General features: G+C 41.5%; 1 protein-coding gene and 4 non-coding genes across 5 annotated transcripts; 3 read left to right on the top strand and 2 right to left on the bottom strand.

Annotated features, from left to right (window-relative positions):
* Positions 1–98,234: 98,234 nt before the first annotated feature.
* On the bottom strand, positions 98,235–489,548 carry LOC126416333 (uncharacterized). The gene is made up of 16 exons (XM_050084000.1): positions 489,408–489,548; positions 393,020–393,121; positions 323,375–323,469; positions 299,473–299,515; positions 267,138–267,352; positions 266,898–267,055; positions 236,879–237,008; positions 210,199–210,267; positions 204,680–204,751; positions 184,408–184,483; positions 170,686–170,847; positions 150,181–150,311; positions 143,684–143,946; positions 136,623–136,724; positions 110,557–110,723; positions 98,235–100,689 (listed from the first exon to the last, which is right to left on the bottom strand). Exons 3-15 carry the CDS (start codon positions 323,462–323,464, stop codon positions 110,579–110,581), a joined length of 1,656 nt encoding a protein of 551 aa, XP_049939957.1. The 5' UTR covers positions 323,465–323,469; positions 393,020–393,121; positions 489,408–489,548; the 3' UTR covers positions 98,235–100,689; positions 110,557–110,578.
* Trnat-ugu (transfer RNA threonine (anticodon UGU)) lies at positions 148,829–148,903 on the bottom strand. The gene has a single exon. It is a non-coding gene; the product is annotated as a tRNA-Thr (tRNA).
* Trnat-ugu (transfer RNA threonine (anticodon UGU)) lies at positions 149,924–149,998 on the top strand. The gene has a single exon. It is a non-coding gene; the product is annotated as a tRNA-Thr (tRNA).
* Trnas-cga (transfer RNA serine (anticodon CGA)) lies at positions 320,177–320,251 on the top strand. Its single transcript has one exon. It is a non-coding gene; the product is annotated as a tRNA-Ser (tRNA).
* Trnat-ugu (transfer RNA threonine (anticodon UGU)) lies at positions 427,180–427,254 on the top strand. The gene has a single exon. It is a non-coding gene; the product is annotated as a tRNA-Thr (tRNA).
* Positions 489,549–576,716: the final 87,168 nt, after the last annotated feature.

Genomic DNA, 576,716 nt, shown 5'->3' with positions numbered 1-576,716 from the left:
GGCGGGAAGAAGCGACCTTCACGCGTCTTCAGATTGGCCACTGTCCTCTCACACATAGCTTTCTATTACGACGGGAGGATCCCCCGTTTTATGATGCTTGTAGTGTGCACATCTCTGTCTTCCACATTTTGTATTTTATACCGTGATACAAGGGCAGAAGCACAAGTTGATGGGAATGTGCCCTGTGTTTTAGCTAATGATGAGACGTGTGTGTCTAGGGTTTTAAAGTTTTGTGATGTGTCTGGACTCTGTCCTAAACTTCTAGGCTGGAGGTTTTAGTATATTGCACAGTGGCTGGCTCCTCCCTTTTTCCTTGCGGTCAGCCAGCCACTTCCATCTGCTATATTGTTTTAGCTCCCTCTACCACTTTCTTCCCGTGTTGTCCAAGTTTTACTGCTGGCGGCATGCTTCGTCCCACGCTTCGGTGTGGGGAGGCCCATATTTTTCCAAGCTTCTTACCTGTAATTTACGTTCTGGTTTATCTTACTGTTCTGAGTCTTTCCTTGACACCGTCTCAATCTGTTACTGAGCGGGCGCTGAAGACCTTGCCGTCGTGCGCCCATACAACCCTCTCCATCCATCCATCCATCCATCCATCCACCCATGGGTCCTCTGGTCCAAATGAACCGATCATTGACTGGAAATGATTATGTCCGATAACTTGGAGACCATTTTCAACCATTCATGAAGTTAATGTTCCCAAAGAATGATGGAATTTTTATGGATGACAACGCGCTATATCAGCGGGCCACAGCTGGTCGTGATTGGTCTGAAGAACATTATGGACCGTTCGAGCTAATGGTTTGGCCACCCAGATCGCCCGACGTGAATCCCAACGAACATTTATGGGACATAATCGAGATGTCACTTTGTGCACAAAATTCTGCTCCGGTAACACTTTCGCAATTATGGACACCTATATTGGCAGCATAGCTCAATATTCCTGCTGGGGACTTCCAATGACTTGCTGAGTACATGCCACGTCGAGGTGCTGCACTACACTAGGCAAAAGGGGGTCCGACACCACATTAGGAGGTCTTACAGCCAGCCGGGGTGGCCGAGCGGTTCTAGGCGCTACAGTCTGGAATCGCGCGACCGCTAGGCTCGCAGGTTCGAATCCTACCTCGGGCATGGGTGTGTGTGATGTCCTTAGGTTAGTTAGGTTTAAGTAGTTCTAAGTTCTAGGGGACTGATGACCTCAGAAGTTAAGTTCAAAATGGTTCAAATGGCTCTGAGCACTATGGGACTCAACTGCTGAGGTCATTAGTCCCCTAGAACTTAGAACTAGTTAAACCTAACTAACCTAAGGACATCACAAACATCCATGCCCGAGGCAGGATTCGAACCTGCGACCGTAGCGGTCTCGCGGTTCCAGGCTGCAGCGCCTTTAACCGCACGGCCACTTCGGCCGGCCAGAAGTTAAGTCCCATAGTGCTCAGAGCCATTTCAACCATTTGAGGTCATCCATGACTTTTATCTCCTCAGTGTACTTTTGCGTTTGCAGTATCAGACTACAGATCCGCAATCCGCAACAACCAATGGGTAACGATCCAGAAGACGCGTCCTCCCCCTTAGTGAAGCAGTTTCCTCATGCTGAAGTCAATATAGAGTCGAGCATGCAAGATCTCTCCCCCAGTTCGATACCTCAGCTGCAACAGTCAACACCAAAGCGTACGACAGTGCTGGTTAAAGCTCCTGATGAAATGTACTTCCGTAAATCTTGCATTTTGTACTGCAACTGAACAATTTGTTGAACTGTGCATCAGGTGATGCTTTCATTGACAATAACAGTTGTAAATTATCAAGCAATCCTATGGCGAAGAACTGCATCGAAGTTAAGTAAATCGTTTTATTCATTTCTGTAATAAAGTGAAATAATATTCAGTGTGCTCAAGTTCTATGAGCCTTCTCCCAGAGCAATGAAAGAACCCGCAGTTATGGGCAGACGAAAGTAGTTTCGTCTGTCAGTACACTATCTGCGGTGGCAGCGTGAATTATCAGCGACAAACAACAAACGTGCATTCGACCAGTCTTTTGTGAGCAGACAATGTTACGTAGTTTGTCGTTCGTCAGCATTCTTGTGTCGCAAATCGCAATGGAGCAATTTCTCTTCATAAAGTGTTCAAGACAGAATGTTCCGAAGAAGAGAGAAGTGCGTGCAAAGATCGTCTATCATACTCACCACAAATGACAAAGTTCAGAGTTCACATAAAGGATCAACACTTCGACGACGTAATCAACATTCAAGCCAATATGACGGTCCAGTTAAAATTCACAAAGTCGGATTTTTCTGACACTTTCACATGGTTGTGTGAACGTTCTACTCGTACTCATACGGGAAAAACCATCTTAACGTTCTCTGTTTTTTGTTGATCGTATCGCTAATTTTTGTTGACCAATGCGTTATGCTACTGTAATTAAATGAAATAGTTTGATATACGTACCAACAACACAGTTTCAGTTTTTATTTTGTCATTTTTGCAATGTATTTAGTTTTTGAATGTTTCCAGTCCTTCTACCCAGCTGTCAGCTCGGTTCAGTGTAGGGCAAACACAAGCAGCGTTAATTCAAAACACAATGGGAGAACCACTTTGTAGAACAAAATATTCGTTGGCGAAGTCGCTAGGATGCACCCTTTCTCCTGGCACTATTTTATTATGGTGTCATCAGTTGACGGATCTTGGCCGTTTATGTATGGCCAAGCGGGTAGCGGTCGTGTTTTTCGTACCAAAGCAGAGCGAGTCGTACGTCTCATTCCAAGTTACTTTCCTGTACTGTAATAATGATAACTACTGGAAACGCTTTACAGGATTGTAACTGCCCAAAAATGTTGTTGTTGTGGTCCTCAGTCCAAACACTGGTTTGATGCAAATGGCTCTGAGCACTATGGGACTTAACATCTATGGTCATCAGTCCCCTAAAACTTAGAACTACTTAAACCTAACTAACCTAAGGACAGCACACAACACCCAGCCATCACGAGGCAGAGAAAATCCCTGACCCCGCCGGGAATCGAACCCGGGCGTGGGAAGCGAGAACGCTACCGCACGACCACGAGATGCGGGCAGTTTGATGCAGCTCTCCATGCTACCTTATCCTGTGCAAGCCTCTTCATTTCCGAGTAACTACTGCAACTTACATCCTTCTGAATCTGCTTAGTGTATTCGTCCCCTGGTCTCCCTCTACGATTTTTACCCTCCACGCTGCCCTCCAATACTAAACTAGTGATCCCTTGATGCCTCAGAATGTGTCCTACCAACCGATCCCTTCTTCTAGTCAAGTTGTGCCACAAATTCCTCTTCTCCGCAAATCTATTCAGTACCTCCTCGTTAGTTACGTGATCTTCCCATCTGATCTTCAGCATTTTGCGGTGCACCACACTTCAAAAGCATCTACTCTCTTCTTGTCTATACTGTTTGTCGTCCATGTTTCACTTCCATACACGGCTTCCCTCCACACAAATACACTCCTGGAAATTGAAATAAGAACACCGTGAATTCATTGTCCCAGGAAGGGGAAACTTTATTGACACATTCCTGGGGTCAGATACATCACATGATCACACTGACAGAACCACAGGCACATAGACACAGGCAACAGAGCATGCACAATGTCGGCACTAGTACAGTGTATATCCACCTCTCGCAGCAATGCAGGCTGCTATTCTCCCATGGAGACGATCGTAGAGATGCTGGATGTAGTCCTGTGGAACGGCTTGCCATGCCATTTCCACCTGGCGCCTCAGTTGGACCAGCGTTCGTGCTGGACGTGCAGACCGCGTGAGATGACGCTTCATCCAGTCCCAAACATGCTCAATGGGGGACAGATCCGGAGATCTTGCTGGACAGGGTAGTTGACTTACACCTTCTAGAGCACGTTGGGTGGCACGGGATACATGCGGACGTGCATAGTCCTGTTGGAACAGCAAGTTCCCTTGCCGGTCTAGGAATGGTAGAACGATGGGTTCGATGACGGTTTGGATGTACCGTGCACTATTCAGTGTCCCCTCGACGATCACCAGTGGTGTACGGCCAGTGTAGGAGATCGCTCCCCACACCATGATGCCGGGTGTTGGCCCTGTGTGCCTCGGTCGTATGCAGTCCTGATTGTGGCGCTCACCTGCACGGCGCCAAACACGCATACGACCATCATTGGCACCAAGGCAGAAGCGACTCTCATCGCTGAAAACGACACGTCTCCATTCGTCTCTCCATTCACGCCTGTCGCGACACCACTGGAGGCGGGCTGCACGATGTTGGGGCGTGAGCGGAAGACGGCCTAACGGTGTGCGGGACCGTAGCCCAGCTTCATGGAGACGGTTGCGAATGGTCCTCGCCGATACCCCAGGAGCAACAGTGTCCCTAATTTGCTGGGAAGTGGCGGTGCGGTCCCCTACGGCACTGCGTAGGATCCTACGGTCTTGGCGTGCATCCGTGCGTCGCTGCGGTCCGGTCCCAGGTCGACGGGCACGTGCACCTTCCGCCGACCACTGGCGACAACATCGATGTACTGTGGAGACCTCACGCCCCACGTGTTGAGCAATTCGGCGGTACGTCCACCCGGCCTCCCGCATGCCCACTATACGCCCTCGCTCAAAGTCCGTCAACAGCACATACAGTTTACGTCCACGCTGTCGCGGCATGCTACCAGTGTTAAAGACTGCGATGGAGCTCCGTATGCCACGGCAAACTGGCTGACACTGACGGCGGCGGTGCACAAATGCTGCGCAGCTAGCGCCATTCGACGGCCAACACCGCGGTTCCTGGTGTGTCCGCTGTGCCGTGCGTGTGATCATTGCTTGTACAGCCCTCTCGCAGTGTCCGGAGCAAGTATGGTGGGTCTGACACACCGGTGTCAATGTGTTCTTTTTTCCATTTCCAGGAGTGTATACACCGAAGAAGGGCAGCACGAATAGTCACAAGTTTGTTTGACCCGCTATAATTGTCACTGAAAAGTTCAAGAAATGAACTGGCAAACGCTTGAAAATAGACGGAAAATATCTCGAGAAGGTTTCAAGAAGCGCTTTTAAATGATGTATCTAGAAATACACTACAACACTTACATATCGCTCCCATAGGGATCGAGGGTATAAGATTAGATTTCTTACAGTACACGCAGAGTGCACTCCGCTCGTGAATGGAATGGGTGGGAATCCTAACGACCGGTAAATTGCAATGTACACTCTGCCATGCACTTCACAGTGGTTCACAGAGCATAGATGCAGATGTAGATGCAGATATCGTATCTTAAAACAGTACACGGCGAGGGGGTGTATCCTAACGAATACAGCATTTTATGGTGCCATACGGTTCTTACCTTGTGTTTTATTAAATTACCGTGGCTTGTGTTTTTCTTCTATTGTACCTGAGTACAAGGTGTCGCCTGTGGCAGCAACCATGGCTCTAGCCTGGCTGAGCATCGTGTATGATTGAGCTGGACAACAATTACTACCATTCTGTGCCAGAGTTCGTCAATCTTATAGGCTGGTGAATGGTTTCGTACGAATGTCGCGGCACCCTACGACCAGGTGTTTTCACTGGGTGAAAGATCTGCAGAACGTTCTGTCCAGGACAACAGTCGAACACCCTCTGCATTAGGTCAGGACAGTACGAGCAGCATACAGTTTTGCTTCATGTTATTGAATGATAGCGTCACGGAGACCTATAAGGTGGGGCAGTGTCACCAGCCTTAACAAGTCAGAAATATAACAGCTACAGTCAAAATTACCGTTTTTTGCTAACGAGAGGTGATAATGTGGTGTACCAAATGGTAACTCATACCGTCATGCGATCTAGTAGTGCTAATTGCGACATCCACACAACCAATACGGCCTTTATGAAACTTTACACAGAAGAGACACGCGTCTGAGAAGTTAACATGGTATTCCTCCTTCACATTAAATATATAAGGAACACCAAGACGGCAGTAATTGTAGAGCTCAGCAGATCTGCCGCAGAATTATAGAAAAAACAAAGGACATTGAGACAACTGCGTGTGCAGGACCTAGAAAACGGAAACTGCTGGTGACCGTCTACTGCGTTTCGGACGCTATCCCAGATAGACAATTCCTATAGTGCCTCTGCGAACATAACCTTGGTGGGACATCACCAAAGTGGAATTCGAACGCGAGGTCAAGACCCGCTTTGGAAAAGGTCGTAAGGAAAGGGCCTGACCATCAAGTCCTCGAAGTAACACGCCAATCGTACTGGTCGTCGACAAAAAAAGGGGAAGTTTACATAGACTACTAGTCCCTGACAGTGAGGAAATTCATGGCAGTGAGCCAGTGCTACAACTGTTGTGACATTGGCCACTCGACGAGCTCTGTACTGACAGCTATCTGAACTGTTCAAGGTGTGGACAGAAAGGTCACAAGCGTGTGAACTGCAAGTCGAGAGAGAGACCATTGACAGCATCCCTTGCAGAAATCGCAACAGGAGGTACAATAAGAATAAGCATGGTGCCTATCAAGCTTACAAGCAGCTTCTTGACCGAATCATAGATGGTACTGAAACTTAATTGTTTTTACTTCAACTGCTGAATGCTCACACCCAACTTCCATCACTGCTGTCTGTTCACCTCCTACAGCAAGTCCGACCAGCCACAGAGTCTCTTACAGACTGCCACAGCGCAGTCAGAGATTTAATACAGAGCACTACATAGCGCTATCAACATACAAACACATAAACAGCCTACTCACATAGCCTCCCTGCTCCTTTCAAAAAAAAAATTGCAAATTGTTTTGGCAGTGGCCAAGACTAATTCGTTAAAAAATTTTCTAATTAACAATATAAAATAGGTGAAATGCACACAGTTAGTCATATACTGTTGGCCAAAAGCAAAAATTGTCCTCATAGTCCCTAAAGACAGTCCCAATCATTCATCAGAAGAGCAGTCAATGACAGTTTTATGCACAAAGTCTGAGCAGTAAAAGAAAATGCACACACAAGTAGTGGACCTCCACGTAGTCTTTAAGAAGTAGAGTTGTCCTCCCAACGGAAACACAGTGCTGACTCTTGACATGAAGACTGGTAATGGGCCACAACAGAGCAAACCCACAGCAGACTCAGTCGAATTCTTGAAGAATAGTGGTAGAATTGGTAGGTCACTACAGAGCAGACCCCAGTATGCCTTGTAGAGATTATGGCAGTAATGGTCAACCAAAGATGCAGACCCACTGTAGTCCTTGTAAAGATTATGGTAGTAGTGGGCCACCAAAGGTGCAGACCCATTGTAGTCCTTGAAGAAATGGCCGTTGCTACTGTGCAGGTGAACAATCACAATTGAAGAGTCTTGTGGATAATATAGCAAGTCCATAAAACACCACTTGTACACTCACAAACTTTTTGCAATATCCTTAGAACCAGCAATGCTCTCAACCAGTTCCTTGCTGAATTATCAACAAATGTGCAAACACTAACACAGTCATATGACCTCTGACATTTTATACATATATTATGACAAACATAAGTGTGTACAGTAAAATGAATCCCCACTATTTACTTAACCTGAAGAACTGGTGTCTATACAACTGCGATTTTACAGCATAATAATACAATTACAAAGATACAGAAAATATCATTACAATGAAGAATATAGTAATACAGATAACATTTGTAGTAATACATGCTTTATAAAAAGAATAAAAATAAACATATACATGAGTATTACAGGAATTATTAATAAGTAAATAAATGAAAAATGAGAATATCCTTAGAAATATTAACTTGACACATGAACATTAAAAGAAAATAGAACAGAATAAATAATGTGTAAACATCTTTCCAAAGTAAAAACCGGTTAGATTTGAGGATAACAGTATTCATCATCATAGTGAATACAGCTTAGTATTAGAAGAAAAAAATCCTACCAAATTTATCTTATCAGGTAAACATACAGAGACAGGAAGAACACAAACACACAAGGCTACACATAAACACATAGTGGAATAACACAAAAGGAAAGGACAGGGTCTGTTTTCAGTGCGACATTTAGTACTGCAGTACTTGAGGTACTTCATTTCCAACCAAAACTTCATTTTATTCTCGAAGATCTCCTTTAGCTCAACATTTGTTCCCAAAAAAAGTCCTATCTATCTGTATTTATACTTTAATATCTTTCTTACCTCATTATTTGTTTCCCCATCATTTGTTTCCAAGAAAATCCTATCTAAACCTGTTTTCATAATTCCCTACTTACATCTGTTCATTTCCTCTTTCAAAAAAATTATTCCTCATTGTACAATACTCTTTGGCCAAACCTTTTTCATATAGCTTCTCAATGCATTTCTTCCCTACTCATCATAACTCATTTTCTTATATAGCATACCACATCTTAAACTAACTTAAATCTACTAAGCTCAGATACAAAAACTAGAGAACAAGACAATGCAGCAGCACAAAACAGTTAACACAATGACAAAAAAAATGGAAATTGGCAAATCAGGCAGCATTATATCTAGTTTGGTAAAGCAAATGCAACATTACAACTAATATAAGGCAATATGCAGCAAACAAGAAAAATAAATTAGTGGTAAAACTGGCTTATCAGAGTAATACCAAGTAAAATTCAGTAGGAAAATGCATGACAAATAGCAGCAGCAAATGCAATAACTTAAACCTAAACATGAGAAAGCACAAGCAGAAGAAGTATTACAGTAAAGACAGCAATGCAGATAAGATAAATGTCTATTCACATCTTCTGACTAAAGTGGTGCACAACAACAACTTTTTCTACTAGAAAATTATCAAGTCTTTGAAAAGAAAATTATGTAAGCAATTCAAGTTACTAGTCACTTCTCCTTCTTCTTATTTTTTTTTTCAAAGTGCTCCCCTTTTCTTAGGAATTTGGATCATAAAATTATTATTTAATGGATCTGTAGACAGAAAGTATTTATATTAGCATATGTATTAAATTTTATTTTATAAAACCAATGCCACAGCGCAGCTAGAAACCAGATATCAAATAAAACAAATAAATATGTACAAAGCAAAACATAAAAACATCATTCACCAGCCACATGGCATTTCGTAAGTCAGTAAAAATTCTCTCAACTCTCATAGAAAGATACTTGTCATAATTAGGTGTGTAGACATAAGAATATTTCTCACCACTTCATAAGAATTTCAGTAAAAAGCACAAAGAACGAGCTCCAAAGTATGATCATATGTCTCCAAGTAATCATATGTCGTGTTTGTGATGCGTTCTGCAAAGAAATGTCAATAGCAAGGTCAGCGGCCTCTCTTTTCTGCAGCTATGCAACCGCTTATGGGCGTGCGGCAAGCTTCATACTTGCTGACGCGGCACCAGTTAAGTTTAAAGTCCACACAACAATAGGTATATTTCAAATCTGCTAGCACGCAGCTGGGTGCAGTGTTACATCAAGGTCACATGCACATTTTACCAAAATATTTGCAACAGCAGTTTTCGCTACAAGAACAGTTTCATACCAATAAAAAAATTTCACAGGTTGAAAATTTATGTTAGAAGTGTATAGAAATGAAATCTCATGAATAACAGTGTCCCAAAATTTTCGTCGGCATTGTGGTACATTCACATGTATACTCACCTTTCGTAACTCTTAAAGTACGATTTTTGGTTTCCAACATTCTTTTTCACAAACCAGAGTCTCTAACCTCTACTCATTATTCATATAGATGCACGTCAATACTGCTTCAGTACTCCATCATAATAAACATGCAGCATAAACATATTCCTCATATAGCATCACCTTATCAACCATAACCATATCTCAAAGTCATAATACACATCGTCGTCGTATATCATCATAGTACATCAGTCAAATCTCAAAATCGTCGTAGCTCCTTTCAATAGACTCAAAATCTTAAAAAAATTCTCTCTGCTCATTTCAATAGTGTCATCTACCCCAAGTGTACTTAAAAAATCATGATCCCATACAAAATACATCACTCAAATCTCTCACATCACAATGGTTCCAAAAAAATATGAACAGTCCACAAAGTACAGACAAAGTAGAATTTCCTGAATGTGAAGTAATCGAATTGTGTAATTATGTAGGCATGTGTCACTGATGTAGTAAATGTTCGTGTCTCTCATTAAAATGACCAGATCGCCGTGTAATTCTGTGTTAGAGAAATATGGTACTGATGTGTAAAACTGTATAAGCAAATACCGTATTAGCTAGGGCTCCCCCCATGAAGGTTAATGTAATTAGGAAAGCGTTTCTGAAGAAGAGAAATTTGTTAACATCGAGTATTGATTTAAGTGTCAGGAAGTCGTTTCTGAAAGTATTTGTATGGGGTGTAACCATGTATGGAAGTGAAACATGGACGATAAATAGTTTAGACAAGAAGAGAATAGAAGCTTTCGAAATGTGGTGCTACAGAAGAATGCTGAAATTTAGATGGGTAGATCATATAACTAATGAGGAGGTATTGAATAGAACTGGGGAGAAGAGGAGTCTGTGGCACAACTTGACTAGAAGAAGGGATCGGTTGGTAGGACATGTTCTGAGGCATCAAGGGATCACCAATTTGGTACTGGAGGGCAGCGTGGAGGGTAAAAATCGTAGAGGGAGACCAAGAGATGAATACACTAAGCAGATTCAGTAGGATGTAGGCTGCAGTAGGTACTGGGAGATGAAGAAGCTTGCACAGGATAGGGTAGCATGGAGAGCTGCATCAAACCAGTCTCAGGACTGAAGACCACAACAACAACAACATCCTCAAATGTTACAGATGAAACTGCAGAATGAAACCTATTACTGAAAATCTTTTCTGAATCATTGTAATTCAAAAAATATTTCTAAAAATGTTCCAAATACAAAAGGTAATCACTCAAATGCGTGTCCTGCGTCCATAAGTAAATTTCTCTAAAAGTCACTGTACCCTCCTTGCCACATAAAAAGTAAAGTGCTGTGTGTATAGCTGTCGCAGTTATTACGTTCAGTGCTGTGACCTTGAAAGTACTGTACTGTAACGTATTGTTGTGTTATGAAAATGACTGTCTCACTGTTGCCATGCCACAAAAGTCACCACTAAAACATGTTTTACTTTCCAGAAGAACGTATAAAAATTGTGCAGACATAAACAGACGCAGCACAAAAGCAATAATTAAGATTGTGTCACTCATTAGTAGCATCGTAATATAATCGTGTAGCTGTCAAACCAAACTCTGTATCATTTGTGACCTCTCAGGAAGTACTTTAACTAAAAAATGTCTTTTCAAGTACACCAAAATGTTGCAGTAAAACCTCATTACCGATATATGATCCAAGTATGTAAGACTTATAGTCGTTACGTAACTGTGCAACTAACAAGCAAAAATGTACACGCACTGAGACTGGGTCGTCTGTTCCCTATAAAAGTGAACTCGTAAAAATTGCTGTCTTAATTAATATTAATGCTGGCTACTTTGTCAGTTTCATAGGTACGTTTTATGGCTGCCTGCGTTGCGAGTTATTGTCTGTTACCTCTATGTTCTCGCACATCGCTACTGGGATTTGTATATCTAACTTCTAGAATTTCAACTTGTTGAGAGAGCCCTGCCCTGTTTGAATCACGCCAGTTCTGATTAAATTCAGGTCTGTCGTCATAACTATAGCATCTGTCGTCATGTCGGTAATTTCTGTAATTTCTTTCTTGTTGATCACGTGGTGCAGAATTTCTCCATAAATCGTAATTACGAGGTGGACCGTTGCGTCTGAAATTATTTGGCCTCCCTTGATAATAATTGGTCTGATTCCTATATTGTGTGTTCAAAAATGTTTCAAATGACTCTGAGCTCTATGGGACTTAACATCTAAGGTCATCAGTCCCCTAGAACTGAGGACTACTTAAACATAACTAACCTAAGGACATCACACACATCCATGCCCGAAGCAGGATTCGAACCTGCGACTGCAGCGGTCGCGCGGTTCCAGACTGACGCGCCTAGAACCGCTCGGTCACACTGGCCGGCTATTGCCTGTTTCTACAGTTGTCTCTGTCATATTCATTACCACAGAGAGGTGATCTTGCCCTGTAACTGTTGTTACTCTCCCCTCTGTTTTGGTCGCAATTTGCATTAAAATAATGGCCTTGTCGTGTCCAGCTATTATTTCTGTCGTTATGGAATTGTGACAGATGTGACCTGTAATTGTTGTTTTCCTGTTTACACATCATGTGGTTGTCAGTGTCAATTTCTAATTCTTGCAAAAGTTCCTGAAAAACTTCGATACCATCTTTGCAACTTCCTGCGAAAATAACATGTCTTTAGTGTTCAGGTAATTTAATTAAGCAAGTCCGGATGAGTTCCGATGGACTGTACGGGTTTGACAAATACTAATTTTTGTGCAACATATCTTCAAAATATTTTACTGGGCTGGAAAATTCAGATTGTTCGTAATGTTTCATCATTATGACGCGTGTTTTACTCGATCTTTGTAGCCTGAGACTAATATGGAGAAAGGAAGGCATGACAGAAATCTCTTTTATTGTGACAGTCGTGGATAACCGATCGCATTCTTACTGCTGGTTCATTCTATAGATAACCAAACCCAAATTCTAATCTATATTGTAATGACCAGTTAGGAGGAAAACAATGAGCAAACTGATGAAGACAAGCTTGTGGATGAATGTCATTACTGACATTCTTGAACGTTTTAAATTTGCGCTTTGTCATGAAGAGCTTATAGTCAAAATAATCATGTCGGCGAGTCGCAAATCGGTTGTTGCTACGTCGTGTCGGCGGTTCCATCCCAAGAATCGGTGCACCTTGCCAGTTCCTTTCAAAGTCTCCGAAATTCCCTGTGTTATTACTTTGTGACTCTTCAGTAATTTTAAATCGCACTTCCCGTGTCGCAGCGCGAGTATCCTCTGAAATATATAACTCTTGCATCACGTGTGCCAATTGATCTTGGACTTCCCTCATTTCTCTTTTGTGTTGCGTATTGATTTGTTTCTGATTTTGTTTAAATTTCATAATTTCTTCGTACCCCTCTGTATCAGTACAGGCTACCGGTCTTGTATCGTTCAGATCATCTACCTTGTAGATAAATTACTTAGCTAATCCGAAAGTTCGACTACTTTTTCCGATAGTGTGTTGATTTCCTCCGTCTGTTTTTCTGAACCAAGTTTTAGAGTGTCCATTCGTGCCGAAATCGTATCTACTGTGTCCTTTAAGTTTTCCTGATTTTGTACAAGTTGCGCGACAGTATCGGTAGATGCAACAGCGTCAGTTTTAGCTTGCAAGGTGTCGTGATTTTCGTGCACAATGATCTGCAGTTCTTTTATGCCTGCTTCAGGTTTTGGGTCCTCACCGTTTTCTCAAATAAGTCAAGATACATTTTCTGCTTGTCAAAATGTGAATGTTGCCGGTGCAAATGCACTGCCGAAAAGCATAGAGGAACAGATTCCAGACACTAATACATTATTATTGCAATTAATGCAACAAATGAAACAAAATCAGAGACAAACACAGCAACAGTTAGACACAGTGGAACAAAATCTCAAAAAGTTAGACACAGTGGAACAAAATCTTAAAAAGTTAGACTCATTGGAACAAACTCTTGAACAAACACGTGAAGATTTAACTACTGAGTTACATAACATTGAATCGAAATGTCAAAAAGTCTGTAATGACGTAAAAACTCAAATTTGTGAGCATTTTCAACCTATTTTTTCGCGGCACGAAAATGCATTACAGAATCACGAAGCAGCCATAAAAGAACTGCAAATTATTGTTTATGAAAATCATGAGACCTTGCAAGCTAAAATTGACTCAGTTGCATCTAACGATTCGGTTACGCAACTTGCAAAAACACAGGAAAACTTAAAGGACACAGTAGAAAGACACATGGAGAAAATTAGTACATTATCAGAGAAAGTAGTTGAACTTTCGGATCAGCTAAATAATTTATCTACGAAGGTAGATGATAATCTGAATGACACAAAACCGTTAGTCTGTAATGAGACAGAAGAGTGCGAACAAATTAGGAAACTGAAACAAAATCTGAATCAAATTAATACGCAACACCAAAGAGAAATCCGGGAAGTACAAGATCAGCTGACACAGGTAATACAAGAATTACGTATTTCAGAGGACACTCGCGCTCCAACACGGGAAGAGGGACTTAGAAATACGGAAAAGCCGCAAGATAATAACACAGGGCATTTCGGAAGTTATGAAAGAAATTGGCAATGTGCACCGAATTTTGAGATGGAACGGCCGACACGACCTAACAATGACCGATATGCGACTCGCCGACATGATGATTTTGACTATAAGCTGTTCATTACTACACGTAAATTCAAAACATTTAGGAATTCTGGCAACGACATTCATCCACAAGCATGGCTCCATCAATTCTCTCATTGTTTTCCTCCCAACTGGTCGTTAGAACACAGATTAGAATTTATGTGTGGCTATTTAGAGAATGAACCAGCTGTAAGAATGCGATCGGTCATTCACGAATGTCACAGCTGAAGGAGAATTTTATCATGCCTTCCTCTCAGCTTATTGGTCTCAAGCTACACAAGACCGAATAAAACATAGCATCATAATGATGAAACATTTCGAACAATCTGAATTTTCCAGTCTTGTGAAATATTTTGAAGACATGTTACACAAGAATCAGTATCTTTCAAACCCATACAGCCCCTCAGAACTCATCCGCATTTGCTTAATCAAACTGCCTGAACATTTACGACATATTATTTTAGCAGGACGTTGCAAAGACGACATTGAAGCTTTTCAAGGACTCTTACAAGAATTAGAAATTGACACTGACAATCGCGGGATGCGAAAACAGGAAAACAACAATTACAGGTCACATCCGTCGCAATTCCGCGAAGACAGAAATAATAACTGGACACGACAAGGCTATTCTCACAACACACATCGTGACCAAAACAGACGCCACCCGTATGACAACCGTTGGCAGAGTAGTAATAATTACAGGGAAAGATCACCTCTCCGCGGTAGTGACTATCACAGAGACAATCATAGAAACAGACAATTTTGGAACCAAAATAATTGTTATCAAGGGAGACAGAATAACTTTAGACGCAACGGTCCAGCACGCAGTTACGATTCAGGGAGAAATTCTCCACCACGTGACCGACAAGAAAGCAACTATGGCATCTACCGACATGACGACAGACGATATGATCGTAACGACAGACCTGAATTCCATCAGAACTGGCGGGATTTAAACAGGGCAGGGCCTTCTCGGGAAGGTGAATTTGTAGAAGTTAGGTCTCCTAATCCCAATAACGACGCGCACCAACAAAGGAACAGACAATGACTCGCACCGTAGGCAGCCGCGTGCGCCGGCTGGCTCAGAGAAAAATAACATAGACGCTAACCTTGAGAAAAATTCCATTATTCTTTTTCGACGTATACCGCATGATAATTGCGTTCAGGTTGAAACTCTGCGTACTAGGAAGAGTAAAGGTTTACACCACATTTCACATGTAAAACCGTTTATTGAAAGATAATCTGCTTTTTAACCTTGTCTTTGCCATATAACTTTTCACTTTACATTACTAGTATGCTTTGTCAGGCTTAGAATCTGTTAACATGCAACAATGTTTGAAGTTAAATATCCAGTCAAGAACCAAGAGAACTTATTTAAACAGAAATTACGAATGCATTGTTATTGTGAAGAGACGACACAGTGTTATTGTGTGTGTGCATTCTTGCTTGTTAGTTGCACGATTACGTAACGACTATAAGGCTCACATACTTAGAACATTTACCAGTACTGCTAATGAGATTTTAATGCAACATCTTGGTTTACTTGAAATTTGGTGTATCATGAGGTAAGTACATTGGCTTCTGCAGAACTTAGCTTTCGGAGGACGATAACTACGACACTTCCACAGAGATTATCTTACAGCAAGACGCACATTTAGCGCTACAGGACACGCATTTGAGTGATCAATTTTGTTCTTAAACCATTTATTTTTCAAGATTTTTGAATTGCAAAGAAAGTTTTCCGTGATACATTTCATTCCATTGCTGTAATCTGTAACACTTGAGGATATAATTACATTAATCCTCAGGGGGGTACACGCTTACTTTGTGTACCATGTGTTTGGCAAGCACAAGGAGCCCTAGCTAATATGGTATTTGCTTATACAACTTTACACATCGGTACCATATTTCTCCAACACAGAATTACACAGCTATCTGATTATTTAACAGAGAAACAAAATTTTTTTATGTCAGTGACACATGTTTACGCAATTACACAGTTGGATAATTTCACACTTATGAAATTGTATTTTGTCTGTACTTTGTTAACTGTTCATATTTTTTCGGAACCATTGTGATACTATGAGAGCTTTGAATGATGTATTTGGTATGGGATCATGATTTTTAAAGTACGTTTGAGGCAGATGACACTTTTGACATGAGCAGTGAATTTTTTTTAGGTTTTGAAATTATTGGAGGAAGCTACGACGATTCTGAGAGTTGACTGAGGTGTTATGATGTTATTTTTACGATAACTATGTGTATTATGCTGTTGCGGTATTGTTATGATCAATAAGCTGATGCTTTATGAGTTATTTGATTATGCTACGTATCTGTTATGATGAAATATTGAAGAAGTGTCGACGAATAAGGTAAGGAATAATGAGTAGTGGTTAGGGACTCTGGTTTGTGAAAAAGGTTGTTGGAAACCAAGAATCGTACTTTAAGAGTTATGAAATGTTTGTATATGTGTGAATGTATCACAATGCTGGCGAAAATTTTTTGGACGTTGTTATATTTATAGGATTTTGTTTCTACAGATTTGTAACGCAAATTCTTGACCTGTGAAATATTTTTATATGAGACTGCCACTGTAGCGGAAACTGCTGTCGTAAATATTTCAGCAAGAAAGGTAAGTGACCTTGGCGTAATGCGTTTTGGGCGCCCAGCTGAGAGGTAGACATCTGACAAAAGAAAGCCATTAGGTGCAAAAAAAAAAAGAGGCCATTATCCTCGCTATTGATATTCCTTTGTAGAAAGCATCGCAAATACAACACTCTCAAACTTGAAAAACATATGATTATACTGTGGAGCTCTTAATTTATGATATTTACTAAAACGCTAATGAAACGATGAGAAACATTTCACGGCTGTTGTCTTGCTTGTTGAGAGAAATGCCTTATGGCTTGCTTTATGTATTTATTTACTAATTTTGTTTAATATCTAGTTTCTAGCTGCACTGCAGCATTGGTTAAAATAAAATTTTATAGATGTACTAATATAAATATTTTCTGTCTACAGATCGAGTAAATAATAATTTTTTAAAAAAAAATGAGGGAGCACAAAATGACATTTACCTTCACAGGAACTGCATTCATAATTTTCTTTTCAAGTACTTGGTAACTTTTTGGTAGAATAACTTCTTGTGGTGCACCACTTTAATTACATAGACATTAAGATGTGAATATACATTTCCCTCGTCTGCATTGTTATCTTTAATGTACTATTTTTTCTGCTTGAGCTATATCATGTTTAGGTATAAGTTATTTCATTTTCTGCTATTGTTTGCCAAGCATAGTGCTACTAAATTTCACTATACATTACTCTGTTAAGCCAGTTTTACTACTGATTTATTTTTCTTGTTTGCTGCTCATTGCCTTATATTAGTGCTAATATTGCTGCTTGCTTTGACAATTTCCATTTTTTTTTCATTGCTGTTTGTATTAATTGTTTTGTGCTGCTGCATTGCCTCGCCCTTAGTTTAGCATCTGAGCTCAGTATATTTAAGTTAGCTTAAGAGGGGGTAGACTATATAAGAGAATGAGTTGCAATGAATTGGAAGAAATGCATTGAGAAGTTATATAAAATAAGTACAGAAATCAGGTATAGATAGGACTTTTGGAAGTAATGATGAATGAAGGGAGATCTTCAAGAAGTAAAGAAAATTTTGTTTGCAAAATACTGCAGTAAAACAAACCCTGTCCTTTCCTTTTGTATTATTATGCTATATGTTTGTGTACCCTTGTGTATTTGTGTTTTTCCCGTCTTTATGTGTTTAGCTAATAAGATTTATGTTGTAGAATTTTTCAAATACTATGTTATTTTCTTCATAAAGGTGTTTAGACATTATTTATTCTGTTTTGTTTTAATGCTCATGTGTGAAGTTGATGTTTCGAAAGTTATTCTGATCTTTTATGTATGTACTCATGTCATAATTCCTGTAACACTGACGTATATGTTATTTCGATTCTTTTGTAAAGCCTGTACTACAAATGTTCTCAGTATTGTTATGTTCTTTAATGATGTATTTTGTACCTTTGTTATTGTATTTTTATGTTATCAAATTGTAATTGTTACCAGTTCTTCAAATTAAGTATCATTTCACTGCACACGTTTCTGTTGGTCATAGTATATGGACAATATGTGAGAAGTAGGGACTGATAGTGTTTGCACGTGTGTTAATAATTCAGCAAGGGACTGGAAAACAGCATTGCTAGTTCTAAGGACATTTCAAACAAATTTTTTTGTGAGTGGACAAGTGGTGGTTTATGGACTTGCTATATTCTCTGCAAGACTCTTCGATGGTGATTGTGCACCTGCGCAGTCGCAACAGATGGCTGCTGGGCATTTCTACAAGGACTACAGTGGGTCTACACCTTTGCTGACTCACCAGTACCATTATTTCTACAAGGACTGCAGTGGATCTGCACCTCTGGTGGCCCACCAATACCGTAATCTCTACCAGGACTACAGTGGGTCTGCTCTGTGATGACCTACTTACCAATATTCTTCAAAACGTCGAATGACTCTGCTGTGGGTTTGCTATGTTGTGGCCCATTACCTGTCAGCATGTCAAGGGTCAGCGCTGTCTTTCCGATGGAAGGACACTATTTCTTCAAGACTGCATGGAAATCCACTACTTCTGTGTGCATTCTCTTTTACTGTTCAGACTTTGAAAAAAAAGAAAAATACTGTAATTTTACTGTGATGAATCAGGACTGTCTTTATAGACTGAGAAAATTTTAGCTTTTGACCAACATTGTATCAATAAGTGTGTGCATTTGATATCTTTGTTATTGTAATTATGAAAAATTTTATCAAATCATTTTTGGCCACTGCCCAAAACAATTTGTAAAATTTTTTTGTGGGGAGCATGGGGGCTATGTAAGTAGGCTGTTTAGGTTATTTTATTGGTAACGCCACCTCTGTATGAAAATCACTGGCTGTGCTGTGTGCAGTCTGTGGCTGCTTTGCATTGTTGTAATACTTGCCATTGTAGTGTTGGGCAGCTGGGCTGTTAACTATGCGTAGCGTTGCGCAGTTGGGGGTGAGCCGCCAGCAGTGGTGGATGTGGGGAGAGAGATGGCGGAGTTTTGTAATTTGTCAAGAACTGCTATATATATTATGACTTTTGATGATATTAAGGTAAATACATTGTTTGTTCTTTATTAATATCTTTCATTTGCTAACTATCCCTATCAGTAGTTAGTGCCTTCCACAGTTTGAATCTTTTATTTAGCTGGCAGTAGTGGCGCTCACTGTATTGCAGTAGTTCGAGTAACCAAGATTTTTGTGAGGTAAACGATTTGTGAAATGCATAGGTTAATGTTAGTCAGGGCCATTCTTTTGTAGGGATTTCTGAAAGTCAGATTGCGTTGCGCTAAAAATATTGTGTGTCAGGTTAAGCACAGTCATGTATAAATTGTTCAAAGGGGACATTTCATAGCATATGTGCCCCAGCCCCCTTCTTGCCCTCCCCCCTCTCCAACCCACCCTGCCCCAGGCTCTCCAACCTTTAATGCTACTCTATGCTGTCGCTCGCCGCACCCAGCTTTCCACCATGTGGCCGCCGCCTTCTGGCGACGCTCCCATGCCAACACAGTAGCGTGTGTAGTCAACTAAACAATAGGACATAAAAGGACGGCCACCTCAAGTACAACTTGTTCGTATAAAATATAGCGACAGAGCCCCGACACGCCACCCCCCCCCCCCCCCCCCCGGACAGTGTGTGGCTCTGTCGGGCGACCAGTGGGCCAACGTTCGGCGATGGAGAACAATTGTATTTGACGTAAACACATCATCTATAATCAAATCTCTAGTAAAAAAAGCAAAGCACATTTGCGATCCTAATAAATGTCCTCTTTCCTCCATAACAGGTGACTCCATTTTCTTTTAGTTTTATGAGCAAAATCGGTATAGTTTCTCCGTTTCTACGTTCGACTGCAGTTGCATCTCATTATTTTGTGACGTCCAGCGAAGTGTACCGCCACCGATCACAAATTATCAGCAGAGACATGCCCACCCTGCATAAAATCAGGAAAAAAAACTTCCACTAATTTGATGCGAGAGCTACCGACCACCGCAGAATGTCCTCCTTATTTCGAAACCGTTCTCAGAGTAAACAAAAAGCGAGAATTTAAACTCAAGCAATTTCTTCCTGCTAGGTGAACAAATTACACTGCCTGAGAGCGTCTCTTGTGTTAAGTGTCTGCAAATAAACACTCATGCACGTGTGTATTACAAACATATCACACAATCTTTCACGCCATTGACACACATGTCGGAAAAAAACACATTCATTTAACGTTTGACAACAAGAAGCTATAATTCAAGAGAACGTAGGTGTTTTGTACACTATGACAGATACCCTTTTACCAATGCGATGCTTTATCATACTACCGTATACGAAACAAATCGTGAGAGCCTATCTCGCCCTATGTAGGTGGGAAATCGAAATTTCGTTAAAAAATATCGCCACTATGAAAAAAACGCTTATCAAGAATCATTCCGTGATGCCATAGCCATCTCTTCCACCCACCAGCTGGCACGTCATTGATATCAGTTTGATAGACTAATTAATTAAACTGATCTTGAGAGTCACTTTGTATGGTGAGTAACGTTTTTTGTTTTTTCAGCAGTCGGAGAACGATGGCCTTTGTAGTCTGGTCCCTTCAACCCCTCAGCAGTCGGATAACACTCACCAAGTAGGACAACTGGGAATCCATGGAGGGAATACGATGTTCTTTTCGAGAACACTATCGAGAAATGACACTGAAGCTGACCACAGAGGGATTCTACAACCCACAATATACATTTCGCGTAAGTACCGCGCCATTAAAAAAACACTGTCATGACGCATATGTCACCATCACCCTGCATAAAGAGCTGTCTTGAGTCCACAGATACACACGCTTGCTGATAGTGTTACGCTTTCAGGCAGAAGTGCTGTCCGAAATGCTGGCTGCAATTTGGAAGCCAGTCTATCCATTCCACCACACATTTTCGTTGGGTCCTGTAGAGACATATTTTAATGATTGCAGCCACTGTTGAATCATATTCGTGCCCACTCTCGTATCTTGAAATGAGTCACCTTTTTGGAAACTATCTGGTAAGGATTCCATACACCAAGAACTACAGCACTGTTTTAGACAGCCCCTCTGCATCTTGTAACTGCTCCTAAGTCTCTGCCCTGTCCTCAGTGCAGCTTACTCCATGTGATCGTCCCAATTTAAGTCTGACCTGTACGGACGTCGGAGAGCGCTATTTCTAAGACCTTCCGCATTCTGTGGGGAAACAGGACGAGCTGAGTTAATGCGACAGGAGCGCGTTTTGACCACTCGGTGGATATGGGAACATGGTGCCACAGCTACGCCAACCGTGTACATTGTGTAAGGCCAGCGCCAAACGAAGCTTTTCCCTGCAACACGAGGTAGGAGAAGAAATAGTACGAGCAGTTACGGTGGTGTTTCGTGTTGAGAAAATTGGGAACACTACACATCATACATGTCATGGAAGAAGGATGAAGATTTTGGAACACATCTCCAAACTACATACAGGTAGTCTGAAGGAGATTTGTGTCTCTCAGGGTGCATTTATGTCTGTCACCCAAACATATGTGACGATCCTATTAAATATACAGATATTGGTTTATTGGAGCAGGCGGTTTGTGATCGAAGTCGCTTCCACAGACCGGTGTAAAGTTTCACCTGTACTATAGGATGACCAATTCCAACAGACTGTCACTCACATGAGAAGTTTCCTGTATTGCTCCTTCATAAACAGTTCAATACATTGTTTTTTTTTCTCGATAGTAACGCGCACAATCAGTGTACACCGCCATACAATTTGTTTTTTTCTTTCTACCATAACATAGAGATCCGTGTCAGCTGCTGCTAAACCAACATTAGCACATTTCGATCCTCTGGCTCTCACAGAAAGCTGAAAATCGCATGGCATAAATAAGTTTTGACACTACTAGAAAAGAAAACCAAATTCTGTGCGTAGCACACAGTGGATCTCGTAGAAAATCAAATTTAACAGGCGCTACGAATGAGTACTGTACTGATGTTCTTTACTTGACATGCTGTTTTGCTGCCGTCGGGAAACTATTCCGGAATAGGCTTTTTCCCAGATTTTTTTGTTCGTGTTTTGCTGTCTCAGAATTTTGGGAAGTATTTCCTTATTACTGTACTTTGTTCGACGCTATGCGCTCAGTTGCATACAGCATAACACAAATAAACATTTGTGTAACAATACTATTGTTGCTTTGTACATAAGTATATAATAAATATGATAAATATATACATATTTACGTCGTGTGAACGGTTGCCAGTGTAAAATTTTCTTCTGTGTGACTTGAATTTCCTGATAAGGTTAGAAAAGTTGTTGATTGCTTAGTGAGAAAAATAATTTAATAATTTTGAAAATCAGATACGTCCGCAATTTGAGGATGTTTCTCGATGGAATCGTTAGTTGCAGCTCACAAAAGGGATTCACATTAGAGAAAGGGGTTGTGATGTTACAAAATAGAAGCGATGTTGCTATTCAATGGAAAGTTGGAAATTGAGATTTAGCTAACTGTTTTATCAATCACAATTGGCGTAAGAATCATGGATTGACCATTGTCATAAAATATTGCATTATGAGATGTGAATAGTTTTTACTTGCGGTTTCGCGTGGCTTGAGGCAGTCACAACTAGCGTGCTATTGATTAAGAAGTTGCGTTATCGTCTTTCTAATTACTTCATGATCGTAGATACGATCATACCCGGTTGTGAAGTTATTGTTATGACAAAAAAATTTCCTAAGGGACCAGAAAGTTCTTAAGGGCGCAAAAACAACTGTAACATCACACAAAAGAGAAATTCAATATTAAAGCTGATGCAAGAAGACGATAAAACAGTTTTCTTTTTATCAATGTAACACGCACATTGGACTGCTGATCTTGGAGTCTGTAATATTAGCAAAATGCATAATTAAAATGAAAATAATACTGAGGAGATAATAGAAATGAGCACTGCTAAATGATTCAGTATTCCCAGAACAAATATTTATTATAACTAAAACATATATCGTACCTTAAGCTTAATACTACAATGACGGTAGATTTTTATGTCCATATCATGTCCATTGAGCGCTCTTTTATATAGCCATTGTTCTCTTGAGTCGCTCGTGCTTCGTCACGGTAAGTTACAACAGTTCTTCTTCCTACACTTCACTCAAAACTTAGACGGAACACGTTTTTATTTATTTAGTAAAAATAATTAGATCAGACCGCCACAAATCTGCGTCCGTCTTACTCGAGAAAAACAGTAAAAGTCTTCTTAGCGCTCAAGGCTTCATTTGTTCTCCAGCGAACAAAATAGTGAAGGATCGCATATCCATCCGTACTTTTCTGTTTATATTGCCGCCCAAAGACGACGAATTACATTATCTAGAAAATTCCACCGTCGCCATGCGACGCCTTATTATACATTAATCATTCTTTATAAACAAGTATTTGCCTTCTGGCTGAATTTGCTGTTTTAATTAAGCCAAAAATAGCGAATATCACATTGCCTCCCATGAGGAGAGAGGGAATGCTGAAGGATTACCTCGATCCTCATGTCCTTATGAGATATTCGTGATTTTTGGTGTAACATTTACATAACGTTACTGGCGTACAAAGTACATAAATTGAAATCACATTTATAAACATATATCAGATATTTATCATTTTTCAAAATAAAGTTTTTCATTCTTAGTTCATCAGTCACTTCATTCCATAATACCAAGATTAACATTTATGTGCATATTTAAGTTTGGTCCATATTTGCTTATAACAATAAGTGAACGTTCATTTCGCACTTCAGGGGATAGAATTCAGGAATTACTTTCTCTTGAGCTTAACAACTAATACATGAGTACAGTGAGTGCTTATTTTCACTAAACTAGAGTGGACAATGTTCGAGCATCTGTTGACTCCTTGTGGTTCAATTACAGTTTAATAACGTAGCACTACACTTCGTGATGCTTTCACTTTCTGTGTTAGCTGTCTACGGCGTTCATCATGCAGTACATCTGTCCTTTCCACTGTGGTGCCAGGAATTCAAGTGGCTTCCCGGGTTTTTATTTACAATATGAAACAGAAGAAGTGGAAAATTATTAGTATGACTTACAAGCTACTGGATACATTTGTTAAGGATCGGGACTGGTCTGGAGTTTAGGGTCTTCCTATAGTGCACATTCATTTTCTTTGTCCATCAAGAGACAGGATTATAATTCATTTTAGCAGTGTTCAGGAGTGCCGGTATTAATGGCTTTAAGGTCTGAGTAATCTAACAATCTACTTCTCACTCATCTTAACTTCAACTCAAGAAAATCGCTTAATTTACATATGAAGATGTAGTCACACAAGTGTACAAATGTCTTTCCTCCAGTATGTACGATTGAAGTCATGGCGGTTAGCAGTTTAAAGTTTGGATTGTTTCGTCACCCACACGTCAGCCACTCACAGCGGCTGCACAGTGTTGCGTGAGCTCCAATACTTAGTATCCGTTCGCGCTCAGGCTGTAACAGAGCTGCTGGTCGTCGAGTGCTCCTTTTTTTTTGTGAACTTAGTAACACGCGAGTGCATCGATACACACACCTCGCGCGCGTTTTCCATCGGAGGAGCCGGACACTGAAGCTGCCTCCATACTTCTCTGTCAACTGCCTCCCATGAGGCTCACAGGTAAGTGACGACGAATGTTTTAGCTGTCGCTGCACTTAGAACAACACTGAACTTTGCGTTGCACCTGTTGTCGTAGCCTTGACTTCTTTTTACACTTGCAGTACAACACTACCACTAATATACAGTGAACAGTTATTTTTATTATGCACGTCGCACTTTAGTGTGCATCTTCACACAGCATTCGTGCTTAGTTCCTTCGCCGATGGAGTTCATTTACAAAACAATCAATTTTGCACGTTTCCTCCACTGGTATAGAAAGACTTATATTCTACTATTTACAAAATATCACTTACGAGCTAATATTTACAATTAATGGTCACTCCTTTTGTTAAGTCCAGTGAACAACTGCTTTATGAATGGACTCTTTATATCTCAAGATTTGCTTTCACTAGTGAACCTAAAAATATTCTTTCAAACTTTCTTTTAAGGGCTCATCTCCTCATTATGAGAACTACAGGTTTCGCAACACTCGTTGCATTTATTCTTTAGTGCACCCAAGATCATTTTCTACTGCCACGCAGAATATCTACTACTTAACGAGTATGCATTTAACGCTGAATCTTTTTTTTTTTTTTTTTTGTGCTTGCCAAATTTGTTTTTATATTTGAGGGCAGACTGGATAACAATAGGTCTCCCTCTTCGCTTCATGTACTCAGCAATCGTTCTCTGTTAAAAAAAAATAGGGTAACGCGTGTCTACTATTTTTTTGCATGAATGGAATTACCGACAGTTCACTGGGTTTACGCAACCGGTCCATAACAAACATTACCAAAGCTAGCGAAGTTCATCACGCTACGTGTCTCATTTCTCATAAGCACTGCTTTGCTTCGAAGCACACGTGCCTTTTACAAGTCGACCCTTGGTCTGGGTTAATGAACCAGGATCAAAAGGAACGGGCACAAGGAAAATGGATTTCATAAGAGGAGTGTCTTAGGAGACATTTTTGCAATAAAATCTGCATGTAAATAAAATTATCTTAATAAACATAGGCACATATATAAACTTCAACCTCCTTCCTTACAGCATGCTTTGCTACTTCTACGTCTTACTCAGGTTATAGTCAATATTAAGTTTAAATATCACTGCATTGCTTGTTCTTTAGATTAGCCTTCAATTAGGGTATTGAATGGTCGCTAGATTACACTACAGATCTTCTGAAGATCTTTACTTGGACTTATTTATGATACAGGTGGCTTGCTGTGTGGTTATTTAGTACCTCGATTCTACTGAAATCAATTCGTCAGCTAACATTCCTCATATACTCTTTACATTGGGCTCAGATCACAGGGAAATAGTTTACTTTCATAGCAATTAGTGGCCTCGTGGAGTACTTACGCTACATTATTGATGCTTCATGGTTTGCCTCTATTTGTACTGTATTTCACCTAACTTAGTTTACTACAGCTTATTGTCTCCTTGCGTGAACACATGTGGGTTACCACTTGTTTTTCCATTTAACAGCACGCTTTAACTGAACTTTAAGCTATTTCTTCTACTCCTGTCCACTGTCTGGACTGTTTGAACATGTACCCTTTTTTTTAAGCAGGTAATTTGGGCTTTTACTACAGAACTTCAAGTACTTACATTACTAAAAATAAATCTATAAATATTCTTGTACCTTGAGAGAAGTGCTTATTTACGCATCCTCCTCCATTTCTCACCTTTACATATTTTATTTAGCTCCGGGCAATCACCTTGCAAGCACTTTTTTTCTTATTACTAACTTAAAATTAAATTGAAATTCTTGGTGCAACCTCAATTTCCTGCTTCAGCTTGTTGAAGAAATATCAGTTCATGTCCATCACTATAAACAATTTTTCCATACATAGCATTTAATACTTAAAGTTTACATGTAGTAGCCGTTACCATGTAGTCAGTGCGCTGTTCAACACAATACTTAATCATTAACAGTTCACACAAGGAAATTTCCAGTACGCAAGAGGTAGGAAACCGAAATAGATTCTATCTGCAGTTGAGGCTGTGTCTGTAAACTAACTCTCTCTTTCAATGGACCAATCGCTCCCGATATGGAGCAGCCCTGAATCGGCAATGATAAAACTTTTGAAACAGAAGACACCTGTCTGAAAAGACATGATGACATCACATTGATGTTTGCTCCTGTATCAACAATGGCTGTGACAGGAATGTTGGCAATAGAAATCTTAATCGAAGCCTGGACCTGTTCATCATAAATGTTGTTAATGTCTTGAGCTTCTTGTCAGGTGCAAGGTCATCTCGTAAGTCGGTCTCATGGTCGTACCGTATCGCATTAACATACTCAGAATCAGAGTATTCGTTAGTGCCCCCACTCAAAATCCGCAGCGACCTCTTGGAGGCTGAAAGGCGCTGCCTCTAATTTTCCGCAGGAAGTTTAACCTGTTTGTCATTCATGGCCTTAAGTGTTTGTTCCGTTTCATATTGATGCTGGTTATGTGGTACAAATGCCGGTGTAGAGGGGTAAAATCCACTGGGTGCATTCACTTGTGAATAAAATACTTGAGACGGCGGCTGTCGCCCGATCTTTTGGTTGCCGGCAGAACCATTTCCTTGTGAAGGAAAGTTCGCATTTGGTACCGTTTGAAAATTGTTCCGCGGTCCTCTATCCTGTGAATAGTTGTTCTTATGTTGTGCTGGGTGGCCTCCGCCTTGCCCATGCCACTTGCTATATTTCGACCTATAACTTTGATTGTACACTGGCCCATTTGAAAAATTACCACTAGTTTGTGAAGAATTTCCATACTGCTCAGGCGCAGAATTAAAGGGTGGGTTTCCGTACTGATGTTGTACCTGGTGGTTGTAAATTGGGTGGTATCTCTGCTGATTACTGTAATTGGTTTTCTGCTTCCGTTTAAAGTTATTGCCGTTTGCGTTTTCATAACGGCTGGCAGGTTGGTACCCGCGATCACAGTAGCGCACTCTCTCCTTGGGCGCATTGTTGTCCGCGTGCGATGCATTCTGCTGGCTGCCAGGGAAGAATTTGCCGCTGCCAACCTTGGAGCGCACATCCTCGCTAATTAAATCTAAGGAATCCAGCACAGAAAGGAATACATCCGTGTCTTCTTCGGACACATTTACTAATTTCTCTCTAATAGACACAGGGAGTTTGCTTTTGAGAATCATAATTACGTCCTTGGAAGAAATCGGAGAATCCCAGAATTTAATTTTTGCTAGATACTTCTCGAAGTATCGCCGGAGACTTCCATGCTTCTCATTGAAAATTTCCGCACCATACACCTCCTTCCTTAATCTTTGCTGTACCCCATTACTCCAAAATTTTGCCAAGAACATTTTCTCAAACTCTTCATAATTCCTACACGTGTCTACCATTTCCGTTCCCCATAATGCTGCATCACCAGAAATAAAGCCAGTGACGAACTGAATACGCTGTCTGTCTGTCCAGCTCCTGGGAAATATGCCGGAAAAATTCTTTAGGAACACGATGGGGTGTATTTCTCGCTTCTGCGGATGAAAAACAGGAAAAGTGCGGTGCTTAATCACACTTTCCTCTTGCATTAAACTCACAATTGTGGGCGGATCATTTAGTTTCCCTACTCGGGACTCAACAGGACTGTTGTTTTGCATGTAATCAGGCGGTGAACGATAAGGAGTTGACTGACATTCGTCACCGTCTAAAGAGTTGTTCCCTATAGTTTGCGTATGTGTGTGCGGATTTTCTGCCCAGTTTCTCAGCATTCTGACTTCGTCCACTACTTGCTGCTTCCACTCGGGAAGATCCCGTGTAAGTGTCCTCCGAATCTGTCCCAATTCAGAAACTACTGTGTCTCCCGACTTACCAGGAGCAGCTAAGATTTCATAAGTTACATCCTTGACAGTCTCCCTAAGCTCCTCCCTGACCTTCTTTTCGATAAAAATATCTTTACCCTTTATCCATTCACTGTAGTGTTCCGACAATGCCTCCGCGTGTGCTTTCACGGTGCTCTTAACCTGTTCTTCGATATTGATTGAGTCTATCTGCCTCGACAGATCCTCTACTACACCTTCAATGTCAGATACTGCATTTCTAACTGAGTTTATTTCTTTGGTAGCTGCCTGAATTTTTGTGTTTAATGTTCCAGATACTTCAGCTATTTCACTTTTCACCTGTTTCTGCATTTTCTGAATTTGATCACTGATCTTAGTTTGCACCTCACCCAAATGGGTATTTAATTCAGCCGTAATTTCTTTATGCAGATCTGTTTTGATTGTGCCTAGCTCTGTTTTTAATGATTCGCTTACAGCATCTAGTCGGGCGTTAACAGTCTCATTTTGTGTTTTTATATTCTCATTTACTGCGTCAAACTGTTGTTTCAGCATTTCCATTAACGCACCGAGATCATTTGTAGCTGCAGCGGGACGAGTTTGGACTTCAGGGTCACTTTCCCCTATTACAGACATGGTTAGTTCAGTTTCCACACGGGAACCTACCGTTCGCGATCGTAAAGGGTATGGAATACTATTAACGTCTTCACTCCCGTCTCCTGTTGTCACCTGTCTCTGTTTACTATCTGCCATTTTCGTCAGTAAATCAGGTGCTATGCAAGGCTTTCGTCGTTTGTCAGTGACGTGGTGAGTCCGCTAAGAGCACCGCCCTCGCGTGAGCAACAAATGAAATTCTATCTGGCAAGAAGACAAGATGGAATCTAAACGTTTCAGACAAATGAATGAAGATGCTCTTCACTGCAAATTGCACACACTATCCTCCATGTTGAAAATGTAATACAGCTATACTAACAATGGGGAGAAATAATTTCTATTATCAGACTACGAATAATTTTACTTTGAAAGATAAAATAAAGCAGATTTTCTATAGCGGGAAGGAGATAGAAAGGATGTGGATCGACTTGGAAAAGCAACGTTGCTACTGAAGCACTACACTGCGTATGCAAAATTCTGACTTACTTTTTGATGGCTTGAATACCGCTATGTTGTCTCAGCAAATTCACGTCTCTTTTCTTTTCTTTTCTCTCGGTAATTAAACTGCATTATTGACCGTTATTCTCACAGAGAGACGATGTGTACATGAAAGGACAGAACATTTATTAACACAAACACATAGAAAATTTTTTAAGAATTTGAACTAATTTTTGGTCAAGTCCCTGTTCGGGCGCCAAGTGTGATGTTACAAAATAGAAGCGATGTTGCTATTCAATGGAAAGTTGGAAATTGAGATTTAACTAACTGTTTTATCAATCACAATTGGCGTAAGAATCATGGATTGACCATTGTCATAAAATATTGCATTATGAGATGTGAATAGTTTTTACTTGCGGTTTCGCGTGGCTTGAGGCAGTCACAACTAGCGTGCTATTGATTAAGAAGTTGCGTTATCGTCTTTCTAATTACTTCATGATCGTAGATACGATCATACCCGGTTGTGAAGTTATTGTTATGACAAAAAAATTTCCTAAGGGACCAGAAAGTTCTTAAGGGCGCAAAAACAACTGTAACATCACACAAAAGAGAAATTCAATATTAAAGCTGATGCAAGAAGACGATAAAACAGTTTTCTTTTTATCAATGTAACACGCACATTGGACTGCTGATCTTGGAGTCTGTAATATTAGCAAAATGCATAATTAAAATGAAAATAATACTGAGGAGATAATAGAAATGAGCACTGCTAAATGATTCAGTATTCCCAGAACAAATATTTATTATAACTAAAACATATATCGTACCTTAAGCTTAATACTACAATGACGGTAGATTTTTATGTCCGTATCATGTCCATTGAGCGCTCTTTTATATAGCCATTGTCCTCTTGAGTCGCTCGTGCTTCGTCACGGTAAGTTACAACAGTTCTTCTTCCTACACTTCACTCAAAACTTAGACGGAACACGTTTTTATTTATTTAGTAAAAATAATTAGATCAGACCGCCACAAATCTGCGTCCGTCTTACTCGAGAAAAACAGTAAAAGTCTTCTTAGCGCTCAGGGCTTCATTTGTTCTCCAGCGAACAAAACAGTGAAGGATCGCATATCCATCCGTACTTTTCTGTTTATATTGCCGCCCAAAGACGACGAATTACATTATCTAGAAAATTCCACCGTCGCCATGCGACGCCTTATTATATATTAATCATTCTTTATAAACAAGTATTTGCTTTCTGGCTGAATTTGCTGTTTTAATTAAGCCAAAAATAGCGAGTATCACAGGGTGCAATTGGGTTATTTCATAGTGTCATATTTCATGATTATGCTTAGTTTTAAAATCTAGGGGGAAAAAGTGTCACGCTTTAGATCGGTATGCAGGAGACAGAGGGCTTTTCTGATGAGCTGACCTGGAGGAAACTATTATTACTTTCATGGTTTGACCCTGAAGTCGGACAGTTAAGGAATACAAGCTCTTAAAATGGCTGAGAACTACACCCGCTTAATATTTACATAATGCGAAAATGGCCATTTTGGCACAGTCCAAGCCAGCCAGGAATTAATCCTTTTCACTTACCTGCATTTACAGCTTCGGAGAACAGCTAAACTCCTTCGCCTTCTCTACAGTGGAAGGTACCACAGGACAATAATAATTGTGTACACCGATCTCTTTGCTTGAATGATTATTATTAAATAATCAACATACTTCCGTTTGCCTAAATTATTCAACGCTAATGCAATGCTAAAAAAAAAAAAATAAAAATACCAGAATGTGAGAAAACAAGATCAGCCTTACATTTCTACTGTTTTTCTAGACAGATCGTAACATTCCATCTGGCAAGGAATTATTTATTGCACCTCTTATGTTACAGAGAAAGCTATATGACTTCCAATGAAATCTACAGATGTGAAAGGCAAGGCAGTCTATAAACGATTTTTTATAGATAGTAATGAAGACATAGCTTTGGATTTTTTTAGCGTGGCCAAGATGGGGCTACATTCTGATTAGCTGTTTCATTTCAGTATTAGGAATCTGATTGGTTGGAGATAAGGAATGTAATTTCCTTCTACACAATTGGACTAGTTCCGTCATCTTGGACCTTGATTGGTTGGAAATAGAGGGTGTGGGGTGTGGAAGAGTGGAGGGGTATGACTTGATGAAGTCACTGATAAGGATGATATCACTGATAAGAGAGATGATTTAACTAATAAGGAGAGTGGGGCTTGCAGCTTCTTTAGTGGGATGATTATGTGATGACCTTGAAGGCCAATGACTTCGTTCAAGTTGATTTTTCATCTAGAATGCCCCCTGCCATCCTACTTTCCTCCATCTCCTTCTTCATTTCAGCCATATAACCATAGAACTCACTGCCCTGTAACCTGAACCTTATTCTAAACCACTCTGCATTTAAGAGGATATTAAAGCTTTATCGTTGGAGTTGGTTCCCTCTCTACGCTTTTTCATGTATTTCTGTTTCTGTTTCCTTCTTCCCATCTTATCTGTTAATCCTACCCTGCCATTTTTTCGGTCTCCCTCTCACCAGTCAACTTCTTCTCGACAGTAATTCATTCTGTACTGTTATTATTGCTTTGTGTTAATAAGACTAAAAGTTTTTGAATTCCACATATTCATTACTGTAATCATCAGAAGTAGTTGTATTCATTGCTGAGTGTCATGGTCCCATGAAGAAGGCACCCCATCTCAAATGGTTATCAGGTTCATTAGGTGCCTGCTGAAGAGCTGGATATCCCCTTTGACTTGACCTGTCCACCTGTTTGCTGCTTTCTCCCTCAGTATTGTGCCTTGATCTTGCCTTTCATAATAATTTTTTCTACATTTCCTCCATCTCGTTTTATAATGTGGCCAATGAACAGGAAAAATTTTTGTTTGACATCAGAAGAAAGATGTCCTGAGGAATAACGTTGCTCAATAATGTACACATTTCCTCTTTCGGTCCATTTTTTGCAAATGCAATAAAATTTTGCTTGCCTCTGGCCTTGAAGACCCATATTTGGCAGCAGTAAAGAAGACTGAAAACACGAGTGTTTCAACAAGCTGGATCTTTTTACTGTTTGTTAATGCCCTGTTCTGCCAGATCTTGGTGAGCTTCTTCATAGCCACTCGCTCTAACATGATCTTTGTGTGTATCTCACTTTCACAACAGTATTGGGTTCAAGCAGGGTGCTGGCACATTTTGCTTGCGCAGTTGCCCACATTCTAGGGCAAGCATACATTCAGGGGCAAAATATTCCTCTCCGCTTAATCTATTGTTTTGCTAATTGGTTTATGATCCCTTGGGGATAATCCAGCCTTCCGAGAAACCCCCATACCTCCCCCTCCCCTTCCTCTCCTCATCCCTTTGGGAAAAGGGATGCTGATCCTGAGATACTTTTTTGCCACTCTCCCCAGTTCAGTTCCGAGCCACTTTTTCCCCTCTGGGAAATCCCTCAGCCTTCATCCCTTCCTCACTCTCTTCTTCCAGAAACCCTGTGCCACATTTGACATCAGCAATATTGGTGAGAAATAGTTCATTTGTGATACCTCCACTTTTAGCTGTTGGTGGATACTGGTGCAGTTAGGTTAAAATCCTTTACTGCCTTTTGGAAATATTAACACACTCTTGATTGATAGACTCAACTGGACTGATCACTACAGCTCATTTGCATATGTGACAGGAAATATATTATCGAATGTATTGACTCTTTTGCAAGGAAAAAAGTTTACTTAAAACACTCATCACCACTAAACATATCTGCCAGAAAAAACACAATGGGGTTATCATGTGCATCATCCACCAACTGTAGGAATGGTGGAAACAGCAGCCACTCGAGGCCTGCAGTTGTGCACCCATCTCCCTCAGGCCCACCACCAGCCAAGAGAGGTTCGAATCTGGTGGGAAAGTAGCATTCCTCCTCATTCACTTGGCGGGAAATGCTCACAGAGCATCAATCAAAAACAAAAAGGTCACATACCAATCAAAGCCAAACTGACAGTCCTGGTGCTGCAAACACTCATAGATCATGGTTCAATACACACAACGACAAGTGATAGAAAGTGCTTCACTACTCTAATTCTACATGAAAATCATCATGAGAAAATCAACCACTTGTAAACAATGGATTGTAATGTAAGACACCACACACACATGAGAATCACACATACATTGTGCAAATCAAGTAATTAAATTTCAAAACAAAAAAAAAAAGTTCACCATAGCGCTAAATATGTCTGAGGTCTTGTATACATTGACATTTGAGAACACAAGCACCCTACATGCACTGCCCATATTCCACTCAACACATGACGGCATGAAAGCAATCCAATGTATACTGAGTAGTAGTTAATGGTACAGCTGCCTAAAGGGTGCTGCAATAGTGACTGCCCACCTGACCAGCCTATGACTTAATCCCCACTGAGGAATGCATGATTCTGGATCTCAGCTTCCTTGATCCCATGGTCCTGAACAATACATCAGATGGCGGCATCGCTTTGAAATTTGGTACCTCCAAAATTCATGCTTGTGTTTGGTATAGGAACACGAGCATTCACACTCCATCTGCTGACTGCAAGAGTGTCTGAAGCCGTGGCTGCACTGGTCAGGAGAGAACTAGAGACTTGCACATGGGTCAACAACTCCAGCAGTTGCATACCCATCTCCCAGTACCTGCATGCCTGGGGTACCAGATGATCAGACGCTGGAGAGACTGTCATCATGACTGCCCAGCCATCAACTATCAGTTTACGTGTAGAGAAATATCGTTCAGCGCAGACACTCATCATATTGAATTTTCTCAAATTTCTATGTAAAAATCGGAGAATACACGCTACACATGTGCTATGCCTCCGCCTCCCGTCCCCACTACACCGGCTCGCATGCAAACAACCACCACCAGGTTGTGAACGTCTGCCCTCACGTTGGTGTTATACCGCTTCTGGCCGACAACTCACTGCTAGCCATGCTGGACACATGTTAATGATTCCAGACTTGCAAAAGTTGTCCTATCCTTCTCAGGAGGACTGGGTGCTTAAATGTCATTGAGGTAAATACCAAGATGTTGAACAGTATACTTCCCCTCCTGCCACATGCCAACTGAAAAGTTCTGAGATGTTTTTTTCGAAATAAGTCGCCGCTCAGTTGGCATACTGATTAGTAATGGTTAGTTCGCTATTCAGCCACCCAGAGGGCGCTACAAGTACTGCCTCCAGGATATCTCTGTTTCTGTGGGCAAGAGCTGACAGGTAGAGCCTTTCTTCTAGTAGTCACAACAGGCTAGCCCACAGCTTCCAGTTAGCCAAAGCCTCGTGACCACTCTACTGCTGGTCGTGGACAGGCGTCATTAACCTCTGCAAGATAAGCAGCCACGGCTTGGGCGTGTAGTTCTACCTGCAATTCTACCCCCAACATAGACTCCCCAGTTTAAGAAATCCACTTTACACAATCCAAAACGAGGCTGTTGTTGTCCACACACCTCGAATTTCTCATGCGAAACGTAGATTCCTCCCTTCTATACGAGTCACAGAGAAGGAATCGGTACATATATACTATTTCACATCGCTAAAGTATCGTTACTTGTAAAATCTCGTGCAACAGCATGGTATAAGCCATATACCCTCTAAGTATTGTCTCGTTAGGTGAAAAAAATCTGTTCTCATGAGGTTAACATCTGTTATGTCCTGCGATCACAGGACTAGAATTTTAAACTCATTTGTGCTCTATCTCTGTCATAGGATGACTCCTCACTTTCGAAATCTCTTAAGGTAGCCAAATACCTCTCCCCTATAAAATCTCTTAAGATAGCCATATAGCTGCACAGAGGGGTTGTAAACATCAGGTTAACAATACGTATAACTTTATAAATTCGATAGTATAGCTGGTTTTCTTACGATGGCCACATCTTACTATGTAGGTGGAAGGTTGAAATTTTGTTAAAAGACCTCACTGCAACGAAAAAACGCCAGTTTGCGCTCCAACTCGCAAATCATATTCAAGGTACTCTCGTCCTCGCTTCCACCTGCCCGGCGGCTAGTCATTGATATCAAATTGCTTGACTAATTAAATTGATCATGAGAGTCCCTTTGCATGATGACTAATTTTTTTTTGCCGTCGGATTACACTCGCCAGATAACAGTTATAGACGCTCCTGTGTTGTCTCTAGGGGCTCCTCACCACCTAGGTAGTCACTTCCTTCGATACCAAAATGGGTGGTAACCGTTGTCAAGTAGCTGAAGATAACCAACACTAATCATGTTATGTCTGTCGGTTGCCTTGTCATAGTGGTGGAAGTAAGTCACTTAGAATTCTGGTATACTGCTGCCGAATTTATCCTGATGAAGCCTGTCAGTCTATGGGGCAATAAGATGTTTCACTCTCTTCTCTAGCACTGTGATGTCTCCGACCCCCATCCCCGCTGCTGTCACTGGGTCGCATGTGAACAGCTACCACCACCACCACCACCACCACCACCACCCTGCTGTGAAACTCCTCTTGCACGTTGGTGTTATACCGCTTCTGGCCAACAAGTCACTGCTAGCCATGCCAGACAGCTGTTAATGATTCCAGACTTGCAAAAGTTGTCCTATCATTCTCAGCGTAAATGTCACTGGGGTAAATACCAAGATGTTGAACAATATACTTCCCCTCCTCCCACATGTAAACTGAAATGTTGTTAGATGTTTCTTCGAAATATGCTAGAAAGGCTGAATCAGTGAACAATAGCAAAATACCTATTCGTTGAGGTTTTGGGATTGCAGCCAGATCATCTTGACTTCTTGCCACGATATTTCGGCTGGCAGTTGTCCAGCCATCTTCAGGCAAGTATCCATCATTGGAGATTGCAAGTTTATTTATTTTTTGTTTCCTTTTTTGCATTTCGATCTCCCCCCCTCCAAGAGGAGGGGCAGGCTGGCAGCATCATAAAAGGCCGCTCTGCAGCCTACAGAAGAGTTACAAAGAAACAGAATGAGAATATAACAAACAATAAAAACAGGCGATAAAATGGTGACTTTTAAAAGAACTGTAAAATGGCGGAAAGTTGTGGAAGTTAAAATATAAAAACATGGGGTTGACGACTCGAATGAAGACACACAGTAAGTAGACAGGCGCAATTAAAAATACATGATGACATATTGGTTTCTGTTTACAAGAGTTAAAAACACACATAGCGACAGCATGGTGTCTGTTTGCAACACTGAAAGGGGACGCACAACACGATAGCAGATGGGGTGGGAGAGGAGAGGGGAGGATCTGGACCGATGAGCGGGAAAAAAGGGGGGAGAGGAAAAGAAAAAAGGTGGAGCCGATGGCTGGAGAGGACACACAAAAGGAGGGGGGCAGGGCAGATGCGGGAAGGATTGGGGAAGGCAGAGGAGTAGAAAGCAAAAGGACTCGGGGCAGAGAAAGGAGTCAAAGAAAGGGTAGGCGGCGAGTAAAACAGGTGGAAGGGGGGAGATGGAGCCCAGGAAAAGGACAGAGGGAGGGAAGGGGAGGTGAGGATCAGAGTGGATAGGAGGGATAGATGGAGGGAGAGGGGGCATCATCTGGGAGGGGGAGTTGACGGAATCCACCTTGGGAAATGAGTGGAGGGTGTGGAGGTGGAGGGTAGAGGGACACAATGCCGAAGGCAAGGCAGCGGGTGGGGATTTGAGAGGAGAGGAGCAACCAGGGGATGGGGGGGGGGGGCATCAAGTCAGCAGGAGGTGCAGAGGATGCGGATATGTATGAATAAAAGGAGCCAATGGGGGAAAACGATTTTAGATTGCAAGTTTGCGGCATCGGCATTATAGCAAAATTTGGCGTGGAAACGCATAGGCATTGGCGCTACTCACAGGAGCGTCCGCTATCGAAATCCGCGCTATAAAACTGACGCCGGAAACTTGCAATCTCCAGTGATGGACATGCACCTGAAGATGACTGGACGCTTGCCAGACGAAATATCGTGGCAAGAAGTCAAGATGATCCAGCTGCAATCCCGAGACCTCATTGAACATCCAGTACTCTGGGAAAGCTTCAAGTATCACAGCAGAATACCTGTCTGCTGACTACTCCATCCCAAACATCTATGAGCCTCCAGACCTGGCTTCCCCTTAGAATACCCCCCTGTAGAAGCATTCCTATTGGTCCCAGCAAAAGTAGATGGTGGATGCCTCGAGAACTCAAATGGGAATCCCTGGAGGGAAGGCGATGTTCTTTTTGAGGAAAGCTGTTGAGAAAATCTAGAGAACCGACGTTTGATGCTGACTGCAGAAGGATTGCATGGCTGCAACATAAATTTCGTGTAAGGACCACTAGATAAGTTACGAGAAATTAGCGCTCACATGGAGGCGTATAGATAATCTTTTTTCCTCACTGTATTTGGGAAAGGAGTACGAAAGGATACCTATTAAGATGTCAGTCCATTCTTTTATAGGCACACACAACTCATGGAAAAATATTGTCCTTTATCTATTGGGAAACCAAAAGATGGACCTCCTCCTGCCGATTGTCTCTCGGTAAAAATCTTTGTATTAGCCCCTAATTTTCCCATTACCATAATTTTCTCGTTACCGTTAAATTCATGACACATATGTGAGATACTGTAGTATCTTTCTCCACAACTCTTAGAAGAAGAGCTACAGAGCTCACCTCTCAACTCCCCTTTCGTCAGAGTATCGCTTACGTGCCATACTCACACGAATCATCCGGTCTTCGGTATATAGCATTTGAATTCACCAGATTTCGACGAGTAAGATGTGTTCCACGCCCATTCACAGATCCTTGCAGATTCTCTCAAAATATCGTCACGTTCTGACAGTACTGTACCATTATTTGTATGGTTATCCAGTGCTCCACAAGTCACTGACTACGTAGAAGGCTATCTCAACGAGAAAAATAGCACACTAACGTATCGGAGGAATTCACAACCATGCAGAGTACACGTGGACTGCACAAAGAAATTCAGAAGCGTAACATTTACAGTTCATCGACATCGAATGGGTGTCTATAAATATAGCCCTGTATGTATCATAATTTCCTTTCTCGTATTCCTATAACTACGACGCTAGAAATACGACAGTACAATGGTGTCAGAGCGTTGATAGCATAGCGTTTCGTGAGGAATGGATCACCTTTTTTCAAATGGAGCATACCTGCAAAATACGAATCTAATAGTATCACAGAGCTTCCAATATGTTACCCATTGAATCATTTACATCTGCGCTGCAGTGTCACAAGTCCACGCATAATTTAGTGCTTTTGCAGGATTAGGGGGAAATTCGGGACTTAATCAGAGCATTGTTCATTTTTTACCCCTACGTGCCGTTCAATAGGGGGCCCACCATAATACTTTAATCCATGTAGAGCTGAGTATATCCACTTGGCTAGTACAAATATGTGTAGTGCTAGTTATTTATTTTGAAGCAAACGCAGTACTTCAACACTTGCCCAGCTATCGTACAGCGAGAGCCAATTAACCAAGACGTAGAAGCCAGACCAAATCAGTGTAAATGCTTCCTCCAGCAACAGCAGTCATCTTAGTACCTCTTAGACCTCGATTTGAATTGTAATGCTACAGCCTCTAGATGACATACCGACGGGATTTGTACTTACCAGGCACCTACAGCATCACATCTTGTGGGTGAATAACATTCGCCTTAAAAATTCATGCAGATGAATTTAAGCCAGACTTATTCTTCTGCTTTAGCTCACTGACTTCTCAGTTCTTAGTGTTTGGATTGCTGCCCTTAAGATTCCAAATGAATTCGAACCCGATGTACCTATTCTACTTCAGATCGCTCCAGATCCATACTGCTAGGCATTTTGCGACAGTTAGCGCTTTCGGTGGCAGTGTACAGTCTTTCTAATCGTATTAATGTGCAATAGGTTTAGTTACGTTCAGGTCAACTACCAACTCCACCACAGATCTTCCAGCCTGCTTGCAGACAACTGCTACACCTAAGAATATCCCACATCTAAAACAAATACACCGCAAGCGGCTTGCCGGCCGGAGTGGCCGTGCGGTTCTAGGCGCTACAGTCTGGAGTCGCGAGACCGCTACGGTCGCAGGTTCGAATCCTGCCTCGGGCATGGATGTGTGTGATGTCCCTAGGTTAGTTAGGTTTAAGTAGTTCAAAGTTCTAGGGGACTGATGACCTCAGAAATTAAGTTCCATAGTGCTCAGTGCCATTTGAACCATTTTGCAAGCGGCTTTACAGTGCACACTACGTCGCATCAGTATTATCGATTTCCAACTATTCCAATCTCACACGCAGATCCAGTAAAAGTTATCTATATGCTTCCGTACATGACGTAATCCACCACCGAGATAAATACATCGTCTTTCCCAGAGACTTTTTTCTGTCACATATTGGAATACAGTACGTCAGCCAATACGATCCTAGCAGCATCCATGTGATGCTTTAGCTTCGCAGATCCCTCACGCAACACGAACAGATGTGGGCTTACAAGATCGGTAGACAGTGACTATGTAGTGACCGGCTGTTGAATCAATGTTACTGTCCGCCAGTGCGTATAATTTAACCACAAACGGATCTATGCGTGCTAATGTTGGGATAGGAGCTGACAGAGAGTTATAGTGGAAATTGAGGATGTATTGACAAGTATGAAGGTGGGGCTCGTTCGAACACAGTAGGGGAAGCTGTGCAGCAAACTCACATCTATATCGTGGTGCAGTTGACTGTTAAGTACGACGCCCTCTGTCTCGGCATTCCCGTCTTCGACAACAGCAGTGTTAGAGCATCAATACTCATTACACGAGGGTCACTCCAAAAGAAATGCACGCTATTTTTGTAAAAATACAGTTTTCATTCAGCATGTTTGAAAGTTGTACAGTGTGTAGATATATACTTCCCGCTTGTTTTCAAACTAAGTACAACTGGTTCCCGTGAGTGGCGCTGTCACAGCATACCTTCAAGATGGCTGCTACACTTGACGTTCGTCAGAAGCAACGTGCTGTCATAGAATTCCTGTGCTGTGAAAACGAGACAGTGGGAAACATCCACAAGAGGTTGAAAAAGGTGTATGGAGATGCTGCTGTCGATCGCAGTACAGTTAGTCGGTGGGCAAGTAGATTACGTGATAAAAGTGGGAACGGCAATATTGAGGATTGTCCTTGCAGCGGCAGGCCTCGTACTGCACACACTCCCGACAATGTGCAGAGAGTTAACGAATTGGAAACTGCTGACAGACGCTACGTTGGGATAGGGGAAGTGTTTGCAGAATACTGAAAGTGTTGGAGTTAAAAAAGGTTTGTGCCAGGTGTGTTCCCAAGATGTTGACAGTGGCTCATAAGGAAACAAGAAAAACGGTATGCAGCGAACTTTTGGAACAGTAGAGAACGGTGGAGATAAATTTCTTGGAAGAATTGTGGCAGGTGATGAAACATTGCTCCATCATTTTTCACCAGAGACGAAGAGGCAATCAATGGAGTGGTATCATGCAAATTCACCCAACGAAAAAAAAATTCAAAACCACACCTTCTGCTGGAAAAGTAATGGCTATGGTGTTTTTCGATTCCGAAGGACTCTTGCTTGTGGACGTCATGCCAAGTGGATCCACCATAAATTCTGATGCATATGTGACGACACTGAGGAAACTTCAAGCTCGACTGAGTCGTGTTCGACCACATCGGCAGAAGCAGGATGTTTTTCTGTTGCACGACAATGCACGGCCACATGTCAGTCAAAAAACCATAGAAGCGATCACAAAACTCGAATGGACAACACTGAATCAACCGCCTTACAGTCCTGACCTGGCTCCAGGGGACTATCTTCTCTTTGGGAAACTGAAAGACTCTCTTCGTGGAACAAGATTTGTAGATGTTTACTCCCTTGTGCACACTGCCAAACAGTGGCTCCAATAGGTTGGTCCAGAATTTTACTGTACGGGTATACAGGCGCTGGTTCCAAGATGGCGTAAGGCAGTTGAGAGGGATGGAAATTATGTGGAGAAATGAAAATACTGTTCCTAAAGGATGTATCTACACACTGTAAAACTTTCAAACATGTAGAATAAAAGATGGATTTAAAAAAAAATAGTGTGCATTTCTTTTGGAGTGACCCTTGTATATGCGTGGCCAAGCAGTTCTAGCCGCTTTAAGTTACGTTGTGCAAGACGTGACAGTTGGCTGCGACTGCGGCGCTGCCCCCTCCTCTTTCCCCACCCTGGCAGACGGCGACGCGGCCGCAACACGACAGGAGTCGTCGCTGTTTCCCAAGCTCCGGTCGGCGGCGGCGGATTCAAATACATGAGAAAAATAAGAATTCCGATTTTCTTGCTGTAAAAAATACTGTATGTTAATGTAAAAAAGTTACATCGGCTCCCAGAGTTAGTTGCCCGCATCTCGTGGTCGTGCGGTAGCGTTCTCGCTTCCCACGCCCGGGTTCCCGGGTTCGATTCCCGGCGGGGTCAGGGATTTTCTCTGCCTCGTGATGGCTGGGTGTTGTGTGCTGTCCTTAGGTTAGTTAGGTTTAAGTAGTTCTAAGTTCTAGGGGACTTATGACCACAGCAGTTGAGTCCCATAGTGCTCAGAGCCATTTGAACCAACCCAGAGTTAGTTTTTCGATACAGATTCTCCTTTTACTTTAAAAAATTGAAAAGTATTTCTTCCGGTTTTGCGTGTTTTTTTCGCTGTATATTACTTCTCTATCAATTGTGAGGAAAGTAAAAGGACAAAAAATTGATGTTTGCGTATCTTACAGTTTCACATCACAGCTCGATAATGAGGTGTCTATTTTTCCGATATTCGTCACAGTTATTCCGATACTTAATTTACAAGTAACCTACTGCATAAAATTTGAATTGTGTACAGTGAAAAATGTGGTCGCTGGCTACTTTACGTATGGTTCACGTTAGGTCATACATCGTTGGCGATGAAAAGAAGCTAACATATCGAAATTATTTTTAAAGTTGAGATCAGAATGATATCGATCTCCGTTTCCGAGATTTGGGCTCATATATCTCCGGGAGCGTCGCGACTAGCCGCCAGTTCTGTCGACGCGCAACGACAATCGTGTGGTCATCACACGATAGAGAATGCATTTGTTTTGTTTCGCTGACACATTTGGACCTAATGAAACCATTTTATGTCATATTTCTCCAGTATGAGCTACTAATATTTCTCCATATGGTCTTGACAATTTCATTTAAAATGCCACGAAATGTAGGTTTCTTAAAGCCAAGTGATCAAGCAGAACCCATTTTCTTGGTTTTGCTGAGGCATCTGAACCTGTTCCAAGCTTTCTTTCTCGTTTATTTCTCTGATACGAGCCCCGAATATTCCTCCATCTGTTTTTGCACATCTCACCTAAAATTCCAATGAAAGATAAGTTTATTAACAATAAGCGCACGCTAGCGTCATTGCATTGTTTCAAGTTCTTGACAACAAGATAGGGTTACACCTTAAACATCTCTAGAATTTTGATTCTGAACGTCTATAGTATACACTGGCAGAAATGTGGAAGAAATAATGTCCGTGCTTGTTCACAAAATTTCCCCAAATTATACTTGTCAGTTTCTCCCATGCAGAAACTTTTGGAACAAGCTAAGGCAACTTTCATAGCCGACTGAATCTTTATTCCCATCCAAATGAACTTCCATATTCTTATATTCTCACAGCATACATCGTTATGGATGACATGAACATTTAATCTTGCCAAGCTGCACTCAAAAGATGACTCCAGGATTTACAAAAGACGAATTTCAATTGTGAACTGTGTCAGACCAGAAGGGCCTTGTAAAACAGTAATGCACTTTTGGCACAAGTTTTTTGAGCAGCATCTTCTACCAATGAATTGAAGTGAATGTGACAAATTACTTATTGCAGCATACTGTTTGCGCAATCTGTTGAGAAACGCCTTCCTCAAAAACGAACATCTATTGATTACAGAAAGCTGTACAACAATCTGGTGGTGGTTTTTCACAACTAGAAGGTATCATCAAGACACCAATCTACCGTTTACTTTCAAAGTGAAGGTATTGTAAAATGTAACTTTCTCGTTGTACTTTAGATTGTTCATTTTATAATGTACTTGCCATTTTCAATTTTTATCGTCACAAAAAAGAGTAATGCGAAAATTGACCTTCAAGTTCATTTTCATCATTCTAATTCTACATCTGCATGGATTATACTGATTTTCATAACAGGCCTGAAAAATTTGCATTAATGGGAAAATATATATTTCACTCAGCTGCCAGTTTCAACTGTGCACCAATTTCTTCCCAAATTCTGTCTCTGAACGTAGTGTCTCTATATTTAGGGTTCTTCAAATCGTAAAGGCAAGGATGTTGCGAGACCAGCTCACAGAGCATCACATCCTGTGAGTGGCTCATTTCAGTTTTCCTTGACTGGCTCGACATCTTTCCGGCAGCCGTACGTCTTTGTGTCGTCCGACTTCCGTCGCAACACTGCTCACTGGTGCAGTGCTGCGACAGCTGCCGCAACAGTCGCGCGTCGCATCCCAAACTCGAACTGCGCATGCGCCAGCAGGCAACTTCTGACGTCACGTAGCGACCCGTCGCAGTCGCTAGTGTGCGTCGCGTCTTGGACAACGTACCTTTAGTCTGGAACAGCGCTGCTGCTACAGTCGCAGATTCCAATCCTGCCTCGTGCATGGATGTGTGAGATGTCCTTAGGTTAGTTGGAGTTAAGTAGTTCTACGTCTAGGGGACTGCTGAGCTCAGATGTTAAGTCCCATAGTGCTTAGAGCCATTTGAACCATCATTATATATGCTGTTGCTATGCTAAAATTAACAGCTCAAGAGTCACCAGAGGACGTAGTCTAAGTTTGAACAAAGTGCTGTGAACGTACATGGTCTGCAGGAAATGGTATGTACTGCAGTGAAGAGAGTGTAGATCAGTGATATTGTTTTGCTTAAGACAGTGGGAGCATTGAGATGGAGATGTGTTGTTCATCGTTTCGGTCACTCAGTCATTCTAAGATCAATGAAAGATCATTGCAAGGCGGTATACCTACTCCAAGAGTTTTTGCATAAAATAAAGGTGGAACTCAGAGCTTACAGAAAACAATTATTTGCGAAATACTATCCAAAAGTCAGTCAGTTCTGTTTAAGTACGGCGATGATATATGTTGTAACCCCATCCATTACTAATAAGTGTACCATTAAACCAAGAGTTTTTCACGTCATACGCATGCATATAGTGTTCATCCTGATTTCGAAATGTAATCTGCGAACGATGAAAATACAGTCCATCCAACGAAGCAATGGAACCAGATGTCTGCAGCATAGTTACCAAAAAGTTTGTCAGAACTATTTAAGTAAAGTGATGCTGTGTGTGGTGCTCACACCCACCATTAACAAATGTGCTGTTAAGACTACAGTCTTCCATGCCATACACGTGCATATAGATACCCTTCTGATTTCAAAATGTAATTTACTTAGGAAGGAAAAAACCAGTAATCCAGCAGTGCAGTGGAATGAGATGCATGTAACCCAAATCCCATGCGTCTGCTCTCCCGCCATTAACAAATGTTTCATTAACACTAGGGTCTTCCATATCACATACATGCATATAGACTCCATTCTAATCCCGTAATGTAATTTGCCCATGAAGAAAAATACCTAGTAACCCTATGGCGCATTGGAAGCAGGGCTATTTAAGTACAGTTAAGTTGTGTGGGGTACTCTATTCCATAATTAACAAATGTTCCATTAAAACTAAGCATTCTGCACCATATAGGGGAACTCAGTGTACAACAGGGTACCGGGGCAGAATGAAGAAGTTCGTATTTTCGTGTCAAGGAGGTGCTGCCAACGATCGGCAGTAAGTGGAACTAGTTCAGTTACTGCTCAATCTTGGGAGCCATGTTTGTTTGGTTTATGTAAGTTTTGGATTGTGAAGTTTTCGTTGAGTAAATTTTGCTCCTGCCTAGTAACTTCTGGCGAATTGGAAGAAAGAAAAGGTTATTTACACTACGACTATTGTTAGAAGATGCTTAAAATATGTTTAATAATATTTAGTATCATGCGTTTAAATATTTCTTTTTGTATCTTTGTTTAATGGCCTTACCTCTGTAACCTAAAAGATGTACCTGGGGTGGAATGGGGAAGTACCCCATTCTGCGCCGCTACATTTTTAGCAGAGAGATCGCTTTTATTAGGCTCCTAATCTATCTTGCTTTCGATTGCAGATGGTTCGAGTATAGAAGAGAAAAACAAATAGGCAGTCATGGTCCACTGAGGCCACGAAAAATTCTGTGGAGGCAGTTATTTCTGGTCATTGTAGGCATTTGAAGGCTTCAAACCAATTTTACGTTCCCCAGACTACTCTGGAAAGATACATTCAAAAAAGAAGGGAAAACACTGACTACAAAATTGATAAAATGGCTGGAAAGTTTAAAAACATATTTACAGAAGAACAAGAACTTGCGCTTGTTGTTGTTGTTGTCCTTGTGGTTTTCAGTCCTGAGACTGATTTGATGCACTTCTCCATGCTACTCTATCCTGCGCAAGCTTCTTCTTGTCGTTGTGGTCTTCAGTCCTGAGACTGGTTTGATGCACTTCTCCATGCTACTCTATCCTGCGCAAGCTTCTTCATCTCCCAGTACCTACTGCAGCCTACATCCTTCTGAATCTACTTAGTGCATTCATTTCTTGGTCTCCCTCTACGATTTTTGCACTCCACGTTGCCCTCCATTACTAAATTGGTGATCTCTTGATGCCTCAGAACATGTCCTACCAACCGGTCCCTTCTTCTTGTCAAGTTGTGCCACAAACTCCTCTTCTCCCCAATTCTGTTCAGTACCTCCTCATTAGTTATGTGATCTACACATCTAATCTTCAGCATTCTTCTGCAGCACCACATTTCGAAAGCTTCTATTCTCTTCTTGTCCAAACTATTTATCGTCCATGTTTCACTCCCATACGTGGCTACACTCCATACAAATACTTTCAGAAACGACTTCCTGACAATTAAATCAATACTCGATGTTAACAAATTTCTCTTCTTCAGAAACGCTTTCCTTGCCATTGTCAGTCTACATTTTATATCCTCTCTACTTCGACCTTCATCAGTTATTTTGCTCCCCAAATAGCAAAACTCCTTTACTACTTTAAGTGTCTCATTTCCTAATCTAATTCTCTCAGCATCACCCGACTTAATTCGACTACATTCGATTATCCTCGTTTTGCTTTTGTTGGTGTTCATCTTATACCCTCCTTTCAAGACACTGTCCATTCCGTTCAACTGCTCTTCCAAGTCCTTTGCTGTCTCTGAGAGAATTACAATGTCATCGACGAACCTCAAAGTTTTTATTTCTTCTCCATGACTTTTGATACCTACTGCGAACTTTTCCTTTGTTTCCTTCACTGCTTGCTCAATATGCAAATTGAATAACATCGGGGAGAGGCTACAACCCTGTCTCACGCCCTTCCCAACCACGGCATCCCTTTCATCTCCCTCGACTCTTATAACTGCCATCTGCTTTCTGTACAAATTGTAAATAGCCTTTCGGTCCCTGTATTTTACCCCTGCCACCTTCAGAATTTGAAAGAGAGTATTCCAGTCAGCATTGTCAAAAGCTTTCTCTAAGCCTACAAATGCTAGAAACGTGGGTTTGCCTTTCCTTAATCTTTCTTCTAAGATAAGTCGTAAGGTCTGTATTGCCTCACGTGTTCCAACATTTCTTCGGAATCCAAACTGATCTTCCCCGAGGTCTGCTTCTACCAGTTTTTCCATTCGTCTGTAAAGAATTCGCGTTAGTATTTTGCAGCTGTGACTTATTATCTGATAGTTCGGTAATTTTTTACATCTGTCGACTCCTGCTTTCTTTGGGATTGGAATTATTATATCTTCTTGAAGTCTGAGGGTATTTAGCCCGTCTCATACATCTTGCTCACCAGATGGTAGAGTTTTGTCAGGACTGGCTCTCCCAAGGCTGTCAGTAGTTCTAATGGAATGTTGTCTACTCCTGGGGCCTTGTTTCGACTTAGGTCTTCCAGTGCTCTGTCAAACTCTTCACACAGTATCATATCTCCCATTTCATCTTCATCTACATCCTCTTCCATTTCCATAATATTGTCCTCAAGAACATCGCCCCTGTATAGACCCTCTATATACTCATTCCACCTTTCTGCTTTTCCTTATTTGCTTAGAACTGGGTTTCCATCTGAGTTCTTGATATTCATACAAGTGGTTCTCTTTTCTCCAAAGGTCTCTTTAATTTTCCTGTATGCAGTATCTATTTTACCCCTCGTGAGATAAGCCTCTAAATACTTACATTTGTCCTCTAGCCATCCTTGCTTAGCCATGTTGCACTTCCTGTCAATTTGATTTTTGGGACGTTTGTATTCCTTTTTGCCTGTTTCACTTACTGCATTTTTGTATTTTCTCCTTTCATCAATTAAATTCAGTATCTCTTCTGTTACCCAATGATTTCTACTAGCCCTCGTCTTTTTACCTACTTGAACCTCTGCTGCCTTCACTATTTCATTCCTCAAAGCTACCCATTCTTCTTCTACTGTATTTCTTTCCCCCATTCCTGTCAGTTGTTCCCTTATGCTCTCACTGAAACTCTGTACAACCTCTGGTTCTTTCAGTTTATCCAGGTACCATCTCCTTAAATTCCCACCTTTTTGCAGTTTCTTCAGTTTTAATCTACAGTTCATAACCAGTATATTATGGTCAGAGTTCACATCCACAGGAACATGGTGGATATTAGGAGAAATTGGTACGGACGCATGGGTATATAAAAAAATCTACATAAATCAGAACTGGTTGACGTTGAAATCTACCATCACCCTGTAATGGATTTCTATGGATGACTTCTAGCTTATGGATTCTGATAATCAGAATGAATATGTACTACAATGTAACATTTGGGAGAAATGCTTAAATCTTCCTCCGCTGAAAGAAACTGATTTTCAAACTCAGATTACTAACCATGGAAATAGTGTATTGAAGTTTGATCCTGTCTAAATGGTAGCAATTCGGAAGTATATTTACAAAATCGGTATGGGATATATATGGTGTGAAATACTGTAGTTTTAATGGGACATTTGTTAATTATGGAACAGAGTACCCTACACAGCATCACTATACTTAAATAGTCCTGACAGTCATTTCAGACCTATGTTACACACTTCTGCATCCAACACACCATGGGATTACTAGGTATTCTTTTCTTCATAGCCAAATTGTATTACGGAAGTAGAATGGTCTATATGCATGTACTCGTATATGATATGGAAGACCCTAGTGTTTATGGAACCTTTGTTAATGGTGGGAGATTGTTTCACTCATAGCATCACTGTACTTAAACAGCCCTGACAGGCATATGGAAATTAAGTTACACACAGCTCATTCCACTTGCACTGAAGGATTACTGGCTTTTATTTTTCTTCCAAAGTAAATTACATTTTGAAATCAGCAGGGTATCTACATGCATGTATGTGACATGGAGACTGTGGTCTTAACAGCACATTTGTTGATGGTGGATGCGAGCACCACACATAGCATCACTTTACTTAAATGATTCTGACAAATGTTTGGTAACTATGATGCAGACGTCTGATTCCATTGCTTCACTGGATGGGTTGTATTTTCAACGTAAGCAGATTACATTTCGAAATCAGGATGGAGCTTGTATGCATATGCATGCATGCTATGTCCTTAAACAATCTGTTGAGGAATTGGAGTGATGTGTGTGCTCTCAGTACCCCTATTGGAAACAACGAATTGACGAGTTTGGGATTTGACCCCTCGATTGGAAATGGACAGCTGAAATTTCAAATTTCAGCATGGATTTATACCATCACACTGGTCGAATTCCCGACCACTACATGTCTGCTAAGGATATTTTATCACTATAAAATTCCTAAGTTTGCTCTCTCAACTACAACAGGACAAAGGAGGAGGAGGAAAGGGTCTACCACGTGATAGACAGCAACAACAATAAATACCACTACAACACAGAGTGCACTGTATTGAGAACCACTAAGAACCACTGAAAACACTAAACACTCATAATATTACAACTCACTCAACCCCCCCCCCCCCCCCCCCCCCCCCCCGCCCCTCAGATATTCAAAACACAGCACACCTGTCACCTTGTCCATCGCCAGCACCAATGCTCATAGGTTGGAGAAAGCTGCTGCTGTAACTGCAACTGCAGTTGTAGACACGTGTGTGTGCCCGAAGCCACCACCCCAGCCGTGCAGGGCATCCAGGGATGTCTGAGGTGGTAGGAATACGGATGTTACAATATGTCCAGTCCCAATACTTGGCAGAGGTCGATACTGTATTATTCAATTTCCCACAGAGAATACGTGCAATACATGTGATTCTGGAGACAGCCCAATGCATACTGAGTATTAATTCACTGTTCAGCTTTCCAGAGAAAGGAGAACAGAAGAAATATCTCTTGTGACTGACAATCTGTGGGATATGGTCTACCTATAGTATGGGCGACGAAACATTACACTAGTCTGTGCAAGCGACTTCGATCCCTAACCTCCGGCTCCAGTGGACTTATACCTGTATATTTAATAGGATTGCCTCATATCCTCAAAATCAGCATGCATACGGTATTAGTTTTTGGGATGTGGGAAGAGGGACTTCATATCTTATTGAGTTCTCTACCATGTCACGTTAGCGAAGTTTTAATAGTTCATGGTTTTGTTCTGTTGAATGGTTCAGAATAGCGAGGAGGGAGAGGATGTTTGGGTGACAGACATGAATGCACCCTGAGAGATGCAGATCTCCTTTTGGCTGCAGCACCTTTCACAATTTGGAAATGCACTGCAATGCAGTAGCAAAATCTACATCTACATCTACATTTATACTCCGCAAGCCACCCAACGGTGTGTGGCTGAGGGCACTTTACGTGCCACTGTCATTACCTCCCTTTCCTGTTCCAGTCGCGTATGGTTCGGGGGAAGAACGACTGTCTGAAAGCCTCCGTGCGCGCTCTAATCTCTCTAATTTTACATTCGTGATCTCCTCGGGAGGTATAAGTAGGGGGAAGCAATATATTCGATACCTCATCCAGAAACGCACCCTCTCGAAACCTGGACAGCAAGCTACACCGCGATGCAGAGCGCCTCTCTTGCAGAGTCTGCCACTTGAGTTTATTAAACATCTCCGTAACGCTATCACGGTTACCAAATAACCCTGTGACGAAACGCGCCGCTCTTCTTTGGATCTTCTCTATCTCCTCCGTCAGACCGATCTGGTACGGATCCCACACTGATGAGCAATACTCAAGTATAGGTCGAACGAGTGTTTTGTAAGCCACCTCCTTTGTTGATGGACTACATTTTCTAAGCACTCTCCCAATGAATCTCAACCTGGTACCCGCCTTACCAACAATTAATTTTATATGATCATTCCACTTCAAATCGTTCCGCACGCATACTCCCAGATATTTTACAGAAGTAACTGCTACCAGTGTTTGTTCCGATATCATATAATCATACAATAAAGGATCCTTCTTTCCATGTATTCGCAATACATTACATTTGTCTATGTTAAGTGTCAGTTGCCACTCCCTGCACCAAGTGCCTATCCGCTGCAGATCTTCCTGCATTTCGCTACAATTTTCTAATGCTGCAACTTCTCTGTATACTACAGCATCATCCGCGAAAAGCCGAATGGAACTTCCGACACTATCTATTAGGTCATTTATATATATTGTGAAAAGCAATGGTCCCATAACACTCCCCTGTGGCACGCCAGAGGTTACTTTAACGTCTGTAGACGTCTCTCCATTGATAACAACATGCTGTGTTTGCTAAAAACTCTTCAATCCAGCCATACAGCTGGTCTGATATTCCGTAGGCTCTTACTTTGTTTATCAGGCGACAGTGCGGAACTGTATCCTCGTTCTTCTTCCAGCTCCCATATAATATGAAGCCTTCCTAATTTTCCCGATAATAAACACTCCCGTAACTGCCTATACTGTCTTTCTGTTACCTCGTGTTGCAGGAGAGAGCGTCCTTTGCCGCTGGTCTTACACATTTACACATTGCGCATGGTTGGTGGGAGCTATGACAACATGTTTTCCCATTTCCACCGAGTAGTCAAAAGACGGTCCTGTCACATTAACTCCGCTTACCCAATTTCTCCACAGGATGCAGAAGGTGGTAGGAATTACGCTCCCTGACGTCCGCTCAGTTCCGACTTAAACTGGAACGATCACACGGATAAAGCTGCAGGCAGAGCGGGGTACAGACAAAGGAACACTTACAAGAAGCAGAGGGACTGTCTAAGACCACCCTGGGGTTTCCCTGTATAGGATCCTTAGCAGATAGGTTCGAAGAAGGTGACGCGTTTCGAGATATGAGAGTGCCACAAACATGAATCACCAGTGGCCGTAGTCGTTAAAAGACATCTCCGTAGGATCCAACACAAACATGTGGTTGAATGGAAAGACATGATTCCAAATCGTAGACAGAATTTCTATCAGAAAGCTTAACGATATAGATCTGAAAAGCCAGTGTATTGGTCATAGGATTTTATACATTTCTTATGAATTCAATCTAGGATTGCATTTTTTAAGTGATTCCTGATGTAGCACACCATCAGGATCATTCTCAATCAACCATCATCCTTCCTCGCCTATAATCCCGTAGATATATCGCAGAACCTCTGTTACACTTTCTACATGGTATCGAGATAGAATGCGTTACAAGTACTGTTTGTTAGCGTGGGAAATATCTAGTAGCGGCATGGGGGAGTTGCAAATATCAGCTTAACAACACGTTCCTTAGCCGAATCACTTTATAACTTCGGTGACAAGGGTGTTCTATTCCAAGCTTACACCTCTGGCAAAGTGCACCCGCATTTTCGGTCTGTTAATACACACCCCAGCGATCACCGTCTATTTACAATGTCACGGTATTTGTGTGGAACAACACTTCGTTCAGAAACAAAACCATACACCGATTTATAAAGCATGTGTAGTTTCTAACATGGATATCGTTAGCAATAGTTGTGTTTGCCTGAAGATCCAAGACCACTTTTTATGCAGCGTGATAGTAACACAGTCATTGCGATAGTGTTTTTAATAGCTGGTCGCTTATAAGACGATTACGTCTCCCTTCCTAAGACACACTTGTACCACTCGTAAGAAAAACAAATGAGGCATGTTCACCCGTCGCAAATTTTCGTTAGGTATTGTCTAGTACCATTAGTATTCAGTTTCTGGTGAAGTACGAGGGTCACTCCAAAAGAAATGCACACTATTTTTTTTAAATCCATCTTTTATTCTACATGTTTGAAAGCTTTACAGTGGGTAGATACATCCTTTGGGAACAATATTTTCATTTCTCCACATAATTTCCATCCCTCTCAACTGCCTTCCGCCATCTTGGAACCAGCACCTGTATACCCGCACCGTAAAATTCTGGACCAACCTGTTGGAGCCACTGTTTGGCAGCGTGCACAAGGGAGTAAACATCTACAAACCTTGTTCCACGAAGAGAGTCTTTCAGTTTCCCAAAGAGATGATAGTCCCCTGGAGCCAGGTCAGGACTGTAAGGCGGTTGATTCAGTGTTGTCCATCCGAGTTTTGTGATCGCTTCCATGGGTTTTTGACTGACATGTGGCCGTGCATTGTCGTGCAACAGAAAAACATCCTGAGTTTGCCGATGTGGTCGAACACGACTCACTCGAGCTCGAAGTTTCTTCAGTGTCGTCACATATGCATCAGAATTTATGGTGGTTCCACTTGGCATTATGTCCACAAGCAAGAGTCGTTCGGAATCGAAAAACACCGTAGCTATAACTTTTCCAGCAGAAGGTGTGGTTTTGAATGTTTTTTGTTGGGTGAATTTGCATGATGACACTCCACTGATTGGCTCTTAGTCTCTGGCGAAAAATGATGGAGCCATGTTTCATCACCTGTCACAATTCTTCCAAGAAATTCATCTCCATCATTCTCGTACTGTTCCAAAAGTTCGCTGCATACCGTTTTTCTTGTTTCTTTGTGAGCCACTGTCAACATCCTGGGAACCCACCTGACAAACCGTTTTTAACACCAACACTTTCAGTATTCTGCAAACACTTCCCTCCGCTATCCCAACGTAGCGTGACAATTCGTTCACTGTGATGCGTCTGTCAGCAGTCACCAATTCGTTAAGTCTCTGTATATTGTCTGGAGTGTGTGCAGTACGAGGCCTACCACTGCAAGGACAATCCTCAACATTGCCGTGCCCGCTTTCATCACGTAACCTGCTTGCCCACCGACTAACTGTACTGCGATCGACACCAGCATCTCCATACACCTTTTTCAACCTCTTGTGGATGTTTCCCAGTGTCTCGTTTTCACAGCACAGGAATTCTATGACAACACGTTGCTTCTGACGAACGTCATGTGTAGCAGCCATCTTGAAGACATGCTGTGACGGCGCCACTCACGGGAACAGGCTGAACTAAGTTTGAAAACAAGTGTGACGGATGTATCTACACACTGTAAAACTTTCACACATGCAGAATGAAAACTGCATTTTTACAAAAATAGTGTGCATTTCTTTTGGAGTGGCCCTCGTATTATACTTAGCAGGGAATGTGTGATATATTTGCTGCAATAAGCAGGCTTATAAATTGTGTGTCGAGATGTAAAGTTACTGAGGGCAGTGTTCCGACATGTGCGAAGAAAATGATTAGATCCAGTCCTAAGGGAGGTATGTATCTGACATGGAGAACTGCAATTTCAGCACATCGATAGCCGTAAGGGGGGTGAAATATTTTATGTGGCAAATTACGTGCGATCATAAGGGTAATATAGATATTGAAAATTCAGTGTGAGATTACTCCCAGAGCGACAGGCGTCAGGAGCAGGTATTTCTGATAGGTACATCGGATATTTCGCTCATTCTCGGATGCCACCAGATTGAGGCTTCAATCATAACATTTAATTGTAATTACAGTGACAAATATGTGGCTGGTTTCTTAGGGCGACTCTGCCAGCAGTTCTGGTGCATGGTGGGGGTACCCAGTGACCAGAACGAATTGACTCCACCATCTTAAGCCTGCGGCGAGCGGCGCGTGCAAAGAAAAAAATCCAGCCGGGCCTGTAGTCGGTTTTTGCCCGTAGCCACAGGGGCAAGTCCCAACGGCTGCCGTCGCGGCGCTCTCTCGGTAGCTGAACACTGAACTGATATTCATCTGCCTTGGGCTGTCTCCACAATCGCATGTGTTGCACATATTCTCTGTGGAAAACTGAATAATTCACAATCGATCTCTGCCAAGTGTTGTCACTGGACGTATTGTAACATCCGTATTCCTACCACCTCAGTCATCCTCGGATGCCCTCCGTGGCCGGGTTGGTGCCTTCTGGTATACACGCGCGCCCACAACTGCAGCTACAGTCACAGCGACAGTTTTCTCCGAGCTCTGAGCTTTCGTGCTGACGGTGTTCAAGGAGACAGGTGCGCTGTGGTTTGGACATCTGGGATGGTGAGTGTGCTGTATGAATGATTGTTTTCAGTGATCTCAGGCATCTAGCCACGACAATTACTATGAACTTTTTTAATGGTTCTCAATACATTGCAGCACACTCTGTCTTATAGTGGTATTTGTTGTTGTTACTATCCTATCCCACAATAGACCCTTTCCTCCTCCATCTACGTCCTGGTGTAGCTGAGAGGAAAAAAACTTAGGAATTCTATAGTGATAAAATACCCTTAGCAGACCTGTAGTGGTCGGGAATTCCACAAGTGTGACGGTATAAATTTACGCTGAAATTTGAAATACCAACTATCATTTTATACAGCATCATTTCCAATCGACAGGTCAAATCCCCAACTGGTCAACTTCTTGTTTCCAATAGTGGTACTGAGAGCACACACATCACTCCTGCTCCTCTGCAGATTGCTGAAGGACATAGCATGCAACTGATATAATATTTGAAATTCACAGCTACCTCCAATGTAATGGAATCCTCCATCTGGCGGCAAGGGGTAAAAAATCCTCAAACGGGGCAGATGCTAGATTGAATCCGATCACGTATATCAGACATAGTAGAATGCAAGGAAAAACTGCCCTCACACAAAGGGTAACAATTTCATTAAATTATTAGCCACTCAATTTGACAGAGTGAGGGAATATTTCGAAGACATGCACAGCTGGAAATTTATCAGGTAACCACCACAGACAGGACAAACGAGTGATGTGGCACAAGACAGATACTCACTGAGCAGAAAGTAGACACCTGAGAGAGAGAGAGAGAGAGAGAGAGAGAGAGAGAGAGAGAGAGAGAGAGAGAGTTGTTGTCGTTGTGGTCTTCAGTCCTGAGACTGGTTTGATGCAGCTCTCCATGCTACTCTATCCTGTCCAAGCTTCTTCATCTCCCAGTACTTACTACAACCTACATCCTTCTGAATCTGCTCAGTGTATTCATCTCTTGGTCTCCCTCTACGATTTTTACCCTCCACGCTGCCGTCCAATGCTAAATTTGTGATCCCTTGATGCCTCAGAACATGTCCTACCAACCGGTCCCTTCTTCTTGTCAAGTTGTGCCACAAACTTCTCTTCTCCGCAGTTCTATTCAATACGTCCTCATTAGTTATGTGATCTACCCATCTAATCTTCAGCATTCTTCTGTAGCACCACATTTCGAAAGCATTTATTCTCTTCTTGTCCAAACTATTTATCCTCCATAATCTGGTACTACTGTAGTAGGCATGGGTTCCGTGTCTTTCTTGGCCACAATAATGCGTTCACTATGCTGTATGTAGTAGCTTACCCGCACTCCTATTTTTTATTCATTATTAAACCTACTCCTGAATTACCCCTATTTGATTTTGTATTTATAACCCTGTATTCACCTGACCAAAAGTCTTGTTCCTCCTGCCACCGAACTTCTCTAATTCCCACTATAACTTTAACCTATCCATTTCCCTTTTTAAATTTTCTAACCTACCTGCCCGATGAAGGGATCTGACATTCCACGCTCCGATCCGTAGAACGCGTTTTCTTTCTCCTGATAAGAGAGAGAGTAATTTTGTAGATATCAATGTCAAATAGTTGGCACCACCTGTATGAAAAAGTTTCTGCCCCTGGTGCTAGGAGGAGTGGGTGGCTTGATTCTTCCAGTGTCCTCTACTGGTGTTATTGTGAACTAACTGCTTCAGTATTTGCACAGCAGAGTGACCACATAGAGCAGCTGCTGGTATGGAAGGTGTGTGTTTGGGACCAGATTGTGCAGGTGATGCTACCAGAAAAGCAGCCACTTGAGGTGGTAAAGGACACTGCCGTCACAAAAAATGAGCTCAGTATTCTGAGACACTGTTGTATGCTAGTTTGGACGGGTGGGTTATAATTCTCATATACAGTGGCACACGACAACAAGTAGCCACATGGGGTGCGCTAATACCTTGAGACAGATGCGGGTGTGGTGGCAGACAGTGGTCGTGGGGCCCAAGCGGGAGTAGTGCAGCCTCTCGGAAGTCCGATGAAGCAGTCGGTGTGTGGGTGTGCAATGTACCAGCTGTTAAGTCTGTCGGCCGGTGTGGCCGAGCTGTTCTAGGCGCTTCAGTCTGGAACCGTGCGACCGCTACGGTCGCAGGTTCGAATCCTGCCTCGGGCATGGATGTGTGTGATGTCCGTAGGTTAGTTAGGTTTAAGTAGTTCTAAGTTCTAGGGGACTGATGACCTCAGAAGTTAAGTCCCATAGTGCTCAGAGTCATTTGAGCCATTTGTTAAGTCTGCCCTGCAGCCTGTGCGAATACGCGATTGAATTACTTTTTAACAGTGTAATTATGTGCAGTGAGTTATGTTGACGTCGATTTCGTGACGGTAGTCCTTGCACCATTGGAAAAAAGCGATATATTTAATTACTTCTTTTCGACGTACAAGTCCTGTGTCTTCCAAAACCAGTAGAGAATGATGGGCTTTTGCCACCAAATAAAAGAGGGATCCAACCCCTGAGAATGAAATTTTATAAATAAACGGCGTATCCTTTGCTATGCAATTTGATTTGAATTTCCTTTCGTGAAATCCTCCCTCCCCAGTATACAGGGTGTAAATTTTAAGTTGATAAACCAGAATAACATGAAAAATAAGCTTCACACGAAAAAATGTGTAGAACCCAAAATTGATTATTTTCGAGGGGGACATCTGCTGGTGCTAAAATTAGCCCGCCAGCACAGCCCCCTGGGAATATGGCGGGAGGCAACTTTAAAATTTCAAATGGGAATCCCAATTTTTTATTGCAGAATCAGATTCTACATAAAAAACTACGTACATTTTGTCTTAAATATTTGTTCTGATTCTTGGTAGTTGTCGCTGTAATTCAAGAAAATCCATGTTCACATTTTTGCGTGAGAAGTGGTTACGGATAAATAAAAAATACTTATTTACTTCGTAAATTTTGATTCGCTAAAACTAAAACTCTCCCTCTCTCCCCAAAGGGGAGGGGGGGGGGTTAAGAGAGAGAGGTATTAGAGTTTTACTAATGTTGATCCAAATATTAATTTTTTCCGCCGATTCAGATAAGTTTTGTTTGTTTCGTGGTCATGAGACCACACCACTTTTCATTATCAAACAAATAATCTGATTAGGTAACTAACTAACCAAACATCCCACGAAGTAAATAAGTATTTTTTATTTATTCGTAACCAGTTTCCACGCAAAAATGAGAACATAGATTTTCTTGAATTACAGCGCCAACTACCAGGAATCAGAACAAATGTTTAAGACAAAATGTACGTAGTTTTTTAATGTAAAATCTGATTCTGCAATAAAAAATGGGGCTTCCCATTTGAAATTTTAAAGTTGTCTCACGCCCCACCCCCAGGGGGCTCTGGTGGCAGGCTAATTTTAGCACCAGCAGATGTCCCCCTCGAAAATAATCAACTTTACATTCTATATATTTTTTCGTGTGGAGCTTATTTTTCAAGTTATTCTGGTTTGTCAACTTAAAATTTACACCCTGTAGACTGAGACCTTTCCTCACTACAGGGTGTGGGAGGGAGTGTGGGGTGGGAGGGGAGGGATGGGGGCATTTGACAGATGGGTATATATTAATTAATTGATCTATTAATTTAATTATTCAATTAATTTGATATCAAAAGTGTGCTTGTATTGGCAGGGGGTTTACCAGAGGGGAGGGTGACAGGTGGGGCTCTCAGAGGTATTGATTATCCCGAGGGGGTCATAAATCGACCTCCAGGGGGCTATAAATCAATTAACAGAACAATAGTTTAAGGTTCGGCAGAGGGGATCATATATTAGTCGACTTTGGCACTAAATGTATGCAATCTGAACTAACACAGTGGCGCAGAACATAGGTTAACCTATTGCTTAGGACACATAGAGGGGGATATTTATAGACAGTCACTTGAGATCGATTATACATATTATGCTTCTGACTTTCTTTGTGAAGTCCATGTGTACTCTGCATGGTAAGGATTTTCCTCCTGTATGTTAGTGTGCTGTTCTATTCGTTGCCATAGCTCTCTACCTGGTCAGTGATGGACGGACGACTAGATAGCCTTCTGACTAATGGAACAGTGCTGTCAGAACGTAACTAGGTTTCAAGAGAATTAGCCGGGGTCTGTGACTTGGTGAGGGACATTTCTTACTTGTCGACATCAGGTGGATTCAAACGCTATACATCGAAGACTGGAAGATTCGTGAGAATGAGGCAAGTAAGCAATACTCTGACGAAAGGGGAGTTGAGACGTGAGCTCTACACCACTTCTTCTAAGTGTTATGGGCAAACACATTACTACCTGTCACTTACGTTTCGTGAAGTGAATGGGAAAATTAGGGGCTAATACAAATATTTTTACTGAGAGACAATCAACAGCAGAAGCTCCGTCTCGTTTTCACGATAAATGAGAGACAACATTATTCGGGAGCTTTTCGTGCCTATAAATGGATGGACTGACATCTTAATAGGTTGAGTAAATTCACACCTACATCTATACGCATAATTCGCATGCCATCTTACAGCACATGGCGGAGGGTGCCCTATACCTGTACTAGTCATTTCCTTTCCTATTCCACTCGCAAATAGAGCGAAGGATAAAAAGACAGTCCATACGCCCCGTGGTCTAGGGATAGCACATGAACTCATCGACCGTGCATGTCAGCAGGGTACTGTATTGTATCGATCAGAATGGACGTGTACGGGAATGGAGACAACCTCATGAATTCATGGACCATGCTTGTCAGCAGGGGATTGTTCTAATGGAGGCTCTGTAATGGTGTGGGATGTGTGCAGTTGGTGTGATATGGGACCCTGATACGTCTAGATGCGACTCTGACAAGTGACACGTGCGTAATCATCCTGTCTGGTCACCGGCAGCCATTCATCTCCACTGTGCATTGTGGCGGACTTGGGCAGTTCCAGCAGGACAACGTGACACCCAACACGCCCAGAATTGCTACAGAGTGGATCTAGGAACACTCTTCTGAGTTTAAACACTTCCGCTGGCCACCCTACTCTTCAGACATGAACATTATTGAGCATATCTGGGATTCGTTGCAGTGTGCTGTTCAGAAGAGATCTCTAACCCCTCGCACTCTGATTGATTTGTGGACAGGCCTGCAGGATTCATGAAGTTAATTTTTTCCACCACTATCTCAGACATTAGTCGAGTCCATCCCACGTCGTGTTGCAGCACTTCTGCGTGCTCACGGGGGCCCTACACGATATTAGGCAAGTGTACCAGTTTCTTTGGCTCTTCACGGTAGAAGGGATAGGGAATCCAGTGTTAGAATCAGAATTTAAAAGAGCTTTTGAAGACATAAGATCAAATAAGGCAGAAGGATAGATGATCTTCCATCAGAAGTTCTAATATCATTGGGGGAAGTGGCAACAAGACCACTATTCGCGTTTATGTGTAGAAAGTATGAGCCTGGCGATAAACCATATGGCTTTCAGGAAAATACCATTCACACAATTCCGAGAACTGCAAGAGCTGACAATTGCGACTATTATCACACAATCAATTTAACATTTCATGCATCCAAGTTGCTGACAAGAATAGGATGTGTTAAATGATAACCAATTTGGCTTTAGGAAAGGTAAAGGCACCAGAGAGGCAATTCTGACACAGCGGTTAATGATGGAAGCAAGAGTAAAAGAAAACAGGACTCGTTCACAGAATATGTCGAAGTGAAAAAAGCGTTTGACAGTGCCAAATGGTGCAAGATGTTCGAAATTCTGAGAAAAAAAGAAGTGAGCTACAGGGAGAGACGCGTAATTTGCAACATGTACAAGAGCCAAGACGGAATAATAAGAGTGGAAGAGGAGGAATGAAGTACTCGGATTAAAAAGGATGTCAGACAGGGATGTAGTCTCTTGCCCCTACTGTTCAATCTTTCAATCTACACATCCAAGGAACAATGATGAAATAAAAAAAAGAGGTTCAGAAGTGGAATTAAAATTGAAGGTGAAATGATATCAGTGACACGGTTTGCTGATGACGTTGCTATCCTCAGTGAAAGTGAAGAAGAATTACATGATCTGCTGAATGAAATGAACTGTCTGAGTACAAAATATGGACTGAGAGTAAATCGAAGAAAGACGAAAATAACTAGAACTAACAGAAATGAGAACAACGAGAAATTTAACACCGGGATTGATGGTCACGGAGTAGATGAGTTGAAGGAATTCTACTAACTAGCCAGCAAAATAACAAATGGCGAACAGAGCAAGGAGGACACAAAAAGAAGACCAGCACTGGATAAAACGGCATCCCTGGCAAAGAGAAGTCTTCTGCTATCAAACATAGGCCTTCATTTGAGGAAGAAATTTCTGAGAATGTATATTTGGAGCGCCGCACTGAAAATGGTTCAAATGGCCATGAGCACTATGGGACTTAACATCTGAGGTCATCAGTCCCCTAGAACTTAGAACTACTTAAATCTAACTAACCTAAGGACATCACACATCCATGCCCGAGGGAGGATTCGAACCTGCGACCGTAGCAGTCGCGCGGTTCCGGACTGAAGTGCCTAGAACCGCTCGGTCACCTCGGCCGGCGAGCGCAGCACTGTTTGGTAGTGAAACATAGACTGTGGGAAATCAGAATAGAAGAGAAACGAAGCATTTGAGATATGGTGCAAATTTTGAAAATTAGGTGAACTGATGACGTAAGGAATGAGAACGTTCCGTGCAGAATCAGTGAGGGCAGGAATGTATAGAAAACACTTACGTGAAGAAGGTACAGGATAATAGAACATTTGTTAAGAAATCAGGGAATAATATCCGTGATACTAGAGGGAGCTGTAGAGGATAAAAACAAAAGAGGTAGACAGGGACTGGAATAGATCCAGCAAGCAATTGAAGACGTAGGTTGCAAGTGCTACTCTGAGATGAAGAGGTTAGCATAGGAGAGGAATTCATGGCAGGGCACATCAAACCAGTCATAAGAATGATGATTAAAAAAAAAAGGAGCTCTAATTTATCGTATCTTACCTTACTGTTTTTTTACACAAAACGTATGTTGGTAGCTGTAGAGTCCTAGTGCAGTCAGCTTCAGATGTTGGTTCTCTGAATTTTCTGAACAGTGTTCTCTGAAAAGAACATCGCCTTCCCTCCAGGGATTCCCATTTGAGTTCTAGAAGTATCTGCCCACTAATTTGGCTGGAACCAATAGGAATGCTTCTACAGAGCTGTATTATGAGAGAAACCCATGTCTGCAGGCTCATACACGTTTGGGACGGATAAATCAGCAGACAGGTATTTTGCTCTTGTTCACTGAGTCAGCCTTTCTGGCATATTTCGAAAACATATTCCAGAATGTTTTGGTTTGAAAATGGGAAGCGTATTCTTCAATGTCTTGGTACTTACCCGAGTGGCATTTAAGCGCCAAGTCAGTACGGTAAAGATAGAACAACATTTGTTAGTCTGGAATCATTAACAGCTGTCCGGCATGGCGAGCGGTGGCTTGTCAGCCGAGAGTGGTATAGTCCCGATGTGCGGGCAGAGGTTTGCAAGCTATTGGCAGCGGTGGCGGCGGCTGTTTGCATGAGACCCAGTGGCGGCGGCACGAATGGTGGGTGGAGGCCTTGCAGGAGTAGAGAAGAGAGTGAAGCATCCTATTCACCCAATAGACCGACAGGTCTGAGCAGTGTGACAAGGCAGCTGACAGGCAGAATGTAATTGGCGTTAGATATCTTCAGCTATTTGACAAGGGTGACCATCAGTGACTTACTTCCAACATCATGTCAAGCCAACCAACAGACAAAAACTGATTAGCACTGGATACCTTTAGCTATTTGCCAACTGTTACCATCCATTTTGCTATCGGACAAAGTGATTAGCTAGCTTGTGGGAAGCCTCCAGAGATGTCACAGAACCGCCTGTGACGGGTACCAGGCGAGTGTAACCCGACTGCAGGAAAAATATTGCTCAACATGCAGAGCGGCTCTCATGATCAATGTAATTACTTAGTCAATCAAATTGATATCAATGACGTAGAAGCTAGGGCGAGAACACCACCGACACGATTTGTGAGTTGGAGCGGTAATCAGGCACTTTTTTTCGTTGTGGCGAGGTGTTTTAACGAAATTTCAGTCTCCTACCAACAGGTGGAGAGATGGACATCGTAATAAAATCAGTTATATTACCGAATTTATAAACTGATACATATTATCAACCTGATATTTACAAATCCTTTATGCCGTTATTTGGCTATCTTAAGAGAGAAGGCACCCTGTGACAGAGTCAGTGCATGCTCTTAGCACTGTGTCATGAGCCAAAAACGAGTTTAATATTCTAGTCCTGTGATGCAGGATGTAAAGGATATTAAGCCAATAAGTACAGACTTTTTTACCTCATGAGAGAATACTTAGAGGAAATATAACCTATTTCATTCTGTTGTAAAAGATTTTCATGACAAGTAACGATACTTTAGTGACATCACAGCGCATATGTGCTCTGATTTCCTCTGTCTTCGAAAATAACTAGAATAAAAATGAGGAACCTAATCTTGCATGAGAAATTCAAGGTGTATGAAGAACAACATCCCTGTTTTGGGTTGGGTAAAGTGAATTTTTTAAACTGGAGAGTCTTTGTCGGGAGCGGGATTGCAGTTAGAACTATACGTCCATGACGCACGTGCTGGTCTCACAGTGTGCTAGTGGCTGGCGATGCCCATCCATGACCAGCAGCAGAAGTGGTCATGAGGCTCATGCTGACAAAAAGCAGTGGCTTAGCCTCTCGTGAATGGCAAGTACAAAGAAAGGCTCTGATATGACAGCAGATGTCTACAATCATGGGGACAAGATGTGGCAGTGGTGTTTGTGGTGTTCTTTTAGTGGCTGAATAGCAAACGAACCAGCATGCTGTTTGGATAGCGACAGAAGTGGACATGTGTGTTGCATGTATTCTCCAGTTTTTATGTGGAAATTTTAGAAAATTCGATATGGTAGGGGTCTGTGCTAGACGATTATCCCCTATATGTAAATTGATCAATTGATGGGTTGGCAGTCATGGTGACAGTCTCTCTGGCCCATGAGTGTGTGGTACAGCCAGCATGTCGATGCTGGGAGATGGATGTGTAACTGTTGGCACTGCCAATGCACATTGTCCTCTAGCTCTCTCCTGGCTGACATGACCATGGCTCCCAGCATTCCTGCAGTCAGTGGACAGCATGTGAGTGCTCGTGTTCAAGGCCACACACAAACAGAATTTCCCAGGTATCAAATTTCAGGGGGATGCCACCATCTAATGCATTGTTTGGGGCTACAAGATCGAAGGAATACAACAGCTGGTATAATGCATTCCTCAGGTGGTGTCACAGGTTGGTCAGGTGGGCAGTCACGAAAAATTTAGCTTTTGCCTGCTTCTGTGGTGTCTTTTTGGCAGCTGTTTTGTGAACTACTACTCAGTATGCATTAGGCTGCCTTTGTTATTGCGTGTGTTTTGGGCATCACATGGAGGAGTGTACTTGTGTCTTCAAATGTCAGTGTGTACAAGGCCACAGATATATCTAGTGATATGGCAAGTATTGTTTTTTGTTTCGAAATTTAATTACTTGATTTGCAAAATGGTTCAAATGGCTCCTAGCACAATGGGACTTAACAACTGTAGTCATCAGTCCCCTAGAACTTAGAACTACTTAAACCTAAATAACCTAAGGACATCACACACATCCATGCCTGAGGCAGGATTCGAACCTGTGACCATAGCGGTCGTGCAGTTCCAGACTGAAGCGCCTAGAACTGCACGGCCACACTGACTGGCACTTGATTTGCAAAATGTATGTGTGATTCAAATGTATGTGTCGTGTATGTTCCATTGTTTATGTGTGGTCGTTTTCCAACAATTTCAATATGTAGTTAGAGCAATAAAGCATTGTCCATCACTTGTGGCAGCATGTACTGAACCACGATTTGTGAGTGTGTAGAGCACCAGGGCTGTAGGATAACTGACAGTTCAGTTTTGAGAGGGCTGTGATATTTTTAAACTGATGATCTGCGAGCATTTCCTACCAAGTGGATGAGGGAAGAATGCTGCGTTCCTAAGAATGCTGTCTTCACGCCAATTTGGAACCTTTCCCGGCCAGCAGTAGTTGTGCACATAGCCTAGTGGAGATGGGCATTCAACTGCAGACCTCTCAGCACCAGGATTGGTATCCCTTTTCCTAGATGGGTGGGGAAAGGAAGGGGAGGAAGAGCAGAGGAAGTTTTTTCAGAAGGACAGATTATCTCCAAGGGGTCATAAATCAGTTAACATAGCAACAGGTTAAGGGGAGGGGAACAATTTGCCTCTGAATGTTTGCTAGCCCCAAGAATGTATGCAACCCGCACATACAAAATGTGCCAGAATTTTCCTTTCTTCACTACTCTCAACTTCCCCTGTTGCACATAGTTAACTCAAGACAGATGAAAGAATGCACAACTCCCAGTTTCATTAATCGACCTAAGAGCTGGACCTCTTTCCTCAGATAGTTATCATGAGTTTGTAGCTGCTGAGACTGATCTCTAATCCACATGAAAAAGTAAGTCCTTTATTTTTGTCATTATTATTAAACACTGCTCATGTATCATACCAATTGTAATGTTTCCTCATTGAGGAAATATGGTTAGATGTAAAAGACAGCTTGAAGGCCCTAATATTGCCAGGTGAAATAAATGCGGCTCCTATAAGAAGGGCTCCAACATTTTTTACCAGCTAGCAGACGCTCACTGTGATTATCTCTTATTTGAACGTCATTATGAAGTATGGCTTCTCTTCCATTTTACGTTAAGCAGTTCTCATAAGTACTGCACACTCACAATACCTTCTACATACTGCCTTGGAGTTCAGCCCAAAGTTAGTTGTTGCTGAAAAATACCACTATTTCTAAACTCAGAGACAAAACCTTATAGAAAAGGGGCTTGTAGGTTTCTAAAACTGGCAATGCAACCATCGTGTAAGTGAAGTTTTCACAGCTTGGGGTGTTTTGTACGTTTTATTCTCTACACCGAAGGGTAGAGCTTGTCATTCAAGATCTGGCTCATTATAGAGTCCATTTCTTAACAGGCAAATACCAGGTGAGCTTGTAGTGTGGCATATGAAGGGAGCCAATTGGGAAAAAAAGGGAGCGGATTGAAAAGTTTCTTAATTTGTTGTACACCTCTGAAAAACATTTTTTGGTGCTACACAGTCTGAAAAAAAACTGAAGCACACAGAAGCGAAGAGGAAGAAACGAAATGAAAACTCATGAGCTGAGAAGATATTCGATGTTTTTTCTGTGATTACAAAATCAAGAATTTACAATGAACAGGACAATATGAGTCCACTTATAAGTATGATATTGTGTCCCCTTGGACCTGGATGCATCATGTATGTATTTGATTGAGAAGGGTATGATGAATCCGTTGTATTCTCTCCTGAAGCAAGCTGGCCCACAGCCATTGTAACTGATCATTGATATACTGGATGCAGACACTGGGATGGAGTTGACATCGTAATTGTTGTATGGAGGAGAGATCTGGAGATCTTGGTGGCCACACCAGAGTATCTTTATGTCAGGCAGACAGTTCATAGAAACACGTGCCACATGTGGCTGAGTATTATCCTGTTGAAAAATGGAGACGTAACACAGGAAACGAAGAATATCCGTGACATTCTATTGTGGCATCAGAATTTCCTCAATCACTATTATCAATGGTCTGAAGTCAAATCTGATGGCTTCCCTCACCATGACACCACGAGTAAAATTGGTGTACATCTCAAAAAAGTCATCGCTGACGAAGTTTAGCGATGACAGTGCAGAACTGTGATTCATCGCTGAACACACTATGACGCCACTCATCAGAATTCCACGCTTCCTGGTCGGACACCACTCCAAATGCAGCCATTTGTGTTGTGGTGTTAATGGCAAACTACACACAAGATGGTAATCCCCTGGTTCGGCAGCTGCCAGTCTCCAGTCAATGATGTAGGATGATACATAATGCTGCAGTAATCCATTACTTGTTCTCGGATGGGAGGCACAGACATGAAGCGGCTATGATGTACTTGGTGATTAGTACAGCAGTCCTCCCTTCTGGTGGTCACATGTGATCGATCAGAATTTAGACGCCGAGTATGTCTGCCCCCAACATCAGACCACTGTCATCTCCAAATGCCCGAGTAAGCTGAATATTCCACAATTCGAAAAGCTGGCCAAATGGAAATGTACACAGCCCTCTTATCCCTCACTGTCCATCTTCTGTGTTCTCCATTCTCCACGCTCACTCTCTGTGCATCGGTCCCCCCACCCCCCACCCCCCGCTCACTGTCCATCTCCTCCTATTCCTTTCCTTTATTTCCCCCTTCTCCCTCCCTGTCCATCTCCTCCTGCCCTTTCTCTCTGCAAGTTATCAGCCCCACCAATTTTACTGGTTCTTACCCCCACACTATTTATTTTCAGAAAATAAATGTGTACCAAGTTTGGTTAAAATCGATTCACCACTTCAAGAGTAGTTTTTTATCCCTGGCTTTGCCCGCATACACACCTGTCACATATATTTGTCTGAACAGAAGGTAACCTCACAATATATTCATCACATTTCACGCATATTTGTACAGATATTTCACCTGTATATCTAGCGGTTCACCCTGCATTTATGTTTTCACGAAGCTGAAAGTTTATGACTAAATAACTGTGAACTATGTGTCGAACAATGATATAATTTATTAGGTACATTCAGCGGCATGTGTGGATAGTGTCTGCGAATTGTGTTGCCAATAGAGGTAGTGGCAAATAAGTAATAGATTTAAACGTCATGCAGGATACTGCAGTTCTTCACGCATCTCATTGTTTATGGATTCACACCTCCAGAACTATGTGTCATACAATGATATAATTTTGCGGGTGCCTTCAGTTGCGCCTGTCTGGAGAATGTGTCACAAACGCAGTTAGTACTGAATAAATAATAAAGTACACTATTGGCCATTAAAATTGCTGCACCAAGAAGAAATGCAGATGATAAGCGGGTATTCATTGGACATTTATATTATACTAGAACTGACATGTGATTACATTTTCACGCAATTTGGGTGCATAGATCCTGAGAAATCAGTACCCAGAACAACCACCTCTGGCCGTAATAACGGCCTTTATACGCCTGGACATTGAGTCAAACAGAGCTTTGATGGCGTGTACAGGTACAGCTGCCCATGCAGCTTCAACACGATACCATAGCTCATCAAGAGTAGTTACTGGCGTATTGTGACGAGCCAGTTGCTCGGCCACCATTGACCAGACGTTTCCAGTTGGTGAGAAATCTGGAGAATGTGCTGGCCAGGGCAGCAGTCGAACATTTTCTGTATCCAGAAATGCCCGAACAGGACCTGCAACATGCGGTCGTGCAATATTCTGCTGAAATGTAGGGTTCGTATGAAGGGTGGAGCCACGGGTCGTAACACATCTGAAATGTAACGTCCACTGTTCAAAGTGCCGTCAATGCGAACAAGAGATGACCGAGACGTGTAACCAATGGCATCCCATATCATTATGCCGGGTGATACGCCAGTATGGCGATGACGAATACACGCTTCCAATGTGCGTTCACCGCGATGTCGCCAAACACGGATGCGACCATCATGATGCTGTGAACAAAATCTGGATTCATCCGAAAAAATGACGTTTTGCCACTCGTGCACCCAGGTTCGTCGTTGAGTACACCATCACTGGCGCTCCTGTCTGAGATGCAGCGTCAAGGGGAACCGCAGCCATGGTCTCCGAGCTGATAGTCCATGCTGCTGCAAACGTCGTCGAACTGTTCGAGCAGATGGTTGTTGCCTTGCAAATGTCCCCATCTGTTGACTCAGGGATCGAAACGTGGCTGCACGACCCAGTACAGCCATGCGGATAAGATGCCTGTCATCTCGACCGCTAGTGATACGAGGCTGTTGAGATCCAGCACGGCGTTCCGTATTACCCTCCTGAACCCACCGAATCCATTTTCTGCTAGCAGTCATTGGATCTCGACCAACGCGAGCAGCAATGTCGCGATACGATAAACCGCAATCGCGATAGGCTACAATCCGACCTTTATCAAAGTAGAAAACGTGATGGTACGCATTTCTCCTCCTTACACGAGGCATCACAATAACGATTCACCAGGCAACGCCGGTCAACTGCTATTTATGTAAGAGAAATCGTTTGGCAACTTTCCTCGTGTCAGCACTTTGTAGGTGTCGCCACCGGCGCCAACCTTGTGTGAATGCTCTGAAAAGCTAATCATTTGCAAATCACAGGATCTTATTCCTGTCGGTTAAATTTCGCATCATCTTCGTGGTGTAGCAATTTTAAGGGCCAGTAGTGTATCATGTCTGATACGGCAGTTACACAGCGTGAACAGGGAATAATGTAGTAAGCGATAAATATTTTTCCTTTCATAATTTTGTTGGGGGTTGTCAGACAGAAAAAGTTTCGTAAAGGTTTGAAATTATGCGTAAAGTTTGTTGCAAGTCACTAAGTGCTCTCATTCTCCAGTACTGGATGAATGAATTCTGGGTACTTGCGCATTGAAGGCGACATTGTTTTTTTGTTACTCCCCACCCCTTTGCCACGTAGGTGATTCTTACTTCCACAGCGATCTTTCCATATAGTAAGTGATACACGCACCAAGTTCAGTTGAACTGGGTCCAGTGATTTAAGAGGAGATGCGGGACATAGAAACTTACATTCATTTTTAGAATATGTATGCATTTGTTTATAAGAGATTAAGGTCGATGGCTTGCTCGACATGTGCTGTATATCTTGTCTATGACTCATATATTCGTTTGCAGTATGCAACGGAAATTGACTCTTGAGAGCCAGTCAGACCGCGAGAGGCACACAGCCTGGTGTCAGCGGCGAGGTCATCCGCCCATCGCAACCTTGGCCTTCACTACTCGTAGCCGACGGCACAGCTCACGCATAGCTCACTCGCTCGAGAGAAGCTACCGAGCCTTTCACTTACTATGAATCTGCCTCCTATTAACGTGTCTGAGGCGTGGCATGAACAGAAGTAACTGCTGACAACTTCATTACATCCTGATCACATTAATAGTATCGCATCCATTATCCAAAGGCAAAGCTGCTCGGCTCACGAGATGGATAGTATATCTTGAGTTATCGTGTTCATAAAAACATTATGATTGACTCTATCAAACGTGGACCACACTGATGAGCCAAAACATTGTGACCATCTGTTTAATATCTTGTTTCTCCGCTTTGGAACGAAATATATCACTGTTAGATTTAACAAAGGCCTTCGACTCAGTCACACATGAAATAATGATAAAAAAACTAAAACTTTCTGGTATTGTAGACAAACCATTACAATTTTTTCAATCATACTTAAGCAGTACGGTTCAATTAGTAAAAACAAACTATCAAAAGTCAACACCCATGAAAATAAAGAGAGGAATTCCACAAGGCTCAGTGCTTTGCCCTTTGCTGTTCATTGTTTACATCAATGACTTCTCAATTTATATCCCATGCAACAATGTACTGTATGCTGATGATATGACACTAATAACAGATGGAGAAAATATGCAACAAAGTAGTAACTGAAATGAGCAGTGACTGGCGCAGAGCCAACCTTTTATCAATAAACAAATTCAAAACTGAAGAAATTTACTTCACCCTGAAACTAATTGAACAGAATACAAAAAATGTGAAGTTACTAGGTTTACATATAGATCGAAAACTTACATGGGACAGACACACAAATTATCTATGTGGCAAACTTGCTCGAATTCTCCTTCTATAACACAAGCTGAGACACGTTATCAGTAAAAATCTGCTAATCTCCACATACTTTGCTTTTTTTCCATTCACAACTGCAATATGGGGTACTTCTTTGGGGTAACTCAGTGAGTTCAAGTACCATCTTCAAGTGGCAGAAGAAAGCAGTCAGGTGCATTTTAAGACTAGCACCAAGACAAAGTTGCAAAAATCATTTTAAAGAACTAAAGATAATGACACTACCTAGTATATACGTTTATAATTCTTTAATATATGCTAAAGAGAACGTAGAGAACTTTAATTTAAGATCTGAAGTGCATGTTCATAATACTCGAAATAATAGTAACATAGACCTACCATACACAAGGCTGACATTAACACAAAAGAGCCATAAACACCTTAGCTTGAAATTTTATAACAAACTCCCAAAGGCTGTGAGCGAACTACCGATGAATAACTTTAAGCAAACAATAAAAGTGTGGCTCAAATGTACGCAATATTACTCACTTGATGAGTTTCTAAACAGTGATACAAAAGAGATATGCCACATGAAACAAAAAACTCCCATATGAGTTATACCTATATGTTTGTGACAGTATTGTACCAACAAAGACTTTTTACATGGATACGTAAGATGTACCATAAATATATCTTGACACTGTTGTATATTTAACTGTTATGATTTATTATTATTATAATTATTATTATTACTGTTGAGAATGAATAATTGTTGTATTATCAATATTACTTTAGCATGCATATCTGCTTGCCCTGCACAGACACAATTATGTACAATAATAATTATTATAATTAAAAAATGTATTGAACACACTGACGATGCCAGTTGTATGCAAAACATACTAAAAGGCAAATAAAGATTCTATTCTATTCTATTCTGATTCTGCGTGTCGCGGATCCGACAGTTTGTTGGTAGATTTCTGGAGGTATGTGGCGTTAGATCTCAACGCACAGGTCGTGTAATTCGCATAAATAACGGTCGCTGATAGCGATCCAGAAAGTTGCATAGGATTTACATCAGGCGAATTTGGTCGCCCAGGCAACAACGGGAGTTCACTATAATGCTCCTCAAAGCACTGTAACAAGGTTATGCCTCCGAGACAGGGACAATTATACTGTTGAAAGATGACATATCGGGGAACACATCAAGCATAATGGATGCAGGTGGTTCGCAGCTGTCAGCTGTCTTCGATTACCACAGATCCCGTTGGAGTGGAGGAGAATGTCTCCCATAGCGTAATACTGCTACCAAAAGCCTGCGTCCGTGGCCCGCTGAACATTTCGAGCTGCCATTAACCTCGATGACGGCGTTTGTGGAGCTCCTTACTTAGCTTGCATTTATCGCGTATCTCTTGCTCAACGTAAAGTCACGAGCGACTGGAAAAAAGCGCAGGTGACGCCTGTATATAAGAAGGGTAGATGGACGGATCCTCAAAATTACAGACCAATATCCTTAACATAGGTTTGTTGCAGGATTCTCGAACATATTCTCAGTTCGAATACAATGAATTTCCTTCAGACAGAGAAGTTGCTGTCCTTGCATCAGCACGGCTTTAGAAAGTATCGCTCCTGCGAAACGCAACTCGCCCTTTTTTCACATGATATCTTGCGAACCATGGATGAAGGGTATCAGACGGATGCCATATTCCTTGACTTCCGGAAAGCGTTTGACTCGTGCCCCACTGCAGACTCCTAACTAAGGTACGTGGTGGTGGTGGTGGTTAGTATTTAACGTCCCGTCGACAACGAGGTCATTAGAGACGGAGCGCAAGCTCGGGTTAGGGAAGGAGTGGGAAGGAAATCGGCCGTGCCCTTTCAAAGGAACCATCCCGTCATTTGCTTGAAACGATTTAGGGAAATCACGGAAAACCTAAATCAGGATGACTGGAGACGGGATTGAACCGTCGTACTCCCGAATGTGAGTCCAGTGTGCCAACCAATGCGCCACCTCGCTCGGTAACTAAGGTACGAGCATATGGGATTGGTTCCCAAATGTGTGAGTGGCTCGAAGTCTTCTTAAGTAATAGAACCCAGTACGTTGCCCTCGATGGTGAGTGTTCATCAGAGTGCCCCAGAGAAGTGTGGTAGGTCCGCTGTTGTTTTCTATCTACATAAATGATCTTTTGGATAGGGTGGATAGAAACATGCGGCTGTTTGCTGATGATGCTGTGGTGTACGGGAAGGTGTCGTCGTTGACTGACTGTAGGAAGATACAAGATGACTTGGACAGGATTTGTGATTGGTGTAAAGAATGGCAGCTAACTCTAAATATAGATAAATGTAAATTAATGCAGATGAATAGGAAAAAGAATCCTGTAGTGTTTCAATACTCCATTAGTAGTGTAGCGCTTGACACAGTCACGTAGATTAAACATTTGGGTGTAACATTGCAGAGCGATATGAAGTGGGACAAGCATGTAATGGCAGTTGTGAGGGAGGCAGATAGTCGTCTTCGGTTCATTGGTAGAATTTTGGGAAGATGTGGTTCATCTGTAAAGGAGACCGCTTATAAAACACTAATACGACCCATTCTTGAGTACTGCTCGAGCGTTTGGGATCCCTATCAGGTCGGATTGAGGGAGGACATAGAAGCAATTCAGAGACAGGTTGCTAGATTTGTTACTGGTAGGTTTGATCATCGCGCGAGTGTTACGGAAATGCTTCAGGAATATAAAGGCACATTTGCATGCCGTGCGTGAGTTTCCTCGGAAACGCGAAATCTTAATTAAATAATTAATCTCTGACAAATAAATTAAACCTATGGCACAGAACTGCAACGCTATGTCGCTGATAAAACAAAAAACACAATTACGATACTCTTATGTTTCATTAAGAAGGAGAGGTCTTGGATAAGTGGTGCGGGAAGCACGTATATTTCATTGACTGGCACACCGCCATATTTGATGTTATATAAAAACACTGCGAGTTGCAATCTTACTAGGCACTCGATTCTGTAAAGAATTTATATTTATGAAAGTAAGTAGAATTATTTAACTGTAGGCTTATTGGTTGAATATATCTGATTTAACTAACTGTGTAAACTTTTTATGTTTAGTAGACAGTCACCTCTGTACGACGTATTGACATGGCTGGCAAAATTACTCTAATATTGAGAATTTAGATTTGAGTCCGCACCTACCGCAGCAGTCTTTGGAAACGATTTAAATACGAAGTCCGATTATTTGAGTCTTATTTCACGGTCAACTACGATTAACATTGCATTTAAGAAAAAGCCATTGTCAAGCGTCTGATACCAAATGATTAAGCGTCCACGTTCCAGATAAGCAAATATTAATTACAACCAATCAATATCATACAGATAGAAAAATTAATATTTTATTTTATTTTTATTTTATTTATTTTATATTGGCGACTGCGTGTCGGACTTGTTATTTTGTCATTTGTTACATTGTTCTCTTTGTTTCATGTGAAAAATCAACTTTCTGGACCTGGACTTGACTATATGAGAAATAACAAAAATCTGAAGATATTTGCCAATTATCAAATTTTGCGGGAAGACGCAATGAAGCTTCCAGCAAAATAAGGTAAGACGCAGCATCTTTGCATTGGCAGGCTTGACCAGACGCATAATTCAGTGTATTAGCTCTTCAGTAGATTCTGTAGTATTTCTTTCGCGCATAGCAGTTTTCAGTGATAAATTGCATTCACAGTACTTTTCCTTAAACAATAACTTCTGCAACAATACCGATACACGAGTGTACAATATGGCCGACTTCTGTACGATACGTTGTAACACGGACAGCAGCCATTAACAATAATCCCATATTCAGTTTACATTTCTAAATTAACAAACAGCCATTGTTGCTACGAGCGATTCATGCTCAACAGCATTTTATTTTAAAACCAGTGTCAAACATTATTTTCTTGAAACATATATCACGTGTGGCATGGTCATAACTCGAAAACAATACGCAAAGATGGAACAGCAAAGACATACTATTCAGACGCAATCCGACTCGGACGAGAGACAAGTGTTAGAAAATGACTTTACGACAGCAACCGGTAGTGACGATTCATCAAATATTGACGCAAGTGTTAACGGAAATTTTGACAATAGGCCGTCCACCACAAAAATTTCAGTCTCAGTCAGAGCCCATGTTAATACATGACGTCACGTCTAATGACGCGGCGGGGGCAGAGACCTTGCAAACAGTAAACATTGCCAACGTGTTACAAATGCTAATGAAACAGAACGCGGAAAACATGGCAACCTTAAAGACACAGTTAAAGACACAAAATGACGAAATTAAATCTGATCTCATAGCAATCAAGACAGGTAATGACACTTTATGTAAACGTGTAGAACCTATAGACGCCACACTGACCAAACAGATGACTGAGCTCAGTACGAAATTTTCCAAGCTTAATACGATACAAGAAAAGACTACAAATGACGTGGCACTTTTACAGACACAATTAAAAAACCTTAATGTCACGTGTGAAGCTCTTACTGAACAAATTCAAACATATCCTTCAGTACACGACAACCTTGAAAAACGAATTACTGACGTGCAGAATAAATTTGACGATGTTGAACAACACCTGACTGACATCTTACAATCTGATGCCACAGCTCATTTTCAAAATATTAATAAAGAATTTCATGATTGGGTAGAGAACAAAGACAAACATTTTGATAGATGCATACGTGAAAATTTACCAACAATTGTGCACGACTCCGTAGCGGAATACATCACTAATAACAAACAGCTGATTAGTGACGCAGTACAATCCGTCACTGCACCTATGAGACAATTCACCGATCAACCACAGTCTGAATGTAACGAAGATATCAGTCAAAATGTACAGTTCAGAAACCAATATGAATTCGAGTATGACGCACACATACCGCACACGACAAACACACAAGAACAAAACACACCACGACTACAACACATACCACGACGTGCAACCACAAACACAAGCTATTATCATGGTAAACCACAGCAACATTATCGTAATTACTCGCCAGCTGAACATTGCAGTAATTACAGTGGAAGAAATCCATATCATAATGCAAAGGAAGAAGAAAGCTTAATAAAACACAGGCAATTTCAGGCTTTTATCCCAGAAAAACGAACCATTCATCCGGTGATTTTTCTTAAATCTTTTAGTAACGCATTTCCACGCACTTGGAGTGACCGGAAAAAGATTTCATATATTATCGGTTACATCCAAGGCGATGCAGCTGTCTGGGCATACAGTCAAGCTGACGTATGTACCACGTACAGTGAGTTTGAGCGTGCCTTTCTGAACAAATTCTGGTCGCAATCCGTCCAGGAGCGACTCAGGAGACAAATTTTATAACCTGAAACTTTTAACAGTAAAAATGGTAACTTACGCAGATATTTTGAAAAATACTTGAACATGGGACATTTTTTAGACGAACCAGTCGCAACACGTGATATACTCCGTGCGTTGAAGGCCAAATTGCCTTTCAACATTAAAGAAAAACTCTTACATATTCCGGATGATGATCCAGATTATTTTTTAACAGCTTTAGATTCGGTCGACATGTTACTAGAAGATCAGCGCTTCGCGCGGCAAAACAGCAGCCACAATGTTTATACTAGTGGTATGCAAAACATGCAGGCTTGCCAACTCAATTCTGGCGCGCCCACAGTTGGATACGCGGTACAACAAAAACAGCAAACTCACATGCCGTCTCAATACGGAAATCAAAATCAACACGCGTATTCCAATACGAACTACAGTTACAACAGTAATAACACTCCATGCGGCAATCCATACAAAAGGCACCGCGGTAATAACAACAACGGTAACAACGGATACAAATGTAACAACAAAAACACAAACAGAAATAGAAATAATAATAACTACGAGCCAAGACAGCATCAAGGCTGGACTCGTAGCGATCAATACTTTCATTCAAACACTGCTTTACCACAGCAGCCACCAAGACAAAATTGGAGCATACCTTACGACCGACAGGTAAGTTATAATGCGCAACAGCAACAACAACCGCAAAAGTTTGGAGATCATAACAGGCAATATCCGAATGTGAATATAATAGAAATGACACCTGACACACAACCTCAATCTGTGTCAGTACCTAATACAAATGCTAATCCAACAAACTAGAAACAGTCACTTCTATGCCCCGGGTCGTGGCTGAAGAATTCTTGGGGGGCGACTTCAATGTTAATCAGTTATTTGACACCACAATTGAACAACAAAATATTGATATGCCTAATAATTCTAAACAAAAACTACCTGTTTTATTTATAAGATACAACCACAATGACAAAATATCAGATGAACTTTTGCAAGACAGTACACAATGTCGTTCAAACACAAATGAAATTGTTTTAGCATCTACTACTGGTGTAGTAGGTGGGATTCCAACTACTATTATCTTAGATACAGGTGCAGCTGTGAGCGTTTTGTCTTTTAATTTCTGTAAAAAGATGTGTGAATTGGAGCCTGTGCCTGAGTTTCCTGCCCAAAACTGTAAAATAACTACTGCTCTAGGTAATAAGTCATGTAGGGTTACGAAGCAAGTTTTTGTAAACATTAAAATAGGGAATGGAACCGTACAATGGCCATTCCTGGTTGTACAAAACCTTGTGACAAATTGCATATTAGGAATAGATATTATGAGCGAGAAGGACTGCATTTTAAATGATAAAGGCAGTGTAATTATTATTGATTTGGACAGGAGAACTCTAAAGCATGACAAACACTGTACAGGGTACAAGGTTCAGTTAGTACTTGACAAAGACATTCAAGACACGCACACACACTCATCTGACACAGAGCTAATGGACTTGAAAACATTGCTTCATCATAAGATAAATGAAGCTACAGCTCTCAGTGTACATGAACGTATAAAACTACAGGAAGTGTTATCCAAATATTTACAAGTTTTTACCAAACGATTAGGTGTTATCAACACGTATGTGTACAAGATTGAAGTTAAGCCTCACAAGATCTTCTACCACAAGACATATAACGTACCGTTAGCTCAACGACCTGCTGTGTGTCAAGAATTAAAACAAATGTTAGACTGGAAGGTCATTGAACCATCCACCTCATCTTACTGTAGTCCTCTACTTGTTGTCAAAAAATCAAATGGTAGCATTAGGCTAGTGTTAGACGCACGAGCAATTAATGAAATAATTTTACTGGTTCACACAAAACCCGAAAATTTAGAAGAGCAATTACAGAAATTTCTAGATGCAAAATATTTTTTCCACAATAGATCTCGCTAATTCATTTTGGCAAGTAGGTATCACTCCTGATTCTCGGAAATATACTGCATTTATGTTCGGGGGGCGAACCTATCAGTTTTGTGTTCTACCCTTCGAATTGAATGTCAGTTCTGGGGTATTCATTACAGCCCTGGATACCGTGCTTGGCGATGATTTAGTTGAGACAGTCACACACTATGTAGATGATATACTGATAGCTACACAGTCTTGTAATGAACACGTTGACACACTTCAAAGAATTTTAGAAAAATTTGCACAAGCTGGAGTCACAGCCAATCTTAGAAAATCAAAATTTGGTTGCAGTGAGATAAAATATTTAGGACATATCATTAATTCGCAGGGCATACGTCCTGATCCCAGTAAATTAGATGCTATCAGAAACTTTCCTAGCCCTCGAACTAAAAAGCAGTTAAAATCATTCCTTGGGCTATGTTCATTTTTCAGACGTTTTTTACCACAACCACTTTTGAACAGTAAACATCTGCTAAATCTACTCAGAAAGAATCAAGTTTGGATCTGGTCGGAACAGTGCCAGAATGACTTTAATACAATTAAACATGCTTTAGTGAATGCAAACATATTGAGCCATCCAGATTTCAGTTTAGATTTTTGTATGACTTGTGACGCTTCACGTACTGGCTTGGGCTGTTGCTTATTTCAAGTTGTAAAGAATAAAGAAAAGGAACAGATAAGAATTATTGGGTTTGCAAGTCGTACTCTAACTGAATGTGAGCGTACATACTCCACTACTGAGTTAGAAACACTTTCCATAGTCTGGGCATTCAAGAAATTCAATTATTATTTATTTGGAAAACATACAGTTATTTATACCGATCACCAGGCCCTGACATTTTTGTTAACTTGTAAACTTGTACATCCTAGACTATCACGATGGGCAGTTGCACTTCAGAACTACTCTTTTGAAATTAAGTACATAAAAGGTAAGGACAACACCATTGCCGACGCTTTGTCTAGACTTCCACAAGGTATGAATGAAACCAACAGTGACTTAGAAAATATAAATGACTACAGGATTCTCTTAATGCAAGACAAGCAGTATCACCAATATTATATTGATATGTGCAGAAACATGGCTAAATTACAAAAATCTGATCCTCACTGGTATAAGATAATAACATTACTGGTAGAAAAACACAATCATCCTTTGACTAGGTATTACAAGTTACACAATGATGTGTTATTTTATCGCCGACATCCAAATGCTACTAACTGGTGTGTATGCATTCCCAAAGAGTCTGAACGTAATCTGATTTGGCACACACACTTAGTTTGGGGTCATTATGGGACGAAAAAGTGTTTGGCAAAGCTCAGCACATACTGTTATTTTAGCAATATGAGAAGAAAAATTTACAGGGAACTGAAAACATGTGTCATATGTCAAAAAATCAAAACCTCAGAATTTATCCACAAAAACAGATTTACATTCTATTTTACCGAGTAAACCCCTGGAAATTCTATGTACTGACATCAGTGGACCGCATCCAGCAAGCTCTGGAGGTGTCAAATATATCTTAGCTTTTTACAATATATTTTCTAAACATGTAAAACTTTATGCTTTAAAATCCGCCACTGCAAATGCTATAATACGAAGATTCTCAAGTGATTACCTGACGCACGTGGGAAAACCTAAAGCAGTTCTGTCAGATAATGCAGCATACTACTCTGGGTACAAATGGAGAAATTTCTTGAAGGACAATAACATTAAAAGTATATTTATTTCAAAGTTTAGTCCACAATGTAACGCGACTGAAGACTTTTCCGAGAACTAAACCGATTCATGAGGACCTATATTTCATCAAAACATACTAATTGGGTGTCCTACCTAAGTCTTTTCGAAGACGTACACAATAACTTAAATATTTACAATACAAATTACACACCTAACGAGATCATGTTCAGTTGCAAACAGAACGATCAATGGATAGAACCATTACCTAAGTTGTCAGACAAGGAAATCACTCCTGAACAGAAAATAAAAGAAGTATTGACTACACTGGCACATCACGCACAGATACGAAACAAACATCACACAAACATAATAAAAAAAAAAAAAAATTCAAGGTAGGAATGCTTGTACTACTTCGTACTCATCATAAATCTGTAGCACTCAAACGACGCAATGCTAAGTGGCGTCTGCTATATGAAGGACCTTATATAATTGTTAACATCCCGCATCCTGGTGCGTATCTGTTACAACATTCTAGAACTAACAAAATTATTGGGCTGTACGCACACCGAGATCTTAGAGCATTTCATGCTAAATAATGTCAAAGTCATGCCCATGAAAACTTTGCTAAGCAACTCGCAAAACTCTGTTTGCTACAACACAGATAATAAGTAGTATAGAAAATTTTCATTTCAGCGGTTCCAGTGACGCAGTTGAAGACAGAAGAACTTTTCTTTCAACGCCGCGGCACCACCGAGAAGACTGAATATTAAAGTAAAATTTATGATTACGTAGCAGTGAATGATATATTAATTTTTCACGGAACATTTGTGACTGTAGGTACCACTGACTTGGTATGACACCTGACGAACCGACAGACGTCATCTGTGAAGCGATCTTTTACTTCGAGAAATAGATTAGACGCACATCTCTCAGCAAGAAAAGCATCTACCAGTAGCCAAGGCCACACAGACACTATACACACACGCACAAAACGCGAGGAATCTAACAGCTTTCCGTCTCTTATTATTTTGAATATTTATTGAGTAGTGAAAACGCCTGGTCTTGCCTACTGATGTAATGAATGTTGTGTCTAACCTATCTTAATTTCAGATGAAATCACAAAAAACATCGATAAAATCCCAGCAAAACCGTTAAAGAGGACGTAAATATCTGCAATTCATGTAATCAAATGTGACACAATGTAATAATTTATAGCTATGTAATGATGATGTAAACATGTTTATGTGTAACTGTATTATGTTTATGCTAAGAAAATATGTGACGTGTATATGTATGATTACTTATGTTTTTTTTTTAACTGATGTATAATGTAACTGTTACTATGTGAAAATTTGAACAATAACGAGTGTCAAAATGTAAAAAAAAAAACTTAAAAAAAAAAATGCGTAGTGAACCACTGTTCACGGACATTAACGTACATTACTAAGTCTGCAACTACGCAGAAACCTATGTGAAAGAAACTGTTAATGACATTCATGTTGCATCGTACCTTTGCAAAGGCGATGAACGATTTCTTCGATAAGTAACTACGAACATTTAGGTGAGTTATATTTAAAAAAAAAAAAAAAAAAAAAAAAAACTGAAAATGTGAAGTGCGTAATTGGTGCATCGTCTAGTGACATTACTACAGTATCTAACTTCAAGATGTTAACTGGATTAAATGGTCACAACGTGCCTGTCCAGAAAACAACACGACGAGTGGAAGAATTTTGGTTGGAACTTCAGGGAATGGAATGTTCTCGAAATGTGACGGACACACTTACCTGGACTATCCAAGGATCGACGCCAGCTATGTGCCGTCCGAGGTTCTGCAACCAAGCTTCCACGGAATATCGAAAACGAACTGCATATGGACCAATTACTCGACGGGTCACGTCTGACCTGTAATAAACAATGCCTTTTGTCACAACGAACTGCATCACAACGACTATAATGGAAATAGGAAATGGACATGCTTATGTATCAATCACATTGTTATACAGCGATGTTACTGTGATCAAAAAACTTTACCACGACGACACTAACCTGTGAAAAATTATTGTGCAGCAGATGAATATAAACTGTAATAACGACACGATGTGTATAGGTCAACGCACCTGAAACATAAAGACATTTTTCTTTGAAGCATTTTAATGCAATACTATGTAACTAAGAACATTCAACAATCTAAAGTTGTACTGTATTATAACAAACATTGTAATTTTAAAACTAAGTTACCTGTCATAGAATGTAGTCTTCATATGTAATCTTGGTGGAATATTTTCTTTGTGCATCGACTAAGAAATGCGCGCGCACACGAACAATATGAACTGCAATACTGTGCCGCGTGATCTAAATTTACGATATAACGGCAGTGCCGGAGGCATACTGACGCTTTTGCGCATGCGCGCCCTCTATTTTGCCAACATAAGAACTTTTACGGCGCACGCGCGTCATTCAAATTTTGTATATAATATACTGTATAATGTATGTCATGTAAATAGTCGTAGATAACTTAGATTTTCTTGTGCCTTTAGGTGAATTGCTCGCCTGCAGGTGTGTCCTTTCGCCTCGCAATTCAGGGGGCAGTACAAAGGCACATTTGCATGCCGTGCGTGAGTTTCCTCGGAAAAGCGAAATCTTAATTAAATAATTAATCTCTGACAAATAAATAAAACCTATGGCACAGAACTGCAACGCTATGTCGCTGATAAAACAAAAAACACAATTACGATACTCTTATGTTTCATTAAGAAGGAGAGGTCTTGGATAAGTGGTGCGGGAAGCACGTATATTTCATTGACTGGCACACCGCCATATTTGATGTTATATAAAAACACTGCGAGTTGCAATCTTACTAGGCACTCGATTCTGTAAAGAATTTATATTTATGAAAGTAAGTAGAATTATTTGACTGTAGGCTTATTGGTTGAATATATCTGATTTAACTAACTGTGTAAACTTTTTATGTTTAGTAGACAGTCACCTCTGTACGACGTATTGACATGGCTGGCAAAATTACTCTAATATTGAGAATTTAGATTTGAGTCCGCACCTACCGCAGCAGTCTTTGGAAACGATTTAAATACGAAGTCCGATTATTTGAGTCTTATTTCACGGTCAACTACGATTAACATTGCATTTAAGAAAAAGCCATTGTCAAGCGTCTGATACCAAATGATTAAGCGTCCACGTTCCAGATAAGCAAATATTAATTACAACCAATCAATATCATACAGATAGAAAAATTAATATTTTATTTTATTTTATTTATTTTATAACAGGTTGCTAGATTTGTTACTGGTAGGTTTGATCATCGCGCGAGTGTTACGGAAATGCTTCAGGAATTCGGGTGGGAGCCTCTGGAGGAAAGGAGGAGTTCTTTTCGTGAATCACTACTGAGGAAATTTAGAAAACCAGCATTTGAGGCTGACTGCAGTACAATTTTACTGCGGCCAACTTATATTTCGCGGAAAGACCATAAATATGAGATAAGAGAGATTAGGGCTCGTACAGAGGCATATAGGCAGTCATTTTTTCCTCGTTCTGTTTGGGAGTGGAACAGGGAGAGAAGATGCTAGTTGTGGTACGAGGTACCCTCCGCCACGCACCGTATGGTGGATTGCGGAGTATGTATGTAGATGTAGATCTAGTGTAGTAAAAATGTGATTCACATGGAGAGCCGACACGTTTCCATTGATGGACGATCGAATCCCGATGGTTCCGTGCCCAGTGCAATCGTAAAAGTGACGACGTCGTTAGGTCAACAGGTTAGCAAGTACGGGCGGTCTGCTGTGGAGCTCCGTGTTCAACAAGTACAATGAATGGTGTGCTCAAGAACCCTTGTGCTTTCACAAGTACTGTGCTCTTTCGGCAGAGATGCCACAGATCACCGTCTGTCCTACTTTTCAGAGCAAACAAGCCTCCGAATCACATGTTCTGTGAAGAGTCGTGGACATCCAACCATTTAGCGCCTGGTGGTATTTTCATTTTCTTTCCATAAATGGTCACGTCAGTCGTACGTGAAAATTCGACCAGATTCGATGTTTTCGAGATACTCGTTCATAGGCTCTGTGTAATATCAATCTGCCCTTTGTCATAATGTGCCGGCCGTTGTGGCCGAGCGGTTCTAGGCGCTTCAGTCTGGAACCGCGCGACCGCTACGGTCGCAGGTTCGAATCCTGCCTCGGGCATGGATGTGTGTGATGTCCTTAGGTTAGGTAGGTTTAAGTAGTTCTAAGTTCTAGGGGACTGATGACCACAGATGTTAAGTCCCATAGAGCTCAGAGCCATTTGAACCATTGTCATAATGCGGCATCTCACCTGGTGGTGGGCAGTGGTCATAATGTTTTGGCTTATGAGTGTATAGACAATGGGCAACCTTTTTAAGGAGTCCAAATAGGAATGGAGGTTAATAACAGATTTTTCGTATATCCTATAATGTAATAGACGTCCTAGGATCCATCATTTTTTGCAAGTACTCCGATACCACTTTCCATTGTATATGCAGTTAATGCTGGTAATTATTATTCCCAAATTGTATACAGATTTTTCAGCATACTGTGTTTAAAGTAATTTTGTAAGCTTTGTTTGCACATTTGCAGTGGCTTATTATTTTTTCAGTAACAGTATACAGGGTGTAAATTTGTAGTTGACAAACCAGAATAACTCGAAAAGTAAGCTTCACACGAAAATATATGTAGAATCCGAAGTTGATTATTTTCGAGGGGGACATCTGCTGGTGCTAAAATTAGCCCGCCATCCCAGCCCCCTGGGGGTGGAGTGGGAGGCAACTTTAAAATTTCAAATGGAAACCCCCATTTTTTATTGCAGAATCAGATTCTACGTAAAAAATTACGTACATTTTACCTTAAACATTTGTTTTGATTCTTGGTAGTTGTCGCTGTAATTCAAGAAAATCCATGTTCTCATTTTTGCGTGGAAAATGGTTACGGATAAATAAAAAATACTTATTTACTTCGTAAATTTTGATTCGCTAAAACTAAAACTCTCCCTCTCTCCCCATAGGGTGGGGTTTCAGAGAGAGGAATTAGAGTTTTACAAATGTTGACCCAAATACTGGATTAAATTTTTCCGCAGATTCGGATAAGTTTTGTTTGTTTCGTGGTCATGAGGCCACACAACTTTTAATTATCAAACAAATCATTTGACTAGCTAACTAACCTAACATCCTACTCTTTATTTTTCAGTAACCATTTTCCACGCAAAAATGAGAACATGGATTTTCTTGAATTACAGTGACAACTACCAAGAATGAAAAGAAATGTTTAAGACAAAATATACGTAGTTTTTTATTGTAGAATCTGATTCTATAATACAAAATTGGGCTTCTCATTTGAAATTTTAAAGTTGCCTCCCGCCCCACCCCCAGGGGGCTGGAGTGTCTAACAACCCTACCACAACAAAGGCCAAAATTTAATAATGTTTGTGGTGTTGCTCATGCTGCTAAATACTGCATTTTCGGGCATCAACTAAGTTATTATGTGGCAGGTGTCATTAGATCACAGTTAATAAAGTCATTTCACGTAATAATAAATAAACTAGGCACTCATCTTTTCGTATTTCCCACGCTGGTCTCGTTGTAAAATCATGGCTCAATTTTCGAAAATCTAGGTGGTAATGATTCCAAGCTCGGATGCAAAGAGGCATAGGTTTTTATTCTGCTATATTCAAAAGTTTTGTAGATGTGCTTCACAAACCATTCTTGAAGATTAAACCTTTGAAAGTTAGCACAATGGTGATGTAAAAAATTATCAGCACTCCGAATTTTTAAGTTACACTTCCTTTTTATTGCTTTTGTTGCAATATCACGTAACACACATAACATCACTTCATAATACAAAAAATACTTGAAAACACCTTCCTCACTGTTAAAGTTCACATTTTATAAGCTGATTACAATATTCGTCTTTCCAACATGACGTCCAAGACTTTACTTTTTCAAGGTCCGACTCGACTCTAATAACCGCTTACGCGCCCAAAAATCAGAGTTAACAAGTACGGCAAAGATCAGAGTGACAAAAGAAAGAAAACACATAAGAATAATATCATTGCAACATAAACATATCGATGTATCAAAGTACCTCTACATTAATGAAATCAAATCTGAATGTTGTCTCAGAAACATGTTAACTACTTTACAGAAACACAGTAGAATATTGCTGGTATCGAGAGGTTGAGTTGAGCTGCCGTAATGGTTACGTAATTCAAGTACCATTACAGGTGGCGGGCTAATTTTAGCACCAGCATATGGCCCCCAAAAAATAATCAACTTTGGATTCTACACATTTTTTCGTGTGAAGTTTATTTTTCGAGTTATTCTGGTTTGTCAACTTCAAATTTACACCTTGTATATTCTTTCATAGTGACAGATGTTACCTTCAGACACTGCAGTTTTGGTTTTTTGACTTCGACCTATTCCATTTCCAGTTTTCTTTTGTATGCTCATGACACACTGACTGCACTTAAAGAAATAATTTCTGTAATAGGAGATGGGTTAAGTCTGCTCAGTGCACTGCTTGTTTTTCTTAAGATCTGAAGTATAACACCATTCGTGGCAACCAATCGCAATTCAAAAATATCTATATATGATGGTTTTGTGGAGAACAATGTCTCATGTTGAGAAAAATACGTCTTTCCAGCTTTAATGTAACACGTTTTCCTTGTTCCAGTTTGTCTAAACAACTTCCGCGTAGTTTATGGGAAAATAATTAAAACTGTAGGCAAACAGAACATATTGTATAACCTTTCTTTGGTCCTGACTGTCTGAAAGATTTACTCGTACACCTGCGAAGTTTTATGTATTCTTGTTGGCCCAGTAGACACGTTGCAAATCACTGTTAAATACAACACAACAACTGTTCTGCAAGCTGGTCAGCAGTTTACACCACGTAGAAGCAGTAGGTACAGAGTACAGCAGAGCAAATCTTAAATACTGTTTGCTGGTGTTTAATACACTTAGACTGCCTTCCATTGGGTCAGACACACCATCCATTCTGTAGTTATAAATCACTGCTTCCAATCTGATAGTACCACGTTCTTTAGCCAACGAAGACGAAATATTTTCTCGTAGACACGTATCAGAGGACTTTATAAAATCGATAAAGTGGTTACCAGTATGTTTAATGAGCCCTGTGCTTGTGATTTGACATGAAAATTCGTTATATGTCTTTATTCTACAACTGGAGCTCAGATGAGAAAAGTTGAGAGTGTATGAGGGCTACTGCATGTGTATTACATCAAGGGGACTGTGCTAAGATGTTTTCATATACTTAGTCAGAAAAAGTGTCAGACATGTCGAAACTTGTTGACGTGTTCAAACCTGCATATCTCTCACTACTCATATCAGAAAGATACAGGTTGTACACGTATCAGATTACTGCCAGAGGGGTGCAACGGTCTACTAGTGAACTGCCAAGAACAATTAAAGAAAGAACGATGTGTAATGTTAAGGAAGGAAGTGTGTGGTGCATTTAACAGTCATCTATGTGGTCAGTTCTCGAAAGTCATCTCTGCGAGATGAGGCATCAACCGAAACTACTGTTTCTCCTGCTTGGGAAGGATATATGACAGCAAGAGGAATATCGAGAAAAATTGGCAAGGAAGCACTGAAAACCATATCGAGGAAATATAAAAATAAAGTGGATTTGGCTGATGTTAGAAGGGCTGTACTAATGGATGAGTTACATGGCAAACTGCAACTGCTCCATGTAGGCGACAGTTACCTTACGGAGTTGGATACAACACAAGATTTTTCTGGGATTTTTAACAAACTGCAGATATGTTACTACCTAACATCAAACTATGGCTTCTGTGTGCAAGAAGACTACCAAGTAAACAACGATAAGGCAGTATGACCATACAGTCTAACATGGATGAGTTCCAATTGCAGAATGATGATATACACGTCAAATCACAAACTCAGGAGTGAACAAAGATATCAACAACCGTCTCATCGAAAAATGAGGCCTCCGCTCTGATGCTTTCCCTGATCGTATCCTCTCAAGGACCGACTGCTTTGCAACTTTACTGTCTTCGATGTGGAATTACATGCGATCTTGCGGGCAATGAAGCACATGAGACGTGATTCGAGTGGCCTTCACTCTCTGCCACGCTTCGGTCCAGTAAATAAGTGGTCCAGAATATCCAGGACGCCCTCCTCCAACTACAGCGGCTGGGGAAGAAGGTGTCTTTCTGCTGGGTGCCAGGGCAGATGGGTACTGCGGGGAATGAAAGGGCAGATGTAGCATCCAAGGAGGCGTGTCGCATGGTCGGTTAGTTCGACGTGCCATCCCCCGCATGTTGTCCCCTCGCTGATGAGGTACAGTCATGCGTCCATGGGAGAACGAGTTGCTGGAAGTGACGGAAAATACCCGGTCGTGGCGTACCTCCTTCCAGCCACGTCGACGGGACGAAGTTTTCCTAACTCGTCTTCGCATAAGGTACAGTCCCATCACGCGTAACTTCTTGCTCCAGCGAGAGGACCCTCCAATGCGTGGCGTACGTAACACTGAACACCACATCTTATTAGACTGTGTTTTAATTTACGACCAGCGGTCAGCGGCAGATTTGCCGAAGGATCTGTCCTCTGCTTTAGGTTTCAGGCGAATGTGGAGAGAGTTTTAAAGGCTTTGATATTTGTCCAACATGTTTCCGAACATTTCATGGAATTTTTTTTTAACGTGTTAAAGGTGACTTGCTCACCCACGTTTTTTGTAAGCGGCCAGCCAGTCACATTTTCCTGTGCCTTTCTTTTAGCTCCACTGTCGTGTTAATTCTGTTCTAGTTCCATTTCTCCGTTGTATTAGGGCATGTGAGATAGAGTAATTGTGTGGTCAAAATGGAAGTGCAAGAGTGTCATTTTATACGTTTCCTTCAGTGAGAAGGAAACTGTATGATAACATTTTCGTAATTTCGTCGACATTCATTTCTTTTAATTTGCGTAAGGACGCTGATAATCTCGCCGTTGACTGCCCTTAAACTCCACACACACACACACACACACACACACACACACACACAGACACACACAAATGGTTCAAATGGCTCAGAGCACTATGGGACTTAACATCTATGGTCATCAGTCCCCTAGAACTTAGAGCTACTTAATCCTAACTAACCTAAGAACATCACACAACACCCAGTCATCACGAGGCAGAGAAAATCCCTGACCCCGCCGGGAATCGAACCCGGGTCACACACACACACGCACACACAAACACACACACAAACACATACACACACACACACACAGAGAGAGAGGAGTAAAGCAGGGCATTGGTAGGAGAAAGAATACGCTATAAAAGACGAGAGGTAGACACATTCTCCAGCAACTTGCTTTCACTTCATTTGAATATCAGCGGATTCCTGGGAGTGGGTGGACAGTGTTACGTGGTGGCTTTCAGACTGGATGCAAGCCGTGGTGCGCCAGGCTTCCAAGTTCCATAGCCTTATGCGTCAGTCTTCGCAAAAACACGAACTATATAGACGCAATGTGTTTAATTTCACAGACAAATGAGTGACGGTGATATGTCGGTGTTGGAAAATGGACTAAATTTTGCGCCCACTCGTAAGACATTTGCCATCAAGTACCATATCTCCTGTTGGTATCTTCTGTGACCTTATGGTATAAGTGGCTCAGTTGGCTCATGGATTGAATCCTACCTAGCTGGAAGAAAGCAGAAGGTCATGTTGAACGACTCTGAGGGGTACTCTGTGTCATCTAGCGGGGGCTCTATTGACTGTGGTGTTCCTCAGGGCTCTGTACTTCGCCCCCTTTTCTTCCTCATCTTTATCAATGACCTTCCCTTGCATACTAGCTTTAAAACTCACTTTACTCTTTTTGCTGATGACACCTCTATCCTCATCAACATAACTCCCAACCTCAATCTTGAGGAATCGGCCAATATTGTCTTTAGTGAAGTATGTAATTGGTTTGTAAATAATGGGTTATCACTAAATGTTAATAAGACCCAGTTTGTGCATTTCCAAGTATAAAAAATTTGAGGATCAATTAAGTATTACATTGAATGGTAGTGAGTTAGTACAAGTTGAGGCAAACAAGTTTCTGGGTGTACACATTGACAACAGTCTAAAATGGTCTGAACATATTTTGCACCTCCACAAAAAACTCAGCTCACCACTGTATGTGAGCGAGACACCACAAAAACTGCTTATTTTAGTTATTTCCATGCATTATTGTTATATGGCATAGTTTTCTGGGGTAATCAGCCACTATCAAAAAAAAAAAAATATTCATTGTCCAAAAGAGAGTTATTAGGATAATGAGCGGAGTCCAGCCTAGACATTCTTGTAGGAACCTTTTCAGAAAATTAGGGATACTGACAACTGCATGCCAATATATCTACTCCCTGTAATGTTTCATTGGTAAAAATGGACAATCGTACAAAACCAGTGATTCATACCATACCTACAATACCAGGAGGAAGATGGACCTCCATTATGAATAAAAAAACCTTGCTATTGTACAAAAAGGAGTCCATTACATGAGCTGCAAGGTGTTCAGTGCTCTCCCACCATCACTGAAATTACTTATACACAGAGCTTCCCAAATTTAAACAACAGCTCAAACAGTATTTATTAGATAATTCGTTCTATTTGGTAGAAGAATATTTCAGTAGAGTTAACTGTAATTGATTTTTTCATTTACTAATTTGATGCGCTATTGTGCATTACGATACTCACAATCACTGTTAACATTACTGTGTCTTTCATTTAGCCATTAAGATCTACCATATTTTAATGTAATTTTTTCTATATCTATTTATGTGTATTTTGTCTCATACCAGATATCCTCTTGCAAGAGGTACTCTTATGTATTCCTTTTGTATTATTTGTAATAATTCTGACACGTCCTACATCCATGTGAATGCTTCGCAGTATTGGATTTATGGGATCCACATAAATAAATAAATGTCAGTATCAATGAATAAGGTGTCTTGAAACTTCTCAGTAGGACTGCTGAAGAAACAAGGACCGAAACTTGCTGAACTGTAACTAGGATGCTGACTCCCAAGCTGAAAATATACAACGAAAAAAAAAAGAAAAGCGCTCTGTTCCATAAGAGAAGACACAGAATTAGTACTTTTACCTACTGACAAGAGTAACACTACTTTCTTCTGCCTGCAACAACTGACTTTGGCAAGATGACGAATTTACTGCAGGGCTCAGTGTATCACTGTCTTCAGAAGTATCCAACAGATGTAGTAAAATGGAAGACGTCCACCCCCATCACATCCGGTTAGTTTCCTGAACATCTGCAAAAGACCTTAAGAGTACAAGCTCCACTTCCTCTACAACTTTATGGGGTGCCGCTTTGCCCCATAGGAGCCCCAACGTATTACCTAGTAAAACATCTGAATTCTCTTCTGAGCCCTTTGGCACGAAAATGCGAACACTCCATTCGAAACTCGAAGATTTTATACAGCGACTGAAGAATCTGCGTCTCGAACCAGCTGAAGTATGTAACGTTCCTTGTGAGTACAGCAACAGTTGCACTGCCTGATAAAAAAGGGGAAGTATTTATAAGGGAAGGAAGAAATGAAACAAAATTTCTCATTTTGAGGGGGTGGGCGATGTTAGTTCAGTGATTAGAAAATCAAGTCTGATTTACAAAAAAACGTGGTATATGCCCACTTATCATTATGTTGCTGCACCCCTCTGGCCTGGATGCTTGCATTAATTCAGTTCTGAAGGGTGTCATAATGCCACTGTATCCCCTCCTGAGACAAGCTGGCTCACAATTGTTGTAACTGGTTCTGGATGTCCTTGACAATGGCACAGGAATGAAGCTGATTTGTGATCTGGTCTCACATATGTTCTGTCAGGAACAGATCTGGGGATCTATAACTACCTTACTGGTTGTGGGAGAGTACCTCAACACACAACAGACCATTCCTAAAGAAAGGCATATGCCAGTTATGGACGAGCTATGTTGTGCTGAAAAATGACACCATGATATTTTTGCATGAGAGGTAACCTATGAGAATGCAGAACATCAGTGACTTCTCTTGTGCCATCAGAATTCACTCAATTACTACCAACTGTCACCTGACATCATACCCAATGGCTTCCTACACCATGATGCCAGAAATAAAACTGGCGTGCTCTCCAGAACATTATACAATAAGATGTCTTCTCAGGCTGTCAGTGATGGTCATCTGGGGTACTACAGATTTATCATTGAACATAATGTGATGCCATTCATAAGTAATTCATGTTTGCTGGTCATGGCAACACTCCAAATGCATTTGTTTGTTTCGTGGTGTTAATGGCAGCCTACATGTGGGATGGTAATTCTTTTGTCCAGCTGCTACTAGTCTATGACCAATGGTGCAGGATAAAACAGAATAGTGCGTGGACTCCCTTACTTGTTCTCAGATGACAGGCACAAATTTGAAGGGATTCAATACGGTCAGAGCACAATACTGTGATTGTCCCTTGTGCTAGACAGACACGACGATGGAACCTCCCCTGCCCCCACATTCCCATGTAGTCCAACATATTTCAGTATTCCACCAACCAGCCAAATGGGTACCCACAATGACATGCTTTCAAACTCTATGAGTGCTGATAATGCTGTCTCACATGAGTACACAGTATCTCTGTGTCCTCCATGGTGATCACTCAACATCTGAACTCTTCAAGCCCCTCATATACCCTAAGAGGCCTGGTAACAGACTAAACATGAACAGCACTAATGCTCTCTGCTGTGTCACAGAAAATTGCAGCCAGTCATTTACATATTCACCAAGGGAGTGTGGAAGTATGAAGTTACACTGACATTCTACCGTGTCTTCGGCGTGAGTCACTTTTTTGTCTGGCAATGCATATTGGTCAAGCCAAACAAACAGTATTGTAATGCTGTGCACAGCACTGAAATCACACAAAATACTGGGGTTTGAACAAATCATTAGCTGCTGAACATGGTCTTATGAACAAGCTTAGAATTACGTTAAGTGAGAAATAAAATCACTGTGATAACATGTACAAGTGATTAAGTAAATTACATTTGTCTAAGTTTTAGTTTCTATTGGGTAACATTGATTATCTTACCTGATGTGTACTAGTGGATTGATCATCACTCAACAATTCTTAAATGGATTTACAAGCTGTGATATAGCTGTGGAATAAAATGGTGATCCAGGAAGTGTAGAATAAAGTTATTTTTCTTTTTACTAATGATCACAAAACCTTTTGGTCCTTAGACTTCCAGTTCCAGTCAGCAATGACCCTCTTCAGATTTGCAGCAAAAAGTGGAAAAACAAATACAACTAGTCGACAGTTTACACCTTAGAATAACAAAATATGCCATAACAAAATGTAGTGCTTTGATAGCTGTGGAAACGTGCACTTAAAAAGGATGAGGGATGTGTGTTTTACAGCACATCCTAATGTAATGAAGCCATAGTAGTATCATCAAGAAACATACATAAAATTAGCTTCATCACATGTATTTAAAATATGCTGAAAACTAGGTGACAGTGCCAAGCACGTCATCCTGTCAACAGCACTGCTATTCAAAATAAACTGAGGCACAACAGCCTATGCTGCATTCTAGTAGCTAAGCCAACAGAGGGTGCTGATTATTTACTTCAGTCTTACTTTTTTACATTTGGCTTTTTACTGCAATTATTTTATGAATCATATTGTTTTGTTAGCTCTGTAAGCTCATTCTTGTCTATATTATTTTTTAAATTAAAATCACCACAAAAGTGTCTCAGAATCACATATTGTCACTTTCCCTTTTTAACAATTTTAAAATTTAACTTTATTTTTATTTGTTATATTTTATCACTGTAATAATTTATGCACTTTATGAATTCACCATATATTTTACCTGCTGAATTTTTCATTTATTGCATTTTTGACAATTATAAAATTATTGGGCACAAATAAGATTACAGTAGTAAAATCTAACATGTGTATGAAGCAAATATACTATGTCGCTGTTTTGCCTCAGTTTATTTTGAACAGCACTGCTGTTAATAGGATGACTTTGTCTGCATTGTGGCCTTGTTTACACCATATTTTGAATATGTGTGATCAAGCTAAGCTGATTTCGTGTGCATTTCTTGATGATGCTTCTATAGCTTCACTACATTAGGACATATTGTAAAGCAGGTATGTCTTGTTGTATTTTAAGTGCATATTTCCACATCTATGGAAGTAATGCTTTTCATTATGGCATATTTTCTTATTTTGAGGTGTAAATGGTCCACTAGATGTATTTCTTTTCACATGTTTTGCTGCAAATTGGAGGATGGTCATTGCTGACTGAAATTGGTTGTCTAAGACCAAAAATTTCTTTGATCATTGATGGTTGGTTGGTTGGTTGATTTGGGGGAGGGGACCAAACAGCAAGGTCATTGGTCCCATTGTATTAGGGTAGGATGGGGAAAGAAGTCAGCTGTGCCCTTCCGAAGGAATCATCCCAGAATTTTCATGATACAATTTAGGAAAATCACGGAAGACCTAAATGAGGATAGGTGTGTGTGTGTTTGAATTATCATCCTCCTGAATTGGAGTCCAGTGTGCTAACCACTGTGCCACCTCACTCGGTGATTGTTGATGAAAATAAAAAAGAAATTTATTCTACATAAAAAGATGTATTGATAAAGGTCACACTCTCCCTGCAACACTATCTTGGCACAGTATTCCAACAGATACTCCCTGATTCTGTGTTGCTTTGATTGTCTCAAAAGTCATCTGTAAATTGGGGCTACCACTCTTAACATCATGTTCACCCAGTCCATTGCTGATTGAACATATGTGGAACTTCTCTGCTAAAAATAGTACTATCTTCCTATTTCCCAACCTATCATCTTTCCTCCCAGAGGAAGGAAATAAGTTTCAAAGGTTAGAATAGCTTTTTCTACTTTTAAATGTTTCTATTGGCGGTACTTGGATTCTCACCTCCATAAGGTAAGTAGTACCCAGCCTCACAGTTCATGTCCTTAGAATTTCGCAAATAGGTTTTAGCTCAAAATGATAGTTCCATATTTATGTCATTTTTAACCACTGCTTCTTTTTTAATGTCTGTCATAACTTATTCTACATCCCTGATTATTTTCCTATTTGGTAAGATGTGACGTAAATGAGAAAGAAATAAATAAAGAATGAATGACTTGCAATCAGGTGCATGACTCTGATCAAGCTTCCAGATGTTTCTTTAGACTTTTTTTTATTGAATATCAGTCATATGAAGTGAGGTTACAATGACACAAAATAAATAAATAATAGACACATTTATTAAGAGAATACCTTCTTTGGTTTTAGAAACAGAAAATACACATAGTACATGATAAAACATCACAAGCACAATTATAAATAAATAAATAACTTATTGACAATATTCCATCAAAACTAACGTAACAATAATACAAAATACATAAAGAAATCAGTCACTGGCAACATTTAACAACACTACAAAAAATACATGCTGTGAATAGTTACCCCTCTCTCTTTCTCTCTGTAGCACAGTAAAACACAGAAAACTGTAGTTATTAATGTGAAAGTAATTGACTCTGAAGAAAATATAGTTTCTTTGAAACACATGTAGCACATTTCTTTACAACAGTTGCTCTGTACTGTTTGATCAATATGACTAGTGCACATTTGGATAATAACCAAGCACAGCTGGACTGAAGCTCTTATGGTTAAGCTGTCCCAATGACATTTGTATTAGTGCATGCATTAATGATAGGTAATTCTCTTTGTTTCATTTTCTAAAACCAAACATTCCATTTGCTACAGTATAGAGTCACTATAGATTAATGAAATGTCTCATACTACACTTTTTATTTGATCCACCCTTTGCCAAACTGTTTGACTTTGGACTAATTGCTCTTTACACAAAACAACTAAATAACTAACTTTTCTACATTATGCTGTACATTGCTTGTCTTTATGATCACATCACGGCTATGTGCAAAACAAAATCTCTTCTCTCTTCAAATTAAATGTGAGCAAGGTACCAGCTCATTTTACCTAGTTTAAGATCAAATTAAGGTCCAGATTTGCTTATGATACAGGAACAAAAGGTAGCTGTCATTACAGTTATGTCAGGGAAAAGAAACTTAATTTAGTTAGGTGCAAAGTGATTTTCACAAACCATGGTAATGATGTTGAGCTCTACACATGTGAATGAATTTGCTTAAAGAAGCCCTTTATTCAAGGGTTCAAAATCTGTTAATGACATGCAGTGAATGTCTTGGGCTGTTGAATAAACTTTTGAAGTAAAAATAGTCTGTTATGCTCCTCTCCCTTTCAGAAACTGCTGACGGAAACAGTTTATATCCTTTCACGTTACCATGGACATATGCACTGGATACAACAATAATTCTATCTGTTGCTGGAGAGACTGACAATAAGAAGAAACAGTATGTCCTCAATCCAGATTCACAATGGATCCTCACCTAAGATGCGTCTATCTCATCCTGGAGATTTGAGTAGACAGCTCTTTCTTTTTAACCTTCTCCACTATAAATTTCTGTCTCAGGTTTAGTAGTTCTCCAGTTGGTTTTTCTCATAGTATTTACACCGCCTGACAAAAAAAGTGAATCACCCAGAAGATATGGTCAGATGTCAATGTAACTTTGCACATGTACACAGTGTCAACAGGTGTGTAAATGTTTTGAGTTGCAGTTCTCAGTGACAGGTAGAACAGTCACCAGAGAGTATGAATGTTGTTAGTGTTTAATGTTGTTACAAGGCATGGCAGAGTATACAAAGGGTGCGAACAGTGTCGGATGTTGGGTGAGCACTGTGAAGGACCCACAGGTACAGCATACTTGCATGAGACAGTATTATCAGCATCTGATACGGCTTTATAGGAGCCTCGTTGTGTGTCTCCATTTGGCCAGCTGGCCAAATCATAGAATATCCAGATTTTGTGGAATTCAGATGTGACAGTGCCTTGATGCTGGACTACTTGGGAACGTAAGCCAGGCCTACTCATTGTCAGGGTTCTAGTTGACCCGGTCTGATTCCCACAAGGTAGGATTGCCATATTGTGCACCAATCACATTGCAATCTCTTCACATCTGAGTCTGCCATCCAAAAACAAGAACGGGCACACCATGGCATTCTGTGTCATTGCATACCAGTGGTTGCAGAATTGCAGCAGGCAGACCATGGAATACTGCCCCCCTCGCTCCCCCTCCTCGTGTGGACTGCTTTTGACACCACAATGCAAATGGCTGTGTTTAGATTGGTGATGTGACCAGGAAGAATGGACTGAACAATGAATGGCATCACATTGTTTCCAGTGATGAATGGTAATTCTACGTCATCCTGGTGACCATCGTAGGTGATTGTGGTGGTGACCTGGGGAGGGAACCCATTCTTCTAAGGTGACCCTCTGTCCCATTTTATTTTTTGGGACTGTAATGATTTTTGTAACTCTGACTCAAACTATTTCAAAGGTAATTCATGACACCTATTTGTCCTGGATTTAACTTTTATGAAATAATTTATCCACAATTAGTTATTTATTTTACCTGTATCAGTATGTTTCTTCATATGCTGTTGAAGAATGCAGATACGCTGAAGAAAATTCACACTACACTGTTACATACAGTACGTCTGCTCATGTTCCTTCATCATAGAAGGTACTAGTAAACTATACATTAATGCACTTTTTATAACAAATTAAAGTAATTTTTTTGCATTTATTACATTTGATTAATATATTTATTTATGCAACATATTTTTTTAATGTGTCCCAAATTTGGGTCTAGAAAATATGGTCACCTTGCATTCTTCCAATGTTGTGGAGAGGCAAAGTGGTGTTACTCTTGATGCCATGATGTAGAGTGCCATTGGGTGCAACTTTAGGTCATGTCTGGTAGTGGTTGAGGGCACTCTGATGGCGCATCAGTACATCATGGACATTCTATGTACTCCTGTGTTACATTTCAAGTGACAGTATCATGGTTTCATATTTCAGAATGACAATGCTCATCCATGTATGGGATGTGTCTCTGCGAACAGTCGCATGATATTAAGGCACTCCCCAGATCTATCTCCAGTAGAACATGTGTGGGCCTAGCTTGGACATCAACCTTGTCGTAGTGCCATTTTCCAGGGTATCAATGATCAGTTGCAGCACCTGTGGGGGGCGATGTTTGTCTCGGGAGAGGATACATTGGCTTCCAAACCAAATCAGTGCACGCATTCAGGCCAGAGGGTGTATAATGTCATACTGATAATTGGGATCATAATACCATGTTATTTATAAATTTGACTCAATTTTGCAATCACTGCAGTAACATCACAAATCCTCCAAACCACAAATTTTCATTCCATCCCCCTCCCCCCCCCCCCCCCCCTCCATCCTTCTGGGTGCTTCATGTTTTTTTGTCAGGCAGTGTATATCTGTAACTAAAATAGTCATGGGACTTAATTGCCAATTAGTCATTAAGATTTATGGATGAGAAGGTTCTTTGATGATGCTCCAACCACAGTAATCTCCAAACTAAATAAAGAAGTTCTTTAAGACATTTGTGAAAGAACAGTTACTGTGCATTCAGAGAAAGAAGTTTAGTTGAAAAATCTTATAAATCTAGAAAGTGTGTTCACAGTAGGTTAAAAATCAAGAAAAAGATTCATATTGTTGTTTAACTGATAGAATGTCAAAGGAAAAATAATAAAAACAGACTGGGGTTTCCTTTGCCATCACCTGAGGACAAATGAGTAAAGACCTTGGAGAGATAAGAATTTCACATAGACTGGGTGTAATTGAGTAAATAAAGGAAAATGAGATGAAAGCAGCATTGTTAATAGACTTAATAAATGTGAGGTAATGTTCAAAGAATAATTTAAGTTAGTAAAATCATTAAAATATCTCAATGCAGATATAGTTCTGTGAGTTGTGGTGTGGAATCCATGGTGCAGTCAACTTCAACTTGTAGCTTTTGGGTGCCCCAAGTCAATGGGCTAGCAATGATTCCTTTTTGGTGATAAAGACAGCAATGTATTTTTCCAGTTTGTTCATAATTTTCTTGACCTCAATTTTGGTTGGGTAATGACCACATAGGCATAACTGAATCTCTGTTAGTTAAAACAGTTTAAGAGAACATTGAAAGAATATTCCAGTGGTGTAATATTTTGTAAAAATACTTTTCTTAACTTCAGTTTTTCAGGTGAGTGTCACAATAGCAGATTAAGCACTTCGGCATCTTAGTATGTGCTCAATTATCATCTATGGGTAATATTAGAAAGTGGAATGAAGAAAAAGCAAAACCAACATAAATGTCACCTGCATGTAGGTAGGCGGTCAATTTGTTTCTCCCATGATCATTTTCCATAGGAGGAAAAAATGATATTAACTTAATGAAAGGAGATCCTCCTGGAACACTGCAAGGTTCCATCAGTCAGAATTGATCTAGTATGATCTTTTCAGTCACTGGATGGATAACATTTGCTTCCTTTTTGAAACTGTCAGTTGAAGATCCTCTTACCTGTACTTTAGATACTCACTATTTACATACCAAACAGCTGGAGCTGATATACTTCATCACAGGTCACTTGCCACTACATATCATTTACAAAATGCTGCCTTCCAGTGTGGTATTTATGAAGCATTAAAAACTTTTCACAACCATGGGACATGAAGGTAGTTTTATGCAACTAATGTCTGGATAGTGCCACAGTTATGAAATTGATTATCTGATGGAAAATGTTTTCATGAAGGCATCAACAACATCTAATGTCATCAGAGGATTTTACACTGGAAATATCTTCCTCTTCAGTCATGCTATTCTCAATGAAACTGACTTTATTACTGAAGCCCTTAACAACAGGCAACTAGAAAAAAAAATAAATGTGTACAGTGAACTCCCAAATGCCTGAACAAGAATCCAAACCCAACATCTATCAAATGCTACACAAAATGAAAATTTCTGGCTGGAAGTGGGTGATAATGTTGCACTCCTTTCTGAGTCTCCTTTCCTATGAAATACTGTTTCCATCTCCACCCTTTGAAGGACATTAGACCAATACCAAAAGTGCAAAAACCACCTCGCTAGGAGAAAGGGAAAGGGAGCACAGTACTGACCAGCTACACATATAACAAGAAGCTGGAAGATTGTTTTGATTGTAAGAAACAAGAAAACCTTAGCAAGTAATTCTGTGCAAAACAAGAAATCTGTCACCCTAAATGGGGAGCAAGCTACAGGAAGAAAGAACAAGGTTTCAAATTATTCAAACAATGACAGTTCCAAAGAAGAGCCTGCTCTAGTCTCAAAATGTTGTCAACATGGCCACAAAATGTGTCAGCTGTATACCAGTGTTCATCACTGGCAGGAAGTGTGAAACAATAAGAGGCAAGATGAAGAAACTGGGAAAAAAGTCACAGAGGGCAAGTCAGTGCTGCAAATGGGTTAATGCGTGTGTTGATACATTTGCTGCTGGGTAAACCACACTCAACACATCTTCACATAATATAATTCTATGCTGAAAACGGTAGATCCAAAGAACTAGCTTCTGGAAATACACATTTTCATTTCTCCAATAGTTAATGTAGCACTGCCTGCAGGCGCCATTCTGTTATTTACATGAATGTAATAACGAGTCTTTTGCATGTACTGGAAACCATTTGAAGTGTACTGACAATGATACACAGATATTTCAGTCTCATGCTGCTTTTGTAATCACTGCTCTTTCTTGTCTCCTAAACAGTTCATAACATATCAATTTCTTCATTTTTCACTCCGACTTCTGGTAGATCATTCACCTGCTTGGCAGTAATAGATCCATTTCACACTTCCCCTGAAACATTTCAAAGCAAAATATATTTTATATGATTTGTAGAAAAACATTGTTTCTTGATATTCACCAATAATCTCTTATACTGAGGGTATTTAAATGGAGTCTTATACACAAGGCAGTATTGGTAGAAACTAGAAAAAAGTTGTATTAATATATTTCTGGAAATAAGTATTTGTTGAGATGTAGACTACTATACATGTGGTTTGAGTGATCAATACCCAGCAGTACAGGCTGTCTTTCTGTTAATATTAACTGGTGGTTACATCTGCGTTTGTATTTAGTCTTTTCACTTTGATGCTATTGTTACATACATCTCTTACAACTGTCTCCTGCATCAGCCAGTTCATATGTACTGTTTTGAGGTCATGCTGGTGCCAGAACAACATCAATCAGTGATTCCATTGCATGTACACAACATAAACAATGAAAATGAATCCTATTATTTCACATGGGATATGACAGATGTGATTTTCTGCCATTATTTAACCAACTATGTTAATAGGCAGGCCCATGTCATGTATGCAAAATGAAAGCTTCACCATGACATTCTGTTTGGAAAAAAAAATTAGAAAAAAAATATTCAGCAGGCTGTTCCAACAACTTGAAGACAGCAGAAGAATTGCAAAATGACAAGGGACCACAGCTGATCTCACAACAAATATGGAGGCATGAGTGTTGCAACATGTAGATGATGATTCTTAGAACAAGTATTTGAAGAACTGATGCTGCTGAAGGCATTAACTGTTCTCATGCATGGTCAGTTCTACAAGAGCAGAAACCTTATCCATATCACTTAGGTTAACGGGCGTCCTGAATGTCGTTCATCTTCTGCTGACTCATTTCTGCTTTTAAATTGCTCATATCACTTGTAAATAGTCTTCAGAGTTACAGCATTGTATACACAAATTTCACATTTCTTGAGTTTCTTTGGCACTTTTTTGCAACTTGAAACAGAACTTAGTGCCATGTATGAAATCCATGATGCGCACCAGACATGTTACACACAGCCTCACTCTAGTATCTCTGGAAGTATCTCTGGAAACTAACTGACAATTTAGAACATGTTCCAACTTCAAGCTGGCTGTCTCAAATAATCAGGCAATTGGACAAATTGTATCAAATTGTTGTAGTGTCAGCAGCTGCTGCTAAAAAATTCATTCATTGTATTTGTTGATCTCGCCTTGTATAAGTGATCAAACCTGAATGTAACCAGATGTGGTTACACTAGGATGTATGAGAATGAGTGCTAATAACATTTAGCATTTCCTGTAGAGTCAACAGTTCATTGCAACTGAAATCTTTCCCGCCAGCTTAAAGACAGTGAAACTCAAGCCACTGATCACATAGGGGTACGAAAGAAGGCATGACCAATTGTAGAACTATTGCTTTGCTATCTGACTTTTCAAAAACACTTGACGAAGATGATGCTAGATTTTCTACAAATGTACAACATATTATCTACAGCCAAATATGGTTTGTGGAAAGGCCAGTCAACAGAAAAAGCAGTATTTGAATTTCTGAGTAAAGTGCTCTCAAATCTTGAGCGTAGAGAAAAGTAAGTGGCATATGACCAAGAACTTTGACATCATAGACTACATCCTATTGCTGCAGGAACTTGATAGTATGGGTATCGGGGATACACCTAACAACTGGCTTGGATCATATCTTACTGGCCACAGACAGGTAGTAGAAATATAATTTCAAGAAGATATAAAGCAACCAGACACTATTCTGGTTACAAATAAGTAAATATGTAAAGTATGGAAACTGGTTCAACAAAACAGACCAATAATAAATAAAAGTAAAACAGTAGCATCAAAGTTTCATAATGTCAAGAGAAACAGTGAAGAATATATAAAAATTCACATATCAGACAAAGCTATTGCAAGTGAAGCTAATACAAAACTTCTGGTGATCTGGCTCCAGGAAACCTTAGATGGGATAGTCACACTGATAGCTTATTTAAGAGCCCAAGAACCATGTGCTCTGTTATGAGAGTGCTTGAAAACTGTTACCGTAAGGACTGTCTAATGATTGTTTATTAATTCTGAAAGTATGTGATTTTTTTATGGAGTAACTTACCATCCTGCCTAAGACTCTTCAGGATGTGAAAAAGAATAATGAGAACCATGACAGCAATACAAAGGAACAAACCCTGTAGACCTTGATATAAAAATATGGTGATCCTTCATCTTCCATGTATTTACAGCTTTGGAAGTGCAATTTTTATTAAGAAATATGCAATAACAAATCCTAGTGTCCTCCTCAAAAAATTAAAATCTACATCATCACAACACAAGACAGAAAACTGACTTTCTCATGCTCCAAATAAAAGCCAGTTATGCAAAAAAAAAAAAAAAAAAAACATCACACCATGGTAAAATTATTTACGAGCAGTTGCCAGAAGAAACTGATTCGATAAAATTAGAAACACATCATGTTTACATTTTTTGCAAAATGAGATAATGGCGAATTATATATCGTTTAGCAGAACTGACTGTGATAGAAATACCTCACATCCGTCTAATGGTTTGCATGTAATGAGATAGTACAGGGTGTTTCAAAAATGACCGGTATATTTGAAACGACAATAAAAACTAAACGAGCAGCGATAGAAATACACCATTTGTTGCAATATGCTTGGGACAACAGTACATTTTCAGGCAGACAAACTTTCGAAATTACAGTAGTTACAATTTTCAACAACAGATGGCGCTGCGGTCTGGGAAACTCTATAGTACGATATTTTCCACATATCCACCATGCGTAGCAATAATATGGCGTAGTCTCTGAATGAAATTACGCGAAACCTTTGACAACGTGTCTGGCGGAATGGCTTCACATGCAGATGAGATGTACTGCTTCAGCTGTTCAATTGTTTCTGGATTCTGGCGGTACACCTGGTCTTTCAAGTGTCCCCACAGAAAGAAGTCACAGGGGTTCATGTCTGGCGAATAGGGAGGCCAATCCACGCCGCCTCCTGTATGTTTCGGATAGCCCAAAGCAATCACACGATCATCGAAATATTCATTCAGGAAATTAAAGACGTCGGCCGTGCGATGTGGCCGGGCACCATCTTGCATAAACCACGAGGTGTTCGCAGTGTCGTCTAAGGCAGTTTGTACCGCCACAAATTCACGAAGAATGTCCAGATAGCGTGATGCAGTAATCGTTTCGGATCTGAAAAATGGGCCAATGATTCCTTTGGAAGAAATGGCGGCCCAGACCAGTACTTGTTGAGGATGCAGGGACGATGGGACTGCAACATGGGGCTTTTCGGTTTCCCATATGCGCCAGTTCTGTTTATTGACGAAGCCATCCAGGTAAAAATAAGCTTCATCAGTAAACCAAATGCTGCCCACATGCATATCGCTGTCATCAATCCTGTGCACTATATCGTTAGCGAATGTCTCTCGTGCAGCAATGGTAGCGGCGCTCAGGGGTTGCCGCGTTTGAATTTTGTATGGATAGAGGTGTAAACTCTGGTGCATGAGACGATACGTGGATGTTGGCGTCATTTGGACCGCAGCTGCAACACGGCGAACGGAAACCCAAGGCCGCTGTTGGATCGCCTGCTGCACTAGCTGCGCGTTGCCCTCTGTGGTTGCCGTACGCGGTCGCCCTACCTTTCCAGCACGTTCATCCGTCACGTTCCCAGTCCATTGAAATTTTTCAAACAGATCCTTTATTGTATCGCTTTTTGGTCCTTTGGTTACATTAAACCTCCGTTGAAAACTTCGTCTTGTTGCAACAACACTGTGTTCTAGGCGGTGGAATTCCAACACCAGAAAAATCCTCTGTTCTAAGGAATAAACCATGTTGTCTACAGCACACTTGCACGTTGTGAACAGCACACGCTTACAGCAGAAAGACGACGTACAGAATGGCGCACCCACAGACTGTGTTGTCTTCTATATCTTTCACATCACTTGCAGCGCCATCTGTTGTTGAAAATTGTAACTACTGTAATTTCGAAAGTTTGTCTGCCTGAAAATGTACTGTTGTCCCAAGCATATTGCAACAAACGGTGTATTTCTATCGCTGCTCGTTTAGTTTTTATTGCCGTTTCAAATATACTGGTCATTTTTGAAACACCCTGTAACTTTTACTATTTCATCCAAAAACAGTTCATGTCCAGTGTCATGAGGCATTTGTACGCTTAATGAATGAAAATATCATTTTCTTCAGTTTCTCATTGGTTTGCTTGGTAGTTTACTTTGTTTTCTAAGATTGTTGTACCTGATTACTAAACAGCTGACAGCCAATGATATATATAAATTCTATATGACTATAGTGCAACTAATATTCTACTCAGTTTTCATTGCATTATTACATTGTTTAGTTGTTACTGCTGCACTGTTAAAGCATTAATAATACAAGTGATGTAGAACCACCAAGAAACAGATGGAAAGGTATCTGCAGCAAATGTAAATGTGGCATTATAAAGGAGGCTAGACTGATAAACAGAAATTACACAAAACTACAAGTGGAAGGACATTTTGCACAAAGCTCATAGTTTACAATGCAGCATATATTAAACACTGTAATATTGTCAATGCATTAATAAATTGCTCTAAAATGCCATTTGTTGCAATTGATTTGATGTATAAACCCTCATGCCCACACAGAAACCTCTATGAAATAGTTATACATATTATTCTTTTGGCTCCTACCATAGGTATGTGCAGTATTATGTTTCTAGAATAACACACTATGTGGTAGAAAATGTGGGATTTTTCTCAACAACTTTCAATCATTGTTCCTTCTGATAATCACATTTTTGCTTCTCCTCAAACATTTGTGGTAGTGGATATAAGGAGTTTCTGATTTTATCAATTCAGTTAAAGTAATCACTGACCTAAAAAAGTCAAAGCAGTATTAAAAGAATATTTATTAATGCACTGGTACTATAGCCAGGAAGGGTTCCTCCAAAATCTTTGAGTGCCTAAGAAAGTTAACTTTAAGTGTATAAGCCATACTCTTCATTGCTTACAAAAATATTTTGTAAATGTAACTAACTACTTGTAGCATGGAAACACTAATCAATAATATTAGTTTATTCATGTTTTCAGTCATAATTTTCTAGTTAAACTGGTTTAATTATAAGTCAGAATGAAAAAAAAATGTATTCATTAATATAGGAAACATCATGTTGACATGAAGATATATTTGCACGGGTATGTCCAACAACTGATAAGCTGCTCTGTACATATAAGATTTACTGGACCAAATAAATACACATACAAATACAAACAAACAGATGATTATTGTAGGATATAATGGCTTGTATCTCAAAAAGTATTTATTTCCAAATATACATCTACAAGACTCTTTTTCTAATTAGAACCAATAAAATCTCCTGTAAGAATACAGGATACTTTTCCAAGCACCGTACATACCTTAAGATGGTGAAATATCAGACACAGGAGTACACTGGGACAGGAACAGCAAATTTGTTTCTTACACTGAAATTACTGGATGCAGGCTTTTACTTTGCACAAGCATTTTGCTGGTTATACCTTCCATATTGTCAAGTAGATTCAAACACACGGCCTTTTGCAATTGGAAGTGGGGAAGGTGGTGTATAGCAGTTTTCAGTGCAGTGTACAATTATTGTTAGTTGTCATTAGGCAAATACTTTCATCACTGCACTAGAAGAAAAAAATTGACAAGCACAATTTCCTTATAATTTACTTATTTAAATGTTAAGAAGAAAACATGAATTTACAAATAAATTATGGGTCTCACAATGTCGTTCGAGGTGCAATTGTGTTCAGAATTTTGATAAGGTGGTCTTTCCTATAAGATCAAGAAAACTGTCATACAAAAGGCATCAGGCAAATTTAATATAGCAATTGAGCATTGTAGAATAAACACAATTGAAAGGAAAGAGCTAAACAAGTAGGTTGTTGGAATTATAACAGAAGTGGGTGCAAAAGAAGTGGAAGTCAGAATTTTGCATCCACCTTAAGGTGGAAAATCTGATATTTTTCCTGAAACTCCAGATGATGATATTGCAAACAAACATCAAATTTTCAGAATGATGCCAACTCCAAAAGAACAAAAGATGAATTTTTTATTCACTAAGAACATATTGTAGATTTATGATTTATTCTATAAGTAGACTGTCATTTGTTGTTGTTGTGGTCTTCAGTCCTGAGACTGCTTTGATGCAGCTCTCCATGCTACTCTATCCTGTGCAAGCTTCTTCATCTCCCAGTACCTACTGCAGCCTACATCCTTCTCAATCTGCTTAGTGTATTCATCTCTTGGTCTCCCTCTACGATTTTTACCCTCCACACTGCCCTCCAGGACTAAATAGGTGATCCCATGATGCCTCAGAACATGTCCTACCAACCGATCCCTTCTTCTAGTCAAGTTGTGCCACAAACTCCTCTTCTCCCCAATTCTGTTCAATACCTCCTCATTAGTTTTGTGATCTACCCATCTAATCTTCAGCATTCTTCTGTAACACCACATTTCGAAAGCTTCTATTCTCTTCTTGTCTAAACTATTTATCATCAATGTTTCACTTCCATACATGGCTACACTCCATACAAATACTTTCAGAAACGACTTCCTGACACTCAAATCAATACTCAATGTTAACAAATTTCTCTTCCTCAGAAACACTTTCCTTGCCATTGCCAGTCTACATTTTATATCCTCTCTACTTCGACCATCATCAGTTATTTTGCAGCCCAAATAGCAAAACTCCTTTACTACTTTAAGTATCTCATTTCCTAATCTAATTCCTTCAGCATCACCCAACTTAATTCGACTACATTCCATTATCTTCGTTTTGCTATTGTTGATGATCATCTTATACCCTCCTTTCAAGACACTGTCCATTCTGTTCAACTGCTCTCCCAAGTCCTTAGCTGTCTCTGACAGAATTACAATGTCATCAGTGAACCTCAAAGTTTTTATTTCTTCTCCATGGATTTTAATACCTACTCTGAATTTTTCTTTTGTTTCCTCTATTGCTTGCTCAATAGTACCGGGGATAGGCTACAACCCTGTCTCACTCCCTTCCCAACCACTGCTTCCCTTTCATGTCCCTCGACTCTTATAACTGCCATCTGCTTTCTGTACAAATTGTAAATAGCCTTTCGCTCTCTGTAATTTACCCCTGCCACCTTCAGAATTTGAAAGAGAGTATTCCAGTCAACATTGTCAAAAGCTTTCTCTAAGTCTACGAATGCTAGAAACGTAGGTTTGCCTTTCTTTTTTCTAAGATAAGTCGTAGGGTCAGCATTGCCTCACGTGTTCCAACATTTCTACGGAATCCAAACTGATCTTCCACGAGGTCGGCTTCTACCAGTTTTTCCATTCGTCTGTAAAGAATTCGCGTTAGTATTTTGCAGCTGTGACTTATTAAACTGATAGTTTGGTAATTATCACAGCTTTCAACACCTGCTTTCTTTGGGATTGGAATTAATATATTCTTCTTGAAGTCTGAGGGAATTTCGCCTGTCTCATACATCTTGCTCACCAGATAGTAGAGTTTTGACAGAGCTAGCTCTCCTAAGGCTGTCAGTAGTTCTAATGGAATGTTGTCTACTCCCGGGGCCTTGTTTTGACTTAGGTCTTTCAGTGCACTGTCAAACTCTTCACGCAGTATCATATCTCCCATTTCATATTCATCTACATCCTCTTCCATTTCCATATTGTCCTCAAGAACATCGCCCCTGTGTAGACCCTCTATATACTCCTTCCACTTTTCTGCTTTCCCTTCTTTGCTTAGAACTGGGTTACCATCTGAGCTCTTGATATTGACACAAGTGGTTCTCTTTTCTCCAAAGGTCTCCTTAATTTTCCCGTAGGCAGTGTCTATCTTACCCCTCGTCAGATAAGCCTCTACATCCTTACATTTGTCCTCTAGCCATCGTTGCTTAGCCATTTTGCACTTCCTGTCGATCTCATTTTTGAAACGTTTGTATTCCTTTTTGCCTGCTTCATTTACTGCGTTTTTGTATTTTCTCCTTTCATCAATTAAATTTGGTATCTCTTCTGTTACCCAAGGATTTCTACTAGCCCTCGTCTTTTTACCTACTTGATTCTCTGCTGCCTTCACTATTTCATTCCTCAAAGCTACCCATTCTTTTTCTACTGTATTTCTTTCCCCCATTCCTGTCAATTGTTCCCTTATGCTCTCCCTGAAACTCTGTACAACCTCTGGTTCTTTCAGTTTATCCAGGTCCCATCTCCTTAAATTCCCACCTTTTTGCAGTTTCTTCAGTTTTAATCTACAGTTCATAACCAATAGATTGTGGTCAGAGTCCACATCTGCCCCTGGAAATGTCTTACAATTTAAAACAATTTAAAATCTGGTTCCTAAATCTCTGTCTTACCATTATATAATCTATCTGAAACCTTCTAGTATCTCCAGGGTTCTTCCGAGTATACAACCTTCTTTCATGATTCTTGAACCAAGTGTTAGCTATGATTAAGTTACACTGTGCAAAATTCTTCCAGGCGGGTTCCTCTTTCATTTCTTAGCCCCAATCCATATTCACCTACTACGTTTTCTTCTCTTCCTTTTCCTACTGTCGAATTCCAGTCACACATGGCTATTAAATTTTCATCTCCCTTCACTACCTGAATAATTTCTTTTATCTTATCATACATTTCATCAATTTCTTCATCTGCAGAGTTAGTTGGCATATAAACTTTTACTACTGTAGTAGGTGTGGGCTTCATATCTACCTTGGCCACAATAATGTGTTCACTACGCTGTTTGTAGTAGCTTACGGGCACTCCCATTTTTTAATTCATTATTAAACCTACTCCTACATTATTTGATTTTGTATTTATAACCCTGTATTCACCTGACCAAAAGTCTTGTTCCTTCTGCCACTGAACTTCGCTAATTCCCACTATATCTAACTTTAACCTATCCATTTCTCTTTTTAAATTTTCTAACCTACCTCCCCGATTAAGGAATCTGACAATCCACACTCCGATCTGTAGAACGCCAGTTTTCTTTCTCCTGATAACGATGCCCTCTTGAGTAGTCCCCGCCCGGAGATCCGAATGGGGGACTATTTTACCTCCGGAATATTTTACCCAAGAGGATGCCATCATCATTTAATCATACAGTAAAGCTGCATGCCCTCGGGAAAGATTACGGCTGTAGTTTCCCCTTGCTTTCAGCTGTTTGCAGTACCACAACAGCAAGGCCGTTTTGGTTAGTGTTACAGGGCCAGATCAGTCAATCATCCAGACTGTTGCCCCTGCAACTACTGAAAAGGCTGCTGCCCCTCTTCAGGAACCACACATTTGTCTGGCCTCTCAACAGATACCCCTCCGTTGTGGTTGCACCTACGGTACGGCCATCTGTATCGTTGATGCACGCAAGCCTCCCCACCAATGGCAAGGTCCATGGTTCATGGTGGGGAGACTGTCATTATTAATCAACTATTATTAATCAAATATTTTCTAAATATATGTGTGAAAATTTATCTAAACATGTTTCAAATGTTTTCTTAACATCTATAAATTATATGGAACTTAAATGGAAATACAATGAGCATCCAAACTTACCCCATTATATTGGGTAATATGAGGCAATTTTATTTGTTACGATCTGGATACTTAAAAAATATTTCCAGTTCATGTTCTTTGATTATATTATTCTTCAATGTCATCCCAAATATCATGTACTTTTGTTGCATGAATTGAATATTCTTTGTAAAGCTACATTAAGGCATATTAAAATTCCATCCAATATTATCCCATCTTAAGGTATCATCTAAAATCATTGAGTACTTCCAAAGAATGCTGCAGTCTTTTACTTTCAATAAAAAATTTTGCTACTAAATAAGGTTTCTTCTACTTTACAAGGCAGAAAAATGTTGTACAAACCTCTTGATTTCATGGAAGTAATTTAAATGAGTTTTGTTAGGTTGTCACATATTTTTGTATGATAAGTAGGATTCTGTTGTTGGAATTGTCTGAATTTATCTATGGAATGCTTTAGCCTTCTCATTTCAATTGATTCCTCTATTTCTTTGAAAGGAATTAGATTACAGCTGAAACAGGAAGAAAACAATATTACATTAGTATTTAATTAAATTACCATATACATTAAAGGTTACCTTAATTTTTTAGAATTATAGTATGGAAAACTTGATCACACAGTATTAATGTTCCACAAAAATATTTATTTAATAGTACATTATGAACCAGGTTTCAACTTTCTAGGCCATCATCTGATAAGATTGTTGTACAAAGATATGTGAAATTTTGTGACTATATTGACACAAATGTAGTACCAAAAAGACTAAACAAATAAATCTTATATTACAGTATATTCAAAGATTAAAAGTAGGGAATGTATAAGCCAAATATTTTTTACAACTCAGTAATGGCACAGACCACAATGTTATATGGACAAACTGTGAATGTGATGAAAAAGTTTAAAAGGGAGGGGAAGGGGTGGGGCAGAAGAGAGAAAGGAGTTTATGGGATGTGGATGTGAAACAGTTATAACAAGCATATTAGCAAATGGTGACAGCAATAATAACTGGATGCTACTTTAGTAAGGGTCAGTAATGGAATTGTGTTTGGTCATTAAGAAGCAGGTAAGGATTCTTTGACTGGTGCTTATTAAAACCCTAGATTTCAAGTAATGTTAGTTTTCTGCCTTTACTTCCTCTATGGAGAATGTCGCATTTAATATCATATGAATGACATGCATTTAGAGCATGCTCAACAGCATCTTTTTTTTTCAGTCTTCCACTCCTTTCATGACCAGTCAGTCTAATAGCTATAAGCCTACCTGCCTGACCTATATATAATTTTACACGTGGATTGCAGTAAATCCTTTAAATTCCACTCTGGTCTAAAGGTGGAGACTTATCTTTACTGTTGAACAGAATGTGGACAGCAACATTCCTAGTGTAAACAGCAGGAGTAGTAAGCTGAAAAGCTGTTCATAATGAAGTATTACTGTGGAACATTAATAATGTTTATTCAAGTTTTTAGTATGCATGTGTTCTAACAAGAACTGATGGAGTATTCCATAAATATCATGAGAATTCTAGTATTTTAATTTCACTTCATTTAGATTTTTATCAGACAGCTATCCAGGAAATATATAGACTATGATTGATTGTGGAAAGTTGGAAGACAAACAAAATGATCTGCAAAACCTGTAAATTGTTCAGGGCTTTTAAAAATTATGCATAAAGTTAAGGTTACAAACGACACATTTTGTATTTCAAACTTACTAAGAGAATGGGTGGATAGACAAACATAATTGAAAGCACACTTTCAGTTATAGATCACCCAGCTGCTTTCCTATAAGTTATCTGAACATTACGTATGCCAGAAGAAACTCAGGTTTCCATAAGAGAATGTTTATCAATGGAAATTTTGTGAGGGTGGCTACTAAAATCTCACTTATTATATACTTTAATACCTACAATAATATGAAAGGTTAGATGCTACTCATCACATGAAGGTATTGTGTGGCAGACAGGGACAAGGAAACAGACTGCTAGTCTTTATTCAGCTGTCAGACTAACAGACTAAGTCCTTCATCAGACATAGATAATATCCCCCCCCCCCCCCCCCACACACACACAGCTACTGTCATCTCCAGTAGTTGAGGCCTGACTGCAGGTGTGTCTGAGGTGACCAATGCCTCCGAATGCTGGGCCTAGGAGCCCACTATTTTGTCCTCACCACGTTCTTGCACACTCGGATGGACGTACCTGTGGTGCGCCTGCCTAAGCGCACAATTTCCGTCACTGTGTTTCACCTGCACCCTTTTAGACAGATACCCTTTATGTGGTTTCCTGAGACCCTCTAACCTAAAAAATCACCTGTTCCCTTCCAGACAGCCCCCGCTACTTGTGTAGCCGCTGCCTGTGTATAGTGGACTCCTGAGCTATTAAGCAGAACCCAGAAACTCACCACCCCATGGTGCAAGTCAAGGAGTCTGCAGCCGACACAGTCACAGAACCACCTGAGCCTCTGGTTCAGTTTCTATAGTGATGTTCGACAACTGAGTGCTCATTCTTTTGACAGATACCGAGGTCCCGCCATCAGATGGTCCCTTACACGTCAACTTTGCACACAACTTCACACTCCCACGTGAGTGTGACAGAGCAGTTCTATGGACCGCTCGATGCACTTAAGGGCCACACACGCCTCCACCACGCTGTCGACCTCCCTACCCGCTTACTCCCAGGCCGGCCGCCGTCTCATCCGGCTATGGTGGCTGACTGACTACGAAGTGGACCTGCCTCTCGCCACTCCGCCTGCACAACCCATGTCGTTCAAGATGGAGGCTCGACAGAGCACTTAGAGTTCAGAGATATTAAGTTTTGTGGTCAATACGAACTATCGACTCCACAAAAGTTATGTGTGTGCCACTGATTGGGATCTTGATATCATTAAGATATGTAAGAAATAAGAGAGGTCCTAGAATGCTGTCTTTAGATACTCTGACTGGTGCAGTCTGTATGTCCAATCTGTACACAATCTTTGGTTTTTATTGTTTGCTGAGGTGATTTCTACTACCTGTTTTCTATTGTGGAGATATGACTGAAACCATTTTAATGCAACTACTTGTATACCTATAGCTTCTAGTTTGTCTAGCAAGATATCATAATCAACAGTATTGAATGCATTAGATAAGTCCAAGTTTATTCCTACTGTACTGTTATTATTGTCAAGTCCTATTACAATGTTTTCAATGAATTGGGTAATTGCTGTTTCTGTACTCATGCCTGTGTGAAAACCATGTTGGTTTACAGACAAGAGACTGAATTTTTTGAGGTAATTTGTAATTATATTTTTCATGACAGTCTCTATTATTTTTGAAAATACAGATAACAAAGCTATTGATCTATAGTTTTCCACTTCATATATATTACCCTTTTTATACAATGGTTTTGTTTTGAAATTTTTAATCTTTGTGGGAACGCCCCTTCTGTTAATGATATGTTTATGATATGTGACAGTTGTTCTGCTATGACACTAGCACATTTAATTATGACTGAATCTGGTAACTCATCAATTCTAGAGGATAGTTTATTCTTCATTGTTTTTAATATCTTAAGAACTTCTAATTTATTTGTGGGACATAGCAATATTGAATTACCACTTCGCTCGCTTTGAACTGTGGTACTACTATTACTAGCAAAATTTTTACTCAGATTGACTGGAGTGTTCAAGAGATAGTCATTTATGTAATTTGCTAGAGTACCATTTCTGAGTAACACACCATGATCATCTTTTAATAGAATGTCATCTTGCTTTTTAAGACTTTTGTTTGCTTCCTTTTTTACTATATTCCATATTGCTTTCAACTTGTTTGCTGTCCCTATGATTACTTTGTCATTGTGCATTGTTTTGGCTGTTTTAATTATTTTCTTATAAATTTTTTTATATGTCTTAACATATTCTGCAAAGTGTTCATCTTGGTTGTCTTTTCTCAGTTGATTGAGAAGTTTTAGCTTTTGACTGGACACTCTGATAACATGTGTTATCCACTGGTTGCAGTTTCTTGGCATGACATTAATTCTTGTCAGTTTTTTTGGAAAACACATATCAAATATGGACATGAAAGTATCATAAAATGCATTGAATGATTCATCAGTTGATGATTTTGAGTACACATCTTCTCAAGTTTCTTTTCTAATGATTGGATAAAAATATTAACATTTTCTGGGCAGAAATGCCTTTTATGTTCCCACTTGTATTTAACAACCTCAGGCACAGAAGAATTTGTGCATGTTACTAGTGTGTTGTAGTCTGAAAGAGCTAAGTTTACATTTTGTGCCCCCATAACATCATTTTCTATGTTTGTAAAGATATTATCTAATAGGGACGAAGATGACTCCATTATTCTAGTGGGGTCTATGAAGAGTGGTTTCGTGTGAAAGCTGTTTAGGATACTCAAAAGCTGTCTTTTTTCTTCATTTTCAATTAACAAGATGATGTTAAAATCCCCACATAGTAATAAGTTCACTTCATTGTTATACAAAATGTTTAGCACTGCTTCCAAATTTTAAAAAAATATGTTTTTGTCACCTAGTGGTGACCTGTATATTGATATGACAATTAGATTTTTATGCTTCTCCTCAGATTTTAGCTCTATGCCATATGATTCAAAATGTTTCTTGATATTTAGATGGTTTGTTTCAGATCTAACTTTATATTGCAGCCCAGTCCTAGTGTATATGCATACTCCACCATTTTTACAAACACTGCAGCAATAATGAGATGCTAATTCAAAATTGCTTATATTTATAAGAATTAATTCACTGACCCTGCACCAATGTTCTGATAGACAAATACAAGAGATATGTACAAATTTGTTTATGATGACTTCTAATTATAACACTTTATTCTTGAGGCACTGAATGTTTTGACTCATTTTCTTGAAAGTTTGGCAAGTATTTGTTATTTTGTCAATACCTGGTGAAGTGCTGCTTTGTTGCTGATTTTTGACACTTATCTGCAATTTTTTCAGGCTGATCTTGCACAATCTCTTCCTTTTCTTCATTTGGTGCCATAAAAAATCATCACTAAGCAGCTGTACGTAGCCTTTGACTCCTCCTCAGGCAGTGTTGATCAGCTGCTACTGTTTGGGATTGCTGGAGCCACTTAAGGGGAATAGGTTTCAAGTGAGGAGATATTTTGTTGATTTCTTTCATGATTGCTGCATTTAAAAGAGTACCTAAGGTTTGTTTACCTGACCTGTTAAGGTGCATGCCATGTCTGGTAAACGACTCTCTTTGAAAATTGCTCGTATCCACAACACAAGTATTGCTAAATTGTTTGCAAGTCTTTGCTAATTTAGAGTTTGTTTGAGAGACAGTTTCATTTTACACAGGACTGTGGGATTAAGTCGTCTCTTTTGAATGTTCACAATAAATACCATAGAAAGCTGAAGCACCATTAATTTCTCCTTGAGTTATCATGTAACATCAAAACCTTCATTGCAGGCTACATTGTTCGAACTACCTATTATAATCACATAATCATTTTTTACTCTGTCAGGATCACAGCCTGCTACGACTTCCTGAATTTTCGCACCAGGTTTCATGAATCCACAAGCATCAGCACTGTAAAAACTGTTTTTTAGCATTTTGACCATATCTCTTCCATGACTGTCTGCAAAAATATGAACACACTTTGTTGTTTTATTCACAGCAGAAATTTCTCTTCCCGAAGCTGGAAGTTCAGGCTTTGGCAGATCGAATGTCACTTTAACATTCGAATTCAGCTTTAGTTCTGAGCCACTCACTGGAAAACTGTTACTAGAACAGAGCATATTAAATTTGTTTACAGTCTCAAACCTTGTATCATTTACTGTCAGTGGCATTTTTGCACCTAATGCATTCCATTTGTTGGATACTTTCTTCCATTCAGCCAAATTGTTGGCATTCTTTTTCAGTAGATCACCCATGTTTTGCTCAATACACCACAAACTCCATACACTGGATTTGGTCATGACCAGGTGCAGTATCACATGTACCAGACAATGCCAATTCCAGACCTCACATGAGTAAGCAGGACCTAATCCCATCTTCATGGCTGAAAGGAGGTACACCATTGCTGTGTAATGGGTTTCACTAGATGCAGAATATTATCAGCCACCTCCAGCCACTCATTTTCCCATCAACACATAATTCTGTACCTCAATAGTTAGGCGATAGCATGCAGGGGGATAGCACACTGAAATAACTACATGCCTCCTTGAGTGCTCTGCCCTTTTGATCCCTGCAATACACTTTTGTCCCGGTACCCAACAGAGAAACACCTCCTTCCCCTGCCACTGTTGTTGAAGAAGTGCATCTTGGATATTTTGGACTACTTTATCTGCTGGATACGTGCACTGTAGAGACTTAGGGGCACTCAGAGAATCAGTACAAACAGGCACGGCTCATCTGCTCCAATGCCTGCGAGATCATATACATTTCTGTGTCACAGGCAGTAATGTCTTGAGGCAGTCAGACCTTGAAGACACAATCAGGGAAAACAGAGCAACAAACAGAATCCCCCTGTTTTGAATCATCCATAAAGGCAGCTGTATAATTGTGGTGCTCAGTTAAAATGACAGTAAATAAAGTATTAAAAACATATGCAGGAGTCCAATCTCTCCAGTACTGCACTAAATCTAAAATTAATCTGGGCCTCTGCAGTAACCAGGGTGGCGGATGGTTAAAACTCTGGATGTAGGGTTGTACTTGCTCCACACCAAGTGACTCCAGTGCATGCCACACATGGATCACAAGTGACCTTGTTGTTCACAGATGATCAGAGAAAAGGCATTCCAGAATGGACAAACAATAGCATGGTATACTCATGAGCTGTGAGGAATTTACATACCTGATGCATCATGAAGAGCTGCCACCGGATAATGAGTGGTGGTTATCCAGCCTAGGCAAATAGGCTTATGGACTGAGAATGGAGCTAGTGCTGTAAGCACCTATGGCTAGCCTAATCCCCTCATGGTCGATAGCATCAATAATCTTTAGGTAAGAAGTTCTTGCTGACCAGTACACTATACATTCACAGTCTAGATATGAACACACAAAAGCTCTATGAAAATGCAACAGACACACTCTGCTCCCCAAGACCTGCGGCTAAGGCACTTCATGATATTCATGCCCTTCTGGGTTGTAGCTTTCAGACTCTCAGGTGTGAAACCACGGAAGTTTGGAGCCAAAAATGCGGTCTATAAATCTCACTCAGTCTCTAAAATGTATAATGGTATCCCTCATCTGCAAATCAGCTACATTAAAAATATGATGAGAATGATTAAAATGAACACACAGAGATTTATTTCAGAAAACTGAAAACCTGTCTTTGCAGACCACTCCTCTAACCTCTGCACTGTAAGTTGCAACTGAGAGGTCAGTGTTGCAATACCAGAGGAGAAACAGAAAACAGCAAAATCAACCACAAATAAAGAGCACTCTACAGGACTCCATACAGTAGACATTATACTCTTTATGGCTATGGCAAAGAGGGTAGCATTTAAATCACTGCCCTGGGGAACACTGTTCTCATGCTCAAAATGATCCAACAGCATGTCACCAACTCAGGACCTAAAAAGTGCTTAAGACAGAAGGGACCATATGAAGATGGGGGCTGGCCATGAAAGCCACATTGATGGAGTTGCATGAGAATACTGTATCTCCAAGTAGTGTCATACACCTTACTGATGTCAAATAATATACCCAGACATTGATGTTTACATAGGAAAACCTGCTGAATAGCTGCCTCTAGTAGTCAGGTCATGTTGAAATCTCCAGAATCCACACTTCAGAGTGGCTAAGGAGTTGCCTGTTCTCTAACAACCAGACCAGCCAATGGTTAACCATTCACTCCAGAGTTTTTCCAACACATCTCATTAAGGCTAAGCTCCAGTAACTACTGGGACATGTGCAGTCCTTTCCTGGCTTGAGGAGAGGTATCAAAATAGCCTCTGTGCATGAGCTGGGAAACTGGCCTGTCTGCCATATCAAATTAAAACATTTGAGGAGGATTTCCTTTGATGAGGCTGACAAATGTTGAAGCATGCAGTACTGGATTTGGTAGTGACCAGGTGCAGTGTTACGTGTGTCAGACAATGCCAATTCCAGACCCCACATGGAGAAATGGCAGTTGTGAGACTTAGAGTGATGGAATCTGAAATCTGGCTTGCTCCTCTCTGCAGTCATATGTAGCAACAAAATGCCAGATCCTGCCTGGCACCAGCAGTAGTCAGTGCAAAATGCTCTGTCATCATAAGCCAATGTCTTTTGGTATTATTTGGAGACACCCCTGCTTCAGCACTGCTTCTATGGGTAAACAACTGTGTTTACTGGAAATCTCCCTGATGGCTCCCTATACTTTTGCAGGCCAAGTGGAATTGTTGATGGACTCCAGGAACACTTGCCATGACCTTTTCTTGCTCACCTTAATTATGTGTAGAGCCTTGGCCCTCACGACCTGAAATGCTGTGACATTGTCTGTGGTCAATCAGTACTTAAACAGAGAGCTGCATGCCTGTCCTGGATTGCTGAGCAGCACTCACCAGTCCACTAAGGAGTAGGTTGCCTGCTAAGATGACCTGAGGACTTTTTCTTTAATAACTCAGCAGCATTATCGATCACTTGTGTGATGTGGTCGACCCACTCCTGGACAGTGTCATGATGACACAGCCAGCTGGCTGAACAGTGTCCATTTAGCCCTGGTCACCATCAATTTCAGTTGCTTTTCTTGAAATAAACCACCGCTGAGTAGGTGGATCCACAGTGGGAAGTGGTCACCAGAATGAATGTCGTTAGTTGCTTCCCACTGAGCTGAATCTGCAAGGTTGGGAGAGCAGACTAAGAGGTCAGTGGCTGAGGACAATCAAGTAGCAGCCAAGAAATGAAAGGGGCTGCCTGTATTGAGGATGCACAGCTCTTGAGAGAATGAGTTTCTCCAAGCCTTGATCCCTACAGCAAGTACAGCATGAGCCACATAATACATTATGGACATTGAAATCACCCTGTAGAATAAATGGGTGGCAGATTTGTTCAATAAGACCCGTGAGAGCCTCAGAGCTTATTGCATCCTTCAGAGGTAAGTACAGTGAGAGGATAGTGATCTTCTGACCCACATGAACAGTAAAGGCTACTGCTTGTAAATCAGTAACCAAGGAGAGAGTACAGGAGTGGTGCATGTTATTGACAAACACAGTAACCCCTCCCTTGGCTCTGTCCTCAGTCAGGTCATCCTTTAAGTGAAGAGCATAGCCCCTTACCACAGGAGCATCAGTGGCTTTAAAATGTGTTTCCTGTAAACACAAGCACAGGGGCATGCCTGTGCTAGGAGTTTAGTTCCTCCACAAGTGTCCTGAACCAATCGGTGTCCCACTGTAGGAAGGGAGCCATCTGTCATGGGGTTTAGAACTTTCATCTTGACTTTCTGTCGGGGAAGGCAGCTCACAGTGGGTGGAGGCTCAGTCTTTCGGAGAGATGAGCACCCCAGTCTGACATTAAGGTCCGTAGCCTCTGAAGAAGAATCGAGAGAGGCTTATGAGAGGATGACATTGACATTGTCAGACTGTGTACTTCCTGCCTCTAGCAGTGGGTGATTCCTTATCTTCAGCTTTGATTTTTTGGTTGAATAGGCTTTTCAGTCACAACTGCAGAAGTGATAGTGGCAGCACTGGACTTTGGACCAGATGGAGTCTTTCGAGGAGCAGCGCGTTCCACAACATTTGCAACAGTTGCCTTTTCTGAAGTTATGGGAAAGGGACAAGTTTTGAAATGACTGCAGCAGCACAAGTGCATTGACAAGCACAGGTACTAGTGCTGACACTAGTAACCTCTGTTTGTGTGGCAGCATCAGCTTCCAGCAGTGGCTGCTTAAGAACCGAAGCAAATGAAATGGCATACGTTGGGGGCAACATGGCTTTATACCCTTTCTGGCCTCATTATATGGGATACGCTTTATAGTCTTAAACTCTTGTATCTTTCAATCTTCTACACAGGGTGAGCCCCACAGCAATTCACACACTTCAAAGGAGGTGAACAACTGACTGCTTTGTGGTTGGCCTTACCACATTTGCCACAAGTGGCTTCTCCCTTACACCCAATAATAGTATGCTCAAAGTGCTGGCATTTGAAACAGTGCATTGGGCTGGGGTCATATGGCCTAATATGTAGAAGAAGGAAACCTACCTTAATGTGCTCAAGAAGTTTTGTACTATCGAATGTTGGAAAAAGGCATTGAATTTGACAAGCTCCCCATACACCCTCTTCATGATGTTTTGCACATTGACTATAACTTCTGGAAACCACTCACCTTGCTGTTCCACCTTGGGAATGTCGACTAGATCCCTGAAAGTCACAACACCATTTCTGTAAGTCAAGGTGCTGCACAGTTCAGTGTCTATGGCATAATCCACAAGGCATTTAGCTTTTTGGACGTTAGTAGTTTGCTGGAAATTTGAAGTTTCTGCTAGCAGTGTCCCACTGTGCAAGCACTTTATTGATTTTAAGGAGCCACAGATTCCTTCTAATTCTTTTGTATAAAGAAGGGGAAAACCTTCTCAAATCTACCCTCTTTTCTTTTCACTACTAAAAACACATTCTGATGACCAACATGCATTCTGTTACTTGAGACAATACTCCTGAGTCAGAAGGACTGGCTACATGATCCCTCTTTTTAGATTAGGTGTTGGTACCTATTAGCGACTGAACCTTTCTACTGAGAGAAGGAAACGAAAATATTGAAGGGTCCATTTCAGTCCCACAAGCAGCTAGCTAAATAAAAGTCCACCTAGGCAGAGCCCAGAGAGCTTAGGTAAGCCTTGTGAAACTGAGGAGTGGCAGGTTTCCCAGAGTTTGCCCACTAATGACTGTTATACCTCAACAATCATGCATCTCATCAGCATGTTCCCCCCCATGAACCATGGACCTTGCCGTTGGTGGGGAGGCTTGCGTGCCTCAGCGATACAGATAGCCATACCGTAGGTGCAACCACAACGGAGGGGTATCTGTTGAGAGGCCAGACAAACGTGTGGTTCCTGAAGAGGGGCAGCAGCCTTTTCAGTAGTTGCAAGGGCAACAGTCTGGATGATTGACTGATCTGGCCTTGTAACAATAACCAAAACGGCCTTGCTGTGCTGGTACTGCGAACGGCTGAAAGCAAGGGGAAACTACAGCCGTAATTTTTCCCGAGGGCATGCAGCTTTACTGTATGATTACATGATGATGGTGTCCTCTTGGGTAAAATATTCCGGAGGTAAAATAGTCCCCCATTCGGATCTCCGGGCGGGGACTACTCAAGAGGATGTCGTTATCAGGAGAAAGAAAACTGGTGTTCTATGGATCGGAGCGTGGAATGTCAGATCCCTTAATCGGGCAGGTAGGTTAGAAAATTTAAAAAGGGAAATGGATAGGTTGAAGTTAGATATAGTGGGAATTAGTGAAGTTCGATGGCAGGAGGAACAAGACTTCTGGTCAGGTGACTACAGGGTTATAAACACAAAATCAAATAGGGGTAATGCAGGAGTAGGTTTAATAATGAATAGGAAAATAGGAATGCGGGTAAGCTACTACAAACAGCATAGTGAACGCATTATTTTGGCCAAGATAGATACGAAGCCCACGCCTACTACAGTAGTACAAGTTTATATGCCAACTAGCTCTGCAGATGACGAAGAAATTGAAGAAATGTATGATGAAATAAAAGAAATTATTCAGATTGTGAAGGGAGACAAAAATTTAATAGTCATGGGTGACTGGAATTCGAGTGTAGGAAAAGGGAGAGAAGGAAACATAGTAGGTGAATATGGATTGGGGGACAGAAATGAAAGAGGAAGCCGCCTGGTCGAATTTTGCACAGAGCACAACATAATCATAACTAACACTTGGTTTAAGAATCATGAAAGAAGGTTGTATACATGGAAGAACCCTGTAGATACTAAAAGGTATCAGATAGATTATATAATGGTAAGACAGAGATTTAGGAACCAGGTTTTAAATTGTAAGACATTTCCAGGGGCAGATGTGGACTCTGACCACAATCTATTGGTTATGACCTGTAGATTAAAACTGAAGAAACTGCAAAAAGGTGGGAATTTAAGGAGATGGGACCTGGATAAACTAAAAGAACCAGAGGTTGTACAGAGATTCAGGGAGAGCATAAGGGAGCAATTGACAGGAATGGGGGAAATAAATACAGTAGAAGAAGAATGGGTGGCTTTGAGGGATGAAGTAGTGAAGGCAGCAGAGGATCAAGTAGGTAAAAAGACGAGGGCTAGTAGAAATCCTTGGGTAACAGAAGAAATATTGAATTTAATTGATGAAAGGAGAAAATATAAAAATGCAGTAAGTGAAACAGGCAAAAAGGAACACAAACGTCTCAAAAATGAGATCGACAGGAAGTGCAAAATGGCTAAGCAGGAATGGCTAGAGGACAAATGTAAGGATGTAGAGGCCTATCTCACTAGGGGTAAGATAGATACCGCCTACAGGAAAATTAAAGAGACCTTTGGAGATAAGAGAACGACTTGTATGAATATCAAGAGCTCAGATGGAAACCCAGTGCTAAGCAAAGAAGGGAAAGCAGAAAGGTGGAAGGAGTATATAGAGGGTCTATACAAGGGCAATGTACTTGAAGACAATATTATGGAAATGGAAGAGGATGTAGATGAAGATGAAATGGGAGATACGATACTGCGTGAAGAGTTTGACAGAGCACTGAAAGACCTGAGTCGAAACAAGGCCCCCGGAGTAGACAATATTCCATTGGAACTACTGACGGCCGTGGGAGAGCCAGTCCTGACAAAACTCTACCATCTGGTGAGCAAGATGTATGAAACAGGCGAAATACCCTCAGACTTCAAGAAGAATATAATAATTCCAATCCCAAAGAAAGCAGGTGTTGACAGATGTGAAAATTACCGAACTATCAGCTTAATAAGTCACAGCTGCAAAATACTAACACGAATTCTTTACATACGAATGGAAAAACTAGTAGAAGCCAACCTCGGGGAAGATCAGTTTGGATTCCGTAGAAACACTGGAACACGTGAGGCAATACTGACCTTACGACTTATCTTAGAAGAAAGATTAAGGAAAGGCAAACCTACGTTTCTAGCATTTGTAGACTTAGAGAAAGCTTTTGACAATGTTGACTGGACTACTCTCTTTCAAATTCTAAAGGTGGCAGGGGTAAAATACAGGGAGCGAAAGGCTATTTACAATTTGTACAGAAACCAGATGGCAGTTATAAGAGTCGAGGGACATGAAAGGGAAGCAGTGGTTGGGAAGGGAGTAAGACAGGGTTGTAGCCTCTCCCCGATGTTGTTCAATCTGTATATTGAGTAAGCAGTAAAGGAAACAAAAGAAAAATTCGGAGTAGGTATTAAAATTCATGGAGAAGAAATAAAAACTTTGAGGTTCGCCGATGACATTGTAATTCTGTCAGAGACAGCAAAGGACTTGGAAGAGCAGTTGAATGGAATGGACAGTGTCTTGAAAGGAGGATATAAGATGAACATCAACAAAAGCAAAACAAGGATAATGGAATGTAGTCTAATTAAGTCGGGTGATGCTGAGGGTATTAGATTAGGAAATGAGGCACTTAAAGTAGTAAAGGAGTTTTGCTATTTGGGGAGCAAAATAACTGATGATGGTCGAAGTAGAGAGGATATAAAATGTAGACTGGCAATGGCAAGGAAAGCGTTTCTGAAGAAGCGAAATTTGTTAACATCCAGTATTGATTTAAGTGTCAGGAAGTCATTTCTGAAAGTATTCGTATGGAGTGTAGCCATGTATGGAAGTGAAACATGGACGATAAATAGTTTAGACAAGAAGAGAATAGAAGCTTTCGAAATGTGGTGCTACAGAAGAATGCTGAAGATTAGATGGGTAGATCACATAACTAATGAGGAAGTATTGAATAGGATTGGGGAGAAGAGAAGTTTGTGGCACAACTTGACCAGAAGAAGGGATCGGTTGGTAGGGCATGTTCTGAGGCATCAAGGGATCACCAATTTAGTATTGGAGGGCAGCGTGGAGGGTGAAAATCATAGAGGGAGACCACGAGATGAATACACTAAGCAGATTCAGAAGGATGTAGGTTGCAGTAGGTACTGGGAGATGAAAAAGCTTGCACAGGATAGAGTAGCATGGAGAGCTGCATCAAACCAGTCTCAGGACTGAAGACCAGAACAACAACAACATCAGCATGTTGGAGATCTTCAGACTGAGGGTTTTTTATAGAGGTCTTTTATAGACTGATATATGACCGTATTTTCTTTGCTACATGTTGTTCTAGGTAAATCTTTGTTCTTGTTCAGTATGAGTTGGGAGTACGAGTAGTAGCACAATTTATGTGTTTGTTGTGTTAACATGGTGGCTGATGTTAATTTGTACTGTGAAGTGAAATGACTAAAAATATATCTATTCAATAATAGAAACTACACCAGTGTCCATATTATTTCACAAAATGAATCTGAGCGTCCTCTAGATCAGTATATAAAGTTACATCTCAGAATGGACTATGAGCCTACAACTTTCAACAACAAAGAACAATAAAAGATGAGTGTTATGAAAACTGTTTATTCAAATTCTACCTTGCTACCTCTCTCGACAATGTCTCACTATCTCACCATGCCAAGTGCTGTGAAATTGTGACAAGCCACCCACATTTAAATTTACTTCAAAATTAATTAATCGACTTTCAGTTACAAGAGGGTGATGACGGGCAGAGTCTCACTCACCTGTGGGCTAAGAGCAGCGTCTTTGACTTCTGATCAAAAGAACCTGGATTCCAGGTTCAAAACTCACCATTGCTTAAATTTGGAATAAAAATCATCAGCAACGGTGTCTGAAGACTTCTGCCATAAGAAGTCACTCCGTTCTGCCAATGGCCTTGTTAAGGAGTGCAGAGAAGTGGACAGAAGTTTATGGCATTCTCTTGCTTTTGGGGTGGGAAAATGCTCCTAAAATGCAGAAGATCTGGCAATGATCAACAGCATGAGGATGCAGAAGGCAATGGAAACCACTGCATTAAAGACACATAACGTGTATGCACACAACATGCTGCCTGTAATTGGCAATGTATCATGGTGATCTCTTCTTCGGCAAAAGATTACAGACTAGCCCCCATTCAGATCTCCAGGAGAGGACTGCCAAGGGGGAGGTGACCATGAAAAATGACAGAATAATCAATGAAAGGGTAAAGAAGTCCTATGAACTGGGGCACAGAATGCCAGAAGTTTGAACATGGCAGGTGAGCTAAGAAATCTGAAAAGGGAAAAACAAAGGCTCAATCTAAATGTCGTGAGAGTCACTGAAATGAAATGGATGAAATGGAAAGAAGACAAGGCTTTCTTGTTAGGCAAGTGTAGGATAATATCAACAGCAGCAGAAAATGGTTTAACAGGTGTAGGGTTCATTACAAATAGGAAGGTAGGGCAGAAAGTGAGTTACTGTGAATAGTTCAGTGAGATGCTTGATCTCATCAGAATGATAGCTAACCAAAAATGACTATACATGCTGATGCAAGCAGACGATGAAGAGATGATGAAGTGTCCCGTTATACAAGCACTTTGCTGATTTTAAGGAGCCACAGACAGAGAAAGTATATGAGGATATTGAATGAATAATTAAATATGTAAAGGGAGATGCAAATCCAACATTCATGGTGGATTGGAATGCAGTTACAGGGTAAGTAGTAGAAGAAAGATTATGGGAGGATATGGGATTGGAAGTAGAAATGAGAGAGGACAAAGACCAATTGAGTTCTGCAATAAATTTAAGCTAGTATTTGTGAACAGCCTGTTCAAGTATCACAAGAGGAGAAGGTATACTTGGAAAAGGTCGAAAGCTATGGGAAGGTTCCGGCTATATTACATCATGGTCAGGCAGAGATTCCAAAAACAGATATTGGACTGTAAGCAGTGGCGGATACATATGGGAGGTGCATGGGGCTCACGCACACTTCTTGGGGGGCTGCCCACATTTCCACCCACGCTGCCCCCGCCAGTCAGCTCGCACGGTATTCGTTCATTTCTTTCATCGGTCGACTGGACTGAATCGGGTTATCAAGTAATTGTACTTTCCTATGTATCACGTGCATCCACATCATTGTATTTTATACATTTCTGTCTGGCACACAGATAGCTAACACGTACCTACGAGAAAAGTCGTGGCCATTCTAGTGATCTCGATATGTTATTCTGTCTGACATTTGTACAAGAAAAGTCATGAATATTCTACTGTTTTCATGTACAGAGAACCTTTGATATGTAGCATTATAAATATGGACTATTTGCTGAATAGTAAAAATGGAACCATTATAGAATCACTTAGTGGTCCATCTGCTTTTCTGCCTGTCTGTCTGACTGTTAAAAACCCTTCTTTTCAGGAACGGGTAAAGGTATGATATTGAAATTTATGTCACTTACTAAGGCCAATGGACCCTTGGCAGGGTAAAAGATTGAAGCTTCTAATTCAATGCAATCAAGTGATACGGCCACTTATGTAACATTTTGAGACTCACAAACTCACTCATAAAAACTCAATATTAATGGATCCTTTTTACTACGTATGCGCCTGGAATACTGCACTAATGCACATGCAAGACTGGCATTCTGTGTAATTAGCACAACTATCAACCATGATGATATCTTTAGTGCCCTCTCCTTGAGGTTTTTCCGTCTCCACCACTGACTGTAAGGCATACCCAGGAGCAGATACAGACTCAGGTCACAATTTAGCAATGATGAAGAATATCCTGGAGTTTAGAAGTCAATTCATGAAGAATCACTGCACAAAGAAGTGGGATACAGTAGTACTACTGAATGGAGAAGTATGCTTGAAGTCCTCAGAGGCTACAGCTTCTGCGATAATTAATACCTCAGTAGGAAGTTCAGTTGAATAGGAATGGACACCTCTAAATGTGGCAATCACAGAAGTTGAAAAAAGAAACATAGGTACAAGGAAAGTAACTGTGAGAAAAGCATAGATGACAGAAGATATACTTCAGCTGATCAATGAAAGAAGGAAGTACAAAGATGCTCAGGAATACAAAGTACAACTGACTTAGGAATGAAATAAACAGGAAGTGCAGGAATGCTAAAGTGAAATGACTGCATGAAAAATATGAAGAAATTAAAAAAGAAACTTTTATTCAAAAGACTGACTCAACGTACAGAAAAGTCAAAGCAACATTCAGTGAAATTAAAAGCAAGGATGGTAACACTAAGCATAAAATGGGACTTCGACTCTTAAATGCAGAGGAGGAGCAGATAGGTGGAAAGAGCACACTGAAGGCTTGTATGATGATGCGATAGAAGAGAAAACAGGAGCTGACAGGGAAGAGATAGGAGATTGAATATGATAATCATAATTTAAAAGAGCTTTGGATGATGTAAGATCAAATAAGGTAGAAGGTGTGGTTAGCATTCCATCAGAATTTCTAAAATCACTGGGGAACTGGAAAAAAAACTATTCACAATAGTGTGTAGGATGTATGAGACTGGTGATATACTGTCAGACTTTTGGAAATGCATTCTCCACACACTTCCAAAAATAGCAAGAACTGACAAATGTGGAGTTATCGCACAATCAGTTTAACAGCTTATGCATCCATGTTTCTGATAAGAAATGGAAAAGAAAATTGAGGAGCTTTTAGAAGATGTTCAGTTTGATTTTAGGAATGGTAAAGGGAACAGTGAGATAATTCTGACTTTAGTTGGTAATGGAAGCAAGACTGAAGAAGAATCAAGATGCATTCATAGGATTCTTCAATCTATCGAAAATGTTCAACAATGTAAAATGGTGCAAGATGTTCACAATTCTTAATAAAATAGGGCTAAGCTATAGGGATAGGTGGGTAATATATGATATGTACAAGACCCAAGAGGGAACAGAGGATCAGAAGACCAGGAACAAAGTGCTTGGATTAAAATGGGTGTAAGTCAGTGATGTAGTCTTTTGCCCCTACTGTTCAATCTACACATCAAAGAAGCAATGATGGAAACAAAAGAAAGGTTTAGAAGTAGGATTAAAATTCAAGGTGACTGAATATTAATGAAAAGATTCACTGATGACATTGCTATCCTCAGTAACAGTCTAATGAGTACAGAATATGGATTGAGAGTAAATCAAAAAATAAGAAGTAGCAGAAACAAGAACAGCAATAAACTTAACATCAGAATTGGGGATCATGAAGTATAAAAGCAGAACAGCACTGGCAAAAAGGACATTCCTGGCCAAGAGAAGTCTACTGGTGTCAAATGTTTGAGGAATTTCTGATAATGTATGTTTGGAGCACAGCATTATATGGTAGTGAAACAAGGATCATGAGAAAACTGGAACAGAAGAGAATCAAATAATATGAAACATGGTGCTACAGATGAATGCTGAAAATTAGGTGAACTGCTAAGGCAAGAAATGAGAAAGTTCTGTGCAGAATCAGTGAGGAAAGGGATATATGGAAAACACTGACAACAAGACGGGACAGGATGACAGACATCTGTTAAGTCATCAGGAAATAGCTTCCACAGTAGTAGAGAGAGCTGTAGATAGTAAAAACTTTAGAAGAATACAGAAACTGGAATACATCCAGCAAATAATTGCTACTCTGAGATGAAAAGGTTGGCATAAGAGAGGAATTTGTTGTGGGCCACACCAAACCAGTCAGAAGACTGATAACTTCCTCATTGGTTACTGAGCAGTGCCCAGTTTTTTAATTGTTTTCATATTAAAAGCCCACATGTTACTGCTATAAAGCAGAATTGGTAATTCACTGTAAAACTGTGTATGTTGAAAAATTTAGATTTCAGACATGCTGGAAAGTTTTTAAAAATATCATATTTAATAAGTTTTATTATCTTTGTTGCTCTTAAATTTATTTCTTTTACTGACCATCCAGTTGATGTTTTCATATAAAAATTCATCAAATGATTCTATGACTTCATTGTTAATTTGTTCTGTAAGAACTATTGATTTACGTCATTTTGGTCTTATTGTAATTGATTTTCAGGCCTGCTTTCAAACCTAATGTATTGAGTTCCATCTTACCAGTAAAATGAAGATGGTTCACATACTTTTCTTTGAAATACATTCCTTCTTCTTTTTCCAAGTTTAGTGATGCAAAGTTTCTATAGGGTTGCACCTAGTGTGACTCCTTTTTCAATTCTGAATGTACCATTATCCTTATTATGCCTGATGGAAGTAGTAGTATTGATGTATGCATTTTTAAGTATATTGAACTTCTCAAGGGCTTAGTATAGACTTTGTTGAAACAGAATTAGAAACTGTCTTGAAATCTGAAACAATATGTTGATATATTTAGAGCTAATTGGTTGCTTTCCTTCATTAAACATCAATGTTTTCTGTGTGTAGTTGGTGAACAGATAGTAAATTCTGAAGGAGGCAGGTAAGTCGCATGTTGTCAGCTTCCATTCTTGTTAAGCAGAACTAAAGCAGATTCAGTATTGTGTAATTCTAATCCTCTGCAGATTGTTTAGCAAGTTTCTTTTGTGTTACTTTGTATCCAGCTTTAATCATACCTGTGGAAAAAAAATGGAGCCAGTCTGGCAATGGTTGTGGTGTGGTTGTGTGTGTTTGTGAGATGCATTTGCATGAGTGTATGCATGTGTGTATATTGTCTGATTTTGACAAAGGTCTTGTTGGCCAAGAGCTAATTGGGGACCCATATCAAATAGGACTAAAATGGAAAACTGAACATATACAGAGAAGGGCAGTACAAATGGTCACAGGTTTGTTTGACCTGCAGGAGAGTGCCATAGATATGATGAAAGAACTGAACTGGCAGACTCATGAAGAAAAACAGAAACTATCCTGAGAAAGTCTGCTAATCTCAAGAACTGGGTTTAAATTGTGACTCTAAGGATATACTATAACCAACTGCATACTGCCCCCATTGGGGTCATGGTGACAAGGTTAGATTACTCACAGAACACACAGACCATTCTTCCCAGGTTCTATCTGTGAGTTGACTGGGAAAAATCACTAATAATTGGTACAATAGGAAAATGGCCTCTGCCACACGCTTCACAGTGGTTCACTGAGTATAGATGTAGATGTTCATCTCACTAAATTTTCATTGTATCTTCTGACATCATTTTACTGATACATCTGAATAATTTGATATATCCAAATAATTTTCATTAATTCACAGAACACACAGACCATTCTTCCCAGGTTCTATCTGTGAGTTGACTGGGAAAAATCACTAATAATTGGTACAATAGGAAAATGGCCTCTGCCACACACTTCACAGTGGTTCACTGAGTATAGATGTAGATGTTCATCTCACTAAATTTTCATTGTATCTTCTGACATCATTTTACTGATACATCTGAATAATTTGATATATCCGAATAATTTTCATTAATTCAGCATGATCTATCATTGTCTTTATTGTTTGCTTTAAACTCTTACCTTTTCCTTAATAACTGCATTATTATATTTGATAGTTCATTTTCTTTTGTTTCAGTTATAGTTAAAGGACCTTTTGCTATTTTTCTAGTGAGTTATTTGCATGATGGGATGAGGTGTACAAGGAAAACAGTGCTAATTTAAAATATAACTTGTTTCATGGTACACTTGTAAGAGAATTTGAAAACTGTTTCCCCAAAAAAGTAGTTAAATCTTATTATAAGAAACCATGCAAAAAATCTTGGCTTACTAAAGGAATAAAAATATCTTGTAACCACAAAAGGGAACTGTATCTAACAACAAGAAAGAGTAATGACCCAGAAACAGCCAAATATTATAAAAACTACTGTGCCACATTAAGAAAGGTTACTAAAAAGTCCAGAAGCATGTGCATTATGTCTGAGATTAATACCTCTGATAGCAAAATCAAAACAATTTGGAACATTATTACAAGGGGGACAGGGCAACCATGAGTACAGGATGACAGCATCATCATCAAAGCGAATGGAAACTTGATAAACAACAAGCTGGAAGTCGAAAACATTTTTAATAATCATTTTTTTAATGTTGTAGAGAAAATAGGATCTAAATGTTCATTAGAAGAAGCAAGGCAGTTGATGGAAGAGGCCTTACCCACACCATTTGATACAATTGAAATTCCACCCACCTCTCCTTCTGAAATTAGGAAGATAATAAACTCTCTCAAGAATAAAAGCTCACATGGAATTGATGGCATTTCCAGCAGGATAATAAAAGCTTGTTCCCAAGAAATTCTTAGCCACATATGTAATAGCTCTCTGAAGCAGGGTATTTTCTCAGATAGACTGAAGTGTGCCATTGTTAAACCACTGCATAAAAAAGGGGATACGTCTGATGTCAACAACTACCGCCCAATCTCTCTTCTGACTGCCTTATGCAAAATTCTTGAAAAAGTAATGTATTGTAGAGTAGCTTCACACCTTTGTAAAAATAAAGTTTTAACAAAATGTCAGTTTGGTTTTCAGAAGGGTTTTTCAACAGAAAATGCTATATATACTTTCACTAATGAAATATTAAATGCTCTGAGTAACCGGAGGTCACCCGTTGGGATTTTTTGTGATCTGTCAAAGGCTTTTGATTGTGTAAATCATGGAATACTTCTAGATAAGCTCAAGTACTGTGGTATGAATGGGACAGTGCTCAAATGGTTTAAATCATACCTAACTGGAAGTGTGCAGAAAGTTGAAATAAACAGTTCACATAATAAGCAAAAAACTGGTGATTTCTCAAACTTGGGAACAATTAAGAATGGGATGCCACAGGGTTCGGTCTTGGGTCCTCTGCTGTTCTTAATATATATTAATGGCTTGCCATTCTATATTCATGAAGATGCAAAGCTGGTACTTTTTGCCGATGATACAAGTACAGCTATCACACCCAACAGACAAGAATTAACTGGTGAAATTATAAATGATGTTTTTCAGAAAATCGTTAAGTGGTTCTCTGCAAATGGGCTCTCATTAAACTTTGAAAAAACACAGTACAAACAGCTCCACACAGTAAACGGAATGACACCATTAATAAATACAGACTTCAATCGGTAGCTAAGGTAGAATATTCAAAATTTCTAGGTGTATGTGTTGATGATTGGTTGAACTGGAAAAAGCACACTGAGGATCTGCTGAAATGTTTGAGTTCAGCTACTTATGCTATTAGGGTCATTGCAAATTTTGGAGATATACATCTGAGTAAATTAGCTTACCAAGCCTATTTCCATTCTCTGCTTTCGTATGGCATCATATTCTGGGGTAACTCATCATTGAGTAAAAGAGTATTCATTGCACAAAAGCGTGTAATCAGAATAATTGCTGGAGCTCATCCAAGATCATCCTGCAGACACTTATTTAAAGAGCTAGAGATCTTCACTGTAGCCTCACAATATATATATTCACTTATGAAATTTGTTATTGACAATCCGAACGAATTCAAAAGTAATAGCAGTGTACATGGCTACAACACTAGGAGAAAGGATGATCTTCACTACTCGAGGTTAAATCTAACTTTGGCTCAGAAGGGGGTAAACTATGATGCCACAAAAGTCTTTGGTCATTTACCTAATAGCATCAAAAGTCTGACAGATAGCCATACAGCATTTAACCCCCCCCCCCCCCCCACCCCCCCTCCCCCCAAAAAAAAGAAGAGAGAGAGAGAGAGAGTGAGAGAGAGAAATAAGTGTCATGTAATATTTTTTGTAATGTAATACCTTGTATAGACACCTTTTATTTATCATCACTACGAAATGTCGTATTCATCACCTATGGAACAAGTACTAATCTAATCTGCTCTATATGGGTAATAAAAATAACATACACTAATCAGCCACAACATTGTGACCACTGGTCTATTATCGATATAAACCCATCCAGGTGATAGCAGTGTCACCTGGTGAGGAATGACTGCTAGACACACACACACACACACACACACACACACAGTGCATGGGGTGTCAGTGAGCATGCTGTCGGTGCACAGAATGGGGAAGGAGTTTGACTGAGTGCAGATTGGGATGGTCCAGAGGCTCAGCATGAACATTTTGGAAACTGCATGACTTGTTGAGTGTTCAAGGAGCACTGTGGTGAGTGTCTTCAATGCGTGGCAAAACCAAGGTGAAACTACATCCAGATGTTGTGGGGTTGGGTGGCCATTGCTTGTTACAGATGTCAGACATCCTAGGCTGGGCAGACTGGTAAAACAGGACAGGCAGCAAACTGTGGTGAAACTAACAACAGACTTTAATGCTGGGCAGAGTACAGTATGTCTGAACACACAGTGCACTAAACACCTGACAACTCATGCATGTGCCAATGTTAACACAAAGACATTGGCAACTACAGCTGAAATCGGCACATGACCATCAGCACTGGATGTTGGCACAGTGTCAGAGCATTGCATGGTCTCGGGAATCCTATTGCATTCTTCATCGTGCTAATGGGAGGGTGCAAATCTGTCCTCTTCATGGGTGAACAGCTCCTTGACACCTGTACTGTGGAACAGAAAAAAGATAGTGGCAGCTCTATTACTCTCTGGGGAACATTCACATGGGTATCCATGGGTCCAATGGAGCTTGTGCAAGCCACCATGACAGCCAAGGAGTATTGTACACTGGTTGCGGACCATGTACACTCCTTCATGATGACCATGTTTCCGGATGGCAGTGGCATTTTTCTATGTGATAATTCACCTCGTCACAAGGCCAAGAGTGTGTGGGACTGGTTCAAGGAATACAGTGGTGAGTTCCAGTTGATGTTTTGGGCGCCAACTTGTCAGATCTGAACCAACTGAACACATGGGATGTTATTGAAGCCTCAGAGCTTATTGCCCCCTCCCTGGAATTTACAGGAATTAGGTGACTTATATGTGCAGATGTGGTGCCACATCCCTCCAGTGACTACCTAGGCCTCATTGCTTCCATGCCATGACTTTTATTTTTATTGCAGTATGTATTCCATAGAACCATTTTTGCATGGAAATGCATGGATGTGGAATGACTCAAAACATTTAATTCATAATTACATTTGTTTCCAGCAAGACAAAAAACAAAGATTAAGAAAAGAGATTGAAACTAATAATAAAGTAATGCAATCAGTAAGTTCTAATTCCACTAACAGAGGTTAAGGTGCTATTTTCATATCTTATCCAAACAATTTTTACAGAGTAAAAGATTTATAGATCACCAATTAATCTAATTACAGCAGCAAGATATACTGAATCTGGAACGCACAACAATATGTAGTAAATAATATTAGCTATCTCTGCTACATGATACTTCTAGAGAATAGAAACTTTTTTTCAAGCAAGAACTCCTTTAGCATACTTTTAAATAGTATATTATTACCCTGTAGACATTTGATACTGCTTGGAGATACATTAAGGATTTTTGTGCTTGTGTATTTTACACCTTTTTGCACCAGACTCAAATTTTTCAGGTCACAGTGTATGTCACAGTTCCTTCTTGTGTTATGATGATGGTATGTTTCATTTGTTTCATATTGAGAAGGACTGTGAAGCATGAATGTCATGATTGAAATGAGATATTGTAAAGTAGTGGTTAGCAGTCCTATTTGCTTAAAAAGGTTGCGATGTGAGGTTCTTGGAGGCACTCTACACAAAATTTGGACGACCTTTTTCTGACTTGTCAAGACTTTTTCCAAGAGTTTTGAAGTGCCCCAGGAGATTATTCCATAACACATAAGTGTATGGAAGCAGCCAAAGTAAGCAGATTTTGAGACATTGATGTCTCAAAGTTTGGTGATTGTCTGGATGGCAAATGTAGCTGAACTACTGTTGTTTGTGCCAATGGTGGACATACAGGCTATTAGGAAGTGGTCACACTGTTCTAGCTAGTGTCCTTTTCCCCCTTCAAGAGATGGTAATATGCTGTTCACTTATAACTGTTTTACTTGATTCTTAACGCACAATAAAATTTAATAAATATTGTGGCAAACCTACATTGTCAGTCATGCTATACTGCCACCTCAGTTGGCAATACCAGCATGATTCTACTTGTCCACAACAGCGCACAGCGGTGCATGCCCAGCTGCAGGTGGAGGCATGATCAAATATTTGAGGCAGCACTGAATTTGGATTGGCATGCACATTTGATGGATTGTATTTGGACAATGTATGGAAATTCTAAACTGTTTTCTGATTGAAGTGATTTCCATTTTACTCACATACTTATTATTGTGTGTGTAATCACTGAAATGTAACCCAACCACATAAAAATATTATCTATTCAGATATTCACCAATGAGTGTCAAGCAGAAATTATGTCAATTTATTTTTAAAACTCCCAGTAACTGCCAACGCTTCAGATTCATGAAGAGGTGGTCCAATATTTTGATGGCTACATTTGTGCAAGAGTTAGATTGAGTTCTGGATAGTGGAGTTTAGCCTCGTTTGTAGTGTAACATGTGTAAATACTATTATTTTCATATTCTGACCAGCTTTCCACAACAATCTTTAGGAGAGATGAATTTATTGAGGGGCTGTTGCCAGTGTACATAATTTAAAAAAAATAGTTGCCTGTATTAGGTCTGGGCATAGGTAGATCTCTGTTCAATGAATGTTTAGTGTCTACGTGTAGAAATGATGCAGAAAACTACTCCATATTATGTTCATGTATGGAAGTAGGCAAAGTAAGCCAATTTTCTAAAGCTTTCATTGCTAAACAAGAGTTACATGTAGAAAAAATGTTGCGGACCTCAGGTGTTTGAGGAGATATTTAACATGTGGTATCCATCTCAGTATCAGAGCAGTTATGCTCTCACAGGAATTTTGAGCATTGTTTTAGATATTTCCTTTCCCATAGGCTCAACTGTTGTTGATGATAATATATACTACCTTGCACAGACAAAAGTGAGCTGGGTTAGGTGACAGGCTGTTTTCCAGGAACCAATCAATAATTTTTCTTGATATTTCATTCTTGTCTCTTCTGTTTTTGCCCCTCTTTTGGGCTAGATTATGGTGCTTGTTTCACCAGTACAGACTACTATTTATACTCTGTCAGGGACATACTACATAAATTTTGTTACTAACAATCCCTTTCTCAAGGAAGAGAGGGGGATAAGTTGTGGAAGGTTGAAAAAGGAAGTGCACATCATTGCAGGGTCTACAGGAACTATTAGTTCCTAAAGGTAGGTAGTATGTCACTTTTAATTTTAAATGTGTCTGGCAGTACTACACTGAAAGCCATAAACCTTACATTTCTATAAAGGAACACTGTGATTTACACAGTTGAATGCCTTAGGCAGGCCACAAAAGAATCTTAGTTGGTGGGAAGTAAAGAGTGCTCTGTGGAATCCAAACTGTGACTGACTCAAAATCTCGTATTTGTGAATATGGCTACCGGTCTTTGTTAAATAATTATAACTTCTGTCTCTATCTACATGATATTCTTTTGATTAATTATGTATTATATTTGTTATATTATATTATATTAATTAAGGTGTATCTTCAAGGTGTACTTACTTGCTCATATGGGAAATAAGATTTCTGACATGTTCTGGAAGTTTATACCTCTGATATCTAGAAAGCTTAAGGATTTCCTTGTCTTGAGTAATATCTTCAAATCTGAAATTAAAAAATATTTCTCACACAGAGGTATGTACACTGTACTCTATAGGTAGTTAAATCTTAGACCTGGAAAACACATAATGGAAGTGACTATCATTACTACTTTTATTACTATGGTATATTTTTCCCATAAAACAAAGAGGTGATAGTGATGGCAGATAATGAGGATCTTTATTGCATGATTGGATATACCCATATTTCACAAAATTGAGCAAAGAGGCATAGGCGGTATAAAACTGGACTTACATTCAGGAGGATCGTGGTTCCGATCCCCATCTGGCCAGTGAGGTTTATGTTTGCTTTGCTTACTGTAAATCACTTAAGACCAAAGCCAGGAAGGCTGTTTTGGAATGTAGGTGCATGTTTTCATTCTGCATCCTTTCCCAATCCAAGCTTCTACACTATCTCTTACAGAGTCCATCATCAACATGATATTAAACCCAGTGGCAGCTTTAAAAATTTTGTGCTCCTAGGCACACCATATTATATGCCCCTCCCCCCCCCCCCCCCCCACAAAAAAAATTAAATAATAACTATTACACGATCACTTCACAACTGCCATTTTGGGAGGGAGTGCTGTGATTTGTTTCCATACTCTGCTATTCGTTGTTCTGAAGGACATGTCAGTGGTCTAGTTGTACTCAATCAAAATGTAAAATGGTTCCTGAACTGTACTTGGTGTATGGCAGTGAATAAGGCAAACCTAAAAATGCATTGTGTTAACACATTCTTCTGTCTAAAGATAACAGAAATGAATGCAAGGAAAATAACTTTTCTTTTATGGCCTAAAAATTCAGCAGAGTGTGTAGGAGACAACAGATTTTTGTTATACATTCACCTTTAATATGTTCTTTTGCACAAAACTGTTGAAAATGAAAATAAAGAAGTTGTGTTATGATCTAAACATTGAAGTGAACATGTCATACATTAGAAATTAATATGTACAATCTATTAACCTGAATATGTAGCAGATTCTTCATCCAGTATTAACACGTGAATCTATAGGAAAGTGTAGGAAATGAAAATGAAATAGAGATTCCGGTGCACGAGCAAATAGCTAAATACAGATGAACAAACACAGAACTAGATTTGCTATTACATAATTTCACAGACTGGTGTGGAAAAATCAAATTTCTTTTATAATCTAATAGTGAACATGTGTGGATGGATATGTGTGTGTGTACGAGTGTATACCTGTCCGTACACAGACACAAGCAGACGTCTGCTTGTGTCTGTGTATGTGCGGATGGATATGTGTGTGTGTGCGAGTGTATACCTGTCCATTTTTCCCCCTAAGGTAAGTCTTTCCGCTCCCGGGATTGGAATGACTCCTTACCCTCTACCTTAAAACCCACATCCTTTCGTCTTTCCCTCTCCTTCCCTCTTTCCTGATGAAGCAAGCGTTGGTTGCGAAAGCTTGAATTTTGTGTGTATGTTTGTGTTTGTTTGTGTGTCTATCAACATGCCAGCACTTTCGTTTGGTAATTTACATCATATTTGTTTTTACATATAACTAAGTAAATAAATAAATAACATTTTTAGACTGTTGTGAAGTGTATTTAACACATTATTAGATATTCTGCTTATGTTCTTTTCATATAAACAGGTGTTTAAAATTGTAAAACGTGCCCAGTATCAACATGTTTTGTTAAACAGGTGTCATTAAATCAAAGCTCAGATATTGAAGACTACAGAGCTTCCACATTAATTACAGTAATGAATGATTGACTTGATACTTCCCCATAATTTCTACAAGAAATTTAAGTAGAGTTGGGTTGTACATACTGAGGCGCACACATGTTATGGTATTTAAGAAACTGCTGATTAGTTTATCACAGCTTTTCATGGGTCTTGGTATTTTCACGGGGAAAATGTGGTAGGGTTAAGTAGAAGCCAAGAAGCCAACAACATTCTCGGAATAATAATGTTTCAAACATTGTTTTGCAGATTGCTGTCCTGACACCTTACTTCAAAATATTTTGAACAATCATGACGGTGATACCAGACAGAAACCCAATGTTAAATTTCCATTCAGTCACCAAGTAAACTATGTATATTTCCAAGCTTGTATTGTCGAATTTCATTCTTAAGGCTTATTTAAACTAGCAAGTTGTTTAACAATATTCAAAATTTTTGTTGTTTGTAAGTGCAGTTATTTTAAAATGCAAAAGTTTAAAATGAGTACAGAGCACATAATGCCTTCCGTCCTTAAGGTGCTGCCCTAGGCCCATGCCTAGTGGGCCTATATGTAAATTCGCCACTGATTAAACCTTAATTTTCCTTCATTTCAATATTTTAAACAATGATACATTACATTTAAACAATGGAAAATCCTAGATGGACTGTAACAATATAATGAAAAGGATAGTTGCTACTCACTACATAGCAGAGATGCTGAGTCGCAAAAAGGCAGTCTGACTCCAGCTTCCACAGACTGTGGTCATGTGTGTGTGAGTTGCATTTGTGTGTGTGTGTGTGTGTATGTTGTCTAATTTTGAGAAAGGCACTGTTGGCCAAAAGCTAATTGTGTGACAGTCATTTTGTTGTGCCTGTCTGTGACTTAGCATCTCCACTGTATGGTGAGCAGCGACTATTCTTTTCAGTATACATTATGTTTGTCTGTAAACATAATTGTTCATGACTGCTGAATGATAGAATATTAATGTGACGCGTTTCTCTGGGAAAAAAATAGAGTATAGTTTAGACACATTCTAAGGATCATTAGTGTCATCTATAGCTATTAAAATGTTTTCTCCTCAAAGGAGAACAACAATGTAATAGTGTAGTAGGTATTTTTCTGACATTTATGTCAGATGACCCTCCCACTGTGCATTTTAGTGAGGCGTATGCGTTTATTTCACTGTAGAACAAATCTTTCGAAATCAGCATAAAAGAAACCAGAGTTCTGATCTAGAAGCTGCTTAACTAACAGCCTCTTGAATGTTGGTTTGTAGTAGCTACCAACCTGTCTGAAGAGATGAAAATTGCTTCATATATCTGGGCTATATAGAGGGTAATCCATTAAAGCCGATCAGAAATGCTGGTCCAAATCATTCACAACTGAGACTTGCATATAGGAGAGGTTGACAGTGTTAAGTTTCTGGGTACGTCTCAATAATAAATTCCATTGGGAAGGACTTACCACAGAATTGCTAAAAGTTCCTAAACAAGTCTGTATTTGCAATGTGGATGATGTCAGACGTAAGAGATGTAAATATAAAAGAACTTGCATACTTTGCTTACTTTTGTTCATAAGCATCATATTCTTGGATAACTTGTCAAACCGAGCAAAAGATTTTAGAGTGCAAAAGCATGTAATAGACTCCTTTGTCGTGTAAATGCAAGAACATAATGTAGACACCTGTTCAAGGAATTGTGTATTCTAACTGCATCTCCTCAGTTTATTTATTGCTTAATGAAATTTGTTGCAAATAATATGTCTCTATTTCCAACCAATAACTGAATACATAATATCAATACTAGGAGTAAAAACAATCTACATAAAGGCCTAAAATCACTTACTTTGGTTCAAAAAGGGATCCAATATTCAGAAACACACATTTCCAATAAATTGCTAGCAACCACTAAAAACTTGGTATCTGATATAGCACAAGTTAAACAGAGTTTGAAAGAATTTTTGGAGGCAAATCCTTCTACTCCATAGATGAATATCTTCACAGGGACTGCTAAACTAGTTTGAGTAAAAATTACTGTTAGGTTTCAGCTTTGATGACACTTGGTCACAAGAGTCAAGATCAGGTATTTTTTGCATGATAAATTTATTGAAAGAGCATAACTATGTTTCATTCTGATGGTGTATTATTTCTGAAAATATTAGCAGTTCCTGTTTCCTGTAACTATTCACGTATCCCGACAATCTCCTGACAGATGATCTGGGAATTGAGTATTATATTCAAATGTTCTATTTTTTTACCTGAGATATATGCTCTTAAATGTTGTTCTGTAACAACATGACACTTTTCAGGAGAAATCCTAGTCCTTTTCTCTGAAGCACCATCCACAACCATTCCGGCATGGTACAGTAAATGACAGTATTGTGACTGTAATTTTCTATCTGTTTTACATTGTTTCAGACTTCCTTTGTGGGGAGTCGAGGTGTGTCTCCATGACAATGGTGCAATCATCTCAGGTATCACATGAGCCACCTACATATTGTACCATGTGATGATACAGCACAGGAATGTAACACACTGTCTGATACTGCATTAAGTGACTGTGGTTGTATCCTGGTCAGAGTGTTGGTGCAGTGCCTGGTGAGAATATATCTTCTGGTAGTCCAACCAGTTGTGCAGTATATCCACTACACTGCCAATGGAGATGTGGAGTTCTTGTGTCATCTGCCTCATGTGAATGCAACAACTGGCTTTAAGTGATTTATCGCCAAATGATGTTCCTTATTGAATTCCTCATGATAATGTAAGAGCTAAAGGACTGCCTAATGGATTGTCAGCTTAAAGATGCAGGAAAATCTTGGATGCAGGAAGCTGAAGATCACAAAATATGAAGAAGTATGAAATTACCCCATATCCAGCAGTGGATTATGTTGGTGTGGTTGAAAGTACATGGGAATGCATTAAGATGTACATTGATCACAGAATGTGTATATGGGGAAAGGGAAGACCATCGCTATAAAGTAAGTATTTAAATCTGGAGACAAAACTGAGGATTAATAATCATAAGTTGGTTGAGGAGTAAAGGACTGAAATAATTTACTAGAGAATATCCTCAGGTCTTCCCCAGAAAGCATCATCAATTTAAATACTTGGTTCATGAGTGACAAAATGCCCAGAATATGGACATTATAATAATTGTGAATGTAGTAAAAGTAGTAAAACTTAGTCATAAAATATATCTGTGAGGTGTTATCTGCTGTAATGTGATTCAGATGATACCACTGTCATGTGCTTTGACATATGTAAATGTTACGTTCATCATCTTAGTGACATACGTACTATACGCTAATAAAATTGAACAAATGAAACTGTCAACAGCTGGTCACCAGCATGAGCAGTATATTTCTGTAATGATAGTTGACAGTATACAAAATAGGATTCCATGTTACAAAACACGTCTCAAAAATAGAAACAACTATGTATATATATACAAGTTAAGAAAGGCACATGCCAGCTGTTGATATATGTGCCAACTTAGGATTTTTTTCATTATAATGGAAATACATTAACACGGTGCACATAATGACACTTGCGTAGCTTACAAAGTTATCAACCCCTCACTTACATGGTGAGGCAAATGGAATCTTCCAGATTTTTTATCACTTGCACTGAGCAATTGGTGGTGTTCTACATGAAATTAACTGTTGTAATTATTAAATGAACACCACAGTTTTTTGTTTGTACTTTTTTCAATTGTTTGTTACTAATGATGAAATTCTGTTATATATTTGCAACAGATTGCATATTTTATAACTTGCCACACAAGGGGTTTTTTCCCCTAACACAAGTGAGAATATGACTTTTCAAATACATTTAGTAAATAATTTTTTTGTGTTTGTAATACACGAGATGCATAACAAAGTCACTATTTTGAGTGAGTATGTCACATTTGGAAGAAAAAGAGTAACAGGACCTGCCTAGTTTTGTAATCTTTTCTGAGCAAATGGGTTTGCTCTAGAAGTTATTGAAAGATAAGAATATAAAATTGCATATATTTATGAGGGCTGATCAACAAAGAGTGAGATTGATTTTTTCCTACAACTTCAGAGAAACATTCCTATTTGTACCATGAATATCTGAAAAGAGTTGGCTTTTATGTGTGATATCCATACATGAGAGTATTCTCAATTGGTCAGTGATTCTCAATTTTGTTTATGCTCTTTGCATTTCACATAGCAAACAGTGGAGGTGACGCTGGAGGAAGAGTTCAGCACAATAGAATTCTGTGTTCATATAAATCATACAGCCAGTGAAACTTATAAAAACTTGCAGCAAGTGTACTGCAAAGATGCACTACCTTGTGCAACAGTGTTTAGGTGGTTCAGAGCTTCAAAAAAGGCCAAATTGTCTGTGCTAAGCAACATAAGCCTGGAGTTTCAACTTCTGCTGACTGAAGTCAGCATCAACACAGTTGCTCTGATTGTCTATGAGGATTGGTGGATAACATTATGTAACCTCAGTGAAGTGTAAAGAATTTCTTATGACCATGACTCTTTGCTGATGGAGGGGATGCATTTCTGGAATCAGTTATTATGGCTGATTCACAGTTACACTATTATGGTCCTGAAGGAAAAATAGTGAGCACAGTGTGAAGATCTCCAGGTTCTCCAAAACCAAAAAAGGTGAAAGTGATGGAGAGCATATTTTTTGAGTGACATGGGATGATTTACCAGCATACAGTTCCTCCTCACATTACTGTTACAGCAGCATACTACATGCCAGTATTGGCTAAACTGGAGAAGCACATTTCAATAAACAACCAGAACTTTCTTGGGCTGGGTGGTGACTCATCATGACAATGCAGGCCCTCAGGTGACAAATCAACTCATGCAGTTTCTGGCTTAATTCAACATTACCTGTCTGCCACATCCACCGTTTAGCCCTGATTTTCCCCTCTGTGATGTTTTTATTCCCATCACTAAAGGCAAAGCTTCAGGACATTTGATTCCAGAACCCTGAAGCAGGGCTCAAGAAAAAAGAGGTGATTTTCAAGGAGCTGACATAGAATGGCCTGCACTATGCATTCAAGGACTGTCAGGTATACTGTAAAAAGTGCATTGAAGTAGGAGGGAAATACATCAAAGTAGATCACGTAAACATTGAAATGGAATAATACACATCTGTGAAAAAAATCAGAGTCAGTCTTTGTTGATAAACCCTTGTATCATAATCTACAACAAATTGATGTAAAAAAAATTACACTTAAAACTGAATCACACATGCACCAAAAAGGAAAAAAAGTGTCAACTGGTACTTACTTACCTTATCAAAAAAATACGACTATATTCCTGTGGTCTGAGACTCTGCAGAAGATTTTGTAAACCATATGCAAAAAGATTGCTATATGGCAAAGGTGAAACATAGTTAACAACACATATCTTTGCAATAGCTAGTTGATGGAGCAAAGCAGTATCAGTTTCTGCTAGAATTATCCTCACATCTTTATGTGAAAGTAGGCTGCTGATCCAACCCTGTGGATCACATGCTATTTCTCCAAACCTCTTGGGATCAAAGTAATCATATACCTGGAAAAAATTATTTAATTTCATAATATTTATAATGCAAAGAAGGATATCATAACCTTAATAAGTCTAGGATCTGTAATATTCTTCCTAAAAGGAAGCAATAATGAAAACGGAGCATAGTGTAGATTCTGGAAAATGTGTCTGGCTACTTTTGCTAGTATAATGATAGTAAATCAGTTGCATTTATTTCAGAAAAAAAGAGATATGGAATGAATCTGAAAAATAGTTTGTAGCAATCAGTCACTGTTTCTTTCTCCATATTTGTCCAATGTTAGGGAGTTAATGATTTTGTACACTTGTTATGAAATATTAGTCTTCATTTGCTTATGATCCTCCAGTCACATTGTGCATATGAATGCACATACTGGTACATTTACATCTTGTTATTAAAAAGAGAAAATGAGTATAGAATGACCTTTGTCAATTATCTATCACCTTTTAGACTGTAGAAAATTACTTTCGTAACAACATTATACCAGCACATTAACTACATGCACCAAGACACAATGTAAATATTGAGTTCAGATTCTCTCTCTCTAATGCATACATACACTGACAACATCACCTTTTATACATTCAAAGTATGAAAACAATGGAAATATATCTCACAAAATAATCTGAACACTTGAGAATAAAGGAGAAAGAGTGAGTATGCCACATTTGGAAGAAAAAGAGTAACAGGACCTGCCTATTTTTGTTATCTTTTCTGAGCAAATGGGTTTACTCTAGAAATTATTGAAAGATAAGAATATAAAATTACATATATTTATGAGGGCTGATCAACAAAGAGAGATTGATTTTTTCCTACAACTTCAGAGAAACATTCCTATTTGTACCATGAAGATTTGTAGGCCTGAAGATTTATGTGGCATTTCTGACATTTTGAAGTTTTTGGATGTATGAATATTTATTGAAAACAGACTGCAAGAGATTTAGGAAGCTTGATTCCTCAGATATACACTCACAATAATATACCAGCAAACACTTTCAGTTTTACCTGTCCAAAGATTACATTGCATTAGCACAACAAAAGTATGAAAACTCACATGATACAGACATAACAATATGGTTCATTTTTAATTGTCAATGTTAACAGGATGTTCACAGGCTAAATATTTAACAATGAAAGAGATATTTGGTCAGATGAGTGGATTACAGATAAGCCAAGAAATTGCAAGGTATAGAAAAAAACTGAGAAAATGACTTAATGGGAGGTTATTATTTTATTTATCATATGGTTTTACAAGTATGCAAAAGTACAATCAGATGGAAGTATTAAAATGTGACAATCAATGGACAGCACTTGAATTCACTTGGAGCAGAGTACTCTGATCACCATCAAATGCTTGAAGTGGACACTTCTTAACAATATGGGGGGCGAGAAGGAAATTAGTGTTTAACATTCTGTTGATAATGAGGTCATTAGAGACAGAGCACAAGCACAGATTAGGGAAGGATGGGGAAGGAAATTGTCCATGCTCTTTCAAAGGAAACATCCCAGAATTTGCCTGGATCAATTCAGGGAAATCATGGAAAACCTAAAGCAGACGGCTGGACATGAGTTTGAACTGTCATCCTCCCAAATGCGACAAGTCTGCTAACCACTGTGACAACTTGCTCAGCACTCAGTCCTTAACAATATATTCTACTGTTGGTCCTCCATTTTGCAGTTTCAGGCAGCAGATGAATGAAAACTTCAGTTCCTCAAGGTGAAACCACACCTCCCTTGACCTGCCCCAATGTTGTTCAGCCTTGATCATGTTTGGCATAGTGACAGGAATCCATGTACCTCCTTTCTTGGATCTTGAACCAGATGAGCATTGTTGGATGGATGTTCATTCCAGCATTGTTATCACCTGGAGCTCATGTGAAAAGAACTGATACTTTCTGAATAAACCCAGGATGGTTTATATCTTTTCAGATGAGTTATTGGTTATGTTGTAGGGTATCATACAAGAAGAGTTTATATGAGATACAATCTTGTTGAGAAAATTTGATTTCCTCCTTAGATCTCATGGAGCAATATTAGCTAGGACAGGTAACCACTGGAAGGGAATAGGTGTAACTCATTAATGGTCACTCTCATGGTTTTATAAAATTATGCATCAATATTTGTTGTGTGTGCATGCTGTTTTTACACACTGGACCAAAATGTCCACCAGCTGAATACAAAAGAGCAAATGCAATGCAACTGCTTCTGGCAATCTTGGAAGTGGATTCACTCTTGAACCAAGTTTATTAGATAACTTGTGCACTGTTGTTGCAATGTGTGACGCTAAAAACCCACGTTACTAGATGAATAGGTCTAGTATGCAAGGATATCTTTGTGGAGAGCAAGCACGCGGCATGGTGCGCCATTCATGGAAGTGCGTGGTGCACCCGCTTGAGATTTGCAATGGTTGGTGGGATGCATCCGACGCCGGGTGGCCACTTGGCCCGCAGCTTGGGGCATTGTTTGGTTTTTCGCACATTACGTGAAAACTATGTAACTTACTGAGAAGAGTGGTGCGGCAGTGGATTGTGGTCAGCGATATGCACCTTCTGAAAGATCGATCTTTATTCTAAGTCACGAGACGCAAAAGTTATAGTGACCTCAAAATTGGTTAATATCATGAATACTGAAAGATTAATAAAAATAGGAAATAACAGCTTACAGGGATGAGTGAGCACTCATTAAAAACGTCTCATCATAGCAGACCGAGTACCATAGTCATATGTTAAGATTCATAAATAATTAAGCTTGTAAAGAGCAATAAACAAAGTTAGATGGGAAACTGTTTATAAAATTCAATAGAAAATTCATGATGTAAAGAACGGCACTATATAATATTTTGGGTGGCATCACATGTGTTTTAAAATGGGAAATTGTTTATAAAATTCAATAGAAAATTCATGACATACAGAACGGCACTATATAATATTTTGGGTGGCATCACACATATTTTAAACTAGTTAAGTTATACTATACACTAACTTGCAATAGTTTTCATTGTTTGCAAATTATTATTAACATTTATCACGCATAATTAATTAATTATTACAGATATGGAAGATTTTGAGTAGCGCAATGTGTAGCTTGCTATTGATTACGTCTACAAACAGTGCTATATGCAGTTCTGTGTTAAAACTTTGCAGCACAGATGTAAGCAAACAAATTTGTGCTAAGTGGCGAAATTGTGCAAAAAATTAAAACTTGAATTACGGGCGATAGAATAATCCTAGAAATTAACGTAACATAGTAAATAAGATGTACTTTTTAGTGCAGTTCCGATGGTGTACTTATTTCTGTTGAGGGATGTATGTGTAAAATTTGTAACCTTAAATGGGGAGATTGATACTTGCATAACCAGGGGGAAGGGGTAGGGGGTAGACATCTGAGCCTATATAAGCGAGCAGCCATCTTGGTCAGGGGTCAGTCGTTAGTCAGTAATGTGGCCAGTGGGTGGCATGCGCGAGCCCCACTTGTGGGTGGCCCATGTGGTCATTTGAGTAAGAATTTTTCGCACTGATTTATTTTGACAAAGAGTATTGTTTAATAGTGCAAGTGTGCAAGAATATATTTGGTGAACTGGAAGTGCTGTCATTATTTGTGTGAGTACGAATTATGAGGTATACATCAGCATAAGTGAACATTTGGTGAGCTGTAGTTTTCGTGCCAAAACTGTTAGAACAAAGAGGACAGTGGGACTTGTGGTTCTGTTCAAATTGATTGATTAATTTTCGTTAATAGCAGCCTACATTACTGCTATTGGGGGCTTGGAGTCAAATTATTATTAAAGTAAAACTGTAAACTATCTCACCAGTACTAATTTCATTGCGTGAAAGGAAAGGACGACGCCAATAAATAGTGCTTGAACTGTGTCATGAAAAAATGATTTTGCTATAATAATCATCTAATTTTTGTTCCCTAGCATAAACTGTACTCATGAATATTAATTCAAAAACTATAACTAATGTGCAGGTGTGGAACAGTGTACTAATGCACCAAGTGTGAAAATCATCCCCTGAGACTTACGTGAGAGCCAAAATTTGCAATAACATTTTTTAATGAACGTTTGTATACGCACATTCATGTGAAATCTTCAACCGCACTTATTTTCTACCCCATCGCAAATGTCAAGGCCCAGTTCAGAAGGATTACTAGGTATTATGGCTTGTAGTCATGTGGCCCTTCAGTTCCAGCAAAAGTCACATGTAGCTTCCTCTGGGCTTCTTTATTATTTAGATGGTGTACAGTAATTTCGGTTTTATGGAAAGTTCACTGCTAACATAAGAAAATGTGCAGAAGCAACATGGATGCTTACAACTGATTATTACAATGCGAGTGGAAGAGGTTGTTATCCAACAATGGATGTCAAATAGCTGATGAAGGTGATGAAAGATGGAAATTTAACTGATACATCTGAATGTATTATGGATGCTATCCAGGGAACTGAGTTATTAACTACCCTAGGAGAACTGAAAACATAGCCACTTTAATTCATGAGGACTATTCATAGTGGAAATTCAAAACATTCCACAATTTATTGCAAAATTGGATCCAAACTATAAAAGACTAATTCTGATCTCATATTTCAAAACTGCTTTGTCAGTGTTAACTATCAGAACATGTTAAGTGGTAATGGATGATGCATACTATCATTACATGTACCACAGGAAAATGAACCCCCCCCCCCCCCCCCCCCGATGAAAACTAAAAAGAAATTCCATTTTCCTATCATTATTTGTCTCTGAACATATATATGACGGTAGTATCTGTTCCAGAAAGAACAGTTACCGTGGATGACCTTGCAGCTTTGCTAGGAATGAAATGATAATTGAATGGACACCCTAGCTGCAAACAGGCGTTGATGTACTTCATTGGGGACATGTTGAAAATGTGTGCCCCGACCGGGATTCGAACCCGGGATGTCCTGCTTACATGGCAGACGCTCTATCCATCTGAGCCACCGCGGGCACAGAGGATAGTGCGTCTGCAGGGACTTATCCCTTGCACGCTCCCCGTGAGATCCACATTCCCAACATGTCCACACCACTACATTCATACTGCGCCTAATAGATGTTTGCCCATCATACTCATTACTCGTGGCAGATTAATCTACCAAGTCCCGTATGAGTTTGGGCATAGCGTGTACATTCACACACAAGAAGGTCAATGGCCAGGAAGCCATATTTTAACTATATATATGACACTTCCTGGCAGATTAAAACTGTGTGCCCAACCGAGAGTCGAACTCAGGACCTTTGCCTTTCGTGGGCAAGTGCTCTACCAACTGAGCTACCGAAGCACGACTCACGCCCGGTACTCACAGCTTTACTTCTGCCAGTACCTCGTCTCCTACCTTCCAAACTTTACAGAAGCTCTCCTGCGAACCTTGCAGAACTAGCACTCCTGAAAGAGCACTTGCCCGCGAAAGGCAAAGGTCCCGAGTTCGAGTCTCGGTCGGGCACACAGTTTTAATCTGCCAGGAAGTTTCATATCAGCGCACACTCCGCTGCAGAGTGAAAATCTCATTCTGTATATATATGACGGTAGTATCTGTTCCAGAAAGAACGGTTACCGTGGATGACCATGCAGCTTTGCTAGGAATGAAATGATAATTAAATGGACACCCTAGCTGCAAACAGGCGTTGATGTACTTCATTGGGGACATGTCGAAAATGTGTGCCCCGACCGGGACTCGAACCCGGGATCTCCTGCTTACATGGCAGACGCCATGTTCTTTCTGGAACAGATACTACCGTCATATATATAGTTAAAATATGGTTTCCTGGCCATTGACCTTCTTGTGTGCGAACGTACACGCTATGCCCGAACTCGTACGGGACTTGGTAGATTAATCTGCCACGAGTAATGAGTATGATGGGCAAACATCTATTAGGCGCACTATGAATGTAGTGGTGTGGACATGTTGGGAATGTGGACCTCACGGGGAGCGTGCAAGGGATAAGTCCCTGCAGACGCACTATCCCCTGTGCCCGCGGTGGCTCAGATGGATAGAGCATCTGCCATGTAAGCAGGAGATCCCGGGTTCAAGTCCCGGTCGGGGCACACATTTTCAACATGTCCCCAATGAAGTACATCAATGCCTGTTTGCAGCTAGGGTGTCCATTTAATTATCATTCCATTGTCTCTGAACAACTAAATCACTTCACCAACACAAAGTGAGTTAGAACAAGCAATATTAAACTCTAGTTTTATAAAAATTTTTGAGTTCTGGAAAAATCACTCACCTCAAAGCAGTTAAAACTCTGCAAAAAAATTTTCAGACTTTTCATTGTAGCCATGAAAGAATCACAATCCTGAGGATATAAAAGTAACACCTTAAATTTTAGATATGGAATAGGTTCTGGCCTGTCTGGATCTGCAATTAAATTAACTAAGTTAATTTTCTGTATCTGACATGACTGTAAATACAAACAATTAATATGTTAAACTGCAATCAAAACATCTAACAGAATGAAGTATATACATAAATTTTTAACACTGATCTAAGCTCTAGGAGTGATCAGAGAAATTAATGCTTCTGCCTTTTTGACTCAGTATTTTATTTTTAGGATTGGGGATGCAGAGTTAGAAGTGGACTGTAACAGGTTTTTGGGAATAGAGGCAGGCAAATTTCTGTCATGGGAAAATTACACTAATGAGCTCTATTTTAACAAAGAAAATGTTATGTACAGTACATAAAGAAAGTATTGTGTGAACCAGCAAGGAATCTGAAACCAACTGTCATGTCACACCCAAATCACACTTTTCTCATACAACATCCTGAAAGCTATAGGACAAGGCAGCGAGATACATACAACATTCTTCAACTTCCAAAATGCATTTGACTTGGTGGCACATCTACATTTATTGTTGAAATTATGATCAAATGGGGTATCAAGTGAAATTTGTGACTGAATTGAGGATTTCTAGGTAGGAAAAACACAGCTTATTATCTTGAAGGGAGACTCCTAAAAGAATGTAGAAGTTGCATCAGGTGCGCTACATGGAAGAATGTTCACCCCCTTGCAGTTCATGTTGTATATCAATGACCTTGTAGACAATACTAATGGTAACCTCAGACTATCTATAATGAATTAATGTCTAAAAATAGGCTGCATGAATATTCAGTTGAAACTTGATAAGATTTCAAAGAGGTGCAAACATTGGCAACTTGCTTCAAATTCTCATAACTCTAAAACTGAGCAAGTCACCAAAAAACATAGTATCCTATATCTTCAATATCAGGGAATCACAAGTGGGATCCATTCAGCTTGTACAAACACTAGTGTGTAACAGTTTTATGAAGAGGATAGTTGCTGCTCACCAGGGCATAGTGAAGCTGCTGAGTCGCAGATAGGCACAACAAAAAGACTGCCACAAAATAAGCTTTTGGCCAACAAGGCCATTGTCATAAATAGATGACAGACACACACATACTCATGCAAACACAACTCACATACAAATGACTACAGCCTCTGGCAGCTGAAGCCAGACTATGAGCAGCAGCAATAGCAGTGCAGGTGGCAACTGGATGGGTAAGGAGGAGGGCGGGACAGGGAGGAGGACAGATAGCATCGTACGGGTGGTGGATGGTGAGGTGTTGCTTGGAAGCATACAAGGACAAGATAGAGGCAGCTAGGTGCAGTTGGAAGATTAGATGGATGGTGGCGGAGAGTGGGGGGGGGGGGGGGGGTAGCAAAAAAGGAGAGAAGTAAAATGTCAGGGTGCATTGGTGGAACAGAGGGCTGTGTATTGCTGGAATGGGAATAGAGAAAGGGCCAGATGGACGAGGACATTGACTAACAAAGGTTGAGGCCAGGAGAGTTATGGGAATGCAGGATGTATTGCAGGGAGATTTTCCACCAGCACAATTCAGAAAAGCTGGTGTAGGTGGGAAGGATCCATATGGCACAGGCTGTGGAGCAGTCACTGAAATGAAAAATGTAGTGTTGCATGGCATGCTCAGCAACAGGGTGTCCAGTTGTTTCTTGGACACTGTTTGTCAGTGGCCATTCATATGGACAGACAGCTTTTTGGTTGCCGTGCTCACATAAAATGCAGCACAGTGGTTGCAGCTTAACTTGTACATCACATGACCAGTTTCACAGATAGCCCCGTCATTGATGGGATAAGTGATGTCTGTGACCAGACTGGACTAGGAGGTGGTGGGAAGATGTATGGCTAGGTCTTGCATCTAGGTCTGTTACAGGGATATAACCATGAGGTAAGAGGTAGGGAACATGGTTTATATAGGGATGAATGAGGATATTGTGTAGATTTGGTGGACGGTGGAATACCACAGTGGGAGAGGTGGGAATGATAGTGGGCAGGACGTTTCTCACTTCAGGGCACGATGAGAGGTAGTCAAAACCCTGGCAGAGAATGTAAATCAGTTGCTCCAGTCCTGGGTGGTACTGAGTTATGAGAGGAATGCTCCTCTGTGGTCAGATGGTGAGACTTTGGGAGGTAGTGGATGACTGGAAAGAAAAGGCACGGGAGATTTGTTTTTGTACAAGTTTGGATAATTACACACAAAGAGATAGAGGGGCTGCCCAGTACTTACCTCAGCTCAGTACAGCCGATAGATACACATAAAACAGAACTGAAAATTTACATTCCTAGCTTTCGGAACAAATGTTCCTTCATCGGGGAGGAGAGAGGGGAAAGAAAGGGAAGAAGGGAAAGGAGATTCAGTTACTCACAACCCAGGTTATGAAGCAACAGGGAAAGGAAAATGGGAGGGTAGCAAGGATGGAGGCATGGCTGTCAGAGGGAAACCAAAGATATTCTACTGTAAGTACTGTGCCAGCTTCAAACCAAAGAGGATGCATAGAGAAGTAAAGAGGTATGTAGTATAAAGATAAACACAACTATGTAGGATGAAAAGATGTGTGAATGGCTAAAGAGGAAAGGGAAAGAGGAGAAGACTGAAGAGTGAATGGGAGTGAGGTTGTTTAACATAGGTTCAGTCCAGGAGGATGGCGGGATGAAAGGATGTGTTGGAGTGCAAGTTCCCATCTCCGCAGTTCAGAGGGACTGGTGTTGGGTGGGAGAAGCCAAATGGCACATACGGTGTAGCAGGTTCCTAGGTCCCTAGAATTATGCTGGATGGCATGCTCCGCTACTGGGTATTGGGCATCTCCTAGGCGGACAGTTCGTCTGTGTCCGTTCATGCGCTCAGCCAGTTTAGTTGTTGTCATGCTGATGTAAAAGGCTGTGCAGTGCAGGCGTGTCAGTTGATAAATGACATGTGTAGTTTCACACGTAGCCCTGCTTTGAGCTGTGTAAGTTTGACCAGTAGCGGGGCTGGAGTAGGTGATTGTGGGGGGATGCATGGGGCAGGTTTTGCAACAGGGTCGGTTACAGGGGTAGGAACGCTGGGTAGAGAAGTTAGTCTGGGAATATTGTAGGGTTTAACAAGGATGTTACGGAGGTTAGGGGGGCAACGAAAGGCAACTCTGGGTGGTGTGGGGAGAATTTTGTCAAGGGATGATCTCATTTCAGGGGTTGACTTGAGAAAGTCATATCCCTGGCAGAGTAATTTGTTGATGTTTTCGAGGCCAGGATAATATTGAGTGACAAGGGGGATGCTTCTGTGTGGTCTGGGGGTAGGAACATTGTTGTTGGATGGGGAGGAATGTATTGCTCGGGAAATCTGTTTGTGGACAAGGCTTGCAGGATAGTTGCGGGAGAGGAAAGCACTGGTCAGGTTATTGGTGTAATTGTTGAGGGATTCGTCACTGGAGCAGATACGTTTGCCACAAATACCTAGGCTGTAGGGAAGGGAGCGTTTGATGTGGAAAGGATGGCAGCTATCAAAGTGAAGGTACTGTTGTTTGTTTGTGGGTTTGATATGGACAGAGGTGTGGATGTGAGCTTCAACGAGATGAAGGTCAACATCGAGGAAGGTGGCTTGGGTTTTGGAGAAGGACCAGGTGAAATTCAGATTCAAAAAGGAGTTGAGGTTATGGAGGAAATTAAGCAGTGTTTCTTCACCATGAGTCCAGACCACAAAGATGTCATCTATAAACCTATACCAAGCCAGGGGAAGCGGCTGTTGGGTCTTCAGGAAAGCCTCCTCCATGCGGCCCATGAAGAGGTTGGCATAGGACGGAGCCATCCTGGTTCCCATGGCCGTTTCCCTTATTTGTTTGTAGTCTGGCCTTCAAAAGTGAAGTAATTATGGGTGAGGATGAAGTTGGTAAGTGTGATAAGGAACGAGGTTTTTGGAAGATCGTCGGGTGGGCGTTGGGAGAGGTAGTGCTCAAGGGCAGAGAGACCATGGGTATGTGAGATGTTTGTGTAAAGCGATGTAGCATCTATGGTGACAAGAAAGGTTTCAGGTGGGAGAGGAGTGGGAATGGATTTGAGGCGTTCTAGGAAGTGGTTTGTGTCTTTGATGTAGGATGGGAGTCTGCGGGTGATAGGTTGTAGGTGCTGGTCTACCAGAGCTGAGATACGTTAGGTTGGGGCTTTGAAGCCTGCTACAATGGGACGGCCAGGATGGTTCTCTTTGTGGATTTTGAGTAATAGGTAGAAGGTGGGGTACGTGGCTCAGGTGGAGTGAGTAAGTCTATGGAAGCCGTTGTGAGGTCTTGTGAGGGACCTTGGATTTTTAGGATTTTTTGCAGCTCAGTCTGGATGGAGAGAATGGCGTCCTGGGTAACAGCTTTGTAGGTTGAGGTGTCAGAGAGTTGACGCAGTCCTTCTGCCACATACTCCACACGGTCAAGTACGACAGTAGTGGAGCCTTTATCCGCCGGGAGGATGACAATAGAGTGGTCTATTTTCAGCTCCTTAATGGCACGGGATTCAGCTGGGGTGATGTTGGGGGTTGTCGGGATGTTCTTCAAGAAGGACTGGGAGGCAACACTGGATGTGAGGAATTCCTGAAATGTCTGCAAGGGATGGTTTTGGGGGGGAGGAGGATACCTTTGAGAAGGCAGTCGGGACTGTTCTAGACAGGGTTCAACACTGGGTCTAGTATTTGGGGGCTGTGTTTGGGTAGTGAAGGGATATTTCCAGTTGAGGTTCCGGGTGAATGAGAGGAGATCTTTAACGAGGGCAGTGTGGTTGAATTTAGGTGTGGGGCTAAACGTTAAGCCTTTTGATAGAACAGATGTCTCTGGAGGAGAGAGGGATCTGGATGAGAGGTTTAGGACTGAATTGGGACTGGTGATATGTGGCATTTGACTGTGGTTATAGTTGAGATTTGGTCTGTGTGGGGTATGTACTGGGATGGGGAGATTGAGTAGGGTGGTTAGGATAGGTTTATTGGCTATGAGGGGCGTTTGTTGAAGGTTCTGTTGTGGTTGGTGTTTGTGAGGGATAGGGAGAGGGATCTCACTTCTTAGGTGTTGTACTAGCACTGTGGATAGTTTTTTCAGGTGGTGTGTGGCATGGAACTCAAGTTTGCAGCTGGCTTCTAGGATGATGTTCCTGAGTGTGTTCTCCAAGCAAGGGTTTGAGAGGTAGAGGACTTTGAAGAGAGATAGGAGCTGTTGGGAGTGGTGGTTACATGAAGTAGTGTAGAGATTCAGGACAAGTTGGGTAAGGGCTAAGGATTGAAGGTTCTGGAAGTCCAGGAGAGACTGGCGGAAGGAGGAATTGCACCCGGAGATGGGAACTTTTAAGGTAAGCCCTTTAGGAGTACTTCCAAAGGTTAAGCAGGACTGGAGGAAAAGTATGTGGGATTGCAGTTTGGCTATGGTGAATGCATGTTTCCGGAATGAGTGTAAATAATGTGGTGTAGGGTTAGGGTACATAGTGGGTAACTGGTGGGTAGGGAAATTAAATAACTAAAGTTGAAATAGTAATCATAAGAAGGAATAAAACACGGAGGGAAGGACGAGAAGGAAAGAAATTGTGTTGGTAATGTCCAATACCAAAGGAAGACCACTAAATAAGAAAAATACGGAAAAAGTTGACCAGACCAAGCAAGTATGTCCAGATCAAGGGAAAAGAACACACGTTGCCCAAAAACAGAGATAGCGAGTGGCGAAAAAAGATCGCGCGTGCCGCAAAAGCGATCGCGCGTGCCGCAAAAGCGATCGCGCGTGCCGCAAAAAAGATCACGTGTGCCGCAAAAAAGATCGCGCGTGGCGCAGAAATGTCCCAAAAAAATTTTCTTGTGGCAGAAAAATATAGCCAACGGCACAAAAATATCGCCAGCAACAAGAAATCGACGGAAATGGATGATACTGGTAGGTGTGGAAGAGATTGTTGGCAGTGATTGTTGGCTGGGAAACAGCGAATAACGAATGTTAAAACTATGGAATGTTGAATAAATAAATCAATAAATAAAAAAGAGAAGAAGACTATAAACGGAACAAGATAATAGGAGGAAGATGAAACTAGCAGAGTTGGTGACGAAAATATTTATTTATGTATATATAAAACACTGAAGAAGAGAAAGTGTTAAGATGACAGATGTAAGTGATAGCTGACAAAAGGGACAAAACAATGAAGGATGTGGACCATATAGGTGATCTAAATGATTAATGGAAAATCTCATATAAAGATGTAAAACAAATACTAACAAAGAGATAGAGGGGCTGCCCAGTACTTACCTCAGCTCAGTACAGCCGATAGATACACATAAAACAGAACTGAAAATTTACATTCCTAGCTTTCGGAACAAATGTTCCTTCATCGGGGAGGAGAGAGGGGAAAGAAAGGGAAGAAGGGAAAGGAGATTCAGTTACTCACAACCCAGGTTATGAAGCAACAGGGAAAGGAAAATGGGAGGGTAGCAAGGATGGAGGCATGGCTGTCAGAGGGAAACCAAAGATATACTACTGTAAGTACTGTGCCAGCTTCAAACCAAAGAGGATGCATAGAGAAGTAAAGAGGTATATAGTATAAAGATAAACACAACTATGTAGGATGAAAAGATGTGTGAATGGCTAAAGAGGAAAGGGAAAGAGGAGAAGACTGAAGAGTGAATGGGAGTGAGGTTGTTTAACATAGGTTCAGTCCAGGGGGATGGCGGGATGAAAGGATGTGTTGGAGTGCAAGTTCCCATCTCCGCAGTTCAGAGGGACTGGTGTTGGGTGGGAGAAGCCAAATGGCACATACGGTGTAGCAGGTTCCTAGGTCCCTAGAATTATGCTGGATGGCATGCTCCACTACTGGGTATTGGGCATCTCCTAGGCGGACAGTCCGTCTGTTTCCATTCATGCGCTCAGCCAGTTTAGTTGTTGTCATGCTGATGTAAAAGGCTGTGCAGTGCAGGCATGTCAGTTGATAAATGACATGTGTAGTTTCACACGTAGCCCTGCCTTGAATTGTGTATGTTTGACCAGTAGCGGGGCTGGAGTAGGTGGTTGTGGGGAGATGCATGGGGCAGGTTTTGCAGCGGGGTCGGTTACAGGGGGTAGAGAAGGTAGTCTGGGAATATTGTACGGTTTAACAAGGATGTTACGGAGGTTAGGGGGGCGACGAAAGGCAACTCTGGGTGGTGTGGGGAGAATTTTGTCAAGGGATGATCTCATTTCAGGAGTTGACTTGAGAAAGTCATATCCCTGGTGGAGTAATTTGTTGATGTTTTCGAGGCCAGGATAATATTGAGTGACAAGGGGGATGCTTCTGTGTGGTCTGGGGGTAGGAACATTGTTGTTGGACGGGGAGGAATGTATTGCTCGGGAAATCTGTTTGTGGACAAGGCCTGCAGGATAGTTGCGGGAGAGGAAAGCACTGGTCAGGTTATTGGTGTAATTGTTGAGGGATTCGTCACTGGAGCAGATACGTTTGCCACGAATACCTAGGCTGTAGGGAAGGGAGCGTTTGATGTGGAAAGGATGGCAGCTATCAAAGTGAAGGTACTGTTGTTTGTTTGTGGGTTTGATATGGACAGAGGTGTGGATGTGAGCTTCAACAAGATGAAGGTCAACATCCAGGAAGGTGGCTTGGGTTTTGGAGAAGGAGCAGGTGAAATTCAGATTCGAAAAGGAGTTGAGGTTATGGAGGAAATTAAGGAGTTTTTCTTCACCATGAGTCCAGACCACAAAGATGTCATCTATAAACCTATACCAAGCCAGGGGAAGCATCTATGGTGACAAGAAAGGTTTCAGGTGGGAGAAGAGTGGGAATGGATTTGAGGCGTTCTAGGAAGTGGTTTGTGTCTTTGATGTAGGATGGGTGTCTGCGGGTGATAGGTTGTAGGTGCTGGTCTACCAGAGCTGAGATACGTTCGGTTGGGGATTTGAAGCCTGCTACAATGGGACAGTCAGGATGGTTCTCTTTGTCGATTTTGGGTAATAGGTAGAAGGAAGGGGTACGTGGCTCAGGTGGAGTGAGTAAGTCTATGGAAGCCGTTGTGAGGCCTTGTGAGGGACCTTGGATTTTTAGGTTTTTTTGCAGCTCTGTCTGGATGGAGGGAATGGGGTCCTGGGTAACAGCTTTGTAGGTTGAGGTGTCAGAGAGTTGACGCAGTCCTTCTGCCACATACTCCACACAGTCAAGTACGACAGTAGTGGAGCCTTTATCCGCCGGGAGGATGACAATAGAGTGGTCTATTTTCAGCTCCTTAATGGCACGGGATTCAGCTGGGGTGATGTTGGGGGTTGTCGGGATGTTCATCAAGAAGGACTGGGAGGCAACATTGGATGTGAGGAATTCCTGAAATGTCTGCAAGGGATGGTTCTTCCACACCTAACAGTCTCATCCATTTCCGTCGATTTCTTGTTGCTGGCGATATTTTTGTGCCGTTGGCTATCTTTCTCTGCCACAAGAAAATTTTTTTGGGACATTTCTGCGCCACGCACGAGCTTTTTTGCGGCAGGCGTGATCTTTTTTGCGGCACGGGCGATCTTTTTTGCGGCACGCGCAATCTTTTTTGCGGCACGCACGATTGCTTTTGCGGCACGCGCGATCTTTTTTCGCCACTCGCTATCTCTGTTTTTGAGCAACGTGTGTTCTTCTCCCCTGATCTGGACATACTTGCTTGGTCTGGTCATCTTTTTTCATATTTTTCTTATTTAGTGGTCTTCCTTTGGTATAGAACATTACCAACACAATTTCTTTCCTTCTCGTCCTTCCCTCCGTGTTTCATTCCTTCTTATGATTACTATTTCAACTTTAGTTATTTAATTTCCCTACCCACCAGTTACCCACTATGTACCCTAATCCTATAACACATTATTTACATTCATTCCGGAAACATGCATTCACCGTAGCCAGACTGCAATCCCACATACTTTTCCTCCGGTCCTGCTTAACCTTTGGAATTACTCCTAAAGGGCTTACCTTAAAAGTTCCCATCTCCGGGTGCAATTCCTCCTTCCACCAGTCTCTCCTGGACTTCCAGAACCTTCAATCCTTAGCCCTTACCCAACTTGGCCTGAATCTCTACACTACTTCCTAAACATCTCATCCGGATCCCTCTCTCCTCCAGAGACATCTGTTCTATCAAAAGGCTTAACGTTTAGCCCCATACCTAAATTCAACCACACTGCCCTGGTTAAAGATCTCCTCTCATTCACCCGGAACCTCAACTGGAAATATCCCTTCACTACCCAAACACAGCCCCCAAATACTAGACCCAGAGTTGAACCCTGTTTAGAACAGTTCCGACTGCCTTCTCAAAGGGATCCTCCTCCCCTCCCCCAAAACCATCTCTTGCAGCTCCTATCTCTCTTCAAAGTCCTCCACCTCTCAAACCCTTGCTTGGAGAACACACTCAGGAACATCATCCTAGAAGCCAGCTGCAAACTTGAGTTCCATGCCACACACCACCTGAAAAAGCTATCCACAGTGCTAGTGCAACACCTAAGAAGTGGGGTCCCTCTCCCTATCCCTCACAAACACCAACCACAACAGAACCTTCAACAAACCCCCAACATAGCCAATAAACCTAGCCTAGCCACCCTACTCAATCTCCCCATCCCAGCACATACCCCACACAGACCAAATCTCAACTATATCCACAGTAAAATGCCACATATCACCAGTCCCAATTCAGTCCTAAACCTCCCATCCAGATCCCTCTCTCCTCCAGAGACATCTGTTCTATCAAAAGGCTTAACGTTTAGCCCCACACCTAAATTCAACCACACTGCCCTCGTTAAAGATCTCCTCTCATTCACCCAGAACCTCAACTGGAAATATCCCTTCACTACCCAAACACAGCCCCCAAATACTAGACCCAGAGTTGAACCCTGTCTAGAACAGTTCCGACTGCCTTCTCAAATGGATCCTCCTCCCCTCCCCCAAAACCATCCCTTGCAGACATTTCAGGAATTCCTCACATCCAGTGTTGCCTCCCAGTCCTTCTTGAAGAACATCCCGACAACCCCCAACATCACCCCAGCTGAATCCCGTGCCATTAAGGAGCTGAAAATAGACCGCTCTATTGTCATCCTCCCAGCGGGTAAAGGCTCCACTACTGTCATACTTGACCGTGTGGAGTATGTGGCAGAAGGACTGCGTCAACTCTCTGACACCTCAACCTACAAAGCTGTTACCCAGGACCCCATTCCCTCCATCCAGACTGAGCTGCAAAAAATCCTAAAAATCCAAGGTCCCTCACAAGACCTCACAACGGCTTCCATAGAATTACTCACTCCACCTGAGCCACGTACCCCTACCTTCTACCTATTACCCAAAATCCACAAAGAGAACCATCCTGGCCATCCCATTGTAGCAGGCTTCAAAGCCCCAACCGAACGTATCTCAGCTCTGGTAGACCAGCACCTACAACCTATCACCCGCAGACTCCCATCCTACATCAAAGACACAAACCACTTCCTAGAACGCCTCAAATCCATTCCCACTCCTCTCCCACCTGAAACCTTTCTTGTCACCATAGATGCTACATCCCTTTACACAAACATCCCACATACCCATGGTCTCTCTGCCCTTGAGCACTACCTCCCCCAACGCCCACCCGAAGATCTTCCAGAAACCTCATTCCTTATCACACTTACCAACTTCATCCTCACCCATAATTACTTCACTTTTGATGGCCAGACCTACAAACAAGTCAGGGGAACGGCCATGGGAAACAGGATGGCTCCGTCCTATGCCAACCTCTTCATGGGCCGCATGGAGGAGGCTTTCCTGAAGACACAACAGCTGCTTCCCCTTGCTTGGTATAGGTTTATAGATGACATCTTTGTGGTCTGGACTCATGGTGAAGAAACACTCCTTAATTTCCACCATAACCTCAACTCCTTTTCGAATCTGAATTTCACCTGCTCCTTCTCCAAAACCCAAGCCACCTTCCTGGATGTTGACCTTCATCTTGTTGAAGCTCACATCCACACCTCTGTCCATATCAAACCCACAAACAAACAACAGTACCTTCACTTTGATAGCTGCCATCCTTTCCACATCAAACGCTCCCTTCCCTACAGCCTAGGTATTTGTGGCAAACGTATCTGCTCCAGTGACGAATCCCTCAACAATTACACCAATAACCTGACCAGTGCTTTCCTTTCCCGCAACTATCCTGCAGACCTTGTCCACAAACAGATTTCCCGAGCAATACATTCCTCCCCGTCCAACAACAATGTTCCTACCCCCAGACCACACAGAAGCATCCCCCTTGTCACTCAATATTATCCTGGCCTCGAAAACATCAACAAATTACTCTGCCAGGGATATGACTTTCTCAAGTCAACCCCTGAAATGAGATCATCCCTTGACAAAATTCTCCCCACACCACCCAGAGTTGCCTTTCGTCGCCTCCCTAACCTCCGTAACATCCTTGTTAAACCCTACAATATTCCCAGACTAACTTCTCTACCCAGCGGTTCCTACCCCTGTAACCGACCCCGCTGCAAAACCTGCTCCATGCATCCCCCCACAACCACCTACTCCAGCCCCGCTACTGGTCAAACACACACAATTCAAGGCAGGACTACGTGTGAAAATACACATGTCATTTATCAACTGACATGCCTGCATTGCACAGCCTTTTACATCGGCATGACAACAACTAAACTGGCTGAGCGCATGAACGGACACAGACGAACTGTCCGCCTAGGAGATGCCCAATACCCAGTAGCGGAGCATGCCATCCAGCATAATTCTAGGGACCTAGGAACCTGCTACACTGTATGTGCCATTTGGCTTCTCCCACCCAACACCAGTCCCTCTGAACTGCGGAGATGGGAACTTGCACTCCAACACATCCTTTCATCCTGCCATCCCCCTGGACTGAACCTATGTTAAACAACCTCACTCCCATTCACTCTTCAGTCTTCTCCTCTTTCCCTTTCCTCTTTAGCCATTCACGCATCTTTTCATCCTACATAGTTGTGTTTATCTTTATACTATATACCTCTTTACTTCTCTATGCATCCTCTTTGGTTTGAAGCTGGCACAGTACTTACAGTAGAATATCTTTGGCTTCCCTCTGACAACCATGCCTCCATCCTTGCTACCCTCCCATTTTCCTTTCCCTGTTGCTTCATAACCTGGGTTGTGAGTAACTGAATCTCCTTTCCCTTCTTCCCTTTCTTTCCCCTCTCTCCTCCCCGATGAAGGAACATTTGTTCCGAAAGCTAGGAATGTAAATTTTCAGTTCTGTTTTATGTGTATCTATCGGCTGTACTGAGCTGAGGTAAGTACTGGCCAGCCCCTCTATCTCTTTGTTAGTATTTGTTTCACATCTTTATATGAGATTTTCCATTAATCATTTGGATAATTACAGTCTGTCAAGGCCTCAGAGAGACCATTGGTATATTTTGAGAGGGACTACTTGTCACTACAGATGCGGTGGCCATGTGTGGATAGGCTATATGGAAGGGACTTCTTGGTAAGGAATGGGTGGTTGGTCTACAAGAGCAGAGATTCTCTCAGAAGGGGCACCATAACCAGCCACAATGGGGCATCCAACTGTTGGGTTTATAGACTTTAGAAAGCATGTATAAGGTAGGAGGGTGGGGAGTGGTAGGGGCAAGGAGAGAGATGGAATCTGGGGAGGGGCTCTGGGATGGGCCTAAGGATTTGACACTGGAGATCCTGTTGGATTTCGGGAATGGGGTCACTGTGGCAAGGTTTGTAGGTTGATGTATCTGGCAACTGGCAGAGTCCTTTTGTCAGGTAATCCTTGTGATTCAAAACAACAGTGGTGTAGCCTCTGATTGCAGGTTTGATTAAAGCTCAGAATTAGTTTTTAGGTGTTGGACTGCAGTTCTTCCTGTGGATGTAAGAATATGAGGTACTATCCAAAATCTGCCAAGGGGGAGGTTACCATGAGAAAAAGATTGAATAATCAATGAAAGGATAATGTTCTACGAGTCAGGGTGTGGAATGTCAGAAGCTTGAACGTGGTAGGGAAACTAGAAAATCTGAAAAGGGAAATGCAAAGGCTCAATCTAGATATAGTAGGGGTCAGTGAAGTGAAGTGGAAGGAAGACAAGGATTTCTGGTCAGATGAGTATCGGGTAATATCAACAGCAGCAGAAAATGGTATAACAGGTGTAGGATTCGTTATGAATAGGAAGGTAGGGCAGAGGGTGTGTTACTGTGGACAGTTCAGTGACCGGGTTGTTCTAATCAGAATCGACAGCAGACCAACACTGACAACGATAGTTCAGGTATACATGCCGACGTCGCAAGCTGAAGATGAACAGATAGAGAAAGTGTATGAGGATATTGAAAGGGTAATGCAGTATGTAAAGGGGCATGAAAATCTAATAGTCATGGGCGACTGGAATGCAGTTGTAGGGGAAGGAGTAGAAGAAAAGGTTACAGGAGAATATGGGCTAAGGGACAAGGAATGAAAGAGGAGAAAGACTAATTGAGTTCTGTAACAAGTTTCAGCTAGTAATAGCGAATACCCTGTTCAAGAATCACAAGAGGAGGAGGTATACTTGGAAAAGGCCGGGAGATATGGGAAGATTTCAATTAGATTACATCATGGTCAGACAGAGATTCCAAAATCAGATACTGGATTGTAAGGCGTACCCAGGAGCAGATATAGACTCAGATCACAATATAGTAGTGATGAAGAGTAGGCTGAAGTTCAAGACATTAGTCGGGAAGAATCAATACGCAACGAAGTGGGATACGGAAGTACTAAGATATGACGAGATACGTTTGAAGTTCTCTAATGCTATAGATACAGCAATGAGGAATAGCGCAGTAGGCAGTACAATTGAAGAGGAATGGACATCTCTAAAAAGGGCCATCACAGAAGTTGGGAAGGAAAACATAGGTACAAAGAAGGTAGCTGCGAAGAAACCATGGGTAACAGAAGAAATACTTCAGTTGATTGATGAAAGGAGGAAGTACAAACGTGTTCCGGGAAAATCAGGAATACAGAAATACAAGTCGCTGTGGAATGAAATAAATAGGAAGTGCAGGGAAGCTAAGACGAAATGGCTGCAGGAAAAATGTGAAGACATCGAAAAAGATATGATTGTTGGAAGGACAGACTCAGCATACAGGAAAGTCAAAACAACCTTTGGTGACATTAAAATCAACGGTGGTAGCATTAAGAGTGCAACGGGAATTCCACTGTTAAATGCAGATGAGAGAGCAGATAGGTGGAAAGAATACATTGAAAGCCTCTATGAGGGTGAAGATTTTTCTAATGTGATAGAAGAAGAAACAGGAGTCGATTTAGAAGAGATAGGGGATCCAGTATTAGAATCAGAATTTAAAAGAGCTTTGGAGGACTTACGGTCAAATAAGGCAGAAGGGATGGATAACATTCCATCAGAATTTCTAAAATCATTGGGGGAAGTGGCAACAAAACAACTATTCACGTTAGTGTGTAGAATATATGAGTCTGGTGATATACCATCTGACTTTCGGAAAAGCATCAACCACACAATTCCGAAGACGGCAAGAGCTGACAAGTGCGAGAATTATCGCACAATCAGCTTAACAGCTCATGCATCTAAGCTGCTTACAAGAATAATATACAGAAGAATGGAAGAGAAAATTGAGAATGCGCTAGGTGACGATCAGTTTGGCTTTAGGAAAAGTAAAGGGACGAGAGAGGCAATTCTGACGTTACGGCTAATAATGGAAGCAAGGCTAAAGAAAAATCACGACACTTTCATAGGATTTGTCTACCTGGAAAAAGCGTTCGACAATGTAAAATGATGCAAGCTGTTCGAGATTCTGGAAAAAGTAGGGGTAAGCTATAGGGAGAGATGGGTCATATACAATACGTACAACAACCAAGAGGGAATAATAAGAGTGGACGATCAAGAATGAAGTGCTCGTATTAGGAAGGGTGTAAGACAAGGCTGTGGCCTTTCGCCCCTACTCTTCAATCTGTACATCGAGGAAGCAATGATGGAAATAAAAGAAAGGTTCAGGAGTGGAATTAAAATACAAGGTGAAAGGATATCAATGATATGATTCGCTGATGACATTGCTATCCTGAGTGAAAGTGAAGAAGAATTAAATGATCTGCTGAACGGAATGAAAAGTCTAATGAGTACACAGTATGGTTTGAGAGTAAATCGGAGAAAGACTAAGGTAATGAGAAGTAGTAGAAATGAGAACAGCGAGAAACTTAACATCAGGATTGATGGTCACGAAGTCAATGAAGTCAAGGAATTCTGCTACCTAGGCAGTAAAATAACCAATGATGGATGGAGCAAGGAGGACATCAAAAGCAGACTCGCTATGGCAAAAAAGGCATTTCTGGCCAAGAGAAGTCTACTAATATCAAATACTGGCCTTAATTTGAGGAAGAAATTTCTGAGGATGTACGTCTGGAGTACAGCATTGTATGGTAGTGAAACATGGACTGTGGGAAAACTGGAACAGAAGGGAATCAAAGCATTTGAGATGTGGTGCTATAGATGAATGTTGAAAATTAGGTGGACTGATAAGGTAAGGAATGAGGAGGTTCTATGCAGAATCAGAGAGGAAAGGAATATGTGGAAAACACTGATAAGGAGAAGGGACAGGATGATAGGACATCTGCTAAGACATGAGGGAATGACTTCCATGATACTAGAGGGAGCTGTAGAGGGCAAAAACTGTAGAGGAAGACAGAGATTGGAATACGTCAAGCAAATAATTGAGGACGTAGGTTGCAAGTGCTACTCTGAGATGAAGAGGTTAGCACAGGAAAGGATTTCGTGGCGGGCCACATCAAACCAGTCAGTACACTGACGACCAAAAAAAAAAAAATCCAAAATCTTCAGGACTGTTGAAAACCTTACTTTGGACTAATGATCACCATCACCCTCAAAGTAGTTCCCATCCACATGTAAACACTGGTCCGAGCACTTCTGTCACTGGTCAAATATTTTATGGAAGTCCTATTCCTTGAGGGTGTTTATCAGTGCCAGCAATGCTTCTTGAATCCTCTCTAGAGTGTCAAACTGATGGCCTTTCAACTTGAGTTTTAGTCACAAGGTACCAAATCTGGTGAGTACGGTGGGTGGGGTACAACCGCCATGTTGTTTTTTGTCAAAAAGGTCCTGGTGAGCAAGGACGTGTGACAGGGCATGTTGACATGATGCAGCAGCCAGTTCCCTTGAAGCCAAAGTTTGGGCCATTGTTGAAGCATGTTTTCACAGAGCCATCACAAAATGTCACAATAGTATGTGGAATTCACTGTTTGGTTGGTTGGGTTGAATTCTTTCTGCATAAATCCCATGGTATCTAGTATCGTGTGGCTAACGGGCCTGCCAGTGTGAGCATCATGTTCAACGATGCCACTCCGCACACTGACTCATCAGATATGCAGCTCTTGCCACCTAGTGGTGAAAAGATCTACTACTCCTCCATTCCAGATGGCAGCACCAGTCCCGAAAATTTTGGATTCCACCTTGTAGTTTGCATGTTGAGGTATTTGGGGAATGATGGTGAGGCAAGGCAAGGCAAGACTCCAGTCTCACATACTGTTCCTGCATTGTTGCTTGGCTCGTTGAATCACCCCAAATGGTCTCATCATTGAATTACCCATCTTTGGCTGCCACTCTTCCTTCCACAATGACCTCCATCTGTTCAGATTCTGCGACTCCTTGGTGCTCACCAACATAGTCCTGCAAAACCATATTAATCAAGTCCCAACTTCCTTGTAATACCTTCTCTCCATCCATAAAATTCTACTGCTATGCAATCCCAAATTCTGGAACCCATAACACATTGAAACTCTTGTCCTCCAGGAGATAGAGCAACATGCACAATGCCACCTAAAAAAACTCTCCACCCTGCTCACTTCCTACTCCCACCTTTGTGAGCCACTGTCCACCACATGTACAACAACCTCAAAACCTCCCCAACGCTTTCTCATAGCTGGTGAACCCTGTCTCACTGACCTACTACATTTACTCCACCCTCCAAAACTCCCTACCACCACCACACAGAATCCAGAACCTAAACAGACATGAAGCACAGTCATGAACATTTCCTCCAAAAGCCTAAGCCCCAAAGAAATATCAGTCCTTTTCCAAAGGCCTCACTTTTTGTCCTACTCCCAAATTTAATCATGCAGAACTTGTTTAATACCTTCTCTCCATCTTCCAGTCCCTACAGTGGAAATACTTTTTCGCCACCAACCCTACCAATCAGACTCAACCAAAGACCAATAGTGAACCCTGCCTGACACAGTTCACTCCTCCATCCAACCATGAGCCAATCCCACTGCCCCAAAACCACCCCTGTTAATTTTCCAGAATTTCTTAATCTTGAATCTTGCCTCACCATCATTTGCCAAATCCCTCAACATGCAAACTAACCTGATGTCCACAGTCCACCACCAAAAAACTGATCTCAACCTTAGAACCCTACCTGCAAAAAAAGACTCCACCACTGTTGTTTGGAACCACAAGGATTACCTGGCATAAGGACTCCACCACCTGTCAGATAAATCCACTTACAAACATAGCCACATTGACCCCATTCCAAAAATCCAGCAGCGTCTCCCATCTCTCCTCAAATCCTTAGGCATATCTCAGAACCTCTCCCTGGAGTTCATCTCTCTCCTCCCCTCTACCACTTCCCACACTCCTAGCTTCTTAATGCTGCCTGAAGTCTATAAACTCAACCATCCAAGATGCCCCACTGTGACCAGTTACTGTGCCTCCAATGAGAGAATCTTTGCTCTCATAGACCAACACCTACAGCCTATTACCTGGAACCTACCTTCCTATATAAGAGATACCAACAATTTCTTCCACTGACTCTCCACAGTTCCTGTTCCTTTATCACACAGTGCCCTGCTCATCACCATTGATGACACCTCCCTCTATGCTATCACCCCTAATGCCAATGGCCCTACTGCTACTGAACACTATCTTTCCCAATGCCCAATGAATTCCAACCAGCAACCTCCTTCCTAATTCCCATGATCAACTGTATCCTCACCCACAATTACTTCTCCTTTGATGGCATTACCTATAAACAAATCCAGGCTAAGGCTATGGGCACCCACATGGCACCACCCTCTGCCAACCTATTCATGGGCCATCTAAAGGAATTCTTCCTAAACACTCAGAATCCTAAATCACTCACCTGGTTCAGATTCATTGACGATATCTTTGCAATCTGAATTGAAGGTAAGGACACCCTATCCACATTCCTCCAGAACATCAACAGCTTCTCCCCCATTCATTTCAGCTAGTGCTACTGAACCCAACAAGCCACCTTCCTAGATGTCGACCTCCACCTCAGAGATGGTTATATCAGTACTTCTGTCCATATTAAAACTACTAACCACCAGCAATACCTTCACTTCAACAGCTGCCACCCATTCCATTCCAAGAAGTCCTTTCCATATAGCCTAACCAGCCATGGCTGTTGCATTTGCAGTGATAAGCAGTCCCTCTCAAAATATGCTGAGGGTCTTACAGAGGCCATCACAGACCATAATTATTCCCCCAACCTCATACAAACACAAATCTCTTGTGCCTTTTCTTTCCAGTCACCCACCACCTCCCAAAGTCTTACCTTCCAGCCACAGAAGGGCATTCCTCTCATAACTCAGTACCACTCAGGACTGGGGCAACTGAATTACATTCTCTGCCAGGGTTTTGGCAACCTCTCATCATGCCCTGAAATGAGAAATGTCCTGCCCACTATCCTTCCAACCCCTCCCACAGTGGTGTTCTGTGGTCGACCAAACCTACACAATGTATTCGTCCATCCCAACAAACCCCTGCTCCCAACCCCTTACCTCATGTCTCATATCCCTGTAATGGATCTAGATGAACGACCTGTCCCATACATCTCTCACTATCACCTACTCCAGTCTGGTCACAAATATCACCTATCCCATCAAAGGCAGGTCTACCTGTGAAACCAGTCATGTGATCTTCAAGCTAAGCTGCAACCACTGTGCTGCATTCTATGTGAGCATGACAACTAACAAACAGTCTGTCTGCATGAATGGCCACCGACAAACTGTGGCTAAGAAACAACTGGACCACCCTGTTGCTGAGCACGTCACACAACATGACATTCTTCATTTCAATGACTGCTTCATAGCCTGTGCCAACAACACCAGCTTTTCTGAATTGTGCAGGTGGGAACTCTTCCTGCAATGTATCCTATGTTCCCACAATCCTCCTGGCATTAGTCATTGTCAGTCATTGTCCTCACCCATCTATCCCCTTCTCTGTTCCCATTCCAGCGCAACACAGCCCTCTATTCCACCTATGCACCCAGTCTTTCTACTTCTCTCCTTTTCCAGTCACCCGCCCCTCCCCTTGTTCCCCGCCGTCCGTGTAAACTCTTGACGGTGCATAGCTGCCCTACCCTCTCTCCATCTCATCCCTGCATGCTCTACACTTGTCCCCTACCCCTACCCTGCTAACTCTCCCTATGCCCGCCCTTGGGCATGTGTGTGTGTGTGTGTGTGTGTGTGTGGCTGAAAGCTTATTTTGTGACAGTATTTTTCTTGTGCCTAGCTGCGACTCGGCATCTCCGCTATATGGTGAGTAGCAACTATTCTTTTCATAATATTGTTACATTCCATCCTCTATTTTTCATTTTTTAAATACTAGGGTGCAACAATTTGTGACAACAGGACATGGAATAATCACATAGGCTCAATTTTAGGAAAAGAAGATGGCAAATTCCTGTTTATTGGTAGGATACTGAGAAGATGCAGCCAATCTGCAAATGAGATTGCTTACAAAACACTTGTGCATATCATCATAGAATATTGCTGAAGTGTGTAGTACCCAAACCGAATAGGACTGACAGGGTATAGCAGATGTGTTCAAAGAAAGGCAGCATAAACAGTTATAGGTTTATTTGACCAACTGGAGAGTGTGACAGAGGAGCTGAAAAAACAGAACTGGGTAATGCTTGAAGATAGATGTAAGCTATCCTGTGAAAGACTACTTACAAAGTTTCAACAACAAACTTTAAGTATGAAATCTTGGAATATACTACAACTCCCTACACAGGTATTATGCATACAAGATCTGACTAATTAATGCACAGAAGTGTTTGAGCAATTATTCTTACCACAATCAATATGTTTATGGAATGGAAATAGGTACTATTAACTTGCACACTGAGAAATACCCCCTCTTCTATGCACTTCATAATGTTTAGCAGAGTATGAATGTCGATGGAGATGTAGTTTGTCAAATTGTAGGGACATAAAAATCTGATAGTATTTGCAGTGGTCTAAAGTCTGATGCAATGATATCAGTTTTGGTCTGTGAGTGTAATACCTACTAAAATTAAAATAATATACTTTAAGTGATAATATCTTATAAAATATAAAGGTAATATTCTAGTTGATATTACATAAATTACAAAATTTTTAATATAATAAAGTGCAAAGAAATTTTCAGTTACCAGCTCATTGCTTTTACCTTTCTCTTTCTCTTTGTCCTCCTTATCTGAGAAATACAGTCCGAGGTAAACCCAAACAACTCCTATTAAGGGGATAATCATCAGGAACAATGTACATATAGTTCTTGATACATCAGCTGCTGGAAATGTACGTTCTACATTGTCATAGGGTCGCAAAGGGTCTGTGAAAAATAAATAAGATGCATAAAATAAATTATTTGCAATATAAAAAAGAAACACAAGAAAGTCATTTAAAAATTGCGGTTATTTCATTTTTTATTTACCAGGTTCAGTGGGACCATACAAGCCGAAGTTATTTTGTCACAGAGTGAGTGTACATAGCTTATAGATTGAAACAATGGAAAATCCAGAGTGGAAGAATAATAATATTATGAAAAGATAGTTGCTACTCACTACGTAGTGGAGATACTGAGTCGTGGATAGGCACAACAAAAAGGCTGTCACCAAAGCTTTTGGCCAAATAAGCCTTCATCAGAATTAGATAACACGCGCGCGTGCGCCCTCTCTCTCTCTCTCTCTCTCTCTCTCTCTCTCTCTCTCTCACACACACACACACACACACACACACACACACATACACACTCATACAAACACAACTCACATACACATGACTGCAGTCTCTGGCCTTGGTAGCCGTCTGTGTCACGTAAGCTGTGCAGCGAGTTACGTTAATTTAAGTATTAACTGTATTTTTCTTACTTGTCACTTCTTCTTCTGTGTGTTTTTGCTTTTAAGAAGCTTTAATAGTCAAGTGCTAGTAATAGTGTTCCATAGATTTCGTGTTTGTTTTGAATACAGTCAGAGAGAGTCCCTTTGGTCAGCCATAGTGCCAGTAGCATCAGTGTCGTCGTAACTGCCGTCTGTGTCACATCTGCTGTGCAGCGAGCTACGTCTGAACTGCATTTTTCTTACTTGTCACTTCTTCTTCCGTGTGTTTTTGCTTTTAGGAAGCTTTAATTGTCGAGTGGTAGTAATAGTGTTACATAGATTTCATGTTTCTTTTGAATACAATCAGAGAGGGTTCCTTTAGTCAGCCACAGTGCCAGTAGTGCTAGTGTTTGTTTTGAATACAGTCCAGAGACAGGTAGTGCTATTTTCATTGTCTTCTACAAGAAGTGTCTAGTAACCACAGTTTATTCAACTTTACGCCGCCTTTACTGAATTAGCAGTCTAGTTAAAGCTTGATTAACTCTCTACACTAAATTGATTTCTTAGGATGGATAGGATGTGTGACTGCTGTGCACGGACGCAGGAGGAGCTGGCCACTGTTCGCGAACAGCTGAACGTGTTGATGACCGCCGTCAGCTGTCTTCAGGCTGCTGCCTTGGAGTGCAACGGCAGTGGTTGAGTCTGGTGCGTTGCATGGTACACCCCATGTGTTACATGCTTTACCCACTGTCCCTGCTGTCGAGACATCTACGTGGGTAACGGGCAGGGTTGGCCCACCCTCTCCTCAAGGGGAGTAGCGGCGTTCATGGTGCACAAGGCAGAGGGTCAATGTGGAGGCTGGCCAGGTGGCGTCGCCCGCTCTGCCTGTGAGTGGACATGTGGCCGCTCCTTCAGCAAGGTCCGAGCAAGCACACCGGGGGAGGGGTTTATTAGTGATTGGGAGCTCCAACATTAGGCGGGTGATGGAGCCCCTTAGGGAAATAGCGGAAAGGTCGGGGAAGAAGGCCAGTGTTCACTCTGTCTGCTTGCTGGGGGGTCTCATCTGAGATGTGGAGGAGGCCCTGCTGGCAGCGATAGAGAGCACTGGGTGCTCCCAACTGCAAATTGTTGCTCATGTTGGCACCAATGACTCCTGCTGTCTGGGTTCAGAGGTCATCCTCAGTTCATACAGGTGGTTGGCGGAGTTGGTAAAGGCAGAAAACCTAGCTCACAGGGTGGTATCTGAGCTAACTATTTGTAGTATCGTTCCCAGAACCGTTTGTGGTCCTCTGGTTTGGAGCCGAGTGGAAGGCTTAAACCACAGGCTCAGACGATTCTGGGGAGATCTGGGGTGCAAATTTCTCAACCTCCGCTATCGCATGGAGAAATGTAGGGTCCCCCTGAATAGATCAGGCGTGCACTACACGCAGGAAGTGGCTACAAGGGTAGCGGAGTACATGTGGAGTGCACATGTGGGTTTTTTAGGTTAGAGAATTCCCTCCCTAGGCCCGACAAGACGCCTCCTGAAACGTGGCAAGGTAGGAGTAGGCAGAATGCAACAGGGAATAACAATATTAATCTGCTAATAGTAAACTGCAGGAGCGTCTATAGAAAGGTCCCAGAACTGCTCTCATTAATAAATGGTCACAATGCCCACATGGTACTAGGGACAGAAAGTTGGCTGAAACCAGATATAAACAGTAATGATATTCTAAATTCAGATTGGAATGTATACCACAGAGACAGGCTGAACAGTGAAGGGGTAGGCATGTTTATAGCGATAAGAAGTGCAATAGTATCGAAGGAAATTGACGGAGATCCGAAATGTGAAATAATTTGGGTGAAGGTCACAGTTAAAGCAGGCTCAGACATGGTAATTGGATGTCTCTATAGGCCCTCTGGCTCAGCAGCTGTTGTGGCTGAGCACCTGAAGGATAATTTGGAAAATATTTCAAGTAGATGTCCCCACCATGTTATAGTCCTGGGTGGAGATTTTAATTTGCCGGATATAGACTGGGAGACTCAAATGTTCATAATGGATGGCAGGGACAAAGAATCCAGTGAAATTTTTTTAAAGTGCTTTGTCTGAAAACTACCTTGAGCCGTTAAACAGAGAACCAACTTGTGGTGATAACATATTGGACCTTCTGGTGACAAACAGACCCGAACTATTTGAAACAGCGCAGAACAGGGAATCAGCAATCATAAAGCGGTTACTGCATCGATGATTTCAGCCGTAAATTGAAATATTAAAAAAGATAGGGAGATTTTTATGTTTAGCAAAAGTGACAAAAAGCTAATTTCAGAGTACCTGATGGCTCAACACAAAAGTTTTGTCTCAAGTACAGATAGTGTTGAGGATCAGTGGACAAAGTTCAAAACCATCGTACAATATGTGATAGATATCGTAAGAGATGGAAAAGAGCCACTGTGGTACAACAAACGAGTTAGAAAACTGCTGCAGAAGCAAAGGGAACTTCACAGCAAACATAAACATAGCCAAAGCCTTGCAGACAAACAAAAATTATGCGAAGCGAAATGTAGTGGGAGGAGGGCTATGCAAGAGGCGTTCAATGAATTCGAAAGTAAAGTTCTATGTACTGACTTGGCAGAAAATCCTAAGAAATTTTGGGCTTATGTCAAAGTGGTAGGTGGATCAAAGCAAAATGTCCAGACACTCTGTGACCAAAATGGTACTGAAACAGAGGATGACAGACTAAAGGCCGAAATACTAAATGTCTTTTTCCAAAGCTGTTTCACAGAAGAAGGCTGCACTGTAGTTCCTTCTCTAGATTGTTGCACAGATGACAAAATGGTAGATACCGAAACAGATGACAGAGGGATAGAGAAACAATTAAAATTGCTCAAAAGAGGAAAGGCCGCTGGACCTGATGGGATACTAGTTCGATTTTACACAGAGTATGCAAACGACCTTGCCCCCCTTGTTGCAGCGGCGTACTGTAGGTCTCTAGAAGAGCGTAGCATTCCAAAGGATTGGAAAAGGGCACAGGTCATCCGCGTTTTCAAGAAGGGACGTCAAACAGATGCGCAGAACTATAGATCTATATCTCTAACATTGATCAGTTGTAGAATTTTGGAACACGTACTATGTCCGAGTATAATGACTTTTCTGGAGACTAGAAATCTACTCTGTACGAATCAGCATGGGTTTTGAAAAAGACGATCGTGTGAAATCCAGCTTGCGCTATTCATCCACGAGACTCAGAGGGCCATAGACACGGGTTCCCAGGTAGATGCTGTGTTTCTTGACTTCCACAAGGCGTTCGATACAGTTCCCCACAGTCGTTTAATGAACAAAGTAAGAGCATATGGACTATCAGACCAATTGTGTGATTGGATTGAAGAGTTCCTAGATAACAGAATGCAGCAAGTCATTCTCAATGGAGAGAAGTCTTCCGAGGTAAGAGCGATTTCAGGTGTGCCACAGGGGAGTGTCGTAGGACTGTTGCTATTCACAATATAAGGTACATAAATGACCTTGTGGATGACATCGGAAGTTCACTGAGCAGCAATAACATGCTTACATTTACAGTGTTAGGTAGAAAGTAACTCACTATTCTGATTGAAAGAAAGACTTTAGGATTCTTGTAAGGGGGTAAGCTGACACAGCCATGACAAAAAAGGGTCTTGCATGTTTTACATCTGTTGCCCAAAATGCCTGGAAGTGTTGCCACAGGCATTTTCTGTAAGCATTCCAGTCTTTTGCTGCATTGTCATACACAGAGAACAGAGGTGGATATGTTGCTGGCCTTGTCGCAGGTTGTGTCAGTGCAGTTGTTAAACTGGAAACAGCAACTGTCAGCACCTGCTGTTGCTTGAGAAGAGATATAAGCACTACCTCCATGGAAATTATACTCAAAGGACTAATGATTGAAGTGGGCATGTGGAGTTGAATCCCATCCTTCTTGCCAGTAAGCACTGTAATCAAAGAACACTGCACTGTTATTCATTGCTCACACAGTTCACACAAGTAAAAGACAAGATACAATAAAAGCAATGCACAAGTGGTCAGTGGAGACTGGCACTCTGGCCTACATATTCATTAGTCCAACAGGAGGTGCAGCCGGCAGGCTGTGCACACAGCTGCTGTCTTATTAGCAGGCCAGATGGCCTCTACTGGCCAAATAAAACACAAACTTCACTTGTGAACTATGATATGGCACACACATAAATTTGGTAGTTACAACACTAACGAAATGCTAATGTCAATTTAGGAAACAAAAATTCTTAGAATGGAGATTGGTGCTCTGCTGAACAGTGGCATAAATGTCAGTGTAGTAGCAATGAATTTGTACGAAGAACTATGTGCATTTTCAGTACGTGTGTTTGGAAAATCCAAAGTAGTTCGTAACAAAAGTAAATCAGTACATGACCGGGTGCTGATGAGGTTTATAATATAACAGGAAGAATATTTTACATCAGTTACATGTTTGGACACAATAAATAAGTTTCTTTGAGAATTATATGATTATGTGGAAGGACGTTAATGAGAGAAAAATTATTTTTATAGGGTATGTGATATGAATAAATGATAGTGATGAACAGTTAAGTCTTACTATGATGCAGGGGTTGCAATTAATCCCCATGGATTTCTATGTGCTGATGCAGAAAATATCAGAGAAAGACGTAAATTGCAATGTATGACAGAAATTAGGGAGGATTTATGATTTGAATGAGTGTATAAAAATATTTAGTCCAATGTACTGCAAAAATGTACAGCAATATTTTTATTGGATGCAGGAATATGAACCATTCTATACAAAACCTCACCCTCTACAATTTGCAAAAAGGAATGTCATGGATACAGCCATCCACAAAACATTTTTCCCTGAGGGGGTAAGATTCAAGACTTGCCAGTTTCTGTGTAACTGATACAATGGGTGTGAAGCATGTTTCACCCAAGAATTAAGTTTGACAAGAAGTACACAAAACTTATTCTATTTCAAAACTTTGAAAGTTATCTTCTTAGTGTTTTTAAAGTGCACTAGTTTTCTCTAATACCTAAATGCTGTGCATTTCAATAGTATATTCAAAGTACATCTTTTTATGTTGGTCACATGAATATGGATACCACCTGTTTGATTCAACAGCCTGAAATTACATCCTCGTATGATTATATTCAGAATATCTGAGTTATGAAATACAACCAGAAAATATCCACAAAAATATTTTTTCCGTACTTCTATAATGTTTGGTTGAAACTGAAAACTAAAAGTCTGAAAAGGGAAAACAAGTAGGAATTACTGAGAAAATCCTGTGGGGTATCAACAAAAATGTCACATTAACACACCTTGTAATGGAGAAACAGGAAACACAAGAAAGACTCATTTACCTCTAATGCAATTTACAACACTTTGTTTTCTTATAAAACTTCATGTCTGTTCACATTAATGGATGTTTTACATTAACTTGAAGATCTGTATTTTTAGTGTTCACAGGCATAGCTGAAGGTGGACAAAAGTGTTCTGGGAGCAGCACTTGTTAGACTGGTTATCTAAAGCATAGCCTGAGGTGAGTATTCTACTAAATGAATGTGGAAAACCTCCAAAAACGATCCTCTGATTGGCTGGTAAAATGAACTTCTTGCAGTCTGGGGCTGCACCGAGGTAATCCTTGTCTCTCCTGTTTGTCACATAATTGATCAGCATGCCAACTGGAATGCAGAATTTGTAGCACTGTGACTGCATATGGTGCAGCGTTGCACCCGCAAACTTTGACTAGGTCCAAGCCCGGGAGAACGCTTTTTTTTTTAACCTTTAAATTTCACACAGTTGTCCCTCACTTCTAGCACAGAAAGTGGTATTTTCTTTTTTTGACTGATGTGTTGACATTAAGTATAGATCTACACACCTACAATACATCATGGTTCTATTCTTCTGAGTGTACTATAATTGCTCTGTCATATAGAATTGAATGTGGAAGCAACAAACCATTAGGGATTTTCTTTTTCCACAGAGAAATGGTAAACTACTGTCGTAATTTCAACGTGTATCAGTAGGAGAGGATGCATGATTGTCATGTATACTGCTGCAGTATTATCATGTTGGGTATTAATAACAGATCCATGCTCCAGGGTGTTAGGCTGGCTCCTATCTGCAGCTCCCTAAGGGCTGAATGAAGAAGTGACAGAGGAAAGGTTGAAGACATTACACAATGAATTTTTATTCTGAAGTGGAGTGTGCACTATATGAAACATCCTAGCAGATTTAAATTGTGTTTTGGATAGAGACTTGAACTTGGAATCTTTGTCTTTCAGGAGCAAGTGTTCTAGCTGCTGAGCTACTCAAGCAGTATGCATGCCCAGCCCTCACAGCTTCACTTCCGCTGCTATTTCATGGGAGGAGTTGTACCCAGATTGCAAGAGGGGCAAGTGTGTCCTCTTGCCTGCCGCCTCCCCCACCCTTCCCCCTTTCCCTTGTGGGCACCTATGATCACAGAACAAGATATAAAAAGAATGTTAAGAGATGGAATTATGAAGCATTATGAATGTTATGCTAACTAGCAACATGTGAATAGCACAAATAATCGATGTGTTTGCATATTAACTGATGCTAGAGCAATTGGTTCAAAATGGCTCTGAGCACTATGGGACTCAACTGCTGTGGTTATCAGTCCCCTAGAACTTAGAACTACTTAAACCTAACTAACCTAAGGACATCACACACATCGAACCTGTGACCGTAGCAGTCGCACGGTTCCGGACTGCGCGCCTAGAACTGCGAGACCACCGCGGCCGGCGCTAGAGCAATTGACAGAATGTTACTGCAACATCTAAAATTGAGACAAATTCTTTTTTCCTTCTTTTATTGTATATGATGAGCCTTTGTGGGAGCAGCACAAAAATGCAGATTTATAAAACATCAGATTGTGAAAAGGCAATGAATAGCACAGAGATGGCACCATATGAAATACTGTCTTGGTGGAAGTTGGACTGTTGGAAAGTATGTTAATCAATTGTATTAAATTTCCATTTAGCAGCAAAATGGATACATAGGGGAAAATGAAGTGACCACTGGGCACATGAGAGAATGTAACAAAAATGTTGAGAAATTAGCAAGGAGACAAGAGGAGGAGGAAGAAGAAGAAGAAAAAGAAGAAGAAGAAGAAGAAAAAGAAGAAGAAGAAGCTGCAGATCTGATAACAATGATGTACTCAGAAACTTTAAGGAATGATGTTCATAGCAGAAACTATTAAATTCTTGAGTGTGAACTGAGGTGCACAATGTAATGTGCCTAAGGTATGCAAGATTGTGTCTATGGGTATTGGTGTATTCAGTTTATGATGTGGAATTCTCACTTTCATACACAAATCCTGACAAATAATTACAGACTTACTTTTGAAGTAGGGACTGCATAAATAATTAATTATGTCTGTGATCTTGGCACATCCACTAAAATCAACTACCAGTATTTTTTATTTTATTATTTGTCTTTTCCAGTTGAGATACTGACTAATTATTTGAGTTTAAAAATTTAGTTTTATAAGTTCAAGTTAATTTAACAAATGTAAAAAGGTCTTAAAAGGAACAAATATTATTTTGCATTGACTCAAATAAATCTTTGTGGTGTATTTCCTTTGGACTGTATTATCTTTGAATTGGTGTCAAAATCTTTCTGGCAGGCAATATTATTGGAAGTTAGTTCTGAGTACGATCTTATCAAGGAAGACAGTAAGCTGTTGTTGATTGACCGAGGCGGTGAAGTTCTCTAGCATGTGAACATCCTGTACAAATGTAAGGTGTGAGGTGACATGAACAGACAATAGAGTGAATAAGCACAACAAAGTTATTCCAGCAGTTTAACTTGATAAAACATGTTCCAAATAAGTCCTGCAAAATTAAAAAATGAACTCATGGACTTTCTACAGATAATAGGTTGATCATGTACAAGTCAACATGAGGGCCTAGACATAAGTTGCATAAAAAATGTACATTTTCTGCTTTCAGAAAACTTTAAATTATATTGCAAAAATACTTGTGAATTATCTCAAGTAAGTTGCAATTACAGTTAACTCCCACATAACATTTAACTTCATGAAGAATGATAGTAGGCAATAACATTACAACAAGCAGTGATCTTCCCTATGCCCCATCAGTGATGAGAGGAAGGAAACATTGATGTGTGGTGCAATAAAAAGTGTTAGACACACTGTTTTGACAGAGGGTGAATGATCACGTGTAGGTTTAATAAGGGAAGTTAACATTCTCACATGATATACTGCGAACTATGGATGAAGGGCAACATGCAGATTCCATATTTATAGTTTCCAGAAAGCATTTGACACAGTGCACCATTGCAGGCTTTTAACAAAAGTACAAGCATATGGAATAACTTCACAGATATGTGAGTGGTTCAAAGACATCTTCCATAATAGAACCCAATATGTTGTCCTCGATGATGAATGCTCATCAGAGACAAGGGTACCATCAGGAGTGCCCCAGGGAAGTGTGATAGGACCGCTGTTGTTATCTATATACATAAATGATTTGGCAGACATGGTGGGCTGCAATCTGTGGTCCTTTGCTGATCATGCTTTAGATTACGGTAACATGTCAAAGTTGAGTGACTGTAGGAAGATACTAAATGACGTAGACAAAATTTCCAGTTGGTGTGATGAATGGCAGCTAATCCTAAATGTGGAAAAATGTAAGTTAATTCAGATGAGTAGGAAGATGAAACCTGTAATGTTCAGATCCAGTGTTACTAGTGTCCTGCTTGACACAGTCAAGTCATTTAAATATCTGGGTGTAATATTGCAAAGCGATACGAGATGGAATGAGCTTGTAACAGCTGTGGTAGGGAAGGTGAATGGTTGACTTCAGTTTCTTGGGAGAATTTTAGGAAAGAGTGGGTCACCTGTAAATGGGAATTTCTGGAGGGAAAGCAACATTCTTTTCAAGAAACACTTTAGAAAAAATTTATGGAACTGGCATTTGAAGCTGACTACCGAACAATTCCACTGCTGCCAATATACATTGCCCGTAAGTACCATGAAGATAAGATATGAGAAATTAGGACTTATATGGAGACAAATAGACAGTCATTTTCCCCCCACTCTATCTGCGAGTGAAACAGGAGAGGAAATGATAAGTAGTGGTACAGGGAATCCTCCACCACACACTGTAAGGTGGCTTGTGGTCTACCTACACTATGTGATTAATAGTATCCAAACACCCCCAAAAACATACATTTTTCATATTAGGTGCATTGTGCTGCCACCTACTGCCAGGTACTCCACATCAGCGGCCTCAGTAGTCATTAGACATCATCAGAGAGCAGAATGGGACACTCTACAGAACTCACGGACTTCGAACGTGGTCAGGTGATTGGATGTCACTTGCGTCATATGTCTGTATGCAAGATTTCCACACTCCCAAACATCCCTAGGTTTCTGATGTGATAGTGAAGTGGAAACACACAAAAGAGTACAGGCCGACCTCATCTGTTGACTGACAGAGACCGCTGACAGTTGAAGAAGGTCGTAATGTGCAATAGGCAGACATCTATCTGCACCGTCACACAGGAATTCCAACTGCTTCAGGACCACTGCAAGTACTATGAGAGTTAGGTGAGAGGTGAGAAAACTTTGATTTCATGGTCATGCAGCTGCTCATAAGCTGCACATCACCTTTATTAATGCCAAATGCCACCTCGCTTGGGGTAAAGAGCATAAACATTGGACAATTGAACAGTGGAAAAACGTTGTGTGGATTGCCAAATCACAGTATACAATGTGGTGATCCGATGGCGGGGTGTGGGTATGGCGAATGCCTGGTGAACATCATCTGCCAGCGTGTGTAGTGCCAACAGTAAAATTCGGACTCAGTGGTGTTATAGTGCGGTCATATTTTTCAGGAGGGGATTGCACCCCTTGTTGTTTTGCATGGCAATATCACAGCACCGGCCTACATTGGTGTTTTAAGCACCTTCTTGCTTCCAACTGTTGAAGAGCAATTCAGGGATGGCAATTGCATCTTTCAACACCTGTTCGTAATGCATGGCCTGTAGCGGGGTGGTTACATGACAGTAACATCCCTGTAATGGACTGGTCTGCATAGAGTCCTCATCTGAATCCTACAGAATTTGTAGAATGCTGACTTCACGCCAGGCCTCGCTGACTGACATTGATACCTCTCCTCAGTGCAGCATTTGTGAAGAATGGGCTGCTATTCCCCAAGACCCAAGAAACCTTCCAGCACCTGATTGAATGTATGTCTGCTAGTGGAAGCTATCATCAAGGCTAAGGGTGGGCCAAAACCATATTGAAATCCAGCATTACCGATGGAGGGCACCACGAACTTGTAAGTCATTTTCAGCAAGGTGTCCGGATACTTTTGATCACATAGTGTATGTAGCTGTACAGGTACATGCCTCACATGTTGTCCAACAAACATTGTATGGCATGGGTCTGAAGTAGTATCTTACAATACAATCAGTAGCATACAATGTGACAATCAGGCACAGCAGTGGCAGAGGTTAGTATCTGTTGATATTTCAGGATTCTTTCAGATGGTTAAGCTAAGTTGGTGGGTAAAAACTGCTCTTACCGGAACCTGACTTGTTCTCATAGTTGCAACATAAATACAATGTGTGTGTTTTTTAAAGTAAATACTGTATTGAAATAACAATAAAAAAGTAGACCTTTCTTAGCAATTTTATTTCCGCATGAGATCCTGAACTTTCATCTATTTTTCTTCATAGCTCCCATTGTAACTTACAGCCATCTACTGAATACCTTCCTCATACAGAAATATGTTGCCTGATTTTGACATCATCATCATCATCATCATCATCATCGTGGTGCTGACCACTCAGATGGTTCTTCAAATGCAGGAACACATGGTAGTCACTGGGTGCTACATTGGAGCTGTGTGGAGAGTGATAAAGTTGTTCACAGCCATATGTTCCAGTCAGCTCTTGAGTTTAATTGGCCATATGTGGACAGGCATTGTCATGAAGCAAAATGATCCCCTTACTCAATCTCATGCCTTTTGTTTCGGGTTGAATGATACAATTTTTTTAAGGACTCACAATAAGTCATAAAATTTATGTTGTCACCAAGGGACAAAAATCCACAAGCAACACCACCCTTCTGTCCCAAAAACTGTACACATGATATTCTGGGATGGAATTTTTTGCCTGAATATAACTTTCTTGAATAATATTGAATGCCACCATTCCGTGGATTGGTGCTTTGATTAAAGCGTATTGTAAGCCAACCGCATTTAATCACCTCTGACAATTTGGCTTCAAAACTTGTCATCTACCTCACAGTACCAATCTAGGAACATCAAAGAGTGACTGAGCGCAATGTAGGGAGGCAGGTGTGTGTGTGTGTGTTTTTCCTACAAGCTTGAAAAAGGAAGTTTATTCCAAAAGCTAGCAAAGCTCTGTGTCTTTTGTTTGTGTACCTATTGATGATGCAGTGCTTCTGCCTTTTGGTGAGTCATCTTCTTTATTTCTAAATAATTTGTAATGGCTAAACATTTGCTTTTGTGCATCTCAGTCAGCATTTTGGTACCCTGCATAAGCATAACTTTCAATAATTTAAAATTTCTGTAACAACTGCATAAAGTAAACTTCTTGACACTAGAGGAAACTCATTACATAATTTCAAAATCACAAAGCGTGTGTTCTTTCCCACTTTTTCATAAACTTTCTGCAAAAAATTGTCAGTAATGACTGAGGGTCACCTGCTTTATTCCTCATCATGCACATTCATATGGCCATCTTTAAAAGCTCTCGCCCATTTCTGTACCATCCCAACACTCACAATGTTTTCTCCATGCATTTCACTGATCTGATGATGAATTTCAACAACTTTCACACCTTTAGCACAAAGAAAATGAATAACAGCACATATTTCACAAATGGCAGGATTATCAGCCTGAGGAGGCATTTCAAACACTCACAAACAATAATGTGAACCTGCCATTTCACTCTCTAATGTTATCTGTGGCTTGCCAACAGAGTGTGGTACACAGTGTGCATACATCAAATGCCGACCACAACACTACAGTGCTGGAATTTCAATATGGTATTTACATTAAAGACATACTTAGCACATGTTAATGTAGATGTGTGTTTACCAACTGCACTTATTAAACAGTAAGCTGTAAAGGCAACTTGCTGACCTGTATCTCCTCAGGGTAGAAATGGAACCAGATTCTTAAAATGATTAGAGACACAGATTATATTTGAACCATGTATTGAATTGAAATGATAGTTACAGTTTCTGTAACCATATTGGAGGGAAATGTAATAGTGGGGGCTGGAAAGGTATTTTAGAATAGGATAAAACATTACTGAGAATATCTGGAATGGCATTTTTGACAAGGTTATTAAAATGTTCATTGCGTCTTTTGTGTAGCATGCTTGGGACTGGCACAGTGGCGGCAACAAACCACATGGGAGGGGCAACGGAGAATGCATTGAGTAACTGAGAAGACACTCAGATGAGATCAAGTCAACTGATATTACCTGGTAACAGTTATCATATTGTGCTCCTGATTTAGAATCAAACAACGGAAAATCCAGGATGGAATTGTGACAGTGTTATGAAAGTGATAGATTGCTACTCATCACATAGGGAGATGTGGAGTTGGAGACAGGCACAATAAAAAGACTATCTAACTAGTAAGCTCTTGGCCAGAAGTCCTTCTTCTGAATCAGACAACATACACATCCATGTGGCCACCTTTAACGCACACACACATTCACATGGTCTCAGCTCACACACAATGACCACTATCTCTGACTGTTGAGGCCAGACTGTTTAGTAGTCTTTTTTGTGCCTGTCTGTGACTCCGCATCTCCACTATATGATAAGTAGCAATCAATTCAGAACAACTGATTAGTTCGCATGTACCTTTGCAACTGGGACTCCAGCCCAGTGTATGGTACAGCCTCTCTCTACCTCTAATTAGTGGAATTCTTATTCTTGTTTGCAGTTTTTGTGGTAGAGCCTCATATCATCAAAAATTTGATAAAAATTCATATACTGGTATTAATTTATTTCACAAAAAATGGATACAGGAAATATGGTTAACTTACCTATTTCTGTGTAGGTAACATTTTGTTGGTTACAGTACTCATCATTAATGGGATTGTTACTCTTCAGTCTCATGACCTAAAATAAATATAGAAACATGAAGTAGTTTTCATTAAATGGTTTATTGCAGATGAGAAACTGATGTAACAGTAAACACACACATCGAGAAACCTAAATGCACTCACCTGAGACAGTACCTACACAGATGAGACAGCTGACTTTCATGATTTTTGTTTATGATCAATTTTTTAGAATTTCCATTATTGTTACATAAAATAAAAAAAAGTTGTTTATGACTAGCAAGGTAAATATTAACATTAACTGTGGGAACTGGTACAGATGAGGCCATATAAAAAGTAGCAGTTACCTAACAATACATCTCTGAGATTCTGTCTCTGTGCCTGATTAAGGAAGAATAAACTGATTGAATATTGTCAATGGACAGTAAATCACCAATACCTGAAAGAGTCCTTATGACTTTTCTTCAGATTAATGCGTACAGAGCACAAAAACTTGACAACCGATTTTGAAATTGGTGATAGTATCTACATCTACACCCATACCCAGCAAACAACTATGCCTCAGGCATCTCCTTAACATAAATTCAAATTTCCATGGCTTTGTCACTTAATTCAGAAGTTCTGGCTGAATGAAATTGCTTACAACAATTCCAAAATATGGAAAAAGAAATTAAGTGGTGCACATAATATAAAGATAGTATTCCTGTAGCTCTCAGCTTCATAGTCCTGAACTGGCAGAAATCATAAAACTACAGGTAAATATGAGTGCAAGGTTAAAGTTTCTAGGCCTGACAAAGAGAAGGCACATAAATTAAACTTTGATTTTGTTATGTTAGAAAAAACTAGTACACAAAGTACCCTCTGCCACATAGCTGAAGATGGTTTGCAGAGAATAGATGTTGATGTAGATGTAGAGTATGAGAAGAACTGCTGGCTAGTACTCACCTTGAGGTGGTAAAATTTTCTAGTACTACCAACAGAAATATCTAATGGTAAAAGAGACATATTACCTAGCATTTGGAGTTCATAGTTCCTTCATTGGGGAGGATAGAGGGATATTTTGTGAAGGTTATTTTTAATCTGCAGAGCACATGGACCCCAGGATGAGAAGACAACATGACAATGGGACAAGTTTTGGGACATGATTGACTATTGTCTGTATTTTTGTTGTCCATTTGGTGGAAAGCGCATCAGACATTTGTGGAAATTAAAGGATTATTTTGATCCTGAAACAAGTGCCCCAATGTTGCTTATGCATACATTGGACCTTATCCTTACCACAGGTGAGTCTCTCATCCTAGTGTCTGAGTAACTTGCCCTTTCTTTTATACTGTCCCCAACATATCCCTCTCTCCTCCTCAATGAAGGAACTATGAGTTTTGAAAGCAAGGTAGCATGTCCATTTTACTTCTATTTGTTGTCTATTGGCAGTATGTTGTTGACAGTACTACACAGTTTGCCTTCTGAAGGAAAAGCACTGGCCAGCAGTTCTGTCTCACAATGTATTAAGCTATAGTTGCAGGATAGTTTTGAGTGAGAATTTCATCTAGTTGGCTACACAGCAATACCATGCTGTCATACAATTGGCTTGGACAGTTTATCCATTCTGCATCCATATTCCACAAACCACTGTGATGTGCATAGCAGAGAATACTTCCCATTGTACCATCTATTGGGTTTTTTTGCCATCCCATTTATGTATAGAGCACAGGAAGAGTAAGTGATTACATGCCTCTGTGTGCTGTACACAGCCTAATCTTGCCTTCACAATCTCTGCATGAGTTGTACATAATACGTATAGTATATTCATAGCTTTCTAATTTGGTACCAGTTATTGAGACCCTGTAAATAGGGTTTTGTGGGGTAGTGATATCCATCTTAAAGTACCTGCAACTTTAGGTTTCCAGAATTTCTGTGATGCTCTCCTGTGCATCTCTCTGTCACCATTCATGCTGCCCTTTACATACTTTAAAAAATGTCCTCTGAGTCCTATCTGGTACAGAATGGTAATAGTAGAGTGGGTGTCAGATGTGTTTAGTGGGTAATCTCCCTTGTCTAGTTACTCCATTTTCCCAGTGTTCTACCAATGAATGAAAGTATGGCACCTGTTTTACCTACAGTTGAGTCTATATGATCATGCCACTTCGTATCCTCACAGACTGTTATCTACATCTACATCTATACTTTGCAAAGCACTGTGAAGTGCATGGCAGAGGGTATGCCCCATCGTACCAGTCATTAGAGTTTCTTCCTGTTCCATTCATATATGGAGCATGGGAAGAATGACTGTTTGAATGCCTCTGTGCATGCAGTAATTATTCTAATCTTATCGTCATGATCCCTGTGTGAGTGATACATAGGGGGTTGCAGTATATCCCTAGAGAAATAATTTAAAGCATGTTTTTGAAACTTTGTTAAGAGACTTTCTCAGGATAGTTTATGTCTGTCTTCAAGAGTCTGCTGTTTCAGTTCCTTCAGTATCCCTGTGACACTCTCCAATGGATTGAACAAACCTGTGACCATCTGTGCTGCCCTTCTCTGCATATGTTCAATATCCCACTGGTATGGGCCCCACATTCTTGAGCATGAATGGATCGTATGTATAATTTGTAAGCAATCTCCTCTGTAGACTGACTGCACTTACCCAGCATTCTACCAATAAGCCAAAGTCCACCATCTGCTTTATCCACGGCTGAACCTATGTGATCATTCCATTTCATATCCCTACAGTGTGTTACATCCAAGTATTTGCATGAGTTGGCCAATTTCAATGGTGACTCATTGATATCATACTCATGGGAAGTTTGCATTTTGTGAAGTGCAAAATTTTACATTTCTGAAAATTTAGAGCAAGTTGCCAATCTCTGCACCAAGTACATCATTATAGGCAACTGCATCATCAGCAAAAACCTGGTTTTACTATTAATATTGTCTGCAAGGTCATTAATATACAACATGAACAGCAAGGGTCCCAGCACACTTCCCTGGGGCACAACCAAAGTTACTACCACATCTGATGATGACTCTCCATCTAAGATAACATGCTCTGTCCTTCCTACCAAAAAGTCCTCAATCCAGTGACAAATTTCACTTGATACTCCATATTGTCATGTTTTTGCATTAAGTGTAGTTGTGGCACTGAGTCAAATGATTTTTGGAAATCAAGAAATACTGCATCTAGCTGGTTGCCTTGATGCTAAGCTTTCAGTATGTCTTATGAGAAAAGTATGAGTTGGGTTTCAAGTGATCAATGTTTTCAAAAACCTCGCTGGTTGGCATTGAGGGGGTCATTCTGTTCTAGAAACCTCATTATGTTTCAGTTTAGGATATGTTCAATGATTCTACATCAAATCAGTGTCAAGGATACTCGATGGTAGTTCTGTGGATCACTTCTATTACCCTTTCTGTAGATGGGTGTGACCTGTGCATTTTTTGAAGAACTGGGCACGGATTTTTGTTCAAGGGACCTATGATAGATTATATTGGGAAGAGGGGCTAACTCAGCAGCAGATTCAGTATAGAATCTGATGGATTTCATCAGAGCTTGTAGCTTTGTTCAATTTTAACAATTTCAACTGTTTCTCAACACCACTGATACTAATACTTATTTCATTCATCTTTTCAGTGGTACGAGAATTAAATTGAGGCAATTCTCTTGGGTTTCCCCTCGTAAAGGAGCATTTGAAATCAGAATTAAGCATTTCAGCTTTGCTTTGCCACCCTCAATTTTAGTTCCTGTCTCATTCGCTATGGACTGGACTCTAACTTTGGAGCCACTAACAGCCTTTATACACAACCAGAATTTCTTTGGATTTTGTGAAGTGTCATTTGACAATATTCTGCTATGGTAGTCACTGAAGGCATCTTGCATTGCTCTCTTGACAGCCTAATGTGTTTTGTACAGAATCTCTCTTTTTATAGCCCTTTGCTTTGTTTTACACCTATTATGCAGTAATCTCTGTTTGTTTAGAAGTTTCTTTACAGTGATTGTATACCATGGAGGTTCCCTCCAATTATGAACTGTTCTAGTGGGTGCATATCTATCCAGTATGAGGTCAACTATTCTTTTAAACTTGAGCCAGAGTTTTTCTACAAGCTTCCAATCTCTGCTGAAGGTTTCAGGATCCTCATTGAGATATGACATTACTGATTTTTATCTGGTTTACTGAACATATATATCTTTCTGTTTGTTTTTGTTGTCCTTTGTACCATGGTAATAATTGTTGCCACAACTGCATCTTGGCACTGATACCAGTTTTGATGTGGACACCCCAAAGAGGTCAGGTCTGTCTGTTGCCATTAGATCCAATATATTCCCATCATGAGCAGGGTTCCTATCTATCTGTTCTAGGCAGTTTCCAGAGAAGGCCTTTAGTAAAATTTCACAGGATGTCTTATCATGCGCACCACTAACAAAACTGTAATTTTCCCAATCAGTTGGTGGATAATTAACGTCTCTACCAATGATTACAGTATGGTTGGGGAACTTACATGCAAGTGAAAGAGATTTTCTCTGAAGTTTACAGTTATGTCAGGAGATGAATCTGGTGGGCAACATAAGGTTCCAGTTTTCATTTTATGCCCACCCCTGATACTGAGTCTTGCCCAAACAATCTCACATGCATCTTCAATTTCTGTCTTGGTGGATTTGAGTTTTTTTGTCTACTGTGACAAATACGCCACCTCCATTTCCAATTTGCCTGTCCTTTCGACATACACTTATATTTTCCCCAAAAATCTCACTGCTATCAATTTCAAGTTCCAACCAGCCTTCTGTACTTAGTATTATGTAAGCTTCACTGCTTTTCATGAGTGCTTCAAACTCTGGCACTTTGTTGCAAATCCTTTGGCAGTTTACCATTAGGATTTTAATATTCATACCTGTGTGAGGCATTTCTTTCGATATTACACTGATGCTTCTGGGTTTCTTACAGCTATCATTATATGGATTGGATAGAGAGTACCTAATCTAAAAAACCGTTGTCTGTACCCCACACACAGTCAGCTACTTGAGTGGCAGCCCCTGATATAAAGTGCACACCTGACCTATTTAGTGACACCCTACAGTTCGCAATCCTATGGCACAAGTCCAGGAAGGCATAGCCTAGCTTGTCACAGAATTTGGAAGTTTCTGGTTCACTCATACCAATTGACTTAGAACCAAAGTGCAACAATCAGTTCAGGGGACAATGCCACAAATTTTGAGCTTCATTGAAACCCCACATGCAAGGCTATTCTTCTCAATCTTCTCCGCAAGTTGCTGGAATGACCCAAGAATGGCTTTGGAGTTCAGGCAACAGGCATCATCTGTTCCAAAATGCACCACAATCTGCAATTGGTTACACCCTGTTCCATCAATGGCTGCTGGAACAACCTCTTCAACATGTTGAATGAGGCTCCCAGGCACAAACACTGAGTGCACCTGGTGTTCTTTCCAGTCCCTTGCTTCCATGTCTCCAAGGGTACCATTATTCACCATACATTTGAACTGCTGATGGTTAACAGATGCCTACCCTTTTGTGTTTGCGTCCTCCTGACACTGGACAAAACAAGTTTCCCACATCAGGTGAAGTGAGTCCCACTGGGTCAGTTCCAATGAAAGACAGCACCTCCAACTCATTTGTTATGGGGATTTGTACAACACCCTGAGTCCTTCCTGGTACCTGTCCACCCTGTACAGGATGCCTAGATCTAACATTGACATGCCACTCACAGTCAGGTGGACGGGTAATGACAGATTCTGTACTTTCTGCAGGGGAGACAGGATAATACTTGGGGTACCTCTGGTACAGGTATCACAGGTATATGACTCTTGGAAGCTCTTTCAGCACACTGATTCACAGCAGCTGTCAATCATTTGACAGTAGTTAGGGCAATTTCCTGCTGCTTACGAACAACATCCAACTCATCCCATGTTTGAGAACAGCATTCACAGTGGGATTGCATTTTGGCTGGTGCAATGTATTACAAGGCATTGAGCTAAGGACTTTAAATTAAGCCTGCTGATTATCTTTTAACCTGTAGCGCTCATAAGTTGCTAATTCCTTATAAGAATTGAAACAGATACACAAAACAAGGTTTCTATTAAAGCAACACAAAAAAATGTAAAAATTACTAGTTTCCTAAAATGTTTTGATGTTAATTATAGTTGTTAGCAAACTCAAAAACTGAGTTAATTTATGATAAATGCAGATAATACTAGGGCTCAGCCCTGGATCTACAATATATCGGAACTGGGGCAAAAGATTGATAATGTTTGAGATAGGACATAAAAATTTAAAGAAAATCGATTTTTCGAAATATGTTCATTTTGTAATGTACATCTTTCTGAAGGGTTTGATACATAAAACACATATGTTCGAGGAAGTATAATATATGTTATTTGGTCATAAATGTGCCAAAGTGAAGTGCCATGCCCACACAGAATTCTTGTATCGCATGTCACTGTATTTCACTCTGTGGAATTCAAATGTATATATTTTGCAATGGAAGCCATCATCTGGTAGTCTGAATCTATGGATTTTGCAAATAATTATAACAATGCTTATCACTGGTACACCCAATCAACCACATAAAGAAACAGCGATTGGCATCCACCCATTTGGGTTTATTTGGCTCAGCCTGTTTAGCCCCATCCCCTTTTGTTTGCAGGAAAGCTTTTTATTTCTGGATGCGATGGGGATTCCCCTGGCAGAGACATCATGCACACTATTCATGCACTCAAAAACCAACTTATGAATCATTCAGAAATCAACTTAGAATGTGTTCAAAAATGTTCAAAAACCAGCAGGGACACATTTCAAAATCATATGAACAATCAATAGACCGATGTGCACTGGATGCTAGGTGCTTTGTGAAACAAGGTTATTTTCTTCAAGAATATGAATTTGGTGCCACCTGGGATAAGCAGCAACTCAAGAAAGAAAAATGACAGAGCACAACTGCTGTAAATGGCTGGCACGGAGGGGAAAACATCGCAATCCAATCTAATCTGCTGTTGAAATTTCATGCATATGAACTATGTCATACAGAATATGTTAGTTTAGGCAGTAGCAGCAATGCCCAGGGAAAGACAGTTCAAAATCAAAATGCTTTTGTGACTGGACGAGTTGTAGGAAGTGTTTGGACTGAGCCGTATTGAGCCACTGTAGGTTAGGAAAATAGGACACACTGATTGGGCAGTGCAGAAGTGCCAGTGAACACAGGTTTTTTGAGACATTGAAAGTAGGGCAGTTCAGTGCCACACATACAGCTGCTAAAGTCATGTGATAGTGTTGGTAGCATTTAGAATATTTCATGCAGATGCATATGATTGATAGAGGCAACTGTCTACAGCACACCTGCAGCCATGATATTTGAGCTCTGGCAGCAGGACTTGGCACTGCATCATGTGGTCACGGACCAGCACCATGATCGGTTTTGCAGAGCCAAGTGGAGGGGTGCCATGACACCAGATGTGTGAGAAGTGCTCAGGGGACATACCATCAGACGAGTGTGAGTCAACAACTGACAGTGCTTGGCATACTACAGCAAACTTGTTACTACAGGATGGTTGTGCCCTCTCCAATATCAGATGACAACAAAGGTCTTCTCAGTGGCATCTCGAAATGTGGCAAGTTGGAATATGATATATATGTCATATTTTCTGCTCTCAAGACTAGCTAAAATTTTTTACTCTTTTTACCTAATACAGTTAGTTGCACATGTAGTCAGTAATATGCCCAGGAATATGCAAAACTGTCATTTATGTAATAGCTCAGTTGTTTCTATGTATCTTCCTGATTACAATGGTGCAAGTGGTTTCAATGGAAGCTTGAGCAATTAAAAGTTCCAGCTAATTGAAACTATAACAACATCATACACTGAAGCATCAAAGAAACTGGTATACGCATGCTTATTCAAATACAGAGATATGTAAACAGCCAAAATACGGAACTGTGCCTATATAAGACATCAAGTGTCAGGTGCAGTTGTTAGATTGGTCACTGTTGCTACAACAGCAGGTTATCAAGATTTAAGTGAGTTTAATGCGATGTTATAGTCATCACACAAGTGATGGGACACTGCATCTCCCAAGATAGCGATGAAGTGGGGTTTTTCCCATACAACCATTTCATGAGTGTACCATGGCTATCAGGAACCCAGTAAAACATCAAATCTCTGACCATCACTGTGGCTGGGAAAATATCTGGCAAGAAAAGGACCAATGACAAGTGAAGAGAATCATTCAATGTGACAAAAGTGCAACTCTTCCACAAATTGCTGCAGATCTCAATGTGGGCCATCAACAAGTATCAGTGTGTGAACCATTCAATGAAACATCATCGATATAGGCTTTTGGAGCTGAAGGCCCACTTGTGTACTCTTGATGGCTGCATGACACAAAGCTTTATACCTCCCCTGGGCCCATCAACACTGACATTGGACTGTGGTAACTGGAATAATTGATAATTGAAAAAATCAATTCATCACTGTACAAAAGCAATAAAGTGGCAGGTATATTTTGCAGCCAAGTATTTGCAGCCAAGTATGTTGCAGCCAAAATAGACAAGTATGGCAATGGACAAAGTGCTCTTCAGTGGCTCTGGTCTTATCTGACAAACGGAAGGTGAAGAGCAATCATAACATGTAATACAACAAATTGTGCTTCTCAGTGGAATACAGTTTCACAAGAAGCCCCTCAAAGCTCAGTCTTAGGGCCAATCTTGTCTTATATATCAATGTTTTGCTTCTCAATATTGGTACCTAACCAATCATGTTTGCCAAGGATACTTCAGTACTTACTGAAAAAGAAAATGCAAGAGAAATTAAAGATGACATTCTAAATGCACTAACAAATGTAGATGCTTTGTTTCAACAAAACGTTTTTTAAAAAAGAAAAATGTAATCAGTCTTCTGAATGGTTTGGTGTGGCTTGCCATGAATTCCTCTTCTGTGCCAACTTTTTTGTTTCTGAGTAGTACTTGCAAGTTATGTACTCAGTTATTTTCTGATTCTATCCCAATCTTGTGTCTGCCTCTAGAGCTTTTACCCTCTACAGTTGCCTTCAGTACCATGGAAGTTATTTCCTAATGTCTTAACAGATGTCCTATAATGTTGCCCTTTCTTCTTGTCAGTGTTTCCCATATGTTTCTTTACTCACCAATTCTGCAGAGAACCTCATTCCTTATCTGAACAGACCACCTAATTTTCAGCATTCTTCTGTTGCACTACATCTCAGATGCACCTATTCTTTTAAGTTCTGGTTTCCTGCAGCCTATGTCTCACTGTCATACATTTCTGTGATTCAAACTTATATTCTGAGAAATTTCTTCCTCAAATTAAGACTTGATACTAGTAGACTTTTCTTGACCAGGAATGCCCTTTTTTTCCAGTGGTAGACTGCTTTTTATGTCCTCTTTGCTACATCTATCGTAAGTTGTTTTGCTGCCTAGGTAACAGAATTATTTAACTTTGTCTACTTTAGGATCACCAAATATGATGTTAAATCTCCTGCTGTTCTCATTTCTGCTACTTCTCATTTCCTCAATCTTCCTTCAGTTTACTCTTGTTCCATATTCTATACACATTAGACAACTCATGCCATTTGAAGATCCTATAATTCTTCTTCACTGAGGATAACAATGTCACCAGTGAATCTTGTCATTGATATTCTTCCACCTTGAACTTTAATCCCACTCTCGAACCTTTCTTTTACTTCCATCAAACAATGGAAACTCCAGGTCAGAATATCAACAATTTAGGAAAAGACAGATGGCATTTTTCATAAAGATGACATGTTAAGTTTCTGACTGGTAAAATTATAAGACATCTTTCAGCCATAGATTTGTCAGAAAAAGAAGGACAAAAACACAACATTCATTCACACAGGCAAGCACACCTCACACACAAATGTCCACTGACTCAGGCAGCTTGGACAAGAGTGCAACTGCCATGTTGAATGGAAGCAGCAATCTAGAGGGGGTGGGGAATGAGAAGGGATAGCAGAGTATGGGTGAGGAGAGATAGGAGCACTGTCTGGCTAGTTGTGCAGGGACTAGACTGCCAACTGGCACAGAGTCGGGAGGTTGTGGGACAAGGAGGTGGGGAAAATGGAGTGAGAAAAGAGAGGATTGGGGGAAGATTGGTGGGCACAGCAGTAGAGGGCAGCACACAAAGAGGGTGGGATATGAGAGTGGGGAGGAGCTAATACGACAGAGGAGGTGGAAACTGTTGGACGGAGAGTGTGGGGATAGTGTATTACCGTAGGTAGAGGCCACGATAATTCTGGGAGCAGAGAATGTGTTGCAAGGATTACTCCCATCTGTGCAGTTCAGAAAAGCTGGTGGTGGAGGAGAGGATCCAAGCAGCCCAGGTAGTGGAACAGCCACTGAAATCAAGCATGTTATATTCAGCTGCATGCTGTGCCACAGAGTGGTCTACTTTTCTCATGGCCACAGTTTGGTGGTGGCCATTCATCCTGGTGGACAGCTAGCTGGCAGCAGTACCAATATAAAAAACTGTGCAATGATTGCAGCACAGCTGGTATATGATATAGCTGTTTTCACAGGCAGCCCAGCCTCTGATAATGTAGGATAAGCCTGTACAGTACTGGAATAAGTGCTGGGTGGATGACTTTGGCAGGTCTTGCATCTAGGTCTTCCACAAGGATGTGATATTTGTGGCAAGGTGCTGGGACTGGAAGTGGACAGGGATGAACCAGGATGTTGTAGAGGTTGCATGGGCAATGGAACATCACTTTAGGAGGGATGGAAAGGATATTGGGTGGGACGTCCCTCATTTCAGAGTCTGATAATAGGTAATCAAAGCCCTAGCGACAGATGAGGTTCAGTTGTTGCAGTCTGCGTACTGGGTAATAAAGGGGGGGGGGGGGGGCTTTGTGGCTGGTACTTGAGTATGGCAGGAGGATTGGGGGGTGTGAGGGGAAATGATACAGGAGATCTGTTTGTGGACTAGGTCTCGGGATAGTGCCTGTCTGTGAAGGCCTCGATGGGCTCTCAGCATACTGGGCAAGGGAGCCATTCTCACTGCAGATACACAGTCCCCAGGTGCCAGATCATAAGGGAGACATTTTTTGGTGTGAAAGGGATGAAAGCAGTCAAAATGCAAGTCTGTGCATGGATGATGAGTTTAATGTGGACAGAAGTGTGGATGGAGCCATCAGAGAGGAGGAGATCAATGTCTAGGAAGGTGGCATGCTGGGTTGAGGACGACCAGATGAAGCAGATGTGAGAGAAGGTGTTGAGGTTGTGAAGGAATGAAGGTAGGGTATCATTGCCCGGAGTCAATCATGAAGATATCATCAATGGTCGTGAACCAAACAAAGGGTTTGATGTTTTGGGAGGCTACAAAGGTCTCCTCTACATGGCCCATAAACACATTAGCACAGGAGGGTGCTATGCAGGTGCCCATGGCTGTGCTGTGGGTTTGTTTGTATACCTTCCTGTCAAAGGATAAATAGTTGTGAGTTAGGATAAAGTTAGTAAGGTGTATGAGGAATGTGGTTGCGGGTTTGGAGTCTGAAAGATGTTGGGGAAGGTAGTGTTTAATAGCGGTAAGACCATGGGCATGAGGGATGTTGATGTGCAGGATTCCCATCATTGCTTCTTTGACACATTTACTGAACAGCAAGGGGGAAAGACTACATCCCTGTATTATACACGTTTTAATCTGTGGACTTCATTCTTAGTGTTTCACTCCTATTCTTCCATCATGGTTCTCATACATATTGTAAATTACCCGTCTTTCCCTATAGCTTACCCCTATTTTTCTCATGATTTCAAACATTTTGCAACATTTTAGATTGTTGAGCACTTGACAGATACTATGAACATGTCTTGATTTTTCTTCAGTCTTGCTGCCTCAACCACAATGTTAGAACTGCCTCCCTGGTGTTTCTATCTTTCCTAAAGCCAAACTGATTGTCATCTAACACATCCTCAGTTTTCTTTTCCAATCTTCTGTGTATTATTCTTGACAGCAACTTGGGTGCATGAGCTGTAAAACTGATTGTGTGATAATTTTCACACTTGTTGGCTCTTGCTATTTTTGGAATTGTGTGAATAATGTTTTTCCAAAAGTCTGATAGTATATTGCCAGTCACATATATTCCATTCTGCAATGTGAATAATTGTTTTGTTGCCACTTCCCCCAATGACTTTACAAATTCCAATGGAATATTACCTATCTCTTCTGCCTTATTTGATTTTAAGTCTTCCAAAGCTCTTCTAAATTCTGACTCTAATACTTGATCCCCTATCTCCTCCCTGTTGACTCCTGTTTCTTCTTCTATCACATGATCAGACAAACCCTTCCCCTCATAGGGGCCTTTAATGTACTCTTTCCACCTAACCACTATCTCCTCAGCATTTCACAGTGGAATTCCTGTTGCACTCTTAATGTTACTGTCCTTGGTTTTAATTTCACCAAAAGATGTTTTGATTCTTCTATATGCCAACTCAGTTGTTTCAACAATAATTTCTTTTTCAATTTCTTTACTGTTTCATGAAGGCATTTCACCTTAGCTTCCCTCCACTTCTTATTTACTTCATTCCTAAGTGACTTCTATTTCTGTATGGCCAAATTTCCAGAACATTTTGTGCCTCTTCCTTTTATCAATCACCTAAGGTATTTCTTCTGTCATTTAGGGTTTTTTTGCAGTTTCTTTTCTTGTACCTACATTTTTCTCTCCAACTTAGGTGATTGCCATTTTCAGAGATGTCCTTTCCTCTCACCTGAACTGCCTATAGAGCAATTCATTATCACAATATCTATAGCCTCAGAGAACTTCAAGCATATCTCTTCAGTCCTTAAGCCTTCCAGACCCCCCTTTGTGTATTGGTTCTTCCTGATTAGTGACTTAAACTTCAGCATAATCTTCATAATTATCAAACTGTGACTTAAGTCTATATCTGCCCCTGGGTATGCATTATTATTCAGTGTCTGGTTTCAGAATCTCTGCCTGACCATGATATAATCTAACTGAAATCTATCTATATCTCCTGATCTTTTCTTTTTCAAGTATACTTCCTCCTCTTATGATTCTTGAACAGAGTATTGGCTATTACCATCTAAAATGTATTGCAGAACTCAATTAGCCTTTCTTCTCTCTCATTCCTACTATCAAACCCATATTCTACCACAGCCCATTCTTCTACTCCTTTCCCTACAACTGCATTCCAGTTCCCCATGAATATTAGATTTTCATCTCCCTTTACATGCTCTATTACCCATTCAAAATCCTAATATACATCCCCTATCTCTTCATCTTCAGCTTGTGATACTGGCATATATGCCAGTAGTGTTGTCGTTGGTGGTGGTTGGTGTCAATTCTGAGAACAACACTGTCATGGAACTGTTCAAAGCAACTCAATCTCTGTCCTACATTCCCTTTCATAACAAATCCTACTTCTGTTATACTACTTCCTGCTGCTGTTAGTATTACTCTATACTCATCTGACCAGAAATCCTTGTCTTGTTTTCATTTAGTTTCACTGACACCCACTGTATCTAGATTGAGTCTTAATGTTTCCCTTTCCAGATTTTTTAGCATCCCTATCACATTCAAGCTTCTGACATCAAAAGCCCCAACTTGCAGAATATTATCCTTTCATTTGTTATTCATTCTTTTTCTCATGACAACCTCCCGCTGGGCAGTCCCCTTCCAGAGATCATTGTCGCAGATTAATGTCAAGTCTTTTGCCAATGGAGATATCATCATGACACTTTTTCAATTGCAGACCACATGTCCTATGGATACAGGTTATGTGTCTTCAATAGAGTGATTTCCATTGCCTTCTGCATCCTCATGTCATTGATCATTGCTGATTCTTCCAGCTTATAGTGACAGTTTCCCATTCCAAGGGCAAGAGAGTACCCTGAATCTCTGTTGCTCCTTTGTCCTCTCTGACAAGGCTACTGGCAGATTTGAGGTTGAATTCATACGCTGGAAGTCTTTGGCTTATGATTCTCTGTTTACACAGGTTAAAACCAAACAACCAAAAATCATACATGAAATCAAGTGATGTAAGTGTTCAGTCCATCAAATTCTGAGGATTAAATGTGGATGAAAATCTAAGCTGGGAGGCACACATTGATTATTATGTTACTAAATTAAACAGCCTTGCTTTTGCAATGGACATACTCTCTGGGGTAATAGACAAACAGCAGGAAGTTGGTGTACTACAGATACTTTGAATCCATAATTACATATGGTTCAGTTTTTGGGGAGAGTTCAAGCCATGCCAAGAACCATACTACTTCAAAAAAGAATCATTAGAAAAATGTGTACTGCCCATCCAAGAACCTAAAAACAGTACCTTTTTCTACACTGTACATATTTGAGATTGCCATCATTTTACACACTAATCCAGATCTAACTGATGAAAACCATTTCAAACCATGTGCAACACAGATGCAAAGATAATTACATGTTTCCAAAGAACTGTTTAATACTCCACCAACAGACAACCCACTGCATGGGAATAAAAACCTACAATAAACTCAAGGGTAAAGATGTACTGCACATGGTGAAAGCTTCACTCCTAGTGGAAAACTGCTACTATGTCTGGGAAATTCAGGCACTAAGTACTCATAAATCATAAGGAAAACAATTTAATAATATTACTATGCTCAACAAACAAGTGTGCTTGTAAAAATAGTTGTACAGAATTAAATAACTATGTACATCATAAGACAAAAACTGACAAGACTCCTGTATGATAGATCTCAAATGATCTCTGTCTCCCATTTTCAGATACATTCATCTCCTCAATAAAATTCTACCTTATGGAATGTAAACTTATCTCCTGTGTAAAATTAATACCATTCTGGTCTCACAATAGGTTTACACAACATAAGGAAGTAGGAATAAGCTTTAGGCTTAAGCAGAGTCAGTCAAAATGAGAATAATAATAATAACATAGTAATATCAGTATAGATGGATGAAACATTTAATAAGTACAAATACAGTGAAACCCCACTTTTACGCTTTTCAAGGAACTTACAAAAATGGTTTTAAGCTGTAAAAGTAATGTATAGTATAACCCCTTGCATTTTATGTATGTGCACATAATAGGCATCAAAATATTCATGTCAGGGACTTGTTTATTATCTAATAATGGTTTATTATCTAATAAAAACCGTGGATATAATGGGAACTGATAACTGGGAAGCAGAAACATTTAAATTGATTTCCTACATCATTATCATTGTTTTAGTAACGCCTGCAGCTGTCATTAATTATTTAAATAATGAAACACTGCAACAGTTACATATTTTTTCATGCTTAGCACAGTGTGTTCCAAGAATTTTTTCTCGAGATCAAGTGCAAATATTTATGTAAGTATTTTGTGTGGTGTTTGCATATGTGCTGTTCTGCATCTCTTGAACTGTAGTCATCTCTTTGAGGTAACCTGGTACTGTGCTCCTTCAGTTATGTAGATAACCACACACACGCAAACTATCACTCACATTGTTTTTTTGTGTAACATCACAAAAATACGTACATAAATATTGCACTTAATGATGAGAATAAACCCTTGAAACACATTTTGCTCAGCATGAGAATATACATAATTCACGCTGTGTTTAAACCAAAAACATCTGAGCAACGCAAACTGAATGAAGGTGTCAACTGCCACTACAAGCAGCCAAAAGATGAAACACCCCACATATGGTTCGACAGATGTGTGATGATGATTACCACAATCACAAAACTGCACATGCACTGTAGGGACAGTTTGGAAATGGATGTGATTGGTCATGATACATTTATTCATACAAACCTAGTTACTCCTATAAGCCACCATGCAGAGTAAAGTTTGACAGTGGCAAGAGATACAGCACAAATTGGTCCAACTTTTACATGTTTACTGGTTTAAATCCACTATGTAGAGCATCCTGGTGTCAAGGAACTTAGCCACATAATGTTTGTGACCACTACTTGTCAGCCAACGTCATGCCAGCATCATTTTATGTCAGTTTTTTTTACACAAATGGCTATGGTGTACAAGCTTGGTGTTTGTTAGGGAAATGATGATTTATTTTTTAAGGTAAAATACTTCAGTGTTTGGTTTGATTGAAATAAGGTATTTATGTTTCCTATTGTGTGCACAACAATCTGTACACAATTATTTTTAAGATTATCGTACAAAAGCTTACTTAAAGAGCAGATTACTTGTCTTGTTGATAGTAACAAACTTTAATGTAATGAGGAATACTGGTAGGTGGTAATGGTCTTATCATCTGCAAACACTAAGGTACTGAAAGGGAGATGTGGTGTAATGGAAATTAGAGGCCGTTACACCATGATTCTTACTGGCCCAGTGTGTTCAGATGAGAAGATAAGATAATAGTGCAATAACTATTTAGTTATTGGATTCTGAATTTATTTTCTTATGTAAATATGTTGTTTTCATCATTCTGTACAAAAATGTTTGTTTCTGTTTGTTTCATATAATAAGTCAGGGTGCCCTGATGTGCTGACAGCAACACCTTTGCTGGTGCTGCCAGGGATATTAAGCCAAACACTACCACATGCTAACTGATGGCCATCACAGAGAAGAACGTTCTACTAGCAACTGTTGCCAGTTTCTGTCATCAATTGAATTACTTCCCAAAGATATTGTAATTGCGTAATTAACATGTAATGAGATTATGGATCAGTTTTCTTGTTGACATCTTACTGTCAAAAACTGTTATGCATTTTCAAGTAATGGAGTCCACAAGAAGTGAGACATAAAGGAACTGCAGACATTGGCTGTGAGTGGCCAATGTCTGTAATGCCTTTTTGTCTTAAATCATAGTGGCTCCTGGATCAAACTGATGTCTGTTCTTTTGGATATGTCAGAAAGAACAGATGTCATGTATATATGAAAATTAGTTGTTCCACTTGTCATTCAACAAGCATATATTTATTGGTTATTTACAATATCAAACAGAAAGTTATTCTACACACACTGATTGAAAATTACTATGAATATTTGAAGATAATTGAATGTTTATGACTTACACAAATCTGACTGTTCAACCAGGGATTATTTGTGGTGCTTTATCATTGTCAATTTTTGAGTAAGTCTTTTGGCATTCAGATGAGCTGCAGCTTTTCAGAAAACTTCTGAAATTTAGTTGTGCTGTACACTCTGGCTAATAAATCTGAACATGGTCAAGAGAGATAAACCAGATATTTAGTTGAGTGCAAGGCTGATTGACTGAAAATTGAACTTCTTCTGTACTTACACACTGGGACTGGGGCCTGTATTCCCACACTGGGAAAAAACTGAAAATTCTAAGAAACAGCATTAAATTCTTACTTGATGGTTTTCCTTACCATATCTGATACACAATGGTTGTCCTTTACATGTAAGTGTAGTATGACCATATCATTAGCACTTAAAACATGTGGGGATTTGTAAATATGATTTCACTTAAATTTATGAAAAGGAAAGTTGCTACTCACCATATAGCAGAGATGCTCACTCGCAGACAGGAACAACAAAAGGGCTGTCACAAACAAAGCTTTCGGTCAGTAAGGCCTTCATCAAAAATAGACAACAGACACACTCACATGACTACAATCTCAGGCAACTGTAGCCACTGTGACAATTTTCTTGTTGTGCCTATCTGCGACTCAGCATCTCTGTATATGGTGAGTAGCAAAATTCCTTCTCATAATATTGTAACATTCCATCCTGGATTTTCCATTCTTTGATTTTGGTCTCATTTAAAGATGGATGTACCCTGCCTTAATGAAAACAGGTGAATTGAACATTGTCATAAGGACATCAGTTTTCTTTAGTTCACCATTTACTTGGTTCATGATGTTTTCCACATCTATCACCACTTCAAAAAACTATTCCATGGATAATTGTTTTGTGGCAATGTTCATTATAGAAGAGTGTGAGAGACTCCTGTACCAATGTTAAATGTATTACATCTAGACATTGGATTTTTCAGTGCTGCATCCTAGATTCTTCGGTGTAAATGACCAGTCACACTTTTTCAGATTATCAGCATCATGTTACATGTCTTTATTCAGCATCCACAGAATTTGTAGCTATTTTTTCTCATGAATCTTTTACTCTTTCATGACTAATTTCATTTACTATTTTTGAGACTCACTGCTGAATGTTTGTATTTTGGTCCAAAAGAGTTTCTCATCACAGATTTGTTTCAAAAGTTAGCTAAGCAGTTTGGTTGTTGTAAAAGACATTGTGAGACAGATAGTACGATATGTCCTATTGCATGTCAGTGGGCTGTTATGCAGGTGTGTTATTTTGTGATTTTGCATTATCTAACAGAGTCAGATAACTATCAGACAGTTGGGAGTGGGGGTGGGGGGTGGACACCGTGTATGGTTCAATCCACAGCAGCAGGTCTTAAGAAAGGAAGGCATACAATTATGACAAAATGAGCTTTTCCAAGCAACAGCCTGTTAACTCTCAGCTCTTTGCTAGCATACCTCTCAAAATCCTGGCCTGCCCACTTGGACACAGGAAACATTCTTCTCTTTCAAATGGCAGTTGCAGTGCAGAAAAATACTATTTTTTGTCCTACAAACTTCCATTGTGGGCTAAATCATACACAGCACCTACGTTAGTGACTGAAATCATAAACAAATATAATCACCTGCATCTTAGATCACTTTACTACTTTTCTTACAACCATACACCTACCCATATTTCTTCTCCAGGAGTGCAGAATTGCAGCACACTTCATAGATATTACAACTCTTCCAGAAAAGAAGTACTACATGTGCCATCAACAAATTTGATGAGAAAATTTGTTTATCTCTGGACAAATCCCAAATAGTCACAGGAATTTTGTGTTATCTTCAAAAATTTTTGGCAATGCAAACCACTCTCTACTGATACATCAATTAGAAAGTTATGGAACAAACAGAACTGCTCTGAAATTGTTCAGATAATATTTAACGGATAGAAAGCAAATAAAGCTGTAACATCAGATACAGAAAATTGTTTCTCAGAATGGAAAATTATTTCACTAGGGGTCCCATAAGGTTTCATTTTAGGTCCAATACTGTTTTTTAACCTAAGTTATTTATCTCTAAATATATAGCGTCCCATTCAGTTTTATTAACAGATGATCATGTGTACTCATTGAAAATGAGACCTCAGAACTAATTCCCCGAACAGTTTAGAGCATTGGTTTGATGTATGTGGATTAAAATTAAACATGAAAAAAAAAACAACTAACAGAGTTTAAAAGTAAACAATCAAAATCATGCAACTTTAAAATAACAAGTAAAAATCAGTAATTTAGGGAAGCAGATTCTCTCAAATTCCTGGGGATATTTTTGAAAAAAATTATCCTGGTCTTATCATATAAGTTACTTGACAAACAAACTAAACTGTCCAGCATTCTTAATGACAAATAATTCTGTTCATGTGACATGGACTCTTGTAAAGTTGGTTACCACAGCTATTTTGATCTCTGTTGTAAGATATGGGATAAACTTTTTAGGGAATGCAAGTAGTGTAAACAGGATATTATTACTTCAAAAACTATTATTAGAAATATGTGTAATATTAAAACCAGAGATTTATGACATTTCCAAATTTTACCTATTCCATGTATTTACATTTATCTTTATCCATACTAATCCAGAATGATTTATAGAAAACCATTTTGAACATATCTATGACATATGAAAAAAATAGAATTTCATGTTACCATCTCATAGAGTAAAACTCTACTCCTAGATTGCTCAGTACATGGCTATGAAAACTTATAATAAAGTAAAAGTGAAAACTTTAACAGTGTGGAACTATGTTTACAAAGATAAAACTACACACCACCCAAATGCTAAAATATCATTATTGGCTCACAGGATTTTTAAATGATGATGAAGATTTAGAATAGTGAAATAAATTTGTAATGATTTTTGTAACTTTTTGACACATTTTATGTATCTCAGTCACATTTTTTTATATTGATAAGGCTCCTGTACATTAAACTAACAATTTATGTAGCCCTACGTACACAGTGGAACAATAAATTTCTGATTCTGAAGAATTACTCCATATTAAAACAATTTCTTAACAAACATGCATATGCAATAAAATTTGTAAAGAGTTTTGTACTTCTGTAAGTTAAATAAAAGTTACTAAATCAATGAAAGGTATTAGTAGTTTTTGTGATCTGATAATGAGGTTTTTGAGGTTTTATGTTATAAAGTGGAACAAATTTGTGACTATAATTTCAATTAGTCACAAATGATATGAACATCTCTTACCATTATGCATGATATGTCTGTCCGGTTAACTTCACAACGTAACTGACGTATGCCAACTTCTTCATTCAGAGCCTGTAAAATAATACTGTCATTAGATTAAAGATAATATTTAACTTTTAGATTTACAGTCACCAAATTCATTAAAATGTGGAGTGCCTCCCTGCAAGTACTACCAAACAACAAAACAACGATTCTATCAGAAGAATAAAATAAGGCTATAAAAATGTATTTGTAACTAAATAATACATGAAGCAGTGTAAATATGTAGCTGCCAACCTTGAGAAGAGGCTGTCAGTAGTTGTATGGTAAATATGGGGTGGATCCTCCCCCAGAAAATTTTGAAATTAGAAGCCCAATTTAGGTTAACATATTGGTGTTTCATAAAATTACTTTCTAAATTTGCAGCAGTACTTAGGCCTACTTTTGAAGTATTCACTTTTATTGTAATCATTTCTCATCTTCAGCTTTTCACTTTCGTTCTTACTGCAATTGACATGATAAGTAAATCCGTGACTACTGGTAATTGGAAGCTTCCACCTTATTTTTTTCCCACTTTCACTCTGGATATCACTTGCAATTTTTGATTTCACATTATGTCTTGTGTCAAGCTCTTCTTTACAGAAATTATTAGCAGTTGCTGAAGGGAGGAAAGAAAATAATTCCTAATATTTTCGACAAAAAACTAAAAAAAAAAAAAAAATCCTTAGCAGCTAACACTGTACCCACAGTTTTTTGTGTTCTAAGGGTAGGAATAAAGCCACCAAACACAGATAACATCACAAAATTACTGAAAATTTCATCAGTCTATAATAATTTTCTCCTGGCACAATTTTAAAAAAATGAAAGGAGATGGCCATTAAATAATAGCATTAGCTAAGTGTGCATTATTATCATCTTGTGACATCTCCTGGTTAAAAGCCACAACACCCTTGAACCCTGTGACTTCACTTGGTTTATTAATATTCCTACCCTTTAAGCTGACACATGCAGAAAGAACAGTTTTTGTCATCACTCAGCATAAGCTATCTCAATAAATTGTGGTGACAAAATAATTCATAGACAGGTTTACTACATTCTCAGGAAACAAAACACTACAATCTACAAAATATTTTAATAGCATATGACTATCAAAATACAAACAGTAGTACCTTACCAATTTTTTTGGAACATCAGTTCGTAAAATGTCACTTTCTCTAATTTCTTAGTAGCTTCCTTTAACTCTGTAATTAAGGTGCTAAGTCATCACAATTACACACAATCCATAATAGCTGTCAGCCGTGTAAACACACACAAACACACAAACACACACACACACACACACACACACACACACACACATACACACACACGCACACACACACACTCACACACACACACACACACACTGCTGAACCTCTATCTTGGTTTTTTACATAAACTGAATTTTTGTAGAATGGTTTTTGTATCAGAAGTATAGTGTAACCTATTCATCTACAGAGTATGTGTATGTATGAAACAGTTTTTGCAAAATTCACATGGGCTCTCATTAAGATGCTGCATGTTAATTCTCCATCTTCGTTCAGTTTACAGGCAGGAAAGAAACGATGCAAATTGGCTTATATGAGTGAGGGAAAGAGTTAATCAATGCCTTAAACTGTTTATTTAGTGATGTTTTGGTGTTGTTTAATGTATACAAATGATGCAATTAGAGTCATGAGACCAGACGTTTTCTGTGAAGATCTTGAGGAAGTACTTCATGTATAGTGGGCAGATTTTATAGCTCTGTATCCATATCAGCATATAATAAATCAAGTGTAAGTCCATTTTCCTGCATTGGCAGATAAATTTTCAGTCAGCTATTATCACCATTCACTTAGAAAGGGTAACTATGAATAAAGTAGATAGTTTTGATGCAGGGACATAAAATATTTACAAAAATAATTTTCTCCAAAAATATGCATCTTTAAGCCATATAAAACACAATTAAATTTCTTTACTAGCATATAATTTGAAAAGTTTTACAAACCTGCTAGACTTTCTATTTGAGGAAATGAATTTCTATTTTTGCTAGAAATTTGGCTTGCAGTAATAAAAGTTTAAAGAGGCATAAAATATTTCTCTTTGTAAAGATGAAAGTGGCAAGAAATTAAACCAATTAGATTCGTACAGAGAAACTGTAGGAATCACTTCCTGGAAGAGAACTGACAGACTACAAAATTTTGAGGAACATTTTAGACTGTGCCTCAGACATACTCCATGACATCATATTTTCAGTAATGATAATTTGTGAGTCACACATAGTTGTTATGGTAGTTCTAGGCTTTTGCATTATGAAATAACAGAGTATGGCATGAGACAAAAGATGATGTGCAATTATTGTGTTTTGGTTAGAACCTATATTGTAGAACTAACCAATGTAATGAAGTTTGTATATTTTAAAACACTAGTATGCAGACTCAGATTAAACCCACTTGGTGTTGTGGCAGTTATCGACTGCAAGAGTCGACTGCCTCATCTTTGAGAATGAACTTCTTTGAAAACTGTTGATCTCAGTGTGCTCCGAACTCTGTATTCAGGTGGATGTGTTTGTACCGACATGATCAAAATAAAGTTAATTCATTATAAACGAGCGAATACTTAATGTTGAGTTTGATGTTAGCATACATAACATCTCGATCTCCACACTGGTGACCCTGACGCTCACGAACGCCGCTTACGACGCCAGAAATGTGTACTGGAACATCACCATAGACAGACAAAGCAGCAACCCTTTGTCGGATTTCTATCTCCATCGACTTCGCATTGTGCTGCTGGATGCAGTGTGCAGGAAGTGTAATTAGTGAGTAAATTCCTAATTCTTGTGTGAATCATGCTTTTTGCTAACTTTCGTCACCTTCTCACACATCGACAATGCGACCGAAGTGCACACGCCATCCGTCGAAACCCGCTCAACTCGTTGGTAATTTTACTTCTGGACAGTGCAGTGCTCCTTCGCCAATTAATTTGGACTATTTTGACTTGCTTTTGTCCAATGAATTAACTTTGTGCAGTGCTTCGATACCAAACAATGGACTGCAACAAACAGGGACTATGTTGCAAATCCCAGTTCGCATGAACTCCGAACTATGGTTTAACTGCATGCCTGGTCGAATTCACAGGAACAATTTCATCAAGGACATCCTAAAGATCAATGACAATGCACCAATTACACCGATGAAAATGCCAGCTGTTTCTCAGTGCAACACTGGACGTGCCACGCCTCCCTCTACACAGCACCTGAGCCGCACCGACTCTGCCCGACCACTACCGACAGCGACGTCACGGCCCCACCAGCTGGCTCACTGACCTCAACCCAGTCAAAACAAACAGCTGCACAACATGCGATCCCGCCATGGCTACCGCACCCGCATCTTGACAACGACTCGCCGGCACTATGCACGCTTACCGCTCGGCCGTTCACTACTCGATCGTGCCCGCAACTTGTTCACCCACCCTAGAAGACGATTTCAGCCGTATCAATGCTTCATACAGCAGTGCACATGTTCTCACTCCGCCGCTACTGAATACTGAGTTTCACATTCGCGATCGCACACACGATCTCTTCTACTCGAACTGTTACGTCAATACTGTGCCGCCGACCTCGTCTTGTACCCCAGGATACCCTTTGATAGTGACAGATTCTGATTTCAATCTCATCTTACTCAGTGATACACAGAAGACTGCTTCACAACATACATTTTCGCCTGAACAGCTGCGACAGCTATGTGAGCAAATTGCGACATACAACTTGTTGGTACAAGATCAGTTACACATGCTGCAGCTGACACCGAGCGAGCACGACATGCAACGAGATGCTCCTGTCATTGTTCCGCCTCCGACTGCTGACGATCCTTTGCTGTTACTATCAGCTACAACTAATACTCTGACGATCACACTACATGGATCAATGTCCCAGATGTCACAACTGTCATCATCACACTGCCTCAAGTGGAAATTCTATGTTACTGATGTGATACAAGCAACTTATTTATGCCACTGCCACCTTTCCTTGGTAGTTCCAGACACTTTGTTTCTGTACCATGGCATAACCAGCTACATTCCAGTGCTGCTTGCTTTACTGCCCTCTTCACTACCTCGGCAATGTACAACCAACACATCTGGCGTTTCTGCTTCGACGAGTGAGCATCTTTCCGCCCCGACACACGACCGTGCAGCAGTTTTGGGTGAGCAGCTTGCAGCCTTACGGCTCAACTGCAGCGCCAACAGTGACAGCACACACGCAACTCCAGTTCCATCGAACTGTGTTGCCTCTCCGCCATGGACCAGTACTTCTTCACGTTCACATTACGTCTCATCGCCTTCCTGCTCCGCCTATGGTTATGCCAACCACGTCTGCCTTCCACCACCTCTCACTGTCACCATGCCTCATGCACAGGGCTCACACCCACGCCCCCCAACCTTTGATCACGGCTGTTTCGCACACCAAATCACCGACACTGTCACCTCTGCTTGGAACATCCTGCCATCTACCGCTGTAACACAATCACCATCCACAAACTCTGAGGTGACACTTCCGTCTACACCGAAGTCATCCACCGCCAAGGTCAGTCATGTGCAGCTTGCTGGTTTTCTTCTGTGACATCAAGTGCCTCTATAACTCCGTCATTACCGCGAGTGTTGCTCATCAGGCATCTCTTACGCAACCTGTTAAGCCACAGCATGCTTGCTCCTTTATGTCATACGGCCAATAACAAACTGTTACTGGACACATTGCACTTACCACGGCGCTTGCCAGTAAATACTTTGGTAATACATCGCATCGCATCTTTGACGCACTCCGTGTCTTTGATTGGATCAAAACCCCACAGCGGCTCACGGCCTCGGCACGACGATGTTCTCCCACCGACACGCCACCACCTTCTGCTTCCACTGTGCCATCAGCAGCATGGCACGGTCAACCTGTGGATGCCTACTTCGCCTCCTTCCCTCTGCTGGTCGTGCCTGTCAAGACATCGAGAAATGGTCCGATCGTGCCTCGCACTAGCGCCTGCCATGACACGATCGGTCACGCGCACCTGCGCCATCAGCCGGCCGGGTGCACACATGCCTCTCATCATCCTTACCGTGCTATGCACTACCAGCAGGGGCTCTGTTATTGACTGCAAGAGCCGACCGCCTCATCTTTGACAACGAACTTCTTTGAAAACTGTTGATCTCAGTGTGCTCCGAACACTGTATTCGAGCAGATGTGTTTGTAACGACATGATCAAAATAAAGTTAATTCATTATAGACGAGCTAATACTTAATGTTGGGTTCAAGATTACCGTACGTAACATCTCGATCCCCACAATGTAATAGGTGCTAAATAAATACAGATACAGTCACAAAAGTTACATGTGTGTTTTCATTTAATTTCCTCTGTGTTTCTGCATTTCTATTTTTTTCAGTCCACCTCCCCTCAGATGTGAGTGAATATTGACAAAATCTAAAGACTTTCATTAAAGTGCAAAAGAAAGAGAAAAATAAAATAATAACTTACAATTGCACAGTCAACAGTTCTGTTTTGAGTTTCATTCTTCTCTGTGATGACATCATCATTCTGATCTTCCTGGAACAATAAGTGATTAGTTAACCTACAAGTGTACTAAATGGGTTATAAAAGATTATGTATATCTGATTTCATGCACTAAAACTTGGGAGAAATGGCCCTCTGGAAATTGTGATCTTGAACACTCGAACATGGAGCTTGAGTGATACGTAGTAATTCCATGAATTAAAATGTGAAATAAAGTCATGCTTAAATAGCTGCTGTTTATCTCCTGAAGCAAGCTTAATATTTAAACAGTGCCAGCTGCAGATATTTTGGCAGCTTAGCAAGGCAATATATTTGGCACACATCGCCCTATTTCATTCAGGATCATTTAGAGATTTCAAAAATTGCAAAATGTATTAATGCAGACTCTCAGAGGGATGGTATTAAAAAAATGTTCTCAGGTTTTCAGCTACATCAAGTTAAAAATGTCAAATACTCCTTTCCCATTGACTGTGGCTGGGCTTCTTGTATGCCCTGAAGGTTATGATGCCATTGGTGCTACTCTACTGCTATATATGGACATATGTTGCCTATATGTTTGCTGTACCAATTTCAACCTCATGACTGCTGAATCCCCACACAGCACTAAGCTGTAGGCCAACATCTGTATTTAGGGTGATGTACACAGTTTTTATTTCAAAGGTTTTTTGGTTAATTTGCTCACCATTGTAGCCATTTTTTGAAGTAATTTTGTAATTGAAGAAATATTTACTGTAGAATATAACTTAAGAATAAACAAAGCAAAACAAAGGTGTTGATGTGGTGAAGGAAGAAAAGCAAATACTTGCTTAACATCAAAATTGGGAATGACATAATAATAGATGAAGTGAAATACTTCCCTTACCTTGGAAATAACATTAGATGAGATGAACAAATAAAATCAGTTATCAAAAGTAGATGGACATAGGTGAAAAGCGACTTCTTCAATAGAGGACCTCTACTGATGTCAGATATTTATGCGCAAATGAAGAACAACTTGCAAAGACAAATTGCAGTAATTGTGCACCTGGAGCACAGAACTGTATGTAAGTGAAACTTGTAATTCTGGAAATCAGAAGAAAGATAAGCTAAAAGCATTTGAAATGTGATACTCTTAAATAATATTAAAAATTAAGTGGACAGACAAAATAAGAAATGAAGCACTAAAAAAAAAAAGAGAGGAGTAAAGAAGTCTATGGAAGACCTTTACCGGAAGATAAGACAGACTAGTGGAAAATATAGTACAGCTCCCAGGCATATTAAACTTGATGTTGAAGTAGAGAGGAAAAGTAGTCGTGGAAGGTGAAGACTAAAATATGCTGAACAGATCATAGAGGATGTATGAATTTTATTTTTTTAAATTTTTTTGTATTTTATGCATGGGGCCACCAACTGATGGCCTTTGCAAACACCACAGTAATATTTTACTAGTTTTGTACAAACAGAGAGTAGGTACTTTTTATATATTTATATAGGATTACATGAACTTAATATAAATATTAGTGTGTTTAATAAGGTCAGAAAACTTACTGTTGTGTAATGATTATTACAAATATTAAGATTTTCACAGAACAAAATATACAAAGATTTCAATTTAGTTTGATATTAATATTCATTCTAAGAGTATAAGCAATTAATCTGGAATGATTTCAGTTTCACTTAGAGCAAGTTCCCTTGGTGAAACCTATAACAGCTTGGCAGTTTGTTATATCCTGTCTGGTCGTTAATGCATGGGCTATGGTCTGTCGTTTTTAGTTTAGTTCTTTGTTGATAGTAGCAGTCTTGCTTTCTTGTATTTTAGACATGTATATCAGCACACTTGGCTGCTTGGTTTTGGTGTGTCGCAAAGAATGTAATTAATTTGTAAAGATAAAATGAGCAAACTGTAGCTTATTTATGATGTACAAAGATTTCCCTGCAGGAGTCTCTGTACCTGAAGCTATGGATGATCCTGACAGCTCTTTCCTGCACGCTTGATATTCTGCTTGTATGTATGTCAGCAGCACAGCCTCACACAAAAATTGTCTCACAGTAAATTGTTTTTAATGTCTGATCAGAAGCTACTTTTGGTAACTGGCTAATTAGCTGCAGTGAACTACTGATTTTATTGCATATAAAATTGATATGATTTACTTATTGTATATTTTCATTTAGATTAATACCTAGAAACCTACATTCATCTGTGTCTGTTGCTTCAGTTATGCTTGTACTATTGACAGTGGTTTGATGTGAATTTACAAGTTTAAAAAATCATAATTGGGATTTATTGATATTAACTTTCAAACCTTGATCCTGAAAAGATGTAATTATTTGACCCAGTCCCTCACTTGCAACAAACTTTAACTCATGATTCTGTTTGGTGTGGCAACAAATATCAGTGCAATATCACCTACATAGCCTATCAATTGGTTGTCAAAGGTGGCTCTAGACCATTTCTATAAACTAGGAAAAGGAAAGGGTCCAGAACTCAACCCTGGGGTAGACCTTGTGACTGTTTCATATGATGTGATTATTAATTCTGTAAGTCAGATTTGTTCACTGCTTGCTGTTAATTAGATATGTAGTTATAAGTTGCAGGGAGGTGGCATTTATTTTGTATGCCTCAAGTTTACTCCAGATTTACAGAATCGAAGGCTTCAGTGAGGTCTAAAAATAAGCCTGCTGTTTGCATTCCTTAATCAAGGACACCATACACTTGATGAAGAAACTCTGTATGTGTTGTGATCTTCTTTGAAGCTATGCTGTTTTTCTGATAATATCTTTTTTTTTTTGGGAAATAATCACAAAGTTGTTTCAGCAATAAAATTTCAGATATGTTACTGTAGTTAGGCGTTAATAACTTGGGCCTAAAATTTGAAATCTCTTCTGTGGACCCTCTTTTATGCACTGGTTCACATGTGTTGCACTTCAGTGCATTTGGAAAGATGTGTTCTCTAACGTTATAGTCAATCAAATCAGTACTTATTTTAAATAATTCTTTGTTTCTTAATCAAAACACTACACAAACTATCCCATCCTGATAAGCACTTATTCTTTAGGTTATTTATTATCCTGCATATTTTCTATTCCCTCACTCCTTTAAATTCAAAAGGTGGCTCTTCCATGGGGCATAGCCTTAATGGCTGAACACTTTAATTGTGAGACTCTTTTTGTTGTGCCTATCTGAGACTCAGCATATCCACTATATGGTGAGTAGCAACTTTCCTTCTCATTATAAAGTTTTGGGAAAAATTTTTTAATAGAAGTTTTTTAAATAAATTTTGGTCAGAAGCTGAACAGCGGAGAATTAAAAGTGAATTTCTGAATGGTCCTAATTATAGGAATAGGGACGGTACTTTGAAAGTGTTTTGTAAGAATCTACTTTAAAAATTAACACACTGTGACAAAGTATTTGATGAAATGACATTGATTGATGCACTTAAAAGGAGGTTACCTGAAAGGTTGCAGTGGGATTTGGTGCATGGACCTGATGATTGTCTTGAACAATTTTTACAATTTGTTGACAGGGTCGGTAGGGCAGTAGAAAGAAGTAAGCACCATAATAATTTAAATGATAGAAATCACAATGGGAATAATTAAAGAAACACAGATAATGGTAACTTCTATCAAGATCAAAGTGTCAATGGAGAGAGAAATTTTGAACATCAGTAGGATAGGTATATTGGAGATAACCATGGGCGTTTTAGTAGAAGAAACTATCATAGAAATAACTACTTGGAAAATGGCAGTTCGCATCAATGAAGGTCCACATTTTTGGGGTGAGGAAACACAACAAGCATAGAAACCACAAGTTACACTCACAGTGTTCATGATATGGCCCTTATATCTGAAACTGAACAGACGGAGTATCATATTTCTCATTTATGTTTTGATCAAAAGTTTTGGGATACTATGTTTAATTATGGTGATGTAGGTGCTGATCACAAACCAGAATGTGAGAGAAGTGAAAATTTTGATATAGTATGTACTAATGATTTCCTCTCGTGGTCATAAAACAGTGTTATTGGTGTATGTAAATCAGGTGATGACTGTATTGGATCTGAACTAGGTGATACCTTTGATGTAGATGCGAATGAGAGCTGTGAAATAACTGAGGTTGGTAAGTCTGAGACTGGTGGCTTATTGAAAATAAAAGTAGGTGAGGTAAGTGACTTTGATGGAGGTGAGACTTTTGTTGTTAGTGATATCATTGATGAAGTAGTTTTGGAAGAATATAATGATAATGATGATGATGAGTATCAGGTATTTGTGAAGTTTAAGGATAATGAAGTTTCAGAGTTATTTGTGAATGATGTTGACAATACAGTTAAGATAAGTGATGTATGTGATATTGTAAGTGAGAGTGAGGAATACAAGTCCACTCAAAACAGTTTTTTATTAAAGTCTTGTGGAGTAATGATCGAAACAGTAAAGATGAGTTGCCTGTGACCCTAGAGAATAAAGGTGAAAACTTTTTGAATTTTGTTTGGGACCAGATTGATGGTAACATAGGTAAATGTGCATTCTGGAATAAGTTAGTTGTGGTTAGTCAAAATTTTGTATTCAAATTGGTGGAATGAAGTGAAAGAAGATCTGAACAGGATTTTTACAGCAATGTGTTTTGTGTTCCTTCTGTAGCAAGTGATGTTAGATGTGCCATGGAATCTGCTCATTGTGTTCAATCTTTACCTGACAGCATGGGTAACCAAAGCAACGCTATGATACCAGTAAAGTTGATAAAACCCTGTAAAAACAGTGTGGATGTAGCATTTGATGAAATTGAAAGTGATCTTTTGCATGAAGTGTCTGACAACAGAGAAGATGATTTAGATTTTGGGTGTCCTTACATTAAGATTAAGATTGATCAGTGGGAAGGGAGCTGTTTGATTGATATGGGTAGCCTAATTTGTGATATATCCAAACAATTTAGAGACAAGATTAGGTATAGTAAGAATTTTGTGGAAATGGCCATCATACGTATAAAGATAAGAGGAGCTACTCGTAAGGAAAGGAAGTTTATAAAATGCCCAGTACTGTTAACTTGTATTACAGAGGACAAGACCTTTGAACATGGATGCATAATGATCCCTAGTCTGGAAGAAAATATACACTATGTTCATAGATTTATAGGACTATATAAATGTGTTTTGTTTGTCAGGAATGTAGTATGTAAGATCTTGTGATTTCTAAAGTTTTGTCTTATCTATTGACTGAGTTTAAATCTGTGCTATACTATGTTGCAAATTCATACAACTGTATAATTATGTTTTGTAGTAGATTTGAGCTTTTGAAGTGGATACATATACAGCATGATACTAAATGAGTAGATCCTTGTATAATTTAGATATGGGACAATGCCATTAAGTATCTAGTATTGAGTCCTCATATCCTGTAATGTAATAATCGGGAATAGTATCTTAGTATATCTGTGTGTGTGTCATGTTATTATTTCATTTTTTATTGCATTTAGGTCTTTTTATTAAAGCTCCATATGTGAACACTTTTTAATCCTATCTGACATAAATACTTTGGAAAATAATTAGGGAGAGCATATGTCGTGTGATATAAGGAAGGTATTAACCAGTATATTTAGTACACAAAACAATGTTTCGGGATTTGATGTGAATGCTAGGCAGGAAGTAGCCTAAACATTGGACTGTGTGATGAGAAATCTACTGAGGGAACAGAGATGTGAGTAGATCCACTCCCACACTGCTTTATGGCTGCGCCCTGCTGGACCAGTCAACTTACAAGAGATCGTAGGTGCTGGGTAATGTACTCAAGCTCCTGTCAACTACATCAGTGTTGTGACTGAGATTTGTTAATTGTTAGGCAAGACCAGCATGGACAATGTTAAGCCACATAAATGTATGTTTTTTTCAAGTAGGGGTATTAACTTCCCAATACATTTTGTAACTTTAAATCAGTATGTATTTTTTCAGTTGTAAATGAAACTTGTAGACCTGTATGTACAGAGTTTAGTTTGTATAAACAATTAGAAAATAGTGTGGAAGACATCTACTAGTACAGACAGTATAACAAGATGTACACATGTCTGATTTCATACACTGATTTTGGTCCTCAAGCTACTCAATTATGCCATCATTCAAATCTATTTATGACTCTGTTTACCTGCATTTATCCTGAGTACTGCAATATTTTATCTCGTTGGGCAAACTAATGCGTAACTCTGTTTTGGGTACACCTGGTCACCACGACTGTGTGTGTGTACTCAGGGAGAGTGTGCAACTATTGATTGATGCTAGATGATCCCTATAATTACTCATTACATATGATTGAACTCAGTGGTATGATTATAAACTTTTTCATTTTGTTGTGTCAAAACATTTGTGCTGGCATGTACCTGGTGTGGTTTGGATTCATGGGTTGGTCCCCACATCGTAAGCTTAGGCCCTAATATTTTTTTCATTATTTTGTCACTTCATGAGTCAACATATTCTTGTGTACTCTGGTTTATGTGGCTGATTGATTTTGTGTTATATTCCTTCTCATAATTGAGTATATTCTCCTGGTCTGTACCTGTCGTGAGTTTTTCAAGTCTGCTAATTCATCGTATACTTAGGCTCCGAATTTTTTTCTCTTCTCTTTTGAAGATTTTGAAGGTGTGACTTTATGGATGTAAACTTGCAATTTGTAATTCTAGTGATTTACCTTGTCTCTCAATTTATTTCTATAGTCTAGTGTTGTAATGTTGTAGTTTTGACTTTGTATCAGTTGTCTTGTGACAGAATCTACATCTAAATCTACATCCGTACTCCGCAAGCCACCTGACGGTGTGTGGCGGAGGGTACCTTGAGTACCTCTATTGGTTCTCCCTTCTATTCCAGTCTTGTACGTTCCACAGTTCTGAAAATCTGAATACCATGTCCTGATATACATATAATTTATGACTATGTATGGTAGATATCCTTCTTATGTTTTCTGTAATGTTATGCATCAGATACCTTTATACATCTGCATTCCATCTTTTTGCATCATTTTGTCACCATTTGGCAAACTTTATAGTAAGTCACAGTTTATTGCAAACACATTGTTTCCAAATTTTATGAGGTGGATATTGTAAAGAGACACCCTTCTCTACCATTACCTTTCTTCAACAGAAGTAATCGATACCAAAAGCAATTTTTTAAATTTTGAATAGGTTAACAATATCTCAGCTGTTTTTTAAAAAAGAATTTCATGTGATTTCATACATGATGTGTTATAATTCAAGCTAAAATCTGTAAAAAGAAGTTACTTTATTTTCTTTATTATGATCAATATGTGCTAGCTCTGAATGTACAATTGAAATTTGTTTCTTCTAGAAATATTTGAAATTACAGAATATTTGGCATACTTAAAATTTCTATTGTTATTTACGCAATTTGGCACTATTTATTATGTTATTTTCCATATTCATTTATAAAATGATAACATAAGTTAATAGAAATTCATTTGTCAAGAAAATTTGTGAACCCTTTGGACTATTGTTAGTACTGCTGAGTGAAGCAGTAGTGGGCATGCCTCTGATGTGATCAGATGTGTTTTTATTTTTGAGAAGAACAATGTAATTTTCGGCTTTGTTGATGTAGAAATTATAAAGACAGTGTGATATAGAAAAATGTGAGAGAATACAATTTTGAGTAAAACAAAAAAAGAGTTCAAATTTATTACACCAATTGGAACCATGAGAATCTATAATGTCAAAAATCTCAGCTTTAAGAATCAGCCCCTAGATGTGAAGAACCGGAGCCAAGAACAAGAAAAGAAGATATGGAAAAAGTTTATTGTAAATCTTACTCCTCTCGAAGCTTATTTAAAATGTTAACCGTAAAGACAATGACAGTCAATCAAGAAGTGATGTGAGGGAGGGGTAGATTACATGCTTCACAGTTAACTATATTTTAAAGTTATTGTTCATATAGTATATTCAGATGACATTGCATTTGGGAATATTGATCTCATAATAACAGCACCACCAGGAAAACAATCTGAGGTTGTTATTATACAGTGTGAACCATAACTCTGACAAACTTTCAGAGATGGTAGCATGGACCAAGACAAAAAAATTGCCTAGTAAATATTGGCTCTAAAATGTGTATCTTAAGAGCTATGAGCACGTGTTCAGTGGCACAGCTGTGTTACTCAGTGGCAAGTATGAGCATGTGCTCGTAGCTCTTAAGATAAGCACTTTAAAGCTCATTTTTCCTTGTTTTGGCGCATGCTACCACCTCTCAAGGTATGGAAAGTAAAGAGCTTCAGTAGCATAGATGAACAAGTACTCATAATTACAAACATATGAATTTTGGAGCCATGTTTACCATTTTTTTCACCTTTCTTTGGTTCATCTCTTATACAAAATGAACACAAATTGTAAGAATAAAGTTTCACATTCTATTCATTTGGAACAGTTCTGTGTCAAAATAAGTCTCAGCTTAGGACTGTCTCAGATGACCAAGATTTGTGCCAGGCAGGGTCGCTTCATATAGGTATTATTGTAAGTGTATATAAGGCTCTATAAGTAAGTGTGAAAGTAAGAAAATGACCAGCACATGTGAGTGAGAAGTCATCTGTCAGTTACCTTTGAAGAATTAGTGCCTAAGGTGTGAGTCTTATCATTCCAACAGGGCAAACTCTGTTTCTCGCTAATGTTGCAGAAAGAAGTTGCTTTTACTTATAAATGTATTAAGGGTCACTATCAGAACAATGGGTTAGGAAGGAAAAGTAATTTACTTAGAGATTTTGTATCTCTGTCTGCAATTCAAAGATGAGTGCAAAGTTATGGTAAAAGGCACTAAATGAGTTGCTCACAAATATATACAGGTGAACTGGGATTGCACAAAAATTAAAAATAAATAAAATAAAAAGAGTTATGCATACCTTCTATTAATTATCTTACTATCAGGATTGTGACAATGTATGTATTCGTGAGAAATAATATAAAATAAAATGTCAGTCAAAGGAATATTGTATTTTATCAGGTGGCAACAGACATATACACACACCAAAAAAAGTTCTGCATCAACCCAGTTCCCAGAACTCCTGAGGATAGACGTTGACTGTGGATATTGTATCACAGACACAGTCCCTTTGACTGTTCAGAGATGCCACTAAACCTGCCCAAAGATGTAAACAACCATGCATGAACAGCTTCTATCAGACGGAGGGGTCCGACAGCTCATCAGTTCCAGTCATTCCAGCAGGAAGGAGGTACATGGTTCATGTTGTCTGTAGTTCAACCATGCCTAGACAGTCAAACCTAGGGTGACCAGACATCCGGATTAATCCAGACATGTCCTCCTTTTTAGCTCTTTGTCCGGGGTCCGGGCGGATTTTTACAGTGTCCAGCATTTTCGCAAAGTTGAGCGTAATACAGTTAAATTTACAATTCGTCCCGTTCTATTGCTCTTTTCTTAAAGTATCAATAATTGTTTAGGAATGTGTGTGTGTTATGTCTATAAATAATAAACTCATTTATTAAAATTGAATGTATGTTTGACGGGGAATACTGCAGATGAGGATACCACCCGTCAGCTTTGGACAAGTCATATGAAAGTAGCCAATCAGGAGTGGCATTTAGACAGCCGTCTTTGTTAAATCTTAAAACTACGTGTAAGTATAAAAACAATTGATGCCACACTGTCACCACAATCAATGTTTTTAATTTAAAATTAAAAAATATTGATCTGGGAATTACCACCTGACCATCAGTAACAATTAACTACTAGTTTGGTAATTCCCGTTAGTCATGTGACTTGTCCAAAGCTGACAGGTGGTATCCTCATCTGCAGTTGATCTGTTTGATGTGTCCTCTTTTTTATTTCTTTGTCCTCCTTTTTGAAGCTGTTTGTCCTCCTTTTTAAAAAACTGCATCTGGTAGCCCTAGTCAAACCGCAGTTTCATTGTGTCCGCATTGTTACTTTGTGCCAGGAAGGGCTCTCAACAAATGAAGTGTCCAGGCATCTCGGAGTGAACCAAAGCGATGTTATTCGGACATGGAGGAGATACAGAGAGACTGGAACCGTCGACAGCATGCCTCGCTCAGGCCGCCCAAGGGCTACTACTGCAGTGGATGGCCACTACCTATGGATTGCGGCTTGGAGGAACCCTGACAGTAACACCACCATGTTGAACAATGCTTTCCATGCAGCCACAGGATGTTGTGTTATGACTCTAACTATGCACAATAGGCTGCATGATGTGCAACTCCACTCCCGATGTCCATGGCAAGGTCCATCTTTGCAAACCATGAAGCCATGCAGCACAGTACAGATGGGCCCAACAACATGCCAAATGGACTGCTCAGGATTGGCATCACCTCCTCGTCACTGATGAGTGTTGCACATGCCTTCAACCAGACAATCGTCAGAGACGTGTTTGGAGGCAACCCGGTCAGGCTGAATGCCTTAGACACACTCCAACGACTGCAGCAAGGTGGAGGTTCCCTGCTGTTTTAGGGTGGCATTATGTGGGGCTGGCGTATGCCTCTGGTGGTCGTTCTAATGGCTGTACGATACGTGGATGCCGTCCTCCAATCAATAGTGCAACCATATCAGCAACATATTAGCAAGGCATTCGTCTTCATGGATGATAATTCGTGCCCCCATCGTGCATATCTTGTGAATGACTTCCTTCAGGATAATGACATCACTTGACTAGAGTGGCCAGCATGTTCTCCAGACATGAACCCTATCGAACATGCCTGGGATAGATTAAAAATGGCTGTTTAAAGATGATGTGACCCATCAATCACTCTGAGGGATCCATGGTGAATCACCGTTGAGGAGCAGGGCAATCTGGACAAACAGTGCCTTGATGAACTTGTGGATGATGAATACAGGCATGCATTAGTGCAAGAGAATGTGCTACTGGGTATTAGAGGTACTGGTGTGTACAGCAATCTGGACCATGGTGGTATAACATGCAATGTGTGGTTTTGATGAGCAATAAAAAGGGTGGAAATGATGTTTATGTTTTCTGTACAGGTTCCAGAACTCTCAGAACTGAGGTGATACAAAACTTTTTTTGATGTATGTACATGAACAAAATATATACAACCCCTAGATACTAGAATTTATTGTTTCTTCAAATAACAACAACATAGAAGGTGTTAGAGGACATTATAGAGGAAAACCATCCAGATTTTTGGTCAGGGGAGATAAATACTGAGAAGATCTACAGAATATGGTGTTTTAATGAGATAATGAGTAGGCAACTGTTGAAGGGACAAATAAAATAAGATCTGCTTTCACTGATAATTATGGTAAATACTTCTAGGCTACTTTATATATATGTATTATGAGAAAAACAGCTACATTAAAAAAGCCACTGCTTCTCCTCTTATACTACACAGCTGTTTTACTCTCATGCTTCAAAAAAAGTATTTGCTTTACGCAGACCTTTATCAGCTGTCTTTATAGTGGCAAAGTTAAGATCTGTTTAATATGAATATTAGAGTTAAGCAGTATTTACACCCCAAATCCAAATATTCACCTAAGCTGTTGAATTAGTGGCTGACGCAGTATTAATTTATTTTGTTTTTGAGTATAACTTTAAACTTCCTGCCTGGTGTCTTCCAGCGACCTTTTATATCCTGTGGAACCAGAATATAAAACTCTGTTTTGAGTCCTAAATAAGGATGCATAGTAATATGAAAATTATTGTCATTTCTAGTATTGTGGTTGTCAGGGGCAGATTGTTCTTATGGGCCACAAGGGCCCAGCCCCACCAGAAATTTTGCGATACAATTTTATTCTTTGTATTTTTTCCAGTTTTTTATGAAATAGTTTGAAAATGACGTGATTTTGGAGTAGTATGAGTGACAGAGACCAGAGGTAATCAGGCCCAATTTCCACCCCTATGAGCAGCTGCTACATTTCCCTCACCCCTCTTCTTGGTGCATTTTTCCACAGTGACAAACCCATTTTTCTTTCGCCACTAAATGTCCAGGGCCAGCATCAGGTGCCTCATACTCTCCACACCTCCAGCACATAAAACTGCAGGCACAGTGACATGACCAAGCTGCTTCCCTTCTTCCACCTTACCCCTCGCTAAGACACAGCTCCCAACCACCTTGGGTGGGACCATGCATGGATCAGCTCACACACTTCTCCCTTACCCCTCACCCCAGCAAACTCTGCTCTGTCTGTAGTGCTCCCATTCTCCTGCCCTTACCCAGTTCATAAGTCTACACAATGTTGGGGCCAGCCAGCTTTGGTCTGTAGCATGCACCTGTAGTTGCTATCATGTGCCTTACTGCAGTCTTCCCTGCCTCACTCCCCCCCCCCCCCCCCCCTCCTCACCCCCCCCAACCCTATTGCCATTCATAAATGAAAAATGACAGAAACAGAAAATGAGGCCACTTTTCAGCAGTATTTTGTAATCTATATTCTGGAGGTGTGTGGTTGAAATTCTAGTGTTCTTATGGTGATTTCAGAGTGAATAAAGTAGATTTTTTGCTAAATAACACTCTTTAATTTATTAAATATAGATCAGATAGAAATCAAAAGATTTGGAAAATACCAACCAAAAGATTTCATGCTATCTCAACTTGATGCAAAGAACGGCAGAACTTTCTGCAAGGTCCTGCAAAAAGCAGTGGTTAACAGTGAGGGAAGAGAAACAAAAGTTATTTTGTTTCTATTATATCTCAATTGGATGTGAAGAATTATGGACAATTGCCAGCTGTGATGAACTAAAGCATTTAAGTGAATACATTAAAAAAACATGAGGAAAGTGGAATACATTTAGAAAATGCTTGTAAATGCAAAATGTTTGGCACCATTAACATTGCTGCTCAGATTGAATTGGCAAATAAAATTTCAGTTCAGAAACATAATTAGTTATGAAGAACAGACACATATTAAACAGAATAGTAAGTGTTTAATATTTTGTGGAAATCATGAGTAAGCACAAAGGGCTCACAATGAAAAACAGGATTAAGCAAACTGTTGTAATTTCTTAGAAGGCAAAACAACAGATACTATGTGCAAAAGTCAATTTGTTATTATGAACTGTGATATACTGTATTTACTCGAATCTAAGCCGCACTTTTTTTCCAGTTTTTGTAATCCAAAATGTTGGTAGGTGCCGCCACAACTAACTTCTGCCATCGAATATATGTAGCACTACACAGGCATGCTTTGCAGGCACAAAGATAAATACTGGCCCCTAACCCTCTGCGTCAGTAAATAAATTAAAAAAAAAAAGGTGGAAGAAGAGCTTTTTTCTCCACCTCGAGTTTCGGCCACTGCATTTTCATACATTATCCAACGAAGTAAATACAAATTCCGTATTGTGCATCTTCGAATGTAGCAGCATTTCAATGTACTACGAAAATCCGACTGGCAAGACTGGGATGTTTGTCAATATGGCCAACTCTACATTCTGAATTTTTTCCTACCTGTGAGAAGAGACGGTTCCTTATAGGAATTGTGAATTGCATGCTGTATTCTCTTCACCATAAGAATAATACGAATATAAACATTTTGCCATGTTTTCTTTCGTGTTTGCTGCTAACTCATTTAAATCCTGTCTGCCTAATAAACTACAAAACTAGAGTGAGATAACAGCAAATGCGGAAAAATATAGATATCATCCCATGTTTACATTTGTATTATTCTTATGCCTAATAGTGATACAGTCAGAAATGAAGCACGGCAATTGACTAGATTTTTAAATCTAAGATGACTAATTTCAGTGCAGAATGTAATGTACTAAAGAGGCGTCTGCAAAGATTTTCAAACGGAGAAAATTTTTCGCTAAACTCTCGTTCAGAACATCTTCTATCATACGCTGTCTATTATTTGGTTCTTGTTGATCATTATCAAAGAAAGCAGGAGTGTAGGTAACAGCAAATAGCGGTCTCTTGCCATTGTTTCACTAATGGGACAATTCCTCTCTCTCTCTTTTTTTTTTTTAAACTGTAAGCGGCAGTAGTGTCCACAAAAGCAAGGCATGCCGAGAGCGGCGACAGGTCGTAAACACTCATTATCGGAATGCGACAAACAATGCATGACACAGTACAGTAATGCATTTGCAGCTTAGTGTGACGTAAACACCTATAACAAAGAGAATGGCACTTATCAGATCAAAGAAAAATAAACAATCAATTCAAACCAAATGAAGTACGCGAAAAAGGAAGGGTACTCGTATAAATACGGATGGAGCACCTGACGCATAGCAATGGCTACCTGGTAAAGCTTAACTGCTAAGCTTACGACTCGAACCAAACTACTGTAGCTGTATCGTCATTCATTCGACCTAAATTGTGTCTCATATTTCAATGGACCAACTTTGTTTCGATTTGGAGGTGCGGCCAAAAACTTTTCTCTCCCGTTGAATTTCAAGTCTCAAATTTTAGGTGCGGCTTAGATTTGGGAAATTTTTTTTCCTTGATTTCGAGTCTCATTTTTCAGGTGCAGCTTAGATTCGAGTGGGGCTTAGATTCGAGTAAATACGGTAGTAAGAAAAAGAAATGTGTTGAAAGATTCCTTTCCTCTGAAAATGTTAATGATAGGCTAACATGACGGCTTAGAGAGGTTCTAAGAAGAAGTCTGAAACCTCTCAATGTTGACTCATTGCTCAGGCATTTGATGATGTTCCAGAAATGAGCAGTAGTTGTGGTGGTGTACCGACTCTGATGCAGAGTACTTTCCCACATGCCAAAGTTCACTGTTACAATCACAAAACGAAGTTGGCTATTCAGAATGCTTGTAGTGAAAACATAAAGTCTGTTAGGTTGTTCTTCACAAATATTCCTGGATTTAAAATGTTTTTCTCTTTATCACCTAAGCAAAGTAATTTGTTGTTACAGGCACTCTGCAATAAGAGAATTTCTTCAGTTTCTTCAACAAGATGAAGTTTCTGGTCTCACATTGTAAAGGTGTTCACGAAAAGAAATTATGCTTATTGAAATGTTTCGATTGAACTGATGAGGAGAATATTTGAGATAATATTATGATGAGAGAATCATTTGCTTTGAGGAATTTACATCACAATCCAAGACTTTTTGTTCCTTCTAAACTTTTTCTGCAAAATTATGAAACATGCTATTTTGTGCAACACAGTTTATATTCAGAGTGCAAATGCTGTTACTGTATCCAACACATAACATAATTTTGGGTCAGCTGTTCCAGAAATAAAAGGAATATTGCAAGGTATCAGGTTTGTGAAGATGCATGATTTTCTTCTCCAAAAAAATGTTCCAGTTATAGTGCTGGACTTAATCTGATGGCAGCTGCTAAAGAAGTGTGTGACACTGCATTCAACAAACAAAAGGAAGATTCCAAAACTCTCATGTATTTAGTAGCTTTGATATTGTTACCCATTGTTCATTCAGAGAAATTTCCCATCCACTTTAGTCAATATGTTATCATTAACTTACTGTTGATTTATTTGCCACGATAAATTGAAAAAATGAACTGTCAATGATTTATCTCAGTGATACAAGGCATTACCCTTCACAAACTGTGACATGTCCACGAGTAGAACGCTGATTGGAATTTCAAAGATATCCTCTTTGTTAATGGAACAAACAGCCATTGAGTTCAGCCTTTCTTGACCCATGCTATTCCTAAGGAAGGTTTTAATTCTTTTTAAAGTGCTGAAACTTCACTCTGATTCTGTTGTGGAAACAAGTGTAGTTAGTGCAACTTGTAAACGTTTGTGCATTTCAGTGATTGATTCTCCAAGGGAATGTTCAACAAGGATAGTGAACATATCAGAAATAGATATAATGCCTTTAGAATAATTTTTTTTGCTATCTATGATTCCTAAATCCTCCTTAGACTACTAGTTTCAACTAGCGATGACCATCTTCAGATGTGCAGCAAAACGTGGGAAAAACAAATACAGCCAGTGGACTGTCAGCATCTTAAAACAACAAAAAAGGCGATAATGAAAAGTATTACTAACATACAAGTAGAAAACATGTGCTTATAACACACACACACACACACACACACACACACACACACACACACACACACATGCACACCCACCCACAAAACACACACACACACACACACACACACACACACAGGTACAGGCACATGTGCACACACATCCACACACAGTAAATGTGATGTTCATGCACAGACAAACAAATAATTATAATTTCAGAAAAAACTGGATGATTCATTCGAGAGAAAGAACTTCAAAAATTGAGGAAGTCAATAATACATTGGTCCACCTCTGGCCCTAATGCAAGTTGTTATTCAACTTGGCATTGATTGAGAGGGTGATGGGCTACCTCCTGAGGGATATCACACCAAATTCTGTCCAATTGCCATGTTAGATTGTCAAAACCCCAAGCAGGTTCGAGGGCCCTGACTGTAATGTTACAAACATTCTCAATTTGGAAGAGATCTGGCAAACTTGTTGGCCAAGGTAGGGTTTGGTAAACACAAAGGCATGCAGCAGAAATTCTCACCATATGCAGCCAGATATTTCTCTGCTGAAATGTAAGTCCATGATGGCTTGAGATGAAGACCAATAAAATGAGGCATAAAATATCACTGACATACTACTGTGGTGTAAGGGTGCTGCAGATGACAACCAAAGGGCTCCTGCTATGAAAAGAAATGGCACCCCAGACCATGACTCCTGATTCTCATGCTGTATGGAGTGTGACAGTCACTTTGGTATCCCACCACTGTCTGGAGTTTCTCCAGACATGTCGTTTCTGATCATTGGGGCTCAGTTTGAAGCAGGACTCATCATGCAGACAATTCTGCTCCTGTAAATGAGATTCCAGGAGAAGACATGTCTGGAGATGTCATGGATGGTGATGGGACACGAACCTGACTGTTGCCCATCATACGCCCCGAAAACCAGGAGTTATGGTTGGGGGCCAGTTCTTTTCATGGCAGGACCCCTTTGGTTGTCATCCACAGTACCATTACAGCACAGAAATATGCAGACAGTATTCTATGACCTGTTTTGTTGCCCTTTATGGCAAGCCATCCAGGGCTTACATTTCAGCAAGATAATGACTGTCTACACATGGAAATAGTTTCTATTGCTTGTCTTCATGCTTGCCAAACCCCACCCTGGCCAGCAGGTCACCAGATCTCCCCACAACTGAGAACACTTAGAGCATTCTGGGCAGGGTCTTCCCCCACCTTGAGGTTTTGACCATCAAACACACCCACTGGACAGATTGTGGCATGATATCCTGCAGGATGATTTCCAACAACTCCATCAATGAAAGCCAAGCTGAATAAATGCTTGCATTTAAGCATGTTTTCCATGTGTATGTTAGCAGTACTTTTCACTATGGCCTAATGGCCTATTTCATTATTTCAAGATACAGACAGTCCATTAGTGGTTCCCCCCCCCTTATGCTGCATATCTGAAGACTGTCATCACTGACTCACACCAGTAGTCTAAGGAGCTGCCAATTTTTTGATCATAGACAAAACTGAATGAAATTTATTCTAAAGATATTACATCTGTTTATGATTTATGATCTGTTCACTTTCCTTGTGGAACATTCCCTTGAAGAACTCTTCATTCAAGTGCACAAAACTTCACAGATCAAACCAACTACACTTGTTTCAACAGCGGAAGCAGAGAACAGTTTCAGCATTTAAAAATAAATTAAAACCTTCTCCAGAAATGGTATGGCTCAAGAGAAGCTGAACACAATGGCTGTTTGTTCCATTGACAAGAAGGAAATCAGTGAAATCCCAAACTTCAACATCAGAGCACTTGAATTGTTTGCCAGTAAAAGAATAGGCATGAAAACTCTTATATAAGTAACCTACAGGACAGAGACCTCATAGTTAATGTTTTAGTTACATAAAATATGCACAAAACCACTCCTAGTCAAGGTTATCCCAGAATTATTTCCTTTGCCCATGAGGCAAAAGCCAGGAGGGCTCCATATTTGCCCTCCGGCACATTCCCAGTGGGGAGGAAATCACATGGTTCCTCTCACAGTTACACAATTTTTGTTTTTACATCATAATCACATCACAAAAACACATCTAGAATAAGTATGAACATCAGCAGGAAGAAAGTCTCATTAATGTGGTGTTGCATAGATAAACGGGATAAATTGAAACCGCCACTATTAAAAGTGCGAGGGTTAAATGAAGGAAAGCTACATAACTATGAAGTTGACGTAGAATTAATTCTTGGCCAAGGCCAAGATGAAGGTGAAAATAAAAATAAAGATAAATACACAGCAAGGATGCAAGTAGTTTCAAATAATGAAACGCGTTATGATGGTGTATTTGGATTTGATTTCTTGTCCGCTAACAAGGCAGAGGTATTTGTCGCAGAAAGAAAGATCAGACTAGGCCGTAGTAAGTACAACCTAGGAAATCGTTCTTCAGATCATACTCAAAGGAGCAGCAATACAGACGTCATGGGAATGGACTGCCCAAACAATGCATCAGTTCAAACCATCTGAGTCGATGTTCAAATTGAGCAGCCTCAGCAAATTCCCAAGGGAGCAGGAAAGACAATCTACATTGAAGTTAAGTCACCCTGATGCAAGGACAGAACTTTGTTATTAATTGAGCGATCCGAGAAAAGTAAGTTATTGGATACAATGGTGAGACAGAATGTCGCAAAAGTCCTGCTTACAATAACGAATATGAGCAATGAGGATGTTGTTTTGCCAAGAGGAACAAAAGCTGCTGAAGTGTTGAACGTAAGTAAAAGTGATGTAATACAGATTCCAGATGAGGTAAAAAATGCTGCAGTTATAAAGACAGATTTTTGTAACAGTAACGCAAAATTGCAATGAGGAGACGAAGTTAATAATGTAAGTGCAGGTTTTCTTGGCGAATTTCATATATGAAGTCTTCACGGGTTGTCAGCCAAGTAGCATCATCATCTCATAGCAACGTTTCGATGGAATGGGTCTCCATCATCTTCAGGCAAAGATGAACTGAAGCACAAGATTTGGAAGAAGATAGGACATTTGACAGTTGATGAGCAGAAGATTTTAGTGCCTGTTTTGTTGGAGTATGCAGATTTATTCCGAGAACGTGCAAATTTACCTGTCACTCATTTAGTTCAGCACCATATACATACAGGGAATGCAGCCCCAGTCACACGGAAACCTTACCGAATACCATTTAGTCAGAGAGTTGGTAGAAGACATGATTAAAGAACAATTAGAAGCTTGAATTATAAAACCAAGAGATCCTTCAGACCCACCATGGTGTTCGCCTGTTGTAATTGTAAAGAAGAAATCAATTTCTGGAGAACCACAGTTCTGTCTTTGTGTTGATTACCAATCATTGAATGCTGTGAACACACCCGACATTTACCCCTTACCGGATTTAGAGGAAACCATGGATTACTTGGGCAGATGTTGAATTTTTTCAGTATGTGATTTAACAAGTGGTTATCACCAGTTAACAGTGCATTCAGATGATCAAGCAAAAACTTCATTTCTAATAGCTACAGTAGTATACAAGTATCTTTGTATGCCATTTGGACTTCGTAATGCTCCAGCTACATTTCAACACCTGACGGATTCAGTTTTACGAGGGCTCACCCCAACACGAGCACTTGTTTACCTTTATGATGTAATAATTTTTGGTGAAAACATGAAGCAGCATGCTGAGAGACTACAAGCTGTTTCTGAGTGTATAAAAAGCGCAACCCTGTCTTTATCAATTGATAAATGTCATTTTGCACAAAGTAAAGTTAACTATCTTGGTTATGTTGTAACCAGTGAAGGTGTTCCACTTGATCCAAAATTAATTGAAGATGTTAGGGATTTTTCTGAACCACAGAATTTGAGAGAACTACAATCATTCTTGGGATTGTCAAATTTCTACAGACGATTTATAGCTGGTTATGCGAATATAGCACATCCATTGACAAAGCTACTGAAGAAAGGAGCCATATTTAAGTGGTCAACAGAATGCAAAAAGGCAATGGAAGAACTTAAAATTGCTCTAACCACAGCCCCAGTGTTAGCCTATCCGGATTTCAGTAAACCTTTCATTCTTTCAACAGATGCATTCAATTTTGCCATAGGTGCAATCTAGTCTCAAGAAGTTGATGATCATGAACATCCAATCTCATTTGCTTCCAGACAATTAGGCAAAGCAGAATGTAATTATACTACTACTGAGAAGGAGCTTTGTGCTTTGGTTTTTGGTATAACACATGACAGATGTTTCTTAACAGGAAGAGAATTTACAGTTATTACAGAACATGCCACATTTAAATGGTTATTGAGCTTAAAGGATCCAAGTTCCAGATTAACAAGATGGGCATTAAGACTTAGTGAGTACTAATTTAAGGTTATTTACTGAACTGGTAAACAACATGAGAATACTGATGCAATGAGTCAAAAAGTCAATGTTTGTGTTACAATGAGTCGAGAAGAAGAGTTAAAGGCAGTTCAGGAAGAAGATCCACAACGCAAATTATGGAAAAATGATCAAGGTTTTGTCAAAATAGATGGATTATTGTACAAAATCACTAGTAAAGGAAACCGCCTAGTTATTCCATAAAGCATGAAAGAGCAAATCATGAGAGAGCAACACAATTCTTTATTATCAGGACATTGCGATAAAAAAGCAACAAACATTAAAATAGCTCAAATGTTTTGGTGGCTGAGCCGCAAAGCTGACATTTTAGAGTTTGTTTCACAATGTGATCCCTGTAACAGATGAAATAATGTAGGGAAAAGTAGAGTGCCATTGCAAGAACTGCCAGAAACAAGTGAACCATTTGAATGAGTAGGACTAGATGTCGTAGGACCATTGCCTAAGACTAAAGATGGAAACAAATACATATTGATAATGTTAGATCATTTCTCTAGATACCTTCTCATGATACCAATACCTGATCAGAGCACTGAGACTATAGCTAAAGTTTTTGTAAAAGAAGGGATTCTTAAGTTTGGATCACCGTTAAGTATAATTAGTGATCAAGGAACGAATTTTATAAGTGAATTGCTTAAACAGACTTGTAAATTCATGCAAATAACTCAGTTAAGGACTACACCAGCACACCCTGAAGGAAATGGAAGAGTCGAGCAAGTCCACAGTACACTTATTAAAATTGTTAGCCATTATGTGAGCAGCAAACACCACAATTTGGATGTCTGTTTACTGTACTTGGTAAGTTGTTACAATGTCAAAATGCACAGCTCAGCTGGTCTAAGTGCATATGAGATTGTTTATGGAAGAAGAATGCATTCACCCTTGCACTTTGCACGACCGACTACTGGAATCAGCAATGAACACATAAGGGATCTAGCACGCAAGCTAAAGGAAGCATGGAGGAGAGTGAAACAGCAGAATCATCAATCCTTTCTTCAGCAAGCAAGACAATATGACTGCCAAGCAGCAGTGCCACAGTATTGAGTAGATCTTGTGTATCTGAGCAATGTGGTGTTAAAGAAGAGTCAAGTCATAAAGCTTAAGAAGTTTTGGAAAGGACCATATCCAATGTTAGACGTGTTGTTGCCAGTTGCTCTTAAGCTCCAACTGCCCTTTTGTTCGATAGTCATTCGTGCCAATCGTGTAAAGCCATTTCTGGCAAGATTTCCTGTAGTATTGCAAGACGATAAGGACTGACCAAGAGGCAGACCTGCTGTTCTCAAACCCAAGAGAATCTCGAGGTTGCAGTCCAGACTTTGAGGCCGAGGCACTGCCACGTTCCAAGCGATCCTGTTCCAGACACCCCTGCAATCTGCGTAAACGTGTGTAGTGTCTGAGAGTGCAATGCGTGTGTTTATTTCAGCCATGTGCTTATGTGAATGTGTTGTGAAAATTTAGTATTGAAGCTATTGCATGAGTGCACAAGAGAAACTAAACCTTTTATTCCACAGGTTACCACAAGAAACTCTTTTATTTTATGTTCATTGTTAACTCTAGTATTCAGAACTAATTAACCATGTTCATTTTTATTCTAATGCTTGCTATGATAGCGTATTCTACTAATGTGGTTGTAATAGTACCACAGAGTACAGCTGTTTTGGTTGAACAAGTAATACAAAACTTGTCCTCAAGTACAATCTGAGTGAAATCCAGCAACAGTTCAATTCTGTAAAGAAGCATATTGACCTAATTCATTCTGTTTAGGGTAATGATACAATTTTGGAAATGGGGACATCTTGGTATAACAACTGGATCACAGCCAAAATGCAGGCAGAGTCTACATTTGCTAATTATGAACAAGAGATTTACTGTTTTTTAAAGCTTTTGCCACACAAAACTTTAATTGACATAAACGATCCTAGTTTGATTTTGGAGGGAGTATCCTTCGTACTGTATTTGGTACTTTAAGTAGTCAAGTTCTACTGGAAGTTAAAGGCAAAATATAGGCTCTTGAACAACAGACCAGTACAGATTCAACTAACTTCTCTAATGAAATTATCATATTAAAGAATATGCAAAGAACCATTACCAACCACACAGTTTTCATTGAACAGATTGTAAAGCAATTTATCTCACCTTTCCATGTACTTCATAATGAAACGAATGCAAACATCCAAGAACTATTCCAAGAATTAAATGCTATGATTGCACATTTAGATTTAAACACTCTTTTGTTAAGGATTACTGATAGTTTATCAAATGCGAGAAATGATGCCCTTAACTTAAGAACAGCTTCAGAAAGTAGTTCAAATGATTGTTTAGCAGCATACTACTACATCCAGAACACTTTTTACAGATCCTACTATCAATTGAACAAAAGCTAGATGCAACATATACTATGATTTACCCTATTAATGCTTACAATTTATAAGCTTACTATAAGTTAACCACCACACACTCCTTAATGATTGAAGATGAATTAACTGTTATTGTTTCTATTCCCATTGCTAGATCAAAGCATAATTTTGAAATGTATAAGATTTATGTAGTAACCAAAACCAACCGCGGGAACACCTTGGGCTGTGGATCGGAGCCGCCAGCCGGGGAAGCCGCCGGGGGGTGGAGCACGCACCACCGGGTAAACACAAGGACGAGTCGGACGACAGACCAACGACAACCGACAACTATCGACAATGACCGACTATGACCGACACAACAAGGAAGAGATAAACAACGGAGGCTTGTGGAAACCACAACACCCAACACCAACAGTAAATCCACTCGGAACCAGAACCAGGCAAATGTCAACAACAAGCAATGACCAGAACGTTGTACCACCGAGATAGAGACACAATCCAGAGTGAGTACCAGACTGACTGGACTAGGGCAGAGCGGGTCCCTATATATGAAATCGGAGGGAGCGGCTATTAGCCGCGGTCTGCACGTGGTGTAGCGGTGGCGCCCTCGCTGCGCGAGAGCCGCTGCGCTGAAGAGCCGCTGTGGACGCGGAGCCCTCTATGGGCTGGCCACGTCCATTTCTTCTGGCGTGTGTTCGACTTCCGTGGCGGGAGGTACTAGAATTTATACTTACCCTTTGAAATGAAGACAGGCAGGTATTCATGTAAAGTATGTACTGAATGATTATCTCTTGATCAGCAAGGATCGAAGATATTTTGTGTCCCTGAATGAAAATGATTTGGATATGTGTAAATGTAGTCATAAGTTAATTTGCCCTGAATCAGCAGTATTCTTAGACACTAGAGTGTACAGTTGCAAGAAAGAATTGTTTATGAATCATCCCCCTAGAAATGATTGCCCTAGAATTTTAACGCATCTTTATCATCCATTTCTTAAATGATGTTCTGAAGGTATAATTTTCTCATTTAACTCCACCCTTCATGTCACATTTACATGTAAAAACTATGATACACCTGAGCTACCCTTTACACTAAAATTGAACAATAGTGGATTAATCTTAAATGCCATACATTGTGATTTATCAAGTGAACTATTTGATATACCTATTGCATTGTCAACTACATTTCATGCAACTGGACATTTGCCATTAATGAGAATGTTATCTGTTTATTACAATGATTCATACATACTAACACATGGAAAGCATTCCTCATCAAGTTTTTCTGAAGACAATAATTTAATTAAAGACATCCATGAAAATGTAATCTCTTAAAATAATGAGTTAAATTTCATTGAAGCAGCAAATACAATTAAGTCCTTTGATTCCTCCAGTAATGTTAATGCATACTTGATTGTCAGTAGTATGTTTTTATTGCTTTTATTAATTTGTCTTTTGTCAACAGCATTTGTAATATATAAAACTGTCATCTTGAAGGCACACTTCTCTGTACCGAACTTTACTGTATCTGCAAATGAAATACATGTTACAATGCCTTCTGATTGAGGATGTAGGTTGCAAGTGCTACTATGAGATAGGACGCTTGCTACTATGAGAAAAAAAAAAATGGCTGTAGGATAGTTTGTCGTGGCTGTGCCTTCTTATAACATTTTATGGATCCTGGCTGGATGAGGAAAGGGTGGTATGATAGGTGGGTGGCCGGTTTCCTCTCACCACAACATGTGATGCACACATAGTTAAAATACACTTTATTAGAGAAACCAGTAGAGTACTTAACTTCAGTGATGTCCAATCTGAAGTTCTGTGGTTAACAGCAATCAAATAACATGTACTAATTTTTGAATCTAGTTTGTGTCCATATTACAACTATATACTATGATTAACGTTTCCTCACAGCTGGCTAAGGTGCGAGGTGACGACTATCACTGAGGAAGACAAGAGTGCAGTGCAACATATTGAGGTGTAGTGTGAACTGAATCCCAATGTGATGTACTGAGGTACTGAGACTGAGAGAGTGAGACAGCTCCGTCAGCGAAGCGGCCTTCATTGATGCTGCCCAGGGGCGTTATTGGTGCATAGCCTGGTAATGTGTCTTGGTATTTTCTTGACATTGTTCAGTGCCTCTATACTATATGTCCTAGTGCTGACCAGTGTGCTGGTGAAAGTGTATGCCAGCATATAGTTACAGTAAGACAGTCCATCTGGTGGGTATGCAAAAGGTCCCTGGCTCTAGGGCTATTATGCACACCATTTTGAAAGATACTCATAGTGCATGCTGTCACATGCATACCAACAAGAAGGAGTGCCTTTAGAGATTTAGAATGAGTCAAGGTATATATTAACAAAATACACACAAATCATAGAAACTTAAGAGTGTTTATTCTAGTAACGATAAACTATCACTATAATGCTTAACGCTCTTCAAACTTCTAAATTTGATCAAGAAAATTAGAAAGAAAGCTACTACTTTGAAAAACAGCTCCTACCTCTTCACTTATACTGAGCAGTTACATTATTAGTTTTATATTTACTCACAGAAAATATTTGTACCTGCATCTGAAATAATACTGTGTCCTATTTACAGTACCTTAATACTTGTCATGCAGCTTTCCAACCAACATTGCAATTCATCATGTACCTAAGAGAACTTTTCAATCATCTGGTTTAGATATTCAGATAGTTTGTACAAACAGCAGCTAATGAGGTAGGTTTTTAATTTTGTTTTGGACTGGTTTGGATACCCAATTTCTCGATTTATGCTAACAGGGAACTTGAATAACTGGTCACTCTGCATCCTAGACAAGGAGATAAAGTCATGATATTACTTTTACATCTTTCATCGTGAGTATGTAGATCAAAGTTCATCTGAAGCTGATATTTGTTCTCAACAAGAAAAATCATTAAGGAGTAAATGTATTGTAAAGTGAATGTCTGAATTTCAATACCTCCAAAAAGGCCTCTGAAAATGTATGGTTACCTACTTTACATAATATTCTTACAGCTTGCTTCTAACATTCCTCTTTTGGTCAACATGATGAGAGTCGTATCTAAGGGCAGAACATGCTAAACTGAACTTCATAACTTGTTTGTCTAAGTGTTGACTCCTCTTTAACCTGTTTTCCAACTGGACCCTTTAGGGGTCTTACACAGCTTGTTTTATTTAGTATCTGCCATTAATGTCTGTTTCTGATTGTAACAGGCCATTTTAACTTGTTAGAAGTTGCAGAATCTGAGCCTTTGTGAGATTAAGACTTAAAATGTTTGTTGTGAGCCATCTGTAGTGCTTTTCAGCTATTATCTGAACTGTGTTTGCCAAGCTTCAGTTTTCACACTGGTAGTATGCTTATGCCACCTGCAAACATGACAGGCTTTGGACTATCCTTTGAACTCGTTGGAAGATCATTTATGTAGGGTAAGAACAGGAGTGGGCCCACTGCTGATTCTTGGAGTAGCCATACACTGAAGTTAGTTTAATGCCTTCTTTTCTCTGAACAAAAACAAATTCACTGTCCAGTATTCACCTGTGACAGCAGATTTATGATACTCTACATTAATTTCTCTTGAACAAAACTTGCATAGAAGTATCTACTTGCCAACTGCCAACACACAGAGTTATCAAGGCATACTGATCTTCTGTAGATATGATTCCATTATCAGTACAAGGGCACAGAGTGGTGGGCTAGTGCAAGGAAAAAATTGTAACTTTTTGCCTAAACAGTTAAACATAAACCTGATAATTTCTGGTACTGGATGTGTCTTTTTTGTCTATGGTGATAAACTTCTTGTGAGGTGTTTTTTCATTTTTTAGTTCCATTTTTGTTTTGGGATCAATCAGCCTGGTTATTCTTTCTGCACTGAGCTGTACAATAATAGTGTAATAAAAAATTGGACAGTTACTTGCTATCTATTACTGAATTGTTACATTGTCTTTGGGATTATTTTTAAGGCTGTTATACCAGAATAAGCATAAGGATGCAGTCATTCAACTTACTTTTATCTCCACACTCCACCAAAAGTCATCATTGTTTGGTGCCGTCTTACAGTTTGTATCATCCACAAAGAACTTTAATACACTGTTATGTAGAAACGGTGTGATGTTGAGAGAAATGAGAGTGTATTTCCTGAAAGAAAATAAGTGAACTGATGAGCTATAGTGGAAAAGAAAACAGTTTAACTAATATACAGCTATCAGGTTATCAGATGAATGAGTCTGTGATAACCTGAGAGCTTTACATTGGTACAACTTGCTGAGAAAGAAAACATGATTATATAAGGGATTTGTTCAAAAAATTCCAGAGAATTTGTAACTTTGTGACACTGGCGTGTTGGAGCAAAAGGCCGTTGGCATCTTTGCACATGCCTGTCTTTAATGTGTAACTGTCAGATGTTTCATTGTTGTATGTCTGTTAGTTATTGTTCAGTACTGTATTGAGTAGAACATTGTGTTGCACAGTTTGTGAATTTTAAGATGGCAGAGTTACAGGAGCAATGTGTCTGCATTAAATTGTGCGTAAAACTCAAGAAAAACTTTACAGAGACACACAAAATGATGTAGGAAGCCTACGGTGATGAGTGATGAAGCTGTACTCACTGTTACAAACGGTTCTCCATCCAAGTCAGATAATCATAGCTGTAGGAAACCAGGTATTATCAGTGTAAGATCAAAAGAAATGCCTCCCTCAGGTGGGAGTACTAAAATCCTAATGGTTAACTGTCGAAGCATTCACAGCAAAGTGCCACAGTTTGAAGCACTCCTGCAAAGCAGAAACCCCAATAACTGGTATAATGGGACATGCCCTCTACCATGCACATCATGGTCATTTGTAGAGTATATATGTAGATGTAAATATTGCAGTAATTGAACAGCACCAGAAATTAAGCTCTGAATTTTACCTTCATTATTCAGCTTACATATTAGTTCACACTGGGAAAAGCACATCTTGAACATTTCATTTTTAATAGTGCTATGGCAAAATTTTAGTATACTTTCTGTTGCAGCTTCAAGAACTATATTTCTAATGTATACATGTAATATGAAACACCAATAACCCATCAAACACCAACTAAAATAGAGGACAGTTAATTAGATAAGGTTAATTAAAAAAGTTCACTATACTCACATTTTTAATTACACTGATAAACTAAAGTGATAGATTTCACCAATTTCATTATTTAACTGTATCCCTGTCTGGTGAGTTCAACAGTAAATGTGACTGACAGTTATAAATAACTGTTACAAGTGGTTGGTAGAAAAAAAAAATAACTATAACCACTATAACAGATACTTCCGAATAACCATTTCTTCCACAGTTTTAACAGTGCACACTTCACTTCAGACTGAAAATTTCATTCTGCAAACATCCCTCAGGCTGTGACTTCCAGGAGTACTAGACCCACAAGTTTTGCAGAAGAGCTTCTGTGAAGCTTGGATGGTAGGAGATGAGTTACTATTGGAAGTAAAGCTATGAGGATGGGTTGTAAATTGTGGTTTGGTAGTTCAGTTGACAGAGTACTTGTAAGAAAGGCAAAGGTCCTGAGTTTGAATCTCAGTCTAGCATGCAGTTCTAATCTGCCAGCAAGTTCCTGGCTCACCTCTAGTCTTTAGTTTGTTCATGTAGTTTAAAAATGGATGGAAGTTAAAGATGGCCCTCATTCAGGATGCCCTTCAATGTCTACTGACGTCATTCATATCAGAACCATCAATGAAATTGTGCATGCCAACTGAAGACTGACTGTCCAGTAGACAGCAGAAGAATGTATCATTTCAGTTGGATCATGTCATGAAATTTTGACACAGCATCTTGAAATGCATCATGTTGCCACGAAGTTCATCTCACAGCTCATAAGTCAAGACCAGAAAGACATTCACCTCACAATCTTTGAAGAGCTTTTTGATCACATAAATGAGAATGAGATGTTCCTTAAGAGAATCATAACTGATGATGAAATGTGGGTCTACAGTTATGGTGTTGAGATCAAGGTTCAATCTTCACAATGGACTGGATAAGATTCTCCAAGACCACAAACAACTTGTCAGTTCAGGTCAGATGTCAAAGCCATGCTGTAAGTTTTCTTTGACCTTGAAGGACTAATTCATCATGAATTTGTGTCACAGGAACAAACTGTTAATTAATGGTACTATCAAGATGTGTTGTGATACCTGCAAGAAAATGTTAGAAGGAAATGGCCTGAAATGTGGTGAGACAATTCATGGCTCTTGCATCATGCTAATGCAGCCACACATTCATCCCTGTTTGGTGCATGATTATTGCACAAAAAGGAAATCACTGTGCTCCCTCATCCTCTGTACCCTCCAGACCTGCCCCTGTGGACTTTTTTGATTTCCAAAGCTGAAAACGCCATTGAAAGGACAAAGATTTGCAAAGATAGACAAGATAAAAAGAAAATCAGTAGACAGCAGTTCACACAATCCAGTGGAAATGGAGTTGGGCATGATGTATCAATTGTGGAGGATAGTATTTTGAAGGAGACCATGCACAGTGAGTAAAAGGTAAGCGCAGAAAAATTTTGTGGACAAAATTCCAGAATTTTTTGAACAGACCTCATAAAACACTTTGTTGTACACACTATAGAAAAAAATGTAGGCAAAATAAAAGAAATTATCTTATAAAATAAGTTTCCTCTTGACCAAAGAAATCTCTACAGCTGAATACATATTTGTGTCTATCAAAATATTTCAATGAATTTCTTTAATGAATTCCTTGGGTGCTACAACCAAGGTAATATCAGATGTGGTACATTATATTTTATTTCATCTATTGTCATATTCAATTTGTTGTCCTCTGCCATTAAAATTAAACTTTGGTGCTTATCAAAATCTCAAACAGCATAATTTTGACTGACAATTAGATTTTTTCTCTGATTGAGATCATCTGTTTTGCTTTAGGACCTAGAGCATCCTATTTTTCTGTGACAGATGACAATAAAGCTGTCTCTGGTTGCAGCCACATTACTACATTGAAAAAGATATCTGCAGCTATTTGACACTAAAAGTAAGTTCAATGCCTTTTTTAATTGTAAGATGGCGTCAGTAACAGCATTGTGTGATAGTTTCTCTCAAGAAAACAGTAATTCTAAAGTAATCATGTGTGTAATCTGTAATTCAAATGTGCAAAATGGTTTCAGACTTTGCTTAGAATCACAAGTATGGATACATTCTGCGTGTGTGAGATTCATTAATGCAAAAACTGTGTTTTCATGTGAATGTGATCAGGGAAGTTGTAACGGATTTAACGCCATGTTAGCCGCTTACGCTACCAGACGTGAAATTAATGTGTTACAAAGTGTGTTGTATGGATTGCAAAGTGCTAAAAAAACAATGAAAGTCCTAAAAGCAAAGCTTCGTGAATGTGAATTGAATGGAGTATCATCACTTAACACAAACTCCGAAATCTACAGCACATCTATTCTTCCAAAAACGAGCGAAAATTTTAAAAAATACGAACTAAAAGCAACTAAAAAGATCGCTGTACAAAACAGATACAATGCTCGGGAAATATGTGACGAGATAAAATCTTGCGGAGAGAGAGTGGAAGCAGTAAGTGTCGTGAGAACTGAAAGTAAACAAGCCTCCGAAAAGTTCGTTACACCTAACATACAAGCAACTGTTAACAGAAACCTCGAGCGAAAACTTAACAACTCAGCCTATAATGTGCTCAAAACGTTAAAATCTGTTAATAATATAATACATAGAGACTGTGAAAAGAAAGAAGATCGTATAATAGACTGCAAAACTTCGGAAGACTTGAGCACAACAAATAATGCTTTTACTGTACATATACTTGCCGACAGTCTCGGAAAAAGACTGGCAGAAACCCAATATAACTCAGGATGCAGTGTTACTAGCGTAATAAAACCTGATGCTCCACTGAAAGAGATCGTCAACAACTGCGAAAATCTGAGTATCAAGATAAAGAAAAATGATTGTGTTCTAATCCTAGGGGGCGGAGTAGACGTCCGCTGCAATGATGTATTATCAGCAAGACGAGCACTAAGAGAGACGCTCAAAAAGCTCAAAAATGTACATGTGATGGTAACCAGCATTCCATACGATTTTTTTAAGAAATCTCGTGTTAACGAAGAAATAAAAAAAACTAACAGACTGCTTCACAAAATAACAAAGTGCTACCCAAATTCAACATTTGTCCAACTAGATTTCAGAAAACATCATTTCATAAACAGTGGAGATCTCCTAAATAGAGCAGGACAACTGTATGTCTGTGCTCAAATTATGAAAACAATAAATAATTTCAATGATCAACACAAACTGCCTGGTATCCTCACCATAGCAGTAACTGAGCAAATGGAAATTTGCAAGGAAACGTCTAAGATGAGAGAGATATCTAACATACCGGTACCAGTATCTGAAGGAGTGGTAGAATATGGGGTACCAGCAGAAATGTCAGGAACATCCAGCAGAGTTGAAGAGGAAACAATTTCTTCAGATGAGAAAGCCTACAAACCTAGTGTAAACTCATGTGCACCTGAAACCTCCAAGGATGAAGCTGTCAGCACATTCGACACACTCAGTGATTCATGCTCACTTGTAACTAGGACTGCAACCACACCAACAGCCAAGAACCATTCAATTAGATCCAGAAACTCATCTCAAAGGAAGAGCCTCAGGATAAGAAGAGCTGCTGTGCGTAGTGACTATTTTTTATGGGACCTTCGCAATTTGAAGAAGAAGAAAAGGCAGAATCTTTACAGTGTCAGCAACAAGAAAGTACAAAGGTAAATAGTGCAGCAAATCCACTACATGAAACTTTAACAGTTGTATACCAAAATGTGCAAGGACTAGAAAGTAAATTAGCTGAAATAGAAGTTCTATTAACTGACTATCTAAAAGACATTAACATACTATGCATAAGTGAGCACTGGGTAAAAGAAATGCAAGCGTCTAGCATAATTATTCCAAATTTTGAAATGATCAGCAAATTTTGTAGAATCAACCATAAAGGGGGTGGGACATGTATTTATGTTAGGACAGGGGTAGAATCAAAAGAAATTAAATGTAAACTAAAATGCATAGAAAAAGATTTTGAATACAGTATATGTGAGCTAACCAAATTAAAAATTACTATTGTGTGTTTGTACTGATCACCACTGGGCAACTTTGCCATTTTTATGGAAAACCTTGAGGGACTGCTGAATGAACTTAAACATAATGTAATTGTTCTTGGTGATTTTAATGTTAACTTTAAGAATGATTGTAGTAAACAACAGCAACTGTGCAATCTGTTTTTGTGTCATAATATAATGGCAACTGTAAATGAAGTTACCAGATGCGGAAATATGTCTGAAAAGTATAATAGATCAAGTATTTATAAGCAAGGACAAGTGTGAATATAACACTGAAGTAATTGACACTGGTTTCTCGGATCACAAGGGTATCAAATTGAGTTTAAATGTCACATCTTACAAGGACCCTGTTATCAATAACAATTACAGAGAAAGGAGATTTATAAATGATGACAGCCTAAGAATTTTTAATTACATTCTGGAAAATAACAACTGGGGTAGTGAATCAAGTGGTGATGTCAACAAAAAGTTTGACTCATTCCTTGAAAGCTACAAACACTGCTTCGATGTTGCCTTTCCTATAAAAAGAGTCAAAACTAAACATAAAACCAAAACATGGGTTACACAGGGGATTAGAAAGTCATCAGACACTCTCAGAAAGTTAAATAAATCAGCCAGGAAGAATGTAGTACTGAAAGCACATGTGAAATGTTATAGAAGCCTGTACAAGAAAGTAATAATTGCACCTAAGAAGCTTGATAATGATACCTATATTGAGAAAGGTAACAACAAAATGAAGTCAACTTGGGAGGTAATAAATAAAAATATAGGTAGACACAAAAGAAAAGATAACAGCTTTGTCATTAAAAGTGGGGGTAAAACTGTTAAGGACCCACTTCAGATTGCCAACATATTTAATGAACATTTCACAAATATAGCCATAAATTTAATTAAAACTAAATGCAATTCCAATAGCAAGGTAAAAATCCCCATGAATGACATGACAATGTTCCTTTATCCAGTAACTGATTCAGAGGTACTAAATGCTATAAATAAGTTAAAAAATAAAATGTCATGTGGGTGTGATGGGATTCCTGACAAAGTCATTAAGCAAACTGCAAGAAACATAGCCTCGCATCTCACTGAAATTATAAATGAATCTTTTAAGACAGGGGTGTTCCCATCAAAACTTAAAATGTCTACTATAAAGCCACTTTACAAGAATGTTGATAAATATGATGTTAGTAACTTTAGGCCTTTATCAATGTTGTCAGGTTTCTCAAAAATAATAGAAAGGATAATATATCAGAGACTATACAAATTTCTTATTAAGAATAGAATATTGGTTAATGCGCAAAATTGTTTCCGTAAAAATAAAGCAACTGAAACAGCTATCTTCAATTTTTTGCAACTTGTTCTAAATTCCATAAACAGAAAGGAATTAAATTGTGGATTGTTTTTAGACTTATCAAAGGCCTTTGATGTCATCGACCATAAGTTACTGCTTAGGAAGTTATATGCCTATGGGATACGTGGAGTTGCTCACAAATGGTTTGAATCATATCTGTCAGACAGGTATCAGAAGGTGGAGATAAGCCAGGAAGATAGGACATATTCATCAAGATTCGAGAGAGTTTTGTATGGAGTACCCCAGGGATCTGTATTAGGGCCATTACTGTTTTTAATATTTATCAATGACCTACCAAGTCAACTATCTGAAGCAGAGGCGGTACTGTTTGCTGATAATACAAGTTGGTTTGTTAAAGCAAATAGTGAAGCTGACTTACAGGAAAAAGTCACATTAGCAACAGACGAAGCAGACAGATGGTTTAATGAAAACAGACTCATTGTGAATGCAAAAAAAAAAAAAACAAGGTGGATCAACTTCAGACATATTACAAATAAAATAAAAACTAACCTTACAGTAGAACTGGGTAAGTGTAAGACTGAACAAGCATCATACACTAAATTCTTGGGGGTATGGTTTGATGAACACTTAAGATGGGAAAAGCATGTAATATCATTGAACAAAAAATTAAGTCAAACATGTTATATAATTGGAATGCTTAAAAGCTCATGTAATATTAAAACAGTGTTATGTGTTTATTTCTCATTAATGCACAGTTTATTAAGATACGGCGTACAGTTTTGGGGGAACATCAGTCTAACAAAACACTCATTTAGACTACAAAAGAAGGCAGTCAGAATAATAAAAGGTATAGGATATAGAGACTCTCGTAGGCAAGCTTTCAAAGAATTAAAAATCATGACACTACCATCTTTATACATATATGAAAGCATATGTTTCTTAAAAGAACACGAGGAATTTTCTACATTAAACAGAGAATTTCACAACTACGAAACAAGGAATAGGAATGATTTCCACAGAGAAATTCATAAAACAGCTATGTATCACAAAAGTGTACTATACCAACCCAAAATCCTCTACAGTGCTCTCCCCAAAGAACTAAAAATAATACCAAAACTGTACATATTTAAAAGAGAATTAAAAAACATGTTATTGAGCAATAGTTTTTACAGTATTGAAGAGTTTGTGAATCGTTGACAATAAAAGCGCAGTTAATATTTCCCTGACATAATAAATATGTGTAATTGCTCACATTTAAATACTTGCTGTTTCTATGAAAGTGTGAAACTGTTAATGTAAGAATGTAAATAATCTTTGATGTGAGAATCACTAACTTTTTTTTTTTTTTTTTTTTGTACGTTGTTATCCTACTTGTATATTTTTATGTTAATGTTCTAAAAGTTCTATTAAAATTGTAATGTCTAAGTGACAAGTAAATTCAATTACAAATTTTCATGTGTATGTATTTTAAATGGTAATGTTTATTGACAAGTCCTATATCATTTCAATGATGTACTACAAGGACACTAATAAATTGAATTGAATTGAATTGAGTCCTGCAAGTGTGTGGCTCATCTGCAGCATTTGCATGCCCTTGTAGTGTGTGAGGGAGAGCATGAATACACTTCATGGACATCCTTGGAAGCTTCTGAAGATGTCCCAAGCTGCCTCACCTAATTACACAACCAAGATAGCGCTTCGCCACAGTCATGAAAATAACACCCAGTTGTCCACAGCCACATGGATGTCTCTTACTCAAACTCATTTGCACATAGGCTGTCAATTTGCAGCATATGCATGTGCTTACCACCTGAGTCGGGCCACATTTATTCCAATGATGAATGGCAAATCCACATTAAAATTGTGATTCATTGAGCATGAATAACAAATGAAAATATTTATTTGAAATATTTTTCATTTATACAGATGACATTTATTCATCATCTGAGAATAAAGATGTTTCAAATACTAGGTAAATTTGAAATCCAGTGATGTTTAGTGCTCCAAGTCCTTGTCATTTATTACACAAATGTACTTTTTGTGCTTTTAAATTAGTTTTCAGAACAACTCTTTTTTTCTTCAAAAATCTCATCAGAAATTTTATCTGATTTGTGAAAATTTACCATTATGAAAAAATAAACAAAATTCATTCTACACATGAAAAGAGGATACTGGTGTGTTATATATGTTGAAATTATCTTTATTTCAAATCACAATCATCTTCAATGAAAACTGGGAAATCATCAATTCCACTACAGTTTTTACAAACAATTTTTCATGATTCCACTTCAGCTTCATCTTCCAAATCATGTTCAAAATAAAATTTCCTTGTTATATCCTTTTGAACCTCATGACCTGACATCTTCAACATTTTTTGGCTATTATATGTCTGTTAAGGTGGCAAAAATATCGTAGCTGATAGAAAGAACCAGAATGAGAAGTATCAGATACTGCTAATAATCGCTTATCTGTAACTAGCAGGTATTTTAATAACTGTGAATAGTGCATGGTACCATCCGTTTACTGAGAGAATGCTATGCATTCACACTTGCATCTGAGCTCTTACCAAGGATAAATGAATGGAGAGGTGGACCATCTTTAAGATTAGATTAGATTTAGATTAGATTAATACTAGTTCCATGGATCATAAATACGATATTTCGTAATGATGTGGAACGAGTCACATTTTCCAATACATGACATAGTTAAGTTTATTTAACAACATAATTAAGTTAATATAACAACTTTTTTAATTTTTTAAAAAATTTTTAATGTATCTTTTTGTTTTTTTCTTTTTTTCTTAATTTATATCTAAAAATTCCTCTATGGAGTAGAAGGAGTTGTCATTCAGAAATTCTTTTAATTTCTTCTTAAATACTTGTTGGTTATTTGTCAGACTTTTGATACTATTTGGTAAGTGACCAAAGACTTTAGTGGCAGTATAATTCACCCCTTTCTGTGCCAAAGTTAGATTTAATCTTGAATAGTGAAGATCATCCTTTCTCCTAGTATTGTAGTTATGCACACTGCTATTACTTTTGAACTGGTTTTGGTTGTTAATAACAAATTTCATAAGAGAGTATATATACTGAGAAGCTACTGTGAATATCCCTAGATCCTTAAATAAATGTCTGCAGGATGATCTTGGGTGGACTCCAGCTATTATTCTGATTATACGCTTTTGTGCAATAAATACTTTATTCCTCAGTGACGAATTACCCCAAAATATGATGCCGTACACAAGCAATGAGTGAAAATAGGCATAGTAAGCTAATTTACTAAGATGTTTACTAAGATGTTTATCACCAAAATTTGCAATGACCCTAATTGCATAAGTAGCTGAACTCAAACGTTTCAGCAGATCATCAATGTGTTTCTTCCAATTTAATCCCTCATCAATGGACACACCTAAAAATTTTGAATATTCTACCTTAGCTATATGCTTCTGATTAAGGTCTATATTTATTAATGGCGTCATACCATTTACTGTACGGAACTGTATGTACTGTCTTATCAAAATTCAGTGAGAGTCCGTTTACAAGGAACCACTTAATAGTTTTCTGAAAGACATTATTGATAATTTCATAAGTTAATTCTTGTTTGTCAGGTGTGATTACTATACTTGTATCATCAGCAAAGAGAACTAACTTTGCTTCTTCATGAATATAGAATGGCAAGTCATTAATATATATTAAGAACAACAAAGGACCCAAGACAGACCCTTGTGGAACCCCATTCATGATAGTTCCCCAGTTTGAGGAATGTGCTGATCTTTGCATATTATGAGAACTGCTTATTTCAACTTTCTGCACTCTTCCAGTTAGGTACGAATTAAACCATTTGTGCACTGTCCCACTCATGCCACAACACTTGAGCTTGTCTACCAGAATTTCATGATTTACACAGTCAAAAGCCTTTGAGAGATCACAAAAAATCCCAATGGGTGGTGTTCGGTTATTCAAATCATTCAAAATTTGATTGGTGAAAGCATATATGGCATTTTCTGTTGAAAAACCTTTCTGGAAACCAAACTGACATTTTTAGATATGTGAAGCTACTCTTGAATACATTACTTTCTCAAAAATTTTGGATAAAGCTGTTAGAAGGGAGATTAGATGGTAATTGTTGACATCAGATCTATCCCCTTTTTTATGCAAAGGTATAGCAATAGCATATTTCAGTCTATCAGGGAAAATAACCTGTTCCAGAGAGCTATTACACAGGTGACTGAGAATCTTACTTATCTGTTGACAACAAGCTTTTAGTGTTTTGCTGGAAATGCCATCAATTCCATGTGAGTTTTTGCTTTTAAGCAAATTTATTATCCCCCCCCCCCTCCCCCCTGCCCCACCCCATGGACCTTGTTGTTGGTGGGGAGGCTTGCCTGCCTCAGCGATACAGATAGCCGTACCGTAGGTACAACCACAATGGTGGGGTATCTGTTGAGAGGTCAGACAAACGTGTGGTTCCTGAAGAGGGGCAGCAGCCTTTTCAGTAGTTGCAAGGGCAACAGTCTGGATGATTGACTGATTTGGCCTTGTAACAATGACCAAAACGGCCTTGCTGTGCTGGTACTGCGAACGGCTGAAAGCAAGGGGAAACTACGGCCATAATTTTTCCTGAGGGCATGCAGCTTTACTGTATGATTAAATGATGATGGCGTCCTCTTGGGTAAAATATTCCGGAGGTAAAATAGTCCCCCATTCGGATCTCCGGGCGGGGACTACTTAAGAGGATGTTGTTATCAGGAGAAATAAAACTGGCATTCTACGGATCAGAGCGTGGAATGTCAGATCCCTTAATCGGGCAGGTAGGTTAGAAAATTTAAAAAGGGAAATGGATAGGTTAAAGTTAGATATAGTGGGAATAAGTGAAGTTCGGTGGCACGAGGAACAAGACTTCTGGTCAGGTGAATACAGGGTTATAAACACAAAATCAATCAGGGGTAATGCAGGAGTAGGTTTAATAATGAATAGGAAAATAGGAATACGGGTAAGCTACTACAAACAGCATAGTGAACGCATTATTGTGGCCAAGATAGATATGAAGCCCACACCTACTACAGTAGTACAAGTTAATATGCCAACTAGCTATGCAGATGACGAAGAAATTGAAGAAATGTATGATGAAATAAAAGAAATTATTCAGATAGTGAAGGGAGACAAAAATTTAATAGTCATGGGTGAATGGAATTCGAGTGTACGAAAAGGGAGAGAAGGAAATGTAGTAGGTGAATATGGATTGGGGCTAAGAAATGTAAGAGGAAGCCGCCTGGTAGCATTTTGCACAGAGCACAACTTAATCATAGCTAACATTTGGCTTAAGAATCATGAAAGAAGGTTGTATACATGGAAGAACCATGGAGATACTAAAAGGTATCAGATAGATTATATACTGGTAAGACAGAGATTTAGGAACCAGGTTTTAAATTGTAAGACATTTCCGGGGGCAGATGTGGACTCTGACCACAATCTATTGGTTATGACCTGTAGATTAAAACTGAAGAAACTGCAAAAAGGTGGGAATTTAAGGAGATGGGACCTGGATAAACTGAAAGAACCAGAGATTGTACATAGTTTCAGGGAGAGCATAAGGGAACAATTGACAGGAATGGGGGAAAGAAATACAGTTGAAGAAGAATGGGTAGCTTTGAGGGATGAAGTAGTGAAGGCAGCAGAGGTTCTAGTAGGTAAAAAGACAAGGGCTAGTAGAAATCCTTGGGTAACAGAAGAAATATTGAATTTAATTGATGAAAGGAGAAAATATAAAAATGCAGTAAATGAAGCAGCCAAAAAAGGAATACAAACGTCTCAAAAATGAGATCGACAGGAAGTGCAAAATGGCTAAGCAGGGATGGCTAGAGGACACATGTAAGGATGTAGAGGCTTATCTCACGAGGGGTAAGATAGATACTGCCTACAGGAAAATTAAAGAGACCTTTGGAGATAAGAGAACCATTTGTATGAATATCAAGAGCTCAGACGGAAACCCAGTTCTAAGCAAAGAAGGGAAAGCAGAAAGGTGGAAGGAGTATATAGAGGGTCTATACAAGGGCGATGTACTTGAGGACAATATTATGGAAATGGAAGAGGATGTAGATGAAGATGAAATGGGAGATATGATACTGCGTGAAGAGTTTGACAGAGCACTGAAAGACCTGAGTCAAAACAAGGCCCCCGGAGTAGACAACATTCCATTGGAACTACTGACGGCCTTGGGAGAGTCAGTCCTGACAAAACTCTACCATCTGGTGAGCAAGATGTATGAAACAGGCGAAATACCCTTAGACTTCAAGAAGAATATAATAATTCCAATCCCAAAGAAAGCAGGTGTTGACAGATGTGAAAATTACCGAACAATCAGTTTAATAAGTCACAGCTGCAAAATACTAAAACAAATTCTTTACAGACGAATGGAAAAACTAGTAGAAGCCGACCTCGGGGAAGATCAGTTTGGATTCTGTAGAAATACTGAAACACGTGAGGCAATACTGACCTTACAACTTATCTTAGAAGAAAGATTAAGGAAAGGCAAACCTATGTTTCTAGCATTTGTAGACTTAGAGAAAGCTTTTGACAATGTTGACTGGAATACTCTCTTTCAAATTCTAAAGGTGGCAGGGGTAAAATATAGGGAGCGAAAGGCTATTTACAATTTGTACAGAAACCAGATGGCAGTTATAAGAGTCGAGGGACATGAAAGGGAAGCAGTGGTTGGGAAGGGAGTAAGACAGGGTTGTAGCCTCTCCCCGATGTTATTCAATCTGTAAATTGAGCAAGCAGTAAAGGAAACAAAAGAAAAATTCGGAGTAGGTATTAAAATCCATGGAGAAGAAATAAAAACTTTGAGGTTCGCCGATGACATTGTAATTCTGTCAGAGACAGCAAAGGACTTGGAAGAGCAGTTGAAAGGAGGATATAAGATGAACATCAACAAAAGCAAAATGAGGATAATGGAATGTAGTCAAATTAAGTCGGGTGATGCTGAGGGAATTAGATTAGGAAATGAGACACTTAAAGTAGTAAAGGAGTTTTGGTATTTGGGGAGCAAAATAACTGACGATGGTCGAAGTAGAGAGGATATAAAATGTAGACTGGCAATGGCAAGGAAAGTGTTTCTGAAGAAGAGAAATTTGTTAACATCGAGTATAGATTTAAGTGTCAGGAAGTCATTTCTGAAAGTATTTGTATGGAGTGTAGCCATGTATGGAAGTGAAACATGGACGATAAATAGTTTGGACAAGAAGAGAATAGAAGCTTTCAAAATGTGGTGCTACAGAAGAATGCTGAAGATTAGATGGTTAGATCACATAACTAATGAGGAAGTATTGAATAGGATTGGGGAGAAGAGAAGTTTGTGGCACAACTTGACCAGAAGAAGGGATCGGTTGGTAGGACATGTTCTGAGGCATCAAGGGATCACCAATTTAGTATTGGAGGGCAGCGTGGAGGGTAAAAATCGTAGAGGGAGACCAAGAGATGAATACACTAAGCAGATTCAGAAGGATGTAGGTTGCAGTAAATACTGGGAGATGAAGAAGCTTGCACAGGATAGAATAGCATGGAGAGCTGCATCAAACCAGTCTCAGGACTGAAGACCACAACAACAACAACATATTATTTTCCTAATTTCAGAGGGAGAAGTGGGTGTGATTTCAATTGTATCAAATTGCATAGGTATGACCTCTTCCATTAACAGCCTAACATCTTCTAATGAACACCTGGATCCTACTACATCCACAACATTTAGAAAATGATTATTAAAAATATTTTCTACTTCTGACTTTTTGTTCGTAAAGTTTTCATTTAATTTGATGGTAATACTGCCTTCCTGTGCTATTGGTTGACCTGTTTCTCTTTTAATAATATTCCAAATTGTTTTAATTTTATTATCAGAGTTGCTGATTTCAGACATGGTACACATACTTCTGGATTTTTTAATAACTTTTCTTAATATAGCACAGTAGTTTTTATAATGTTTGATAGTTTCTAGGTCACTACTCTTTCTTGCTGTCAGATACATTTCCCTTTTCCAGTTACAAGATATTTTTATACCCTTAGTAAGCCATGGTTTGTTACATGGTTTCTTACGAGTATATTTAACTATTTTCTTGGGGAAGCAGTTTTCACATGCATTTACAAAAGTGTCATGAAATAAATTATATTTTAAATTGGCATCAGGTTCATGGTATACCTCATCCCAGTCTAACTGCTGTAGGCTTTCCCTGAAATCTGCAACTGAAAAATCGTTGACTGAACGTACTACTTTGGAGGACTGTTTAGTACTGCTGAATGGAGCTATGTCATATATTGTAACTAGCTGTGCACCATGATCAGAAAGACCATTCTCAACAGGCTGAGCATTTATCTGGTTAAACTTATCTTGGTCTATAAAGAAGTTATCTATCAGTGAGCTGCTATCCTTTACCACCAGAGTAGGAAAATCAATAACGGGTGTGAAATTGAAAGAACTGAGTAATACTTCAAGGTCATTTTTCCTATTACCTTCTTTCAGAGAATCTACATTGAAGTCCCCACAAATAATAATTTGCTTCCCCCTGTCCAACGGATAGCACAACAAGGAGTCCACATTTTTCAGAAATAGATGAAAATTTCCCGATGGGGACCTATACACAGTTACAATTATAAATGTGCCTTTATTTAATTTAAGCTCACAGGCACATGCTTCTATATGTTTCTCTACACAAAACTTTTTTGTTTCTATACTTTTTGCACAATGATAACTTTTGACATATATAGTAACTCCTCCTTTCTCCATATTTTCTCTAATTACATGTGCAGAGAGCTTATATCCACTTACATTTACCTTATACATATCAGTAACAATGTGATGCTCAGACAGGCGTAGTATATCTGTTTCATCCTCAGCTTCTAAATCTTCTAAACAAACCAGAAGCTCATCTATTTTATTCTTTAAACTCCCAATATTTTGGTGAAATATACTTACATTATTTTTAATTATACTTTTATGAGAACCTTTCCTTATTCTAACATTTGCAGTACTCTCCTGTCTGAGTTTCTCATTGTGCTTAGGTCTAGTTCCTATACCAGTGGTCACATGGTGTTCAGAGAGGCAGATTATGTCAACTGGGTTGGGTGACTTTAATTGATCAATGCAATTACCTAGGACTGAGATACAACTTGGTGGAGATAAAATTTCTGGTGATTGGTGAAAATTTATAATTCACAGCTGTGATTGGTGATCCAATGTGCTAGAATTGTGCTGTTTAATTTCTTTCCTAAACTGAAGATTTGTTTCAATCCTGACCTCTCGTAGAACTTGACATCTTTCTGTCTTACCTATCCTAAAAAAGGTGCTGCTCCAACACCTGTAACCACTGGTATTTTACCATTCATGGCAGTGCCTCCCCCCCTTTAAACTTCCTGCTATTACCCCAGTCAGTTTATACTTCCCTTTCCTGTTGAGATGTAGGCCATGCCTGGTATAGTCCCACCTACTGAGAGAATCAATAGGAACCACACCAATATGTGCCCCCGCACCCGACCCAAGCAGCTGTTCCAACTCCAAATTAACTCTCCCAACAGAAGAGCTCAAATGAGGCTGGTCATGGCGTATCAGGACAGATACAAATTCAACATTGGTGTGTCTCGATTCCGACGCAATCTTCACCAGGTCACACTCTATACTGTACCCAGGATCTCTGTCGATACTGTTCCCTGGCCCTCCCACAATAACCACGGTGTCTTCCCTGGTAAATCCTTTACAGAGTGAACCTAAATCCTCTGTCACCTGATCCAGACTAGCACTTGGTTTGAAAAAATTTGTGACCTGGTATTCTGGTCCTAATTCCTCCTGCAGAAGTTGGCCTACACCTCTGGCATGAGAACTGCCTAACAACAAAACTTTCTTCCTTTTCGATGACTTTCCTGCATTCTTTTTCAATTTCCTATTGAAAGTTTGTTGTGTCCTTTCTACCCCTACCTCTGCTTCCATAGTTCATGGAAGTAACTGTCAGACTACGTAAGAGATGATGATATTTTCAGAGAGGACAGATATCAGTGTACAACAAGTATTTTCATATTTCTACAGAAAGAAATGTGGAAATTCAGAGGTTTCACAGAGTCTACAAATAACTGAATTCTATTGTCTACATTTCTTGGTGTTCAGGAAATGGTATCACAATAATATTCACATCTGAGCAATTTAAATCTATTACTCAGATGAGAGGGTAACACAATAACCATTCATCCACTGGAATTCTGCATACACCAACACTAAACTTAAGAGATACACAACACTCTGAAAGCTTGGAGAAATGTAATTAGTCATTCTCACACTAAAAAATTTACATCAGTAGCCGAAGAAATTCTGCAGATAATCAGGAATTTTTCAAACTTCACATAAAACTTTATTAACATACTCTTATTTTTCTCAAATGAAATATCTTGTACAGGAGTAAACAATTTTACCATGTTATGTATATTTTTGCAGTGTATTTCAAGGCCATACACTTATCAACTCCTATGGATCCATCTCCTATGTAGAAAGTATGACATCTGTCATTACTCGTCCACTTGACTGCAAGAGGCATTTCAATGGTAGAGACACCGATCCCCCTAATCAACAAGTCTGAGGAGCTGTCTTTTACTGAAACTGAAATTGAGCCAGTGGAAATCACTTCACCTGTTTTGGGGAAACCTGGTTTGTATGATGTGAAGAGGAGGCAAACGAAAAGGTTAGGGGTCTATTAATCATTAGCAGATCAAACATATGGCAAGTAATTCTACCTTGTAGGGAAATGGCAGTAATGGACAGGACAGTGTGTATGCCTACAGCCCTCATTCAAAATGTTGAAGAGGCTATTCCAGCAGAAATTGAGGAAACAGGGTGCAACCAGCTGCAGATTGTGACCTGTGTTGGAAAAAATGATGTCCATCATTTGGGCTCCAATGTCATACTTGGGTCATTCCAGCAATTGGAAGAGAATGTTGAGAAGACCAGCCCTGCACATGGAATTTCAACAAAGCTCACAATTTGCAGCATTGACCCCAGAAATGATCATGGTCCCTTGGTCCTGGGTCAAGTGAAAGGACTGAACCAGAGACTTTGAAGGTTCTGTGACAAGCTAGACTGTGACTTCCTGGACTTGTGCCATAGGGTTGAGACTGTAGGGTCCTGCTAAACTGTCAGATGTGCACTACACATCAGAGGCTGCTACTCAGGTAGCTGACTCTGTCTGGGGTGCATACTAGGTTTTTTTTAGATCAGGTGACTGTTGTGACAGTGCCATGACATTTAACAGTGCCACCACGACAGTATGCGCAAACGGCGATAGAGGCGCTCTGCAACTCGGCTGAGTGCAGGAGCGCCACCTCTCTACGAATGGCGCTGGCCGGATGTCACAGCACGGCAGTCGAATAAGAGATACTGAGTTGTTATCATGTAACCAGCTATTGTTTCTAAGTGAGTGTGTTTGAATATCCATGCAATTATTGGTGATTAAAGGTTATAACACTTTTTGGTGATGAGGTCGGATATTTTCACTGCGTTGCGGATTTGTGTGTTTGTGATGGGGCAGACATGGAACAGCTTATGCAAGCGCTCATTGAACAACAAACACAGCTGATGGCTGCTATTCAGGCACAACAAACACAGCTGATGGCTGCTATTCAGGCGCTGTCGACGTCGCTTACTCATCGTCTGTCTTCCTCTTCTCTGCCTCCATTCCCTCCTTACGACGAGGCCGCTGAAGACTGGGAGGATTATGAAAAGCATTTGCGGCAACACTTCTTGGCTTTCGGCATTGTTGACGCTCTTATGTGTAAGTCGTTATTTCTATCTTGGATTGCCCCACGGATCTATCAGCTGCTATCTCAGTTAGCCCCTCTGCGGGAACCTGCTTCTCTGTCCTTCCAAGAAATGTGTGACTTATTGTCTAACTACTACCGAAAAAACACCCACATCGTTGCCGCCCACGTGGCATTCTACCAGTGTCGTAAACAGCCCCATCAATCTTACCGGGCTTGGGCGGCGGAACTACATGGTCTGAGTAGGAAATTTCAGTTTGTCACGGACACTCATCATGAGTCTTATGCTGATTCAGTGGTGAGGGATGCTATTCTACGGCTTGCTCCTGATAAAGAAGTTCGGCAACGTGCCCTACAACTGCCAAACCCGTCGTTGTCGGAAGTTCTAAGCATCGCTCAATCCTTTGAAGTGTCTCACGCTGATGGCACGCAAATAGACACGTGGTGTGATGTAGGCGCTGTACAGTCAACTTTCGACACGGACAATTTGCCTGTTTCACAGGAGAATGAAGATGTGGTGGCGGTTCACTCGCGTAAACAACATCGCGTTGGGCCGCAACGCTCGCAGCGAAAACAGCAACCACAGAAGCAGGTTCGTTCCGCACTTCCTTCTTGTCCACGTTGTTTCGTACAGCATGACAGGGCTGCGTGTCCAAAACGTTGGGCCACGTGTAATTCATGTAGGAAGAAAGGTCACATTGCTTCTGTGTGTCAGTCCCCTAAAGTTCCTGTCGACGAGGACGAGGCATCGGACATGGATGTTAACTGTGTGCTTTCTCAAACAAATAAGTTGTTTGTTACTGTTCATGTTCTGGATAAAGACATTCGCATGCAAGTGGACACTGGCTCTGCAGTAACTCTCATTAATTCTCGCACATATTTGGAGTTGGGCTCCCCTCCCTTGTCTCCAGTTACGCGAAATCTGAGAACTTATAATAAACAGAAAATTCCTATCATTGGCCAGTTTGATGCTTCCACTGCCTACAGGTCTGTTGTTAGGCCCCTCACGTTTTATGTGATGGATCATGCGGGCACTGAAAACCTGTTCGGTTATGATGATTTCCAGTTGTTCGGGTTCTCCATTGATGATGATGTGCACCTCATATCTGAGGATATTCCGTATCAACAGCTGGATGGATTGTGTTCTGAATTTTCGTCCGTGTTCTCTGCTGGTCTGGGTTGTGCCAAGGATTTTGAAGCCCACATTACTCTTAAACCTACAGCTCGCCCTAAGTTTTTCTGGGCACGCCCTATTCCGGTGGCGTTGCGTGCACCTGTCAAGGCTGAGATAGACAGGTTAACAGCTTCAGGGATTCTCCTTCCTGTTACCTCCAGCGAATGGGCATCGCCAATCGTGGTGGTTTCTAAATCAAATGGGAGTCTGCGATTGTGTGGTGATTTTAAAGCCACTGTCAACGCTCAGAGCCTCATTGACACTTATCCTCTTCCCCAATCTGAGTAGTTATTTACCAAGCTCACTGGGGGCCAGTTGTTTTCCAAACTTGACTTATCGGAGGCATACCATCAGTTGCCATTGGATGCTTCTTCCAAGGAATTTCTCGTCATCAACACTCCTTGCGGGTTGTATCAGTACCAGCGGTTGCCATTTGGCGTCGCTAGCGCGCCGGCCATTTTTCAGCAGTTTTTGGAACAGCTCACGGCTTCTGTTCCCAGCTGCATCAACTATCTGGATGACATTGTTGTCACGGGGGCCTCCACTGCGGAGCACCTTCGCAATTTGCGTTCACTGTTTCGGGTTTTGCATTCGGCTGGGTTGAGGTGCAATCTGGACAAGTCACAGTTCTCCCAACCCTCCATTGTGTATCTTGGTTTCCACTTGTCCCGTGAGGGTATACGTCCACTACGTCAGCATGTTGCGGCCATTAACGCTCTACCCCGGCCATCTACGGTCAAAGACCTTCAGGCGTTTCTAGGCAAGATTGCTTATTATCACAAATTCATTCCATCCGCGGCGGTGGTAGCTCATCCTCTGCATTAGCTGTTACGCAAAAACGTCCCTTTCTGTTGGTCCGATGAGTGTGAGCAGGCTTTTGTCCACCTGAAGGCTCATTTGCAGTCAGCGCCTTGTCTTGCCACATTCCATCCGGGTCAGCACTTGGTTCTGGCGACTGACGCGTCACAGTATGGCCTAGGGGCTGTTCTCGCCCATCGGTATGAGGATGGGTCAGAACGACCGATCGCCTATGCTTCCAAGACTCTCAATGATGCGCAACGGCGTTACTGTCAAATTGAAAAGGAGGTGCTCGCTATCATTTATGCTCTAAAAAAGTTCAACGTTTTTTGTATGGTTCTAAGTTTCACCTCATCACTGACCACAAACCACTGGTCTCTCTGTTCAGCCCATCAGCGTCGCTTCCGGATAAGGCAGCTCACCGCCTGCAATATTGGGCCTTATACTTGTCTCGTTTTCACTATGAGATTCACTATCGCCCCACGGCCCAGCACGCCAACGCTGACACATTGTCACGACTGCTGATGGGCCCCGACCCGGTTTTCGATCGTGATGAACTACTCTGTTTCCACATTGATGAGGAAGAACGTCGTGCGGTCGAGGGTTTTCCACTTACAGGTTCGCAGGTCACGTTGGCTACTGCGCGGGACCCGGTCCTGCGTCAGGTGATCGGTTTTGTTCAATGGGGTTGGACGGACAGGACCAAGGGCCGGGCATTGGATCCCCTTCGCAACTACCATGCCTTGCGCCTTCGTCTGTCTGTTCATGATGGTGTTGTTCTTCTGGCCACGGATCGGGCATCTCCACGGGTCATGGTGCCAGCCTCTCTTCGCAAAGATGTTCTCAAACTGTTGCACGAAGGCCATTGGGGTATTTCTTGGACTGAGTCCCTGGCCCACAGGCATATTTATTGGCCCGGTATTGATTCGGACATCGCCCACATGGTTGCTGCATGTGGTCAGTGTACTCAACAACTGGCTGCACCTCGTACAATGCCCTCTCCGTGCCCTGATGCGGCGCAGCCATGGGAATGGGTGCACACTGACTTTGCCGGCCCCTTCCTCGGTACTTATTGGCTCCTGTTGATTGACGCCTTCTCGAAGTTTTCGTTTGTTGTTCGATGTCCGTCGCCCACCACTGCGGCGACGACGATGGCTTTGTCCAAAATCTTTGCGCTAGAAGGTCTTCCATCCACGATCGTCACGGACAATGGCCCTCAGTTCTCTTCACAGGCCTTCCATGATTTTTGTACTGGACACGGGATTCATTATGTTACAGCACCGCCCTTCCATCCACAATTGAATGGGGAGGTCGAGCGCCTTGTCCGCACTTTCAAAAGCCAGATCAAAAAATTCCTTAGTGATTTTTCCACAGATGACACTCTGCTGCAATTTCTGAGTTCTCATCGCTTCACGCCTCTGGGTGATCACAGCCCTGCTGAACTCTTGCATGGCCGCCAACCGTGCATTCTAATGCACCTGCTTCACCCTGTCAGGCCTAGTGGTGTGTGGCCTAGTGCGGGAAAATACTCGGTGGGCGCCGACGTGTGGGCATGAGGGTATGGATCTCGCCCTAAATGGATTCCAGAGGTGGTCAAGGCTCTTCGCAGCCGCCGGCTTTGTGAAATACATACGGACGACGGCATGGTTGTTCGCCATTACGACCAGATGCGCCCACGAGTGGTGGCCACGCCGGTGCCACCGCCCCTTCCTTCGCCTCCACCAGCCTGAGAAGCCATTCCTGTCACTGCTGCCCAATCTACCGTCCATGTTGATGCAGCCAACGTCGCTACCGCTTCCGCGTACGCCGGAACCGGCCCCAGTCACGACGCCGCCTTCTCCGGGACCCATCTCCCTGGAGCACACCCCCAATTCCACGACACCTATGGATGCTGCTCCGGACTTTTCACCCATCTCGTCCAGGAGGCACGTTCCACGCAGGAGTTTCCGTCCTGGACATTTTCGACCACACTCTCGTGTCTCTCCGCGGGATCTCCTCGGGGCCTCACAAGAAGCCATGGATGTCTCCGCACTGTCCATGTCTCCAAGGAAGTGAGTGTTTTTTTTTTTTTCAAGGGGGGAAAAGTGTTGTGACAGTGCCACGACATTTAACAGTGCCGCCACGACAGTACGCGCAAATGGCAATAGAGGCGCTCCGCAACTCGGCTGAGCGTGGGAGCTCCACCTAGCTATGAACGGCGCCGGCTGGATGTCACGGCACGGCAGTCGAAAAAGAGATACTGAGTTGTTATCATGTAACCAGTTATTGTTTCTAAGTGACTGTGTTTGAATATCCACGCAATTATTGGTGATTAAAGGTTATAACAGTGACTCTCCATCCAAGTCAGATAATCATAGCTGTAGGAAACCAGGTATTATCAGTGTAAGATCAAAAGAAATGCCTCCCTCAGGTGGGAGTACTAAAATCCTAATGGTTAACTGTCGAAGCATTCACAGCAAAGTGCCACAGTTTGAAGCACTCCTGCAAAGCAGAAACCCCAATAACTGGTATAATGGGACATGCCCTCTACCATGCACATCATGGTCATTTGTAGAGTATATATGTAGATGTAAATATTGCAGTAATTGAACAGCACCAGAAATTAAGCTCTGAATTTTACCTTCATTATTCAGCTTACATATTAGTTCACACTGGGAAAAGCACATCTTGAACATTTCATTTTTAATAGTGCTATGGCAAAATTTTAGTATACTTTCTGTTGCAGCTTCAAGAACTATATTTCTAATGTATACATGTAATATGAAACACCAATAACCCATCAAACACCAACTAAAATAGAGGACAGTTAATTAGATAAGGTTAATTAAAAAAGTTCACTATACCCACATTTTTAATTACACTGATAAACTAAAGTGATAGATTTCACCAATTTCATTATTTAACTGTACCCCTGTCTGGTGAGTTCAACAGTAAAGGTGACTGACAGTTATAAATAACTGTTACAAGTGGTTGGTACAAAAAAAATAACTATAACCACTATAACAGATACTTCAGAATAACCATTTCTTCCACAGTTTTAACAGTGCACACTTCACTTCAGACCGAAAATTTCATTCTGCAAACATCCCTCAGGCTGTGACTTCCAGGAGAACTAGACCCACAAGTTTTGCAGAAGAGCTTCTGTGAAGCTTGGATGGTAGGAGATGAGTTACTATTGGAAGTAAAGCTATGAGGATGGGTTGTAAATTGTGGTTTGGTAGTTCTAATCTGCCAGCAAGTTCCTGGCCCACCTCCAGTCTTTAGTTTGTCGTAAGACTCTCTTGGTCATGGACAACAATGCAAGTGAACTGTCTGTTTTTAAATCATGGGTACGATTGAAATACCTGGAGTTGCTATACAAAGGCACCTGCGGTCTAGAGGTAGCATCTCTGATTAGTAATCAAAACATCGTCGGTACCAGGTTCGATACCCCCCGCCCTCCCCCCTGCCTAAATTTCGATTAATAAACAATATTGCGAGCTGAAGACTTCCAGCATAAGAAGTCAGCCTCATTCTGCCAACGGCCTTGTCAAACAGGAAGGAGGAGCGGACAGAGGTTTAGGACACTCTTTTGTCTTGGAGTGTGAAAACGGCCTCTAAAGGCAGAAGAATCAGCAATGATCAATAGCATAAGGATGGAAAGGCAATAGAAACCACTGCATTAAAGACACATAATGTGTATACCCAGGACAAGCGGCCAGTAATTGAAAAAGTGTCGTGGTGGTCTCTCCATTGCCAAAAGATTTCAGAATAGTCCCCCATTCAGATCTCTGGAGGAAACTGCCAAGGAGAAAGTGAATACAAGAAAAAGATTCAATAATCTATGAAGAAATATGGTTTTATGAGTCAGGGCATGGAATGTCATACTCAGGAGCAAATATAGACTCAGACCAAAATTTAGTGGTGATGAGGAGTAGGCTGAAGTTTAAGATATTAGTCAGGAAGAATAAATGTACAAAGAACTGGGATATGTTAAGAAGTAAGGAATGGTGAGATATTCTTGAAGTTCTCTAAGATTATAGATACAGTAATAAGGAGTAGCCCAGTAGGCAGTACAAAAGAAGAGGAATGGACATCTCTAAAAAGGGCAGTCACAGAAGTTGGAAAGAAAAACATAGGTACAGAGAAGCTAACTGCTAAGAAACCATGGGTAACAGAAAAAATATTCAGTTGACTGATGAAAGAAGGAAGTACAACTATGTTCAGGGAAATTTAGGAATATAGAAATATAAGTTGCTAAGGAATGAAATAAATGGGAAGTGCAGGAATGCTAAGATAAAATGGCTACATAAAAACTGTGAAGAAATCGAAAAAGAAATGACTGACAGAAGGACTGACTCAGCAAACAGGAAAGCCAAAACAAAAGGAAAGGGTGGTAACATTAAGAGTGCAATATGAATTCCACTGTTAAACGCAGAGGAGAGAGAGCAGACAAGGGAAAGAGTACATTGAAGGCCTCTACGAAGGGGAAGATTTGTCTCATGTTGATTTAGAAGAGATGTAGTATCCAGTATTAGAATCAGAATTTAAAAGATCTTTGGAAGACTTAAAATCAAATAAGGCAGAAGGGGTAGATAACATTCCATCAGAATTTCTAAAATCTTTGGCAGAAGTGGCAACAAAATGACTATTCATGTTGGTGTAGAGAATGTATGAGTCTGGCAACATGCCATCTGACTTTCAGAAACATATCATCCATACAATTCCGAAGACTGCAAGAGCTGACAAGTGTGAGAATTATTGCACAATCAGCTTAACAGCTCATGCATCCAAGTTTCTGATGAGAATAATATGCAGAAGAATGGAAAAAAATTGAGGATGTGTTAGATGATGATCAGTTTGGCTTTAGGAAAGGTAAAGGCACCATAGAGGCATTTCTGATGTTGCAGTTGACAATGGAAGCAACACTAAAGATAAATCAAGACATATTCATAGGAAATGTCAACCTGGAAAAAGTGCTTGACAATGTTAAATGCTGCAAAATGTTCGAAATACTGAGAAAACAGGGGTAAGGTATAGTGACAGTCAGATAACATACAATATGTACAAGAGCCAAGAGGGAATAATAAGAGTATATGACTAAGAACGAGGTGCTCAGATTAAAAAGGGTGTAAGACATGGATGTAGTCTTTCACCCCTATTGTTCAATCTGTACATTGAAAAAGCAATGCTTGAAATTAAAAAAAGCCTCAGGAGTGGGATTAAAATTCAAGGTGAAAAGATATCAATGATATGATTCACTGATAACATTGCTATCATGAGTGAAATTGAAGAAGAATTACATGATCTGCTGAATGGAATGAACAGTCTAATGAGTACAGAATATGGATTGACAGTAGATTGAAGAAAGATGAAGGTAATGAGAACCAGCAGAAATTAGAACAGTGATAATAATGAAGTAAATTGTGGGGTCTTTTTAGATTTATCAAAGGCTTTTGACGTTATTGATCATAAACTACTGCTCGAAAAACTTAGTTGCTATGGACTCCGTGGTAATGCTCATGCATGGTTTAAGTCATATTTATCTGGCAGATCCCAGAAAGTAGAAATAGTTCATGATGGAAAGTCATACTTTTCTGGTTATAAGGAAGTTAGTTATGGGGTGCCCCAAGGATCGGTGTTGGGACCCCTGTTGTTCTTGATCTTTATAAATGACTTGCCAAACTATTTAACACAAGCTGATTGTGTACTTTTTGCTCATGATACAAGTCTCTTTATTAAATCTCAGAATGAGACTGACCTTAACAGCAAAATTGAAACAACGGCAGTTGAAGCAAGTAAATGGTACAGGGACAACAGTTTATTTGTGAATGAGGGGAAAACATTATGGATGAATTACAGACATGTTTCAAATAATATGAAGCCCAATATAACTGTGAAGCTAGGCCAACAGAATATACTACAAACGCCAAATACAAAATTCTTAGGAATTTGGTTAGATGAGCATCTAAAATGGGACAAGCATATAGATGTGCTCAATAAAAAGTTAAGTAAATGTTGCTATGTATTTAGAATGCTCAAAAATTGCTGCAGTGATCAAACAGTATTGTGTACATATTATGCATTTATGCATAGTCTTTTGCGATATGGTGTCATATTTTGGGGCAATTCAAGTCAGGCAAAACGCTCCTTTATTATTCAAAAACGAGCGATAAGAATCATAAAAGGAGCTGCACCTAGAGATCCATGTAGGGAAATTTTCAAGGAATATAAAATCATGACTCTTCCATCCATTTACATCTATGAAAGTATATGCTTCCTGAAGTCTCACCCCGTTTTCTTCTTTAAACAGTGAGTTCCATGACTATATAACAAGACAGAGTAATGAATTTCATAGAGAAGTGCATAAGAAAGCCCAATACAACAAGAGTGCAATATACCAGCCAAAAATTCTCTATAGTGCTCTTCCCTTAAAAATAAAAAGGATTCAGCAGCTGAGCAGTTTTAAAAGTGAACTCAAAAGAATGTTAATCAGTAATAGTTTTTACAGTGTTAGTGAGTATATGAATTCTTCAGAAAGATAGCATGCCTTCACCTGTCTTATAAGTTACTCATATACAAACTTGTGTTGTGGGGTAGACTCTCTTATGTACACACAAAAATTAATTAATCTGTCAATATAGAGTGTTATAATCATTGTTTCTTGTTGCTGTCCATTATACACAGAATATATGTAACTTATTTGTGTCCTATATTGTTACAAATTTATATCATGTAAGCTATAATTGTTTTGCCCATATATTTAATTCAGATTATTCACTGATAGTTTTTACATAATATGTTGTTATTCATATTTTTTCTGTATGTAACATATGATAAATCCCATATCATTGTACATGATAAAACGGGTGCTCAATAAACTAAACTAAACTAAACTGAGAAACTTAACATCAGGACTGATGGTCACAAAGTAGATGAAGTTAAGGAATTCTACTACCTGGGCAGCAAAATAACCAATGACAGATGGCCCAAGGAGGACATCAAATGTAGACTAGTAGAGGCAAAAGAGTCATTCCTGGCCAAAAGTATCAAACATAGGCCTTAATCTGATGAAGAAAATTCTGAGAACGTACATTTGGAGGACAACATTGCATGGTAGTGAAACATGGACTGTGGGAAAACTGATCAGAAGAGAAAGCATTTGAGATGTGGTGCTACAGACTAATGTTGAAAATTAGGTGGACTGATAAAGTAAGGACTGAGGAGGTCCTGTGCAAATTGGAGAGGAAGGAAATATGTAGAAAACACTGTCAAGGTAAAGAGACAGGATGATAGGACATTTGTTAAGACATCGGGGAATAACTTCCATGGTACTAGAGGGAGCTGTAGAGGGCACAAACTGTAGAGGAAGACAGACTGGAATACATCCAGCAAATAATTGAGAACGTAGGTTGCAAGGGCTACTCTGAGGTGAAGTGATTGGCACAGGAGAGGAATTTGTTGCGGCCGCATCAAACCGGTCAGAAGACTGATGACTCAACAAAAATTGAGGCATTTTTGTTTCAGGAAAATTATTTAAAAGTCAGTGTTTCACAGTCTCTTTAACAGGATCAGAACTGGAAATTTTTTATGGCTGCTTACAAGGCACAATTCACCTTGCAAAATATTAAAAGTACTCCATAAATCCCTCCCTCCCCGGTCTCCCCCCCTTCCCGTGTATGGGTGCTTTTGGTCTCCACTTCAGAGTGCTGAATTTTTTCATCATCTGCCATGATAACAGATGTTTCCTGACATGTGCTGATTTATAGGCCTGATAAAATTTTATCATAGACACCTGCGTAATGCAGCTGTGACCCATGCAACTCTTACACATGCATTGGCAGGCAAGCATACCTCAAACAAAGAGACTATTAACTGATCCCAGAGATGCAACAAGCATTTGGCAAAATTAAAGATGCCTTGGCCAGGCTGCAATCCTGGCATTGCCCAACTCACAATCACTTCAAATGTGAGTGATTTTGTGATTGGTGCCTTTCTCCAACAGCCAACAGTGGCATGCAACAACCTATGTGTTTCTTTTCCAAAAAGTTGACTGAGTCACAACATGAATAGTCAGCTTATGACAGAGAAATATTGGTAATGTATGAAGCAATGCAATACTTTAAAGATGACACTGATGGCAGACCTTTGACAGTTTATACAGATCATTGTCTCCAAGCAGATTCTATCAAAAACCTTACAAAATGCTGTTGTCCTTGACATGTCTGCTATTTTAACTCCATTGTACAATTCACAATGGGGGTCCTAATTTTACACAGAGCACAGTTTAACCATTGCTAACACTTGGTATAAGAATGAGAGAAGAAGTTTGTTTATGTGGAAGGGACTTGGAGACACCAGAAGGATTCAGCTAGATTACATAATTGTAAGACTGAGATTTTGAAACCAGATTTTAAACTAAAACTATTTCCATGGCTCGATGTGGACTCTGGCCATAATTTATTGGTTACAAACTGCAGATTAAAACTGAAGAAATTCCAGAAAGGAGACAGTGATAAGCGTCAAAGTATTCCTTCTTCTACTGCCTGATATTTCTTTTCCAACTATTAAATTTCAGTCCACCATAACAATTAAATTTTTGTCTTCAATAACAATCTCAATAATTTCTTTTATCTATGATGCATGTGTTATTATATTGTTTCCTGTTATGCATTTTAGAGGAACAATATCGACTATTCTGTATTTAATTGTATGCTGTAACAATTTTGGTTGTAAGTGGATCTATCACACCAGTTACGTTCTGCTTTCCATACATGTAAGTTTAATTAGTTACATATACTGAAGGGAATTCTCAAACAGATTAAAATATGCTCAAGTGTTGAAATTCTGGTAAAATTGACTAAGAGACCAATTTTCTGCATTAGATTTCTTATTTTAATTGCTCAGAGACTTGCACAGCCAGTTCTGAATCATCCCAGTACATCCTCAGGTGTGTGTTGCATAAAATTTTTTTATCCATAACTTTATAAGAACTGTACTTCTGACTTATTTAGTTCAGAATTTCAGAATTCTTACCACTAAAAAACAAAATCATAACATGGAAATTAATAACAAAAGACATGAGCTACTATCATAAAATGTCTTACAAGGTCGAATGTCACACTTTTATTTTAGGGACATCTGGTGCTCTCTAAATGTAAGTTATTATTGAAAATTGGCTTTATTAAGTTTAACTTTCATTGGTGGTTGCATCAGTAGTGCTTCTCATCGCACCTTGGAACACACATTAAGCCATTTAGATAACGTGAGATGTTAGACGTTGTAAGTAACTTTGTGATAATAGCTCATGCCTTTTGTATTAATTTACATGCCATGATTTTAATTTTTGGTATTAAGTATTCTGAAATTTGTAAGTTAAAAGTATGATTCTCTTAAAGTTGTGTATAAAATTTTTTTGTCCTAGATGTACCTGCATGGTACAAAACTGGTTGTGTCGGTCTCTGAGCAACTACAGTGAAACAGCTAATATAGAAAACTGGACTCTCAATCAGTTTTACAAGCAGTTCAACAGATCAGCATATCTCTTGGAGTGTTCCTTTCAGTATGTATAATTATTTTAGCTGTGGGTACCTCACTTATAAGATTGTTTGCTTTACCTATTTACTTCTCGATTTCTGACATTCCAAACAGACAAATGTAGCTTTGTTTCTTTTACTACTTGCGATTTTCAGTTCTGCACATTATCTCACAAATTATAATGTTTCAGATAGAAAATACACAGTTATTTTACAATATCTATAAGTCATTCTTTTATTGAAATTAAACTTCAATTTTATATTGGAAAATTAATAATGAAATAAAGATTCAAATAAAAATATTGTTGTGATTACATACTCACTCTTGGACTAAAACAGCTTCCGCTTTGTTACTACAGTCTTTTTTCAGTGCTTCATTTGTATAGTTTGTCTGAACACAACCATAAGCTACGCTGACATTGTTATTATTGTACAGATAATAGCAGCTTGTAAAAAGGTAATGAAGAATAACTTCTTGGTACTGAAATGAAAATAAGATGTATTTAATCAGTCATTTTAAAATATTACATTGTTTAAAATAAAATAACTGTGTATTTACTTACACTGCACTCTGATGACACGTTCTCACTGGGCATTTCACAGTTATATATTGAGTGCACATAGAGATTAGCTTCAACATCAGTATCTTCAGGATCAGTATTTTCATAAGTATACAAGGTTAGTTGTCTTTCAAAACTTCCTGGCAAGAGTACTTTTACACTACCTGTGTTAAAGTCAGTTAGGGTGAAGTTGCTAGTACCAATTTCTGTACCATTATCTGCACACAAATAAATAAGAAAATAAGATAATCACATTTATGAAACTAGCATGTAATTATTCTCAAATGTAGTTTACTTTTAGTAGGAACAAATGCAGTAAGGGGTATGCAGTTTTACTTCAGTTGTCTTACTGCTTTTGAATGGGAGAGAAACAGCACAAATAGAAGTATGGTATGTCTTGTTACAAATTAAAGAAAACATAATGCTTTTGTAATAAGCTCTTTTATTGACTGAGACTCAAATACCATATGATGTGAAAATATACAATATACACAACAGCTCACACATCAATATTGTAAATCCAAGAAACAGTTATTGATATCTAAAATGTTACAGGTACAGCCATTATAGTGTGTGCCAAAGAGAAAGTGTTAAGCATGCATAGCACATATTACATTGCATGCTCTCTATCTTGACATTTGCATTCCCCAGTTATAAATCAGTAGAAGTCAGAAGACTGTACCATGTTATATGGTTGATTATTTTTGGTCACATCTGAAGTACTTGGGTGGTATTCCAAAGACATTCACTGTGGTGTTTGGGATATTATCACTGTCTTAAGACTCAACCAAGGAGAGATGACAGCCAGTATAGGTTGGAGAGCGGTCTGTGGTCAGAGACGGTGAGTCCTACTGTGTGTGCAACAAGAAAAGAAATGTGGAGTGGACCTGCAGGCATGGTGGTCAAAACAATGTTTGGACTCCATGCTGATGTTGACAGAGGGTCTGTGTTGTGCCAAGGAAGGCACAAGGATTGAGTATCACCATGGTGGATGAATAAGAGGGGAAGTGGTTGTCAACTGTGGTGGACAAATGTTCAGTAGGTCAGTGACCATTCCAACTGAGGGTTCCACCAAAAGAAGTGGTCATCTTGAAGCGCATGGTAGAACTGTGTTATGAAAGCATCTTTGTAAGAAGTATGACAGAATACTGAGAATGCCACTGCGAAAACAACTTTTCGAAAAAGGTGTTTCAAGGAACCAGTGCATTCATTTTCATAACTTTCAATCCAATGACACTTTGAGGTACAGTGAGCTGATTTGAACCTTCTGATGTATCACTAAAGGTAACATGTTAACAATGTGGCCAGACAGAAGTGGCATGAGTGATTTGGAAAGCTGACCCATCAATGGGGTGAATTAATGCTACGCAATTTTTTGTTTGTCCCAGGTACAATACGATAAAAGTTGTGGGACATGTGACAGGAAAATGCAAAAAGCTATGTATATAGTTGTAAATGTGATCACTATGAATGAGTCTTTCAACAGTGAAATTTTCTAAAGTTAAATTACTGACCTGTTTTGCAAAGATTGGCTGTAGCCACAGAAGCAGTCAAGGTGGAGTTGTATATTTGTATGTAGGATAAAAAGTGTAAAAATTTTCAGAACAACTGATGTGTGTTTTTAATGAAAGCTATCTTATTTAATTAATTTTGCAGAAATTATGATCCTTAAGTTTAAAATTTTTAATAGTTTAAAACTTCTGTAATTTCAAAAGGCTGGAGATGTTGAGTATTGAAGGTGGTAATTGACGTTATGAGTAAGGGCTTTTATGTTAATGTTTTTTAACTGATAGTGAAAGGTTCCGTATTTTTATCTGCAGTAAATTTTGAAGGTCTTGAGCTTAAATTAATATTTGATGGTCACAGAAGACAAATATTGGACATATAATTTAACAGAATACATGCAACATAATCCATGGTACCAATATGTTCCAGAAAGCCATATGTGGAAAAGTGATTTTTCAGGTGGTCATATCTTATGTCCTATTGATCACAGGGACAAAAGGTCATGTGTTTCAGATAGCCCTTGGCCTACAGACCATTTGTATAGCTATCAGGAGAACAGGCATACAGTAGGTTCCTACAGTATAGGGTAAAAACTGGAACATTACACACTTTATTACTTTATTATTACTTAATTACTATATCTTCGTCATTTACCAGCCATGGCTGGACAGACTGCATCACAAATACAATGTTTATCAATTAACATTTATACAACACCATATACAAAATTTATATTACAAATAAAAGAAAATATTTATGCAGTGCACAAAAACACATAGAACATAGAGAAAATGAAATATAACTAAAAAGGAAAGTAAAACTTCATAGCAGCAAATGAAAATACCATAAAGCAAAACGTTTACAAAACCATGTAGATCACACACATAAAGTTTCGTTTTGGCAAAATATGTACTTTAAGTAAAACACAAAATTAAACGTGCAGTTAACTGAGAACATAAAAAGAAGATTAAATTTAGGCAAAATTATATATAAAACATAACAATATTTATTATTTTGTCCATTCACTAGAACCACTGTTGAAAAACTCTTCCAAGGAATATAGTGGATGTTGTTTCAAGTCCTGAGCAATTTTTTTCCGAAATAATTCAGGTGGCAGGGATTTCACTTCTGGAGGCAGTTGATTGTACATTTTTAGGGCAACTGTTGGAAAGCTGTGTTGTGTACTTGATAGGTGACACCTTGGCACTTCAATGTTCCTCTTACAGCGAGTGTCATGATTATGTATTTCTTGTCTTATGCTAAAATTCCTTTGATTTTCTTTTACATAAATGAGGCAGAAAAACACATACTGGCTAAAAACAGTCATTATGCCTAGCCTGGTGAAAATAGGCTTACAGTGGTCCAGTCTTTTGCTAGAGGGTATGATCCTGATGGCTTTTTTTGTAATAGCAACAGATCTTTGCAGCCTGAGGAGTGTCCCCACAACAACAGTCCATAGCTAATGTGGCTGTGGAAGAGTGCATGGTAGACTATTGTGAGAAACTGGTCAGTTATTACCCTCTTCAGCTTCCTCAGGAGGTATATCACGCGAGAAAGTTTGGTGCATACATACGCAGTGTGCTTATTCATGGAGAGTTTGCTGTCAATCTTGAAGCCCAGTAGTCTGACAGTCTGCATGTTTTCTTGGTCTTCAATGTTGGTTAGACTGCATATCAAATGTTGGGTTTTTTCTTCTTTGATCTTCATTTTGTTTATGATGAATCATTTTTTTTATTTCTTCAAACATCAAATTTGATGCACCAAGAGCTTCTGCGGCTGTATGTCCTTTGGCAATAAGGGTAGTGTCATCTGCAAACTGCAACATTTGACTATTACAGCTCATATCATTGACATAGGGATGAGGAATAGGAGAAGTCCTAAGACTGATCCTTGGGGCACTCCATGTTCCAGTTTTTGTTCAAGGGAAGTTGCTCCGTGCACTGATACTACCTGCTTTCGATTTCCCAAATAAGATTGGAGTGTTGACAGAACACCACCTCCAACACCATAGCATCTTAACTTGGCTATTAGTGTTGTGTGTGAGATGCAGTCAAAGGCTTTGCTGAGGTCACAGAGTGTCAGTGTCACACTCTCTCTCTCTTCAAAACTCTGTCAAATCGTTTTTAATAAGTCCAGGGTGGCTGTCACTGTTGATCTCCCTTTGCGGAATCTGTGCTGTGTGTTTTGGAATAAGTTGTTTTCCTCAAAGTAATTCAGTACCTGGCAGTGCATCACAGACTCAGTAACTTTGGCTAGTACTGGTACCACTGAGATTGGTCTGAAGCTGGACAACTCGCATGGATCCCCCTTCTTATATATTGGTACTGTGTGCACCAGTTTAAGGATGTCTGGGAAGACACCAGAAGATAGACATTTGTTTATTGCTATGGCTAGTGGCTGAGCTAATTCTGCAATAATTTTCTTTAGCAGTGTGCAGGACATGCCATAGATGTCTACACTTTCTGAGTGTTTGTAGGAATTCACAATTTTTAACATGTCTTCAGGGTGTACTTGCTTCCAGTTTTGAATACTGTAACTGTCTGCATTTCTTATGTTTGCAGTCGGATCTAGGTCAGTGTGTGGAATTTCATTCACTGTCTTTTCCACTATTCTGACAAAATATTCATTGAAGTCATCAGGGCTACATGAATTTAAGCAGGAGCTAGTATTCTTTCTGTTATCATTTACAAGATTCCAGGCAGCTTTACAAGGATTTTGGGCCTTTTTAATGTATGTATCATTATATTTCTTTTTTGCTTCCTCTACTGCCTTCCTATAAGCTTTTTTGGCTTTTATGTAGTTGTGGTGATGTAATTCTTTAGCTGGAATGTCTAAAGCTGATTTCATTTGGTCCTGGCACATTGTTACAATACACTTCAATTTATTGAGCTTGGGTGTGTACCATTGTTTCACATTGATAACTTTCTGCCTGCCTTGTGATTTGTCCACAGGATTCTTCACTGCCTGCCTTGTGATTTGTCCACAGGATTCTTCACTGGTCTTACTTCCTCCAGCCCAGACAAATTAAGCAAATTGGGTGGTTCTTTTGCATTAGGTGTGGTCTAGGGTGGACCTTAGATGGCTTACAAAAGCACCATTTGCTCATGGGTGGTTGCTGAGAAAGCCCTATAAAACCATGATTTTTTTCAGGACCAAAAGCACCAATAGTGGGGATGGCCACTTCCATAATTTCAGTTCATTGCAAATTGTCAACATTTGTACCACACATTCTTAAGATGGAGTCTGTTATCAAGGTCCAGAGGTTCCAAGTTGCCATACTAATGCAAATAATATCTAGTCTGAGGCATAAATGTAGTTTAAACTGACGTAGTGAACACATGGCAAGGGTTGTGGGGCCATTGCAAAGACTCTGAGGTCACCAAATGATGCTTTTAGTCATGGTTTTTCACCAATAAAACTCCATGTCATGCTGTCCTTGTATAATGGGCACTTCACACAGCTGTCTTGACTTGGAAATTATTCAGTGGTGCCACCTGATGGCATACGTACCATCCAAAAAAATTATTTTTTCATACAAAATTCTTTGTACTTGCAAACCACTGCCACATTTGTTGGTACACCTAAAAATGTTGTGCATTATTATGTAAAGTATGGTAGTGTAAAGTGAAACTGTGTTGGATGGGGGATGATTTTGTGTTGACCTTACATTATGTATAATTATTTGTTATTTATATGCCTCAAAGAAAGTAAATGTATCAAAGTAGGCCTACATGAATAAACTGTCAGAACTTTACTGAGCTATAGAATTCATTTTATGTAAACAGCACACACTTCTCTAACAGGGAAAAGTCGGCCTTGGTGGCCGAGCGGTTCTAGGCCCTACAGTCTGGAACCCCACGACCGCTACGGTCGCAGGTTCGAATCCTGCCTCGGGCATGGATGTGTGTGATGTCCTTAGGTTAGTTAGGTTTAAGTAGTTCTAAGTTCTAGGGGACTGATGACCTCAGAAGTTAAGTCCCATAGTGCTCAGAGCCATTTGAACCATTTTCTAACAGGGAAAAGGAGGTAACCAGATGAAAAACATCCCTGTCAGAGCACAAAAAGGCAAATATGCTCCTCTTTCACAGACAGAGAGGAAAGTGGGGAACCAGCTGCCTCAACTATTCTGCTTTCCTCATCAAAAATTTTGGCATGCAAACATATTTGCACTTTTTTGTGCTGAATGAGAGTAACAAGGAGACAGTGATGGTGGAAGAGAGAAAGAGGCAATGAAAGAGAAAGAGCGAGATTGATGAAGACAATAGCAGTGGAAGCTAAAGAGGGAGGAGATGCAGTGGCAGTAAAAGAGATAGAGTAGTAGCAATGGGAGCAAAAGAGAGAGGAGGCAGTGGGAATGAAAAAGAGAGATGAGTGTGCCTAGACATCCTCTCCCCAGGCCTGTGAACTTTAACATGAAATAATTTGCCTACTTTCCGCCATCCTCTACACCCACAGGTTAAAGTTTAAACAGCAGACTGTAAGTGAGAAAGAAAGAGACAGAGCAATGGGAGAGAAAAATAATGGGATGAAGACAATGGCAGTGGGGCAGAGAGACAATGAAAGTGGCACAGAAAGAGACAGCAGTAAAGGAGGGTAAAAGAAAGCGATGAAGACAGTGATAGTGAAACAGACTGAACGAGGAAATTGCCAATAAGAGAAAAAAGTAGACAGTGGTAGAGAGAGACATATGTAGACAGTGGCAGTGAGAGGGAGATGCTGAGTATGAAGGCTTCACTACAAAGAGAGTCCACCTGCTTAGCTGAGTGGTAACGTGCTTGCCTCCCATGAAGTGGGCCCAGGTTCAATTGCCGGGTGGGTTGGAGATTTTCTCCGCTTGTGTACTGGGTTTTGTGTTGTACTCATCATCCTTTCATCCCCATCACCAGTACTGAAGCTGCCCAATGTTGCGCCGACTGAAATAAGACTCTCACTCGGCAGCCGAACTCCCCCAGATGGGGTCTCCAGGCCAGCAATGCCATATGCTCATTTCATTTCACTACAAAGAGAGGCTGTGTAAAAGGATTTAGAATGTTCTGTGTTAAAAGAGTGTGAATATGTTTACATGCTAAAGTAATTCTGAGTTCTAGGGGACTGATGACCACAGCAGTTAAGTCCCATAGAGCTCAGAGCCATTTTACTGAGTGTTAATATAGTGTTAAAGTTTCTTTTTGACTTTCAGTATACACTAGTTTGCTCCACTCCCCACAAACCATGGCTCTACACTACCAAAGACTTTCAGTCACTAGTAGTTTGTGTCTGGCCACTGTTAACCTTAGAGATCAAACAGTACTATGTTTTTTAGTGCAGTAATAATCACTGTTAAGAGCTGTGTTTATTTTTCCATACTATATTCAGTTTTTTTGTGCTAAATCAGAGTTCAAGGAATTCATGGCCCATCATGGGAAATAAATTTGACCAGACCTTCAAAAAGGAAGCAAGTGGCATGCTTTCACAGATTCTCAGTACAAAGCACAAAGTGTTGTAAGCAAACTTAGCAAATGCATGACAGAAGCAGGCTTTAGTTCCATTGAACCATTGCAGTCTATGTGTGTGGCAGGTTAATTATAGGCTATCCAACTACATTACCAATAAAACTATTCAGTTGTTGCTGCAGTTGGGACTGGCTAATGAGGTAAAACCAAAATCCGTAAAACTGCTTGGAATACACATTGATTCCAAACTTAACTGGCAACCCCATATCAATCAGGTCTGGAAAAGTTATGGAGGGTGTCCTATCTCATCTGGAAACTGTCTGATATAGTGAGTAACAAATATCTCAGAACTGCTTACTTTGGACTTTTTCAGTCTCATATATCTTATGGGCTGTTACTATAGGGCCACTCATGTCATGTCGGTGATGTACTACTGATGCAGAAAAAGGTGCTATGAATAACGTGCAAGGTTGGTCCAAGGGAACATTGCAATCCCTTATTCATCAAAATGAAAATAATGACAGTAATAAATTTTTATATTTATGCATCACTGATATGTGCTAAAAAGAACAGAACAGAATTTAACACCAGAAAGACCATACACTTACATGACACCAGAGACAAAGAGGGTATTGACATTCCTAGACATAGGCTGACAAAAACAGGCTACTCTCACAAAGTGAACTGTTTGAAATTATTTAACAAATTACCACATACTGCACTCAAGACACCTTTCAATAATTTTAAAAGTAAACTGCACAAATGGTTAATAGACAATCCACACTACAGTCTCACAGAATTCATGGATACTTGTAACATAGAAATTGAATTTCGAGTCTATGATTCCAATACTGTTTATTGATTAATGTAGCATAAATAATTTGTACTTGTAATGTAAACACTCATAAATGTAGTAACTTCTTATGTATCTTGACATAATAGTAATGCCTATTTCACTGCATGTGCTTCCTGCCGCCGTTGGATAAGCAGCTGCCAGCAGCAAGTCGTATACTCCTAGCTCACTTATTTGTTACATGGTTTAAATCTTAATTTCTTTGCGTGTTTTTGGTACTTGCATTGTTTAATTCATAAATTTCGGGCGTATTATAGTATTTGAGAGTTGTAGCATCGTGTTTTAGTACCTGAATAGTGTTAATTCGCGTAGTCGTCTGTCTTTTGTTTTTGTTTCGAACGGCCAGTGTCCGTTGGTCACAGCCAGTGTGCTCCCTGCTGCCATTGGATAAGCAGCTGCCAGCAGAAAGTCGTATACTTCCAGCTCACTTATTTGTTACATAGCTTAATTCTTAATTTCTTTGCGTGTTTTTGGTACTTGCAGTGTTTAATTCATAAATTTCGGGCGTGTTATAGTATTTGAGAGCTGTAGCATCGCGTTTTAGTACCTGAATAGTGTAAAATCGCAGTGTGTCAGCAGTGCGCAAGTAGCAGCATTAATGCATTTCCTAGGCAATCTTGTATTTTAATAACCATTTAAATTTTGTGTCGATTTGTTTGTGCTCTCTGTAGATTAGTTCAGACGTTCTTTGCACAACAGTTTTTAGCATGGATAGGAACTGCAACTGCTGTGTTCGGATGCAGGCTGAGTTGGCATCCCTTCGCTCCCAGCTTCAGGCAGTGTTGACTTCGGTCACACAGCTTGAGGCTGTTGCCAATGGGCATCATTGTGGGGGTCCGGATGGGAATTTGTCGGGGACGGCCAGCTCGTCCCACGCATCCCCGATCGGACTACGACTGTGGCTGCCCGGGATACTGCACACATTGAGGCTGATCCCTCACCTGTGGTAGAGTGGGAGGTCGTCTCAAGGTGTGGCAGGGGGCGAAAGACATTCCGGAGGGCTGAACGGAAGGCCTCTCCAGTTTGTTTGATGAACCGGTTTCAGGCTCTGTCTCAGGGTGATACTGATCTTTGGCCGGACATGGCTGCTTGTCATGTTCCAGAGGTTGCCCCCCAGTCTGCAAGATCCGGGCGGTCGCAGAGGGCGGGCTTACTGGTAGGTGGGAGCTCCAACATCAGGTGCGTAATGGGGCCCCTTAGGGATATGGCAGCAAGAGAGGGGAAGAAAACCGATGTGCACTCTGTGTGGATACCGGGGGGAGTCATTCCAGATGTGGAAAGGGTTCTTTCGGATGCCATGAAGGGTACAGGGTGCACCCATCTGCAGGTGGTCGCTCATGCCGGCACCAATGATGTGTGTCACTATGGATTGGAGGAAATCCTCTCTGGCTTCCGGTGGCTGTCTGATTTGGTGAAGACTGCCAGTCTAACTAGCTAGATGAAAGCAGAGCTCACCATCTGCAGCATCATCGACAGGACTGACTGCGGACCTTTGGTACAGAGCCGAGTGGAGGGCCTGAATCAGAGGCTGAGACAGTTCTGCGACCGTGTGGGCTGCAGATTCCTCGACTTGCGCCATAGGGTGGTGGGGTTTCAGGTTCCGCTGGATAGGTCAGGAGTCCACTACACACAGCAAGTGGCTACACAGGTAGCAGGTGTTGTGTGGCATGGACTGGGCGGTTTTTTTTAGGTTAGATGGCCTTGGGCAAGTACAGAAACGGCAACAGCCTCAAAGGGTGCAGGGCAAAGTCAGGACATGCGGGGACCAAGCAGCAATCGGTATTGTAATTGTAAACTATCGAAGCTGCATTGGTAAAGTACAGGAACTTCAAGCGCTGATAGAAAGCATCGAAGCTGAAATCGTTATAGGTACAGAAAGCTGGCTGAAGCCAGAGGTAAATTCTGCCAAAATTTTTACAAAGCACAGATGGTGTTTAGAAAGGATAGATCGCATGCAACCGGTGGTAGTGTGTTTGTCGCTGTTAGTAGTAGTTTATCCTGTAGTGAAGTAGAAGTGGATAGTTCCTGTGAATTATTATGGGTGGAGATTACACTCAACAACCAAGCTAGGTTAGTAATTGGCTCCTTTTACTGACCTCCCGACTCAGCAGCATTAGTGGCAGAACAACTGAGAGAAAATTTGGAATACATTTCACATAAATTTTCTCAGCATGTTATAGTCTTAGGTGGAGATTTCAATTTACCAGATGTAGACTGGGACACTGAGATATTTAGGACGGGTGGTAGGGACAGAGCATCGAGTGACATTATACTGAGTGCACTATACGAAAATTACCTCGAGCAGTTAAACAGAGAACCGACTCGTGGAGATAACATCTTGGACCCAAACTTTTCGACTCTGTAAGTCCAGAACAGGGAATCAGTGATCATAAGGCCGTTGCAACATCCCTGAATATGGAAGTTAATAGGAATATAAAAAAAGGGAGGAAGGTTTATTTGTTTAGTAAGAGTAATAGAAGGCAGATTTCAGACTACCTAACAGATCAAAACGAAAATTTCTGTTCCGACACTGACAATGTTGAGTGTTTATGGAAAAAGTTTAAGGCAATCGTAAAATGCGTTTTAGACAGGTACGTGCTGAGTAAAACTGTGAGGGACAGGAAAAACCCACCGTGGTTCAACAACAAAGTCAGGAAACTACTGCGAAAGCAAAGAGAGCTTCACTCCAAGTTTAAACGCAGCCAAAACCTCTCAGACAAACAGATGCTAAACGATGTCAAAGTTAGCGTAAGGAGGGCTATGCGTGAAGCGTTCAGTGAATTCGAAAGTAAAATTATATGTACCGACTTCACAGAAAATCCTAGGAAGTTCTGGTCTTACGTTAAATCAGTAAGTGGCTCGAAACAGCATATCCAGACACTCCGGGATGATGACAGCACTGAAACAGAGGATGACACGCATAAAGCTGAAATACTAAACACTTTTTTCCAAAGCTGTTTCACAGAGGAAGACCATACTGCAGTTCCTTCTCTAAATCCTCGCACAAATTAAAAAATGGTTGACATCGAAATAAGTGTCCAAGGAATAGAAAAGCAACTGGAATCACTCAACAGAGGAAAGTCCACTGGACCTGACGGGATACCAATTCGATTCTACATAGAAGCAAGTCTCTAGAGTAACGGAAGGTTCCAAATGATTGGAAAAGAGCACAGGTAGTCCCAGTCTTCAAGAAGGGTTGTCGAGCAGATGCGCAAAACTACAGACCTATATCTCTGATGTCGATCTGTTGTAGAATTTTAGAACATGTTTCTAGCTTGAGTATCATGTCGTTTTTGGAAACCCAGAATATGCTCTATAGGATTCAACATGGATTCCGGAAACAGCGATCGTGTAAGAGCCTATGGAATATCAGACCAGCTGTGTGGCTGGATTGAAGAGTTTTTAGCAAACAGAACACAGCATGTTGTTATCAATGGAGAGACGTCTACAGACGTTAAAGTAACCTCTGGCGTGCCACAGGGGAGTGTTATGGGACCATTGCTTTTCACAATATATATAAATGACCTAGTAGATAGTGTCGGAAGTTCCATGCGGCTTTTCGCGGATGATGCTGTAGTATACAGAGAAGTTGCAGCATTAGAAAATTGTAGCGAAATGCAGGAAGATCTGCAGTGGATAGGCACTTGGTGCAGGGAGTGGCAACTGACCCTTAACATAGACAAATGTAATGTATTGCGAATACATAGAAGGAAGGATCATTTATTGTATGATTATATGATAGCGGAACAAACACTGGTAGCAGTTACTTCTGTAAAATATCTGGGATTATGCGTGCGGAACGATTTGAAGTGGAATGATCATATAAAATTAATTGTTGGTAAGGCGGGTACCAGGTTGAGATTCATTGGGAGAGTCCTTAGAAAATGTAGTCCATCAACAAAGGAGGTGGCTTACAAAACACTCGTTCGACCTATACTTGAGTATTGCTCATCAGTGTGGGATCCGCGCCAGATCGGGTTGACGGAGGATATAGAGAGGATCCAAAGAAGAGCAATACATTTCGTCACAGGGTTATTTGGTAACCGTGATAGTATTACGAAGATGTTTAGCAAACTCAAGTGGCAGACTCTGCAAGAGAGGCACTCTGCTTCGCGGTGTAGCTTGCTGTCCAGGTTTCGAGAGGGTGCGTTTCTGGATGAGATATCGAATATATTGCTTCTCCCTACTTATACCTCCTGAGGAGATCATGAGTGTAAAATTAGAGAGATTTGAGCACGCATGGAGGCTTTCAGACAGTCGTTCTTCCCGCGAACCATACGTGACTGGAACAGAAAAGGGAGGTAATGACAGTGGCACGTAAAGTGCCCTCTGCCACACACCGCTGGGTGGCTTGCGGAGTATAAATGTAGATGTAGATGTAAATGAATGACAAATAAAAAATCTGAATCTGATAAAATGTCTTAGTTGCATAGCCACAGTTCACGATACTTTATTCTTCCTGACATATTGATACACTTAAATTTTTCCCATAAATCTTACTCTGTCAGCTTTGGGTTTTAACCAGATTTCTGTACCTAGGGTAGGGTTTGTTTCACTGCTTTTTAGAAGTTCTTCAAACTGTGGTACTTTTTTGTGAATGTTTTGATAGTTAACCACTAGAATTTTAATAATCTCACCTGTGTGAAGGGGGGGGGGGGGGGGGGGGGCATTCCTTTGAATCTTATGCTGTACTTCTGGATCTCCTACAGCTATTATTGTCTGAAATGGATGGAGACCTGTCCAATCAAAACAACTCTTTGTGCAATTCACACACGGTCAGCTACAAGGTAGCAGTCTCTGATGTGTAGTGCTCACCTGTCTAATTTAGGAGGACCCAACAGCTCTCAAACCTATGGTGCAAGTCCAGGAAGTCACAGAACCTTTGAAGTCTCTGGTGCAAGCCTTCTACTTGACTCAAAACCAGGCAGTCATGATCTATTCTGGGGTCATTGCTGTAGATTGTGAGCTTCATGATACTCTATGAGTAAGACTGGTATTCTCAGACTTCTCCGTCAGTCACTTGGATGATTTAAATATGACCTTGGAGCCCATATCACAGGCATCATTTGTCTGAGTGTGGACCACAAGTTACAGATTGTCACACTATGTTGCCTCAGTGGCTGTAAGAAAAGCCTCTTCAACATGCTGAAATAGGACCCAAGGCATACACACTTAGTGCATGTGGTGTTCTTTCCCAGCCCCTGGTGCCATTTTCTGGAGGCGTACCATTATTTGCTGTTTGTTTGAACTGCTGATGATTAATAGATCCATGCCCTTTTGTGTCTGGCTCCCTTTGACCCAGTACTCAGCATATTTCCCAACAGGTGAAGTGTCTCACTGGCTCTGTTCCAGTTTCAATGGAAGACAGTACCTCAGACTTGTTGGGTAGGAGGATGACTGTAATGTCCTGAGTCCTCCCTGGTCCATGTTCCTTCTGTATAGGATGCCTAGACTCACTATTGACATGCCACTCACAGTCAAGTGGATGAGTAATGACAGATGCGCATTTTCTGCAAAAGAGATGGTTTCCACAGGGGAGGATACTACTTGAGGTATCTTTTGTATCTCTGGTATGTGAATTTTGGTAGCTCTCCCAATATACAATTTGCAACAGCTACCAATCACTTGACAGTAATCAGGGTGATTTCCAGCTGCTTACAAACAGCAACAAATTCACCTGAGAACAATATACACAGTGGGGCTGTGTTGTGAGTGGTGCAACATTTTAAACGGTAAACAGTTAACTTTAAACCAAGCATGTAATTTCTCTTTTAATTTATGGGTCTGGAAGCCTTTCAGAACTAAAGTGCTTAACAACCAAACAAGATATATTTTAACACAACAGACAAACTTGGTACAAAATTGACTGTTTCTTCAAAATATTTTTCAGGTTATGTCACAAAGAAATTTGACAACAGCATTAATTTACAATAAATTCAGACAATATAAATTCTTCTTAAATGAGAAAACTAATGTGACATAATATATTACTTATTTGCACTAAGTGTAAATCACAAATTCCAATTTACTATGACATGGTTATGTTCAACACTCTCAAGTTATGAAAATTAAGGGACTGGAAAGTTCTGTCATCTACAAGAAAAGTAGCAATGTCTTTCATAAAGTCACATGGCTAGCAATAATTTACTGCAAATGGAACTCAGCACTTAAAGATGTAAGCAAATGTTTTCCTTGAAAAATGCGATTGTAAATGAGTACATTTTAAAGTACCATACTAAGTATAACCAAGGAACCAGCAGTTTCTTTCAAACTATGTTTCTGATTTACTCAATTAAATTTAGATGGCATTAGCTTGAAGAGCATTAAGCAGTACAGTGATAGTTTACTGCTAATACAGCACACACATTAGGTTTCTTCGATTTCCCTGTATTTTGCTGTTTTTTTATATCATGACTCGCTCCACATCCCTGAAGATTCTCCTTCTTGATAGGCTCTGCTGAACATGATGAATGATTGATTGAATAAATGAATAGCAATAGAAATAATATTGAAATTATATGCAATGATCAAACAGTATGGAGCAATACTTCTGTATGCCAGTTTTTTTTCCCAATGAAATCAGGCTCAAAATTATGTTTTACAACTGTACAAGTTGTTTATATTTCACACACGAAATTTTGAACAACTTTACTAACAAGTACTGGGTGAATGGATATACTAACATTTGCTATGTGCTAATAGCTTAGAGGGACACCACAACATATTAATATCACTGACTATTGACTTTGGTCTCATACATGTGATCTTTAGAACTGTAGGTGTGCTTTAGTTGATCCTCTGGCAGTGTCTTGTAAGGATGTGGTCTTGTACTGTGGTTATTCATGTAAGAAGGAGTGTGGCTATCTCATATTGGGACACGTTATTCATCTGTCACCCTGGTCCTGTCTTGGAGTAGGACATCACGTAAGTGACCCATGATGACTGCATACTGATTTACTATCATGCCAATTTGGATACTATGTATCAACAATGCAGACATTGTTCAACCAAAGTGTGCTGTAATTCGCAAGACAAGACTGACTTCAGGGGTGTTGGGGTGTACAGTGCTCCACAATCAACTCTTCAGCAAATCACATTCAACAAATGTGAAAGTGACACTCATCAGTGAAGTGCTCTGATAGCAGACAATAACATCAAACAATGACAGTCTTTGGACATTCCTACCACACTCCCCACTGTGCTTTGAACATATGCAGAATATTTGTCTCTCATACCCTTACAGATGTCACCCTGCCAATCGGCATGACCAACTACTGATGCCACCTCCACCCACTTTGGTGGACATCCCAAACTGCCACCATCTCACTTGGACCAACCCAATGTCTGGTTCACAATAGTTCAAAGCATCCTTGCCACATATGGAACCACTAGCATTGGTGCCAAATTTGTTACGATGCTCAGTCACTTAGGAGAGCTTTCTGATGTGATAAGTGACATAATTTTCACAGATAACAAATACATTGCAGCAAAATTGGCTCTTTTGCAATACCTCTCATGGATTCTGGAAGAGCAACTACAGCAAGTTATTTATAATCAACAAGTGGGAATAGGACTCCATCACAGCTCTGGTGTAGGATATGCACACTAGCTGATTATCAACTGATTCTGAGCAACATACTTTGGATCTCATGGATGGACAAACTTAAATCAAAACTGCAACTCGTCAGTATCACCCATGAACATGGATCACCGGATAACAGGCTCTAACTAGCTGACAGAATTTTTGCTGCACTCCAACAGTGACAACACATCACTACCATTGACAATAATACCACCGCACGTGGACTGCAGCACCAGCCTCAGTATGCCTGCTCTCTTGCTGCAGCTGAGCCAGCCTACACTGACCAGGCTCTGTCAATTGCGAGGTCAGGCCCCAGCCTAGAACAGCGACCTTCACACAAACACCACAACCTCCCACACACATCTAGAATTCACATTTCTCACACAGTAATGCCCATGCGGGACTGACTTTGCTGGTTTCTCACGCAGTCTGGCAATACAACGTGTAACTGTCACCCACCTTGTGACTACCCAAAGGAGACCCATGGTCCATAGAGGCAATCTGTACCATGTAGACTATTCAAGTCACCAAATCTCACACTGTGGTAATGAATCATCTCCTATGGCACCACCATAGAATGGTAGCAGACTTTACATCCTTGACCCCTCACACTAACAATATTACATCATCCATTCAGTCTCCAACGTATGTACCACAACTCCGGTCCTTCCTCTTACATCACAGAGCTGTTCTACTACACAGTTCCATGGAGAAAGTGACTTGCACACTGGGTTTGCATCTTAAAGATGTGATCACATATAACTTCCTCATCACAGATGTCAGTGAACTTGTACATGGTGCTGATTTCCTTTACCATTTAAAATGACAACTGGATTTGGTTAGTGGTACAGTGATTCACTGAGACAGAGGCCACTCCACTGCCAGTGTCACTAGCCATGTCCTTCTGGCAGCACAGCACACCCTCACCACGTCTTCTTTGGATGACACACTGTGCTGCACTTTGATGGATGATCATCAACATTAGCTACAAGATTGCATCACATCACTCATCCAACTACTCCACTTTGAGACACATCTTGATTCCTTACAACTACAGTAGAAAAATGATGCCATACGACGAGCGATCCACAAGATATTAGAGGAACTCACCGCAGTACTGTGCCATCTACAAATTTACCAGACACAACAGTAATGTCTACTCACCTATGATCACTTTGTTGCACCATGTAAGCTGATTTGACACAGCAATGACAGTTGTCAAAGAAGCACCTCTATCGACACAACTTTCACTCATCAACAAGATCAGTAACATGCCTTCTGCTCATGAGCTTCCCACTGAAACTCTGTGCACTTCTGCACCTCCAGTCTCTCCACAAGCATTGTTTATGCAGTATGCTACCACAAACAGAGCAGTACACAAGATTACCTTCATTCCAGGCCTTTCTGTCCACCAAAGACAGTGCAGGTTACCACTGGACAAGCTACATGCAATTACGGCAGCAGTCAATGAACTCTTAAAAGTGGGAGTTGTGAGACATCTGAACAGTTCCTGGGCTCCAGTCACTAACTTAATGCCCAAGAAAGACTGGACTGTACATTTATGTGGAGACCACATGGCCCTTAATACTCACATGTTAATCGACAACTAAATGTGGTGCTACAGAAGAATGCTGAAGATTAGATGGGTAGATCACATAACTAATGAGGAGGTATTGAATAGGATTGGGGAGAAGAGAAGTTTGTGGCACAACTTGACTAGAAGAAGGGATTGGTTGGTAGGACATGTTCTGAGGCATCAAGAGATCACCAGTTTAGTATTGGAGGGCAACGTGGAGGGTAAAAATCGTAGAGGGAGACCGAGAGATGAATACACTAAGCAGATTCAAAAGGATGTAGGTTGCAGTAGGTACCGGGAGATGAAGAAGCTTGCATGGAGAGCTGCATCAAACCAGTCTCAGGACTGAAGGCCACAACAACAACAACAATCGACAGCTACTGGATACAAAACATTTAAGATTTCACCCACTAACTCTTGAGAACTTAAGTTTTAGTGTCCTTGACTGTAAGCAAGCAAACCTGCAGGTATTCATGAGTGCAGAAGACATTCACAAGAACATGATTATCATGTCTTTTAGGTTGTTTCAGTTTCTATTTATCCCATACTACCTCAAAATGTGCCTGAAACCTGTCAACAGTTTATTGATGGTATTTTGTTCACGCACTCTTTCTGCTAAGCCTATCAAAAGGTCATCTTCACTTTTTACCCAGACAAGAACACACACAAATTATATCTTAAACAAGTTTTTGACATGATTAACAAAAACAATACCAGCTTCAACAAACTGAAGTCATCCTTCTTACATATGCCATCAGTGCTGCAGACGTTCATCTTGTAACTCAGCAAGCTGAATTCATCCACCATCTACCATCTGCCACCACCTCCAGCAGGAAGGACCAGGTGTATAGCAACCACATTGATTTTTCTCATGTAAACTGACTGTTTCACAGTGTAAGTTGTCCACATATGGCTGTGAACTTCTAGCAGTTTATGAAGCAGTCACCAGTTCAAATATGATGTGGAAGGGAGACCATTAGTCATTTACACAGATCTCCAATTGCTAGCAGACTCAATCCAAAATCTTTCAAAAGACAGGTGGCCCAGGCAATTTGTCCTCTGGACTATAGTGCACAATTTATTACTGACATCTGCCATTTGAAGGATGTGAACAACATTGTTGTGAACTATCTCTCACAGATAAACACCGTACCCACATAAACTGACAGTGATAAATTCATGGAGACACAGCTGCAGGACCAGAAACCATAAGATCTTCTCCACAATCCCACTACTAACATCAAAATATAACAGTGCCTGGTACTGGGCATGTCTAGACAAACCTTGCGTGATGTGTTACAAAAGTGAACTCACTCCCCTGTCCCTCAGCTGTTTTGGAAAATCATCTTTGACCAGTTGCACAACTTGTTACATCCTGGCGTCCATCCAATGACATGCCTTGTCACTGATCACTTGGTATGGCTGACTATTAAGAAAGGTTTCAAAGAGTGGACATGTACATGCGTGCCATGCCAGCAGAGTAAAGTGGGCAGTAGTACTCTATTGAAAGCAGCCTCAAATTCAGATGATTTTCAAGTTTTAGAGAATATATAAATTTCTTAATTTCCGAGGGAGAACTTGGTGATCCATTCATATGACTGAATTTTATGAGAGTTGGTTTCTCAACATAATGCTGTGATTATTTTTTCTTGATGTGTTTGTTTCTATACCTTCTACTATATTTAAGAAATGATTATTAAATATATTTGCTATCTTTGACTCATGATTTATAGCTATTCAGTTCAATAGTGAGGTTATTCTGTTCTGTGGCTGCCTCTTGTTTCATTACACTCCAAATAGCCTTAAGTCTGCTGACAGAATTACTAATTTCTGACATCAGATGGACTTTTCTTGATTTTTTAATAGTCTTCCTAATAATTTTGAATAGTTCTCATAGTGTGCAACTACTGTAGGCTCTCTATTTGTTCTTGCCTATAGATACATTTACCCCTCCATTTAACAGGATACTTTAATGCCTCTAGTGATCCAAAGTTTTTTACATGGCTGTTTAATGTCCTTTCTGACTGCTTTTGCAGAAAGGTAGTTCAAAATAACAATATGGATTCATCATGGAACAGATTAAATTTTATGGTCATGTTTGGTTTATCTATATTCTTAAAAACATTTGTCATAATATTGTGAAAAGGAAAGTTGCTACTCATCATACAGGGTGATTCAAAAAGAATACCACAACTTTAAAAATGTGTATTTAATGAAAGAAACATAATTTAACCTTCTGTTATACATCATTACAAAGAGTATTTAAAAAGGTTTTTTTTCACTCAAAAACAAGTTCAGAGATGTTCAATATGGCCCCCTCCAGACACTCAAGCAATATAAACACGATACTCCAACTCGTTCCACAATTTCTGTAGCATATCAGGCGTAACAGTTTGGATAGCTGCTGTTATTTCTCATTTCAAATCATCAATGGTGGCTGGGAGAGGTGGCCGAAACACCATATCCTTAACATTCCCCCATAAGAAAAAATCACAGGGGGTAAGATCAGGGCTTCTTGGAGGCCAGTGATGAAGTGCTCTGTCACGGGCTGCCTGGCGGCCGATCCATCGCCTCGGATAGTTGACGATAAGGTTTCATAACCAACCATTTTCGTAGGACTCTCCATACAGTTGATTGTGGAATTTGCAGCTCTCTGCTAGCTCTACGAGTCGATTTTCCTGGGCTGCGAACAAATGCTTGCTGGATGCGTGCTACATTTTCATCACTCGTTCTCGGCCGTCCAGAACTTTTCCCTTGGCACAAACACCCATTCTCTGTAAACTGTTTATACCAACGTTTAATACACCACCTATGGAGGTTTAACACCATACTTCATTCGAAATGCACGCTGAACAACTGTCGTCGATTCACTTCTGCCGTACTCAATAACACAAAAAGCTTTCTGTTGAGCGGTCGCCATCTTAGCATCAACTGACGCTGACGCCTAGTCAACAGCACCTCCAGCGAACAAATGTACAACTAAATTAAACTTTATAGCTCCCTTAATTCGCCGACAGATAGTGCTTAGCTCTGCCTTTTGTCGTTGCAGAGTTTTAAATTCCTAAAGTTGTGGTATTCTTTTTGAATCACCCTGTATAGTGGAGATGCTGAGTTGCAGATAGGCATAAGGAAAAGGCTCTCACAAATTAGCTTTTGGCTAGTAAGACCTTCATCAAAATTAAACAACACACACACACACACACACACACACACACACACACACACACACATATGCAAATGCATCTGACACACACACATGACTGCAGTCTCAGGCAACTGAGGCCACAGTCATGTGTGTGTGAGATGTGTTTGTGTTATTGTGTATGTGTGTGTTTGTCATCTAATTTTGACAAAGGCCTTACTGGCTGAAAGCTAATCTGTAACAGTCTTTTTGTTGTGCCTATCTGCGACTCAGCTTCTCTGCTATATGGTGAGTAGCAACTTTCTTTTTCACAATATTGTTACATTCCATTCTGGATTTTCCATTGTTTAAACATTTGTCCTAGAATAATTAACTATTCCAGCTGACTCCCACTTATGAGTATCCATACAGAAAGACACTATCTTATCTATCCTGACTAACTGTGCATCATGATCAGAGAGAACACTTGTTACTGGATCAACAGTTATTTTCTTCCTTTGAGCTTCACCAAAGAAAACATTATCTTAGGGTCATACTCTCTTTATCCACCTCCATTGGAAAGTTAATTACCAAGATAAAACTGTAGGATCAAAATAAATTTTCCAAATCATTTTTCCTATCAGAATCCCTTATCAAACATACACTAAAGTTATCGCAGACTATTAACTGCTTGCTGCTGTCTGACAGAGACCATAGTAAGGAATCCAGATGCCTTATAAACAGTTAAAAATTTTCCAGTAGAGTCTGTGTACAGTTATAATTAAAAGTGAACTACACTGGTGTCTGAAATTAAAGCAACAAACTGCTATATCCCTGGCCTATGTCTAAGTCACAATACAATCATACCAACTGTCAACAGATGTCCATATGATAGTGTTCTGCATGGAATATGGCACTCCAGACAACAGACAACCATGCCAGCAATGACGTCTGGGCACCCATCAAACGAGCTATATTTTTCGGGTGGTCCCAGATCCACAACAGCTACGTACAGCCACAGATGGTGTTGTGCAGCATAGAGAAGACGCCTGCTGGACTCTGGGTTGGAGCGGCATAGGAGGAATGGAAGCAGGACAGTCACAAACTGATATGGCCTGATAGCTTAATGTGAACGATTCTGTTATTTCTCAGATGTGGCAACAGTTTGTAGTTGTCAAAACTGTGTCCCAAAGACCAGGGCAGGGCTGACGACATGTGACATCAGAAAGAGAGGACTGTTATTTGGCTTTAAGGACATGATGGTACAGTCGTAGTACTGTATGGCAACTGGCATCTGACCTCGCATCATCCACTGGACATATTGTATTGAGGCAAACGGTGTACAGAAGGCTTCAGCAGAATACCTTTTATTGCCAGAGATTTACTTAATGTGTACCACTGATGTGACTTCACAGAAGGGAACGTCTACAGTGGAGTTGTCAACGCACCACCTGGAAGGCTCAACAGTGGGCCAATGTTCTTTTCACACAAGAGCCCCAAATTGGTCTGGTGAGTGAGTCTTGATGGATTCACATCTGGAGGAAAGGTGGAACACGAATTTGGGACCCAAAGCTTGTGGAAAGAGAAGGATGTTGACGATGATCCTTAACGGTGTCAGCAGGGATTACGCCTACCACCTGAACAACTCTTCATGAAATTGTACAGGTGAGTTGACAAGGTTTAACTGTTGTCAGGTATCAAGGCTGTATCCTTGGAAGAGATGTGGAGTCACCTGAATTGATTATATAATGGTTAGACAGGGATTTAGGAATCAGTTTTAAATTGTAAGACACTTCCAGGGGCAGATGTGGACTCTGACCACAATTTATTGGTTATGAACTGGAGATTAAAACTGAAGAAACTGTAAAAAGGCAGGAATTTAAGGAGATGGGGCCTGGATAAATTGAAAAACCAGAGTTTGTAGAGGCTTTCAGAGGGAGCATTAGGAAATGATTGACAAGAACAGAGGAAAGGAACACAGTAGAAGAAGAATGGGTAGCTTTGAGACAGGCAGATAGATAGATAGATTACTGTCTACAGGAAAATAAAGAGCCTTTGGAGAAAACAGAACCACCTGTATCAATACCAAGAGCTCAATGGAAAATCAGTTTTAAGCAAGAAGGGAAAGTGGGAAGGTGGAAGGAGTATATAGAGGGTCTATACAAGGCCAGTGTACTTGAGGGCAATATTATGGACATGAAGAGGATGTAGATGAAGATGAGCGGGAGGTATGATACTGCATGGAGAACCTGACAGAGCACTGAAATATATAAGTCAAAACAAGGCGCTGGGAGTAGACAACATTCTGTTAGGACTACTGATAGCCTTCCATCTGGTGAGCATGATGTATGAGACAGGTGAACTACCTTCAGACTTCAAGAAGAAAATAATTATTCCAATCCTAAAAAAGCAGGTGGTGAGAGGTGTGAAAATTACCAAATTATCAGTTTAATAAATTACAGCTGCAAAATACTAGCACGAATTCTTTACAGAAGAATGGAAAAACTGGTAAAAGCCAACCTCGGGGAAGATCAGTTTGGATTCCAGAGAAATGTAGGAACATGCAAGGCAATACTGACCTTATGACTTCTCATAGAAAATAGGTTAAGGAAAGGCAAATCTACATTTATAGCATTTGTAGACTTAGAGAAAGCTTTTGACAATGTTGACTGGAACACTCTCTTTCAACTTCTAAAGGTGCAAGGGGTAAAATACAGAGAGCAAAAGGCTATTTACAATTTGTAAAGAAACCAGATGGCAGTTATAGGAGTTGATTGATGGGCATGAAAGGGAAGCAGTGGTTGAGAAGGGAATGAGACAGTGTTGTAGCCTGTCCCCAATGTTATTCAACCAGTATACTGAGCAAGCAGTAAGGAAACAAAAGAAGAATTTGGAGTAGGAATTAAAGTCCAAGGAGAAGAAATAAAAACTTCGAGGTTTGCTGATGATATTGTAATTCTGTCAGAGACAATAAAGGACTTGGATGAGCAGATGAACGGAATGGACAGTATCTTGAAAGAAGGATATAAGATGAACAAGAAAAGCGAAACGAGGGCAATGGAATGTAGTTGAATTAACTCTGGTAATGCTGAGGGAATAAGATTAGGAAATGAGACACTTGAGGTAGTAAATGAGTTCTGCTATTTGGGAAACAAAATAACTGATGATGGTTGAAGTAAGGAGGATATAAAATGTAGACTGGCAATGGGAAGAAAAACATTTCTGAAGAAGAGAAATTTGTTAACACTGAATACAGATTTAAGTGTGAGGAAGTCCTTTCTGAAAGGATAAACAGTTTAAACAAGAAGAGAATAGAACCTTCTGAAATGTGGTGACACAGAAGAATGCTGAAGATTAGATAGGTAGATCATGTAACTAATGAGGAGGTACTGAATAGAATTGAGGAGAAAAGGACACATTCTGGGCCACCAAGGGATCATCAATTTAGTACTTGAGGAAAGCGAGGGGGGTAAAAATTGTAGAGGGCCACCAAGAGATGAATACAGTAAGCAGATTCAGAGGGATGTAAGCTGCAGTAGTTACTCAGAGATGAAGAGACTTGCACAGAATAGAGTAGCATGGAGAGCTGCATCAGGCCAGTCCTTGGACTGAAGACCACAACAACAACTAACAGGCACCATGATGATATCTTGGGACCTCATGTGCAGTTGTTGCAAGATATTGGGGGCCCAGACTTTGTATTGATGGACAATAATGTTCGACCTCAAAGAGCATGGGTGGTTGATGTTTTCTTGGAAACAGAAGATACTGCATGACGGTGTGGAAGCTTGCTCTTCCGACTTGATTCCCATAGAGTATGTCTGGGATGGGATGGGTTTCATCACATCAGCATCCACCAACCACTCTCCGAGACTCGCAAGCAGCTCTGCATTATTGCCTCAACATGACACTGATGACATCATACACTGCATGACCTGTCATTGTCAGCCCTTTGTTGCTGCAAGAGGTGGTCACATCCCATACTGAGCGTATCAATCAGTTGTCAGAATGCATGTGCAAATCTGTTAGGCTGGAAAGAGATTGAAGAATATTTTTGTCTACCGTCATGCATGTTGCAATTGCTTACATTCTGTATTCTAGTTTACTATCACCTGTTTATACTGTTTTGTGGCAAAATAAACACAGCCTTCCAAAATTTCCATTTGTTGCATTAATTTTGGACATGAGTGTATTTTTCAGTATTAATTCACAAGTACAGATTTCCATGTGCTGATCACTACAAAATCTATTTGTCTCAATGTCTTTGAACTTGTGTTTTGTCTTACTATATGTAATGACTCCTCTTTCTCCAATATTACTTCTGAATGAGTTAGCTGCTAAAATGTAATCTTTTATATGTAACATATCTAACCCTATGGTTATGTGGTGATCAGATAGACACAGTATACCTATCTTTTCATAGCTCTCTAAATTTTCTAAATAAACAAGAAGCTCTTTGCCTTATTACTCAGTGCTCTAATATTTTGACGAAATAAGCTAACCTTACTTTTCTGTTGATTATTCAGTGTTTTGTAGGGCCCTTCTGTTATATTTACCTCTTTCACAACAGGGTGCCCGACCCCTTATTCTAACCATAAAAAAGTACCTCTCTGACACCAGAACCACAGGGGTGTTGCTTTATGTGATGGTGTCTCTCCACACATTTTCTGCAAGAAACTCAGCCAACCTATCTTTCCCTGTCCTAATCAAGTGTAAGCAATATCTAATATACCTCCATCTCCCAACCATAACAAGGGCCACTGCACTCATAAGAGATTAGATTAGATTCAATTTTCATTCCATAGACCCAAAAATGAGATGATTTTTGTGGGTGTGGAACGTTTCAGAAAGTACAATATAAAAACATATTACACATGAATATAATACTGACCATTGTCAAAATACGTAAATACATTTGAGTAAACTGGAACTGCTAATATTTACAGAATTAATACACTGTCAGAATTAAAGATAGTTATGCACTTTTAATAAATTTATCATATACAAAATACCTAATTGTGACTGTTCTGAATTGTTCAGTAATAAAGGAGACAACTCTCCAAAGGCAGAAGTGCTGTGTCATTGATAGGTACAGAAACAAAAGGTACAGTCCCTTGCTAGCATTTGGAATGAACTTCCTTTTTCAAGCTTGTAAGAAAAATTGTAATTGTGATTGTTGTGACTAAGTGCTGTCAAAACTGAAACCTAACAGACATTTATTACTTAAGCTGGTCTAACAAACCCTGTTGATGTTTTCATCTATAGAGTGGAAGAAGTTGCCCACCAAAAAGTCTTTCAGACTCTGTTTAAACTGTGCATCCATAAGATTTCGTTTCAGTCAACAGCAGCTTGCTCAACTTAGTGCTCAAATGGCTTACAGCTGTGTCAGCACAGGGCTGGTCATTGCAGTGTAGGAGCACCACAGAACTCACATTTGTGTGTGTAGTTCGTACTCCTGTTTCATTCAGGTAACCCTAATTCTGTAATTTCTGTCCTTAGCCAGGCAGTTTCCCACTCCACCTATTGCAGTAACCTGACCATCTTTGCCAAAATATAATTTTATATGTAATATTTGTCTAAGTGTAGTTATTTTAAATATTCATGTAAAGTGTAACAGTTTTTACTTTATAAGTATGTTTTTTGCCTTTGGCTGAAGTTGAGAAGTTCGTTTATACCTTTAATTTCCTGTGGCAACCTGTTGTACAATTTTAGGCAGTTTTTTTTAAATTTTCTATCTATTTACAACATGCTCGATTACATTATTTGTAATACTTAATGCATGTATTTTGTGAGTGTGTGTGTGTGTGTGTGTGGGTGTGTGTGTGTGTGTGTGTGTGTGTGTGTGTGTGGAGTGTGGAGTGTAGTGTAATGTTTGAGTTGTATCATAATGATAATGAGAGAAGGGAGAGGGTGAAATCCAGTGCTGAAACACAGCCTGCTCCTTGCAAATAGCACCAGGGGGCATGCCGAGCTTTAATGTTCCCATCCAATGGACAGATCACCGTCAACAATGTCACATGCCCTCACTTCATGAGACACTGTAGAGAGGTTTGGTATTTATACCAGGACATAAGTGCAAAGTATGGTGATCAGGAACTTTACAGCACCACCCCTCCTCCTCTTGCTGGCCAAATACTGGCAGCGAAAATTTTTCCACCACCAGAATTCAAACTGGCTTACTCCTGGATCAAGTGCAACCACACAAGTATGAATTAGCAATGTCAGCTAATGAGGCTGATAGTTTTAGGCTGTTATATAGCATCCTATTATGTGTTTTTGACTTTCTTTTCCTATTCAGGTGTAAGTAGTGACTGGATCTAGTTTCATGGTCATCTATAGATCTGTTTGTAGTGTACAAATGAATATTTTGTCTTATGGGGCCGGCCGAAGTGGCCGTGTGGTTAAAGGCGCTGCAGTCTGGAACCGCAAGACCGCTACGGTCGCAGGTTCGAATCCTGCCTCGGGCATGGATGTTTGTGATGTCCTTAGGTTAGTTAGGTTTAACTAGTTCTAAGTTCTAGGGGACTAATGACCTCAGCAGTTGAGTCCCATAGTGCTCAGAGCCATTTTTTTGTCTTATGGGAATTATAACCTTGTGAGCTTACAAGTATTTGCTAAAAAGTTTCTTGAAATTATGTAAATTACATTTTATTGTAAATTAATTAGATGAACTCATAAATGATTATAAATTTGTATGAAAATTGTAGTATAAAACTTGGATGGTGGTCAGAAGTAAAGCACCTTACATTGATTCCAGTGGTAGTCATGTACCCATGTTTGAAAGTAAGCATTCTCAGCAGAGAAGGTTGTTGTTTGGGCAGCATGTGTGCCACAAATTCAACAAATTTTGGAGCGTGATTTTGTGAACTTAAAGATATGGTTAACAACAGGACTTGCATAGATTTTCACAGTATCCATATTGATGTGATTTAATTAGTTCAATGATACTGTGCCATAAATAGTCACAGTTTTAATGAATATTACTACTAAGAAAGCAGGACTGCTGATAAAACTATCTATTACTATTACGAGGCCACCATTCAGAAATTTGTGCTGGTAGAAACATAAATAAGGTTGTTACAATTCAGTGGACATTTTATCATTCGCTAACTTGTCTCACAATCTACACAAGATAACAATGAATTCCGCACATTGTGGAATAATAAGGGCTTTAGAGTATCGGTGTGTAGCCAACCCCTTTTGGTTGAGCCTGGTTTTATGTTAAGAGCTGCACATTGCCCTTACTTGCTGAGATGAGCTTCACTGAAACTCCACTGTAGCGAGTAGCAAGCAACTGCCAGTAGTGCCGTAGCCTGTAACATGTATTCACATGGGGCATTCAGAATTTTTTGCTTGTTGAATAAATCAGCACACTGGGCCATACTGCTACTATTTGCTATTATCTGTATGGACCTTTTCAGTACCTTGCAGACAGTCTGAATCTTCCCAGCATAGATTCCCCAAATCATTTTTCCGTAGCTGGTGATTGAATTTATATATCCTATACAGCTCACTCTGAGTCATGAAATATTGCACACTGGTGCAAGGATATGCAGAGCATAACTTGTTATGGATAGTTCTTTGGCTAAGTCTTCACACATTCTGTGCATTTCAACTGGCAGTCTACATTCAATCCCAAGGACCTGGTGTCAATTACACACTCTAATACATCATCATTAATTTTCAACTGAGTAACATTTTGTTACTTAATGCATGTATTTTGTGAGTGTGTGTGTGTGTGTGTGTGTGTGTGTGTGTGTGTGTGTGTGTGTGTGTGGAGTGTGGAGTGTAGTGTAATGTTTGAGTTGTATCATAATGATAATGAGAGAAGGGAGAGGGTGAAATCCAGTGCTGAAACACAGCCTGCTCCTTGCAAATAGCACCAGGGGGCATGCCGAGCTTTAATGTTCCCATCCAATGGACAGATCACCGTCAACAATGTCACATGCCCTCACTTCATGAGACACTGTAGAGAGGTTTGGTATTTATACCAGGACATAAGTGCAAAGTATGGTGATCAGGAACTTTACAGCACCACCCCTCCTCCTCTTGCTGGCCAAATACTGGCAGCGAAAATTTTTCCACCACCAGAATTCAAACTGGCTTACTCCTGGATCAAGTGCAACCACACAAGTATGAATTAGCAATGTCAGCTAATGAGGCTGATAGTTTTAGGCTGTTATATAGCATCCTATTATGTGTTTTTGACTTTCTTTTCCTATTCAGGTGTAAGTAGTGACTGGATCTAGTTTCATGGTCATCTATAGATCTGTTTGTAGTGTACAAATGAATATTTTGTCTTATGGGGCCGGCCGAAGTGGCCGTGCGGTTAAAGGCGCTGCAGTCTGGAACCGCAAGACCGCTACGGTCGCAGGTTCGAATCCTGCCTCGGGCATGGATGTTTGTGATGTCCTTAGGTTAGTTAGGTTTAACTAGTTCTAAGTTCTAGGGGACTAATGACCTCAGCAGTTGAGTCCCATAGTGCTCAGAGCCATTTTTTTGTCTTATGGGAATTATAACCTTGTGAGCTTACAAGTATTTGCTAAAAAGTTTCTTGAAATTATGTAAATTACATTTTATTGTAAATTAATTAGATGAACTCATAAATGATTATAAATTTGTATGAAAATTGTAGTATAAAACTTGGATGGTGGTCAGAAGTAAAGCACCTTACATTGATTCCAGTGGTAGTCATGTACCCATGTTTGAAAGTAAGCATTCTCAGCAGAGAAGGTTGTTGTTTGGGCAGCATGTGTGCCACAAATTCAACAAATTTTGGAGCATGATTTTGTGAACTTAAAGATATGGTTAACAACAGGACTTGCATAGATTTTCACAGTATCCATATTGATGTGATTTAATTAGTTCAATGATACTGTGCCATAAATAGTCACAGTTTTAATGAATATTACTACTAAGAAAGCAGGACTGCTGATAAAACTATCTATTACTATTACGAGGCCACCATTCAGAAATTTGTGCTGGTAGAAACATAAATAAGGTTGTTACAATTCAGTGGACATTTTATCATTCGCTAACTTGTCTCACAATCTACACAAGTTAACAATGAATTCCGCACATTGTGGAATAATAAGGGCTTTAGAGTATCGGTGTGTAGCCAACCCCTTTTGGTTGAGCCTGGTTTTATGTTAAGAGCTGCACATTGCCCTTACTTGCTGAGATGAGCTTCACTGAAACTCCACTGTAGCGAGTAGCAAGCAACTGCCAGTAGTGCCGTAGCCTGTAACATGTATTCACATGGGGCATTCAGAATTTTTTGCTTGTTGAATAAATCAGCACACTGGGCCATACTGCTACTATTTGCTATTATCTGTATGGACCTTTTCAGTACCTTGCAGACAGTCTGAATCTTCCCAGCATAGATTCCCCAAATCATTTTTCCGTAGCTGGTGATTGAATTTATATATCCTATACAGCTCACTCTGAGTCATGAAATATTGCACACTGGTGCAAGGATATGCAGAGCATAACTTGTTATGGATAGTTCTTTGGCTAAGTCTTCACACATTCTGTGCATTTCAACTGGCAGTCTACATTCAATCCCAAGGACCTGGTGTCAATTACACACTCTAATACATCATCATTAATTTTCAACTGAGTAACATTTTGTTCTTTATTCAACTGAAAGTACATACAACTAGGCTTCTTCACATTTAAAGTTACTTCATTTTTCTGTGACCAGTTGTGGTCATCTCTGAGGACTGCACTAACCTTTTCTGTCAGTCAATTGTGTTGGAATTTTTGCGTCATCAGCGAACAGTATTTTCCTTCACATCTTACACCCTATGGGAAATTATCAATCTAAACAAGAAATAGGATTCAACCTAATGCACTTCCATTGGGATGTGGATTTGACAGGTGTTTTACTAGAAATTCTTTTGTAGTATGTGAGAACTCAACTCCTTGTTCTCAGTTTTTCATGTATGACATAAGCCTCTTCTTAGATACATCTCTTATTCCTAGAAGCTCTGATTTATGCAATAAAATTCTGTGGTCAACTGTGTTGAATTCCTTCAATAAGTCCAAGTAAATTCTAGTCACATGATCACCTCTGCCCAGTGCCTCAAGAATGACTTGTAAGCTGTACAATAGCTAGTTCTGTACCTCTTCTGGGCATAAACCATGCTCTTCACTGCAAAGAAGGTTAAATTTGTTTAGGTGTTTCATTAATGTATTTTTTATTAGGAAGTGATGGACACTAAAGAGATTTGCCTGTAGTTTTCTATATTTCTTGCATCACCATTTTAAGTACAGGTAATACTCCAGCTTGTGGTTTCAACTGCCTGAGACTGCAGTCATGTGTGTGAGTTGTGTTTGCGTGCGTGTGTGTGTGTGTGTGTGTGTGTGTGTGTGTGTGTGTGTGTGTGTGTGTGTGTGTCTATTTTTGATGAAGGCCTTAATGGCCGAAAGCTATAACTGTGAGAGCCTTTTTGTTGTGCCTATCTGTGATTCAGCTTCTCCGCTATATGGTGAGTAGCAGCTTTCCTTCTCATAATATTGTTACATTCCATCCTGGATTTTCCATTGTTTGATTCCAGCTTGGACTAGGTCTTGGGAGAACAGCCAAATTTGAATGATGCATTGATTATTTTTGTCAAAGGTACTTTTATGGAATTTACACATTCTTTTAAGGCACAAGCTGGAATTTTGTCTAGGCTGATGGTAGGTTTTTTCTAATTTTTTAATCGGTGAAGAACTTGTGCCATTTCTCTCTCTCTGTTGCTGGATAGGTTACCATGAGTTTGGTGTCTGGTCCTGGGTAGGTAAGACATATGTGGCTGGAAAATACCATTTAATTTCTTAACAAAGTTGTTATAGTAAGCATTTATAAATTTACTATTTCCTTTGGGTGATTTATTTGATTAGCTTTGTTCTTAATTTGTGGATTGAAGTGTTTTTGCCCATTTGATAATATTGCAGGCCACTTTGTTTTTGTTTTCTGCCTACAGAAGTGCTTTATGGTTTGTAAGTTTTTAGCAGCTAGCTGTACCTTTCTGTAAATTCTCCCGTAATTTTTGTAAAATTTCAAAAAGATCAGATCAGTCTGACTATTTTTGATGGAAGCAAAATACCCGAGCGTTCCAGAGGATTTTTTTATACCTCTGGTTATCCATATATTCCTTTCTGAAGTTGCAATGGAATGCAATGTTCTGGGGAATGCTTCTCCAAATCTTAATTTAAATTATTACATTATTAAAAGTTTTGTTCATATTAGTTTCAGCACGAACTTCTTCCCACCCTTCATATTATAACTGGGATGAAAATTCATGCTCATCTGATTTTTAGAAGACACTTTTGTACGCATTTAATTCAGGAGGCTTTTCTACATAAATATTTTATTTTAATATCTGACATGGATGATTTGATAGACGTAGATTTTGAACATGTATATAGTATTTTTCCTGCCCTCATCTGTTGGTTTTGTCTATCAATGTAGAAGAATTTTGGTTGCTCTAATGGGACAATTTACAAGTGAGGACATGCAGTAACTCTATGGAATACTGAAGTAGGCATTGCTGACATCATCTGACTTCATTGTATTGATATTTAGGTCCTCACAGGTGATTACATTTGTTTTTCAAAAAGATAGCTCAAGTCTGGTTCAGTTTTGAGGGGAAAAAATGTCCATATCATTGCAAGAGGATTGGTACCCATAGAACACAATTAATTTTTTTGATTTTCTATGTTCTCTCATTTCAACAGCTGTTAGTTCAAAATGTTTATCAGTGCCTAATACAATAATGTCATTTCTGACTTTAAATGAAATGTGTATTGCAATTTCAGCATTGCAATTAATTTTGAAGGGACAGTAATGAATCACTTGAAACTGGCTACAAGATGAAATTGTAGTGCTGCATCCAGAAGGACACACAATTGCAGTCAAACACCAAAAACATCACAATTTAAGTAAATTAAGCAGTTTGAAAAACAGATGAAAACTGATAGCTATAGAAAAAATTGTTTTTATTAGCTATAGCCAATGCCTGAGACCAATATTTCACATGTTAAGATCAGAAAGAAAGCCACAGTTCTTGAAAATATGAAAACATATTTATGTTGTCAAAACATGCAGGACAAGGAATTAAAACACAAACTTGATAATTTGTGTTCTTCTTTTAATTTATAAAATGTAATGGTAACTGCACTATTACAAAAGAAGGTTTACCTCTGGAAATAATTTTTAACAATGCAGCTCTGCAAAATTTTTTCTCAACAAGTTATAAATACTAACTGGAACAGGACTTACCATCACACTGTGATGTAATGTTGCACTCTTCAAAAACATGATCCTGAAACATAACAGAAATATTGTTGATCTTCCTGTCCTGATGTTCCTACAAAGGAAGTGCACTTGCATTGAATTTAACATCATGCCATCTTATATAAAAACTGTTATTTTATTTCAAAACACTAGTAGAGATATTAAACAGTGATGCCATGGCCTGGGCTTAGATTACTTAGTTTATTGTAGAATTCTTGAAGGCACAGGTAATGCATAAGTGTCATTGGCAGCAGCTCTCTGAATGCAGTGAGAAAAGTTTCACTATCAAGTATACCATGAGAAATTACTGAGAACTTGGATAGCATGGATCAATAGTGGGTTTATTCAGTCAACTTATTTCCTGAGTCCACACTCACTGAATGGATGCTCAAATGTTATTGCTTGCTTATGGTTCCCAAACAATCTGGTTGGCTGTTTTTTTTTTTTTTTTTTTTTTTACTGCTGTATGGTGGCTAAAGGTCCTAATCTTCAGAGGATCTGACCTTTTAATGACTTCTGTAAGGTTTTTTCTGAGGTGGTGTGTGGAGGCACAACCAAACTTCACTGCTGGGATTGATAGATCACTAACAGAAGGTTGTCCTTGGCTTTAGGCAATTTAACCACTCATTCATACATTGTGAACTGTAAATCCCATCATAAAAGAGAGCCTTCAAGGACATGCAATATGTTAAATTATACATTAACAGACAGAAGCTAGCACTGCTAGCTACTTCTGTAAAGTGTACTACCAACAAATTGTAACTAGTGCTAATCTGCTTAAACTATAATTATTGTAAGGGAGACACGCTAGCCTTTGACAGTAAAGTGAGGAGATTTATACATTTTCTTTAAATTTTTCCAAATACTACTTAAAAAATGCTTTATAACCTAAAATTGCCTTAGAGTTTTACTGAATATGTTAATTAACTTTTAACATAAAACTGTAATATTAAAAAAAAATTTTTTTTTGTCTAAGACAAGTCAGCACCACCAGTCTTTCATGCACGGTTTCTCTTGTGTACTAGTTATCGACTCTCATACTAACACTCACTGAGAGTTAGCTGATCATAAATTTAAAGGATTCAAAATCACTGTATGGTAATTAGGATATGGAAAAGCATAGAACACAGAATGTTAGACAAATAATAGTATTTTATTAATGTACTGTAAAAGGTTTGAATGGCTTGTCAAAAATAATGAACTGAAAATGAAAACAAACATAAAAAAATAATGTAAATCAAATAAAAGCTTAATGGAGCTGTGGTGAAATTTTTCATGACTAGATATCATTTCAAGTCTTTCCAAATACAACAACAGGCTTGGGAAACTGGTATTTTGGCCTTAATCCTGTGTACAAGGGAAAAGGTGCTGATGAGTTGTCTATGCCAATGCAATGCCACTACACTAACCTTCAGGCTCATCCCTGCCTGTAAAATAAGTTGAGTTAGGGAGCAACACTATACCATTCTCAGACCAGAACTCAGAAAAGTGTAAAGTCATATGAGAGACATGATTGTCAACAAAAAATGTGATAGGCAGTGGGTTTTCTTGTCCAATTATCAAAGGTAGGAACACATTTGTTATTCATAGAATGTGAGACCACACATCCAACCATGACAGATCGTCCAATCCCTAATGTCCTTGGTACACTATTAGCCAGAAATTCTCTCATATGAAGAAACAATCCTAGGAAGAGCAAGCTTACCAGCAGCATATGGTGTTACAAATAAAGACGTACTTTCTTTCTGATCATTTCCAACACTGAATACAACTTTACTCCCCTTACATTTAATCACTTTTTCCAATTAGGCTATACAAAGAGAACTAAAAAAGTTCTGCAATACAACACAACAATAAGTCACAGGAGCTAATTGTTGCTGTGTTCTGAGAGTACTTTATAATTGCATTGTAGCTGCTATGCCAAGTCTGTGGGCATAGTTGATTATTAGCAGAGTTAGTTCAAAGTTCTTGCTATGGCATCATGGTCATGAAGTGAGATTTGAGCAGTTTTGTGGTACAACTTTGCACGTGGTTTAAATATAGACCAGTGCTTTGAAGAAATGACTCTCACACTCAGTGATTTGTGTCCACACTGTATGACTATATTTAGGTGGTACAGAGAATTCCAAAGAGGAAATTTCACTCTTGAGGATGCTGAGAGGATGGGAAGGCTACAATCATCAGTTACGGAGGTAAACATTGATGCTGTGAGGAAAATGCTAGAAAAAGATAGGCAAGTGACCTATAAGTACATAGAGGATACCTTATGGCTACATGCACCAGCAGTTTGTTCAATTCTGCATCATTTGCAAGTAAAGAAACTTTGTTGTCTCTCGGTGTCGCATAAACTGACAGAAGAGCAGATGAAAAGACATATGACTTGGTGCCGGGAGATTTTAAAGAATTTTGCTAAGGGACAATCTCAGTATGTGAATAAAATCGTGAAAGGTGACGATGCTTGGCTGTATTATTATGACATGCTGACTAAGACACAAATCAAATTTTTTGTGTTTGAAGGTGATGACATACCCTACAGCTGTCAGAAAATCTCAATCAGTAAAGAAAGAAACCATAGCTGTTTTTTTTTCAAATCAAGTGGAACTGTGGAGTGTGTTGTATTTGACACAGAGAAGACAGTCACAGCTACGTGGTATTTAGCAGTGCCTGCCAAAAGTCACCCAATCTTTGAAGAACCTGCGACCGAAGTCAAGAATGGACACTTGGTTCCTCCATCACGTCAATGCTCCAGCTCACTGCGCCAAAAAATGCACTGAATATTTGTGGGGTGCTGGACCTAAACTCCTTGAGCACACTCCTCACAGATCAGAATTTGTTCCTTGTGACTTTGCACTGTTCCCGCATGTGAAAATGAAGCTGAAAGAAGTGGATTTTTCAAGCGATGGGAACTTCCTGAGGACTTGGAACAACGAGTTTGCCTTACTCCCTAGAGAAACTTGGGAGAACTGGTTTAGGGATTGGTTTCAGAGGATGGAGAGGTGTATTAATGTGGTGGAAATTACTTCAAAAAAATTAAATAAATAAAGCTGTAGTGCAAAACTTTTCTTGTATCCTTTGTAAAAATACACTCTCATCAGAACTGAAAGGTTCAAAATGGTTCAAATGGTTCTGAGCACTATGGGACTTAACATCTGAGGTCATCAGTCCCCTAGAACTTAGAACTACTTAAACCCAACTAACCTAAGGACATCACACACATCCATGCCCGAGGCAGGATTCAAACTTGCTACCGGAGCGGTCACACGGTTCCAGACTGAAGCATCTAGAACCGCTCCGCCACACCGGCCGGCAACTGATAGGTCTTCTTGGATCATCGAAACAACGTTCAACACTCAATAACCATTCAAATTATCATAAAAATTACAAAAATTAAATAGTCAAGCTCCATGATCTGCTTACACAACATCATCTGTTACCAATGCAGTGCAAGTACGTACATTACACGGGATTTTAAATTTTACTTCATTGGTTTTATACAGCTGATGTCTACCAGATTTTATATTATAGCCTACAAGGTAAGCTATTTATCAGATTTCGTCCGTTCTCAACATTTTGGTTCCATACTAAAGTATTATTTTTGGATGAAATTTCCTGTATACGTGTAGTACTTTCCCTAGATGTTAGTTAATTTTTAGACATTTCTATCCCTGTTCACAGCAGTGTCCCACTTTTTTCTAGGCCTGGCTCATTCAGCACTCACTCATGCTTTGTAAATTTTGACAAGCATCTTTTGTGTGTACTCAATTTTATTATGACAACCCACCAGTGTAGTTTGACTCTTAATGTGGATAACTTCCCAAAAGCTGGGACTCCATAATTGCTCATCTACAATATGGAAATATAACCATTGTGAGTACTTGTAATTGTTTTTTGTGAATGTTGACACTATGGTTCTGCACTTCTACCACTTCAAAAATTACACAGAGTACTTTGTATTCTTGACGGATAACCCTGAAGAGGCATCTATGCTGTATGATGTTGCTAGTAAAGCACCTTCATACAGGTATTTGTCTTTTGGAAACAGCTCATCATTCATGACTTTGTAATTGATATAATTTTTATGATCATTTAAATGGTTATTGAGTGTTGAGTGTTGTTGCCATTATTCACAATGTGTCTGAGCTCTGGTTGCCTTCCCCAGAAAATTGTCTGTATCTTCTTGAATCATTTACTATTTTTAATTTTTCTCTTTCAAATGCTGTTCTATTTTTGCCAACTAGTTGTGATTCCATTGCTCACTGGTATTTTCATGGGAAGCTATTATGCACTGTGTCATTCTCTCATTTAGCACTTTGTCTTTACATAGATCATACATACCATTATCTGCCTGGCCTTCCATTAATAGTGGGTTTTGTCTTTTCATTTTACTTATTACTTGTTGTATACTGTCCAGCAATATTTCTTATTTATGGGATAGTGCACTTCTGCAATTGAGAAAACCCTTGGCAATGATATATTTTCTTCATCCTGAAACAGTATTATGTGGGGCTTTTTTCACTTTGCAGTTTAAAGTCACCCTTGGGACACCAAGCACTTTGGCTACAGTATCCACTAGGGTACCTCCCTGGACATTTCTTCTATAGTTTTTTTTTTCTTTTTTCAGGATGTTAATTTCTCTTGGGCCTCATATGTGGAATAAGATGCTCCAGTTACAGCAAGCCAGTTTTCCCACTGCTTAGCGTCATGTCAAAGACTGGAACCAAGATTCAGAAAAATAAAATTCCAATAGAGGAATTCATAATGTAATTAATTTCGATACTGATATGTTTTGACCTCAGTGTAAAAATAAGACAGTGGTACCAAACATTGACAAGGGGTGTCAAAGACAGGAAAATCATCACAGAAAATGAAATAGCAGTCTTATACATCCCTCCCCAAAATTAATCTTATTTTTAAGAAGCTGCTTCACTTCCAGCATATCCAGCAATACCAAGATAAACAACATTATAGTACCATGATTGTAAGTAATGCAACAACCAGTGTTGGTTGCCATGGTTCTACTAGCAGTTTGTGTACCCTATACTTGCTTTAAATGTAAATCTGCCCATGCTGCTTAGTTACCAGTACATTAGATACATGTGGAGTAGCTTACTGGCATATAACAGGGAACAGGAGGTGAGACATAATGAAAATGCAGATTTGTATTAGCATATAAGGAGTAAACGGACACATCGTAGGGTTAACCTGATGAGTTCACTGAAGTGAACATATAAACAGTGCTATAGAATTAAGGAACAAAACAAGACCCTTATGGTTCAGTTCTCATGATCATTCAAATAATAAAACCTGTTCAGCGCATAGTTGTCAATGTAAAAATATGTTAATCAGATTGTTTAAGAAGTAGCCCAAGAAAAAATGAGGACAAATTTTCTAAAGGAGAGGGGTGTGTTGCATCACAGAAAGATATCCAGGGTGATTGTAAAATATTTGTGGTCTCTCCCTGGCTGGCAATGAACCACCTCAAGGCAGATTCATGCACAATGTCTGCATCAGCATGTCAAACAGGCAGGAGAGGCAATACTACAAATAGCACGGCACACAGTCTACGCCACTGCTACACACACTTGAGGGGGATGTCTGAATTGCCACTTCACCAACTACACACAGTGGAATGACAACATGTAAATTATACACAACAATGACTTTCAGCACACTGACGCTGCAGACAGTAATGAGCTGAAAGCCTGAAATCAGAGGTTGGCACACTGTGGATAGTGAAGAACACTGATGGATCCAGGAAACCAGGCCACATATGATCACCTCAACAAGGGATAACATCATTACCTATACAGACTTGGTCTGTCGAACCCTTCCTCTATTCAATTACAGTGAGCCAGTTCTGAGGCAGGACCTGTGAAGTGCTGAGTACCATTTACCAGATGACTACTAGATTCAAGACAGCAGCCAGCCCAGCCTGCTGGATTCAGCCATTGTCATATGCTGTCATCTTCTCTGTTGATGTGAAGACTTGGATCCTTCTACCATCTGCTCACTGGGTCGAACAGATAATGTTCATTGCACTGTCAAACTGTCACTGTTCCAGAGAGTGTGCTAGCTGCTGCTGTCTCCCAGCTTGTGTCTGTGAGAGGGCATCAGCATCCTCAGCCTTCCTCTCCTGGAGAGGACATGACATAACCCTGCACAACCACCACTGTCCTGTACACAGCTGTTGGGAGCTCACTGGGGCAATATCTTTGATGTCTACAACTGTTAACTGTATATTGCACTGTTGGACATCACTGCTGAATGGGCTACACCTGACAATTGCTGGGCCACCTTCCATGCAAGGAACCACTTCTGCTGTACTCGCAGCACTGGCCTCATTGCCAGCCTTGAGATTGCTCAGGTGGCTGCAACAGTGAGTTTCAATTCTGCATGCTGCTTCTGGTACCATTAATGCTGACATGGAGAAGATGATTCAATTGTAGAACTAAACTATAAGTGTGTAAATCGCTAACGCTGTCCCATTAGCATCCCTGTATGTCCGACAGGCCCTCCCCACTGCACTCCATGCTTCGTCATCCTGAATCTGTAGGGGTTGCATCACACTGGCTCCTACAAAATTATACTCAATCTCACAGACTCATCAGAACGAACTTACCATATTGGGTTGAGCATTTCATTCTTTACTGTAGCTGACTTCTAGAGTCAGTTATATAGTTGCATCGGGACTGCAAAAATGGGACCTCTGCCCAGTTTGCCGCCAAGCCAGCCAACGGCAGTTATCTGGAGTAGTACTGAACCATTATTCAGCACTGTACAGAATGCGACAACATTCATCTGTAGCCCATGCTTTCTGATCACGGCACCAATCCAAACATAGCCATTTGCGTTGTGGTGTTAAAGGCACCCGAAACATGAAACGGTAATTCCCTAATTCGACTCCTGCTAGTCACCAATCAATGGTGTGGGGTGAAAGAAAGTTCATTACTTGTTCTTGGATGGCAGTCGCAGATGTGAAGGGGTTATAATGTGCTTGGTTCACAGTATGGCGATCCTCCCTCATGGTGGTCAAACTTAGCCGACCAGAACATAGGTACGCCTGCACACTGCAATCACATATGGAAGCTTCACAAATACAGCTGCTCTGCCATTGGTATAGTGTGCGAAGTGGAGACGGACAATGAGGGAACTTTCAAACTTTGCCACATGCTAGTAAAACTGTCTCACACGGGTTTCCTCCACACTCAACATCTGACTGTTCACGCCACTTGTATGCCCCTTATATACCCTACCATGCCTGGTAACAGCTTTAAACACTAACAACTTCAATGAATTCTGGCAGCTGTTCTACTTGTCACATAGAATTGAAACTCTGGTCAATAAATACTCACCGATGCTGTGCATGTGTACGGTTACATTGACTTCTGACTGTGTCTTCTTTGTGCTTAACTTTCTTTGTGAGGCAGTGTGATTCAGTGCGACAAGTTAATTCGAAAGCTGCTTAAGTATTGATATCTGTATTAAAATACGAACTGGCAATGAAGTGTATGTGCTTAGTGAGGCAAATTTTTTTCTTACTTACATGAGTTCTTCTTCTTTTTGTATTTGCAAAATGGTCTGCTCCTTGCAGCTCCTGACTGAAGCAGCAGCAGTCTTATAGGTGCACAAGCATTACCACAAATCAGCTCGTGTGCGAGCACATCACACACAGTGTATCACATTTGGACTTAACAGCAGAAGACAGGTAATTCGAATTCAGAGTACAATTAGAAAAAATGTTGCTCAGCGAATAGTGCAGAGATCCGTTTTAGGAGTTACCAGAAGGGGCCAGGCAACAGAAAGGTAATCAGGAGCAGAAACCGAAAATGTAACTCTTTTGGAAATGAAGTTAGGATGGGCAGGATAAAGAGCCTACTGGATGGATGGTTGACAGACCGTCTTGCTGGAATGCAAGAGATATCTTGCTGGAATGCAAGAGATAAGAAAGGAAAAAGGAACAAAACGACGATTCAATGGTAGGTCATTACGTGTCATCACTAGAGACAGGATTATATTCATTTGCATATTTGCCACCTTCTCGCCGGTTATTGCACATTTTAGCTAAAAACTAGTGACGGCGCATATTTTCGCTTTATGTTTACAATGTTTTAAAAGTTTAGACGGGCGGTAGCTCGATTTAGTTTTGATGTCTCACAGACTGACCGCGAAGGTAGTGTGTAACGTGTGCGCCATGCTGCCCGAAAAAAGAAACGTCGGTTCGTGTATAGCTGACCATCCTGGAACATTTAGATATGACGGAATTGTTTTCTGTTGTCGAGTTTGCAATAAAAACATTTAGTTCAAATAAACCAGCATGTCAAGAAATGTCTTCATATCGCAGGAATGCAGAAGAAAGGACCGCAACAACTTCTGGCAACAGCAAGTTGCAGTAGCAGGGATTTGTCCAAAGATAACCAAAAAAGTCGGTTTAACATTGATCTATGTGAAGCATTCACTGCAAGCAATTGTCCTCTTCACAAACTTACAAAGCCTGTCCTCAAAGGCTTTCTGCGCAAATATTGCTTAAATCAAAACACACCAGATGAATCAACATTGTGTAAAAATTACATAGCGACAATTTACGTAAATGTTCTGGAAGAAATACGTAATGAAGTCAAGGACAGCAATATCTGGATTTCAGCTGACGAAAATGCAGACACTTGTGTCCATTACATTGCTAATTTAATTGTTGCCAACAATTTGTTGGTGCTTTGAAAGAAGAGCCGTCTTCTTCCTATTCAGCGGCCTGCAAAGAACTTGAAAAAGTAAATCATTCTACGATGGCCACATTTGTGAAGGAGGGTATTAGAAAAGTATTTCCAGAATCTTCTGCAGATGAAAGGGTGTTTGTGCTTATTTCAGATGCTGCTCCCTATATTATCACTGCCAGAATTTGATTCATGTGCCGTGCTTTGCTGCCAACGGACTTGCCAAAGTGGTAACACCGGTTCCCGTCAGATCACCGAAGTTAACCGCTGTCGGGCTTGCATGCTGTCGGCAAGCGGAGTGCACTCAGCCCTTGTGAGGCAAACTCAGGAGCTACTTGATTGAGGAGTAGCGGCTCCGGTCTCGGGAACTGACATACGGCCGGAAGAGCGGTGTGCTAACCACATGTCGCTCCATATCCGCATCCAGTGACGCCTGTGGGCTGAGGATGACACGGCGGCCGGTCGGTCCCATTGGGCCTTCAAGGCCTATTTGGGAGGAGTTTAGTTTAGTTTAGACGTGCTATGCTCACGTAGTACAACGCCTGGCTGAAGAAGTACGTTCCACGTTTGTGAATGTAAATAAACGGATTTCATTCACAAACAAAGTGTTTTTTAAGGCTCCTTCTCGCATCAAGACATACAAAGAAAACTTAACCTCCTGAACGAGTGGTAACTCGTTGGTAGTGGCGGATTTACATATAGGCCCACTAGGTACGGCCTAGGGGTGACATCTTAAGGGGGGCGGCATTTTTTGCTTTGTACTCATTTTAACCTTTTCCTGTTTTAAATAACTGCACTTACAAACGACAAAAATTTTTAATACTGTTAAACAACTTGCTAAGCCTCAAGAACGAAATTCAACACTGCTAAGCCTTAAGAACGAAATTCGACAGTAAAAGCTTGGAAATATACATACAGTACTTGGTGACTGGATGGAAATTTAACATTGGATTTCTGTCTGGTATCACCCTCATGATTACTCAAAATATTTTGAAGTAAGCTGTCAGGACGGCAATCTACAATACAATGTTTGAAACATTATTCCGAGAATGTTGTCGGCTTCTACTTATCCCTACCGCATTTTCCCCGTGAAAAAACCGGGACCCCTGAAAAGCTGTGATAAACTAATCAGCAGTTTATTAAATACTGTAACATGTGTGGGCCACAGCATGTAAAACCCGACTCTACTTAAATTTCTTGTAGAAATTACGGGGAAGTATCAAGTCAACTCTCAGTAACTGTAATGTGAAGGCTCTGTGGTCTTCAATATCTGAGCTCTGATATAATGATAACCGTTTAACAAAACATGTTGATACTGCGAATATTTTACATTTTTAAACACATATTTATACGAAAAGAACATAAGAAGAATATCTAATAATGTGTGAAATACACTTCACAAGTTTAAAAAATATATTTATTTATTTACTTAGTTAGAAACCAACTTACGTTTGTCTCATTTATTGTGCTGCAGTCTGCAAGATATCGAAGTTCCCACTCTGTGTAATCGAATAGTATGTGGCATTGCAAATTTTATATTAAACTTCTTAGCTAAGCTTTTTTCCTTCGAGGAAAGGTTATTTTTATTTCACATTGGAACAAAAGGCGCATTTGCGTGAAGACATTACAGCAGTATTCACACAAATGACATCACACCACATCAACTGCCAACAAGACTACTTAAACTTTGTAGTCTATCTTCTCTGCCCACAGAAACCGCGAAAGTGTTATAACAATAAGTGGGATGAGAGTCGATGCAGCACACGTCACTGCAAGAAATTGCAAAAATTATTTGCTTTTTAAATTAGAAAGACAGTGTCAAAAATCTTCAGAACATATTTGTGTCTCAGCTAAAATTCCAGGATGCAGGAAACAGAATCCAAAAAAGGGACTGTCGTTTTTCCTTAAAGTGACGTATTCCAGCCGGCAGGTGTGCTTCTACTGTTCGCTGACAACAGATAAACAGGCGACAGTGAAATTCAATTATTCTGCATTGTCGTTCTTTCGTAGCACAGTTACGTCGAGTAATCCGAGTTGGTCAGTTCATCGCTCCGTGTTGTGCTCATGTGCGGTGTAGTACGGTTGGACCTGGATACAGTCTTTCTTTCTTTCCTTTTAAAATTTTTTTTCTTTTGTTTTGACTGTTGGTTGACAATTCTGTAAGTACCTGAACATGAATAACAGTGAAAAAAGCAAACGTGCAAAATTAAGTGGGGCGGCATTTCGGAAATTATCGCAGGAAAGACGAGAACGATAAGCCAATGTTCTAAAAACTCTTGGCAGAGTAGACAAATTTTTCGCAACAAATGTTGCTGGTTCGAGTTCAAGTAGTACAGATGATATTTCTGGCACTGCAGCTGTTGTAAAATAACTAAATACAGAAGAAACAAAAGTTAAAAATGAAGAAATGCAAGTTGTTCCTGATTTAGAGTTTCACGGAAAAGTAAGTTTCGAGTCAGACATTACAAAAAGAAATAACCTTTTTAGTGATGATCCTGCAGAATGGTGTATCAATGAATCAACAATCGACATTCTCTTACAACGTGGCATTAATGAAGATTATAATGGTGATTTTTCTAATTCAAGAAGATCAACAGGCGATAAAACCAGATATTTGAACAAAAACGTACTTTACTGTAAACTTTTAAATAGTGAATAAACTTTGCGTGATTTACTAGTATACTACCGTTTCTTGTGCACCAAGTAAATTGTTCAGAGGGAAGGCTGTGATTGCTGCTAATGGTATTGCAAACTGGAAAAATATTTCTAATATTTTATCACATCATGAGAATTCACTTTAACACAATAATTCTGAGTTTTCATTCTTGACAAGAAAAAAGTCAGTTGGAACAATAAATAACCATTTAGAGTCATATATTGAGCCAAAAAAAATGTACTGGCACAGAGTGTTGAAAAGGGTCTTTGCAGTAGTGAAGAATCTAACAAGTTGTGGACTTTCCTATGTGGACACGTTAAAAGATTTCATTCATTACATAATGGTCTATTTATGATGTCTCTTGAACTTATAGCCTAGTTTGATCCTTTTCTCGGAGAGCACATTGAACAATATAGAAATCCAGGGCAGGGACATACAAGTTATCTTTCTTCAACAATCTGTGTTGAAATAATAGAGCCTCTTTCTTAACGTATAAAAAGAATTATCACAAGTGAAATACAACAGGTCAAATATTTCTCTATAATAGTATATTTTACTGTGGAAATTTCACATATTGATCAATTATCTTTCATGTTAAGGTATGTGAACGAGAATGGTGAACCTGTTCACGTTTCCTTCTGTTTTACCAAACCCGGGACACAAGTTCGAAAACTTAGCTCAGGCCGTACTAAAAGTCCTGTCTATAAATTCTATCGATATTACTGACTGTAGAGGCCAGTCATATGACAACGCAAGCAATATGTCAGGAACTTACACCGGTTTGCAGGCACACATTAAAGAACGAAATCGGAGAGCGCATTATGTGTCTCGTGAACTTAGTCGGCACTAGTGCTGCAAGCTGTTGTTGGGAAGCATTTTCATTTTTAAATGTAGTGCAAAACCTTTATAATATTTTCTCTGTTTCTACACAGGGCTGGGATAAACTTCTTTCTTTCATGAAACCAGGAAGCAAAACGGTAAAAAGTTTATCATAAACACGTTGGTCAGCAAGAGAGGAATCCTGTGTAAACCTATATGAAAACTGCGAGGGCGTTATCAATGCCCTCACGCATATTGCCAATAATACGTTTGAAAAACCACTTGTGCGAAATGATGTTTCAGCTTTATTGATTCAACTCAGCAGACTAAAAACTGTATTCATAATTACAGTTTGGAAGGACATACTCTAGAGATTTAATAGTGTAAATCTGAAATTGCAAAGTTTAAATATTGATACTAAAATGGTGCATGAATTATATGAATCACTTGTAGTATTTATTGCATCTATTCGTGGCATGTTCGACTATTATGAAAATAAATCCACCGAGATTGTGACTGATATAGACTACGAATGCACCTATAAAAGATCACGGAAAAGCAAAATTCATGATGAAGAATCGGACCGAAGAAGTTTTTCTGACTGGAAGGGAGAAATTTAGAGTCGAAACATTTCTCCCAGTAGGCTACTCGACAACTTATACGCCGAATTAGTGGGGAGGAAGGAACGCTATAGAACACTGTTGCACTCCTCCACAGTTTTCAGTAACCTTAAGAACAGTTCACCTGACGATATTTCTGAACGTGTAGCAGAACTCCAAGTGTCATATGACACAGATTTAGAGCCTTCTTTCTCTAGTGAATGTGTACATTTTACGGAACTTTTGAAATCTTCTGAGATTAGCGACATACCAGTCGAAATGACTACATTTTTACGAAAATAGAGGTTACAGTCCGTGTTTCCGACTGTTGACATTGCTCTTAGAATATTTCTATGTATGGCACTTACAAATTGTTCAGCCGAACGCGAGTTTACGGCTCTTGAAAGACTGAAATCGTAACTACTTTCTACGTTGTGAGAGGGGAGATTGAACGCCTTGTCCGTTATTCACAGCGAAGGCGACCGTGGGAACTATGAAGATACGATCAACGAGTTTGCCGCCGTCAAAGCTAGACGCAAACTTTGCTGACTGGTGAGTTTGTTTATCTATTCATAAATGTTTTAAAAATTTAAGATTACAATGTGATTTTTATTCTAACCTAGAGCACATTCATTGGATTTACAAACTACGTATTACCTGTTTATTTTACAATTGCCGATGTCAGAACGCGGAACTAAACCTCGTTTACGTGCAGACGTTGCCGAAGGCGGCCGACAATACTAAACAATATCCGAATGACCCAGGCCGCACGGCGCTGTACAGTCAAGTCATACTGATACTGTAGTATAACTTATGCGTATTCGTGGCGTGTGCTGAAATACATAGTTATCGCGGAAATATAAGTTATCGGAGAGTACGCTCAGATGAAAAAGTGTTAATAAACAACGTAGTTCAGTTCTGTCGATAAATGTGTAAATGCTTTGCTAATACCATTAGAAAAAGCTATGGTGACAGCAGTAAGCTGCAGTACAAACTGTTCAGCCCATACATGGATTAAAGGTATTGTGTACACTTATTATGCACCATTTAGCTACACAGACCCTAATGCTTTACATGTTCACTATTAGATAATAAAACAAATTTGATTTTTCCACACTACTCTGTGAAATTATGTAATAGCAAATCCAGTTCTGTGTTTGTTCATCTGTATTTAGTTATTAGTTCGGGCACCTAAATTCTATTTCATTTTCATTTCTTATACTTTCCTATAGATTGACGTATTAATACCGAATGTGTTTTTTATCTGCTACACATTCAAGTTATTAGATTGTAAAACAATAGTTTAATTTTGAACGCATCTCTGTAAAAGTACGTATTAATTTCTAATGTATGACATGTTCGCTTCAATGTTTAGTTCAGTAGTTCATTTTCAACAGTTTCGCGCAAAAGAACATATTAAAAGTGAATGTATAAAAAAATGCAGTTGCACGCAGCCATAACATTACAAACACTCTAAACCTCACACCATAAATTTGATATATACTGTACACCTGTCGGGCGTTACTTCATTTCGATCACATTGCTTGTGTATGCGATCATTGTTTTACTAGACTCCCCTGGAACACTGGTCTGTTGCTTTCAGATCACATTCCTTCGTGATCTCGACAGCACAGCACCCTCGGCGACAGGGGCTATTGCCTTACCTTTCGACGCCTACTTAATTTGCGAACTGGAAAGACGGTTTAAGTCGAGTTTGGGTGCAGGTAACCAAGTGGGGTAGGTGCGAGCGGATCGATAGGATTGTTTGTAATCATTCAAAACTGCAGTCGAAATCCAGTACATAGTTGTATTAACGCATTTGGACTGTCGCCCATTGCATACATAAAACAGCCAAACGCAGTGTTGAGACCATCCATGCATGATTTTCACCGAGTTCCTTAGCGTATTACAGGCTTCGTACTGTTGCCACTATAGTTGTCGGCACGGAAGTGGAGTCCTCTAGGTCAGGGGTGGGCAAATAGCGGCCCGCGGGCCACATGTGGCCCGCGGAGGGGTTTTGTGTGGCCCGCCAAGACATTTACAAAAATCCTAGGAAAAACAAAATTTCCCTTCCCCGCGCGACTAAGAAAATCCGCGAGCGTCTGTACTACTTGGTAGTGCGTACTACCGACAGATGTCTCTACAGTCACGCAACCAACCTAGCTGCATGTAGGTGCGGTGGATTATGGGAGCACTACCATCAGCCACCACGGGCATGGAAAAAAGCACTGTGCATCCTGCTATTGGCGCAAATTTATGCTCCACGCGGTGGCTGATGGGAGCGCTGTATTTCTCCCGCGCAGAGTGAATAGTACGACGTTCAGAGCAATTTCCTTCTTTTTCAGGTGGTTTACTTGTGTTTTGTCTGTGCAGCAGTACAACGTCATATATATATTTTTTACTTCAGTGCAATCATGACTCCTAAGAAGAAGCGTAAAGTCGGTGATAAGTGCCGTCTGTTTAATGAAGACTGGACGACCAAATATTTCTTTATTGATGCAGGAAATAAAGCTGCATGCTTACTATGCCATGATACAGTTGCCGTATTCAAGGAGTACAATCTGAAACGACATCACGAAACAAAAAACAGTGACTTTGGCTGCAAACTTTCAGATGAAGAACGAAAAATAAAAACAGCGGAGTTCGTGAAACGCTTGAAGAAGAAACAAGCGTTATTTACGAAGCAAACACCACTTCAAAGTAGTGCTAGAGAAGCAAGTTTCATGGTCACCTATAACCTTGTTAAACGAAACAAACCTTTTTCAGATGGCGAGTTTATTAAACAGTGCATGGTAGAGTGTGCAGTGTATTGTGTCCTGAGGTCAAAACCAAATTTGAGAGCATTTCGTTGTCAAGGAGGACTATAGCGCTTGAAATCAGCAAGAGCAAGTACCGAAGCTGTTTAACAGACAGTAATTTGCAGGCTGTGATGAGAGTATCAACTAGCAGTCTGACTCCTGTTTTCAAAAAAATTGTGATACGATGCATTTGTCCCATTAAACTTGTTTTAAAATTTAATGTACTTGGAGATGATATTAAATTAGCAAAATAGATTAAATTGAACACAACTATCTTATTTGAGGATGTCAGAAGGAAAGACGTACAAGTGACTTTAGTCTTATCAAAATTATAAGAAGTATACCCCTTTGCTTCTGACTCTTCATTTATATCTAATGATTTTTATGATACCTTTTATGAAATGTAAAGCTAACTAATCAATGCATTTTAACACTTTCACTGCTACACCCGAAATTGCAACTCTGTGTGTGATATGTGATTAGAAATAAAGGAAACTTACATTTTCATAAAAATCTTGGGAATACTGCACACACACACACACACACACACACACACACACACACACACACACATATATATATATATATATATATATATATATATATATATGCCCCCAGTATATATACGGCATTAGAAGTGAAAGGTTTATAAGGTGCGGCCCTCCGCTAACCTCTGTGTCTATAATGTGGCCCCCAAGCCAAAACAATTGCCCACCCCCACTCTAGGTCATGGCCGCTGCCTGCCACCAGCAGGGGGTGCGGTCTGTGATTAGCCCACCTCTCGGCTCTGTTGCCATGTAGGTATCGTTAGCGTTGGGATAGGTCAGAGCAGCTGAAAGCTCAGTGTTACCGTGCTATATCGAGTGTTAATGTCTGATCTCAGTGTCTTACTGTCTTTAGAAAGGTGCTTTGACGTGTGTTCAGTGGTGAACAACAATGCAGGAGCGCATACTTGTAGTACTCCTCCGGTCGGTGTGTGTAAAGCGCAGAAAGACATTCGTAAACAATCGAAAATTATCATATCGAATGTACTCAAGTTTTTTACTGATCTGGCCCACAATGAAGAAGCGAGGAATAACTTAAATTTTGGGCGAATTCATTAACTTACTGCTAAAGCGTGTTCTGTCTCCAAGTCAGCTTTAGGTCGTATTAGCAAATCTGTGTCACTGACAGAATCTCCAGACATGAATGAGTGTTTCGATTCTCCAAGAAAGGGATATGAACGTGAACGGAAATCAATCGACTTTGACGATTTTAACAAAGAGCTCGTGAGTAGAACTGTACTTGGATATTACGACAGAGTATCCAACCCCTAAAAAACACAGACTGACCTCCGTGAAAACATTAATTACTCGGGCTCAGAGACCTCCGTTCTTTGTCTTCTCCGCTCCCTTGGTTTCCGATTCAAGAAGTGTAATGAGGGACGGAAATTCTTAATGGAACGCAGAGACATTGCAGCAGCAAGAGGAAGTTTTTGCGTACAATGCACTTCTTGCGTGCTGAAGACACCAGGCCTGTAGTGTATTTGGACGAAACTTGGATTTCACAGAACCACACCAATAAGTGTATATGGCACGACTCCAAAAGAAAGTGGTGGGAAAAGTTCTTGTCAATCAGATTACCATTAAGAAATGAATGGAGAAGTTTTTAAGAATTGGTTTATTCGACTGTTGTTTGCTCTGGAACAAGGGTCAGTTATCGTGATGCATAACGCCAGCTACCACTCCATCCAGGCAGAAATGCTGCCACGTTCAAATTCGTTCAAGGCAGATATTATGGAGTGGTTAAAGAGAAAGAATGTTTCATTTTCAGTCGATGAAACGAAGGCTGAACTCTAAGGAAGAAATCGTAGGTGTCAAAAAGGCTTACGAATTGGATCAACTGGCAAACGAAATGGGACACCAAGTGGTACGTCTACCACCGTATCACTGCCAGTATAATCCCATTGAATTGATATGGGGCCAAGTAAAGCGAGAAGTAGCGAAAAGAAATACTACTTTCAAACTTGCTGATGTCGAGAAACTAACACACGAAACTCTTGACAATATTACTCAGCAGGTCTGGAAGACGTGCGTAAAACACGCAGAAGTATTGCAAGAAACTGATTTCTTGAACCATGGTTTAAGATCCACCATAGTGGAATCTGTGATGTTAAACCTGGCTGAAACAAGCGACAGTGAATCTGAAGACACGGAGCCTGAAGATCCTTCATTTTAGGTAAGTGCCGTCTATGCAAAAAGCTGACGTGATTGAAATGTTTGTCGATTCATTTCAGTTATAGAGGACATACTGCGAATGTTTTTCCCTTACGGTAGACGTTTGATAAATTTATCACAAGTGGTGACGATTAGTTTACTCGACAGTAACTCTCAATTAAAATAAGACTGTCAATTCTACATTAATTAACAACAGTTTTTCCTAAAAACCTGTTTCGAGTGCCTTTACATTCAGATATAATCTTACTGCAATCGGTTTACATATATATTCGAAATTGAACTTTTTTTCATAGAAGGATTTACTGGCTGTTTCGTAGTAAGGGTAATGCAGTTCATAAAATGACAAAACGTTGTGGTGCTTCTGTATCTTCTGTACATATAAACAGTGCAGTAGCATCAGAATTGTCCCAGCACCTATTCTGATTCTCCGAGAAGAGCATAAACATCTATGATGTTTGACGACTTTTACAAAAAGCTTTAACGTAGAATTGTGTTACTTTAGTGTGACAGAGGATAGTATCTGATGGCTAGAGAAATACAGGGTTATGTCCGTGATAAAATTGATTATTCTGGTCAGTCGCTTCAATGCACTGTCTTCTCCGCCCACTTGGTTTTCAATTCAGAAACTGTAATGATGGACGAAATTCGTAACACAAGACGGGGACATTGCAGTAGTAAGAACGAGGTTTTTGTGTACCAAGCACGTATCGGGCGCTGAGAATGATAGGGTTACAGAAAATTTAGATAAAACTTGGATTTCACGAAACCTTTCGAGCAAATATTTTGCTCTACTTCAGTGAAAATATTGGCTTCAAAATAACTGCAATTACTTTTGCGTACCGTATATTGGGGTTTTGAGTGATTTATGCAATGACGAAGGATATGTATTAGCAACCAGTAAAATATTTTGGGGAAGCAGGGAATATTCTCGCTCATATTAAAGGGAGTCATCAGAACAAAGTTCTTGGCGACGGCCTACAACGACTCCCGCGCTGCTGCGCACGGAATATCGCGGAAGTAATTTGTCTCTGTACGTGAGACGATACAATAATGATGTCTGAAATGTTATCAAAAATAATTTTGTAGTTTTCTTAACAACTTTCTCGCAGGAAGTTTCTTCGCAGTCCTACAGAACGAAAATTCATCAGCGACTCCATTTTTCGCTACGCAATCGGCAGCGCTTCACACCTCTTATAATATTTTATTTTTTATCTCAGAATGCTTTTATGTTTCCGAAATAAAAGTCACAGCACATGCATCTGTAAACATTGAGAATGTTCATATACTTTTTTTCAGTCCAATTACATTAGTGATTCTGTTACTACCACAGATTGAAGTAAAAAATTATTTTCCTCCAAAATTTCTTGTAACGTTAGTTTTCATTTTTTTTCCTAGCAGATAGTGAGAATTTTCTTTTAGAAAGTACTCCATCGTATTATAGACTAAAAATAGAGTTGCCCAATTTTTTTAAAATTTTTTATGAACATTTGTTATTATCACTATAAAAAACTGGCAATGCTGTAAGATGGCGAGATGACCTTGAAGCCCTATTTTCGTGCCAGCCACTATAGTTAGCTCACAGCTTTTCATAGCAAACACGTAAACACTATTCTTACCGCGAATGTTCCATACCCTCTAAGCACCCAATATCTTTTTTGAAAGTGTGCACAATTGCACGTCCATACTCATGGTCGATTCACGACATGTACACCATCTTCAATGGTAAAAAAGGTTTGTACTACGATGCCAAGGCACCAAAGCAACACTTCCGCCATCCACTTCCGTTCCTCTAGCGACCAACTGTGTGCCGTTCTGCCTGCCCCACTATGACGAAACTGGCTGTTGGCTATTTCATTTACTTTCCCTGGCTGACTTCCACACGTCTTTTTTCAATTTCTGTATCCTTTCTTACAGACACATAATTTACATGTCTTCATTTTCTCCATCTAATTTACTTTCCAGTTTACTTAATTTTATTCTGTTTTAATATCTGACATTTTAATTTAAATGTTCAAATTGGCCTTCTCACCGTCCCTGCCAATCAGCCACCTTCCTGGAACATTTTCCTCATTCGGTCATCCTATAGATGAAACAGAACTTTGTGGCTTACATGTCACAATATTGCGTAATTCATCACCATCGAAAATAAATAAATTTTTTTCACTTAGTGAAGCATAACGTTACAAGTAGTACATTAAAATATATTATCTTATGTCGTTTTCGGCTATATTTAAATAAACGACTTAAACAAGACAAAGATATTCGAAATTTCCTGTGAAAGACATAAGTGACTAGCTAAAGAATGATGTACTGAGAGGTTATAATTAAACTGCCAGTGTTCCGAGTGGTGCAGTACGGGATGCATACATCGCAGGATGCTGAAACTCTGGACATATGTTCATTAGAGAATAATATTTTCACTCTGCAGTGGAGTGTGCGCTGATATGAAACTTCCTGGCAGATTAAAACTGTGTGCTGGACCGAGACTCGAACTCGGGACCTATTGCCTTTCGCGGGCAACTGCTCTACCATCTGAGCTACCCAAACACGACTCACACCCCCTCCTCACAGCCTTACTTCTGCCAGTACCACGTCTCCTACCTTCCAAACTTTACAGAAGCTCTCTTGCGAACCTTGTAGAACTAGCACTCCTGAAAGAAACGCTATTGCGTAGACATGGCTTGGTTCGGCACACAGTTTTAATCTGACAGGAAGTTTCATATCAGCACACACTCCGCTGCAGAGTGAAAATCTCATTCTGGAAACATCCCCCAGGCGGTGGCTTTCAGGAGTGCTAGTTCTGCAAGGTTCGCAGGAGAGCTTCTGTAAAGTTTGGAAGGTAGGGGACGAGGTACTGGCGGAAGTGAAGCTGTGAGGAGGGGGCGTAAGTCGTGGTTGGGTAGCTCAGTTGGTAGAGCACTTGCCCGCGAAAGGCAAAGGTCCCGAGTTCGAGTCTCGGTCCGGCACAGAGTTTTAATCTGCCAGGAAGTTTCATATGTTCATTAATCGGTGCACTCGTGGAGTGTGCTGGAAAAATAGTAGTTCCACTTTCTGGCACCAGGTGAAAATATGGAGCAGTAAGCAGTCAGAGTGTGGTGTGGGTGCAGGAAAAGTGGAGGAACAATCAAACTCACAATGATCGTGGTTCTGGCGCTTTTGTTAGAATACGGTCACAAGTTCCCACATGTATTCAATATGGTCTCTCAACTCAGTAACACGCTACAACCGTAACACTGGGCATAGTTCACAGTTGCCGGGAACTCATTCAGTTCAATCAAAGTGTTACGTCATCATACGCTATCATTCTGATAAGGAAGGGATGGGATACATGCATGACAGAAGCAATATTTCTGATATCCCCACAACTAGAAGTCACATGGGTTTAAATCGATCTGGAATGCTACACAACTCGGAATTGCCTAGAGATGCTGCAGTCGTTACCGAAGGTCTATCGAAGCAAATCTTTCTTCTGGCAAGCGGCATGTGGTGTAGCCCAGTCTTGTATGAAAACAGGGTTGTTGATACAGCTGTGTTCTCGTGAAGCTGGAATAGCGTATCGCACAAGGAGATCCTTACAATCTGCAAATATTACTCTATACCTAAGAGTCCCGCGAGGTCTCGTCTACTAGGCGAAAAACGGACCGTGAACGAAAGTGAGCTTGTGAAACCACACAATACAGTCACATAAGCTGCGTGCAGTGGGTGATCCTGCACATGTGGCGGAATAGAACCCCATTTGTGTCAGTCCTGTGAATACACGGCACCGTGCATAGTAAAATGTCCCTTTCCGTCCAAAGATTATTTCCTGGTCACATGTCATCCATTTCTATTTGTGCCAAAAAACGAAGGGCAAAGTGATGCTGTTGCAGCCTGTCTTGGGGCCTCAGTTGATGCACATTCTGAATTTTGTAGGGATACGAGTGTAGAATGCGCCGCAAAATTTTTTGAACTGTAGACCAGGAGAGAGACAATACCCGTGACATAGCTCGAGCACTGGCTGCAGCATGTCCTGCGTGGTCGGCTATAGGTACAGCAACTTCGACAACTGCCATGGGTACTGGTCGCCTCCCTCTCCCTACGCACCACCCAATTCGCTTGTTTCTTCTGATATCTTGGTCGTTTTTTTCTTTTTTTTATTGAATTTCGATCCCCCCCCCCCCAGGGGGTGGGCTGGCAGCAGCTTAGTATGCCGCTCTTCAGCCTACAGACTTTGTTGTAAAAAGATGAAGAGAATAAATAATAAAAACAGGCGATAAAATCGGAGATTTAAATAGTAACATGGCGAAAAAATCGTGGAACTTAAAACATAGAACAAAAGGATGATGATGCGAATAGAATACATACGAAGCAGACAGGTAAAATAATAGACAGACAATTAAAAAACACGGCGACAGTCTGGTTTAGATGAACAACACTGAACATTCACTGGAACACTGCACTAAAAAGATGGCAAATGTTACATACCACAGCCGAGGGCAGGTGGGGGGAAACTGGACAGATGATGGGAAAATAAAAGAGGGGGGAGGGGAAGGAGAGGAAAAGCGAAGGGTGGGAGGGGGGAAAGGAGCCGATGGGGGATGAGGACCCATAACAGGGGTGGGGGGTGCTGGACAGACGTGACAGTGGGTGGGGAAGGCAGAGGAGGGGAAAACAAAAGGACTCGTGGGGGGGGGGTGGAGAAGGGAGGTAGGGAGAGGTTTGGCAAGGAGAAAACAGGATGGAAGGGGGGGGGGAAGAGGGAGCCCAGGGAAAGGATGGGGTGAGGATCAGAGTTTATAGGAGGGATAGATAGAGGGAGAGAGGGTATCATCTGGGAGGGGGAGTTGATGGAAGCCACCTTGGGAAAGGAGATGAAGGGTGTAGAGATGGAGGGCAGGGGGGACACAATAGTGAAGGCGTGGCAGGGGGCGGGGACGGGAGAGGAGAGGAGCAACCAGGGGGTGAGAGGGATCAAGGCGGCAGGAGGTGTAGAGTATGCGGATATGTTCGAGAAATAGGAGCAGATGGGGGAAAGGAATGAGGTAATAGAGGATCCGTGTGGGGGATGGGAGGTGTATACGGAAGGCGAGGCAGAGTGCATGACGCTCAAGGATCTGGAGGGACTTATAGAATTTGGGGGGGACAGATATCCAGGTGGGACTGTCATAATAGAGGATGGGCCGGATTAAGGATTTGTAGGTGTGGAGGATGGTAGAGGGGTGCAAACCCCATGTCCGGCCAGAGAGGAGTTTGAGGAGTCGGAGGCGGTTGTGGGCTCTGGATTGGATGGAGAGGAGATGAGGGATCCAGGTGAGGTGACGGTCAATGGTGAGGGCAAGGTAGGTGAGGTTGGGGGAGAGGCGGACAGGACGGGTGCAGACGGTAAGGGAGAAATCCAGGAGCTGGAAGGAGCGAGTGGTACGACTTACGATGATTGCCTGGGTCTTGGAAGGATTGATTTTCAGGAGCCACTGGTTACACCATGCGGCAAAAAGGTCAAGGTGATTCTGGAGAAGGCCTTGGGACCGTTGGAGGGTAGGAGTGAGGGCGAGGAATGCGGTGTCATCGGCATATTGCAAGGGGTGTACTGAAGGGGGGGGGGGGATGTTGGGGCATATCTGCCGTGTTCTTGGTCGTATTCGTAAGCACATTTATTGACATGGGGCCTAGTCGCAGCTGTTCCCGGAGTGTAGCGCTGTTATTGCTGCCATTCTGACAAAACGACTTTACCTGGAGTGCACAGTCTTTCTTCTTAATAGCTACTACGTTTCATATGGAAAAGTTCAACCTTCTTAACCCTTTACACCCATAATCACTTTACAAAAGAAATCAGCACTTGTCGCCAAGTGACAATAGTTTACTGACGTCAAAACTGGACACGTTGCGCATTCAGATGGCTTACAGCGCCATACTTTCACCTGGAGTCAGAAATCTGAACTATTAGTTTTTTCAGCATACGCCATGATCGCACCGATTAATGAGCATCTTACAAAGTTTCAGCGTCCTGCGATGTATCGATGTATAAAGATCACACTGCTGCACTTGGAACATTGTCAGTTTAATTACAACGACCCGGTACATTTCTTTTGTGTTATTCTACATTGGCACTTACCTTTCGAATAAATTTGTAGGAAGCTGCCGAATAACACGTAAAGATCGTTAAAATGAACGCCAGGATAGAACTGGACTGTGATGACATCATATTTCCTGAAACAGATAAAAGACATACATTGCAGACAGTCCAACGTCGGGCACAGATTTAATATCTGCAGTTTCACGCAGCACGTATGTCGTGGATAATCCATATAACTACAGTAATTTATAACAAGAATTCAGTTTTGTACCTTACTATGCTCAGCTCATTTGTGGAAACACAACCGCGTTGTGTACAGTGACAGTTACTGTGATATTAAGGGGGACAGAAGGCACAAATTAGTGTTTAATGATCACTGAGTAATTATTTGGTCGAATGGGATGTACAGTTATTTATGTTAGAGATTAGAAAACCAGCTGTATCTTTATAAAAAAAAAGTGCTAAAGAAACACGTGGTGACAGAGAAGAAAAGGTATTATACACATAATATGTTATCAGAATGAGATTTTCACTCTGCAGCGGAGTGTGCGCTGATATGAAACTTCCTGGCAGATTAAAACTATGTGTCCGACCGAGACTCGAACTCGGGACCTTTGCCTTTCGCGGGCAAGTGCTCTACCATCTGAGCTACCGAAGCACGACTCACGCCCGCTACTCACAGCTTTAGTTCTGCCAGTATCTCGTCTCCTACCTTCCAAACTTTACAGAAGCTCTCCTGCGAACCAGGCAGAACTAGCACTCCTGAAAGAAAGGATACTGCGGAGACATGGCTTAGCCACAGCCTGGGGGATGTGTCCAGAATGAGATTTTCACTCTGCAGCGGAGTGTGCGCTGATACACAGTTTTAATCTGCCAGGAAGTTTCATAATATGTTATTTTTATTTATATTATAAGGAATTATATTTATTTTATTATTTTAATTTTTTAAATTATTTTTATTTGTATTATAAGGAATAAGATCTTTAAACTTCTGTTTGCCTGTCCACTCCACGGAATCCTATACGATGCACTTATACATATAAATCGCTTCTGGCAAACGTTCATCTCTCGCCCGTTGTGTATCAGATCTCCAATTCTGATGCCATGCTAAGATTTTTCATTTAAGCTGTAAATGTCAAGTCTCCGCCGAATGTGTTCATTTGTTTCCCTGTCTCTCTCTGTCACCCCCACAACCTCTCGATAAAATGGCATTTCTGAGACTCTGGAATCCATTTTTGTCATTGTTAGTGCGGACCCACGCTTATAATCCAGCTGTTGTAGCCACAGTCTTTTACAGCTTTAGAATTGTTTCCTCCCTTTGTTTCTTAGCGTTCTAACTATTATTTTACAACACATGCCGTTACATTTTTCAATTTTCCATACCAATGTAAAATTCTTCAAATGGCGAGACGGTGCAAACAATGGAAGTAAATTTCCTGGTCCGTTAAGTGGAGTCGTCGTCCATAATCAGTTTCCAGAAGACTTGAGTTGTACCTCAGAATACTATGGATTTATATTTACGCAGTGAAACATCAGAATTTTACCGTTCTGTTACAATATAAGCATACTAACAACTTAGGCTACTGTTAATCTATTCACAGAGATAGGAATATAAAAAGCATTCACTTCGAAGAAAGCCACAGCTTTTTCTCTTACACTACTTACATGCTATTTTCATCTACTAAATGATATTAAGCGTTTATGTAGCTTTACTGATTGCAGAGAATAGTGTCACCTTCCTGCACAGTGGAAACGCTAAAATTTGTGCAACACGAACATTATGGTAAACTGGAATTTACAACCCGAGTCTCATAGTCTGATAAATTATAGGAGCGGCCTTCGCTTTAATAACTACTGTCCAGTCGATCTCGTATGAGCACTGCTTCTCAGATGTTTTGTAAGTTTTCATAACCCAAATTACAAATACTGACTATAGTTGCCCTTCTTCTATGGTAATGTGTTGAACAATGGTGAACTAATTAGGTACCTTGTAATTAGATTAAGTTATGTTACTTTATTGATCAAGAGAACTTCTATTGTGTTGCAAGAGGGGAAGTTTATTTTACTTATTTATTCACTTTTTTATTCAGTGAGAAGATTCATTGTCTATGAATGAAGAATTTATTCCAAGAGAGTTTCGTGTTTTCCTAAGAAGACCTATCGTTATTGTTCCTTGAATAATTTATTCTCTTTTCAACAAGGGGCCCAGGTTCAGAATATGTAGCTTAGGTAGTGCAGGAGTGGCCGAGCGATTCTAGGCGCTATAGTCTGGAACCGCGCGACGCTACGGTCGCAGGTTCGAATCCTGCCTCGGGCATGGATGTGTGTGCTGTCCTTAGGTTAGTTAGGTTTAAGTAGTTCTAAATTCTAGGGGACTGATGACCTCAGAAGTTAAGTCCCATAGTGCTCAGAGCCATTTGAAACATTTTTGAACGTGGACGAGTACATAAATCCCGCATACCGCCATCTTCCACGTATGTTCGCTAGCAAAAGATAAGTTCCCAACATAACGAAGTACTACTCGATTACTGTCACTTTTATGCACAGCGACCAGGACGTAACCAAGTAGTGACAGGTAGTTGGATTGTTTCTGATATTTTTATCAGAAGATAGTGAACGATGAATGTTATAGATACAAAGGTCTTTTGTTTTCTCTTTTTGTTAATTAATTCCCCTCTCACTACATAGGTTGGGGCCACGCACTCAGCGGTAACACATCGGCTCTTCAGCCAGAGAATTTTTGTTTTCTTTGAGTAATTAATCTTCCAACTGGTCTGATGCAATACGCCACTATTTACTCCTCTATTTGTTCTATATATTCCACCTTCTGTATTCCCCTACAATTTTTTCCCTCTTTGACTCACTACTGAAGTCATATCCAATGTCTTAACACATGACCCACCACTATCTAGTGAATGATACCGTTACTGTTACCCGTGGTCTAGGAGTATATTTAATCAATCTTCATTTCTTACGACTAAGAATTTTTGAATGGCGTGGATTGTAAGTGAACTATGCCACGCCGGCACGGTAGCTCAGCGTGTTCGGCCAGAGGGTTGGCTGCCCTCTGTATGAAAAAAAAAAAAAAAACCTGAGTTAATGGATCAACGATGAATTTGAACGAGCGTCATGAGACGTCCGCCCAGAACAAATATAACTAACAAAATGAGGTAAAAAACTGGGCAGCGTCTTTGATTACTAATAAAAACTTTATCAGTCCCGCGTTCGAATCCCGCAGCTGCTTAAATTTTGATAAATATTCATCATTGGCGGCCGAAGACTTACGGTATAAAAAGTCACCCTCATTCTGCCAACAGCCTTGTCAAGAGAACAGAGGAGCGGACAGATGTCAGGGGCCTATCTTGTCCTAGGGGTGGGAAATTGTCCCTAAAGGCGGAAGAATCAGCAATGATCAACGGCATAAGGATGTAGAAGGCAACGGAAACCATTGTATTAAAGACACAACGTGTATCCACATGATATGTCGCTTGTAACGGAATAAGTGTCATGGTGATCTCTCCATTCGCAAAAGATTCCGGAATAGTCCCCCATTTGGATCTCCGAGAGGGACTGCCAAGGGGAAGGTGACCACAAGAAAACGCTGAATAATCAACGAGAGGATAACGTTCTACGAGTCGGGGCGTTGAATGTCAGAAGCTTGAACGCGGTAGGGCAAGTAATAATCTGAAAAGAGAAATGCAAAGGCTCAATCTAGATGTACGAGGGGTCAGTGAAGAGAAATGGAAATAAGACAAGGATTTCTGGTCAGATGAATATGGGGTAATATCAACAGCAACAGAAAATGGTATAACGGGAGTAGGATTCGTTATGAACATGAAGATAGAGCAGAGAGTGTGTTACTGTGAACAGTCCAGTGATATGGTCGTCCGTATTAGAATTGACGGCAAACCAACACCGACAACGATATTTCAGGTATACATGCCTACGTCGCAAGCCGAAGATGGAGAGAGAGAGAAAATATATGAGGATGTTGAAAGGGTAACACTGTACGTAAAGAGAGATGAAAATCTAGTAATCACGGGGGAGTGGAATGCAGTTGTAGGGGAAGAAGTACAAGAAAAGGTTACAGCAGAATATGGGCTTGGGACAAGGAATGAGAGAGCAGAAAGACTAATTGAGTTCTGTAATAAATTTGAGCTAGTAATATCTAATTCTCTGTTCAAGAATGAAAAGAAGAGGAGGTATAGTGGCAAAAGGCTGGGTGTTACGGGAAGATTTCAGTTAGATTACATCATCATCAGACAGTGATTCCGAAATCAGATGCTGGATTGTAAGGCGTACCCAGGATCAGAAATAGACTCAAATCACAATATAGTACTGACGAAAAGTAGGCTGAAGTTTACCTTAAGAAGAACCGATACGCAAAGAAGTGGGATATGGAGGTACCAAGGAATGACGAGATACGGTTGAAGTTCTCTAAGGCTGTAGATACAGCAATAAGGAATAGCTCAGTAGACAGTACAGTTGAAGAGGAATGGACATCTAAAAAGGGCCATCACAGAAGGTAGAAAGAAAAAAAAACATAGGTATATAGAAGGTAACTGCGAAGTACAATGGGTCACAGAAGTAATACTTCAGTTGATTGGTGAAAGAAGGAAGTACAAACATGTTCCAGGAAACTCAGGAATAAAGAAACACTTCACTGAGGAATGAAATAAACAGGAAGCGCAGGTAAGCTAAGACGAAATGGCTGAATGAAAAATGTAAAGAATGTGAAGAAATCGGAAAAAAAAATGATTATCGGAAGGACAGACTCAGCGTACAGGAAAGTCAAAACAACCTTCGATGACATTAAAAGCAAGGGTGGTATTATTAAGAGTGCAACAGGAATTCTACAGTTAAATGCAGATGAGAGAGCGGAGAGGTGGAAAGAATACAGTGGAAGCCTCTACGAAGGGGACGATTCGTCGGATGTGATAAAGAAGAAACAGAAGTCGATTTAGAAGCGATAGGGTATCCGGTATTAGAATCAGAATTTAAAAGAGCTTTGGAGGACTTAAGATCAAATAAGGCAGAAGGGATAAATAACATTCCACCAGAATTTCTCAAATCATTGAGGGAGTGGCAACAAAACGGTTATTCACGTTGGTATGTAGAATGTATGAGTCTGGCGACATTCCATCTGACTTTCGGAATAATATCATCCACATAATTCTGAAGACTGCGAGAGCTGGCAAGTGCGAGAATTATCATACAATCAGCTTAACAGCTCATGCACCTAAGTCTCTGACACGAATACAAGAAAACTGAGGATGTGCTAGATGACGATCAGTTTGGCTTTAGAAAAGGAAAAGGCAGAAGAGAGGCGTGGTTAGCGTTGCTGTCTCTGGTCCGGGCTTCGATTCCCGGCCGGATTGGGAATTTTCTCTGCCCGGGGACTGGGTGTTTGTGATGTCCTTATCAATTCATCATCGTCAGCATCATCGTTCGTGAGAGTGGCAAAATTGGACTGAGTAAAAATACTTGACGGTGTGAAAAATTGGGACTTTGTATGGGCGCTGATGACTGCGAAGTTGAGCGCTCAACAAAACCAAACATCATTACGAGAGAGGCAATTCTGACGTTGCGGTTGATAATGGAAGCAAGACTAAAGAAAAATCAAAACGCATTCATAGGATTTGTCGACCTAGCAAAAGCGTTAGACAATGTAAAATGGTGCAACATGTTCGAAATTCTGAGAAAAATAGGGGTAAACTATGGGGAGAGACGGGTAATATACAACACGTACAAGAGCCAAGAGGAAATAATAAGAGTGGACGACCAAGAACGAAGTGCTCGAATTAAAAAGGGGGTAAGACAGGGATGTAGTGTTTCGCTCCTACTGTTCAATGTATACGTCGAAGAATCAATGATGGAATTAAAAGAAAGGTTTAGGAGTGGAATTAAAATTCAAGTGAAAGGGTACCAATGATACGATTCGCTGATGACATTGCTGTTCTGAGTGAAAGTGAAGAAGAATTACATGATCTGCTGAATGGAATGAACAGTCTAATGAGTACAGAATATGGACTGATACCAAATTGAAGAAAGATGAAAGTAATGAAAGGAGCAGAAATGAGAGCAGGGAAAAACGTAACATCAGGATTGATGGTCACAAAGTAGATGAAGTTAAGGAATTCTACTACCTGGGTAGCAAAAAACCAATGCCGGATGGAGCAAGGAGGACATCAAATGCAGACTAGTAGTGGCAAAAAGGGCATTTCTGGCCAAAAGAAGTCTATTACTAGCAAACATAGGCCTTAATTTGGGGAAGAAATTTCTGAGAATGTACACCTGGAGTACAGCATTGTATGGTAGTGAAACATGGGCTGTGGGAAAACCGGAACAGAAGAGAATCGATGCGTTTGATATGTGGTGCTACAGATGAACGTTGAAAATTAAGTGGACTGATAAGGTAAGGAATGAGGAGATTCTGCGCAGAATCGGAGAGGAAAGGAATGTTCGGAAAACACCGTAAGGAGAAGGGATGGGATGATAAGACATCTGTTAAGATATGAGGGAATGACTTCCCTGGTACTAGAGGGAGCTGTAGAGGGCACAAACTGTAGAGGAAGACAGAGATTGGAATATATCCAGCAAATAATTGATGACGTAGGTTGCAATTTTCTGCTCTGAGATGAAGAGGTTGGCACAGGAGAGGAATTCGTGGCGGGCCGCATCAATCCAGCCAGAAGACTGATGAATCAAAAAAAAAAGTTTTCTGTGTACGAGATGTTTGGTAAGTAAGGTCCGATCGATTGCAAATTGGGAACCACAGTGCAAATCCGATGTAGCTTCGGTAGATGTGTTCTGCAGTGTCTTAAGTATGCCCGTCGGTTTTTCAGGACGCTCTTTTCAGTTCTGAACGCACAGTCAGCGCGTAAAGTTGCCTAGAAAATAGTGTCTTCCGTCAAGTATGAGTGCCTGCTTAGAGATTTCGCCTGATTTCAGGCAGCCGACAGAACGTAACTGTCATGCATTTCAGTCTTTATCACAATTGTCGGCAGCACACTGCAGGGGCAACTACGTCGCTTCAACAGCGTTTTCAATCACGCGTCATACAGTCCTGACTTGGCTCCCTCTGATTTTCATCTCTTCTCATACGACTGCTGGCTATGAAGATAACATTTTCGCAGAGACAACAAGTTGCAGTTCAACGTAGAGAATTCGCAGAAAGCGTAGGCATCTGCCTTTTATGGCGAGGTTATTGGAAAGTTGGTACAATGCTACTATGGCTAGTATGTAACGAAGTAGTTGCAAGGTGTAGCTGACTGTTGAAAATAAAACATTTTTGACTTTCACTCTGGTTTTCGTTTCGCAACCAATCGGACCTAACTTTGCGGATAGCCCTCGTATTACTCTCAAGGCTGAGGATGTGGAAAATTCTGCTTTTTTCACTCAAATCAATTTTAGAGTTTTTTGGTAATACCACATCTCAAACGCTTCGAATCTCTTCTCGTCCGGTGTTTTGTAGAAATTTCTCCCTCAGATTAGGGCCTATGTTTGACATAGACGTTGAAAGTGAATATAGGGAGGCTCTATAAGATGCAGATTGGCGCAGAAAAGTGGTTTTTGCGGTAATCTGCTTTTTATAGCCTCCTTGCTTCCTACGCCGTGCGTTGTTTTTTTTCCTTTTTTTCGAAGGAAACAGAATTTCAGTGCTTCTGTGGTGTCGTCTGAAGACTGAGTCCCAGGGAAAAGTTTGTACTTCATTAGTGGAGTTGCGCGCGCTACCAAAACTAGGGTTCGGTAGTTTTGGTAGGGCTACAGTAAATAAATGACGCAGATACGATTACCGGTAGTACTGGTAGTGCTGGTAGGGAAAGAAACTTCAGTGAATATGTGAGAGAGAAACTGGGAGGCGACTACTTCTCTCACATCGTTCAGTGTAACCCCCTGGTGTATTTTATGTCCTTACAAAACATCAATTGAATTTAATAAATAATAAAATTAACTGACTGTCTACTGCACTTTTATGTAACCACAGAAGGTAATCTGGCCGGCCGGAGTGGCCGTGCGGTTCTAGGCGCTACAGTCTGGAACATGGCGACCGCTACGGTCGCAGGTTCGAATCCTGCCTTGGGCGTGGATGTGTGTGATGTCCTTAGCTTAGTTAGGTTTAATTAGTTCTAAGTTCTAGGCGACTGATGACCTCAGAAGTTAAGTCGAATAGTGCTCAGAGCCATTTGATTTTGAAGGTAATCTGACGCAAGTACAGTTTACAAGCATAACATAAAAAATCTATACAATTATTGTTGATATTTTGTGCTCAGTAGAATGTTCATCATGGTCAAAGGCAGGAGTTTCGTGTTTTTACTGAGAAGTGCGAATATTGTGTATAAATAATAGAAAAATATTTTATATAAGCTCAACGGAGTACTGAAGCGGTGTTTGATATGTTTTTGTTTGCTATAAGTACTGTTTATTTTGAAGTGACGGACGGGTAACCATGTACAACAAAAGTATTCCGTAAATTAAGCGGCACTTTATGTAGCCTCATTCAATTTCCAGGCGGTTGACCGCTTCTGGTTTCCAGGGTAGTCTAGTAAGACACTGATAGCATACGCAGAGAAAGTGATCGAAGTGAGGTAACGCCCGATAGATATACAACACACCTAACGTACAGGTAATACGTTTACAATCTTAAGGGCTCAAATGGCTCTGAGCACTACGGGACTTAACATCTGAGGTCATCAGTCCCCTAGAACTTAGAACTAAGTAAACCTAACTAACCTAAGGACATCACACACATCCATGCCCGAGGCAGGATTCGAACCTGTGACCGTAGCGGCCACGCGGTTCCAGACTGAAGCGCCTTTAACCGCACGGCCACACCGGCCGGCACAATCTTAAGGGACCAAGGCTACTAGGAAAACTACCACAATACTCTGGGAAACGGCGAACCTAGGAATTCTTACAAACAGAAAAGTGAGGGTACTAAGGATAAAGACGTACTTCCGAGAACACTGCGGTTGGGGGCATTCCCTGACGCCGCGTCATTTTTATGATTCACCCATTATATTCCACGCACTTGCCCTTTCTCCGTGCCACCAAGATAAACATTACCAAGGTTCCCAGAAGAAATGATTCACATAGCAGCTTTGAGTGTCAATGTGACGTCTCATGGAAAGTCGATAGAGTCAACTTTAGCTTGGAATCTGAATCACATGTCGTTCGTGATGAATCTTCGCATCACAAGAGGTGAAGACTGGGTTACAGACAGTTTGAAAAATTTCTGTGGTTCGACTGGCATTCGGAACCACGACTTCTCGGTTTACCGTTAACCAATCCCGACGCGAAGGTGGCTTGCGAAGTTACGTATGTAGATGTAGTAGGCTCGGTGTATTCTATAGAACCGCACAAGCTTTACAGCGCGTAGTATGAAAGTCGACAGGCCTCTGGCAACGGATTACCTGCAAGACTGTAGCAGTGAGCTAGCTGTACTTTCGATAAATTACTGCAGTGAGAAAGGTTGTGTGCTGTTACCGTATCCAAATTCCACGGCCACGTCGGACCCACCGTCACACGTGTGGAAAGCACCGGTGCGGCCACTCGGGAGAAGTCTTCCTGGTATTCTTTCATTCTTTCCTTCGCCCATATTTTACGCGGCACCCTGAACCAATCAGCATAACTGGTTCCGGGACACTGCCGTGACGCAGATTATAAAAAAAAATCAACGTGCACAATTCCCTGAAACAGCGCCATCACTTTTTCTCCTGCTTTCCGCGAAATCGGAATGGCGTCATATTCCCCCGTAAGAGATGTCGGACCGAACAAGGTCGCACACCGGACTCACATAAAGAAAGAGCGGGATTTTGAATCACCGTCCGGCCACATGGATTTAGTTATTCCGTGCTTTCCCTCACTCATACACCGCAAATAACTGTGTGATTCCTGTGGAAATGGACATGGCGGATGTTATTGCCCGTCCTTTCCCAATCCAATACAGCTTCTGATGACCTTAACGTCGACTGCCCGTTAAACTCTCATCTTTCTTTTAGAAGGGACAACATTTTGAACGGCTTTTACTACAGCAACTAATCTGTTTACAAGACCTTGAGTGAATTCATGCTCAGACACCCGAGTCGACGTAATGTTCTCGTTATATAAACGACGAAAAATCGTGTCTACTTATAAACGATAGACACGAAGACAGTGTTCTCTTAAAAAGAACGACGCATTGACGCACTTCATAGAGAAGCACGATAAGCTACAATTTTTTTAAAGAACAACAAAGTTTTTATAAAATACTTTGTGAACACGATGAGCTCTTCCACTGAGGCGTCCGTGCCCGTTAGCTGAAAGGTCTGCGGCGGAATGCCATGCCAAGGGGCTCGGGTTCGATTCCCGGATGGAGCAAGAGATTTTCTCTGCTCATGGACTGGGTGTTGTGTTGTCCTCGTCATAATTTCATCACCATCTCCGACGCGCAAATCGCCCAATGTGGCGTCGAATGCAATAAGAACTTGCCCTCGGCGGCAGAACTTCCCCGAATGAGGGACTCCCGGCCCACAATGCCGTACGCTCTTCCACTGAGGAGACATAAGTCATGGGATAGCGATGTGCATATGTATAGATGGCGATGGTATCGCTTACACAAGGTATAAAAGGACAGTGCAATGGCGGAGCAGTCATTTGTGCTCAGGTGATTCGTGTGAAAACGTTTTTGACGTGATTATGGCCAATTATGGCCGCAAGACGGGAATTAACACACTCTCTGTACTGGCGTACGCTGGGGCCAGCATACCAGGTTGCATAGAGTTTACGAGAGTTTCGATAGAGGCCAACGACAAAACTCGCTGGAAATGCATCACCAACGCACTATCAGCCGCCAGTATTTAGGATCGCTGCCGCGGACCGGAGGGCCAGTTAGCCAGTTAGTTAGCCAGTTAGTTCGTCAGTTAGATCGTTCCAGCTACGCCAGTTAGTTTGTACGTCGTGGAGTTCCAGCGTGTCGCAAAGAGGGAGCCGCAGACTTAGCCTCTAGCACGGAGATAGGCAGCACATAGCAACTTTATAGTGAACATAGCAGACTTCAACTTGAACAGCATTGAGGATACGTGACTATACAGAAGAGAGCTTGTACCACAGCACATGGAAATTTAAGTAGCTCTTTGTTGATGGATAAAGAACCCAGTTATTAACTGCGTGCAGTTTATGTTATAGAACGAGGATACCGGCCACCACCCAACACCCTCTCCTTGCTTCCCATGGTACAGCTCTACAGAGACAAAGAGACGACACGAAAGCGGCTAAAGAGAATACAACACTCTCAACGCGGAGTGGCAGTTAGAGCTAGACGCATGTTACATTCCATTTCGGAAATTGTTAGGGAATTCAATATTCTGAAATCCACAACGTCAAGAGTGCGCCGAGAATACCAAAATTCAGTCATTACCTCTCACCATGGACAACGCAATGGCCACAGCCTTCACTTAACGACCGAGAGCAGGGGCGATTGCGTACAATTGTCAGTGCTAACAGACAAGCAACATAGCTTGAAATAACAGCGGATATCAATGTGGGACGTACGATGAACGTATACGTTAGGACAATGCTGCGAAATTTGATGTCAATGGGTTATGGAAACAGACGACCAACGCGAGTGCCTTTGCTAACAGCACGGCATCACCTCTCCTGGGTTGGACGCTAAACGACTGGAAAACCATGGGCAGCTCATATGAGCAAGTGCTGGTGGTAGGGATCGAGTGTGGCGCAGACCCTACGAAGCCATGAACCCAAGATGTCAACAAGGCACTGTACAAGCTGGTTGTGGCCCTGTAATAATGAGGGCTGTGTTTATATGGAATGGATTGGGTCCACTTGCCCACCAGGGTGATCATTGACTGGAAATGGTTACGCTCGGTTACTTGGAGACCATTTGCAGCGAAACAGCGATGGAATATTTTTAGATGAGAATCCGCCATGTCAGCGGGCCACAATTGCTCGTAACTGGTTTGAACAACGTTCCCTATAATTTGAGAGAATGATTTGGCCACCCAGGTCACCTGACATAAATCAGTTGGGAAATTTATGAGACATAATTGACAGAGCAAAATCCTGGACCGCCAAAACTTTCGCAATTATGTACCGCTTTAGCGTCAGCATGCCTCAATATTTCTGCAGGGGACTTCCAACGACTTGATGAATCCAATCCATGTCGAGCTGCTGCACTCCACCGGGCAAAAGCAAGTCCATCAGGAGATATCCCATGACTTCGGACACTTCAGCGTAAAGCTGAACTGGTCTGGAAGCAATTTGTGTTGTTACAGCTTCTTTTCTTTCTTTTGCCTTTATCCGGTACAAACACAAAGTAGGAATCTTTTATCATACACTGAAGAACCAAACAAACTGGTACTCCTACCTAATATCGTGTAGGGCACCCGCGAGCCGCAGAAGTGCCACAACACTACGTGGCATGGACTCGACTAATGCCTGAAGTAATGCTGGAGGCAACTGACACCATGAATCCTGCAAGGCTGTGCGTAAATCAGTAGGAGTACGAGGGGGTGGAGATCTCTTCTGAACAGCACGTTTCAAGGCATCCCAGATATGCTCAATAATGTTCATGTCTAGGGAGTTTGGTGGGCAGCTGATTTGTTTAAGCTCAGAAGAATGTTTCTGGAGCCTCTCTGTAGCAATCCTGGACGTGTGGGGTGTCGCATTGACCTGCTGGAATTGCCCAAGTCGGTCGGAATGTACAATGGACACGAACGGATGCAGGTGATCAGATAGGATGCTTACGTACGTGTAACCTGTCAAGAGTCATATCTAGACGTATCACGGGTCCCATATCACTCCAACTGCACATGCCTCACACCATTACAGAGCCTCCACCAGCTTGAACAGTCCGCTGCTGGCATGCAGCGTCCATGGATTTATGAGGTTGTCTCCATACCCGTACACGACCACCCAGTCGATACAATCTGAAACGAGAATCGTCCGACCAGGCTACGTGTTTTCAGTCATCAACTGCAAAAAGTCGGTGTTGACGGGGCAGGCGCAGAGTAAAGCTTTAAGTCGTGCAGTCATCAACGGTACACGAGTGGGCCTTTGGCTCCGATAGCCCACACGATGATGTTTCGTTGAATGGTTCGCACGCCGACACTGATTGATCGTCCAGTATTGAAATCTGCAGCAATTTGCGGAAGGGTTGCACTTCTGTCACGTTGAATGGTTCTCTTCAATCGTCGTTGCTCCCGTTCTTGCAGGATCTTTTGCTTGCCACAGCGATGTCGGAGATTTGACGTTTTACCAGATTCCTGATATACACGGCACACTCATGAAATGGTCGTACGGGAAAATCCCCACTTCATTGCTACCTCGAAGATTCTGTGTCCCATCGCTCGTGCGCCGTCTATAACGCCACATTCTTGACAATCTGCCAATGTAGCAGTAGTAACCGATCTAACAATAGCGTCAGACACTTGTATATAAGCGTTGCCAACCGTAGCGCCTTATTCTGCCTGTTTACATATCTCTGTATTCAGTGTATGATTTGCCATTGTTAATGTTAGAGCGTAGCTCGATGCGATTTGGCTTTGTTAACGTTAGAGGGCAGCTCGATACAAATTCTGCCGCCGTCTCTGTCCCGTCTGGGACGGAATTTTGTATCTTGCAACTGTCTGAGTGTAGTGTTATCCATGTGAAAGTGTGCGAACGTTTTCTAAATACACTCCTGGAAATGGAAAAAAGAACACATTGACACCGGTGTGTCAGACCCACCATACTTGCTCCGGACACTGCAAGAGGGCTGTACAAGCAATGATCACACGCACGGCACAGGGGACACACCAGGAACCGCGGTGTTGGCCGTCGAATGGCGCTAGCTGCGCAGCATTTGTGCACCGCCGCCGTCAGTGTCAGCCAGTTTGCCGTGGCATACGGAGCTCCATCGCAGTCTTTAACACTGGTAGCATGCCGCGACAGCGTGGACGTGAACCGTATGTGCAGTTGACGGACTTTGAGCGAGGGCGTATAGTGGGCATGCGGGAGGCCGGGTGGACGTACCGCCGAATTGCTCAACACGTGGGGCGTGAGGTCTCCACAGTACATCGATGTTGTCGCCAGAGGTCGGCGGAAGGTGCACGTGCCCGTCGACCTGGGACCGGACCGCAGCGACGCACGGATACACGCCAAGACCGTAGGATCCTACGCAGTGCCGTAGGGGACCGCACCGCCACTTCCCTGCAAATTAGGGACACTGTTGCTCCTGGGGTATCGGCGAGGACCATTCGCAACCGTCTCCATGAAGCTGGGCTACGGTCCCGCACACCGTTAGGCCGTCTTCCGCTCACGCCCCAACATCGTGCAGCCCGCCTCCAGTGGTGTCGCGACAGGCGTGAATGGAGGGACGAATGGAGACGTGTCGTCTGCAGCGATGAGAGTCGCTTCTGCCTTGGTGCCAATGATGGTCGTATGCGTGTTTGGCGCCGTGCAGGTGAGCGCCACAATCAGGACTGCATGCGACCGAGGCACACAGGGCCAACACCCGGCATCATGGTGTGGGGAGCGATCTCCTACACTGGCCGTACACCACTGGTGATCGTCGAGGGGACACTGAATAGTGCACAATACATCCAAACCGTCATCGAACCCATCGTTCTACCATTCCTAGACCGGCAAGGGAACTTGCTGTTCCAACAGGACAATGCACGTCCGCATGTATCCCGTGCCACCCAACGTGCTCTAGAAGGTGTAAGTCAACTACCCTGGCCAGCAAGATCTCCGAATCTGTCCCCCATTGAGCATGTTTGGGACTGGATGAAGCGTCGTCTCACGCGGTCTGCACGTCCAGCACGAACGCTGGTCCAACTGAGGCGCCAGGTGGAAATGGCACGGCAAGCCGTTCCACAGGACTACATCCAGCATCTCTACGATCGTCTCCATGGGAGAATAGCAGCCTGCATTGCTGCGAAAGGTGGATATACACTGTACTAGTGCCGACATTGTGCATGCTCTGTTGCCTGTGTCTATGTGCCTGTGGTTCTGTCAGTGTGATCATGTGATGTATCTGACCCCAGGAACGTGTCAATAAAGTTTCCCCTTCCTGGGACAATGAATTCACGGTGTTCTTATTTCAATTTCCAGGAGTGTAACTGCGAATCGTATAAATAAGGCGGTACGTGGGTAATAGCCCGGTATTCACCTAGTGGGATGTGGAAAACTATCTAAAAACCACATCCAGACCGGCTGGCACTCCCACTGTCGGTGTTTATTCCGTGGCTGGCGTGCCTGCCCGAATCCCATAAGCGGGGTTCTATTTGTGTTGTTACTAGGATTGTTGATATTTTTAAAAATGTCGCGGATCTGATAAATCGATATTTAAAAATGATATCAGTGTCGGCTCTCGATATTTCGGAAGCTAGCAACCATTTATCGACGGAAGAATAATCGACGTATCTGCCTACAAAAATATCGGCAGCAGATCGTAAATATACTGCCGGTTTTAGAGCTGTATACTTAAGTATTGATTTATTATCAGATATTCTGTGCATCAACAAGTTAGCAGTCTGCCTATCCCCCTTGGAGCAAGAACTGAAAGGGAAACGATGCACGTTTAAGTTTGGCAGTAACCACTTTCCTAACAATGGTAACTGCGGTAAGTGGCACAATAAAAGGTGTCAAATGGTTCCGTCGTTCGGTTTCGTCATAAATCGGATTTGTCCGGAACACTTCATGTCGACTTCTCTGTCTTTTCATTTCTGCAAACACCATGGACCTAGCAGTTCTGATGTCAAAATTGCGTGGTAAAGCTAAACGCTGCAAAGCCGAGTACCGATTACATCAGCATTTCCCCCCACAAAATCGTTTTTCAACGCAACTGGTGTGTTACTTCTACACATCGGAAATATTGTTATTCCATTCACACCGCCAAATAACCCGCCCCGCCCCCCCCCCGTGCAATCGGACTTGTTCTTTTGTGCCACATGTACTTGCTTCACAGAGTCAAAGACAAAGACTGGACGTGATGAAAGCTCAAAAAGTGGTACGACTCCTTCACACTTCGAAAGAAAATTTATGTTATACTACAATTTCAAAAGAACAGCTTCAAATATTTATCGAAAATAGTGAAAAATATTCAAAATAAAAATATCTGAGCCGATATTGCCATTTTGATATCGATATAGCGATATGTCCGATTTACACTATCGGATGTGTATGAACCATGGACTTTGCCGTTGGTGGGGAGGCTTGCGTGCCTCAGTGATACAGATGGCCGTACCGTAGGTGCATCCACAACGGAGGAGTATCTGTTGGGGGGCCAGACAAACGTGTGGTTCCTGAAGAGGGGCAGCAGCCTTTTCAGTAGTTGCAGGGGCGACAGTCTGGATGATTGACTGATCTGGCCTTGTAACGATAACCAAAACGGCCTTGCTGTGCTGGTACTGCGAACGGCTGAAAGCAAGGGGAAACTACAGCCGTAATTTTTCACGAGGGCATGCAGTTTTACTGTATGGTTAAATGATGATGGCGTCCTTTTGGGTAAAATATTCCGGAGGTAAAATAGTCCCTCATTCGGATCTCCGGGAGGGGGGGGACTACTCAAGAGGACGTTGTTATCAGGAGAAAGAAAACTGGCGTTCTACGGATCGGAGCGTGGAATGTCAGATCCCTTAATCGAGCAGGTAGGTTAGAAAATTTAAAAAGGGAAATGGATAGGTTAAAGTTAGATATAGTGGGAATTAGTGAAGTTCGGTGGCAGGAGGAACAAGACTTTTGGTCAGGTGAATACAGGGTTATAAGTACAGAATCAAATAGCGGTAATGCAGGAGTAGGTTTAATTATGAATAAAAAATAGGCGTGCGGGTGAGCTACTACAAACAGCATAGTGAACGCATTATTGTGGCCAAGATAGACACGAAGCCCACGCCTACTACAGTAGTACAAGTTTATATGCCAACTAGCTCTGCAGATGTTGCAGAAATTGATGAAATGTATGATGAGATAAAAGAAATTATTCAGATAGTGAAGGGAGACAAAAATTTAATAGTCATGGGTGACTGGAATTCGACTGTAGGAAAAGGGAGAGAAGGAAACGTAGTAGGTGAATATGGATTGGGGGTAAGAAATGAAAGAGGAAGCCGTCTGGTAGAATTTTGCACAGAGAATGACTTAATCATAGCTAACACTTGGTTCAAGAATCATAAAAGAAGGTTGTATACATGGAAGAATCCCGGAGATACTAAACGGTATCAGATAGATTATATAATGGTAAGACAGAGATTTAGGAATCAGGTTTTAAATTGTAAGACATTTCCAGGGGCAGATGTGGACTCTGACCACAATCTATTGGTTATGAACCGCAGATTAAAATTGAAGAAACCGCAAAAAGGTGGGAATTTAAGGAGATGGGACCTGGATAAACTGAAAGAACCAGAGGTTGTACAGAGTTTCAGGGAGAGCATAAGGGAACAATTGACAGCAGTGGGGGAAAGAAGTACAGTAGAAGAAGAATGGGTAGCTCTGAGGGATGAAGTAGTGAAGGCAGCAGAGGACCAAGTAGGTAAAAAGACGAGGGCTAGTTGAAATCCTTGGGTAACAGAAGAAATATTGAATTTAATTGATGAAATGAGAAAATATAAAAATGCCGTAAATTAAGCAGGCAAAAAGGAATACAAACGTCTCAAAAATGAGATCGACAGGAAGTGCAAAATGGCTAAGCAGGGATGGCTAGAGGACAAATGTAAGGATGTAGAGGCTTATCTCACTAGGGGTAAGATAGATACTGCCTACAGGAAAATTAAAGAGACTTTTGGAGAAAAGAGAACCACTTGTATGAATATCAAGAGCTCAGATGGAAACCCAGTTCTAACAAAAGAAGAGAAAGCAGAAAGATGGAAGGACTATATAGAGGGTCTATACAAGGGCGATGTACTTGATGACAATATTATAGAAATGGAAGAGAATGTACATGAAGAGGAAATGGGAGATGAGATACTGCGTGAAGAGTTTGACAGAACATTGAAAGACCTGAGCCGAAACAAGGTCCCGGGAGTAGACAATATTCCATTAGAACTACTGACGGCTTTGGGAGAGCCAGTACTGACAAAACTCTACCATCTGGTGAGCAAGATGTATGTGGCAGGCGAAGTACCCTCAGACTTCAAGAAGAATATGTTGTTGTTTGTTGTTGTGGTCTTCAGTCCTGAGACTGGTTTGATGCAGCTCTCCATGCTACTCTATCCTGTGCAAGCTTTTTCATCTCCCAGTACCTACTGCAACCTACATCCTTCTGAATCTGCTTAGTGTATTCATCTCTTGGCCTCCCTCTACGATTTTTACCCTCCACGCTGCCCTCCAATACTAAATTGGTGTGAATATAACAATTCCAATCCCAAAGAAAGCAGGTGTTGACAGATGTGAAAATTACCGAACTATCAGTTTAATAAGTCACAGCTGCAAAATACTAACGCGAATGGAAAACTGGTAGAAGCCGACATCGGGGAAGATCAGTTTGGATTCCGTAGAAATATTGGAACACGTGAGGCAATACTGGCCTTACGACTTATCTTAGAAGAAAGACTAAGGAAAGGCAAACCTACGTTTCTAGCATTTGTAGACTAAGAGAAAGCTTTTGACAATGTTGACTGGATCACTCTCTTTCAAATTCTAAAGGTGGCAGGGGTAAAATACAGGGAGTGAAAGGCTATTTACAATTTGTACAGAAACTAGATGGCAGTTATAAGAGTCGAGGGGCATGAAAGGGAAGCACTGGTTGGGAAGGGAGTGAGACAGGGTTGTAGCCTCTCCCCAATGTTATCCAATCTGTATATCGAGCAAGCAGTAAAAGAAACAAAAGAAAAATTCGGAGTAGGTATTAAAATCCATGGAGAAGAAATAAAACCTTTGAGGTTCGCCGATGACATTGTAATTCTGTCAGAGACAGCAAAGGACTTGAGCAGTTGAACCGAATGGACAGTGTCTAGAAAAGAGGATATAAGAAGAACATCAACAAAAGCTAAACGAGGATAATGGTATGTAGTAGAATTAAGTCGGGTAATTATGAGGGAGTTAGATTGAGAAATGAGACTCTTAAAGGAGTAAAGGAGTTTTGCTATTTGGGGAACTAAATAACTGATGATGGTCGAAGTAGAGAGGATATAAAATGTAGACTGGCAATGGCAAGGAAGCGTTTCTGACAAAGAGAAATTTGTTAACATCGAGTATAGATTTAAGTGTCAGGAAGTCGTTTCTGAAAGTATTTGTATGGAGTGTAGCCATGTATGGAAGTGAAACATGGACGATAAATAGTTTGGACAGGAAGAGAATAGAAGCTTTCGAAATGTGGTGCTCCTGAAGAATGCTGAAGGTTAGATGGGTAGATCACATAACTAATGAAGAGGTATTGAATAGAATTAGGGAGAAGAGGAGTTTGTGGCACAACTTGACGAGAAGAAGAGACCGGTTGGTAGGACATGTTCTGAGGCATCTAGGGATCGCAAATTTAGCACTGGAGGGCAGCGTGGAGGGTAAAAATCGTAGAGGGAGACCAAGAGATGAATACACTAAGCAGATTCAGAAGGATGTAGGTTGCAGTAGGTACTGGGAGATGAAGAATCTTGCACAGGATAGGGTAGCATGGAGAGCTGCATCAAACCAGTCTCAGGACTGAAGACCACAACAACAACATATTGATTTTAGTTACACAAGACATCGATTTATCGCTATTTTACGAGCAGCTCTAGTTGCTACAGCTGTCACTTGTAAATAGTTGAAAGTGCCCGAAATCATGATGATTGTGAATGAATAAGGACCACGTGGAAAATTTTGTGTTTTCTAAAATATTGCAGGACTTTGGACACAAGTAAACAGAAAAGAATGTCAACTGTTTGCTCAATTTTCAACTGTACGCAAACAGAGGTGTTTTATAATTTTAACATGTGTATCTGTTTGTGCAATTGTACCTCCCAAACGAAGGCTCCGAGTTTAATGGAGTATTTTTTTATTTTATTGCTGGTTTAATCGAGATAGTTCCATGTTATATGAAAGTCTGTTGGTCCATTTAAATCTCATCACCTAAATTAAGTAAAAATGTTTTCCGCCAGCGGTCTCTCTTGATATACGCTGCGTAATACATAAGAGCCACATGAGGTTACATAGTGCCAGACTGTAGCGCTCAAAAAATCTAAATAAAATTCCGTGAGAAGAAATGTTTATCCTTTACGGTTGACCAATAATGATAATTTTCTCTCTGGCGTCGTCCGTTTCAACACCTACAAAGCAGAAAAAGGGAGATTGTGACACAACTGTAAAAGATAAACATGCGCTGTCGCAGACTTTCTTGTAGTTCTTTTTCAGGTGTACAATTCAGTACTAAATCAAATGATTTTGCCCTAATACTTTAGGCAGCCTGTTGCAAGCGAGCGCCATGGTAGCTCATATTTATCCGACTTGATTTAGAATTATCGCTACTACTTATTGCTTATGTTAACCTAGCTAAATATGTACTAAAGCTTAGTCAATGCATATATGTGAGAATTTAAAAAAAGAAACATGTATGTCGCATGAGTGAAGACGATCTCGTGTCCCAATTTCTTATTCCGTTCCGCAGTGTGTCTGTGAATATGGGCATAGAGGGTCGATCGTACCGTAGCTACAAGTGAAATATTAAATTCAAAAAGCATGAAATAAAATTTAATTAAAAATTTAAAAATTCTCGACACAAAAAACGTGTCAAAAATAAAAAAGTACACTACCGGCCATTAAAATTGATACACCAAGAAGAGATGCACATGATAAACGGGTATTCATTGGACAAATATATTATACTAGTACTGACACGTGATTACATTTTCACGCAATTTGGGTGCATAGATCCTGAGAAATCAGTACCCAGAACAACCACCACTGGCCGTAATAACGGCCTTGGTAGCCTGGGCATTGAGTCAAACAGAGCTTGGATGGCGTGTACAAGTACAGCTGCCCATGCAGCTTCAACACGATACCACAGTTCATCAAGAGTAGTGACTGGCGTATTGTGACGAGCCAGTTGCTCGGCCACCACTGACCAGACGTTTTCAATTGGTGAGAGATATGGAGAACGTGCTGGCCAGGGCAGCCTTCGAGCATTTTCTGTATCCAGAAAGGCCCGTACAGGACCTGCAACATCCGGTCGTGCATTATCCTGCTGAAATGTAGGGTTTTGCAGGGATCGAATGAATTGTAGAGCCACGGGTCGTAACACATCTGAAACATAACGTCCACTGTTCAAAGTGCCGTCAATGCGAACAAGAGGTGACCGAGACTTGTAACCAATGGCACCCCATACCATAACGCCGGGTGATACGCCAGTATGGCGATGACGAATACACGCTTCCAATGTGCGTTCACCGCGATGTCGCCAAACACGGATGTGACCATCATAATGCTGTAAACAGAACCTGGATTTATCCGAAAAAATGACATTTTGCCATTCGTGCACCCAGGTTCGTCGTCGAGTACACCATCGCAGGCGCTCCTGTCTGAGATGCAGCGTAAAGGGTAACCGCAGCCATGGTCTCCGAGCTGATAGTCCATGCTGCTGCAAACGTCGTCGAACTGTTCGTGCAGATGGTTGTTGTGTTGCAAACGTCCCCATCTGTCGACTCAGGGATCGAGACGTGGCTGCACGATCTGTTACAGCCATGCGGATAAGATGCCTGTCATTTCGACTGCTAGTGATACGAGGCCGTTGGGATCCAGCACGGCGTTCCGTATTACCCTCCTGAACCCACCGATTCCATATTCTGCTAACAGTCTTGGATCTCGACCAACGCAAGCAGCAATGTCGCGATACTATAAACCTCAATCGCGGTAGGGTACAATCCGACCTTTATCAAAGTCGGAAACGTGATGGTACACATTTCTCCTCCTTACACGGGTCATCACAACAACGTTTCACCAGGCAACGCCGGTCAACTGCTGTTTGTGTATGAGAAATCGGTTGGAAACTTTCCTCATGTCAGCACGTTGTAGGTGTCGCCACCGGCGCCAAACTTGTGTGAATGCTTTGAAAAGCTAATCATTCGCATATGACAGCATCTTCTTCCTGTCGGTTAAATTTCGCGTCTGTAGCACGCCATCTTCGTGGTGTAGCAGTTTTAATAGCCAGTAGTGTAGTATTATTGCCCCTTTAAGTTTAATATAAATGTTAATATTTTGATACAAGCTTCGTCGCATAGCGGGACCGCTAAGTAGATATGAAAACAGAAAACATAAAAAAATGATAAAGTATGAAATTTAATTTCAAGTGAGCTACCGAGGCAATGTAGGTAAATATCAAAACAACAATATCAAATCGTTGACCCTAAGTCTTCATTAATTTACTCAGAAATATTCGCAATACAGACACAACCGATAACGACGCCTGCCCTCTCGCGACCACACGTTCGGGTCGCCGCACTTGCGTCACCTAACGTTGCGCGCGCCGCTTGCCAGTCAACAAAAGACTCGCGCTCGATGTTTAATGGAGCATGAGTTAGCAAGCTATCATCAGATCGCTGCAGGACATAGGCCACGTACGACAGACTAATGCTTGTAACTAAGTTCATACTTAATTGTGTAAAAGTATGATATTAAGTAATGTTAGGCCAACTGAAGACGGATTGGTTTTCATTTTTAAGTAATTATAGTTTCAGTAGCTATTCTGAGGTTCGGATGCGGCACACGTAGGACTGAAAGAGATGACGCCAAACAGAAGAGGCTTATACCCAACGATAATGAAACTGTATTTTTACAAAGGATAGCTGACGATAACTTTAAGTTTTTTTAAAACTTATTTAGCGGTCCCCCGACGTCACAACGCTTGGATCAAAGTATTAATACTTATATTAAACTTAAATGGACAAAATATAAGCTGATATAGGCATGTGTATTCAGATGTAGAGCTATGTAAACAGGCAGAATACGGCGCTGCGGCCGGCAACGCTTATGTAAGACAAGTGTCTGGCGCCGTTTTTACATAGGTTACCGCTACTACAATGGTAAGTTATTAACGTTTAAGTGAGTTTGAACGTGGTGTTATGGTCTGCGCAGCAGTTATGGGGCACAGCATCTCCGAGGTAGCGATGAAGTGGGGATTTTCATGTACGACCGTTTCACGAGTGTACCGTGTATATCAGGAATCCGATAAAACATCAAATCTCCGACATCGCTGCGGCCGGAAAAAGATCCTGCAATAACGAGACTAACGACGACTGAAGAGAATCGTTCATAGTGACAGAGGTGCAAGCCTTTCGAAAATTGCTACAGATTTCAATGCTGGGCTACCAACAAGTGTCAGTGCGCGAACCGTTCAACGAAACATTATCGATATGGGCTTTCGGAGCCGAAGGCCCATTCGTGTATCCTCGATGACAGCACGACACAAAGCTTTACACCTCGCCTGGTCCCGTCAACATCGACATTGGACTGTTGGAAACATGTTGCCTGGTCGGACGATTGTCGTTTCAAATTGTATCGAGCGGTTGGACATGTACGGGTATGGAGACAGCCTCAATGAACCCGTGGACCCTGCTTGTCAGCCGGGGACTGTTCAAGCTGTTGGAGGCTCTGTAATGGTGTGGATGGTTCAAATGGCTCTGAGCACTATGGGACTTAACATCTGAGGTCATCAGACCCCTAGAACTTAGAACTACTTAAACCTAACTAACCTAAGGACATCACACACATCCACGCCCGAGACAGGATACGAACCTGCGACCGTTCCGCCGTTCGGAACTGAAGCGCCTAGAACCGCTTGGCCACCCCGGCCGGCTCTAACAGGGCAGTGTTTCGTGAAGCAGACTGGTGTTCAGACCAACCGTTGGGTTGTTGTCAGCCTTATTTAGCTTTACTGCTGAGTTGCCGTCGGTTTTAATGACAAGTAATAAAGGTCTTTTTTTCTTCACTAAACAGGAAGGAATATTTTCGTCTTTAAGTGTAGTTTATCGTAAGATTATAATTCAGGTGTCCGCGCCAAAAGTAACTATTTGAGTCTATTTGAGGTCTCAGCTACCTGAACCAACATACTGCACAAAAATGAGATGGCATCTGTCAGTCTATGGGTTCCTTAGTCACGAATTACCTACTGCATTGACCGAGATGATAGTGTGAACATGAATGAGTCAAACACATGCCGAAAGACTGCTTTGAAATTCATCATCATTTCACGTTTCTGTGTGGACTCACCACAAGAAATTTCCAATCTTTTGGAGGCATAGCCGCCAAACAGTTCCTATAATCTCATTATTGAACAACCTACTTCCAGATTATGCTCTACCTGATTTGCTACTTGGGTGCTTTCCATCTTGTAGGTAAGAACAATTAGTACTCGTCTTCTGCCACTTAATTTTTTTATTATTGCTTTTACCAAACATCTTTCAGTGGTACTTTCCGTTGAATTTCATTTATAGTACTGTGAAGTTGCAAGGACGTTTTTCTTGTACGAGGGGGCAGTCAAATGAGAACCGAATACTCGCCACTAGTCGACCATGGAAGAATACCATACACAAGTAATCAACACACGCGCTAAGACACTTATCACACTGAGAGACGAGACAGTCAAATCTCATTTCGTAGATTGCGATCGGTCGCTGACGAGTCCACAACCGCACTCAGTCTAGCACCTCCTCATCAAACTGAAAGCGAGGTCCACGCTTGTCTTCCTTCAGGTCACCAAAGATGTAAAACCTACGTCGTCAGCAGTGGTGTGCGTATATACAGACATACATTTGTTCGTATATCCTATTTTAAAATTTGCATGGATTTGTTAATATAACGCACATTGCTACAAATAGTTTTCAATGATATTGACTGAGATGACTGTCCCGCATAATAACTGTATACCAGGAAATGCGCGACAGGTATTGTTGACTTTTTTCCAAAATTAGTGTCCTATGTTTGAAGAGACTGATCTGTAGATGACATAGTATTTCAGTTAAACTAGAAGTTCATTTATTAATGTAATCAGTTATCTCTACCGACCTTTCAAAATAATGTCTATTTATATGAAATGCCTTTATATATATTAGAGTTTGGAATGATTGTTCAGAATGGTAGATTAATAATATATTTCTTTATTTTCTGGTGTCCTCAACCGCGCGGCTGCTACGGTCGCAGGTTCGAATCCTGCCTCGGGCATGGATGTGTGTGATGTCCTTAGGTTAGTTAGGTTTAAGTAGTTCTAAGTTCTAGGGGACTGATGACCACAGTAGTTAAGTCCCATAGTGCTCAGAGCCATTTGAACCATTTTTTTGGTGTCCTCAGTACAGTATTTTTCCTTATTGTCTCTTAACCTTATATTTTTGCTTTATTTAATTTTTACTTCTTTGCTCATAGCAGATAATTTACTGTGCCAGCCATCGCAGCTAAAGAGAGACACTTCATTTTGTAATTTTTTTTTTAGAAACTATAGGAAATTATTTAAAAGAAAGGTGGTAGAGCACAAGATCGCTACAGGCGAATGGTTAGGTTAGGTTAGTGTTTAACGTCCCGTCGACAACGAGGTCATTAGAGACGGAGCGCAAGCTCGGGTTAGGGAAGGATTGGGAAAGAAATCGGCCGTACCCTTTCAAAGGAACCATCCCGGCATTTGCCTGAAACGATTTAGGGAAATCACGGAAAACCTAAATCAGGATGGCTGGAGAGGGGATTGATCCGTCGTCCTCCCGAATGCGAGTCCAGTGTGCTACCACTGCGCCACCTCGCTCGGTCACAGGCGAATGCCTCAGGTTGGAGTCACAGTACGGCACACAGTTCTGATCTGCAGGGAAGTTCCAAATCAGCATACTCACCACTGCAACGTGGACATTCATTATGAAATAGTGTTGTATCCTCTAACCTCTTCTCACATCCTCGAGACTGAAAGCAACAATGTTTTATTTGATGAATCGATATACTTCTTTTACCGGCATTCGAAAGCTCTTGAAAACTTGAGCACTGTGATACAATCTTTGTTATGTTTTCGCAAAGTCTTGTCAGATGTGTGCTACAATTGAAAGATAAGGCAGCCGGAATCGGCCAATGTTGTGAAAAACACTGCCAAGTGCGCTACAGGTGTGCATCGCTGTTAACGTGAGACTAGCCAGAACGATTACAGTTGAACGTTTTGAAAAGGCCACACGAATGATGAGTCTGGCTAAACGAAGGCGACAATTGTAAATTTAAAGCAGTCTCGAAAAGAAAGCTAAGGAATTATATCGGACATATGTTCAGTTCAACTCTTGGCTAACGACTGTTGATAAGCTTCCGATCGTCTGGAACATGGTTTTAATTGCGAAATCAGCGCACAAGGATTTTTAATAGGAAAAGAGCCTGTCCTTCGCGATCCTTCCACAGCGACGAAGCGACGAGGAAAACGCCTGACCTGCAGAAGGCCGGCGCCATCTTTTAGAGGAAACAGCTGACGCTATCGGCATGACTTATCGAGCGAAGGTCGCTTCGAATCTCTCACATTTCTTGTGTTTCTTGTTTAGCTGGTGGACGTAGTAGTAGTGTGAGTAATTCCGGGATGAATAAGCCGAGTGACGCACAACAGTGTGCTGTACGGACTTTTTAATCCGTATGCAATCTGGTGTGCAAAACGTAGCCCTAGATTAGTAAATTTACTCTTGCAGTACTTATCAGTTCGCGCTTCCCGCCAATGTGGTCACTATCTCTACCGGTCGCCATCCCCGCCACACTCCTCGCCCTGACGTCCCTCCTAAACTTGTCCATGATTACTCCCGTGCCAACTGGGATGCCTACCGGGATTCCATTCACACCCAGGTTGACAGCCACGACCTTACCCTCCAGTCTCCTGATGACATCTCTCGCACTGCTGCCTTCCTGCACCAGACCTTGTCTGACGCCGTCGCCACCCATATCCCCACCAAAGCCATCCACCCTCACCGCCCTGCCCTGCCTCCACAGGCCGTCCTTCTCCTTCGGGAGTCCCGCCGCCTCCACCGCTCTTTTCTCCACACTCGTGACCGGGATACACTTACCCGCCACCGGCAATTACAGCGACACATCCGCAACCTGCTTGTTGCGAAGAAACGCCGGGCCTGGCGCCAGACATGTACACACCTCAACACCACGCTCCCCATCAACTCTTCCAAGTATTGGTCTGCTTTCCACCGCCTTACTGGGAACCGCCCCACCCCCCAGTACCCTCTCCTCCTTAATGACCGTCCCTTTACTGACAACCTCAGTAAGGCCAACCACTTTGCCTCCCACCTCTCTGATGTTTTTTCCATCCCAGATGATCCCCACTTTGATTATTCCCTCTTCCCTGATGTCGTGGACCGTACGGATACCTCTGTTCCTCCCCTTGCTCCTAGCTTCCAGTACTTGGGCCACACCCCACCATCTGCACTTAACACTCCCATCACTACACAGGACATCAGCCTCACACTCCGCACTAAACGCAACACTGCTCCCGGCCACGACTGCGTTACCTACCGCCACCTCAAACACTGCCCTCCCTCCTTCCTTTCCCTCCTTGCCGCCCTCTACAATGTCATCCTTGCCACTGGCTTCTATCCCGACCTGTGGAAAACCTCCCGTATCCTGATGTTCTCCAAACCCAATAAGCCTCCATCTGATGCCTCTTCCTATCGTCCTATCTGTCTCACGTCGGTGTTCAGCAAGCTCTTGGAATCCATCCTTTCCCGGCGCATCCATCTCCACCTCCACCAAAACCACCTCCTCCCAAACACCCAATGTGGCTTTCGACCTTCCTTCTCTGCTGATGACCAACTCCTCCGCCTCACTCATCTCCTCTCCCTCCAGCTTAACTCCCGTCGCTCCGCCATTTTTGTCACACTTGACCTTGAAAAGGCCTACGACCGTGTCTGGCATCCCGGTCTCCTGTTTAAACTCCAAACCTACGCCCTTCCTATCAACTACATCCGTCTGGTGGCCTCCTTCCTCTCCCGCCGCCCCTCATACGTTACCATCCATCATGCCAATTCCCGCATCTTCTACCCCTCTGCCGGTGTGCCCCAGGGCTCTGTCCTCTCCCCTCTCCTCTACCTCCTGTACACGGCCGATAAGCCCCAACCCCCCCCTCCAGTGCACCTCTTGCAATATGCTGATGACACCGCATTCCTCGCCCTCGCTCCTACCCTCCAACGGTCCCAACGCCTTCTCCAGAATCACCTTGACCTTTTTTCTGCATGGTGTAACCAATGGCTCCTGAAACTAAATCCTTCCAAGACCCAGGCAATCATCGTAGGTTGTACCACTCGCTCCTTCCGGTTCCTGGATTTCTCCCTTACTGTCTGCGCACGTCCTGTCCGTCTCACCCCCACCCTCACCTACCTTGGCCTCACCATTGACCGTCACCTCACCTGGATCCCTCATCTCCGATCCATCCAATCCAAAGCCCACAACCGCCTCCGCCTCCTCAAACTCCTCTCTGGCCGGACATGGGGGTTGCACCCCTCCACCATCCTCCACACCTACAAATCCTTAATCCGTCCCATCCTCTGTTATGCCAGTCCTGCCTGGATATCTGCCCCCCCCAAATTCTATCAGTCCCTCCAGATCCTTGAGCGTCATGCACTCCGCCTCGCCTTCCGTATCCGCCTCCCGTCCCCCACGCGGATCCTCTATGATCTCATTCCTTTCCCCCATCTGCTCCTCTTCCTCGAACGTATCCGCATCCTCTACACCTCCCGCCGTCTTGAACCCCCTCACCCCCTGGTTGCTCCTCTCCTCTCCCATCCTCGCCCCCTGCCACGTCTTCACCGTTGTGTCCCCCCTACCCTCCATCTCTACACCCTCCATCTCCTTTCCCAAGGTTGCTTCCATCAGCTCCCCCTTCCGGATGATGTCCTCTCTCCCTCCATTTATCCTTCCTATCAACTCTGATCCTCCCTCCCCCTCCTTTCCTCTGTCCTTTCCCTGGGCTCCCTCTTCCCCCCCCCCTTCCGTCCTGTTTTCCTCCCCACTACGGCTCTCCCTACCTCCCTTCTCCCCCCCAGTCCTTTTGTATTCCCCTCCTCTACCTACCCCCCTCCCTGTCGCGTCTGCCCCCTACCCCTCTTATGGGTCCTCATCCTCCATCAGCTCCTTTCCCGGTTCCCCCCCCCCCTTCGCTTTTACTCTCCTTTCCCCCCTTTTGTTTTCCCATCTCCTGTCCAGTTTCCCCCACCTGCTCTCGACTGTGGTGTCACCTTTGCCGACTTTTTCGTGCTGTGTTCTAGTGCCTATTCAGTGTTGTGTTGCGAACAGAAACCATGCTGTCGCTGGGTGTGAATTTTATATACTTTGCGAACAGAATCCAGACTGTCGCCGTGTTTTTTTTTAACTGTCTGTTGTTTTCCCTGTCTGCTCCGTATGTATTTTTATTCGCTTCATCATCCCTCTGTTGCTTGTTTTAATTTCCCCATTTTCTTTTCACCTTGTTACTCACTAAGTCCCCGATTTTATCGCCTGTTTTTTATTATTATTTATTCTCCTGCTCTTTGTCAGAAAATCTGTAGGCTGCAGAGCGGCGTCCTAAGCTGCTGCCAGCCCGCCCCCTTTGGGGGGAATTGAAATTCAATAAAGAAAAAAAAAAAAAAAAAAGCCAATGTGGTATCGTCAGTATAGGGTCAAAACAGCGTGTCAATCAGATGGCTGAACCGCATTATGCACACTTTTCACTAGCCAACATATTTTAATGTACAGCAATTTTTTGAGGTTCTTTATAGAGATTGTTTATTGGCTTGTACTTTTAGCACCGGTTTTGTAATACCATCTGTCAACTGGTGGTAAGGTTACATAACTGACAGTCATAATAGGCCTTTAAGAAAATCCATGCACACTACACATTAAGCGTTTGGTTATGAAAATTTACATGTTTTCCCAATAGACAATAAATTTAAATCCTCATCACTTTCATGTGATTATTTGATGTTGCTCGTCTGCCACTACATTTTAATTGCTTTAGTAAGTAATTGCGGAAAATGTGCGTAATCTGGTTCTAATTTGTCTACAGTGCGATGTATATTTTAGGAATAATTTGTTTTGTTACCTTTCCTAAGTTATGACGTTTTTTCTGGATGTACGATGCATATTACTACTTATCCACACCTTGAATTTTAGATTAATTTTTATGGACTGCTTTGGATGTATGGGTATTTTCAAAACCAGCTTTTATGTTATTAGGGGTCCCACTGCTGCTATAAGACATGTAATGAAATTATCTTCTTCATATGAGTATTCAAAACCATTTGCTTGACAGTTTCATTTCTCTTTTATCAACTGTAAATCTATGTATGATGGGTTCTGACCCAGTGCTTGTGCAAAAGTGTATAACCAGAGTGCGATGTGTTTTTTGGGACAAAGCTTTTATGCTTTAAAGAGAACACTGTTTCCTTATACCCAAGTTCTGTTTGTATCATATGAGGAAATTTTTTCTATAAATAATAGGTGTGGTAGTGGAAGTTTGTACTAGGCTAGCGTATTTCGTACACTTGTGTCTATAGCCAACTAATCCTGTGCAATTTGTAACAGTAGTTCTTACTGATTCGTGCGCTAAACGATCTCTGTATCCACAATGTGCTTTTATATCATTCTGATATTCATAATTGTGATGATTTTTTGTAATTACGCTTCAGAAACAGTTATAATGTGTTAACATGTCCAAACGGGACGAATGAGATGTGTGTATCATCATGTCGTTAAATACGATAAAAAATTGTTAGTCTGCACCCAAAATTTTTTTTATAAAGACTAATTTGTTTCAAGACATTTTGACGTGTTAAATCGTGGTATATATTGTACAATCACCACTGTTTATGTATTTGACTTCTTGGCTTCAACGTAATATTTTACGTAAATTAAGAACTTCGCACCTCTGACTACCACGCCACATGGCGGTTACTGTCTTATAACAAATTCTGTTATATTTGATGTCATCTTATTTGTACTTTCTTCTTTTTTACTAGTCCTGTAATCTGACACCTTATAATTTACCTGTTGATTTTTATTCTTGCATGTTTCTTTTTTGAGTTGTTTTGGAAATAATACGCCAGTGTATGTTGGCAAGATGTGCATTTCCCCCTTCCTTTTTGCTTTGCATTTTTAATGTACAATTTTAAATTTTAAATATTCAATTAATGATTTACAAGTGTACATTTGGTAGTTTGTGGTAAACTCTTACCAAAAAATGTTAAGTCTTCACGACACACATGTCATATAGAGGGCGTTCCTGTCGCCGGCCGATGTGGCCGAGCGGTTCTAGGCACTTCAGTCTGGAACCGCGCGACCGCTACGGTCGCAGGTTCGAATCCTGCCTCGGGCATGGATGTGTGTGATGTCCTTAGGTTAGTTAGGTTTAACTAGTTCTAAGTTCTAGGGGACTAATTACCTCAGAAGTTGAGTCCCATAGTGCTTAGAGCCATTTTTGAACCAAGCCCCTGTCACACCGAGGTCTGCTGTATAGGTGAATGTAAACAGCGGCTTCAGTTATTGTGATCGTTTCATAGCTTCTGTTACTGCTAATAACTAGACGCCAGTGCCTACGAGCTTTAATTTGTACGCTAAAGGTATGTTCTTACCAACAGTTGGTTTATACTCAGGTGTATTTGTGGTCTTTTGTTTCTTATTCACTGATCGCTGTGTCAAATATTTAACTTCCAGCATTGAAGATGATCATTATGTGATCGAAAATCGATGTTGCTGTTAATAAATCATCAAAAGTACGGCCAATGCTGACCTTCCTTCTAATTTTATTTATCATTTGGTCGTTGTGTACACAGCACTCGATGGAGTCGTCAATCAATAAAACCACGACATTTAGCACTTAATTTGTATGGGACGTACAGCTCCCATCGGAGTCCTTATAACTGTAATTAACTAGAGCATAAATTATAAATTATGACGTCCTTTGAATAAAATACGAAGTAGTAAAATTTACGATGGTTTAGTAGCAGTGTTAACTTTTCTTCCACCTTTAGCATTCCAGTGTTGAGGGCTAGTTAACTTTCGCGCAAGATCTCACTGCCAAGTGACATACACTGAAGGGCCAAACAAATTGTTACACCTGCCTAATATCGTGCAGAGCCCCCGCGAGCAAGCAGAAGTGCCTCAACACGACATGGCATCGACTCGACTAATGTCTGTAGTAGTGCTGATTGGAACTGTCACCGTAAATTTTGCAATAGTACGAGGGGGTGGGGATCTCTTCTGAACACAGCACGTTGCAAGGCATCCCAGATAAGCTCAACAATGTTCTTGTCTGGGGAACCGGTGGCCAGCGGAAGTTTCGTATCTAGACGTATCAGGGGTCCCATTTCACTCCAACTGCACACGCCTCACACCATTACAGAGCCTCCACCAGATTGAACAGTCCCCTGCTGACATGCAGGGTCCATGGCTGTATGAGGTTGTCTCCATACCCATACACGTCCATCCGCTCGACACAATTTGAAACAAGACTCGTCCGACCACGCAACAGGTTTCCAGTCATAAACAAGTCCAATGTCGGCGTTCACGAGCCCAGAGGCATAAAGCTTTGTGTTCGTGCAGTCATCAAGGATAGAGTGGGCCTTCGGCTCCGAAAGCCCATATCGATGATGTTTCGTTGAATGGTTCGTACGCTGAGACTAGTTGATGTCTCAGCATTGAAATCTGCAGCAATTTGCTGAAAGCTTGCACTTCAGCCGGCCGGATTGGCCGAACGGTTCTAGGCGCTACATCCTGGAACCGCGCTACCGCTACGGTCGCAGGTTCGCATCCTGCCTCGGGCATGGATGTTTGTGATGTCCTTAGGTTAGTTAGGTTTAAATAGTTCTAAGTTCTAGGGGACTAATGACCTCAGAAGTTAAGTTCAAAAATGGCTCTGAGCACTATGGGACTTAACATCTATGGTCATCAGTCCCCTAGAACTTAGAACTACTTAAACCTAACTAACCTAAGGACATCACACAACACCCAGCCATCACGAGGCAGAGAAATCAGAAGTTAAGCCATAGTGCTCAGAGCCATTTGACCCAAGCCAGCTTGCACTTCCGTCACGTTGAATGATTCTCTTCAGTCGCCGTCGGTCCCGTTCTTGCGGGATCTTTTTCCTGCCACGGCGACTTCGGAGATTTAATGTTGTACCGGAATCCTGATATTTGCGGTACGCTCGTGAAGTGCTCGTACGGGAAAATCTCCATGTCATCGCTACCTCGGAGATGCCGTGTCCCATCGCTCGTGCGCCGACTATAACACCACTGTTAAAACTCATTTAAATCTTGATAACCTGCCATTGTAGCAGCAGTAACCGATCTAACAACTGCGCCAGACACTCGTTGTCTTATATAGGCGTTGCCTACCGCAGCACCTATTCTGCCTGTTAACATATCTCTGTATTTGAATACACATACCTATACCAGTTTCTCTGGCGCTTCAGTGTAGCTCGATGAAACTTGGAACGTACACAGAAAGAAGTGCTACAATGTAGCTTTTTTTTTTTTTTTTTTAATCCTCAGTCTTCAGACTGGTTTGATGTGGCCCATACGAATTCCTCTCCTTCCCCAACCATTCCATTTCAGAATAGCACTTGCACCCTACGTTCTCAATTATTTGCTGGATGTATTCTAATCTATGACCTCCTCTACAAATTCTACCCTCTACAGTTCCGTCTCGCTCTACCGAGGTTATTCACCGACCTCCTTAGCACATGTAAAACCAGCTTGCATTTTTTTCTTTGCTAGTGTTTTCCATATGTTCCTTTCTTCTCCGATTCTGCGTTGAGTCGCCTAATTACGTTATAAGTTCACATGATTTTCAATAATCTTTTGTAGCACCACATCTCAAATGCATCGATTCTCTTCTGTTCCGCTTTTCCCACCGTCCATAATTTGCTACCGTACACGCACAGAAATTTCTTCCTCGGTTTAAGGCCTATGTTTGATACTAACAGACATCTCTTGACTAGGAATGTCCTCTTTGCAGTGCTAGTCTGTTTCTTACTTCCTCCTTGCTCAGTCCGTCACGAGTTATTTTGCTTCTAAGATAGCAGAATTCGTCAACTTTGCCTATTTCCACCGTGCCCGCATCTCGTGGTCGTGCGGTAGCGTTTTCGCTTCCCACGCCCGGGTTCCCGGGTTCGATTCCCGTCGGGGTCAGGGATTTTCTCTGCCTCGTGATGGCTGGGTGTTGTGTGATGTCCTTAGGTTAGTTAGGTTTAAGTAGTTCTAAGTTCTAGGGGACTGATGACCATAAATGTTAAGTCCCATAGTGCTCAGAGCCATCTGAACCATATTTCCACCGTCAATTTTTACGTTAAGTTTCTCTCTATTTCCACTTCTGCTACTTCGCGTTACTTTCGCCTTTTTCTCGTACCCAATTCGAAGTGCCCATGGAGTACAGCGTACAGCGCCCTTCACATTGTTTCCTCGGAAACAACGAGGCCTATTTTTTATTTTTTTTTATTTTCAGTAACCGATAGGCTACGAAATTAGATCCATAGTAAAAATAAAAAATCTTTTATTTGCAATATTTAACTACACCTTCCAGCTACTTCTCTACAGTGTCGCCGCTCCACCATTTTTTGTAGCGTGTTACGAACTTTCCAATACGCTCGTCATAGAAGACAGCCGCCTGTTTCTTTCAGCCAGTTCTCTACACTGGTTGCAGCTCGTTGTCTTTGCCGAAATGCCGTGCTCCTAGCACGGTTCACGTGAGGAAGGAGATGAAAATCAAAGGAAGTCACGTTCAGACTTTGCCATAGATGATTGAGCACCTCTCATCGAAAGCGCTGCGGCTGCGTCGTCGTTGCAGCTGCAAGGTGCGGTCGATTATTTTCATGAAGAATGACAATGCTTGATGACGGGAATTCCATTCGCTTGTTCTGGATTGCCCTGCGTAGAGTCTACGAGGCACGCTGCATGAAGCCGCAGTGATGGTCACGCCACATTCCATGAATTCCGCCAACAAAACCCCTTTCCGATCCCAGAACACAGTAGCCATACACTTCCCTATGGAGAAGCTTAGGTTGCACTTCTTTGCTCTACTCGGGAAATCAGAATACAAACACTGTTTAGATTGCTCATTTGTTTCTTCAGTTTCGAAATTGACCTATGTCTCGTCCTCTGTCACAAGTTTACTTTTTATTAAAAAATACTTCTCCCTTATGATGGTAGCGCTGGAGAAACGTCGAGCTTTCGTCCATTCGCTGTGTTTTGTGATGGTTGCACAGCATCTTGCGAGCCCATCTCGCACAGAGTTTGCGGTACTGACGTCTCCTGCTCATATGGTATGGAGAGATGAGCATGAAATTTCGGGAAAGGAATCAGTCAACACAGTAATTGCGACCTGTTTTCTCGAATCGTCTGATCCACTCGCTGAAAGAGATCATTGATTTACACCTGCTTTCTTAACATTATTTTATTTCACGTCTATGGTCACAAACTTGTAGGTCCACATATTAACGGGTTCGGTCAGCAGTGACCATCTTCAGATCTGTTTTATAAAATAAATTTATTCTACATTTTGGGGTCAGTGTTCCATTCCCGACCATGTCGCTGCTTGTGCAACCCGCTTCCTTTCCTCGCCGCCTGCATCGTGAACGTCTCGACGTCCTGCTCCAAAGTTTGTCCACCACTGCCACACCCTGCTGTCATTCACTGAAGTTTCACCGTACACATTGCTCGTTCGTCGATGAACTTCGGCTTGCATTGTACCCCTCAGCATGAAGAAATCGAATGACAGCACGCACTTCACACTTGGCGGGAGATCCCATTGTTGTAGGCATCTTTACGTGCTCACTGTGCAGTTACAACTCACGCTAGCCTGGGCCAACGAGATATACGGGCCTTGCAACGAACTTGTGACGTCACACTAACTCGGCTTGTCCGTCACACTTCGCGAACGCTCGGCTCCGTGCAGGACCCACGGGAAATCAATATTTAATTGAGAAGGTCTTAATTTTCGTGTGTTTTCGAGAACTTGCACGCATTTAAACAATCAGTCAATAATTATTAAACTCAACTGAAATAGCTGCTCGCTGCCCGCCGGAGGCGGCTGCTGGTATTCATAAGACCTGCAGTGAAACACGCTGTGGCGTTCGGGCCACGGTTTGTCTTTCTTGTTATACCTGTACGAGTGCCCGCCCCCCCCCCCCCCCCCCGCCACCCCCCCTGAAACATGGACCTTGCCGTTGGTGGGTAGGCTTGCGCGCCTCAGCGATACAGATAGCCGTACCGTAGGTGCAACCACAACGGAGGGGTATCTGTTGAGAGGCCAGACAAACATGTAGTTCCTGAAGAGGGGCAGCAGCCTTTTCAGTAGTTGCAGGGGCAACAGTCTGGATGATTGACTGATCTGGCTTTGTAACACTAACAAAAACGGCCTTGCTGTGCTGGTACTGCGAATGGCTGAAAGCAAGGGGAAACTACAGCCGTAATTTTTCCCGAGGACATGCAGCTTTACTGTATGATTAAATGATGATGGCGTCCTCTTGGGTAAAATATTCCGGAGGTAAAATAGTCCCCCATTCGGATCTCCGGGCGGGGACTACTCAAGAGGACGTCGTTATCAGGAGAAAGAAAACTGGCGTTCTACGGATCGGAGCGTGGAATATCAGATCCCTTAATCGGGCAGGCAGGTTAGAAAATTTAAAAAGGGAAATGGATAGGTTAAAGTTGCATATAGTGGGAATCAGTGAAGTTCGGTGGCAGGAGGAACAAGACTTCTGGTCAGGTGAATACAGGGTTATAAATACAAAATCAAATAGGGGTAATGCAGGAGTAGGATTAATAATGAATAAAAAATAGGAATGTTAGTAAGCTACAACAAACAGCACAGTGAACGCATTATTGTGTCCGAGATAGATACGAAGCCCACGCCTACCACAGTAGTACAAGTTTATATGCCAACTAGATCCGTAGATGACGAAGAGGCTCAAATGGCTCTGAGCACTATGGGACTTAACATCTATGGTCATCAGTCCCCTAGAACTTAGAACTACTTAAACGTAACTAACCTAAGGACATCACACAACACCCAGTCATCACGAGATGACGAAGAGATTGATGACATGTATGATGAGATAAAAGAAATTATTCAGATAGTGAAAGGAGACGAAAATTTAATAGTCATGGGTGACTGGAATTCTACAGTAGGAAAAGGAACAGAAGGAAAAGTAATAGGTGAATATGGAATGGGAGTAAGCAATGAAAGAGGAAGCCGCCTGGTAAAATTTTCCACAGAGCATAACTTAATCATAGCCAACACTTGGTTCAAGAATCAAAAAAGAAGGTTGCATACATAGAAGAAGCCTGGAGATACTGGAAGGTCTCAGATAGATTATATAATGGTAAGACAGAAATTCAGGAACCAGTTTTTAAATTTTAAGACATTTCCAGGGGCAGATGTGGACTCTGACCACAATCTATTGGTTATGAACTGTAGATTAAAACTGGAGAAACTGCAAAAAGGTGGGAATTTTAGGAGATGGGACCTGGATAAACTGGAAGAACCAGAGGTTGTAGAGAGCTTCAGGGAGAGTATTAGGGAACGATTGACAAGAGCAGGGGAAAGAAATACAGTAGAAGAAGAATGGCTAGCTTTGAGAGATGAAATAGTGAAGGCAGCAGAGGATCATGTAGGTAAAAAGACGAGGGCTAGTAGAAATCCTTGGGTAACAGAAGAAATATTGAATTTAATTGATGAAAGGAGAAAATATAAAAATGCAGTAAATGAAGCAGGCATAAAGCAATACAAAGATCTCAAAAATGAGATCGACAGGAAGTGCAAAATGGCTAAGTAGGGATGGCTAGAGGACAAATGTAAGGATGTAGAGGCGTAAATCACTAGGGGTAAGGCAGATACTGCCTACAGGAAAATTAAAGAGATCTTTGTTGAAAAGAGAACCACTTGCATAAATATCAAGAGCTCAGATGGAAACCCAGTTCTAAGCAAAGAAGGGAAAGCAGAAAGGTGGAAGGAGTATACAGAGGGTCTGTACAAGGGCGATGTTCTTGAGGACAGTATTATGGAAAGGGAAGAGGATGTAGATGAAGATGAAATGAGAGATACGATACAGCATGAAGAGTCGAAACAAGGCCCCGGGATTAGAACTACTGATAGCCTTAGGAGAGCCAGCCCTGACAAAACTCTACCATCTGGTGAGCAAGATATATGAGACAGGGGAAATACCCTCAGACTTCAAGAAGAATTTAATAATTCCAATCCCAAAGAAAGCAGGTGTTGACAGATGTGAAAATTACCGAACTATCAGTTTAATAAACCACCGCTGCAAAATACTAACACGAATTCTTTACAGACGAATTGAAAAACTGGTAGAAGTCGACCTCGGGGAAGACCAGTTTGGATTCCGTAGAAATGTTGGAACACGTGAGGCAATACTGACCCTTCGACTTATCTTAGAAAATAGATTAAGGAAAGGCAAACACACGTTTCTAGTATTTGTAGACTTAGAGAAAGATTGTGGCAATGTTGACTGGAATACTCTCTTTCAAATTCGCCGATGACATTGTAATTCTGTCAAAGACAGCAAAGGATCTGGACGAGCAGCTGAACGGAATGGACAGTGTCTCGAACGGACGATATAAAATGAACATCAACAAAAGCAAGACGAGGATAATGGGATGTAGTCGAATTAAGTCGGGCGATGCTGAGGGAATTAGATTAGGAAATGAGACACTTAAAGTAGTAAAGGAGTTTTGCTATTTGGGGAACAAAATAACTCATGATGGTCGAAGTAGGGAGGATATAAAATGTAGACTGACAATGGCAAGGAAAGCGTTTCTGAAGAAGAGAAATTTCTTTACATCGAGTATAGATTTAAGTGTCAGAAAACGTTTCTGGAGGTATTTGTGTGGCGTGTAGCCACGTATAGAAGTGAAACATGGACGATAAATAGTTTAGACAAGAAGAGAATAGAAGCTTTCGAAATGTGGTGCTAGAGAAGAATGCTGAAGATTAGATGGGTAGATCACATAACTAATGAGGAGGTATTGAATAGAATTGGGGGGAAGAGAAATTTGTGACACAACTTGACTAGAAGAAGCGATCGGTTTGTAGGACATATTCTGAGGCATCAAGGGATCACCAATTTAGTATTGGAGGGCAGCGTGGAGGGTAAAACTCGTAAAGAGAGACCATAAGATGAATACACTAAACAGATTCAGAAGGATGTAGGCTGCAGTAGGTACTCGGAGAAGAAGAAACTTGCACTGGATAGAGTAGCATGGAGAGCTGCATCAAACCAGTCTCCTGACTGAAGACCACATCAACAATAATTGCAAGAGTGCGGCGCGACGCTATCGACTCTCGTACACTGCGTAAAACATCTGCGCAACGGTTCATCGGATTTTCGAGGTGGTTTTAATTTCGCGACCGTTCGGATCTAGGAGGGGGAGGGGAAGTCGTAATTGAAATTATTCCGCATTCACTGACGGCAGCAACTCTTGTCGTGTTTGAAGCGCATATTTATTGACGAGGTGTGACTCACGTCTCCGCTATCAGTTAGGATACTTCTAGGGCCACAATTCTTACGTCGCATCACATGCCTGTGAATGATAAACCAGTCCTTGCAGCCACGTAGGACAGTCCACGACGACACACCAGCATATCGGACATTTTTATTCGCGGTGTGTCTTTGCTGACGCCCAACACGATAGCACCTTTCTGCCATTGTCATTCCATACGACCGACCGGCACGTATACAACCCTTCACCGCCGTGACTTGGCGTCGGCGACGGAAGATCACATGATCGCCTGTTACCTACAGCTCTCCGAAACGACCGTGTCTATTTAGTGGGTGCAACTGTTTCGGTGATTGTTCGCTATCGTTTAATACGACGATAACGACTTATCGCATCTGTTATGTGCACTGTTTCACATTTTTTTATATTAAGGATCAACTGCCAATCCCAGGAACACGGGTCGATCTTCTGCACACCTTTCTGCCTTTCGGTACGATTTTCCAGCGTTACAGCTGCTTCTTATTCAAAAGCAAAGAGACTCATAGTGATACTGGCATTATCCACTAGGTGATCCACACCTATTATAAAAATTCATGTATGTATGTATGTATGTGTGCGTGTGTTTCTGTGTGTGTGTGTGTGTGTGTGTGTGTGTGTGTGTGTGAATGTATGTTCCACATCTCCTCCATTCTCGGTACACATATCACTTACTGTCAGGCGACCATTGTTGTGGGGACCTACCTATCACGGCTCAAGAGATATAACGTCAAATACCGAAATGCGTAAAAAAGTGCCGCAGCATGCATGACGTTTACATTTGTTACTTCTTTGCTAGTAACACTTTTCTCAATATATTTCGCTGGCAGTATCCACATACGCTACTGAATCTTTCTCTACACATATTGTATGACACATGTTCAAGAGATATGACTATAAACAGTGAGATACATGAAAAAATGCCGCGTCATGCATGAAGTTTTAATACATTTATTCTTTATTACTAAGACACTCCTAAACTTGAGGCAACTGAAGGATATCTCTGACACCTGACAGTGATTTTGACAGCTTTAAACTGCGAAGCGCAAACAGTTGTAGCCGAAAACAATGACCGTTTATAGAGCTATTAAGAGGTGTTGCCATAGAGACGTTTAGAAAATCGCGTTGTGGACACGCGAAGCTGCTGCACCCAGCGTGCAGAAACTCTTCGCGATCATGTTTCAAATTTGCATACTGTACTTACACATTTCTACCTCACGGATATTTCTTTGTACGACTGTTTGATAGTTTCAAAGGCGTTTTCACGAATACCTGAAAATCAAAATTTTCCGATACTTCACTAAAAATACAGTTCATTTTCGTTTTCAATACATATCGAAAACAAAAAGGAAGGTGATAAAACATTTCCCAATAAACTCATCTCATTTGTACCAATATAAAACAAAATAGACTATTGTATGCACAAACAGACGAAGCAGCATTTTAAACGAAATAACCTACGCAGTTCCTTACAACACGGTTTAAGGTATCTTTCCACCATCAAAGGAGCTGAGATCATTATCACATAAATATATAATTCTGTTGATACCATCTCCCACAGAATACTTATCAAGACGCTCCAGTACTACGGAGATGGAGAGAATGTTCTTCAGTTTTTGAGTCGTACCTAAGCAACAGAGAACAGTTACTAGCAATAAACATCTATTTGTCTACAACAAAAGACGTCCCACAGGACTCAGTTCTTGGTCCTTTCGGTTCATTGTATGTATATATAGTCTGGTACACCTGCCTAACATGTTAGAGGACCCCCGCGACCACGTAGAAGTACGCAACACGACGTGACATGGACTCGACTAATGTCTGAAGTGTAGTGCTGGAGGGAACTGAAACCATGAATCCTGCAGGGCTGTCCGTAAATCCTTATGAGCAAGAGGCTCTTCTGAACAGCACGTTGCAAGGCATCTCAGATATGCTCAATAATCTTCATGTCTAGGGAGTTTGCTGGCTAGCGGAAGTGTTAAAGTCACCTGTCAGAGAAGTGTTCCTGGAGCCTCTCTGTAGCAATTCTGGACGTTTCGGGTGTCGCATTGTCCTGCTAGAATTGCCCAAGTACGTCGGAATGCACGATGGACACGAATGGATGCAGGTGATCAAACAGGATACTTATGTACGTGTCACCTGTCAGAGCCGTATGTAGACGTATCAAGGGCCCCATACCACTCCAATTGCACACGTCCTTCACCATTACAGAGCCTCCATCAGCTTGAACAGTCCCCTGCTGACATGCAGGGTCCATGGATTCATGAGGTTGTCTCTATACCCCTGCGCGTCCCTCCGCTCGATACAATTTGAAACGAGACTCGTCCGGCCAGGCAACATGTTTCTATTCGTCAACAGTCCAGTGTCGGTACTGGCGGGCCCAGGCAAGGCGTAAAGCTTTGCGTCGTGTAGTCATGAAGGGCACACGAGTGAGTCTTCGGCTCCGAAAGCCCATATCAATGATGTTTCGTTGAATTTGTCGCACCTGTTGATGGCCCAGCATTGAAATCTGCAGCAATTTGCGGAAAGGTTGCACTTCTGTTACGTTGAACAAGTCTCTTCAGTAGTCGTTGGTCACGTTTTTGCAGTATCTTTTTCCGGCTGCAGTGATGTCGAAGATTTGATGTTTTACCGGATTCCTGATATTCACGGCACACTCGTGAAATGATCATACGGGGAAATGCCCACTTCATCGATACCTCGGAGACGCTGTGCCCCATCGCTCGTGCACCGATTGTAACACCACGTTCAAACTCACTTAAATCTTGATAACATGCCATTGTAGCAGTAGTACTGGATCTAACAACGGCGCCAGACACTTGTTGTCAAGTATAGGCGTTGCCGACGGCAGCGCCGTTGTCTGCCTGTTTACATATATCTGTATCTGAATGCGCGTGCCCATATTAATTTCTTTGGTGCTTCACTATATGCTGTTAACAGTGATGGTTCTAGAACTCTCCATTGGGATACGTCCGAAGTTATATTTACGTCTGAAGATTTCTCTCCGTTAAGAATTTGCTACGATCTCTTCAGTCTAATCACGAATCTACTGTAATACTCTGTATGTTCGTATTTCGTTTATTAGGCCTTGAGAAAGTCGGGCAACACAGCGCCAGTATCTACTGCCTCTGTGTTTTGTGGACTAACATAGCGAACTTGGTTTTACACGATTATTATTTACGGAATCCATGTTGCTTCCTACAGAGGAGATTTTCGCTCTCCAGAAAGATCATAATTAGCGAACATAAAAAATGTTGACAAATTCAACAACAGAGTGACGTCAGTGACAGTTTTGTGCATCTGTTCAACAGCCCATGAAAACGGAAATGATTTGTGCATGTTTACAACTACTGGGAACACTTCGTACCTCCAGCGTCGCTCAATACTAGGAGGAGCGAGTTTTTCCGCATTCTCTACGTAGGATCAGGTAAGTCGCATTTTTCCTGCTAAACAATTTTATTAGATTTTTCTTTTTCGCAGTCACCTATCACATCTGACATTTTGGTGGTCGTGCAACTACTCGAAGGAGGATATGCAGTACCTCGATGAAACAATTTCGGAAAATCGAATTTAGTATTTCGGTCGTCAGTTCCAGTATGGTGACTGACTGGATGGATGGGTTTGATTGCTCACTGACTTAACGTAGTACCGAAACTTCTTAGGCTTTTCCTTTAGACAACAATATAAACAAGTAATCGGGAATGGAGGAGACAAAACTGTTTGAGAGTTTTCCCCTTTGTTCGTGATTCATGTTCTAGACGCAAAGTTTCTAGCGCCGCAAGAGACACACTACGCCTTATCCAGTTATTCACGAGAGTTTATGCGCTGAGAACCATACCACAGACGTTTCCAGTGGTAGAACGATTTCGTGTTTACCATGCCTGATAGTACTGGATGCTTAACTAAGTGTACGGAGTTTGGTTCAAAAAATGTTCTAATGTGTGTGAAATCTTATGGGACTTAACTGCTAAGGTCGTCAGTCCCTAAGCTTACACACTACTTAACCTAAATTATCCTAAGGACAAACACACACATCCATGCCCGTGGGAGGACTCGAACCTCCGCCAGGACCAGCCGCACAGTCCATGACTGCAGCGCCTTAAGACCGCTCGGCTAATCCCGCGCGGCGGGAGGTTGGTCACAAGTCGTTCACGTCTTCACGAAATCAATGACGGCGTTGGACCTTGAGCGTGCTCGGATTGCAATTACTGATCTATCCCTGTCTTCCTGTTTAGCCTTCGGGGCACGCTTCGCCATTGGCGACACGCCCAGAATGGCTTAAAAGGTAGTAGCGCTGCTCAGATGAGAATAGTAACGAGGTACAGAGAGGGCCTAGTATTTTGCAGAACGTAGGAGGTTCTGTTGCTAATGTCAAAGCCAATCGACTACGATAGGGGTCTTAATTTAGTCTACCTACATCTTGTGTGTGTGTGTGTGTGTGTGTTTGAGGTTTACGGGCGCTAAACATCGTGGTCATCAGCGCCCAACCTACATCTTCACATATACTACTAAGAAGGGGTCCTAGTTTAGCTTACCTACATTTTCCTATGTACAGTCTTGCTCATAAATTAAAGATAATGCTGATACATGGTGAAAAACAACGCTGTGGTGGGTTGTTTGCGGGTTTAAATCACCTCGGGGTATGACCATGCGGTGCATTTGACCTGCGGTCGTCGCACGGTGACGCTGACAGCGGTCCACATACACAGAGGTGTGTTGGTGCATGTCAGAGTACGGTGCAGCGAGTAAGTGTGCAGACGTTTACGGAGATGCTAATAGTGACTGTGTGTTGAAAATGGCTCAAAGAACACATATTGGTGACTTTATGAGGGGCAGAATACTAGGGCGACTGGAGGCTGGTCAAACACAACAGGTCGTAGCACGGGTCCTCCGTGTGCCACAAAGTGTGGTCTCAAGATTATGGCAACGATTCCAGCAGACAGGAAACGTGTCCAGGCGCTACAGTACAGGACGTCTATAGTGTACAACACCACAAGAAGACCGGTATCTCACCATCAGTGCCCGCAGACGGCCACAGAGTACTGCAGGTAGTCTTGCGCCGGCCGCGGTGGCTGAGCGGTTCCAGGCACTTCAGTCCGGAGCCGCACGACTACTACGGTCGCAGGTTCGAATCCTGCCACGGGCATGGATGTGTGTGATGTCCTTAGGTTAGTCAGCTTTAAGTAGTTCTGAGTTCTAGGCGACTGATGACCTCAGATGTTAAGTCCCATAGTGCTCAGAGCCATTTGAACCATTTTTTTGGTAGCCGTGCTCGGGACCTTACCGCAGCCTCTGGAACACTTGTCTCCAGACTCACAGTCTACAGACGACTGAACAGACATGGTTTATTCGCTCGGAGACCTGCAAGGTGCATTCCACTGACCTCTGGTCGCAGGAGTGCCCGTAAAGCCTGGTATCAAGTACATGGTCATTGGAACAGTGGTTCAAATGGCTCAAATGGCTCTGAGCACTATGGGACTTAACTTCTGAGGTCATCAGTCCCCTAGAACTTAGAACTACTTAAACCCAACTAACCTAAGGACAGCACACAACACCCAGTCATCACGAGGCAGGGAAAATCCCTGACCCCGCCGGGAATCGAACCTGGGAACCCGGGCGCGGGAAGCGAGAACGCTACCGCACGACCACGAGCTGCTGACATGAGGAACAGTGGTCCCAGGTTATACTCACGGACGAGTCCAGGTATAGTCTGAACAGTGATTCTCGCCGGGTTTTCATCTGGCCTGAACCAAGAACCACCTACCAACTCCTTAATGTTCTTGAAAGGGACCTGTATGGAGGTCATGGTTTGATGGTGTGGGGTGGGATTATGATTGGTGCACGTACACCCCTGCATGTCTTTGACAGAGGAACTGAACAGGTCAGGTGTAGCGGGACGTCATTTTGCACCAGTATTTCCGACTTTTCTGGGGTGCAGTGGGTCCCACCTTCCTCCTGATGGATGATAACACACGGCCCCACCGAGCTGCCATCGTAGAAGAGTACCTTGAAACAGAAGATATCCGGCGAATGGAGTGGCCTGCCAGTTCGCCAGACCGAAACCCCATCGAGAACGTGTGGGATGCTCTCGGTCGACGTATCGCTGCACGTCTTAAAACCCCTACGGCACTTCAGGAGCTCCGACAGGCACTGGTGCAAGATTGGGAGGCTGTACCCCAGCAGCTGCTCGTCCACCTGATCCAGAGTCTGCCAACCCGTTGTGCGGCCTGTGAACGTGTGCATGGTGATCATATCCCATGTTGATGTCGGGGTATATGCGCAGGAAACAGTGGCGTTTTGTAGCACATATGTTTCGGGACGGTTTTCTCAACTTATCACCAATACCATAGACTTACAGATCTGTGTCGTGTGTATTCCCTATGTGCCTACGCTATTAGCGCCAGTTTTGTGTAGTGCCACGTTGTGTGGCACCACATTCTGCAATTAACCATAATTTATGAGCATAAGTGTACTACTTCTGATCAAAAGCAGCTGGACGCCTATTAGTGGAAATTGAAAAAAGGGTGTGTCTAATCCCTCGACTTTATTACGCCTCGAACTCTGCTGGGAATTCCTTCCGTGAGATGACTGTCTGTGGGGAAATCGCAGTCCAGTCTTGTCACGATCCGAGATAATGAAGTTGGATGCTGATATCTGGAGCGAAGTCGACGTTCTAACCCACCCCAAAGGTCTTCCATTGCTTTCATGTTGGGACTCAAGGCAGATCAGTTCATTTCAGGAAAGTTACTGTTCAGAAACAATTGCCTCACAGGTGCTCCTTTATGAAAAGGTGCATTCTCATGCATCGTCTCCGAACTCTTACTCTATTGTACACAGTATTGTACAAAGTATGTTCATAACCATCCGCTTTTAGCGTTTTCCTAACGCACTAAGGGGCCCGTACTCCAACCACAAAAAACAACACCATGACGTAATATCACCTCCTCCGTACTTTATTGTTGGTACTGCACATGACGACAGGTGAAGTCTTCCACACATTTGCTAAACCCAAACCGTTACTTCGGACTGTCACAGGTTCTAGCGTGATTCGTCCCTCCAAATGACTTGTTTCCAGTTATCCACAGTTTAGTGGCGCCACTTTTCACATCAGTTCGAGCATAGCCTATCTGTGAATACGGAAAAATGTGGCTTATGAGGGGCTGCTCGATCACTGAAGCTTATGGGGAGCTGATCGATCACTGTACCCCTTTCTTTCTAATTCCCTGAAAACAGCCATTGTGTTAGTCAAACTGCTGGCAGCACTTAGGAACTCACAAGTGATTTCTTCCGCTGATTTCACACGGTTCTTCTACAGCCACCCTCCGCAATGCTCGAGTGTCCCTGCCCGTCAGTACATGACGTCTGCCTGCTCTTGGTTTAGCCATGGTTGCTGCTTCCCATTTACACGTCGCAGTCGCATCACCAACAGTCGTTTTGGGCAGCTTTGGAATGAATGAAATGTCCCTGATGGATCTGTTATACAGATGCCATCCAGTGAGTAGTCCACATGTGAAGACTCTGAGCTCTGCTGACCATCCAATTGTGCTGCTACAGCTTCTCTACTGGCAACACAATACGCCCCGCCTCCTTGTACGCTTTGCTACAGCTTCACTACTGGCAATGCAAAACGTCCCGCCTCCTTGTACACTTTGCTACAGCTTCTCTACTGGTAATGCAATACGCCCCACCTCCTTGTACGCTTTGCTAGAGCTTCTCTACTGGCAACGCAAAATGCTCCACCTCCTTGTACACTTTGCTACATCTTCTCTACTGGCAACGGAATACACCCCGCCTCCTTGTACACTTTGCTACAGCTTCTCTACTGACAACACAATATGCCCCACCTCCTTGTACGCTTTTCTACAGCTTCTCTACTGGTAATGCAATATGCCCCGCCTCCTTGTATGCTTTGCTACAGCTTCTCTACTGGCAATGCAAAACGCCCCGCCTCCTTGTACGCTTTGCTACAGCTTCTCTACTGGTAACACAATACGCCCCACCTCCTTGTACGCTTTGCTACGGCTTCTCTACTGGTAACGCAATACGCCCCGCCTCCTTGTACGCTTTGCTACAGCTTCTCTACTGGCAACGCAAAACGCCCCGCTTCCTTGTACGCTTTGCTACAGCTTCTCTACTGACTACACAATATGCCCCACCTCCTTGTACGCTTTTCTACAGCTTCTCTACTGGTAATGCAATATGCCCCGCCTCCTTGTATGCTTTGCTACAGCTTCTCTACTGGCAATGCAAAACGCCCCGCCTCCTTGTACGCTTTGCTACAGCTTCTCTACTGGTAACACAATACGCCCCACCTCCTTGTACGCTTTGCTACGGCTTCTCTACTGGTAACGCAATACGCCCCGCCTCCTTGTACACTTTGCTACAGCTTCTCTACTGGTAATGCAATACGCCCCACCTCCTTGTACGCTTTGCTAGAGCTTCTCTACTGGCAACGCAAAATGCTCCACCTCCTTGTACACTTTGCTACATCTTCTCTACTGGCAACGGAATACACCCCGCCTCCTTGTACACTTTGCTACAGCTTCTCTACTGACAACACAATATGCCCCACCTCCTTGTACGCTTTTCTACAGCTTCTCTACTGGTAATGCAATATGCCCCGCCTCCTTGTATGCTTTGCTACAGCTTCTCTACTGGCAATGCAAAACGCCCCGCCTCCTTGTACGCTTTGCTACAGCTTCTCTACTGGTAACACAATACGCCCCACCTCCTTGTACGCTTTGCTACGGCTTCTCTACTGGTAACGCAATACGCCCCGCCTCCTTGTACGCTTTGCTACAGCTTCTCTACTGGCAACGCAAAACGCCCCGCTTCCTTGTACGCTTTGCTACAGCTTCTCTACTGACTACACAATACGCCCCGCCACCTTGTACGCTTGCGGGTGCGCCTCTAATAACATCTAGTGATCAGTTCCGTATTACATAATACTGTCTGGGTACTTCTGAAAGATAATGTACACTGGAAGACACTGTTTTTTAGCGGAGAGCACTTCGTCGCGGTATTAGTGATTTGCTTTTGTGTTCACTTAGATGAAAATGCGTCCTTATTCTCTAAGAGAATATTCTTTTTTTTACAGGAATGCCATAGTTTTTGAGCTTATAAGTCCTAGTATAGTGCAAGTAACGGATGTTGGAGATGTTAGTTTGTAATTCTGTGCATCCGTCCTTTTATCCATTTTGGAAACAGCAGTGACCTGAACAGTTTTCGGGAGTATTTGCTCGCTCTCTTTTCGGAAATAGCTTCGGTGCCGAAGATTCTCGATGAGTATGACCTAGGAAAGGGGAGCAGCGTATCAAGTATTAAATCGAATAGGAATTACATCATGACCTAGTGCCTTCTTCGCTTTGAAAAGTCTAAATTGTTTTTCAGTACTGTAGGTGCTTGCAGCAGTATCTGCAATCGCGGGTCCATAGGGAGGTGACAAATAAGACCAGCACTATGCTCATACGTGAATGTATTTTTCATTGCGTAAGTTAATATTTAAGCTCTCTGTTTGCTTTCTAGTTTGAACACTACAGCGATGCACGGGTGATTAAAAGGAAAATTAACCTTTTATATCGAATAAGCAGTGAAGGCAGAATAAATTACTATAATGGACAGTCAAACGAAAACAGTACAGATGGGGAAAAGTAAGTAAGCTCTTTATTACGTACTTCAAAAGGCGTCGCCATAGCTGTTAATATTCTAACACACTTCAGACAAGGCAGTCAGTGCCTTCATGGCAAAGCGTTTGCGGCTGCCTGGGCAACCATGATCGTACCGAAGGAAATCGATAGCTACAAACATCTTTCTTCAGGATGTAAGGAGTGTGTCGGAACCCCCTATTGAAAACAATATAGCCAACTTAACGCTATTCTTTGGATTGTGTAAAACAATATAGCCAACCTAACGCTATTCTTTGCTTTGTGTAAGCACTCAGATATCGATAGTAACAACATGAGGGCGAAACATGCGAGCGCGATTCTGAGCATTGTTGTGAGACGAGGACGGTTTGCGAGAGTGGAAGTGGTAGTAGAGATGGGCAAACTGAAACACGTAACTGTTTCGAAACAAATGAAACAGTACAATGTAATGTTTCGATACGCTGTTTCGAAACAGTGAAACAGTTTGTGTTTTGTAATCTAATAAATCCACACATTTTATCATCTTGAATGTCTACTGTATAAGTATGTCCATATAAACACAAATGAGGTGCGAGAGCGCTATTCATGTCGCAGAAAGTATGAAACTATCACTTAGGTGTCTTGGCAGTTTCGTATTTCCTGCAGCAAATGCTCTGCTTTCGTATCGTGTGACTTTCATACTTTTCAATTGGCTGAGAACAGCCACAGCTGAAGACAGAAGAACCACCACGAACGGAACTGGAGGTGGGAGCAAACTGCAGAAACAACGGATATGCTACTGGAATTCCCACATTCCGTTAGTATGGGTAATATACCCATCCTGCTAATTTCCATGCACACAAAGGGAATCATTGTGGATAATAGGCACAGTGACTATAGACTCACAAATAACGCCAAATAATTCGAATGAACAACAAAATATAACAGAAAAAATTTTTGTCTTTCAAGGTTTTTCGAACCGTTACTATAAATTTACCATGCTTCCCAGCCCCTCCTGTTCACCATTACACTATCAGTGACATGACAAACAGATTGCTTGCAATTATACCTACATCAAATTTATTTATATGTCTAATAACTGCCACTCTACGCCTTTTTTAATTCAAAATGTTGTAGGCTTACTTGCGTTTCTTAATATGATTACTGTACATGAACAGAGAAGTGTATGTTATTAAAAAAGTGTAATTTAACTGAATGATTTTCACATATTTATTACTTCGAATGTGAATAGTATGCATTGTTTTATTGTTTGGTTAGTGTTTATAAATCAGATGTTACGCCATTTCGGAATAGGGCAGTTAGCTAGAAACGAAGCTTTATTTTCGGATGTCTTAAGCTTCATGCTATTGCTTGTCAAAAAGATTTCGACACTCTTGAAAGTGTTTCATGAAGTGGTATGTTGTGTTTCAGTACCTGTGCCGAGCCCGAATCTCGTCCGGCACAGAGCGGAATGAAACATCACTGTTTCGATACAATTCGTCCGTTCCAAGCACAGGTGGACTGAAACAGCCTTATTTTGAAACAACGATACAGTTTCTGTGTCTGGCTCGAGATCGAATCTGGTCCGGTTATCCGAGACAGGGGCGGAATGAAACACCACTGTTTCGAAACAGTGAACCACAGCCGTTCCGAAACACTGAAACAGTTCCACGTATCGATACACTGTATCGAAACATAGAAACAGTGGCCAAGTCTAAGTGGTAGTGTCGGTCGAGAGCTCGAAGACAGAAAACGTGACACGTTGCCCTCACGTCGTTGATGGCAGAGCTCATCAAACTCAAGGCCTGGTTTCATTTATATAGCCAGGAGAGATTTGGATGGCTTAGCTACGCTTGAAGATGGAATTTAAAGTAAACTTCGCAAGCATAGCGCAAAACCAATTGCAGGGTTAGGCTCGTGATTGTTAGTCCGAGTTTGTAACAATCCCATGTTTTGCTTGTCAGTTAAAGATGCCTCCTTATCCTCCAAATAATGCTGTGGATGTTAAATGTTAACGTAACTTTGAAACTGAAATAATTTGTTAATGTGACATTCACCCATTATTGATACTTTTACAGTCATTGTGGGGCAATTTGCCATTATTAATAATAGTAATTGGCGATTTCTGAAGCTTTAAAATAGATTTAATTTATGAAATCCCTTCTCACAAGTTATTTAGTAGTTAACAGAACTCAAACAAACTCCTTTTTATGAAATTCATTGTTATTAACAACAAGCTTTAGCCGCTGCTGCTGCTGCATGCTACTGCGAATTGCTGTAAACCACATCGAAAAAGGCAGTTATCTAAAGAGGTGAGTGCAAAACGTAGGGCGAAAACAGAGGCTCTGACGCACCACAACATGTTGTGAACTCAAATCCAGTAAATTTCATTGCACAAGTCAGATTCTGTATCACTTCTCAATTCTTGTTCAAACACGCAGTCAGCTAGCTTATCCAAATGTTAGTTTTAAATTTTTCATGATACGGTCTGTTGAGGGCTTAGAGGACAGTGAAACTAACACTCATACAACACGCACAGTGTTATGCAGGTTAGATTCCGTTTACTGGTAGCTCAGGTTGCTTATCGAGTCCATTTTCACAGACGAACATGGGCAATATTGATTGTAGCTACGATACATATTTGTTGTAGCTACGGATAGTGTCTTGAAAGGAGAATATAAGATGAACATCAACAAAAGCAAAACGAGGATAATGGAATGTAGTCGATTTAAGTCTGGTGATGCTGGGGGTATTAGATTAGGAAATGAGACTTGAAGTAGTAAAGGAGTCTTGCTATTTGGGGAGCAAAATAACTGATGATGGTCGAAGTAGAGAGGATATAAAATGTAGACTGGCAATGGCAAGGAAAGCGTTTCTGAAGAAGAAAAATTTGTTAACATCGAGTATAGATTTAAGTGTCAGGAAGTCGTTTCTGAAAGTATTTGTATGGAGTGTAGCCATGAATGGAAGTGAAACATGGATGATAAATAGTTTAGACAAGAAGAGAAAAGAAGCTTTCGAAATGTGGTGCTACAGAAGAATGCTGAAGATTAGAAGGGTAGATCACATAACTAACGAGGAGGTGTTGAATAGGATTGGGGATAAGAGAAGTTTGTGGCACAACTTGACTAGAAGAAGGGATCGGTTGGTGGGACATGTTCTGAGGCATCAAGGGATCACCAATTTAGTATTGGAGGGCAGCGTAGAGGGTAAAAATCGTAGAGGGATACCAAGAGATGAATACACCAAGCAGATTCAGAAGGATATAGGCTGCAGTAGGTACTGGGAGATGAAGAAGCTTGCACAGGATAGAGTAGCATGGAGAGCTGCATCAAACCAGTCTCAGTACTGAAGACCACAACAACACGTTACATATACACTACATATTGGTTGCGTATACGTTACAAGTACTCCAAAAATATGGGAGTCGCACAGGGAGAGATCGGGCCTGCGCGGAGGATGTGTAAGGGCTTCCCAGTGAAACTTCTGCAGCATAGTCGTGGCAACACGTGGGCGGACCCACACTTCCTACATACAGTTCTGATCTCTTCCCTCGCGATTTCCATATCTTCGGAGCCCGGGTGAAAGACGTCCGTGCCTGTTGAACTACTTTGGACGAAGAGGATACGCGCTTGAGTAGAACCACTCTAACATAACAGTCGCAACACTTTGCCTCGATTTTGTTGCCTACCGCGCCAGCAGCGCCCCAAGCGGGCAGTAACTTAAACTGTGAGTTCGGCGCAATCGTGAAAGCGAATAGCGGTTGTTTATTTTGATTTCTACAATGGCGTTTATAGCGCAATAAATTGCAGCAACAACAGGAAGAAGACACCACAGCTGTCTTTTTTAGGTTTCCTAAGGATCCTGAGAGTTATATACCATCATGTTACTAAACTGTATCGTCAGGATTCACTTGCAAACTACATGTGTATTAATGCTTAATGTTTCGTTTTATGAAAAATTACCCAGTTTAACTCTATGATAATATTAGGTTTTGTTCGCTACATTTCGAACAAAACCAGTTCATGAATGCAGACAATAATAAACTCGTGTGGAAGGCAGTACCCACTCTGTTTGACATCCCAAATAAGCCACCTCAATTTACGAAGAAGAGGGAACTGCCACAAAGATTCGACAATCCATCTAAAGCTGTAAAACAGTCCGGTGTGACCGAGCGGTTCTAGGCGCTTCAGTCTGGAACCGCGCGAACGCTATGGTCGCATCTTCGAACCCTGCATCGGGCATGGATGTGCATGATGTCCTTAGGCTAGGTAGGTTTAAGTAGTCCTAAGTTCTAGGGGACTGATGGCCTCAGCTGTTAAGTCCCATAGTGCTCAGAGCCATTTTTTTTGTAAAACAGTCCTATGACAGAAGCAGCCAGTTCAGCTCTCCATGTATCAATGCCAGATTCGTGTGAATCGTCAACACAGACCTGCTTTGACGATGAATTGGTTATTAAGTGCAGTTATTCGTGTCCTACAAAAGCGTTATGTTTGGTATGTATTTCATTCACTTTTGTTGTTAGTCACTTAATTTTCCTTGCTTCCTTCGTGTGATGACATCATTTTGTTAGCACCTTGTTCACTGACAGATTGTTTGAAAATTATTGAAGTATTTGGTTTTGTGTGAAATGTAATGTAATCAGCTCATTATAATGTTTTAACATATTTCACCCACTATTTGGCAGTTGCTTGTCCCACTTAGAATAATAGAAAGATGAAGGTCGTACTTGTGGCAACAGGCGACCACACGGAACACAGTAGGCCTACAGAACACACACTGTTGTAAAAGTTGTTACCGTTTGACAGATGGAGCCACACTAGCGCTCCAAGCGGTGAGTAAGCTGAACATCAGACGCGTTGTAAGCATAATGTTTGTTTTGCATCCATTTCCTACGTAATTTACGAAATATTTGAGCTATTTTCTTGCCTCCAAGGGTTTGTTTAGTATCAGAAGGCATATATGTTTCTAAAAACGATTGTAAAATAAGCGCAAGTATGGACAAAAACCATGCATGTAGAGGTACATGTTTGTGCTTCTTATGTGTGAATCTGTGTGTTATATTATTTTGGTATCAACGAGGTAAGATGCAATTCTATCCAACGTCACAAGTGTTTCTTCACGACTGTGTTGTAGCTTGCCACTCGATTCATGGTTTTTGTCCATACTTGCGCTTATTTTAGAATCATTTTTAGAAACATATATGCCTTCTGATACTACACAAACCCTTGGAGGCAAGAAAATAGCTCAAATATTTCGTAAATTACGTAGGAAATGTATGCAAAACAAATATGCTTACAACGCGTCTGATGTTCAGCTTACTCACCGCTTGGAGCGCTACTGTCGCTCCATCTGTCAAACGGTAACAACTTTTACAACAGTGAGTGTCGCCACTGTTATGTTAGACTGTGGTAGAACCAAGATTTCGTAGCCAACCGCAGATATTTTTCCATCAAGGCACTGACGATCTGAACTCAGTCGGATTACTGTATTAACAGTTATTGTTATTATTTATGAAACAATAAACAGTTTACTTACTTTTTAGGGGTCCGTACTTTAACTGATAAAAACGGAACCCTTATAGGATGACTTTGTTGTCCGTCCATCTGTCTGTTCGATTATTCAAAACCCTTTTTTCTCACGAACGGGTACACGTATGCAGTCGAAATTTTTGTCACCTGTCAAGGTCGTCGGTCCCTTGGTAATGTAAAAAAGTGAAGCTTCTAACTCAGTGCAGTTGAAAGATACGATAATTTATGTCACATAGTTTGATACTCGCAAACCCACGCACCAAGAACTGTAGAGTATTTCCCGTTAGTCTACAGTCATGAAATTTGTCAGGAAGCAGTGTTCTGAACTACAACCAACGGAAATTGCTAATTTTAATTATATAACACGAAAAATTTTTTGGCATTTGTTACCACACAGACTGTCTGCCCATCCGTCTGTGCCGGCCGCGGTGGTCTAGAGGTTCTAGGCGCTCAGTCCGGAACCGCGCGACTGCTACGGTCGCAGGTTCGAATCCTGCCTCGGGCATGGATGTGTGTGATGTCCTTAGGTTAGTTAGGTTTAAGTAGTTTTAAGTTCTAGGGGACTGATGACCACAGATGTTAAGTCCCATAGTGCTCAGATCCATTTGAACCATCCGTCTGTTGAGATCGTTTTTTCTCAGAAACGGGCAGACGCATCATGATGAAATGTCACGTGCTAATGTCTATGGTTCATCGGTGGTATAACAAACGTTAGCTTCTAAGTCAATTCAATCAAAAGGTACGACCAGTTATGTTCACATATTTCGATACTCACACACTCAGTGATCAAAACCTATAACCTACACTATGTGATCAAAAGTATCCGGGTACCTGGCTGAAAATGACTTACAAGTTCGTGGCGCCCTACATCGGTAGTGCTGGAATTCAATATGGTATTGGCCCACCCTTAGACTTGATGACTGCTTCAACTCTCGCACACATACGTTCAGTCAGGTCTGGAAGGTTTCTTGGGGAATGGCAACCCATTCTTCATGGAGTTCTGCACTGAGGAGAGGTATCGATGTCGGTCGGTGAGGCCTGGCACGAAGCTGGCGTTTCAAGACATCCCAAACGTGTTCTATAGGATTCTGGTCAGGACTCTGTGCAGGTCAGTCCATTACAGGAATGTTATTTTCGTGTAACCACTCCGCCACAGGCCGTGCACTATGAATAGATGCTCGATCATGTTGAAAGATGCAATCGTCATCCCAGAATTTCTTTTCAATAGTGGGAAGCAAGAAGGTGATTAAAACATCAATGTAGGCCTGTGCTGTGATAGTGCCACGCAAAGTAACAAGGGGTGCAAGCCCCCTCCACAAAAAACACGACCACAGCATGACACCACCTCCTCAGAATCTTAGTGTTGGCACTGCACACGCTGGCAGATGATGTTCACCGGACAGTCGCCATACCCGCACCCTGCCATCGGATCGCCACATTGTGTACCGTGATTCGTCACACCACTGTTCAATCATCCAATGTTTACGCTCCTTATACCAAGCGATGCGTCGTTGCATTTACCGGCGTCATGTGTCGCTTATGAGCAGCCGTTCGACCATGAAATCTAAGTTTTCTCACCTCCCGCCTAACTGTTATAGTACTTGCACTGGGCGACTGCTACGGTCGCAGGTTCGAATCCTGCCTCGGGCATGGATGTGTGTGATGTCCTTAGGTTAGTTAGGTTTAAGTAGTTCTAAGTTCTAGGGGACTGATGACCACAGATGTTAAGTCCCATAGTGCTCAGAGCCATTTGAACCAACTTGCACTGGATCCTGATGCAGTTTGGAATTCCTGTGTGGTGGTGTGGATAGATGTCTGCCTATTACACATTACGACCCTCTTCAACTGTCGACGGTCTCTGTCAGTCAACAGACAAGGTCGGCCTGTACGCTTTTGTGCTGTACGTGCCCCTTCACGCTTCCACTTGACTATCATATCGGAAACAGTGGACCTAGGGATGTTTAGGAGTGTAGAAATCTCGCCTACAGACGTACGACATAAGTGACACCCAATCACGTGACCACTTTCGAAGTCCGTGAGTTCCGCGGAGCGCCCCATTCTGCTTTCTCACGATGTGTAATGACTACTGAGTTTGCTGATATGGAGTACCTGACAGTAGGTGGCAGCACAATGCAGCTAATATGAAAAACGTATGTTTTTGTGGGTGTCCGGATACTTTTGATCTCATAGTGTACTTCCCATTTATCTAGAATCATGAAATTTGAGAATAAGCAAGGTTTCAGACTACAATCAAAGGAAAAAAATCCGAAAATTGTTAATTTGTAATTATATCATGCGAAAAATAGTTGTGTCTTGTTATCAGACTGTCTGATCTCCGCCCATCTGTTAAGCCCATTTTCTCAGGAACGGGTAAACGTATTAAGTTGAAATTTACGTCACATATTAAGGTCTACGGACCCTTGGCGGTGTGAAAAGGTGAAGCTTCTAAGTCAGTGCAATCAAAACATATGCCAAGTGTTTTGATACTCCCAAACTCACTCATTAAAAACACGTTGGTACTTCCCCATGAAATTTGGCAAGAAGAAATGTTTCATAGCGCAAATAAAGGAACAAAATCAGAAAATAGACAATTTGTAATTATAACACACGAAAAAATATTTTTTATCATTTGTTATCTGACTTCAATCTTGAAATTAAAACACTCTCGAAAGGCCTGCAAACCCTGGGACCGATATCTTACCAGTATCAATATCGATAACCGGCAAAAATCGCCGAGATTCTAGATTCCCGGAGTGGATGGAGTATCTACATGCATAATCGCACCTGGCCAATTTTTTTCATCTATATTTCCGTTTGACTGCCCCTTATAAATCAGACATCTGAGGGGTGTGGATTAAATACGAGTGCAGACAGTCACAGATGTGACCTCAGCGTTGGAAGGTGAAGATAAAGGAGCGTTGAGACATCAACCACGGAAAAAAAATGATTCGCCACTGTGGGAACATTGGATTTCGATGACAACGCTTCATCAACAAAACTATTGGTAGATCTAATCCCGCGCTCAACTGTGTTCAAATACCTCTTTCAGTTTGTCACGTGGCCAATATTTAGGGAATGTCTCACTAATCCAACAGAATGGCGCCCGGAAATGTTTTCAGTAAAGAGCAGAGCGATTGTTCTGCGAGGAAACACAGTGCTTTGTGTATCTTGCGTGCAGCCTTGGCGCAGAAACTGAGGAAGGAAGTCAACCGCAGTGGAGCAGGTAGTTTCACATCCGTTTCCGCTTGACCACTGGCAGCGTCAAAGGCGGATATTAAGAAAGAACTCGCAGCAAAAGGCTACTGGTTTCCGTCTTGTTTTCCTTTCGCGAAGCGCTTTACATTCTCGTTTCCTCGTTGTGACTTTTGTAATCGCAAAGGTATGAGTACAGTCGTATTATTCTGGAGGCGAGGGACACGCATTACGGCAACTGCATTTCAACTGTACTTTCTGCTAATCTCAATTTTTTGCATTTTCAGTGAAGAGTATTCATAGCACTTGTTTATAGGGCGGCGACACCGTCGACGCTTATAATGTACCAGGAAGTACAGTGATGCGACGTGGAATTAGTCAGTTGTGTAAAATAGAGAGCAGTTGCGCCATTTCGACACATGCAATTGCATTCTCTCAACCTAGGCTAATTGCATTCTGTAACTGATCTGTATTTGAGCTCGTGAAATACACTCCTGGAAATTGAAATAAGAACACCGTGAATTCATTGTCCCAGGAAGGGGAAACTTTATTGACACATTCCTGGGGTCAGATACATCACATGATCACACTGACAGAACCACAGGCACATAGACACAGGCAACAGAGCATGCACAATGTCGCCACTAGTACAGTGTATATCCACCTTTCGCAGCAATGCAGGCTGCTATTCTCCCATGGAGACGATCGTAGAGATGCTGGATGTAGTCCTGTGGAACGGCTTGCCATGCCATTTCCACCTGGCGCCTCAGTTGGACCAGCGTTCGTGTTGGACGTGCAGACCGCGTGAGACGACGCTTCATCCAGTCCCAAACATGCTCAATGGGGGACAGATCCGGAGATCTTGCTGACCAGGGTAGTTGACTTACACCTTCTAGAGCACGTTGGGTGGCACGGGATACATGCGGACGTGCATTGTCCTGTTGGAACAGCACGTTCCCTTGCCGGTCTAGGAATGGTAGAACGATGGGTTCGATGACGGTTTGGATGTACCGTGCACTATTCAGTGTCCCCTCGACGATCACCAGTAGTGTACGGCCAGTGTAGGAGATCGCTCCCCACACCATGATGCCGGGTGTTGGCCCTGTGTGCCTCGGTCGTATGCAGTCCTGATTGTGGCGCTCACCTGCACGGCGCCAAACACGCATACGACCATCATTGGCACCAAGGCAGAAGCGACTCTCATCGCTGAAGACGACACGTCTCCATTCGTCCCTCCATTCACGCCTGTCGCGATACCACTGGAGGCGGGCTGCACGATGTTGGGGCGTGAGCGGAAGACGGCCTAACGGTGTGCGGGACCGTAGCCCAGCTTCATGGAGACGGTTGCGAATGGTCCTCGCCAATACCCCAGGAGCAACAGTGTCCCTAATTTGCTGGGAAGTGGCGGTGCGGTCCCCTACGGCACTGCGTAGGATCCTACGGTCTTGGCGTGCATCCGTGCGTCGCTGCGGTCCGGTCCCAGGTCGACGGGCACGTGCACCTTCCGCCGACCACTGGCGACAACATCGATGTACTGTGGAGACCTCACGCCCCACGTGTTGAGCAATTCGGCGGTACGTCCACCCGGCCTCCCGCATGCCCACTATACGCCCTCGCTCAAAGTCCGTCAACTGCACATACGGTTCACGTCCACGCTGTCGCGGCATGCTACCAGTGTTAAAGACTGCGATGGAGCTCCGTATGCCACGGCAAACTGGCTGACACTGACGGCGGCGGTGCACAAATGCTGCGCAGCTAGCGCCATTCGACGGCCAACACCGCGGTTCCTGGTGTGTCCGCTGTGCCGTGCGTGTGATCATTGCTTGTACAGCCCTCTCGCAGTGTCCGGAGCAAGTATGGTGGGTCTGACACACCGGTGTCAATGTGTTCTTTTTTCCATTTCCAGGAGTGTATTTGCAAGAAGTACAGGGTCAACTACGTGTCAAATGTAATCGTTTATAGTTACTTAATGAACAGGTACTCAGTCGAACTGTGGAGAAAAGAAATTAATGTCACAACTTGGCGAATGGCGAGATAGGTTGATAGAAGATACATTTCGGTCAGAAAGAGAGTCCAAAGTCAAATGCTAGATTGTCAGACGTACCCAAGAGAAGACATAGACTCAGATCACAATTTAGTAATGTGGACTAGAAACGTACGGAATGATCAGTACGCAAGGAAGTGAGCTATTGAAGAGCTGAAGAAAGATGAGACCAATTGAAGTTTGCCAAAGATGCTGCGATAAGGAATACCACAAGAGTGGACATGTCTAAAAACGAATAAACATAGCTACAAGGTAGGCAGCTGCGAAGAAACCTAGGTTAACACAAGAAATATTTAAGTCAATCGGCGAAAGAGGGGAGTAAAAAATTTTCAGTGAAAGACATGAATGCAGCAATATAAACCACTTAGGTTCAAATGGCTCTGAGCACTATGGGACGTAACATCTATGGTCATCAGTCCCCTAGAACTTAGAACTACTTAAACCTAACTAACCTAAGGACATCACAAACGTCCATGCCCGAGGCAGGATTCGAACCTGCGAACGTAGCGGTCACGCGGTTCCAGACTGAAGCGCCTAGAGCAGCACGCCCCCCCCCCCCCCCCCACCCCCCCTGCCGGCTAAATCACTTAGGTGCAAAGTAGTGAAGGCGAAATGACAGTAGAAAGAATGGGAAGAAATGATAAAGGGAATGATCGTCAGAAGAAATGACTCAGCACGTGGCACAATCAAAACAACCTTCGGTAATACTAAAAGCAAGGATGGACACAGTAAGTGCAATGGGAATTCCACTGCTGAAAGTAAAAGAGTGAGTGGTTAGGAGGAAAGAATACACTGAAGGGCTGTATGAGGAGGAAGAAGTGTCTGAGTAAGTGACAGAAGAAGAAATTAGAGTCGATACAGAAGAGATAGGGGATCCAGTATTAGTCAGAATTTAAGAGAGATTTGGAAGACCTGAGATCAAATAGGGCAGAAGGGATAGGTAATATTCTATGGGAATTTCTAAAATCACTGTGGGAAGTGGGACCGAAACGACTATTCAAGTTGGTGTATAGGATTTATGAGATTTTTCAAAAAACATCATGCACACAATCCAAGACAGCAAATGCAGGTAAGTGCGAGAACTATCGCACAATCAGCTTAACAGTTCAAGCACCCAGTTTTCTGACAAGAATAATATGCAGAAGAATGGGAAAGGAAACTGAGACTCTGTCAGATGACGATTATTTGGGTTTCGGAAAGGAGAAGCAGTTCTGGCGTTGTGATTGATAATGGAAGCATGACTTTAGACACAAATATTACCTGGAAAAGGTTATTGACATACTAGAACACGAAAAGGACTAGTACATATGGATAACAAAACATAGACCAGAAACGTAATTCACAGCAACATCCAATAAGTGAAATATAACGTTATCATTGCTTAGCTAATTATAATTCGTGAACATATAGCATCATACTAAACGTACTTTAAAGTAAACGAACTATCATACGAGTGTCGAAAGGTATTCCACGCGATTATAATTACTACATATCATGTAATTACTACCAATTAGGCAGCGATAGTTTGTTATAGATATAGTACGAACTTCAAAGCAAACTAGACGTAAGTACCAATGTGTATTTCAAACGTATAATTATTCACATGGACAACCACGATCGTATGTAGCTAGCCTCACCAATGTCATATTCGCGGGTTACTTGACAGTGGCAGCGAAGCCGAAACAACTGCCGTAAAGACCTTTTCTTTCCAAGACGTCGTATTATGAAGTGTACTATGCTATGGGCCCAACGACAAATACCAAATGTTGACAATTGTAATAAGTAGTCTAGCTTTACTGCCATCATCGATGCTCGGTATATTGTTTTTAGTAACGACGTTGTGCTGTTGCAAGGACGTATCGATACTGCAACATCAGTGTTGAGACTCCCGTGAGCGATACTGCGTAAATATCGATTGTCATCTTACGTCTCGAGACGAACTCGCTGCTCAGAGCGCATCGACACGGAGCTCTCTCGAGCTGGCTGCTAACCGGCGACCAGAGCCGGATACGGCGATTGTGACCGGTTACAACTTATTCTTAACTAGTTCGCTTGTCAGACACGCAAACGCCGCCACCTATTATCTCATAATGCTGCAAAACAAAATGAATATACGTGCGCGATACACCATAATCTCGGTGCCGTAGAAACACAGCGAAACATTGCCTGTTTTAGAGCGATGTTATTTGTGCTTTTGTTACACAGTGCGGTGCCAGAACAGAAGGATGTTATCAATTCCTTGATAAGAAAAGGAGCGTGACTCCTCGCTTTAATTCGACGTCAACAGCTACGTTTTATTCTGCGAATTACTGTGTAGTGCATGGCAAAGAGTGATTTTTTACTCTCTCTCTCTCTCTATTTTCGTTTAGTCGGTTCCGACTCTTCGTGACCCCATGAACCAAATCACGCCACTTTTTCCTGTCATGCACTTTCTCCCGTAGACCATCCAGGTTGGAACACATTGCTTCTGTGATGCCATCGATCCATCTCATCCTCTGACGTCCTCTTCTTCTAGTTCCTTCAATCTTCCCCAGCATTAATGTTTTTTTCCAGCGAGGCATGCCTTCGCATTGTGTGTCCAAAGTAGGTCAGCTTTTGTTTAAACATTAGTCCTTCCAGGGAGAAATCTGGTTTTATTTGCTCCAATATTGATCTGTTGGTTCTCTTTGCAGTCCATGGAACTCTAAGAAGTTTCCTCCAACACCACAATTCGAAGGAGTCAATTCTTCGCCGTTCAGCCTTTCTAATGGTCCAGGTCTCACATGCATACGTCACAACTGGAAAGACCATAGCCCTCACAATACGGTTCTTTGTTGCTAGTGTTATATCTCTGGACCTTATAACCTTGTCAAGGTTTGACATCGCCTGTCTACCGAGCAACAGGCGTCTCCGGATTTCATGGCTGCAGTCGCCGTCAGCAGAGATCTGGGAACCGAGATAACTGAATGTGACATACACTAAAAAAAATTTAAAAAAAATACGCAACAGCGTGAAGGAGTTGTGCGACATAACCACAGTTGGCAGATGTATTTTTACTTCAGAAAGATGATGTATATATATAAATTCGCTCCAGTCGCGTAAGAGTTACGTTAGAAGCTGCTTCAAGCAGACCTGTTTCGCATACTCACGTTACGCGCTGTAACGGTCGTAAGTGTGGGTTACCTTTGAGATTGGGAATAGTGAGTTGATGTAAGTCAATAATGCCTTTAAAGCAACAAAGACGCCATTATCAACATCTCGCTTAGTTTGAACGAGGATACGTAATAGGGCTGCGAGAAGTTGGCTATTCCTTCTGCGATATTGCAGAAAGACTTGGCAGGAATGTAGCCACTGTACATCATTGCTGGCAGCGGTGGTCACGAGAATCTACGGTCGCTAGAAGATCGGGCTCCGGACGCCCCTGTGGCACTACCGAGAGGGAAAACCGTCGTGTTCGGCTTGTGGCTCTGTAGCACCGTACTGCATCTGCAGCAGCAATCTGAGCAGCAGTTGGCACCACAGTTTTACTTCAAGGACAGATCTGAGCCAGACGTCCTTAAGTGTGCATTCCACTGATCCCAAACCACCGTCACCTGCGACGTTAGTGGTGTCTCGCGACAGCTCATTGGAAGGCAGAGTGGAGGTCTGCCGTGGTTTCTGACGAAAGCTTGTCGTACCTCGGTGCCAGTGGTAGCAGTGTGTTAGTTAGAGAGAGGCCAGTTGAGGGCCTGCACCCAACCTGTCTGCGTGCTAGACACACAAGACCTACACCTGGAGTTACGGCCTGGGGTGCGATTTAGTACGATAGCAAGAGCACTATCGTGGCTGTTCCATACACCCAGATTTCGAACTTATATGTCAATCTCGTGATTTGATCTGTTGTGCTGCCATTCATGAACAGCATTCCAGGGGGTGTTTTCCAACAGGATAACGTTCGCCCACACATCTCTGTTGCAACCCAACACCCTCTACAGAATGTTGACGTGTTACCTTCACCTACTCGATCACCAGATCGGTCTCCAGTGGAGCACATATGGGACATCACCAGGAGACATCTGCAGCGCCATCTACAAACAGCATTAACCGTCCCCATATTGACCGACTAAGTGCAACAGGTATGGAATTCTATCCCACAAACTGACATCCGGCACGTGTACAATACAAGCATATTCGCATGTTTCTATTCAACATTCTGGCGTTTTACAGCGGTTATTAATGTACCAGCATTTTAAATTTGTAGTGTCTTATCTCGCGTTCACATTAACCTGTGATCTCGCAGTGTTAACCACTTAAATACTTTACCTAGATAAATGTATTCCCAAAATTTCATTACTCTACATTAATTATTTTTTGGTGTCGCGATGTTTTTCTGCCAGTTTATATTACGTACTCTTCCCGTTTCATTCACGGATTGAGCGTGGAAGGAACGTTCTCTTGTACGCCTTCGTACGGGCTGTTACTTTTCTAATTTTGTATGAAAGACCTCTAAGAAATAAATACATACACAGCTGAAGAATATTCGTAGTTCAAATCTGTCGTATCACCGCCATGAGCTGCTAGTATAATATACACAATTATATTCAATCGTCTTAGCATAATCTAGTTGACGAAAGTATTCGCAACACCAGGCTAGGCGAAATATGAAATCGTACCGTCAGGTGGTTAGATCATGAATTACAGGGTGACGCACGAAATGTGTTACCATTTTGTTTTTGAATATAAACTTTATTGTCAGTACAATCTGAAAGGAAAGGTCCCCGGTTCAGTAAACAATACAATACTGTCGTATCCCATGTGGCGGTTATTAGGGCCAAAAAACAATAACGCAGCGTTCATAGGCTTTGTTCAATGCATAGTGGCCCCTTCAGTTCCCTCTAATTTAAACGCCTATTCACAGACACATGCGAATTTTAGTGAACACTGGCGAATTGCCAGTGAATTCAGTGTGAGCAGCTTCAGTCGTCTGACTACCATCAGGTTCACGAAGGTATTCACTGAATCATGTTAGGCGAAATATAAAATTATTATTGTTGTCATTGTTATCATATTGTTTCCAGTTTAAACACGAATGAGTACATTACTTGACACAGTTCTTTACAGACTGAAAATGTAATTCATGTTATGATATGATAAAAGTAAATACATCTTGCCCGCATCTCGTGGTCGTGCGGTAGCGTTCTCGCTTCCTACGCCCGGGTTCCCGGGTTCGATTCCCGGCGGGGTCAGGGATTTTCTCTACCTCGTGATGGCTGGGTGTTGTGTGCTGTCCTTAGGTTAGTTAGGTTTAAGTAGTTCTAAGTTCTAGGGGCCTTATGACCACAGCAGTTGAGTCCCATAGTGCTCAGAGCCATTTGAACCAAAAGTAAATACAGGGTGACGCACGAAATGTGTTACCATTTTGTTTTTGAATATAAACTTTATTGTCAATACAATCTGAAACGAAGATATACTACAATGAAGAGCCGTCCATGGAGATTTGTTCTAACTCAGCACATGCTCAATATGTCCACCATTTCGTTTCCTAACTTCCTTCAAACGAACACTGAAGTTAGTGATTACCCTACGGCATATGTCTTCCGTAATTTCACTGCAAGCTTGAAGAGTAAGTCTTCTGAGCTCCATTAAATCACTTGGACGCTTCGGGAAAATTTTTTCCTTTAGGTACCCCCAAAGAAATAAGTCACATGGATTGAGGTCTGGACTATTGGGGGGCCAATTTTGTCCGTGATTGAAGCGACCTGGAAACCTGAGCGAAATGATCCGCATGTCGAAATGCTCCTGTAAACACTCCAACACAGTGTTTGCAGTATGTGGCCTTGCTCCATCTTGCATGAACCACTGCGTGTTGAAGGGCAAGGCAGTAGCAAGAAGTTGTGGAATTTAATGGAGCTCAGAAGACTTATTCTTCAAGCTTGCAGTGAAATTACGGAAGACATGTGCCGTAGGGTAATCAATAACTTCAGTGTTCGTTTGAAGGAATTTAGGAAACGAAATGGTAGACATATTGAGCATGTGCTAAGTTAGAACAAATCTCCATGGACGGCTCTTCATTGTAGTATATGTTCGTTTCAGATTGTATTGACAATAAAGTTTATATTCAAAAACAAAATGGTAACACATTTCGTGCGCCACCCTGTATTTATTGTTATCATATCATAACATGAATTACATTTTCAGTCTGTAAAGAACTGTGTCAAGTAATGTACTCATTCGTGTTAAAACTGGAAACAATATGATAACAATGACAACAATAATAATTTTATATTTCGCTTAACATGATTCAGTGAATACTTTCGTGAACCTGATGGTAGCCAGACGACTGAAGCTGCTCACACTGAATTCGCTGGCAATTCGCCAGTGTTCACAAAAATTCGCATGTGTCTGTGAATAGGCGTTTAAATTAGAGGGAACCGAAGGGGCCACTATGCATTGAACAAAGCCTATGAACGCTGCGTTATTGTTTTTTGGCCCTAATAACCGCCACATGGGATACGGCAGTATTGTATTGTTTACTGAATCGGGGACCTGGAAACGACGGGAAGGCGTCGTCCGCCATAGCCCTCAGTGGTCCACAACCCCACAGCAGACCAAAGCAGTCCATCCGCCCCACCGCCGCCCCACACCGAACACGGGGTTATTGTGCGGTTCGGCCCCCAGTGGACATCCCCGCTCCCCTACCCCGGGAACGTCTCATACCAGACGAGTGTAACCCCAAATGTTGCATGGTAGAGTAATTATGGTGTACGCATACGTGGAGACAGTGTTTGCGGAGCAATCGCCGACATAGTGTAACTGAGGCGGGACAAAGGGAACCAGCCCGCACTCGCCGAGGCAGATGGAAAACCGCTTTAAAAACCATCCTCAGGCTGGCCGGAACACCGGACGTCGACACGAATCCGCCGGTCGGATTCGTGTCGGGGACCGGCACGCCTTCCCGCTCGTAAAGCAGCGGGTTAGACCGCGCGGCTAGCCGGGCGGGCATATAACAGCATACTCTTATAGTTGAGAGCCACGACGCGAAACTTTGGTATTAAGAGAGGATTATTTTCCATGGAGAGCGCACTGTTTTTGACGAAGTAAGCAAGAAGGATTTATGTCTCACTTTGTACGCAAATGCATGGAAGTAGCAAATTTAACAGTCAATAGCAGCTTCTGCTTTCCTTAGCATTAGTCCAGAGTTTGCATTTATGTCGGTTGACGCTTTTCATTAACTTGTCATCGCATATTGGGAGGAAATTTAAGTGCAGAGAACTAATTACCGATAACCAACACAGCCGAAAGGCAGGCGAGCATTTACACTACCGTTGTTAGCACCAGAGACAAGTGAAAGTTTCGTGTTTCACTCGCTGGTATATATCTGATAGTTTTTATGAAATAATATACACTCCTGGAAATGGAAAAAAGAACACATTGACACCGGTGTGTCAGACCCACCATACTTGCTCCGGACACTGCGAGAGGGCTGTACAAGCAATGATCACACGCACGGCACAGCGGACACACCAGGAACCGCGGTGTTGGCCGTCGAATGGCGCTAGCTGCGCAGCATTTGTGCACCGCCGCCGTCAGTGTCAGCCAGTTTGCCGTGGCATACGGAGCTCCATCGCAGACTTTAACACTGGTAGCATGCCGCGACAGCGTGGACGTGAACCGTATGTGCAGTTGACGGACTTTGAGCGAGGGCGTATAATGGGCATGCGGGAGGCCGGGTGGACGTACCGCCGAATTGCTCAACACGTGGGGCGTGAGGTCTCCACAGTACATCGATGTTGTCGCCAGTGGTCGGCGGAAGGTGCACGTGCCCGTCGACCTGGGACCGGACCGCAGCGACGCACGGATGCACGCCAAGACCGTAGGATCCTACACAGTGCCGTAGGGGACCGCACCGCCACTTCCCAGCAAATTAGGGACACTGTTACTCCTGGGGTATCGGCGAGGACCATTCGCAACCGTCTCCATGAAGCTGGGCTACGGTCCCGCACACCGTTAGGCCGTCTTCCGCTCACGCCCCAACATCGTGCAGCCCGCCTCCAGTGGTGTCGCGACAGGCGTGAATGGAGGGACGAATGGAGACGTGTCGTCTTCAGCGATGAGAGTCGCTTCTGCCTTGGTGCCAATGATGGTCGTATGCGTGTTTGGCGCCGTGCAGGTGAGCGCCACAATCAGGACTGCATACGACCGAGGCACACAGGGCCAACACCCGGCATCATGGTGTGGGGAGCGATCTCCTACACTGGCCGTACACCACTGGTGATCGTCGAGGGGACACTGAATAGTGCACGGTACATCCAAACCGTCATCGAACCCATCATTCTACCATTCCTAGACCGGCAAGGGAACTTGCTGTTCCAACAGGACAATGCACGTCCGTATGCATCCCGTGCCACCCAACGTGCTCTAGAAGGTGTACGTCAACTACCCTGGCCAGCAAGATCTCCGGATCTGTCCCCCATTGAGCATGTTTGGGACTGGATGAAGCGTCGTCTCACGCGGTCTGCACGTCCAGCACGAACGCTGGTCCAACTGAGGCGCCAGGTGGAAATGGCATGGCAAGCCGTTCCACAGGACTACATCCAGCATCTCTACGATCGTCTCCATGGGAGAATAGCAGCCTGCATTGCTGCGAAAGGTGGATATACACTGTACTAGTGCCGACATTGTGCATGTTCTGTTGCCTGTGTCTATGTGCCTGTGGTTCTGTCAGTGTGATCATGTGATGTATCTGACCCCAGGAATGTGTCAATAAAGTTTCCCCTTCCTGGGACAATGAATTCACGGTGTTCTTATTTCAATTTCCAGGAGTGTATATTGCACCACTCACTTTTTACTAATATTTTACTAGCACGACACGTTTCGGCGGCAGAAATATAAATTTCGCGGTGGAATATGAAAACAATGGCAGCATCAATTTCCTAGACCTTAACATCAGTGAAGAAAATAATTCACACACCTTCCAAGTTTACAGGAAGACAACAGCAGTAGATTCCATCATACACAGCTCTTCTTGCCACCCTATGATACACAAGCAAGCTGCATACAGAGCACTCTTTAACAAAGCCAGCAGTATATCAATGGATAAATAGGCAAAGCTTGATGAGCTCAGTACAACAAACAAATAGCTACAGCAAATGACTACGATTACACACTATTTGACAGCTTCACATAAAAAAGAAAAGGAAAGACTATGTTAAACGAACTTCCACACAGAAAATGAAAAAGATGTCACTGCTTGCATTCCTTTCACAGGCAAACTCTCCTACGAAATAGCAAACATGTTCAGAACAGACCACTCAATATTAACGCTGCCTTCACAATGCATAACAAACTGCACACGCACACATGCAGATAAACACAGTCAGGTACTCATAAAATAGTATGTAGTACCTGCAAAGCCCTTTACGTAGTCCAAAGCGGACGACACTTCCAAAAACGATACAACGAACATATAAATGCCTACAGCACTAACCACTATAATAAATCGATAACAGCCACCCCTCATAAAAATACACATGTCACCCGTTCCATCATATTACGCATGGTCTTCATGTGTTACATAAATTCGATTCCCGGCGGGGTCAGGGATTTTCCCTGCCTCGTGATGACTGGGTATTGTGTGATGTCCTTAGGTTAGTTAGGTTTAAGTAGTTCTGAGTTCTAGGGGACTGATGACCATAGATGTTAAGTCCCATAGTGCTCAGACCCATTTGAACCATTTTTTTTGTTTCATAAAACAGACAAGGAGCGCCTTATGGTTTTATAAGAAAAACTGGAAACATTCATTCATGTCACAGTATAGGGGAACATGTTTCTAAATGATAAACCTGAAAGTAATAATATTAATTTCTTTAAAAAGTTCTCCAATGTAGAATGCTGATTTCATTGGAAAAAAATGTCTACCAATTACTGACCTAATATTTGTCGGGACACAAATCCAGTCAGATGTTTCAGCTTCACTGTATATTACCGTTTCAGCAACAGAAAATAGTTAGCTTCTAAGACACCTCGCCTTCCTGTAAACAAACGATAGTGCAATAAAATTACTGACAAAAATGTAAGTAAATGCACTAACAGAATGACTAATCATGCTTATTATATAAAGTACATATTATAAAATATTTATCTTCCTGAACAGGAGCCTTTTACGACTCATAATCTCATTGGTCCCCCATGAACCATGGACCTTGCCGTTGGTGGGGAGGCTTGCGCACCTCAGCATAATAGATGGCCGTACCGTAGGTGCAACCACAACAGAGGGGTATCTGTTGAGAGGCCAGGCAAACATGTGGTTCCTGAAGAGGGGCAGCAGCCTTTTTGAGTAGTTGCAGGGGCAACAGTCTGGATGATTGACTTATCTGCCCTTCTAACAGTAACCAAAACGGCCTTGTTGTGCTGGTACTGCGAACGGCTGAAAACAAGGGGAAATTACAGCCGTAATTATTCCCGAGGGCATGCAGCTTCACTGTATGGTTAAATGACGATGGCGTCCTATTGGGTAAAATATTTCGGAGGTAAATAGTCCCCCCTTCGGATCTCCGGGCGCGGACTACTCAGGAGGACGTTGTTATCAGGAGAAAGAAAACTGGCGTTCTACTGATCGGAGCGTGGAATGTCAGAACCCTTAATCGGGCAGGTAGGTTAGAAAAATTAAAAAGGGAAATGGATAGGTTAAAGTTAGATATAGTGGGAATTAATGAAGTTCGGTGGCACGAGGAACAGTTCTGTTCAGGTGAATACAGGGTTATAAATACAAAACCAAATAGGGGTAATGCAAGAGTAGGTTTAATAATGAATAGGAAAATAGGAATGTTGGTAAGCTACAACAAACAGCATAGTGAACGCATTATTGTGGCCAAGATAGATACGAAGCCCACGCCTAACACAGTAGTACAAGTTTATTTGCCAACTAGCTCCGCAGATGACGAATAGATTGATGAAATGTATGATCAGATAAAAGAAATTATTCAGATAGTGAAGGAAGACGAAAATTTAATAGTCACGGGTGACTGAAATTTGATAGTAGGAAAAGTAAGAGAAGGAAACGTAGTAGGTGAATATGGAATGGGGTAAGGAATGAAAGAGGAAGCCGCCTGGTAGAATTTTGCACAGAGCATAACTTAATCATAGCTAACACTTCGTTCAAGAATCATAAAAGAAGGTTGTATGCATGGAAGAAGCCTGGAGATACTGGAAGGTCTCAGATAGATTATATATTGGTAAGACAGAGATTCAGGAACCAGGTTTTAAAAATTCAAATGGCTCTGAGCACTATGGGACTCAACTGCTGAGGTCATTAGTCCCCTAGAACTTAGAACTAGTTAAACCTAACTAACCTAAGGACATCACAAACATCCATGCCCGAGGCAGGATTCGAACCTGCGACCGTAGCGGTCTTGCGGTTCCAGACTGCAGCGCCTTTAACCGCACGGCCACTTCGGCTGGCAGGTTTTAAATTGTAAGACATTTTCAGGGGCAGATGTGGACTCTGACCACAATCTATTGGCTATGAACTGTAGATTAAAACTGAAGAAACTGCAAAAAGGTGGGAATTTAAGGAGATGGGACCTGGATAAATTGAAAGAACCAGAGGTTGTAGAGAGTTTCAGGGAGAGCATCAGGGAACGATTGCCAAGAATGGGGGAAAGAAATACAGTAGAAGAAGAATGGGTAGCTTTGACAGACGAAATAGTGACGGTAGCAGAGAATCAAGAAGGTAAAGAGACGAGGGCTAATAGAAATCCTTGGATAACAGAAGAGATACAGAATTTAACTGATGAAAGGAAAAAATACAAACATGCAGTAAATGAAGCAGGCAAAAAGGAATACAAACGTTTCAAAAATGAGGTCGACAGGAAGTGTAAAATGGCTAAGCAGGGATGGCTAGAGGACAAATGTATGAGACAGGCGAAATACCATCAGACTTCAAGAACAATATAATAACTCCAATCCCAAAGAAAGCAGGTGTTGACAGACGTGAAAATTACCAAACTATCAATTTAATAAGCCACGGCTGCAAAATAGTAACACGAATTCTTTACAGACGAATGGAAAAACTGGTAGAAGCCGACCTCGGGGAAGATCAATTTGAATTCCGTAGAAATGTTGGAACACGTGAGGCAATATTGACTGACCCTACGAATCATCTCAGAAAATAGATTAAGGAAAGGCAAACCTACTCTTCTAGCATTTGTAGACTTAGAGAAAGCTTTTGACAATGTTGACTGGAATACTCTCTTTCAAGTTCTGAAGGCGGCAGGGGTAAAATACAGGGAGCGAAAGGCTATTTACAATTTGTACAGAAACCAGATTGCAGTTATAAGATTCGAGGGGTATGAAAGGGAAGCAGTGGTTGGGAAGGGAGTGAGACAGGGTTGTAGCCTCTCCCCGATGCTATTCAATCTGTATATTGAACAAGCAGTAAAGGAAACAAAAGAAAAATTCGGAGTACGAATTAAAATCCATGGAGAAGAAATAAAAGCTTTGAGGTTCACCGATGACATTGTAATTCTGTCAGATACAGCAAAGGACCTGGAAGAGCAGCTGAACGGAATGGACAGTGTCTTGAAAGGAGGATATGAGATGAACATCAACAAAATCAAAACGAGATAATGGAATGTAGTCGAATTAAATCCGATGATGCTGCGGGAATTAGATTAGGAAATGAGACGCTTGAAGTAGTTTTGCTATTTGGGGAGCAAAATAAGTGATGATGGCCGAAGTAGAGAGGATATAAAATGTAGACTGGCAATGGCAAGGAAAGCGTTTCTGAAGAAGAGAAATTTGCTAACATCGAGTATACATTTAAGTCTTAGGAAGTCGTTTCTGAAAGTATTTGTATGGAGTGTAGCCATGTATGGAAGTGAAACGTGGACGATAAATAGTTTAGACAAGAAGAGAATAGAAGCTTTCGAAATGTGATGCTGCAGAAGAATGCTGAAGATTAGATGGGTAGATCACATAACTAATGAGGAGGTATTGAATAGAATTGGAGAGAAGAGAAATTTGTGGCACAACTTGACGAGAAGAATTGATCGGTTTGTAGGGCATATTATGAGGCATCAAGTGATCACCAATTTAGTATTGGAGGGCAGCGTGGAGGGTAAAAATCGTAGAGGGAGACCAAGAGATGAATACACTAAACAGGTTCAGAGGATGTGGGTTACTGTAGGTACTGGGAGATGAAGAAGCTTGCACAGGATAGAGTAGCATGGAGAGCTGCATCAAACCAGTCTCTGGACTGAACACCTACTTGACAAACTCTATACGGTGGGACAGCGTGATCCCAAGTAAATTGTTTTTATTGATCATCAGAAGTCTGTAACATCATCCACGTAATTGCAGCTGCCAACAACAATGATCCGGTTTTTCGTTTATTTTTAATTTTATGAGCGTGATAGATATGTTTTCGCACTTTTTTATTCCAAAGAATTTTACTGCGATTTTCCTTTTCAAGAAAAAGATTTACAAAGCTTGTCCTTATTCACTCAGTTCGCGCCTGATGCAAGCCTCCAATGAATGTATCGACTTTCTTACATCCCCAGTAGGATCTCTGAGCGCTTCGGCAGTTTTCTACCACTTTATTTCTCTTCGTTCGTCATTTGTGCTTTGGATCTCTTAGATGTGAGACACACACACACACACACACACACACACACACACACATATATATATATATATATATATATATATATATATATATATATATATATATATATATATTAATCAGCAACATTATATTCTCTTCGGACCATCGTTCACGTAACTCAAGTGACCAACAACAAAAGTAGGTTAGATAGCAGACGACAGCTTCCTATACCGCTAACGGCGAAGCACAGAGGACGTGAAATTCCTTTGGTGATTCGTTTTAAGACCGCCAACCATCGCAACACGAGCGAATACAAGCGAGTGCAAGCAGAATGCCGTTTCCTTTCGTACGCCTACCACTTACATCAGAGAGAATACTCGTTCGATGTTGCACGTTCCTTCGCTTTCGCCTTGAGATGTGGGGGAACTTCCTCCAAATGTCTACCAGTGAGCATTTTTCAGCATTTCCGTTTGATTCTCTCGCCAGTCAGCCAACCCTGTGGCCATTCACATCAACCTTATTGTTCGTATATGTTCAGAACATCCTGTTGGACCCGATAAGAGCCCATGTATTTGAGTAGTATTAGCGCACGGGCTGTGCAAGAGTCTTGTATCCAGCCTTTTCTAGACAAACTAATGTTTTTCGGTATCCTTCCCATGAATAGCAGACTGCTATTCGATTCACCTGCAACTGGGCCTATATGATCTTCCTGTTTCATAACTTCTACTCACCTTCCTCAGAACTTCGCAAGCCACCTGAGGTGTCTGACGGAGGGTTCTTCTGGTACCACTAACTGATTAACTCATTGTTAATTCTAAATGTCTGTATGACATGGCTGACTCCAGAAACTTTTATAGGATTCTTTTTACTCTCGATGGTGCCATTTGAGTTAAAGAAGGGCGCTATTTTCTTATCAAAGTCGATATGATGTTATTCAATCGCTGAATACCTTTATTAGTTGACTTATTAGTGTTCCGTTAGAAATTTTTTGATTCTAACAGCGGCATTAGCTGGATTGAATTTATGCGCCCTAGCTAGTTCAGAGCTACTTTTGCTTAAATTTTTGAATTTCATTTGACCTTCCTTTAAGCCTTCTGACTGGTCTGACGCGGCCCGACACAATTTACTCTCCTGCGCTAACCTCCTCGTCTCAGAGTTGCATTTGCATACCATACGTCCTCAGTTATTTGTTGGATGTTATTCTACATCTACATATATACTCCGCTAGCCACCAAGCGGTGTGTGGCGGAGGGCACAATTCGCGCCAAAGTCATATTTCCCCCCTTCTGTTCCACTCGCGGATCGCGCGAGGGAAAAACGACAGTCTGAACGCCTCAGTACGAGCTATTATTTCCCTTATCTTTAAATGGTGATCATTGCGCGATTTGAAAGTTGGTGGTAATAATATATGCTTTACATCCTCGGTGAAGATCAGATTTCGGAATTTTGTGAGCAGCCCCATCCGTTTAGTGCGTCGACTATCTGCAAGTCTGTCCCACTTCAAACTTTCTATGAGATTTGTAACGCTCTCGCGATGGCTAAATGTACCAGTCACGAATCTTGCCGCTCTTCTTTGGACCTTCTCAATCTCTTGAATCAGACCCAACTGGTAATGGTGTCATACAGACGAACAATGCTCCAAGACTGGACGAACTAATGTATTGTAAGCTATTTCCTTTGTTGAAGGACTGCATCGTTTCAGGATTCTACCAATAAACTGCAATAATCTGATCATTCCATTTGAGATCATTTTGAATAGTCACACCCAAATACTTGACGGATGTTACCGCTTCCAAAGGCTGGGCATTTATTTTGTACTCATACATTAATGGGGATTTTCGCCTTGTTATACGCAGTAGGTTACACTTACTAATATTGAGAGATAACTGTCAGTCATTACACCACGCATTTATTTTCTGCAAATCCTCACTGATTTGTTCATAATTTTCGTGTGATACTACTTTCCTGTAGATTACAGCATCATCGGCAAACAGTCTAAGGCCGCTGTCAATACCATCAACCATTATTTATTGGATGTATTCCATCATCTGTTTTCCCCTACAGTTTTTATCCTCTACAGCTTCCTCTAGTACGATGAAAGTTATTTCCTCATGACGTATACATGTCCTATATTCCTATCCCTTATTCTTACCAATGTTTTCCATATCTACATCTACATACGTTCCTCTCTTTGCCGATTCTGCGGAGAACGTCCTCATTCCTTATCTTATCACTCCACCTAATTTTTCAATACATTAACTGCAATTGCGAATAAGGACTACCATCAGCTGTAAAATGGGATGACGACTGTGGTGTCACCACCAGACACCACACTTGCTAGGTGGTAGCTTAAATCGGCCGCGGTCCATTTAGTACATGTCGGACCCGCGTGTCGCCACTGTGTGATCGCAGACCGAGCGCCACCACAAGGCAGGTCTCGAGAGACGGGATAGCTCTCGCCCCAGTTGTACGACGACATTGCTAGCGACAATACGGACGAAGCCTTCCTCTCATTTGCCGAGAGACAGTTAGAATAGCCTACGACCTAGCAAGGCGCCATTAGCCTTACCTACTTTGAGAGTTATCGTATAAATGTCTCAAGAAGAACGTTGTAAACCAACAAAGATTAAAAGTTAAGTATAAAGCAGCTACGTACTTTTCTTGCTACCATTCAATAGTTATCCTGTTCCAGACTTGACGCCAGTCGGCGTGTGTGTACGCGTGCCTTTCGGCTCCCTTCTCAGTGTGGCGTAACTAGCTTGTTACGCCACAACAACGACAATGAAAATTTGTACCGGACCGGGACTCCGAACCTTTATTTCCCGTTTATCGCGAGCGGTCGCCTTGTCATTTGGTTATCCGTGCCCGACTCACGGCTAGACCCAAACTTCCATATGTCATCAACCATGCATCTACGACCTGTTCTCGTACATCCATTATGTATATTCCCCTACAGGTCAGACGTTGTAGGTGAATGTCGCTTGCCCCGTGTCGGCAGATAAAGACAATATTGCAGTGCCTCTGTTATTCGGATTACGATGAAAAGTTCCTTTGGACATGCATGCATGAATGTCCAAAGGAACTTGGCATCGTAATCAGAATAACAAACGTTATGTAATATCATATCGTAATTTTTTAATGTCCTTCCACAGCACCACACTTCAAATGCTTCGATTCTCTTCTGTTTCCGTTTTTCCACGGTCCACGTTTCGCTACCGTTCAATGCTGTGCTAAAAAAATACATTCTCAGAAATTTCTTCTTCAGATTAAAGTCGATGTTCGATGGTGGTATACTTCACGTGGCCAGGAATACCCTCTTCGCCTGTGCTAGTCCGTTTTTTAAATAATCTTTGCTTCATCCATCATGTGTATTCCGCTTCCTAGGTAGCACAATTCCTTAACTTCGTCTGCTCCGTGGTCGCCCATTTTGATGTTAAGCTTGTTGCTTATCTTATTTCTGCTGCTCTCATTATTTCCGTCTTTAGTCTGGTTACTCTCAATCCGTTATTTTGTACTGATTAGACTCTTCACTTCAATCAATGCATCCTACAGTTCTTCGTCAGTTTCGCTGAGGATGTCAATATCAGCAGCGAATCTTATCAGTGGTATCCTTTCATCTTGAATTTTAATACCGCCCTTTAGACTTTTTATTATTTCCGTCATTGTGTCTCCGATGTATAGATTCACCAATAGAGCGGTAAGGCTGCACCCCTGATTTGCCCCTTTTTGATACCAGCACTTCGATCTTGGTCTTCCAGTCTTATTGTTCCCTATTGTCTTGTGACAGCCAGAGCGAGAGCACCAGCAGCAGCGAGTACTGTTTGTATAAAGCGTTTATTTTGCATTTTGTTTACGACCTTCCACTAAGGAAGGGATTCTATTTGTGTTTATCTGCTCTGCATAGTAACTAACAGTTCTTGATAAAACTTTACGTAGTTTTCGTGTTAGATTTCTTAGTGTTTTCTTGATCGTTTAGAACAGAAAGCGCCCTAAAACCGTCTTTTGTTTGTTTCGCGGCCGTTAGCCACTAGTCACTTGAATCAGTTGTCTTGTGACAGCCAGAGCGAGAGCACCAGCAGCAGCGAGTACTGTTTGTATAAAGCGTTTATTTTGCATTTTGTTTACGACCTTCCACTAAGGAAGGGATTCTATTTGTGTTTATCTGCTCTGCATAGTAACTAACAGTTCTTGATAAAACTTTACGTAGTTTTCGTGTTAGATTTCTTAGTGTTTTCTTGATCGTTTAGAACAGAAAGCGCCCTAAAACCGTCTTTTGTTTGTTTCGCGGCCGTTAGCCACTAGTCACTTGAATCAGCAGTTGTCTTGTGACAGCCAGAGCGAGAGCACCAGCAGCAGCGAGTACTGTTTGTATAAAGCGTTTATTTTGCATTTTGTTTACGACCTTCCACTAAGGAAGGGATTCTATTTGTGTTTATCTGCTCTGCATAGTAACTAACAGTTCTTGATAAAACTTTACGTAGTTTTCGTGTTAGATTTCTTAGTGTTTTCTTGATCGTTTAGAACAGAAAGCGCCCTAAAACCGTCTTTTGTTTGTTTCGCGGCCGTTAGCCACTAGTCACTTGAATCAGTTGTCTTGTGACAGCCAGAGCGAGAGCACCAGCAGCAGCGAGTACTGTTTGTATAAAGCGTTTATTTTGCATTTTGTTTACGACCTTCCACTAAGGAAGGGATTCTATTTGTGTTTATCTGCTCTGCATAGTAACTAACAGTTCTTGATAAAACTTTACGTAGTTTTCGTGTTAGATTTCTTAGTGTTTTCTTGATCGTTTAGAACAGAAAGCGCCCTAAAACCGTCTTTTGTTTGTTTCGCGGCCGTTAGCCACTAGTCACTTGAATCAGTTGTCTTGTGACAGCCAGAGCGAGAGCACCAGCAGCAGCGAGTACTGTTTGTATAAAGCGTTTATTTTGCATTTTGTTTACGACCTTCCACTAAGGAAGGGATTCTATTTGTGTTTATCTGCTCTGCATAGTAACTAACAGTTCTTGATAAAACTTTACGTAGTTTTCGTGTTAGATTTCTTAGTGTTTTCTTGATCGTTTAGAACAGAAAGCGCCCTAAAACCGTCTTTTGTTTGTTTCGCGGCCGTTAGCCACTAGTCACTTGAATCAGCAGTTGTCTTGTGACAGCCAGAGCGAGAGCACCAGCAGCAGCGAGTACTGTTTGTATAAAGCGTTTATTTTGCATTTTGTTTACGGCCTTCCACTAAGGAAGGGATTCTATTTGTGTTTATCTGCTCTGCATAGTAACTAACAGTTCTTGATAAAACTTTACGTAGTTTTCGTGTTAGATTTCTTAGTGTTTTCTTGATCGTTTAGAACAGAAAGCGCCCTAAAACCGTCTTTTGTTTGTTTCGCGGCCGTTAGCCACTAGTCACTTGAATCAGCAGTTGTCTTGTGACAGCCAGAGCGAGAGCACCAGCAGCAGCGAGTACTGTTTGTATAAAGCGTTTTTGTACTTATTTGCTGCGCTTAGCTTTTAAATAGTTTTTCTGGGAAAACCTAGCGTAGTTTTCGCGTCTCGTATTTCAGTGAGTGTTTCTTGATTATCAGAGTAGCTCATCAGAAGATTATCTTGGGAATTTGTCACCGTATAGAGTAGGGTAAACATAGTCATGTGTAGGGACTGTGGTTGTTGTGAGCGGACGCAAGGAGAATTGGCCACTCTTCGGGGGCAGGTGGAGGCTTTGTCTGTTAGGCTCATCGAGCTCGAGGCGCAGGCGTCGGCTCGTAGTGGCGTTGGGGCAACTGTGGTGAGAACTATGCCTACTTCGGTGGCCTTGGAATCACATGGAACCCCTGATGTCGCTGCGTCTTCCGGCAGTGAGCATCTTACCGGTCAGCCATCACTCCAGGGTGAATGGCGGACAGTGGTGGGCTCGCGCGTGCCTGGCCGAAAAGCGAAGGTGGGATCTGGCCGCGTGGCAGCTGCCTTACCCCTTTCCAACAGGTACGGGGTGCTTCCTAGTGGTGATGACATCGTTTCCGAGCCACCACAGGATGCCTCGCCTGTTGGGCCAGTAGCCGATTCTCCGGCAAGGTCCCGACAGTCACAGAGGGCGGGCCTATTAGTTATAGGGAGCTCCAACGTTAGGCGGGTTATGGAGCCCCTTAGGAAAATAGCGGGTAGGTCGGGGAAGAATGCCAGTGTGCACTCGGTGTGCTTGCCGGGGGGTCTCGTCCGTAATGTGGAGGAGGCCCTTCCGGCAGCTATTGAACGCACTGGGTGTGACCGGCTGCAGATAGTAGCACATGTCGGAACGAATGACGCCTGCCGCTTGGGTTCTGAGGCCATCCTTGGTTCCTTCCGGCGGCTGGCTGATTTGGTGAAGACAACCAGCATCGCACGCGGAGTGCAAGCTGAGCTTAATATCTGCAGCATAGTGCCCAGAGTCGATCGCGGTCCTCTGGTTTGGAGCCGTGTGGAGGGTCTAAACCAGAGGCTCAGACGACTCTGCGACTATAATGATTGCAAATTCATCGACCTCCGTTATTGGGTGGAGAACTGTAGGGCCCCCCTAGACAGGTCAGGCGTGCACTACACACCGGAAGCAGCTACTAGGGTAGCAGAGTACGTGTGGCGTCCACACGGGGGTTTTTTAGGTTAGAGGGACCCCCCCTTGGGCGAAACGATAAAATACCTGACGGCTTACCAGAGAGGACATTATCATCGTTGATAAAGAACGTCCGTCCTCAGAGACCAAAAACAGGAAAAGTTAACGTAATATTGGTAAACTGCAGGAGTATCCAGGGCAAGGTTCCTGAATTAGTATCTCTTATTGAAGGAAATAGTGCGCATATAGTATTAGGAACGGAAAGTTGGTTAAAACCGGAAGTGAACAGTAACGAAATCCTAGACACAGAATGGAATATATACCGCAAGGATAGGATAAACGCCAATGGTGGAGGAGTATTTATAGCAGTAAAGAATTCAATAATATCCAGTGAAGTTATTAGCGAATGCGAATGTGAAATAATCTGGGTTAAGTTAAGTATCAAAGGTGGGTCAGATATGATAGTCGGATGCTTCTATAGACCACCTGCATCAGCAACCGTAGTAGTTGAGCGCCTCAGAGAGAACCTGCAGAACGTCGTGAAGAAGTTTCGTGATCATACTATTGTAATAGGGGGAGACTTCAATCTACCAGGTATAGAATGGGATAGTCACACAATCAGAACTGGAGCCAGGGACAGAGACTCTTGTGACATTATCCTGACTGCCTTGTCCGAGAATTACTTCGAGCACATAGTTAGAGAACCAACTCGTGAAGCTAACGTTTTAGACCTCATAGCAACAAATAGACCGGAACTTTTCGACTCCGTGAATGTAGAAGAGGGTATCAGTGATCATAAGTCAGTGGTTGCATCAATGACTACAAGTGTAATAAGAAATGCCAAGAAAGGAAGGAAAATATATTTGCTTAACAAGAGTGATAGGGCACAAATCGCAGAATATCTGAGTGACCACCATCAAACGTTCATTTCTGAGGAAGAGGATGTGGAACAAAAATGGAAAAAATTCAGAAACATCGTCCAGTACGCCTTAGATAAGTTCGTACCGACTAAGGTCCAAAGCGAGGGGAAAGATCCACCGTGGTATAAGTCATGTACGAAAGGTACTACGGAAACAAAGAAAGCTTCATCATAGGTTTAAGAGTAGTCGAATCATAGCTGATAAGGAAAAGCTGAACGAAGCGAAAAAGAGCGTAAAGAGAGCAATGAGAGAAGCATTCAACGAATTCGAACATAAAACATTGGCAAACAATCTAAACAAGAACCCTAAAAAGTTTTGGTCATATGTAAAATCGGTAAGCGGATCTAAATCCCCTATTCAGTCACTCGTTGACCACGATGGCACCGAAACAGAGGACGACCGAAGAAAGGCAGAAATACTGAATTCAGTGTTCCGAAACTGTTTCACTGCGGAAAATCGTAACACGGTCCCTGACTTCAGCCGTCGCACGGACGCCAAAATGGAAAATATTGAAATAAACGATATCGGAATTGAAAAACAACTGCTATCACTTAGTAGCGGAAAAGCATCCGGACCAGACGAGATACCCTTAAGATTCTACAGTGATTATGCTAAAGAACTTGCCCCCTTTCTATCAGCAATTTATCGTAGATCGCTGGAAGAACGTAAAGTACCTAGCGACTGGAAGAAAGCGCAGGTCGTTCCCATTTTCAAGAAGGGTCATAAATCAGATGCGAATAATTATAGGCCTATTTCGCTTACGTCAATCTGTTGTAGAATAATGGAACATGTTTTGTGTTCTCGTATTATGACGTTCTTAGATAATACAAATCTCCTTCATCATAACCAACATGGATTCCGCAAACAGAGATCATGTGAAACTCAGCTCGCCCTATTTGCCCAAGAAATTCACAGTGCCGTAGACACTGGCGAGCAGATTGATGCCGTATTCCTGGACTTCAGGAAGGCATTTGATACGGTTCCGCACTTACGTTTAGTGAAAAAAATACGAGCTTACGGAATATCGGACCAGGTTTGTGATTGGATTCAGGATTTCCTAGAAGAAAGAACACAACATGTCATTCTTAACGGTTCAAAATCTGCAGATGTAGAGGTAATTTCGGGAGTACCGCAGGGAAGCGTGATAGGACCTTTATTGTTTACAATATACATAAATGACTTAGTTGACAACATCGGTAGCTCCGTGAGGCTATTTGCAGATGACACGGTTGTCTACAAGAAAGTAGCAACATCAGAAGACTCGTACGTACTCCAGGAGGACCTGCAGAGGATTAATGCATGGTGCGACAGATGGCAGCTTTCCCTAAACGTAGATAAATGTAATATAATGCGCATACATAGGGGCAGAAATCCATTCCAGTACGATTATGCCATAGGTGGTAAATCATTGGAAGCGGTAACGACCGTAAAATACTTAGGAGTTACTATCCGGAGCGATCTGAAGTGGAATGATCACATAAAACAAATAGTGGGAAAAGCAGGCGCCAGGTTGAGATTCATAGGAAGAATTCTAAGAAAATGTGACTCATCGACGAAAGAAGTAGCTTACAAAACGCTTGTTCGTCCGATTCTTGAGTATTGCTCATCAGTATGGGACCCTTACCAGGTTGGATTAATAGAAGAGATAGACATGATCCAGCGAAAAGCAGCGCGATTCGTCATGGGGACATTTAGTCAGCGCGAGAGCGTTACGGAGATGCTGAACAAGCTCCAGTGGCGGACACTTCAAGAAAGGCGTTACGCAATACGGAGAGGTTTATTATCGAAATTACGAGAGAGCACATTCCGGGAAGAGATGGGCGACATATTACTACCGCCCACATATATCTCGCGTAATGATCACAACGAAAAGATCCGAGAAATTAGAGCAAATACGGAGACTTACAAGCAGTCGTTCTTCCCACGCACAATTCGTGAATGGAACAGGGAAGGGGGATCAGATAGTGGTACAATAAGTACCCTCCGCCACACACCGTAAGGTGGCTCGCGGAGTATAGATGTAGATGTAGATGTAGATGTATTATAAGAGGCGTTCAAAAAGAAACGAGCCAGAGGCATAATTACAGAAACCAGTACCTGTATGTTAGAAGTATTGACCCTGGCTGTTGAGACACTTGCCTCACTGTGGCACATGGCGGTGAATGGCTGTCTCATAAAACTGCCGGGGCTGCGGTGTTAACCAGTTCTGCACGTACAGCTGGACGTCGTCGTCCGAGGTGAAACGTTTGCCCCTATGCTGACGTTCTTCTTTGGCCAAGATGGCCCCCTCCTGATTCACTTCCTGCAGCACGGGACAACACTGAATGCCCAGCGTTACTCGCAAACCTTGACCACCCTTCGCCAAGCGATCAAATCAAAACGACCAGGCAATCTCACCCGTGAGGTCATTCTGCTCCATGACAATGCAAAGCCCCATACGACCAACACAGTCGCGGCACTCCTGCAAACATTCAAACGGGAGGTTCTCGGCCACCCTCCGTACAGTCCGGTCCTCTCTCTCTGTGATTATCCATTTATGGTCCCCTTAAAAAGGCTCAGAGGGGCAAACGATTCACCTTGGGCGACGATGTCCAGCTGTACGTGCAGAACTGGTTAACTTCGCAGCCCCGGGAATTTTATAAGACAGCCATTCACCGCCTTGTCACAGTGGGACAAGTGTCTCAACAGCCAGGGTCAATAATTCTGTAATTATGCCTCCGGCTCGTTTCATTTTTAACGCTCTTTATATTATGAAAAGATATTAAACGAATAGTTCCAGATACCTAGTGCATTACAGGTGGGGAAAAATAGCCAAAGTAAAACAAAATCTGATAGCTTGTAGTGTGACTAGCATTACTACGTTTGTATGCAAAACTAAAGCCTGAGAGGGAAGATAAATGAAGGCAAACGCCAAAACAGTTAGAGGTATAACTGACAGATTTTGTGAGTGCAAAACTATTACTTTTAAAACCTTGCAGTTAAAAGGAAATAGGACTATACGGCCAAAACAGGGAACATTTGCCATAAAAATAATGTAACGAGAAGCGCTTTTGCTGCTGTAATGGAGAGGGGTTGCAGTTCAATGCAGTCAGAGAATGGTGGGTGTACCGTTGGACTTTCCAGGGCCTGTTCGGACGGAGTTTAGACGAGTTCCCAGGGCAGACATGTCTTACTTTCGATTGACGTGATACTGTATGAAATTTTTCTTATGTTTTCGGGAACATAAGACAGTGTTCGGAAATCGATAATCATACATATTATTTCTCAAATCAACATCCCTTTGTCTCAACACATACTAATCGTACAGGGATGAATGAGATACCATTAGAAAGGTTTTTTCATTTGGAAATTTGTGGTAAGTTCCTATGGGATCAAACTGCTGAGGCTATCGGTCCCTAGGCTTACACACTACTTAATCTAACTTAAACTAACTTACGCTAGGACAACACACACACTAATTCCCGAGGGAGGGTTTGAACCTCCGACGGGGGGATCCGCGCGAACCGTGGCAAGGCGCCATTGACCGCGCGGCCAACGCTCGCGGCAAAAGTTTTTTGACCGGCTTCTGATACTGCATATCGATTTTGCGCTAAAATGAACTACTTGTGGAATATTTTAACATAGAAGTTGAATTAACTATCACGTGCAAAAGGACCTCATAGATGACCAGCTTTGTACCGCTATTTTACAAGGCTAACTTATTTATCACGAATAAATTTCGTATTACCTTATTTCAAATATTTTATATCCTTTATTTTACTTGTTAACTGAATAATTTGTATACAGCATTGTCGTAGATAATAACTGTGACCATTGCAGTAGTCCATTCTCTCAGTCCGTCGTACAAGATGACTGTCCCTAAAAATCAATGGCAAGGACGGAAATGGTTAGAACTACCATACCGTTCTTGTTAAAACAACATTTTACCCTAGGCTGACGCCAGCACCACGTCGAATTAAGGCCCGTAAGTGTCCGCTATTCTCAGAGCAGCCCTTGTACGAGGATTAGCCATAAAGTTTTAGCTATCACCTTGAAAATAAATTAACGAATAAATTAAGTTACGCAATTAATTTTATGTTTGCTTTGAGATATATGTCTGCAATCCTCGTACACAATGGATCCGCACGCTACAGCACCACAGCAAGGTGCTACATATGCCGAAACAAAATCGTGCAGCTTACTGATAAAAAGGAGATAACAGTACCATTTTGGGTTGAGTGGCGTGCTACGGTACTACGGACATGTACCTCCATGCAGATAAAAAATTAAATTACCGTAGTTCTGAAGAAAAATGCCTTTTGCACGCTAACATTAAGTTTTTTTATTTATCTTGTGTACCCAGACGCGTTACGCCTTAGTTAAAAAGGCGTCTTCAGCGGGTGTCCTGAAATACTACACGATTTTTTCGCTTGACATATAGCTTATCGTTAGCACATATACTCGAAGACTATCGAACTGAAACAGCGTCTGATTCGTTATTTGCAAGCCGAACAGCTTTCTATTCTGTAGAAAATTGGTTGAAAGTTTGCTGCTTTCTTTTTGGTCACTGTTTTTGAATATTGCACATTAAGTGCCACTTTCTGTGTCTAGAGTGTCATTCGTAAGTGGTGCCTACTTACTCATATTTTGCTTTCAATTGTTTTTTTCTGTGATAATATGTGTGTTGATGTAAGTTCTGTGTGTGTATGTGTCTGTCTGTGTGTGCGTATTTGTGTGTGTGTGTGTGTACTTTTTTATTTTTACGTAAATTTATATACTTGGGGGAGAAATGGGATTTGTGATCATCTATTGGGACTATTGTATATTATATGATCAGTCAGTTTAAAGAGTGAGTAGATAGTCTCATTCACTTGGTCGTTTAACTGCACTTTCCTTTCAGCCTTTGTTTTGTATATTTAATAGTTTTCTTGTAAGGTTAGAAGTTGTCTTTCCATATCATTCTGTTTTCATGTCTTTCTCTCCTGTAGCAGATTTTTTATTATTTTGCCTCAAATGCGAATGGAATTTTAGAGAAAATGATAACAAATCTACTACAAGGGAGAAAGATGAAATTAGTTAGAATAAGTAATGAAAGACACCTCCTAACCTTACAAGAAAATTGCCACATATACAAAACAAAGGCTCAAATGTACGTAAAAATAAAAAAGAGTACGCTCCTACGCAAACACACACACACACACACACATACACACACACTTACATACGCAACTTACGTCAGCACACATGAAATAACAAAAAAAAACAACTGAAAGCAAAACCAGAGAGAGTAGGCAACCCTTACAGAAAAGAATGACACACCGAAAATAGCAGTTAAAGTGCTGTATTCAAAAATAGTCACCAAAAGGAAAGCTGCAAACTTTTAATCAGTTTGCCACATGAGAGAGAATTAGACGCTGATCTGTAAGTACTTTTCCATTTTATTACAAAAACTTCAACGAGCTGTTTTAAACCTATAACTTACGTGCGCAAACGATCACCTGTAAGTGCAAGCGAAAAAAAATCGTGTAATATTTCAGGACACTCACTGAAGAAACCTTTTTAACTAAGGCGAAACGTGTCTGTGTGCACAAGATAAATCAAGAAAAACTTAACGTGCAGCGTGCAAAAGGCTGAATTACGGTAATTTAGATACAGTTGCTGCGAAAATGGTCGGCACAAGAAACTTGTTAAACAAATAATTAATTACGTAAGTTAATTTTTCTGAGGTAATAATTAAAACTTTGTGACTAACCCTCGTATTCCACTTCAACTGTTGTATGAGCCTTTTGTTTTACTTTTTATAATTTAAATGCCATCAAGTCACGTTGCCGCACCTTGTAAAGTTAGTGGTCTTCTTATTCGTACTCTGCTTCATTCAGAACTTGTAAGAGATGTTTCGATATTAAAGATCTACATACAGATACTACAAGCTGCTGAGTTATTCGTATATATTGTTCCTTGGCGGCTTTTCAAAAGAAGAGATCATTATTTTCTGTTTTCGGACAGCAAAGAAGTGCTGTTACGCGCCTGCGTTAGCCGTGGCTGTTCCACTACTCCCGCGCCCCTCCATCCCCAGTGTCAGTGCCACTACAGATCTCGTTACATTTGCGTGTCCCAGTGGCGTGTGGCAGCTAGCTGCCTCAGTACACGCGAGGGCACGCCCTCCACGGGGAAGTTCTCACGGACTCGCAATACTACTGTCGGAGCCTGTGAACGGGCAAGCCACGGTCTGCTACATATTAGCTCTGGATCTGAGGCGGTCACTATTTACACTAACAAAACTTCTCGTACTTTCCTGGTTAATTAACGTTATTACATCATCTGCTGGACTGTCAATAAATGTTACCAGTGGTAAAAACAATCAAGATCCTTCTGTACGAACAGTTCCTGTATTCTACGAGGTGCATTCAAGTTCTAAGGCCTCCGATTTTTTTTCTAATTAACTACTCACCCGAAATCGATGAAACTGGCGTTACTTCTCGACGTAATCGCCCTGCAGACGTACACATTTTTCACAACGCTGACGCAATGATTCCATGGCAGCGGCGAAGGCTTCTTTGTTTTGACCACTGGAAAATCGCTGAGGCAATAGCAACACGGCTGGTGAATGTGCGGCCACGGAGAGTGTTTTTAATTGTTGTGAAAAGCCAAAAGTCACTAGGAGCCAGGTCAGGTGAGTAGGGAGCATGAAGAATCACTTCAAAGTTGTTATCACGAAGAAACTGTTGCGTAACGTTGGCTCGATGTGCGGGTGCGTTGTCTTGGTGAAACAGCACACACGCAGCCCTTCCCGGACGTTTTTGTTGCAGTACAGGAAGGAATTTGTTCTTCAAAACATTTTCGTAGGATGCACCTGTTACCGTAGTGCCCTTTGGAACGCAATGGGTAAGGACTACGCCCTCGCTGTCCCAGATCATGGACACCACCATTTTTTCAGCACTGGCGGTTACCCGAAATTTTTTTGGTGGCGGTGAATCTGTGTGCTTCCATTGAACTGACTGGCGCTTTGTTTCTGGATTGAAAAATGGCATCCACGTCTCATCCATTGTCACAACCGACGAAAAGAAAGTCCCATTCATGCTGTCGTTGCACGTCAACATTGCTTGGCAACATGCCACACGGGCAGCCATGTGGTCGTCCGTCAGCACCCACCTGGATGACACTTTTCGCATTTTCAGGTCGTCATGCAGGATTGTGTGCACAGAACCCACAGAAATGCCAACTCTGGAGGCGATCTGTTCAACAGTCATTCGGCGATCCCCCAAAATAATTCTCTCCACTTTCTCGATGGTGTCGTCAGACTGGCTTGTGCGAGCCCGAGGTTGTTTCGGTTTATTGTCACACGATGTCCTGCCTTCATTAAACTGTCGCACCCACGAGCGCACTTTCGACACATCCATAACTCCATCACCACATGTCTCCTTCAACTGTCGATGAATTTCAATTGGTTTCACACCACGCAAATTCAGAAAACGAATGATTGCACGCTGTTCAAGTAAGGAAAACGTCGCCATTTTAAATATTTAAAACAGTTCTCATTCTCGCCGCTGGCGGTAAAATTCCATCTGCCGTATGGTGCTGCCAACTCTGGGGCGTATTGACAATGAACGCGGCCTCATTTTAAAACAATGCGCATGTTTCTATCTCTTTCCAGTCCAGAGAAAAAAAATCGGAGGCCTTAGAACTTGAATGCACCTCGTAACTTCTATAGGATCAGTAGTCAGCATTTACACTGAAGAGCCAAAGGAACAGGTACACCTGCCTGAGATCGTGTAGGGCCTCCGCGAGCATGCAGAAGTGCTGCAACACGACGTCGTATGGGCTCCACTAATGTTTGAAGTACTGCTGGAGGGAATTGACACCATGAATCCGTAAGGGCGCGAGTGGGTGGAGATCCTTCTGAACAGCATTTTGCAAGGTATCCCAAGGATGCTCAATAATGTTCATGTCGGAAGTGTTTAAACTCAGAAGATGTTCCTCGAGCAAATCTGTAGCAGTTCTTGAGGTGTGAGGTATCGCATTGCCCTGCTGGACTCGCTCAAGTCCTTGGGAATGCACAATGGACATGAAAGGATGCAGGTGATCAGGCGGGATGTTTACGTACGTGTCACCTGTCAGACTCGTATCTAGACGTATCAGGGGTCCCATATCACTCCAACTGCACACGCCCCACACCATTACAGAGCCTCCTCCAGCTTGAACAGTCCTCTGCTGACATGCAGGGTCCATGGATTCATGAGATTGTCTCCATACCCATACACGTCCATCCGCTCGATACAATTTGAAACGAGATTCATCCTACCATGCAACATGTTTCCAGTCATCAACAGTCCAATGACGGTGTTGACGGGCCCAGACGAGGTTAAAAAATGGTTCAAATGGCTCTGAGCGCTGTGGGACTTAACTTCTGAGGTCATCAGTCCCCTAGAACTTAGAACTACTTAAACCTAACTAACCTAAGGACATCACACACATCCATGCCCGAGGCGGGATTCGAACCAGACGAGGTTACGCCTTAGCTTTATGTCGTAGAGTCATCAAGGGTACACGAGTGGGCCTTCGGCTCCAGAAGCCCATATCGATGATGTCTCGTTGAATGGTTCGCACGACGCACTTATTGATGGCCCAGGACTGAAATCTGCAGCAACTTGCGGAAGGACTGCACTTCTGTCACTTTGGACGATTATCTTCAGTCGTCGTTGGTCCTGCTCTTGTAGGATTTTCTCCCGGCCCCAGTGATGTTGAAGATTTGATGTTTACCAGATTCCTGATATTCACGGTAGACTCGAAAATAGTTGTACGGGTATGTTTCATACCCATTGTTCCTAGCTATTTGTATGATTGTACTCATTTCTTTTCCATAGTTTATCTTGTTGAGTGGGATCCTGTATAACCTATACAACATATGTCTTAGTACTACAAGCTTCTGGGTTTGTTAGCACTTGACAACTGACTGTTTCTTCTGAAGCATAGCTCAACATGCCCCACTTCATAGCTGCCTCGGAGATGCTGTGTCCCATCCCTCTCGCGCCGACTATAACACCACGTTCAAACTCACCTAAATCTTGATAACCTGCCATTGTAGCAGCAGGAACCGATCTTTCAACTGCGGCAGGCACTTGTCCTGTCCGACCGCAGCCCCGTAATCTGCCTCTTTAAGCACTTCTGTCTTTGAATAGGCGTGCCTATACCAGTTTCTTTGGCGCTTCAGTGTATTTAGGACTTAATAGACCTTCAGGCTCCGAAATATCCGTGTGGGAGGTACGTGCACACCCTCTGGAGCACTGTCATGTAGCTGAGGCACAGCTGACACCTTATGAACGGCAAGTTGAGCTTTGCATCAGAAGCAACAGCCAGTTGTCAAGGGCTAACGAACCCAGAAGCTTTTAGCACCAAGACGTATGTTATATAGATTAAACAGGATCCCACTCAACAAGATAAACTATGGAAATGTAATGAGTACAATGATACAAATAGCTAGGAACAATGGGTGTGACACGCATGTAGTACACTGACTCAATCAAGAAATAAAAACACAAATACAAAACAAACACAACCTATCCAAAACACAAGATAACTCACAAGCTGCAAACTCACAGACACATTCAACACACATGCAGAATGACAACATCGCACAGAAGAGAAGCAGGTGGTACACTGTTACTTACACACATAAATTAACTCACGGAGTGTCAAACATACTAAGGAAACATGGCTTCCAAAGGGCATATAAAACTGTCCAGACTCTCCACTCAAACTTAAGCCAGCCAACAACCAAGAGGGATAAATTCCAGAGATCAGGAACATACAAACTTGAATGTCAAAGATGTGATACAATATACATAGGCATGGCAAGCAAAACGCGGTACAAAGAACACAGCAGGTGTTGGGAGTAAGAAAAAAACCATTTCACCTTTGCAGAGCACTTAAAACACCATACCCACAGTGCTATAAACATGGAAGAAGGTAAGAAAATAACCAGAATAAACAACCATGACAAATACATTATACAGATGCAACTAAACTTCCACATCCAGAAAGCCATTGCTGAAAACAAACTCCTGTAAATGCGCAAACACACATCAATACAGACTCCCTACTACACTTAACAAAAGAAATGATAAGATGAAAATTATCACACCTGCACGTGCAGCCACATTAAAGCAAATAAGCAAATGCTTATCTTCTCTCTCTCTATCTCTCTCCCTCTCTTTCACGCGCACACACACACACACACACACACACACACACACACACACACACACACACACACACACACACACACACACACACACACACACACATATATATATATATATATATATATATATATATATATATATATATATATATATATATATATATATCAAAAATTACACTCAGAAGTTGGCAATAACATTCGATCTTCGTCAATAGCATTCGACAATCGACAACTCAAGCCAAAACACAGCAGCAAAATAAGTATTCAGCTCGTAGTGCTGTGAAGTCTGGAAAACAAAACCTCAGATGGCAATTACAGGAAGAAAAACAGCGCCAAAAATGAAACAAAAACACAACATGTAGAACATCATCCACGGAATTTGGAAGTAGAATTAAATACATTACTACACCATAGAAAAGCCAACCACCAGAACTGTTTATAACCTACACACACATTGTCCCAAAATGTAAACTAAATAGTAAAAATATGTACATTATTGCAGGCCACAGAAGATGCCTTGCAAAAAATGAAAGCGAAACGCCTTTGGCACGAAAATTGTGTTTCTTTCTGTTGCAATTAGGCGGTCCAAGAGTAAAAATTATCGACATACCGTATTATTATAAGCAATGAGGACGAGAGGACTACAATAGTTGAAGTGGCACCTCATAGTTCAGCTGGCACCAAGAATTTTGATCAACTGTGCTGTACTGGTGTGGTGCAATGATTGCCTAGCACGATGCTCAAATCGAGAAGCACCCACAATGAAATTTTTCACTCTGTAGTGGAGTGTCCGCTGATATGAAACTTGCGGAAGTAAGAGTAGGAGATGTACTGGCAGAAGGACAGCTCTGAGGGCGTAACTCAGTTATCAGAGCACTTGCCCGCTAAAGGCAAAGTTACTGAGTCTGATTCATGGTCTTGCACCCAGTTTTGATCTACCAGGAAGTTTTAAGATATTTCAGCAAGTAAGCAGCACCAAGAGCACCGACCACAGAATTGTTCTTCACCTTAGTCAGTTTCTGTACTGCGTCTTTACAGGCGTTCATTTTCCATCTTCCACTAGTGCTAAACATGAATATTGGTGGTCGTAAGACACTTCTTTGGGCTTACTATCTTGTGTCGCTGTTCAGGTTGTGATACGTATGATTCCATTTACTTGCAGCCTTCCACCCTGAGAAGAACTAGGACAAGGCCGAAATGCCTGCGGAGAGGAACTGGCTTCGCAGGTAGGTGCATCTTTTTAGTGTGGGAGAAAAGAGGACATTACGGAACAGCAACGAACCATTTTTCGAAATATTTCGATTTTCGAGATAAAAAAGCCAAACTGGCCAATCAGTTGTATGAACTCGTCTATAGTAATATTTGCAGAACACTATGGGAGAGATCCTCCTTGGGCGGTATACTCTCATGTGAAACTTCGTAGGAAGCCCGGTCTGCTATGGCTCTCGTGAGGCACTCTGCTGAGAGGTCGCACAAGTGTTTTCTTTATTAGATAAGTGACAGAGCCACTGCCGCTGGCTCCAGAGTTGTGGTCCTGCGTGGGTCACACACACACAAAAGAGCTGCCTGGCGGGAATGCTGCCGCTGGGTACACATCGCCACAAGTCTCATTCAGACATCACACTGCCTCGTAAATGAAATAAACTACAGCACTCGTCGTAGTTTGCCTGCGAATTTTCTGTTTCTCTCAGAATAACAATAACTAAAACCTAATTAAAACGACTTAGATTTTTGTTAACATAAACGGAATATACACTCCTGGAAATGGAAAAAAGAACACATTGACACCGGTGTGTCAGACCCACCATACTTGCTCCGGACACTGCGAGAGGGCTGTACAAGCAATGATCACACGCACGGCACAGCGGACACACCAGGAACCGCGGTGTTGGCCGTCGAATGGCGCTAGCTGCGCAGCATTTGTGCACCGCCACCGTCAGTGTCAGCCAGTTTGCCGTGGCATACGGAGCTCCATCGCAGTCTTTAACACTGGTAGCATGCCGCGACAGCGTGGACGTGAACCGTATGTGCAGTTGACGGACTTTGAGCGAGGGCGTATAGTGGGCATGCTGGAGGCCGGGTGGACGTACCGTCGAATTGCTCAACACGTGGGGCGTGAGGTCTCCACAGTACATCGATGTTGTCGCCAGTAGTCGGCGGAAGGTGCACGTGCCCGTCGACCTGGGATCGGACCGCAGCGACGCACGGATGCACGCCAAGACCGTAGGATCCTACGCAGTGCCGTAGGGGACCGCACCGCCACTTCCCAGCAAATTAGGGACACTGTTGCTCCTGGGGTATCGGCGAGGACCATTCGCAACCGTCTCCATGAAGCTGGGCTACGGTCCCGCACACCGTTAGGCCGTCTTCCGCTCACGCCCCAACATCGTGCAGCCCGCCTCCAGTGGTGTCGCGACAGGCGTGAATGGAGGGACGAATGGAAACATGTCGTCTTCAGCGATGAGAGTCGCTTCTGCCTTGGTGCCAATGATGGTCGTATGCGTGTTTGGCGCCGTGCAGGTGAGCGCCACAATCAGGACTGCATACGACCGAGGCACACAGGGCCAACACCCGGCATCATGGTGTGGGGAGCGATCTCCTACACTGGCCGTACACCACTGGTGATCGTCGAGGGGACACTGAATAGTGCACGGTACATCCAAACCGTCATCGAACCCATCGTTCTACCATTCCTAGACCGGCAAGGGAACTTGCTGTTCCAACAGGACAATGCACGTCCGCATGTATCCCGTGCCACCCAAGGTGCTCTAGAAGGTGTAAGTCAACTACCCTGGCCAGCAAGATCTCCGGATCTGTCCTCCATTGAGCATGTTTGGGACTGGATGAAGCGTCGTCTCACGCGGTCTGCACGTCCAGCATGAACGCTGGTCCAACTGAGGCGCCAGGTGGAAATGGCATGGCAAGCCGTTCCACAGGACTACATCCGGCATCTCTACGATCGTCTCCATGGGAGAATAGCAGCCTGCATTGCTGCGAAAGGTGGATATACACTGTACTAGTGGCGACATTGTGCATGCTCTGTTGCCTGTGTCTATGTGTCTGTGGTTCTGTCAGTGTGATCATGTGATGTATCTGACCCCAGGAATGTGTCAATAAAGTTTCCCCTTCCTGGGACAATGAATTCACGGTGTTCTTATTTCAATTTCCAGGAGTGTAGCTTTTTTCTTTTGTTAGTCTTAATGATGGAAAAAAATAAATTGTTAACAGTTACCTGCTGCTGCACCCACGTATCAGTAGTTTTTTCATGATGGTAATTAAGCTACTGTGTCTGCCATAACGCCAGCTAACTTCATGTGTCTGCCTGTTAGGGTAAGTATAGCTTGCGATGTGCGCCCCCCCCCCCCCCCCCAACCCTTCTCCATCTGCCACACTATATGATACGCCGCAGTACACTCTGCTTCACTGCCGAGAAGTGTGAGCAGAGGTACATGGTTACGAGCATGCATCTATGCACCCTGCTATTGAAATAGCTGCTACTGCGCATACACCTTGTGATCCCTACCGTGTAACCTAGTATCTGGTAGATAGTGTCGGAAGTTCCATGCGGCTTTTCACGGATGATGCTGTAGTATACAGAGAAGTTGCAGCATTAGAAAATTGTAGCGAAATGCAGGAAGATCTGCAGCGGATAGGCACTTGGTGCAGGGAGTGGAAACTGACCCTTAACATAGACAAATGTAATGTTTTGAGAATACATAGAAAGAAGGATCCTTTACTGTGTGATTATATGATAGCGGAACAAACACTGATAGCAGTTACTTCAGTAAAATATCTGGGAGTATGCGTGCGGAACGATTTGAAGTGGAATGATCATATAAAATTAATTGTTGGTAAGGCGGGTGACAGGCTGAGATTCATTGGGAGAGTCCTTAGAAAATGTAGTCCATGAACAAAGGAGGTGGCTTACAAAACACTCGTTCGACCTATACTTGAGAATTGCTCATCAGTGTGGGGTCCGTACCAGGTCGGGTTGACAGAGGAGGTAGAGAAGATCCAAAGAAGAACGGCGCGTTTCGTCACAGGGTTATTTGGTAAGCGTGACAGTGTTACAGAGATGTTTAGCAAACTCAAGCGGCAGACTCTGCAAGAGAGGCGCTCTGCATCGCGGTGTAGCTTGCTGTCCAGGTTTCGAGAGGGTGCGTTTCTGGATGAGGTATCGAATATATTGCTTCCCCCTACTTATACCTCCCGAGGAGATCACGAATGTAAAATTAGAGAGATTCGAGCGCGGAGGGAGGCTTTCCGTCAGTCGTTCCTCCCGCGAACCATACGCGACTGGAGCAGGAAAGGGAGGTAATGACAGTGGCACGTAAAGTGCCCTGCGTCACACACCGTCTGGTGGCTTGCGGAGTGTAAATGTAGATGTAGATGTAGACGTATGTAACACACTTAATAATTTTTAACATGGTTCCATTACCTATTTCACCCTCTTAGGAATACTTCCTCAGGGTAATCCCAAAAGTTTTTTATAAGTATATAGACCTGTTTATTTCTACAATGGTTTACATGAGTTTACAGCTTGAACATTTAGCTATTTTTCGACATAATCACCATTTCTGTCACTGCATTTTTGTAGACGCTGTGGCAGTTTTTGTATGCCCATGTCATACCAGCTCGCCGCCATGCTGTTCAGAAAGTTATGAACCTCTTCTTTCACCTCGTCGTCGGAGCTGAATCGTATTCCGGCCAAATGTTCTTTTAACCCAGGAACAGGTGATAGTCACTGGGCGCCAAGTCAGGACTATAGCGCGGGTGGGTGATTATGTTCCACTGAAACTGTTGCAGGAGAGCAACGGTTTGCCGAGCGATGTGTGGGCGAGCGTTGTAATGGAGAATGTGTACGCCCTTGCTCAACATTCCTCTTCTCCGGTTCTGAATTGCCCGTTTGAGTTTTTTCAGAGTCTCACAGGTACCTGTCAGCTTTAATTGTGGTCCCAGCGATTCAGCTCCGACAACGAGGTGAAAGAAGAGGTTCATAACTTTCTGAACAGCATGGCGGCGAGCTGGTATGACACGGGCATACAAAAACTGCCACAGCGTCTACAAAAATACATCGACAGAAACGGTGATTATGTCGAAAAATAGCTAAATGTTCAAGCTGTAAACTGATGAAAACCATTGTAGAAATAAACAGGTCTATGTACTTATAAAAAATAGGAGACCTTACTTTTGGGATTACCCTCGTATCTCCATACCAAGCAGTTTAGTCGTAAAAAGGTACCAGAGTTACTTTTGCGCTTTATAATACTAGCACTATCTGTTACCTGCTGCTTCGCTCGCATATCAGTAGTTTTAATATGATGAGTGATGTTACGCAAGCTAGTAATTTTACGGGATTTCTGTGTAAATAGTGCATGTATAAAAAAGTATGCACAGCCTGTATGTAGGAACATAATGAGTGTGTTTCTGTTACTTTGCTGTACTTCTAATCTGAAAGCGTGTATTATTTTTTCTAATTATATTTAAAAATGCCTCGATTCATTACATTTATGCAGAAGTAGAGTTTTTAGAGGCTACTCTGGCTTACCTAGTACTGGATGTAAGATATGGCCACCAGAGAAAACACATACCACCCGTTTCTCCCTTCCATTTAATGCGTTGCTGTGCCTTCATTTTTGATCCATCCCCCTATGATGACTAATTTATGGTTAACATAGCCAGTTAATAGACCACAAGCACGTGCACCCTCACCAATAGCTTCTGGCGTTCCATATATAAAGGTAGCCGTACATCTTTTAAATGACGCCGTCGTCGTGAGTCTTGAAGCGTCCTGGAAGCTGTAAGATACTCGTGACACTCAGTGTCTAAAATGCGACGTGTTTGTGACTGTTCCACCGTCTCTGTAGCTCCTCGGCCACCTGACGTTCTGCATCAAAGTTCCGGTGAACTTGAGACTGATCTAAGTTCTATTGGGTTCGAGTAACTTTCATAGTTTGACCTCTCTTAGAACTAACTGTAACATCAAACTTACGTTTGCGTGGCTTATAGTAGCAGTTTCAAATAGGGTTCTTGGGCTTACCGTCCGATTTTACCGTTATATCTCCCCCAGAACTCTCCATCTATGCCAGGTGGTGTAGGAACTCGATATCATCAATCACACACCCTATAACGTTGGACCATCGGACCAGTATCGTCTGGATGCCACTCACGTATACCATATTTAAAAATCTTAATAATACTCAAAATTATACAAATCTCTAAAGTAGCCTATGTCTTTCTCAGCGTCCAAACTATCTCCATACGAAATACCATCGGAATCGGTTTAGCGCTAGTCTGGTGAGAATGTAGCAAAGCGAGTTACTTTCGCAGTTAATAATACTGGTATTATTGTGGAAGTAACGATTAAACACAGGTTGAGAATTGAATAAGCATTGTTTGATTACGTTGAATCATGTTACGTAGAACATATCCACCAATAAAACCATTTTCACAAATATAGTAGAGTTCTAAAGTTTGAGAGTAAATAGCTTTTTCAAAGTGTAAATATCTTTCCTTAATTTGTGTAATAGTCTTCAAATCAATAAGTATCTTGTATTACCCACGTGCCTTTCGCATTTATAATATTACGTATGAAACTATGAATTTCGCAATTGTCTTTTATACAGGTTAAAAAAGAATATTTCATGCAGCTCAAATGATTGTAGTTTACTTTATTTACGTTGCTGCAGTTGGTGCATTTAACTGATTTATTTATTAAAATACAGGTAATTACCAATGGACTAGACACATACTTTCGCATTTATAATATTAATGAAAGAATTAATTTCGCAGTTGTCTTTTATATATGTTAACGGGTTAAAACAGAGTATTTCACGGAGTTCATAAGATTGTAATTTACTTTATTTACGTCCCTGCACTTGGTACAATTAATTGCTTTATTTATTAAAATAATTACCAATACCACGCACAAGTGCTGTTATCTTGTGATCAATAAACATGTTCGACAGTATTTAGCTTCATGACATGAGACGGCCTTAAGTAACTATGTCCATCAGTGATAATTAAATTCCCAATATACGGCTTAACTAAAATTCCTTTAACACAGGATAAAACCAGAAACAGATGGCGAGAAGATACAAATATATGGTCGTAAATCTCTTTTGTTATTCATATGAGATGTACTGACGTACACAGAGTACTATCAGTTTTAGTGACAGTTTAAGAAAGCTAACACCGTCCATTTGCACATTTTTGAAAATATACAGCTAGGAAAATAGACCTTAACAATGTCTTCTGACGACTTCGTAGGTTTGTCAGGGATGGCAAAGGACTTGGAAGACTGGTTATACGAAACGGACTGTGTCTTGAAATGAGACTGTAAAATGAGTATATCAGTTAACTAATGGTTCAAATGGCTCTGAGCACTATGCGACTTAACTTCTGAAGTCATAAGTCGCCTAGAACTTAGAACTAATTAAACCTAACTAACCTAAGGACATCACACACCCCCATGCTCGAGGCAGGATTTGAACCTACGACCGTAGCGGTCGCTCGGTTCCAGACTGTAGCGCCTAGAACCGCACGGCCACTCCAGCCGGCATATCAGTTAACTAAACAAGGGTAATGGAGTGTAGCTCAATTGAGTCGGAGGAGTTTGGATGGATTAGGTTACGAAATGAGACGCTAAATGTAGCAACAAAATACCTTACGGCCGCGTTAATAAAGAAGGTATAAAGTACAGTATTTCAGTAACAATAAAAGCTATTCTGAATTAGGGAAATACATTAGCATCAATCTTCTGACTCTTCTGACGCGGCAAGCCTCTTCATATCAGAGTAGCACTCGAAGCCTACGTCGTCAGTTGCTTGCTGAATGTATTCTAACCTCTGCCTTCCTCTACAGTCTTTGCCCTCTGGAGCTCCCTCTAGTACCCTGGAAGTTGTTTCCTGATACCATTAAAAGGTGTTCTACCATCCTGTCCCTTCTTTTTGCCAGTGTCTTCTATACATTTCTTTCCGATTCTGAGCAGAATCTCCTCATTCCTTACCTTATCAGTCCACCTAATCTTCAAAATTCGTCTATAGCACGACATCTCAAATCCTTCGATTCTCTTCTGTTACAGATTTCCGACAGTCCATGTTTCACTACCACACAATACTGCACTCCAAACGTACGTTCTCAGAAAGTTATCCCTCGAATTAAGGTTTATGTTTTATACTAGTAAACTTCTCTTGGCCGGGAATGCCCTTTTTCGCCAGTGCTAGTCTGCTTTTTATGTCCTCCTTGCTTGGTCCGTCATAAGGGTGAAAGACTGTCAAATATACCTTGTTTTATCCGAGCACTTCGTTCTTGACCTTCTACTCTTATTATTCGCTCTTGTACATGTTGTATATTGCTTGTTTCTTCGTCCGCAGCTCGTGGTCGTGCGGTAGCGTTCTCGCTTCCCGCGCCCGGGTTCCCGGGTTCGATTCCCGGCGGGGTTAGGGATTTTCTCTGCCTCTTGCTGACTGGGTGTTGTGTGCTGTCCTTAGGTTAGATAGGTTTAAGTAGTTCTAAGTTCTAGGGGACTGATGAACATAGATGTTAAGTCCCATAGTGCTCAGAGCCATTTGACCCATTTTTGAACTTGTTTCTTCCTCTAACTTACCACTGTTTTCCTCAGGATTTCGAACACGTTGCACCATTTTACACTGTTGCACGCTTTTTCTGAGTCGACAAATCCTATGAACGTGTCCTTATTTTTCTTTAGTCTTGCTTCCAATATCAACCGCAAAGTACTTATGAATATCTAGTCTAGTCAAATTATTGTTGTCGTATAGTACCTATACCTAACTAAGAGGCACTACACAGAATCAGGGAAGAAAGTGCTTTACGCCACAATGTGATTAAAAGAAGGGATAGTTTGATCAGTATTCATCCCGAGATATAAAGAATCTGGTGATACATGGAAGCAGGGGGGGAGGGGTATTATAGGAGCTCAAGGCTTGAACACACTAAGCAGATTCAGATGCATGTCGGTTCCAGTTGTTTTACAGAGATGAACACCGCGGAGAACTGCATCAAACCAGTCTTCGAACTGAAGCTATAACAACAACGTAAATCATCCTACTGGACTAGATATTCGTAAGTACAAAAAAGGTCGCTCATTCCGGAAGAGAAAGGCACTGGTTAGTTGGCCACATTTTGCACTCGACATAAGGATCACCATCTAAGTTTTCGCAAGTAGGACGAGTTTTAGTGGCTAGTTTTGTCATTTCTGCGTCAGGAGGGGTTACTGTAAAATAAGAAGTGATTACTATGGCTCTTACTGGAATTGTGATATTCTGACTGAGTCTGAACAGAAATACCAACAGGGTTCAAGTGTTCTCCCGTGTTTGTATTACGTCTCTGGCATCACCTCTAAGTGTCTTTTGACAGATTACATAGAGCACTGGATTCTGATGGACCAGGCACTCCGTGTAAGCGATGTGCTTTAAACTGCGGAGTTCTGTAGTCATCCACTGTCTCATCAGCACAAGGGTGAGAAAACCAAATGCAGACGAAATAGATTGCCCTTTAATCTTAAGAAAAGACAATACCGTCTACATCAAAACTCAGCAAGCCTCTCCCCCCACGGTGTGTGACGGAGGATACTTCAGCTATTACTACCAGTCCGTGGCTCGTGGTCACGTGGTAGCGTTCTCGTTTCCCGCGCCCGGGCTCCCGGGTTCGATTCCCGGCGGGGTCAGGGATTTTCTCTGCCTCGTGATGACTGGATGTTGTGTGATGTCCTTAGGTTCGTTAGGTTTAAGTAGTTCTAAGTTCTAGGGGACTGATGACCATAGATGTTAAATGTTAAGTCCCATAGTGCCAGAGACATTCGACATTCGATTACTACCTCTCCCCCCCCCCCCCCCCCTTACCGGTTATATTCCTGAATGGCGAATGGGAAGAACGTCTAAGCTCAGATTTCTCTGATTTCCTCATTGTGGTCATTTTGCGAAACCTATTTAGGAGGAAGTGATATGTTGCTAGACTCTTCCCGGAAAGTTCTCACTCGGAATTTTGATGGTAAACTCTTCCGTGATGCACAATTCATTTCTTGTATCGTCTGCCACTGGAGTTTGTCCATAATTCCTCTAAGCGGATTTTGTCCATAATTCCCGCAAACGGAGTTTGTCCATAATTTCCGCAAACTACGCGCGCCATCTAGCCGATCCCATGAAGAAACTCGCCCGTCTTCGTTGGCTCTTCTCTCTGTCTTCTATTAATTCAAACTGGTAAGGATGCCAAAGTGAAGAGCAATGCTAAAGAATCGGCCGAATACGCGTATTGTAGGCCTAAGCCATGTCTTTCGTAAATGAACTATATTTTTTTAAGATTCTTACAATGACTTACGGCCTGGAATCTGCTTTTTCTGCAATTTGTTTCATGATATGATTTAAATACAGAGCGAATCAGGAGGAAAGATATATCAATAATTCAAGAACAATCTTAATCGCATTTATTATTGTTATAATATCGCAAACCGGTTTCAACCCGACTATGTCATAGTTTCCTGCCGTTATGTAGACAGGGGTGACACCACCAGCAGTCGACCAATGGTGTAAACGCCCAGAAGATGACCCCTACGTCGGGTTGAAAAAGGTTGGCGGTATTATAACAATAATAAATGCGATTAAGACCGTTCTTGAATTATTGATTAATCATACTAATCGCTGCTTCTCTCCACAACCATGTTGTTGAAAGATATATGCTTTGAGGGGTGGTAGCATTGGTAAATAAACGTAAATTTCGTGTGACTAGGGCCTCCCGTCGGGTAGACCGTTCGCCGCGTGCAAGTCTTTCGATTCGACGCCACTTCGGTGACTTTCGCGCCAATGGGGATGAAATGATGATGATTATGGAAACACAACACCCAGTCCCTGAGCGGACGGGAATCGAGCCCGAGCCCTTAGGATTGACATTCTGTCGCGCTGACCACTCAGCTACCGGGGGCGGGCATAGCATTGGTGATTCTGAACAAAAAACTTCACATGAATATACACCCTTTTCTTAACCGTGTCCGATGTACAGTGTTTGAAAAATCACGGCCGTCAGTCACATGTCCTTTACACATGCGAATACCACCAAAGCAACATTAAGCTACCTAGTGTTATCTTTTCTGACCATTTCAACCCACACTTTACATGCGGCGCGGTGTTATTGATGACCTATTCATCGGTCCAGTCGTTTTAGATTGTCTTAATGGCATACGGTATCCTGATTTCCTTCAAAATGTGTTACCAGAATACTTGGAGCATATTTCTTTGGCAACACGACGTCGTGTGTACTTTCACCACGACCTAACTCCTGCACGCCCAGTACGGCCAGGGACACAGTACCTCAATGAAACGTGTGCTGGGCTTTGGATCAGTTGCCGTGCAGCCCTCTGTTGGCCACAGAGGTCGCCCGATCTTACTCCATTAGATCCTGTTTGTGGGGCTGGCTTAAGAGTGTGGTCTACAAGCGCAGAATGGATGCAGAGGAGGAACTTCTCGTTCGTACTTTCCATATGTTTGCTCAAGGAAAGGACCGAACGAATGAGCTCAGATCAATAACACAGCAGCTGTCTACAAGAACTGCCAAATGCATTGCAGTTGACGGTGGACTTCTGTGAGGAAATGTACACAATTAAACAAAAAAATTCATCACAATGTTTCATTGAAGTGACAAAAGTCATGGGATACCTTCTAATATCGTATAGGACCTCTGCTTGCTAGACGTAGTGTAGGAAGTCGACATGACATGGACTCAAGACGTTTTTGTAAGACCACTTCAGAAATACTGAGCTATGCCAAAGTGTTGACAGCGTAAGATTTTGTGCACGAACAGACCTCTCGATTATGTCCCATAAATGTTCAATGGTATTCATGTCGGGCGATCTGGGTGGCCAAATCATTCGCTCGTATTGTCCAGAATGTTCTTCAAACCAGTCGCGATCAATTGTGGTCCTGTGACATGGCGCATTATCGGAAAAAAAACCGATCCATGAGTGGCTGAATATGGTCTTCAGTGGTCTAAAAAAAGTGGATCAGTGGCTCTGAGCACTAGGGGACTTAACATCTGAGGTCATCAGTCCCCTAGAACTTAGAAATACTTAAACCTAACTAACCTAAGGACATCATACACGTCCATGCCAGAGGCAGGATTTGAACCTGCGACCGTAGCAGCAGTGCGGTTCCCGATTGAACCACTCGGCCACAGCGGCCGGCTTCAGTGGTCTCCATTTAGCTGAACATAACCATTTAAAACGAAATTAGAATTATATATTAATACCTCCAGCTGCTGACGGGCGTTGATATATATCAACAGGTGAAAATGTTTGCCGCGTCCGTGACTCGAACCCGGGATCCCCTGCTTACGTGCCAGACGCTCTATCCGTCTGAGCCACCGAAGGCACAAAGGCTAGTGTGACTGTAGGGACTATCTCGCGCACGCCTCCTGCGAGAGAGAGTCTCATATGTCCACACACTACATTAGTTGATATACACCAACGCCCGTCAGCAGCTGAAGGTATTAATATAAATCATTCTAATTTCGTTCTAGACGGCTGCATCTCATCAGTGGTGTCTGTTCTTTCGGACATGTCCGAAAGAAGAGACACCATAGCCACACATGTATATAGTTCTGGCAATACCGGCCACGACCTTCTTCTGTGTGGATGCACACATGTTACCCGAACTCTTATGGGACTTGGTAAGAATGTCTTCCACGGGTAATGGGTGTGTTGGGTAGGGACATCGCGAATGTAGTGTGTGGATATATAAGGTTAGAATGTTGGTCTTGGGCGAGCCGTGCGCGAAATAGTCCCTACAGTCGCACTATCCTCTGTGCTCTCGGTGGCTCAGACGGATAGGGCGTCTGCCATGTAAGCAGGAGATCCCGGGTTCGATTCCCGGTCGGGGCACAAATTTTCAACTGTCCCCGTTGGTATATATCAACACCAGTCAGCAGATGAAGGTATTAATATATAATTCTAATTTCGTTCTAGACGGCTGCAGGTCATCAATGGTGTCTGTTACTTCGGACATGTCCGAAAGAATAGACACCATACCCATATAAGTATATATATATATATATATATATATATATATATATATATATATATAGAACCATTTAGAGTGAATGATTGGTTCACTTTGACCAGCCCACACCATTATGCAGCCACCAACAGCTTGCACAGTGGATTATTGACAACCTGCGTCCATGGCTTCGTGGGGTCTGTGCCACATTCGAACCCTACCATCAGCTGTTACCAAATGAAATTGGGGCTCATCAAGCCAGGACACGGTTTTACAGTCGCCTAGGAGGCGACCAATATGGTCATTGAGCCGTGACAGGGTTGCTGGCGTCACCTTGCGAATTCTTGGCGCCACTAGCTCGATCTGTCGTGTGACGACCCTCTGGTTTGAGGCCACTAAGATCTTTGCTCGAGGTTGTTGATGGGGACGGGTCGTGTTTGCGTGTTGTTACATGGCGAGTTGGGGACTGATAGCAGAGGATCGTTTCGACTTACGGAACTCTGAGTTACGGGCCCAGCACGCTTTCACAACCACGCTTTGCTACCACTTACCACTTGCCACGCCACATGCTGTTAGCAAAGGCATTCACATCGGTCATCTGCTGCCATAGTCCATAAACTCCAAATTTCTCTGCGCTTTCCTAACGGATACCTCTGTCGTACGTACCACACTGATTTCTGCAGGTACTATGCATAGCGTTGCTTGTCTGTTAGCACTGACAACTCTACGCAAACGCAGTTGATCTGGGCCGTTAAACGCAGGCCGTTAGCCACTGCGATGTCCGCGGTGAGAGGTAACGCTGAAGTTCGTTATTCTCGGCATACTCATCACAATGTGGATGTCGGAATACTGAATCATATAAGGATTTCCGAAATGGAATGTCCCATGCTTCTAGCTGCAACTACCGTTCCGTGCTCAAATCTATTAATCCCGGTCATGCGGCCATGATCACATTGGAAACCTTTTTGAATGAATCACTTGAGTGCAATTGACAGCTCCACAAAGGCACTGCCCATTTACAAACCTGTGTACACGATATTACCGCCATCTATATATGTGCCTATCGCCATTCCATGACTTTTGTCACGTCAGTATACTATGACCTGCATTTGTCCTATTCCCCATTGGTTCCATTATTTTCCTCAGAAATTGTTAAGGACAGGACATACGCTTATATAAATCTTTTTGTTCAGAGTGACTAATACTATCATCCCTCAAAGCTTGTATTTTTCCTTCTGAATGGCTCTGAGCACTATGGGACTCTACTTCTAAGGTCATCAGTCCCCTAGAACTACTTAAACCTAACTAACCTAAGGACAGCACACACATCCATGCCCGAGGCAGGATTCGAACCTGCGACCGTAGCGGTCGCGCGGTTCCAGGCTGTAGCGTCTAGAACCGCTTGTCCACCCCGGCCGGTTTTCCTTCTAACTCACCCTGTACAGGTCCCTCAGGATAGCTACTGCTAGTTATTTTACGGTTGTTGCCGTTTCCATTGATTCGTCGCCAGTGCGAACGATTGTCGATTTCTTCGCCTATTTAGGCGCACTAAATTACATCCGTGGGGTACACGTCGAAGTATATTTTCATCTGACGGTTTTATTTCGTTAACAGGGACGTGTTGATTTCGGTATGCAAGCCTGTAAGTGAAAGGGTACTGAGCGCCGGTGTCTCAGTAGGAATGGGAAAAACCGACCGGTTAAAACTGATGCCCGTATTTTACTTCTGGATAACTGGTATTTTCGGTATTGTTCTTGGTAATAACAGAAGTTTTAATTTTTTACTAACAATGAGGCAGAAACCCGAAATATTGATTAGCCACAGCAGAAATGCTAAATTTTTCGTTTTTAAATAAACTTTTTCAAGAACAAATAATTTTTATTCGTAAAATTGGCATTGCATTAATATACTGCGTTATTATAGAAAATGGGGAAAAGCATCATTGCTATTTTAATAACATTGCGACAGACAAAAAAGTACATCAGTAGATCCAGAAGAAGGTCATTGTATCCGTTACCATAACGTTGGGTTCTCTATTGTACCTTTTTACGTTACGACGCGGTAAGATACTCAGAAACCTTTTTATGTCAACTGACTGTAGCCGCGGAAACCTGCAAAATTACACTGAATAGCCAGAGAAACTGGTACACCCGGCTGATATCCTGTAGGGCCCCCGCAAGCACACAGAAGTGAAGCAACACGATTTGGCATGGACTCGTCTAATGTCTAAAGTAGTGCTGGAGGAAACTGACAACACGAAACCTGCAGGGCTGTGCATAAATCCGTAAGAGTCCGAGTGGGTGGCGATCTCTTCTGAACACCAAGTTGCAAGGCATCCCAGACATGCCCAGTAATGTTCATGTCTGGCGAGTTTGGACACATCGGAAGTGTTTAAACTCAGAAGAGTGCTCCTGGAGCCACTCTTTAGCAATTCTGGACGCGTGGGTTGTCGCATTGTCCTGCTGGAATTGCCCAAGTCCGTCGGTATGCACAATGGACATGAATGGATGCAGGTGATCAAACAGGATGCTTACGTACTATACGTGTCACCTGTGAGAGTCGTATCAAGATGTATCAGGCGTCCCATATCGTCCCAGTACGAGAAGAGCCGACGATGAAAGAGAGTCCTGATGAAGACGAGCTTACCACAGTCAGCTGGAAAGCAGCGGATGCAAAGTTCGCGGCGAAGAGAAATGCTCTGAATTATTTAGGTGTTTTTTCCTTGGCTTAAATGTGAAACTATTCAGATGTGACAAGCAAATATAACGAGAGAACAAGAAAAATGTACAAATTGCAATTTTATTTATTTCTTTTAGGCAATAAAGAGACAAATGGAAAGGATATGGTAACACGATACAATATTTATGTTTCTTACTAATAATCTGTTTGAGTAGATCTGTTCGCTTCACTTTTTTCTAGCTTTTTATTTTCGTTTTATATTCGAAGGTTATGCAATTCCAATTGCTTCAATAACACAAGTCTCGCAAGTTGCGGTAAAGACAAGTCTCTTGGTTCTTCATTTTTTTCTACCGCAGACTTTAGCAGCATTTGATACATGCTTGACTCTTACCGGAGTAGCTAATGGAACCTTCATAATAACAGGAGTATGTTTCTGGGAGAGCAACACCTATAAATCCATTTTCCAAAATCTTTAAGTTCAATCGATTTATTTACTGTTTCCTTCAGATTAGTTTTATTTTTTATTTGACTGTTCATGTTAGTGATCAAGCTGTGCAACACTACACTGCGTTTGCCAGTTGAGTGGGAGTATCCGTGCGCAATAGAATCTCATGGACTTCTCTGTTCTGACACTAACGTCGGTATTCTAGTTTTGTGTAACACTGTCATTTGCTCAGATATCAAATTGACGAACAGTACTTCGTAAACTGTTATCTTGTCGGCATATTCACTTACGCTGGAAGACGTGTCTGTAATTGGCTCCTAAACTAGACCGGTCTGCGCGTCGTGATCCTCTACATACAACTAACGTTCTATACGACTACAATGGGTCGAGAGGGTAAGGGAGGGAGGCAGACATAGAATAGCTGCGATTTGTCACTAACAGTCGAACGCTGACTCACAGTGAAAAACAAGACGTATCTTAAATGAAATTTTCACTCTGCAGCGGAGTGTGCGCTGATATGAAACTTCCTGGCAGATTAAAACTGTGTGCTGGACCGAGACTCGAACTCGGGGCCTTTGTCTTTCGCGGGCAAGTGCTCTACCACTTGCCTACGAAAGGCAAAGGTCCCGAGTTCGAGTCTCGGTCCGGTACACAGTTTTAATCTGCCAGGAAGTTTCAAGATGTATCTTGTCCTAGGGTTGTATCTAACTCTGTAGAATACACTGGCATTTTCCGACTGAACAGGATACATCTACCTAGATGTAGCTTCTAATTATCTACTTCACAAATAGTAGGCGCTAAATTTAGGTTCTTGAGACTACAAAGTGGACTCTATGCTTTATTCACATTACTCAGTGGACCGTCTTTTTCAGTTGTACTGAACTTCCAAAAATACTGCATATTTCATTTAATGTTGCATTACATTTGTCACTTTTGTGACATGCTTCACTTCTGATGTAAAAAAAGGCACTGCTTCTGTTCGTACTGTCCAGTTAAAACATACACTTAATCTTCGCATCAACTTACCATATCCAGGATTAATTTTCACTCTGATTTGAAATGCCCTGGCAGATTAAAACTCTGTGTTGGACCTTTGCATATCGCGGTAAACCACTTGCTTGCTAAAGACCAAGTTCTCATGTTCAGGTCCCGGTCGGATACACAGTTTTAACCTGCCAGGAAGTTTCAGGTTGGCATATGCTGTCTTTTCTTTTTTCTCTCTCTAAATCGTATCGTCACAGCGATGCTGAAGCTGTGAAGCGTCCGCGTGCAGGCTGCCTTCTCTTTCCAATCGGCTTTAAATCGCACGTTTGAGTGAAAACTTCGGTTTCTATTGGCAACATTCGTCTGTTATCCCGTGTGCTTTCACTCATCTTGATCTCGTATGTCTTCCGCTACCCTGAAAATTTCAAAAGAGTTCAAATTCCAATACAAATTTTATTTCTCTCACTATATTTTCATGTCACATATGTTTGCGTGTTCGACGCTTTGGCTACGTTTTAACCCGCTCGGCGTACAATTTTTGAGTTATAGTTTTGGTTTTTTTAGGATTAAACTTTAATTTATGGAAGGTAGAATGCATGAGTATCCACGGCGAGGAAATGCCACAAAAGAAATTAAAAAATACACAGCGAGTGGGCAGAGATGAACGTGCCTGATACCTGCTGGTACGTCGATCGCTTCCAGGAAGCACTGCAGGGAAATGGAATGCCACTCGCTAGCTTCACTTTCATTTCGCGCAACAGGATAAAATAAGCGGAATAAGAGGAAATTACAAGACATGCACAAGTACACAAGTTCCAAGAACTAATACAACCAAGCGAAAAACAATAATGTATTAAACTTGACGTGCTTGAAGGAATGAGGTGGGGGGGGGGGGTGTTTCAAAAATACATTTCCAAATTTTGGAGACAGTTTTCTTTACACCAAAATAAGATAATAAGTTCATAAAAAACATATGTGCGAAAATACACTGGTGTCCAAAATTAAAGCAACAAACTGCTGTTTCTCCATCCTGAGTCTAATTCACGATATAATCACACAGACTGTCAACATATATCTGTACGACAGTGTTCTGCACGGAAGATGGTATTCTGGTCAACGGACAACCACACCAACGATGACGTCAGAGCATCTATCAAACGCAGTAGTGTTTGCCGGGTAGTCCCATATCCACAATCGCTGTGTACACAGTCACAGACGGTGCATTATGGCACAGAGAAGACGCCTGCCAGACTCTCTGCGGTGGAGGGCGATGGGAAGAATGTAAGCAGAACAGGCGCAAACTGATGTGACCCGATGCTTTAATGCGAATCGTTCTGTTATTTCTCGAATGTGGTGACAGTTTTAGAGACCGAAGCTGTATCCCGAAGGCCAGGGCAACGCTGACCACGTGTGACATCAAACAGAGGCTGTAAGGGGACGAAGGTACCGCCTTAGTGCTACATGACAAATGTCATCTGACCTCGCAACATCCACTGGACGTGTTGTATCGAGGCAAATGGAGTACAGAAGGCTTCGGCAGAGTGGCTTGTATTGTCGGGGCCTGCTGTATGTGTATCTCTGACGATTCTCCACCGAAGGGTAACTGTAGAATGAAGTCGTCAACATACCACCTGGATGTTCGGACAGTGGGCCAGTGTTCTTTTCACAGATTAGTTCCGATTTGGTCTGGAGAGTGATTCTCGACGGATTCGCACTTGGAGGGAGCGTAGAATACGATTTCGGGACCCAAACATAGTGGCAAGAGACCGATATCGAGGACGTTCCCTAACGGTGTGAGCAGGGATTATGTTATCCACTCTAACACCTCTGCATGAAACTGTATAGGTACATCGGCAAGGTTTAACTGCTGTCAGGTATCGTGACGAGATCTTCGGACCTCGTGTCCAGTTGTTGCGAGCTGCTGTGGGTCCGAACTTCGTGCTGATGGACGATAATGCTCGACTTCATAGAGCACGTGTGCTTGAAGTTTTCTAGGAAACGGAAGATACAGCACGTATGGCATGGGTTGCTCGCTCTTCCTGTCTGAATACCACACGGCTTGTCTGCAACAGGCAATGCCAGGGAGACGGGATGCATCACGTCAGCATCCACCAACCACTCTCCAAGACTTGCGAGCAGCTCTGCAGGAAGAATGGGCGCTATCGCCTCAACATGAGACCTGTATTGCTGCCAGAGGTGGTCACACCCCATACTGAGTACGTTAAACAGGTGTCAGAATGTGTGTGCAAATCCTTTAAGTTAGAAAAAAAAACTAAGAACACTTTTGTCTAACGTTATGCGTGTTGCAGTTGTTTAGGTTCTGTATTCTTTACATTGTTTCTACTTTACTATCATCTGTTTATAATGTTTTGTGGCAAAATAAATACAACCTTGCAAAATTTCTGTTTGTTGTTTTAATTTTGGACACAAGTGTACTTCGGTTTCGAGTTATTAATGCAAGTTTACAATTTAGCTGATTGGAAGTCATTAACACACAAAAATGGTTCAAATGTCCTCCTCATGTTCTAAACACTCATGCACCATTGTATAATGGACTCTCGCACTCTTTCAGGCATTTCGAATGGTTTTGCAAGCTTCCTCGACACGTCGATGAGAAGTTTTTTCGTCCGAGTGATCTGCTTCATAGACCAGTTGTTTAAGATGCTCCTAGAGGGGCTAATCGAAAGGACTGAGGTCGGGGCAACTTGCAGATCGGGGCAACTTGCAGACCACAGAATGGATCGTCCTCCTTCTTCCTGACATGTAGTGGAACTCAATCGTGTGTAACCTCATGTTTTCGTTCTTATTTGCAGGGCCACATCTTCTACAGTTCAATTCTTTTATCTTGGCGGCTCGCGCATGCCCGCCCAGACGCAGGAGATTGCTGCGTTGCCAGTTGCACACGACGCAAGCGCCAATAGAAGCAGCGCCATAGTATAGCATAGTTCGCAAGCTTACGTTTAGGGGGGAGCGCGCAGTTCATTAAGGAAAGCCACCAAGGCCGCATTAACCCTTTCGCTGCTACAAAGACGTGCTCCCTGCATTCCGCGCTGTGCGCGATTTTGTCACTGCACTGCTCGCCTGTGCAGACACATCTTGTTCCGACTGCTTTGACACACTTATCAATCGATTCCACAAAAACTATTTGGCCCAAAAATTAGATTTTTACACATCTTCTTGACTGATACCTTCCCCCCATAAATGACTTAATTTTGTTTCGATGCTCAACGCAGTTATTATGCATCATTAAATATAGTAAACCATTGCACGAAATTTTGAAGAGTTTGCAGAGGTAAGTCCATAGAGTATACTTTCCGTATGGTCGATTTTAGTTGCCACAATGTTGAGAATGAAATGTGGACAAGATACCCAAATTTTATATAAAATTTACTGTATAACAATACCTCATTTAAGTACCACATAGGTGTCGTATGTAATACTGAGAAATATTCCGTCTTTCGCGACTGTAACAAAAGTTTTATTTACACTGAGCACGTTTGGCTTTATTTTAAAGCACTTCAATCAATCAAAAGGAAGTAGACAAAATACATTAAACAAAACTGTGGACTTACAAAAACATTAGGACTTGAATATACCGTCTATCAGTGAAGTGCTCTGAGCTATGTCAAATATAATTTTTGTGTGTGGCACACACAAACATCATTTATTTGCTAAAACACTGATCTGCCAACACAAACGTTGAATATTGTGTTACCGCAGCACAAAACTACGAAAGGTGACTTGGCAATGGAGAAGACAAAATACTGTCCACTGAAGATGCTTCAAAAGAGAGAAACGCGTCTGGTCTAAATAAGTCCCTTATTACAGCTGCAGAAGAGGAATATATTTCAGTACCATTGGTAAAACTGCGACTGTGGAACAAAAACAAGAAAGAGAACATGAGTACCATTGTGTATGCGCCATACCTTTCCTTGATTGAAGTGCTTTAAAATAAGGCCAAACGTGTCCGGTGTAAATAATACTTTTATTACAGTCGCGAAAGACAGAATATTTCTCAATATTAGATATAACACCTATGTCGTGCTTAAATTAAATGAGATATTGTTATACAGTATTCTCAACATTGTGGCAACTAAAATCGACCATACGGAAAGTATACACTATGGACTTCTACCTCTGCGAACTCTTCAAAATTTCGTGCAATGGTTTACTACATTTAATGCTGCATAATAACTGCGTTGAACATCGAAACAAAATTAAGTCATTTATGGGGGGAAGGTACCAGTCAAGAAGACGTGTAAAAATCAAATTTTTGGGCCAAATAGTTTTTGTGAAATCGAATGATAAGTGAGTCAAAGCAGTGGGAACGCCATGTGTCTGCTCAGGCGGGCAGTGCAGTGATGACAAAATCGCGCACAGCGCGGAATGCGGCGAGCACGTGTCTGCAGCAGCGAAAGGGTTAATGAAGACACAAAGCACTAGAAATTTCAAAAAATTGCATTCAAACGAATATAATTCGTGAAGTAAGGCACTTTGATATTGTTTATAAATAATTAAAAACATTAAGCACCACACAGGGTTTGAACTCATAACCTTTCACATAGCAGTCCAACACCTTAACCGTTACGCTAACGCACCTCATCTGAGTACTTAATGCCATTAGCGAGTACATAACGTCATGAGGACTATAACACGTCACGCAAAATACTGACAAACACTGTTGGTATGACTATGAATTACTCACGCTTCGTCGAAGTCCAATAGAAAATAAACAATTACCGCTGTTCTTTATTGCGAAAAAGCGGTTCGTGAGAGTGATACAAACACCTTTCCTTGCTATCGCCTGAATTAGGAGTCTTATTGCTTGTTTGGTTTAATTAATTAATAGAATATGAAGCAATTGGTATAAAGAATGCTTTTTCCAAACTTTCTATAAAAGAATGTCTGCTATCAAGACATTGCTTTTGTTCTATTACTTTATTTATGACTGAACGTTTCTAAAACTGAAGACACTCGTCCATGCTCTGCACTGCAGTCGAGATGTGGCAACGTTGTTCTCTGTTCATTGGCTGACTGTATTTTGTGATGTCAGATGCGCAGAACGAACCTAAACTCGGCCGCCAACATAAATGACGCGCACTTTGGTAGATCTTAAAGAGTGTTGTGAATAAAGTCACTGAGCCGCGCACGGCTCGTGTTCATGCCATTTATTGTTTGTCACCTTCAATTACGGTACTGCCGGCTCGTTTTCTTATTCCATTTACTGGTGTCACTAACTTCCTGCCTTACCTTCCCGTGAGCGGCAGCAGCAGCGCGTATCGATAGGTGCACTGTCATTCCGTCTCTGGAGCGACCGATAGTATTTCCGGGTCGTCGTGTGTTTGGCAGTCAGTTCGGGACAGTCCAGCAGTGCATGTGCAGTCTTCTTGACTGGGGGATGGAGCGCCAGTGAAGCGTCGACAGCCAGTGCTCGCCGACCGCTGGAGACACACGTGAACTGTCCGACGGAGGGATATTAGAGTGGGACGACCGTTGGTTGGTCGTTCGGTTGGTCGTCTCATCAGCCGACGTATACTTGGCCCTTTCACCGTTTCCGGGCTTGGAGAGTCGGTCGGTTGGCGTGGAGCAGTGAGGAATACTCCACGGGATGTAGTTTGGCCGGGGCCGCTGGCGGTCTCTATGTCCGTCGGAGTGTGTGAGGCTGTTCCCATTGCCACGAGGTCCGTGGCTCACTGACCCTGGACACAAAGTTGAGTATTGATTTAATCTACCAGCAGGTCAAGACTGTTCACATTGTGTCGTTTGGAGTTCGTTGTGGGCTGTTGGGATATTCCCGCGAGCAACAACGTGGTTTTCGAGTTGGAAAATTCTAGTCACCCTCCGGTGGAATTTCACTGTATTTGGTTATTTGAATTGAAGTGCACTAGCGGAATCTTCTGCCTTGTGGCTGTTAACGTTCCGGTTACCTGCCCTGGCCGTTGACGTAAATAGGCAGTGTAGTTGTTGCTGTCCAGCATGGTGTGTAGTTTGACAGCTCCATGTATGATTGGCTGTGGGCGCCAATATCTTCTACATTGTTCCGTTGAACTCCCTGTTGTGCCCTGGTCGGGTGAGATGGACGTTATGCTGTCGGTGGGTCCGCTGACTGTCGGTCGGTTGGGTTGTCGTCGGATCGTTAATGGTTGGCCCGACTCCTGTCTCACCTAAGCAAGCGTTAGTGCTTGAATTCCAGGCAGACTCTCGAACATCTGAGCGCCCTTGGGTGTACTGTCCTTTTTTTATTTGTTCTTGTTGTTTGTACTTTATGGCTTCTAGCCGATTTTCTTAAAAATTAATGTTGTTTTGCCCTTGAGGCATTCAGCCTAAATTAAAGAACTGTTTCACGTAAGTTCTTTGGTATTTAAAAAAAATTAATGTTACAGAGTTTTAAGTCTTAGGGCTTCAGCCGATTTGAATTTAACTTGTCTGTTCTTGAAGTGTTAGATTCTTTGGGCCTTCAGGCTAACTAAAGAACTGTTTTAAGATAAGGCTTTTCCTTTTAAATTTCTGTTTTGGTTGAGTTTTGCCTAATTAAGAACCGCTTCACATAAGGCCTTTGTTTTTTTTTTAATTAATGTTGTTTAGCCTTAAGTGTTGGGCTTTCACCGATTTTCAATTCAAATTGTTTGCACTGAAAATCTCAGATTCTTTGGGCTTTCGGCCTAAATAAAGAATTGTTGTAAGATAAAGCTTGCCTTTTAAATTTCTGATTATGCTTGCGTTTTAAGTTATTGGCCAGCAGCCGCTTTTAAATTAAAGTGGCTTTCAGCCGGTAATTAAGTCCCAAAGATTAAAGCTGTGTGTTTAAAAAAATTTTTTTTTGGGCTCTTGTAGTGTTTGATCAAATAATAAAGTTGTATGTTCGAATGTAACTGACAGCCCCTTATTTTGTCCCCTTTCCACAATTTAAACTACCTGTCCTGTCCTGCAGGTTAAGCCAGGTGTCTCAGTCACTGTAGATAGAAAGTGTAAGATGTGATGAGAGACTGTTTTGTCCTACCAGACAGTCAGCTTCAATTGCAGCCCATACATTAATCTTAAACAGATGCTGACGTCTAGCCTGTATTGTAGCATGAGGACTGCGATTGGTTCATGCATGTTGGTTGTGGAAATTTGCTGTTCCATTTCTTTTATACTTTGCCTTGTTTGTAAACAAAACTGGAGCGACAGACAATGGATTTCTATAATAAACAATCGCAAAAGTTCTTTGTAGTGGGTGATGGGCAGGCGCAAGGTTCAAAAATAGTTCAGATGGCTCTGAGCAACGTGGGACTTAGCATGTAAAGTCATTAGTCCCCTATAACCCAAGAACACCACACACATCCATGCCTGAGGCAGGATTCGAACCTGCGACCGTAGCGGTCGCGCGGTTCCAGACTGAAGCGCCTAGAATGTCTCGGCCACACCGGCCGGCCAGGTGTAAGGGTCTGTACACGTTGAAGGTGATACGGGTACATCAGTCCACGTGAAGAATCCTCCATATTGAACCTGGAGATGCTCTGATATCTCGCCCTTCTTCAACAGCCTGCCGAATGTGCTCTTCCTGGCACTGGTCGACGTCGGAGCCAACGTCTTGCTGCATAAATAACCTCCCCATCAGCCATGTACCGCTTCCAGTGGAGTGCATCCTTCATTGGGCCAAGCAGATGGAAATCGGAATGTACGTGATCTTGGCGACGAAGAACGCAGCCGGCACACACCCTTGAGTATCCCGCCTGGTGGACGAGTGTGTCAGCGCTACTAACGGAGACGTCCAGTTGAGTAGCGAAATGTTTGATTGTGATCCGTCTGTCAACCCGAACGAGAGTGTCCGCACGTTCCAGCATAGAGTCACAACTGTGTAAGCCGCCCGGTACGCGGGAGATCGGGCGGGTTTGCGCACCCTTGTTGGGATGATGACAGACGCCTCACCCAACGACTCTCCGTGCTTTTGTTCACTGCCAGGTCTCCGTAGGCATTCTGCCAGCGCGTATGACTATCGGTGATGCTCTCGTTTAGCGCCAAGAGAAAATGGATCACAGCTCTTGGCTTGGAACGTTATTTTGAAGGCTACGTATAGCGCCGCTATGCAACGGAAATTCATGAAACTATAGGAGCTGAAGCGGGATCTCCAGTCATCTGCACAGCAGAATTTTTGCAACTAAATCGCAGAAATTCTGCTATGCAGATGACATTGCAATAGCCACTCAGAGCAAGACATTCGAAGAGGGGTAAGCTACTCTGTCAACGGACCTTCAACTTCTTCGGCGGCGAATGCTGGTTTACAAATCACTTGTCAATGTGGACGGCTTTCTCTGCCTCGTGATGACTGGATGTTGTGTGATGTCCTTAGGTTAGTTAGGTTTAAGTAGTCCTAAGTTCTAGGGGACTGATGACCATAGATGTTAAGTCCCATAGTGCTCAGAGCCATTTGAACTATTTTGAATATGGACGGCACTCTTGGTGCTTCGACGTCTTCTGCGAAGGGTAAAAAGAACGAAGTAAGAGGAGTAGGTAAAACTACTCAATTTGTTCTTATTCATGGACCTACTTTATTTTGTGGTGCGAAGTTAAATTTTTCTTTAATGAAAGTTTCTTCTTCTTCCAGTTTGGGTAACGGATGGCTAACTGTAGCTTTCGTTGCTTGTAATAATGCAGGAAGAGCCGGTTTGGAATCCTTTGAAACTAGGGAAATCCTAGCTTACCATACTATACCTGTTTCTGAGATTATTATTGCTAGTGAGGGTTCCTACCTTTTACCGCACGGGAGTTTGTCTTTGTCTTGTCGTAGACGTTGTAAGATAAATTCTGATTGTAGTGTTCACTTATGGGTGAAGGCTAGTGGTCCTTCTTCTTTGGAAGATTGTCGCATTGTGGGTGATTGTACTTTATATAATCATTGAAAGCAGTTCTCAAAAACGGCCCTTTTAAGGGCCACAAATACTACACACTGATCCTGCCAAAAGCCGAGAAGCGATTCTTCTTCGTGTTTTAGCTCTCTGGGATGCTCTCTGGGGCACTCTGGGTACTCTCTGGGCAGCTCATTAGATGTCGAGCACAGTCTCTGATCTTGTTTTTGGCGCGCGATTCAAAAACAGCGTTTACGCATCATTGTAAGAAGCAGTGCCTCAGCGGCTATTCACTCAAACCGAGTGAATGCGCTAGACAGAACAGTGTGCTATTTATAGCATCAGTCCTGGCGCACGCAGCGGATGTGGACTCTTATCAGCTTGCGCAATCGCACCGGAAGTGAGTTTTCCAGCAACACGCTCCTAGTAATACTAGGTAGCGTGTTGCTCCAACGTAATTTGAATCGCGCGCCAGAAACAAGACAACCAATCAGAGACTGTGCTCGACATCTAATGAGCTGCCCAGAGAGTACCCAGAGTGCCCCAGAGAGCATCCCAGAGTGCCCCAGAGAGCTAAAACACCAAGAAGAATCGCTTCTCGGCTTTTGGCAAGATCAATGTGTAGTATTTGTGGCCCTTAAAAGGGCCGTTTTTGAGAACTGCTTTCAATGATTATACAAAGGGCCACAAATACTACACAATGATCTGGCCAAAAGCCGAGAAGCGATTCTTCTTGGTGTTTTAGCTCTCTGGGGCACTCTGGGATGCTCTCTGGGGCACTCTGGGTACTCTCTGGGCAGCTCAATAGATGTCGAGCACAGTCTCTGATTGGTTGTCTTGGTTTTGGCGCGCGATTCAAATTAAGTTGGAGGCTGTGCCCAAATCCAAATAAAATTGAGGTAAGCGTATTCCACCTGAACAATCATGAGGCAAGACGAGAGTTGGTTTGGTTTGGTTGTTTGGGGAAGGAGACCAGACAGCGAGGTCATGGGTCTCATCGGATTAAGGAAGGACGGGGAAGGAAGTCGGCTGTGCCCTTTCACATGAACCATCCCGGCATTTGCCTGGAGCGATTTAGGGAAATCACGGAAAACCTAAATCAGGATGACCGGACGCGGGATTGAACCGTCGTCCTCCCGAATGCGAGTCCAGTGTGCTAGCCACTGCGCCACCTCGCTCGGTCAAGACGAGAGTTACAAGTAACATTTTGCAAAGAGCGATTGACGCACAACAGCCATCCGAAAATCTAGGAATGACTCTTGACCGGTCACTAACCTATAAAAAACACCTAGAAATAACCAGTCAAAAGATAAAAAATCGAAATAACATATTAAGAAAGCTGACTGGAACCTCCTGGGGGGCTCAAGCTAACACCCTACGCACCGCAGCACAATCTCTTCTTTACCCGGTGGCAGAACACTGACCCCCAGTCTAGTACAAGAGCACACACACGAAGAAAATAGACGTCCAGCTTAATACCACCATGAGGATTGTCTCAGGAACTCTGCAATCAACTCCGCTTCCCTGGCTTCATGCCCTTTGCAATATAGCTCCTCCCTCCCTCAGAAGGTAACAAGCAGCTATCCGAGAATGGAAGAAAATTAATGACCCCTCTGTCTCTGAAGATATACCTATCCGAAAAATATTGGACCATCTACCAACTACCCGCCTAAAATATAGGAAACCTATTGGGAAGACGAAGTCCTCAAATTCCCAGAAAGGTACGACATAGTAAGGGAATGGAGGCAATACTTGTCGCTGAATAATCACCATCCTCTCATCACTAATTTTGATCCTTCGATACCGGTGGAAGGAATGCAAATGCCCAGAAGAACTTGGTGCAGACTTATTCGTGTGAGGACTGACCACGGCATGTGTAAGGCTATTCTCCTCAAATAGAAACTCACTGATGACCCACGATGCGACTATGGTGCGGAAGAACAAACAATCCCTCACCTGATCTTCGAATGTCCTGCGAGGAGGTTTGAAGGAGAATGGAGGGATATCATGAATGCTACTGCACGTGCTGTTCAATGGGTGACCTGCTTAGATGTGGACTTGTAATAGCTGCAGTGGCTGTCTCCCTCATCTTTCGCATATTGTTGTTTGCAATCAATCATTTAATAATATATTTGTAATTCGTTTACTATATTAATTAATAGTATGTGTGCAGTTTTACTCTGTAGATGACATACGCTAAATAAATAAATAAGCTGAAGCGGGAATATTCCACGACGTGCTTCAATAAATTCCGCATTTTTTTTTCAACAGAAATTGGCCGAGAAACAAAAAATGTATTGCTTTACTTATAGAACACCCCTCGTACGTCTACACAATGGACTCGAAGGCAGACGAATGACGAATATAAACCAGTCTCGCTGGAAACGCAACGCCGTCTAGCATGTAATGAGTCAAACGGGTGCGTAGGTAACTGAAGTTGTTGGGGTTCATTAAGAACTCGAAAACGAAGGATTTTCGGGCATGTTTTTTTTTTCTTGTTTTGGTGTAAGGAAACTGTCTCCAAAGTTTGTAGAAGTATTTTTGAAACACGTTGAATACAGTAAGGGAATAAAACGTGATGAAACACTGGACGAAAGTGATGTGGATAACTGGAGTCAGTCAAAGGTTCGGGTGCGTGAAGCCGAGTGGATGGTTAGCACACGTATTCGGACCGTGAGCAGCGGAGGTAGCTGCGCTCTCAAGGCGGTCGCGCAAGGACAGCAGTACATTCTAGCAGAGGTCTCGCGTGGTATGCTGGGGACAGCTGTAGCTCTCATCAGCACCAGCCTTGCAGTGAGTCTCACGGTGCGTCGCTGTTTCAGTTGCTTGGCTTCAGATGTACCAAAGGACGATCTTTAGCTTTTATGTCTGTGGTATTCAGAGTCACACTTTGTAAATTTAAAAGAATATTATCCTGCAGCTGTTATGAATACATGAATGTTAGTGTAGAAGGTAAAGACCAATGCTAAAAGTCTGTCATGCAGTTGAATAACAATAACTATGGGGAAGTTATAGACGTGCTAAAAGAACTTCCATCTTACTTTCTGAAATGCGAATGTTAAGCAACTGGTAGTTTAAGAACTTCAGCTGGTTCATTTAGTAAAGAAACACAACTTCCAACACAAAGTGTAGGAATCGACAATAATTGGAAATGGACAAGATTTTTTTATTCAAGACATTAAGAAAGATTTTCAAAGGTTTAAAGTGATCCTCGGGTTACTTCTTTTTTAATGGAATTTGGCGCAAATACCTTGGAGCCAGTCCTTTATAAGACGTGAGTAATACATTTGTTTGTTAACAAAATTTGTTCAAGGGCATACACCGCACACAGCAGCTCACAACACATAAAAGTAACTCGTCATAACAACAGGCAATAAAACCAGTTCTTTTATATTATTAACGAACAAAAGGTAAAGAACGGTGCAAACAGGCCAAATTGTCCTGAAGTGATATTGTGATGCAATCTTTTCAGTTGTAAATGGCATCCAGAAAAGTAAAGATGAAGCAATACATAGATAACATAAAAAACGAATGACAGTCTATGGACGTTGGGAATACTGTAACAGTTCTGACCCTTGGAGCCATAGCTTCATCCGACGTTTACACTTCAGTCGAGCGAAGATACAGCAGCTGATGCATGACATCGTAAAGCCGAGTGAGGTAGGAAGTACAGTTGCTACTACAAAGTTAATCTATCATGAAAACTGCGACAATGAAATCGCCTTGTGATCTGATTGGCTGCTGTAAGAAAAGATGGACGGATTATCCTCTGTTCTACGCACCAAACTGTTATCTTCGTTTTCTGTTTATTACTGAAGTACTATCAGATGTTGTTTATAATGAGAGTCTCTTACCTCTTCGCTATCACTATATAATCATACCATAATTTTACTGCCAACTTCTAGAAAATATTTGAGTGACTAGAAACTGCTGAATCACTTCGTGTATTAACGACTTCGCGTCTGATGATTGACTAGTGAAGTGGCTGGCGCCTAACAGTTCAGACGTTAGCACAGGGGCCCAAGAGTTAGGTTGGATGGATTGCAGTGCGCGTCTGAGATCGCGACTCTGCGAGCAATGCAGAGTATGACAGAGTTTAGGAAAGTGTAATTTGGGCTGTGAAATGTTAACAAGACTTGCTCTTCTGTTTGAATGTGAGAATTATAATTTAATCAGTAAGAGTAGTTAGTAACTTTACTTGTGATTCCTATAGGCGTATTTGCACCAGATCATTGTATTGTTTGCTGTTTTATCCGAGGAAATGAGCTTAATAAAAAATACTGATGACACCACTATAAACTTCGGATGGGGCAGTTACATGAAAACGGGATGGATGGAAAAATGTAAGTAAACTGTCTGGTCTCACCGTGGGATAAACGTATTGACAGTTATGGTGATTAATTTTGAAGTAATGAACAGTTTACAATTTTTTTCCATCTGTCTTGTTTTATTTGATTGCTCTTTCATGTCCTAATCTTGTGTGTGTGAAATCTTATGGGGCTTAACTGCTAAGGTCATCAGTCCCTAAGCTTACACTCTACTTAACCTAAATTATTCTAAGGACAAACACACACACCGATGCCCGAGGAGGACTCGAACCTCCACCAGGACCTGTCCTAATCTTGCCAGGTAAGATAAAGGCATAGACAAATAAATAAAACATTATTTCCTGGGGGGGGGGGGGGGAGGGACAACTAGGTTGTGTACTAGTATTATTACAAGCCTATGTGCAGTTTTTTTCTTCCCACATTTCTTTCTATATATACCTTCGTTTTAAATTCAGAGACGTAGCCAGAGGTACTGAAATCGGGTACAGGCAAATGGCTGTATTATGATTGCCTTGAAGAGGGCCATGTACGCATTTTGGAAGAGAACTTTCGCGGAAGTTTCATACCGCTGCAGCTCAACCGTTTTCTGCGTCACGGTCTTAGATAACGTTGATGTCACTCAGTATTGCTGGAGAGTTGGCAACGATTTTACTGGTCCAGAACGATCAGTATATCGCTTAGCGCAAGGAAAGAGTATGGACGACAATCACCGCAACTCTTTGTTTTCTGCATCTGGTCCCAGGGTTCTCTTTGCTTTGAACACTGTTATGTTACAATTCACAGATGCAGTATAATTAGCGAAATGAATGATGGTGTCATTAAAGAAGTAGCGTAGCACTATTTAATTATTATCTTCGCTGTTGTGTGTTACTTTCTCTGCACTGTACAGTTCTCAACGGTAAAGTGAAGTAAACTTGCACTATTCCGAAATCATTAACTTCAGTTTCTTAGAGTTATTGATAACATACAGGGTGAGTCACCTAACGTTACCGCTGGATATATTTCGTAAACCACATCAAAGACTGACGAACCGATTCCACAGACCGAACATGAGGAGAGGGGCTAGTGTAATTGTTTAATACAAACCATACCAAAATGCACGGAAGTATGTTTTTTAACACAAACCTACGTTTTTTTAAATGGAACCACGTTAGTTTTGTTAGCACATCTGAACATATAAACAAATACGTAATCAGTGCCGTTTGTTGCATTGTAAAATGTTAATTACATCCGGAGATATTGTAACCTAAATTTGACGCTTGATACCTCCGACGTTGTGTTGCGTGTTGTAACAAACACGGGCCACGGTCGGCGAGCAGCATCTGCAGGGACATGTTTACGATGACGACCGTGTTTACGAGTGTGGCTGTAGTGCACTGTTGTGGTTTGGTCTAGTTGTCGCCGTGTCCGCATGTAGCGCTTGCTGCTATTGTTATTCTGCATTCGTCTCCGCACGCAGACCAACTGTAGTACACCGTGTTACCAGACGTCTGTGATAGTGTAGTGTTGTAGGAACTGTGACCATGGTGTATTCGAACTCTGAAAAGGCGGAGACGATACTCATCTATGGCGAGTGTCGACGAAATGCAGCTGAAGCCTGCAGGGTGTATGCAGAACGGTACCCGGACAGAGAGCATCCAACGTGCCGCACATTGCAAAACATCTACCGCCAACTGTATGCAACAGGTATGATCGTAGCACGCAAACGGGTCCGTAACAGGCCCGTCACAGGAGAAGCGGGTGCAGTTGGTGTGTTAGCTGCTGTTGCCATGAACCCACACGGGACATGGCGAGAGCCGGTGGACTGAGTCAAAGTAGTGTCATGCGCATACTGCATCGTCACCGCTTTCACCCGTTTCATGTGTCGCTACATCAGCAATTACATGGTGATGACTTTAAATCATCGAGTGCAATTCTGTCAATGGGCATTAACAGAGAATGCGTTGCAGTTCTACCTGTTTACCGATGAAGCGGGTTTCACAAACCACGGGGCAGTGAATCTTCGGAACATGCATTACTGGTCCGTGGACAATCCTCGCTGGCTCAGACAGGTAGAGCGACAGCGACCGTGGACTGTAAATGTATGTATGGTGCGGAAGCCCAAACAGCTGCAAGATACATCGCGTTTCTACAGAACGATCTGCTAACGTTGCTCGAAAATGTCCCATTGGAAACGCGTCGACGTGTGTAGTATCAGCATGATGGTGCACCAGCACATTCCGCAATTAACACTAGGCTGACCCTTGACATGATGTTCGACGGGCGTTTCATAGGACGTGGAGGACGCATAAATTGGCCAGCCCGTTCTCCTGATCTTACACCTCTGGACTTCTTTCTGAGGGGTACGTTAAAGGAGAATGTGTACCGTGATGTGCCTACCACCCCAGAAGATATGAAAAAACGTACTGTGGCAGCCTGCGGCGACATTACACCAGATGTACTGCGGCGTGTACGACATTCATTACGCCAGAGATTGCAATTGTGTGCAGCAAATGATGGCCACCACATTGAACATCTATTGGCCTGACATGTCGGGACACACACTATTCCACTCCGTAATTGAAAACAGAAACCACGTGTGTACGTGTACCTCACCCCTCATGGTAATGTACATGTGCGTCAGTGAAAAAGACCAATAAAAAGTACCTAGGGTCCATCACCGTTCCCTTTGGATCCCTACGTAATCGGTGCTCTCCGATACACACGATCGAACAGCGGAGGAGTGGTACTCAAGCGTCAACTTTAGGTTACAATTTCTCCGGATGTAATTAACATTTTACAATGCAACAAACGGCACTGATTACGTATTTGTTTATATGTTCAGATGTGCTAACAAAACTAAAGGCGTTACATTTAAAAAAACGTAGGTTTGTGTTAAAAAACTTACTTCCGTGCATTTTTTTATAGTTTGTATTGAACAATTACACAATCCTCACGTTCGGTCTGTGGAATCGATTCGTCAGTATTTGATGTGGTTTACGAAATATATCCAGCGGTAATGTTAGGTGACTCACCGTGTATAAAATGCTCTAGAATATCCATATGAGAATACTATCAAAGTTAACTCTAAAAGAAACCAGAAGAAAAGAAAACGACGCACTACGAAGGAATTATCCGAAATTCGGACGGATAACGGTCGATGTGATATACATTTACAGACAAACAAACTAATAAAATTTCAGATAGTGATAATTAATTGAAACCCTCAGCTACCGACAGGTGTTCTTGATATACCTCGATGGGGATAACCGAAAATGTGTGTCCTGACCGGGACTCGAACCCGGGATCTCCTGCTTCCATGGCAGACGCTCTATCCATCTGAGCCGCCGAGGACACAGATGAATAGCGCGACTGCAGGAACTTACCCCCTGGACGCTTCCCGTGAGACATTTCCAACTGTCCACGATCTATTGTGTTGTTGTTGTGGTCTTCAGTCCTGAGACTGGTTTGATGCAGCTCTCCATGCTAATCTATCCTGTGCAAGCTTCTTCATCTCCCAGTACCTACTGCAGCCTACATCCTTCTGAATCTGCTCAGTGTATTCATCTCTTGGTCTCTCTCTACGATTTTTACCCTCCACGCTGCCCTCCAATACTAAATTGGTGATCCCTCGATGTCTCAGAACATGTCCTACCAACCGATCCCTTCTTCTAGTCGAGTTGTGCCACAAGCTCCTCCCCCAATTCTATTCAATACCTCCTCATTAGTTATGTGATCTACCCATCTAATCTTCAGCATTCTTCTGTAGCACCACATTTCGAAAGCTTCTATTCTCTTCTTGTCTAAACTATTTATCGTCCACATTTCACTTCCATACATGGCTACACTCCATACAAATACTTTCAGAAACGACTTCCTGACATCATTTAAATCTATACTCGATGTTAACAAATTTTTCTTCTTCAGAAACGCTTTCCTTGCCATTGCCAGTCTACATTTTATATCCTCTCTACTTCGACCATCATCAGTTAGTTTGCTCCCCAAATAGCAAAACTCCATTACTACTTTAAGTATCTCATTTCCTAATCTAATTCCCTCAGCATCACCTGACTTAATTCGTCTACATTCCATTATCCTCGTTTTGCTTTTGTTGATGTTCATCTTATACCCTCCTTTCAAGACACTGTCCATTCCGTTCAACTGCTCTGCCAAGTCCTTTGCTGTCTCTGACAGAATTACGATGAAATCGGCGACCCTCAACGTTTTTAATTCTTCTCCATGGATTTTAATACCTACTCCGACCTTTTCTTTTGTTTCCTTTATTGCTTGCTCAATATACAGATTGAATAACATTGGGGATAGGCCACAACCCTGTCTCACTCCCTTCCCAACCACTGCTTCCCTTTCATGCCCATCGATTCTTATAACTGCTATGTGGTTTCTGTACAAATTGTAAATAGCCTTTCGCTCCCTGTATTTTACTCCTGCCACCTTCAGAATTTGAAAGAGAGTATTCCATTCAACATTGTCAAAAGCTTTCTCTAAGTCTACAAATGCTAGAAATGTAGGTTTGCCTTTCCTTAATCTATTTTATAAGATACGTCGTAGGGTCAGTATTGCCTCACGTGTTCCAACATTTCTACGGAATCCAAACTGATCTTCCCCGAGGTCGGCTTCTATCAGTTTTTCCATTCGTCTGTAAAGAATTCGTGTTAGTATTTTGCAGCCGTGGCTTATTAAATTGATAGTTCGGCAATTTTCACATCTGTCAACACCTGCTTTCTTTGGGATTGGAATTATTATATTCTTCTTGAAGTCTGAGGGAATTTCGCCTGTCTCATACATCTTGCTCACCAGATGGTAGAGTTTTGTCAGGACTGGCTCTCCCAAGGCTGTCAGTAGTTCTAATGGAATGTTGTCTACTCCGGGGGCCTTGTTTCGACTCAGGTCTTTCAGTGCTCAGCAAAACTCTTCACGCAGTACCATATCTCCCATTTCATCTTCATCTACATCCTCTTCGAATTCCATAATATTGTCCTCAAGTACATCGCCCTTGTATAGACCCTCTATGTACTCCTTCCACCTTTCTGCTTTCCCTTCTTTGCTTACAACTGGGTTTCCATCAAAGCTCTTGATATTCATGCAAGTGGTTCTTCTTTCTGCAAAGGTGTCTTTAATTTTCCTGTAGGCAGTACCTATCTTGCCCCTAGTGATATGTTTCTACATCCTTACATTTGTCCTCTAGCCATCCCTGCTTATCTATTTTGCACTTCCTGTCAATATCATTTTTGAGACGTCTGTATTCCTTTTTGCCTGCTTCATTTACTGCATTTTTATATTTTCCCCTTTCATCTATAAAATTCAATATTTCTCCTGTTACCCAAGGATTTCTACTAGCCATCGTCTTTTTCCTACTTGATCCTCTGCTGCCTTCACTATTTCATCCTTGAAAGCTACCCATTCTCCTTCTACTGTATTTCTTTCCCCCATTCCCGTCAATTGTTCCCTTATGCTCTCCCTGAAACTCTGTACAACCCCTGGTTCTTTCAGTTTATCCAGGTCCCATCTCCTTAAATTCCCACCTTTTTGCAGTTTCTTCAGTTTTAATCTACAGTTCATAACCAATAGATTGTGGTCAGAGTCCACATCTGCCCCTGGAAATGTCTTACAATTTAAAATCTGGTTCCTAAATCTCTGTCTTACCATTATACAATCTATCTGACACCTTTTAGTATCTCCAGGGTTCTTCCATGTATACAACCTTCTTTCATGATTCTTGAACCAAGTGTTAGCTATGATTAAGTTATGCTCTGTGCAAAATTCTACAAGGCGGCTTCCTGTTTCATTTCTTAGCCCCAATCCATATTCACCTACTATGTTTCCTTCTCTCCCTTTTTGCTACTTTGGAATTCCAGTCAGCCATGACTATTAAATTTTCGTCTCCCTTCATTACCTGAATAATTTCTTTTATCTCATCATACATTTCATCAATTTCTTCATCATCTGCAGAGCTAGTTGGCATATAAACTTGTACTACTGCAGTAGACGTGGGCTTCGTGTCTATCTTGGCCACAATAATGCGTTCACTATGCTCTTTGCCGCGCGGTTCTGGCGCTGCAGTCTGGAACCGCGAGACCGCTACGGTCGCGGGTTCGAATCCTGCCTCGGGCATGGATGTGTGTGATGTCCTTAGGTTAGTTAGGTTTAACTAGTTCTAAGTTCTAAGGGACTAATGACCTCAGCAGTTGAGTCCCATAGTGCTCAGAGCCATTTGAACCATTTGAACTATGCTCTTTGTAGTAGCTTACCCGTATTCCTATTTTTTTTATTCATTATTAAACCTACTCCTGCATTACCCCTATTTGATTTTGTATTTATAACCCTGTATTCACCTGACCAAAAGTCTTGTTCCTCCTGCCACCGAACTTGGCTAATACCCACTATATCTAACTTTAACTTCTACATTTCCATTTTTAAATTTTCTAACCTACCTGCCCGATTAAGGGATCTGACATTCCATGCTCCGATCCGTAGAATGCCAGTTTTCTCTCTCCTGATAACGTATTACCTGAAATGTAAGCCGAGGATGGCCTGTCATGAAGAGCAACAAAACGGGGCGTAGAATATCGTCGACGTACCGCTGTGCTATAAGAGCTGAGGGTTTCGGTTGGTTATCATTTATTCTAGAGAAGCTGCACCGTCATCAATATTATCTGTTCTTTCAAGAGCAGTTACTACCTTCATATATTTCAGAGAGTACTGGGTGAGTTATGCAAGAGAAGGAGGTTCACAAACTGAGCAAGTCAATAACGCGTTGGTACACATCTAGCCCCTATTGCAAGCAGTTATTCGTCTTGGCACTGATTGACAACGTTGTTGGATGTCCTCCTGAAAGGTAAAGTGCCAAATTATGTACCACTGGCATGTTAGGATCGTAAAAATACCGAGCTGATTCCAGGGTGCTGCCCACAATGCTCCAAACGTTCTCAGTTGGGAAGAGATCCGGAGACCTTGCTGGCCAAGGTAGGGTTTAGCAAGCACGACACACGTAGTAGAAACTCTAGCCGTGTGGAGGTGTGCATTATCGTGCTGAAATGTAAGCCGAGGATGGCCTGCCATGAAGAGCAACAAAACGGGGCGTGGAATATCGTCGACGTACCGCTGTGCTGTAAGAGTACCGCACTTGACAACCAAAGGGGTCCTGCTAGGAAAAATAACACCCCAGGCCACGCACGCACGCCACTCCGCTGCTCAACTTGCTGAGGCTCACTTCGTTATCGTCAAAATGGTTAAAATTGCTCTGAGCACTATAGGACTTAACATCTGAGGTCATCAGTCCCCTAGAACTTAGAACTACTTAAACCTAACTAACCTAAGGACATCACACACATCCATGCCCGAGGCAGTATCCGAACCTGCGCCGAAGCGGTTTCGCGGTTTCAGACGGTAGCGCCTAGAACCGCTCGGCTACACCGGCCGGCTCGTTGTCGTAGCTCGCGTACGCCACTAGACGCAAGATATGGCTAAACGCGAGGGAAGGCAGATTGCAGCCGCGCTAGAGGTACTCATCCATACGATGCGGAGCAACAGCGGCCGCCGACGACAGCCGAAGCGCACACAGCGGAAATGGAAGGACGTGCAGTGCTGCATGTGCCAGCAACTGGGGCACACTGCGTTTGCAAGAACGCCGCCGCGTGCTTGAAGTGCGCGGCAGCGTACGACACTGTGGCTGTCTCAAGGAGTTCCACCGCCAGCACGGCGCGACACGCCGTGCTTCGGTGTTTGGTGCCAAGACGGCCGCCCCTCTCCCCTCCTCTGGCGAGGGGTGCGAGCCGCGCCGACTCGAAGCCGCCACTGATGACGCCATGGCCGGCTTCCAAGCCGCCTTTGCGGCCGAACGGGCCCCGCTGAAGGAAGATCTCGCAGCTGTTCATCGCCAGCTGCGCGAGGAGCTGCGTATTCTCACGAAGAAGGTGCCTTCCCCCGCCCCCGCTGCCCCTGTGGGGCGCCCAGTGGGGGTGGACGCCACCACGCAGACGCCCATCGACGCGCCCCCTGCCGAAATGCAGGTGTTGATGGACGTCGAGTCGCCTGGACTGCCCCCCGCTGTGGAGGCAGCCCCACGAACCGGGGAAGAGACGCCCTCCGCTTCCTCCTACGTCGAGGAAGTAGCATTTGAGTAGGAAGAGCCGCCCCTGTGAATGCCGCTCCCAGACGAGGGCAGTTGCGGCCGTTCCTTAAGAAGATTGCGGCGTCCATAAAGGATGGGTCGTAGCCAAACCGGGGCAACCCATATCCTTTCACGCCGCCAGACATTCCCAAGCCTCCCTCCCCTTCCCCACCGACCGTGCGACCTCCGCCACACCCGTGGCCTGTGGCACGAGGTGGTGTCTCGGAAGGAGCTGCGAACGATTAACGCCCTCCCATCTTCACCCTCAGCGACTGGGAGCATATCTACCAGGTCGCGGAGAAGTGGCTGAAGGAGGAGTGGCGCTCCGGCAGAAGACAGCCTGACCCTGAAGACCTCGCCGCCGTAGCCTACTTCCAAAACCTAAGGAAGTAGCATGATGACCATTCGACAGGGAGGCAATCGCTACCACCAGAGATTACAACGGAGGAACAGCAGCCATGCTGCTTAGACGGCTACTACACCGGACTCAACGTACACTCCGTGACATAGCGAGACCGTGAGACTGTAACACCTTGGGTCATCACTTCTGGTTATCGAGCCGCAGGGCGGCCGGCCGCCAGGTTGATACCCCATCGTTATCAGGAGCATCTCCAGAGACCCCTTCTCATCGGAGCTCAGTTCGAAGCGGGACTCATCACCAAAGACAGTTCTACTCCAGTCGATGAGATTCTGGGTCGATTGTTTCCGAATGTGCAGAAATGGTTCAAATGGCTCTGAGCACTATGGGACTTAGCCGGCCGGTGTATCCGTGCGGTTCTAGGCGCTTCAGTCTGGAACCGCGTGACCGCTACGGTCGCAGGTTCGAATCCTGCCTCGGGCATGGATGTGTGTGATGTCTTTAGGTTAGTTAGGTTTAAGTAGTTCTAAGTTCTAGGGGACTGATGACCACAGAAGTTAAATCCCATAGTGATCAGAGCCATTTGAACCACTATGGGACTTAACATCTGAGGTCATCAGTCCCCTAGAACGTAAAACTATTTAAACCTAACTAACCTAACGACATCACACACATCCATGCCCGAGGCAGGATTCGAACCCGCGGCCGTAGCAGTCGTGCGGTTCCGGACTGAAGCGCCTAGAACCGCTCGGCCACCGCGGCCAGCCCCGAATGTGCAGTTGGGATTGTCAGCGTACAGAGATCAATGGTAATCGGCGCAAGGGACGCCCTGAGTTCAATCCCCTTTCTGTGAGCCGGCTGTTAACGGTCCCTATGGTCACTGAAGCACCAGTTGCTCATCGGAGCGGTGATAATGATGAATCCGGGGCTCTGAGTGACTCTCTGACGAATTTTATGTTACTTATAATCCGTCTTGTTTGCAAAATGTTTATTCATATGACTGGTTTCGGTTCATCTAGAGCGAGGCAGCATGTGAAAGTTGCTGGATTCGGACGGGTTACTCCTGTAACCGAAATAGCAGATCTGAAGAAGGTTCTAGATGAACCGAAACCGGTCTTATGAACAAACACTTTGCAATCAAGGCGGATTATAAGTAACATTGTAAAATCACTGATTGCGGCTATCCTATCAGACATTATGTCTGTTTTTGCAAAATCTCTGAAGATTGCTTGATTCGCATCGACCGCTTCCTTCTTGACGTCGTGTTCGGCCATGGTTCATCCATTCCTGCCAAAATCGTCGCGTTGTGGAATCGTTCTTATTCAAATGTCGACCGATCCGCCGGCTTCTTTGAGCCCAGCTACACATCTTGTCTCAAATGCTGACATCTGCGTATATTGTTCAGGCGCCTGTCTGTGAGGCGTAGTTACTGTCCAACTGAATACACAGAATCAAATAACCACCGACTTTATACCCTGATATCGACATGTCCTCTATTTGCTATCCTTGCCAGCTGCGCGGAAAAATTCCCCTGCAGCGTCCATTGGTTGTCAAAGTTTACAATTTTGCGTTTTCCGTCGCTAACTGCATGAATATAATTTTTTGAGTGATTTTCGTAGCTCCTTCGTACTGCACCTTTTCTTTTTTTTCATAGCGTGTAATATTTGAACGCGTACGTACCTGACTTTGATCTATTGCATACTCATAGTAACTACCCCTTTTTCTCGTAAAATAACATTTGTCCTCGAATGATATTTCAAAACATGTTTGGCAGGTGTGACCCCTCCCTCGTCTTCCCTCCTCGTCGACATTCCGCGAATACGAGGGCTGTGATTGTTACTCCGTTGTATAGTACTTCGCATTAGACGGTTGCCATTGGGTCGGAGAGAGTGGCGACAATCGGTGCGCAAGAATGCTTATAACTGAGCTTTCAGAAGGTCATAACTGCGTTCTGTGTGTTGTTTCCTTCATAGACTATAGATAGCGTTCTTACTCAAGAGCCTGTACCGACATTGCGGATCGGCATCTCGGACCGCATATGCACCGATTTTATTTCTAATTGGTAAACTCTGTACACTGATCAGTCAGAACGCTATGACCACCGACCTACTATCGATATAAACTCGACCAGGTGACGGCAGCGTCACCTGGCGAGGAATGATTGCTAGCCAGACACAAGCACGCGCGTGAAGTATTACTGAACGTGCTGTCCGTGTGTAGAATGGGGGAGGAACGCGATCTGTCTGAGTTTGACCGAGGGCAGACAGTTATGGCCCGGAGGCTCGGCAAGAGCATTTCGGAAAATGCACGACTTGTCAGGTGTTCGAGGAGTGAGTGAGTGAGTGAGTCTTCAGATGGTTCAAATGGCTCTAAGCACTATGAGACTCAACATCTGAGGTCGTCAGTCCCCTAGACTTAGAACTACTTAAACCTAACTAACCTAAGGACATCACAGACAGCCATGCCCGAGGCAGGATTCGAACCTGCGACCGCAGCAGCAGCGCGGTTCCGGAATGAAGCGCCTAGAACCGCTCGGCCACAGCAGCTAAACCAAGGTGAACGCACGTCGAGACGTTGTGAGTTTGGGGACCGTCCCTCGTTACAGATGTCGGATGTCGTAGGCTGGGCAGACTGGTAAATCAGGACAGGACGCGAACTGCGGCGGAACTAACGCCAGTCTTTAATGCTGGATAGAGTTAGAGTGTGTCGGAACACAGTGCGCCGAACACTTCGAACAATGGATCTCCGCAGCCGACGACCTGTGCATGTGCCAATGTTGACAGCACGATATCGTCAACTACGACTGAAATGGGCACGTGAGCACCGGCACTGGACAATGGCGTAGCTGCAGACCGCGCATGGTCTGATGAAACCTGATATCTTCTTCATCACGCCCATGGGACGGTGCGGATCCGTCGTCTTCCAGGGGAACAGCTCCTTGACACCTGTGCTACAGGACGGAGGAAAGCAGGCGGCGGCGGCTCCATTATGCTATGGGGAACATTCACGTGGGCACCCATGGGCCTAGTGGAGCACGTGCAACGCGCCATGACGGCCAAGGAGTACCGTACACTGTCTGCAGACAACGTACGCCTCTTAATGACGATCATGCTTCCTGACGGCAGTGGCATTTTTCAGCAAGATAATGCGGCATGTCGCAAGGCCTGGAGTGCTATGGAGTGGTTCGAGGAACACCGTGCCGAGTTCCAATCGATGTGCTGATCCCCACAATTCGCCACATTTGAACCCGATCAAGCTGTCTGGTGTGGCTGAGCGGTTCAAGGCGCTTCAGTCTGGAACCGCGCGACCGCTACGGTCGCACGTTCGAATCCTGCCTCGGGCATGGACGTGTGTGATGTCCGTAAGTTAGTTAGGTTTAAGTAGTTCTAAGTTCTAGGGGACTGATGACCTCAGAAGATAAATCCCATAATGCTCAGAGCCATTTTTTTTACCCGATCAGACACATCTGGGATGTGCCGTCAGAGTTCATCGTCCCCCTCTCCGGAATTTACGGGCATTAGGTGATTTGTGTGTGCAGATGTGGTGCCAGATCCCTCAAGCGACCTACCAGGGACTCATTGCTTCCATGCCACGACGCTTCGTCGCTGTTATCCGTGCGAAAGGTGGACATACCGGTTATTAGGAGGGCGGTCACAATGTTCTGGGTACTCAGTGTAAATTAGCATGTTAAGAGCGCCCAACAGGCTAGTCGTAATAAGGGCGCGCTGAGTTGGCCGTAGGCCCCTAAGTATTGATCGTTAAAAGTCGGTACTATTCGGAACACCTCGTGTCGACTGATCGCTGTTTCAGATTGCTGTCACGCTCAGCGGCCCCAAGGTTGTGGCTTTGTAACTGCCTGATGAAGTGCTCTTATGCTGTCTGTGTTAGCCGTTGATTAATTTATTAATAACAATAAACGTACTTGTATTTAAAAGCGTTATGCACTACGAGAAACTATCACAAATGTTTACCAAATGTTTTGAATGTCATTTTCCTTCTGCTCACTACATCCTTAATTAATTGTCCTTTGCTACAATTCAGAACAGCATTTGAATGAGATCATCTCAACAATGCGAATTCACAAATCCATGTTACTTACATGTCAAAATTGATACAAGTACCGGTGGTTCTAAAATTGAGGGGCAAGCCCCTTGGGGAAGCGTGAGACGTTTATGGCGGGCAGGATGAGAGTGCAGAAAAAAGAAACTTACTATCAAGTCCTTTGAAAGATTGCAGTTTTATATTACTCGGCATTTGCTGGCCCGCTTTTACCACAGTGTAGACTGCAGATTACTGTCAAATACAATTTTTCGAAAGAAGCAAAAACATTAATTAATAAATAAAACAGATAAACAAAGGGGGCATGAGATATTCTGAGGTTGCAATTGGGGGGCGGGGGGGGGGGGGGGGGGGGGGACACCAGATGGAAAAGACTGAGAATCAATGATTTATATCGTACCTTCTGACTAACAGGCGTGCCGTGTGTCCGTCAGTTGTCAATAAAACATTTCCCCTCTCACGTTCTCCAACCCTGCAGTGGCCACCTACTCCTGGGGTAAACGGCCAATTTTACGTAGCTCACAGACGAGTTAATCAACTTTAATTAAAATTAAGCACATTTTAAAATATCATTGTCTCTATGAGTATTTTTATTTCTTACTGAGCAACAGAACTACACTCTTAAGAAGGCCTTACCGTTAGTTGACCATTTGCAGTTCGGCCGGTAGTTGCTAGAAGCATAGTTCTATAAAATACGCCTGAGAACCGCGGGCCGCAGTTTGACGACAACTACCATGGATTATAAAGGCAGCGCATGATGATGATGTGTTGAAACCAACATACCGATCAGCTGATTAAGGGAGGTATCCTTTTACAGGTGACGTGAGGAAAGCTGTTCAACTTATATTAACTATACATATTTTCATTAAAGATTTCTTCATTAAAATGGTGAAATGTTGTGCAGTATTCGTTGTGCTGGAAGATATGTGAAAGCAGGTAATATTTCGTTCCACAAAAATTAAGAGCACAAAGAATTGGAACATATGAACTGTGTGAAAAAAATGGTTCAAATGGCTCTGAGCACTATGCGACTTAACTTCTGAGGTCATTAGTCGCCTAGAACTTAGAACTAATTAAACCTAACTAACCTAAGGACACCACCCACATCCATGCCCGAGGCAGGATTCGAACCTGCGACCGGAGCGGTCGCTCGGCTCCAGACTGTAGCGCCTAGAGCCGCACGGCCACTCCGGCCGGCAACTGTGTGAAAGACAAAGATAATGAGACAGTAATATTTTAATATCTAACTCATTACAAGATTTTTCTCTGTAATCAAAGTCTTCAAATATATTGTGTTACGTATGTTGATACTGCTATGGTATCTGTACTCATTTAAACAAAAGTTATTTTCTGTGGAAATCAATGGTTTCATTTATCAGAAAATCGTAGTAAAAACTGACGCATATTGATGAGGTACCTATTAAACAGACATTTTGTCTTGTATTCCTGTTGAAGTGGCGAACTAACCGACTCACAGAGCAACAAAAACAGGAAATCACTGAAGAGCTGTAATTCTGTCGTTTGTAAAAAAGAACGAAATTTAAAAGCAATAACTATCGTGTTAACATTCATAAATTTGAAGATATTAGGTTAACTGTACTACTACCCGTGTAATACTAATGCAACAAGTCGTTCAGTTGTTAAATCAGTGCTTGCTCTCAGCTATAAACAAGAAAAACCGCAACTGCCGGTTTCACTTCGTATTGCGCGTAATGACAGAAAGTCTGCCTTTTGCTGTCACGTGGCTTAGATGTTGGTTTCAAAGCGAAGTTAGGAGCGTGCACAGTCTACACAGAGTGTCTGAACTCTTTTTGGGTCAAAATTGAAACAGTTGATAGTGGGTCCACAACGGATTATATTTATTGTGTTATGGACGTATACAGCATACACCTACGAGCCGTGACCGGCTCGCGTTGATGCCATTTGTTCTTTGGCAGTTTGTCGCAGTCAAGTAGCTTCTTATTTCTCCCTGAGTTACTACCATAACGAGTTGCTGACTTGCCTCCATCAGTGGCAGCAGCAGCACTTATCGATAGTAGTACTGCTGTACCATCTTTGGTGTGACCGCTATATTTCCGTGTGGTGGTGGTGTGTGGCAGTCTGTCATTTGGGGCAGAGCAGCGAGGAAGTCTCCGCGGCGTAAGGTCAGGCCGTGACTGCTGGCGGCATGTACATGCGGTCGAATTGTGAGGAGATAGCTGCGAGAGCTACAGAGTTTGTTGCCCACTGAACCTGGACACTGAAGTTGAGCGGTCAGTTAATCTGTTATGAAACCTCAACTGCTGTGATATCTCTTCGTTAATTGTCGGTTGTTGCTTCCTGGGCCGTTCTGGCTAGCAGCAATGTATGGTGTGTTGGGGTCGGAGAAATTTTGCAGCCATTTCCCTGTGTGGTTTTCAACTATTAAATTGATTGTTACATATCAGTGAAGAGTACCAGCGGTATTTTCTACCTTGTGGCCGTTAACGCCCCAGTTACTTGCCCTGGTCGTTAGTGTAGTTTTCCGGTAGTGTGTTTTTCCTCGCCATGTTGATGCTGTCTGGCACGGCGTGTAGTTCGACAGCCTTTTAGTTGTTTGTTCATATTTTTCTCTTAAGAGTGGTTATTGTGGCTTGGCTGTTTTTAGATGCCAATTTTGGAGACGTACCGCGGCTGGTACCTTCGTCCTCGGCTGATATTATCTGTAGACGTATCGTTGGTTGGGTGGAAGGGAATTGATTAGGTTTTGGTCGGTCCTTCAGCCATCCCTGGGTCAGGTTGCCATCCGATTATTTAACCTTACTCTTGGCTGCCTGTCTCACCTCACCTTACGTTAGAGCTACCTCCTCACGCCGACCCTTGGAACATTTCTGAGCACCACTGTTCTATTGGTTTTAGATTGTACTTTTTGTTTTAGTCTGATGTACTGTGAGAGGCCTTCAGCCATCTATTAATTTAGTTTGTTTTAATTCGAAGATAAGGCCTTCAGCTCACTTAAATTAATGTTTAAAGTGTGTTTGGTTTAATAACTAAAATTTTGAAAGTTTGTTCTATCTGAACTTCTTGTTATCCAGGCCGTAAGTCCTGAGTTGTTCAATGTCCAATGTGTGTCCTTCAGCTGAGTATTTATGGGAAATAGTTTTTTTTAAGTAAGGCCTTCAGCCGTGTGTATTCTTTAAAGCAATTTTTATAACTTGTGTTCAGGCCTTCAGCCATTCTTGTTTTAATTTTGGTTTTGGGAGGTATCGCAAGTTTTCTTAACTAGGCCTTGAGCCATATTATTTTAATTTGATCCTTTTAAGGCAATGTGTAATTAAGTGGTTCTTAGGAAAACAAAAGTTTGTGTGTTTTGTGCAACTAAACAGTAAATGATTACAGCCCCTTCCGCAACCATAAACTGATCGGCTCTGTCCCGCGAAACAAGATTTCAACCTTATAACAAAAACTTAGCTCATAGTGCCTGTTCAGAGTCACAACGTATGTACTGCAGTGGCGTTGCAGTTCTGCCGCAATCTCGCATATATCCCGGGTGTCAGCAGGTGATGAACAGTGAATACCCCTGACCATTTTGCGTTGTTGACGGATGAGGCCTCATTCAGCCATGATGGTGTTTTCAACAGCCGCAACAGACATGTCTGAAATGAGGGCAATCCCCACACCACCCACATCAGTGTCCACCAACAACGATTCTCTGTCAACGTATGTGGCGGGCATTGACCAAGGTCGCCTAATTGGACCTTATTTGCTGCCTCCCCGTTTGACCTGTCCACGTTACCTGGTGTTCCTGCGTGATGGCCTCTTGTTGTCCGCGAAAGGATGTGGTTTCAACGCGACAGTGCACCATCCCATTTCGATGTTAATGCCCACGAGCACCTAAACAACATGTACCATCATCGTTGGATTGGAAGGCAGGTCCTGCCGCCATGGTCAGCGCGATCGCCGGATCTCACACCTATGGGCCTTGTCCTCTGGGAATACAACACGTTGGTGTACGAAACACCCTCGGAAACGGATGAAGACCTGCTTACTAGCGTCCAAGCTGCCAGTCTCGCGTTGCAACAGCCAACAGAGATCATTGAGTGAGTGCGGTGGAACTTCGTTCGCCGTTGTCATGCCAGAATTGAGATTGGCGGTCGACTCTCTGAACAACTACTACGAGCTACGTTCTTGTTATGCAGTGTGCGATGTGTACAATAAATATGCATTTCCGACCATTGGTTCCCTGTCCCAATAATAATCGGTTCTGAGTCCATTAACGTCTTCTTCAATTTGGCCCGAAAAGTTTGAGACTACCTGTATGTATGAATATGATCCAGTGTTTCACTAGAGAACAAGAAGCAATTTCACATATTAATACAGCGCTTACGTGGGAGAAGACCATGTGGGCATGTCTGGCGGGATAAAGAAAGCGACTATCCAGTGAGATCTGAAAAAAGAAGTACGTGAGTTAGACTTTTAACACGGTGATTAACACATACAGCGAAGGCTTTCATTGCTTTAGCGTGCCTCACTGTTTAATTTGCGCTAGATAAACAACGAAATAACCGAAACACAGGTATGGCCTCTTCCAGTGGCGTCATAACACCTGGTGTAGGTGCACTGCACACGTTTGTTTGCATTAGGGTTGAACTTAGTGCAGTCCCCTAAAAGGTTTGCGAGCTTCTCTAGCACAGGTATTCATGAGCCGACACTGCAGTAACTTTCCAAATGTTGTATACGGCCAGCAGCGTACTGGACGGACATACGTGAATGAGGCCCGCTGTACTAAGCAAGTAAGTAATTCTATGAATTCTGTTTGCGTAAATGAAGAGAGACTCCGACCTATAAGGTGTGTGAAGAAAGTAATGATACTGACAAGGCTGCGAGAAATCTAACAACGCTGTGTTGTTCTGCTTGTATAGACCGGTGTGCCCATGTCTGCCAGATGCTCAGTCCCTGTATCGTCTCTGTACAGCCATCACATAATTTTCGAAAGCGTCATAGCAACGTTATGCCATAAAATTTTGTGTTAAACTTGGAGAATCCGCCAGTGTGTCTGATGAAAAGTTGAAACAGGCCTATGGGGAAAATTCCTTATCAAGAACACACGTTTTTCGCTGGCACAAATCATTTTTGGAAGGCAGAGGAAACGTTGAAAATGAACCTCGCTCACGGAGACCTTCAATTTTAAAAACCGATGAAAACGTCGAACGTGTATGTGCTCTTGTGAGATCAGACCTAAAGGTCAAACAATCAACCAAGTGTTTTTCAAAGAGGTTCCTTGAAAGGCTCAGAAAGAGGGTGAAATGAGTGAGACCGAACACAGCAGACAGATGGATGTTCTACCATGACAACGCCCCATGTCACTCGTCTACATCTGCATCTACACAGATACTCCGCAAACCACGGTACGGTACCTGGCGAAGGGTACCCTGTACCACCATTAGTCATTTCCTTTCCCGTTCCACTCGCAAAGAGAGCGAGGGAAAACGACAGTCTATATGGCCCCGTATGAGCCCTAATTTCTCGTATCTTATCTTCGTGGTCCTTGGGCGCAATGTATGTTCGCGGCAGTAGAATCGATCAGCAATCAGCTTTAAATTCCGGTTCTCTAAATTTTCTCAATAGTTTTTGTCGAAGAGAACGTTGCCTTCCCTCCAGGGATTACCATTTGAGCTCCGAAAGCGTCTCCATAACACTTATGTGTTGTTTGAACCTATCGGTAAAAAATCTAGCGGCCCAACTCTGAATTGATTCAATGTCTTCCTTCAATCCGATCTGGTATGGATCCCAAACACTCTAGCAGTACTCAAGAATAGGTTGCAACAGCATCCTATATGCGGTCTCCTTTGCAGGTGAACCACTCTTTCCTAAAACTCTCCCAATAAATCGAAGTCAGTCATTCGCCTTCCTACCAAAATTGTCACATGCTCGTCCACTTCCCTCAAGGAATTTTTTACTTCAAAAGGTGTTCCCGTTGTTCCACAGACTCTTGCTCATGTAATCTGAGTTCTTGTGACTTTTTTCTTTTGCAGAAATTGAAATATGTCTTAAAAGGAAGTCATATTGGGACTCTGGAGAACATCCAAAAGAGTGTGACTGATATGTTAAAGGTCATGCCAGTTGAAGACTTTGAGCGCTGCTGCCAAGACTGGGAAGAACGACTCTGCCGGTGTGTAACTGCGGAAGGGAACTGCTTTTAAGGGAACAACACTGTTGTTTGTAAAAAATAAAAACTTTTGTAGATTACTTTTCTCACACACTTCTCATAACCAATGAAGAAAATATGTTAACTAGCTGATTTCTGCGTCTCCAAACTTGGCGATTACCCTTACAGCGAAAGTAGCTCAACCTAATCGTTTTAGAAGATCCAATGAATCATTTTTGCTCTTTAAATTCTCATCACTATATACTTTAAAGATCTTTGAAATTTTTACAGTTATTACGGTTTCTGTTCAGCATGCCGTGTCCACGAATGGCATCGTGTTCTTTGTAACATGAAACTGTACTGGATACGTGTTTTCAAACTTTGAAGCAAATGCATGTTGCAAAATTAGTAATTAAATGGTTCAAATGGCTCTAAGCACTATGGGATTTAACATGTGAGGTCATCAGTCCCCTAGACTTAGAACTACTTAGGGCTAACTAACCTAAGAACATCACACACATCCATGCCCGAGGTAGGATTCGAACCAGCGACCGTAGCAGCCGCGTGGCTCCGGACTGAAGCGCCTAGAACCGCTCGGCCACAGTGGCCGTCAAAATTAGCAATTACCTTCACAAAACCTCTTTCAGTGTTTTCTGATTTAATGATTCCGTAGTTAGTAAGATAGGTGCTTCATTCGCAAAAAGAACTAATTCTGCGGCGTGTTCCAAATCAAATGCTACACCATTCACATGTAACAAGAACGACAGAAGATCCACGAAAGAACGACCCTTGAGGAACTAGCTTCCAGTTTTCCCCCACGGAGATTGTACGTCCCTACATCAGTTAAATGAAGTTATTGCTATAACACCTTGAATTATTTTTAACACCAAAAATAAAGTATTAAAAAAACTAATTTGAAAAGGCTAAAATAAATATAAAACGAAGGTATTAGCAGATGTCTCCAAAACAAAATTCGCCTTCATTGTTTAGCAGTTTTTGATAAAATTACGCTCCTCTCCAACAACAGACAAGAAGCAATTCAGTCTGTAGAGAAACTCGATAAATACTGGGCTCCAAAATTCAGAGGACACGACACAGCATGTGGAAGGAGTTAGGTGGGAATTCAAGAATCTACTTTTATCATCATCAGATTGGGGAAAATCTTTAAAGCGGACAAATTTTTTACACATTACAGTGCGCGGCTGCATCGAGCATCATGGGTGGAGGAACTGTTGAGGATATTCGGCGAATGTACTGGCCCCCCTCAGCTCGACTTAAACCCATCGAGCACCTGTGGGATGCAGTGAACAGGCGTACTGCAAGACGTCCACATACACCACAGACCATGACCATCCAGCAGTTGTCAACAGCACAGGTGGAGGATTGGAGCATGGTGCTACAAGGACTCGTTACCAATCTTGCAGCCAGAATGGAGCATAGATTGCTGTTTATGAAGCATGGATTGCTGTCTGTGAAGAACGATGTCTCGCTTTTTGTAATGTCGACAGGATTCTCATGATATACGGTGGCTTCATTATAATTATTATCCTCGAATAAAAGTGATATTCTCTTCGTCTCATTATGTATTTCTTTCAGTTGTCTTCTGTACTATACTGTAGCTGTTCTTTCTATGTATAGTCCAAGATTCATCGAACTACTTTGCTTGTCAGTGACACATCGTGCGAAAGTTACTTTCGTCCTTAAGTTTTGCACACAAGTGTATAGGGTGGTGCAATTTTTGCTAAGGCATATCGGACAATACAGCTGCCAGGTCAGGATAACGATCTTTTTTATATAGCTAGCTAGCAATGGTTTACCGTTGCAAAGAGCCTTCGACTACAACTTCTTCGAGCAACATGTATGAACTTGACTAGTTATTAACAAGATAACAGCACCACAAACCACTGTCCTGCCGTCAGGAGTTGAGATCTCACGGATCTCTGCCCTGTCGCACTAAACCTAAACAAACACGTACCTCAGGTATGGTTCACGTATTTACCTATGCGCTTGAAGCCCATCGGTCAGTGCTGTGCCATCGTACTGTCAAGCAATATGGTCGTGAAGCTCTCCTCACTTACGCAGAGCACACGACAGTCGAAAAAGCGGTTACGATTTTCGTTCATGGTGAATGGCGCCCAAGAGTTAGAGTAGCGATGCGATTGCGTACTGAAATCCGTTGTCATCGTGTGAAGCCCTCATGACCCGTCTTCTTTCCTAACATTTTAATAACTTCGAGAAACTGGAAGTGTGGACACATTTTAGCACTAGAATGTCCGAGTGAGGTCATAGAAATGAGAGTTTTGCGAATACAGCATTTCAGTGCACTTCGCTCAATCAGGAACTTGATGGCAATGATTTCCCAAATCGGTTACAGTTCTCCGACTGATGTACGAAAACTAGATAGCTGTGTGGCGTTTCGATGCACGATTTTGTTTACGGATGAAGCATCGCTTACGAATCATGGGTAAATCAATCTCCGTGGTATACACTACTGACCTGGTTGAGATCCAATGTGGCTCAGGGAAGTGGAACGACTGAGGCCTCTCAGCGCGTCTTGCGTGCTTTTGAAGAATCGTACCGTTTATGCTGCCGCAGCTATGCGAAGATATCACTCTGGGCGTCAGCCAGTCTTTCTGGTACCGTACCAGTGCCAACACGACGGGATGTCTCGCCCATTCCGAACAGAACACATCGTCCTAACAGAACGTTGGGTATCACTGGATTGGTCATTCGAGAAACACAAAATTGTCCAAACGCTGTAACTTCACTATACTCGGGTGAAAATAAAACTTAAATTGCTGTGTGCATTTTATTCAAGTTACAGCGTATGTTTACGCACAAACCTACCTGAACCAAAACGCACGTCACAACCCTCACCAAACATAACTCCTGAGGACTTTGCTCTGTGTGGTAAAGTAAAGGAAAAAGTCCACAAGGAAACACAGACGATTCGTAAAGACATGAAATGCATTGTAGCACTGTGTAACATAGAGACTTCCAAAGAAGTTTATAACATGCGGCTAGGTCTCTACAGCGGTCCAGCCCAGTCCCTACACAAACAGAAAGCGTAATACAAAATTAAAACTGCTATTCCACTCAAAGATTCAGGTTGCTTATACAATTACAAGGTCAGTGGTGGTAGACACAGGGCTGCACACCCCGTTATTAGAAAGACGATAAATTTAATTCTCTCAGTAATGCATTAAAAGTAATTTTCTCGAGTCATTTGCGACCATAGACAGCTTGCCTGTGCATAAGACTATCAGATGGTGGGGATGGAGGAATTTGTAGGTTTACCTGTCAGTTAATTCATAACTCCCTCAAAATGGCGTAGAACTGCATAGGATTCAGTAGTCGTTGGATTCAAATATTGTCATCGAGGCAACGATTGCGAGGAGGGGGGACACCACCCCCCATCCTCCCCCCCCTCCCCCATCGGCCAGACGCATGGCACTACCCCAGTAACGCCAGCATATGCGTGGGCGGGCCGAAAAGCCTGACGGCTGAAAGGCTAAGCGATCGTCGGTATTCCCACCCCACTCATGCTGACAGCAGGGACGTCCTGTTCTTGGAGGAAGACACTCACTGTGCACGGTCCCGATTTTATAAATCTACAGAGAGTGTTATTTGTGTTCGTATTTTATGAATTTTCGTTTACTAATGACTTGGACCATAGCAAATCAGCGGATCGGCTGTGTAGTCCGAAATTATGGACTAGCTAGTTACCATCTATTTGTATTTCAATGTGACTGCAACCATACGTCTATTTATCCTTTAGCCGTCAGTTGCTCTTCTGTAGTCTCCCCCCGTTCTCTTCATTAATCAGTTAATCTCAGTCAGCAAACGAGATCCCTGCAGTACGTGAAGAAGAAACCGAAGCCATCACGCTCCGGAGAATAGCGCATCATCAGATGAGGTCCCTCTAATGTAAAGGCAGGGAAGACGTTGACAGGCAGAATTCAATTATTTCTTTCATTTCTGTCCCTCCGAAAAAAAAGCACGCTACAACTGGCCTGTGCTTCGGTAAGACCAGACGTCTGTTGTGAATCGCTTAATAGCATGTGCCATTGCTCGTAAAGACATTTTGAGTACTTGAGACGCGCATCATACTAATAAAAACACGAATTGTACCTGGGTTTAATTGTTTCCTTGCATCCGGTGCAGTAGGGCAGACGTTTTCAGGGACCGCTTCTCCTGGCGGTGGAAGAGTGGTTTGTTGCGGTTTTACCTCCTTTCTCTGTGATCGGTTTCCACACATGTTTCGTCCCTGAAGCACTCTTCGACTGTGCAACACAAGAGTAAAGAAGACGTACAGCTCCATATAAAAAGAAGTCTGTGTCATAGCTGGGCAGCTATAAACGTTAAAAAACTGACTTGTGTACTTCAGAAACTTCACCACATTGTCCGCTATAGCTGCACCTTGTATATTTACTCTTTCCGCGTATCTTTTGGGTGTCTCAACAGACGCATTATCGTAGGTTCCGAATTGTAGACGCAAAAAGACTGAAATTCAAGGTGCCAGCACGGAATGGGGAGACACTAAAAAGCAATCCGGCACAATGGATACTTGCAAGGCCAGCACGAGGAAATGCCATCCGGTCACGTTTTTTCCCGCTTTGGCGACCACTCCTTTGCAGTTAAGCCAAGGGGGAAGTGGTCGTCGGTAACACCTGTGGAACTGACGGCTGCTGTGTGCCGACACACTGCAAAAGACGCGGATGGCGGAAACACCGGTTTTTCACAATGACGAAAATAGAAGTATTACACGGTATTTATTCGCTTACTATGACTTATGCGTTTCGGCTTTCACCATTTTCAAAGTCTACAAAGTTCATAAACTGGTATCGGTGAAGGAATGCTATGGTAATGCCACAAGATATACATTACGCACTGCAACAAAGCACTCACCGTAACACATAATATCAATTGCGCGTAATAAGCCAGATGGGTCTGTCCAACATGGATACAGAGTACCTTGTCAACCTACAGTAATGACAAGCAAATGGAAAGTGATCTTACGGTTCAGTGACAGTGTAAAGTGAAGAAAGCCTCTAGTGGCTTTACAGTCGTGGCGATAATGAAACATCATACTTTATTTTATACAAAAATAATATGCAATTAATGAAAATACTATGCATTAACATTTTCTTCGTCTGTTACGTAATACACAAGAGGTACAACTTGGCTTCCGCCTTTTTCCCCAACATTTGAGGTTTTAATGAAACAAATTGGTTACACATGTATCATTCAAAGTATTTTCCATCGCTGGCCACTACTTTCTCCCATCTTTCGGGCAGTGTACGAATCCCGCCACGAAAAAATTGTCCATCTCTTGAAGCGATCCACGAATCGATCCAATTTGTGACTTCTGCAAGAGATGGGAAGTGTTGGTCAGCCAAGTCATACGCCATTGATGTAAATAGGTGATAGTCACAAGGAGCAGTGTCTGGAGAATACGGCAGGTGGGGTAGGACTTCCCATTTTATCATTTCCAAGTACGTTTTGACCTCTTTTGCAACGTGGGGTCGAGCGTTGTCGTGCTCCAAAATCACTTTATCGTACCTCCCGCTGTATTGCGGCCGTTTGCTTCTTAATGTTCTGCTCACACGCATTAATTGCGTTCGATAATGGGCACCTATGACTCTTTCACTTGGTTTTAACACCTCATAGTACACGACGCGAAGCTGGTCCCACCAAATGCAAAGCATGTTCTGGGAGCCGTGAATACTCGGTTTGGACGTCGACGTGGAAGTGTGGCCGGGATATCCCCATGATTTTTTGCGTTTAGAATTATCGTAATCAACCCATTTTTCGCCCCCGGTAGCAATGCGATGCAGAAATCCCTTCCGTTTTTGCCTCTGAAGCAACTGTTCACAAACACACAAACGCCGTTCAACGTCTCTTGGCTGCAGCTCACACGGAACCCAAGTTCCTTCTTTCTGAATCATTTCCATAGCCTTGAGACGTTTTGAAATGGCTTGCCGTGTCTCTCCCACTGATCGTGTCAATTCTTCTTGAGTCTGACGAAAGACTTCACTCAGCAATGTCTCCAATTATGCATCTTCTAAATCATTCTCTTTTCCACCACTGTGCCGGTATACGACGTTGAAACCACCGTTCTTGAAGCGCTGAAACCCTTCACCACACGTTCTTTCACTAATAGCGTCCTTAGCATACGTACTTGAGAGCATTCGATGAGACTCAGCCGCTGTTTCCTTCATATTGAAAGAAAACAGTAACACCTCCAGCAAATTACAAGAATTAGGCTCGTAAACTGACATTTCCAATCAAGAACAACTTTATGATGCGGACATAAATCGAATAATGTTTGAATGGGATTATGTTGACCGAGGTCCAAGTTAACTGCCTGACGTCTGACTTCTTTCAACTGCTACTTACCGTTGTCGCCACCTATCGGCAAACAGCGGAAGCAAAGTTGTACATCTTATAGTTAATTTTACATAAGCCAGCTGTAGGAGTTCAGTGCATATAACCAAAACTAGATGTAGGCTCTACAGAGTGTCGACATGTTGCCGTGGCCTGCTCGATCTCATGATCTGTCTCGAATCCAGCACATATGGGGCATCATCGCACGACAACTCCAGCCTTGTCCACAACCAGAATTAACCGCCTCTGTACTGACAGATCAAGTGCAACGGGCATGGAACTCCATCACACAAACTGACACCCGGCACCTGCACAATACAATGCATGAACGTTTGCAAGCTTGTATTCAACTTTTTGGCGGTTACACCGGTTGTCAATGTACCAGCAGTTCACATTTGTAATGACGTATCTCGCGCTTGCATAAGCGTATGATTTTGCAATGTTAGTGACTGAAATATGGATCTAGGCCTGTTTCCGAAATTTCGTAACTCTACATTGATTCTTCTTCTTCGCGGATGGATCACTTAGGACCACGCGTAATCAACATTTGTTGGCCTTCCTTTCCGCCCAGTATTCCTTCATAAACAACGAATGGGCTAGCTTTCGTTGCGTAGACCATGTATGTCGGTTAGTTTTTCTCTCTTCTTCCTCAAAACCCCCGTGTGTTTGTGATTTTTCTGATTTCATTTCTGTCATGTAGATTTGGAGACCCTAATTCTCTCAGGTCTTTTTCCGTCTGTTTGTACCAGTTCGGTCTTGTAGTTTTGTTCTTTAAAAATGTATGGATTTTGTGCGTTAACCTGTTTGAGTCCATTCTTTCTAAGTGCCCCATGAATTGGATTCTTCTCATGGACATTGTGTCTGTTATTTTGGAGATATTTTTATATATTTCTGCATTGGGTTTTGGATAATGTACCCCATCTTTAGTTCTTGGTCCTAGGATTTTCCTTATTATCTTACGTTCTTTCACTTCTAATTCCTCTTTTAGTGTTCTGTGTTGAAGGTTTAGTGTCTCAGATGCGTAGAGAGCTCTACATTGATTATTTTTTACTGTTATGATTTTTTTCCATTATTGTATTTTTAAATATGTGTACGCTTAATGATTTGCGTGTAACGTCGTAATTTGTTTCATACTTGCTTGCATTTTCTCAACAGTGGTTGTGACCTTCGCATAACTACTTCCTTTGATGCTGGTTTGCACATCATTCGCAGTTTATAATTTTTAACAGTTGTCCATTACCTCACACGTCGTCATATTATAGCACCATTTAGTTTTGGACATATGCATTGAATTCCTACAGCTGGCACATCTAAAATTTACTATATTATGTAATAGACGAACAAAATAAAATTATTGTCTATTAATGCTTAGTATTTTAATTAACTGTGCATTATGTTTGTATATAAAAATTATGATGTTCTTTAATCGCCCGACTGAAATGCCACCTAGCGGTTTCATCACTTAACACTATCACTATACTGTAAACTCATTTTGCACTTTCTTGTTACTACATTAAATTGACTACATACACTTGATCCTTATTGGACAGATCCATTCTGCGTATTGTGCACGATTGATGTTATGCATTTCTGGTGAGTGCTTTACTTCAACGTGTAATGTATATACATTGTGATATTACCGTAATGTTCCTTTATTGATATCAGTTTATGAATTTCTGTAGCTTTAGAAAGTGGTGAAAGCGGAAACGCACAAGACTTAATAAGTGAGTAAATATTGTGGTCAAGACATATAGGAATGTTTGAGTGCAATCAATAGCCGTGCCATCTCATAGTGCATGTACATATGCAAGCAAAAAGGGGTTTGAACCGCCGTCTTCCCTGGTCCGATGCCTTAACCACTGCATCTTGACCCCCAGTCCAAACACGTATATACTGAATTTTCCTCGAGACATTTGAGTCTCCTCTTATATATTCGTCTGTACGTTATTTATTACTTGTTCTCACCCGTTCCTAAATATAACATACATGAATATGTGTTGCACCTGGCAGCTATTGAAGATTACAATTGACTGATGTATGTTTGTATTCTTTTGCAAGGCCAGTCAGTTACCTTAAAAATTCTGTGTATCATTTTGTGAAATTTTATAAAGCTGAACATGGTCAGGTTGTGAAATACGGGATTATATGTTCAGTATCAGCTACTTTCGTCTTCATCTCATTGTATGTTGATAATCAAAGGTTTCTATAGTCAAATCACCTTCAGATCGCGATTACTGAATTACAGTAAGTAGTATGTACCAAGCAGTGTATGCACGTAGCACTTCATTGTAACTGTTGTAGTGACATTGTACGTTTGCATACTGCTTTGTTGGTGTTACCACCTGTAACTAAGTTTTTATGATGGGAAGAAATTCGTTTATAAATCGAAAACGGCCATCGGAAAGGCTTCCAGCGATGAAGACGAATAAAAGTTAACTATTGCTTAAAGATGAATCAACATCAACTATTACATACTGTAATGAAAGGCCTCTGCATTAGTCGCCGAAATTTTGGTTTATTATTTCGCAGTGTGATGGTATACAAATCAGAAGTATTTTAGGTGGAAACAATGAAATGCATTAATTTGATATTTTGCACATAAAGAAGATACTGGAAACTGGATGAACAAAATTTTCATTCAAGAAATAAAGTAAGTGTTTTGTTTTGAAATGTCTGCTTGCTGTTATACCTCGCTGCTTTTGTAACTGTGACATGAAATTTTCCTTCGCTACTTCATCAATACAAGAAATGAAACGTAGCCTTTGCTTTTGTCATTTTCGGCACAAGTTTGTCTTTGTTGAGCACCCACTTTTACAGTCTTTAGCAGCGAAGTCTCAGACTGGTTAAGGAATTCATCTTGAACGCGAGACAAGTGTAATCCAAGTGCCCACCCAGACTTGATTTAGTTTTTTAGAGACTGCCTTTTGTACGCTTCTCCGTGCTCTTTCTGGGCTCTCCTTGGCGTTGTGGGATTCTTACCCGGTAGGATTAACGGAGTACATTGAGAAAGTTCAAAGAAAGGCAGCACGTTTTGTATTATCGGGAAATAGAGGAAAGGGTGTCGCGGACGTGAAACAGGATTTGGGGTAGACATCATTAAAACAAAGCCAGGATATTCTCACGAAATTTCAGTCACCAACTTTCTCCGTCGGATAGTGAAAATATTTTGCTGACGCAGACCTACATAGGAAGGAAAGATCATCAAAATAAAATAAGGGAATTCAGAGCTCGGACGGAAAGATGTAGGTGTTTGTTTTTGAGCGCGCTGTTCGACAGTGGAATAATAGAGTATTATTGTGAAGATGGTTCTATGAACCCTCTGACAGGCACTTAAGAGTGATTTGCAGATTAGCCATGTAGATGTAGATGTACACGTACGTCAGTTCCCCAAATCGCTTCAAGCGTGATTTGCGGAGTAGCCATGTAGATGTAGATGTACACGTATGTCAGTTCCCCCAAATCGCTTCAAGCATGATTTGCAGAGTAGCCATGTAGATGTAGATGTACATGTACATCAGTTCCCCCAAATCGCTTCAAGCGTGATTTGCAGAGTAGCCATGTAGATGTAGATGTACACGTACGTCAGTTCCCCCAAATCGCTTCAAGCGTGATTTGCAGAGTAGCCATGTAGATGTAGATGTACACATACGTCAGTTCCCCCAAATCGCTTCAAGCGTGATTTGCAGAGTAGCCATGTAGCTGTAGATGTACACATACGTCAGATCCCCCAAATCGCTTCAAGCATGATTTGCAGAGTAGCCAAGTAGATGTAGATGTACACGTACGTCAGTTCTCCCAAATCGCTTCAAGCGTGATTTGCAGAGTAGCCATGTGGATGTAGATGTACACGTACGTCAGTTCCCCCAAATCGCTTCAAGCGTGATTTGCAGAGTAGCCATGTAGATGTAGATGTAGACGTACGTCAGTACCCCCAAATCGCTTCAAGCGTGATTTGCAGATTAGCCATGTAGATGTAGATGTACACGTACGTCAGTTCCCCCAAATCGCTTCAAGCGTGATTTGCAGATTAGCCATGTAGATGTAGATGTACACGTACGTCAGTTCCCCCAAATCGCTTCAAGCGTGATTTGCAGATTAGCCATGTAGATGTAGATGTACATGTACGTCAGTTCCCCCAAATCGCTTCAATCGTGATTTGCAGAGTAGCCATGTAGATGTAGATGTACACGTACGTCAGTTCCCCCAAATCGCTTCAAGCGTGATTTGCAGAGTAGCCATGTAGATATAGATGTACTCGTACGTTAGTTCCCCCAAATCGCTTCAAGGGTGATTTGCAGATTAGCCATGTAGATGTAGATGTACACGTACGTCAGTTCCCCCAAATCGCTTCAAGCGTGATTTGCAGATTAGCCATGTAGATGTAGATGTACACGTACGTCAGTTCCCCCAAATCACTTCAAGCGTGATTTGCAGAGTAGCCATGTAGATGTAGATGTACACGTACGTCAGTTCCCCCAAATCGCTTCAAGCGTTATTTGAAGAGTAGCCATGTAGATGTAGATGTACACGTACATCAGTTCCCCCAAATCGCTTCAAGCGTGATTTGCAGAGTAGCCATGTAGATGTAGATGTACACGTACGTTAGTTCTCCCAAATCGCTTCAAGGGTGATTTGCAGAGTAGCCATGTAGATGTAGATGTACACGTACGTCAGTTCCCCCAAATCGCTTCAAGCGTGATTTGAAGAGTAGCCATGTAGATGTAGATGTACACGTACGTCAGTTCCCCCAAATTGCTTCAAGCGAAAGGCGCGATGACTCGTTGAAAGAGACCACATGCGTGTTGCTTCTTTATCGTTATCCAGTTGAGACAGATATCCGTTTCTGATGCCATCAAAGGGAAATCAATGTCTAAGTTTCCTTTATGTTCCTAGAAGAGTCAAAAAATATATAGCTTCCCCCTATGTATACCCTGCGACCATCATGAAGCTGAAATTAGATTCGAGCTCATACGGAAGCTTGTCAAAATGGTTCGCAGCTAGACTGGAACGGAAAATGAAGTACCCTCCGCCATACACCGTAAGTGGATTGCGGAGTATGGATTTAGATGTATATGTAGATACTGTTTCATATTTTCTGTCCTATTGTCTTTTGGTTTCTACCACGGATATTCTATTTACATCTGAGATGTAGTTTAAACACCTACATTTTTCACGCTGCTTCCTGTTTCATGCTCCATAACACTGATTGTTTTTTAACTTCCCAGACCCCGTTGGCATACGTAAATCTGTTTTCTCATGCAGTAGTTGCCCTATGCAGGGTGAACATTAAAATAACAGACAAACTGCAGGGACTGGAAAAAGAGGAAAAAAGGTCCTTTGAATATGTATCTGGAAATGCGTCATTGCCACAGTAGATGGCTCTGACGAATCAAATTCCTCTCACCACGAGCCGTGTATTCCTTGCATGTTGCAGACGGTGTGACTGACGCAGTGTACTGTAAGCACCAGAATGGTCCGGTATTCACCTCGGAACCGAGATGGTATTTGTGTACGGCCAAGCAGATGGAAACGGTCGAGAGGCTGTACGGCTATAACAAAACAAGCTCACTCACAGACACCAACTACGTCCCACAACATTTCTAGCCCTTTTTGGGCGTTTTTATGATCATGGATCGTCTCAGACAGACGAATGTGCATGGAGGCATGGGACTGTGCTTACACCAGATTTCGGGAGCCGGTTTTGCCTCTCGACCGTTTCCATCTCTTTGGCCGTACACAAACACCATCTCGGCTCGTTCCCGGCATGAATACCAGATCAATCTGGTGCTTACAGTACGGCGCGTCAGTCACACAGCCTGCAACACACAAGGTATACTGTCAAGGTCGCCACTTCATAATATAATAAAAAAATATAATAATAAATGTTTAGATATTTGGAAATAATGAGGTTAATTTTTCAGCGTGTCGTACAAGCACAACAAGTTGGGCTGCATAGACGAAATAGACTTTCTCTTGTTGTGGATTTATGCTTACCAATTAATAATACTACGTCTGATCGCCGTATCCACCTACAAAATCTTGATCGTGACCATGATATTGTAGTCGGATCTTCGTGATACCTCCGAAGTACACAGGTGGGCTTCTTGGATCTTTATATATTACAGTACTACTTGCGATAGTGACTCATACAACTTCACTGGTAAAATAATGCGCTATTCTATAAAAAATACAGACTTTTTACTCATTCTCTCGACCCAAATGGCTATCGCTGATTACGCTCTGAAAAAACGTGCGTCTACCTTCGTTCGTTAACAGAGAGCGAATTCTTCCTCTTGCCGAGGAACAGGAAAAACATCTTATGTTTTTTAACACTTAAAAATCAAAAATACATGACAGTAGGCGCAGGCTCTACGCTGGGCTACCGCTTCACCTTTTCTCTTCGCCTTTGAAGAAAACGAAAACATAAAAGGAAGAAATGCGAAAGGTACATCACAAAGGGACACATGGCACGTAGTTAGAGAAGCTTTCATTCGTCAGTACCATATATCGTGGCAACAGTGCATTTCCGGACATGTGTTCCTAGGACCTTTTCCCCTCCATTTCCAGTCAGGAATTTTCCTCTGCAGTTTTCCGGTTTTTTAATGTTCACCCTGTATATTAGACGACCACTCAAGTCCTAGTATGAGTATCTACAAATGAGTTTGTAGGTGGTTCATAAGCCAGATGCTAATGATACATGCGTTTAGCATTATTGGTAGGGAGACACCATTTGCGGTTGTCGTGTATGACTTCGAATACAATGGTAAGGAAAGGTGTTCTAGAGAGTGGTGTGGCAACTGCCGTCACAGGAAAGCTGAACAGGAGCAGCAGAAACGATTAGTGAACGAGGTAACACAACAAACGGAAGCTCTCCGTAAGTCGTATTTCTCCAAGAAAATGAAGACTCATCGCAAACAATGTAGCAAGAAACAGATTTGACCTATAACTGACCACAAGAAGAGGCTCCAAGCGAGCGTCCGATAAGTAGCTGCCACCAGCCATCCTATATCGCGGCGGCACGAGGCTCTCGTAGTACAGAACGACTGGGAGTGTGACTCAGCGAGTATGCACCATTGGATCCGCCGGATCATGCACGACCACTACCAGCGTCTAACGAAGACACTTGCAATTAAGTTACCAACTCGAGGTGGCAGTATGTGATACCACGAGGATGTTCGGCTGCCTATGCAAACACACACACACACACACACACACACACACACACACACACACACACACATCCACTCCAGCGTGGAGAAAACCTCGAACCCAGCTGGGAATCTAACCTGGGGCTCGGTGATCTACAGTGAGCAATACTAACCACAAAACTACTTTACCATAGTGGTCGCAAATAAACGTGAGGGGGGGGGGGCAGGTTCTGATGTGCAATATTTCCTGCACGGCTTCCATTCTCTTTCTCCTTGTGGACTTTTCCGCGATGGCAAAGCGTCTCCGTTCTTCGAAGAATTTTACTCTTTGATGATTTTTCTCCTTAAAGGCATGTCGAGGGCGCTTGTTTCTTATTTGTTAGTAATTACCTTTGATTTGCATTAGGTTAGCGTAGCAGTTGTCTTTCAATATCACCAACTGATCACTGACATGGCGAAACTCCATTGTGAAGACACAGTAGAAGACACATGATAGTCAGGCACATGAACTACTTGTCAATCACACAGAAGCTTGATGCTGGTCAACCATTGGCCAAATTGTGCTATGTATACCACCTTCTTTCTCCAGAATGCTCATGTTGTGTGTTTTTGCTGTCCAGTAATATTCAGGTTGTTTCTGAGGCATGTGAGGCGGAAATTTTGACACATTTTAATGTGACACCTGTATGTCGCCCACGTATTACGTATTTAGAAGAAACTCTTAAAGTATACAGCGTTCAATATTCGTACAGAATGTACCAATGTCAAAATCAGAAAAAAAGTTCTGGATCATAGTTTCGGAAACATTATTGGGATATGCACCAATCAGTCCTTTTAGGTGTTGGCTGTTTCCCTGTTGACGTTCATCGCTCGTTTCTTGTTGGTTGTGTTTGTTAGTGTATTAAGCCTTCATACGGTTGTCAGACGCAGCGTCAAAGTGTGGTCAGCAATCGTGACAAACGCATCCATGTATTTTACAGCGTGCTTGTGCGTGCGTGTGTGTTCGACATCTCCTCCTAAGCTCCTGGACCGATTTCAACCGAACTTGGCGCACATATCCCCTACAGTCAGACAACAATCGCTTTTGGGGTAAGAACCACCTACCTATCGTAGTTCAGGAGATATGACGTCATAAACACTGACATGCATGAAAAAGTGCACCATCATGCATGACGATTAAATTTATTACTTCTTCGCTACTAACTCTGTTCGCAACATATGCCGCTAAATGTACCGGGTGATCAAAAAGCCAGTATAAATTTGAAAACTTAATAAACCACGGAATAATGTAGATAGAGAGGTAAAATTTGACACACATGCTTGTAATGACATTTGGTTTGATTAGAACAAAAAAAAAGTTCACTAAATGTCCGACAGATGGCGCTGGACAGCAAAACGTCAATGACTGCGCATGACTATCGTGTATTAAAGGAGCTGTAATGAGAGAGAGAATCAGATGCGCCAGCAGTCGCAGCATGTTGACGTTACCTGAAAAGGCTCTTTTAGTGAAGCTGTATTATCAGAACGGGGAATGTGCTTGTTCAGCGTTACGATCCTATCGCCATAGGAAGGGGATTCGAACGGGTAAAGGTCCGTTGACAAATGCAGCTGTGGCGAGAATGATTCCGAAGTTTGAAGTCACGGGTTGTTTAGACGATAGACCCCGTAGTGGCCGACCGAGCACAAGGCGTAATGCTGCTGAGACAGTTCAGGAAGAAATGGAGACTGTAGCAGGTTCGTCTATGCACGGGGAAGCCAGCGCTCCTGCAGTCGCACGTCGCACCGGCATTCCACACGCTACTGTTTGGTTGGCACTGAGGCGTACCCTCCGATGCTATCCGTACAAAATCCATCGGCATCATGAACTGTTACCTGGCGATTTAGTGAAGCGGAGGGCATTTGCGGTGTGGGCATTTCAAAAGATGGCGGAAGATGACGATTGGTTGAGTAACGTGATGTGGACCGACGAAGCTCATTTCACGATCCGAGGGTCTGTCAACGCCCACAACTGCAGAATTTTGGCTACCGAAAATCCTAGAACTGTCGTGGAAACTCCATTGCACGACGAGAAAGTCACGGTATGGGTTGGATTTACCACATCTACCGTTATCGGGCCTTTTTTCTTCGAGGAAATGCGTGATTCTGGTTTTGTAACTGCTACCGTGACGGGTGAGAGGTACGCCGATATGTTACAGAATCGCATCATCCCCTGCCTGGCTGATAAACACCTGCTGGAACTGATAAACACCTGCTGGAACGTACGGTGTTTATGCAGGATGGCACTCCACCCCATATTGCTAGACGCGTGAAAGATCTCTTGCGCGCGTCGTTTGGTGATGATCGTGTGCTCAGCCGCCACTTTCGTCATGCTTGGCCTCCCAGGTCCCCAGACCCCAGTCCGTGCGATTATTGGCTTTGGGGTTACCTGAAGTCGCAAGTGTATAGTGATCGACCGACATCTCTAGGGATGCTGAAAGACAACATCCGACGCCAATGCCTCACCATAACTCCGGACATGCTTTATAGTGCTGTTCACAACATTATTCCTCGACTACAGCTATTGTTGAGGAATGATGGTGGACATATTGAGCATTTCCTGTAAAGAACATCATCTTTGCTTTGTCTTACTTTGTTATGCTAATTATTGCTATTGTGATCAGATGAAGCGCCATCTGTCGGGCATTTTTTGAACGTTTGCATTGTTTTGGTTCTAATAAAACCCCAAGTCATTCCAAGCATGTGTGTCAGTTTGTACCTCTGTATCAACATTATTTCGTGATTTATTCAGTTTTCAAATTTATACTGGATTTTTGATCACCCGGTACATTCACAAATACACCATTGTACGACACATAGCTCAAGCGGTATGACGTCATAAACACTGAGAAGCTTGAAAAAATTCCGCACCATGCATGAAGTTTTAATACACTTATTCTTTACTACTACGACACTCCTACAGTCGAGTCAGCCTAAGGACATCCTTGACGTTTGCCAGCGGTTTTAACAACATTCAACTGCGAAGCACAAACGGCTGTTGGTGAAAACAGTAGTCACCTATAGAGCTATGAAGAGACGTTGCCATGGAGATGTTTAGAAAATCACGTTGTGAACACGTGAAGCAGCTGTACTTATACATTTGTACATTATGCACATTTAGTTCTACGACTGTTTCTTAATTTCAACTTTTTTCGATATTTCACTGCAGACACAGTTCATTTTTTTTCTGTATCTAATAGACATTTGGCGAAATGAATACACGGGCAATGCCGGATTTGTCAGCTAGTGGGCCTATAAACTTCATTGGCAAATTAACAGGTGCTGTTTATCATCAGTTTCTGCGTAAAAAATTAGCCACGCTGTTGAAGAACCTAACGCTCGCAGAAAGATAAATGATGTGTCTTACGTAGGACAGGGCACCACCCCATTTTCTACTCCTCGACCAACAGTACAAACGCAAGCGTTTGAAGAACGATAGATTAGTCGAGGGGACCCAGTAACATGGCCCGTTCGTTCACATTACCCTAATACTTTGGATTTTTGAGTATGGTGATACTTAAAAGTATTGGTGTAGTCCACACGCATCTAGAACGTGTACACGTTACGGGAGCGCGTCTCCCATGGATGCGGCCAAAGCAGATGGCAGCCAGGTGTGTCCGCGCGAGTTTGTGATTCTGTGAGAAGACTGAGTGGAGGATATGGATAGGATATGTCGGAGGATATGGTGACGGTATTGAACATCTCTTGCAGTGTCAACATACAGCTGACTTTCATACGACAGAACGTCCCATATCTCAACATGTATTTGTTGCCGGGCATATGTTTATAGAAATCTTTTTATAGATTTGCCCAGTTCTGTAAGAATATGGGGCACTTTTTTAAAAACTATGTGCTTATGATGGTAGTCTTTCGCGGCCGGAGTCCATTTCAGTAAAATACTTCTGACTGTGTGACAGCGCTATGTTTGGGTTAGTGTTGCAGGCATCCTTCTCCAGAGTCACACGAACGGCGACCGAGGGCAAGTAAGAAGAGGAATGTTATGAAGATAAAAACGCCGTGCTCGCCTATATGTAGTATTTTACAAAAGATATGTAATAACACTTTTAAATACCTCTAAAGTCGTCTAACAACTTCCTATAAGATCCCTAAACGCCTAGATATGAATGTATGAACAACTAGCCCGAATGAAAAAAAAAAAAAATCTGCTTGCTCATTTAACGGTTAGGTATCATCAGACCAGAGTTGCGACACGAAAACAAACGATACAGAATTTAAAAAGGTGAAGAAATTACTCGTATCTACTTTCTATACCAAGTAAAAGTGAATGTCAAATACACGGTGTTACAGAAAGGTACGGCCAAACTTTCAGGAAACATTACTCACACACAAAGAAAGAAAATATGTTATGTGGACATGTGTCCGGAAACGCTTACTTTCCATGTTAGAGCTCATTTTATTACTGCTCTTCAAATCACATTAATCATGGAATGGAAACAAACAGCAACAGAACGTACCAGCGTGACTTCAACCACTTTGTTACAGGAAATGTTCAAAATGTCCTCCGTTAGCGAGGGTACATGCATCCACCCTCCGTCGCATGGAATCCCTGATGCACTGATGCAGCCCTGGAGAATGGCGTATTGTATCACAGCCGTCCACAATACGAGCACGAAGAGTCTTTACATTTGGTACCGGGATTGCGTAGACAAAAGCTTTCAAATGCTCCCATAAATGAAGAGGGTTGAGGTCAGGAGAGCATGGAGGCCATGGAATTGGTCCACCTCCACCAATCCATCGGTCACCGAATCTGTTGTTGAGAAGCATACGAACACTTCGACTGAAATGTGCATGAGCTCCATCGTGCATGAACCACATGTTGTGTCGTACTTGTAAAGGCACATGTTGTAGCAGGTAGAGTATCCCGTATGAAATCATGATAACGTGCTCCATTGAGCGTAGGTGGAAGAACATGGGGCCCAATCAAGACATCACCAACAATGCCTGCCCAAACGTTCACAGAAAATCTGTGTTGATGACGTGATTGCACAATTGCGTGCGGATTCTCGTCAGCCCACACATGTTGATTGTGAAAATTTATAATTTGATCACGTTGGAATGAAGCCTCATCCGTAAAGAGAACATTTGCACTGAAATGAGGATTGACACATTGTTGGATGAACCATTCGCAGAAGTGTACCCGTGGAGGCCAATCAGCTGCTGATAGTGCCTGCACACGCTGTACATGGTACGGAAACAATTGGTTCTCCCGTAGCACTCTCCATACAGTGACGTTGTCAACGTTACCCTGTACAGTAGCAACTTCCCTGACGCTGACATTAGGGTTATCGTCAACTGCACGAAGAATTGCCTCGTCCATTGCAGGTGTCCTCGTCGTTTTAAGTCTTCCCCAGTCGCGAGTCATAGGCTGGAATGTTCCGTGCTCCCTAAGTCGCCGATCAATTGCTTCGAACGTCTTCCTGTCGGGACACCTTCGTTCTGGAAATCTGTCTCGATACAAACGCACCGCGCGACGGCTATTGCGCCGTGCTAATCCATACATCAACTCCGCATTTGTAAACATTGCACTGACTGCAAAACCACGTTCGTGATGAACACTAACCTGTTGATGCTACCTACTGATGTGCTCGATGCTAGTACTGTAGAGCAATGAGTCGCATGTCAACACAAGCACCGAAGTCAACATTACCTTCCTTCAATTGGGTCAACTGGCGGTGAATCGAGGAAGTGCAGTACATACTGACGAAACTAAAATGAGCTCTAACATGGAAATTAAGCGTTTCCGGACACATATCCACGTAACATCTTTTCTTTATTTGTTTGTGAGGAATGTTTCCTGAAAGTTTGGCCGTACCTTTTTGTAACAGCCGGCCGGAGTGGCAGAGCGGTTCTAGGCGCTTCAATCTAGAACCGCGCGACCGCTACGGTCGCAGGTTCGAATCCTGCCTCGGGCATGGATGTGTGTGATGTCCTTAGGTTAGTTAGGTTTAAGTAGTTCTAAGTTCTAGGGGACTGATGACCTCAGATGTTAAGTCCCATAGTGCTCAGAGCCTTTTGAACCATTTTTTTGTAACACCCTGTATACACATCGTCCCTTTCTTAATCGAGGGCGTGCTACAGTATCGAGTTTTGTTACCTATACAAGGTGGTTTTTGTTGCAGTACTGCACGAAAATTTATGTTGGTACTGTGAAACGTTGAGGAAGTCGAATAATCCACACATTTCAAAAAGAATTCCTCGCTCCAAACCGTTAAAGCCTAAAAGAAAATAGTGACTGCTGGCAGATCATTTCTACAGTATTAATAATTAGCACAGCCAAGAGCATACCTAGTATCTGAGAGGGGCGGAGGAGCTACTCCTTTCTGTGTTACAATTTTCAACATGGCTGCGAGCCAGCAACCGTACAAGAATACAATTTGTATAATATAGCTAACCTGTTGCAACAAAATTTAACGTGCCCTGGTTTCGACGACGATTATGGATGTCTTCATCAGAAAAAAAACCAAGAACAATTACATGTAGTGACAGCTGAAAATAGATTTTCGAGCAAGAACTCTAATCATATAAAAAATTCTTAAAATCATATTTGAAACCTTGTAAAAATTACAGATCTTGGGACTGACAAAACAATGATACTTGTTAGTAAAAGTAGCACACTGTACCCGCTGCTTAGGGCGGTATGAGGAAACAGGCACTTGGTGGCGTACTGTATGCTAGACCATGTAGCTATAATATTTTACTGACAAGTACCATTGCTTTGTCAGTTCCAGTATCTGTAACTCTTATACGGTTTCAAACACGACTTATTTTATGTGATGAGAGCTTTTTCTCCTAAATTTATTTTCAGGTGTCACTACTTGTAATTTTTCTTGTTTTTTTCTGATGAATAGACCCATAGTCGTCGTCGAAATCAGGTCAATTTAAATAGTGTTGCCGCCAGTTGGCTGTATTATACAATTAATATCTTTCAAGTCTCATGATAGGAGGAGAGGACGAAAGCAAGCACAACATCTTACAAAATGAAACCCAAAACCGTTAAAAAAACTGTGTTTGTTAATCATTAGACAAATGCTACCACATTAAAATGTACTTACTTTATGGAATATAGTTCGCACCAGGTCTGTCCATATCATTTTTGTGTCTGGCAGGTAACGTTCCCATACATGCTTTCTCTAGTCACGTGTTCTGTACTCACATTTTCAGTACTTTTGGACATTGACTGGTAATACGTAAAGGAAACATCTCCAATTCCAGGTACAGCACTACTGGCAGCTTTTACGAAACAGCTTTCAAATTTCAAGAGAAATGATTCTAGGCACATCTGCTTCTTGTAAATATTCATTTCATGTTCTGGCTTTCTTCACACAAAGACTGTGTTGATATACCTATCTCTGATGGGAGTTCAGCTGGTGAAGATCACAATTGTTTTTTTCTAGGGGAGAGACAGAAGGAAAGGGGGCAGCTACCATTTCTACATATTATTAGTTTCGCCCTCGAGTACAGCCCATGATTAGAGAATTGTTTCAGTGAAGCAGTAAAGCTACAGGGCTTCTGACACACTGCCGGCCGAAGTGGCCGTGCGGTTAAAGGCGCTGCAGTCTGGAACCGCAAGACCGCTACGGTCGCAGGTTCGAATCCTGCCTCGGGCATGGATGTTTGTGATGTCCTTAGGTTAGTTAGGTTTAACTAGTTCTAAGTTCTAGGGGACTAATGACCTCAGCAGTTGAGTCCCATAGTGCTCAGAGCCATTTGAACCTTCTGACGCACTGTATATGTGCTTACAAGGGAACCTCCCCATCGCACCCCCCTCAGATTTAGTTATAAGTTGGCACAGTGGATAGGCCTTGAAAAACTGAACAAAGATCAATCGAGAAAACAGGAAGAAGTTATGTGCAACTATGAAAAAAAAAGCAAAGTATACAAACTGAGTAGTCCATGAGCAAGATAGGCAACCTTAAGGAATGTGTAAGCTCAGGAACGCCGTGGTCCCGTGGTTAGCGTAAGCAGCTGCGGAACGAAAGGTCCTTGGTTCAAGTCTTTCCTCGAGTGAAAAGTTTTAATTTTTTATTTTCAGACAATTATTATCCGTCCGTCCGATGCGAGGTAACTGCGCCGTAGTATGCGGACGCTACACCTAAACAAGAAAACCTAAATCGGGCAAAATAGAAGAATCTTTTTACCCATTCGCCAACTGTACAAGTTAGGTGGGTCGACAACATATCCCTGTCATGTGATGCACATGCCGTCACCAGTGTCGTATAGAATATATCAGACGTGTTTTACTGTGGAGGAATCGGTTGACCTATGACCTTGCGATCAAATGTTTTCGGTTCCCATTGGAGAGGCACGTCCTTTGGTCAACTAATCGCACGGTTTTGCGGTGCGGTCGCAAAACACAGACACTTAACTTCTTACAGTGAACAGAGACGTCAATGAACGAACAGACAGATCATAACTTTGCGAAAATAAAATTTTCACTCGAGGGAAGACTTGAACCAAGGATCTCTTATTCCGCAGATGCTCACGCTAACCACGGGACCACGGCGCTCCAGAGCTCGAAGGACCCTTGATGTTGCCTATGCTGCACATGGACTACTCAGTTTGTATATTTTCCTTATTTTTTTCATAGTTCCACACAACTTCTTCTTGTTTTCTCGATTGATCTGTGTTCAGTTTTTCAAGGCCTATCCACTGTGCGAACTTATAACTAAATCTGAGGGGGGTGCGATGGGGAGGTTCCCTTGTTAGTACCATAACAATGACGTCACACACAGGGATTGCCTACATGCAGTGGCAGGCCTTCGGCGTGATCTCCCAATCACAGGCAAGTATTTTATCAACCATCATAACGAAACAGGTAATTAGTACGGAACCCCAGAGCCACCACATTGGCTGTGTTAAAAAGTATCCAAACCACCCAAACTGCATAAATTAATGCCATGTTCAAAAGTATCTGACCATCCTGAATTAAATAAGATGGGGCTATCTTCAAATGTATCAGAATGACGTGAACTGCACCAGCCGGCACCAAATTCAAAAGTATTTATCAAAAATACATAAAGATATTTACAGCACTTGTGTAACTTACAGTATTACTATATTTAAATATCGGTATTATTTATCAAAAGTAGGTAAAGATATTGACAACACTGATGTAACTTACAGTACTTACACACCTAAAATGTTTGTATTAATTATCAAAATATTCACAGCTTAACTGTTCTAGCTGACAGGTGAAGCTGCACTTAGCAACAGACACAGTTCGATTTTTGTAACACACACAACATAAATCACTGCTTGACTAAACGTTTGAATTTATCAACAGAATGAGATATCAATTTGAATTTTTGGGTGCAGCTATTCTGGGGCTGTATTTAAGTCCCCTGCCATTTTGTACAATACATCTCCCCCACGTACAATTTACAAGAGTTGTAGGAACTAGCAGCTCTGCTACTGATAAAATTTGTATGCAGTAGACGCAATGAGATTGCAGTGCCACTGTGTAAATGCTTGTAGCTAAACAATAAAATTAACAAATGAAAAACGAGGAATTCTAGACACATTTCTAAAAAGAGACTGGAAATGCGAACACGACCATTGGTTACCTACTTTGGTAACTGTTGTTCTGAAAAATTACACTCTGTGAGTAGATTAAGTTCTCCTAAACCCTGAACTATAAACGGAATCACAATATCATGCAAAGAAATCAGCAAAAAGAGAAACTTTGGGGGGGTTGTTTTGGGGAAGGAGACCAGACAGCGAGGTCATCGGTCTCATCGGATTAGGGAAGGACGGGGAAGGAATTCGGCCGTGCCCTTTGAAAGGAACCATCCCGGCATTTGCCTGGAGCGATTTAGGGAAATCACGGAAAACCTAAATCAGGATGGCCGGACGCGGGATTGAACCGTCGTCCTCCCGAATGCGAGTCCAGTGTCTAACTACTGCGCCACCTCGCTCGGAAGAGAAACTTTCCTTAAAGTCAATAATGAAATGATTAAATATAGTCTCAAAATTATAGACGTCTTCAATACATCTTTTATTTTGGCAGACTCGGAATTAATATGTGGACGATTAACATTTTAGACAGACTGTGACCAAAACAGATCATGCGTGCTGGGATGTATCAAACGCCAGCGTGAAAATCAGCCGCCAATCTCGTCATCTGTGAGTCGGTGACACCAATGCTCAACTGATTGTGCTGCGTATAGAGTTCAAATGGTTCAAATGGCTCTGAGCACTACGGGACTTAACTGCTGTGGTCATCAGTCCCCTAGAACTTAGAACTGCTTAAACCTAACTAACCTAAGGACATGACACACATCCATGCCCGAGGCAGGATTCGAACCTGCGACCGTAGCGGTCACGCGGCTCCAGACTGTAGCGCCTAGAACCGCACGGCCACTCCGGCCGGCTGCGTATAGATTTCTAAAATCCTAAGAACTCTGAAGACCGCGCTTGCACAGAGGCAGGGGACTGTGGCATGATGAGCTAACGTTGGAAGTTTACCTGTCTCACTCTTATTATCGTAACGGATTTTGTTTTTCTTTGTGTCTTCTTAATTTTTATTTTATTGTTTCCTTTGTTCACTTGACACAATGTGAAGGTTGAGCACTTCATATTTTTCCTTTGATGTTCTCCGGCGAGATTCCAAATACCTAACAAAAGATATTTTGGTTTTACTGTATCCAGACCAAGAATAGGCTACACTTTGTCTTAATATGGGAAAATGGAAGAAAAGTATATTTTTACTGAAAATCGTTTCAGCAGTGAAAAAAGTCAGCTCTACTGAAGTAGCAAAATAGGTTTCGATGTTATTTCGTACTCAGAAAGAAAACAAGGATGCAAGAAGTAAAAAGATGCTATATATTACTTTACAAATACTGTTTAATGTTTCTAGAATGAATTCTAGAATTAATCTGCCAGGATTCATTGTTTAATGTGTTCGTAAGTACATGTTTTCTCAAATAAATAAATGTGGTGTGTCTTAACAACACTTTTTCTGCTCCTTCACTTCGTATCAGAGTACAGAATATACCTTACGACCATGGGTGTCAACAGAAATTTATTCAGGGTGAAAGGTTCGAGACTCTAAAATTGCCCTTTTTGATATAAACAGTTTTGAGTCGAACAGTTTCGAGACGTGTCATTTCTTAAGTGACGCCAAAACTTTTTATATTCCAGAGAACTGATGGAAGGTGAGTGGAGGGGAGGGGGGGGGGAGAGGCAAGTGCCCCCTATGCAACCCTCCCCCTCACTTATAGATACGTATGCATACAACCTTTCTGGGAAATGCACTGTGAATTTTGCTTTGGTCGTTAATAAACTCCACTAGCACTGGTAGTTCCTTAATTCTGTTACTACCAGTAAACCAGTAAAGAATCGAACACACTTACATAAAGCTTCAAACATCTGTTTACAAATGGGTTAACGTTTTAAAGATTCGAATTAAGCACGGACGAGGGAAAAAGTTTAGAAAAAGTTTGAAATTAAGTTCTAAGTTTATTGATAGTCGCTAAGTATTGTTAGTATCAAGCACTGGATGCAAAGAGTCTGAGTAATTTGAGCTCCACTTTAGGCAAAAGATAGTTTCTCATACATGTCAATATTTACGATGCCATACCTGCTGGATTATGTGATGTGCAATGATATGGTTTTGCTGGTACATTCGGTGTTATATGATGATACTACCTACAAAACGTGTTGCGAATAGAGACACTAGTATGCCCGTCTTATTGCGTTAACCTTTCAACTTATGATATTTCCTCTTAAGATATTTCCTCTTAATGATCTCCTGCCTTCGTGGCCGTGGTCGCTAACCGCTTGCTTGTGCGGTGGCGCTCGACCTGAGGACATGCCGGTTCGAATACTGGTGGTGGAAAAAATTCGCACTGACAGTATTTGGTAGGCAAGGGAAGGAGAGGCGGTACCACGAAGTTCCTGGTCACCAGACTTGGCGGTATGGTTTAAATACGAAACCCCTCCGCAGCGTGTCTTGTAGTGAGGACATGTGACACTTGTTGGTGATCCGTCCGTCGAATGGGGAGATTTAGCATGGCGGCCCCCTTGCTGCTATTCTCCAGGAGTAGGCTATGTGCCTGGCAGGGTTTTATCCTCTCCCTTCTATCATCATCATCATCATCATCATCATCATCATCCAATGCAATCACACTACAGACAATACATGCATGCAGTACAACAAGTAGTTGTAATGGAGTATGTTTTAAATATACAAACAAACCTCTGAATCAGTGGATTGTGACAGGGTTGTAAAGTTTTTAATTCGGTCAAAATTGCGCGAAATACTGAAAAGCGAATTTTTGTTGTAACTCGTACTGGTCCTGGGATAGCGTTTTAGCTACAGAGCTTATATTTAGATTTTTTATTAAGGCGGACAGTCCTTGGTGATTTCACTACCTCCACTCAGTATCTATACTGCTCGGCAGACAACACTCAACACGTGTGACTTTGGCGCCAATGTGTAAACGTAAACAACCGGTCGTGATCTCAGCGTCGATCGAGAAATGAAAGCCGCTCGTGTAAAACACGTAAGAGGGTGGAATGAAAAGTGCGGAAAAAAAACAAAAGTGGTACCTGTAGTGGAGCGCCTGATCCGGATTCATTCACGCCGTGGCCGGCTCGGCGCGATGACGCACTGGAGACCTTGAACTGTGCCCCTGGGTTGTGACAAACGCTGCGCCACTGTAGCGTACTCTATCGCGCGCCAGCCGGTTCTGACGGAGCGTTACCACTGAAGCAATTACGACGCGATCGTCGGTGCTCGGGTAAGCGCCCCCCCCTTCCCCCCACCACCTCCTCAGTAGTACTCCCACCCGCGCGACAGGAGTATCCCCTCCCTGTCGCCCAGTTGGGTCGCGGTCGACGCTCGTCAAGTCCTCTCTCGTGCGTAAGCCGGGCGCCAGCGGGCAGAATGGGTCAAACAGCTTACCCGCTGCCTACCAACAACATACACTCGCCAATACCGGTTAAGCTTTCGGCACACAGACTGTGCCACGGATCTACATCTACATTTATACTCCGCAAGCCACCCAACGGTGTATGGCGGAGGGCACTTTACGTGCCACTGTCATTACCTCCCTTTGCTGTTCCAGTCGCGTATGATTCGCGGGAAGAACGACTGCCGGAAAGCCTCCGTGCGCGCTCGAATCTCTCTAATTTTACATTCGTGACCTCCTCGGGAGGGCCGGCCGGAGTGGCCGAGCGGTTGTAGGCGCTACAGTCTGGAACCATGCGACCGCTACGGTCGCAGGTTCGAATCCTGCGTCGGGCATAGATGTGTGTGACGTCCTTAGGTTAGTTAGGTTTAATTAGTTCTAAGTTTTATGGGACTTATGACCTCAGAATTTGAGTCCCACAGTGCTCAGAGCCATTTGAACCATTCCTCGAGAGGTATAAGTAGGGGGAAGCAATATATTCGACACCTCATCCATAAACGCACCCTCCCGAAACCTGGACAGCAAGCTACACCGCGATGCAGAGCGCCTCTCTTGCAGAGTCTGCCACTTGAGTTTGCTAAACATCTCCGTAACGCTATCACGCTTAACAAATAACCCTGTGACGAAACGCGCCGCTGTTCTTTGGATCTTCTCTATCTCCTCTGTCAATCCGACCTGGTACGGATCCCACACTGATAAGCAATACTCAAGTATAGGTCGAACGAGTGTTTTGTAAGCCACCTCCTTTGTTGATGGACTGCATTTTCTAAGGACTCTTCCAATGAATCTCAACCTGGCACCCACCTTACCAACAATTAATTTTATATGATAATTTCACTTCAAATCGTTCTGTACGCATGCTCCCAGATATTTTCAGAAGTAACTGCTACCAGTGTTTGTTCCGCTATCACATAATCATACAATGAAGGATCTTTCTTTCTATGTATTCGCAATACATTACATTTGTCTATGTTAAGGGTCAGTTGCCACTCCCTGCACCAAGTGCCTATCCGCTGCAGATCTTCGTGCATTTCGCTGCAATTTTCTAATGCTGCAACTTCTCTGTATACTATAGCATCATCCGCGAAAAGCTGCATGGAACTTCCGACACAATCTACCAGATACTATGTTACACGGTAGGGATCACTAGGTGCATGCGCAGTAGCAGGCAGCGCCGCTGACATCAGAGTGAACCCAACCAGCGCTCAGTAGGAGTATGGAGTTACGCCATAATCATCTGTGCACTGAGGGATTTTTTAGAGCAAGTTTTTAAGTCAAAGATAATGGTTTGCAGCGCGATAGTCAGTTGTACTAATCACAGAAGACAAGTAAGTCACGATTTTAAGTTTCATGCATTTCCTAAAAACAATGAGACAAAACCAGAATGTTCTGCTCATTACATTTTACTGTTCCACACTATGAAGTGGATTTGAAAAGTAAATAGTTGAAACCAGAGTTCCTGACCAATGCTGTTCCAGCTCTAAACCTACCACGCTCCAGTGCTGATTTAGGGTGTAGTAATGAGCCTAATAGGCCTATTCAGAGAAATATTCCACAAAAGCAATGCCCCAATAAAGAAGATATTCTGCATGTAAATGTATTATCAACTAATGAAGATATTACTACTACACAAATTGCTGTGAACACGACAATGTGCGCTTATGCCCACAATAAGAAATTATGGAAACAAAAATGCATTCTTATGCCCACAATGAGTAATTATGGAAACAGAAGTAAAAGTTGTTAGGTCAGAGAATGCAGATATACAGGATTGCCTGTCTCGTAGCACTGAGCTACTGAAATTCAAACGCGCTCAAAAGATGATTCAGGGCTCTTTTTCTGACTGTCAGCAGCAAGTGGTTATGAAAGAAGTGTGTACTAACTGTTCGTCTGAAGATGTTGCAAAGACTGCGACTTCACAATGTCGATATTATAAAGCGTTATCGTTTGCCATGACTTTGCTGTAATGTTTCATAAGGACACAGACTTTCATCTGAATGAAATCTGTCAACAAGAGAACAAATGCAAAGGTAATAAGCGATCTAAGTATGAACAAAGACAAAAATCTGAAAAAATGTAAAAAGTTGTAAGATATCATTAGAGAATAGAAGAAGGAAACATGTTAATATCTTTAAAGAGTTTAAAATGACATAATAATGGCTTTTTTATGCAGGCAACAGAAGAATAAGCAACTAAAGACTTTAAATGAACCTGACGAAAACAAATAAATCTAAGTCCTACAGGTGTTATGTGATCCAAATCTGTGTGAGCCTCTTCCCGCAGAAAAAAAAGCAGTGCTCTCCAACATGGTGAAACAGATTGACGTCCTTCAGAGGCTTTATACTAGCATTACATCACCAACCATAGAAGAAAAATAGTACAACTAAAAAAAGCCTGATAATAATAATAATACACTAAGGCATGGAAAATCTCGATTACATTACACCTACATATGAGTTAAACACGTCTGCGCCATATGCCTATAAGCTTCAATGTCGTGTGGCATGGCTAGAGGCTTCACGGCGACGTCACAATTCATAGCCCACCTGCGTGTGACCCCCACCGTGTACTCTGGTATCCTTGGACGTGAATTCGCTGTGTTCAGCGTACCGAGTTTCTCACCTTACAGCGCGGAAAACGCACGCTAGCGTCTTTTCGGAATATGCAGAGCAATATCCAGCATGTCAGATATTCTGAACATGCGTTTGAACTTAGACCATTGAGATGGGAGACCGCCACTACGTCGCACATCGCACACTTCAATATACGAGGGTTGTCCATAAAGTAAGTTCGGATCCGTCGCGAAATGGAAACCACAGTGAAAACCGAAACGTTTTATTTGCAACAGTAAGGTACACCTTCCACCTGCCTTCTCTACATAGTTGCCACTCCAACTTCGACTTTTGTCTAGTGTTGTATCATCTTTCCGATATCCTCGTCATAGAAAGCAGCCGCCTGTGCTTTCGGCCAGTTATCTGCACTGGTCCTCAGCTCGTTGTCTGTGGAAAAATTTTGTCTTCATAGCCAGCGGTTCTTGTGAGCGGAGATGACACACAGGGGGAGCCAGTTACAGGCTTTACTGTGGGTGATCAAACATTTCGCATCGGAAACGCTGCAGGAGCGCAGTTATCAAGAACACTCACAGCTCTGGACTGGGAATGGGTCGACGCTGCTACGGTTTCTCAACAGACGTCAGCACAGAAGCGAAATACAGAGAAGCGGAGGGGAAAGTTCGGCCGCCTTTCGCAACTACAACATGGCGCGGACCACAGATCTTCAGAACGCACCGTCATCAACTTGACGGCGAGAGATATAGACGCGGGTGCAATGTCGGCACTTACGAAAGGACATTCCCGCGGGACATTCCTGTCTGTGAATCAATAAGCGGTGTTGAAGAGGCAGTCCACAAGCTCCCACTTGAAACAGCGGACGAAATACGGCGAGAAACCGACGTATACTGACAAAGGCGAAGTTACCAGCATCCAACATGACCAGGGCTCAGCGCAACGGTCTTTGAGACTACGTAATTGTGAAGGCATTGTGGCACACTTCCTGCTGACAACGGCAATGCCGCCGTAATTATGGAGTTCGATGACTATGGTAATAAGATCAGTGCGCTACTGAACGAAGATACTTACCGGAAGCTCCCACGCGACCCGACATCAAGAATAGTAAGAAAAACCTCAGAACTTCTTAAGCGATCTTCAGTGGAAGACAGTGTGGTTAAGAATCTTCTCCCACAGGCGCCTAGACCACCTACTGCTTGTGGTTTACCTAAGATACACAAGGACGGGATGCCATTTCGCCTTATTGTGTCCACAATAGGTTCTCCAACATACAAGCTGGCGAGGTACTTGGCCAAGCTCCTCGCTCCACATGTGGGACACTGCGAACATCATATAAAAAACTCAGCAGAATTTATCAGCAGAATCAACCGACTACGCCTTAGTGAGGATGATATTATGGTCAGTTTTGATGTAGTGGCGCTGTTTACGAATGTGCCTATTAAAGACGCTTTGGATCTAATTTCCCAGTACTTTGTAAGTGACATGGTCGAGCTATTTAGGCACACTCTTACGTCCTCCTATTTCGTGTACAATGGCCAGTATTACGATCAGACAGACGGCGTAGCAATGGGTAGCCCGTTGGCTAGAATTTTGAGGATATTGCCATAGATACTGCGCCATTGAAGCCGGAGTGTTTCTTTCGATACGTTGACGACGCTTTCGTCATTTGGCCACACGGACGCGTGAAACTAGACGAGTTTTTGGAACACCTCAATGGCATTAACTGTAATATCCAGTTCACCATGGAGGTGGAAAAAGATAATGCATTGCACTTCCTCGACCTCCTTGTCCACCGTAAACGAAATGAGTGCCTTGGCCACAGCGTCTACAGAAAACCCACACACACAGACCTGTACCTGCATGCCATCAGCCATCATCATCCAGCACAGAAGCGCACAGTATTACAAACATTGGTGCATCGTGCAACAGTAATATCAGGCGACGATAACCTGCCCCGTGAACTGAGCCACCTACGCAAGGTTTTCAGGAATAACGGCTACAGCGCCCGTCACGTGAAAGAAGTGATTTCTGGAAAATATCAGAATAAGACCACCGACGAAGAGCAGGAAAAGAAATTTGCTTTGCTAACATTCTGCGACTCTGTGTCGGGCAAGATAAGTCGCCTGTTGAAGAGACACAAGATCAAATCAATCTTCAGGCCTCCAATGAAAATCCGTCAATTACTGAAACCAGTTAAAGACGCAATAGGCATCAGAACTCCTGGAGTCTACGAAATACCTTGTGAGTGTGGCCAGAAGTACATAGGACAAACAGTGCGCACTGTGGAACAACGCAGGAAAGAACATGAGAGGTATTATCGCCTACGCTATCCAGAGAAATCTGCGTTATCTGAGTATGCGTTAGAAAACGGTCACCACATAAAATTTGACGATACCTCTGTCGTGGCTCGCACTAACAGCTTCTGGGACAGTTTAATATATTGAAATATAAATTACCCCAAACACGCTGAGTAGAGACGGTGGCTTGCAGCTCAGCGCTGCGTGGGATCCAGCGATCGCGCGGTTGAAGAGAGCACACCGAACGCCGACTCAAAACATGCCCATATATGGCAGTGTCACGGGCACTAGTGACGTCACAGCCGGCAGCTAGCGTATATAAGGGCGCACCAACAGCCCACTGGCAGTCATACCACTTGACAATGGCCAAGGAGTGCTTGGCCGAAAGCTCGTGTAGTTTTAAGCAATTGACGCGGTTGGAAACCCGAAAACATTTTAATCAATGTTATCGCCGCGAGACTCATACAAGCAGACAATTAGTTGCAGGCCTCAACTGGCATTCTTCTGACCAACACATGGCCATTACTGGCACCGAGACAGAAGCAACTTTCCTCGAAAAACACAACATACCTCTACCATGCCATCCAATTAGATCTCTCTTGACACCACAGTAGCCGCAAATGGTGTTGGTTTGGGGTCAGTGGAATACACGCTACAGTGCGTCTGGCTTGGAGCTGTTGTAGAAGTAACCGTTTGTAACAGTTCGTTATGTCACTGTGGTGCCAACAGTTGGTCAGATTTCTACAGTAAGCCGGCCGAAGTGGCCGTGCGGTTAAAGGCGCTGCAGTCTGGAACCGCGCGACCGCTACGGTCGCAGGTTCGAATCCTGCCTCGGGCATGGATGTTTGTGATGTCCTTAGGTTAGTTAGGTTTAACTAGTTCTAAGTTCTAGGGGACTAATGACCTCAGCAGTTGAGTCCCATAGTGCTCAGAGCCATTTGAACCATTTGAACCATTTCTACAGTAGGTGCAGTATGATACGCCAGAGCCATAAGCTGAACAATGTGGTCGTCCCTCTCTGTAGTGCCAAGTGGCTGTCCGGAGCCCGCTTCTCTTGCGACCGTGCATTCTCTTGACTACCGCTGCCAAGCACTGTGGCTACGTTCCTGCCATGTCTGCCAGTGTTGCAGAAGGAACATGCAGCTTCTCTTACAGAACCTCGTTCAAACTCAGCGCGGTGCTGATAACGGCGTCTTTGTCGCCTTAAAGGCATTCTTGACCAACACCAACCGACCACGTACACAGTCTCAAAGGTAACTAACGCTCACGACGGTTACAGCTTGTGCCGGCCGCGGTGGTCTAGCGGTTCTGGCGCTGCAGTCCGGAACCGCGGGACTGCTACGGTCGCAGGTTCGAATCCTGCCTCGGGCATGGATGTGTGTGATGTCCTTAGGTTAGTTAGGTTTAAGTAGTTCTCAGTTCTAGGGGACTTATGACCTGAGATGTTGAGTCCCATAGTGCTCAGAGCCATTTTTTGGTTACAGCTTGTACTTAAAGCAAAACTGATTTACATCCTGATGGTAGCTCTACTAGCGCTACTCTTATGCCATCAGCGCGAAATTGGAATAGACATCATCTTTAAGATGTAAAAACACGCCTACCAACTTTCGTTTATGTCGCACAACTGCTTATTGGTGTTGCGATTTTTTTCCTTCAGTGTTTACGGGGTGGTCCATTAATCGTGACCGGGCCAAATATCTCAAGAAATAAGTGTCAAACGAAAAAGCTACAAAGAACGAAACTTGTCTAGCTTGAAGGGGGAAACCAGATGGCGCTATGGTTGGACCGCTAGTTGGCGCCGCCACAGGTCAAACGGATATCAACTGCGTTTTTTTAAATAGGAACCCCCATTTTTTATTACATATTCGTGTAGTACGCTAAGAAATATGAATGTTCTAGATGGACCACTTTTCTCGCTTTGTGATAGATGGCACTGTAATAATCACAAACATATGGCTCACAATTTTAGACGAACAGTTGATAACAGATAGGTTTTTTAAATTAAAATACAGAAAGTAGGTACTTTGAACATTTTATTTCGGTTGTTACAATGTGATACATGTACCTTTGTGAACTTATCATTTCTGAGAACGCATGCTGTTACAGCGTGATTACCTGTAAATACCACATTAATGCAATAAATGCTCAAAATGATGTCCGTCAACCTCAGTGCATTTGGCAATACGTGTAACGACATTCCTCTCAACAGCGAGTAGTTCGCCTTCCGTAATGTTCGCACATGCATTGACAATGTGCTGACGTTTGTTGTCAGGCGTTGTCGGTGAATCACGGTAACAAATATCCTTCACTTTCCCCCACAGAAAGAAATCCGGGGCCGTCAGGTCCGGTGAACGTGCGGACAAAGGTATGGTGCTTCGACGACCAATCCACCTGTCATGAAATATGCTATTCGATACCGCTTCAACCGCACGCGAACTATATGCCGGACATCCATCATGATGGAGTACATCGCCATTATGTCATTTAGTGAAACATCTTCTAGTAACTTCGGCAGAACATCACGTAGGAAATCAGCATCCATTGCACCATTTAGATTGCCATCGATAAAATGGGGGCCAATTTAACCGGCCAAGGTCGCTGATGTTCCACTTGTCGCAGCCATCGTGGATTTTCCGTCGCTCAATAGTGCGTATTACGCCGGTTTGCGTTACCGCTGTTGGTGAATGACGATTCGTTGCTAAATAGAGCGCGTGCAAAAATCTGTCTTCGTCCCGTAATTTCTCTCGTGCCCAGTGGCAGAACTGTACACGACGTTCAAAGTCGTCGCCATGCAATTCCTGGTGCATAGAAATATGGTACGGGTGCAATCGATGTTGATGTAGCATTCTCAACACCGACGTTTTTGAGAGTCCCGATTCTCGCGCAATTTGTCTGCTGATGATGTGCGGATTAGCCGCGACAGCAGCTAAAACACGTACTTGGGCATCATCATTTGTTGCAGGTCGAGGTTGACATTTCACATGTGGCTGAACACTTTCTGTTTCCTTAAATAAGGTAACTATCCGGCGAAAGGTCCGGACACTTGGATGAAGTCGTCCAGAATACCGAGCAGCATACATAGCACAAGCCCTTTGGGCATTTTGATCACAATAGCCGTACATCAACACGATATCGACCTTTTCCGCAATTGGTAAACGGTCCATTTTAACACGGGTAATGTATCATGAAGCAAATACCGTCCGCACTGGCGGAATGTTACGTGATACCACGTACTTATACGTTTGTGACTATTACAGTGGTCCAATTAAAACATTCATATTTCCTTACATACTACACGAATATGTAATAAAAATGGGGGTTCCTATTTTAAAAAAACGCAGTTGATATCCGTTTGACCTATGGCAGCGCCACCTAGCAGGCCAACCATAGCGCCATCTGGTTTCCCCCTTCAAGCTAGACGAGTTTCGTTCTTTTAGTTTTTTCGTTTGATGTTTATTTCGTGAGATATTTGGCCCGGTCACTATCAATGGACCACCCTGTATAGGGTATTTGCTTTAACTTGAGACAACTAAGTACATCGAAACTATGCACAAAAATGTTCTAGGTGAAAAATAAATATTAGTAAAGGGGACACCTGCCTATGCCACCTCCTAAGCATCCCTCCTCCGTGGGCGGAGTCATCTTCGTATTTCCAAATGGGAACCCTCATTTTTATTGCATTTTCGATTCTATGCCAAAAATACAGATTTTACTGAAACCATTATTTCCATTCGTGGTCGATGGCGCTGTAATCGACAAATATCAGCTGTACTTGTTTTTGCAATTAATAACCGACGTATCTAAGTTTACATTTCATTTACGATTTAGATGTAAACCTTTGTGTTCCAACTGTTGACATTTATGTTAGAAACTTAGTTGAAGTGTTGGAAATTTGGTAGTACAGTATAATATGGTTAGCTATTTTAATGTCTGGTTAGAAACCACGTTTAGTGTGATCCAGGAATAACGACGTGGGTTAACAGTTTTCCCATCGGGATGCCTGTAATCGGTGAGTCCCCTTGCTTCCCACTATTTGGGTGCTTGACTTCAGTGAGTCCCCTTACCTCTCACCATTGGGTGCTTGATAGGTGAAATGTAGAATCAAACGCGCCGACTCTTAACACGTTGAACGGCATATGCCCGCTGGGGGACATTTTGAACTGTGTCTTGTCAGCTCTTGTACTCATCGCTGGCTATTCGGGGTGTCTTACTTCAAACCTGTGCTTACACCTGTGACAATGGATTGTACGTTACAAGCATACACTTGAAGATTTTGAAGTACCAGTGAGCAACAAAACCACGCGGCAGACTGGGCAGAATGTACATACTTGTATGTATTTGAGAATGAAGAACACGAAACGTATTCTTACATGTTGCAGAATTATATTTTGTTATTTTGTTTTCTTGAGTGTTACATAGAAGGTTACAAAAATGCCCATAAAAGAAAAATATAATTTGTGAACTAGATTTTACAACTAATAACGTATTATTTATTCAAACGCATAAGAGAAAATGAGTGTTATTTGCCCCTGTAATAATAAAGGAAACAATTATCTAAACGAAATGCAGTGAAACTGTGAAACAAAAATTAAACTAATGCTACATTTTGGCAATCTCGTTGATGAAAAGAAAAGCCATTGGATATGTGAAACGAACTTCTATACCACGTATATCTAGTGATGTTTTTCGAAACATTCAAGGCAGATTGGTAAGTTGCGTGTCTCGCAGAATGTGTTAATTTTTATCGCGTTTCTGGGAGCATAAGCAGCATTCTGCCGTTGGGTCATGCTTTTGTAGTGTGGGTTACAAGTTTTCATGGTAATACTCTCTGCCGCCTCATATTCTTTCAGCAACTGTTTAGGCTTGCAGCTGGAAGGCGTTGGAAAGCTAGTATCCAACGCAGGATACACGAGTGCTTGGACAAGAGTTGCTTGGAAATCATTGAGCCCCGTTTGTTGTTGTTTACTTTATTATACAAATGCAGAGCATTTACAATCGATCTAGAAGTGATGAAATGGAATCTAAGTCTCTTGTATAATTGTAAAGGTCTTACTGCACATGGTACATTTGAGGCCAGCTGGTCAGAGATGTCGATAAAGGCCTTTCCTTTTTTTATAGTTGATGAGCATGGTGGACTTACTTATTTGTTTTCCTTTTTGGGTAATTTGGACCAGTGAGTGATCATGTTTCTCACTAAACATTAGCACATCTTGTTTATCCTTCCACTTCAGGGCTACGGTTATGTCTTCATTCTGTTGGGCTATACCGTCCCTTTTTTTCAATTTTGCCTTGACCAGGGGGATTATTCTTTCGATTTGCATATAACGTGCCTACCGAGTGTCTTTCCCGCTGGATTAGCCTTTTAGTTAGTGAAACACTAGTGTACCAATGCTACATTTTGGCAATCTCGTTGATGAAAAGAAAAGCCATTGGATATGTGAAACGAACTTCTATACCACGTATATCTAGTGATGTTTTTCGAAACATTCAAGGCAGATTGGTAAGTTGCGTGTCTCGCAGAATGTGTTAATTTTTATCGCGTTTCTGCGAGCATAAGCAGCATTCTGCCGTTGGGTCATGCTTTTGTAGCGTGGGTTACAAGTTTTCCTGGTAATCCTCTCTGCCGCCTCATATTCTTTCAGCAACTGTTTAGGCTTGCAGCTGGAAGGCGTTGGAAAGCTAGTATCCAACGCAGGATACACAAGTGCTTGGACAAGAGTTGCTTGGAAATCATTGAGCCCCGTTTGTTGTTGTTTACTTTATTATACAAATGCAGAGCATTTACAATCGATCTAGAAGTGATGAAATGGAATCTAAGTCTCTCGTATAATTGTAAAGGTCTTACTGCACATGGTACATTTGAGGCCAGCTGGTCAGAGATGTCGATAAAGGCCTTTCCTTTTTTTATAGTTGATGAGCATGGTGGACTTACTTATTTGTTTTCCTTTTTGGGTAATTTGGACCAGTGAGTGATCATGTTTCTCACTAAACATTAGCACATCTTGTTTATCCTTCCACTTCAGGGCTACCGTTATGTCTTCATTCTGTTGGGCTATACCGTCCCCCTTTTTCAATTTTGCCTTGACCAGGGGGATTATTCTTTCGATTTGCATATAACGTGCCTACCGAGTGTCTTTCTCGCTGGATTAGTTAGTGAAACACTAGTATACCAATTGTCGGTATACAATAATCTACCACTATCTGACAATCCATCTGTTCAATTCTGCAACAGAAATATTGTATGATCTACCTTTGGCAGTGTAGACTTTGAATGACCAACTATAACATCGGCTAACACAAAGCTTGAAAACCTTAATCCCATATTTATGACTTTTGTTATGGATGAATTGTCGAAAGTAAATACGTCCACGAAATTGTACGTTGCATTCGTCTGTGGAAACCACTTCTTCTGTAGTGGAGAATTCTCTTAATTTCTTCCCCAGAATATCCACAAGTTGTGTGATTTTGAAGAACCTGTCTTCTGGATCTCCTTCTTGCTCATTATCTGCTAAATGCAACATCGAAAGTAACAACTCATTTAAGTTACGACTCACTATTTTTGGAGTCCTTTTTATACATTGTTTTTGGACCAGTAATTCCTCAGTTTGGGAAACTGTATAAGTCCCATACATAGAATGATCCCCAAAACCTTGAGGATTCTGTCGGTCAATGGTGTCAGACCATTCTGATAGCCTTTGATTTGGAGATCTGATTGCAGCAATGTTTTGCACAGCAAAACTTATTGATCACTTCAACTAATTGCAATATATTACTACCGTCTATGAAATGTTCAAAATAAGACATGGGACGTAGTCCCTGACTCTTTTGAATCACATCTGGATGAACACCGATGTACCGAGAAAAGCAGGTAAAATTAATTCTGTCCCCTGCAACAGATTCCTATTTCCCCAGGTTTGAAAGATTCACTAGGAGAACGTCACCATTACGTTCAGAATCGATTGATCCTGCGTTATATTCATTATCACGATCCTCGTAACTCGAACTGAAACTGTCATCAAGCGAAACATTCGGTTCTTCAATGGAGTCATCAGAAAAGCTTGTGGCACCATTTTCAGAAAGACTAACCAGCATTTCAGCGATTTCTGCATCTGAGAGACCTCTACTAGCCATTTTAGTTCAAAATCTGAAACGAAATAAATGTGTTAAACTAAAATACAATATGCTCACGGGTTATCACTTTGTTCCACGGTGAAAAATTACCTCCGTGGACCATGTGACCGCAGGTGAACATGGAAATTAATACATAAAAATATAAAATAACAAGGTCAGATCATCAAAGGATACATACATGGTAAAAATAAACGGTTAAAATGAAAGAAAGGGATTTAATTGTTTGGTCCCACATATGCAATAACCGAATGCAACAAGGCGTTCAGCGTGTCAATTGGAAAAATAGGCACACTTGATATTTTCCGATTACAGCGCCATCTGCCACGAATGGAAAACAATGGTATGGAGAATCTGCATGTATTTTTTGGCGTAGAATCCAAATATGCAATAAAAATGGGGGTTATCATTTGGAAATACAAAGGAGGGGTGGTTAGGGACTTGGCCATTTGTAACACAAAAAATGTGAGTGAGTTCCTAAGGGACCAAACTGCTGAGGTCATCGGTCCCTAGACTTACACACTATTTAAACTAACTTAAACTACATTGTGCTAAGAACAACACACACACACCCCTTCCCGAGGGAGGACTGGAACCTCCGGCGGGAGAAGCCGCGCAATTCGTGACATGGCACCTCTAACCACGCTGCCACTCCGCGCGGCTGTAGCAGAGACACATGTCCCCTTTGCTAATATTAATTTTTCACCTAGAACATCCGTGACGCGACGGTCTGTTTCAGGCCTTCCTCCTCACATGTTATCGTCTTTGCATACGAGATTCTCTCGTTTCATTTACTTCCCGATTCAGTTTTATTTATCGACTTTTCAACTGTATTGCGTGCAGATTACGTGCGTGTCTAGGGGGGAGCGTGTAGCAATATAGGTAACACAACCCTCTAGACCTAATCTAACATTTCATTTTTGTAGCAGTTTTTTCGTTAAATGCGCCTGGTCTTGACCAGAGCCACGCCTTTTCACTGGGGCGAAAACAGGTGGAACTTTCGCACGTTCTACAAGAACTGCCGGCGTTTAGAGTGCAAGGCCTCATGCTGTTTAGCAGAATGGACAGTTGGACGAGCCTCCGGTTAAGCTTTCGCGAACAATGAATGGCGGAACGGAAAACAGGTGTCCTCAATAGCTTAACGGGAAACCATTGATGGAAGGGGTGAGACCTCTGCCTTGTTACAGTGCGGTTTAAATTAGTTGCTACTTTTGACTTTTGGGTCATCGGAGGGGTCGTGATGCCGTTGCCAAGATAACACCAATGGTGAGCCATCTTTTTCTACCATGTCGCTAGCGTTTCTGTTGGTAAAGCGCCCTATTGCCATGCCGCAGATAAACGGCATCCTGTGGTGTCTCGCGTTAGATGCCGAACTGCGTCCGTAAGCTCTCGTTGTAAAGTGGTATTTTCTGGCGTTGAAGTGTTGTGTAGCCATCAGGTATTGTGAACAAATGTTTTGTACTGGCTTTGCATTAATAACAACAGTGCAGCACGTCGTAACACAAAGTTCGTGTTAAAACTTGTCGTCTATGGACACATCCGCCGGCTGTGAAGATAACGTTTGGCTGCAAAATATTCTTCAGATTTCGACAATAGTAATGGGCATTGCGCATACCACTCTGTATTGATGGATAGCGCTCCAACAATTCAATGGAGGAAAGAGGACATTTTGCTCTGGGTAGAAACAAATGTTCCATTGGATAAAGATTAACGTAGCATCTATAAGGCAGAGTTAATGGACTTGTAGGGCTGTACAAGCCATAACTTCTCGCTACCGGGTCGAAGAGGTAACTGACGCTAAAGGGCATAGTTTAATCACGCTTACTCTGTAACGTGCTCATTTAAATCCGACTCAGAAATTTTTTGGAAATTTGTTGGGACAAAACTGCTGAGGTCATCAGTCCCTAAGCTTACGCACTACGTAATCTAACTCAAACTAACTTATGCTAAGGACAACACACACACCCATGCCCGAGGGAGGATTCAAGCCTCTGACGGGGCAGCCGCGTGGACCATGACAAGACGCCTGATACTGCACGGACTGTGACAAGACGCCCTAGACCGCGTGGCTACCCTGTGCGGCCCTACTCAGAATATGTGTGCCCAGCTGATAAGTGTCTGCAGCTCGTGGTCACGCGGTAGTGTTTTTGCTTCCTGAGCACAGGATCCTGGGTTCGATTCCTGGCGGAGTCAGGGATTTTCACCTGCCTCGAGATGACTGGGTGTTGTTGTGTCGTCTTCATCTTATTCATTCATCCCCATTACGGTTTGAGGAAGGCAATGGCAAACCACCTCCACTAGGACCTTCCCTAGTATGATGGTGCAGGTCTCCCGCATTGTTCCCCTATGCTCTGTCAAGGAGTATGAGACATCATCATCATCAGGTGAAAAGTAAAGTGGAAAAAAATTATGCTGAGTGAGGTTGAAATGCTAACAAAACGAAGCCAAGGCAAATATTAGACCATAGGATTGGTTTCGAGTTGTCAGCCTGTAAGGTGGCATGGTCCCCTGACCTTCATTTCTTACATATTCCGTCCTCACAATCGTATTCTGCACATCAAGGCGCTTCATTCGAAGCCAAACTCGATAAGATAGTGTCAATTTTGTATGAATTCATGCAAATATAATAAGTCAATTGAAAGGGCACACCGAGGCTGAAAAAGGCGAGGCTGGTGTACACAACATGATGGCCACAGGAATTTTCGTTGTAGAGAGGCAACCAGCCCACTGGGAGGCCCGTCCCTTCAGAGGGGTGAGTCAACACTCCTACTTCAGCTGGAGCGACCGCCCAGAGAGAGAACAGCTTCGACTGCCCAGAGGGAGGACAGCTTTTGCCAGAGCGAAGGGATAACGACCCCCGTGTTCGACTTAAAAGCAAATTCCGCAACACTGTGAGGGAGTGCCAAGAAGACACATTATTTGACAGACCAACTGCATAGTTAAGGAGTTCTCACAGGAGGACAGTACACGCCTAACAGAGATGCTACATCTTTCCACATCGGTCGACTAAAACGAAACGTCATTCTCCCGTTTAAAAGAGCAACACTGATTGGCAGAATATTTCTGACACAAAGAGCCAGAGGAGTGTGGGAAGACAGTGAAGTTTGCAAGTTTTCCAGAAAAGGGGGCTGTTCCACTGTCGCTCTTGGAGTGGGAACACATAACAAGAGCGAGTGCGCTCGTAGGTGTATGCAAAGAGTGAGGAACTAAGTCTCTCCTTAGTACTTCACTGGGAGAGCACCTCTGCTGTTAGCGAATCGGAGTTATACTCTACATTGAGTCGCTCACGATTAAGTGTTGTTCACTGTTTGCCACCACACTTATTGTGCGGTGTGAACATGGACAGAGTACTAGTTAAACGCCTGTGAGCGAATATTGAGTGGCATCGCAGTGGACTGGTTATCTGACTGGTGTATCATGCCAATAGTTAGGCTAGGGGTGGATAGGAGTCTTTGACTTCATCAAGGTGTAGGGAGAGTTTGATTGGCGATGATTAATCCAGATAGGGAGAGATAGTTGTGTTATTTGTCAGCAGCAAGTGTTGCAGGCAGCAGTCGTTGCAGCTCACAGTATTGTTTGCCTCATCTGTCCTCCATAACAGTCCACTCCATTACATTTTTCAGGCGACAACCTTGACTGTAGCTAGAAAAGTTATTCAAGTTGTGTAGGCGTGGCTCTCAGTCATTATGCCGAGTAAATAACATTCTTAAAGAAAAGGGAAAAAAGAATTGTTGCAAATTTTGTAAAATAATAGCATTCCTATCCATAAGAGGCAATCCACTGTTCCGAAAAGAACCCGGAAATTTATTATTTTATAAGAAAAAGTTTCACTAGATTTCTCAGAATTTTTTTTACAATATATAATATTTTTCGTTCATTTAATGTTTTTCATACACTAACTTGCAATACTCCAGCACCTAAGTATTCCAGTAGTTAACGTAAGAATATAGAATATTTTTGTGTCTTTTCCTTACAGCGAATGACTCCAAAAGACATTTGTTGCTGAATGTTTGTCAAGCAGTTCTTGTTGGTACATTAGGAGCGTCTGTCTGACTTCTGTAGTAGTGTGGGTGGAAATTGTTTCTTGCAGGAGCCAAAGGGTACCTGTTGGATCAATCAATTACGAAACTTGACAAAATAAAACTCACACACTCACAGAAAATGGCGACGCTGCTAAGGTGGGTAAAACTGCCGGGATAGGTAAAACCGCCAGGATAGGTAAAACAGGTTCGTTACCAAGACAGAAAAGTGTCAGAATAGGTGATATATGATAGTTAGCTACTGCAGCTCGCAGCATTATCACTTTCAAAAAATTTTCTTTCATGTATTAAAGAGTTTTTTCAGAGGTTATGGATTAGAACAGATAGAAGTAGCGAGGAAAGTAGAATTGTAGGGGCAAGATCTTGTGTTATTGTGTTGGAAAATATTGGATTTTTAGGATTTTTGGGTAGATGTTAGGGCGTAGGAGTTTCACGTGATAGGCACAGATACAGAGAGAGGCAGGAACGCAGAGTGACGCAGTGTCAAATGAGTTAGAATTAAGAAATAACATTTTTCTCCCATTGCAAGCGCACAGGTGGAGATTGGAGACTGTAGCAGAGCAGACAGAACAGCCAAGAAGTCACGACGTTGTTGTTGTTGGTTCAACTAACTTGTAAGTGGTCGTACAGTTTTGTAGATAGTGGTGTGTTGAAGAACTTCCATGTTATCAAGAGCACAAGCCAAAAGGTTGTGGGATGGACGGCAAGTGACAAGATGGGGGAGAATCATAAACAGCAAATAACCGAGCTTGTTGAGAATAGGACAGACGGTGAATCTGAGAATAGCAGAGTCGGTGAGCTGCAGAATTAGCAGGATCAGTTAGATTGGGATAGAATTGAGACAGATCAGACAGATGGGAATCGAAGGGACGAGAACATTGAATTTCCAGAATACTAAATTCCGTGTAGGGCACATTATGAGCCAGAAATAGACAGCCCACGCAGGAAATGGCAAAGATTAGGAGCGAAACGAGCTAACGGAACGCGTTTGTTTGGCGCATATGCAGAGACAGAATACGTGTCAATACAGTCAATAAATCGGCAGTTAGCTGACGTCCAAAGAGAAGTAGACGATGAGGAAGAGGGGGAACATTTAGAATGCGGCGAACCTCTACTACTCATTCTAAATATGGCTCAGCAATAGGCACAGAATTTTGTTGAGTTGAGAGAGCCGCGAAAGGGCACCGTAACAGATACAACTGTACCTGCAAACACAAAACATACAGAACAGAGAGGGCAGTGGGCGGAGTTGTTTGCGCCACGTAATGGATCACTGACATACGCAACTTGTTCTCAACACAAGGAACAACACAGGGAGAAGGGAAGACAGCACGGATTGTTGCAGTTATCAAACATAGAAACGCCACAGCATAGCCCAGTAAATGACGTAACTGACCGAGTAGAAAACAATAGAACGAGAACACACAGTTCAGCAGAAGGCAGTGTTACAGGACAGGACGCGATCATGGAAATGTTACAAAAAATGAACGATAGTATAACGAAACAGAATACACAGATGACGGATATTAATACACAGATAACGAAACAGAATACACAGATGACGGATATTAATACACAGATGACGAAACAGAATCAGGATATTAATACACAGATGACGAAACAGCGTCAGCAATTGAAACATGATAACCAAAACTTGAGACAAGAGAGAAAGACACAGATTCAACAGGTTAAAATCCAGATGGAAGAAGGGATCGCTAGAATTGATAGTCAGATCACACAGATAAACAAAGGCGCGAAAGAATTCAGGTACTAACACAAAGTCAGCAGCAATTACGCACTGACGTGGTTAAGGTCCAATTGGACATCGTAAACGTTGACAAAAAGGTGGAACGCTTCACGAAAAAAGCCACATGAACAGCAATACAAATTTCGGAAGAACAAGCAACTCAGAGCAAGTTCGCGAAAGTTGCACTGAAAAAATATGATCAGCGCATCAGTAAGATAGAACTTAAAAACAAAGATCAGTTTGAAAAGCTTCGAACAGAGTTGATACAAACTATCGAAGAAAGGATTGAGACTGATTACACCTGTAGCGAAACAACCGATACGTCAAGCATCAATTCAGTACACGAACACGCGCCACCTAAGAAAGCTCAAGTAGAACCAAGGCCAGACGTAACACTCGCGCAGAAATCGAAACAGAAAACCCCGATTAAAGTAATACATGACATACCACAGATCCAGGCACAGTATCGAGAAAAATAGGACACATACAGTCAGCAGATACCAATCGAAAAACAGGCGACTGAACCAGTAAATCCAATGACTTAATATAACAGTAGCACAGGTACAGTACCGCGAATGACGAGAGTAGAGACAAACGAACAACGATTTTGTTCACCATTGTTACGATATGATGCAATTATGGGGCAGGAAACTGAGCATATACAGGCGGTAGATTAACAGAGAATAAGCAAGATGACACAAGCAGTGGCAGATTATTTGAGACCATGAATCAGCCACAAACCGGATTTATGAGTAGATATGATACAGAATACTTCCAAACAGTTAGAAAATTTCAATATTTCAAGGCAGAAGGCGGTAGCTTGCATGCACACACATTCATCGATCAGTTCCAAGTAGGCTTGTCAAACCATTGGAGCGTCAGGAACAGTAGCGGAGGTGATGCAAAAGGTCGCTGCTACCTGTACGTCTTAGCTACAGTTCAGAACAGCATATCTCGGAAGATATTGGTCTAAGGAGGTGCAAAACAAAATTAAATACGAGTTACTTCAGATGACACCATATGAAAACTCAGGGGAATCAATGCCTAGACAAACCATACAGTGACGGAGAGCTGATGCATCTATGTAGAACGAAGTTACTGGTAAAATATCAAGAGGCGACAGTAGGAAAACATGAAAATACCGAAGAATTCAAAGAGGTCTTAAGGGAACTTGAATTCACGTTTAAAGAAGACAAGGTGAAAGAAAAAAGAAAGGAGATGGAATAGCAAAAGGAGAAGAATAAGAACGAATATTCCAATAATAATAATCATAACCATAATACCAATAATTTCAAGCAATTTAACAGACCAGGACAGTGGCATAGTGAAGGTAATTGGCATAGAAACAAGAACCAAAATAACTGGTACCGAAATAGGAACGGTAATGGACACTCATACAGTGGTGGATATGGGTTTATGAATCAAAATGCCTACGGTCAAGGGTACTTTGAAAGAGGTCACGATATCAGAAACAGCACTGGCGAGACCAGTCGCGAATAATTACAGAGGAAATTATGGTCCACAGAGACAAGAACAACACAGCAACGGGAAGCCAGAAGTAGAGGTTAGGCCACTGAATACTGCAAAACGTAAAGACTGGCGTGAAAAATGCAGAAGAGGTTAGGCAAACTAACGTCCACCGTATCTTATACTAACCACTAAATAAAAGTTAAATTAATAGATCAACAGAACAACATAATAAAAAAAAAGGAACACAAAACAGACTAACAATTTCTTGTAGTATTGAGTATCCTGCAACATGCATATATATATGCATATATATATATATATATGTTGTTGTTGTTGTGGTCTTCAGTCCTGAGACTGGTTTGATGCAGCTCTCCATGCTACTCTATCCTCTGCAAGCTTTTTCATCTCCCAGTACCTACTGCAACCTACATCCTTCTGAATCTGCTTAGTGTATTCATCTCTTGGCCTCCCTCTACGATTTTTACCCTCCACGCTGCCCTCCAATACTAAATTGGTGATCCCTTGATGCCTCAGAACATGTCCTACCAACCGATCCCTTCTTCTGGTCAAGTTGTGCCACAAACTTCTCTTCTCCCCAATCCTATTCAATACTTCCTCATTAGTTATGTGATCTACCCATCTAATCTTCAGCATTCTTCTGTAGCACCACATTTCGAAAGCTTCGATTCTCTTCTTGTCCAAACTATTTATCGTCCATGTTTCACTTCCATACATGGCTACACTCCATACGAATACTTTCAGAAATGACTTCCTGACACTTAAATCAATACTGGATGTTAACAAATTTCTCTTCTTCAGAAACGCTTTCCTTGCCATTGCCAGCCTACATTTTATATCCTCTCTACTTCGACCATCATCAGTTATTTTGCTCCCCAAATAGCAAAACTCCTTTACTACTTTAAGTGCCTCATTTCCTAATCTAATTCCCTCAGCATCACCCGACTTAATTAGACTACATTCCATTATCCTTGTTTTGCTTTTGTTGATGTTCATCTTATATCCTCCTTTCAAGACACTGTCCATTCCATTCAACTGCTCTTCCAAGTCCTTTGCTGTCTCTGACAGAATTACAATGTCATCGGCGAACCTCAAAGTTTTTATTTCTTCTCCATGAATTTTAATACCTACTCCGAATTTTTCTTTTGTTTCCTTTACTGCTTGCTCAATATACAGATTGAACAACATCGGGGAGAGGCTACAACCCTGTCTTACTCCCTTCCCAACCACTGCTTCCCATTCATGTCCCTCGACTCTTATAACTGCCATCTGGTTTCTGTACAAATTGTAAATAGCCTTTCGCTCCCTGTATTTTACCCCTGCCACCTTTAGAATTTGAAAGAGAGTATTCCAGTCAACATTGTCAAAAGCTTTCTCTAAGTCTACAAATGCTAGAAACGTAGGTTTGCCTTTCCTTAATCTTTCTTCTAAGATAAGTCGTAAGGTCAGTATTGCCTCACGTGTTCCAGTGTTTCTACGGAATCCAAACTGATCTTCCCCGAGGTTGGCTTCTACTAGTTTTTCCATTCGTCTGTAAAGAATTCGTGTTAGTATTTTGCAGCTGTGACTTATTAAGCTGATAGTTCGGTAATTTTCACATCTGTCAACACCTGCTTTCTTTGGGATTGGAATTATTATATTCTTCTTGAAGTCTGAGGGTATTTCGCCTGTTTCATACATCTTGCTCACCAGATGGCAGTTTGTCAGGACTGGCTCTCCCACGGCCGTCAGTAGTTCCAATGGAATATTGTCTACTCCGGGGGCCTTGTTTCGACTCAGGTCTTTCAGTGCTCTGTCAAACTCTTCACGCAGTATCATATCTCCCATTTCATCTTCATCTACATCCTCTTCCATTTCCATAATATTGTCCTCAAGTACATCGCCCTTGTATAGACCCTCTATATACTCCTTCCACCTTTCTGCTTTCCCTTCTTTGCTTAGAACTGGGTTTCCATCCGAGCTATTGATATTCATACAAGTCGTTCTCTTATCTCCAAAGGTCTCTTTAATTTTCCTGTAGGCGGGATCTATCTTACCCCTAGTGAGATAGGCCTCTACATCCCTACATTTGTCCTCTAGCCATCCCTGCTTAGCCATTTTGCACTTCCTGTCGATCTCATTTTTGAGGCGTTTGTATTCCTTTTTGCCTGTTTCACTTACTGCATTTTTATATTTTCTCCTTTCATCAATTAAATTCAATATTTCTTCTGTTACCCATGGATTTCTACTAGCCCTCGTCTTTTTACCTACTTGATCCTCTGCTGCCTTCACTACTTCATCCCTCAAAGCTACCCATTCTTCTTCTACTGTATTTCTTTCCCCCATTCCTGTCAATTGCTCCCTTATGCTCTCCCTGAATCTCTGTACAACCTCTGGTTCTTTTAGTTTATCCAGGTCCCATCTCCTTAAATTCCCACCTTTTTGCAGTTTCTTCAGTTTTAATCTACAGGTCATAACCAATAGATTGTGGTCAGAGTCCACATCTGCCCCTGGAAATGTCTTACAATTTAAAACCTGGTTCCTAAATCTCTGTCTTACCATTATATAATCTATCTGATACCTTTTAGTATCTCCAGGGTTCTTCCATGTATACAACCTTCTTTCATGATTCTAAAACCAAGTGTTAGTTATGATTATGTTGTGCTCTGTGCAAAATTCGACCAGGCGGCTTCCTCTTTCATTTCTGTCCCCCAATCCATATTCACCTACTATGTTTCCTTCTCTCCCTTTTCCTACACTCGAATTCCAGTCACCCATGACTATTAAATTTTCATCTCCCTTCACAATCTGAATAATTTCTTTTATTTCATCATACATTTCTTCAATTTCTTCGTCATCTGCAGAGCTAGTTGGCATATAAACTTGTACTACTGTAGTAGGCGTGGGCTTCGTATCTATCTTGGCCACAATAATGCGTTCACTATGCTGTTTGTAGTAGCTTACCCGCATTCCTATTTTCCTATTCATTATTAAACCTACTCCTGCATTACCCCTATTTGATTTTGTGTTTATAACCCTGTAGTCACTTGACCAGAAGTCTTGTTCCTCCTGCCACCGAACTTCACTAATTCCCACTATATCTAACTTCAACCTATCCATTTCCCTTTTTAAATTTTCTAACCTACCTGCCCGATTAAGGGATCTGACATTCCACGCTCCGATCCGTAGAACGCCAGTTTTCTTTCTCCTGATAACGACGTCCTCTTGAGTAGTCCCCGCCCGGAGATCCGAATGGGGGACTATTTTACCTCCGGAATATTTTACCCAAGAGGACGCCATCATCATGTAATCATACAGTAAAGCTGCATGCCCTCGGGAAAAATTACGGCTGTAGTTTCCCCTTGCTTTCAGCCGTTCGCAGTACCAGCACAGCAAGGCCGTTTTGGTTATTGTTACAAGGCCAGATCAGTCAATCATCCAGACTGTTGCCCTTGCAACTACTGAAAAGGCTGCTGCCCCTCTTCAGGAACCACACGTTTGTCTGGCCTCTCAACAGATACCCCTCCGTTGTGGTTGCACCTACGGTACGGTTATCTGTATCGCTGAGGCACGCAAGCCTCCCCACCAACGGCAAGGTCCATGGTTCATGGGGGGATATATATATATATGCATGTTATATATATATATGCATGTTATATATATATATATATATATATATATATATATATATATATATATATATATATATATAGTAATTTTTGCCACTATCAGAAAATTTTTGCATTACATAAAATCAGAGTTTTTTTGTAAATAAGAATAACAAATATATGTAAAACAAAAATTGTAAATATTTCTATGTGTCAGAGGGACATCTCGACCATCAATCGCCAGCTCCCTCAACACCATATGCTTCGAGATAGCGACAGAGAGGGTACAGACATGTTAAGAAAGCACTCAGGGCAATGACAACTACATGAAGATCAACGCTACACTGGAAATACAGGTTGCAACCAGGTTGGACTTCAGAAGAATTAACACGCAGCATGGACATGTCATATCCCACGATACTGCTACTTCATGGACAAGGTTGGGAGAATCATGACACGACAAGACAACAAAGAAGGTACAAGGAATAAACTCATCAACTTATATATGGTAATGCAGTAAGAGCCTACAAATCCTACGTATATCTCTCCTACATTAAAATTCACATATTCCTAGCCCAAGAAGAACAGAAGAATTCAAGAAAGAAGAGAAGAACAGAAGATGCAAGACGAAGAAGGGCAGAAGACAGCAAGATACCCCTCTCTCATATCCTACAAAGAAAATTGTTACAAATGTCTTTCCATGAACTTTGAGGAATGGTAACTACTACAACCATCTCTCCAAAAATAAACCCTGAATATTCAAACAAATACAAACGAACGGCAAATGGAATATTAAGTGGTACCAATAAACATTATCCAGAAATGGATTCAACAAAATGAACATCATTCTCCCTACCACATCACCAAATCGCCATATCGAACCAGGTGTGGAGTACCAAGACGTCACGGCACATATATTAGGTGATGATCGTCGATAATCACCAGCTTACTACAATCATCGAACTGCCATACCGCCCCAGGTGTGACCCCGTCACGGCACATATATTAGGTGATGATCGTCGATAATCACCAGCTTACTACAATCATCGAACTGCCATACGCCCCAGGTGTGACAGCAAAGGAGTACCAAGATATCAACATATACTCAATAAACCCCACTCATCATGATCGGTTAAAAATACCACTTCATGATGACAACATCAACAAATAAAACGCGGAATCGCTTGCTAGAGTGCTTCTCACATGATTTGTGACTCCCATATAAATGAGTCGAAGACTTCCAGCACTTCAATGGGAATCATCAAACAGAGAAACGGACAGAGTAAATACAACGAGTGTAGATTATAAAAATTAGATATATGCGAATAATACTTACCTTCTTTCTATTTGTAAAAGTAATTATTTTATTAAATATGTAAAGTCCCTAATTTATACATACCTCAAAATTTTTGAGAAAGAATCTAAATTAGGATACTCATACAATCTCTTATTTCCTTCATATGTAGAATTAGAAAAAGAATTATGTAGAATTTTCCTTCTGTAAAGAATGTTCATAAATACATTTTTGTTGCAATCATAACATTAGTACCAAGGATAGAATTAAGAGAAAAGCTTCTTCATTCTTTAAAAAAACAAAACAAAACAAAAAACAGTGACACATCAAAGAAATAAGTAAACGATACAAAGTGACACAACAGGGCTTTTGTGAACATTCACGCAAAGCTTAACTAAAGAAAAGAAATAACCACACTAAGACATGATACATTGTACGCTAACGAGTTTAGAAATATTAATATTGTAAAAGCAACTTTTGGAAAAGAAAAAGATAAACAGAGACACATAATGGCAATGGCAAAGAAAATCAACCTTTGCAGAGTCTATGTTTGCCTAACAACAAAACACAAATTGTATAATTAAAAACTAGAAACAATAGCTATAAAAATAATTACAAAACTGTTAAGAATGGCTGAGAAAGTTTATTGGAAAATCTAAAAGAACAATTTTTGGGTGATTTTGTCAATTATTTCCTCGGCATTGACAAACCCCAGACAAAAACTTTGTCATAAGGGCACAAGGGGGAGGGGGGTTATGTAAGGCGGCGTGAGCTCCTGACCTTCATTTCTTACATATTCTGTCCTCACAATCGTATTCTGCACATCAAGACGATCCATTCGAACCCAAACTCGATAAGGTAGAGTCAATTTTGTATGAAAATCTAATAAGTCAATCGAAAGGGCGCACCGAGGCTGAAAAAGGCGAGGCTGGCATACACAACATGATGGCCACAGGAATTTTCGTTCTAAAGAGGCAACCAGCTCGCTGGGAGGCCCGTCTCTTCAGAGGGGTGAGTCAACACTCCTACTTCAGCCGGAGCGACTGCCCAGAGAGAGAACAGCTTCGACCGCCCAGAGAGAGGACAGCTTTTGCCAGAGCGAAGGGATAACAAACCCCGTGTTCGACTTAAAAGCAAATTCCGCTACATTGTCTGGGAGCGCCAAGAAGACACATTATTTGATGGACCAACAGCGTAGTTAAGGAGTTCTCACAGGAGGACAGCACACATCTAATGGAGATGCTACATCCTTCCACATTGGTCAACTAAAACGAAACGTCTTTCTCCCGTTTAAAAGAGCAACGCTAATTGGCGGAATATTTCTGATGCAAAGAGCCAGAGGAGTGAGGGAAGATAGCGAATGATATACCCTTGGAAGTTTTCCAGAAAAAGATGCTGTTCCGTTGTCGCTCTTGGAGCGGGAACACATAACAAGAGCGAGTGCGCTCGTATGTGTACGCAAAGAGCGAGGAAAAAAGTCTCTCCTTAGTACTTCACTGGGAGAGCACCTGAGTCGTTAGCGAATCGGAGTGAGACTCTATACTGAGTCGCTTGCGATTAGGCGTTGTTCACTGTGTTTGCCACCACACTTAGTGTGCAGTGTGGACATTGACAGTGTACTAGTTAAACGCCTGCGAGCGAATATTGAGTGGCATTGCAGTAGACTGGTTATCTGACTGGTGTACCATGCCAATAGTAAGACTAGGGGTGGGTAGGAGTCCTTGACTTCATCAAGGTGTAGGGAGAGTTTGATTGGCAAAGGTCAATCCAGATAGAAAGAGATAGTTGTGTTATTTGTCAGCAGCGAGTTACGCAGGCAGCAGTCGTTGCAGCTCACGGAACTGTGCTCTACATCATATGTGAGCCCCATCTGTCCTCCATAACAGTACACTCCATTACATTTCTCAGGCTATGGCCTTGACTATACCTAGAAAAGTTTTTGAAATTGTGTAGGAGCGGCTCTCAGTCATTCTGCCGAGTATGTAACATTCGTAAAGAAAAGGGAGAAAAGAACTTTTGCATACTTTGTAAAATAATAGCATTCCTATCCATAATAGGCAATCTACTGTTCCAATAAGAACCCGGAAATTTATTATTTTATAAGAGAAAGTTTCACATGATTTCTGACAATTTTTTTTACAATAAATAATATTTTTCGTTCGTTTAATGTTTTCCTTACACTAACTAGCAATGATCCAGTACCTAAGTATTCCACTAGTTATGTAAGCATATAGAATATTTTTGTGTCTTTTCCTTACAGCGGACGACTCCAGAAGATATTTGTTGCTGGATGGTTGTCAAGCAGTTCTTGTTGGTACATTAGGAGCGTCTGTCTGACTTCTGTAGTAGTGTGAGGTGGAAATTGTTTCTTGCAGGAGCCAAAGGGTACTTGTTGGATCAATCCATTGCGCAACTTGACAGAATAAAACCCACACACTCACAAGCCATACAAGACGTAGCTGAGGAGAGGGATTGATGAGTTATGTGACGAGTGTTGAGTAGTAGGTAACTCCTCTTGTTGCCATGTTAAAATCTGCTTCTTTTGTTTGAACACAGCAGATTGCCACGAACATTCTAATGCAGCTGAAAAAGAAATTGCGACAGAATCGTGAAACAGTGTAATATTAAACTAGCGACTGACGGCAAGACAGGTTGTTGCTTGAACTATCTGGAAGTTTCACGTATTTATCGTATCTCAAAATACGCTTCACTCGACTCGTACTAAACTGTCACATGTCGCAACTAATTTCAAACACACTATATTAAACTTCAGTGGGGGTCAACAGCTGTCTACTTGCCGTTATGCTGCTGTGTGTGGTCTCCAGAGACGTTTCCTCAAGTAAAATATGTAGCCACCCGTGTGTCTGATAATTTAAAGACTTTGCCCTTGCCATGGGGACGGTGGGCGAAGCCCAGCAAAATTTCCAGAATTTCCGACAAAGTCTTGACGTCTGAAAGGGTATACTCGTCTCCCACTTCTACGTACATGTATCTCTTTTTGCGGATACATTTAACTTTATGGTGAGAGATTGGGAATGAACTTCCAGATCTCTGGTTGAAAGAGCACTGAGGTACTTTATGGGATTGGGTAGAAAAGATGTCTTTTCGATGTCTGAGGGAAAGGTTCCAAAAGCTGAGAGGGAATTTCGAATTCGGATGCATATTCTGATTCGAAATTCCACGTGGTGAGGCTACTCTGGACTCTGCGTTTTGTAAGTAGGCTGTTCACGTTTTTATGTTGGTAACGCCACGTAGCGCTCTGTATGAAAATCACTGACTCTGCTGTGTGCAGTCTGTGGCTGGTTGGACTCATTGTTGGAATATTCGCTTGTGTAGCGTTGGGCAGTTGGATGTGAACGCCGGCCGAAGTGGCCGTGCGGTTAAAGGCGCTGCAGTCTGGAACCGCAAGACCGCTACGGTCGCAGGTTCGAACCCTGCCTCGGGCATGGATGTTTGTGATGTCCTTAGGTTAGTTAGGTTTAACTAGTTCTAAGTTCTAGGGGACTAATGACCTCAGCAGTTGAGTCCCATAGTGCTCAGAGCCATTTTGGATATGAACTGCCAGCAGTGATGGATGTGGAGAGAGAGAAGCCAGAGGTTTGAGAGGTTACTATAAGCGGACGATCTGGACGTGTGTCAGCCAGAAAAAGGAGATTTGTAAAGGTGGTTATCATGAATTGATAGGTATATACGAGGGCGGTTCAGAAAGTAACCTCCGATTGGTCACAGTGCGGGTTGTGGGGGGAGTAGCGACGATATCTGTGCGTTCACGCTCTCAACAGGTCAGTCGGCATCAAGCCGTGGTCGAGTGAACGTCGTACCTGCGCTAGTTTAGTTTTTGTGGCAGTTTGAAATGTATGCTGCAATAGAAAACCCCGCCAAATGTGAAGTGCGTGCTGTCATAAGGTTTTTTACAGCCAAAGGATATTCTGCAGCAGCTATTCATCGTGAGCTTTGTTCCGTGTACGGACCAAGAGTTATGAGTGAAGGAGTTGTCCGTGAATGGGTACGTTTATTTAAAAGTGGACGTGAAAACGTTCATGATGAAGAGAGGAGTGGTAGACCATCATTGGTGACTGACGAACTCGTTAAGACAGTTGATGCAAAAGTTCGTGAAAATCGACGTTTCTCAATGTCGGAGTTGCCTACTGGTTTTCCACAGATTTCTAAGACTCTCTTGTACGAGATAGTGACAGCAAGATTGGGTTACCGTAAATTCCGTGCACAATGGGTGCCCAAAATTCTTACCGACCACCACAAAACTCAAAGAATGGCCTCTGCATTAGACTTTCTGTCACGTTATGAGGACGAAGGAGAACCATTGTTAAACAGAATCGTGACCGGTGACGAAACCTGGATTAAGTACGTGAACCCTGAGACAAAAGAACAATCAAAGATGTGGGCACATTCAAATTCGCCTACCAAACCAAGAAAAGCCTCGCAAGATTTTTCTGCCAGAAAACTGATGGCAACGGTGTTTTGGGATGCCAAAGGGGTGTTGTTGGTTGAATTCATGGAACGTGGTACGACCATTAATCAAGACGTGTACTGTGAAACAATAAAAAACTTACGACGGGCTATACAGAACAAACGCCGTGGTATGCTGACTTCCGGTATCGTTTTTTTGCACGATAACGCCCGTCCTCACTCTGCTCGCAGAACAACGGCCCTTCTTGAGTCCTTCAAGTGGGACGTTATCAACCATCCACCTTACAGCCCAGACCTGGCGCCAAGTGATTATCACCTCTTCATGCATTTGAAGAAATGGCTCGGGTCACAGCGATTTGATGACGACGAAGAGCTCAAAGATGCGGTCACAGGCTGGCTCCAAGCACAAGCGGGTGATTTTTATGCAGAAGGAATTTCAAAGCTTGTGAAGAGATACGATAAGTGCCTCAATCGCTATGGAGACTATGTAGAAAAATAGTGCAAAGATGTAGTTGTAAGATGTATATATTAAAATATTTTTATTTAACTTGGTGTATTTTTTTAAATCAACCGGAGGTTACTTTCTGAACGGCCCTCGTATTATGAGTTTTGAACATTATTAAGGTAACTACATTGTTTGTTCTCTATCAAGATCTTTCATTTGGTAACTATGCCTATCAGTAGTTAGTGCCCTCAGTAGTTAGAATCTTTTATTTAGCTGGCACTATTGGCGCTCGCTGTATTGCAGTAGTTTGAGTAAGGATGAATTGTGAGGTAAGTGATTCATGAAAGGTATAGGTTATTGTTAGTCAGGGTCATTCTTTTGTAGGGATTACTGAAAGTCAGGTTGCGTTGCGCTAAAATTATTGTGTGGCAGTTTAGTGATGATCAGAATAAGTAAACAGAGAAATGTCTGTGTACGATGAGTTTTGCTCAGCTGTTTGAAAATCAAATAACGTAGGAGTTTACCGGCACAGTCAACAAAATTTTTTTTTAAGGGGACGTTTCAGTTTCTACTTGGTTTTCTTGACTTCGACCCTTTGTCAAGTCTTCAAAGTTTCACTCTGAATCAGGGGGATGATGAGATCCGCGATTCGCACTCAGACCTCATTGGATCAGCCCGGCAACAGGTAGCAGGGCCACAGTTCGGTGCACATGGACTTGTCGGCAACCACCTCAAACGGCAGTCACGGTAAGAACGCATTGGCAGTGCGATATAGTGAGGGAAGAGGAGTTCATTCCTGGTCTCTATTTTGTAGTCTTTCTAACATGATCTACGCGCTTCACGCATTTGTACGCGCGTCTTTCTGCAATCTTATTCTTGTTTCAAAGGGGATTTTTCTCGCAACCACTCATGTTTGTTTCGCTATCGAGTAAACTCTCTGGAACTCACCGACCTAGTGATATTTCTTTCTGATTCTTTCTTCACTCGTTGGTCTGTTATACGCTCCATTCGAATTTATAACTATTTTGTGTTGTACTTGTAAATTATAGATTGCAGCGATCAGTCGTCCTTTTTAAATTTTATTGTGCAGATCTAGATTTCGGCTAGAAGCCAGCTATTCTCAATGCGCTATTATTTTCGCTCACTGCATGTAATTTCCTGTTCATCGGGCTTCTGCCAAAGTTCATTTGAAACTACAGTACATCGAGTAATGAAAGGTGGCTACACTGAGCCACTGAGCCAGAGATTGCGCCAAAGAGTATTATTAAGCCGCCTCCACAGTGCCTGTTAAGAACTCGTGGCAGTCAGTGCCTGTTAAGAACTCGTAGTAGTCAGTGCCTGTCGAGGTCTCGTGGTAGTCTGTGTTGAGATGTGCTAGTGGGCAAGGCTTGTCGAGATGTTGTAGTAAGGAGTGCTTGTTCCATGTTTTATCCAGTTATTTGATGGGAGAGATAGCAGATGTTATTCTAATGAAGATATTGTAACGATCAGAGTGCTTTTCGTCAATATATATGAAGGTAAAATATTGCTTGTTTTTTCATTATTTCCACGTTTTAAATAATGCGTCATGACAGGTTCAGTCAACAAAGCATCTGGCTTGTGTTCTTGTATTAGAGTGTAATTCTGGTTTTCTTGAGTAATTATGGTATTTTTATTTCCTTTAGTTACTTCAGTATAAATGGTATTTAAAATTTCTTGTCTTGTTGAAGAAGAACCGTGCCAGATGTGTACGTTGAGTCACACTCCCACACACAGAACAGTTACTCTTGTGCTTATTGGTTTCATAGGTTTTATAGTTGCTGGGGACTTAATTAATTAATTGTGTTAACGAAAATTTTGATTTCATTCTTTGTTGTTGTTCTAAGCAGTCAGATTGCGTAATAATACTAGTCAGGGCCAGCCGTTTACGAGACTTGCGTAATCGGACTTACAGCTACTAAAAACTGAAAAAAGAATTTTCAATCACATTTAATTAAGCCCCCATGCACGTGGCGACCCTGCCAGGATCGTCCCTTGGAATCTTCTGACTGTAAAAATAGTAGACTGTAGTATTGTTGTAGTAATTTGTAGTTAGTAATTGTAGTCTATTTTGCATGTGTAGATTTGGTAATTGTCATTCTTCTAATGGTATTTTTTTTCTCAGAATTTGATTTGTTGTTTTGTATACGCGTTTGACAATCTAGTGCAATTATTTCAATTGTTCGATTGATCGTGTTTGAGGGAGACATTGCATGTAAATGGTATTGTTGGAGATAAGGAGTCCTTGTGTGTAATTTTCGTACAGTGACGAATTTTTTGTATGTTTTGTAAATGATTACGCGATCTATGAAAAAGGCAAAAATGATGAATAGTGAGAATAACGAAATTGTTAACATGGCGAACTCGCCAACAGAGGAAAACAGTATGATGGATAATGAAGTGGAAAACAATGTAATAAGTCGGGAAAATAGTCCGGAAACAGTTCAAAATTTTTCACAATCGAAAAATTCTCAGATTGCGTGGTTAACGACAGAAGAAATGGAGCAGTTGATGAGTGCAATATTAAATTTGGGATCTGAATTAAAAACAGAAATGGAAGCAATGACAACACGGTTATGCTCACAAATACGATCAATTAAAACAGAGATGGGAACTTTACGATCTGAATTAAAGACTGATATGGGAACAATGGAAACACAGTTTGGATCTGAATTAAAAACAGAGATGGGAACTTTGGAAACGCGGTTAGATTCACGAACAGGGACATGTTTCAAAAACATGAAAGACGAATCAAATAAAGAAATTAGAGAGGAGGCGCAACCGATTTTGAATGCTCACAATAATAGTTTAATTTCAACAGAAATCAGACAAGAGGAACAGGACAGAGAACAGGAAGAAAAAGATCGCGTGATAGTACAAAAATTTTCAGAATCAAATTTACAACGTGCACACGATAAGGAAGAAATAATTAAAAGAATCGAGGAATCCGTACCAAATGACAGAATAAATAACTTAACGCAACAGTGTGAACAGTTAACTACTAAATGTGACAACACCGAAACCCGAGTCGCGACGCTTACGGAAGACGTAAATAAACAGAAAGAACAAACAGGTGATTTACCGGAAAGAGTTGAGGAGATTTCAGATAAATTGACAAGTCTTAGTTTAAATGGGGACAGAGATTCAGATGATACAGCACCATTACCATTTTCAGAAACCGAAGAGTATCAGAACATAAATAAGCATGTTGAAAATCGGGGAAAATTTAATGAACGCGTGAAAAGGGAATTTGAGGTATTAAAAAAGCAAGTCAAACAAATTGAAGGCGAAATCGTAGGAAAAGACGGCAAAGGAAATTTAGAATCACAGATACCAGAAGGGTTTGAAGAAAATAATTTGTTTCATTTACGGGATGCAACAAGAGAGCGCCAGGCGCGCGAACTTTACAATAATCGACATTGGGACTGGGACAGACGCGGCAGGTCTTTGTCACCACGAGGCGAAAACTTTGACTATAAACACTTTTTGACTGTTCGGAAATTTAAGATCTTCCGCAACTCTAAGAATGACATACATCCATGTGCATGGTTAGATCAATTTATGTACGCACTTCCGCCAAGTTTGCCACTAAGTCACAAACTAGAAATTATGTGCGGCTATTAAAGTCCTCAGGGGATTCACTACTCTAAGTGAATATGTGCCGTAGCGAGCATAGGGCCCCGAGCTGTAGTGGTGCTATTTCTCTTTTAGTTTTCTGTACCGCTGCCTACTCTTTTACTATTCTTTGCATCTGTCAAACCAACTCTTCTACTATCAATCTATCTAGACAGTAGATAAACAATAACCGGATATGACTGTTTTACCCAAAAGTGACCTTGGAATTTATCGTTTTCACTTACTATATTTTCTGCAGCATTCATTCGTCGTCTAAATGAAATTTTACCTGTTTATCTTCGTGACAATATTACTTCATATGTTGACGATATTCTTATTGCTAAACGTTCTTGGAGTGAGCACAACAAAATTTTGGATTCATTATTACGTATTTTTGCACGAGTTGGCATTACAGTGAACTTGGAAAAATCTGAATTTGGTCGTTCTCAGGTGAAATTTCTCGGTCACATTATTTCTACAGAAGGTATTCTTCCTGATTCAGAGAAACTAGACGCTATTCGTAATTATGCTGTTCCTACCACAAAACGTGAGGTTCATAGTTTCCAAAATTTTTGTGGAATGATATACTTTTGAAAAATTTTTGTGGAATGACATACTTTAGAGAACTAACAGCTACATGTAAACATGCAGAGAGTACAAGGATACCGCGCTGTGTTTTGGCGGCGGCATATACTCAAAGCAACAGTCAAGTCTGCGCGCCGCACAAGGCAGTCGTTGACCGCGAACAATTGCTTCCTACGTCACGCGCCTACAGCTGATCGAGCGCTCAGTGCGAATGCACTGACAGCCGTAAACAAATACACAGTTTAATTTCTCCGATTAAATTCAGTACAAAGCTATAGTGACTTGATGAATTATGTTATTAACATTCAGTATTTTTCAGGATACGGTTCTATAAAATATTTAAGAACTTCAGGTAAATTCTGTGTGTCTCCGACGTTAAGAGGACTTGCTATCGAGAAATTTTCAGAAAGAATGTAATTTCCAAGAAGAAACTAATAAACTAAAAAGGTAACTATTAATTGAGTTCATTTTTCAGGTAACATATTTCCACTTAGGTACGTACTTTAGACGTAATTTGCTGCTCGCAATTACGTGATTCATACTTTGTGCTAAATTTCATGTTCTATGAAATTACTTGTGAAGCGACGTGCTTGCGTGCGTTAACTGATTTTGACAAAGATTATTAATGAACTGGGTTGTAACTTGTATATATTATGCATCGCTTGGCTGCGCTGCTTTTTCACTGATGTCATATTTTTTAATTATGTGCCTGCTGTGCTTATTTATTTAAATTATAATTGTCACCTGATTTATTGTGCTGATGTGGTTAGGTATGTAAGTTATACTTTGTGATGTATCTGCTTGCGCCTTCATGTTTACTTATTAAGATTACATATGAACATTTATTTGCCTATGCTGATATGATGCTAATGACCTGTTTATTACGTAAGATATATGTTTACCACTATGCGTATGGGTTGCATATTTACACATTTCTGTTTTGTTGTCATAACTATTCTTTAATTTGGTGTATAGAAATGCTGATATACTGTGTATAAACATAGAGTTTAGGTTACACTATGGTATAGGTTACAGATTGTTCGCTTGGCAGAGCCTCGTTGTAAGAATTGTGCTGCATCCACTTGTTGACATTCTGTTCTCTACTGGTATATTTACTCGCTAGTGCTTGTTTTGCTTACGCTCAGTGCCTTATACTTTTAAGATAAGAAAATGAACTGCTATAATTCGACGAACGACATTGGTACAAAGAACTTCGTTGAAGTCACATGAGCTGAGGTTTTATGGAAGCTGTATAAATTTATGCTAATAGGAAGGAGGCTAACGACATGACATACCAAAAATAGGTTTAGACCACTGAAGTGACACTTGACACAAGAAATACTCCACATGTTTGCTTCTGTTTGCCATAATTCTTGAAGTGGTGTGCACACTGTGAAATATTATGATTATCCACACTCCGTAATCGTACTTAATTACTGGGAGTTATTTGAACTAAGTCTGTTAGAGGTCATGTATGCATTTCTTTTGTTTATAATTCATAATGAGTAGAAGATTTGGGTCAGATGGATTACACAGAGGTTGTGTGTTGACAATGTGTCTTCGGATTGTATGGGATGATGAGGTTTGCATTAGGATTTTATCTGTACTTGTTCGAGGAGACTGACTAGAGGAAAGAGTTGTTATGGAAGTGAAATGATATTGGTAATAAGGTTTATATGTATCGACGCATTGAAGAGGTATTATTGAGGTATTATTGAGATTGTGTGAAGTTGATGATTATTGGAGTTTTGGTGGATAAGAGGTAAAGTAAGTGAGGAGCATATATTGGCAATAAGGTTTATATGTATCGACGTATTGAAGAGGTATTATCGAGGTATTATTGAGATTATGTGATGCTGATGATTATTGGAGTTTTCGTATATAAGAGGTAAAGTAAGTGAGGTGCATATTTTTTTTGTTGGTCTTATGGAACAAGGAGGATGAAGATAGCAGACTAGAACACTAAAGTAGAAGGAAGATAGTCTATACACACACTTTGTTAAATCACTAAGCAGTATATATTTTTTTTGAAGAGAGGAAGTATTTGCATATCTTGGCTCACTGACAGTTGTTCAACAACAGTACATTTGATCTGGTTTGGCAAACATTGGTCTTGACATGATGACTATGACGTTGACTTAACTATTATTGACTGTTATACATTGCTGCCACTACTACTTGATACACATGATGAACATCAGATTTTGACAGAATTACATTTACACAGTTAACACCATTCAGTTACACAGTAGTACTTAATGTGGATGAAAGATGAATGAGTGTGTTTTGTGTGTTTTCCTTTCCTAATCCTACCCACCTATCTCGTAAATATTATTTTATTTGTTTGTAGTGGCTTGCACTGACACCCATAAATTTATAGGTTTACTGATATTTGTGTATTTGTAATAGTTACTACGACAATTATCTGATATCATTTGTGTGTTTATTAGAATTTGTATGTTTAGTGTAAGAGCATTGTAAAAGCATTTGTATGTGTATTCAAACTATTGTTCATGCCTGAACTGTCTGATTAGTGATGGTAAATATTATGAACTGTTAACTGCACTTTTTCAACGTAATGTGTGACACTTAGGAATGATTAATTTCTGCTGTTGAACTGTGTGATCAGTGATAGTGAATATTATGGACTGTTACTTGTACTTTTTCTACATGATTGATGCCACATGATTAATTTCTGCTGATGAACTGTGTGATCAGTGATAGTGAATATTATGGACTGCTCTCTGCAGCTGCTCATCGTTGCTAGATGCAACTGATGGACTACTTGTATGGAAATGACGTCACTTCTTGCTGTCTGCACCTACTCAACATTGCTGGGTGCCTCTGATGAACTGATTCTACTGAACTAATGTGACTTGTTGCTGTGTGCACCTGCTCAACTTTGCTGGGTGCAACTGACGGACTGCTTCTACTGAAATGATGTCACTTGTTTGTGTCTGCACCTGCTCAACATTGCTGGGTGCAACTGATGGACTGCTTCTACTGAAATGATGTCACTTGTCGGTGTCTGCACCTGCTCAACTTTACTGGGTGCCACAGATGGAACTGCTTGTACTGAAATGATGTCACTTGTTGGTGTCTGCGCCTGCTCAACATTGCTGGGTGCAACTGATGGACTGCTTCTACTGAAATGATGTCACTTGTTGGTGTCTGCACCTGCTCAACATTGCTGGGTGCAACTGATGGGCTGCTTCTACTGAAATGATGTCACTTGTTGGTGTCTGCACCTGCTCAACATTGCTGGGTGCAACTGATGGACTGCTTCTACTGAAATGATGTCACTTGTTGGTGTCTGCACCTGCTCAACATTGCTGGGTGCAACTGATGGACTGCTTCTACTGAAATGATGTCACTTGTTGGTGTCTGCACCTGCTCAACATTGCTGGGTGCAACTGATGGACTGCTTCTGCTGAAACGATGTCACTTGTTGGTGTTTGCACCTGTTGACCATTGCTGGGCTGGAATTATCAACTATTTGTTTTTTTTAATAATTAAAGGTACTTTATGTGAACATTTGTATAAATTGATTTTTTGGTGTATTGTGCAAACTATTATGTAAAGCCACATGTATGAAAAGAATTTGTATTGCCTACTGTATTTTATATATTAGGTTATTGAAAGGTCAGTGCAAAGCCAAAATTTTAACTAATTATGTGATATTTAGGTATTAATATTATCTTTTATTTTTGTCTGTATTTTTCTGGACGAATTTGGTGGTATTTTCACCACCAATGCTGGCAAAAATACCATCAAATTCTGGCCTGTGGAGGAGGGGCATATGAAAGGTGGCTACACTGAGCCACTGCGCCAGAGATTGCGCCAAAGAGTATTATTAAGCCGCCTCCACAGTGCCTGTTAAGAACTCGTAGTAGTCAGTGCCTGTCGAGGTCTCGTGGTAGTCTGTGTTGAGATGTGCTAGTGGGCAAGGCTTGTCGAGATGTTGTAGTAAGGAGTGCTTGTTCCATGTTTTATCCAGTTATTTGATGGGAGAGATAGCAGATGTTATTCTAATGAAGATATTGTAACGATCAGAGTGCTTTTCGTCAATATATATGAAGGTAAAATATTGCGTGTTTTTTCATTATTTCCACGTTTTAAATAATGCGTCATGACAGGTTCAGTCAACAAAGCATCTGGCTTGTGTTCTTGTATTAGAGTGTAATTCTGGTTTTCTTGAGTAATTATGGTATTTTTATTTCCTTTAGTTACTTCAGTATAAATGGTATTTAAAATTTCTTGTCTTGTTGAAGAAGAACCGTGCCAGATGTGTACGTTGAGTCACACTTCCACACACAGAACAGTTACTCTTGTGCTTATTGGTTTCGTAGGTTTTATATTGCTGGGGACTTAATTAATTAATTGTGTTAACGAAAATTTTGATTTCATTCTTTGTTGTTGTTCTAAGCAGTCAGATTGCGTAATAATACTAGTTAGGGCCAGCCGTTTACGAGACTTGCGTAATCGGACTTACAGCTACTAAAAACTGAAAAAAGAATTTTCAATCACATTTAATTAAGCCCCCATGCAGTAATAGTCAATGAACTGTGGCTGAAGCCCGACCAACAGGGAATTACATGCTTTGAGCGAAAATAATAGTGTATTGAGAATGGCTAGCTTCTAGCCGAAATCTAGAGCTGCACAATAAAATTCAAAAAGGACGACTGATCGCTGTGATCTATAATTTACAAGTCAATATAACAGTCGCCGAGTGCAACAGCTACCTGAATGGATTTTTTGCAATCACAGTTGAAAGCATAATTCATGGCCTTCATGTGTGTGGGCACAAAATCAACCGTATTTGTCCAGCATAATGTTCGTGGCGACCGTAAAAACCATTCATTATATTTTCATTGTTCTATTTTAATTACGTAAATTCATACTCCAATTGGCGTCCCTGCCATTCCTTTCTCGTCAGGTTTGGAGATGCGGATTTGATTTGTTTTGATCTACAGTCAGATATAATTTTTTCTCGCATTCACATAAATAAATGCATGAAGCGAATACTGTATAGAGTTACTAACAAGAGTACACAACTGTTGAGGAATATGTTTAAATTTCTTTTTGGGTGGGGAGGGGGGTCATATGTTAGCTAATAGTGCGCGCTTTTCATAATTGTATAAATTTTCTCCTATCAGTTAGTGGGTATTGTCTGCATCTTTTTTCTCATACTCTTTTTGTGTTTGTCAGTAATAATAGCCTCTTCCCGATGTTGTTCAATATGTATATTGAGCAAGCAGTAAAGGAAACAAAAGAAAAATTCGGAGTAGGTATTAAAATTCATGGAGAAGAAATAAAAACTTTGAGGTTTGCCGATGACATTGTAATTCTGTCAGAGACAGCAAGGGACTTGGAAGAGCAGTTGAATGGAATGGACAGTGTCTTGAAAGGAGGATATAAGATGAACATCAACAAAAGCAAAACGAGGATAATGGAATGTAGTCTAATTAAGTCGGGTGATGCTGAGGGAATTAGATTAGGAAATGAGGCACTTAAAGTAGTAAAGGAGTTTTGCTATTTGGGGAGCAAAATAACTGATGATGGTCGAAGTAGAGAGGATATAAAATTTAGACATCCAGTATTGATTTAAGTGTCAGGAAGTCATTTCTGAAAGTATTCGTATGGAGTGTAGCCATGTATGGAAGTGAAACATGGACGATAAATAGTTTGGACAAGAAGAGAATAGAAGCTTTCGAAATGTGGTGCTCCTGAAGAATGCTGAAGATTAGATGGGTAGATCACATAACTAATGAGGAAGTATTGAATAGGATTGGGGAGAAGAGAAGTTTGTGGCACAACTTGACCAGAAGAAGGGATCGGTTGGTAGGACATGTTCTGAGGCATCAAGGGATCACCAATTTAGTATTGGAGGGCAGCGTGGAGGGTAAAAATCGTAGAGGGAGACCAAGAGATGAATACACTAAGCAGATTCAGAAGGATGTAGGTTGCAGTAGGTACTGGGAGATGAAAAAGCTTGCACAGGATAGAGTAGCATGGAGAGCTGCATCAAACCAGTCTCAGGACTGAAGACCACAACAACAACAACAGTAATAAAGGGCGTGAGTGCTTCTGTGCAATGCACACCATAGGAACAGGCAGGTGCATCGGACCTTGAAGCGAGTGACGACTAGAAATCAGACAAGATAATTAGGCAATATGGAAACTGTGACGGCGTTGGTTCATAAGGTAGCTGTCGATACTGTAGATATGACAATAAATGGGGGGCAGTTCCAGGGGGTGATAGTAGTAATCTGGGAGATACCGTTGCGGCGTAACCACAAGCGCCGGCACGAAGACGAAGGACGCAAGAGCAGAGAAGGATGTGAGACGACATCAGCCAATAGCCCGCTGACTAGGAAAGGCCTATGCAAGAAGAGAATATAAGCGCCGCTCCTGCCAACCTCGGCCGCACAGTACTAGACCGGCACTGGGAGAGCACTACGATAGCAGTTATTAGTGATCCATATGCACTGCCTGTATGGACGTAGTACATATAGAAAGACACTGTTCGCTTATCGCCCATCGCTTGCGACACGTTCTTGCAATAATAAATTAAGTATTGTCTATCTTCTTTATTGTAATAAAAACTATTAATGTGATTTGATGGAATTGTTGTTTAGCATTCCGAGAACGCAGAATCCTTTAGGCACCCAATACGAGACGAGTGGGCAGGACAACACAGATTCCCCGTGTAGAAAACACGCAGGGCACGGAAACGGAATTGTCTCAGCCACGGTGACGATTTTCCAGTAGCAGGAGTAGAATACGGAGACGAGGACATAATGAGCATCCTGCGGAAAATCATGGGTGACGGCGAGGAGAATAAGAGGTTACAGAAGGAACGAGACAGGAAGCACGAAAAGTCACAGGAAGAACTTACCATCAGGCCAGAGCCAAAACTTTGGAACAAGTAGATCAGTATATTAAAGACGTAAAGGAAGACCAGAAAACAAATGAAGCTTTCCAGACGAAACAGGCAGAAATCAATAAGGAAGTCTCATCTGCGTTAGAGACCCAGGAACAACCCATTAAGGAAATGTCGGAACAGATAAGAGAACTCCAGCGAGTAAAACAGGAAGTAAAGAACGTCAAGGAAGCGGAAAAGATTGCAGAAATAAGAGAGGACGTCCATTGCACCGATTTCCGACACAGCAGTAGTACGAAAGATGTTAAACTTCAAGGAAACTGCCGCGCGGTCTCAGGCACCCTTGCACGGCTAGCGCCTCCCCCCCCCCCCCCCCCCCCCCGCCCAAAACAACGGAGGTTCGAGGTTCGAGTCTTCCCTCGGACACGGATGTGTGTGTTGTCCTTGGCGGCGTAAGTTAGTTTAAGTTGGATTAAGCAGTGTGTAAACCTAGGGACCGATAACCTCAGCAGTTTGGTCCCATAGTACCTTACCACAAATTAAAATTAAAGTTCAAGAAGACATCAACAGGGTCCGCAAGCAGCAGAAGAAAATACACTGAATCGAGAAAGAAATTGATATAGGCATGCGTATTCAAATACAGAGATATGTAAACAGGCAGAATACGGCGCTGCGGTCGGCAACGCCCATATAAGACAACAAGTGTCTGGCGCAGTTTACAGATCGATTAATGCTGCTACAATGGCAGGTTATCAAGATTTAAGCGAGTTTGAACGTGGTGCTGAAGTCGGCGCACGAGCGATGGGACACGGCATCTCCGAGGTATTGATGAAGTGGGGATTTTCCTGTACGACCGTTTCACGAGTGTACCGTGAATACCAGGAATCCCGTAAAACATCAAATCTCTGACATCTCTGCGGCCGGAGAAAGATTCTGCAAGAAGTGGACCAACTACGACTGAAGAGAATCGTTCAACGTGACAGAAGTGCAACCCTTCCGCAAATTGCTGCAGATTTCAATGCTGGGCTATCAACAAGCGTCAGTATGCAAACTATTCAACAAAACAACATGGGCTTTCGGAGCCGAAGGTCCACTCGTGTGACCTTAATGACTGCACGACACAAAGCTTTACGCCTTGTCTGCGCTCGTCAGCACCGACATTGGACTGTTGATGACTGAATACATGTTGCCTGGTCGGACGGATCTCGTTTCTAATTGTCTCGAGCGGATGAACGTACTCGGTGTGGAGATAATCTCATGAATCCATGGACCCAGCATGTCAGCAGCGGACTGTTCAAGCTGATGGAGGCTCTGTTATGGTGTGAGGCGTGTGCAGTAGGAGTGATATGTGTGGTGTCACCGCCAGACACCACACTTGTTAGGTGGTAGCCTTTAAATCGGCCGCGGTCCATTAGTATACGCCGGACCCGCGTGTCGCCACTGTCAGTAATTGCAGACCGAGCGCCACCACACGGCAGGTCTAGAGAGACGTCCTGGCACTCACCCCAGTTGTACAGCCGACTTTGCTAGGAAAGGTTCACTGAGAATTACGCTCTCATTTGCCGAGACGATAGTTAGCATAGCCTTCAGCTAAGTCAATTGCTACGACCTAGCAAGGCGCCAATTATCTTTTGCTATGTATCTAATGAAGCGTGTACAGTAACAAGACCAATGTTAGCCAATTGTGGATTAAAGTTAAGTATTCCAGCAGCTACGTACTTTTCTTTATAGCATTCATTACGTATCCTGTTTCAGACCTCACGCCAGCCTGCGTGAGTTTAAGCGCGTGCCTTTCGGTTACCCGTCACTGTGGATTGGCTGTCTTGCCAGTCCACAACAATATGTGACCCCTGATACGTACGACTCTAACAGGTGACACGTAGGCCTACGTAAGCATCCTGTCTGATCATCTGAATCCATTCGTGTCCATTTTACATTCCGATGGACTTGGTCGGTTACAGCAAGACAATGTGACACCCCACACGTCCACAATTACTACAGTGTGGTTCCAGGAACCCTCTTCTGAGTTCAAACACTTCCGCTGGCCACCAAACTCCCCCGACATGAACGCTGTTGAGCATATCTGGGATACCTTGGAACGTGCTGTTCAGAAGAGATCTCCGGCCCCTCGTACTCTTACAGCCCTGCAGTATTCATAGTGTCATTTTCCTCCGTCCGCTCCATTAGCTGAACGGTCAGCGCGTTGGGCTCGGGTTCTATTCCTCAGGGACTGGGTGCTGTGCTGTTCTCATCATCATTTCATCCCCATTGTCGACGCGCTAGTCGCCCAATGTGGCGTCGCAGTATAAGACTTGCACTTGGCGGACGAACTTCCCGCCTGGGAACTCCCGGCCACTGACACCATACGCTCATTTTTATTTCCATTTCCCTCGCGGGGGCCGTACACGATGTTAGGTAGTTGTACCAGTTTCTTTTACTCTTCAGTGTAATTATCGACGTACTCGGACGTCGGTGACGGAAAGTGTCACATACGTTAGGTGCCTTAAGAGACGCGGGCGCAGCTGAGTGCAGCGTCCCGTCTGTACTTGACATGAAAAAGCAGTGACCAAACTCGAGCAGTCACGGATAATAGGAGCTTGCCACCACAGCACTGTGTGACTTTTGCTATGAGCAGCGTCCGGCGTTCAACGAAGTCGCGAGGTCGACGGAAGCGGAAGGCTTCGACTTTAACTCTTTCCGGAAAACTAGCAAATTTCTGGTGATTAGTAAAAATAAACCAAAAACCCATCCCAGAGCTTGGTACGAACAGATTCATTATTGAGACCCACCGTCATGGCCTGTTCGCTTTCAAGTAGACTTTGCGTGCAGCTTTCTCGAAGGTGAAGCTGCGACAAAGATGCGAAGAGCAGCACAGAACTGTCACTCTTAGCGAGAGTTCCGGTAGAAGTTTCTCGCGACGTATTTGTCACAACAGGCTCAGGCACGTGTTAAAGACGAAATCATCTTGGAAAAAAATTGCAAACTCGCGTGTATGCAACCCAGACAAATTTTTCGAGATAATGTCTCAAAAGTCCCAGTTTCTTGACACGCCTTTTACGCCAACTGATTTAATACGGATCTGCTACAGCAAGCTGCCGCACTCTTGTCAGATGGCACTAGTAGGACGTTGTGGAGACAAAGAAGAAACACTCAAGATGCTATTACAAGGGCTTGACCACACAAATAGTGAGAACAGGAATGATAGTCCAACTCACAGCAACGAACAACACGTTGCAAGACCACACAATGAGCATAGGGGACGACAGGATCCGATAATGGGCGAGACAGCCGTACCACGGTAATCACTGCAGTAGGGGAAACCGGCGAAAAGGTCTTGGTAACAATAACAATTACAGCTGAGGGAATGAACGAGTACAATTATACAATCATGAAAGGCAAAGTGAAGAGAACCCAACCCACGACGCGATCAACCGCAAAACAGTACAAACCAACAATGACACGAAGGGTCCGTTGCTAAGGAGCCCTCAGACGCACCCATGGATAACGTTCATGAAATTTCCGCGATAGTGAGGAAGCGATAGACAGGTGCAATCTCTTTTGGTTGGGTTACCATGATATTCAGGAAGAGCTCCTGAATGAAAAAGAAACATCAGAGACAAGGAGTTACCACTGTAAGTGGGGTTAATTTAAATGTGATCTGAAATAGCAGCAGTCAGATCTCCGCGTATACGGAAATGGTGCTAGAAAAATAACTGGAGAAGGTCACTTAGTCAGAAGACAAAAATAAGAGGGGTCATTGCGGGAAAGACCACAGAAGTCATACGGAATTTCAGCCTCGAACCTACAACGGTTTACATCAGTTTACAGCTTGAACATTTAGCTATTTTTCGATATAATCACCATTTCTGTTGATGCATTTTTATAGACGCGTTGGCAGTTTTTGTATGCCCATGTCATACCAGCTCGCCGCCATGCTGTCCAGAAAGCTATGAACCTCTTCTTTCGCCTCGTCGTCGGAGCTGAATCGCTTTCCGATAAAATGTTCTTCTAACATAGGGAACAGGTGATAGTCACTGGGCGCCAAGTCAGGACTATAGGGTGGGTGGGTGATTATGTACCACTGAAACTGTTGCAGAAGAGCAACGGTTTGCCGAGCGACGTGTGGGCGAGCGTTGTCATGGAGTGTGTGTACGCCCTTGCTCAACATTCCTCTTCTCCGGTTCTGAATTGCCCGTTTGAGTTTTCTCAGAGTCTCACAGTACCTGTCAGCGTTAATTGTGGTCATCAGAAATTGACGGTCTCCCGCTCCTTTGTTCGTCGTGAATTTCGGGCCGACCAGCTGCAAACTCTCTGCACCACCTACGAACATTTTTGACAGCCATGGACGACTCACCATACACTTCCGTCAATTGGCGATGGATTTCAATCGGCGCAGTAGGCTTTGGGTTCGAAAACCGAATAACTGCGCGCATTTCGTACTTGGCGGTAACATCCAACGGGAGCTCCATTCTCAACGGCTGCCAAGCCACGACTGAGCGCCTCAGCGTGGCGTGCGCATGTTTACACACAGCTCGTGAAGCACTCTTCCTAACAGTGTGACCAACTGCCACACAAACAGAGGTCTGTGCTTATAAAGAAAATAGGATACTTTACTTTTGCGATTACCCTCGTATGTGGGAGTTGCAGGGTTTCTTGGATCTTAAATCGTGGCGAAATTCTCCTGCACAGAGGAGTTCCGATGAGCATACATTTTGAACATCTCGGGATATGGGCGCAAATCTCGTCAACTTGCCTGGATCTTTGCAACGCTGTTGGATTTCGCGCAATGCAGGATCCTGCAGGAAGTAGCAGCTACCATCACAGATATAATTAATGGCGTTGGAGCTGTCAACGATAAAGAGAAGGCCGAACTGATGATTGCATTGAGAGACAATGCCAAGGTGCCAAGGTGTTCTTGTCCTTAGTCAGTTACTTCAATATAACTTCAGGGTGAAAAACCCCAAGATGTTCTTCACTCGACCGAACTTCATACTGATGGCGTACAAATGTAAGGTGTCTGAAGAAAGACAGTCAATTCGCAATCAAGGTGTAACTAAGCCAGCCGTAACATCCTACAACAATCCCCTCTTCGTTGTCCTGAAACAAGATGGTACACTTTGGTTGGTTCTTTGATTCCAGGCAAATAAATACTTTAATTGAACTGGAAAAAGATAGACTAGAAATTCTGGAGGAGCTTCTTCAAAAGTTCTAAGGAGAACAAATGTTCTCCTCAGTCGACTGGTGATAGGTCTATTGGGAAATTGAACTAGATTCGTTCTGTCGCAATTATACAGCCTTTCTTGTAAAACCTTCCCGTCTCCTCTACATCTCTTTCGTTACACACCTTTCCCCTCTACAATAACCTATGAAACCTTCCCTTAGGATTTCTATCTCTTGCTTAATAATAACAAATGAAATCATCCCTTTGAAATTAATTCTCTTTCTCAATAATAATAAGTGCCCCTCTGTTAAAGTTTTGATTCATGTCTTGTCTCATTTGTAGCAAAAATGCCATTATTGGATCGGTTTCGGATTGAATTCAGTGTGTATTTGTATTCTTGTTAAAGGTTCTACATCTGTATTCATTTGAACATCTTCAGATGACTGTAATCGTGTCACCTCTTCCGTTGTTTCGGAATTTTCGTCAGTAAAACAGTTGTATCTGCTACGCAGATTGTGTAGCTGCGTACCGTTAGAATCTGTTTCGGCACGAAAGGAGTCACACTGAATGCATTATAGTGGTTTCGTTACTGAAACTATTATGTCTGCTACACGTAATTAGTGACTGTGTAGCGTCTGTTGTATTTAAAAGCAAATTATTTTTTGCACTAATGTCTCATTATCAGTTGGCATTTCTGAAGTTGATTGTTCGTCAAAAGATTCCATATTATTACTACTCTCGAATTTCTATTCACCTAACGTTTCACTATCGGGTTTCTCACACGTATTATTTCTGTCTATACCTGAAAAGAATTTCTCGTCAGTATTTCGTACACTTTTATCACTTTGAGAACGAGTAATTATTCTGCGGGACATTGTCTATAATTAGCACACGCAACAAAAGCGGATTCAACACTCAACAAACACTTTTCAATGGAGAATCAATAGAGCAAACAGAATGGCCGGTGGTCTGTGAATTAATGGTATACACTTAAGTATACGCGTTGTGTCACTTAACACTACCTTATTCACACAATTGTCAGAGTCAGTATATTCATTTTCACAGTAGGTTCACTAAAGAGCCTTACTGATGGATGTCGCCAAGTGAAACCTTCCCGTTTCCTCTATATCTATTTTGTTACGCAACCTTCCCTTCTACAATAACGTATGAAACCTTCCCTTAGGATTTCTGTCTCTTGCTTAATAATAACAAATGAAATCTTCCCTTTGAAATTAATTCTCTTTCTCAGTAATAATAAGTGCAATCTTCGCATACAAATTTAAGCGCTGCTTATTAAAAGTGATTTACTGATTATTTCGACGAAACATAGAATGTGTCATCGTCGTGGCCCTCAGTCGTTACCTGCAATAACCCAAAACTGTTCCTTGCCTTTTTTACTGTTACTGGATCGCCATCTGACTGCTACATCGAACTGCGACATGAATATACTTACTCTGTTTTACTATACTCTATTAGCTGCTGGTGGGCTGTCATAATAAGTGGCTGTATTTATTACCAAAGCTGACGTTATTCTTTAACAGCAAAGCTGACGTTATTCTGTAATTAATTTGACTGAAGTTACGTAATTCATAGTCAAAATAGTTAAACTTTTTCTTGACAACAATAAAATTTTGCAAAGTTTTACGTTGATGTTATTTTGGGTTGGATTATAATCAGTAATGTAATATTGCTGGCAAAAATTAATTATATTCTGAAAACGATTCTTCAAATATTTACTGTTGGTAATGAAATGATTTTGCAAACGTTCAAATGGGACTTACTTTTTACAATAATCTTACAACTAGCATCGCACAAACACTCCTTCAGTAGTCTCGAGTTCCTCAAAAAAAAAAAAAAAAAAAAAATTAATAATATTAGTTCCTCTTATGATAATAGTTGGCTGATGTCTCTGTACATCCATTTATGATCTCTTGTTGTGGTGTGCGTACTGTAAGACCTTCGGTACACTCACCATCAGATTATTTGACTTGTCCCTCTAACAAAGTAGGCGAGTGTCAGCAATATGTCTTGTGGTCTTATTGTGGCGTGTTTATCTTCTGCCGTTGGGTCAGACGATAGAAATGCCACTTGTACGCTTAGAGTAGCAGACTGACGGTGACCAACTTTAAACAGAACTTGATTAATTTTCACACACATTTATTAAAATAATAATAAGCATAAACATTACTTAATTTGGTTCTGGATGCTATTTACAATTGACAATCTGAAGTTCGTTTGGTCTTGGTACGTTAATCTTATTCTCACATATCTCTGATACTTGACAAAGTGCCTATACATTTATCTTCATGGCTATGTACAGGAATATGATAATCTTATTAAGCGCAGACTGAAACTTGACTACAGACTAATGCAGACTAATGCAGACTGATGCAGACTGACTAATCGGAGGTCTGTACACTCGTTATAATACCTCAAGCATTCAGGTATCACTGTGCGAGTGTGATCCGTGAGGAGAAAAGGTTCTATGATAGCAGCAATCTCATTGGCTGCGTTACATATTAATACGCAGATCGGCGGAAGCAGAATTTGGTCCGTCTCTAAGACAGCGCCATCTCGTAGTGCGGAGACAGACGAGCGCTGGGCCTGAGCTGTTGTGCTTAGCGGGGCGCGCTCTATTGGGAAAGTTGTGTACGCTCTGACTACGCAGAACTATGTACACAACACTTGTAAATCATAGCAGGTGGCTGGCAGGCACACCGCTCCTCTCAACCTCTTGCTTCAGACCTGCTACCGACTTGCTTCACATCTTGCTTGCTACTGACTTCTTACGAACGCTAAATTGCGGTCTTACCTGCCAATAATGCATTCTGGTGGAGTCAATCCCTGCTACCATTACAAAATGTATCAATGCTAGGTCTTCGCTCTCTTCTTAAAATGTATCCATACGTGGTCTCTCCTGCCCTTTTTAAAATTATATCATTGTGCTGTCTCTCTCACCAACAATACTTTGGTGCAGACATTCCCTTCTAACACAATTATTTCCAAAATGACAAATATTAATTATTCCTACTTAATCCTATTAATAAAACATAAACATCTTTCATAAATTGTGGATTGACGATAGACAATAAAATATGCACATTTTACATAACCCTCCACTGGGTTTCCTTAAGATTTTCCTACATCATTAAGTCAGTTGGACTTGACGAGAGGAGAAAATTTGATTATAGAAAGATGTGTACTAATAAGTAAGTTAATGATAGAATATTTGTTTCAATAAAGCACATACATATACTGTCATAAGAATTTGTTTTCCTAAGTCTAACAAAGAGAATATTCAAAAGAGTATACATCAAAATATACAAGTAATATGAGTCAGTAAGATGGAAGTGTACATCAGGTAGTAAAAGTTATTTATATCTCTAATAGTAATGAATGGCAAAAAATTAGATCATAGTTTATGTTTCATTATAAATTTGCTTCTCTGGTAAAATTGGCATCTATTACTACCACATTCAAGGAAGGAAAACAATGGAATTGGATAGCATGGTCAAAGCACTGGCAACTGTCTGTGAATCCACTCAAAAGTCCGTTTCTTTCCCTCACATAGCGCAACACCAGGTTTCGCAATTTGATTCCGTTGTCTCTTTGATCCATAGTTTTAGTGTAACCAAACGCTAAGTTAACCGTAGAATTGCCTGAGTTACCGCAGCTACATCAGGTACGGGTTCCAACTCCAACTGTCCGTTAGTAGTGATGGTGTGCATCTTGGTATGCAAGCACCTATTGACATACATCATGACTGTGGTGTGCATCTTGGTATGCCGACACCTCATACAAAAAATCATAGGTTGAAGTAACGTGGTTCACTATTCACTTTGTGCTCCATAACCATCGGGATGCACAGGAATTAAGATACAGGTATAAGCATTTTGTCAAAAGTTTCACAGATATGGTTGATACCGTTATTACCAAATTCATCTCTTTCCTCTGTGCTCATAAAAATTATCTTTACCGTATTCTTATTTTACGTTTAAAAGAACAAAATATGTCACCTTGTGTGACTGTAGACAAAGTTTATAGTTTTAAACAATTACATACAAAACACATTTTTCATCTGTAGTGAATTCAGCCTACAGTACATATGATGACATTACGTGACAGTCAATAACATAAACAAATATTCCTGTAAGTGGAATTTAGTAGTACATTTAGACATCAACATTTTAAATAAAATAGACAAGTACCTTTATACAAACTATGTCACTTTCTTTGACTTTAGCAGATACATTTCCTTTAAACAAATCATAATCTGGTGCTCATATAAATAATTACTTAAAGACACTTACATTACTTCACAGGTTGTGAATTATACAAATACATTTGGACAAGCTGTGTCACTTTCTGTGACTTTAGTAGTTAAATTTCCTTTATCTAAATCATAGTTTGGTGTTTGTATAAACAATTACATCAAGAGTCTCTCATATAACTTCACAGTTTTTGAAATATGCAAGTACATTTTGACAAACTACGTCACTTTCTATAACTTCATTAGATAAATTTCCTTTTGTGTGTTCTGTTTGGTAATGTGGTCGTCCCTTACGAGTCATATTGTCAGTCGACTATAAATTATGTTTGAGTTGTGTAGCACACATCGTCATTGTTATTTAAGAGAAAACATTTGTATTTTACGCAGAGTGCGAATTGGTATGCTGATATTTGGCGTGATCTGTTTTTCCCATGTATGTATCTGATGTTAAAGAAATCATGTTCAATGGAGAAAAAAATTTTCGAATAGCAAAGTACATATAGTAAGCAATTTAATGTGGTTTCTCCATCTGTAGTGCTGTGCTGCGCTGTGTCACCTGTTATCAAAACTAAATTATATCCCTTACATACTAACATCTTCATTCTCCTCTCTCCTTTGTACCTCATGTCATCTCTCTGCATAGCCTATAACAAAATATTCATGGTTAATAATCGTCAGCGCACGGCATGACTTCAACATCTCTCTGCATCTGGAAAATCGCGTCAGCTCTCAGCATGATCTGTAAAGCATTTATCCATATTTATCCATATTCAATACTTATAATTAAAACTACGTTTATTTTGGTGAACTATGAAAACAATGCTGCATGCACGGGTTAAAGAATACATCTAATTGCTACTACTGTATGAAAATCATTTGTATGTGTTACACATTTACATTGAAAGTAGTCCTGTTAATTGCTTCACTTACCTTACATAACGTGAAATAAATGTCCTGGTAGAAAGCTTCTAAGACTGCTATTAATGTTCAGTGTAATTACCTAACGTCGAGTCGAGGCGACCTGTTGTGCACGTAAATACCCCATTAGTAGCTCACTGTGTTTGGGCTTGCTGGAATGTGTCAAAAAGTTCATTTTTATACTCTGTCTATTGTATCCCTGTAAGAAGGTTTTTCTATTTTAAGAATTTCTTTATGTTTGACATATGATGGTTTCCTCTCGATTTTTTTGTTCTGAGTATCTCAATGTGTACTACATTAGCGTGCGGAATATTTCGAATTCTGTACTGTCTTGCATATAGAAGTTCAATTTTTTTGCATCGGTTCTTCCCTTTATGTGACAGATAATGGGCACGAACTAGTACCTTATCGTCAATCTCGTACTTGTGTTATCTACTTATTGCCTCTGCTGTCTCTTCCGACGATTTGCAGCTCGCTTAATGTTCGCTAGTGCCATGTCTATTTTCTCACAATGACGAAGTCTACGCTTGTTTGGAAAAGTAATCATTTCAGTAAGTTTATTCGGTGGGTCTTTATTCGTCTTGGTGACTCATTAGGTATTGCATTGATGACTTCCTGAAACTGTGAAATGTATTCGTCCCATGTTGTATGCTTTCTGTGGCAATAAATTCTACATAGTTTACCGATCTCTTTTGTTATTCTTTCTGAGAGGTTAGAAGAACTGTGATATCTTGATATGCAAATTGGTGTTATGTTCTTACTCTCTAACATTTGTTTCCATTTGTCTGACCTAAATTGTGGTCCGTTATCTGAAATAACCTTCTGTACATGTCCTACTATTGACAGAAAATCTCTTACAAATGCTCTTGATACTGATCTAGCTAATTACTTCCTTAGTGGACAAAATGTTACAAATTTGGATGTTAGTTCTACGGCTACTAGAATATAACCATAACCTTTACTTGTTCTGGGGATTTGACCGAAAAGATCTACTGCTGCCATGTGTCTTAACTTAGCCAGTATGATGGGATACAGTGGTGAAGTATGTGATACTGTTGATGATTTAGCTTTCTGACATATTTTGCAGGATGCTATAACTTTGCGAATGTGTTTTTCAATGTTTTCGAAGTGACAGTTTTGTCGAAGAATTAGAAAGCATTTCCTAGCTCCGTAATGTGCGTAGCTTAGGTGCGTATACCACACAATTTGTTTCTGATCCCTTCTGGAATGCATAAAAGCCAAATGTTGCCGTCTGGGTATGAGCGAATAAACAGAATATTTTTATGTATAGTGTAAGTATGTCTGATTTTTGCGTTGCTCTTGTCTCGCCAAAGCGTTACAATCTCTTTTAGTGTTTCATCTTTCTCCTGTTCTCTCTCTATGTACTGTAATGCTGATGATATAAAGTCAGAGTTCCAGGTCGTTCTCCTTGCCACACTGCCATGTAGGAGAATGGGCTGTATCGTCGCCTTGAACAGTTTCAGCTTCGTTGCCGTGCTGAGATGTTTGCTGACAAAATTCGACATCACGGCATTTGTTACGTTTTTAGTGTCGTCTTTTTCTTCTCCTTGACATGTGTTCTGAAGATAAGTCCCTTGTCCAGGTGCTTGGTTTAAGTCTTCCAGGGAATACTGTCTTCGTTGATCATCAGGTCCACGTCCAACATTGGCTGTTCCTACGTAAATAAGACTGCTGCAGTTTGACTTGTATGGAACCGAAGTTTCGTGCATTAACTGCATACTGTGTTACATGAATACTGCCGATAGCAGCCGAAGCGTAATCAGGTGTGAGCTTTCAAGCCGTCTACACCTATGCACTTCACAGTTCCTGTGGCGCACTGACAAGGTTCCCTAGAGCAACTTGGTGTATAGAACGCGGTAGCATTTTACACAGTCCAGTCATATTATTATGACCAACGCCTGTGTTCGACTTCAACGTGCAATAACCACTGACAGACGACATGCAACATCACTGTCATTGGAGCGTATATAAAGCGAGTCCGGGACCGCGGGAAAAATCGCAGTCGTTGATGTAAAGCGCAAACGGAGCGATTTATCTGACGTCAAAAAGGGCATCAAGGTTGGTTCTCGGACCAAGGATGGATGTATTTCCGAAACGGTTAAATCCGTAAACTGTTTGCGTACCGCCGTGGTTAAAGTACACCGTGCATGGCAAAATGGCGCTATCGAACACCGGCAATGAAGCAACTGTGGTGCATCAGAGGCCACAGATGGCAGGAGTGAACCACAGCTATGGAGATGAATAGACATGCAACAGAGAGATCGTCATTGGCGTGTACAGCCCTGCAACAGTCGTCGTAAGGGTCCATGCCCGAGGAGATAGCGTTATGATCTGGGGAATGTTTTCGTCCCATTCCCCGGGTGATCCCGTCATTTTGGCAGGTTGGTTGGTTGGTTGATTTGGGGGAGGGGACCAGGCAGCGAGGTCATCAGTCCCATCGGATTAGGGAAGGATGGGGAAGGCAGTCGGCCATGCCCTTTCGAAGGAACCGTCCTGGCAATTTGCCTGAAGTGATTTAGGGTCTCGGAAAATCTAAACAGCATGACCGAACACGGGTTTGAACCGTCGTGCCGGCCGAAGTGGCCGTGCGGTTAAAGGCGCTGCAGTCTGGAACCGCAAGACCGCTACGGTCGCAGGTTCGAATCCTGCCTCGGGCATGGATGTGTGTGATGTCCTTAGGTTAGTTAGGTTTAATTAGTTCTAAGTTCTAGGGGACTGATGACCACAGCAGTTGAGTCCCATAGTGCTCAGAGCCATTTGAACCATTTGAACCATTTGAACCGTCGTCCTTCCGATTGCGAATACAGTGTGATAACTACTGCGCCGCTTCGCTCGGTGTTCTGGAAGGTACAATGAATAAAATTCTTGGAGCCCATGTCCACCACTATATACAGTATGTTTCTCCTCGGCACAATGACATCTACCAGCAGGACAATGCAAAGTGTCTCACGTGCGTTGTTCGAAAAACACCAGGATATGTCAACCGTACTCTTCTCGCCACCAGACTTTCCGCATTTAAACCCAACCGCGAATCTGGGAGACCACCTCGATAGGGCTGTTCGCACCATGGTTCTTCGACCGAGAAACCCAGCCTTATCGGCCACGGCACTGGAGTCGCTATGGCTGCACACCCCTGTTGGTATCTTCCAGAACCTCACTGACTCTCTTATTGCACGCCTCGCAGTGGACCGTGCTGCAAAAGGTGGTTACTTCGGATTTTCACAGGTGGTCACATTTATGTGACTGGACCGTGTAACTGGACTATACGAAGTGAACCCATGTAATTTTGAAGTCAGAAATAAAGATTATCACAGCAGGAACAAAGAACAGCAGCAATAAGCGAAATATGGTTTAAGTTAAAACAGTGTAGGCCGCTTACAAAAGCACTCACTGTGGCTTGTGGCACATCTAAAGATATGTATCTCGTCCCGTTCGTTTTAGCGCGCGCCTCATTGCGAGCCGCTTGTTGTAAATGAGCACTAAATAAATGGCATCCTGTCTGTGCACCGTGCGACTTGCCAACCTCTGTGCGAGTGTGCAAGGCCGAATCAGTAGCGCGTGACCACACTCTGCAAGCGAGCGTGTCCCCTATTGGGCGACGTGGCATTGTTCACCTTCACACTACTACGGGTACGCGCGTGCTGTTGTGCAAAGCCGCCGCACTACGCTGCAAGCAAGCAGTAGAGCAACATCTAACGAGACACCACTGCACCAGACAGCCCAGACAGCACAACAAGATCGTGACACCAGTTACCTCTGCCGTCAACGATGTCGTTGCACAGGTGACAATATATTCGAATGTGGCGCTAAAGCCGCGCTGCAAGCGGCACAGAAGAGTTGATTCGAACAAACAGATCCGACAGGAGATTTGAGCCGTCCTCACGGGCCGCGTTTCTTAGCACTGAGCGCTAAAAAACGTGTTGCCTTCTTTATATTCTCGACAAAATTACCTGTACATTGTTTGTTTCTTTTTGATTAAATAGGTTCACGACAAACTTGTTTCGGCATCTTTGCCGTTTTCAAGTGCTCCTGTTGACATTAGACTTATATTATTCTACGTCTACGTAGTTGTATTGTGAGATTTTATCGTATACTCACCTCTAGATGGAGTGACGCCATTAAATCACCTTAGAATGTAAGTTCTTTTATGAACTACATTGTCAACAAGTTGTTGTTGTGGTCTTCAGTCCAGAGAGCAGTTTGCTGCAGCTCTCCATGCTACTCTATCCTGTGCAAGCTTCTTCATCTCCCAGTACCTGCTGCAACGTACATCCTTCTGAATCTGTTTAGTGTATTCATCTCTTGGTCCCCCTCTACGATTTTTACCCTCCGCGCTGCCCTCCCCTACTAAATTGGTGATCCCTTGATGCCTCAGAATATGTCCTACCAATCGATCCCTCCTTCTAGTCAAGTTGTGCCGCAAGTTTCTCTTCTCCCCAATTCTATTCAGTACCACCTCATTAGTTATGTGATCTACCCATCTAATCTTCAGCATTCTTCTGTAGCACCACATTTCGAAAGCTTCTATTCTCTTTTTCTCTAAACTATTTATCGTCCACGTTTCACTTCCATACATGGCTACACTCCATACAAATGCTTTCAGAAAAGACTTCCCGACACTTAAATCTATACTCGATGTTAACAAATTTCTCTTCTTCAGAAACGCTTTCCTTGCCATTGCCAATCTACATTTTATATCCTCTCTACTTCGACCATTATTAGTTATTTTGCTCCCCAAATAGGAAAACTCATTTACTACTTTAAGAGTCTCATTTCCTAATCTAATACCCTCAGCATCATCCAATTTAATTCGACTGCATTCTATTATCCTCGTTTTGCTTTTGTTGATGTTCATCGTATATGCTCTTTTCAAGACACTGTCCATTCCATTCAACTGCTCGTCCAAGTCCTTTGCTGTCTCTGACAGAATTACAATGTCATCGGCGAACCTCAAAGTTTTTATTTCTTCTCCATGGATTTCAATTCCTACTGCAAATTTTTCTTTTGTTTCCTTTACTGCTTGCTCAATATACAGATTGAATAACATTGGGGTTAGGATACAACCCTTTTTCACATACTTCCCAACCACCGCTTCCCTTTCATGCCCCTCGACTCTTATAACTGCCATCTGGTTTCTGTACAAAATGTAAATGGCCTTTCGCTCCCTGTATTTTACCCGTGCTTCCCTCAGAATTTGAAAGAGAGTATTCCAGTCAACATTGTTAAAAGCTTTCTCTAAGTCCACAAATGCTAGAAACGTAGGTTTGCCTTTCCTTAATCTATTTTCTAAGATACGTCGTAGGGTCAGTATTGCCTCACGTGTTCCAACATTTCTACGAAATCCAAACTGATCTTCCCCGAGGTCGGCTTCTACCAGTTTTTCCATTCGTATGTAAAGAATTCGTGTTAGTATTTTGCACCCGTGGCTTATTAAACTGATAGTTCGGTAACTTTCACATCTGTCAACACCTACTTTCTTTGGGATTGGAATTATTATATTCTTCTTGAAGTCTGAGGGTATTTCGCCTGTCTCATACATCTTGCTCGCCAGATGGTAGAGTTTTGTCAGGGTTGCCTCTCCCAAGGCTATCAGTAGTTCTAATGGAATGTTGTCTACTCCCGGGGCCTTTTTTCGACTCAGGTATTTCAGTGCTCTGTCAAACTCTTCACGCAGTAGCATATCTCTCATTTCATCTTCATCTACATCCTCTTCCATTTAGATAATATTGTCCTCATGAACATCACCCTTGTATAGACCCTCTATATACTCCTTCCACCTTTCTGCTTTCCCTTCTTTGCTTAGTACTGGGTTTCCATCTGAGCTCTTGATATTCATGCAAGTGGTTCTCTTTTCTCCAAAGGTCTCTCTAATTTTCCTGTAGGCAATATCTATCTTACCCCTAGTGATATACGCCTCTACATCCTCACATTTGTCCTCTAGCCATCCCTGCTTAGCCATTTTACACTTCCTGTCGTTCTCATTTTTGAGACGTTTGTATTCCTTTTTGCCTGCTTCATTTACTGCATGTTTGTATTTTTTCCTTTCATCAATTAAATTCTGTATCTCTTCTGTTACCCAAGGATTTCTATTAGCCCTCGTCTCTTTACCTTCTTGATTCTCTGCTACCGTCACTATTTCGTCTGTCAAAGCTACCCATTCTTCTTCTACTGTATTTCATTCCCCCATTCTTGGCAATCGTTCCCTGTTGCTCTTCCTGAAACTCTCTACAACTTCTGGTTCTTTCTGTTTATCTAGGTCCCATCTCCTTAAATTCCCATCTCTTTGCACGTTCTTTAGTTTTAATCTACAGTTCATAACCAATAGATTGTGATCAGAGTCCACATCTGCCCCTGGAAATGTCTTACAAATTGAAATCTGGTTCCTAAATCTCTGTCTTACCATTATATAATCTATCTGAAACCTGTCAGTATCTCCACGCTTCTTCCATGTATACAATCTTCTTTTATGATTCTTGAACCGAGTGTTAGCTATGATTAAGTTATGCTCTGTGCAAAATTCTACCAGGCGGCTTCCTCTTTCATTCCTTACCCCCATTCCATATTCACCTACTACGTTTCCTTCTCTTCGTTTTCCTACTACCGAATTCCAGTCACCCATGACTATGGAATTTTCGTCTCCCTTCATTATCTGAATAATTTCTCTTATCATACATTTCATCAATGTCTTCGTCATCTGCGGAGCTAGTCGGCATATAAACTTTTACTACTGTGGTAGGCGTAGGCTTCGTATCTATATTTGCCACACTAATGCGTTCACTATGCTGCTTGTAGCAGCTTACCCGCATTCCTATTTTTTATTCATTATTAAAGCTACTCCTGCATTACCCCTATTTGATTTTGTATTTATAACCCTGTATTCATCTGATCAGAAGTCTTGTTCCTCCTGCGAACGAACTTCACTAATTCCCACTATATCTAACTTTAACGTATCCATTTCCCTTTTTAAATTTTCTAACCTACCTGTCCGATTACGGGATCTGACTTTCCACGCACCGACCCGTAGAACGCCAGTTTTCTTTCTCCTGATAGCCGGCCGGAGTGGCCGTGCGGTTCTAGGCGCTGGATCCGCGGGACCGCTACGGTCGCAGGTTCGAATCCTGCCTCGGGCATGGATGTGTGTGATGTCCTTAGGTTAGTTAGGGTTAAGTAGTTCTAAGTTCTAGGGGACTGATGACCTCAGAAGTTGAGTCCTATAGTGCTCAGAGCCTTTTGAACCGTTTCTCCTGATAACAACGTCCTCCTGTGTAGTCCCCGTCCGCAGATCCGAAGGGGAACTATTTTACCTCCGGAATATTTTACCCAAGAGGAGGCCATCATCATTTAACCATACAGTAAAGCTGCATGCCCTCAGGAAAAGTTACGGTTGTAGTTTCTCCTTGCTTTCAGCCGTTCTCAGTACCAGTACAGCAAGGCATTTTTGGTTAGTGTTACAAGGCCAGATCAGTGAATCATCCAGACTGTTGCCCCTGCAACGACTGAAAAGGCCGCTGCCCCTCTTCAGGAACCACACGTTTGTCTGGCCTCTCAACAGATACCCCTCCGTTGTGGTTGCACTTACGGTAGGGCTATCTGTATCGTTGAGGCACGCAAGCCTCCGCACCAACGGCAAGGTCCATTGTTCATGGGGGAGATTGTCAACATAGATCATAGATAGAAGTTTCGTGTTAGTTTTCGACAGTTGTAAAATGACAAATTGTTACAATGGTGCTTTATGTTTGCAAGTACACTGTGAAGTAAATAATGGATCGATATACACCAACTTTGCGATCACAATCAAAGAGACACAAGGACCATATTCCGACCCATCCAATAACAAAGTCTGTAGACAGCCCGACGTATAACGTAGGCAAAAAATTTGACCACATTATTAAACAAACAACACACATAAAAACTAAAACTAAACTTAACTCCGCCCAAACAGGCCATGAAGGCTCTACGCTACCGACCGGCCGCCGCGTCATCCTCATACACAGGCGTCATTGGATGCGGATATGGAGGGGCATGTGGTCAGCAATCTGCTCGCCCAGCCGCATATCAGTTTATGAGAACAGAGCCGCTATTTCTCAATCAAGCAGCTCCTCAGTTTGCCCCATAAGAGGTGAGTGGACACTGCTTGCCAACAGCGCATGGCATACCGGATGGTCGCCCATCCAATTCCAAGCCCAGCCCGACAGCGTTTAACTTCGGTAATGTGACGGGAGCCGTTGTTACCACTGAGGCAAGGTCGTTGGCAAACTATACACATTCTGTACATAATACGCAACATAAAGCTGACAAACCTTAGTGTGGTGTCACCGCCAGACACCACACTTGCTAGGTGGTAGCCTCTAAATCGGCCACGGTCCGTTAGTATACGTCGGACCCGCGTGTCGCCACTATCAGTGATTGCAGTCCGAGCGCCGCCACACGGCAGGTCCAATCTAGAGAGACTCCCTAGCACTCGCCCAGTTTAGTGATGAGCTAAACTGCGATTTTCCGATATGAGTGATTCATGTGAATGCTACTCTTCAGTATCTGTTATTCTTAATTGTGATTTGTCGCAGTTAAGAGGGAACTCACGCCGTGTATCCCTCCGCACTCTACCACTGCTGTTTCTGCGACTTACCACCGCATGAAAAAGTTGCATCTGTCCACGCAGAAAATTGCATCTCAACAAAACTGTCATTAGTAAGTATGTTTTACGTTTGTTCTTCCGTTGGCTTTAATTTTGTATTACAGAAACAACTGTGAAAATATTAATAGTGTTATTAATATGTAAGTAGCCATACAGTACCGTAATAGTACGTGTTTAGAAAATGAATTCTAACATATTGTTATGTTCACGGGTACCAGAACTACATTTCAGTCACTCAGTAAAGTTATAACACAAAATATCATTGTCAACAGATCTGGAGAAATTGCCACTGCGTCTTTAGACTGTCTTCGTTAGTCGAGAGGTTAGTTCCTAAGTGTTTCGATGAACTTAATTACTTAAGTGAGATCGTTCTTGCAAATGTGAAATATACCCCATTGAGTGGCTTTTATTACAGCAAATATTAACAATCTTCTCTGTCAATTACATTGCTTGTAATTAGTGACAGCAAAAATGTTTAATAATCCTTGTGATTTTGCAGACGCGCCGTTCTGACTCTGATTACTGGTTGCTGTACATATCTAACCACATCAAGGCTCTTGAGAGAGAATCGTGAAGATTCAAGACAGCTCTTACAGGATTTGCAGTTTAAAAGTGCCAAAGTTATGAAATAAATGAGCAGAATGAGTGATTAAACTGTGTTTTATTGAAGTTGTTGTGCGATTTTAAGGGAATAATAAATGTTAAATACAGTAAATGAATAATGAAAATCTCATTTTCCACATGTTAAGCCGTCCTATACCCGTAAATTTTCCGCTACTTATTTATTGGTAAACACTAGTTGGAGAGTGACATGTCGCCCCCCCCCCCCCCCCTCCGCCTTCCTCCACAATTTTGGTGTGACACTGACCTGTAACATATCCCGAAGTCTAGAATACGCATTTTGAGACTGTTGATATGAAACTGGGAAGTACAGATCTTCCAGTTAAATCAGGAATAGTTTAAGTGAATTACTTGAAAGTAACACAGGAAAAGCTTATTTATGTAGGTGGTAGTAGTGTCGGCAAAAAGTTATTGTGTGTGAAGTTGCCATGTAGCACACCAGGTGTAAAACTTTTCTCCAGAGTTTTGAATTGTATTGGAACAAAAGTGAGGCATTCATATAACTCAATACTACTGTTTTCATTTCATTACACTTACACAGATGTCTGAGTTCTGCTGTGTTAACATTGCAAAGTCCTGTAGGCATGTGAAGTATTAACCAGAACTGTCATGTTGGAAGCAGAATCAAACACATTTGTTACGTTACTTGATATTTTCAGGAGAAAAAGGCAATGTTGCTTCTTATTAATATAATACCTTCAGAATCACAGCTGTGTTTGAGCAACCATAACTGATGCTGAATGTGCGTGTCGTCATATAATATGAGGGGCTTATTTCAATAGAGGTAAAGTCCATTACCTCCTCTTTTCTGTATATAATGCTTCTGAAATTAATGATCCAAACAAACAGAAATAAAGGTTCATCTCTAGCAAGAAGCCCTATGCTTGAATATTTGTGGTATCTCAACTGCAGATTTTTCAGCGCTCATTTAACTTTAGGACTCTGTATCTCAAAATGAACAAAAATGGACTTGTACCACTATTGAAATAAGCCCTTCATATGCACACACAGCACCTCGATCTCGTGAGGCCCAAGGCTCTCATAACAAAGTATGTACGTCGGTCAACAGATGGCACTAGGAAAAGAATGTTAACTGCGGCTCTTAGTTGCTACTTGCGACTTCTTGTTGCGATTTGTCACGGAAATCGCAGTTGGACTCGATAGCGTGTTGCAGAGGTGAGCGTAATACGAACTTTGGTCAACAGATGGCACTGTTAACTGCGCTCTTTAGTTGCTACTTGTGACTTTCAGTCGCGACTTGTCACCGAAATCGCAGTTGGTTTGGCTAAAAGATGGCACTGTTAACTGCGCTTTTTAGTTGCTACTTGTGACTTTTAGTCGCGACTTGTCACAGAAATCACAGTTGGACTCGATAGAGAATCGCAGAGAAGGAGCGTAGTACGAACTTTGGCTAAAAGATGGCACTGTTAACTGCGCTTTTTAGTTGCTACTTGCGATTTTTAGCCGCGACTTGTCACTGAAATCGCAGAAAGCAGTACGGAATTCGGTCAACAGATGGCTCACAGCGTTGAATGTGAAATGCTACTTGCGACTGCTAACTGTGACTGAAATCGCAGTTAGATTCTGTAAAGTTGTTATTGTGATAACTGTGACTTCTCAATCACTGTGATTTCTAACAGATACGCGATTTCCTGCCCATCATTAGCCCATTTGTACAGCCAACTTTGCTAGCGATGGTTCAAGTATCTTCAAGAATGTATTCTGTGTGGTGTCACCGCCAGACACCACACTTGCTAGGTGGTAGATTAAATCGGCCGCGGTCCATTTAGTTCATGTCGGACCCGCGTGTGCCACTGTGTGATCGCAGACCTAGCGCCACCACAAGGCAGGTCTCGTGATACGAACAAGCACTCGTCCCAGTTGTACGGACGACCTAGCTAGCGACTAGATGTACGAAGCCTTTCTCTCTCATTAGCCGAGAGACAGAATAGCCTTCAGCTAAGTTAATGGCTACGAACTAGCAAGGCGCCATTAGCCTTACAGTGATTGTAATTAAAGTCTCCTGTGTATCGTCAAGAGCGATGCACCACAATGATTGATTAAAGATAAGTATTAATCCAGCTACGTACTTTTCTTCATAGCATTAATTACGTAGCCTGTTCCAGTACTTCACGCCCATCTGCGTTAGTCTAGCGTGCATTTTCAGCCATCTCGAACTACAAGGTGTTGGCACAGCTGCCGACACATCATTCTGAACAGATAATATTGTGAATGATGTACCGTCAAGAGCTACGTTCATCATTACTGGATTAAAGTTAAGTATCGAACTAATTACGTCCGTTTTCTGAATTCTTATTCCTTGTCATGTTCCAGACCTCACGTCAGTGTAGTTCTTCTCTCCTCAAGCCAGCCTGCGAGAGCTAAAACACGTGCATTTCGGCCTCCACTCGTAACACGGTGTTGGCTCTTCTGCTAACACAAAATTGGCGACGAGGAGGAAAAACGGTGTTCTTAACTATGATGACATATGTCGTTGTGACTGCCCTGATTTCATTGTGTAATGGCTTCGCCACAATCTCCAAATGTACTGTCCGAATTTTATCGCTTACAGAATCAGCAGATACAGGCTTTCCTGGATGCCCTTGGACACCTCGTCCACGGTCAACGTGCAACGCAAAACGATGCGGCAGCCGCCGCTCCACTGCTTACGCAGCTACAACACACAGTTGCACCGACCTTCAGACCTTTTGAGGCTGCACTGGAAAGCTGGATGGAGTGGCAATGGGTCTCATCAGATTAGTAAAGGATAAGGAAGAAAATCGGCCGTGCCCTAACAAAGGAATCATCCCGGCATTTGCCTGAAGCGATTTAGGGAAATCTCGGAAAACCTAATCAGCATGACAGGAAGAGGGACTGAACTGTCGCCCTTTCGAATTCGAGTCCAGTGTGCAAATCACTGCGCCACCTCACTCCGTGCAGCGATGGGAAATTACACTGCAGGTACCATTGCAAACATATTTCTCAACGCACAAGAAGAAAAATTTTTCGCCTCCAATTCTCCATTCCTCAGCAAAAATATCTGCTAGTGTCGGTATGTAGACGATATATTGCTACTAACAAACGGAGACAACATGGATATAGAAACAGTTAACGAGCAATTAAACAATCTGCACCCAAAATAAAATTTACAATAGAAAGAGAAACAAAAGCATCACTATCTTAGTCCTAAAAATAAGCAATGATAATAAGCAACACAAATTTGAAATTTGCAGAGAACCTACAGACATCATCAATTAAAACTAAAGACATCCTAGGCCGCATGAATACACATTCTTTAAATCGATGATCAATAGAATAATAAATTTACCACTGGAACACAAGCAATAAAAAATGAAATTACAACGCTCCAATGTGCAGCACAAAAAACTAACGTCGACCTAGATATAGTACTCAAAATCTTACAAGACTATACTGAACCTAAAGCAGACAACACACATAAAGACATATCATTGGAAAGAGATGACAAAACTCAAGCCAAACCGATATATGTAACAACAACATATACGCTGATCAACCAGAATGTTATGAACATCGCCGGCCGAAGTGACCGTGCGGTTCTAGGCGCTGCAGTCTGGAACCGCGAAACCGCTACGGTCGCAGGTTCGAATCCTGCCTCGGGCATGGATGTGTGTGATATCCTTAGGTTCGTTAGGTTTAACTAGCTCTATGTTCTAGGGGACTAATGACCTCAGAAGTTGAGTCCCATAGTGCTCAGAGCCATTTGAACCATTTTTTTTGTTATGAACATCGACCTACTGTCAATATAAACACACACGCGATGGCAGTGTCATCTGGTGAGGAGTTACCGCCAGTCAAACAGACGCACGGTGCATGTAGTATGTGAGCGTGCTGTCCGTGTGTAGATCGGGGAAGGTGCGTAATCTACCTGAGTTAGTTATGACCCAGAGGCTCACCACCATCATTTAGGAAACTACATGGCTTGTCGTGTGTTCGAGGAATGCTGCGGTGGGTATCTTCTACACATGTCGAAACCGAGGGGAAACCACGTCCACACGTCGTTCTTTACAGATATCGGAAGGCGTAAGTTGGGCGGACTGGTAAAACTGGACAGGCAGCGAACTGTGGAGGAACTAACATCAAATTTTAACAATGGGCAGAGTACAACTGTGTCTAAACACACGTTGAACCGAACGCTCCTACCGACGGGCCTCCGCAGCCGTTGACCTTGTATGTGCCAATGATAACACCACGACATCGGCAACTACGACTAATATCCATATGTGACCCTCGACAAAGGACGTTGGTGCAATGGTAGAGCGTTACATGATCTGATGAATGCCGATACCTTCTTTCCCATGCCGATGGGTGGGCGCAAATCCGTCGTCTTCCGAGGGAACATCTCCTTGACACCTGTGCTGTGGGACGGAGACAAGCTGGCGGCGTCTACATTATGCTCTGGGGAACATTCACCTCGGCATCCATGGGTCCAATGGAGCTCGTGAAAGGCACCATGGTGACCAACGACTATCGTACACTGCTTGCAGACCACATAAACCCCTTCGTGGTGATCATGTATCCTGACGGCAGTTGCATTTTTCATCAAGATATAACGCGTCATGTCACAAGGTCAGGAGTGTGGTGGAGTGGTTCGAGGAACACAGTGGTGAGTTCCAATTGAAGTGCTGGTCCCTCAGCTCGCCAGATCTGAAGCCGATCGAGCATGTCTGTGATATGATTGAACATGGCGTCAGAGCTCAACGCCCCCCTCCCCGGAATTAACTGGAATTAGGTGACTTGTGTGTGTGTGTGTGTGTGTGTGTGTGTGTGTGTGTGTGTGTGTGTGTGTGTGTTCCCTCCAGCGACCTGCCACGACTCGTCGACGCCGTTATCTGTGCCAAAGGTGGATTTACCGGTAATAAGTAGGTGGTCAAAATGTTCTGGCCAATCAGTGTAAATAATATGTGAGGCACAGACCTGCAAGCTGCGAGCCCAGCAGACAATTTAATGGAACTTGTTTTCCTTCGTGGTTGGTTCAAAATGGTTCAAATGGCTCTGAGCACTATGGGACTTAACTTCTGAGGTCATCAATCCCCTAGAACTTAGAACTACTTAAACGTCCGCATCTCGGGGTCATGCGGTAGCGTTCTCGCTTCCCAAGCCCGGGTTCCCGGGTTCGATTCCCGGCGGGGTCAGGGATTTTCTCTGCCTCGTGATGACTGGGTGTTGTGTGCTGTTCTTAGGTTAGTTAGGTTTAAGTAGTTCTAAGTTCTAGGGGACTGATGACCATAGATGTTAAGTCCCATAGTGCTTAGAGCCATTTGAACCATTTGAACTACTTAAACCTAACTAACCTAAGGACATCACACACATCCATGCCCGAGGCAGGATTCGAACATGCGACCGTAGCAGTCGCGCGGTTCCAGACTGTAGCACCTAGAACCGCTCGACAATCCGGCCGGCTCGTGGTTGGTGTTCCTCATCATGATTTGCGAACGCAGCGTTCTCCGACGGCAGTTACCTCTATCTGGAACACACATCACACTGTTTGTTTACGAAATGGACGCGCATAAAACTGCTACGTTGCGGGACTCCTTGTCCATACGCTATCCATGCTGTTCACCTGTAGCATATATAAATAAATTCAGTAACCAAGAACATGAAAACAGCCAAAAGACGAAAGCCCATGTCCAGTCAGTGACATGGAATCAAGCTCCCATTCAAACTTTTGTTACAAGTAGCGCGGTAGAAATATACAATGGTGTTTCACGCTGTAACATCACTAGCTCCTTGTCCACGTGTATTTTCAGGGCGTATTGGAAGATGGTTTTAGCGTGTGGTTCTGTTGCTTGATCTCCGTCAGTAGTAGCCTAGTGGGCGACTGTCGTTTCCAACTTCAGGGACACAGCCAAGGTGGTACTTGCTCTATTTATGCATGGGACGTGTTGACGTTGTGCTCATACTCTGATGTTCCGTTTAATGCTTCTACAGTGCAGCTGTTTCGACATGTGTCGGATATGTCGATCGCTGGAAGTTATTTGTCAAAATTTCGTTATTAAAATCGCTTTCATTTAGTTTTTACCCTATTTTATAGGCTCTTTAAGTTATGTGATACGAAAGCTGATGTAGAAGATACAATATACATCAAAATTTCAACGACCTAATGGTATGACAGCAGAGATGGAAGATGAATTAACATAACGTATAATTTAGAGTCTAGTTTCTTCGGAGTAACTATTACTGAATTAAGGAAACTTGCATACCAACTTGCTGAGAAATATCATCTCCTGCTTCTCTTCAATAAAGAAAAAAAGATAGCAGGTAAAAATTTGTATTACTGATTTATGAAAGATTATCCCACTTCGCGGTTGCGAGTTCCCGGAGCAACATCAACGGAAGGAAGGAAGGCGTTTTGTACAGAGCATGTTAGTGCGGTCTTTGATAAATAGGAGGAAATAGTCTGTGAACGTAAGTTTACTGCTGACTAAATACGTAACGTGGATGAAACAGCACTGCCCACAGTTCACAAATCGTCTAAAGCAATTGCCCGAAAAGCAAATACTAGGTGGGCGCAATCACAAGCGGATGTGTATGTGCAGTGAGTACACCAGGGGAATTCATACATCCAGTGGTAATACTTAAGAAGAGCAGAATGAATGATGTCTTAGGAAGGGGAGCTCCACTAGACACAGCATTCTGACGACGAATGGGTGTGTAACATCAGAACGGTTTGTCCGATGGCTAGAACATTTCATAAAATGTACAAAAGTAGAAAAAAAGGGACCTGAAACAACTATTGCTTTCTCTGTATGGACATAGCACACACACCAAAAATTTAGAGGCAGCTCTGCTGTAAAATTATGAAATATTTTTGTGATATCTGTGTGCAAAACAGCTGATTTTCGATATGGCAATTTAAGCGACCTAATGTGTTAAGAATTTATGTTTGTTTCATATGTGTTCCCTCACTACGTGTATCTAAGGAAGTAAGGTTACGTTTATAGTCTGTAGTTTGTTATTGTGACTTTGTTAAGTTATTCCTTGGATTTATTAGCTTTGTCATCACTGACTTCTTAGCCTTAGCGTGACTCAGGCTATTGGGGGTGCGAATTAGGAAATCAGGCACCTTAATCGAATTAAAGATGCAGATTTGAAAATTGTTGGAAACTTATTTGGAGGAAAGATTTTTCTATTTGTGTGTAAGATGGCTTGAAAAACGAAGTTTCGGTGTACGCAAAACGAATTGTGTTATTTAAATTCCCCTACCAAATACAATAATTCTCCCATGAGCCAACCTCACCCTACTGTAATTGTATTTCTTACCACTTGCTGGGTGGTGTTGCAATAAAGTTTGTTTGTTTGTTCAAAGCTGGTCATATTCTCTGGCCTAGTAATTTTTCACTCACCCAGGGCGCTCTTTGCTTACAGCAGTAATTGTCCAGTACGACCATCTGGTTTAAGGCACTCAATAAAGACTTGCTCCATCTTGTCGTCAATTGAGTTTTTAATAAAGAAAAAAGATTCGTTGTTGGATTCGATCAGAATTGCGACTGAATTAGTCTCTTTGTAACATTCCGCTATGTGGATTCGGGTACATTTTGCCTGAAGATTAGTCGTCAAACTTATTTGCTGCAGAGCCGATACTGACGTTGTGGGTCGGCACTTCAGGCCGTGTACGTACCGATCTTATTTTTAATTGGTAACCTACATAAATTAGTATTTTATGAGTCCCATTAGATTAGACTGTCTTTCGTAAGAGCGCGACAATATGGCCGCCGGCCCCCAAGCACTGATCGTTATAATTCGGCCTATTTCGAAACACTTCGTGTCAATTGTTCTGTGTTTCAAATTGCTGCTACCCTCAGAGACCCCAAACTTGCGAAACTGAAATCATGTGGCGAAGTGATGCTGTATGGACTGTTGTTGAATTGATTAGGAACTACACTTACATTTAAATACATCATGCAAAGTGAGACCAGATCACAATTATTTACTAAACCTTTTGAATGCTATATTTATTCTGCTCATTGTGTTGTATTACAATAACTTCATTTAATTTGATGTTCCTTGCTACAAATATGTACCTCTCCAGAAGCAGCTAAACTTTAACAATTGATTTAGAGGGAAATGTTTATCTGAAACCAGTAATGAACAAATCTTTTATCATTCGTAACTATTGGTTACACAGGACTCCTCCGACGAATGAAATTATTGTACAGCTGCTGACAATGATTTGCCGTGTTCATGATATTAAAATCCTCCAGTATTACTGCGCTGCCCTTTGGTGCAATCAGACTTGTTGTGGCATACTCACACGAATCTGGTACTGGCGGTGACTGGAATAATCGTTATGGTTGCACGGGGCGACGATGGAATTCGTCACTGACAGAATGCCACAGAATGACTGACACCATATCTACGAGTGCAGAAAATGGCATAAAGTGTTCCTGATCAATTCTGAATAAACTAAAAAATGAAGGATACCGTGCACCTGTCAGGTTGAGTCCAGTCCACATAATCCCCGTAGAATAGAAATTCTCTCGTTTTGAGTAGTCTTATAATGTTCATCTACCTTGACAGATGCATATCAAGGGTGCAGCAAAGGATGGGGCTCGTTAGTAATTTGATCATTTTGAGTCACTAACAAAATCTGTGATCAGTGTATTTTGTCCCTGAAATTGATTTGTTAATATTTTTATGCAAAGTCATTAAGAAATTATGTTACATTTTTCAGATGACCTTATTAACTTTGTTCTAGTGCCATTACTCACAAAGATCCAAATGACAAAAACCGATGAGTCCCTTCATTTCCGATACTCTTCACGTGACAAAAGCCTATGTAAAAACTGGTTCTTGAAAAAGGATTTTTATTCATTGCAATTGCAAAACAAACTTAAGATAAAAATTTTAATTAACGTCACTTGTGATGATGTACTTTTTTTGGCTAGTCTATATTGATGTCGTTTGCACTGCATGCATTCCCTGTTGTTTCTTCTAAATCACTGGACAATCGATTACGATATTTATTTTTCTAGTATTTCACTTTTCAAAACGAAGCCTCGTAAAGATCAGTTGACGGAAATAGTGTGAAAATAAACCGTGCACAGTCATGTAAATTTTTGAAACTGCTACAAATACGAACAATATTTGAAGGTGATGGTCTTTGTAATGTGCTTTCACGGATCCATATTACTTTTGTGTCAAAATTTATACCGCAGTAGCTGATCCGTACGAACTCTACATGCCCCTGAGTTGTCGGTTCTGAAAGACAAACAATAAGACATTCCTCTTCTCACATCATCTAACACCGTAGTGGCCGCACTACTTACGGCTCTGTCCCTGCGTAAGCGGCCATCTTTATTTAGTTCAAGACAGAATTCACCAACATAAATTAAAATTAGACATATCTTAAAACTTTATTAGCTCTGTGAGTGTTTTTGTTTGTCATGAGCAGGAAAGCTAAACTCTTAATAAGCCTTTTAAAGTTACTTAAAGTTTTTGAATTTGGCTGATTCCCCGAATAAAAACCGAACGCTTTCCGAGCACATAAAGAGACTGCCGATGTACCATCGGACTTTCGGGAAAGCATCAGTCACACAATTCCGGCGATTGATAAGAGAAGCAAGACTGAAGAAAAATCAAGGCACGTTAATTAGATTTGTCTTCCTGGATAAAGCGTTAGAAGGTCTAAAATGGTGCAAGGTATTTGAAATCCTGAGAAAAATAGGGTTAAGGTATAGGAAAAGGCGGGTAATATACAGCATGCACAAGAACCAATAAGTAACAATTAGAACGAAGTCCTTGGATTAAAAATAGCGTAAGACAGGGACGTACGCTACCGCCCCTGCTGTTGAATCTGTACACCGAAGAGGCAATGAGGGAAACAAATAAAAGATTCAAGAGTGGAATTGAAATTCAAGGTAAAAGGATATCAACGATAAGATTCGCTATTGACATTGTTATCTTCAGCGACAGTAAAGAAGAATTACACGATCTACTGAATGGAATGGACAGTGTAATGAACACAAAATATGGCTTGAGAGTCTGTCTGGCCTATAACAAAATTACAAATTTACAGGAAAGAAAAAAATTAAATGTAAGTACTAGCTAGTGGTACAAAAAGAAACAGTACCTACATGTCACGTATTAAACTAAAAATCAAGCGATAAAGCTTTAATCATAAAATCTGTAAAACAGAGTACATAAAAGGCAAGCCTCTATGGGCTGATCACATGCGTCAAGCTACGGTAGCATCAGATTGAGGCACCTGCGTTAGCAATTGCGGGAAGGTGAACATTACACCTAGAGTGCCATTAGTAGCCGCAAGTACAAACAGGCTACTGAACATTCAAAATGTAGACAGACGGATGTTACGATGAACATTGTTTTGTACGTGAAGCAAAAGGCAATAATTTTATCTGACAGCAGCAGACACGGTATCAAATTGTGTACATAAGAGCTAATAAATAATATAGTTTAAAGGCTGAAAACGCCATTTTAGAAATACAAAGCGAGATGAATACATCAGCGAGCGGAAGAAAATGGTATAACCTGAAGTGCACTTAATGTAAACTGAAAGGTGGCTACACTGAGTCACAGCGCCAGAGATTGCGCCAAATATTATTATTCCGCCGCCTCCACTGGGGCAGTAGTAGTTCAGAGGATGTCAAGAGCAGTCGTTCTGTTGGCCGAGAGACTAGACGATCTGATTGTTGACTAAAATGTTGTACTGTTCGGTTGGTGTAATGTATAGATGGAAGAAGATGCAATTGTCAGAATATATTTGAGAAAGGAGATGGGCTTTTGATTTATGATGCTGGTGTAATGGAATATTTTAGTCAATATATAATGAGGTAAAAAGATATTACAGTTTTCTTTAATAACAATCCCTCTTGCTCACAAGTACAGTCAACAAAGCATCTGGCTTGTGTTCATTTATTAGACTTGTAATTCTGGTTTCTATGTGCAATTATAGTATTTCCGGTTTTTCAATTAGTTCATTGTAAATGGTTATTAAAATATTTTGTCCTATTGAGAAAGAACCAAGCCAGATACATGTACGTTGAGTCACACTACCACACACAGAACAGTTACACTTGGGCTTTGTTGTTTCGTAGCTTTTATAGTTGCAGGGGACTTAATTAATCAATTGTGTTAATGGAAATTCCTTGTCATTCTTTATTTTTATTTTATGCAGTCAGATTGCGTGCTAACCGGTCACACAGCTAGTAAAATTATTGCACTTATTCATTAATATTACTCTTTTCTTTTTAATTAAGCCCCAATGCAAAACTTCTAAAAAACAAAAAATTATGAGTCGACTTTGATAGAAAAAATATTTCGATAACTGCACGAGGGAACACGAAATCAATTATCAAGTAACGGCTTTATACCATTGAGGAAGCTTTTATTACATAATTGTAGCTGCTCATTAAGAATGAGACCATCGTTACGAGAAAGATGTTTGAAAGTTTCTAATTCTTCAAGAACATCTATTCTACGGCCGTTCTTCTCGGTGCGCAAAATGTTGATCGTGAACAGCTTCGGGTGCGTGACCTGTAATCAGAAGGTGGTCGGCAAAAGACGAATTCTGGATACTAGTGGCATTTTTTCTTAAAAGGTGTTCTTTGTATTTGACTGCAATGGCACGTCCTGTTTGTACTATGTAGTAAGAAGACCAAGTGTCGCAAAAAATCTTGTAGATACCAGAGTTTTTCAAAGGGGAACAAGTCGATTTTAAACTGTGAAAAATTTTTTTTCTCAAACGGTTATTGGTTTAAAAGGCGACATTACAGTTACATTTATTACGAAAAGGCTTTGAATACGATAGGAGATGGGCCCCAAGAAAGGTATAGAAAAGAACTCCTCCTTTTGGTAGGACTCAAAGACAGAGATGCCGCCGTCCGGAGTGACCGAGCGGTTCTAGGCGCTACAGTCTGGAACCGGGCGACCGCTACGGTCGCATGTTCGAATCCTGCCTCGGGCATTGATGTGTGTGATGTCCTTAGGTTAGTTAGGTTTAAATAGTTCTAAGTTCCAGGGGACTGATGACCTCAGAAGTGAAGTCCCATAGTGCTCAGAGCCATTTGAACCATTTTTGAACAGAGATGCAGAGTGTAGTAACGCTTTTAACAGTTTTCTTTTTTAAGGATATCGTCAACTATGACAGGTTCGTATTCGTTATTAATTACTGCAGTTTTGATCAAATCAATTTCTTCCTCGAATTTCTCTTTCGAGAGTGGAATAGAAGTAGCTCCGTGAATAGCAGAGTGAAAGAAAGCGTTTTTATGAGATTGAGGGTGCATGAAAGGAGCAGGTTCGATCTGATTGGTATATGTTTCTTTACGGAAAACATTAAAAGAGGTTTTATTTTCTTCTTCTGTTAGCGTCAAGTCAAGAATGTTCAGTTGGTGTGCCTCGTTTTCGAGTTCACCGTCGAAGGATATTTTCTCGTGAAGTTCATTAAATAGATAGAAAATACGGTCAATAATACCATTGACAGGTCCTTTGTAGATGACTAACATATCATCGACGTTTATGAAACAAGAGACAATGCCCAGCGCTGCAGCTGAGAAGCAGTTGAACTTTTCTTCCAGAAAGTTAATGAAAATGTCAGCAAGGATACAAGCCAACGGATTTCCCATAGCGAGACCATCGGATTGCTGATACAATAGTTCATTAAATTCAAAGTAGTTGTATGTGACTACGACTGTGGTTAAATTCATAATGTCAATGATTTGTACATCTGAAAGTTCTTTTTTGAAATGGCGTAAATTGTTCTCGATCCTAAGCGTTTCTTGCGCGAGAACGGGAACCTGGGTCTAAAGACTCCTTTTTTGCGACCAAGGGCTGCTATTGCCGATAATTTTAAGGATTTCTACTACCTAGGCAGCAAAATAACCTATAATGGACGGAGCACGGAGACCATCAAAAGCAGACTACACTGGCAAAAAGGGCATTGCTGCCCAAGAGAAGTCTTCTGGTATCAAACATAGGCCTTAATTTGAGAAAGAAATTTCTGAAATGTATGTTTGAAGCATAGTGTTGTGTGGTAATGAAACATGGACTGTGGAAAAACCGGAACAGAAGAGAATCGAAGAGTTTGAGATGTGGTGATAGGGAAGAATGTTGAAAATTAGATGGACTAATTAGGTAAGGAATGAGGAGGTTCTGCACAGAAATGGAGGGGAAAGGAATGTGTGGAAAACGCTAATGAGAAGAAGGTACAGGATGCTAGGACATCCGTTAAGACATCAGGGAATAACTTCCATGGTACTAGAGGGAGCTGTAGAGAGTAAAATCTACAGAGGAAGACTGAGACTGGTATACATCCAGCAAATAATTGAGGACGTAGGTTGCAAGTGCTACTCTGAGATGAAAAGTTTGGCATAGAAGAGAAATTCGTGGTGGCAGCATCAAACCAGTCAGAAGACAGACTCATAAAAAATATTTACTGTTTTGGATGTGGTTTCGACTGGACCTGCACCTCGCATCATTAATGCTAAAAAAAAAAAAAAAAGAGCGCTTACCAACAGATTTTCTCCCTGTACTTGAATGTTCTGCTAAATCTAGAAATAATTCTCAGAAAATGTCATGCAGTGCCATAACATTCTTGTTTCTATATTGTGTTCTTCAGTCTTTGTGTCCGAAATACAAAGCCATTTTTCCCTCCTTATTAAAATTTCTGTATCAATTTTAGAGAGTAAAAAATAAAAACACCCACCTGCGTCACCGCGCGTGTGAAAAAAAAAATGGTTCTAATCACACACATCCATGCCCGAGGCAAGATTCGAACCTGCGATCGTAGCGGTCACGCGGTTCCAGACCGCGTGTGAACAGCCCCTGTCAGTTGACTCTCGTGGCCCGTAGGTAGCACTGTGGCTCAGGGATAGAGGTTATCGCTGAAACACCCGGTTTTAGGTTATGTTGGATTTCTTCCACGCCAGTTTAACCAGACTGTTAAAACCGCTCAAAATGACCAGTGTGAAATAACCGATTTTCGTTTTTTTATTCCTATTATTTCCGGCAACAAACGTAGAAATTGAATAAAGACTGAAAAATTTTTGATTCTCTCAGTTTCAAAATATATAAAAAATTATGTGAAATTGAATAGAGAAATGATAGAAAGTCTAGTTCGTGAACCGTCCGCTGCTTTTCTCGGAAAGTGGTATGTGGTTGGATACCACAATACCCTGTTGATTCTATTCTTTTTAAACTCTGCTCAACAATCATGTCGTAATCAGGGATCGTACCACTATTTGGGCATTATGAATAGTCACTGTGAAAACCGAGGTTGACGAACTCTGTTTCTCGTGTGAATTTGACCGTTTACAAGGGCGACAAGCAGATAAAGGCATGTTATGTAGACAGAGGCAGCAGACAGCTGCTTTTATTTTTTTTTTTATGCTGTGAAAGCAAAGAAAGCAAAGAAGGGAAAGCAGAAAGGTGGAAGGAGTATATAGAGGGGCTATACAATGGCGATGTACTTGTGGACAATATTATGGAAATGAAAGAGGATGTAGATGAAGATGAAATGGGAGATACGATACTGCGTGAAGAGTTTGACAGAGCACTGAAAGACCTGAGTCGAAACAAGGCCCCCGGAGTAGACCACATTCCATTAGAACTACTGACGGCCTCGGGAGAGCCAGTCCTGACAAAACTCTACTATCTGGTGAGCAAGATGCATGAAACAGGCGAAATACCCTCAGACTTCAAGAAGAATATAATAATTCCAATCCCAAAGAAAGCAGTTGTTGACAGATGTGAAAATTACAGAACTATCAGTTTAATAAGTCACAGCTGCAAAATACTAACACGAATTCTTTACAGGCGAATGGAAAAACTGGTAGAAGCCGACCTCGGGGAAGATCAGTTTGGATTCTGTAGAAATATTGGAACACGTGAGGCAATACTGACATTACGACTTATCTTAGAAGAAAGATTAAGGAAAGGCAAACCTACGTTTCTTGCATTTGTAGACTTAGAGAAAGCTTTTGACAATGTTGACTGGAATACTCTTTCAAATTCTGAAGGTGGCAGGGGTTTAATACAGGGAGTGAAAGGCTATTTACAATTTGTACAAAAACCGGATGGCAGTTATAAGAGTCGAGGGGCATGAAAGGGAAGCAGTGGTTGGGAAGGGAGTGAGACAGGGTTGTAGCCTCTCCCCGATGTTATTCAATCTGTATATTGAGCAAGCAGTGAAGGAAACAAAAGAAAAATTCGGAGTAGGTATTAAAATCCATGGAGAAGAAATAAAAACTTTGAGGTTCGCCGACGACATTGTAATTCTGTCAAAGACAGCAAAGGACTTGGAAGAGCAGTTGAACGGAATGGACAGTGTCTTGAAAGGAGGGTATAAGATGAACATCAACAAAAGCAAAACGAGGATAATGGAATGTAGTCGAATTAAGTCGAGTGATGCTGAGGGAATTAGATTAGGAAATGAGACACTTAAAGCAGTAAAGGAGTTTTGCTATTTGGGGAGCAAAATAACTAATGATGGTCGAAGCAGAGAGGATATAAAATGTAGACTGGCAATGGCAAGGAAATCGTTTCTGAAGAAGAGAAATTTGTTAACATCGAGTATAGATTTAAGTGCCAGGAAGTCATTTCTGGAAGTATTTGTATGGAGTGTAGCCATGTATGGAAGTGAAACATGGACGATAAATAGTTTGGACAAGAAGAGAATAGAAGCTTTCGAAACGTGGTGCTATAGAAGAATGCTGAAGATTAGATGGGTAGATCACATAACTAATGAGGAAGTATTGAATAGAATTGGGGAGAAGAGGAATTTGTGGCACAACTTGGCAAGAAGAAGGGACCGTATGGTAGGATATGTTCTGAGGCATCAAGGGATCACAAATTTAGCATTGGAGGGCAGCGTAGAGGGTAAAAATCGTAGAGGGAGACCAAGAGATGAATACACTAATCAGATTCAGAAGGACATAGGTTGCAATAATTACTGGGAGATAAAGAAGCTTGCCCAGGATAGGGTAGCATGGAGAGCTGCATCAAACCAGTCTCAGCACTGAAGACCACAACAACAACATGCTGTGAATAAATTGTTGTTAAGTTTTTACTACTATTACCATAATTTCCTCCCTCTTTTGTTGTTTCGTAGAAACGCCAACAAATTTTTATTTTAAGGTACATTAAACATTCTATTTCATTGCTACGTCACTTCGTAAAAATATTTCCAGGCTAAGCTTGGTGCCATTCTGCAGTACAACGGATGTCCGACGACGACGGGGAGAAACTGTCATATATACCAGGTGTGGACAAGTCTTACACACGGCACGCACAGGCGTGCCTTGAGCCATGACACACGGCGACAGGGACATTATTGTCTCAGCAAAGCTGTACCTATTGTTATGTCACGTATTTGTTACTCCTTTCTGTCGACATTGTTACTGAAATAGCACAGATCGCTTTTTTCCATTTTCTACAATATCGCAATATTTCAAACGAATGCAGATTTTATGAACGAAAATTACTCCTTTTTATAAAAAAGAAATATTCAAAAACGAAACAATTTGCACTGCTGCTATGGATAAGTGATATTTCGGTTTTTTTACTCGGTCTTTAGAAGAAAAACTTGTTAAGAGCGAGACCATACATGTATCTAAGAATACCTGTTATTCAGAACTAAAAGGCTGGTATCATTTTAAACTGATAGGTCTTTCCCATCCCGACTGTGGGTGCCGCGCCATTTTCCTGCTGTGGCCGACGCGGTTGGCGAGTGGCGAAATTCCGCAGCCGCAGAAGTTTGATCGTGTCAAGTAGTAGATACTGCCTGCAAAGGATGAGGTTGAAGATTTTAGTTCTCTCAAATTCTTTCATATGGTTGGAAACATTGGAAAACCAAGTTTTGCCAACGAAATTCATGTTTGCTGTACTTTCCGAAGTAAAATAACTTTGAAAATACCGACTTTTTCAGTTTTTTTGCCTTTCTTATGGTCTGAAGCCAGGTTAACAGGAACTCATGGAAGAGCTAGGTCCCAAGTTACGACATCATCATTATTTGCGAAGCAATTCAAAATTAAACAATTTTTCTTTAAAAGAAACAATAGTAAAACACGATTAAATAATCTTTTGGAAATCCGCGGTTTTTAAAACAGCGAGGGGAATGCTTTGAAGGGCCACAACGGTTTAAACAGTCTAACAGCGATAGCAAAATGACTAAACAAATATATTACCTTAAGTCCCCCAGGCTAACGCAATGGTTTTAAATTACAGACCCAACATTTAACACGGTCCTTTAAGACACCTGACAAACTTCAAGCAAAAGTTTTGAAGGTCCAATGTAACAACGACTAGCACGAATTTAATAACAGGTAAAATGTTTAAACAAATTTAATTGTACAGTCTAAGAGAATGGTTTTAAATTACAGACCAAAATTAGACGGTCGTATGAGAGAACTGACAAATTTAAAGCAAGATTTTTAATAGTCAAATGTAATAACGATTAGCACGAACTTAGTAAAAATGTTTAAACAAACTGAAATGTTCCGAGGTAACAGAATGGTTTTACATTACAGATTAATGTTTGACACGGTCCTTTGAGAGAGTTGACAAGCTTAAGCAGATACAAGCGCCAGCAAACGGTTCGTTTGATTAGGGAAACTTAGATACATAAAGGGCACGGCACGAAAAGGAATCCAAGCCAAAAGGCAAGAAAATACGGGAATGCTGAAAAATTAGGCCCACGCCAACCAATGAAGAGAAGACTTAAAGCATAAGTCACCGTACCGCAGAGCAACTCAACAAAAAAGGGAAATGAGCATGTGGCGTCAGTAGCCGGGAGTTCCCAGTCGGGAAGTTCGGCCTCCAAGTGCAGGTCTTACTGAGTGCGACGCCACATTGGGCGACCTGCGCGTTGACCATGGGTATGAAATGATGATGAGGACAGCACAACACCCAGTCCCTCCCCAGCCGGGAATCGAACCCAGGCCACCGTGCGTGGCAATTCAAGGCGCTGACCGTTCAACTAATGGGGCGGACAACTCCAAACAAGGCAACGGCGATTCCTAAAGGCCGGCCAGTTATATTGTGCCGCCAGTGCGCTCACCATTGTCAGGCAGGGCCAACTGCATGCATAGACTGCTGAAACAGTAGCTGAACCATCAGACAACAGCAGGGCGCTCGCAAAATAAGCGTCTGGTGACAAGAAAATGCCTAGAAACATCAATAGGTCAATTAGTACGATAACACACTTTCACTCCTGAACAAGAAGCGCCGGCCATAGTGGCCCAGCGGTTCTAGGCGCTTCAGTCTGGAACCGCGCGACCGATATGGTCGCAGGTTCGAATCCTGCCTCGGGTATGGATGTGTGTGATGTCCTTAGGTTAGTTAGGTTTAAGTAGTTCTACGTTCTAGGGGACTGATGACCTCGGATGTTAAGTCCCATAGTGCTCAGAGCTATTTGAACCATTTGAACAAGAAGCCTTGAATAAGGTACAATTGCTGGCAAACAGCGATTAACAGACTAAACTAAGAATTTCAAGAACTGTACAACTGAAACACTGGCGAGAACCAAGAGTAAGCATATTAATGTAAACAAACTATAAACATAGTTTAAGTAGATTTTAAATAACAATTTTGAACTCCCCTTCCGGGTTGAAATCCTGAGTCTATTAATAAAACAACGGTCAGATACTAGTACAAGACGGCTTGCAGACCCAATCAGACTCTAAGAACTAGTTAAGGAATCTCTTCTTACAAAACCTAAAGGTGCCAACACCGAACATTTCAAGCTCTCCGGCAGCGCATCCGGCATACTAACAGATCTGGCGATTTCAGAATCTAAAACAAAATTAAAAGAGCATGAAAGGAGGCTTTCATTTGTGACGTTCATTTCGCAGATTATTCTGCATGTTTGAAGTAAATAAACCCATATAATGGATAATTAGTCTTATTAGGTGGGTTAGAAAGAGAGATACGTGATGATTAGACACATGTCTGAAATAATACGGGCTTTGGTAGTGATAATATTTAGTGGCATGCTGTAGGTGTAAGCAAAGTAAATTTGCCAGTGGAGGCGAGGAGTGGACGGGCGCAGTCGGGGAGGCGAAGGCCGGCGAGCGCCGGAAGAGCAATGTGCAGGGGCCGGGGTCCCAGGGGATGTACCCACTGCCCGCTAGCATCAAAAGGAACGCCGCCGGGTGCCAGGTGAGAGAGAGAGGGGAAATGTCGAGCAGACAGAGAGCGTCCAACTTACGCTCTCGCGCCTCCCGGTCGTTCGCTGTTTAGCGGCAAATGGGCTGAGCTCTGATTGGGGAGTTCATAAGAAAGTGCGGGAAACGATGAGGGTCAACGCCCACTGTTTGAACAGAGAAATTTTTGGATAGGTGGAGAAATTGTATCACTCGGCGAGGGAGATGTGGGAGGCCTTTGCAGCATCGGGATTGGCTGATTAGAGTTTGGCGGCAAGATTGTCGCAAGAGCATCGGAGAGTGCGAGGATGAAGGGAGAGTGTCTTGTGCCATGAAAGCGGACAGTCGCAAAATTCGGTAGCTCTGGGATAGGGACTTAAGATTCTGAATACTGTGCTGTGTATGATCTAGAGTCTGCAGCTACAGTAGGACATCAGCGTCCACGATAGGCATTGCATTGTCTACTAGTATAATTGCAGTTGATTCCGCGTTATAGGCTGGCAGTCACCATTGAATCTAGTCAACCAGTGCACAGAGCTATTATACTGGTATTGCACGTTCAAAAATGGCTCTGAGCACTATGGGACTTTACTGCTGAGGTCATCAGTCCCCTAGAACTTAGAACTACTTAAACCTAACTAACCTAAGGACATGACACACATCCATGCCCGAGGCAGGATTCGAACCTGCGACCGTAGCGGTCGCGCGGTTCCAGACTGTAGCGCCTAGAACCGCTCGGCCACTCCGGCCGGCGGTATTGCACGTTAGTACAAGACACACTGGGCTGCACCTTAAAAGTTGTTGAGCCAGTCTTGAAAGCGCTGTATACCATTTAGAGGAAATATAGGGCTTGTGGTATTAGTAGTTTCTGAGTAGTTCATTCTGCTCAAGATATTTGAGAGACTTATCTTAATTCAGCGACTTCGCAGCTGCAGTCGTCGCCCCAGCAGTATCGACGGAGCCAGCACGCTGGTAGACGGTATTGTAAAACTTGCAGCAGCGGCAGTGAAGTTCAGAAATAGTTGTTGGATCGTGTTCTTGCCATCCACTGAGCATCTGTGCAGTTTTGCTTACGATTCCTTATTGGTTATTTTTCTTTTTGCATGTTGTTTGGTTTTTTTATTGGTGATGATGTCCGAAGTATGTATTATTTCAGACACGAAAGAGATTATAGGAATGCAGTCAGATCGCATTTACCATTTGCTTATCCAGGGACATAATTAAATCTAACTTCGCCTCAACTTAACATTAAGAGCTGAGAGCCAATCTTACCGGTGTAGTATATCTAAGAACAGTGTACAATTTGTTTAATTTGTTGTCATTCATGATTTGTTCGATAAGATCTAATTTATATCGTGAGATAATTTACAATAAATACAAGTTATTTACAACATCGCTTTTGATTCAGCAGTAGTGGTAGTTAGCCGTCACTGTCACATTAATATATTTTGTTCATGTTTAATATCGGCCACTACCCCAATAAGAAGACCTCCAAGCACATTAATCAAAAATGTTCATGACAGCACCAGTAGCACCTGCGACCGAAGTCACATTCCCACCGCTTGCACAGACAGTGACAATAATAATGCAAGGGACCATTTGGCAACGAGAAACACAATTATAGGTTAAGGTTCGCCAAGGTGAAAATAACTCCACAAGAGGAGGTATCTTAAAACGAAACAGGAAAAAACTGTCCGGAGACCACAACTACTTTTCAGGAAAGCAACACAGGGCACTCAGCGAACACCAAGGTGAACGGGCTCAAACATTTTCTATAAGCGATACAGACCACACTAAATTCTTTAAGCCCAACTACATCTCCTCTCTCAGACGGCCATAGAGGCGCGTGAATAACATACGCAGGTGTCACATCTGCGTATATTATTCACGCACCTGTCTGGCAGGCATTGTTTCCACTCATCTGCGTACACGGAAGAAATTTGCGAATACTTTCTGTCCTCGTATCGATATGTCCCCTGTTTACTACCCTTGACAGCTGCACCTTGAACTTGCGCTGCAGCGTCACACATTCATCCATCAGCCACCAATGTTTACAGTTTCGCATTTTCTGTCAATACCTGCATGAATAAATTTATGACCAAGTTATACAGTTCCTTTGTAGCACGTTTTGCCTTTTCCTTTTTTTTCTCTGCTTTGATTGTACTACAAGAGAAATGAGATATAGGAATGCAATCACATTTTATGAGTTGGTCAGCTATTTTTAATATTAAGAGAGGTATGAAATATATGAAAGGAACCACGTTTTTTTCAGTTGATCAGCATTTCCGTTCGGAGATTTGTCTTACGGATCAAAACTGCAGATCGACTGTCAGCAACTGCAATAGGAAGCCACAATTGTATCTGTTTGTTGTTCAACACTGGAAAAACGGTCTTTGCCAAGTTCTCTCTAAGCTTAGAACCATCCACGGCCAGGCTATGCAAAGTAAGGGCAATTTCCGACCTGGAGCTTATGGCATCTCGCGTCGTTAACGAACTCTTTTAATGATAGGACTTGACGCACGCAACCTTTCCGTTCTTGGGTGTTACACGTAACTCTTGCTGCCAAGAGGCGGCTTGTAAACTCACCTCATAAAGCCGTGTACTGGTGTAACAGGCACTGGAGTAACAACGTTTTCCACTCACAACACGGTACGTTCTATTCCTGGTGAACAAGAAGCGCAGGGGGTAGTTGCAGTTACGAAAGAACCTTAGACAATTGACGATAGAGAATGCACAGAATGCTATTATATTGAAACAAACATCTCAAGCAGCTGATTGTCGGCGACATCGATTTGCAGCCGACGCCTGGAATACTATTTATATCCATCACAACTGTATCTTCTGTTACGGCGTAAAAACAAGCGCCGGCACACCAGTCGGGAACGAGAGAACAGAGAGGCGCTGTGAAGAAGTCAGCCAATTGCACGCTGATCAACCCCTTTCCAGGACGACAACGCGACAGCAGCGGCCTCTATGTGAAGAGAACATAAGCGCCGCGCCCAACTGGCCGCGGTTGTAGTGTTTCCAGTGAATGTTCCGTGTTTGTTCGCCTTTCCAAAGTGTTGCGAACAGAAACCATGCTGTCGCTGGGTGTGAATTTTATGTCTTTTGCGCACAGAAACCAGACTGTCGCCGTGTTTTTTAATTGTCTGCCCTTTTTTTACCTGTCTGTTTCATATGTATTTTATTAGCCTCATCATCCCTTTGTTCTATGTTTTAATTTCCACGATTTTTTTTCGCCATGTTACCATTTAAATCTCCGATTTTATCGCCTGTTTTCATTCTTTGTTATCTTCCTTCTTAAAACAAAGTATGTAGGCTGAAGAGCGGCATACTAAGCTGCTGCCAGCCCGCCCCCTTGGGGGGGGGGGGGGGGGAATCGAAATTCAATAAAAAAAAAAAAAGCTAGCCGCGGCCCAGTTCTACAGCAGCTTCAAGACTAATGACTTGTATAGCAGTGACTTAGCATTGTTATACTGCGGAAACTTGTTTATTTGGTAGGTCGCCCTTTGCTTGCGACACATCTGCTTATCAAAGTTAAGTATTGTCCTTCACTTTTCGCAATAAAACCCATTAATACGATTCGTTTGATTTGTTTGTCTAGCGATCCGAGAAAGCAGGTTTCCTAGACACCCCATATTCAACGACTAGGAAGGATTCAACATTTTCAATAATGATTTCTTACGTCAGCGGTGAAACTTTGTACGGTGTTTGGTTGCACCTAGAGATATTTGAAAGGAAGTACTATTTCCTTCCACAGTGTTTAAGATTAAGTCGGTGAATTTACAGGCTGAAGCTAAGAACTGGTATCGTTACCAAGCAGTTGTGAATGGCCTTCTTCTTTAGAGTATTTATTTGTGGATAAATATGACAGACTTACTAATTACCGTCCTTATACCAGGTATTTCTCCTATGTGTCGTCAGGCGCTTTTTTCTGGTGTTTTGAAAGATTTCTGCAATTTCATTGTTTCACTAATCCTGCTCATCATGTCTTTCACACGACGCGCAGCGTCGACGGGAAGCGTCAGTTTGTTTCTCACTACAACGCGGTCCGTAATTAGCCTAAAGTGTTATTCCATTTATCGACTTGTATTGACAGGGACGGTAAAACATGAAGAATTTTACTAGCCTGGGAGAGAAATTCTGCACTACAAAACCTGTGAAGTTTTTGCAAGGATTGAATTCCTTTGTACTGTTCGCAGTATCACAGAAATTAATGATTAGTGACACGTTTATTTATACAATCAGAGGCATATTTATTTTGTACATTTTGACTTTCTGCTTCGGATCAGACACCTGAATCTCGCTCCATTCCGCCTCGTGTACTTCCTTCAGTAATTCAGCGCCATCGGCTGGCTGTAGTATTGCTTGTCAACATTTTGTTTGCCCATTTAGTCACCTTTTTCCTTCAGTAATACCACTCCTTTCTCCCTCTAACCGTCAGTAAAATTAATGACATGAATGGTAATCCGTCACCCCTGCCCGTGACAAGATTTTCCACGATCGCTTTCCGCGCGCACTCTCTGCACTACTTTGAGCTGAAACGTTGTACGTGGTCACGTGACCCAGTTTGCCCTCGATTGGCCTTGCCGACCTTGGCTATGTATTGAAGCATACAAATAGATAGATAATCGATTGAATAAGGATAAATTTTTGTACGAATGATGTAGCCTGAGTATGGAACACTGCATTTACTCGACATTGCACCCTGTGCGAATGTTCCTAAAGCTAACTGGCAAAGGACGCATAATTTTTCAGTTCACATTAAATTAAAGTAACATTATGAGAACAGACAGTGACAGGTAATTCGTTACTTGTCTTGGTACTTTGAGCTGCTCAATGCTCTTCCAGTTGCAGTCATGTGAAGCTTAAGACGACACAGATTTGTTAGCGGGATCGTGTCTGAGCAACGAGTTTGTGTGTCTTGTCATCCAAATTGTAAATGCACCTTCGTGTACATGCAGTCGGGTGTTTCACATTACAAGAGTCAACTGGTTTTCTTTATGTTGAAAGTTGGACCTCTATGATTCTGCTGTGTGCATACACAAACTCTGAGTCTTGAGATATTATTATTCGTGTATCAGCGAGCGAGCAGTTGTCGAGCGGAGCCGGAAGTGGTCGCACGCAGGGTGCGTTGGAGAGAGGCTTCGCGACATGAGAGGCCGCAGCCTGCCGTGATCGTGCTACTGGTGCCGGAGGAGACTTTGGTATTAATTGAGGATTTTTGTTAATTAGCCTTTTCGCGGCACTTAGTTGATGGCTGCTTGTAAACCAGAGGGATTTTGTCAGATATATGCATGCATACACTCAGAGTCATATTCGCATCTTTGTTGTGGCCAGAAACATGTTTCTCGAGTGTAGACATTGTGGAATAATAAAAAGTCTGTGTACAGTTTGTCGGGATTTGAATTATCAATTTTCTGAATACAGTAAATTAAAAGTTTTTATTGGTTTCTTTCATTTTTCTTTACATCGGTTTAGGTTAGTTGACCAAACCCCTCCTAATCATTCAGTTTCTATGTATAAAAGTATGGCAGTAATTGTTGCAATTAGTCCATGCTTTGCACTCTACGTGGATCGCAGTATTGCTTTTTGAAATAGTTTAGCATGTTGCTGATCACGCAGTTGCAGTGGCAAGACAAGTTGTCTGTTGCGTACAGGAGCATTGTAGAACAGTTGTTAGGAGACGTTAGAGGATATTTTAAAACTCGTAGTCAGATGGCTGAGAACTGATTACTATATAATACGTGCGAGGAGTAAATAAATGGTCTGAAATGATTCCCATGACCGTAGGAGCTATCAGTACAGGAACGGAGATCGTGGATCGCGTGAACACAGACGTTATGGCAATGAAGATAGTTTTAGACGCAATGTTAATGACAGAGTAAATCGAAATTGGCTGACAACACAAACTTTGATTCCGAAAGTGGTGCTCAGGTCGTAGAAATCAGAGTATCGAGCCCACGGGACAACAAAATTAATTACAACCGCGCAAGACGAAATAATTATGGTGACGGATCAAACCACAATTGGCGAGATGGTAGAGATTCAGATTCTGAGCGTGATGCAGGTGTAGAAATCACATCGCCCAACCCACGCAGCAATTCCAAGCAAAACGAACCGACACAACAATGACTAGCAGCCACGCCCGCAAACAAACTGTTTGCAGTTGCCGGCAGTCTGCACACGAACCATAGTAATTTTGTAGGTTTTGATGACATTGGGGACACGTTGTTATGGGAAAATGACGATTGTGAAAATACACTCGTACATCCTATTGTAGAAATTTCCATAGGATACGTTTACTTTCTGCTGCACTTGATTCTGGTAATGTGATTAGTGAGACAGTTTTTAGTAAATGTGTTCAATCATCTGTTTGTCCAATTTTGCCTCTATTAAGAACCAAACTGAAGGGAGTGATTCAAGGAAAGAGTGTTGAAGTACGTAAACAAACTACGTTAGGTTCCATGTGTCAGGAACACAATTTTTCTGCGAATTTTCTGATAGTCCCTCTTTTGTCAACAGAAGCAATTTTGGGTGTAGGGTTTCTACTTGAATATAAAGCGATGTTAAACTTCTGCGATGCTGAAGTAGTGTTACAAGTAAATCAGGTAACTGTAGAGCCTGTCACACGCGTTGCGGTATACCTGTCAGGTAAACCTGCACAGGTATACCACAAAGGTATACTTGTGCATGATGGAGCGCACACACGCTACGGTAACGTCTCGCAGACAAAAAGACGACGCGATCGCGTTAGTCGGTTTGTTAGTGACCATGAAGTGTAAAAGGAAGCAAAAACGAAAAAGTAGTGTAAAAAGTGGCTTACAAAGTGAAATGAATACACTCATACGAGATTAGTAAGAGAGTTATGTTCAGATCCTTCAGATTACTGTAATTATTTGCCGATGAATCACGACGTCTACCAAAAACTGTTGTCCCTTCTGAGTCCTTTAATACAAAGGAAAAAATACAGTTATGAGAACATCTATGTCTGCCCATGAAAGACTGACAGCTACTCTGAGGTTTCTTGCAACGGGTCGATCGTACGAATGTCTCAAATAGTCTGCTATAATATAACCCCAAGCTCTTGGCAAAATCATTCCAGAGACATGTGACACCATCTACAATGTGTTGAAAGGAGTGTATCTTCAGGTATGTATAGTAAATACACACTTTTTTTTTCAAAAAAATTATTCTTAGTACCTGTTTTACAATTCAAATACAAAATTTTGACTGAGACATGGAAATGGAAATGCAGTGTGGTTGGGGCCTCCCGTCGCGTAGACCGCTCGCCTGGTGTAAGTCTTTTGAACTGAAGCCACTTCGGCGACGTGCGTGTCTATGGGGATTAAATGATGATGAAAAGGACAACACAACACCCAGTCCCTGAGCAGAGAAAATCTCCGACCCAGCCGGGAATCGAATCCGGCCCGTTAGGGAGGCGTATGACATTCCATCGCGCTGACCACTCAGCTACCAGGGGCAGACAACTGAGACATAATAATGAGTAATACATGCAATTAGAAAAATAATTGAAAATTTATTATTATTCGTCAATAAGACCACAGAAAAATTAAAAATGCCTCGAAAATCAAATATTGTCAAAGGTAGCTAAATAAGTAGCTGCTGAGTGTGGAAGTGGAAGCTCTTGATTGCTCACAAATCCCACAGGCGCTATTTGTTGTGTAAACTCATCATATAAGCAGCTGCGGTAGGACTTGGTGAGCTCGTACTTGAGCTGGGACTGCTTAGATATTCGGAGCTGTATGAACTCGTTGACACGTTAAGCATTCCCATTTCAGCTTCATATAGGAGGTTATTGATTCTTTTTTCAACAATCAAATGCTGGCGTTTTTCCAGTGTCCTCATTCTCATTGCAGTAGATTTTGCCAATATATCATACCTGCATCTTGGGGCGAAGGCTTTTTAAGATGATCTCTCACTGATAGCAGCACACTAGTGATCATGCCACACTTTTCTTTTTTTTTTTTTTTTGCCAAGTTAGGTCGTGATATCAGGAGTTCTTTGGAATTTTGAGGACTCTTTTTTTTCTCTCAGGGTTC

The sequence above is a fragment of the Schistocerca serialis genome, chromosome 8 (genome assembly GCF_023864345.2).
Source record: "Schistocerca serialis cubense isolate TAMUIC-IGC-003099 chromosome 8, iqSchSeri2.2, whole genome shotgun sequence".
NCBI lineage: Eukaryota > Metazoa > Arthropoda > Insecta > Orthoptera > Acrididae > Schistocerca > Schistocerca serialis.
The sequence above is the reverse complement of the archived record's forward strand: the minus strand, read 5'-3'. Positions and strand labels throughout refer to the sequence as shown.

What these genes read in the sequence shown, in the direction of transcription:
- LOC126416333 (XM_050084000.1), bottom strand. Translation starts at nt 323,464, where the DNA reads ATGATGTCATCACAGTCCAGTTCTATCCTGGCGTTCATTTTAACGATC. An exon ending in GGTGGAGTGTGGAGATAAAA is followed by an intron (nt 210,268 to 236,878) that starts GTAAGTTGAATG and finishes TTATTGTTCCAG; the next exon opens with GAAGATCAGAATGATGATGT. An exon ending in GGACAAAGAGAAAGAGAAAG is followed by an intron (nt 150,312 to 170,685) that starts GTAAAAGCAATG and finishes ATTTAATTGCAG; the next exon opens with ATCCAGACAGGCCAGAACCT.